Source organism: Papilio machaon, chromosome 10, assembly GCF_912999745.1.
Source record: "Papilio machaon chromosome 10, ilPapMach1.1, whole genome shotgun sequence".
NCBI classification, from domain to species: Eukaryota; Metazoa; Arthropoda; class Insecta; order Lepidoptera; family Papilionidae; genus Papilio; species Papilio machaon.
This window is the reverse complement of record NC_059995.1, coordinates 6,993,759-7,541,483: the sequence shown is the minus strand read 5'-3', so window position 1 is coordinate 7,541,483 and position 547,725 is coordinate 6,993,759. Positions and strand designations below refer to the sequence as shown.

The following is a 547,725-nucleotide window of genomic DNA, read 5'->3' as shown; positions in this document are numbered from 1 at the left end:
TCTCTCTTGTCTCCACTTTCATACGTTTACGCATATATTCTTCAGTAACGTTTGCTCTTATTACTGCGGTTTTTATGTATTTCATCAATATGGGCGAATTACTCGTTTGTAATTAATATCCTTTGAGGAGCTTTTCGTAGAATATTCCAAGTTGAATATATATTATTTAAGTATACCAAAAATTATAACAAATTCTAAACGAAGTCCTCTCGTCACTTGGACCGTAATTGTAGTCGATGTTGTTCATCTTATCAAATATCGATAATAAATTAAAATTATATAGTAATTGAGTGAGATGGAAATCTTGAGGAACGAGCGCAGATATCGTGCTGACTGATTACGAAAATAAATCGAACATATTAAACTAGATGCATAATAAGTTAACGAATGAGTACACTCGTCGCCAGTACATTGGACTTCGAATTGGGTTTTATTGGATATTTATAATTTACAAATGAGCGATTGGTAACTTCTTTGGTTTTTGGTTTTAATGAGAGATAAAGAGAAAATAAGGATGAGAAGAAACATTTTAAGCGTAAGAAGCAAATTAATGGTTCCAGCTTTAATGTAATTCGTAATCAAAGCAACATTCTTGTTATTTAAGCTTTAAGGTTTAAGACATAACTAACATAATTTGCAACATTAATATCTATACTATTTAAAATTGTATGGATGAATCAAGAGACACTCGCTGTCTGACAGAGACACTTCGATGAGACACAGAGACACTGATACCTAATCTTACTCATATTCTAAATGCGAAAGTTTAGATGGATGGATGGATGAATGTGTGTTGAAGTATTATGTATGTATGATGTATGTATGATGATGAGTATGTATGATGAATGTAAGTTGAAGGTATCACCCGAACGGCTCAACGGGTCATGGTGAAATTTGGCGTAGAACATACTCTGGAAGAACACATATGCTTACTTATTAAGTTTTTTTTAATTTAATTTGTATAATCTTTTTAGAAAACAAACGCAAAAAGGAGTATTCAAGTGTCCATGTTTTGTTTTCTTATGCTACCACAGTTTCGTTACAAGATGCAAGATGTAAAATAATCAAAACAACAACATGATTTGTTCATTTAATTTCGGAATAGTTTGTGAATAGTTTCACTATCGATGTTGTTGGGAACAAGTCACGAAGTCATAAGCTCAGGTCTTATCTTAACTGTTGTTATTTTGTGTTGCTAAATCAATCTTGAACAAAACTAACTCGCTTAAGGATATACATATTTAATAAACATCGCTTTGTGGCGTTGCTATCATGATTTAGTGCATACAAAATAACTGATTTGTAAGATGCGTTTACATTGCTAATTTATATCTAACTAACTAGCTGTCGCCAGCGACTCTGTCCGCGTAGTTTTAAAAAAGCTTTATAAGTAGCCTATGTGTTCTTCCAGACTATGTTCTACATCTGTGCCAAATTTCATCACGATCCTTTGAGCCCTTTTGGAGCCCTTTATAACAAACATCCATCAATCCATCCATCCTAACATTGGCATCTATATATATAAAAGAAAGTCGTGTTAGTTACACTATTCATAACTCAAGATCGGTCGAACTGATTTAGCTGAAAATTGATGGGGAGGTAGCTTAGAACTAGGAGACGGACATAGGAACTTTTTTATCTTGTGTGCATTTTTTTTATTCCGTGCGGACGAAGTCGCGGGTAAAAGCTAGTTTATAATATTAGTAAGATTTAAATCTGATAACGAGTACTTTTCATTATATGATATTTGTATGTTAAAAACAACTTGTAAACGACAATTATATTTTTATTTTTGTCTATCAATTAATAAAAAACAAAGCTGTGGAATTGACTCGCAATAAAAAATTATCAACAAAAACTAAGTAAGGTTTATTTTACTAAATATTAAAAATTAAAGTTTACTTTAACTAACAGACGCACGTCACCAGCTTAGTGACAGATTATTTAAATCTGAGAACTGATTTCGAATCTTATTAAAATTAATAAATACGTCACACACATAAAGGTACGGATTAATCTGAAGGATACAGGTTTAATAATATGGGTGTGACGCTTAAATTAATGTATGTAAAATTACTCGCCGTTGAATTTCACTGCACAAACATGTACTTGTACTAAAATATTTATTAATCCTTTTAATTTTCTTTGAAAATAAAGAGACTGTATTATGTATTAATACAAAATTAGAAAACTAGATCATCATCATCAAAGTCTCCCTGGCCCTGGTCACTTACGTGGGGTCGGCAAAAAGGTGTTATAAACCTTAAAGTTTTGGCTTAAGTTTTTACGGCCCGCCTCCTGTCGCCAATTCAACTTGGGAAAACTAGATGCTTTTTATTAATATGATTTCGTGTCTAGAATTCCTTTTACCTTAACTTAGTAACAATTAATGAAATTCGGAGTCATCATTTAATTTTGAACATAATTGAATCGTTCATCGGTGTCACTTCTTTAAATGGTACCCAATAACACTATATAAAATTAACACCTTATTAGCGTAGTAACTTGTATACGTTGACACATTGTATAAAGATTATAATAAGCAACAGGTGGTGGAGGTAGAGAATGCAAAAAAATGTGGAAAAATGGTCTCGTTAAAGAGTTTACACTTCTACACTCTTACGTTGCTTAATTGGGAATTTTTGCGACATAGTAAGTTGGTGTTGCAAGGTTAAAATGTGACTTAAAATAACATAAAAAAAATAACCACCAATCGTTAAAATGCTATAGATTATGTCAGGTAAAAAATTTGTTAACAGCTGCCCTTTGTCCTTCATTAAACTTTTCGGAAAGTTGAAATTTATTTTTAATCCTCTTAGTTGGTCTTTAATAATTTTAAAGTTTCGTGTATTTTAAATTAAGCTGGATTAATTTAGGTGTAACGGGTATCGTAGTCACTATTATCTTTTGTGATTCTGACAACCAGAAATTTAAATTATTTATTAAAAAAAAATGCTTTGCGACTTGTGGTTAAGTAACGCCCTTCGTTCATACAAGGCAAAGTACACCTTCAAAACTCAGCAACTTTAGTTGCTAAGCGATTTTTGCACTACAATGTCACAGAGGTTCGTACACAGGCATGCGTAGGTAACATTTTGCTTATACGTCGTCAAAGGCAGTCGTTCGCAACCTGTTTGTCGTGAGAAAAGTCGCAGCAATGTTCAAGATAGTAGAGCAAACTGCAGCAATTGACATGTAGTCACTATGCTCGCGACCAAAGTACACAATATTAGTGTCGAAGAATTACGTTCCTTGTGTACAAAAGGTTCTAAATGTAACTTAAAAATGTAAGCAAAGTTAAACTAGAAGATAGTTAAAATGTCGTAATTTAAAAAAAAATTGTTACAAAACTCTACTCAGAATTTACAAAATTTATTTAACTTTTATTTTTAACAAATGTATATTAAAACAAAAAACAAATTTATATTCAATCATTCATTTCGCTTATAAATAGAGACATTGTAATCTAGAGAACTAAAGCGTAAACCGTTAAGCTAGATTAATGGAATTCCAGCCGAATTCAATGTGATCTTAACATTGTAAACTTTGCTTGAAATTTAACAAATCATCAGCTCCAATAAACTGGCGGATACTTTTTCAACACAAAAATTGTTATTTGCTGGCATTTTAAAAGAATTTTAATGTGCAACGATTAACAAAATGTAACACACCTCTTTAATTGTCACACATTAAACGCGATTAAACCGTTATTACGAGTTTTGTGGAAATAAATTGCTCTTTGGTATTATTGCAATTAACAAGATGTTAGGTGTAAAGTCTTTGTTACCTTTGTAAAATATATTTAATTTTTTTTCTTCATTCTCTGGCATAAAATTTTTGACACATAAAAATAATTCTCCTTCTTCTTTTCAGCCACGTAACGTTCACTGCCGGGCATAGGATTATTTCAAAGATCGCCACGATTGGTCCTTTGCAACTCGTATTCAGGATACTTCTGCAACCTTGACCAGAGCTCTTTTTCTTGGAGCGATTCCAAGAAAAATGTTTCGTTTCTAAACGATTTCTAGATATCGTGTTGGTTAAAGTTTTTGGGACATATAAACATTAAAATTTACAACGTAAGGAATAGTTTTAGCTTTCATAAAATTCGTCGGAAAAAAAATCTTACTAATATTATAAATGCGAATATTTGAATGGATGTTTGTTTGAATATATCTCAGGATCGGCTTAATGGATCTTAATGAAATTTGGCACAGATGTAGAGCATAGTCTGGAAGAACATATAGGCTACTAAGTTTTTTATAAATACTGGAAGAAAATAGCAAAAAACGTAGCAAATATCAAAACTTCACTTTACATTTAATTTAAATTTCAACTGTCATATATCCCTAACTACTGTTCTAAATAATTCCAGTTTCTTGGATTTAAAAGAGTTTTAAATGTCCCGTTTAATATAAGCACGGTTTTAAAACACGTTCTTCAAACGCACCGTAGCGGCACAAAACATTAACGTAAATCGTGAGACGTTTCACTGAGAGTTTTGTCGCATAAATACTTATCGAAGTTGGAATAATATCGTATTGTGTATACGAGTTAAGTTGTTTAACTAAATTACGATCTCTTATGTGTAAATGAGAATCGCTTTTATAAATACTCGATCGGGAAACTAACGCGCCGTTTGTAGTGGTGGATAGCTAATGGTGGTATTTTGAAACAGAATATTAAATAGATTAAGAATGGATTGAATGAACAATAATACTGTTAATTAATTTTGAAAATTACATAATATGGTAACAGTATGTTTACCAAGCTTTAACAGCCGTGGAGTCTGCAGAAGCATAAACTGCTGTATGCCGCTCACCCGGTGCAATACTATGACCACACAGAAGATAGGCGTGAAATGGAAGTAATTCTTCATTTCTTCTGACGAATGTGGTAACAGGAGTTTAATTCTAGTCCTCTTCCCACTCTCACTTAATTATTCTTATTTGCCACAGGAGAGATCGCATGTGCCGTCACAAAAGTTTTAATATTTTTAAAAAGGTCGAATAGAATTTAAAAGCTGTTATCCATAAAGCGTGCTGGTAGCGACTGCTGTCGAGATTTGTCCTAACAAGCATATGTAACAAGATGTGTCGTTATACAGATAAGGGTAATGGGGTAATCGTGTGGAGACCATGTGCCGGGGGTAGGGGGGCAGGGGGGACAGGGACCACCGACGGAGACGTCCATGATTTAACTCACTCGATATGTAAACTGCGATGTGCAAATGAAAGGCATAGATGTTAGAGTAACTTCTGTTTGCCTGGGTATGGTGTAGTAAAATATTTTACATCAGCCTACTTTATTCTTACTGTGGCTTATATTTAACTGTAACATTGATCACAACATATTCTGCCAGAATGTTTGATTTTTTTTTTTTTTTTCACATTTTTAACTTTTAGAGTATGACATTATCACGATAAAGATATTGTGTTAAATGTTCTCAAGAATTAGAATTACGCATTTTGTGAAATTTTATATAATAAATATATAGTCCAGTAGACAGACACCAATAACCATTTCCAGAAGATCGTTTGTCACAGACCTCCTTACACTATCATTAGTTGAAAAAAATAATCAAAAAGTGTTAAAAAAAATAGCTCTACATCCGTTTAATGCTATTAATACAATTCGATAGCACAAAAAACTGTCCATTTCTTATCTGTGACAATTACGTGTTTCATTTTGAAATGTTGGCATCATTGACAGCGATCAATTGATTTATCTCTCCAATAATTGATTGTTGTATACATCTCGAAGCGCTAGATTACGAGAAAGAAACATAAGATTGATTTACAACTGATCAGTGCATAGTTTGAATTAGATTTGAAAGCTAAATTAGTCAAGAACCGGTTGTTACTAGCTTCTTCCTAGAAGCTTCTATGTTGGCGACGACCATAAGGAAATCTTTTTTATTCTGTGCTCAGTTCCTCACTCAAATAGACCAATTAAGGTTCGTAATAGCAGAGAGTAATACTATCTTGATGGATTATAGCGTCTTTGTGAAACGTAAAATGTAACTATCCATCTATTTTTTGTAAAAGCAAGTAATTGATTCTTTAATAGAGTTTTTACTGTTTAAAATATAATGATGTCTGGCTAAAAATTTAAAAGCAAAGAAATGGAAGCTTCATCTTTGTTTTTAGGATTCCGTACCTCGAAATTAAAAAAAACGGAACCCTTATTGGATCTCTTTGTTGTCCGTCCCTCACTTTGTTTGTCAAGACTCTTTTTCTCAGGAACGCGTCTCCACGCGTTCATTAGAATATAAGCTGAAATTTATATCAAATACTCAGGTTTACTGTCTCTTGGAGTTGTGATATGTTTAAACTTCTAAGCCAACGCAATCAAAAGATACAGCCGTTTATGCCACAAATTTTCGACAATCGCAAGGGAATTAAAACCTACAGGGTACCATAGATCCCGTTCCGTCCAGGGTCCCGTGAACTCAAAAATTTTTCAGGTTTGTACGGAACCCTCCGTTCGCGAATCTGACTCGCACTTGGCCGTTTTTTTTAAAGTCACGCGGACAGAGTCGCGGGCGACAGTGATAAATATAGCGATCCTGAAGATAAAACACATTTACGCAGAAGTGCGTTAAGTAAATAACAAAGCAAGCATTAACCAAAATAGAATTGCCCTATTCAGTATCGGAATCAAAATAATTCGGTTGTATTAATTTCATAGACGTCCCTGCAATCTAAACGCATTGCCTTCTATTGCTTTAGGGTTAAAGAAAACAATAATAAATTGCCCTAACAACTTATCATTTTATCATTGTCGTTCAAGACCATAGCAGTAAACATATATTGAATAATAATCTATACAAAATCAATAGAACTTAGATTATTCTGAATGCACTCATGAAATGTAGTAGCAAGTTATCGGACAAAATTAATAGAATCACTGGTGGTTCGGAACATTATCATCAGTGTCTGTCAGTTCGGCCCACGCCACATTGGGCTTTATATCAGATCCGTGCACGCGATTTCGTATATAAACTGAATCAGATGTACAGTCGTTTACACAAGATTTTTTTTATATATTACAAAGTGGCAAACTAGCAAGCGGCCACATGAATTCGCCGAAATGGAGAAGCGACCGCTGCCCATAGACATTCGCAATTAGATGCGTTGCCTACCCTCAATCGACGAAGGAGGATACACACAAAAAGAGAATAAACCTTCTTATGCATCTCCTCCTCCATCAAATCCACCTCCCCTTCCCATTCAGCTGTTCATGCATAAAAATGCGAAGCATTTGTTATTGATAACTGTTGCTGTGTTTTTCGATTATCGAATTACTTTGAAGAAAATATCTATATAAAGTTTTATACTGGAGATTCTGAAATTGGTCACTCAAAGTTAATATAATTTGGTGAGTTAATTACACTAATAAATTTGTAGCTTTTTATTCAACTCATTTTATACTTTTGATACGTTGATTTCTGTATCACTTTGAAATGAAATTAAGAAGCATTTAATATTAATTTGCATTAAACTTTGAGAAAAATATATTTTGTGACTTATGTTATATTGTATGTGACAGTACACCGAACAAACAGACCGTGTTAATCCACTCTTTAATAATCTAAATTATAATGATCTAAGATCGTTGAAGTAGTCTTTTGATAGAGCGTTTATTTTGTGACGATGAATTGGCTGGATTTATTCACTTTGACAAGTAATAATGGCGACTTATTGTTAGTGAAATTTTAACTTCTATTTAGACTAGAACTGATTTACTGAGACCGCTATCGTAATAGCTTTGCCATAAATAGATAGATGGCGTTATTGGAGACAAAGAATACATTACATTTGAAGTTGATTTAATATTAATATTACAATATTACGTTGTATATCTACACTCTTGATTATTATTCTTGCAACGTAGATGGTTGACTTTTCCTTAAATTGTGTCTTTCTTCTTCTTCTTTTTCGACTAGAAAAGGTTGGCGGTTAATCGCCATATCCAACTCTCCTTTGCGAAAAAGCTAGGCGGCACTCGTAAATCCTATTTTCGAATGTTGTCTGTTTGTCTCCACAATCACTTAAATACATCATCCTAAGTATAGTTAGTTAATCGCAACCTTCGTCTGTTTTTCTTTGTAACGAAATCTTGCACTTTGTTATTCTTCTTTTATATTTTTTTTTATATTTCGATTGCATTCGCCCGCAACTCCGTCCGCGCGGAATTAAAAAATATGTAATAAGGAGCCTATATGTTCTTCCAGACTATATTCTACATTTGTGCCAAATTTTTTCAACATCCGTAGAGCTGTTCGGGAGATACCTTCAAAGAAACATCCGTCCATCCATCCATCTAAACATTTGCATTTATAATATTAGTAAGATTAAACATCAGTAGGTCAGCGTTATCTAAACGAAGCGAATGATTAAATCTCTTTGTAAATATAATTTAATTTCTCTAAGTTGTGGTCATTCATTGTGTGTCTATATTTCGTCGATAGCGGGCCGGTAATTGCAATAAATTGCAAAATTTCACAATTGCCCCGGACCCGCGCAATCTACGCTATTAAATTTCTTTGATTCCTTTGACATTTGCTGATTAATTTTATGTCAATAAATGTTTATAGTCAATATTATTAATGACTCAATTAATTCATAATTTATTGACAATTGTGCAGAACTGATAGTATGGGAGTTTCTCTCGTTGAAGGGTCTACATATTTAATAATATGTGTATTTTAAATATTCCGTAGAAATGGGAAAATACGTCAAATAAAGAGATGAGAAGATGACCTACCGAAGGGGTGGAAAAGATTAACCCAGGACAGTGTGTGGAAGAATTTAGGGGAGGACTGTGTCGATGGGTGACTTGATAAAGAAAGCGGAAGCTGAAAATATACTTATATATAATTGTGTTAATTTTTTTGTGTTTTTATAATAATATAATAGTTTATCTAAAAAATGTACTGGTGGGTGAATAAATGCTTAACTATCTCTATCTATCTATATTAAATACTCAATGGTAGGTTAAAAAGACAATTGTAGTTTACTAGTATAATATTATCTGTGGTTAAAAATAAACCGGCATAATATTTTATTAATACGCGAAGTGGAAACATTTTCCTTTTAAGGAAATTCCGTGAACGTAAAATTTGACACGAGTTAATATAAATGTGGAAGTGCGTTAAATTAATTTTATATTGAATTTTGAAGATAAAAAATTAAAGCGTCGTCGATTTCGCCGCTAGCTACGCTAAAGACGGTGAGTCACTACTTTATAGGAACCATTTAGATTCAGAAACTCGTACAAAAATACGTTGTCATCTCTCTCATGTCTAAAACAAACAGTGCTGTCTGCATATGCAACATTTACCATGGGTGCTGTATTGTATATATACTCGTATATACTCTATGCAGACATAGCATACAAACATTTCCATATGCTAGTTAAATAATAGATTTTTTTTTTTGCTTATGTTATATTTTAATCTTTATACATCTAATAATAATAATCAATTAAAATACCATAAAGTTGCCGAACCAAGTTTACGCAATAAATTCTTTTACATTCACATGACACATCGATACAGATCACGATACAGATGCGTTTTAGCCTTAATTGCTTGTAGGTGACAAACTAACTGACATGCGGACATCTATCAGATGGTACGGGGATAGAACATTAATTAAAAACGAGTATATGTCGCCGGTAAAAAGTAAATGACGGCCGAATATTTTGTTAACAAATTCGTTCGAATGGATTCATTCACGAAATGCCGAGTTAAATTTTGACACTCTGTAAAAGCAAAGCTTTTACTTAAAAAATTAAAATGTTTTGAAGCTTGATTATATAATTGTTGGGAAATATATTGATTCATCTAAGCTGTACTTAAATTCAAGATTTTTTAAAATCATATAATCTTTATTTAAATACTAAGGAACCGATGTGTTCTACATCTGTGCCAAATTTCATCAAGATTCGTTGAGCAGTTTCGGAGACACCTTCATACAAAAATCAATCCATGCATTATTCGCATTTATAATATTATTAAGATATTTATAAAATAGAAACGTTATTATAACTATTTAAATACTATGTTTATTGAGATAAACGAAGTTGCGGCCAGCTGTTTATAATCAACAGATCTGCCTTACACGTGCTATAGCTTTGTTCCGGTTCTGTTTGAAACAAAATAAAAAAGCGGTTGACCGTCTCGGCTATTGCCACCATTTTTTGACGATCGTGCAAAAACTTTACAATACGTTGTTATAATAGAGATGTTTAACGATTTATTCACCAATGATACATTGCCAGTTGAAGTTGTTTTTTTTTATTTATTTCTTTTTATTGCACATTAAAGATATAAAATATTAGGGTTTTTAAAGTTGCGTCATACTTATTCCGATTGAAATTTAGTTTTTTACGATTTAATGATTGTAAAACATTTGATATAATTAAAGTCACTTCATTTTTATTTCGTTTTATTATGTTGTTTTTTATTTAGTTCTGGATCATTCCATATAATGGACATTCTGTTAAATAATGTAGTAAAATAAATGTATCCCTTAAAATGAAGACTAAAAGATAGATTACCTATTTATGGATGCAAATTGAAATGTATTTTGTTTTTGTAAATTTATCGAATAAACAAGCAGTTATTCTGCAGCTGCTTGGTTAAATTCCTGTACTTTCTCCTGTATTATTGCTATTCTTTTACTTTGCTTGTATTCGTTCATATCTAGTGACAATCACATGCTATTTAGGTAAGCTCTTTTACCTTTTAAATTCTTTAAAAGTTAAAACTTTAAAACACATTTTGTTTATAACTTTCTACAATCCATCCATGATTGGAATGAGATAGTAGTTACTTGATCCGACAGTCGACTGACAAGGCTCGTTCCGATTACTTCCAATTGTGTGCTCGCGAAAAGTTTTGTTTCGATCGGAGCGAACACTTCGGTGACTCGCGTATCATGTCACAAATCGATATTGCTCAGAATACGTCCGTTATTTAATTGACCTGAATAATAAGTTTTATTACTTTGTATACTGTTTGAAATAAGCATCAATTTGACAGAAATAAGAATAATTAGACTATGAGTTATAAATAAGAATATCTGGAACAAGAATGTGACAGTTACAATAGGGATTTCCCCATGTGAAAGGTGCGTTCTTAACAATGATTAGTACGGGAGCAAGTTTATATCAAGCCGGACTTGCAATACTCACACACAGCAGAGTTATATTATAGCTTAACTCCAGATAACTGATTAGTTACAAATTAATTAATTCATACTATTTTTAGTAAGCGCATCCTTAGTGTGTACATAATAGGCTGTGCTAAAAAAAAAACATGTACAGTAGAAGAAATTATTTACTACCCGGTAAAATGTCATTTAACACTCATAATGCTTAATTATAACTATTATGGTGACAGTTAACTGCACGATGTTCTTTTCTAAGTGGGAAACGAATTTAATTCTTTGTACTTTAAAGCATTTAAAATCGTTTAAATCTCATTACCTCAGGAAGCACAATCGAGTAACAATAAAAACGTCGAAGTGTTCCAATGTTACATAAATCGGTGTACATGTTTTATCGTTAGATCGCTAATAAAAGTTATGCAGAGCACGCGACGCGACAGAAGCCAACAATGGCTAACAATATATTTTAATGGGCATTTATTAAGTTGGCCGTATAATATCTGTGGTAGCGCGGCGGGAGGCTCAGATTATCTGCATCGTGCGCGCGCTACGAGATGGGTATCGTAACTACTAACACACACTTTTAAATAAATTCACGGACAAAATAGGAATCCAAAATGATTAGAGACAAAAATTAAATGCAAACAGATGAAAAAATAAATTTGAACTTACATTCTTAAAAGCATATATATCTTTTATAAAAAAATACTTCTATGCATAAGACATAGAACTTGGTTTTAATTATTTAAATAAATTGCCTAATGAATTCTACGTAGATGCTCAAAGTTGGTATAACTAAAATATTTTCCTTACACCTCACCAATTCCCCCTAACCTTGTACATACATATAAATAGGTTAAGAAAATAAAAGTGATCTTATAATTTCATTTTTTTTTAATTCAATTTTTTTAATAAAGTTTGGTCACCCTGTTCCGTAGCATTCGGTACAATTCGGATGGTATCAAGCACGATGACAATACTGTATCAAATGCGATCACGTCTGCTCGTGTTCTTCTGACTTATCGTCTTCATTGCTTACTGCATCTATTTAGAAAGGCTTATTGTAATGAAGATTGTAAAGTATTGACAGTTACGTAATATTCATTATAAGTAGGAACGGTTGGTTTTCAATTAGATCTCAATAAATAATTTTTAATGACGCGGTAGCTTTCAAAAATTTCATCGGCTTAATTTTTTTTAGCTTATGTTACTATAGACAAGTACTACTATTATAGACAAGTTAATATAATAATAAACATTTTGTTAAATTAAACAAGCGTGGTATGGATTTCATTATTTATTGAATAGTAACTTAAAATACACGCATTAAAAAATATAGTGTGCTTTATGGTTGCAAATACGACCAAAAGACAAATTGTTGCCAGCATAGGAATTTTTTTTTTCTATTTTAAATGTCAATACTAAAACAAAATTTATGAGAATTAAATAAAAACAATTTAATAATTTATGTATCTCTTTAAGATTAAAGAAAGTCAGAAGAGTGTTCGTACCAAAGAGTAATATAGCATTAGAGTAGCATCATCGCAAAAATATGTATAAGATTTGTATAGCGTAAATTATAACGAAAAATCTCATACCTAACCTAACTTTCTCGAAAATTTTCGTGCTAGGCCCCAAGATTAGTGACTATTTAAAACGTTTCGTTGTCTGTTTGAATTAAGAATCATTTATATCACTATAAAGTTAGGACTATTGAATCTTAGGTACGTGATTCAAGAGCACGCCCTAACCGGCCGGAGGACCCGTGGGCAGTATAACTCAAGGGCACAAAAGCTAATCCATGATATATTGGAACTATTTTAATTTACACTGTGTCCTTTACTATTGTGATTCGAAAGTTATACGATTCGTAATTTGCTTGAATTAATTTTATGCTTTCAGTTTTATTAGTCGTTTGTTATAAAATGTGTCGGTAAAAGATGAACAATATTTCATATTTATAATGATTACATGGAAACATTCCGATAAGTGAAAATTCGTTAAATTAATTAATAACGGCTTAACTCACGTATGATTTTCCGGTGACGGCACCGACTAGTTTCGGACCCGTCGGCGGTCCATCTTCAGGGCGAGTGTTTATTTTGAAGACTTCGTGGTCACGTCGCGTCTCGCACTGAATTCTTAATTAATTTATTGTTATGTCTCACGTAAGTTTAAGCAATTTAATTAGTTACATGTTGTTTTTTCTAACTGTTGTAATAATTTTCATATTAATTAAATGTGAGTTAAATATTTAAGTAGTTTTATTTATGCTTACCTATTTCTTAATACCAATGTTACTTATACTTAATTGTATAAAATTGTTAACACGCTCAGTGCCGATTTGACTTTAGTACATTAAAATTGTATTGGCATTAAACGTGTTAATGTTCATCTAGGTATAAAATCCATCGTAATATTAATGAAGGTGGGTATGTAAAGCGTAACTAAACTGAACTTTACGCAGTAAACAGGCTACAATTTGCTTGCGCTCTGTGCTTAGTGCTCACCCTATCTGGTCTCCACTTCCTTAGAGAAGATCGCCTGCGGGTGCGACCTTTATTATAAGGTGTGACTACAGTGTTGGAAAAAGCGTGTCGCTTTCTAATTTATGATTAAACATGTTAAAAAGCTGCCGTTCATGATGATTTCAATTGATTAAAAATACTTCACTAACGAGTAGTTATTGTACTAGCTCTCTTTAATATGGTTTAAAAAATAGAAAGTGGACATACATCTTAGATAAATAGAAACAGTTCCATCAGCTTTCCCATATTGACATACAACTTAAAATTTGCCTTGTTAACAAACCTGGTACTGGTAACAACCATGTCCCATCTAAATAAATAAATTAAAAGAAAAAAAAAACTTGTAAAGAAAAAGTTTTTATTACTTTCTTGTTAATTAAAAGAAGTAAATATTAAAAAAAAAAGACAAATTTTTCGTCAAGACGATTCAAACGAGCCCAAACTCGATGAGTTTGTTTCGTTCATTTACCTTCCAGCTCCAGCATCAGATCAGCACCATGTCATGATAATATTGATTTGTCACGCGATTTACATAAGTGTACAAAATATCACCTCAATCAGTAACTGGAAAGTAAATTAGCAAAATTTGATGACAAACTTTAGGATAAGTAAAATTAAGTAAAAGCAAAAAAAAAAAGGTCAACGAAAAAAGAAAAACCTCTCTTTCTATCCCTATTTATTGAAGTAGGATGTAAGATTTGTATAAAAATTAATTTATTTATTTTGTCCGCTATCTTATGCAATGTATACGAAGTCTTAAGCTTATTACCACTCGTTCTCAACATCGCTGTAGCGACGCGGTCGCGGTCGACACCTGACGATTTGCCACCAACGGCACAGACTTGATTGCGGTTGAGTTTTTACAAACCGAATACAATTTGCGGTTGATTTTACTTAACAAGCGTAATTCTGCTTTGTTGTATATCTGAGCTACATATAGAGGATTTGTTATTTAATTTTTTTTGGGTAAACACAGATACGATACTAGCTAAAAAAATATACGTTTAATAGAAGCTATAGCCATTTAAATAACCTGGAAATTGTTGTGTGAGGAAAAAGAGTACATCAAAGATGAAGAAAGGGCAGTAATTTGGTATTTCAAAAAAGTTATCATATCATTCGATTATGAACCTATTCGTCATTGATGTAAGATTCATTTTCTTTTGTACAGTATATTTCCGCGGGATTTAGACGCGAGTCCGTTTCATAGAATTAGATTTGCGGCGATACATTAATTGGTGAGATGCAAGCTTCGATTCCTTAGATTACGTTAGTGTACCGTTGAAATTGCTTGTCTCGTTACCGGACCTAATACATTCTGCGGCCATTGCTATAAAGTTGCTATCACTGACACTCGTTAAGTCAAATTTTATAACACTAAAGACTGGTTGTGTTTATATCTGATATGAGATAGCTTACAATAAGAATTAATACAATGTAGAAAACTACAGACATCCTGTTATTCAATTTCTTGAATCTAATGATATTAATAAAATAAAGTTTTTTTTTTTTTCAGTAAGGAATAAGAAAGCAACGTAGTACAGGTGATTTTTAATAAAACACAAAAATAGTCAGAAGTGTGTCGAAACACGATTACCTATAACAAACACGTTGGCTATGTAAATATAAGATAATTTAGAAGATTAATAGTGTTCCCCTTATTTATTTATTTCCTTATTTTCTATATACTCGTAATATATAATAACAAAACATATTATATTAAAAATAATGCACCACTGGCTGCGGAATTCTATAACTCAAGCTACCAGTGATCAGGGCTACAGAGTTAGGAAACTTCTCACTATGCGCGCGGTTTCTAAAATAACTGCCTTTTGTGTCGGGCCCTTAACCCAACTGTTTAGCAAGAGCTCGAAAGATCCAACAACTTTTTGTTCTATCTTCCCACAATAGGTTATCGAGTTATGACTGATAATTGGGTCACTCGCTAAGCCAAATACAAGACAATGTTACGCTGATTCATTCATGCATTGCTGTCTGCTTGGCTTGTAGCTTTGACTTGTAGCTTGGCTTGTAGCTCTGGCTTGTAACTCTAGCTTGTACCTCTGACTTGTAGCTTCGTTTGACCTGTCAAAGTGGATTCTAGCTCAGAGAGCGGCGGGTAATAAGACAATAAAGCAATGTACGTAGCGGTGCAATGTATCAGTGCAGAGAGCATTCCCTTTGTGATGCCGCGCACTACTCGATAGACTGTTTATGAAGTATTAGGTAAGGAATAGAATTGACCAGACATGAAAAATATTTTATTTGTGTGATAAGTAATAACAAGGATATTGAATTATTATAATCCTTGTAAGTTTTTAGCCGACTTCAAAAAGAAGGAGGTTATCAATTCGACTGATTTTTTTTTATGTGTGTTATGTATATCTATGAGCGATATCTTAAAGCCTTATATGTTGTTCCCTGAAAGAGAAATTTTAAAATGTTTGTAAGCACAGCTCCGAATATTTCGATGTACATTGAAGAAACTATTATTAAAAAAAATTAAATATTTTTTACGCCACATCGTGGTAAACATGTACTTTTTCAAAATTTGCTATATTGATTTTATCTAACTTTAAAATTATAAAAGCGAATGTTTAGTTTAGATGGATGGATAGATGGATGTTTGTTTGAAGGTATCTCCAGAACGGCACAACAGATCTTGATGAAACTTGGCACAGATATAGAGCATAGTCTGGATTTTTCCACATACTTAATAATTCTACTTACGTACTTAAAGTTTTTTTTAATTCCGCGCGGACGAGTTTAAAATCAAACGGAAAATTCAAAACAAATTCAGCTGTTTAATTTTAACAGTCTTTACTTAATGATATTCAAATAAAATTAACAATTAAGCAATCATGTTAAATATAGAGGCAGGCAAATGCGTTGCCTTTAAACGTTTTCATTCAGATGTCTTGGAGTCTTAAAGACAACATCACTGATTTCGTCCTGCGCTATCATTGTATATCTCTATACACGCACCACAATTAAATTATCATAGTGCAGTCACTGCACGCGACCGTTGAGTTATTGAGACGGGATCGATACTGTGTTCCTAATGGAAAATGTCTAACTTGCAATTTTTATTTTATAACAAAAAAAAATTGTTCAATAAAAAATTAATTTGAAAACTGTAGATATTTTATGCAAAGTTTAATTACTTTGATAAAAATAGAATACATTAAAACGTTTAGAAAAGGAGATTTGAACAAATATATAGTAACATAATTAAAACTTTGTTATCTTTTTAATACCTTATTGTTAAGTAAATGTTTCCAAGTAGTTTTTAGGAAGGAAAGTACCTAACTAATTGTCTTAGAAAATTCTCTTACTCAATAGAGTAATTTAACAACAAAACATATTTTTTGTGTAATATTTAAGTTACGTACTTTTTACGTCCGCATCCGCGTTGGGTGGCTAACGTCAATTACGAGAGTTATTGCAAGGACAGATCGTGAGCCGCGGCTATGTCCACAGAATGTATGTAAGGTGCACGTCGATAGATACATTGAAGCGCGCTTGAATGCAGACCAGATTATAGCCAAGCAATTTAGATATTAACTGTAAACCACCAGCTATAGTTAAAATGATCAAAGTCGCCTGCGCTACTGTTGAGATTCATTTGTTTCAGGAACATTGGCGATTTTTGTGTACAACTAAAGTTCGAGAAGAATCAAAGGTCTAATGAAGGTTAAAGGTACAATGGTGTTTTTTTTTGTTAGTAATAAGTGTGGTTAAAAAGTAATAATATAATGTAACAAAATAAAGAAATATATAAATACGCAACGGTGCATATGTAAGTTGCTTATTATAAATAATTAAGCATCTAACTCATTATTTCTATGTCAATTTTGTAAGACATTTCTACATTGCATGCTATGAAAATGACTGTTTGAAATGTAAAAAGACGTTAATTATTATATCCATCATTTAATTTTCCAACGTCAATGTAATTTTCTGTTGAGACGACGATAATAACAACTCAATATACTGGTATTGTTCTTTCACACAAGGGCAGAACACACAGAACCGTACAGTACTTCTTCTGTTTTAACGCACACTCACCAACTTACGGTACTGTGGTGTCTCGACGTTGTCGTTTCAAACATACAAGTACTGCCCAGTTCGACTTTGGTCTGACTGTTCTGCCTTCGTGGAAAATATTTGGCAAAGGTCATAGCAACGCCCATCATACACGCATCATTGTAACTTTCCCGCGCAAAACCAACATGGCGGCTCCGTTTAAATTAGCTCGCAAGACTTCATTATAATTTATTTTTGTACCTGTTGTAATATACCTGTTGATATTTTTGAGTAATTGTTTACTACGATCGCCAATTAATGTAACTAGTTTAAACTTTCAAGACTTTCTTCTACAAATATGCGTATAAACATACAAAAAAAAAAAACCAATGAAAAACTTATATGTGTTGTTTTGTATTAATTTTCGAAGTGTGTGCAATTTTTGAGTAATTACTTTAATGGCGATGGCGATAAAAATTAACGGAAACTTTTTTTTATCATTTTTAATTTTTGAAAAGGTTATGATGATAAAATGTGAATGTTGTGTTATTTAACTTTTGGGATGTTATTAAAACTCCATTGATGCATTTAATTACTTGTTATTTTTGAATAAATATTCTACATGATATATATATATATATATATATATATATATATAATGATAGTAATATCTAGTAATATCAGTATAATTTTACAAAGAAATTACCCACAGAAGTAAGTTATGAGCAACTTTGTAGTTGTATCTATTTAAACTTCGTGTCTCATAAAATACACTCGTCGCATAATCGTTTATGTCTTTTATATGAACAAGTTACCTCTACGAAGGACGATATTAAGACATTATAAAAATGTTCTTTATACTGCGTTTTAAATAAGTATGTGAATAAACTGGCGTCATATTATGACGTCATATCTCTCAAACAGAAAAAAATCCGTTTCATTAAATTAGAGAAAGTACAAAATAATAATTTTACTATTCTAAATGCGAATGTTTAGATCAATGAGTGAATGGATAGATGTTTGGTACAACGTATCTCGCTGAAATTTGGCATAGATGTAGAACATAGAATTGAAGAACACATAGGCTACTAATTAAGGTTTTTTTTTATTCCGCGCGGAGGAAAGCCAAGTTACTTTTAATTTAAAGAATCTTTATCAGCTTGAGATTAATGATGCGCGTTCATTCGTATTTAAAATACTTTGTAAGTACTAGTGGTTGTATATTGGTCGAAATTCAACTATAATTGTTAATGAAAGTTTTTTTTTATTTTCGATAAAAAGATTAGCTCTGTGCACTTCTTCACATTAAGCTTATCTGTGTCAATTGTCATCCGTTAACACATTTTATTTAAAAATTCAAAATCTACTAGTCTTCTACTTATTTAAAAAAAAAACAAAAAAATGGGACCCATCTGCAAGCACTTCCTTTCGATTAAAATATTTTTTATCAAAATCGGACCACCAGGGGCGGAGTTTCGCGGTAACACACATAAAAAAAAACAGTCGAATTGATAACCTCCTTCTTTTTGAAGTCGGCTAAAAGAAGGTATAAAGTTTTACTTCATGTATTAATGTATTAAGTGCCATATATCCAACTGGTAACTGCTACAGGTACTGATGATGATGTCGACAATCAATTAAACATTGTTTTCTGATATTATTGGAAACATAAGCTTACTTATTATATCATTTCAGTTGGAGTCTATCTCGTCGCTTTGGTCAGTCGACGTTATCTCAAACTTTATTGTTATAACTAAACGCGGTGCGATGTCGAAACGACTACATTTTGCATCTTTATTATGTTCCAGAATCGACGATCTCTGTTCCCTTTGTTTAAATGATAACGTTGTTTGTTATTTTATTACCTGACTTATGTATTTTAACATCAAGTTTTATGTTAAGAATGATTTTATTGTTTTTATGTTATTAAATGTTTCATAAAAAAATTAGGAAGCTGTTATGGACTTGGAATTATAAATAGAAACTTTTATTAGAAACTGTTAGATCACACGTAAGAAAATTACAAATAGATGGAAGGATAAGAGTTGCGTTAATTAGTAACAGCGCCATCTAGAGGTTTTTTGCCATACATTTTAGTTGTCCAACAGAATTGTAGTCAGACAATCTGGTACGAAATTATATGAATTATGGCATCTTCGTGTCGTTTTAAAAAACAAACTTTTAAAATAGCTAGTTAAATAAACTGTTATGTTGTTGGAGGTCAAATTGTTAGAAATATATTGCAGTGACGGCAGTTGAAAGTGAGCATTCAATCTGAGATAAACGTTTAGCGCTGCCTATGATTGCCTGCCTTCAATTCCGGAGCTAACAATTTGAGACTATAAAACAGAAGGTTGTACCCATCAGATTGTTACTAAGATTACGTACTTAAACAGTTCTGATCGAACAGGACTTTGATTCTCAAAGTGGTCCAGGTGAACCTCCCAGGGTCTGTGGAAAACTCAAAGGCATATACGATGGTAAGAAATAATAAAAGCTAAAGAAAAAATCTAACGGTATTCAGGGGATAAGGGGTTTACGGGACGGCGCACGAAAGCGAAAGCGTGCCCGTGGTCCTGTCCCGATGTGTTGGTGGAACAGAGAGGTTTAGGTTATGCTTCCAATAAAAAAAGGGGGGGGGGAGAGGTTTAATGACACCAGTAACATTTAAAATAGGCGTCTACAAGAAAAAGTTTGGGAATCTCTGGATACAACAATATTACAAAAGGAATTAGAATTGAGTTGTCTATGGAATTAAAGTTTACTATATTAGCAAATAAAATGATGATTGTTTGTTTACGATAACTTAACGTAAGAGTTTTTAATCATAACAGAACGTAAATTCTCAAAAAAATGAGTTCAATCTTAATTTACAATACAACATAATGCAGCATTTATAAACACACCCTTTTCTGTACAAATTCTGCTACATAAAAAAATTGAAATTAAAATAATGAAAACGAAAGTAAGGACAGTGTGTATAAGTGTATAAATACAAGTGTCGATCGTGGAAACCCACTCGATGATATACGTGAGAACTAGTAAGGATGCGAACATAACATATCGCTAGCCTGTCCGCTTCATTGAATCGTCAGCGTGTCGGACGTCGCAATAAGCGCCTCGCTAATTTATACTCTCATTGTTTTCCATCACGAATACCATTCATACAACTTCCATTCAATATACGTTATACAGTGGCGATGCTTGCATCGTAAATGTATTTTACTAGATGACGGTTTAATTCACTTTTTATATTTATTTATATTTATAGTTTGTAATTTTTAATATTCGCAATGATGCAAATCAATAGCAATTATCTAAACTAATCTTGGTATTAAATGATTGATTGACTCTTTAAGGTAACGTAGAACTTTGTTAAAATGACATGATGATTATGGTTTATCAATTTACTAGTTCGTTATTCCTAATACAACTTTTTTATGACTTAAATGTAGTCTTAAGTAGAATCGTTCCTATTACTCCTTTTCAGATTCCGTGCTTTCGATTATCATGTTAAATAATATAAGCAATGTTAGTTGCAAATTTTATTTCCAACCAATAAGTTAATAAAAATTTACATGCAATTAAAATAAAAACATATAATCGAACCAAGATAAACGAGAGTCTTAGGTACTGTAATATTTTTCTCGCTATAGAGGTCACCCGTCGAGACTAAACAATTAGCTTACGCTTATAAAGGTTTCTCGCTTATCCAGGTTTGACTGTAAACAAAAAAAACATGATATTAAAATGTATTTATCTAACTGAACAACCGATACTCGTAATATCCAAATATACTGGCATTGCTGAGAAACTTTTGGATTTCGTTTTCCTCTTTTTATCTTCCGGAAGAAATTTCCAAATAATTAAATCCTCATCAGAAGTCGCTGAAGCTGAAATAAAAAAAACAATTTTCTTCAATGTTAAATATAACAATAGAGACGCTTTTTGGAACGAAGTTCCTTATCGCGCGTTGTGAAAGGGGGCTAGACGGAAAAAATTCTTACGAAAAGTTGTCAAGACACTTTTTGCTATAGTAAGGATGTTAACGACGAATGAGCGCTACTTCACCATGGCAACGACGTGACAATATATAACGAAAATTCATAGAAATAAAATGTACTTCTTGTGAAGACTTAAGTTTTTTATTCATAGAATACACATTGGTTCCTTCACTAATTAATTGAAAGGAACTTTGTTCCATCCGGGTGTCCCTTGACACCTCTCAAGTTTTTGTACTTATATGAATGTAATTAATTCAAACTTAATTTAAATTCTAAATACCTAGCAATGTCCCATCAGGATTGAAGATCATATACCGGACTCGATCTGGAAACTTCCTGCCTTCACCCCAGTGGTCCACTGCTTTGTCGTGGTCACTCAACACTACCAGTTGTGAATTTCCGTTTGCCACTACAAAAAATACTTCTAGTTCTAATTACGAAAACGTGATGTTTTTAAGGAAGACGCCACACGAACGGCGCCGCAGATATGCCACTATTTAGGGCGCGGTAAGAATTTGCCAGATGTTGATAATAGTGAGGATATGTGTATTAATTAAGAAGTATCTTTGAAATATATCTATAAAGTATGTATTTAAAATAAATAAAATATGTTACCATTAGGATTGTATAAGCTCACAACGAGTTCTCCACTTTTATGATTAAATCTCATGGTGTCGAGGTAATAGTTTTTGTCGCTGAGGTCATACTCTGCGATCTTGCCGGCGGGTACGTCCCACATTACGATCCGTGCGTGGATGTCTTTGGTAACAGTCCCAACGCCTAACAGAGCGCTGCGCCACGGATGCCAGTTTAGTGCCTGGAAATGAAATGACTTGGTAACACATAGGTATATATATATATATATATATATATATACTAGCTGTAGCCCACGAATCCGTCCGCGCGCATTTAATAAGCTTATATGACACGTTCGTAGATTTACCATAGCAGCGCCATCTTTTGATTACTTACTCAATCCAGTCGAAAGGTATCGACATCTGTTAGAATCATTTGGAGTTAACAGATAATTGTGACTGTCAAATAATAACAGACAAATAATTAGCAATAAATTAAAATTGCGACTATAATTTGAGATTTAAACTATCCTATCTCTCAAGTTGGATCGAACTGCACATGGTGTGCGAATTTTATTATAATCGGTTAAGTGGTTTAGGAGTCCATTGAGGACAAACATTGTGACACGAGATTTATATATATTAAGATATATATATATATATTGATATGTGATTATATGTGTTTATAGAATGGACGGCCGATGGGGCCGCAAAGTACTAGAATGGCGGCCACGTATAGGACGACACAGCGTGGGCAGGCCTCCCGCAAGATGGACCGATGATCTGGTCAAGGTTGCGGGAGTATCATGGATGCGGATTGCACAGGACCGATCATTGTGGCGATCTTTGGGGGAGGCCTATGCCCAGCAGTGGGCGTTACGAGGTTGAAATTATGATGATGATGTTTCGCTGTAGTATTTATCACATTGAAATCAGAATAGAATATAAATTATGATACAGTTGTGTTGGTATGCTTTTTGTACTTCACTAATCAATTAGTCTATGTCTACAAATAAAAGTAGTAAGACAATAAATATGTGTGCGTGTTAGAAAATGTTAATTTACTTTAACAGTCCAATTAGGAGACACTAGTGTGGAGTATAATTCGAACGAAGGCCAGCATAAAAGGTATGTATCATCGTGAAGGATTGACGTCACGGCTAGGAATCGAGCGTCGGGGGATATTCGAAGTAGTGATATCGCAACTTTAGCTATTCTTCTCTCTGCCATGGGTCTGTTATCGATGGTGAAGGATCTTATTCTTCCCTCTGAGCAGCCCCTGGAAACGTAAGCAATGGATGAAATTACATATTTACTGTGTAACCACAATCGTAAAGGTCACGTGATAGTGGAAGACAGTCGGCAGAGAATATCCTATGCTAAAGATTTTAGTCAGTTCGGGTCTGATATAATTCATACTTGGTTTAGCAACGAAACAGATTAAACGTTTAACCTACTTTTTTCGTATTAAACGTGCGAGATTAAAAAACAAAACTTGTATACTTGCATAACATAAGAATTTCCTGTTGGACTCCATTCAAAAGCTGTTATAGCGCAGTTATAGTCTTTCCCTAAAAATAAATCACAGTTGCAGTAACTGTTGTTTATGCATTTCGAAAGTTCGTTATCGTGAATTTCAGCTCGTCTGCCAGTTGTTCCTAGCTGAAAGTAATGAAAAGGATTATATGAATACACAAGAAAGATAATGGTGATATAAATAACGTTAAAGTTGTTATATATTTTGTGCTTCTTTCTATTACACAGTGGGTAATAAGTATAATCTAGTATAAACTTTAATTTGTTTCATAATTTTATAGATTACTAGCTTTTACCCGCGACTCCGTCCGCGCGGAATAAAAAATAGAAAACGGGGTAAAAATTATCCTATGTCCGTTTCCGGGTTCTAAGCTACCTGCCCACCAATTTTCAGTCAAATCGATTTAGCCGTTCTTGTGTTATAAATAGTGTAACTAACACGACTTTCTTTTATATATATAAGACTAGCTTTTACCCGCGACTCCGTCCGCGCGGAATAAAAAATAGAAAACAGGGTAAAAATTATCCTATGTCCGTTTCCTGGTCCTAAGCTACCTGCCCACCAATTTTCAGTTAAATCGATTCAGCCGTTCTTGAGTTATAAATAGTGTAACTAACACGACTTTCTTATATATATATAGATATGACGTACGTATACTTAATTAAAAATATCTAAAGTGTATTTATTTTTGTTCGCTTGTGCGTTTTCATACTTTCTGTTCAGTCTATAACTTACCGCGAGATATTCAGCTCTGGGATGGAACTTGCAACACATCGTTTGATTGGACGTTGTCGAATGCTGTATGATGTCCTGAGTTTTCCAGCTCCATTTGTGGTAAATATGTCCCAGGGCTGCCACTAGCACATTATCGCTGCCCCAATCAAGAAGTTCTGGAACTAAAATTATCACGAAAAATTTTATATTATTTAAATCTAAAATTACTTAATTTTATACTACGTTTGAGTGTATTACATTTCTAATGGTAAAATAATTTTAGTAATGTAAAAAAAGGGTTAGTGAAATAAATACTTGCGATGCGTTGATTTAAGAATTTTTTTTTTTCATACTTTATGCACGTACAAACGCAAAATTCCGTTAAAGGAATTATTGTTATAAATCATGTGTATTTTGTATACAAAATTATCTGATATGCAACAGGTGCTGTAGGCTATTAAATTAATGTACACATTAGTTCGCAGCGGGAACTTTAATCTTGAAATTCTTAATGTCAATTCGAAGTGTAGTTTGTTTGTCCGATGTTTTCGTAACATACGTTATCGAATGTTAATATATTTATCAAAGACTAGATATCGTAAGCAATTAGTAGATGTTGCCACACTTATTTACATGAAGGTCGTAATTAATAACATCCATTTCTAGAAAATGTCCATAAATTTTCATCGTCATATCTCAATAAGTATGTATAAAAAACACTTGAGAGGTGTCAAGGGACACCCGGATGGAACGAAGTTCCTTTCGATTAATTAGTGAAGGAACCAATGTTTATTCTATGAATAAAAAACTTAAGTCTTCACAAGAAGTATATTTTATTTCTATGAATTTTCGTTATATATTGTCACGTCGTTGCCATGGTGAAGTAGCGCTCATTCGTCGTTAACATACTTACTATAGCAAAAAGTGTCGTGACAACTTTTCGTAAGAATTTTTTCCGTCTAGCCCCCTTTCACAACGCGCGATAAGGAACTTCGTTCCAATAATGTTCAAGAAAAATAAATGCGGCACAGGGGTTTAAGCACTTGACTTGTAATCCTGGTCCTGGATTCGAATTCCGTCATGTTGGTACATGTAAATTCCGCAATATATTTTTCGATTTATGTACACATTTATCCGACGTTCTTACTGCAGTGAAAACATCATTACGCAGCCTGCACATATCTGTGAAGAAATTCAGAGATAAGTGTGAAGTCAACCAACCCGCACTGGACCAACGTGGTTGACTATGACCTCGTCACATGTGCCCCTCAGTGGGGACCTATAATGAGCTGATAATGAAATGAAAAAACCGTTCATATCGTTCATTCATATATCGTTTAGCCGATCGCTCCTTTACGCTTGTTTACAGCTGGCTCCTTTGCACTCATATGAATAGTTATAAATAGTAGGGATAACAAATTAGTTTGTTTATAATCAAATTCTCTTGCGAAATATTATAGATTTAGCCAACATTTTGTTACGTTACTTACAGTCAGCCTCACCGTAGCGAGGCAGGTCTAGGATGCTGTCAGCCGGAGCCAGATATTTCCTCTGTCGAGGCACGCACGGCCATGCTGGGATCATTTGCTCTTCATATTTGTTTAAATCATCAAATCCTAACACGCCGTAGAGAAGAACTGCGTGCTTCTTTTGTTGCAAGTATTTGCTGTCCTGTAAATAAACATACGTGGCATTTAATAAATATAATTCCTAAATAATAGTTAATTTAAAATAACAAAACTAAGAGCATAAATATTCTGCTTCAGAAAGTTCGCCATTCACGGAAAGCAGTTTGCTGACGCTGTTAAAGTTGTTATTGGGTACATCACGCTGACTGCCAAAAGTTGTCCTTGTGTATTTCACCCTAGAACAACACTGCACTGAACTCTAAGCACTACATATTATCATCCCTTACATTATCTTTGACAAAAGAGAGACAGCAATATATTTTATTACAAGAGATATGCAGTTAGAACACACAGTAACTTACGACAATGGAACCTTTTGAAACTAATGTTATTAGTCAAATTCAGAGGATGTTCATAAGGTAGGTTAACCCCTTTAGAGCCAGATTACTTGATATATACCTATAAATACATTGTGATACTTTACCCATAGATCGCAGCTTTCTGTAGGACATGGCCACGAGAAGCGCCTGCGCTTTTCCTCAACAGCTTCGCGTGCTGGTACGAACCTATCACTCTGCCGCCGCCTCGTGTTACACTGTAATAAATATGCATTTAAACAATTTTGCAGAGTTTTGTTTTTGTAATCACATTTATATTCTTAAGACATAACCTATAAAATATTACAATCAAAACTTAATTGAAGATAATATCTGCAACAATGTTATATAAAACTAGGTGATACCCGCGACTCCGTGCGCTTTGAATTAAAAATCTTTTTTAGTAGCCTATGTGGTTTTCCAGATTATGTTCTACATCTACGCAAAAATTTCAGTGACATCCGTTTAGCAGTTCTGGAGATACCTAGTTACATATGTACATCCATCCATCCATCTAAACATTCGCATTTATAATCTATATATATAAAAGAAAGTTGTGTTAGTTACACTATTTATAACTCAAAAACGGCTGAATCGATTTGACTGAAAATTGGTGGGCACGTAGCTTAGAACCAGGAAAAGGACATAGGATAATTTTTACCCCGTTTTCTATTTTTTTATTCCGCGCGGACGGAGTCGCGGGTAAAAGCTAGTATTAAATAAGAAGTAATATTGATAAGTTTTAAAGTCATTATTGACATAGCTAAATTATGTTTTGTGATTTTTTCATTGTTTATACGTTGAAATTATCAAATTATTTTTCAGTTATAATTATGTCCTAAGACCTATATACCGGGTAATACTGGGTGTTAATTTTAAACTGTGCTACTCCAATAAATAAAAAAGAACATGTACGTTGATAAGAAATAAGTTCATTATTTTACATGAGTCAAAACACACTCGTCATTGAAAATGTTTAACACTTACAGATTTTTTATCAAAAACATATCTGTCCATAATAATGTAATATCACCGAACACTGTACACTATTATTATTGGCTAAATAACAAAATGAGCGCTCGTCAACAAATACGAAGATTAATTAATAAACTACCCTCAACTTAATCCGGTTAATTTAGGTTAGATTTCAAAACGTTTCGTTATATTTTTAACTATCGATTTAAATTTTTATTCATACTTCAGGGGAGTACAAATAATTCGAGCTTACGAATTATTCCTTCCGAATTTAATGAAATTCAAACGATATTCGTACATGTCTAATAACTAATGGTTGTCGGATGTGTATCTCTTAAACTCAACGAGAAATATCGCAAAAATTTGGTATTGATTTTAGAATCTTAAAATTTTCGAATTATTCGATTAAAATTTTCATTCGAATAATAATATTCGATTCGAACGATTTTCGCACACTTCTATTAACCAATACTTAGTATGAAATATACATATAAATATTCTGACTTGTTTTTTGAGCTTTTGTTGCACCTTGAGGCACGATTAGTTAATAGTGTTGTCTGTTTTACATACTCAAACTTGCGGATAGGACGATTTCATTAAAAATATATATGAAACTTGTTAAAGATTGTGTTACTATCTTTGAAGTAAGATATGACATGTAATTTTTGTAGCAAAATAAAAAAAATGTATCACTTAGCGTGGGTTTCTGAGATCAGACAAGACAGTGGTATATTCCACAACAACAATATTAGTTTGTTTGTTTGTCCCACCCTTATATGGTGGGGTGAATTTGACGGGGGATCGGACGCATAGGAAGAAGATATATCGTCTTTCTGTCCGTCTCCTCTTCTGTCGATTAAAGATAGGCAACGCATCTGCAATTGTGGATGTCTATGGGCAGCGGTTGCTTTGATGTTTCGGCGGACTCAGGTGACCGCTTGCTCGTTTGCCACCTTACGAAATATTAAAAAAAAATCAAGATTTCCTTTTAAAACATATTGTTATCTTTGTTTTGTCAAAGATAATAACAAGGATGACGATATTATTTCTACAAAGATTTTGGTTTCAGAAATCCACGGTTAATAAGTTAACAAATGACGGAGAAGTGTAGAGGTTTGTCTGTGATCTCCAATCTGAGATAGATTCATATGTACACTTGATTTAGATGCAGTTGGCACGCGAACAGAAATTAGGGCGTGTACACACAATGCTCATGTTTTACCTTTTTATAGAAGGTACAAATGGAATTACTAACTTGTCTTTTTTCTACCAGTGTCTCATCAATCTTGAAGGTTAAAAAAGTAAAGTTAGCCTTGAATTAAAAACTCACTCACAATTGTACAATTAATTTATTAGTTAACAGTCGGTATCGGTTAAAGTAACTTTAAAACTCAAATATCACTTCTTCTTCAAGGCCTCGGGTACATAATTTGCGTCGAACGGTGGGGGCGAAGCGGAGTGTTGTACATAATTAAAAATATACCACAATACAGCGATACGCTCGAAACTAGCGGCAGTACTCTTGTTTGGAAAAAAGAAAATGACATAGACGAATGATTTAGTTGACATTTTTATGACTATCATAAAATAAAATTACAAACACGGTTGAAGTGTGTTAATAGCAATTCTAGAGTTTCGTAATTTACCATAAAATTACTTACTGCGCATTTCCACTGTCGAAATACTTGTAAAAATATATATTGCCATCCCTCTTATACCTTTAGGTAAAAATAGAGATAATAAGATATTTTTTTACAGGTGTTTGGGCCGTGGAAACTGATGTTTATGTATTATATACGACACTGTTATTACAGGGTGCTATAATTGATAGCAGAACAAAAACATGTTTACTTCTTCATGTGTTTAATATTCAAAGTTAATATGTCTAGTCTAAAAGTGATAGATGTATTAACATCTTATATAGTTCCTGGGCGTTTTAATTTCAGTTTGTCTGTAATAATAACATGATTAATATTGTACATTATAATTCTATAGATAAAGAATTAATAGCTTGCCTATGACACTATTGTTCGTCAAATGTACAGTAATTATCACCTTCTATGGGCCTGTTTCACAATGTCCAAGCAAAATGCTGGATAAACTACCAACAAATAAATAACTTAATACATAATAGATTACACTATAGTTTATTTGTAGATAGTGAATCGCCAACGATTTTATTTTACAAATAAGTTTAAAGCACATTCAGGACTTGCATGGATATTGTGATGCAGGCCCTAAAACTGTGAAATAGTATGACTAACTTTTCTGGCCCGTCGGGCAAAATTTACACTAGTTCAATATCTTATACACGGTCCATTCAAATGCCAAAATATTGCCAAGTAATCCATTTTGTGTCCATGTCTTTTGTGTCATCTGCGCCTAAGTTATAGTACGACAAAATTATCTGTCCTCGTAATAGTAGCGCTATTATCGCGCTTATTTTAACAAAAATATGGCGTATCAAAAAAAGCAAACAACTCTTGTAGCTTTTAATTAACTATTTCTTGTCTGCATCATAATTTTACTTTAAACTATTCATTGCTATTAAAAGAAACATGACTTTATACAGTTCAAGTACGACAACGCAACTTTATCGAGGTTTAGGCTAAGCGCCATCTGCGCCCTGCCACCTCAAGCCCCGGTAAAACTGTAAATGCCTCTTCAAGGCAAACAGTGACTACTCAATCACAAAAAAAAACGCAACTTTGAGTTTCCATTGGAGATTGTGTATAAATATTTTATCAACCCTCTCATTCGCTTTGCAATAATAAAGATAAGGAAATATTTTTATACATGTACTTCAGCAGTGAAAACGCGTTTAACTGTTCGCTAATGGCTTGTTACAACAGTGATTCTTTGCATACGAGTAGATCATGTTTTTGTGTCGTACCGTCGGATATTACTAATCACTTCTCAGCGTGAAGTTTATGCCCTACATAGACTTAGATTGTTATCTTAATAGTACTAGAAGTCCTTAAAGAGATCTCGTTAAAAAATGTTACTGATAAAAAATGTTAGAGATCCTTGAACATAACTAACAGATAAATCTTACTAATATTATAAATGCAAATGTTTGGATAGATGGATATTTGTGGATGGATGAAATTCCATATAGATGTAGAAAACCGTCTGGAAAAACACATAGGCTATTGGTTAAGTATTTTCTTAATGCCACGCGGACAGATTTGCGGGTTCGAATATCATTTTTATATTATAAGGTGGCAAACGATAAGCGGTCACCTGAATTCGCCAAAACAGCGAAGAGACCGCTGCCCATAGGCGTCCGCAATTGCAGATGCGTTGCCTACCTTTTATCGACGGAGGAGGAGTCGCACAGAATATATATATATCATAATAAAAGTGTTTCTTAGTAAGTCAATAATTTATACTTGTCAACAAGCAATAAGTAACATCTGATAAAAGAATAAATTATTAGAGTTAAACTACTTACTAAGCTAGTTAAGTTTAAAATACAAAAGTATTACCTATTCATTTCGTACGATAGAAAAGACATCAACGACTTTTCACGATACTTTGCCCAAGATAACATGTTGTTTGTTTTTCTTTTAAAATTTATATACTTTATTAACATTAGGTTAAAATAAGCTTAGTTAATTGTGAATATATTATAATCTACCACTTAAATAAAATAATTTCCGATAAAAAAGCCCATTGAAAACCACATAGGTTCACAAACACGGACAGGTTTCTAAGTTAATACATATTCATTTAGAATTAAATAGCGAAGTCAAATTTATTTGCATATCAAGTAAACATTCAAGCTTCGATAAAAAATTAAAACTTATTTACATTATCTATGGGCTAACGTTGAACAAGCGATGCTAGTTTGTATAAGATAAATGTCAGCCTATATGGGGTTGGCAGAGCCTCCGGTTGAAGCTGCTACCGTAACCGAATACGGATGAAAACGTATACATACGAGACGTATTTAGTAATGTTGTTTTTGTAATTAATTTCATACTAGCTGAATCTATGAGATGCTAACGTCAAAATAATGTTAAAATACAAATTAAGTAATGACACAGTACAACCATTGTAACCGACGTATAATGAGACAGGTATTTTTTAGGACTTTAAAATTCTATGGCGTCCTCAGATGTTATTAGGTGTTTAGGTTTAGGAAAATAGAGGGAACAAACAGACAAACAATATAAGATCAAACGAACTTCTTGAAGTGAAGTTCGATCATTATTATATGAGTCGCTTCATTCGAAGATACAATTTACCAAGTAGTAGTCCCAGCTTACAAGGCATGATCGCACGTTTAGAGAATCGATTTTTAAATCGATACCCTTTTTTTTTTTTTTTTTTTTTTGTCTTGCCGTCTGGCAACACTCCAACTGTTACCTCATTCCTTTTAGAGATATACTCCGAAAAGTTTTTTACTTAGGGTTAGGGTGGGTGGGAATCTTGTATCTTCGAATGAAGCGACTCATATAATAATGATCGAACTTCACTTCAAGAAGTTCGTTTGATCTTATATTATATTTCGTCGCTTCATTCTTCAGATACAATTTACCAAGTAGATGTTGAGAGAGTGTTGGAGCTGATATCAAATGTATTCATGATAATAAAACATTTTATTCAGTAATTAAGTAGAAAACTTTTTATTAAACTAACATATGACTTCTCAATTTTACATATTGTGAGCAATCAAAATATCACGTTATCTTAATTAACAATTAAGGCAAGAATAGAATATTAAATGAAAGAAACAAATATTTCCTGGGGTTTTCCTATTCAGGAATAGCACAAACAGATCGAGCAAAATTTCCTGTGTCCGTAACTGGACGGTTATAGAATTTGGCGAATGTTAAGGACGAGTTGGACCAGCCAGCTGTCCTTCTTATAGTGTCTATACAGACTCCCGCAGAAGCTGCCGCCGAAGTGGAGGCATGACGCGTGCTATGAGCACTAAACACAGTTACGTCGACGCCGCTTTCCGCCAGTGTCTGTTTGATCCATCGACTTATAGTTTGTGATGAAGCCTTTTTGTATGGTCTTTTGTGGGTAAGTAAAAGATAATCTATCGTTTCGGGTCGTAAAGCAGATGTCACTGAAAGGTAGTCTTCGAGTGTCTTTGCCGGGCATATGTTCGGGTTTTCCGTAAAGTAAGGTAAGAACAACACTGGTTGTTCTCGGTTTACTCCTGAGGTCTTTATTATATCGCATATTGGGATATGTATACCTGATGATGTCTTATTGATGTGTGTGACTCTAATAAGTGAAAAAGTTTGTACTCGATGTGATGTGCATAAAGCTAATAAAATGGTTAGCTTTTTAGTGAGTTTCTCTAGGGTCAAGTCCATGTTTGGGTACCAGGTCGAAACATGGTCTAAGACGATTCTTGGATCCCAGGTAGAAGTGTACTTTGGTCTAGGAGGATTTTGTCTATAAAATCCTTTTAATAAACGCTTAATGCGCTCGTATGAACCTATATTACTTCCAAGAAGTAACGATAAGGCAGATCGGTGACTATTAATGGCTCCATAGGACGCTCCTTTTCCAAAAAGGTCTACGAGAAAAGTAATTACCGATGATAATGGGGCTTCAAATGTATTAAGGTTATTTTGTTGACAAAATTGCCACTACAAACTGTATGTGATCGAATACTGTTTCATAGTGTTATCCGAGATAGAAGAGAGCATTATGTCTAACGCTACGTCTGGTGTGTTTAGTCTGGCAAATGCTGTCCTGAGAGCTTCGCGGCCCCCAGGGTAAGGCTGCTGTGAAGCCGGTGTCGTAATCTGTAATGGGAACGCAGAAGGTCCTCATTAGGTTCAAAGAGGATAATTTGAGATATAAGCATCTTTTTCAGTAGTGGAAACCACGCTTGACCCGGCCAGTAGGGAAATACTAGAATACCCGTAGCTTTGTCATTAATGATTTTTCTCAAGCACTTAAGGATCAGAGCGAATGGGGGAAACGCGTAAAAAAACGTAGGTTGCCAACTAATTGTAAAGGCGTCGACTATCAGGGCATCGGGGTCCGGTTTCCATGAAACGTATTCGCTGCATTTGGCATTGGTACGTGAGGCGAATAGATCGATTTTAGGTTGACCTAAAACTTGAATTATCTTTTTGAATGCCCAGTCTGATAATTCCCACTCTGTGTCAACGTTAGTTTTTCGCGATTCATGATCGGCTTCAACATTTTCATGAGAATTTATATATGATGCAAATAGTGTGATATTTCGCCTCTCACACCATTGCCAAATAGCTTTAGCCAAATCGCTCAAGTGGGAGAACCGAATTCCCCCCATGCGGTTGATGTAGCATAAAGCTGTGGTGTTGTCTACACGAAGTAATATAGAGCAATTAAAAATCGTATTAGCAAAACATTTTAAACCAAATAAAACGGCTAATAATTCTAAATGGTTAATGTGAAAAGAAATCTCTTCATCGGTCCATCCTCCATTTGCTCTTTTCCCATTACAAAAAGCGCCCCAGCCCGTTCTGGAAGCGTCGGTATATATTTCTAAATCGAAAGTTTTATTTGGTCTCAAAAAATTACTCGTGGACATTATGTTTTGTTTCCACCATTGCAAGTCAGGTAAAATAATTTCAGTGAGATTAATTTTTGCTTCAAAATTGTTAAATTTTTGAAGCGCTAAGTATTTCTGACGTTCGAGAGTTTTTGTGTAAACCCAGCCGTACCTCACTGCGGGGCACGCTGCCGTAAGCGTGCCAATAAATTGTGATAATTCCCTTATGGTACATGTGGGTAGTGAGCTAAACTTTTTTGCAATCTGCATAATACTGACTCTTTTCTCGTGCGGCAAGCTTAAAGTCATGTCAGTGGTATTCATTATGAACCCTAGAAACTTACATCGTTGTCTAGGTTCGAGGGTACTTTTTTCATAGTTAATGACAAAACCCAAACATTCAAGCAAAGCTATTGTTTTGTTAACGTTTTCTTGACATTCATAGTACGTATCTCCTATACATAATATGTCGTCAAGGTATATTACTGACCTGTAGCCCATAGTTCGTAAATGGTTAACAACTTCCTTCATAATTTTTGTAAAAACTCTGGGTGCAATAGATAAGCCGTAAGGCATAGCATTAAATTCATAACAAGTTCCGTTAAATTCAAAACGTAAATACTTACGATGTTTTTTAGCAATGGGAACTAAAAGGTAAGATTCTTTTAGGCCGATGGTAGCCATGAAGCCATCTTTAGGAACAAGTGTGCATGCCGTTCTATGGTCTTCCATTTTGAAATGGGTGATAGGAATAAATTTATTTAAAGCCTTTAAGTTTAAGATAAATCTTTTGGACCCATTAGATTTCGGGGCTAAAAAAATACTTGAAACGAAATCATTATTTGACCTATGACACGGGGATACGGCACCGAGTTCTAGAAGTTTATCGATAGCATGAGACATGTCCGAATCATCTTTGCTTGGGTTTAAAATACGTGGACGTGAGGCTTGCCTCACTACCTTGCCAAATGGTATAGGAACACCCTCCGAAATCCACTTGAGAATTTCGGAGTTGTTTGTGATACGAAGCCAACAGTCGTAAAAATATTTAATTCTCCCGGAGTGTACCTCTATTGTCGGCCCGTGGCACGGGACGACTTGTTCTGGATCTGGTTCGTCGATTTTTGTTGGGTGGCACCACCCGCCGGGATTTGCCGAGCTGGTAGAGTGGTCTTCTTCTGCCCCCCTCTCCCCCCCCTTGTCGACGGGTAGCGAGGAGGGCCCCCCCAGTTTTCCTGGTGACGTGAGCGGTTCGTCGATGGTTGGTAAGATGAAGAAGTCGTCTTAGGGGTTGCGGTCGGTTTCTTGATCTGTAATCCATGCCTCTCGATGACTTTTGTTGCTTTGATTTTGTCGGAAAGTTTCGTTCCGAAGATCATCTCGTCACGTTCGACGTCTTGCGTGATGTTCGAAAAGGATTTGTCAAGTCCCGGAGTAACCAGTTTCTTCCGGGCCTCTGTCTCCCGATAGTGCAGATCGCACAATATGCGGCAGCTGTCGCTTAGAAAACTTATAGCTTGGAGTTTATTTCCGTCATCTAATAGTAATTCCAAGCCTTTATTAAGGGCAGATATACCCTCACCCAGTTGCTGCTGGACCGCCTCGATTTTCTTATCACGGCCTCGGGAGGCCTCGGATACGGCGGCCGAAATCTCAGGGTTCATTTTCGGCGCCTGCAAGAGGGTGCAATTTTCCGGGATGAGATAGCTCTTCACAAGCTTATCCCTGGCTTCTTTACTGAGGCCTTTTCTAAGTATTGGCTGCCAAAGCTGTGCCAATTTATCATGTATTTTTGGTCCAAACTTTGGTGTCTCTTCTATTTTTTCGCCTAAGGCGGAAAGTATTTCAGGGTCCAGGTCTATTTCTGGAACAGGTTCCGCATATTTATCGGTTTTATCTTGATTGTTGTTTTCGTCATCTACAGAAAAAAAAACGATAATGTTTTATCGCGGGTAGATATGAAAAAATAATTTGTTTATTAACAAACTTTTTTCTCGAGTTATGTATTATTTCCCATGTGTTAACACGCGGTTAACCTCTGGGGATCAAACACATTGTCGACATTTTGGCATCAATGTCAAGTATTATGCCTGTCGTCATCCTTCGGATGAAAAATATTTTTCCCACGTGTTAACCCACGGTTAACCTCTAGGGATAGTTATTGCCTTCGTGATGACACACGGCCAACCTCCAGGCGTAATAATTAAGTATAATGTTATCACTATTTTCCGACAAAGTAGGTATGCACAAACCTGTGTTATCCGAGTCCTCCTCCGACGAGTAAATAATTCGTTTGTATTTCCGTGGTCGAGGAGAATCAGACACATTACTTCTCTTGGACATGGTTATTTTCCGTAAAATAATAGCAAATACTTTGCTACACTGAGAATTGTAGGGCACGTGCGAACGCTGCCTCGCGCGCTAAAGGAATGAGGTAACAGTTGGAGTGTTGCCAGACGGCAAGACAAAAAAAAAAAAAAAAAGGGTATCGATTTAAAAATCGATTCTCTAAACGTGCGATCATGCCTTGTAAGCTGGGACTACTACTTGGTAAATTGTATCTGAAGAATGAAGCGACGAAATATAATTTTATATTGTCGATAGAAGACAAGATGTAATTGCTCATTGAACAATCTGAACATCGTTAATCATATGCGCTTCTGTTTTCCTTTTCAGAAACGTGGGAAGTAACTTATATTATGATGTAAAAAAAAATGTGAATTCCCTCGAACTTTTTTTTATGTGTAAATGATAAATCTTTGCTCTTTTCAATTTAAATTCAAATCGAATGATAGGCGATAGATATATTTTAATAGTTTTTTTTTTCAAATGTACTGCGTTATAATGTTTTTTATTTTGTTAGAATAAAACAAGTTAGTTATAAAGTTCTCTTATAAAATGAAAAAAATAATAATGTCAAGGTGGAGATCCACTTCCCAAACAATTGTACAATAAAATATTGCCATCTCACTCCTTGTTTTTGAAATAAACAGAGACAGCAATATATGTTTAGACAGGTGTTTCATTGAGAATGGCGGTTATTAAAAAAATATCGCAGAATTATTACGATTGCTTCAAAGCGGAAATTAACAAAACACTATCGTATTAATTAAGTTATATAACACTGCATGTTAAAACAATTTTATTAACGGCAAAGATAAATCTACTTAAATCTATTCAAATTAATATTGATGTTTGTTTATAAAATGTTCATGAAAACATATTTTTTTAAATAAATAAATATAAATGAATGCATAGTTGATATTTTTAACTGTTATTGTAAGTTCTCGAAGCATCTAGTACTTGGTTTGCGCTTTGTACTTTAGTTTATAGCTATAATATTTGGATGGCACTTATTTGCACAAGGTGGTAAACAGTCGATTGGTAACCTGAAATCGCTAGAATAGTAACCGCTGGACGTAAACATCTGCAAATATATACCAGGTAGTATCTATTTGCAGATGTTTACGTACGTACACAGCTTTACTATGAACCTTCCTACATATAATGGACAAACGAGAGAATGTACATAGAAAAGATAATTCTTTTTCTTATTTAGGATAATTATTTTCTTATCCATCCTCTCCTTTTTCAGATTAACTTCCCTTTCACATGGAGAAGAGTGGAAAGGGGAAGGACTAGAATTGGCCTGCAATTACTGTAATAACTGTTAGACTTTAGTTTGGTTTGGTTTGGGTCCATCAAATGTGTACCATTTGTGGTAGCTTGGAAACCGTAGTAGACCTGTACGGATCACAAGTTTAGGTATCACCGTGGCCCCGCCATAATGCGTCGGAGGGCAGTCAGGTTTTAGTGGGTATTCCGGTCGCCTTCTGCGGGCGGCGAGTCCCACACTCCCATTGCACAGCCCGGCGTAGGGGTACGTAAATGCATTTCCTGACCTAAAAAAAAAGGTATCACCGTGTCGTAAAAGACAAGGTAGCAAGTCACACCCGAGCACGCGCTTTCCTCCACCGACCTACACAGATAAACTCGCAGCTGGCCACGAACAATCATAAAGTTGGAATCTTTACGCACTATGGTTTGATATTGACATAATTGTCAATACTACCCTAGCTATTTTTCTTTCCAGTTTTGTTATATGAAGAAATATAAAATGTTGTTCATCAGTGTTCTACGTTATCAAGTAACTACTAATTATATCTCTATGTGCTTCAATTAAAGTTCACTTTTAATTTATATAAATAAACAAAATGAATATCGTAAAAATTACTTTTATCTAGGACACGATCAAATCAAGAATAGCTGGGGAGTAATGTTTTATATAAAACATGTCTATGGTCATAGAGATTTTAAGGTTGATTTTGATTTCAGATTTCAGTACATTAGGTGTGCGATGAGCGAGGAAGGAATGTCGAGGCACCAGTTAATTAATATCGATTTCGTGGCTAAACCAATAACCTTACTTCCGCTGTATCACACCGGAGCAGCGCAGCGCACTTGTCTTAGAAAACGCACACTTGCGCTAGCGCAGAAAAAGGATTAGAGAAAAGATATTTGAAATAGTTCTTAGTCTCCTCATTCGCTCCAGCGACATCGAGCAGAGCGCGCGCGTTGATCCTAACCACAAACCGATATAAATATATACGATAGCAGTTCATTCACGCTCCGAGAGCTTTTTGGGTGCAATGACCTCTGTCACGATGTCTATTTTTTTTCGAACGAACGTCCTTGCCACGGACCAGATGTCAGATGAAAAATGTCTTACGTCGCTTTAATTCAACGTTTAACTTTTTAATTATGTGAAGACAAAATTCTGTGCATGTGTTAGTGATCTTTAACTTTTTTTAAACCATGTGATGTGTTGTGCATCTGTGATGGTAAAATTAAACAAGAATTTTTTTCAAGTAAGTCATAATTTATTTCTAGCGATGGATTAACTCGTGTAGCTTCTTTCTTTTTTAATTTTCTAAAACAAGTTGTTGCATTTAAATATTCATTTATTTATTTGTTTACGAGTTCCGAAGTATCTTCGTTTTTTTATAATTTATCCTAGTCTTTAAAAAAGTCGTTTATACGAAATGTAAACATCCTTTATTTTAATTAAAGAAGTTCAATTATGTGGGAAGAAATAATTTCATCAATCCAACCAAGCAAATAAATTTAATGATTACGAATAAAACAAACTATAAATTACTATAATTATTAAGGAAAACAAAATTATATTTGTTAATTATTATCTAATTTGAATTGTAAATTTTCTCACATACCGTTTTATGCAAGTTTCTAATTTATTTAACGCTACATAAATTATTGTTGTATGTATTTTTTAATGAATAACTTTTAGAATACGTAGCCGTGTTCTATAAATACGGGTATAAATTTTTATGTATGAAATATATATTTACATATTTATAAGATTTCAGAACATTGATATATCGGACACAAACTATACTGGCCAATTTAATTGCATTAATTTATGTTACATTTTTATTGAAGACTAGCTGTTGCCTACTACTTTGCCCGCGTGTTACTTCGGGTCACAAAGTTTATACAAAAATAAGGTTATGTCACCGCTTACATTAGCTACTTTCTATTAAAAGAGCTATCAAAATTGGTCCAGCCGTTACGGATATTAACCCAAAACGAATAGACAGACAGATTTTTTTAAATGTTATACATTTTATTAGTAATATAATTGGTTTTTGCTGTAAATAACGTAAAGAACATGCGCGCGAAATATGTTTCTTATACTATATATTATTATCGTTTTGGCGGTAGACGTTTATTAACTTCGACGGTTGAAGTTATCGATTTATAAGAAGCCCATATTAAACATGTGGTGAGTGTACGGATTGGAGACATAAAATATATATTTTTCCTTACAGCTCTGCTCCGGATTAGTTTTTTTTTAATAGATCAACTGCTTTTCAAAGTGTACTTTTTGTAAAGTCTGGCAATGTATCCTTGGTCCAACTGCATTTACCCCCTTATCGTATAAATGTGTGCGAAGTCTGATTCTTCTTCCCTTGCCGTTTCCACCTTTTAGTGGTGGACTCGACAGGTGAGGGGACATGTAGCGAGGAGAGATATCCTCCATCGACAAACTTTCAACTTGTTGGATCTGTATGGGCAGCGGTCACTACACTATTCTGGCGAAACCACGTGGCCTAATGCTCGTTTGCGATTTTCTATTGCTAAAAATCGGTATTGATTCGGTTTTTAATCGAAGATGGCGAACTATACTTTTATATATAAAACTTTGATTACTTGTATCTGTCAATTATATGCCTCGTAATCTAAAAGTAGCAGAACCGATAGACATGTGTCAGCTACCATATAGAAGACCACAATCTTAACTTTAAGGAGCGGGTCTTATGTTATCCATGCTTACCCTTTTTTAGAACAACCAGAAAAAACTTCTTTGACGATCTATAAACTCAAGTGTATAAAATGTGGAAGGGTAGGGAAAGGGGTAGATTGTATGAAACATGAACTGATTGAGAAGGGCCGACTGAAATGAAGCATGATATATTGTTCTGGAGGAAGGAAACTACGTGCTTCGACCCCACAGAGATTAGTAGATAATAAAGTTTTTATTATCTTTTAGATTTTTTCTACAATTATTGAAATACTTTGGTAAACTTCTTGATACTTCTAGAATTTCTTTTGGATTATTCGTCTCGACTAACGTACAAGCGTATATAGAAAGTACTACCTATTTCAACGACAAGCTCGATTTCCCGCCATGTCCGAGTGGCGGTGGTATCGACAACAACGAGCAATAGTGAGACGGTCAGAATTTATGAAAAATAAGTCAATCTACCAGTAATTACTAGTCACAGAACAGAAGTAGTACAGAAGCTTACTTAATTAAGTTAAGCTTAGCAGTAATTACTACTTTTAACAGTGGTAGATCCCGCAACAACAATATTTGTTGGGTGCACAAATTGGCCGGGTCGACCAGTGAAATACCACGACCACACAGAAGACAGGCGTGAAGTGGAAGCAATTCCGCGTTTCGTCTGATGAGTGTGGTACCGGAGGCCTAATTTTAGTCCTCTTTCCTTTCCCACCCTTTTTTATTAGGAAAGGATGGGAAGGGGTAGCGGATTTGGCGGAAGAGGGGACGCATAGGAAAGAGAAATATTCTCTTTCTTTGCGTCTCCTTCTCCGTTGATTAAAGGTAGGCAACGCATCTGCATTTGCGGATGTCTATGGACAACGGTCGTCTCGCTATTGCGGCGAATCAAGGTGGCCGTTTGCTCATTTGCCACATTATGATATAAAAAAAATCTAACGTCAAATTATGTGTATGTGAATATAAAAGGTCACAAACGTTTGTGACCTTTTATGTAACTCGTATGTTGGTAAATTTTGATAATTCTCTGTTCAGACTGGAGAAGAAAAAATACTATAAGTTAAGCGACCATTTTTGAACATGAAATTTTTGATGTTTCATTACGCATTAGACTTTTGAATCGTCAATTTAAAAAGGAAAGATGAATATTTTTATATAAAAATAATTAGTTAGAATTAATATTAAATATGTCTATTAATGATGTTATACGAAGCATATCGCCGCCATTTTGGAAGGTGTGTAAGGAAACTAGGAATGCGATCGATCGAATAGAAAGTATCAACGCTTCATGATTGGACGTTTGTGTTTGCGTTCTGATTGGTTGTTATGTGCAATATGCACTCGCTTCGCTATTTACACTTTGCCAAATAAGTCGTGTCTAGTCTTATGTTGTATATAATGGCAAACATTTAAAGGAAACTTAATAAAGCATCATATTTGTACTACCTGAAAATGTTTTATTTGTTTCAATTTTCCTTTATTTCAGTTTTGAGATTAGATAACATTTTGCATTTTAAATCTTATTTTTTTATATTTCACTTTTGAAAATGGCAACATTTTAAATTATCACAACAAAATTTTCTTCTATTTAATTATTAAATTTGAATGTTTTTTGAAAAATATAATAAGACTAGTTGTTGCCCACTACTCCGTCAGCGTAGAATTAAAAAAAAAACATATAAAGCCTGTGTGTTCTTACAACTATATTCTAAATCTGTGCCAAATTTCATAAAAACTCGATGGACCGTTCTAGTGATACCTTCAAATAAACAATCCATCCATCTAAACAAAGGACAATGTTATTTTCTCCGTTCTTGTAAAACTAACATTGTAACGTGGACATCAGTTTTGTAACATAATACATTGAACACGAAGTACAAGTATTAATTTAATGATAAATATCACAAATGTCGCATTTAGGTGAAGGTGTTGCCAGCTAAAGTTCCAATGTAAAACACATTTCACTCAAAGTGTTGCAAGTTTGACAGTTCGCAATCCATCCTATAGTACGCCGACGCAAACTTGTATTACATTTAAATACGGTTCAAAGGGGATACTAAATGTCTAACGGCTAAAATCAATATTCCATCTTTGAGATTGATCCGAAAATTATTTTTATTACTTTGGAGAGATACTAATAAACAATTTGTCATGTTTTCGCTTGCTTATGCGATCTTCTCATTGGTTTTTAAATCAATGGTTTATAAATGGTGATTAAAATGCAATGGATCAGCAAAAATTCGGGATAGATATTATTAAGTGCAAATCTGCGTACTGAGTTGTATTTATTTTGAAGGTAAAACGATGAAAACAGATGTGTAATAACTCTCAAGTATCTATACATGTTAATAAAATTTAAGTTTCTGTATGTGAGAGAAAGAAAAAAATCATACTTTTTTTTTTAAATAAAAAAAAACATTTAAAAAAAAATCATATTTCGTACACGTGATGTATTTGCGTGGTTGATAACGAAAAAGCAATTTTTTAATTTTTGTCTGTCTGTATGTCTGTCCGCAAGACAGAGTTTTTTCCGTGTAAACTCCGGAACGGGTGAGCCCATTTTGACGGGATTTTGATGGAAAGGTTGCACGCGGGCATAATATAGGCTACTTTTTTTGTTAAATCCGGCCCTGACGAAGTTGCGGGCGACCGCTAACAGATTAATAAAACATAGAACATATTAAAAGAACACAAACAAATATACACAAAAAACAAAGAAATAACTAATTTTAGTAGTTAAAATAATTACTAATATGACTTAACATGATAATTATTAAAATGATTTAATATTTCAAGATGGTGTAATAAATATAAAACTCATATGCATTTATGATTATTACTTTTCTACAAACGAAACTAATCAACTTACTTCCGGTAGAATTTGACGACGGTGTGTTCATTAGCAAATATAGAAACAGGCATAGTTTTACGCCTGCGCCTTTATGTGTAATTTAAAAAAAAACTTCACCTATTTCTTTGTATGATTTATGTGTCAAACGACAAAAATGGACCGACAGATTTAGTGGACTGTGTGGGCACAAGTAATACTAAATTACAAACGTTAATTCCCACCCTGTCCTATCCTATCAAAAAGTGTCACAAGATCCTAATACTGTAGATATTTAGTCATTTTGACTTTTATTTCGTAAGTCGGTATAGTTACTGTCACTTTAGTTGGCACGTCCTGCAGAAGAGTACTCTTGTTTTCGACGAGCCAAATCAAATGCCGGCTACTATAAAATTCTGGATCTAAGTTACACCGAAGTATCAAAGGTATTTCAATGTCTATATACTACAGTGCGAGCATCGCATGCACGCCCACCGTGTAAACTGTAAAAGCCCTGAGGCAGATAGCGGCTATCGGACATAAAAATAAGAAGTTAAACGCACTTGCAAGGAGAGAAACGAGATTGTTACCGTTACATTAATGTTTTATAACTTGATATATCTTGTCCTTTTAATTGAGCACCTGTTTCCAAATTTAAAAAATTTAAAGACTGCAATTCTTTTTTTTTTTTTTTGCTAATTACGTTACTTAAATTTTACTCCAGTAATCAATGAGATAACGTTTTTTTAATGACTAATTTTTAAAACCATGTTTTTTACTTTGGTAATATTTACGCGTAACCCTTTAATGGTTTATACAGGGTGTCCCGTAATTATTAGATAATCCTGTAAACCCCTACAATAAATAGACCAAGGGCTCAGCTAAATTCAAGGCCGTTCGCAAAATATTAAACTTTTTCTGAATCAGTGATGGATGTACTATAGGGTGTTTCATGATTATTCATTCATAACGGGACATCCTGTATAATTTATAAAAAAAAACTATTTATCGAAAAGTGTTTCGAGGAATCTTCGATTCTAAATCAATTTACGCGCATCAAATTCTGACGACGAAACTATTTTAACGTACTAAGCTAGCATATTAAAATAGAATTAGCTGTTTAACAGCATACATAAGAAGTCGTCGTTTATTTGTATTAATTAACAGCAAGCCATCATTAGCATAATTAACGCTCTGCTAGACATAATGAGATAGATACAGTTCTTCGTTCAGATAACGGCGAAAAATATTAATTTTATTCCACATTCAGATTTTTTTTCTACAATACTAAAAAATATTCTATTGAATGAACATTTTAATTAATATAATAAATTATTATTTGAAGGAATCGGATTAAGTCTTTATTAGTTTTAAAACAAGTAAGGTCTTTTTTTAAATAATTTAGACTCACGTAGTACGGTGTTAACAAGTTCGGACACGTTGTGAATCATTCTCTAAGATACAAATTATCCAAACATGTCTTAAATAACTTTTTTATCAGTTACAAAAAACTTTTGAAGTAAATGAAATAATATTTTGAGATCTCTTAACTCTATTCATAAGATGTGTTTCATAAAATAGTCTTTAGACCGAAGGAAATATATATCACGTCTTCCGTAATCTGTTTGTTTCTGTGCACATAATTTTTGCTCTTAAACCACTGATATTTTCCATACCGGCGTTGTAGCGACATCTAACGATAACTGCAGGAAACTGTCATCTATTCTAAATATATTGTAGCTGCGAACGCAGATGTGCTTTTACCTTACTTCCGTAGTTAGTTGCTTTGGTTAGTTAATTAAAGTATATAAGAGATAACTTAATTCTGATGTTAACCGATAAGTTATTTTGATTTTACGAAGAGAGAATAATGTGTAAGTTGTTTTCAATAGGTTATTTTGTACAATGTTATTGTTTAAGGGGTCCCAAAGTAACATTGTTAGGAGTTTTTAAAAGCATAACTTAATTTATCTTTAAATTTTATTCGTTTTTATTTTTTAAAGATTAATATAAAATTTAAATTTTTCTTCCAAGTAAGTTTGGACTGGCTGGCGGCTGGTCGTAAAAATTAAGGTAAAACATTAAAGTTTAAAAAACCTCTTGCGCCGATAAGACCAGAAAGATGATGAACTTGATTAAACTTTGAATATGGTAGATAAACAAAATAAAGAAGACTAAGTAAGACTGTAATCGTGGAAAGAAAATTTTTCGGTTGCTTTTGAACCTTAGAAACAATTGTATTAACTGGCTATTATCGCAGTCGCATCTCGACGGACACAAAGAAAAAAAAATATCGATTTTTATTAGAAAAATTTGTTGTTAAACCGATGTTTATAGTTTTCATAAAATAATAACACTATAGGCCCCGGCGAGATTCGAACTCGCGATCTCCTGTTTACTAGACAGGCGCTTTAACCAACTAAGCCACGGCGCCGCGTACATTTTGTAAAAAAATTTTCACATAACCGGAAACTACATTATTCAAAACGATATTGTAAAGAAATTTGATTTTTTACCCCTCTACGAAGGACTATCACGCAATTTTTTTTTCGTAAAATATCATTGCAGTTACCTATACAGAAAATGTACATATTTTCCGATAACGTGTCTAAAATATTAACCAACTATACTTACCAGTTACATACTAAATTCTATCGAAATGTTATACTCAATAATGCACGGAATGCACATATGAACATAAATTTCAAAAATTATTATTTTTATCAATTTACATCAACATTATTCTATTTACTTAAGCTATAAGATATGTAAATCATAAGTTAAAGTTTCATATACATTGTTATATTTAGTAAATACTAAGGGCGTGTAATGGCGTGTGTTCTTCGCTCAATTACTGTCACTACGGTTGGCCTATTGATAGGAATAAATATCTACTTTTAATACCCACGTAAGTAGGCGGATTATTAAGTAAAATGTTGCTATAAAAACAATTAGCGATGATAACGGATTAAAAAGTATTTTCTATCGCAATATGTCGCCGCTTCATATCAGGTGGCCGTACTACTCGAACGTTTGCCTTTTTGGTATGAATATAAAAAACCAAGGTGTCATCGAAAGCGCGCCAACGCAACGATATTAAGGGTCGTTTTATTGCACCGACAACATACGGCGACTTAAATAAACTAAAGTTTTTTAGTATTACTTGACGCTTAGGCATTAATGTTTCTGTACACACGTTCGATAAATTTCTTTGTTTTCTGTATTAAGTAAAATAAATAAGTGTTGCTCAATAATTTTATTTAGTCAATTGATTATTATGCCATTTTTATTTTCATAAAAACCTGCAACGTATTTGTAAACTCACTGGAGTTACAGTTGTTAATAATATTTCTCTGTCACCTAACCAAAATATTTTTTTCCGAGAGAAAAAAATAATTTATAACTAATAACGATTAAAGAGCATATCTTCATCCAATGGATTAAAGCATTAACAAGCTTATACATAGTTGTCAGAGATTGGAAAGTGCGTATCTTCAAATTATTCAATCAATTAATGTGATCGGTTCCCCAGCTACCTATTGTTGCGGGAGAGAAGCAATTCGTGCATCACGCTCGTCGTTAATCTCGCGACAAGAACAAAAATAATAAAAAGAATTTCAATCATTATTTTTTATTGTTTACTTTTTGTGCCAGTTTTAATTCCCGACCTTCTATAAATTGGCAATGCACATTTTTTTTAATTCGTTTAAGTTGTACGATTCAAGAACCAAAATCATAATGTGAATTCTGAAGTGAATAAAACCTTTGAAGTTTATGTACAAGAACATAATTGAAAATTTATCAATCTTGATTATATGTGTACCATAATATCTGTACCGAATTGCACATTAATATACCTCCCCCTCGAATGTGCTATGCCACACGGCGTGGTATGCCACCGCATACACACCACGAAGAACTTATCGGAGCTGCTAAAACGTTTGACTGCTTTAATGATTTTATAGACGTGACATGAATTACTTTTAAATAGGGATGCCATAGTCTAATTTTTAATGTTGCCATTTTATAACCTTTAAACGAATATCTTGGATATAATATATCATTCATTCATTTAATTTACCGTCTGTTTGTTGCAGTCCATAAATTTACCGTTCTTTTATTTCAATTTAATGACGATGTCGAATGCCGCTACATAATAAAGCGGTACTGATATTTTATAATGGGATATTTATTTTTTATTTTTTTTCATTCCTTAAAGAGTGTGTCACACATTTAAACAGCCAGATCAAATATAAGTGCTCAAGAAAGTTTCCAAAACAAGTTAAATTTAATTACGGTAGTAAATAATTGATTTTTTACAATAATTTAAGATTGCAACCAACTTTTTTTTCACATCTCAGTATTATTTAAAAAATATTCTCGCTGTGAAATGTAAACGTTAAAACGGATAAAAGCTTCAATTTAATTCTAAACACTGAAGTTGTTAGTGTACAATTATCGAATCAAATTGTATATATACATTTGTTCGTCCGTTAGTACGTCTGTGGTAGGCTCTAGGCTGTAATTAACACGTACTCGGGGAGTCATTAGCGACAATCCTCTCATGAATATGAATTAAGGGGTCCAATTAAATTGGATGCGAAATTGGCCGCGGGCGTAGGTGTTTGGTGTCTTTGATTTTATTAGATTTATTCGAGTTATCTCGACGGTATTGCATACAAATCTTTTTATCTATGTTTACCAATGACGTTTATTTAATCGACTTTCAATTTGTATGAATTAATGTTACATTTGAATACGCAAGTTTTATTATTTTAATTTATCGTCCACTTGATGTCACTTGCGAATTCATCTGCGTGGAATTCAAAAATAAAACTTAATAAGTAGTCTATGTATTCTTCCAGACTATGTTCTATATCTGTGCCAAATTTCATCGAGAGTCTTTCAAGCCGTTCTGAAGATATCTTCTAACAAACATCCATCTAAACATTTGCATTTATAATATTAGAAAGATTAAAAGCATGTTTACAATATTATGCAATTATAATACATTTTGATTCGAAATAGTTTATAATTTTTAATTATCTGTTGTAATTTTGAAAAATCGCATTAAATTAGATGTAACAATCATGATTGGGATTCCTTTAGTTATTTTAAAAGGAACGTGTTAAATCAAACAGCTGTCTTTACGTTTTTAATCATATTAGAAGAAGTAGAACATACAAATATGGGCAGCTGCTTTGAATCATTTAATTAGCAACATATTACGCTCATTTCCAAAAGGGGGAGCGGATAAAAAGTAAACTGGTCAGTGCTCAGGGAGTGATGCTATGATGTAGGAAGTTGCAAATAACATTGTGACAGTACCCGCTTATTAGTGAAGTACACATTTTGTACACAAGTCGTTATTGGTAACGGTTATTTTTATGTTATTTCATTAAATTTATGTAAAAAAATATAAGCATCGCATATTAATAAATAAAAAAATAAATGTACTTAATTGTAAATGTGCATTTTTTCAATGTTTTTTTTAAAATTATACATTAAAAAAACTATTATCACGATTTGAAATAATATATGGTTTCATTTTATGACGAAAAACTTTAACAAATGTAAGCTGTGCTTGTATATTGTTTATATTATAATTTTAATAAAATATAGTATCGTAAAATGGTTGTAAAATAAACTAACAAGATTCATTTCAATGTGCCGGTGAGAATTATACCAACAGTTCATATTAACAGCATCATGGACGCATAAAGTTCGCATTCTTCGATCTCTCGTATCGTAAACATTGGATGGTGTTATGCAAAACATGTGAATACTTCATATATATTGCCACGTGTTATTCTATTAGTTATATTTCTTTTATAGGTCCGCATATGAGAAGTCTTTTGATATATAATTTTCATTATGTTAAATTACAGTTGAACTGGTTTTATTAATATATTGTTTAAAAAAAAACATGTAGACAAATAAAAAATTTCCATTTGTTTGAAGTCGGTTAAAAAGCGTGTAGGATAAATGAATCACATTGTTTTTATTATCTCTGATATCTTGATTCGTAGAAGTGTCTACATTCGTCGGGATCCCCTTTTTAACCGTAGAATTAAACGTTAGTATCAATGAGTCGGTAAACGGCAGCAATCACGACTGTTCCGAGCATTTCGCACAATTAAGCTAAGAGTTTTTCCGAGTAACATATCTGTGGTACACCTTCATTATAGAGAACACTTCCTATACCGTACGCCACGAGTCGATAAAACTTGACACCACTTGGTAACAATTTTACGCATACTGATTATAAATTAAATTATCGTAAAGTGTGTCTATCTCTTAAAAGTTTAGGCGCTTTAAATAATCAAAACATTTTTGTAACAAAACTATTTATTACACAACTGTACAGGTATTATACCAATCACTTGATTTAAATAATCATAATATTAATTAATAAATCAAAGAGCTTAAAGGTACTTGCACACAGTACAGTACAGTACTCGTAGAGATACCCAATTTAAGCTAGTAAAATAAAATATATAACGTATAGCATATATCATATTAGTATGTTTATTAAATTTGAAGACAAAGGAAACAAAGGTTTATAAGTATGCTTAACTTAAGGATTGATGTTAGTAACACGTTACAGAATAAACCGCTATTACAAGACGTGGGCGTGTCTCAAGCGCGACACATTTTTATATTTTTTACAAATGCTACGTAAAAACGTCACGGCTCGCGTTATTATATAGAGATTCTTGCTGCTCTATCAGGTATTTAGAGCCTTGTCGCCGCACCGTTGTCACTACACACGGTCGCATCGACTGGTGAACATTGATATGAATTATGAGAGAAAATTATTTTTGAATCTTATTTTTCTTACACGACTGGTAGTTGGATTTTAAAGCAAGTTGTAAGAAGTATTTTTTAAATAGTCTTTATTTGAATTAATAAGCACAACGTCACTACAAACCGTGTGTTTACACATATAACATGTAAAAATGCAAAAGCATATTGTCATTTGAGTAATTTCGCTTATTCTTTTTGCAATAAATTTAGATAAGAGTATGTTTTTATATTAGAGTTTCATCAGTAGAAACTCAAGCTTATAGTTAATTGTGGATTTTTACTAACTGTAGTACTGTCTTAATATAATTCGAATAGTTTAACTACTACTCTATGTATTACACATTGGATTCGTCACATCTAAGGATCATCTGCATAACAACGTTAAGTACGAATAATTGAAGAACACTATTGTTATCTTTTTTTTCGGAGAAAAGGGTGGCAATATTGTTATTAATACATATGTTATATGTTATGTTATGCCAGTGAAACATTCTTAATATGTTTTTACTTTTTTACATGTTTCATAACTATGCCAGCTGTGTGTCAGCACAGGCTCGCAGTCGGTATCCACGCACGCCGCGTCACTTGTAAGTAATGCGCGGGAACGCGTCCTAACCGTCTCGCACATCGAATTCGTTGCATTAGTTATGAGAAATATCATACAATGTTAAGGCCACTTATAAACGTTTCATTTTTTCCACAATCACAGCACATTTTATTGCTTCCCTTCGATGTTATCTACGTCATTTGATGTAATGGAATCTCTTCGTCTATATTAGTTGAGACGACGAATTCTTTGACTAAGTTTGCTAGATTATTGCGATGCATTTGTTTCTTTATGGTTACTGATATGACGGTTATAGTTTTCTTTATGTATCACATTATATGTTTCTATTTGTGTCCAATAAATAATATAACAATAAATTTTATTTAACATAGATGTGAATGAAGAAGGTATTGTTACTAAAAGGTAATCTGTTATTTTCTGTTTGCATCCCTCTTGTTATTATTAATTATTAGATATTAATTTGATCAACATCATCATAATCAGCCTGAGTTCGTCCACTGCTGCACGTAGGCCTCCCCTATCGATTGCCACGATGCCCAGTCCAGTGTCGCCCGCATCCAGTGCACTCCCGCAACCTTGACCAGGTCGTCGGTCCATCTTGCAGGAGGCCTACCTAGGTTGCGTCGATCTATCCCTTGCTGCCATTCTAGGACTTTTCAGTCCCGTTGGATATTTGATTAATGAAAGATTTGATTGTTTGCATTGAATAATCTCTGAAAGTACTGAATTGATTTGAAAAATTCTTACACCGTTAGGAAGCTACACTATCTCCGGGTGACATAGGCTACATTTGTTACTAGGTTTTTTAATAATACGTGGACCAAGTCGAGGGTATCTGCTAGTATTTTATTTAAAAACCTATCTAACTGGTACGTAATGTTATCTAAAAAAGTAAACAATTATTTATATAAACATTATTAATCTAGGATATTTATTTTAACAAACAATTAACTATAAAATTAGTGACTTGCATGAAAATGTAGAAATGTACCATTTACTTGTAATTAAATGTAGGTGTTACGAAAGCAATCCTTATCCATTATTTAGTGTTAGTTAGAAAATATTTATGTCTTCATTAGAAGCATGGGTCTTAGGATGTACGGCGGATTCGTGCTAACTGGACGTTATCTTTATGGTTATTATGTGCTAAAAGTTACGCTGTTGTGAATGCAGAAGTACGAATACGTCAGTTTGGCTTAAAAAGACCACGCCTACGACATAGTTTATCGTAACATATAGTTTAAAGTTACTACTGTTATGAACTGTAATAAATTCTTACCTTCTAGTCGAGAATAAAGGTAAGAGAACCAATAACTTTTTCATTTAAATAAAGGACAAATAGATATAAAATGGAAAACTTTTTCATTAATTGAGATCGATTCATTAATTGATAAACCATTAATTTATCAATTTTAACTTTAAACGTTCCATTTAGTCAGTGGTGTTTGTTAATTTTACATAGATGGCGCTTATAGTTTCGTGATTTCCACTGTGTTTATGATAGATAATAAATGTAATACCAAAAAAAAAACATTTTTTTAGGAAATAAATTGCAATTATCCAAAATCTATATAACGTACGAAAGTACAAGTACAGAAAGTACAGTTCAACACATACCCTGGAAGAACACATAGACTACTTCTTAAGTTTTTGGAACGAAGTTCCTTATCGCGCGTTGTGAAAGGGGGCTAGACGGAAAACATTCTTACGAAAAGTTGTCACGACACGATGCTATAGTAACCATGGCAACGACGTGACAATATATAACGAATTCATAGAAATAAAATGTACTTCTTGTGAAGACTTAAGTTTTTTACTCATAGAATAAACATTGGTTCCTTCACTAATTAATTGAAAGGAACTTCGTTCCATCCGGGTGTCCCTTGACACCTCTCAAGTTTTTTTTTATAAGATTTGCGGGTAACATTAGTTGGTAAAAAATAAAGTTATAAATATCCAAGGAATAAAATGTGAATATTGAACTGACAGAAGTGTATTATGATAATGGCTGCATTTATGTTAAGTTATCTTTGTTAACGTACTCGCGTAGTCGCGAATCAATCAACTTGTTCGATAACGTATTGTATTAATCGTAATAACTTTGGCATTTAAGTTATCACTTTTGACGCAAGTAAATAGCAATCGTGTTTTAACGGTTGTCTTTTACTGTTCATGATTGTGTTACCTTATTTGAACTTTCCATGACTTTTTAACTTAGCCAGATATTTTAACGGCATTTGAAAATGTGAAAACGTAATTTGCGTGTCAAAATGCAAGTCAAAAATTATCTTTGTATCATATGTTGTGGTTGACATTAAATATAATATCACTTCAAGGTATATTCGTTTTTATTTTTTCTCAGATTCTAGATAAAAATTGCACCTTGCTTAATGTTATTTAGTTTTATTATTATAGTTGTTTCACGTTGAATATTGTATGTAATTTTTTCATCTGTAGGCGCACTGGAAATCACCATATTACATAGTAGGTTCCGTTAAATGTGGAAGGAACATTATTGATACAAAAGTATCAGGTTCAATTGATCCTACAAACCTGGCATTCGGTTCATGCCAGTTTTGTAATAAACCTACATGTTACAGACCGCCAGGTATCATCCATGCCACCTGGATGACTGGCACTCCACAACAATGCGATTCTCGCGAAATTTTACTGCCACGTACGGCCGCGTTGGGTATTGGTCTATCCTCAGAGGTATTTATAAACCAGTACGACTTAGGGTCATTCAAGAAGCAAGGATATCTCTTTTTCAAAGCTTCCACATTTGCAGTACCTACCTCTGGTGCCGCGGATATTTATGAGCGTCGATGATCACCTTGGTGTATCCGTCGCTCATTTGCCTCTTCTATTATAAAAAAAACACTTATTGTAATCAATGTGATAACGTAAATTTGGGAGAGTACTACTGTGGCTTTACACTTTTCAGACACTCGTATAATAACACATTCATTTCTGTATTTTTTTTAAAAGAGAATGTGGGGAAAGTTTCGGCAGAAAATCTCAGTAAGATAGTCTGATGGGAAAGCAAATATTATATAAAAAATAGCATACAAATTACATCGTGTACTTTGCAAAACCACATTAACTACTAATTGGTTCAAGGCACCGTTCGATGATTTTCTACGATAAAGATGCTGATTACTATGAAGGTGTGTCCAGAAATATAGGGTATCTATGCGACGCGCCACGCACAAATTATAAATCGAAATTGGCAATTATACGGCTATCTACTTTCCCAGGGCGGCAGAAAATTGTAAGGTTCATCTACTCTACATCAATCGTGACGTTCTTTGGAGCAACATAAACTAGTTGTCAACAGAGTTTCGATTATCGTGACACTTTTGTTAAAACATATTATCATTCCTTTAATTGTTATTAACAAAATAGAGACAACGATGTGTCAATACAATTGAAATTTCACGGTTATTAAGATTTTTAAATTATACTTGCAAATTGTATAAAATATAATTCAAAGTTACGTATGTTGTGTAGTTAGAAGTCTGTATGTAGTTGTTGTTCTCATCATTTTTATATAAAGTACAACTTTACACTTCGAAATTGGTCAAGCTGTTCAATTAATTAAGCTAGGATCAATTGAACGGTATTAACCTACATGCACATACGAAAAAAGAAACTAATAACTACTAATATTGTTGATTTACTAATATTTCTTTTAACTAGATATATATATTCCGACTAAGATTAGGTGCTGGGGTATTTTTTTAAAGGCGGGTTTTGTATCTTCTACCATGTGATCGGATGTTCGTAACCCTAACAATAAGGCTATGAGGCGTTTATACTACACTAACTAAGTCCTAAATGATACCTATTGTGAAAAATACTAATAATATCGTTATGAAAAGGCACCGCATACATCCTTAGATGGTTTTAATTCATTAAAAGAGCGGTAGTGTAATATCTACCCGTTTCCTCTGGATATACTAAGAAGTGTAGACTATTTCATAGTTTTTAATGAAATAAAAAGATGTTTAATGAATCGTGAATATGGACCTGAGTACCATAGTGAAGTACTTTGTTAGACAATGACTTGACTAGCGGTCTTTTTTTATCCAATACTGAATGTTTGTGGGCTAATTAGACTTTATTGTTTATATCTAGGAATAACGCTTTAGAAGGGCCTTTTTTATCAACTTCACCTTTTGTTAATAGCTTATATTGTTACTTAGAATTATAAACAAAGAAAAATCGTTTTAACGGCGCGCTATTTAATTGATGTCAAATAGATGAGGATCTTCCTTAAATGGTACCTGTTAGACGCGTGTATAAGGTGATATTTTTTTTTTTCAGACTTTGTACTAGGAACGGCACTTATATAGATCCATTTTGTAACCACGTGGATGTGGAAACAATTGATTGGAACGTTTGGCATTAAACATTCGTCGAATAATAATTATTTTAACAACTGCTTTTGCCGCCTTTGTCACATTCTTGATAGACTCAAGCCCTTTAAATTTTTTCAAGTTATAGTACAGTGTAAACTAATGTATCGTTACTGATGCTTTTCAACCCTTTGACAGCAACACCGAAAACGTTTTATTGTTTACTTGTAAATGTCATAGTGAGTTACTACTTTTGTGAAATTTCTACATACTCGTATATTGTTATCTCTGTTTTGGCAAATAGAATATGAGGGGTAACAATTATCGTAACTCAAAGTAAGGAAGTAAATTTCGGAATTCGTAAACCTGTTTAAGTTGAGAGTTATGATAATTATTAAAAATTGTCGATCCTAGTCGTAAATTCGATCAATATAGGCATAGTGAATACGTGTCAACGAGATGTGCTCAGCCATCTTGAAAATCACAGCGACTTTTCCTAGGCAATCTTGACCAATAGGTTGCGAACGGAGCATTTCTATACAGTTGGCATGTCGCTATTGCAGTACTGACCAAATATATGACTCAACGTGACAACGTGACGCAAATATATAATATTAGTTTCGACGACTTACGTTGCGTCGTGTACGAAAGACCTTTAGAATAAAATGTCAGTGACACGTGCTTATGTACGACCCTCTATGACACTGTGACTAAAATCGCTGTATTTCGATGATTTAGATCGGTTAATCTCTCATTTATGTAAGTTCGGTGTATGTGTATGTGTTAGTATGTTATGTGTAGTATAGTATGTGTTTCGGTACAAGTCTTTTGGCAGTGAAAACTGGCAATTCAGTAAGGCGTTGTTTAAAAAAAAATTCATGCATAAAAATGTTCAGAAAGTGGATGTATGGCATGTTTTAGTTTATTGTTTATCACGATTCGCAGCAGGCTTCGATACTTCGCGCTAGTTAACCGTATTCAAATGGTGTTTACGACTTGTCTTCGATAATCGATGCTGAACGTGTGAATAAGTCAATTATATTTTATTTTTTTTATGTTATTTATGGCGGCAACGGCTACAATTCATAGATTATAGTACGATAGGGTTATTTTGACGGTTAATAAGCTAAAGGTTAACATGGTTATGAGAAGGGAAGTATTGCATGTAACAAGGGGAACGTCGAATATGATTGTGTACACTGGTAGGGTTAGATCGAGAGAGTAGGATAGATTGCGTCAAAGATGATATGATTAAGTAGAGAGTGACGAATGAAATTATGAGTGACATATGCATCTGGCGGAAGACACCACATAGGACAGTATTAGGATAAGCATTCGTAAATAATAATAAAGCTTCTTTTGTTATTACTTTTTATTTGTTTATGCTATACTGAAACATTGATCTTATAACTGTCAAATCCGAAAATCGATCTCAACTTTTGCTTGTTTAAGATTTTTTAATCAACATTTTTAAACCATTTGCTTCATATATAACTTCAAACTTTCGTGGTTTTTACTAATAAGTGGTAAGAATCCCGTTTCTTACGAACATTACATTTGCTTCATATTCAGCGGGTCAAAGGATTACAATAATATAGATAAAGAGAGCATTCATTTTTGTACTTCTTCTTATATAAATTAATAAATGATCTGCAGATAGATCTCAAAGATCAATTTTGGATTCTGTCGTAATTAGCGTTATCTTTGATCCATCTCGAAAATTCCGATCATGACTACCATTTTCTTTACAAACACACAAGTCCTTTCAAAACGTTTTCTCCTCTCCTGTTAAGTAATAATTGAATATCAACTATTTCATTTACAAAAAAACCTTATATATTAGAACTAGTAATTACATATACTTGTAAAAAACTGTCCACTACAAAAGTGGCGACATCTGTTGACAGTTAAATCGATTACCATTAAAATTTAGCAATAGACGTTTTAAAGAAGTATGATAACTTTTTAATAAACCAACAGTGAACTAATGAGTGCTTTAACGCAAATAACACATCAATTTAAAACAGCTTTGCTTAAATAGCCCTTTGTTTTTGTACTCCATTCATTATTATAGACGCTTTATTCTAATTGTATATTTACATATAATTACAGAATATAAACGGCTTATAAAAAATTATATCATATTAAAATACCTTTAATATAAACTTATGATCAATAATGTAATAATGTAAAATAGTCTGTTTAGGGAAAAAAAAATTATTTTCGTACACGTGACGTATTTGCCTTGGTGATACGAAAAAAAAATTTTCAACATTTTTATCTGTCTGTATGACTTCTTACAAGGTTGCATTTGTTTCTGATAATGTACGGAACAGCTGAATCAATTTTGATGGGACTTTGACGGGACTAGCTGATGCACGCTGATACACTACTAGCTGTCGCCCGCGACTGCGTTCGCGCGAAATTAAAAAAAAGCGTAATATACTTATTACGTTTTTTCTGAGGCTACTGCCTATGTGTTCTTCCAGACTATGTTCTACATCTGTGCCAAATTTCATCAAGATCCATTAAGCCTTTACGGAGATACCTTCTATCAAACATCCATCCATATAAACTTTCGCATTTATAATATTAGTAAGATTTTTGTCATTTTGCATTAACGAAGTCTCGGGCGATAGCTAGTATTTATAATATAATCTTGTTTACATCAGGCTTTAAATTTGTTTGTTACAATATGTCTATTGATACTGATCATTTTTCTGTTTTCGCGATATCATGAGTCACTTGCCATCGTAGTATACAGCTTCCGCTCCCCTACAGCTTTTATTAGTGTGTATGTATGAGTCTAATTTCTTTCATAACTTGTTTTAAATTAAATATTAATCGACGTGTTACTAACTCATACAGAGTAGTGTAATTAACGAGTACGAAAATATTCGTACTTGTTAATTTAATTTACCTCAAAGTATGGTGGAATGCAAGTAAACTTTAAAAACTTTACAACTCGAAGTGTCATCGGTTTAATTTTGTTGTCAATCAAAGAATAACAAGGTAGTCCTTATAAATGACTGATAAATTGCTTTCATTCATTACGTGACAGCAAAAAATAAGTGCACCAGTCACAAATTGAAGACACGGTGTTGTTTATGTTTAAAAGTTGCAATGCCTCGTTTAAGGTGTTCTAAAAGTAATTTGTCGTCAATGTATTGTGGTGCAGTAAACAGTTTTTACCGGTGAAATTATATTCATGCGTTATAGTGAACAATTAACAATTTTAAAGCGTTTCATGCTATTTGAAACACTTAGTTTGTATTTTTGAGCGTTGATATATTTATTTTTATTTTTTCTGTAATATACTGTCACGTTTGACCACAGCAAAATTTAAACGTGTAAATATGGACATAATTATAAAGGATACAAACAATAAATAAAATTATTATCATTACTAGGACCCCGCAAGATGGGCCAATGGTCTGGTCAAAGTAGGTCAAGGACCGATTACCGTGGCGAACTTTTTTTAGGGAGGGAACACTTAGCAGTGGCTGACATATAGCTTATACGATGATTATCAAAATTATAACTTCATCATATATCTGCCTTCCACAGTTCGCAGTTCGCTTAATACAATCAGCTATTAACTGCCGTTATTGAATAAGACATTTGATCAGCGTTAGCCGCAAGGAGGTTAAAACAACGAAACAAAAAGCTTGCGTTTTATACAGTATAGCGCCATCTAGTGTTTTTGAAACCAAATTCGTAAATTATAACTTTGTCGTTTTTACACACGAACACAAGGTTATCTACGTTACTATATCAATTCTATACTCTATTTTCCCGTTTGTTGTTTATTACGTAATTATGTAAGATTGTAATCTGTTATAAGAGTGTTACCGTAGTTCAAATAATCGGTAAGATAAATACATAAATAACAAATTGATGAAACGACGTTATTAAAGTTAAATAGTATATTTGATTAAATTCAAAGTGCGTCTTAAAACTTCAAACGCTAACGATAGCAATTGTAACAAATATGATTTATATGTATCCACTTGCGCGCAATAAATCTCTGCATCTACCTAACTTTCAACAGACGCTATTTCCATTTCATAAACTCTACCGGTATTACGTGCAATGTTACTGCTATTTTATATTTATTGTTGGCATTTTAAAAGTACTAGATTATATCGTCTGTGAACCGAAGTGTGGCTCGGTGGGGTGAAACCGACCAATAGAATCGTTTCATTTTCACTCATGTTTAAGACTACACTTCAGTGAACAGTGGTTCAGTGGATTTCTGTTCAGTTGCCTACTTTTACTTATGTAGTGGGGAACGATTGTTTTCACTTATAAAGTAGTACGTTGTCTACGATGTGTTGCTCCGCCCCGCGCCGTTCTTCACACGTAGAATATATTTAGGTAAACAGTTATAAAGCAAGTAATATGTTAAGTTTATCGTTCACTCAGGACAATATTTGAGATATTTATTAGGGCCATACATATTTATACCTCGCTGTTGCTCGCGACTCTGTTTGCGTGGTATTAAAAAAATATTAAGTAGCCTATGTGTTCTTCCAGATCATCAAGATCTGCTGAGCCGTTCCGGAGATACCTTCTAACAAACATCCATCCATCCATCCATCTAAACATTCGTATTTATAATATTAGTAAGAAGTAAGATTAGCAGTATCTATATATTAAATATGAAACGTGAAATAAAAACTTTTTTCTTCTTTTCAAGAAAATTGTACGAATAAACTGAAAGATACAGTTATAGTTTAAACAATGTGGACACATGTATAAAGTTAATTTTACAAAATCGTAGACAAATTAAAAATTGTAGAGAAATAATTGTGTTCGAATCAACCTGAATTATGGGCGGTTATCCAACCCTACTTAGCATATATACAGCGCGTTTGAATTAAGCAATTTGAATTATCTTTGTGAGTACAGCAATATGATTTTCTAGCGTCAGTATTTTCGACTAAATATGACCATGAAGCCTTCAAGTGTCTGAAAGCATTTACTTAGCTAGCGTGAACTAGCATATTTTGATCACGTCACTTAATGTGAAATCGTTGTCAAGAGCTAGTTTATTCATTGTAAAAAAATTAATATATTTCAAAAAGTCTCGCGTGTTACTGCTACATGCCAGCACCATCTCGCTTTTGACTCGCTCCACTAGTTCACTTTTAATTTAACAATATCGTTCATTCAAGTTTAACTTTTATTGTGTCTAGGTAAGATTAATATTGTAGAATATAAAATCTCATAACCATTAACTTGGGTACTGGAGTAGATAAACATCTGTAGAGGGAGTTTATCATAATCGCCACGCTTGACAGCAAAAAGAAACTTGAAGTGCAATGCTCTAAGTGTCTAAAGTCTTTTTCCACTTAGCGGGTAAAGACAACTAAGTGGAAATAGGATTTAACATCTAGTAAAAATATATAGTACCAAAAAATTTAAGCTATATTGCTTAGAAAGTTCACTGATAGAAGGAATAAGATGTGTCAGTTCTTAGAGTGTTTAGGATAATATTTATAATTTTTCTAACTTTTTTGTACTTTTTTCCATCTGTTTGCTTTGAATAGGTGTGCGTAGAGTTTTCTGTCTAGGATAATTGAGTTATAATTATTTTTTTTATAAATAATAGCTTAGTGTAAAATGAATAGTCTCTTGTAAAACAAGATATCCCGTCATAACTATGAAAATGTTATAAATTTTACGCCACAAGTTAACTGCAAGCTACGTCCTCGTACATCGCTACTGGCGTCTTTATCGTAGTCTGCTTGCCGATGTTAAATATATTGCCGGTAATAAATAACCCTTTAGGGATCCGTATTAAGTCATTAAGGTAGTTGCCGCAACCAAAAATGGGAATATTCTAACAAGCGCCATAAGTAGAGACAGCATGCAAAACGCTTTTAATACTTTGCAACAAAACTAATGAACGGTTAACCTTTATGAAGAAATATATCCTTGTGAAAGTTTACGTTCTTGAAAATTAAACTGGTATTAAGGTTTAATTAAGAAATATTTAATTTAATAATCGTTTGTAATGTACAATAATATTGCGGCATTAATTTATATATTAATAAGTGAAGCAATAACATTTAAAGGAAAATGCGCGAATGGATAAACGAGATGTAACAAAGAGAAAGCGCGTTTCGTCTGACAAGTATAAAGAGTGAAGAGGATTTTACGTAGCATAGGCAGGGGAAATATTCTCTTTCTTTGCGTCCCCCCTTCTGTCGAAGGTTACTCATATGCAATCGCGGACGTCTATTGATAGCAGTCGCTTTTCTATATCGGCAAATTGAGATGGCTGCTTATTCGTTTGCCACATTATATAAAAAAAAAATTTTTTATTTCAGTGACATGTTTAGAAGTATCAAAATATGTTTAACTATAGTAGAAAACTCTAGTACTCACTTGTTACTTTATACTAGCTTTTACCCGCGACTCCGTCCGCGCGGAATAAAAAATAGAAAACGGGGTAAAAATATCCCATGTCCGTTTCCTGGTTCTAAGCTACCTGCCCACCAATTTTCAGTCAAATCGATTCAGCCGTTCTTGAGTTATAAATAGTGTAACTAACACGACTTTCTTTTATATATATAGATTGATAATTTTCAACAAAACTGTAACAATGTAACATGTATTATAATTCAGTAGTCATTTAACTCATGTCAGTAATACGTTCAACTTTGTATTCTATTACATTAAACATACTTCTTGCAATGAAATGTTTAAGGGATATTTCTTTTTTCAGATGTCAAACTGTATTCCACATTGAAATCATTATACAGGAATAAATAATCGTCATCTAATGTCAAATGGCATATTAACACAAAAATGGAATAAATAATTATGAATACATATACATTTTAACGTGTTTTTTGAAATAAAATATACCATTTATAGTGGGGAAGGTAGAGGACGTTAAATTGCAAATAATGTTGCATTATAATGTGCCTAACTGCTGAATCCAGAGACGTTTAATGGTCAATTAAGCGATTGTTTACTCATAACAAAATTAATTTTGCACCTTTCTATATGTATAAAGGGTTATCTAAAAAACTATCATACCTATAAAAGTATATTTCAATCCCTAAACTTCAATAGTCAAATCATGACATGTTATGAAAATACAGGATGTCCTAAATTCAATGTCAACTTGAAAAATTTGATAGTAAAAAATGTTATAAAATATGAGAGAAATATCGTGACTTGTCATAGTAAAATAAAAATAACACCATACCACCTTATGGTTTTTCATATTAATTATATGCCAAGTAAATAGTGGAGAAAATCAGCCAAGGTATTTACAAATCTAATGCGAAAGAAAGAGTGAAATGCATTTTAATTTGACGTCGTGAAAAGAAACAGCGCGTGCGCGTGTTGCATGAAACTAAACGTACAACAACCAATCGCAAAGCAGACACTTTTTTGGCATTTCCAGCTACTGTTTTATTAGAAACTAGCTTTTTCCCGCGACTCCGTCCGTGCGCAATAAAAAAATAGAAAACGGGGTAAAAATTATCCTATGTCCGTTTCCTGGTTCTGAGCTACCTGCCCACCAATTTTCAGTCAAATCGATTCAGCCGTTCTTGAGTTATAAATAGTGTAACTAACACGACTTTCTTTTATATATATAGATAGACTAGCTGTCGTCCGTAACTCCGACTGCACGGAATTAATAAAACTTGATAAGCATATGTTTTCAAACTATGTTGTACATCCGTTGAGTAGTTCCGGATATCCCTTCTAACATAAATCCATCCATCCATCTAAACATTCGCATTTATAACATTAGTAAGACAATAGTTTATTATTTTTAAATTTAAAAACATAATGAGTGAGACTTTAAGTACGCTGTGATTATCTTACTTAATTATAATTTTATTAAAGATTTATAAATTAAATTGAATAAATTTTTAAAAAATTTATATTTAATAATTAATAATCTTAAAATTGAAATTCGGAATTATCTATTCGTAAATTATATTTACGTATTTGACTTGCAGCTCTGAATTTGATCTGCAAAAGTCCAAATTGCTTAACGAAATGATGGAATCAGTTTAAAAGAACAATAAAATTCAATACGACAATACAATACGAACTAGATTTTCTTTGCGCTCGTTAATCAATATTTCTGTCAAACTATAACGTGAACTGGAGAAGAATTTTACTTCAAACCTAAAGATTTGTTTTTAATTTCATTTCATTAGAACTGATTACTAACTTTAGTAATTTTAAATAACTTATATAGAAACGGCTAATAACTCACGTATATACATCCGGTGTCGTCACCGACTATAATACCAGTCCCACTCACCCTGATGAAGGGCCCCCGAAAGGCTTGAAACTAGTCGGTGACAACACCGGATATATATACGTGAGTGATTTAACCATTCCTATATTAGTTAATGATAATGTCTCACGAAAGTTTGAATAATTTAGTAATTTGGTTTTGGAAATTATTCATTATCTATGTATCAATAAAGGTAAATAATGCTAAAATGAGTTAAAACTTTGATGAAATGAAAGGACCTCATTTACAAGCTATTTTAATTAACATTGACATTTCATATATTGTCACAAACAAGCCTATTCAATATGGATTAAGACTTAAGTAAAATGTGCTTTAAAATTCTAATATATTCGAATACGTCTTTAACTGGAATCTTATACTTTTAATTATTATTTCCAGAAGCATGTTAAATATAATTGAAATGTATCTTTTTTATATATAATGTCGTTAAAACATCTGATATGCAAATTTTAAGAAAACGTTAACAAAAAGAAATACGCACATGTTACTAATAATATAAATGCGAAAATAGATGGATGGATGTTTGTTACAAGTTATCTCCAGAACGACTGCATAGGTGTGGAAATCAGGCTGGAAGAACACGTAGGCTACTAATAAAGTTTCTTTTTTAATTCCACGAGGACGGAGTCACTGGCGACACCTAGTCTACAATAATTTTATACTGAAAAATTACAAAAAAATCGTTTTTATTTTTCTTCAGATTTTAAAAATAGAGCCGATATTTTTATTTAAAAAATAGAGCTGATATTTTTAAACAGTATTTTAATCCAATTTATTAACTAAGTCATCCGTCTCATGCTCTTTAAAAAAACAAGCAATATGCTTGGGTTTTTTTTTAATTAATTTATTTATTTATTTCCACTTATGCCGTTTACATACAAAATTTATAATATTCTTTTACTTTTATTCTACTGTTGTTATGACAGTAGAATTCCGCCGGAAAGTGTAGCTGTATTTGGTATGGTATAATTATTTTCTACATTACTTTATTAGCGTTGACAGATTATACGCTACACGCAAGCATTGAAATAAAAAAAGTCAAAATCTAATAAATAATCACTGCGAATTAAAAAACCAAAAAAACAAATGACTTCACCTCATATTCTCAGGAAGAATAGGAAAGACACAGTATTCACACTTATTATTATTAAATCATTTCTATTAAGTGTTACAAGTGAGTGTTCCTTTTCTGCAGACGGTACACAAAAGGACGATAGTGGCGCCACAATAAATCTCCGCAACGCTAAGAATGCTCGCACACTTACAAGTAAAAAGTAAATATAACGGACGTATGTGTAAGACCCTTTTCTCACTAAATAACTAGTCATACGACTATTTTTATGAACAACTAAAACCTGACATTCGTTGCAATGCCTTGTTAAGAAAATATGTAAGAATAATGTCAAATTTTAGTGCAAAAATCTAAAACAAACTTTATTTTCAGCGCACGTTCTCAGAACACCCTTCCAAAGTTTCATTACAATCTAATCATGTTCAGGTTCGTGGCCATAGAGAGCAAACATAAAGACATTTATATTTTTTAATAAAAAAAATTGTTGTTTACTCGTATTTCTACTAGCCCGCTGCTCAAAGCGTTCGTTTATCGCTTAATGGAAAAAGGGTTTTAACGTACTAGATACGGTGCCGGAGATACACATCTCTATTGTGTTAGATGCTCCACAACTAACTCATATTTACAATATTTATGGCGGTATTATAACGTCGCTGTATTATCACGATGTTCTAGCAATGTTTTTGCTGATGGTATCTTGTAAGTACTACGACGAACATTATTATATTGAGTTGAAAGATAACCATATTTATAATTTTTAACATATTACAAAAAAAAAAAAAACAACTGTGCCGTTCTTTTTATAATCTGTGATATATCGAAAACAATAGAAGATTTAAAAAAAATCGAAAATAGTTTCGAGTGTTCTGAATTCAAGTAATATTTGATTTCATTAGTTTAATAATATTTAAATTAAAAGTATAGTTCAAAGTAAACTTATTTTATGCCTTCAACTGTTTAATACAAACATTATCCATAACTAAAGCTTTGCTAGGCACTGGAATCTTATATTCTATTACGGTAGAAGCACGCATCTATTCACGCGAGTCGAGTTTACGTAAACATTTCAAGTCGCACTTACCAGTTCCGCACGTGATAATACTGTTATAAATAAGCCCTAAGATGAGTTACAACGACATCTTACAATAGAAATTGTTACTAAAGATACGGTCTTGTATGGCGAACAGGAAGCTCGGTGTTGCTAGGCAGCTCGTCACTTAGTTTTCCAGTCGACACACTCTTATAAAACATATTGGCACCTATCTCACTCTCTTGGAAAAAGAGAGACAATATGTTGCAATTGAAGTATCCCTGCAGTAGAGTTTCTAAAGTTTGTAAACTTCTATGCATGTGTTATTAAAAGAGAAGAATGATTGTTATTTTATTTTGTTATTCATTTGCTGTTGGCAAAATACTGTAATTTAATGTTCACTTCACAAAAAACGACACACCTAAGAATTTAGTGATAAAAAGTTGCGGATGTTTAGTTGCGTAGTATCGCTTAAGGACATGCTTCATTTGCCCTCTTCTCCTACAACTGTGTAAATTTTAAATGACCATTTAATGATATGGTCACGTCATGAATCAACCAATTCTACGATGTAGCCAGAACATACCTAGATATACAATTATCTTACACTAATTCATCAAGTTGGTATACAAGAGTGTACAAACAAGATAACCTTTGCAATTCTGTTTGTTAATAGGATATTTATGTAAGTATATTCATAATCCTTATCACATTTGTTGGAAAAAATCCATTAAACACAGGTATAATCGGGTAACACTAAGTAAATGTATTAATAATAACAAATAAGCACAGGTGGGCACAGTTAATCGAAAAGTTAACTTCGTTAATCGTTAATTCGTTAATTAAAAATTTAACTTCGTTAATCGTTAAAGCGTTAAATTCTTGAAAATTTAACGCAAGTTAAAGTTAATCGTTAACAGTTAACCATACCAAAATTATAAATACTAATTTCACACTTATTGTGGCGACACTTGTTTAAAATATTAATTTGATTATTTTAATTAGTAAAATTAATTTTTATTAATATAAAAATTAATCTTAATTCTATAAAACATTAGTATTAGAGACAAGTATAAATGCATTATAGTATATTTTATTACGATTGCGGAAAGCCTGTCATTGCAAAGTGTTCCGACAAATGTCTACCCGAGACGAAGCGCAGCCGAAGGTGAGGGTTTACAGTTGGCACAAGTTGTAATGACAGTTCCGCCCATGTCCTAAACAACTATTTTCAATACAGTTGCGAAAAAATGAAGCAATTTAATATGATAATAAAACACAATAAACTCAACTAACCAAAATTTTTGGAAAATTGCGCCAACCGTAAAAGAATACAAACAGAGATTTTTTTGTTTTGTTCACCCATTCTGGGTAGGCAAAGAGAACTATGCCCAAACAGCGAAGTCTTCAGTGGATTATTTTTATGGATATGAAATGAAAATGAAATTTAATGAGACTTAGAAATAAAATGAAACCAACCTAATTCATTGAATCAAACCATTAAATCTGATATTGTAACAAATTAGGAGCTTCTTTTTAGAAATATTTGCATGAATCATAAAAACTTCAATGATTTTTTTTGTAAAACTTCGTGGTTGGTTTTTTCTTTTTTAATAGACATTATTTTGACAGTTGGGAAAGAGAACGCACGAGTTTGGAAAAGCTAAAGAAAGAGCACGAGTAAAAAAGTGTTTTAATACAGTTGCTCAAAAAGTGGCGTATTGCAGGGACGAAGAGCGTTCGGAATGTGGGCTATTACATACTCGTGCTTTTATATACTCGTAATGAAATATACTATTTCGAACCTTCTTTTGATTTTGTGCTGTTGTTCACGTCTTTCCCGGACGCTCTGATGCATCACACTTGCACGCGAACTTCACATATATCAATTATCAACTCGTTCGTTCACCATTCGCGTCGCCGACAGTCGCCCAACATAGCTGAACTTACGAGCGTGGCGTTGCACGTAATTTAAACAAAATGACAGCACGTCTCCAAGTTTCTAATTTAACGATTAACGGACTTTTATTAACGGAAGTTGAGTTTAACGGAAGTTAACAAAAGCGTTAACACTTTTTGAAGTTAACTTAAAAGTTAATCCGTTAAGCAAAATGTTAACTTCGTTAATTAACGATTAACGGATTAACGAGTTAATGCCCAGCTCTGCAAATAAGGTATGAACAAACAGAAGTTGCAAAGTTGGGGACACTTAATAATAAAGATAAAGGATCTGAAATGTATTTTGTTTCACTATATGTAAACAATGAAATAAACTGGCCACCTAATAGAATGTCAGAAATTGTTGTTTGCCACGCACCTGCATTTTTAGAGTATAATGCAATAGTTTTTTATGTTTTTAAGCGGACAATGTCCATTTTATTAGTATAAAAATTTTAATAGTACTTTTTAATAACAGCAGTATACAATTACATTTATCATTTAGAAATTAATTTCAGACGTTTTTTGCTTCTTCGATAGATGTCGCTTTATGAAACATATTTGTCGTTATTTATTAGTTTTGAGTAAAACAAGAAATAAAGTTCATTGGAATGAAGCAAGGAAAATTTATACATGTTTAATATTATTGTCTCGTTAAAGGTTAAACCAAGCAACGAGCTCTTGATCATGGTCCTTTGATTAAAATAAAAAAAGGTGTAACTTATATCAAAAGTAATATTTGAGGTCTGGATGTTACAAATTTCTAAAATTCATCCGCTCTAGTGCTGTAACCGGTTTACTTAAGGAACTATCGACCATCGAGTATCTTCTACCGTCACATAATTCATAGAGAGTTATTTATCGACTATTATCCACAAACTTAGAAACGGTAGCGAGATTTTACCCGACTTTAAAGGAAAATTTTATTAATAAATTAACCAACTTTAGTTATAGTTAGTATTGATATTGAAATACAAAAACTAACGATTATGAAACAAAATGGTATGCAGAGATTACGAAATTTCATATCCTGGTAATTTTTTGTGACTGACTAGCTGCTATTTGCCTTTAAGAGGCATTTACAGCTTCATCGGGCTTGAGATGGCCGATGGCGCTTAGCCTAAACCTCGTTTATGAGTAACTATGCTCGAGGGCTCCCTCAGGAGCCTCGGCTTGGGCTGTTACTTCTAATATCCTGGTACATATCTTGTCTACCTTTTTAAATTGTCTGTTTGTCGGTCTGTATGTGTGTTTTCCAGGTCACGTTTGTTCCAGGTAATCTCCGGAACAGATAGACCGACGGGATTTTGTCGGGATGGTAGCTGATGCACGCGGGCATATTATAGGTTACTTTTTAGCCGACTTCAAAAAGAAGGAGGTTATCAATTCGACTGTATTTTTTTTAAATTCTGAGTTGATCAAGTCGTGGTCGACCGCTAGTCAGCCATTAATTCGAATGTCATGTCTGTTATTATTATTAATGTTTATGAACCGAAGTCAATGATTTGATACGAGATAGATATCGACTCACGCCTTCATAAACATATCAGAGCACGTCAATATTACTCCATTAAAGTGGTTCGACATTCATTAATGATCGCTTCGACTTTACAGCTGTCCTTTGCAACAGCGCTCGTGAGTTATTGCCACGTAAAGACACCGCCACGTGGCAAATAGTGATGCCTCATGTAATTTTATATCGATGGTATTTTCTCCGAATATTAATTTATGCATAGTTTTGTAATAAGTTTTTTCTTATTCGTCGTTAATTTATTTAGTCAAAATGTGAATAAACAAGGAAATTATAGTTTAGATATAATTCTTTTATTGTGGCTATAACTTAAAAATTATTAATAATAAATAAATGACTATACAAAAATGATATTGGATTTTGGTGATATTTAAAACTTAATTAATTCTAATTTTTGGCACAATTAATATTAGACATAAACTCATATTACATCTACTCATTTATTTATGTTATTTAACATATTTTTAAACTGTTTTATGAACATTTTTATTTCTATGATCTTTGTATATAAAAAAATATTTATCGATAACTTTGCACATCACTACGAATCCTTACCGATACCATTGTCCGGGTACATTATCACTCCATTTGACATACACACATTATTTATTACGACCATGTTAGATTTAGGATCGTCTAACAATAGAAGAGTATGCGTAGTGTTTGATTTATACGGAAACGAGCTTCGATTATGAAGAAAAGGACTGGGACTTGTCTGAAGACAAGGAAAGTGAGGTAAAAATTACAATCACACGTTGATGACACTTACGTAAAGTAGAAACGTCATATGAACACCTACTCAAAAGTCACCAAACATAAAACGAACACACAAGCAAGCAAGTTTAGAAGTTATTGTACGTTTTTGGAACGAAGTTCCTTATCGCGCGTTGTGAAAGGGGGCTAGACGGAAAAAATTCTTACGAAAAGTTGTCACGACACTTTTTGCTATAGTAAGTATGTTAACGACGAATGAGCGCTACTTCACCATGGCAACGACGTGACAATATATAACGAAAATTCATAGAAATAAAATGTACTTCTTGTGAAGACTTAAGTTTTTTATTCATAGAATAAACATTGGTTCCTTCACTAATTAATAGAAAGGAACTTTGTTCCATCCGGGTGTCCCTTGACACCTCTCAAGTTTTTATTTAATAGAGGTGACATAGGTGAATGCGCGCGCTTGGCAGGTCCTGTCTCTTAAAATCAAAGGAAGCGGATGATATTATGCCAGCTAGGTGAGGGCATTTGCGATAAATCGTGGAATGATTTAATTTATGTAGGTGGGCGTCGCATTGACTTACATAATTTTAAACTTGATTTGCATAATTTTCAACCAACATCTTGAGATGGATAATTTAAGGCGATAAATTTGTTTTGATTTAAAGTAATTGTGACTTTTTATTATTTCATTAATTCCTTACATTATACGAAACCAATTTTCATTAAGGTGGTTTTTATTTTATTATTTTTTTTATTTATTTATTTAGGGTTGCCAACAAAATATGTTATGAAATTCTATTGATAGGTGCATTCCTGCCTACATTCGAGCGATAACGGCGAATCATCAACATATCTCTTTTTCTACTACATCTTTTAGACGCATGTCGAGAGACTAGCAACTCAATCTTGCTGATTAAATGTGGAGCTATAGCCATACCATTTATAATTTTATTTAATAATAATATATCTGTTACAGTCCTACGATGATTTAAAGACGTCATTTTAAAACGATCTAACCTGTTTACATAATCGAGCTCGCGCGAGCAGGTCTTATCTTTATAGACTAAATACCTCGTGAAACTTTTTTGGACTCATTCTATTCTATCAATGTGACACTGATACATTGGATTCCAAACAGGAGAGGCGTATTCGAGCACGCTCCTTACATACGCGTTATAGAGTATTTTGAAAGGCAAAACAGTTTGGAAGTCCCTGTAGCACCTTTTAATAAATCCTAGAGTTCTGTTTGCTTTACCGACCATGTTGTCGATATGGTCTATAAATGAGATCTTAGAATCTAAATGAACGCCCAGGTCGCGTATACTGGAAACTTCTTGCATGTGGTGCGATTATAAATTTTAAAAAAAATCGTTGTAATTGCGTTATAATCGCACCACCAAAATGAAAAATTCACGTTCCTTTTGTATTGTACTTCTCAATACCAACTACTACCGGACATAATATTTCGATGAAACTTTGTTAAGATAATCTGAAAACGCTATATAATGTTATTTGCTACATTAAAATCGTATAAATAAAAAGATTTTATTTTTTGAAAACTTTTTGTGATGTGAATTTATCCCATTGAGCAACTACAGAGTTGTAAAACCTTTTGTGTAAATAATTGAGCATGAAAAAGAATGAACGTGCAGCAAAAAATGGTCTTTGTTAACATCTACATATTATATTTAAAAGATCTACGACTATTTTTCTCTCAGTCTATTAAAATAGAAAATTAAAAATAATTACCGCTTTAAAATAATAGCTAAGACGATAGATTAATCCATACTAGTAATTTTAGTTAGTTTTATTCCACAAAAATACATGGAAACGTTATCAATATATTGTAACAGTTCATTAGAAGTATGATGAATGATTTATGAATGAAATGATTTATTAAATAATAATAATAATTCATAAAAGTTGTCTAGTTATTCATTACAACTTTATAAGCTGTCGTCTGAACGTGCTCTAACGTCCAATTAAACTGTGAAATACCTAAGCCTCATTAGATATGAACCACACAACCTTAAATGTGACACCGCACTTCCCACTTTGCTACGCCTCCCTGCTGTTGCCGGACTAGAGGGGGAAATGGGGGGATCTAACGTCTACTTAATGAGTGGGTGTTGACGCAAATCGCAATAATGGAGGGGAGTGCGTGCGCGTTGATTCTAACTTATGGTCCAAGTGATAAGTTAAAGATATTCATTAAAAAAAAATATTTCACCAACTTTTAAAAACTAAAAAATTATCATATTCAAGAGGTAGATTTATTTTTATTTGCTATAATTTAGTCAATTTTTTTTTTCAATTTTATTCCAAACAATAATAAATAAACTGAAAATATTCCCATCAACGGTTTACATCGTGAGATTCCTAAGTACAATGTATAAAAACTAATAGAAAACTAAATTATGTATTATCTATAATCTAAGCGTGTTATATTTTCCGATTCGTGTGTATGCATCTTATATATAAAAATCTTGTGTCACAATATTACTTACCATATTCCTCCGAAACGGCTTGACTAATTTTTACACATATTCAGTAGGTCTGAAAATCTGCTACTATCTATTTTTCATACACCTAATTTTGTTTTAACTGCGCGCGGACGGAGTTTCGGGCGACAGCTTGTATTTTATAAAAATCTTTCATTATAATTGTTATCTTTGTATACGATATACTAATGCGTATACACGTAACACTTTAACGTTTTTTGTCTATTTCATTGCAGCTAAAAATATTTAAAAACTGGTCGAGAACTGGTTGTTTTTACACATTACAACCCTTACACAGTAGTAAGACTAGTAGTTGTTGGACTGACTGCGCAGTGAATCGGAAAAAAGCAGCCGTCACTGCTGACAGTTTCGCGCCGCTCACATTTTTTTTTGCTTTAACATTCAGTAACCTTTGTACATAAATTACATAGTACTGTATAATGAATGTTATAACAATCATAGTATAATACTTAATTAACTGGATGTAAGAGAGAACTAGCAGTAGAAATTAATTTAAACGGTAGTTAGGCGTGCGCTCGTTACTTGGACCACAACGTAATAATGAAGTGAACGCCGGTAACTAACACCATTTATGCCTTAGATGCAATTTCCGATGCGATCCGCTGCGTTGCGGACGGTGTTTGTTGCGAATTGCATTAGGCCTACTATTGGCGGAACATCCGATGTTACGCTGTTTGTAGTAACCGTTTTGCTATTGTTTATTTTAATAAAAAACATCGAACGTATTTTATTAATAATGTATTTTGGTGTTTTTTTTAATTAACTCAACCTACAACATATCAGTGAGGGTATCTTTTTGAAATATTTTTTTTAATTAAAAGTAGACTGCAATATGATTGAAAAATGGGCAGAGGAAGAGGACTAGCTTTGAGTCTAGAGCACCCACATTTATTAAATGTGTTTTGCGGTATTTCTACTCATTTCAACCTTGCAGCATTCTGTGTTACTGTAGTGATTCACCAGATGAACTCATAACATAATATTATGTGACTTTTACGTTTAAAAACTATTATAATTTTAAAATACATAGTTATTTAATATAGTTTATTAAGTGAATGAAATTACCGTGGCACAGAATCGTTTAACATAAGATCCTGTTTAATCTACTGCCGTCTTCCGCCGTCAGAGGCCGCCACCTGAGCGAAATGATTTTCTATGCGCTGACGCAATCTAATTTTAATAAGTACACGCCTGTAACTAGCTCTAATTTTGTATTACAACTGTAATAATAATTAATAATGTAGCGTTTTAAACACTGTAATATTTTACCTTAGATGGTATAATCTGATCATGATTTGTAAGCTATATTAAACATTTTTTATACCATAAATGTAAAATGTAGAAATACTGTATGGATCTAATAAAAGAAATTCCGCAACATATCGACTAAAATCATTGCAGGAATATTGTATTTGGTTTTCCACTGATTGTGGACAAAATAATATCAATGAAAACAATAAAAGAAAACGGAAAAACCTATAATGTAGGGTACAGTAAGTCACAAAGGATTGACTTATAAATTACAATACGTCTGATAAAACGTCGGCAACTCATCTACAGTTCCTCTGGTACTAGGGATGTCCATGGGTGTCGATGGTCACCTAACACGCCAATCGTTTGGTTCTTCTCTGATAAAAAAAATGTACAGACTTTAGATGACTTACCCACCAACTATTTCAGAGAATACGACCAGTAGAACAGTTAACTATCAAAAATAAAAGTTATTTTTAAATACACCTATTGAGGTTTATAATTTTTTTCAAAATACGTACATAAAAGCGACCCGTCACGATGTTCCTATTATATAGGTACTGCGCTTGCTCTATAATGAGTTCACTATAGTAGAACTATGGAAAGAATGGAGTTGTCTATATATTTAATTAGGATTTTAATTATTATTGCCCAAGTTTGACTTATGAGGTTTAGTTTTGTAAGTATAAAATAATAAATAACATTTTTTATATTGATATCAAGTATTCTTAAAAATTAAAAAGTTAAATTACATATGCGTATCTTTGAATCACATTTTTTTTTGGTAAAAAAACTTCATTCAAACATATTAAAGAATTACATTATTGTGTCTTATTATTTCAGTCAATTTCTTTGGACAAATAAAAATATACGAATAGCGACTCTATGCAACCTATACCGTTGGTAGTAGCAAAAAATCTGATAGGTTTTTTAAGATTTTCGTGTCTTGCTGCAAAAAAACTTTTAACAATTCCATTATTGCGTGATGTAAATTCGTTCAGTAGACGTTTTTTAATTGTAAAGTTCATTGACATCACACACGCTAGACAACTTATACGCATTTGACTCACTGTTTTATTGCAATCAAGGTACGTAAATAAAATGAATTATTACCTGGTCAGCTGTAACATTATTTTTCAATCAGCTAACCTTACTGAGGGTTTCGAATGTCGAAACACTTGTATAGCAACATAATTTCATACCCTTCACTGTCTTTGAAAAGACAAAAACACACATGACGAACGACAAATAACATAACATGACAAAATTGCCAAAAAGGCGTCCATGTTGTTGTGTCATGTATTGCATGTTGCTGACGTCATGTCATGAGTCATCTAAAGATAAAATCTTCATTAACGTTGTATTGATTGGAGATGGTATAGTGAAATTCCTTATCGCGGGCGGTAGAGTAGGCGCTGTTAGCGTGATTTTTTTTGTAACTAGCTTTTACTCGCGACTCCGTCCGCGCGGAATAAAAAATAGAAAACGGGGTAAAAATTATCCTATGTCCTTTTCCTGGTTCTAAGTTACTTGCCCACCAATTTTCAATCAAATCGATTCAGCCGTTCTTCTTCATATATAGATTATAAAATCTACATAGGAACAAAACTTACATAACAGGAAAAAACACGACAGTACAAGAAGAATCTTTGACAATTTTATGACTTTGACAGATTGTCGCTAGTGAGTTGTCATAATTTAGTTTGACTTATAAGGCTGTATTGCTTAGTTCTTTTACCTGCTCTCTCGAGCGAATAATAAAAACAACAACAATTAGTTTGACTTTTACCCACATGGTAAGGTAACATTTTGATAAGTTTTTATACATGTTATTCGGTAGTGGAAAAGCGCAATTAAACTCTTCAACTTTCGAAGTGAACGTACGTTCACAGCTGTTGTATTAAGACAAATTAAGAGTAAACTAAACAAGAGAGACAACATAACCGATCGTTTACACACATGAACCGTTAATGTCTATATTAACTTGGGTCATTTAATGTCAGTAAGCTATACAATAATTATGATAATGTTCTCATCATGTATGATAATAACATTTTATATATTAACCCCCTGCGCAGCGAGTTAATATTACATGACATTAAGATAGGTCATGTAGAATTAAATATTTTAATATCAACTCTATGAATGTTACATGTACTTTTTCTCGTGTTTAACACTAACGAGTATTACAACTAAGAATACTAAAATGTCTACTAGAATACTAATACACGACAAATAAACATAAAAAGAAAATAAGATACGCTCTAAGATTAACAACATTGTTTGACGAATTTCTTTAAAAAGGAGATCATTTTCAATTGCTAAAAATGTGCTTTAATCTTCTTTTAAATTTATACTTACTAGTGTACTTCTAAAGCTCATGCTATATACTTAGTTTTTAAACATTTATCAAGTTTATTCATTAAATTAAGCCTATGGGAATAAGGGAAAATCAGGGATCATTCTTATAGTCATGGTTTGTGGTATGGTCGTTCAATCAAGAGGCATCATATCTCGTATCGCCTGGTAATCTGGATTGTAGCAAGTTGTTCATAGAGGGTTAGATAAGCATTGAAAAATGCATTAAAATCATTAAGTAATTGCATAGTTATTATTGCATATGAAATGTATTAACCAGAACAGCCTTAAATTATATTCGTATTAATAAGATTGCATACTAAAGATTTTTTGTTACTGTATGTTGTGCGCGCCAATCGTTACATAGTTCAAATATCGAAGTTTGATCGAATTTTTGTTAAGTTAATGTAAAAGGTAGGTATCATTTAAAATATAAATACATTCAGTATTAGATTAGGTGTAACATTTCGTATTCAGCGCTCGCAATTTGTATAGAAAATGGCCGACATTCCGCGCTACTGAAGATTTTACTCTAAGGTAACGGGCGCCGTTTAAAGGTCAAAACGATTTATCAGTCTACTCTGCACTCCTGCGCTCCTGGTACCTCGCCGACTCTAAATTGTTATCATTTGGAATATTAATAGGTTATTTTGTACGTAAACGGCCCACAATAAATATACCTTTATGCACTAAGGGTTTAGATTAATGGTTGTTTTGAGTTTCGTGATGTTGGTTTGATTGTGCTTTTCATTCAGACACTATGATTACAGTGTTTCATATTTTGAGATTACCTCTTGAACAATGTTTTAACAATGGCAATAGAAGGTTTAATCTCTAATTTTTTATACTACTATGTGGTACAGAAAAGCAAAAGGTAATAAATAATATGATTTATACAGTTTTTCAAGCAAATAAAATTGTAACCTGAAGAAGCTCGGTGACAAAATAAAGAAAACAATTTAATTAAATTTATTTATTGTTTTTCATTGTTAATACTTTATTCCTTTATGTACAAATAATTTAATATATCTACTTAAATAAAGTTATAGATTTTTTTAAAATATTTTGTTTCAAGGTTTTTAGTCAACTTTTGTTACAATTTATTTCCTGTTTAGATTCGCAGACGGTAAAATATAGTTTATTTATAGCGGTAGCAAATACTATCTCGTTCTCGTTAAGATCTCTAAACGTATCCAATTGAGGGGCATCGATTATGGCCGCGGTCGTGCGCCTGCGCAGCTCAGATACGACAGATTAACGGCCTCCGAAGGCCGAATGCAATTATTTGAAGAATCCTCAATCTATCTTTTGCACTCTCTATTCGATTGCCGGATTATCTTTAAATTGTTATTTACAGTGAATTACTTTTGAATTTTACAGCGTGTTGGTTTATTTATGTATCTTATAAAGAGTGTTTTTTTATTTTAAAAAAATTGTTAACAACTCTAAATATAATATTTAATTCTATAATGAGTCAATTAGAAAACAAATAGCGAATGTGTTAATTATTTTATAACCACGATAAAGATGCTTTTACTATAATTTAAATTTCGAACATCAACTTGATTCGTGAATGAGAAAGTATTGAATTGTTTCAAACTCCGAATAAAATAGTTTTTTTTTTTTTTTATAGTAAAAGTAAATGCTAAACTGCCATCCGAGTTGCCAACATTTAAAAAAGTCTCCGCGGTAAAACAAATTCAATACAGTTTGAAATTGGATTTTTTCCCTCGGTATCTGATATTTTTTCTCTCATTTTATTCTCTCTGCACTCAATGTAGCGTAACGTTCAATTTGTCATGAAGAATTGCGTTATTTTTTTAACATAAAAATCTTTATACTCCAATAAAATTTAGTTCAAAACGCCTTAAATGTTAAACAAATGTTTTCAAATATCCTCAAAGAGATTAAATTATAAACTACCTCTAGACTTCATTCACAGTTGAGTATGTTTAAAACAATTCAATTGCCATTCTTGTTTCTTAGTTAATGCTTTAAAATGTTAATAAAAGTTGTGACATTACTAACATTTCTACACCCATCCATACATAATATTTATTCAGTAATAAGTAATAAGGCTCATTTTAATCTGGACTTAAGGATAAAAAGGTACTACTACTACTATAGAAGTACATTGTAAAATGATGAGCGCTAGGGCCGGGCTCTCGACAAATTGTTGTGGGATCGTATTGAGATCTCTCAATACCGGACACGAAGTTGGCTGCCGTTAAATTGAACTAACTGTACACCGCGCCAGCAAATATTTGTGGTACTTTATAACGTACTAGCTGTCACCTGTGACTCCGTTCGCGGAATTAAAAGAAACTTACTATGTTATTATTATTTATTAACTAGTAGTCTATGTGAACACATAGACTACTAATTGTGAATATTTAGACTATGTATTACATCGATGCTAAATTTCAGCGAAATACATGCAGTTTCCGGAGATAACTTCTAATAAACATTCAAAGTTTCGCATTTATAACAATAACTAGTTGTCGCCTACGACTACGTCTTCGCGGAATTAAAAAAAAAACTTAAATAGTAACTTATGTATTCTTCTAGACTATATTTTATATACGTGCTATATTTCATCTAGATCCATTTAGCTGTTCTGGAGATACCTTTTAATAGACATCCATATATCCATCCATCCAGATAGAAATAGTCAATAGATTGGTTGTTAAGAATTAATAAACTGAAACTTATAAACTAAAAACAACAATGGACTCCTTTTTATTAGATAATATCTTAGCAAATACCGGATTCCATTTCTAATTTGTGTTCCATGAAGGTAATTTCAGGCCCCCGTTGCGTTCGATAATCGAATAGTCAAAAACAATTATCACAAATGACTACCTCTTTGCTATAAGAAAATGAAGACAGTAAATTCGGCACTTACACCACGCAGTAGAAATTAACAAGCACGTATCAGATTGTACTTGTCTAGATTCAAGACCTAGTTACATGAGCTCGTTAACACAGAAAATGGAGGTTTGTCACGAAGATGCTTTGGTCAAATATATGATTGCATGACCGTAGGCCGCTGTACTATAGATTAAATATACGATTATGCTTGTTAAGAGAAACTCATTGCTGCCAATTGTACGTATATTTAATTTGTTGGAGCAATTTAGCAATGTTTGATTTCACAGCAAAGTTTTCATGCGATTTTGCTATTTTAATGTAAATCTGAGTATTATTTATAGCAGGGTTCACTTTAATGTGACCCACATTTGAAATCAATCAGGTTTAGCTTAACAGTGTGGTGGGCTGCAAGTCAGAAATTCGTTATGTAGTTTAACCGCATTATGGCGAAGATTTTTATTTTTCTGGGCACCCTATACAATGTAGTTGTGTGGAAGAAAAGAGGCTTATGTCCAACAGTGGATAAATGCAGTGATGATGCTTCATAATGAATACGTTCTAGTTATATAAGTTGAAGTTATAGAATGTTATAGCAGGGCCATATTAATAGGCCACATTTAACACTTCATCAAAATCTCTACGTAACAGTGTAACGGCGGCATTAAAATATTAATTACTTTTTGTGATATTAGAACTGTAATCATGTTGATCGAACGTCGTTACAATGTTGAGTAAATGAACTCTTTTAGTTTTTGAACACATTTAACTCACATATATCTGTAGTCCGAATCCATTAATTGTTTGTAAACAGTTCACTTCAAAGTGGCCCACATATAGTTTAGTTCTTAGTTTTAAATCAGGTACGCTAGGTGATGCCAGTTTATAAATCAAATAGGTAATCCTAACAATCACAATTATACATCTAACACTCCATTCTTGTTCCAGATGGTCCGCAGCCGATGTGCAGTAACCGCCCGAGGTAACAATTCATACTGATACTAGATTACAATACGACAAACCACTATTTATAAATGTAACAAATGTACAAACATTAGATTACTATGGAAATTTGAATTAACAGTTATGATTCAATGTTGACTTCATAACTCTGTGGTTATAACCTTGGGTTTCCAACGATTGGAAAATATTGTCCTCTTTCTTTTTAGCCGACTTCAAAAAGAAGGAGGTTATCAATTCGACTGTATTTTTTATGTGTGTTACCGCGATGCTCTGCCCCTGGTGGTCCGATTTTGATAATTTTTTTTTAAATTATAATAAAGGGTGTCAATACATCAGACAGATAGGTAAAGTAATTTCTAAATCCTCTTTGATTCCATACTTGATTGTTGAATATCTAAAAAAAAAATATTTAAATAACATAATTTAAAATTTAATTTAGAATTTTTATTTTATAGTTTAAGTCTTGAAATATTCTAGCTTTTAGAGTTCAGTTGCTTAACAATTCACTTTCGCAGCGTTATGAAAAGGTTAAAATATATCTGAGCTATTGTCTAACTGGCATTTTACATTTTGCGTAATATTTAGACTTAGGCTACTATTTTGGTATTTATTCAATTTCATAACGCAAAGTATTTGTACTGTTTGCGATTTTTTTTATAATACATAACTAAATTTGAACAATTTTGTATCTATTCCTTGTTCCAAAGAAGATTCTAAATTTTATTAATAATGGACACATTCCATAACTAACATTTAAACTATTTAATTCCAAAACATTTCCAGAAGAATATTTTTTCTCAAATAACTTTGTAACATCTGCTATTAATGTATATCTCGCAATTTTCGCAAAAAGAAAACTATAAAAATATCATAATAACTGGGTGTCACGTGACTTTTGTTTGTTCGAAATTTTTATACGTAAATTTTTAATAAAGTATATATTTATGCTAATCTATCATTTGATAAGTACTGTGCCGGTGTATCGGCGCAACCTACAAAAAATATCAACTCTTACGTCTCCTTAATACATCTATCGGACACTTGTTTTGGTAACAAAAGCTCGCCATTCGCTCCAAACGATGTTAACTAATATTATCTAAGAGTACGGATATAAAATGCTTAGATACAAATGAGACAATAATCAAGATGGCCGACATAGTAGCGTTATCTAGCATCACTTAATTAGTAGGTATTAAATCTGTCATTTACGCCTTCTGGAGGCATTATAAAGCTTTCCCCTTAAACTATGCGTTTAGACGTTATCTAGAGCCCATTATATCACTAATAAGAACTAGTTTATGTTCCAACCGCGATTGAAGAGGTAATACGATGTTTAAATTGGCTATATAAACGTTATACGGTGCGCAATGAATTTATTAAGGACCATAAGCGTCACTACAGACCTTCTAATGTTCTGACTTCGACTTACGGACAACTTGTATCACATATTTTTAAAGTTACCAGAGAACATTAAATTGTTTTTAATTAAGCATTTTTATTTTTTACGAATGTATAAAAGACTATTTTTATTTAAGAAAGCACTATTTTCATGTTTGAAAAATATTTAAATAAATCCATCACGCGAACAATGTCGCGGATGCCAACTAGTTATCCAATTAACTTTTCTATTAATGAAGTATACGCAAACAGCAGTAGGAAAGACTTGAATATTTTTCAATATTTTTTTTCTTTCTAATCAACGCTACGAAGTTTTTTTATATCGCACCTGCTTGCTCATTATTTATTTGAAATTTATGTGACACTTATCGTTAGTTTTCACTACCTTAATACTTTAACGGAAATAAATTATCTATGTTTCTGTCGAAGAGAATGAGACGGATGGCACACATCAGTGGAAGCTCACGGTTACAATAACATACGCGGTTATAAACCGACAAAATCATCTGACTCGGTGGGCATAAGTGAAACTAAATTATTATAGCTCATAAGCGGCACCTTGTCAATGTCAAAAAGTATCAAAAGGTCCTTATTGTATTGTAGCCGCCTGAACTTTTTTTTTACTTTATGACATTTCGCAATTTACATATAACTAACTGTCGCCCGCGACTACGTCCGCGCGGGGATAAAAACAAGTAATATGTAACCTATGTGTTCTTCCAGACTATTTTCTACATCTCTGCCAAATTTCATCAAGATCCGTTAAGCCGTTCTAGAGATACCTTCAAACAAACATCCATCCATCTATATAAACATTCGCATTTATAATATTAGTAAAATTTATGACAAATCCGAATAAATCTATCTATCTCTTAGTGAAACTGACCCCTAAAGGATTAATTCTCTCATTGTAACTGAAACAAAATAAGCCATTTCAATTCACAATAATGATAACGAATAGTTTATATATTTACAAATGCAGATGGATTGCAGATCGCATGTCAAGATATTCTCGTTACTTCGGACAAATGCATAAATGCAATGTGACTCACAATCGTTGCAGCACTAAATCAATTACAAATACTAATCCTCCAATGAAATCTGACAGATATTCCAAACGATTAGCCGTGGAGAAATCTTGATGTGATTGTATTTCAGTTAAAAAAAATTATTGAAGAGTTATGAAATAATAAATATGACAACACATATGTATACTCAATGTTCGCACGTCACCAATAAAGTAGACATTAGCACTACATTTGGCACGGTCATGACATACCTCTCTCACTTCTTTTTTTTTGTCAAATGAAAAAAAAAATATTATTAATCAGCGTAAAACGAGATTATGTTTTACCGCACAGTAAATCAGCTTCTGTAGCGACCCACGATATTAAATTTAGAGTAATAATTTCAAATTAAAGTAATATTAAACGTTGAACTCGAAAGCATTTAATAATTTTAGAGATTTTATTCGGTGAAGTGTATTTAGCGAATGAATCAGACATAGTTGAAGCGACAGGGTTTGCGCATGCGCTAACCCCGGCCACCTCTGTGCGATGTTCCACTCAAACTAATTAACGTCGCTGCCCCGAGCTTTCAGTTCCAGTCACGAGCCGTACACTACTATAAGTATTTATTTACATAAGAACTGCATTATATACTTTTAGCACGTTATAAAGTTGGTGGCGGAACCCTCGTGGCCTTTGCTCCCCGCTGAGATTTACGGTGACCATAATAAAAGTGTTTCCTGAATAAAACATTAGTTGCTAACAGTCCTCATATAGAAGTTTGTAATGATGGCCACGAGAACCGACTATATGTTTAAGGTAAACATCGACTAGATGAAATGGTCAAGGATCTTTAAAGACACATGGAAATTGGAAGACGTCATTAAAAAATTAGTACATAGTTTTTTATTTTAAATTTCTAACATATCACAGTTATATTTACTTCTACTATTACTACTTCTGCACTTAGATTATAAACAGAACTAGATTTATAATATTAATAAGTACAAATTGACGTACCTAATTAATATTGCAAAATAATCTTTAATCTGTGACGTAATTAGCATAAAACTAATTTCCATCATGGCCGTCGTACTCGCGTGCGAAGCCACCGCGCAGTGCCCGCAAGAATTAATTCCTATATAATCTGTAGCACAAATGCAGATAAATCTGGAGTCGGGGTAATTTCAATTTAACTGTCAAACGGCTCGTTGCAGCGGAGTGATGATGTTTGAAATAAACTGGATATTTTAACATACTGATAAATTGCATTAACATGCCGTGTGAATCTATTACATCACGACTTGTATTTTATGCTGGTAAATGTTTCATAGTATAGATGTTCTAAAGAAATTTAGTATAATTTAGTTGATAAAATTTAATCCTGTCATACATTGAGTGTAGAAAGAATATAATAGAGATACAGTACACAGAATTTTTATGACGCCATTCTTGCAAAACCAACTAATATTTGGACTGTCTCAAGGGTTCAAATCTTAGGAGACAATTTTATATATTGCTAAGAATTTTATTTTTAAATATTCATTATGATAAAGAACTTTGGATTTAAATTTAAATAGATATTAAATTATATATCTCACCCTCTTTAATTACTTCACACCGATATTAGTATCTGACATAGGTCCATTTCAATATAACGATCATGAGCCGGTATTCAACATCAGGTTCATAAATAAACAGGCGCCAATAAACGCTTTTAATCATAGGCGTCCAGAAATTAAAAAGGTCACAGCGTAACTACTGCAGTTGCTCGAACGTGAAAATATTTAAGCGTACTATGATAGTAAATGAGTCCATTTGAGGCGAGCAAAAACCTTTGTATTATAGGTTAACGCCATATAATGTTACCCTGATACTCCTAACCATGATTATTACGAAACATCCGGGAAAAAAACAAACAGGGCAGATGTAGCTTGTAAAACAACCATTTTTAACATAACTTCAGCCGCCATGTAGCGTGCAGGAGCATTAAAACCCTATTTCCACCAATCTATTAACTGTGCGAATGCTATTTGTATGAAAGGTATATATATATCTAATATATAAAATTCTCGTGTTACAGTTTTGTCACCGTACTCCTCCGAAACGCCTTGACCGATTCTCATGAAATTTTGTGAGCATATTCAGTAGGTCTGAGAATCGGCCAACATCTATTTTTCATTTTTTTTTAATTGCGCGCGGACGGAGTCGCGGGCGACAGCTAGTATATATATATATATATATATATATTCCATACATTCATATATTCATACCCGAAACACACGAACAAAAAAACATTATCGTTGTTCCCTTTTACTAACTAAAAAACTGAAATATTAATATGTTTTTAGACGAGTTTCTCGTCAGTGATGGCGCCGATAGAAACAGAAGTCGTGTTCTCTCAGAGGCCGAAGTTGCGTTCGTGGAAAAAGAGTCTAAGGCATTCATGAGCCACTCAAATTGTAGTGTATACTATTTATCGACATACTTACGACTTTAAGGAATGCTGATTTAATGTGGCGCTTATGTTTAGGCGATCTTTAGACCATAACGAATACCTACCGAGAAATACATTCGGACCATCAAATGGCGCTTAACTCTACTATAATTATTGTAGCCCACAGTATGAAAAAAACTATTAATTAGTATTTTCAAAGGAAAAACTTATTGATACTGTACGAAGAATTTAAACGAATGTTTTACCTAGGCTAATTACATCACCTACGATCGACGGCTATCTTTAATAGGTCATAAATATGTAACATATTTTTGTGTATGTGTTTTTATCTATTCTTCAACGTTACCGTATCATATCGTTTCAAGGGAATATCATATACAGGGAAATTATTAATACCTTTACGAAAAACAAGCAAAAAGAAGATTTTAGTAATGTTTATACGCTTCCATAGTCACGCTTAAGGACCGACATATTTTAATTGCTCTTGGCATTGACCAATTTATTGTTTCTCTTTATGAATTACTAGCTGTCGCCCGCGACTCCAAACTCGCGGAATTAAAAAAATAATAAATATCCTATGTGTCTTATACAGAATATGTTTTACATTTGTGTCAATTTACATAAAGATTCCTTCATCCGTTCTGGAGATACCTTCAAACAAACATCCATCTAAACATTCGCATGGTAGATGGATGAGTGCTTGAAGGTATCTCCGGAACGGCTCAACGGATCTTGATTAAATTTGGCACAGATGGAGAATATAATCTGGAAGAAGATATAGGTTACTCAGTAAGTTTTTCCTAATTCAGTTTGGACAGAGTCGCGGGTGAAAACTAGTAAAATTATAAGTAAGATTGAGAAAATATACATTTGTTTTCACTCTATAATAAATAACTTCAGTGGAGTTTTATGTTATTTTAAGTATTTTAAAATGCAGAATTCAAAAATACTATTTCATTAACATACAATAAATTATTTCAATTTATTGGCGGGAAATGTTCTTGGCAAAATGTTTTATTCAAATAGGTAGTTTGTTCAATCGGGTGTCAATTTTTATTGCAGTTGTAAATGATTGCGATTGCAATAATTTCTTTTACTTTATTTATAAAAATTTATTCCATCACATTTAGTTCCGAAAATCATTGAATACTTTACTACGTTTAAGGGGAACAGAAAAAAAATGAATTTTTAATTATTGTAAAATTAATGTAAAACAACAAACGTGGCTATTGAATTCATTCTTTTGAATCAAAATACTTTAACAATCTCAAAAATCTTTCAATTTTCATTATAACGAGATCCTGCACAATAGAATACGACAAATATTTATCATGGAGCTTTGTTAAAAAAGTTGGCACATTCAGTTGAACGGATTGAGAATTTCTTATATAATACTAGCTATCGCCCGCAGCTCCGTTAGCACGGAATTAAAAAAAAATCTTAGTAGCCTATGTGTTCTTCCAGACTGAATTTTAAATATTATATATACCAAAAAACATTTTAAAAATTGTCCAAAAAGGCTGAAGTAAAAAGGCTGGATGCAATCCCGAGGCCGCAACATTATTCTCACCGGGTCAGATGTCCTTGTAGATCGTTCAACAACGTACTTTAGTATCAATAAAAAACAAATATAATGACAACTTAAGTAGTTTATCGTTAAATCTTTATTAATTTTTTACGAGTGAAAATATAATTATAGCTATAACATCTAATTATACCAGTACGAGTACCAAAGCAGCAGTAGCCTTTTTACCTTTGTACCAAAGAATGCAGTGGTTATTAGATAAAAAAAAAAGTTATTTCCATAACCTAGCTTCCATCATTTTACAGCCAGCAGCTGAGAATTTAGAAAATAACTATTTAATATTACAACATATGTACTTATGTTTTTATTTTAAGTGGCAACATTGCTTCAATGTTTTTTTATTCCCTACTACCGCCAATTATAATTAAAGAATTATAATTGTTCATATGATTGGCGTATTGTAAATAATTATCGTGTCTAATGGAGACGACAAGACAAGCTAATGAATATAAACAGCCATAGGCTAATTATGTTTTTAACTTAAACCATTTCTACAAAGTTGAATACATTTTAAAACTTGTTTTTATTTGCGCAAAGAAAACACTAGCTGTCGCCCGCGCGGGGTAAAAAAAAATACTTAATAAGTAGCCTCTGTCTTCTTTCATACGATGTTCTACATCTGTGCCAAAGATCTGTTGAGCCGTTCCGGAGATACCTTCCAACAAACACCTATCTTAAACTTTCGCATTTAAAATATTAGTAAGTTTAATAACATAAGAATCGAAAAGACGTTTCCTGATGCAATAAGGTTAAGAAAATATGTGTTTGTCCACGTTGGCTCGAATTAACTCCAAATAGATAAATCTAGATGCCAACAAGAATCGTGTTACCCAGCCACAGCTCTTTATTTTACAATTAGTTTCCTACTTAAATTTGGAACCACCTGAAGAGTTACAGACCAATTGCACTTACATCTATACAAGATAGGTAAGAGGCATCAACATTTGACTCGGATTAAGAAGAAGATTGTCGAGCGGAGAAGGCGCTTAACTCAGAAGTCTGGACAAGATATTTTTTCAAATACCGATGGTATACCATTGAGGAGGACAAAACAATCTCCATTGAATACTATCTAAATTATTGGTTTTTTGCTATACTATCGTCTTATTACATTTGAAAAATGACCGTCGAACGTTGCTCAACCAATTACAGGGTAGTCCGCGTTATTTCTCATAAGCCTTAGGCAGTAGTCGCTTGTTTTATCGCAGTATTTAATTAGTATAACGATCCGCCCCGGCCCCTTTCACCCGTTCGGTTCCATTCGATGATAATCATCGCCTATTTTGTTGATATATTTACGCGTTTCAATATTAATCGATTTAATCAAGTTTATGAAACTTTTATCGTGTTCGTATCTCGATGTTTATCTTAACTCGATTATGTTCTCTTGTACGATTTTTGCTGTGACGATATCGTTTGTCGTATTGTGAAAATTGAGATTTAATCATACTAAATTTATATGAAGGCAATAATTCATTTGTTTATTATAATATATTTACATATAATATGTAAAACTAGCTGTCACCCGCGACTCCGTCCTAGAAAAATTACAAAAAAAAAACATATTAAGTAACCTATGTGTTCTTCCAGACTATGATGAAACATCCATCCATCCAAATATTTGCATTTATAATATTAGTAAGATTTAACTAACTCTATGGATTTTGTCCTATTATTTATATTGAAAACTCTAAAATGCTACGATAACTATTACATTTAAAAGAATCCATGACTTATATATTGTAAGAGACATTAAAATTCTTAAGTGACTGTAATATATCGTCCACGGATAATTGTTTATTTAGAATGTAAAAGCTTAAATATTTTAATTAAATGCCTTTTCTAACTTAATGGATTACTTTGGTATGTAATGAATTGAATTAAAAACCGTTATTTATAATATTTAAAGCTTTTACCCGCGACTTCGTCCGCTCGGAAAGATAAAAAAGTTCCTATGTCCTTCTCCTAGTTCTAAGCTACCTCCGCATAAATTTTCAGCTTAATCAGTTCGACCGATCTTGAGTTATAAATAGTGTAACTAACACGACTTTCTTTTATATATACTAGCTGTCGTCCGCGACTCCGTCCGCGCGCAGTTGGAAAAAAAATGGGGGGGCTATGAAAAATAGATGTATGCTCACAAAATTTCATGAGAATCGGTCAAGCCGTTTCGGAGGAGTTCAAGTTCGAACCCCGTTACACGAGAATTTTATATATTAGATAGATTATTGTATTTGCTATAGGCGATGTTAACGTTCTAATATACTTAATATCAAAAAGACAGTGTCCGGAATTTTGTAAGTTACGATATTAAGAAAAAATTACAAAACATCTTTTAATAATATTAATGTCTTCTTTTGGAACGTATACTAAGTTACATTTAAGACTCGTAGTAACTAAAGCAAAAAGCGGTACTTTGAGAGAGCTCACGAAGCTAAATTAAGTTCTTTCGTTTTCGAACATAATTTGTGGGCCTAGCAGGAATATTTGTGATAATCGCCTTCGTATCTTGATCATGAATTATGTCAAAATTAGTATGAGATTTTTGGTGTACTTTACGCCCGATAGAGGGCGCTGCACAAATTTTAATATAGAGTCACAACACAAATATATGTTAGGCCCACTGTTCGGTATTGAATTGCCCTCTTGATATTATACACTAGCTAACTAACACAAAACCAAAGCTAAGCTAGCTAACACACTAACTTTTTAAATTCCCTAGCGACTCCGTCCGCGCGGAATTAAAAAACTTAACAAGTAGCTTATGTGTTCTTCCAGACTATGTTCTAATCGTACATCTACGCCAAATTTCATCAACATCCGTTGAGCCGTTCCAGAATAAGACTTCTAACAAACATCCGTTCATCTAAACTTTCACATCTTATATATATAAAAGAAAGTCGTGTTAGTTACACTATTTGTAACTCAAGAACGGCTAAATCGATTTGACTGAAAATTGGTGGGCAGGTAGCTTAGAACCAGGAAACGGACATAGGATAATTTTTACCCCGTTTTCTATTTTTTATTCCGCGCGGACGGAGTCGCGGGTAAAAGCTAGTTTATAATATTAGTAAGATATTAGCATACAAATCTGGAATGTTATTTGGGACATCAGATTACGAAGCAATTTAGTTTGAAATGTATCTCGGAGTACATCATTTCATATGAACAAGGTTTGAAAGCGTGGGCAGTACGAATATTTCTGCACCCACATTGTTTTCAACTTCGGAATATATTTTATTAACGGGTTTCCACTGTTGTAACACATGTATAAAATTTATTGTTATCTCTGCTTTTACAAAGGGAATGAAAGAAACCACAATATGTTTGTATTATTTGTTGGCAATGGATTCACGGTAATAGGAACAATTTTTATTTCGTTTTTTTTTTAAGTTATTTACTTAATATTCTAGTCACATTGAAATTTGAATACTAATGTGAAATTTAGAGGAATTTTATAGCCACTTAAACATGATAACGATGTACTTTGATTTTTATAATAATTTATTTTAAAGTATATCTGTAAAATTATAGATAACAAGCCCAATAACTTACTGTTCAGTTTGAATAATTAAATTAAGCAATCCTAACCGATTTGAAAAATTCTTTCACTGTTGGCAAGCTACATTATCCCGGGTGATACAGGTTTTGTTTTTCGTTAGACTAGCTGTCGTCCGCCACTCCGTCCGCGCGTGATTAATAAAAAACATATTTAGTACCCTACATGTTCTCCCTAACTATTTTTTATATCCATGCCAAATTTCATTCAGACTCGTTGATGCATTCTGGAGATACTTTCAAACAAATATTCATACATCCATCTAAACATTAATTAATAATATTCGTAGGATTAGATTTTTTTTAATTCCGCGCAGACGAAGTCCCAGGCAACTGCTATTTAATTATAAAAGGTAGTAGCAGAATAATTAAAAATTAAGTTACGCGTTGACGTAAGTTCCCATTGTTTTCTGAGTTTTTTTACGGAGAAAGGTGTTTTTATAAAATGTTTCTACAGTAGAAATCAAATACTATTTCTAACATATACATTTTTACAATAACCTATTAATAAAAATAAAATAAAACTATTAATAAAAATAATTAAAAACAAAACACGCGGACAAAGCTACAAAAAAAATGTCATCTTTCCATCTGTCAATAACCAGTTTTGTTTGAAACAGGAATATTTTTGTCGACTTTCTTCGCGTCTTATCTATAAATCTCATTTAAAATCTACGATATATATGTTTTGTTTTAAAGTTATATAAATAGTTGTTTTTACTATGTTGTAATGCAAATAAAATAAAAAAGAATAAAACATTTTTGCATTTTTAAATGGAAACTTTAAAGAGCTCTTTTCTCAATATTAAATACAACCTTATCTTTATAGTGGATACATTAGCTTAGAATTGTACAACATATTCACGTAAAGTTCTTTATTGAGTACATAAATGTTTAAACCAATACAAAACACAAGAAATCATGCGCCAACATACATTGAATAAGAGACGGCTCGCGAACCATTTAGTAATCGAACCTAGGTCGTTACGGGCAGTTATGTTAATGGTTATAGATTTTAAGGCTGGCCAAACACGTAACTCGATCGTCGGACATGCTACAGACACATTATCGTAAAGCTGTAGACCGCCTAAAACGAATGTTATTGCTCGTGTATAGACGGACTAATAGTGAACTTTGTGTGCTCCTTAGATTACTTTCTCGTGTTAATGTTTCACAGGCAATGAATCGGGATTGTTCTAAAAATATAAGACAATAAGAAAAAAAAAAATTATTGGTCACAACGGCACACGGAAATCATACAATGTTTTTTTAGTTCATCTTCGAAGTAAAATTGAAATGCTGCCGTGATGGCAGACACCATGAGACTTTCATATCTACCACTCGCTCTAGCACTTCTGTACGCCTTTTCATCATTTCAACGTACTTAGACTTTTTATAATGGCAGATATATAGAACAGTAAAAAGGAATCAGTATTGTAAACTTTTTGCGTAGCTTTCTACCGCGTAATGTCGCGTTGTTGAATGTTTTAATCTCGGCGGTATTTCAAAACCGCTACCTTCAAGAAGCGAGCGTATCACCATCTCAAATGTTGGCAACGCATCTGCGATTCCTCTAGTGTTACAGATGTCCATGGGCGTCGATGAACACTTTGGTGTTCCCGCTGCTCGTTTGCCCCCTTCTCTTATAAAAAAAATTGTGAAATAATTAACATTAATTCGGAGACATATAATGGTTGCTTTGGCAGTCCGTTCGTGATTTCTCTTACTAATATTGCGTATTCTACTGGCTAAATACAGTACAATAAAAAAATAGAACCTAACATAAGTTTATGTAAAAGTAAGTAAACTGATATTAGAACCCCTTGAAATCGCATAACTTAAATATTTATGAATAGAAGGAATTACAGCTGCGAATAAATTTCTCGATTCTAATTCTACAATTTAACATTGTTAATTATTATTCACTTTAATTATAAATTTACAAAACATTTTTTTACTACTCTTATTCCGATAATTACATTTTCCTTCGTTAACAAATTGAAGACAGTTAATAAAAACTATAAGGTATTTCATTTATGTATTTCTTTAATACATTATTAATATAGTTCCGCTCCTTAATAATGCTGCATATAATTTTGTTGGTTTCATTAGAAGTTCTTGTCACGCTTGTCTTTAATATTATAAGTTCAAATGTTACTCTTTCTGTCTCGGTTTTACGCCAAAACTACTGAACCAAAATTAAATTTGATACACACATAGTCTAGTCTAGAGTCTGAGAAAGGATTATAGTACACTTTACTTTAATGCGAAAAATGGTTGTAAGAGGTTGAAAAGGGGGTGAAATGTTATATGGAAGTATCGTCATTTTTACAGTTAGAAGATTGAAACTTATACATCAGTATGAGATTAAATTTTTGTTAAAGTTTTATTCTCAATGGTGTAAAACAATAAACCGGAATAGGGGATTAAAGTTTATAGGGGAATATGTAAGGCTTATGTGAGTGTTTTGTAAGTTCAAAATGTTTTTAAGTTTATGTTAAATACAGACAAAAGACATTATTAAGCGGACTAAGCCGGGGCCACAGTTAATCTTAGTAATATTATAAAAGCGAATGTTTAGAAGGATGGATGGATGGATGTTTGTTTGAAGGTATCTCCGGAACAAATCAATGAATCCTTATAAAATTTGGCAAATATGTAGAACATAGTCTGGAAGAACACATATTAAGTTTTTTTAATTAAGGCTACTTATTAAGTTTTTTTAATTCCGCGCGGACGGAGTCGCGAGCGACAGCTAGTCGTAAATAAAAATGATCTTGAAAATGTATACAAAAAAATATTTAGTACCTATCTTTTTTAATATACTCATATATTAATACTACTCCATGGCATCAAACACCGATTGCTACACTGCCCTCATACAGAGCACTCCTACAAACTTGACTATCATCGGCCTAAACCGCCTATCTTACAAGATAAATGATGGTCAAGTTTGTAGACGCCTTCTCACGCTGCGTGAACCATTCCGTGACCGCATCTTAAACACCTGCTAAATTTTTGCTAAAATAATAACGTTATCCTAAAAGGAAAACAAAAAAAAAACTACGACTAAGTAACCTTAATTAACTATAATAGCTTTTGATGCAGATCAATTCGTTTTCGATTGAACCGACTTCGAAGTACTTATGCGACATTAACGATGTTTTCACGCCGTCATTATCACTTATAAGTCTCATCAAACCGTAATAGACAAGCTTATAATTTTAACATAATACGTGGATTATATTTAATGGCAACTAACTGACAAACCCTTGCATTAACCTTTCCATTAAAGTTAAATATCTTGATGATGGGACAATATTTTTAGAATTATAATTACTTGACTGTCAATAAGGTAGTGTTTTTTGTCTATATATATTTAAATTCTTTGTATGCATCTGTAGCATAAAAGCCTTTTTTAATATTATAAGGTAGCAAACGAGCAAGCAGCCACCTGAATACGCCAAAATAGTGAAGTGACCGCTCTCCATAGACGTCCGAAATTACAAATGCGTTGATTACCTTTTATCGACAGAGGAGCAGTCGCACAGAAAGCAATTATTGCGCCTTCCTGTGCATCCCCTACTCCATCAAATCTACTTCTCCTTCCCATCCTTTCCTTATAAGGAAAAGAAGACTAAAATTAGGCCTCCGACTGTACCTGTTTTAACGAGCGTGGTCTCTTTAGGTACGTATTCTTCCCTTGAGTACAAGGTGTATAGGAAGTTGGATATATTGATTTTTTTTTAAATGGTGTTTTTAATTCTAATTTGTATTTTTTTATTTAAATTGAACTGCTCGTTTTTACCTCTTTCATATTAAATGAACAATACCTCTCGACACGCTGCCTCATATTAAGACAGGGATGGAATAAGTCCCCTAAAAGGAATAGGATCTACATATCATTTATAATTATCCTAAATAAAAAATAGGACATGTATTTGGGATTGACATTTAAGTAACAAAACTTGTGTTAGGAAGTTCCGCTCTTAGGACTTGCAAACATTTACTTATAAAAAAACATATAGCATCAATAAGCTTTAGTGACAGACGAACAAAGTAAAAGCGAAGACATCATCTGTTACCTAGTTAGTAATAAACAGTACACGTTGGCCGAGCAATTATCAGTTTGATAACTGGATTCTTCAGTTCCCACTCGACTGCAATAAAAACGTGTCGACACCAATATGGGATCACGTAATTATTCATCTAATTAATGCAAGTATTCCGCCATTTTTTATCACGTCCAGCGATTGGCATTTTAACAATTTCCTTACTAGTATTATATTGTTTGGATTAAATTATTTCATCTTTGTAAGGCTTACGTTAGAAAAAGTATAAGTGTTTGCATTCTATTGGTATTCTCGAGCTGGATGATGTTTAATCTGTGAGCTACCAGACTTCATACTTCTAAGAAAATGTAATCTATCGATATAAAACAAAGTCGTGTCAGTTGCACTATTTATAACTCAATAACGACTGAACCGTTTTGGGTGAAAATTAATGGATATGAAGCTTAGAACCAGGATACGGACATAGGATACTTTTTATCCCGATTCCTTTTTTTAAATTCCGCAGGAACGGATTCGCGGGCAAAAGCTAGTGAATAAGTGCCAAGTTCTTTTATTCTTCTATGAGCGACTTTGTTTTGTTTGTCTGTCTGTTTCTGTATCAATTAAATGATAAATAATATGTTGTTTATTAAATACGAAGTTAATGTTCCAACGTTCTAGTATCAATAAAATAAATATTAAATGTGCGGTTAACGAACTTATTTTACATACTGACGATCACCCGCTACTTCGACAGCGTAGAATATAAAAAATGTTTTTTTAAGTTACTTCTGTACACCTATTTTACCGTTATTATTATTGGTTAAGTTATAATTATTTTATTAATAATTTTACTATAAGCAATGCAAGCACTTCGAGCCCACGAAATATTTTTTTCGAAGACATACAGACACTCCAATTTAATTAATTATATGGATATTAGAATTTTAAGATTACAATCAAATTCTCTTATTCGCGATCCCGTTAACCTCTTACTTAATCATTTTATAATTCTCGTACAAATTCCATATTCATGCCAAAAAATTTGGTAGCAGTTACAATAGCCACACATAGAACGTAATCCCCGCGAATGCGTAGATTTAACTGTATGTTCAAAGTAAGTCTTCAAAGTAAGCTAAAGCACCTGTCATATGTCGAAGCAACTTATTGCCAACTCTCTCTATCTCTTCAAAAAAATTATAACTTTGTTTAGGTGCTTCGGCAGTAGACTGACAATAACTACGAAGTAATTTCCCACCAGTTTAAATTTTTAGCAAAAATAGAAATCTTTACATACAAGTTCTATAAGCAAATGGGAACGCTTTACATTTTCCTCTATTCCCTTATCTAGCTGATTGCTTTACGAATGTTGTTATCTATAAAACAAAGGTGTTTTGATACGGTATTTGACGCATCCGAGATAATAACTCGAAGTAAGATTAAGAGTGTAAGTATTCATGAAACCGACTAGTTTAATTTTTATCATACAGTAACGATCGAAATTTATAGCAATATTCGTAAGCTGATTTGGGACGATTACACTTACGACAAAGGCGATTACTTTCAGCTGTCAACTTATAGAATTACACAGCGACAACTCTTCGAGCTGCATCTTGTTACAAATAATCCATACTACGATTTTACGTATTAAAGTCCTGGTAGCATTGAAAGTGTTAACGTCTATTCTAACAAAAAAGAAGACAATTTAAATATTATTTTTCTAAAAGATAAATTTAAAAATAGTTCTAAACATTAACAAATAAGATATAATTCGGCTTAACTATTCAGAACAATAAAATTGAAAAATCGTGTAGTATTTTAACACGTGCAATGCAATCGACTCGTCTTACGTAATAAAGTAGTGGCCATGAAAATGTTTATCCTATATCATTCCACATATAGGGTGTTTACAAATGTGCAGGCGTCTATCATTCTGACAGCACTTCATTATACAACGATACAAATTAACATTTATATACAAACTGGACCTCATTAGGTGCAGTAAATCCTAAATCAGCAACTAGCAAGGATAATCAGAAAAAAAAACATTCAAGACTTCTATAATGAAACGTAAAACGCGCACTAATTTAAAGTTGCGTTCACACTTAGACTAAGATTGTTACGTCGATAATGTCTCTATTCAAACACTTTTTATTTAATCTATTCCTAGGTATAGATACTAAAAGGTTTATCTTACTTTATACGTATTCCTAATTCGTAATAATTTATTACCTTGAATATAGATTCAGAATGTCTTTGCAAAATAATCACATGCATAAACATATGGAGAGACTGGAATTAAAGGTTTCCACATTTAATTCCTGTCTCTTTATCTAATTTCGAAACAATTTATATGTTACTTTCAGTTGTACTATGTATGTAATTAATTTAAAAAAATCTACTACTTTCTGAAAAAAAAATAAAAAAACTTTTATTTAAAAAAAAATTATATACTCATATTATAAAGAAGTAAAATGTGATTGTTTGTGTATTTAATAGACTCCGAGACTACTAAATTGATTTAGAATTTTTTTTTACTGTTGAGAACCTACACTATCGAAAGGTGACGCAGACTATACTTATTTCGAGATTTATTTAATTCCGCACGGACGAAGTTGCTGGCAACTATTATAATATATTTATTCAAAAACCAAATTAGGTGCATCTTAATTATAATTGCCAATCTCAAATCTGAGTATGAGTATTTTAATCTTTAATCATACTGTTTAGCGCTATTTTATATTATTTATACACAGCTCAATATGTCATTAGTTAATACATAAAATTACATAAGATACAGAAAAAAGTTTTAAATAAAAATTAAAGTTTACAATTAAATACCACAACTACAATCATCAAGAAAAAAGAATTTAATACCACTCAAATCTTAATGCATCTATGAAAGGTTTATCAAAGCCTACACAAGACAATAAGCACTCGATCATGAACTGTCAACTAAATATATAAACAGGTTATGAGATAAATATTATACTATGAAGATTACTGAACACACAAACGAGGCCACGCTCAAGCGAAGCGGATCTTTTTACCTAACTTAAAATACTTTTTTGAATCGTTACAATTAAAAAAAACATTATAAACAAGGTTGTGCAGCGGAATGTTATATTAAATCACATTTGCTGTCGACGATAAAGAATATAAAATATCCATTCAAATCTCAATTGAACGAAACAATGCATATAAAGAGTATCAATGAGTGGTTTACTATTATAATTGCAATTGACAGCCTCAAGCCCTCGCTAACCGACGTTAAGCGCAGCGGACGTGCGCAGGCGCAGCGATTACAGACGATACCATGATTAATTGCTCTTATTATTATTAATACGTACTTATATCAAACCGTACGACCTGTAATCATGGTAAATCACTTCCTGTTTACTACTTACCGAAGACTTGAAGACTTAAGTCTATATGAATTTCATCCACAGTCTACAGTTGGTCGTAGGTGACATAAGTTGGCCACCATCGTCAGGTGAACAACCGCGAACTTGACGATATCGGTCAATATTTTAGGAGGTCAACTTACGCTGGATTTTTCTGTATATATTTAATTATGTCGCAATAATTTTTTTCTATGACAAAAATTAATTATACTAAAAATAGTTTAGTAAAAAAACCTACAGTTGAATTAAGAATCTCTTTTTTACTATCGATTTTATGCAATTGAAAATTGTATTCACGTTAAATTAAAAAAGGAGAATCCTGTGATACAACTTGTATAAACTTAATACACTTTAAAATTCTCTTCGCATAAAGCTAGCATTGTTTTTGTTAGTCACTTAAGGTGCTATAAAATAAATGTATGTTATTACATGGATAATTATAGCGCCATATTAAGGCAACTTTATATCTTATAGGCATGATACATTTGTACCTTTTTCTGTTTCATTTCTACTGAAATGATATCTATATTAAAGGTTTTTATTACGTGTATGATCTATATTAAGTCTCCTTCAGTCATGTAATTAGCATTTATATGATTTGTTTCGTTATTTGTTACACGTTTTTTTTTAACTTTGAGCGGATTTGCTATCTGTGCATCAGCCCAAACAATCAAACAGCCAAGCACAAATATTTGAGACAATCTCCTTCGTATCGCCATCGTCAATTATGTTAAAATGAGTATGAGATTTTTGATGTACTTTACGCCCAATTGGGGTCGCTACACAATTTACAATACAAATTATGTCGAGGACGATACGATGGCGATTGTCACAAATATTCGTGATAAGCCCACTGTTATTTTTAACATACCTATATAATACTATAGTGTCACAAAATTGACCAATCAGCAACAAGACTTCCTAGGGTCATAGTGGCAAAAGACACATTTATTGTCATTTGAAGAAATTATAATTAGATACAGGTCCTTTAAAAAGTGTCACCAAATATCTGTCAGTCATCATCATCTCCTAGACCTTTTCCCACTCACTTGGAGTCGGTACTCAAGGTTTTATAAACCTTAAAGTTTTGGCTTAAGTTTTTACGGCCGGCCGCCTGCCTGTCGCCAGCCCTACTTGGGAGGAGATATCTAGAATCCAGTGTCGAAATAAATAAAGGGTTTATTTCGACACAAGATCCTCAAATTTCTTAAACAGTTTTTAAAAACAAACCAACGCCACGTGTGGTCGCCTCTAGAAGACCGTTACAACTCAACAAATTCAAATTATTGGTACATGCAAAACTACCCACGCGGCGCCGCGAGATAATACGAAGCGTTATCTTAATGTAACCGTATATAGCGAACATTGGTACAAAATACTAAGTTTAATTTAAACGATAGCTCCATTCAAATGTATAACCGCTCGGTAACCAAACTCTCTCACATCCAAAGAGCGTAATTTACGGACATAAGTCGCAACCGTAAACGGCTCAATAGTAACGTCTGCATTCAAATAACTTTATAAAGTTTGTGAATACGTTTACATTTATACGCAAATATATACGAATTCTTCAAATATTTACACACGTTCAAAAATCTGTTTGGAATCTTAACAAACGTATAAATTCCTAGCATCGTTAGACAAATGTCTGTTACAGTTAAAAGTGAAGCTCTCGCGTCGCGAATCTTAATTCCTTATAAATAGCATCTGTCCCAATATTTACATGGTACGGACATTTTTGCATTCCCAACAACATAATCGTAGAATTCCACGGCCGTTAGACTTGTATTATTTCATACTGTAAACTCTCTTATGTCAAAAAGGCTAAAAGGAATTTGACAATACATATATATATATATAAATCTAAGTGTCACAGCAATGGAAATCCACAGTAAAGAGTTACATGATGAGTTACAAATGACTAGAAACTTTTTCGTTTCTCAAAAAAGACTGCGATATGCCGTGTCGCGTGTATCAGCTACCTTCCCATTAAAGTCCAGTCAAAATGTGTCCAGTTGTTCCAGAGATTACCCGAAACAAAAGCGGCCTTGTAGACTGACATACAGACTGACAATTTTTTTTATTACGAACTGAAAAGTGAATTGTAGTTAAATATTATATCATTTATCCGAATTAATTAGACCAAAAGTTTAACAATAAATAACTTAATCAAAAACTATTTATTTCCTTGTATATAATTATAAATCCAGTAAATAATCTCGTATTTACTTAAGACTTAAAAGCTTAAAGCAATTGAAAATATGTATAAACATACAGTAATATCGTAAATAACAACTTCGGTCCGATCATGTGAAGGCGCCGTAATAAAGACCATTCCACACGATACCTTATGCCCCATTCACACAGTAAAATCATGTTATTACGATCACAACACTACTAAGTTGCATTATAATGAGCGAATTTAGCTTTATTTAAATGGCATCTGAAGCGTGCGACGGGAAAAAATGCGATTGTAGTGTGAATTGATTCTAATGGAATTCACTTTGAAATCACAGTTTGCACTCGTAATGTGTTTGATTTTATAGGATTGCAGATGGAAACAGTTTAGCTGCATTCTCTACAATGTACTATTCGGTTAGTGTTTTCTTTGATATTTGCTCATTTATTAGTAACTAGCTGTCGCCCATGACTCTGTTCGCGTGAAATTAAAAAAAAAACTTAATTAGTAGACTATGTGTTCTTCCAGCCTATGTTCTACATAAGTTTTATTTCTTTTAACCAGTAAGCACCATAAAAATATTTTACACATAACGGTATTATACTCTAAATATTTTGTGAAGTTATAAATACAGCTGCTGCTGATTTGTATCTGTTGATTGTACAGATAAAATAAGAATTTGATTTAATTAAGATTTTTCGATAAGTACATAAATTAAGATTAATATTGTGCTCTCATATTACCGATAAGTACAAAGTATTAAATTGTGAGTTCCCATTGCCTAGAACCTGTATAAAAACTAATATAGTTGTCCGTTGAAAATATCAACGTTATAATATTAACTTTAAGTATGTCTTATTTGTAATTTTTTTTTAGTTTAATTGATATTTTAAAAAATGATTAGAATTCTGTCAATTTCCATCCATAAGATGCAAAAATTTACTATTATGGCAACATCGGTCGCTGGGATGATATAATCAATCGGTGAACTCCCCAGGTGGTAAATTAGTGTTGCCAGCAAAAACAACTAAGTGGCACAACATGGAATCGATTGGAGTGGCTCAATCGAAACGTTTATTTTGTTTTTTTTTTATTTGTTTATTGTCGACAACGTGATAAAAAATGTAATGGACCGTTAGATGATAGTACATATAATACAACCGACTGTGCTTTTTGTAGATGAAAACAAAATAAAAGTTAAAACTTCTATTACCCAATGGACATTATTAGATTTATTGTCGGTTTCTGAGACCAAAAACATTGTATTTAACAAAACTTAGTTAATAATATGTTTTATACAGAGATTTCGGTCTTAGAAAGCAACGATTATTTGATGAATTCAGACGTTAATATCAGTATTAACTAAAAACATGTACAAAAATATATTGTTGTGTATATTTTAAGATAATAAAAGTAACGATCTTTTTCTACATGACGATGTAATTAAAGCAAGAGCGTCGACTACCAAAAAATTATCGCTTTTTGATTTATTTACAACTTACAGAATTAAAGTGAACATTTACCGTCTCGAAAATTTTAATTTTATACCTTTTAAAACCAGTTACATTGACTTTCTACATATAATGATATATCTTATACAAGATTATACGCTCAGATTAAGTCATAAATTAACATATTTTGATATGCAGATTCAAAAAAATTGAAGAAATTATTATTCTAAAAACTAACCACATTTGATGCTAGATCATGTAGGGTTTTGTTAATATTAGAGTGCTGATTTCTAAATGATTAAATTTCCCCATTTCCATTCTAACATTAGACATGAACAATCAAAGGATTTCAATTTGGTTCCCACTTAACTTCAGATATAGAATGGCAAACTGTTGTAGGTATATATGTTATCACCAAGCTTTGTCAACTTTATATGATATCATCGAATGGTTAGTAAATAAGCGTCCTCAATTATACATATATTACATAAAATTAACATTGTAAGTAGAGATTTTCTACGGCATTAAAAAATAAAAAAAATAAAAAAATATCTATGCAATCTTTGACGGGATTAAACCTGAAGATCATGAGCGACTTTATAATCTAAAGATAAAGATCGGCCACGTATTTGAGCTATTTATAAAAGCTGCCAGTTCCCAATAATTCATCGGCAAAGTTGACGTAGTAAGGAACTGGTGGGACACGTGTACAGTGACGCACACAAGCGCAGTGTACGGCTCACGCAGTGCCGTGTGACCGATACATATCAACATAATGATTGATGCAAACGCCCATTTGCTAGACTAGTTCTATCTCGCACGTGGGGCCACGAAACCAGCGGCAAGATACATTTAAATTCAAGTCAATGACTAATTGCACTCACAGTTGTTAATTGGTCACCAAGGGTATCCTACGTGTTGACAACTGTAAAACCGGGGAGTCTGCAGACTATTAGTCTAGTGGACCACAATATAAGAAGTACTAAAAGAAGTTTTAAATTATATAAAAAAAAAAAACAGAAAATATTTATGCGCTTGACTAAATTTTCCAAAAGCACAAAATTCATCATTTAAATGTTGATAATAAAAAACTACTGAATTTCCACTCAATTCCTACCAAAAGCCGTTTAAATTAAATGTCGGAACGTTTCAATCTTAGCATCGCATGTTAAATTGTGGAGCCTCGGGGCCCATTGATGGTGGCCACTGATGCGCACAGCCTACCAGCCATGTTCTGAAGCCATGTTCTGCTTAAATCATGATTAATATGACAACCCCCACAGCTTAACCTGCGAAACGGGATACGAAGTTGATATGAGAAGGCATTTAGAATGGTCTCTACGCTTTATTTAACCATGTAATATGTAATACATATAATCTACTAATCTATACAGTTGTTGTCTTCGAAATCATTCATAATTTAAATATATGTGAATTAAAATTTATAAATTCCTATTCGAAATATGAAAATTTATACATAGTATTAGGCCCGTTGTACACAACGCAACGTAAATTTTTGCAACTCTCAACATGGCGCTTGTCGACGATATTTCTATGTCATTGTTAAAGCCGCTCGCAACCTGTTTGTCAAGATCGTCGTAAGAAAAGTCGCTGCGATTTTCAAGAAGGCGGAGCAAATCAGTTGACATATAGTCACTATGCCTGTAATGACCAAGTAGACGACCCGCGTTGACGATTCAACGTTGTATGTACGGAGCATGAGCCATGCGATTCTCACGACGCAGCCATACAATATTAGTATTAACCACAGGTGGGCACAGTTAATCGAAAAGTTAACTTCGTTAATCGTTAATTCGTTAATTAAAAAATTAACTTCGTTAATCGTTAAAGCGTTAAATTCTCGAAAATTTAACGCAAGTTAAAGTTAATCGTTAACAGTTAACCATACCAAAATTATACATACTAATTTCACACTTACGTGGCGACACTTGTTTAAAATAGTAATTTGATATACATTTATAGAATGTACACATTAGTATTAGAAACAAATATGAATGCATTATAGTATATTTCATTACGAGTGCGGAAAGCCTGTCATTGCAAAGAGTTCCGACAAATGTCTACCCGAGCCGAGGCGCAGTCGAAGGTGAGGGTTGACAGTTGGAACAAGTTGTAATGACAGTTTCGCACGTGTACTAAACAACTACTTTTGATACAGTTGCGAAAAAATGAAGCAATTTAATAGAATAATAAAAACACAATAAACTCAACTAAAATGTTTGGAAAATGGCGCCAACCGTAAAAGAATAAAAACAGAGATTTTTTTGTTTTCTTCACCCATTCTGGGTAGGCAAAGGGAACTATGCCCAAACGGCCAAGTCTTCAGTAGATTATTTTTATTGATATGAAATGAAAATGAAATTTAATGAGATGAAATAAAATGAAAACTAACCTAATTCATTGAATCAAATCATTAAATCTGATATTGTCACAAATTAGAAGCTTCTTTTAAGAAATATTTGCATGAATCATAAAAACTTCAATGATTTTTTTGTTGTAAAAACTTCGTGGTTGGTTATTATTTTTAACAGACATTATTTTGACAGTTGGGAAAGACAAGTTTAGAAAAGCTAAAGTAAAAGCACGAGTAAAAAAGTGTTTTAATACAGTTCTCAAAAAGTGGCGTATTGCAGGGACGTAGAGCGTTCGGAATGTGGGTTATTACATACTCATGCTTTTATATACTCGTTATGAAATATACTACTTCGAACCTTCTTTTGATTTTGTCCTGTTGGTCACGTCTTTCCCGGACGCTCTGATGCACGCGAACTTCACATATTATATCAATTATCAACTCGTTCGTTCACCATTCGAGTCGCCGACAGTCGGCCAACATAGCTGAACTTACGAGCGTGGCGTGGCATGGCACGTAATTTAAACAAAATGACAGCACGTCTCAAAGTTTCTAATTTAACGATTAACGGACTTTTATTAACGGAAGTTGAGTTTAACGGAAGTTAACAAAAGCGTTAACACTTTTTGAAGTTAACTTAAAAGTTAATCCGTTAACCAAAATGTTAACTTCGTTAATTAACGATTAACGGATTAACGAGTTAATGCCCAGCTCTGGTATTAACGATTTATAGCGCCTTGTGTGCGAAGGGCCTAATAGCTCTGTAAGACTACAAACAAAATAATATATCATTCTGCAATCGATTTAATATGTTAACTAATTAATTTCTTAGATTTCCATCTGGTCATTAAACGGGTCGGGTCTAAAAACGTTGCATTAGTAAACTTTAGACATTATTCTTTGCTCCTTGAGGACATAATTAATTTATTGTTTTATTCATGACACCCTCATTAAATGTTAGCAGTTGAATTAAAAGATCGTTACCATAGCAACGATCAACAATTACGACGTAAACAGTAGTGTTGGTAATAATTAATTTTAATTTAACAATATATATGTAAACGATTTCATGGAAACGTATTTTAATTCGAAAACCGACACATATTCCATTAATTATGTATAAAATTATTGACGGATAAAGGTTAATCTGAATAATTAATTTTGATTAACTATCATGCCCTGTTAAAGGGATAATTTCTTGCTTCGAGATACCTACATAAGGTTAATTATAATGGCCACAATAAACAAAAGCGTAAATAACAATTTTTTTGCACTGCTAACTCAGGAGGGTATTTTTGTCTGTATGTTTAAATGGATGGATGTTTGTATGTATGTCTAGTCCATTGTGACCTGATCGTTTATTAATCAAGAAATAGTTATAATTAACAATTATTGATTCAAAACTCCGGTTTCTGTCACTCTAGGGAAGAATGCTATTGGATTCAAATCTCACTCTTTAAACATCGACAACTCGTATACGCTTTAAGAGATCACGCTAACTTACATTACAAACCATTCAGTAATAGGAAAATTAAACACAAATGATGTATTTTCGTGACATGTTCAATAACAGAAACAAAGAGTTTAATTCTCGCACATCGAATATAACTGGTTATCGCTTGTACAATTGCTTGCCATCTTGTTGAACATTCAAAGCGCACGTACGGATTTACTCACTAGATGTCGCTGCATCTCATACGATGAATGTAAGACGTTAATCAGCGTCGTAGGCACAGCGTGACGCCGGCCACGCCATCTGCCTAAATGTTCCTTATTTGTTTCAGAGTGGCAATACTGATGTTTTTGAATTTGGAATGTTCTTATTTTATATAGTCTGTGGTTATAAAATATTGTCATAGAGTTTTGCATTCTTACGATCAACTGATATTGTAAATAACTGTCTATTAATAGTGTAATAATTTTTTACCCTTAAGTTGAAAATAGATAAAGACAAGTAATTATAATAAACAACAAGTAAAAGTGATGAATATTATTTTCCAACACTGAAGTATACTTTATATTCATTGTCACGAACTCAAAGGCGAGCTCATCGAGTATAATCGTTGTTTATAACACTCGATGGCATAACTGAAATGTTTTGCGACAAACATACCGCAATTATTTATACTGAACAATGGTGTTCCAGTTGTGAAGCATCATAAAGCTCATTGAAATTCATATTAATAAATAACCTTACAAACTTTATATGGTACCAGTAAACCACAAAAAAAAATTATACAAGCGTATTGACTAATGTAATTACGTTATTAATAAGGAGTCTTCGATGTGTTTTGTATTTTTAATATACAAAACTAGAAAGTTAGAGTGCAAACAGAGTAATGACAAGTATCAGCTGACTGGGTTTCAAACACACAAAACACGTTCTGAAACACACTTTTTGCATATGTCTTTGATCAGCACTCAGTAAATATTGTACACTAAAAAATATAAAAAACATTGTGCAAACAATGTGTTTTTTGCGCAGATGTTTCGTTTGGTTACAACATCGTATGTACAGATATTAGCAAAAATTCACCGTTTAAATCTTACTAATATTATAAATGCGAAAGTTAAATGGATAGCTGGATGGATGTTTGTTGATAAAAGTTGGCTTGGATGTAGAACACAGTCTGAAAGAACACATAGGTTATGCTTTTTTTTAATTTCGCGCGTATACATACAACCTCATAGGCTATGTCTCGCAGTGGGCAGACAAAATCTGATGATCACCAATAACTAGTTAACTCGATATATTAATACATGAAGAAAGAAAGAAAGAAAGAAAGAAACTCGTTTATTACCACACAAGTACAAGAGAAAAAAAAATTCACACCACATATTTATGAAAATAATTTAGTGAAATGTGGTAAAAGGGGCCAACTCAGCGTATGCAGAGACGGCCTAAAGCAGTCCCTGTGCTGGTTTTCAGTTGGCTCCTTTACATCCACCTGAATAATTACATAACATGGAGGGATAACTCAGTCTATTATATTATATAACATCCACTTCAATGACCATACAAAATAACATGCAAATGACACGTAAAGAAAAACAAAAAAATAAAAATAATAATAATAATAAGGTAACCTAACATGAAAAATACACATTAAGAACTAGTAACATTTCATTGAACATGAAGCGAATACTCTATTACTTTTAAGGGAATAATTTCGCGATGTACGTGTTTTACACAGTCATAGTTAGTTAATAGAATAGAAAGAAGTGCATAAAGTTAATTTTATACACAAAAAAAATTTCTTTCATCATCAACCTGCCCCTATCTCTATGCAGGGTCGGCACAGTATCTACTACTCCTCCATACATCTCTATCAGCCGTCATATCTGAATTTACTCCCTTCTTACGCATATCCTCTTTCACTCAATCCATCCATACTTTCTTTGGTCTTCCTCTACTTTTTTAGCCATCCACATTCAATCTCATTACTTTTTTGATTATATGATCATCATCCCTCCGCATAACATGTCAAAACCTCACTTAGCTTCTGCTCCTCAATTTTTCGATAACTGGCGCTACTTTCAAACTTCCTCTGATATACACATTCTTAATTTTAACTTTTCATTTTTAAAAAAATCTTTAATTATGGTCTTATTTAGACCAATGAGCGATCACTAGTTACTAGTAGAAATATTTGGTTTGTTTACATTGTCGGTAAAGCAACAAGCTGCTTGACGTGACACAAGCACATTGCGTTGAGACCATGATTCACGAGAGAGTCTCGAAGCACTAAGGAAGTCGTCGAAGTGAAGTCCAGATAACATCTCACTGTCATACTGTCATCGTTATTAGATTTACTAAGAGGCCGTGTTATGTTGATCTTATCTGTAACACGTACATCTTCATGATCTCTGATCGTCGGCTTTCGGTTGGAAAGCGAGTTCATCAAGCGCTTTCTTACATTGATGTCTTCATCTTGTACAATCGTGTAAAGCAATACAGCGCTGGATAATGTTAATATGATAAATTAAATACGAATATCTTGTTTCAATCCAAACCTAAACATTTAATCGTAAATAAACTGTACATAAGTTAAAAGTACGCAAATTCCAAAACATTTCCAGTAAAAAACTTTTTTTCCCATATCTTACTAATATTATAAATGCGAAAGTTTAGATGAATGATTGTTATTTGTTAGAAGGTATCTCCGGAACGGCTCAATGGATCTTGATGAAATTAGGCACAGATGTAGAACATAGTCTGAAAGAATACATAGGCTAGTTAATAAGTTTTTATTTAATTACGCGCGGATGGACTCGCCGACGACAGCTAGTATAACTAAATACGATGAAAATGTTCGTTCTATCGCATACTTTTCACAAACAAAGGACATAGCGTCTGTTTAGTGACAAAATTTAAAAGTTTAATTAAAACGAGTTGCAGTGCTTTTTGCTCAATAAGATAACCAAATATTTGCACGTTAACAGATGGTTTAAGGCAGTGATTGTCAAACTTATTTCCTTTCACCGCCCCCTTTGAAAATCAATTATATATTTCAGAGCCCCCTAATTTTTATTCAGCCCTAAAACTTAAAAACCACAATTTCATTACTTTAATTAATTTCAGTGCCTCCCATTTTTTGGGCCCCTTATCGCCCACTTTGGGAAACACTGGTTTAAGGTTAAGAGACAAAAATAAGCGAGAGTCGAGTTATGTTGAGTAAAATTATCTTAACAATAATAATATTAATAGTGAATCAACTGTAAATATTTATGAAGCATTTAAATCTACTGTTACTCGATTACTTAAAGTAGATCCATTTACAATTTTACTGCACTTTAGAAGTCATATTATATCTAAGATTAGAGTTGTTAAAGGTAATAATAGTGTAATTTATTGATAAAAATGCTAATTGCAAATAAATTAATAATCATAAGAAATAAATAATTATTGTAAAGTAAACATCCTATAAGATAAGCTAACTGTTTTTCTGACTGTAGTTCTCGATTTTGTCATCTATTTCATTCACTTTGAACAACAACAACATGTGTTGTTTTCATTACATCTAATATATAAAATTCTCGTGTCACAGTTTTCGTCACCGTACTCCTCCGAAACGGCTTGACCGATTCTCATGAAATTTTGTGAGCATATTCAGTAGGTCTGAGAATCGGCCAACATCTATTTTTCATATCCCCCCCCCCATTTTTTTACTGCGCGCGGACGGAGTCGCGGGCGACAGCTAGTCTGTATATATAAACAAAATTGGAATGACTGTATGTAATATCAAAATGGTGTCATATTTCGTACACACGGTGTATTTGTGTTGTTCATAACGATAAACCATATTTTTTTTGTCTGTCCACAAGGCCGTGCTTGTTCCGGGTAATCTTCGGAATGTCTGGACCGATTGTGACGGGACTTTGACGAGAAGGTAGTAGACGCACGAGGGCATATTATAGGTTTTTTTAAATTCTGTGCCGACGAGGGCGACCGCTAATTTAATTTATAATAGTAATATATGTCGCGGCAGTCGAAACCTTTATCTGAATTTATAAAACTTTTCTTTAGAAGTGTATATCTTTTGGCCTATAAAAACCTGTGTGTTAATGATAAATTACATATATAGAACAGCTAAAATACAATGTTTTCTTCGAAGTTTAAATATATCATAACGCATTAAAAATTATAGAATATAAATATAAAAACAGACACGCGCGTACGTTCATTCTCAAAGTCTAGAATCTAGGAACGTTTTTACCAATAATGTATTAAATAATGTATTGGCTCTTTGCACAGATTAAAATCAAATATGTCCGCCAACAAAAGCGAAAAAATGATGCGTGAACTTCAAAGAAAAGCATCGAAATTCATCGTAAATTATTAATGTTTTTATAAATATTTATTAATACGATAATGCCGATTGAATTATGTCGAATCATTAATTTTATTGTATCGATTGACTTGAATGGCATACACGTCGGTGCGTTCAATGTTTTTTTTATGTCGGCTCTAGACTTTGCACCTGAACGGATGTTGCTACTTTGCCACGAGTCAAATTTATCATCGTATGATAGATGGTCATCCTTTCCTCGCCAGAACTTGATACCATAGATGACTGATAAATATATCATTAAAACTAGACTTTCTTCGCAACAAATAACAACAGACCTTTCCTTCACCAAAATATCTATACAATTATTTTCGATCGTTGCTTCAATTTGTAAAATTTTTAAGTAAACACAAACTAAACAAAAATTAACAAGAAAAAAGATTTGTTTATAATGAACTTGTGTGTCCTCACTGCAGTGACACCATTCTTCATACATTACACAGCTTACTTTATTCACGCTAATCTCAAATCCACCTTCCCATCCCACCCCTTACAAGAAAAGCGTGGGAAAGGGAAAAGGGCCTAAATTAAACCTCCGGTACGCAAACTCATCAGACGGAACACGGAAATGCTTCCACAGCATGCCAGTTGTGTGGTCGTGGTATTTCACCGGTCATTCGAGCAACAGATGTCAGTATTTCTGGCTGTTTCAATAGTAAAATTACCACCAATATTACCCAGCACTTTTTCCAACACTACATTGCAAAGATTATACACTTAATACGGCATTATCAATCCAAAAGCAATATAAATTATTTAACATACACTTTGTACATATCCTTGTCTTTACAATAATTGATTTATTTTTATTTAAACACGTTTCTTTTTGCCCGCATTTTCAAAACTTACAGAATCACGGTATTAAAAAAACAAACGGAAATGTCTTTTACAATATGACTTCCAGACATTGTAAGTTGTCGTGTCGGGACAGTTTTTCTCAGCATTCGACGCATACAAATAACGCCCTCCGGAACATTTCTTACATTTATTTACATCAAGAAAACATAACATCGCTTCAAACAACAAGCAAACGATCTAACAATAAATAAGTATCGGCTTCCTGCGCTGCTCTGTTTATTGTCAACGTATAGAATCATATCTCGTAATAAAATTATCAATCCACTTTTTAATGTAATAAAAATGCGTACCAAAGTAGATGTTTGTAAAGTATAATTTTGTGTAAAAGCACGCAAAAATTCGAAGTACCTCCAATCATAAATTAAAAAAATATAAACTTTAAACATAACGGACTAAAATATTTATGATTTCATTGAACATATTACATTAAAAACTAAAAAAATATGAAGTCTTATTTTCTTACAATAATCTTATAGAAATTAGTGGAACGAAAAAGTTGTCTACGTTAATAATTTTTATTTTTGTATGAAATTTACAACGATCCTTATATTCACACTAGTTTTTAAAAATGAGGGCACAAACATGTACTGTACCCTTGAACAGACTTTAGTTTATACAGAACTTGCTTCTTCTGCCACATATCGACTACTAATAACAAATGGCAATCGGATTTCCACAAAGATCATGTAAGTAAAGACCTGTCGAGGCATCTGACAATCAGGACATTTGCTGCGGCCGTCAGTCACGACTGGCAACATTGTTCAATATATCAGTCTCGTTAGTGTATTCATATCTCCATGTTAATGGCAACACTTATTAGTTAGCGATTTACATAGTGGTCTCCAAGACAGATCCGTTTTTATCTTCAAGTTTTTATTATTATAGGAATAAGGATGATTCTAAATATCATAGATAAAAAGTTCAAAAAGAAATAAACCCTATAAAATATGTCTTACTAGCTTTCGCCCGCGACTCCGTACGGGTGGGATATATACTATGTAGACTATGTTCTACATCTATGCCAAATATCACCAAGGTCCGTGGAGCCATTCTGGAGATACCTTCAAACAAACATCCATCCATCCATCTAAACAATCGCATTTATAATATTAGTAAGAAGTAAGTTAATTTTTGCTTATTCCAAAACTCTCGAAAGACTCGAAATACCGAACTGCTTTCCAAAATTTACTTTGCAACATAAAATAAAATTAAATGATGCATATTGTCCGTCCAATGTAATTTTACCATTCAATCACACCGAAATGTAACATGTTTTTTATTAAATATTTAATTTTAACTCATGATCGAAATGACTTCTTGCAAACTGTCAATCATTTAAGAAAATTACCGTAAGAGTAAAGTCAATGAACTGTTGAAAATATAACAAGTTATTAAAATTATTTCAATAAATTTACGTGTAATTGGTCCAGTTGAGTTTTATACAAATTGAAAATAATTTTTTCGTACACTAACGTTCTCGAGAGCTATTTCTAGAATAAAGAAAATCTTTCAGTTTTTACAACAATGACGTCACAAATGCAACATGGGGTTTGCAAAGAAATATTGAATTTCCTCCTCTCCCTGTTTAACAATAATATTGCTCTCCTACTCATTACAATAAAAAAACAGAGACAATGATATTGTTCTCTTGTGTTACGACAGTTGAAATTCGCTTAGAATTTGTTCAAGTGAAAGTTCTAGCAATGATCTAATTCTTTCTTATTTACATTGTTACTTGCATTATAAATATCAATGTCTTTCGCAATACAATACGAATAGTGCGATGCTAACGCCCTCTACATTATCGTCTTATATCTCGTATTGTTATCATGACAATCTGGCGATCCTATCTCCTGCATACATCACGGGGGGCGGTCGGTATGAAACCAGTGTACATATTAAAACTATGGACTTAGGAAAATTAAGTTCTACTGGATATTACAAATCATTTACATGTTTTTTAATTTCGTCAATTCAAATATAATTAAGAGAAAGTTACAGTAATGTACATTTGATTATTAATAGAAATGAGACTAAATTAAATTTAGACTAGGCACAGACAGACGTCTACATCGATAGATAAATGTTTAACTAATACAATTTTTTACAATATACTAATGCAATCTACAAAAGTAGAAACAAAAGACGTCTTTATAGAGTACATAATTATTTGTCGAAGTCCACAGTCTCCGTAGTGGTGAGTCTAGAGGCGATGTTATGCAGCACAGGTACAGAATATATTGTGTGTTAATGTATTCGAATGTTTGTTAACGCGTCTGCTCTTGAATAATTGGTACCACCGCTAGCTGCGGCTGCGACAAGACTACTGCACCCTGTGTATTGAATCATAATTCATAACTGAACCATTTAACAAATTTCGAATGACTTTTATATTGGTCAACTTATGCGTTGTTATTGCTTTATAAAAATGAACATGTATTAGATAGGCTAGTTAATACATAGACATTTAGGAATAAATATTTGAATAAAGTATCCGAAAATGTACTCAGTCATTTCAAAGTACGAAATATCATTCTTCAAGCACGAGAATTAATTCAAAGTTCTTTTTTCGGAATCTTTAAAAATTTCTATAACATTTTATATTTTTTATAAATATTTGTTTAAAAAAAATTGTTTTCATTTTATATATAATCGCATCCTCGTCGCCACTTTTATATATCAATTAAAACACTTATGTAATTAATAAATGTTATTTAATATAGCCACTCATAATCTAACGGTAAAGGGTTGAAAAGTAGAACACGTCAGCGAAATATTTTTTAATAACAGATAATCGTTCAAAAATCAGTATCATATATATTACAACAATTCTTAAGTATTACATTAAACAAGTTTAGTACCAATTCTAGTGATATTATGAAATCCAATAACAATAATAAAATAGTAAACCTAAAAAAAAATATAAATCCCTCCAGTGACAATCGCAAAAAAAACTTAATGGCGTATTGTATCTAGACATAGATGGAAGATCTGTTATAAAAAAAATAGTTATCAAGTTTTTCGATAAACACTAACCAGCCAAGTCTGATCATTGATCTTAAAATAAACGGTTAAATAAAGTTTAAATAAAAAGTAACATGTCCATTTAAACTTGATATTCTTCTGCCAATCAAAAAGCTTTACAGGTAGAAATGTTGACTCCGACTATGCTTATCTGAGTGCGATATCTAAGCTGAGACCGCACGAAACTTTATGGCAACACTGACATTATTGTGACATAAAAACTATCGCTGAATATTTAATGACAGGCGCTAAGAGCAGAATCCCACTTAGAAGTACTGCGACGTAACGTAAACGTGACTTGAAATAATTTTGTATCTATATCTATATATATAAAAGAAAGTCGTGTTAGTTACACTATTTATAACTCAAGAACGACTGAATCGATTTCACTGAAAATTGGAGGGCAGGTAGCTTAGAATCAGGAAACGGACATAGGATAATTTTTACCCCGTTTTCTATTTTATATTCCGCGCGGACAGAGTCGCGGGTAAAAGCTAGTTATTCTATATTTTATAATATCAACTCATATTCCAAAAGAATGTAGGAAAAATGTTGGAAGGAGAAGAGGAATTAAATTATACCTTTAAATACAAATTTATCATTTAAAACGTAAAATTAATATTAATTTGACACACTATTTCACGCTAACACAAGCTCACGAATAGTTGATTGGTGGTACTCAAATCCACGATTCCTCGATCGGTAGTCCGTACCCTTAACCATAATTTGGCGCTTCACCACTTTTTACTTTACGGCTTTCGTATATATTCCATTTGTAGGGTTGATCCTGCTTAAACGATTGTTTTATTTTGTTCTCTATCCCTTATTATTTATTAGAAATATACGCATCTTTCCCAACGAATTCCGTACTATAATAAATAATCTATTCAGAACAACGACGTCAGTGTTCATTCGTGAGGCAATCGAGCACGCGTGGGTCGCCGCCTTGGGGCGCATTTCGGGTAATAGGCTGTATCAAATGCATGAATTATGCCTCCCGCCTCCCATTAAAAGTTTAGCTAAACGCGGGTGCGTTGCTTGTCACATATTTTAAATTGCGTGGCGGTTTAGAAATTAAACGGCGGTTAATATTAATTTTGTTATAGTGGTTGACTGTTTATTAACGTTTTTTTTGTTCAATTGCGTCAGTTATTGAAAAAAAATCTGCTATGATGATCGTATTTCGGCAGTTGAATGAAGTAATAATCACAATAATAAAATTTTAATTATACATGTAAGCTATCTAAACAAAAATACTTGCTTATGTATAATTCATATGTTGTTCCCATGTCAGCCGTACACTATATTAGGCAAAGCATCAAAGTTGGACAGCCCGTGATATATCGACATTGGTACATCCTTAATTGATCCAATATATGGATTCATTAAGTTAAAACATCTGACTATCTATACCCTATTTGCCCTTATTCGTAATTATAGATAGATTTAAACTCGAACCAAATGAGATAATAGTTTTTAATCAAGGTCTTTACTCTTAATTAATTAAGATTGAAGATCTAATTAAAAATAAAAAGCGTAATAATCTAGAGCAAACTAGAGTAAAAGAAGCTGAAATACTAACGACATCGAATCGAATATTATCACAAACAATCAACTTCTACTGCCTTAAATACTTCTACGAAAACATACATTACCTTTATTATTAACATTTCTATACACACGTTTCAAGGTCGAATCCACACTTAATATTATAAACTAAAAAGTAATTTTGTATTCACGCGTAGGTGATTTAAACCTTTATATAAATCACCTACGCGTGATTTAAAAGCAATGTGACTGTCCATTGACACTTACCGGTAAGCACGCTACATTCATTCAGTTCAGGTAAAACTGACATGTGTAGAGCTTTACTTTCTTATTATGTATATATATAAACATATGGTAACATTATGCTTGTCAAAGTATAACAAATCCGTAATAAAATTACAAATGATCACTGTCTCACGTAGAACGTTGTGCCTGTCTGTCAGAAGGCTTTACGTCAGGTACACACTAGGCACTTTGAAGCACCATATACGCGCTTTAAGGACTATAGGATCTGTAGACATGACTTTACGCATTAGAATATTGAAATCCAAGTAGAACGTCGAAATGGAAGCATTTAGGCTGACATAGCTTGCGGCCAGACGCAGTGCCCAACATAAAATAAAATAACAAAGCACCTTGGTCACCTTACTACTGGAACTTAGACAATAAGTGAGTGATGAGATCCGAAGTTTCTTCAAAGCATGTGTACCGAAGTACCAAGTGTGTACTAGGACTCACACTCGTTAGCTATTGGCGATTTATTCGCGTTACTGTCGTTCCACCATAGCTTGTTTATTATTTCACAAGGCACGAATCGCTCGATTTACTGCTTCGGTTACACATGCTCTTATTTGTTAGCCAAGTAATATTTTACATCAGCACTTACTTCGTTACATTGAGGAGGAATAAAACGTAAATTTTCATACGTTGCCAATACAATTTTATTGAACACAAAATGTTGTGAGAAAACAACACTCCAAGAACCGACCTCTGTTGAGGTATCTAGTTGTGTAGACGATAATTCTTATTTACAATTTTATTATGATCATTAAATAGTTAAATCTGACGTCATAAGTTATCGACGGTACAACCTTACATCTTCTATAGAAAAAAAATTTTAGGAACACTCACTTTAATAAAAATTGAAATACAAACTGAACTTTTCTCACCCTCTAGATTACATTGTTTCAAACTTTTTACATCGTTGTTTTTAACAAAAGCACATCACGCTATATCTCTGGCGATAAAAACTTATCGCCGCAAACAAACGTAACACGCTACACATCGGTTGGCTCTTTAAAAATCTAACTCCATACCCTGAGCAAGTGTTCAACCAATCGCAATGTCGTAACAGATATTATGAGTAATATACTCGTAGAAAACAACTCAACGTATTACAAGATTCAAAGTTTATGACGGATCGTGGTCAGATACAAGTCGAAGCTAGTAGGAGGCGTCACTGCGGGTGGAGGAAAGCGCGCATTTCTTGCTTGTATACCTTTCACATCCACTTACCCTTTAACATCCGATCGATACTTAAAACTCTGTTTTGAGTAGCATCGTGCATTACTTCGAGGAAGCATAAAATGTGAATAGCACTGTACAATGAAAGAATCAAATTCGGTTACCGAAGAACCATAATTTAGCACGTACCTATGTTGCACTGACAAGTTTTCGACCTTATTGCATTGTATGTGTTATGGAGCCAACCATAAATTACGTCACACATCATAGGGAGGAAGGAGCGGGATCAACGAAGTGTGACATTATGTGATAGGGGTGGGGAGAGTTCAAAAACTTTGTAACGTAAAATTTTTTAAAGATTAGGTACCTTATTTGAAAAATTCTGCCTCCCTGCGCCATGTTTTTGTCAAATTTGTGACTTCAAACTATGTAAGAAATTATCACAAGGACGGGGGAGGAGTAAAAATTCATATGACGTAATTTATGAATGGCCTCCAAATGATATGTTACCGAGATGGGTAGGAAATAAACGTCCTTGATTAGACAAACTCGTAGTTACGGATACGAAACGTGCTAATAAATGAGTAGAATGCGATAATATTTTCACCGGTTCAAAGAAGGTTATGTTTACACCATCGCACGTTAGAAACTGAAACTGCAATTGATTGCAGTCTATGATTTTGTACACGCAAGTGTTCCGTACTAAATAATAATATGTCTAGCTCTCGTGTTTGTTGTGATGTGCACAATTGTTGCTATTTTCTATACTGTACTTAATGATGGTATGACTTATTATTTTGTACCTATTTTTAAATTATTTATGTTATATATTTTAATAATTAATTACATAAAACATACATAACAATAATAATTACGAACATAATTTAGTCGCAATGAAGTTGACAATGTGGTAAGAAATACGATTTCAACATCCGTTATTAGGCAATTAAAAAAATTATTTCTACAGTATGAAGTCATACTAGAGGTAGTGAATATAGCGCTTTAAACTCCTTAGATATAGTCCATTAGACACCTTGCTATGTTACATTAAATCTGACATATTCTATATTTGTACATTTATCCGCCTCTACTCTCAGACGTGGTTGAAATGCCAACATGAATTAGAGATAGTGTATTACGAAAGGACATTTGACGGCTACCATAAGAGCTTTTGATGCTTAGATAAATATGCATTCACTTTAATACAGTATCGTAGCTACACTTAAATATGTACGATAAAAAGAAAATAGGATCTAGGATAACTTTATAAGTACAAAAAATAAAATAATATAAAAGAATGACATAAGAGCAAGTCGCAATATACCTTCATATGATGACAAGATAATCCTTGAAGTAAACAAAACATATTGTTTTTGACAGGAAAGTGTTTTAGGTATTATCACATCTAAGCTAATAATACCTCTAATTCCCTATCTTTGAAGTTTCTTCACAATTTTGCAAATCATAGCTAAATAATTGACAGCCGCATATAATTGCGCGCCGCAAAATCCACACAATCAAACCCTTTGTCCGGAAATATCGAGCATGACAGTGTCCCTTCGTATTACCATCTTTATTTTACCATATATCAAAAAACTCGCACACTTATGCTAATACACATAAAGTCGAAAGTACAATAACTATATTTACGGTTGCAAATATAATTTTGTTTCAGTTACACAAAGATTAGACACAAAAGGCGTTCCAGATCACGCAGAAAGCACTGTGTTCCTTTAACATACAGACAATGCTAATAAGACAAGTGCCTTCGTTTAAAGGTACGCTCTCATGACAAGGTACAAGGCACGCTTGTAATTTCGCAGCGAATTTGCCATTATTGTATTAAAACTGAAACTAAACTGTATTTAATGTGTAATTCTTTGTCACTTGTCAACAAAGCGGCACAAAACTGTTTATATTACACTAATATCAAATTACAATTTAATAGCTATGCACACCTACTCGTTATCTGCCGTAAGGTTTTTTAAAGTTAAAAAAAAGAATAAATAAAAGAATCTTCTATTAGTTTCCATGTTACCGTTAAAGCTTAAAGTGACCGCGACCTCTCCATTTCTAATAATAGTTAAATACAATTCCAGCAATATATTTCACTAACCGAACAAAGATTAAATTTGAACTGACTTCTGAATTGATCCTAAGAAGGGATGCGTAGGTTGTAACAATTTATAGATAAATATTTACACAGAAATGGTATTGATAACATCTTAGGTGTCTGAGGTGTCTTGCTTTATATTGAATACAAACGACGAAGCAATCTCAAGCAATTTCCGTAACACTAACTATCTTCAATAGTGTTGTACGATACATATTTCAAATTTAATTTTTTATTGTAACTTATATTAATAATAAAGTTTTATAAGTGCCTATTTCCACTAATTCCGCTAGCCGCGTGTCTTTCATTTGTATTAAAATACGCTAGTAAAAATTTTGTCGCGCGCGACTTGTTTCTAAGTGGAATTAGACACTTGAGGATCTTACAATTTCTACAATACAATGATACGGTACTTGTATCACATAATGATAATGTATTCGTTTGTCCGCCCGTTCATCACAGCGTTGTGGCCCTCGCAATTTATGATCCATTGTAACAAAATTGTATATTGCCATATCTGATATGATTTAATATTCTTCATTGAAGATTATGTATGGCGTGACGTATAACTAAAGCACAGTGGAAACGTTTGACGGAACATACCCAATGTATAAAGATACACATAACCGTCAGTTTTCACTGCTAAAACACATTTACAAAAAAAAAATTGGCCATCAATTTCTTACGCCTTGAACAAAACAGTACATAACTATTTTTTCTCGTGCTTTTTCTCAAGTCTATGATAATTGTAAGTATAGAATTTTGTTGTTATAATACTATTCGAGTTTGTACATTTTTTATTACTTATTGTAGAGACAATGAACTATATTTAAAATAAATATCGCTCACGATGGTAAAAATATATTTCCGTTTTCGATTTAATATTTCTTGAGCTCTTCCCATCACTATTACCCGTGGAATGGAAGGCATGTCAAAGTGCGTTTGAGGTGAGATTGTTCAGCTTTTGTTCCGTATACTACTTCCAGTTTCATTGCGAGGCAGTTACACCCGCGTAGGCGGGGGGCATTGATTCTTATATCAATATGGAATTTACAAACACATTCATAAAATAGATTACAGAGTATTAATAGATAGAGTGGTTTTCGCTTTATTAAAGTTCATTGTAGCACAAGAAATATTGATTAAATTAAAAATAAATACTATAGAAATTGAATTTAGTATTTCGATAATATGATAACATTACTCTATACCATGGTATCCTTTAAACATCTAATAATTTTTGTTATTTTGCATTCCCAGATCAGCTAAAATTATGCATAAATGTAGAACTCAGTCTTGAAGAACGATTTTTTTAAATTCTACGCAACGTTAATAAAAAGTTTTAAACACGAGATTTTACTGCGGACTGTATAAAGTAACTCTTCCCGCTAATAAAATATCACTTGTACAAAAACAATTGAATTCGCACCTAATCTCCATATATCGTGTCAACCATTGGAGCTAAAATTAAGGCGAGCGCTCCTTTCTAGCCATTGTATGTAGCTGAGTGTACGCTTCTCATCGTCCACATTTGCACAATGGACACATTGCTCCAAAATGGTAAGCAATAATAGACTGTAGGTCTAAGAATTATTCGAGAAATTGGCATATTTTTTTCTATAGATATAGATGCTGCAAAATATTTAATTTAACTACATTAAGAGGCATACATGTAGGTAAGAAAGGTGATATAATTCTTGTCGTCTAAATCTTTCTTAAAGTCATTTTCACTTCTTTTTCGTGTCTTCTTTACAATTGCTGAGTGTAAATCGACGCTTTATACTTCATGCCACCCATAGAGAGCTCATTTAAAGTGTTAATGGATTTCATTAGGCGTATAAAGGTCGGATCATCATGGTGAAAGCGTGAACAATGTATTGTAATAGATTGTCTAGTATTATAAAATAAATTACCATACATCAAAAGTTAGACAGAGCGTCGGTTACGCAGGGGTTAAGCACATGCAATCTGCAGATCCTGGGTCCGAATCCCGCCATGTATCAATGTGTTTTTCTATTTTCGATTTACATATGTACATTTATCTGACGTTCTAACGCTGAAGGGAAACATTGCGATGCAACCTGCACATATCTGAGAAGAAATTCAAAGATATGGACTAGTCACCCCTAACTTAGGTAGACTCAGTGGGGAAGAATAGAAAGCTGATGATGATTATTATGTTTGACAAATGTAAAAAGGTTAATTATCTAAATTTTATTAGTGTTCATCATATTTTATGGCCAAATATACTTTATTTTATGCCATTTACTTCCTGACAGGGAAAAATTACGCCGTAAAAACACATTTAGGTTAACAAGATAAATGTTTTTATTAAAGTAATGCATATAACGGCAGCAAAACTTTAGCCTTGCAAATTATTTTGAATTTGAAATAGTTTTAATAGGTCCATCGTGACATGTGAAACGATATAAGTAGGAGTCGAGTTGTCGCCGGTAAATCGTGAATACCTCCAGTTTATAATTTGACTAGAAAAATTGCAAACACCCATCAAATTGCATATCGAAGGAAGTCATTAACAAAATGACATACAGTGGAATCTCTATAACAAAATCTTGTTTAATCTAAATAAAAGGCCTTTCCCTTCCGCTGAACCCTTAAATATTCGGTAACTCGAATTTTTTAGAATTTAATCCCGAACAAAATGTTATTAGTCCTTCATTTTAATTGTACCTATCACTGCATAGTCATTATAATACATATTTATACTCGATAATTCGTATTAAAAAAACCACGCTACATAAATCGAAGTTAGTAAAAACAAATTAACGACTTAAGACTCAATAAATCGATTTTTTCCATAATCCTTGATATTCGAGATATCAAGATTCTACTGTATTTCTACAATTTGAAAAGAACACTTCATTGTCGTAATTCTGTGTAGCCAATAAAGTAGTGAGCTGGCGAATACAGTTTACCTTTAAAAACTTTATTTGAGAATGATTTGATTTCATTATTTTATGCAATTTGACGTTTCTCAATTTGCCTAGGAAAATTACAAACGAGCGTTCACGATTTGTCGGCGACAGTCGTATCGGCTAAGTGGCACAATTATGAGGTACCGCAATCAGCGCCATCTAACAGGTGCACCGCACTTATCTCCGCATACTATGATATCTAAATACATATGTCTGCTTAATGCTACGTTATGGTAGCAGATAGTGTGGGATTACTTATTACTATTAGTCAGAGTAACGTGATATAATCTTTTAAACTTCGATGCACTATTTTTTTTTTTATATTGAAAAAGTTAGCGCTTGATTACGATCCCACCCGATGCGGTGATGATGTGGTCTAAACCACCATCTAAACAATGTGGTGGTACCATCGTACGCGCTAGCTTTGTAGATGCCTATTCGCTCTACTCTTGAACTAGCATTAGTTATGTACTACAGTTTTACGTGCTTACGCTAAATCAAAGTATAACGTTAATAAATTAATTAAGAACGGCTTAACTCACGTATGATCGTCCGGCGAAGACACCGGTTAGTTTCGGACCCGTCGGGCTCCATCTTCAAGGCCAGTATCCTAAAACCTACCCTAATAATTGGACTATCAAATGCCAAATTAGTAATCAAAATTAAATTGTTATTTTCTGAGATTTGCGTGTTCAAGCGAACGAATCACTCAAACAGAAGTCTCCTTTTGGAACGAAGTTCCTTATCGCGCGTTGTGAAAGGGGGCTAGACGGACGAAATTCTTACGAAAAGTTGTCACGACACTTTTTGCTATAGTAAGTATGTTAACGACGAATGAGCGCTACTTCACCATGGCAACGACGTGACAATATATAACGAAAATTCATAGAAATAAAATGTACTTCTTGTGAAGACTTAAGTTTTTTGTTCATAGAATAAACATTGGTTCCTTCACTAATTAATTGAAAGGAACTTCGTTCCATCCTGGTTGGTGTCCCTTGACACCTCTCAAGTTTTTTTTTTTGGTTTAATTCTGATAAGAAAATATCATCTTTCTGGGTTTTTATCCCACTCACGTGGAGTCGGCTTAATTTTTTACAGCCGGCCGCCTGCCTGTCACCAATCATACTTAATAAGCTTAATAATTTAAATTATTTCTAAAAATCCGAATACATCAAAACATTTTCAGTTACTTTTATTTATTTAGCACGATAACTTTTAATATATATTTTTAATTAACACAACAGTAAGGTTAACCTTTTAAGATCTCGGTAAACCAATTTAGCCGGCTACTATGCGTTTCCTTTAAGTCAAAGGTTATCGTGTCCAGTCCACTCGCTACACTGCATTATTTCCCTTGAATACTGAAATAGATTTATGTGAATTATATTTTAAAGTGAAACTAAATTAGCTATTCTGTTACAGGTTTGTTCAACTGCAACTTTTAAGTAGGTTAAGTTAACTAACGTAAGTATACTTGTTACTTACCGATGTTAAAATGAAAAACGACTTACTTGTTCTTGTAATTTAATTAAATTATTTATCTATACTTATATTATAAAAATCGAATTAAAATTTTTTCACTATTGGGAAACTACACTATCCCAGTGACACAGGCTATATTTATAACTAGTTTTTTTTTATTTGGACGAAGTCGCGGTCAACTACTAGTCGTCAAATGATAGAGTACACCTATTATTTACTAAGTTTTATACTATGTTTTAAATGATTATAGAAAAGTATTTGCCATTTTAAACAGTCAATTTCACACGAGGGAGAGTTTTAAGATATATAATATTGGTATATAAAAGTATTGAAAACCTGAATTAACAAATTAGTAAATAAAAAAAATGAGTTAGTGTTTAAGGTCTAATTTTAATCTACTTTCCCTTCCCACCCTTTTCTTATAAGGAAAGGATGGGAAGGGAAAGTGGGTTTTACGAAGTAGTGAATGCATAGAAAGGGGAAATATTCACTTTCTGTTTGTCACCTCCTTCGTCGATTGGAGGTAGGCAACGCATCTGTCTTAGCAGATGTCTATGGGCAGCGGTCGCTTCGCTATTTCGGCGAATTCAGGTGACCGCTCGCTCATTTGCCAATGATATAAAAAATATTTACATTTGTATGTGTGGTAATGTTAACGGTGTACCTCGTTATTTGTCTGTCCGTGTGTCACGCACACGAACATAAGAACAAAGCTCACAAGGCGTCCGAGGCCTCGACAATGACGGCTTGAGCTTTTCCAATGAATAAATTGTGGCGGATCTCGCGAGATCGCGCGACTCGTTCTATATTTGCATTCAAGCAGTAAATTGAACAAATTTGAAATTCATTGCGTTAGAACTTCACACTCGCCGCTCGCATTCCGATCCCAGACGGATGATATGTGACGGAACTCCTTAACACACTTGTAATGTAGTCTACTATTCTCTTAACTTCTAGAATTTAATTTAATTAAAAAAAAGTTTAAGAGACTGATAAAATCAAATAACTGTACCGTACTAAGTGTCGGGTAATAACATCTCATTTTTCAATTCCAGTCAAATAAGGTTCTAAAGCCTAATCGGCGACGAGTCTAGACTCTAGGAGAGGGGTGACGAATTTCGATGATGGCATGTGACTCATAATTTTTGGCATGTCACTGTGAGCCTAGCCTATATATGTGACAATCGCCATCGTGTCGTCATCGAAAAAAACTGTATTAAAAGAGCAGTGTCGGACGTAAAGAACATCAAATATCTCATACAATTTGACATAATTAAACGGTGACAGTAAAGGTTCAATATCTCTGCTCCAGAGCACAAAGAAATGGATATAATCCGCAAAAAAAATCACTTAACTATAAATCAACATTCTATATAGATTATATCAATCTGAAAACGATTAATTTCATCATTTATGTGGCCATTAAAATATTAAAATTGCATATCAAGTATAAGCATTGAAATACGTATAAGGTACGACAGATAATGAAATTTACGATAGTCTGTGGCGTGGGCGGTGAGCAGTGCAGCCGATTGTTATAAGCTACCGTCTGATATCGATGCATGCGGTCCTTTCATTGAAACGCATTTCTTTAATAATAATAATACCAACCTGTTCAATGAGCGATAATTTAAAATAATACATTAAAAATATTTAAACGCTACTAAAATCATGTCAAAATTAATTCTGTAATTAATGTGTCAAGATTTATAATCTAGCTTCTTTCGTTAAAAACCAAAAAAAATAAACATCTACCTATGCCTAGAATAAAATAGAAGTTTCTGTGGGAAATAGTGAAAAAAAACATATTTCGTACCAATTATTTAAATTTTTGTTATGACTAGTTACAACTAGATAATGTCATTTTTTACTGTTGCTGATTGTTAATAAATTATTTGAAACATGTTTCTAATTATTTTTCTGGTTAAAAAAGATGACTTTAGTCTATTTAGACGTTTTTAAGTTTTAATAAAAAATAAATGACTACTACTATGTCGCTACTGATTTTATTTAATCTATACCATTAGCTGCATAATATTTGTAATGCAGCAAAGAACATTTTTAATCTGTGCAAGTTTGCTGGGGCGTTATTATGGCGCAGGTTTTTGATATAGCTAGCACGGCTTCATCTTATTTGTATGGCATAGTAATTGCCTTATGCGGGTATTGACTTCACGAGGAAAAAACACTATACAGCACTTCTGGATTTGGTCGTATAATCACTTTTTAATATCAACACAACTGGTTTATAATCTTAATTAAAATCATAAATGTATTATTAGAAAAGTATTTGAAAAATCATGTATATTGAGATTTCAATTTTTTGATATTGCATTTGTTTTACGAAAAATTAAAAGACGTAGTAAATAGTTTCTTTTTAAATGTCCTACATAACTAAATTGTTGTTATTTGAACTGCCTTCAGTTGTGTCTATCCGAAATCATTAGGCAAAATAAAATTAAATGGCCGAAAAAATCATACTAAAAAAATTGGTACCTTTCACTTATTATAAATTTTAATAATTTAATGTTTCAATTATATGAGGCGGTGGTAACCTTTGTAGCACGAGCGGCTTGTTAGACAGCTCACTCTGTTCAAACATTCGTACCGCTTACATATGAGATGAGGTCTAAGTTATTCTGCTAGATGTCTCCGTATCCGAGAGCTCGTTTCGCTTTGATTTACATTGTTATAAATTATTTAAGACCCACCGCGGAATGAATGTTCGCTGTACAGTTCAAAGGTTATTGTAAAAGGAATATTTAGGACTAGAAATTGTGATATGTGTATGAAAAATAATTATATTGAGTTTGTACTCTTGAGTATATTTTCAAAAAGTGAGTAATGTTTTTTTATAGTACTCGTAAAACGTAGCACACGTCAAAATGCGTGGCGGACGCTGTTGATAGACATCCGTATTTGCGCAGGAGGGTACGCACAGAAAGAGGACATATTCCCTTTCTATGCGTCCTCTCAATCTTCAAACGTACTTCCCCTTCCCTTGCCTTCCTTAGAAGAAAAGGGTGTATAAAGGAAAAGGGTGGAAGAGAAGCAAAATTAAGCACGCGCACACTCATCAGACAAAACGCGAAATTGCTTCCACTTCACTCTTGTTTTCTCTGTTGTCGCGGTATTTCAGCGATCGAGTCTGCCAAATCATGCAACAGATGTTGATGCTGGCTCTACCACTCTTAAAATTACCACCAATATTAACCGGCACTTTTTCCAATATTCATTCGGTCGCTCGAATATGACGGCTGATAGAGATGAGTTGATACGGAAAAGGATGCGGACAGATGACTATGTACAGAAAATACAAAAAAATACAACTTAGTAATACGAATTGTGTTTGCATCTTTAACAAGTTAATATTTCTTACGATAAAGTTTTGACCAAATATAGTTATATAGCAATAGTCTTGATGGTCCAAGATCACTTAAACTCTTGAATGTCGAAGTTTATTGAGTAAGAAATCCAATATACTACAAATAAGGAATTAAAAACGTACAAATTTGTCCCGTTCCAAATGATTACGGGCGCTCGAGATCGTGTTTAACATTGCACTAGCAAAAAGCAATGCTTATTTATTGAAAAGATTAAGTTTCATGGTAAGAGGCGTCAAGGAATGTCGATGGATGAACGTAATCGCTGAATGTGCAGATAATGGCCGTAGTAATAGAGCCTTGATAGTAAGAAGCAAGCGTTCAAGAAAAGTATCCTTTTCCTATAAAATTTAAAATGTTCTCACGTACACGATACCTACTTAAACTTCGGGAACTAAGTATTAAATATTTTCACAACTTGATTCGAGAACTTTGGGTTTTTGATTAATTTATTTTGATGTTAAACTGTAGCCTCCAAAATATTGATACTTTTTGAAGAATTATCTGTCAATCGATTTATATATAGGGCGAACTACACACCTACTGATTCTTATTGCATTCTTAATTTTATAAAGTACTGTAGTGATTTGAAGATGACCCTCGCGTGTTTTATCTAGTTTGTTCTCTTTCATTTTCTTTAACAAAATAGAGACAACATGATACACAAATGTTACCGTAGTGGAAACCCACAGACGAGCTATTAATTGTTTTTGGAATAGCGGATTGCGTGAGGCAGTGCAGCCGTATAACTTACAGTCTCATTCTACCGCATGGTGAGATATAATTAGAGGCTCTTGATGAAAATACTAATGAGATATGCAGACCTCGATTGTACTGACAATACTTTGATTAAATGGAATAACTGCTATTCTCTGCTACACATAGATAACGAAAGTTATTTAGCATTCTTTTAATTTAAAAATATATTTAAATCAGTGTAATTTTTTTTTATTCTCATTAAGGTAGTATTTTGTTATTGATAGAAAATAAGGGATTTCTTTAATTAGTAAACAGGTTGAACATTATTCGATATGAAAAACACATTATTTTCTTACTAAGTTTCTCTTAACTTTCAGAAAATCAAAGTTGACAGTAATTAAGACGTCACGATTTTATTTATTTAATTTTTATTTGTAAATTCCACTACGAATATTTATCTGTAAAGTATAACCTACAATTACCACCAATATCTAACTGACTAATATCTGAACGGGCACATAACTTTAGTCCTTCTTGTCCTTCCCATCCTTTCCTCCATGAAACGGTGAGAAAGGGAATTGGATTTGACGGAGGATCGGAAGCTAAGAAGGGGAAATATTGGTTTTTTGTGCGTCTCCTCCTCTGTCGATTAAAAATGGGCATTGTCTATGAGCATCGGTTGCTTTGCTATTTATACGTATTAATCTAGGTATTCGCTTGCTTGATTAGTACCAAATACTATAAAAAATATCTTACATACTTATATTGTTGTTTATTATGTATCAATGACTGCAGTATTGGAGGATTGTGTCCAAAGGTGCAAAGATAAGATGTTAGATAAGAATTACACGCTACAATCGCGCCCTCTGTTGTCCACACGTGTCAAGTTATAAAGTAGTCTCCCTGGCTATAACGCGGCGGTTTATCTCCGCGCCGTCAACTCTATGCTCGATTCTATACTTATTCTTCGCAATAGGATTTTATTTGCTTTATATTCATACATGTACATCTTGTTGTTGGAGTACATTTTATTTTGGTAGCATAATAACCTCAAATTTACATTTTAGTGATAAAGATGGTTCGCAAAATCTTGATTAATTTAACCATGAAAATCTATATTATCTAAACTAAGTTTAATAACTTAGAAATTAGTGGATATATTAGTGGTGTTATTACTTTTACTTGTCTAAGCAATAATATTGTAAAGGGGACCTTTTCAAGCAGGTCTTTGATGTTTAAAATCGTTCACAAAATAACTAACTATCGAATTATTGTAATAATATTGACGGCATAAATATTCCTAATTCAGCGAACTTAATTTATCACAAATTGATAAGCGCTAACAAACTCACAGCTCGACTTCGACAATAAATGTCAGCCACTTTAAGCTTAATCTGATTTTAACTTCATTATTTATTTATAAATTTATGTTTATAATTATTTTATAAAAATAAAATAACTGTAATTTAATTTAACTGTAATAATAAACTGAATTTTAGTTAGTCTTGTTTCATAATTTACATTTAGTAATAAACATGTTATGTTCAAATTATTTCGTATTATTAAAAACATATGAATTTAAAGTGTTTTTATTTTCAGCCAAGTTTTATCCTACTGAAAAAAAACATTCCATGACATTTACAATACTTTTTACACAAATTATAAAATTTGACTTTATATTTTTTTTCTAATTTGTGTTGTGAATGCCAGTTGCACCATTTAATCTATATAGAATACGATAAATCGATTTCGTTCTATAAAATATCGATTATTCGTTGTTGTCAAACGATGTTATCGTCAGCAATCAGTGGTCGCACCTGTTCACAACAATCGTTGCAGTCGTTGCAGTCACCGGGGCCGAGGGTAATGAGCTGCAAATAATTTTGTATTCACCACGCCCGAATTAAATTCACTGAAACTGTTAAATTTACGAAATTATTTCACAATATAAGCTTCAACATGCGTATTGCCAATTTATAATAAGTTGTGATTTAAATAAAATTACTGTAAACTGATATTTTCTTGAGACATAAGGGAAATTCTTAATTTTAAGGACTCGTTAATTAAAAATGATATATTAAGCTTTATACTAGATGAAAAATAAAGAAGTAAAATGGAAAAAACTAGGGACGGGATAAAATCTTCTTTTCTTAAGTAGCATAGAACTACAAGTATAACTCCTGTGGCAAAATAATAAGAAATAAAAAAAACTATTTACTATATTAGCATAGTTAAGATCACTGTTTCAGTGCTTTGAATAATTGAAACATCAAAGTAGTCGAACTACTTTTAGGTTATAAAGCGAAGAAGCGTCGCAAATGTTTACATAGTTTGAGGGCTTCGGTAAATTTGTTTCAATCGCCGTATAAACGTAACTGAACGCACCAGATAGAGATATCTGCGGTTAGGTTAAGTTTGCGCGTTACCTACCTACTGACCACAGCGACTTGCGACCTGGACAAAAAAAGAACGCAGTACGTGAATAATATACAGAGACTCAAAAACTTAATAGAAATACAATTAATCAAGTAATATATGTAGAAATGTAGTTCGGTAATAGGAAGTCCAAAATCAGCAATTCATCCACGACAAACCCTATCTCGAGCAAATAAAGACGTAGTTTAGTTTACAGTTTTAACCTTGTTAACACAACACTGAAAGCAGTTGAACACAATTGTTCTTAAAAGATAATATCAAATAATAAAAGAACGATTATTATTATCTTGCAATGTGTCGATTATAGTCATTTCTATTCGAAAAAATATTTTTTCAAACAAAAAAAGAAAAATAACATTGATAAAGTCTATAGTTTTGGTGGTAACCGCGTGTGTTAGTGGCGCTCGGTTGTTCAGCCATTAAGGGGCAGATAACTAGAAGCGTATACGAAACAAATAAAATAAATACGCTTGTCACGTCCGCATTAGCTTCCACTTAACCAGATTAGATAAACGCCCGATTTACTTAATTATAATGCATCGAGGAATCGCTTATTCTATTCTTAAGTCAAACTAACTTAGAATTGTTCACATGGTTACTGCTTGTTTACTACCTACAGCTTTCAAAGGAAAATACGAGCTTGAATACATACGAAGAGATTAAATTCAGCTGTAGTTTATTACAACATATATCGAAGTAAATATTAAACTAGAAGTCGAACTGTTGCAGTACTGTATTGTTGCAGATTTTTATGTTGGCGACACTGGCTTATTTTAAAGACTTTTATAGTCAAGATTTTACCAATGATAGCCTTCCATACATAATACAGGAACTTATCAAAAGAAAACAACAAATATACTAAGACTAAGAGCATACTTCAATATTAAATTAATTATTTTAAATCACCGTACAAAAAATACATAAAACAATTGACAATCTGACAAACAATAAATCTATTAAACTGAATTCCCAATAACTCTATGATTAAGCAATTACCAACATCAAGTAAATCAACAACAGCGTTATTAAATTCCGATTCCATAACGTACGCAGCCAAATATAGATAGAACAACAAAAGCTTTATTAGTACGCAACTCATTACTTTAATGCTCTATTAACACGAAGGCATTTTCAATTTCAACAGTGATGCAGAGTAGTAGACAGTATCAGTACTGCTTTTAAACATAAATTTACTGCCGCAGATTAATGGAGACCTTTAAGTGTTGATTCAGGGGTAAAAATCTCCTATACAAATGTCAACTTTTTGGGGTCCTTCTTTAGGTAATTAAGTTAAATTTTCGTCTTTAAATGACCTTTACATACATATCCAAAGCGTCAAAACAGTACCGCCACATCTCAGCGTGTGCTTTTACAGTACTTTATGTCCTACTTTTCTGCCTCGAAGTGTCCTCGTGTAAAACTAACATAAACATGTACTAGGCCTCGATGATTAAGAGAACATGATCAGTGGCGGGTGGATGCAAGAGCTGCAGGGGTTGCGGGGGCGGAGGCGGGAGCTACAATAAATCAAAATGCCCCACAGCGAGTAAAGCACACAGACAATAATGAATAGGCGGCCATCGTTGAGTTAATTGAGGCGGTTGTTAATTAGAGACGTGTCGCGTGCGCCGCCCCCGCCTACTTCACTAAGGCGGTACCGTTAGCAAATTAACTACACAAACAATTCAGTTTTATATTTCTAGAAACAATTGGTATTTTCGCTTCTGGTTAGATTCCAATTTTTGATTTATTTAATGTTAACATTAAATCAAATAATTTTGTTACACGGTTGCTTATTGAGAATGTAATTTACAGAGTACAGTAATGTTTAAGAAAAAATGAATTAATATATTTTGACTGATTTAAATAACATCGGTAAACACATAATACTAAAATCTATTCTTACCTACATATAGACGTTATAAAATACGTCGTAAATTTCCTAAATTAATAATGTAACAAAAAAAACTATAACTTTTATTTAAATATTTCTCTGTAGTCAGTACTTAAGAAACAGTATAATGAAACAGTACCTTTCTAATGTTCTGTAGTACAATGTACAACAACGTATTTGCTTAACTGTCCGCCGATCTTCTGTTCACACTCAATACGAACATTCCTTTAATAAAATTGCTATTGCATTATTCATTAATAGACCTTTTATTTATTACACAGAGATCTACAATTACATAAAATAAGCCAAAATTTTGACCTTTAATAAGATTAAAAGATACACTTTTTAAAAGCTCTACATTTGCAGTTTACTACAAATTTAATAAAGAACGGTGATTGGGAATGAAAGAGATTTGTCAGCAGACCGCCAGCCATATTGTTTGTCAGATTGTCAGCCATATTGTCAATTGATGGCGTCATAATTGTGTAGTTTAGGATGTGGATATAGGGTTGCCAGGTCGCCAAACCTATTAGCCGGACAGACCAGCCAGTTTAGCCGGACATTTGGGTAGAAGGGTCGGACACCCTATATTATTTAGAATTTTGTTCCAGTAGTAATAGGTACACTCTCGTTTGGGAAATGTAAAAAGCCTAACAAAAGCCGGACAACTCGGACACCGTTAATTTGGGCGGACACGCAATCAAAAAGCCTACCTATATCCGGCTTTATCCGAACGTCTGGCAACACTATGTGGATAAGAGTGGAACATAACTAGAAATGTGGCGAAATAAAGAGAATTATTACGAGCAATTAGTTAAAACTGATATCATATCTTAATTCTTTCTTCAGTGGAAATCGTATACAATCCAAAATCAAATATTCCTGTGGTAATATATTTAATTTCGTTCATAATTAAATTTATATCAGATTCCGATCTTCTTAGACAACTTGTACAAACACCTTTGTATTGTATTTCTCGTGAATTCAATTTGATTGTATTATATTATCTAGCGCGTGCAGAGCGTGTTCAATTCGGCGCGCACAATCTGTCAATACATTCAGATATCTTTTGAATAATTTATCTGAACACGTAGCGGTTATCAGGGAACTGTTCGAGAACATTCCGGAATCACTAAATCTTACCGGCAGGTCTAATCAATGTTTATCTGACGCAATTCTATTTAGACTTGTACTTGAGACTTAACCGTGAGTACCGAAACATTTTTACGTAAACGATGAAATTTTTCTGAACACTATATTCATTAAATATGGAAAAAATTGTCAAATAAAGCCATATAATTCGAAAAACTTTTTAAAAATGTGATCAAGCGTTTTGTCAAAATGTTTTTATTGCGCCGCTTCATATTTTTCACAGCAAATAAGAAGAAATAATGTTATTATTAAGATTGATCATAAATCCTTAATAATTTTCCTTGGAAACTATTTAAATTTCTCTATAAATCGTCGGTAGAATGGAGAAATAATAGCAAATCAATATATCGGAATTCAGCAGGCGTTCGGCGAGGCCTAGATTTATTATCTGTGCGCATTACGGGCCTTTTGTTTGTGGTTTCAGGCGCAGAATGTTGCGATATACAAGATACATACAGTCACGACACAATTACAATAGAAAGTTCATTTCTAAATCGAATTAATTACATTAAGTTACGGAAGGTCTGAGATACACTAATTACCATAAACTTTCGAAAATACGGCAAAGTTCTTCAATATAAAACCCAAACACGGCGATACAAGCTACAAATTTTCAAGTGTTTTGAAAGTTGACTATTTAATTTTATTTTATTAATACTACTCTTTATTTATCTTAAATATTAGTATCATTTAATATCATATAATATCGTATTATTAAAAGATATTAAAATTTGATTTAGAGTATTAATCTTATTAATATTATAAATACGAAAACTTGGATGTATGGATGAGATGGTTGGATATTTGTTAGAAGTCATCTTCAGAAAGGTTCATCAGATCTCGATGTAATTTGGCATGTAGAACATAGTCTAAAAGAGCACATAGACTACATATTAAGTTCTATTACTTACGCATAACTAGTTAGATATATATTTTACTTGACAATATATTTAATTAATTCTGCTCAATTAAAAACGTTGATAAAAACTACTATTACTTTGTACTCTTAATATGTACAAATGTACTTTTAAAATACAGAAAAAAAAACTAACAAATACTCTAAATGTCAACAAGTGCAAGCGTTGTTTTACGATAACTACCGATGTCGTAGATATAACCTCAAGGCACGTTTACATCATTACGTGAACACTTTCAATTTGTCGGTGTAACGTCACTTAATTAATGACAGTTTTATTGCAGTTTCAAATTACTATTGATATATCAAAATATCCCATATGATAAAATGAATATCTGATAACGCAATTAGCCTTTGAAAGATGCAATAACGCTATTAATAACAGATGGACAAGGTTAAGTTGATGATTTGATTTTAATTTCAAGAAATAAGTATTCTTTTACCACTTTAATTAGTAGAACAGTCTTGCATAATTAATTATAATAAAGGTCACCTGAGAGATGCAATTGGATTATTTTTGATTTTCAGTAAAATTCAATTGATTTGGCTCTCCATCTATATATATAAAAATGAATTGCTGTTCGTTAGTCTCACTAAAACTCGAGAACGGCTGAACGGATTTATCTTATCTTAGTCTTCAAATGTTCGTGGAGGTCTATGGAAGGTTTAAAAGGCGAGAAAAAATTCATACCGCTATTAAGTTTTTTTTTCCTGCGCGCGGACGGAGTCGCGGGCGACAGCTAGTCTTTGATATATTTCTTGATGCAACAATGACATTTTTCACAGACAGGTAATTGACAGCTTAAAAATTAAGATTTTGACAGATGCGTTTCGTTTTGCAATATTTGTTTGTTATAAACAGCCACCTAAATATTCAATAACAACAGTTTTACATTGAATCTTTTATTTAATCCTTTTGCTGCGTATCTATTGAGGTACAATTAAAAAAGTTGACAAACTTGGATTGTTAATTTTCAATAATTTAAAAATATCTCTCTATTGCCCTCTTGCATAAAACCATATCATCTTTAATTTTCTTAAAAAAAAAACTGGGATAACAAATATATTTTTCACAGGTATTTCGAGTAAGAATAAATAGGTAAGACGATAAATTAACAAAACAATGTTATGTATGAACAGTTATTTTAGAATTAAAATCAAACTGTGTGTATTAAAAACAAAATGTGTATAAAACTTAATATGCCAAATTAGACTACTGGTGTAATTTGATTTGTATGTTATAATTTTGTTTTCTCGTACAGTGAATTTTTTAAATTCTTAGAGAAATAAAGATCTTAAACCACAAACTAGACAGACAGGAACGACGTATTAGACTATATATACTTAGTGCACAATGAACTTCCTGTAGCGTAACCTAGGCGACCCACATTTCCTGTCCGGAGGCTGCAGGCAGGTGTATCAGTAAAGATGAGTACTAAAATAACTGCTTATATAAAAAATTATACACCTACTTGAAGGTAAATATTTAGTTATAAGTTATAATTAGTTCTTAAAAAAATAGTTATACATAAAATTAAACACATCTAAGTATTATGATCAAAATTTTATATAATAAAGTAGCTTTTACCCGCGACTCCGTCCGCGCGGAATAAAAAAAAATGCACACAAGATAAAAAGCTCCCATGTCCGTCTCCTAGTTCTAAGCTACCTCCCCATCAATTTTCAGCTAAATCAGTTCGACCGATCTTGAGTTATAAATAGTGTAACTAACACGACTTTCTTTTATATATTTAGATAACGTTTTTTTTTCTAAATTATATTTAAATGGATGTTTATGGGCAACGGTCGCCTCGCCATTTCGGCGAGTGGCAGGTTGCTCGTTTGCCACCTTTTGATATAAAAAATATCTGTTTAAACACTATTACAAGTCAAACTTGAAATTTCTACATCACATTACATTACATGAAAATTTCCTGCACAATAATAAGTGTACAAGCACTAAGTAACAAGATGACTTTTTTTTCTTTTTTTTTTTATTGAATAAAATTCGATCACAATTAACATTATGTTAGATCTTGCCGCATTAACAATTGCAGTATTGAACTGACCATGTGATAAGGTCTTAACTATATTCCGCTGGGAATGATAGGATCGGTGTTTTAAAATTCAAGGAAGCGGTAGAACACGCCATTAGGGCAGTACCGCAATGCATGTTTCAGTACGTTTATTGAAGCCGACTCTACTATGTTATCATTTAAAGTGTACAATTGATGTATTATTTATACTAAGTATTGGACATTTCAAAATGAGAATTATTAAAAAAATATAAACACAATATTAAAAAAAAAAAACAAACCAAGACTTGTAAAGTTTACTATATTTACAACTTACTGAAATATTTTCATGAAAACGATAAAATTGGAAATCATATCTTACTAATATTATAAATGCGAATGTTTACATGGATGGATGGATAGATGGATGTTTGTTAGTAGGTATCTCCATAACGGCTAAATGTATCTTGATTTAATTTGGTACAGATATAGAACATAGTTTAGAAGTACACACAGGCTACTTATTAAGTTATTTTTTAATTCCACGCGGACGGAGTCGCGGGCGACAGGTAGTAAGCTCATAAATAATCTATTCTTTAAAACCACGTAGCACAAAAAGCAATTACAAATGTATGTATTACGATTAAAAGAAAAGTATCGTATTCCTGTATGACTATTCAATTAACAATCAAAATGTCTTATATCGTTAAACATGGATTATAATTTTAGAAACTGACCAATGAAACGTCGAGTACAGTTTTCTATCATAAAAAGCTACGCTTATATTGCCAACCTTTTCATTCCCATTAAAAAAACACAGAGACGGCAATAGTGTTAGTATACAAATGTCACGCAATATAAAATTCACGTGTAGCTATTGCATTCTATAGAACTGAACAAATTGCGCTCAGTCGTTATTTACACTTGCCTGAAGCGATACATTATTTACAATCGAATAATCGATTCAACAGTCGATTTTATGTCAGCACCTCTACTATAACGAACCGATTCGAGAATCGTAAGAGACGCACATCGATTTTCTATTATTTTTCCATTTAATGTATCGCCCCAAGGCTTAGAAGAACACTCACAAATATTAACCTAAATATATTTTTAGTTTATTTTGCAACTTAAATAGTAATCGTTTTTATACGACTGACTCAGGAGGTAGTATGTAAATTCTACAACTTAAATAACTGAACCAATTTTCTCAATTGATGTTGTTATTCGATTCACATTCTTCCCCTGAGCGTCATGGGGCTAGTCATGGGGTTTGAGTCCGGTTTTATTCAATTTGCAAATTGTATATTGGAGGTATTTTAAACAAACACTATCTATTATTATTACTAATAATTATTTTATAAAAAGAATAACCAGCATCACTTGATTAGAAATCAAAAATTATAATATAACCTGTCGCCCTTTACTTTATTCGTGCGGAATTAAAAAAACTTAATAAGTGGACTATCTTCTACATCTTGGCTAAATTTTCTCAGCCGTTCTGGATATACGTTCTAACAAACATCCCTCCATCCATCTAAACATTCGCATTTATAATACCAGTAAGATAGAAACAGCCAAAACTCACGTCGCCCAGTTTCACAATAGCACTTGATTCCTCTGCATTGCAAACATTTCACCTGCGAGCTGCGAGCGTGCATTACACTTGTGTTCCGCCTCCATAAACAAAGAGTGCGACTATTAACACTGACAGATACGCGATACGAGATATTGACCCTATCATATGAACTCACACTCGAACTAAACTCGAAACTATGCAAAATTATTTTACATAATTTTAAATTATTTAAACTTAAATAATGTGATAAATTTAATATTAATAATAATAACAAGAGTATAAATAAATGTGATATTCATTCATCTCTCTTATTTTTCTTCAATTAAAGTTATATTATAATAAGTTTTATATACTGGTCGGCGGTAGAAGTTATTGTAATTTCATTAAAAAGTACCAATAAACTAGCTATTTATTTACACTCTACACTGATAACGCAAGCAATAAAATTAATTAATTCAACATTTACATGACTGTAAGTCAACAAACAGGCTTTATTGAATCAATCTTACTTATATTATAAATGCGAATGTTTAGATGGATGAAAGGATGGATGTTGGTTTGAACGTATCTTCAGAATGACTCAACGGATCTTGCTGAAATTTGGCATAGATGTAGAACATAGTCTGGATATGTTGCTAATTATGTTATCAAGTTTTTTTAATTCAGCGCGGATACGCAGACGACACATATAAAAAAAACAATTTTATTATATCTTGTGTAATAAAAACTACTTTACTGTAAAGTGTTTATTTATATTATAGATATTATGTACTACCTATTATGTAGTCGTTAGTTATTCCAAATAAATTAAAAAAAAAGTATCTTTAAGTAGTGTTTCTAATCCTTGTTTTCTGTATCACTAATTGTATTTTTTGTTCTAATTACATCCAGTAAACAGGTAGAATATGGTAGCGGTACATTATACAGAAAGCGCTCGTTAATATGTTAACATTGATAATAATTCACAATAATGTTTATAAATGTTCCACAATGAATTTACAAACGCATGTACAAGGCAATAAAATATTAAATGTTACCATGAATTTCAATGGACAGACATATTTGAATTAAATTTGACATACTTATTGCGCCCGCTTCGGTTATCTGGAGTAAGAAACGAATGAAATTTTTCTAAACAAACAATAAGATAAAGAAATAATAAGTAATTTTGAGCTTTCCATCGAATTTCATACTTAAATCTCACTAATATTATAAATGTGGATATTTAGATGGATGAAGTAAAATACAACTACAAATTAAGTTCTTTTTTTTTAATTTCGAGCGGATGGAGTTGAGATGAGATTAGTATAAAGCACATAAATATTATATTTTAATCAAAATTAACCAGTCTTTAAGATGTGTATTGCTTAAAAAATAAACTACTTTCGTTAAATATTTCAATGGTAGGTGACTTTACCTTTGCATTCGAATCAATAAAGTCGATCTTCGACAGCCGGGATTTATAGCAAGCGAACCGTTTGTCAGCGTTATTTCACTATTAATATGAAATACTACTACTACTGAATTAAATATCTAATAGTATTTGAATAAGTTAATAATTTAATAATGGAAATAATAATACAAATAACTTCCAACAGCAACTATATATAATTGTAAACGTAATTAAATTGTTTAAAATTTCGTGAGACATAATAATTAATTAATTAAGAACGGCTTAACTTACGTGTGATCGTCCGGTGATGGCACCGACTAGTTTCGGATCCGTCAGTGCGACGCGATCGCGAAGTCCTCAAAAGAAACACTCGCACTGAAGAGGGACTCCCGACGGGTTCGAAACTAGTCGGTGCCGTCATCGGAATATCACACATGAGTTAAGCCGTTCTTAATTAATTAATTGTAAATGTATTTAAAAATATAATAAGCCAAAATGACTCTTTTAACACTCAGGAAGAGAATACAAATAGAATGAAAGCTAGCACTTTAAAATTAACAAAACCGTTTTGTTTACAGAATGTCACAATAGAAAGAAACCTAAGTACTACATTCAGAAGTGTGTGTTTCACTGTCCTCCTTATCGTGTATTATGTATATAGCCCATATACTTTGGGATGCTTCAATCGGCTTCTTATCGTCACTTTCTAACGTGCGCAAAGAAGTTCCATATTTTTCCGCAAAACGGCGAGGGTTTTTATATTTCTGATCAGACTTTAATATTTCCATCAGGTATGGATCATTAAGCCAATAATCGATTTCAGCGACTATTGAGTCTGCAGAAGCTTATTTATTCCAACACTTTTGCATAAACATGAATACTTAGAAAATGATCTGTTTCTTATGTAGTAAACTGTATTCAAAACTCGACTCATATCATAATTTACGATACAGACGTATTCTTTTTCTAAAACGTATTGTGGATGTAAGAATGCTGTATCTAACGTAAGTTTCTTCTCTGTGTGTTTCTCAGAATAGATACGATTCCATTGTATTTATTAAATAAGAAAAAAAACAAGTGTTTTCAAATATAAAAACTCTTGTACTATTCTGTCACAATTTCGAGTATCACACGTCGTTTTTTACAACACGAATGACAGATATAAGCATTATATAAACTCCTATGAATTTTAAACAACAAGAGATAGCATACTTTAAGTACTAAAGTTTACGGCTAATATAGTCTAATAGCGAGGGATAATTTTTATAATTTTGTACTAAAAAAACCCACTCTTCTGCACATAACGAATGTCGGTACATAGTATCGGTACTGCGGAGAGGCCGCGGGCTGACACGCGCGCTCGCATCCGCCTTGATTAATCTCATAGTGCGTAGCCCACGGCACTAGAGCCACTTGTGATTCTAGATTTAGAACCCATCCAGCCGTTTAAAATTCACTCCATTTAAATTCTTTAAGCTAGTGCAGAAGTAAGCATCGTCAAGCTTTCACCGCCTTTGGCTTTAGGAAAGAAAAACTATTTTCCTAATAGGACGCTTACATTTAAATTTTAATTTAATTTTGTTTTGTATTTAAAAAAAAAGTGTTGATTTGTTTCAGGTATAAGGATCACGCAACCTCTGAAACTTACAACTTCTACGAAGTACTATCAGGTGACAAAATTAACAGGATAATAAAAAACACTAAAAACATTCTTATTTTGATATCTCAGGTACACTTCGTGTTAAGAAGAGTTTGATTCAAGAAGAAGAAAATAATCTCCACTCGCGACTAGGGTTTTAGCGGTCTTGTGGGTGTACAGTTCCTTACTGGCCTGCTAAGTCCCAAGTCGCGGTGGTCAATACAACACTACGAAGAAAGAACAAAGAACTTCTATATTTTATATCATAAATTGCAACTGGACATAGTCTTTTCAACTTTATATTCAGTGTAAACAATACTGACAATAGAATTTTTGGAACGAAGTTCCTTATCGCGCGTTGTGAAAGGGGGCTAGATGGAAAAAATTCTTAGGAAAAGTTGTCACGACACTTTTTGCTATAGTAAGTATAACGACGAATGAGCGCTACTTCACCATGGCAACGACGTGACAATATATAACGAAAATTCATAGAAATAAAATGTACTGTAAATGTAAACTTCGTTCCATCCGGGTGTCCCTTGACACCTCTCAAGTTTTTTTTATACCTACAGTAATATTTGAAGTTATTCGAAAAAAACACTTTTTGTCGTTATTATTGAATTCGATACGATACCTTTCAATTCAAAGAAACGGCATTTGGATAACATCAACCAGTGTATCAAAGGTTAACTGATATCGATAGTCGATAAAGATTTAAACTGAAAGCTTTAGAGATCGATATCGACAAGCCAGGTCGAAGGTGCCTAAAACTGTTGAAGTGTTAACACCATCCGTCAGCCCCCTATGGTGTTTTGTTTTCACTATCTACCATCTTATTATTAAACCACATTTCAAAGAGAAACTTAGACTTTACAGTCATTTTCGATAGTAATATGTAGAGACTTTTTAATATCACTTGCGATAAACCCGAAAGAACTAATCATCAAAACTACATGTTCGAGATTAGTTTAGCTATAGTTATGGACTCGAAGAATTAGTCTTTTCAAATCTAGGCGAGCTGCGCATTGCACTCCTCTTAAATCCCACGACGCCTAAAATTGTGTGTTACACAGCAAATTGTGCGAAGTTAAAAGTCGCTAAGGTAACTCCTGAAAACATTATTAACAATATTATTTTAGTTGATACTTAGTAGTAGATTTTATCCATTTTATTGTTTTATGTCCCTAATTTTATGACTACTTAATATAATGATGGTCAGAATACCAACAACTGAGAAATACTCGATTTTATGCAGAATAATCTAACAAATAAAACATTACAAAAGAAAGTAAATGTTTGAATACTGTTCCACTTCCGTGATAGACCAGAGTATTATTATTATGTTATTAAAGTTGTTCGTGATGTTAAAAACAATGCTTCTGTATTAATGTCGAATGTTTGCGGCGCACATCAAAGCTTCGTTAACATGACGAGCCTTATTTAATTAACACGTATTGATGCACAATGGCACAATTAGTAGTCTCTACCATTTACAGAACTGTATAAGGCAACGCACAACTGTAACAGACTATACAATTACTTGGATGTAACATTAATAAATTGGTTAAATTAGCAGCGAGCGATGGGAAAGTCGTTTTGTGTAACTTCATAAATGTATTAGAATATATTAGACGTTAAATTTATTGCAATATAAGCAAACAACTGAAGATGCAACCTGATAAAGTCTGTGGAGAAAATCTAATAAAAAATAGTGTCAATATAACGTAACGTATGTTTGTTAGAAGGTATCTTCGGAACGGCTCAACGGTTCTTGATGGAATTTGGCACAGATGTAGAACATAGTCTGGAAAAACACATAGGAACACATACTTTTTTTTTATTCCGCGCGGACGGTGTCGCGGGCGATAGCTAGTGTTAACATATTTATAAACTATTAGCGAAAACAGCTTGCTTAATTCGTATTTCAAGTATTGGTTAGAAAATTGTCAAGTCTGCGGTTTCTTTTTGTTATTATGTTTACAGTAAGAAAGGTGAGACATAAACTCGTAGTAAAATTGAAGATGTAAGTGTTGCCGTATAGCTGGGGTTTCAAAGCGGCATGTGCCTTCCTTTATGCAATGCCCTTGGAAATCCCAAACGTGCTGGCGACGACAATCATCGATGACGTCACGACATATCGCCGATGGAAGATGATGAAGGGTTTCAAGTATATTGCTTTTAAAAACTATTTTATACTAATCTTTGTTCCGGGTAATCTTCGGAACGGCTGGACCGATTTTGGTGGTAAGTTAGCTATTGCATGCTAGCACTATGAGCTAGATTTTTTTAATTCCTCGATGATGAAATCGCTGGCAACAGCTTCTATAAACTTCTATCAATGTTTATAATAAGTTGTATCCCATTCTGTTATAAAATTCTCAACAGATTTGATTTTGCTATGGTATTCTTAGGACGCTAGGTGAGTGACTACAGATACCCACGTTAATCCGCTCACTTTCTGTATCATCATCATCAAGCTCACTATACGTCCCCACCGAGGGGCTCGGAGCCTACCCCAAGTTAGGGATGACTAGGCCATAGTCAACCACGCTGGCCAAGTGCGGGTTGGTTGACTTCTCACATGGCATTGAATCTCTTCTCAGATATATGCAGGTTGCATCACGATGTTTTCCTTCACCGTAAGAACGTCGGATAAATGTACATATGTAAATCGAAAATCGAAAAACACATTGGTACATGGCGGGATTCGAACCCAGGACTTGCAGATTGCAAGTCAAGATCTTAACCCCTGAGCCACCGACGCACTTTCTGTATAATCCAGATTTAAAGAACATAGGTGATACAGGATGATAAATAAAAAAACACATAGAGAATCGAAAAATTTACTTAATCCCAACTATCGCTTTCTTTAAAAGCGGCCACGCAATCGCTAGTGGCGTTACTATCAAATTTAACTACATCTACATTATGTTTAATTTCGCTGTTGTCGCGACATCTGTCTCCGTCCTCTGCGGTGGCGGCGTGCGCTTTCCGCCGACCGTTCGAGATGGCTGCCAGGGGGCGTTCGGGCGCGGGCTCCTCTGGCTTGGATCGAGTGAGTTCCGGCTTCTTTGGCGGTGGTTCCAGTTCATCAACCTTCAAGTTAATATGTTTTAATTGGAATTAAATAATTATTACGATTATAATCATCATCGATGTAAAAACTGATTTACTCATTATCTAATATATAAAATACTCGTGTCACAGTTTTCGTTGCCATACTCCTCCGAAACGGCTTGACCGATTCTCATGAAATTTTGTGAGCATATTCAGTAAGTCTGAGAATCGGCCAACATCTATTTTTCATAACCCCCCCCCCTCATTTTTAACTGCGCGCGGACGGAGTCGCGGACGACAGCTAGTTATAAATAAAACCAAATAGAAATTTTGTTTGTAATATTGTGGCTATTGCAAACTTGTTTAATGTCATAATGAAAAACTAACAAACAATATTTATTTTCAACGTTTAACATAATCACAAAAATTACTGTAATTTCTAAATTTATAATTGTGTTCTTAAACAAGATAACATGCACACAAAATAAGTAATTTCATTGTTTTTTTCTTTCTTTTCATGAAGTATTTACGTGTGCCACTGACCTGGAAGACGCCTGAAGAGGTTCGTTTCCTGGGCGGTGGTTCCGGAGGCGACGATACACTGCTGGATCTCGCTCGGGACTGCTGCGGAGACGCCCGCGCCGTTGCCGGCTTACCCCCTGATCCTAACACAAACACGTAGTATATGTACTGACATTACTACGTCATTCTATATCGCATTTGTTTTCTATTTTATAGACAATCTTTTAAATTTAAAATGACAAGATTTATAAAATCACTTGCATTTATAGGTATACTCTATATAGTACATCTGTGAATTAAACTTAAAAAATTGAAATCAAATTAACAAATGCGCATTAATCTTAAAATCCTTATAAAGATATATTTAATTCCGTTGTAATGATTTAACTAATCTTTATAAATTACCTTCTCTGGTAATGACTGGACTTGACAAGAAAAGTAGACGATGACCATTTTCAGGTTTCAATCGAATATTATACGTGCAGGTAAATAAAAAAACAAGCAAATCGTCGGTATGAATATAGATTGCTATTTGATATGCTACAAGTCGTAAAACCAATGTATCTATGTGAAATATAAGCAAAATGGACGTCTCAACAACAACAATGACAGAAAACAGCTTGCGAACAAACATAAAATGCATATCATAATGTCTATTATATTCGTGAAGGTCAAACATTGCCGTTAATAAATTCAAAACATAATACAAACCTTGTCGCACTCTCGAAAGGTCAGGCGAACTCCTGCAAATAAAACAGTGCATAAAAATATTGAACAATAACAAGAAAGTTGAAACGAAAACATAATTTCTAGATAATAAAAATTGTTTAAAAAATACATCAAACGTACATGGAGCCTATTAAGTATTTAACATAACAAAGGCAACCGTTTCAGTCATGTTTTGCCCAAGCAAATATAAAAATTTAAAGTTAAAAGGAAGGTTAGTTTACTAGGTGATTGAAAAGCTTTTTATAGGTGAAAGCTATTTTTAAAATCTATTAAATTCTGTTTTAACATACATACTAGCTAGTGCCCCAAGCTTCTCATGTTATTACCGTAAGCTTACACTGGCGAAACAGATATGCGAAAATTAATTCTCTATTTTTTCAAAGTGATTTAGTGGTATATGTTTTTGTACAGGTGTTTAGGCAATGGAAACCCATCGTAACATTCTACGGACAATAAAGTGGATTAGTCATAGTCAGTTTAAATCTCATACTAATGCCGATGTTATTAAATTAACTTAAAGATTAAAAACACGCAATAGAAAACACAATTTATATTTGTTGATAACAAAAAACATGTACGTGCCTTTGCTTGGAATTTTATTTAATCGATTGCAGGTGAACCAATTGACGGTTTCTTTTGAATTTTACGTTCACGATCAAAGGGCACGTTCGCGCCGACTCCAAGCTAATTGGTATTGGAACGTAACGACTAATTGCGATGTAAGCGCCACGGCCAGGGCCGCATTCACCTGTCGCCTGTCGCCTGTCTAGCAGGACGTAAAAGGCTCTAATGCTACATGTCTTTGCGCCAAATTACTCCGATTTCTACGACCATTTCGTATTTAAAAATACTTTAACAAATCTTAGTTAAACAACAATGTAATTACAATTGTTACAATGACTGTGATATTTTTAAATGGTTTTTTTGTTTTTGAGTTTAATAGATTCGTGTATTATATTAAAGCTAAGAATAAATCGGTCATGAAACTGCTTATAATAAAGTTATATCAAAAGTAATAAAAATAAAATTAAATAACAAAATTAAAAAAATTAGAGGACCGCAACATCATTGATAAAATAGTAAGATGGATTCCTTGTACTTAATGAACATGATATCAAGATATGGAAAGCTCTCTAAGCTCCTTCAATCATCTCGCAACATATTAATCTCTCGAAAACTTTTTGTTCAACTTTATAGAATAATATGTCGTTGGCGACATCCCTAGAGGTACAGTGTACGATTGAATTCTTCATAAAATCGATTCTTACGTGACCATCGTTACGGACATCGGTATGCCTCCGGTGCGCGGTGGGTGACTTTTTACGCGCGAAATCGTACGACCCTTGTGAATCATATTTATTATTTATATAATACAGCAAAACATTGTTCCAAGTGCAACAAGCCGGTTCATCTATCAAATACACTCCTAATAAGGCGGTAGACGCGCCTTCGTCTATGATATTCGCCTTACCAACTATTTGATTGACTTGTAACTGAAGCTTTTTTGTACGACGCTAATAACCAGTATTCCCGCCAATACTCACGACGATGAGACATTTGACGTTTGCTATATTTATTAATCTATTTAACGTTATTACTGAACTTGAACTGAGATAATATGGAAATAACATTTCGTATAATAATTGGCTGCAACCTCCCTTTAATTAGGGACATGCGTTGCTTTAAATTCTGTCTTCAAACACAAACGTATTAATGCAGACCTCAGTCATCATGAGTGACAGGACAGTATGAATAAATCGCTCACTTGCCTTTTGAAGAATAATGTATAACGGAACAAGAACAAATGCTGTCAGCTTTGGAAATACAACTGAAATATATGTACATGATAGAAAGCTTCATCATTTCTCTGTTTGGTATTGTTTTGAAAAATTATTCGATGCAAGTCCAGTTTATTTTCTATCTCGTTCCATTAAATGTATAACTTAATAATAATTGTAAATTAAAAAAATGCTCACTTAAACTTTGTTCAATATTTAATCTTTGTTAAAACAGGACAATGCGAACGAAACTAAAATCAACGGAATGTTACCACTTGACCACGGAATGTTACCACTTGACCACGGAATGTTAGTTGGTTGTTTGTGAATCCCATTGATTGTCTGTGGCTCTATCTTTGTGTTTTCGTTCATAAATGACTTTGTATTTCTGACGATTTTGATTATTTACATAGAAATTTCCCTGAACAAACGAAAATATGAAAATGTTTGTAGGTACCGCTAGTCTATTACAGTCAAAATCTGTTATAACGACATCGAAGGGACTACTCATATTGAGTCGTAAAAACCGATAGTTGTAACAACCGGTGACAGGCATTAATAGGAAAGATATGTATATAACATTCAGCCAGGACCTTTGATTTTGGTCAATTTAACCGGTATGTTGTTCTAAACGATGTCGCCATAAACGGTTTTGACTGTATATAAAATTCTCGTGTCACAGTTTTCGTTCCTGTACTCCTCCGAAACGGCTTGACCGATTCTCATGAAATTTTGTGAGCATGTTCAGTAGGTCTGAGAATCGGCCAACATCTATTATTCATTTTTTTTTAACTGTGCGCGGACGGAGTCGCGGGCGACGGCTAGTATTATATAATAAAATTAATAAAGAAAATATTTATTAAATAAAAAAAAGAAATCGAGCCAAATGAGTCATTTTTTTTTTTAATGAATCTGATCTTCTGATATATCAGTACTAATGACATAAATTACATTAAAAAAACAAACTGTAATACTTTCTTACGGTATGTACAATAAGTGATTAAAGCATGATCTACGTCTATTAGCGAAGTCCGCATATCAGACGTCTGGGAATCTCTATGAGGCTGATACTTTTTTTTTCTTAAACATTAAGTAAATTAAAGTCACAACTAATTGGCTATTACACCATAGTGAGCAATGCTCTTTACATTAATCCATTACACTCTACACTAAATAGAAATAGCATCTAGAGTACGATAATCTTTACGAGTTTGAATTACATTGCTGCCTCTGTTCCTTTAATGAGAATTCTTCAAGTATTATCAAGAAATGTATTTGTTAATAGACTACTTTTTCGGCATTTATTTTACAAATTATAAACGCCTTATAAATCACGTACTTCCGATCAGAATTACGTTAATTGTAAGGCCCTTTTTTCTACATTGATTATTATAGAGATATCTTATATTCTACTGTCGCCCGCGACTCCGTCCGCGCGCAGTTAAGAAAAACTGAATAGCGGTATGAATTTTTTCTCGCCTTTTAAACCTTCCCTAGACCTCCACAAACATTTCAAGACTAAGATAAGATAAATCCGTTCAGCCTTTCTCGAGTTTTAGTGAGACGAACGAACAGCAATTCATTTTTATATATATAGATTAATAAAGTGATGACGTAAATTTATTTTATTCACCACAAATTGAGTGCGCACAATCTGAAACATGTCAAGTCAGCGTCTCGTCGCTAAACGTAAAATTTAATCCATCAGGATTCCTTTAATCTTGATGAAAAGTTGTAAAAAATACGATGTCGACTGAAGCCTATATAAGGTAGCTACAACAGAACGGCGCCAAACGAACATCGGTTTCTTAGGGTTCGTGTATACAGACCGGGGAGGGGAGCAGAGCAGATTGTTGTCTAAAATAAAATTGAGCTTTAAGTGATTGAAACAAGGTTTAATTTTACGTAAATCGTAAACGTAACAATTCTGTGTAAAAATAAAATTCAACATTGTTTTAATCTTATAAAGCTAAATTTCATTTGCAACCATCAATTGCCTGCGACTTTATCCCCGCGCGGAATAAAAAATAATATAGCATATGTCACCCGGAGATAGTGTTGCTTCCCAACGATGAAAAAAATATTCAAATCGGTTCAGTAGTTCCAAAGCCTATTCGATGCAAATAAACAATCGAATCTTTCCTTTTCTAATATAGAAAAGATAAAAAAGATTACATACGACTACTACGACTTTGGTAATGTATACCAGAAAATCTCTGCAATCTGCAAAGGTGTTAGTCGACTAGCCAAGTAAATTTAAATTTAACCTGTACTGCTTTTAACACTAAAACGAATATTTTTTTAATTCTCCAAATTAGAATTGTTTTGTATATTTTGACATCATCTTATCACAATCAAGGAAGACGAATTAAAAAAAAGGAATGTACGTAGAGACCGTGTTCAAAGTAACATAATACCTTAAGTTTAGGTGTTCCAGTCGAGGCGGACAGTTACGACGCCTTGAGGCCACCTCTATTTATTGTCGCCGCATCGACAAGCGTTGGGCACTGGGTAAATCACCCGCTACGGGTGTTAGGGTCGGCTTATATGGCGACAAACCAATTTCGGAATCGACTTCTATAGACAACTTATCGGTACGTGCGAATACGGTTTGCTGAATAAATAATTCGAGATTTCGAAGCTATGATAGCTATTGTTACGATAATGGTGGAGTTATAAAAAAATACTTTTGTACATTTTGTTTACATTGTTTTATAAGAAGATGATATACGACTTTTCTAAAGTCATCAAATTTTTAATTACAAATATATCCATACAAATAATAATATTGTAGTATGTAATATGTAAAAAAACATATTTCGAGAACAAGATTTATTTTGTTGCTTATGAACCAATTCTTAATTCTTTTCTGTATGTGTATATACGCAAATCCGAGTTTAATATTTTATTTTGAGTATAATCCGAAACGGCTGGCCGATTTTGACGGGACTCTTATTGGAGTAAATTACTTAGGCTATTTTATTTTTTATTCTACGCTAACAAAGTTGCAGGCTGCCAGTACTAAATACGATTAACGTCGAAAAAGTTAACAATAGTATTAAAAAAACACAAAATTAAATAAAGAATATTTTTCATGTTTAAAATTAAATTCTTAAGCAGAATACTGGTAGCAAAAGAGTGTGTTATATAAATTTAATTCATAATTAATTGACATTCTCTTTGTTAATGGTAGGGTGATCCATTTAAGGTGGGCCACGACTCGGTCCTTTGCGAGCAACACCTCAGCTATCGACAATTGCTATACTCATTCACAAATGCATTTCATTTCCTTACTCGAAATATAAATCTACATTTGGTCATTCCTAAATTAAGTTTAAACTACTAAAAACACTACATTAAGGTAATTCTAATAGATATTAATGTTTTTAGACATTAACAAAATCTTATGTAGAAAAAAAAAATTTATGAGACATAATCTTGTTCGACAAACACTGTTTGATTCATCTTTTTGACCGACTTCAAAAAGGAGTAGGTTCTCAATTCGTCTGTTTTTTTTTTATATTATTATTTTGATTTCGTAACTCCGTTTTTGATTGTGAGCTTTTAGTAATTCTTTGTTTTCATTCAAAAAGTATAGCATTTGGTCCCCTTTTTTTAATTTAAACGTAGCCAGTAGTTTTTTGTCATGGAACATTGTTCTACAAAAAAAAAACATATCGACAAACAAAGCAACATTTTAAGCTTATAAAAAAATATCATTTAATCTTTAACGTAAGCAAATTATAGTGGGATACCAGTAATTGTTTTCGTACTATTTATTTGTAATATTTTTTTATAAACTTGACATATGGGGTTATGATTAAGTATCAATTACTCGGACCACCCACCGTACAATCTATCCGCAAATTACCAGTTTTATGTATTTTTCTATCCCCTATCTATCAATTTAAATGCTACTGTTAACATTGACATTTGTTTAACTATTTAATAATCTATTAAGCGTAGGCAGCGGCGGCTTTTAGATGGACTATCAGAATTTTAAAAAATATATCCATTAAGAAGCTTTAATACCTCCCAAGGAGCTATAAAAAATTTTTTGCGAAAATGTGATAAGCGGTGGTAATTTAAATTATTATTGATTTTATATTGCGAACACCATGCAATCATACTATTAATATTTTAAATGCGAATGTTTAGATGGATGGATGGATATTTGTTTGAAGGTATCTCCAAAACGATTTAACAGTTCTGATGAAATTTGGCATACATGTAAAACATAGCCTGGAAGAACACATAAGCTGCACATTACGTTTTTTTTTATTCCCCGCGGACGGAGTCGCTGGTTACAGCTAGTTACTAATAAAGCAAAGAATGTATTAAAAGGAGAAATGTAACGAAATCGCATAAGTTCCTTTTCTTTGGTTTCATAAAGAAATTCATAGTTATCGGTGATGAAGAATTGTATCGTGAACATGTATTCGCAGAAACAACGTCAAAGATTCGGAAATGTTAGATATAGGCAACACCGGTAGATCTCGGCTCATCCATCGCTAATTGACGTGGCGACTTGGCGACGTGACGACGCAGCGACGTGGGCCAGCTGACCGCGACACGAGGCGACACCGCCGCACGTAATTTGCCCCGGACACGTCACTCAGTGTAATTGGCCGATGCCCGCCATTAGCTAATGAGATCTGCGATACGATCGCGTCGGCGCGCGCGCAAAGCCGACGTCGAAAGCGGCCCGTTATGACCCCATTTTTAGAGGGGACGATTCGGACTTAATGTCGAAATCGTCAAGTGTAAATTACCCCGTTGGTACTGACAGTTGACGTTTCAGATGAACTATTGAGATAAGGTAAATCACTGCTAATGTACAAACATCTAGAAAATCGGACATTTACGTATAATTTTTATCCATGCACTTAAATATTTACTTAGTTGCAATATAAATGACTAGTAAATAAAGATCGATAAATTTTTATAAAGATTAGAATATAACTGAATTAATTTCAACATATTTACTTTAATATTTTTATGAATTACATTTTATCAGCCGCAATCGGATAGTGTAAAGAGACTCACGCTCACGACGAAGCCACGAGGCAGGTGACGGAAGGGGACCTGATAGCTCCCGTCAGCTTGTCAAGACGCGAAACATTCGACGATGCTAAACTGAAGACTCACAGATAGTGTCAATGTATGTTAAAAGTTTAACACACGCCTCATTAAACATTAAATTCTTTATGGAAAGTATAGGTAATTAAAATTGTATTTGTATTACATTGATTTCAATTGCATATTTGTAGCACGGTTCAAATATATGCTTGATATAATTAAACAAGAAAATATGGACTTTTTAAGTTTAAGCAACGATAAAAATGAGTCAATATTAAGGCTCCATAAGAAGCATACAACTGAAGAAGACAATCATAACTAACTCATCTTTTCACAATTCTAAAATAACCTCAGATCAATTTTAACCAAATGAAACGGTTAAACTTTAACATAATCATGCAAGTTCAACACTTGTACTGAGGATTATAAACTGCCCATTTCATATCCCAATAAACGGACAGATTCTAACTTGCAGACGCGCTTCGAACAAGGCACGTGACACGCGGAACACTTCCCCGTGACATTCGTCTCTCGATCCTTTGATGTTGGCGACGGTATCTTCATGAATTTATAGACCGCCTAGATAACTTTAAATACAATGCTTTCCAACGCGCACCGAACCGAAAGCTATTTAACGCGAAAACAGTTCGTCGTTACAGCGCCGACATTTGGAATTGACGTTTGACGGACAATCTTCACAAGACATGCATTTATTTTTACAATGCTATAGATGCTAACATTTAAAAAAACGATGAAAAGGGTGAAATGTTTGGTTGTAATATAAAGGAAAAGCTTCATTTATATGGCTACATAACTTCTTAAAACCATGAACCTATATTACAGGGTAACTACAGCCGAATAAGAACAAAAACCCTAACTGTGCAACATTAATTTCAGTGTAAGGCACTATGAATATGTTAATTCCGAATAAAGGGCTGAGACAGATACGAATTTGTCTTTGAAAAGGGACAAGGCGTTACAAACAAAAGGGCAGACGAGAGATAACCTGCGCGCGCGCATTCAGGCCTCGTTTATACTGACGGTGTACTAATGACGCCGCCCGGCGCCGCCCGATGTACTTTGTTGTTTTAACGACTCGCTATTAGTTGCAACGGAGTAGTCTTTATTAGAGACATAGGTGGTCTCGTCTATTTAATAACATTGTTTCAGTTTGAGCTTGATATAAAAACATTTCTTTCAAATATAAATTCTACATTTCAAACTGCAATTTAAATACAATTGGCACTTGGAATGTTTGCACGACCGCCAAATTAAACATTCTCCTTTTAAATTGCGAAATCAGTCAGTTTAGAATGATACCAGACATTACATTGAAGTGATCTTGCACTAAAAATAAGACTACTAACACTACCTATTTCCAAAACTATAATTATATAGGTATGCGATCATTAACTATGTGCTGTTGTCGTTGGCCTCATATACATTAAAAAAAATAGAAAAACTTTCAAGCGTATCTCAACATTGTTTAACAGCAATGTATAAAACGAAAGCAAGGCGGGCACCCCGACCGCGAAGTAGCATTTACGAGTTATCGCGAACCTAACAAAATATATTGAGACACATATAGCGCTATTTTATAGCTATAAATAAAGGAATTTATAGCGGCGGCCGGCAACTACAGGCAAGATCAGCGCGGCCGTCAGTCACGAACGTTTAAATCACTACGAATGTGGTGCCTAGCCCGCACCAACCCGCGCCCGCGACTCGACCCACTTCGCGGCGCGTGCGCAACTCGACGTGCTATCGAACACGATTGCCCCTCTATAGCACGTGCCGAACTAATAGCATTCCTGTTGGTTGGTGATCTTTCACTCTTCATTCTAACAGTAGCCTGACATAATCAATTTGAACCGAAGATCGTAAACCCAGGCGAGTAGACTACAATTATTAAAGAATAAACTGTTCTAATGGACCTGAACTTTAACCTCTGAGTGAAGGGTATCTCTTCAATTTCTCTCAGTTTTTAAATTAATGAAAACATTGTGACAAGTGATTTACGTGTGGGATGTTTAAGATAAATTTGTATCTGTTGGCACCGTAACTAAAGGACATACAAACATAGTTGGGCTTGTATATGTATTTACATATTATAAATTATAAGAGAAAAAGAGTACAGCTGCCCGAGTTTCACCTAATTACGTGCCAAACTGGGTAAAACTAGCATATCTACAAATGTCTTCCGACCCCGATTGGGAAAGCAAATGTCATATTTTGCATATAAATACATATTTTAATGATGTGTCAAAACTGTCAATAAAAGGAACTGTAAACTTCGTAATAACATTTACAACCGGTCTATATCACCTAATGAAGCCATCACTCCCGCTGTGTATAATGTACTTTATATTTTTTAAGCTTTAACTTTTGTGGGCTACGACATTTGCGTTGAAAGGAACGTTTAGCTGTCCGCGCGGCTCGTTAAGGTATCGCATCAGCATATATTGCGATAGCGTGTGCGACCGACATCCGCGAAAACGCCTTATTTACACTTCTTATGCGTATTTCTATCGCTGTAAGCTTAGCGGGAAAGATAAACGTTTTTAAGCTTTATTGAGGAGAGTAATCTCCTAGTAGTTGCCATACAATCAACTATCCAATATCTTTAAAAGCATTTAATCCGCGTCCTATCATAATATTAAATGGTTCCATAAAAACTATTGCTACTATTTTTTATTTATATTTTGCAGTTATACCTATAGATGAATAATACTATTAATATTGTAGTGGTTTGGACGTTTTCAAACACTGGCTATAACATAAATGATGGCACATAGTCTTTAGCGAGTGGGTAGACGTGTAAAACGGTGCAAATCACAGCGTAAACACGATGCGGGATAGTCCGCGCGTGCCGATGCTATCACCCCCGCGGAGTTACGTTGTTTACGACCGCCGCCGCCACAGAACGACGCTCAACACGCGACATGCAATCCTCCTGACCCCACTGATCCACTCGAAGTAACGACTAAACGAACGGTAATTCGATACTTAAATGCTTTAAAAAAAAGATCTACTATCGAAGATTGTACCAACAAGATAATAGACAACTTTTCAGAAATACATACTTTCGTCATTAAGCTAACCCGTACCTTTATTTTATTTTTTAAATCTATTATACGGATATACAATTTTTGACTCCCTACTGCGAACAATGTCAAAATCCAAATCGACAGTTACAGCATTAAATAGAACAATACTGAACAGAAACACAATTGAACAATACGGAAAGGTAAATTCCGCATAATTCTGTGCTCGTAAGTAAATGAGAATAGAATATGATAGCACGTGTCCGCGGCATGCAAATGCACGCGCATTAAAATGCAAGATGGCGGAAGCGCGCACGCGAGGTCGCGGGGTCGCGGTATCGCCACGCGCCATTGTCCGAGCTACCGACACAGTTTACCAGAAATATACATTTCCCATATTTAATATTTTTATAAGGAAAAAATATCGATGTTCGCGTACGTTCTTCTTTTATCTGGGAACATACCCAACGTCTAAGTAGGATTCCATAGATATCGGCTATTCCTCGTCCATGCCTGACTTTTCCATAAAGTAAAACAATCAATTAATTAAACATTCTTTAAAATGAATACCTCAAATATGGTTAATTAAAATCTATGACTTATTTGAAATCGGTAAGTTGAAAAAAAACGGAATCCTAATTTGCCACCACAGCATAGCTACCCTAGCCATATCCCCTCACGATCCGCTAAATCGCAGCTTACAATGGCAGTGCTCGTTTAGGCTAGAATCCCGGTGAAACACTCCGTAATGCAAGGAAACACTTCAATTATTTTCCCTGCATTATTAACTACGTTAGAAGGCGCGTAGGATTTATATTTACGTCTTAAATTCATATGAGAACAACCTTCTGTATCTCTAATATTACATTAGATTGCAGATAGAATCTGAAACTTGGCGACACATTTATATGTGTAATGTCACTTTGGAGCCGGATTAACAAATTTAGTCTTCTAATTTCTGAATGCATTTAATTGATTATCGACCATCCAGCTTTTCTAATGAGAATTCCAACTTCTGATCACACCGCCACGCATATAGTTGAAATAGATATCGTTTTACATAGTTATAGTTCCAAGTGATTCCTTGACTTACTTTCTCAAGGTACCCACGAAGAACTCGGCATCAAAGATTGGAGGACAGATGGTCGAAGAGGACGCATATGAGGCCAGAAGCCACGGGGAACCAACGAATGAACGGTCGTCGTGCGATATCTGAAAGACGGCATTCTCATAGCAAAAGCCGACGACAAAAGCAACAATTTTCTTCATCTTTTTTCATGTGACTAAAGGAAACACATATGTTAAATACAGCCATACGTATAAATTACTGCAATCCGTAAACAAAACTGTAAGGGGCTAATTAATAACCATGTAGCCGTTTTACTAACTCAAATCTTACAGTTGGCCTCAACTACAGTGTCTTATGTATTAATACATATTGCTGTCCCTGTTTTCTCCAAAAAGAATGTAAGGGACTACAATATGGTAATACAGGTGTTAGTACATTGGAGTTCTGGACGGAGTTAGCAACTATATCATATGCGTTTCCTAATTTTATTTTGGACAATAAATTAAACCATGAAATATACAATTTATCCTGATTATTATGACTTTCACGCAGCGCTACTAGAGATAGCAATGAAAGAATATCGTTAGTATTCTGCCAATTTTCTAGGGGACAATTCATGAATATCGATACGATGTTTTCTATTGTTTACACCTGAATGGCACAGCCACGGAAGTGAACCGAAACCGAAGAGAAGACGTAACACAAACGTGAGTACCCTGACAGACGAAAACAAAACGAAAACCACCTGAGGTCCTTCGTACACAAGACGACGTAAATCGTTAATACTAATATTGTATGGTTACGTCGTGAGAATCACGTTGCGCTCCGTACACTCAATGTTGAATAGTCGATGGAAGACATAGCGACTAGATTTCAATTGTATATAGATTTTTTCCGCCATCTTGAAAATTATAATGACTTTTCTGGCAACGATCTTGACAAACAGAATGCGAGCGACTGTCGTTGGTGATGACAGATAGAAATGTCGGCGACGCGCACTGTGTACGAACCTTTATGACATTGTACTGCGTAAGTTATCTAGCGGCTAAAATCGCCGGTTTTCGAAGATATGCATTGTCTTGTGTACGAAGAACCTTAGTCCGATGTTAAAAGATTCTTCTCCCCGTAGTAAAACAGTTGTCAGTAAAATATTAAACTTGGTTTCGCTTCGGTACCGGTACGCTTTCAAGGATATAAAAGTGTTATTTGGAAGAATTTCGATTTCCCCTTTTTATTTTAAAAAATTTTTGCTATGCTGACTCAAGTAGCGTATCACAATATAAGAAGGAAAGACAACATAAGAATACCTTATTCTAAAGTGATCAAAATACTAGTGTAACTAAACATTTAGACATACATATATACATGCAACACTCATCACCGATAACTAGACCAACGACATATTTGTGCGTGATTTTCTATATCCCATTCCAATTGAACGCCAACATTTTTTAAACAGAGAAACGTCAAATTTCAAACATGGCGGCCGTTACGCTATATCAATATTTTTTGAAAATTATCAGATAAAGTGAAAAAGTATTGTATAGTATGTTTAGGTAATGTATACTTATGTGAGAAATTATGTTTTATCGGAAATATTTTATGATTTATGAGTTTTTGGGTAAAATGTGTATTTGTTTGTTAGTTGAAAATATTTAATCTTTGGACAATAGGTACATGGAGCTTAAACAAATCACAAATACATTAGGTACGATTTCTGTGTAATGATTTTCAATCTTTGTGATTGTGCGTAGAAATTTTGGTACGCTTAAATCGTTCACAAAACTCAAATAAACACAGATAAACTCAATATCAGAGTAAAACTTCACACATATATCTCACAAACAAAATAACCACAAGTACATGGTACAAGTTAAAAAAATACGATTAGAAGAAAGTCGTTTAAAGAAAAAATATGTATCATAAAAATTTTGAATTTTAGGGCTAAACCTTGAGGCGACCGGTGTGTCATTTTAGGCGGTAAATTGCCTGACACAAATGCCCAAAATATAGAGTAGCCTCTATTACGAAAACGCCTACTTCTTTTGTTTAGCAATTATAACTAAACGTTATTATTTTTAAATTTCAGGAGCATCAAATGACAGCCTATTTTGTCTTAAAATCATAAACCTACAATTACCTAGCGTAAAGTGTAACCCAAAACTACATTTGGGTGCCACCACATTGCATAGTCTATCACTTAATATCTTTCCTACGGTTAAATTTGATACTATAAACAAAAACTTTAACACTATAAAAAATAACTTGTTACACGTTATTTTAAAAGTGTAAAAAATTGTGATTTCTTACATGAAAGACAATAATTATGATATAGCTCTATATATTTCGCTGTATTTTATTCAAATATATTTAATTCTTTATAATTTAGAATCATCATCGTACGAGATTTAATTTACAAAATGAAGCATAAAAAAAGACACTTTGATAAGTTTAAATTAAGTGGACCACATAATCCTAGACCCCAAATAAATTAGCGCAAATATTTAAACAACAATTATTTTCCTTAACCTTAATCCAACATTATGACTCGAACGGTTCCAATAACTATGAAGGGTAAATAAATCAAATAAATAAAACAAAAGATTAAAATAAACGTTTATTCAAAACACAAATAATTGAGATCCAACTCCACGGCAAAGAATCGTTAGAGTCACATGTTCAATATGAGAAATAACTAACTGTTAGTTTCGTCAGCTATGACACTTGTAATAATGTTGCAGTCGAATAGTAACGTACATTCAAAGAGATTCAAATAAATCTATCTATATACATAAAAGAAAGTCGTGTTAGTTACACTATTTATAACTCAAGATCGGTCGAACTGATTTAGCTGAAAATTGATGGGGAGGTAGCTTAGAACTAGGAGACGGACATAGGAACTTTATTTTGTGTGCATTTTTTTATTCCACGCGGACGGAGTCGCGGGTAAAAGCTAGTAATTTATAGAGTGGACATTACGGTGTATTACTACCACCCCTTAAAAAAAACAATTATGTTCTTATAAATATGACAGTTAAAATTCAGTTAGAAACATTTTCCTACAACCAATTTAAACATAATGGTACGGCAATTATTAGAAAGAAATCCTACACGACATGATGGCGTGTCAAACTGGACTTGTTACTACTAGGTACGCTTTGTCCTGTCTGATACATGATTGAATGTCTTTGAGTACATTACCGTTTAAACAAATGCGTAACAAAAAAAAGCCTTACCTTAAAATAATTTGTGCTATAAAAAGACAAGCTTAAGATAAAAAAATGGAAAGACTTAAAAATATTTCCAAATATGGTGTCGCAAAAACTCCTAAAAGTGTTTTTTTTATATCTTATTCATTAAATAGCCTCAACCTGTACGTATAACCTCAATACGTATTTATTTCAACGAAAAATCAACAACCATAGTCTATGACCCGAGTGATCTTTTACTAAATTAATTAACAACGGCTTAAGTAACATGGGATCACCTGGTGACGGCACCGACTAGGTTTGGAACCGACGGGAGTCCATCTTCAAAGCGAGTGTTTGAGAACTTAGTGGACACATCGCGTCTCGCACTGATGAAGATGTCCCCGACGGATCCGAAACTAGTCGGTGTCGTCACCGGACGATCATTTAATTAAATTTATACTTATATAACTATTTTTTTTTTATTCCTGCAATCATTTTTTTTATATAGTTTTGTGGGATTTTATTCTAATCCCAAAGTTAACAATGTGTATTATAAATAAATAAATAATACGTCAGTTAAACCGTTGTTAATTATTATGTCTTACGAAAGTTTAAACAAATTAAACGACCCGTTACTATTTTTTTACCGAGTTAAAAAATATTGTGAGATAAAAAAATATATAACCAAAAGGCGTTGGGACAATCTTCGTTAAAAAATATGTATTGTTTATGGCTTTTCATTAAAAATGTTGCCATGTCCTGTTTAGTTCCAATCATAGTAACTAGTGTGGCGTACTAAAATCGAATGTTGTCTAATTTCTAATTACACTGGTCTGCAACGAAATCCTCCTTTGAATAAAAGTATAATCCGTTTAAAGAGTTTACCATCCTCAATCTATATCTGCTTTTCGTTTTATGCTATCACGTCTAATTTTTTTTTTAACGTTGATTTTAGATTTTTAGAAATTATGGGATTTTATGCTATACTAATATTACTATACTATGTTATTCTCGCGTTAAAGCAACTTTAATTGGTTGAGATTGTATTTGCACACAAATAAACGGTGTGCAATGATAGAAAGAGAGAAAAAAATATTATCTGACGCTTTTTTAAGCGAATATTAAAGAAAATTATATGGGAATATGATGTTATTACTGCAAGAAATCAAAAATTCATAATACGCATAGAACATTTGTGTTGATTTAAAAGTTGTAGCAATTTTAACTGGCCTGCAAGGAGGATGTCCTCATTGCAGTCCAGTTAAAATCACCAAATGGTAAATACCAAATTTTGTGTTTTTTTATGTGAGTGGGACAGTCGCGCAAAAGACAAACACAACATAGTAAAAAGCTGACCACAAAGAACGTTTTTTTTTTTTTCAAAATCAAAACCTCTCTGAGTTTGTCTCCTGTATCTAAAAATGTAAAGGAATATCCTTTCGTTCCTAGTGAAAAAAAAAATTCCACCACTTCATATAAAGTTGGGTCTTATGAAAAACTTTGTGAAAGCCCAGTACTTTCACTACTAGAAAACAAAGTTTCCCCGGATCAGGCGAAATTAGAAGAAGGAATTTTTGTAGGTCCTCAAATACTCGAGCTTATGAAGGACTCAAGTTTTAAAATAAATTTAAATCAATTCGAAAAAAGGGCGCAGACTGCTTTTGTAGAAAATTTGTGCCAAAATTTTCTTGGAAAAAATCAGAACTATCTGGAAATCAAACAAGAACTTCTCATTTCCTACAAGGCTCAAAAAAAGTAACATGTTTCTTAAAATTCATTTTTTTGCACTCTCACTTAAAATTTTTCGCACCAAATCTCAGAACAGTATCTGATGAAGACTGTGAGAGGTTTCATCACGATATTTTGCACATAGAGAGGACACAACGGGAAATGGTCCGAAGCAATACTTGCAGATTTTTGTTGGTCGATTTATCAGGAAACTCCATTATAAAATATGAAAAGGAAAAAAAACGACTAAGTAAAATGGGATTGACAACTAGTAATGATATTGTCATATGCGTTTTAAAGGTTGTGTAATAGTGTACATCCAACATTATTTAAGTAATTAAACGAATGATAAAAATTTCATATTAAAAAATTGTTTTTCTTAAAAATTCCGTCCCAAAGAATATATATGTGCTAGAAAACTTTGAATGATATATTTATGTTCAGTATTGTTGTATCAGACAAGATAACTGCATAACATTTGAAGGAGAGAAAAAAAAATTTTTTTTGCAGACCAGTGTTATTTTTATTTTAATTATATTGGAATATTCCAAACAAAATTAAAATTATTATTTTTTAATGTCTTGTATTATATAATTACTATAAATTCTTTTAAAGAATATTATATTTAAAACGTAATTCTATATTTGTTTGTTGTATTAAAAATATTTATAATTGCCGTAATTTTTATGTGAACAAAAAAAAAATATTTATGAGATTTTACATAAATTGTGTTCAAAAGCCATGCTTACAAATCAACAGTCTCAAGCATATCGAAAAAATACAGCGTAACAAACTTAAAAAAAAATACTTAAAAAAATGAGAAAAATACAATGATCTCAGTCATATAAATTAAATGAAACATCAGCTGATATTTCAGTCATTTAAGAGAACTTTAAATAGAATGAAAATTTTAAAATACCTGTGTTTTAAATGCATTTTTTTTTTGCTATCGGAATAATTTGTTCAAGAATACGTCAATTTTAGTAAAAAAAAATAATGTTAGAGCAAGATGCAATTTTTTTTTGTTAGAAGCAGCATTTTTAATAGTTGTAAATTGTCATAAATTTTTTTAACCTGTCGAAAATAGATGAAAAAACTTGAAAATAACTATTGCATTAAGCTAATTGTTGCGTTGTAATAAAACTAATTTAGCTCAAAAAGATTTGCGCGAATTAAAAGCAAAAAAAGCGTTATTGGAATGCATCAACCAGTTTGCTAATGTTTGCCTATTTTCAAAACCAATAAGGCAAAAAAAATCAACATTTTATAGTCAAATGCTATACAATAGAACAATAATATGGCAAAAAATAAATATTAGCCAACCAGCAAACACATACAATGATAAAATATAAAAATATATTAGACTTAGACATAAGCAACAAGTTTCGAAACATGTTTACGCACACAGTCATCATCGGCTGACGGGGACGCTCCACCACTTGACCTGGCATCTAACAAACATACAGAAATCAAGTGTTACAGTCGAAATAATACAACATTGGACCTAGCACGAATATTTACCTACGTACGAGCTTTTCTCAAATTTTAAATACAAAGTTTGTTAATTACGATTAAGATGGCGTTTGTAACATATTCGTGCTAGGCCCTCTGATGTCGAAATTTTACATTTCGAAAACAGATTATATCTATTTATCTATAATAGAACTTTTTATGCTTTTCATATATCAGCAGTGATTAATATGTTGTTTTATATAAAAAATATTTTAAATAAATTATCTATAAGTAATTTGAAAAATCACACGCAAATGTTAGTTTTACCAATAAAATTACTCTTGATTTATTATTACTAACTCAGTCCGAACGAAATTTAAAAAAAACCTAATTAGTAGCCCATGTATTCGTGCAGACTATGATCTTCCCCTTTGCCAAATTTCAACGAGATTGCCGTTGAGCAGTTCTGGAGATACTTTCTAACATCCATCCATCCATACAAACATTCGCATTTATAATATTAGTAAAATAGGATACATTATTAAAATTTTATTAACCCTTTTTCCAAAACGATGTTGTCGTAGGTATCGTAAGAGAAATAAAGATACCTAGGTCCCTGACTCTCAGATGTTAGGGGGAACGAGAGGACAGTATAGAGCCGCCCTTAAAAAAATAGCACAACCTTTAAATTTAGTTAAAATGATTATAAAAATTATTTATAAATTTAATACTTTACTAATATTATAAATGCGAATGTATAGATGGATGGATGGATGTTTGAAGGTATTTCCAGAACGGCTATATGGAATTCAATGTTTGATAAAACTGTAGAACAGTCTGGAAGCACACATAGACTACTTATGACCCCGGCAATGTGTACGGTTCCCATGAGATACATTTAATTCACATATTTACTTGATAACTAAACAAAAGTTCAACACATCATTTTAAAATTTGGTATAGATATAGAACATAGTCTCGACTAAAACAGATGTTTCACTATTTTTTAAATTTTTATTAATAAAAAAAAAACAACAAATTCTCACCCTAGGTCCATGCGCCTTGTAAAGCGCGAATGGCGTGAGAGATATGTGTGTGTGCTCAAAGAAGTCTCGTATAGAGTGAATTTGGTCCCGCCGCGTCAGAGCCACCAGTGCGGAGGTCTCGTCCAGGAACTGCACCGTCACAGGACCTGGTGCCACCAAGGATAATACCTTTTTTTATCTTTCTTATAATACATTTTGGCAAACGAACAAGCAACCATCTGAATTCGACGAAATAACGAAGCCACTGATGCACATTGACGTCTAATTAACGGGGAAGGGAACGCACAAAAAGAGTATATTTCTCCTTCCTGTATGTTCCTGCCAAATCCACTTCCCCTTTCAATCATTTCCTTTTAGGTGGCAAGTGGACTAAAATTAGACGTCTAATGATTATCTAAACACTCATGTTCACACTCAGACTATAATTTTTCAAATTAAACAATGCATTTCCATATTTTTAATTTATCGGAAGCAGTCAGACAAAATTTTAACAGTGGTAGATCCCGCAACAACAATATTTGTTGGGTGCACGAATGGGTTGGGTCGACCGGTGCAATACCACGACCACACAGAAGATAGGCGTCAAATGAAAGCAATTCCAAGTACAGTCTGATGAGTGTGGTGCCGGAGGACTAATTTTAGTCCTCTTTCCCAGTTCCTAGCTATAGAAGTGGATTTGGCGGAAGAGGGGACGCATAGGAAGTAGAAATATCCTCTTTCTGTGCATCCCCTTCTCCATTGATTAAAGGTAGGCAACGCATCTGCATTTGCTGATGTCTATGGGCAACGGTCGCCTCGCTATTGCGGCGAATTCAGATGGCCGTTTTCTCGTTTGCCATTAAATTATTTTGATATTTAAAAAAAAATCACTTCACTTATTCTACAATTTTAACAACATACAAGTGACCTTTAATATTATGTTTTATTAAGACTTGATGCTAAATCCTCTTATAAAATTTAACTAGAAAATTAAAGCATTCGCCAACAGTAAGATAAATGAAAACTCACCATATGTACTGAACAAGTCGTTGATATCATTCCTCTGCCACTCTTTGGGGAATGTTAAATAAAACACGTGATCTCTTGACGGCGTCGCTGGAAGGGAAAAGATACTTTGTATTTAATAGAAATGAGAAATTTTACATACAGATACATTTACATATTTAGACCATACTTTTTAAAGACTAAGGCTGAAATTTATAGTCGGTACTCGGACTTAGCTCCGACTTGACTTAGGTTTATCTTATGGCAAACTCATCTAAGCATTTGCTTAAAGTTATCTCAGATTCGAATTTATAGTCGTTCTGGGCTGAGATTTTGTCAGTGTTGCCAATTTAGCATATTTTATGCAAAATTTGGCAGAATTTTAGGACATTTAGCACATTTTTCTTCATTTAGCATATATCATTATTTTTAATACCATATTAACTTATATAGATATAAATGAAATTTAAAAATGAACATGATGCATTTTAGACGTATTCAAGAAATCACGAGGTAATCATTATATATTTTTTAATATAATTTAGTTTGGCATTCATAACAACGAGTATAGCAGATCCACTTTAATAGGCCACATTTAATACTTGGAGGACTTTTTAAGAAGATAGTATATTTAGGCATATTATAACAGGTCTTTAAGCACATTTTGAAGTAGCCGAAGTGGCAACAGTGATTTTGCTAAGCAAGAGAGTTTGACAAAGTTTCTATTTGCACAACATCTTCTTGGTACTTCTCAGTATTTAGAAAAAATATATTTAAAATACATGATCCATATATCATTTAACTTATTGATTTAATCGAATCATTATATTTATTTATAATTTGCTAGCGAAATTATAAGCAAAACGACGAAATTAACATTTTTAAATTAACACTTTTGTAAAATTATGGTTAGGTATACGGTAGAACGGAACGAGATTATTTGACTTGACAAAGTAAATGACAACGTCAAACAAATAACAACAAAATTAATTAGATTTTGTTATTGTTGAGGTTAATATCTTTTCTATCATATTATGCATTTCTTCTGGAATTTGGCTTATCTACCTGGACATATAAAGATTCCATCCTTTAATGTTTACCCTGGACCCGTATTCTTACGGACTTTCCATACTTTATCTTTCATTTGGATTTGGCTAACGAACTAACAAAGATTTTCGAACGGATTTTTGAGGATATTGTCTCGAATAGATAAAATTGACAAGCTTGGAACATCGCATCAACAGGTAAATATGATCAGTACCGGCAATAAGTAATACTATATTTATTTTCCTGTTAATAAAAATAATCATGTATACTTTAGAAGAAACCTTTTTTTTTGGTATTATTTTTTGTACTAATTTTCTTCTTTCTGTTGTAGACTGTTTGTGGTGATTTACCAGGCTTAAGCCACCTGCACCGTACATCATCATAAATAAAGTTTCAAGAAAATTGAGTCAACTTCTACCGCAATTTTATACGTTTCCCTATCCACCTACATACGCAATTCGAAGAATTGGGTAGCACTAACAACCTGCATGGCCTGAACAATATTTTTCTTAATAAATAAATATATATTAATAAATGTATTTCTTTTTAAATGTTCAGAATATGGTTTTTGTTTATTTTATTGTAGCAATCCATGTCGTAAGCAAAATTGAAATCCTTTGAAGCTAGAAAGGAGTATTTGTAAGAGTAGGCAGGTACAAAAGCCTTGGAAACGGAGTGGTCATCAGGTGAATCCAAAATATATAAAAAAGCTCCAAAGTACGCACATACTCCGAAACAACCATAACAATGACAAATCCATATTGATATAATGCCAAATGCATATTAGTAAACTCCTTCGAAATCGTAGAACAGTGGTAAACACCAGCAACAACATCTTTTGCACGAATTGGTCGGCTCGCTCGGTGAAATACCACGACCACACAGAAGACAGGCGGAGATGGAAGTAATTCCTAGTTTCGTCTGATGAATGGGCGTGTCTGAGGCCTAAGTTTAGTCCTCTTCATTATTCCACCCTTTTATTATAAGGAAATGATGGGAAGGGGAAGCGGATTTGACGGAGGAGTGGACGCCTAGGAAGGGAATATACTCTTTCTGACCCTCCATCGATTAAATGAAGGCAACGTATCTGCAATTACGGATGTCCATAAGCGGCGGTCGCTTCGCTATTTCAACGAATTTAAATAGTCACCTGCTCATTTGCCACCTTATCGTATAAAAAAGTAGGCGAGAAACGTGTAAAATTTCGCTAAGTCAACGATTTTGGTGACTTAGCATTTGCTAAGCAAACGTCTAAGGTAAGCTTAGCATGTGATTATAAATTTTAAACTCGTAAGATAAGTCTAAGCAAAGTCCAAGTACCGACTATAAATTTCAGCCTTAGATCCATTTAAAGTCATTAAATTAGTATAATCTAGTTATTTTTCAACTCACGATCTGCTCCAGTAAGATTCATATAGGGGGAGTCCTGATACGCAGTCTTGGCTAGGAACAGCTTATTGAGGAATGGTTTGAGCGCGGCGCAGTCAGGGTCTGGAAGTCGCTGTGGCTGGTCTCCTCTCATGCGCGCCAGGTGCTGGTGCATCGCGAGGAAGCACAGCCCAGTTACGTAAGCATCAAAACCCGCCTCGTGCAGTTTGTCGTCAGCGCGACGGTAGCCGCGACCTTCCACTGACTCTGTAAAAAAAACATTAATAACTAAGGGTGGCCTTGATTTTACTAGAGCTCTACTAATTACATTTTTTTTGAAATTTGACCAATGGAGCAATCTGAATGTCCTGGGTTCGAATCCCACCATGTAATATGTGTTTTTCGATTTTCGATTTCCATATGTACATTTATCCGACATTTTTACGGTGAAGGAAAACATCGTGATGCAAACCACACATATGTGTAAATTCCCGGGAGGAAAAGACGGCGAACAGTCGACTGTGGTGGTTTATTTGGCGACACCAGATGGAGATCCGTGATCTCTGCCTACCCCTCTAGGTTATACGTGTTAGTTGTGTTTACTAATATTATAAATGCAAATGTTTACTTGGATGGATGGATGGATGTTTGTTAGAAGGTTATTACCAGAATGGCTGCATGGATCTTAATAAATTAGATCATAGTCTGGAAGAACACATAGGCTACTTATTAGGTTTATTTTTTTTTATTTCGCATAGATGGTGTCACTGGCAACAGCTAGCTATAAATTATAGAAAAAAAACTATATAATTAAATTGAAAAAAAAAAAAAATATTGTACTTGCCAGCTTTAGGAAGCGAAAAAGGAGGTTCAGATAATGTTGCCAGCAAATGTTCCAGCACACTAGAGTTCACCTTGTCTTTGAATGGTGGCAGACTTGACATGTACTTTGTATCCAGTAACCTACAACAAATATAATTATTTTTAACCAAGAAACTTCAAAATAGGATCCAATAGTGAAGAAGGCAAATTTTACTGGAATCGGGGACGTTTGAGATAATTTAGAGATTATACTGTGACATTCTCCAGCAGAGCTACAAATATAAAAAAAACTTAGAAAACAAGTTTTATACAGGTTTTTCTGTAGTGAAAACTGACGGAGATAAACAACATATTTACCTAACAAAGTATTATACATACTCTCCTTACTGTTAAATATTATATAATGTTACTGAACCATGATCTGTCAAATTGACAAGGAAAAAAGTTTCTTCTGATTTTTAATAGCAGCTCGAAAAGACGTGTTTCATTTAAAAGGAACCGGCAAATCCTGCACACTATACAAATATCAAGGGAAACACTTAGTTTTTTCCGACACTTACTAAAGATTATTCAATTAGTCCAGTGATTGTCAAACTTATTTCTTTCACCGCCCCCTTTGAAAATCAATTATATTTCAGAGCCCCCTAATTTTTATTCAGCCCTAAAACTTAAAAACCACAATTTCATTACTTTAATTAATTTCAATGCCCCCCATTTTTTGGGCTCCTTATCGCCCCCTCCTAGGTTTAAACGCACCCAAGGGGGCGTTATCGCTCACTTTGGGAAACACTGAAATAGTCACTCACCTTGGAAACATACAATGTGCAAACTCCTTGAATGCTGGATAATCGGCAGGCAAAGGTTGGAAGAAATGGTTGAGGGTATGAATGACATCCAACAGCATGTTATGACCAATCACCAACTTTTGCTAAAAGAAAAAAAAACTAAATATTATTCCATACTACAAATTTAAAAGATACGAGCAATAGACGGTTAATCATGAAATTATCTCAAAGTGTCACAAGATCTTTGTCGGATTGTAGCTGTCTTTTTTTATATGCAATATTATATATCATAATAATATTATAAATGCGAATGTTTAGATGGATGGATGTTTGTTTAAAGGTATCTCCAGAACAGCTCAATGGATCTTGATGAAATTTGTTACAGACATAAAACATAGTCTGGAAAAACACATAGCCTACTAAGTCAGTATTTTTTAATACTGCGTCGACAGGGTCACGTGTGACAGTTAATCTAAATATATTTTCCAAATGTCTTGAGATAATAGTGTGAAATATGTTTATTAAGTCTATATATACATTTTATTGCTAACAACATATAATTTTTATAACTCACCGACTGGCTGATCATTCGAGCAACTTTAGAAAAGCCAACTGCCTCTTCCACTTCTTCCCACTCTTTCTCCTTTTTTTCTGAATCTTTGTTTCTACCCTCAGCCTCTGATTTTATCCGGGACACCTTCAGAACCCTGGATTAAATACACATGTTATTCATCAGCTCAGCATCAGACATAAAAACTTGCACTACCCTACATTTAGAGTGACATGATACATTTCACATATTTTTATTCTTTACGTAATTAGGAATGGTCGTCCATTTGTCGAAATTGGATCATAATTCGTAATCAGAGAATTTTTTATTTATTTATTCTCAAAATTACATGTGTCAAATTTCAAGTCTATCCATTATAGGAATTTCTACTTTAAATTGGATATAAAATTATTTGTTTCACTAATAAAATGCAAAAATATGAGCTCTGTTTTGTTTATTAATTTAAATATTCTATGTAAATTTGCACAGTACCTAGATTTGTTTTCAGCTATCTTTGCCTCAACAAAGACCTCTTTCTTGAACCGATTGCCAAGCTCTTGGAAGAGCAACCTTCTGATGAATGCATTGCACCTGTCTATCTCCATTGAATCAGCTTTCTTTTCATTGATGAACACACGCACCCTTTTACTAAGGACAATATACATCATTTTTATCTCATACACATCTCTACCAAGGGGCTAAAGAATACTCTATGTTAGCGGTGAGTACCACATAGACCCACTGTAGATTGTTCGATTTCACACACATCTTTGAATTACTTTGCAGTTATGTGCAGATCACCGTAATAATCTATATATATAAAAGAAAGTTGTGTTAGTTACACCATTTATAACTCAAGAACGGCTGAATCGATTTGACTGAAAATTGGTGGGCAGGTAGCTTAGAACCAGGAAACGGACATAGGATAATTTTTACCCCGTTTTCTATTTTTTTATTCCGCGCGGACGGAGTCGCGGGTAAAAGCTAGTCTATATATATAAAAAAAAGTCGTGTTAGTTACACTATTTATAACTCAAGATTGGTCGAACTGATTTAGCTGAAAGTTAATGGGGAGGTAGCTTAGAACTAGGAGACAGACATAGGAACTTTTTTATCATATGTTTTTTTTTTTTTATTCCGCGCGGACAGAGTCGCGGGTATAAGCTAGTATGTGATAAATGTATAAACCACTTTCCTTTGCACTTTTAACATAACACTGTACATGAAATAACTTGGTTACATTTATTGTACTTACCATATGTCTTCAATTTGTTGTTTATTTTCATCTGGTATGGGAATATTATTATTTCCGCTCACATAAGATTTCTGACGCTCCGTTAGATTTTCACGTAAGCGAGTCTCTGCAGGCTCAGTCATATAGGAAATACCTGAGAATAAACAAAAAAGGTATTTCACACTACAAAGGTAGAACACTTAAGCTTATTCTTCAATATTACAGAATACATGGTTATTTTTTTTAAGTTTTTTGAAGCAAATTTTGTAGTGGTATTCAGTCACCATAAAAGTTACATTAGATAAGAAATAAAAACTGCAAATATGTTGAAATCTATGAAAGTAAGATAAAATATGTCTTAAATTAATGGTATATCTTACCTTCTTTTATCAGTTTATTGAAGTCAAATCCTTGAGATGATAGAAAATCTAAACTGGAACTCTGACAAAGGAATATTTTCTCAGGTCCTGGGCGTCCTCGTGGAAATAAATAGAAATTATATGCATCGTTCATATAATGCTTCTCAGTTTCATTCCAATAGAAAGCACACAATCCATACTGAATGAGTAAGAAATCTGTACTCCCTTTTAACAAAGTAATGTAGTACTCTTGAGGGGAATCGAACATAGTAACGTCCCGGCCATTAATAATACCCGTAAACTCTGCATCGATTACTAAAAAATCAGCTTTCTTTATTGACTCGTTAATTAAAGGGAGACATTCCCTAAAATCTGTAAAGAAATATAATTAATAGCATCTGTGATGCACCAATCAATAATAATAGCAACCATATTGAATGAGACTCACTCTTTCGGGTCACCTCCATTCTTTAAATCATATGATTGTATATTAACATTGACAAAAATGTAACACTATTATGTTATTTTAATAGCTTATTATGAAAACAAATACAATAATGATATTTTACAAACGCGGCATACTGTGCAGTTTGTGACAATTCCTTATTTGACATTTATTGATCGGTATAGGTGTGGCCGATTAAAAAAAAAAACTTTTTTTCAATAGTGATTTGTTGTCAGACTCAAAATCTAAATTATTAACGATGAATTTCTAATCTTCCACAATGTTATGCTTTCTTGGTAGCTATCGGGGAAAAAATTGGGAATATTACCTGGGAATGTTTATTGGATTTACCAAAAACTTGGTACCAATAAGTGCTTCTGTTACCCAGCGTGTTTTTTTTTTTAATTTGAAGCAAATATATCAACTATTAATTTTATTTAATTCAAGACGATAATTAAAGATAAATAACGATAATTAAATAAAGTTAACCTTTACCTTATTCGTACATATAATATATATAATGGTGGTAAGGATTTGTAGTACTTATTATTAAAAGAAAAAAAAACAACATTTCAAATAAACACAATATTGCCTTTATTCATTGAATTTCAAAAATAAACTTAACAGAAAATCTATTTCAACATATTCTCAATATGACTAGAAAGGCTCTCATAGGCGGCCTTGTTTCTATACAGATGTATATTTGCCTTCACTTTCTTAATAAGAAGTTGAGGATCGACGTCGCTAAGAGCGATAAGAGCAGCTGAAATAAATGAAACATACATTTTTATTAAAATCTAGAATTGTGACTAAGTCTTTTCATGTTCGAAGAATAATATGTTAATGTATAGATTTTTACTGTAGTTTAATGCTTACTTAAACATAAGCTTAGTATAAGTCTTTTCAAATATCTTTCCGGTTCTTAACCGCCAAGATATTGGAGATAAGTTTTGGTTTTGTACATGTTTTTCGGACATCATACCGAGCATTTCTTTGCGGAATTCCTCGTCGGGATCGTCGAGGTGTATGAGCATGGCGCTGTAAAGAGCATCGACGTGCGCTCCGAACACAACAGTGTCGTATGGGCGCGGCCGCTGAGAGAACAATGTGCGTACCGTCCGGACCGCGAACGAACGCACCTTATCGCTGCTGTCGTCCAAACGCTTCAACACCACTGATAAATTATAAGAACATTTTTCATCTATCTAGGAGTATCACAAAAATTTACAAATCTTAAATAATCTTGAAATAATCAAAGGCTAATTTTTTCTATGAAATATAAAATCGCAAAGTTTACAAATAATTAAAGTAATTAGTGTTGCCAGCATACCTCTTCGATATAATAAACATAAATACAGTAAACAAGGATTCGAAAAAAAAAACGTTTAAAACAGAACTCACATTCGGATTATAATCGTTAAATATAAATTAATTTTCTTTACACTTATATTCTCCTATATTTTTTTTGATTAATTAATTTTCTGATATCGCATTAATTGAAAAGATCCACAAGGTAATAAGTAGCAGAACTAACCAAAGTACATGTTATGGAGCAGTTGAGGTGTGAAGCAGCCCCGTGCGGTGGCGAGTGTGGCGAGGCAGGCGAGGGCGCGCAGTGCGTGTTGGCGGGTGAGGGCGCTGTTGTCGTCCGCCGCACCGCACACTAGCGGCACCACGCGCTCCAGGAGCGGCTCCAGAGATTCCTTGCTCGGGAATAACTTCACTTTCTACAATCAAAACACGATTTATCTATAAAGATAGGATAAGAAGATAGATAGAAGATAAGATATTAGGGAAAGAATAATGGCAGCTGCCTATACATCAAAATAGTTGAGGCTAAATGATAGCGTCTAAGCATGAAAAATATCTTAAAACGATAAGAATTAGTTGCGGAGCAAATATCTGAAAGAATTTCAACCTGAGAAAGCCGCAAAAATAGATATTTTGATTTAAATTTTTCGTTTTTTAAGGTTACGTCATAATGACAGCTAGAGAAAATTCGCAATGAAGGTTGTTATTTAAGTAAATATCTAGTACGTGATATTATTTTGTATATTAAATCAGAACTGTATCGTTATAAATCAGGCAGATAGTGGTTACGAGTAGTTATGTGGCTGATTTCGAAAAACATAAACTTTTATTAAACCAATAATTTATTTAACTTTTTAACTATTAAAGTGACCTTATCATTAGCGTCTCCGTCAGCGCCCTTGTCCTCGAGGTCTGTGTGAGGGTCGTCCTGCAGCGCGGAGCACAGACATGCGGCCGCCGCAGTACGGATCGCCTCCGCCGTGCGCCCCGGCGCCCACACTAGATTCGGCACTATTATCTCTAAAATAACAAATAAAAAAAATAATAATAATAAAACACAATATAGCTTAAACTTAAAATAGGCTCCGTCGATAAAAATAAAATAAAATAGAATCAACTCAGCAACCAGATACGCACAAAATGATAAAAAATTAACAAATCTGATAGATTTTAAATGCACCTCTAGTAAACTTTGACTATTGTTGAAGCTAAGCTAAGGGTAGAAAACAGATTTAAAAAAAACAGTTTAAATGAACTGTTTTTTGTTCAGTCAATCCATTAAGATTACGCTATTACGACTGAACGATTTACAGTTTATTTTTTGTCAGACATACCTTCAATAACAATGTTGAGGAAGGACTCCAACTTGTCAGTGTCACACTTGCTGAAGTTAGTCTGTCGGCGCAGCAGCACCGTGGAGAGTGCAGTGAACACCTTCAGTTTCACCTCAGGGTCCACCTGCGGCGTGGCCAGGCTCTCCCGCAGCAAGGGCGCCAGGAGGTGCAGCTGACTGCCCATAGCGTAGCCTGAGTAACGGAGTACAGATACATCCTTCATTTAGATTAACCAGTAAACAGAAAAACGTCATCTTACATAACGGCCATTAACCTTTTTCATTTTGTCAGTTTTCTTACACAGAAAAAACTTTGTTTTATTATCTAAATTGCTTACAACTTTCAATTGCAACAGTCATTCAAATGCTTAAATAACAACGAAGGCCTTCGCCATTGGCTGAGAATTACCGTTACCATGGAAACCATCCATCTTTGCTGCTATTGGTTTGCATTTTTTTGTCCCTTTCTCGATTTTTTTTTTAATTTACTCACCCCTAAATTTAATGATGTGAAAATATATAAGGATATATATTGCTATATAAGTTTTTGAATTATCTCAAAAATTAGGTTTCTACTGTTCAAATTATCCATCAAAAAAATTAAAACATAACATAGTACAAGTATATTTTTTCTACAGATGTTTCTGCAGTGAAAACTCACGGTTACACAGTGTATCTTACCCGCGTTAAGCATCACACATTCAAGCAAACAGCGATCTGGGGTAAGCAGAGTCCAGGTGAGTGCGTCGCTTGTAATGTCAACCAGAATACGACGGACATGTCTATCGTACAACGTTGTTAATGTCCGCCCGCAATCTTCTAGCTGACGCAGCTTGTCTAAATTTGCTGTAATAATAAACGATAAAAACTAAAGATAACAAATCAGCATCACTAATCCTAACTTGTAGCTTCAACTAACATTCGTTCACAAAACTCAAAGCTAATTATTTTACAAAACGATCACATGATAATATTTTAGTTTTAGTTTCTTTGGACTAAAAAGTTTGCATTCCAATATTTTATTCGGAGCCAAACTACTATTACTTTACTTTTCCTATGTTCATTTTTATGTATATTTCATCAACATAAGAAAATAACGTAAAAAAACGAAGTCAATACCGTTAATATCTGAGCCAACTTTTAACCGTGAATTTTTAATGTGGTAACACCAGAACAAAAACGTTTAATCTTTTTGAATAGGTGTTTTTTTGACACGCACGACAAAATACCAAATACTAAAACATACAGAGAGCCATAAACTGCATCTTGTCATCGTAAGGCATGGCGTACACCGTGAAGTTGATAATAAAGAGGTCTTCGTATACTGGCGCGCAGTCCTGTCCGCATAAAGACATTAGAGCTTCCGTCACATGTACCAAATTAGTTTGGTATTTAGGCTGGAAAAAAAAAAAAAACAATTTGTCACAAAGATGAGTTACTTTTTTTAATACAAGATTATTTACCTCCGTGAAGTTGGCCCCCTCACTTTAATTTTTTTAACTTTTTCTTACGCAAATCGTTTGAGAATCGTTTGAGAGGGTTTGAGAGAAAAGAAATATCGTTTGAGAGTTCCTACTTTCTCCGTAAAAACAATTTCAAATTCTAGTGTGAAGTTGGCCCCCTCACTTTACTTTTTTTTATTTTTTTCACTGCGAATCGTTAGAGAGTCGTTTGAGAGACATTAAGAGAAAAGAAATATCGTTTGAGAGTTTTTACTTTTTCTGTAATAAATATTTTAATTCTGGGCATCGAAAGTTACAAATCGATTTTCCTTTTTTTCCGAATTAAATATGGCAATCATGCACTTGGACGTTTCAAATTTATTGTGTAGGTAGAGAATGGCAAGAGAGTGATTGAGAGAAAAGAGAAATCGTTTGAGAGTTAATACTTTTTCTGAAATATATATTTCAATGTCGGAATCGAAAGTAACAAATCGATTTTCCTTTTTTCCGAATTAAATATAGCAATCATGCACTTAGACGATTCAAATTTATGGTGTAAGTAGGGAATGGTAATAGAGTGATTGAGAGAAAAGAGAAATCGTTTGAGAGTTAATACTTTTTCTGAAATATATATTTCAATGTCGGAATCGAAAGTTACAAATCGATTTGTTTTTATTTCGAATTAAATATGGCAATTATGCACTAAGACGTTTCAAATTTATTGTGTAGGTAGAGAATGGTAAGAGAGTGATTGAGAGAAAAGAGAAATCGTTTGAGAGTTATTACTTTTTCTGAAATATATATTTCAATGTCGGAATCGAAAGTAACAAATCGATTTTCCATTTTTCCGAATTAAATATAGCAATCATGCACTTAGACGATTCAAATTTATGGTGTAGGTAGGGAATGGTAATAGAGTGATTGAGAGAAAAGAGAAATCGTTTGAGAGTTAATACTTTTCCTGAAATAAATATTTCAATTTCTGAATCGAAAGTAACAAATCGATTTTCCTTTTTTCCGAATTAAATATGGCAATCATGCACTTAGACGATTCAAATTTATGGTGTAGGTAGATAATGGTAATAGAGTGATTGAGAGAAAACAGAAATCGTTTGAGAGTTAATACTTTTTTTGAAATAAATACTTCAATGTCGGAATCGAAAGTTACAAATCGATTTTTCTTTTATTACGAATTAAATATGGCAATCATGCACTAAGACGTTTCAAATTTATTGTGTAGGTAGAGAATGCTTAGAGAGTGATTGAGAGAAAAGAGAAATCGTTTGAGAGTTAATACTTTTCCTGAAATAAATATTTCAATTTCTGAATCGAAAGTTGCAAATCGATTTTCCTTTTATTTCGAATTAAATATGGCAATCCTGCACTAAGAGGTTTCAAATTTATTGTGTAGGTAGAGAATGCTTAGAGAGTGATTGAGAGAAAAGAGAAATCGTTTGAGAGTTAATACTATTTTTGAAATAAATATTTCAATGTCGGAATCAAAAGTTACAAATCGATTTTCCTTTTATTACGAATTAAATATGACAATCATGCACTAAGACGTTTCAAATTTATTGTGTAGGTAGAGAATGCTTAGAGAGTGATTGAGAGAAAAGATAAATCGTTTGAGAGTTAATCTTTTTCTGAAATATATATTTCAATGTCGGAATCGAAAGTTACAAATCGATTTTCCTTTTATTACGAATTAAATATGGCAATCATGCACTTAGACGTTTCAAATTTTTTGTATAGGTAGAGAATGATTAGGCAGTGATTGAGAGAAAAGAGAAATCGTTTGAGAGTAGATACTTTTCCTGAAATAAATATTTCAATTTCGGAATCGTAAGTAACAAATCGATTTTCAAAAACTTACAAATCTCAAAAATTTAAATATTTATTTCAAAAAAAGTATTAACTCTCAAACGATTTCTGTTTTCTCTCAATCACTCTATTACCATTCTCTACCTACACCATAAATTTGAATCGTCTAAGTGCATGATTGCCATATTTAATTCGGAAAAAAGGAAAATCGATTTGTTACTTTCGATTCAGAAATTGAAATATTTATTTCAGGAAAAGTATTAACTCTCAAACGATTTCTCTTTTCTCTCAATCACTCTCTAATCATTCTCTAACTACACAATAAATTTGAAACGTCTAAGTGCATGATTGCCATAATTATTTCGGAAAAAAAGGAAAATCGATTGGTAACTTTCGATTCCGACATTGAAATATATATTTCAGAAAAAGTATTAACTCTCAAACTATTTCTCTTTTCTCTCAATCACTCTCTAAGCATTCTCTACCTACACAATAAATTTGAAACGTCTTAGTGCATAATTGCCATATTTAATTCGAAATAAAAATAAATCGATTTGTAACATTCGATTCCGACATTGAAATATATATTTCAGAAAAAGTATTAACTCTCAAACGATTTCTCTTTTCTCTCAATCACTCTATTACCATTCCCTACCTACACCATAAATTTGAATCGTCTAAGTGCATGATTGCTATATTTAATTCGGAAAAAAGGAAAATCGATTTGTTACTTTCGATTCCGACATTGAAATATATATTTCAGAAAAAGTATTAACTCTCAAACGATTTCTCTTTTCTCTCAATCACTCTCTTGCCATTCTCTACCTACACAATAAATTTGAAACGTCCAAGTGCATGATTGGCATATTTAATTCGGAAAAAAAGGAAAATCGATTTGTAACTTTCGATGCCCAGAATTAAAATATTTATTACAGAAAAAGTAAAAACTCTCAAACGATATTTCTTTTCTCTTAATGTCTCTCAAACGACTCTCTAACGATTCGCATTGAAAAAAATAAAAAAAAGTAAAGTGAGGGGGCCAACTTCACACTAGAATTTGAAATTGTTTTTACGGAGAAAGTAGGAACTCTCAAACGATATTTCTTTTCTCTCAAATCCTCTCAAACGCTTCTCAAACGATTTGCGTAAAAAAAAGTTAAAAAAATTAAAGTGAGGGGGCCAACTTCACGGAGGTAGATTATTTTAGTAAAAGAACATTTCCTAACCTTCCTAACTCTGCACCTTTCAGGATCAGCCAACTCCTTGCAGAGTTCCTTCATGACTTTCCCCTTGACTAGGTCGGGCTTAGAGCCCTTGAGGATGTTGGCGATAACGGTGAGCGCCGGCCAGCTGTCCACGTCGGCCTCCAACAGCGGCCACCACGTCTCCGGTATGATAAAGTAACCGAACAATTCGGCGGCGCGTTTTATCTACAAGACATCCGTTAATACAATGCATAAATATGACCGTGACTCCTAACATAATTCCTATGGTAAGTGTCGAAAGTTATGTGCATATTTTTCGCATTTTTAGAAAGTGAAGGATTCTTTACTATAGTTCATATAAGCATTCACTTTAAAAATCTCTTATTAACATATAGACTTAAGAAACTTGCCAAATGTCTAAAGCAATAAGAGTGTTTTCATGAAACCCATCGAAACACATACCAATTGTTGCTACGAATTGCAAAAAAAAATCAAAATCAGTGAACCAGTTAGTAGCTACGAATCAGTAACAACATTAAAAATCTTCCTCCAACGGCCGTAATACTTTTTCGAAACAGAATAATTCTAGTACCCCCGTCTATAAAGAAGTTTCACTTCAATGATCGATAACATAAAATCCAAACTAACTTATAGGACATGAGGAATCAAAATGCATCCGCTTATCATAGTATACTTACCTCTAGAACAACGCGTGCGTCCTCATCGGCGGCACCCCGCATCAGGATCTTGACTATGGCGTTTGCGTGCTGCGTAGCGCCCTCCTCCGCACACAGCACCAGCCAGCACAGCAGCTGCGCCACCCGCAAGCGAGCGTCAGATTGCCATCCATCCATTTCTACAAAGAAAATTTGTGAGGACTATAGCTTTTTAATCAAACTATTGTTGCAACATCTCAAATACAAAACAAAAGTGTATTTATTGTGGAAGCTAAAAAAAAAAATTAAATATTGGGGGATTGGGCCCCTTGCTGTCTGCGCCTTGTACAAGTAATTAAATTAAAATATAACCTATTTTTTTGCAAAACTATGATTTCAACTATATATAATTCCTCAGTGCAAGGAATTTTTGGACACCATTTAAAGTTACAAAGTTTAGAGTGCCATTTCACAATAATGAGCCCAACACAAGACAAATAAAATAAAATCCTGTTCATTGTTTAAAAAAAAACTCCTGGTAATTTTGTTTAAAAATATGTACTAACTGACCTTTCCCTATAGCAGGTACAATTTTGCCAATATTACTCTGTACCAGACACCTGCAGCCAAAGTTAGGTCTCTTCACATCGGGGTAATGTGTCGGTACATCTTTAAGGAAGTCCAATTTCTTTTTCAAATCTTCCTCATTTTCTTCCATATATTGAAGTCCGATATCTGACCAAAGTTTTGTCGCAGTTGTTCTTATATCAGCCATAACATCACTCAAACTAGAGGAATTGGTACAACATTTATTATTAATTATTATATTTATTAAACCAAATCAGGTCCGCCATACCCGGACGTGCTAAGCGTGCACCGCACGCAGGCGGCATACCCATTGGGGCGGTAAATCGAACTTCATTACAGATTATCACGTAAGTCTAGTAATTCCCATAATGTAAATGATTATAAATAATAAATAAACATAGCATAAAAAAACCGACCAATGATGTATTCCCATCCATTAAAACTAATTAGTGGGTAAGGGTTATTTTTTGTCAACTTTAGGGTGGCATAGTCGGTTATTTGAGATTGTTTTTACATATTTATTTAATGGTCGGTAAAGAGCGTCGGTGGCTCAGGGGTTAAGCACTTGACTTGCAATCTGAAGGTCCTGGGATTAAATCCCGCCATGTACCAATGTGTTTTTAAATTTCGAAGAAAAACATCGTGATGCGTGAGGCACATGTCTGATAAAAAATTCAATGATATTAGTTTGCCTAGTCACCCCTAACTTAGGGTAGGCTCCGAGCCCCTCGGTGGGAACGTATAGTGAGTTGATGATGATGATTTATTTAATCAACAATAAATTATTTAAACTATAATAACCTAGTAAGCATTAGCGGTATCATACGATGCCAAAAAGAATATCGGTCTTTATATTTCATCATCCAATTACCAACTTCCAGGGTTACTTGTAATCGAACTTGGGTGTTCTCGTCAAAGAGTTTCTCTGCCATCGGTGTTATAGATAGTTCAAAACATTTCGCATTACCACTTATAACTATGGCACCTGAAAATATTAACTTATGTGCTAAAATTATTGCAACACTTTAATATTATATATTTAATTCAAATAGTAAGTTTTCATTCTATCTGATATAGTAAGACCAGAACTTTTTTTTGTTGTAATGCAAATTTTTTTAACTTAAATTAAATGGAAAAAAAAAGGAACTAACACTTGATAATGTAAATATTCTGCCACTTTGAATTACCAGATTAACCTCATCTTTTGGAGTGAATAATGTTTTGAAAGACAGGACGGGATGATTATCAAGACAAGAACATGAAGATATTTACAATGTTTTATTACTAATTTTTATTTTTGGTGTATTTTTAGAAGTAATTTTGTATTATTTAGTTTATATTATATTTATTTTTAAGATATCCCTCCCAAGTAGGTTGGCGATAGGCAGGCGGCCGGCCGTAAGAACTTAAGCCAAAACTTTAAGGTTTATAAAACCTTGTGTGCCAACCCTATGTGAGTGGGAAAAAGACCAGGAGATGATGATGATGGTGACTAAATTCTTTAACTTACCTATAGCTCTTATTGCAGCAACACGAACTCTGAAATGCTGATGTGCAAAGTTTGATAACACTGGCTTAATGAAACTTTCACATTGAAAATGAAATTCTCTATTTATAATTTTAGATAACAAAATAATACATTCACACGCTTCCAGTTTCACTTTAGGAAATGGATCTGTGCTCGTCTTCGTTAAAATACTAGTGAAATCATTAAAGAAAGATGTCAGAAGCTGGGTGTTTTTATATTTAATTAATATTTTATGAACTAACTCTATTAGTAAAAGGCGAACTTCTTCTGAATCTTCAACAATCTCTGCGCAGCCAATGCGCCGAACTATCACAGGTAATATGTATGTCAAATAATAATCATTGAGTGGCAAATGTTCAATGAAATTTGAGATAATCAAGATACTCATTTCCCTACATCCTTCCGAAGCATCGGAAAATCCTTTCAACACATAAGCGTATATCTCAGGAAATATAACATTAAAATCACAACCTTCGTTTACTGGATTCTCAAAAATCTCATAATTTATTTTCTGAAAGGCTTGTTTCCTCGCTAATTTTGACTCACTTTGTAAAGTCGTAATGTACGGTTCTAGTACCCCTTTCGGGTTACTTTTTAGTTCCGGCATGAGAGACGACATCTTCAATCGTATTCAAATCAAGTTTAACATCGACTAAACAATTGAATAATAAAAAATTCAAATATTGTGAAATATTGATAAACACATGATGTTTCCATGACAACGTGACAATGACATTTAACATTATATTGCCAAAATTAAAATTTTAAAAGATACACATTTTATTTAAATCTGTTAAATGTCAGTTTTTAAAAATTTGATTACGATAATGAGCTAATTTTTAAATCTGGAATGTTTTTTAAAATCATAATTTTGTGTGAAACTTTTTGTACCAAAACATGGTAACAAAACATCCCGAAACGTGCACCAATCACGTCAAGCCAAGTAAAGCTGTCAACGTCTTCAATTTCATGAATGGACGAGATTCTTCTGTTACAGCATTTTCATTCTAGTTTTGCTATTTCTACGTTGCCTAAACAGTGGTTACTCAAATAAACGTTGGATTTAAGAGCAGACATAAAATCAAAATGTATAAGTTAAGTATTAATTTATTACTGTTCGCAGCAGTGCTACAAATAACCCTTGCATTGAAGGAAGGTGAATGCGAGGTTTGTGTTAAAACAGTCGAGAAATTTGCAGCCACGTTATCTGAAAATGTGAAAAATGATCCAAAAAAAATCGAGGCCGAGTTCAAGAAGTTCTGTAAAGGCTCAAAGAACAAAGAAAACAGGTTTTGTTACTACTTAGGAGGTTTGGAAGAATCGGCTACCGGCATTTTAGGAGAGTTGTCTAAACCACTCAGTTGGTCTATGCCTGCAGACAAGATCTGTGAAAAATTGCGAAAAAAAGATGCACAAATTTGTGATTTGCGGTTTGATAAGCAAATTGACCTTAATAATGTGGATTTAAAGAAGCTGAAGGTCCGTGACTTGAAGAAGATTCTCAATGATTGGGATGAAGTTTGCGATGGCTGTATAGAAAAGACAGATTTTATTAAAAGAATAGAAGAGTTAAAGCCTAAATACATGGGCAGATCTGATTTGTAATGTAGTAGTTCAATAGGTAAGATTTTTCTGTAACTATACCTTTAACACATAGACTTTAACACACATTACACAATGCAATCTGTGTTACCCTTTTTCAAAAATATTAAATCAAATTATGCAGTTAAACTAATTCTTTAACATTTGAAATATTGTAAGAAAAGATAGTAGTATTCTTTTCAAATATCTTGGTGGCTTAAGGTCATTGACACACTGCACAGTACCCTCCCCACACATCCCCCTGCTAAAACTAAAATTGGGTTCTATTCAATGGCTTATTTGAAAACTCAAATTATTGCCTTGCACCCTGAAACCCATCACATAATTATATTGAATTGAAAGACTGGTCTATAAAACAGATAAGTTTACTAATGGTATTTTATTTATTTTCAGCTAAAATTGTTCTCAAGACAAAATGTGATAGCTCTAATATCCCTGAAGCCTTTGTCAGATGATCCTGGTGATCAACAACATTTGCATTTGAAGTGATTTGCATGTTCTTGTGAATGATGTGTGTATGCAATAGACTAAATTATTATTGTATTTAAGTAAATATTTTTCATAAATAAATTTGTTTCTCTTATATACCTTGGTAATTTCCTTCAACTTCAACACATTTATATAAACACAAAGAGCAACTCTGTTTGTACCCAAGATTATGCTTTATGAACCTCATAGCTTTCTATGTATGTTTCTTTATAACATATTTCGATGTACATCTATTTTCACTGGATGATTTGATGTGATATTCCAAATATGTAGAGACAAATGCAGCTTCCTGCCATAATATGAATATTAGTATACACTCCTAGAGTGTTGGTAGCTCAGGGGTTAAGCACTTGATTTGTAATCTGCAGGTCCTGAGTTCAAATCTAGTCATGTACCAATGTGTTTTTCGATTTACATATGTACATTTACACAACATTCTTAGGATGAACGAAAACATTGTGATGCAACTTGCTCATATCTGAAGAAATTCAAAATGTGTGAAGTCAACCAAACCACACTGGGCAAGCGTGGTTAACTATGGCTCAGTCACCCCTAACTTGGGGTAGACTCCGAGCCCCTAAGTGGGGACATACAGTGAGCTGATGATAAACTCCTTGGTTCTAAGCTACATTGTGTTTTTTTTAGTTTTTGTCTTGCTCAATCTACCTACAATGATGTATTCTGTCCCTTCAAATAAAAATATTGTGATTACATAGCATATAGTCTGTATATATAGGTCTATTCAGCACATAATCAGTTTTCTAGGACTATCAGTTGAGTGTTGATAAATAAAAGAAACATTGTGGTACACAAATAATTTTTTAAACTATTTTATTTTGTAAGAACAGAACATTGGATCTATAGCACAAAAAATTTTCTAACACCATATACTTAATTGAAAATATGATGTCACTCTTCATAACTGGATGTGTAGTTTAGTGGTATTTGTAATTCCTGTGGTGCTCTGAAAAGGAAATAAAATTGGTTTATTAATCAAATTTCATCATCAACAAATCAATTTTTTTTAGTGCTAGATAACATTCCTGAGTATGGTAATCTTTCAAGTAGTGCTTTTTAAGCAGGTATATAAAAATGAGAAGGGGTATTTAGCACAATAGGTAACTACATCAGGAGGGATTCTGCTCTCTTGAACTTGTTTTGGTTCCCTCAGGTTTCCCAATTATAAGTTAAGGAGTCTCTTTTTGGGACCATTATAAAATTACATAGTTTGAAGTAAAGTAAGGCTTTTTAAAATGCTAAATCGGACGCTTATAACAGTTAAGAGGTTGGTGTTACTTTATGCAAATTCCACACAAACAAAACGACTTAATTCATGTCCATACTTACTCATCTTTCCGTAGTTGATAACATAGAAGAAAGTCATTGATCCAACAAGCAGCTGGAAGAATGGAGCCATACCAACTTTCTTAGGCTGGACATATTTGTGTTGCCACCTCCACCAGGCTGTCGAAGTAAATTAAATTAACGTTTTATTGGTATAATAATGCTTCTAATTATTGAATTAATTATGACTAGCAATGTATTCCATTTACATCAAATAACCTTAAAAAATTGGAATGAAAAAATTACCTCTACTGCAAGCCCCCATGAAAGCCGATGGTGTCTTGTTTCTGCGTCCCAGCCATGCTCCAATCTCATTCAGCTTAAGCTGACCAAAAGGAGTATCAGCTGAAAAACATCAAATTCTGAAATTACATAATCTAATCGTGTTGTACACAAGGGCAAAATCTCTGGCAAGCACTTACGTTTTCCATAATAGCGAGCCGGATCGTATGGCCCGTGAACCGCTGGGTTATATTCTTTTGGATAGTCTCCGAAAGCCATGGTTATTCGGGAATAATCCGAAATTTACCAAGGAAAAAAATTACGGAATAATTTGATAGGTTGCAGTTGCACAGACTATACTAGACGTTCCGTGTAATGATTGAAGGAGATATTGTTTTGATGGACCTGTAATTTATTTTATTACTAAATTTAATCAAATAGCTTTTAGGATATTTATTCAAATAGCTTTTAAAATAATCAAGCAATTTTAATTGGATCACAAAGAAAATAAGTAAAATCTCGAGATTTATTTACTCTTTATATTTTTTGACAGCCGAATGACAAATGTAACAATCTGTGAAAGAGGAATTATACAGCACAATTTGTTTCTCACAAGGAATCTTGAACAATATTAAAAACAGTATATAAACTTTAAGCAAAATGGTTTTGGAAAGTACTATGATATGTGTGGACAACAGTGACTACATGAGAAATGGTGATTTCCTTCCGACAAGATTGCAAGCTCAGCAAGACGCTGTAAATTTGGTATGTCATTCTAGGACTCGGTCGAATCCTGAAAACAATGTAGGTTTACTTACCCTTGCCAACGTTGAAGTACTCGCCACGCTTACTAGTGATGTCGGTCGCATTTTATCTAAACTGCACCGTGTGCAACCTAATGGTAACATCAATTTATTGACTGGTATCAGAATTGCTCACTTAGCTCTGAAACATCGCCAAGGCAAAAACCATAAGATGCGTATTGTCGTCTTTGTTGGTTCTCCTATCAATACAGACGAAAAAGAACTAGTGAAACTCGCAAAAAGATTAAAGAAAGAGAAAGTAAATTGTGATGTCATTTCTTTTGGCGAAGACGCTGAAAATAATCCACTGTTGGTATCTTTTATTAACACTCTTAACGGAAAAGATAATGCATCTGGAGGTAGTCACTTAGTATCAGTTCCAGCCGGAGGGTGCGTGGTTTTGTCGGAGGCTTTGATTTCGAGTCCTCTTATTGGAGGAGATGGTGCCGGACCTTCTGGTTCAGGCTTGTCGCCATTTGAATTCGGAGTTGATCCTAACGAAGATCCTGAGCTTGCTTTAGCATTGCGCGTCTCCATGGAAGAACAAAGACAACGTCAGGAAGAGGAGTCACGAAGGCAACAAGCAAACACTGATACTGAGATGACTGAGGGTACCACTGGAGAGGCGCAAAACACAGGAATGGAGAGAGCTCTGGCCATGTCTCTTGGAAGGGAAGCTATGGAACTGTCTGAAGAGGAACAAATTGCATTGGCAATGGAGATGAGCATGCAACAAGAGGCTCCTCAAGCTGAAGAGAGTATGGATGTGCCGGAAGAATACGCTGAAGTAATGAATGATCCTGCTTTTCTACAAAGTGTACTTGAAAACTTACCAGGTGTTGATCCCCAGAGTGAGGCCATACGTAATGCTATGTCCACAATAAAGAAAGACAAAGAAGAAAAAGATGATAAGAAACAGAAGGATAAAGATGGAAAAGGAGGATCAAGTTCAAAAGAGTAAAAGTGTTTTTCAATTTTTTTTAATATATATTATGTTTATAACTTCATTATAAAAATTGCAAAATACACTTGAAATCTTCACTTTAATTAAATAGATAAATACAAACAGGGTTGTTTTATTTCCATGATATCCAATTGAGACCTTCAATGCATTTATATTCTGTAACAAGTTAATTATTCATTAGATTTATCATTATACTAGCTGTCGCCCGCGACTCCGTCCGCGCGCAGTTAAAAAATGGGGGAGGGGTTATGAAAAATAGATGTTGGCCGATTCTCATACCTACTGAATATGCTCACAAAATTTCATGAGAATCGGTCAAGCCGTTTCGGAGGAGTACGGTGACGAAAACTGTGACACGAGAATTTTATATATTAAATGTCTATATTTAATTAATTAAACTACATTTCACTTTTCATAACATCATTAATATTTTAATACTTTTATTAACAAGCAAATAGCAAGTTATTACAATTTTATTGAAATTGTTCTCAATTATACCTTTTTTTTTTTAAATAAAGGTTCTGCTAATAAGTCTGAATAATCAATTTATCATACCTAAGATTAATTTCGTCAAATATATAGAACATTGAAAACCTTTTTGATAATTGAATGAATATTCAAGAGAATCATTTTACATTAAAAATAATGACTTTTAACACAGGTTATTGGACATTATATGTGTACAAATGAAAACTATTTCAGTACTTAGAGATTTTATTATTTTTATAAATTTATATGAGACCCAACTTTTACTGTTAGAGTCTCATAACACTGTAATACAACAATATTGCCAACTCTCTTATTTTCTTTGAGCAAAAAAAAAGATAATAGTGTTCCAAAATACATATGACAATTTAATCAATTTATTTACAGTTAAACACTCAGGTGTTGGTATGAAAAATATCACATGAAGTTTTCTGACTCATTGTCGACTGACAATTTTGTTGTAAAAATTATGTCATCTTGCTAAAGTATCTAACAATGTCAGTTAGTTAAAGAATTTCATAGACATACTCGACTCATTCCAGTATTTTTTACTCTTGTACTTCTCTCTCGCTCTTATTAATTGTTGTCGCCTTTTTATTTCATTCAATGGTTCCGGCTTTGGTATTGCATGATTTTTGCAATCTGAAAATAAAAAATAATAAACAATTTGTATCATCCACTTCAATCTTTTGCTCAAGTTCATCTGCATGTTGAAGTGCTCTCCCAGCCAGTGATGCAACGGAAGTGTCTTACCGGAACCAGAAACGGAAACAGATGTCAAAAATAAATTTTAACAGAAACGGAAACGGAAACCACTACGACTTAGGGTCCTTCAAGAAGCGAGCATATCTCTTTCTTAAAGGCCGGCAACGCATCTGCAATTCTCGTAGTGTTGCGGATGTCCATGGGCGTCGATGATCACTTCGGTGTTCGCGCCGCTCGTTTGCCCCTTCTCTTATAAAAAAAAAAAAAAAAAAAAACGGATGCGGAAACAGAAGTGTAAATAATAAAAACATATTTACAAAAATATTTTTTTCGGTAAAAACAGTTTGTATTCGTTTTTAATTTATTAAGGCATTGGATATCGGTGTCCTTTAGCCTTCAATGTATGTATTTTTACTGCGCTGCAATAAGTTAAAATACGTGTTTTTTTTAATTTATTTTCAGGAAACAAAATTACACTATTTACAAATTAAAGTTCGCCAAACCACTCGTGTTGACAAACGACAAATATATTTCTAACTATATAATGATGATGATATATTACATGTTTATCAGTTATTCAAAAGTACATTTAATAACTCGTAAGTATGAAATAGTCACATTTTGCCAGTTGTCAAATTTTATATGGACAACAACTAGACAGTTTACTCCAGCAAGAGAAACTGATTGTTTCAAACAGCAGCAGAAAATATTACGCGCTTAAATTCACAAAATAGTACGTAAACAAACAAATGCGACAAGTGCCGAAAGGCCGCGCACGGACTGCCCGTCTCGCGCCGCGCATTTGGAACTCTGAGCCGTCGTAAAGTTCCGTTTTATCTCCGTTATAAAAGTTGCGGAAACAGAAGCAGAAACGGATGTTGAAAAGCACGCGGAACTTCCGCACTTGCGGAAACGGAAACAGACATTCGTTGCATCATTACTCCCAGCATCTCTACAAACCCTGCTACATCTAAAATGTTCTTTACGACTCATGCGATCTTCCGAGCCCCCAACATATTTGATTTCCCCTATACCTATCTTACTAATGTTATAAATGCGAAAGTTTAGCTGAATTGAATTTAGATGAATGTTTGTTTGAACGTATCTCTGGAACGGCTCAATGGATCTTGATGAAATTTGGCACACTTGTAGAACATAGTCTGGAAGAACACATAGGCCACTTATAAAGTTTTTTTTTTAATTACACGCGGACGGAGTCGTAGGCAAAAGCTAGTACTAAATAATATTGCAGTCTTAATATCGCTCAGAAATGATTTACGAGTAAAACAAACAATTACCATTGCTTATGACATCAATATTTCTATTAATGACGTTCTTTTTATTTAAAAGTAAATATGAACTCTTGATATCTTCTAATTGTGGTTTGTACCTTTTAGCACTAGCGGCACATGCATCTAAAAACAATAATCATTACTAGTTAATTAATTCCTGTTTTTTATAGATACTGATTCTCTTTTAGGGAGCGTCGATGACGCAGTGGTTTAGCATCGGTATTGTCATCTTCACGTTTGGGTTTTATTCCCGCCATGTACAAATGTGTTTTTAGCCGATTTCAAAAAGAAGGAGGTTATCAATTCGACTGATTTTTTTTATATATGTGTTATTAGAATTACATATGTACATTTATCAGACGTTCTTACGGTGAAGGAAAACATCGTGTTACATCCTGCTTCGAATCGTCCAGCGTTCGGGGTGCCAAAAAAATTTTTTTAGCTATATCTTTGACAAGTGTTTTCTTTTTGTTAGGCGTCTTATCACACAAAGTATGAATTACAAATTGGAAACTAACAATTACTTGTTAAAGCCGGTATATCATGAGCTCCTCGGCAGAATGTATTCTTTAGTGTTTCAATCTGATTTCTTCTTCTTGTTTGCTTTTCTTGTATGTTCGATTCGTTGACTGGAGTAAATACTGTTAAATAAACAAAAATTTGGTAACTATAATACTGACTTTTTAATTTTTTATAAGAGTCCGTTCCAGGAAGAGCAGAGCAGATTTTTTGTTACAAATAAAATTGAGCTTTATCTGATGGAAACAAGGTTTAATTATATTTAGCACGTCTTTTTATCAAGAGCAAGGGTAATAAGACGCGTAGAGTAAAATAAAACTTTGTTTCAGTGGTATAAAGCTTAATTTTATTTGCAATAAAAATTGTTTTCCACCCGGTCTGAGTAAACAAACCCTTAAACCGTCCAATATAACTATAGACTACTGCCCTGATAATTGTATTAATACATATTGTGGTCTCTGTTTAGTTCCAAGAGAATGAAAGGGACAATATATTAAAAACAAAAACATACCGAAACTATTTAATAAAAAAAATGATTTACCTTTTTTTATGCTCACGTTTTGCAAACTCTGGTTAAGATTCGTTTTTTCGCTAAGTTTACTAGAATATTTATATTTCATTTTGAGATTTTCTGCAAATATATATTAATTTCGAATTTCATTATAAATAATTCCTTATTTTATAATTTTTATATTCAAAACAATATTAAGATTTACCTGAAGGAACTTTCTTGGCCGTGATATTTGTATTTACTATTCTTGGACTACAATTAAATCGTGGTCGAGATTCTATGCTTTGAACTGAAACATACAACTTTAATGAAAAGGACTATATAAAAATATTTTTACATTCGTCAGTAGAAACTGGTAACATTTACGTACCCATATTGGTTGGCCTTGGTAGTTTGGTTGGTAAACTTGTAACTCTTGTTGGTACAAAAGACTTCTGACTGTTAGAAATTGTGGCTGTAACAATATTGTATTAGAGAAGTTTGTGAACTGTTTTCAATTTATATTTTACTCATGCTTTTCTACAATTTGTTGGGTAAACTCACGCCCGTAATACTGAGGGGTAGGTAGATATTATGTGTTTTTCGGATTATAATGATCTTGGCTTTTTGTTATAAATACTAGCTGTCACCCGCATTTCCGTCCGCGCGGAATTAAAAAAAAACATAATATCTAGCCTATGTGTTCTACCAGACTATGATCTACATCTATGCCAAATTTCATCGAAATCCCTTGAGTCGTTCTGGAGATACCTTCAAACAAACATCCATCCATCCATCCAAATATCCGCATTTAGGATTTTAGTAAGATGAAAGAATTCACTCACTACTTGCAACACGGTTGAGGAGGTTAGACCTAGTTCTAGGTGTGTTCGGGAGATTGGAGCTTAGAAACGTGGTACAAGCACCCCGAGCTGGAAAAGTAAAAAAAAAATAAAAAATACCCTCAGTTCCTCAGTTTTATGTTTTTTAATTTTATTTATAACTATTTACTTTTTAATTGTAGTAAAGTTAAAGTTAGTTTATAAAGATACAAACTTTTTATAAAATTCACACTCTTTATCCGTTCGGGTACGCGAACTGCTTCAGCTTTACTTGGTATTTGTGGTCCTGAAAAAATTAAAATAATACACAATCGGAGTACAAAAAATTATGTATTAATCTTTATTCTTGGATAAGAAGTAAAAAGCCGATCTTTTATCCCTCCTATTCTGAAAAAAAACTAAGATATAATTTATTTGACATTTCGCCAGTATAATTTTACGCTAACTATAAACAAGCTTATGATTTTTAGATAAAATGCCTTACTATTATTTATAGCACAAGTAGCTGGGAAAGTAGCCTGATTGTGCCCTCGTGATACTGTACTTTTGCTCGACGATGCGCTTCTATCGCGAGCTGAAACACGATTTTTTTATTCCAAGTTTCTAAAGTGGCAAGCGAGCAAGCTGCAGATATCTTTAAACAGCGCAATGACCGATACTGATCAGAAAAGTTGCAGAAAATGCATTTATCTGTTTACACGATAACAACGGTAAGAACTCAGAATGCTTTTACTTTTAACTAATGGAATATATTTTTTGTGACTGAGTAGTCACTGTTTGTCTTGAAGAGGCATTTACAACTTCACCGGGCTTGAGGTGGCCGGGCGCAGATGGCGCTTAGCCTAAACCTCGCTTAAGAGTAACTGGGCTCGACGGTTTCAGGAGCCTCGGCTCGGGCTGTTACTTCGTTATTATTACCGTATTGGTGGAATAATTATGAACAACTGTTGATATTTATATTAAAAAAAAATCCGATAAGAGTTACGTATCTCAAGAGAAGAACTATTTTCGTCAGGTAAGTTAGATACGAATGTAATATATGTGAGTGTTACTTATTGCTCCGCGACTAGACTCTGCGGAGGCGGGACGGTACTGTCTCCGATGTTCCACGCTCCTCATAGACGATGCGCTGCGGTCGCGTGGTGTACCGAATTTAGTCACTAAAAAAAATAAATCAGTTTGAAAGTTGATGAGAATTAAGCTTACATACAAACTAGTGAAGCTACTATAAGTGTGTAAAAATACTAAAATATCCGAACCACGATATTCACATCTTGAAATTAATTTGTATGTACCAAAGAGTATATAATCATTACTAGCAAATATGGGATCTTATACAGAACTAGCTGTCGCCCGCGACTCCGTCCGCGCGGCATTTAAAAAAAACTTAATATGTAGCCTATGTGTTCTTCCAGACTATTAATCTACATTATTCTATTCTACATGTGTGACAAATTTCATCAAGATCCATTGAGCCGTTCCGGAGATACCTTAAAACAAACATCCATCCATCCATCTAAACATTCGCATTTATAATATTATAATAATAATAATAATAATAATAAGACATTTAATCCGTTCAAAGACATTACAACACTTATAATACAATTAAAACATTAAAAGAAAATAAAACCTAAAGATCACTAATATAATTAAAACTAAGGACACGAAAAGTAATGTACATAAAAAAAAATAAAAAAAATAATAAACAAATTATAACTAAGCGTTGCAATGCAGAACAGATAGGGCCTTTGCTCAGCAGCAGCCATTATGAAGTAAGATTACAATAAAACTTACAATTTGACATCCGACTGAATCTATCCGATGCTCGTACGTCGGTTCTGTGGTAAATAGGCGAAGGTTGCAATTTACCTTTTTCATATGTCCCTGCAATAAGTATATTTTAAAATTACATTAATACACTTCTTCGCATTAACTAAGCCAAATTTCATGTTTTTATTTTTTATTTTAATTCGTTCGCTACAAAGGATACAAAGATAAGGGTAAAAATATCTTACTTTGTGTGCGTCCGGGGCCAGGGTAAGAGACTTGCTGACGTCCCTTGATTGAAGTTACGCTTATATGTACTGAAATTAAAATTCAACCTTTTTTTAACTTTGGTAAAATAACCTAAAGGCGTAGAGAAAGTACTTAAGACAAAAGAGTTCAAGTTTGGTTTGATTAAAAGGTACCTCTACAAATAGACTGAATATAAGACGTGTTATTTTGTGCTTTTTTGGATTTTCGCCATTTTGTCGCTGATGGTAACGGTTTGTAACAGTGTTGTAGATTCGAACAAATAATATAGATACAATTAACTGTCACGTAACATCAAGAGACGCGATTAAATCGGAACGAAACATAAACTGTAATTTCCAAACAATCGCCTATCTACTTATAGAGATCAGTGGTCCAGAAGGAGCATAAATGCGTGAGCAGTTAGAGACGAATTCAGTCAGTAGAAAAAAAGGAACGGATCACGCGAGACTTGAGTCTGGGAAGGATAGCGGGATGCTTGTAGATGAGATGTATCGGCGTCTAATATATCTCGTAAACGCGTGAATAAATTGTGAATTTACGCGAAACATTACGCAGCGAATTCGCCCCTTCTACGAGGTCTAAAATCTTTGGCGTCTTTTTTATACATTTGTAAATAAAATGTAAATTTCTTGGGTCATGTATGGAAAAGTTTATGAAAGAAACAATATTTAAAATTAACATAAATTTTTATTCGTCTTAAAATGGAATAAAACAACCTTTACAACAACAATTACGACGACAATAGAAACTAATTTTAAATAAGATGAAACAAAATGACATAAGAGATTTTAGTTACTACACTTCCTAATACATAAAACTAATAGGAAAAAAATAATTTAAAAAAAATCATCTTCTTGCAAAATATTAAATTTTTGTGTTCTACACAAACTACATAATATTTTTGGTTCATACAAAATACATAAAATGAGTTAGCAATCCAAAATACATGAATATAATGCAACAATATATAAAAAAAATGCTATTTTATATACTCTGCACATTACAATCACAACTTTATATAGACAAGTAAAAGGCACATAAACAGTAACATAGATAATGGCTAACTACTTTCCATTTTAGTTTCTACAATTTTACACTGATCATTTGTTTGTACAGTAACGTCGTCTATCGAGTCCAGTTGTTTGTCGCTGTCGTCAGATGTCGTTGCCGGAGCGGCGGGAGTGGAGACGTCCGTCGCGGGCGGCGCGTCACCGGGTAGTGAGTAGTGTGTGTGTTTACCGGCAGGTGGCGGGCTGCCGGTGCCGCGCTCGCGTCTGCGCGCACGATGCGCCGCTTTCACTTCGAGCTCGACGCAATGCTCCGCGAACATTAGCTGCAGCGGCGCGTACATGTACGGCAGTAACTCTAAATCCTTCATCCTTATCTGTAAAAACAAATTTAATCATTTTATTGATGTGAAACATCTATAGGATCACGAATCGTTGGCGTGGCGACGCTTGCCGTGGCGACGGGTCACCACGCTATACTGAGGTACATATATTATTATTTATTATAATCATCATGATCATTATAATCGGTATTATCACTATCATTATTATCATTATATTCATCATAATCATTTTAATCATTATAATCATTACTATCATTGTTATTATTATCGTTATCATTATCATTTATTTAATTATAATATTTAATATTTTATGCATATTACTTGTACACACACGATGTTTCACATCTGCCAGGTGTCCCATGACGGCTCACAAGTTTTTTTCGAATTTAATAGTAATTAATTTATAAAACATAAAATTCAATATCTATTAATTCCATTTTAGTCATATATATTACATTCGGAAACAAAAACTCGTGAACAAAGTCCAAGTACATAATAAAAGACAAGATTTCGTGAACCTAAATAAATAGTTTGTTAGTCATGTGACGTCACAGACCTGCATATTATCAAATGCGACACCAACGCTGGTGTTATCATGCAGTATGTGGGCGCTGAGTCGCGGCAGACGCGCGTACCGCTGACTGAAGTGGGTAAGCACAGTGTACTTGGCGTTCATCTCTCTCCCGATGTGTATCGCCTGAGATGTAGTCGAATGCATCTTGATGCGCGCCTCCTCCGCTAACTCATCCTCCATTGTCGCCTCGTGGATCAGCAGAGTCGAATTTTGTCCTACAAATACCGTACATAATGCTTAATTTACATTATACCAGTAGGACAGTAGCGCTGGCATACTATGAAGTTGAACTGGCGCCAGTGACAGTCACCAGGCCAGCGCTTCCTACTATACTGGCAGAATGTAAACTAAGAATAAATGTGGTTTAATTATGTTCAAAGAGTAGTATACTAAATGAAACTGGATAAAGTGACTTCAGTTGGTCACCATGTAAAATAAAAAAAACTTCTTGGATAAAATGGATGACAAAAGAACATAAACACGGGTGTATGTAGATGAGGTCCTAATTACAAGGGTCAAAGTAACAAATCGATGATTTTTACCTTTCTATATTAAAGCTACCTCTTAGTTTAGTTAACAACATGCACTAAAAATGAAGTAAAAGGCCCTATTTAGAGCCTCTCCTGAAAAATTGTCAATTACACATTGACCCTTATTTGTAAGAGCCATCGATGTATTTCTACGTTAACCTTTCAACCGCTACTGACCAATTGTAACGAGTTCCTTGCAGGGTATGGTATCACCAGAGTAGGTGATCTTATGCTTGCCGTCAACGTCGATTGCGACGCCAAATGCGTTGGGGCAGTGCGCCACAAGACAAGTGCGGATGTGCTGCACGCCGATACGAGATAGAGATGCTGGCGTCATCTCTGTACCTAAGGAGTTTGATTTCGCCTCTAGCTGTAAAAACACAGAACAAAATTAATAACCTATGACAGTTAACCTTTATCTATAAGAAAATTACAACATTCAAATGCGTTAGGGGTCGTTCATAAAATACGTAACGCTAAAATCAGCTTTTTTTGACCCCCTCCCCCCTATTGTCACGCTGTGTCACACTTTCTGTGACCCCCTAGAAATATTCCGTCACAAAAAACTAAGATCCCCCCCCCCTCCTAAGTATGATAAATTTCAAATGATAGTACATAATTATTGAGAATAAAAAAATATTTATTTAGTTATTATAATAAAATTTAAAATAATGAACGGCGAACGTCCCTTTGTCGTAGACCCCCCGTCCCCCCTTGTCACATCTTGTCACACTCAGCAAGACCCCTCCCTCCCCCTTGAACGGGATGAACGGAACCTTAGTAAATAAAATTATGATTTTAAAACGTCTAAGTATTTTACGTACGTATACGTAAAATTTACGCATACATACTTGCTTGTATACTCACCAAGCTCTGATTGGTAATCAACGCGTAATCTTCACGTATACTCTCAAACTGTTGGTCGTAGAGTAGCAGCCAGGTTACGATCTGTCCTGGTGCGAGAAGCTGCACCGGCTCGTACGGCACCCGGCTCTGTTCAGAAAACGCCTCGCGACGCGCCTGCAGCACGCCTATTAGACCTATCAGCGGCGCAAAGGTTAACTTTATCAAAAGAGGTAGACGTAAAGCAGGGGAAAAAACATACAACAAAGTATGAAATCTCCAATGTTAGGTATAAATTTGATTTCTTTCAATACTCTACTTTCTTCTATTAACGATGTAAACTTTTTAGTCCGATCGTTATCGTCATAGTTTATCTTTTATATATTTTTGTATTTCTCTTACAATAAAGTTTTAAACGCATCCTTAACTTAATAGAGAATACTTATGTCATCAGGAGAGCTATAATTCGTCTAATTCAGACACTTTATCTCCAAAACTAGCTGTCGCCCGTAACTCCGTCCGCGCGGAATTAAAACATTAAATAGTAGACTACGTATTCTTCCAGATTATATTCTACTAAGACTAAGATTAGTTGAGTCTTTTTGGAAATACCTTAAAACAAACATCCATCCATCCATCTAAACATTGGCATTTATAATATTAGTAAGATTAGTAAGATATAAGTACAAGAAAACAGAGCTCCATTAAATTTGTTAAAGATTAGTTAATTATTACATTTACTTAAGTATATAAAATTGTCTCACCCATGTGATGATCGGCGTGTAAATGTGAGATGTATATAGCTCTGAGTGTTCTTAGGAAGTTGTTAACTCGCTTGGGACCAAAGAACCGCACCAGCTGACCGAATGTACCTTCACCACAGTCCAACAACATCGATCTGTTTTCACTGTAACAATACATGTTATCTTCATAATATTAATATTACTGAATTAATAACAATTTTTACGATAAGAAAAATATAAAATATACAAAGAATTAATTCGATAAACAATTTTAAAACCTTTATGGTTATCTTTTACAACTTTCTATAGAGTAATTTTTAACGTAATACAATTATTATTTCCTCTAATCGTGGAAAAAATTAAAAAACATATTAAAACCAATGAGATTTTAATATGTTTTTTTAATTTTTTAATGTTTTTTAACTTTAAGTTGTAATAAATATAGACTACTAGCTTTTACCCGCGACTTCGTCCGCGTGGAATAAAAAATAGAAAACGGGGTTAAAAATTATCCTATGTCCGTCTCCTAGTTCTAAGCTACTTGCCCATCAATTTTCAGTCAAATCGATTCAGCCGTTCTTGAGTTATAAATGGTGTAACTAACACAACTTTCTTTTATATATATATAGATAGATGTCAACCGGGGAGTGTAGTTTCCCGACAGTGTTATATTTTTCAATTCGGTTCACTAGTTTCAGAGCCTTTTCAATGCAAATAAACAATCAAATCTATCCCCTTTATAATATTATAGATGAAATTTAATGTTTTGACTAGCTGTCGCCTGCGACTCCGTACGCGCGCAGTTAAAAAAAAATGAAAAATAGATGTTAGCCGATTCTCAGACCTACTGAATATGCTCACAAAATTTCATGAGAGTCGGTCAAGCTGTTTCGGAGGAGTACGGGAACGAACATTGTGACACGAGAATTTTATATATTAGATATAAATCCAGTATACTCACTCAATTTGTATAACAATAGCGCTGGTATTCCTCGTCTTGCTGGGTATACAGGAACCGGTGCCGAGGAATATGACCTTGGGATATTCAGCTTTGAACATTTCTTTTTTAGATCCCATCTTGCTTACAATCTCCCGATACTGTTCTAGACTTTTAGAGAAACCTTCCACTTCCATTGTCTCTTTGATGTAATCTAGGACATGAAGTTTTGGTTCCATTGATCTAAAAGTAAGTTGATATAAAGTAAAAAATATAACATTAATTAGGAGGCTTCCAAGTATGAGGATAAATATCATGGGTTTGGACTGTCGAATAACAAAAACATATAATACTAGCAGTTACACACGACTTCGTTCGCGCGAAATTATAAAGAAATCTAGAAATAAAAATAGCCTATGTCACCTGGGGATAATGTAGCTACCCAACATTGAAAGAATATTTCGAATCGGTGCAAATAAACAAACAAATCTTTTCTCTTTATAATGTTAGTATAGATTATTATCTTAATATGTTCAGTGACTATGAAAGGAATATATATTTGTTTTTTTTCGATAAAAGACGTTATATATATTTGTTTTAATTTCAATAGAAATATAATTTCTTTATACATACCTATCTAGACATTTTTTCGGCCTCAAATGAAACATTGTGAGAGTTCTGCCCGTGCTGAAGTTGTACTTGGTCTCCGGACATTCAGACGTACTATCCTTGTTTGTCTCTTCCATTCTTATTATATTTTGAAACTGAGCGAATGCGATCTGAATAAAATTAGAACTATTAAATTTTTTTAATTATTACATCTGTAAGTATAACAAAAAAAAATTTTTTAGGATTTTTGATGTGAAACATCTATAGGCTCACTTGTAAACCGAATTGTTGGCGTGGCGACGCTTGCCGTGGCGACGCTTGCCACGGCAAGCGTTACTAAGGTATACATATATATATATTTTATATGTAGCAGAGAGTACGGTGTGGCGACGGGTCGCCACGGTATGCTGAGGTATACACATATATATATATTTGTAACGCGCCGCGCAGAAACGATCGCACGCGCAAGGTTAGATTCGCCTAGCAACGGCGCGCGATGGGTTAAATAGCGAGCCGTTACACTTCAAGGTCGATATAAGACGCCCCGCCCGCGGCGGGGCAGTCCCGGGCAGCCCAGGCAGTCGCGTCGCAATCGCTCCCGTGCACACACGCCGCCCTTCTTTCTTCCTTCGCTCACTCTAACGAACTTTATGCTTTTCGAATTACGTGTTATCCATGTCGTGTACTTTTATTTTCCTTGCGTATAGTTAATTATATGATTGTATTGTTTTCTTTTAATATAACAGACGCTGTTTTGTAAAGTGTGTATTTATTTCCTATTGGAACCCCAGCACTGTCGTATTAAAGTGGCGCCCAACTAAGTGGCTAATATAGCAGATTGAAAACGAACCCTATGAACAGTAAAGTGTTTTAATATCCGTATAATGTCGACACGACAGTCGAGAACACGCGCAACCCGGGCGATAGAGTGTAAAGCGAAGGAACACGCGGCAGACGGTTCGCGAAACGACGACCTTGACAGCGACGCCGAGTCCTGCGCCGACGAGCGCGTCATGTCGTTACATGCACGCATCACATCCGAACCCGACGCGACCTGCGAGGCGCGCACCCAGAGGGGTGCCACTCGCAATCACGCGCTCAACGGGGTTCCTGTCGTCGGCGGCGTGCCTGCGACCTGCGACTCCAGCGATCTGCGCGCCCAGAGGGGCGCCGTTCGCAAAAATCACGCGCTCGACGGGTCTTCCGTCAGCGCGCCTGCGACCTTCAGCGCCAGCGAGCCGCGCGCCCAGGGGGGCGCCGCTCGCACTCACGCGTTCAACGGGTCCCCTGTCGACACGTCCGCGACCTTCAGCGCCAGCGAGCCGCGCGCCCAGAGGGGCGACGTTTGCACCCACGCGCTCAACGGGTCCCCTGTCGACACGCCCGCGACCTTCAACGCCGGTGAGCCGCACGCCCATTGGGGCGCCGCTCACATTCACGCGACCGACGAGGCTCCTGTCGACGCACCTGTGGTCTTCAACGTCGACGAGCCTAGCGTCCTAGCCGGCGCCGCGTGCAACCCCGCGCCCGGCGAGGGCCATGCCGGCGCGCCCGCGGCGTTCAACGCTGAAAGATTGTTTTCCACGATGATGGAAACCTTCGCCCGAACCCAGGCGGAAACTAATCGTACTTTAATGGAAGCCCTACGAACCACGCATCGCCACGACCAAAGGCACTCTCCGTCGCGCTCTCCCGCGCTTTCGACAGCGGCCAACGCTTCGACAACGTACGGCGGGAATTTTTCAAAATGTACCGCAAGATACGACGGGGAGTCGCGCGACGCCGAAGTACTAGAAGCATTTATCGACGCGGTGGAGGTCTACAAAGAGTGCGCTGCCGTGAGCGACGAGCACGCGCTGCGCGGCCTGCCGATGTTGCTGACCGGCGACGCGGCCGTGTGGTGGCGCGGCGCACGCACCGGCGTCGCGACGTGGAGAGACGCGCTGGCGCGATTGCGCGCCACCTACGGCGTCCAGAAGCCGGCGTATCAAGTATTACGCGAAGTGTTCGCTTCGGAGCAAAAAGACAATGAAAGGGCAGAAGTTTTTATTTGTAAAGTACGATCGTTATTGATAAAATTACCTTATGTTGTACCAAATGTAATGCAAGTTGATATTATTTTCGGGTTACTACATCGTAGAATAAAGAAACGTTTATCTCGGGATAGTTGTGTAAACTTAGATGATTTGTTAGAGAGAGCGAGACTCGTCGAAGATTATATAGTGGAAGTAAATAACGCGTCGACCGTTCCCGCCAAAACCGCCGTACCGACGACGGCGCGCGCGCGCGCCTCGCCCGACACCGGCGGCGGCGTTACTATGAGCTCGAGCGCTACTACTTGTCCCAAACTCACCTCTAACTCGAACGAAAACTCGAAACGCGTTCGCACTCGCTGTTTGTTTTGTAAAGCGTTTGGACACGTGTCAAATGAGTGTCGGAAAGCGTATAATAAAATTTCTAACGATAGTAAGAGTACTCACCCGATTCGTTGCTACGGTTGCGGCCAACCAGGGGTGGTTCGCTCAAAGTGTGATGTATGCGCGAATACGAATAAGTCGGCGCCCGCGCAGTCAGCCAATTTCAACGTTGTGAAAGGTGACTTTTTCGCCGCATCGCATCATCCGTTGATAAGTATAGGAGTAGCCGGCAAACAAGGGGTAGCGATAGTTGATACCGGGGCTACACATAGTATGGCCGGCCCATTATTATATTCGTTACTCGTGGACAATGGCATACGTTTCCACGATGTAGAACGCGTTATCGGCCTCGCTGACGGATCGCGACATGTTAAGTCGGTTAAAATCGGTACCGTGGCTGTCTCGTTAGGCGGACGGAATTTTGACACGGAGTTCATGGTGTTTCCAGGTGACAACACCAGGACGCTATTAGGTCGCGATTTCATTAAAAACGCCGGCATAGTTGTAGATATAGCTCAGGAGTCATGGCATTTCGCGGACTATCCGGAAGAGAAATTCCTTTTCGAGTATTCTTACGTATTAAAGGTAGATGCAGCGCACACCGTGAACGAAGACTGCGACGTAATGTTACGTCCTGATGAGGGTACAACCTTGTCACCCGAGGAGAGGGCTGCGCTCAGCGACCTCCTGCGTGAGAGGGCCAATCAATTCGCTGCAGATGGACCACCTACGGATTTTGCAGTGCACAAAATCAAGGTGAGTGATACACAGGAACCTCAAGCCTCACCTCCCTACCGGCTGTCTCCACCCAAGAAGGAGGCGCTCGAGAAGGAGCTGCATAGGCTCATCGACGCTGATGTTATAGAGGAGTGCGAGTCCCCCTGGGCCTCGAACGTGGTCCTTGTCAAAAAGAAGGACGACAGCTATAGGCTGTGCATAGACTACCGTAAGTTGAACGCGGTCACCGAGCCCGATCGGTACCCTTTACCGAGGATCGAGGATATTCTGCATGCTGCCAAAACAGCTAAGTATATGACTACTCTTGACCTCCGAGCAGGCTACTTCCAGGTGAGTGTGGATCCCAGTGACAGGGATAAGACAGCATTCACTACACCGCTCGGTACGTACAGGTTCAAACGCATGCCGATGGGCCTTCGTAATTCAGGAGCCACGTTTCAAAGGCTGATAGACAGATTTAGGTCTAATTTACCAGGTGTGACATTGTTAGCCTATCTCGACGACCTGATCGTCCTGTCCGATCAATCTTTCGAAAAGCATCTCGGTGACCTCAACGCTGTCTTCGATCGACTCGCCATGTTCAACTTGCGAGTCAATCGCGATAAGAGTCACTTTGCAAGAGAGTCAGTAAAGTTTCTGGGCCACGTGATACTGCCAGGTGGCATACATGTAGACCCTGATAAAACGGCGGCCATTTCAGACATGCCGACACCTCGCGACGTTAGACATCTGAAATGTTTCCTGCAGACCGCCAGTTGGTTTAGGCGGTTCATTCCGAACTACGCAGAGGTTGCCCGTCCACTGTCATCGTTGCTGAAAAAGGTGAGTGTTTGGCGATGGGGCCCGGAGCAGCAGGCTGCTTTTGATCGAATCAAGCAGCTGCTCGTATCGGCGCCGATCCTACGCCAGGTCGACCCATCTCTACCGTTCGTACTCAGGACTGACAGTAGCGGGTACGCACTCGGGGCGGCTCTCCTCCAGGGGGAGGGAGTCGATGAGAGACCAGTCGAGTACGCCAGCCGCCTTCTCACGGCCGCTGAGAAGAACTACAATACTACGGAACGCGAGGCACTGGCCGTCGTGTGGGCCGTGTCAAAGTTCCGAGGATACATCGATGGCGTCGAAGTGGTGGTGAAGTCCGACCACCAACCGCTCCGGTGGCTAAGGAGCCTCAAGTCGCCGAGTGGGCGCCTAGCCAGGTGGGCACTCAGCCTCCAAGAATACAATTTAAAGATAGAATATACCCCAGGTAAGGCAAATGTGATCGCTGACGCGTTATCACGCCCTGCATGCGTCACTGAGGCTGACTGTGACCTGTGTCTTGCCGTAGTAGACCTGCCTTCGCGCAACCCCAAGGAAGTCCGAGACAACCAGCTGAAAGATCCCGAGGTTAGCAAAATCGTCGAAGGGTTAGAATCCGACGATCCCTTTAGGGGGAGGTCATGGTCCGATAAAGGCTACGTCATCGTGAACGGCGTATTATACAGGTATGGTCCCGATAATAAAGACGACGATGACGCTTGTTTAGCGGTCCCAGACCACGAACGTAAGAACGTGCTGGCCGAATATCACGACGCCCCCACCGCTGGCCATTTCGGCGTGGAGCGGACGTTACAACGACTCGCCGGTAAGTATTACTGGCCCGGTATGAGAGCGTACGTGACCGCCTATATCAAGGACTGAGCGACGTGTCAACGCTACAAAGTAGGGGATTTAGTGTTGCTAAAAACTCAGGGCTCTAATGATGCGAGTAAAGGGCAAACACCGAAGTTTATCCCTCGTCGAGATGGGCCTTACCGGATTCAGGGGGCGGTTGGTAACACGACTTACATGTTAGAGCGGATAAGTGACGGCGTAACGCTAGGACGTTATCATACTTCGCAATTAACACCATTCGTTGGCCCCATCCAAGCTCCTGTGCAAGAGAAGCGAAAACGTGGTAGGCCACGCAAGAACTAACCCGATCGCGGGGGCGTTCGTTCGGGTTAGAGGGGGAGGGTGTAACGCGCCGCGCAGAAACGATCGCACGCGCAAGGTTAGATTCGCCTAGCAACGGCGCGCGATGGGTTAAATAGCGAGCCGTTACACTTCAAGGTCGATATAAGACGCCCCGCCCGCGGCGGGGCAGTCCCGGGCAGCCCAGGCAGTCGCGTCGCAATCGCTCCCGTGCACACACGCCGCCCTTCTTTCTTCCTTCGCTCACTCTAACGAACTTTATGCTTTTCGAATTACGTGTTATCCATGTCGTGTACTTTTATTTTCCTTGCGTATAGTTAATTATATGATTGTATTGTTTTCTTTTAATATAACAGACGCTGTTTTGTAAAGTGTGTATTTATTTCCTATTGGAACCCCAGCACTGTCGTATTAAATATTTTATTTTAATAATATTATGTTTTATGCATATTACTTGTACACACACGATGTTTCACATCTGCCAGGCTTCCCATGACGGCTCACATTTTTTTTTGTATTTTTATTTTTCTTTATCCAACTTACTCTATTCTTAAGTTCCTCGAGACAGTTAGCTTTACCCACAGTCCCTTCAGTGGGGGGCTGAGACTTCCACATGGCGGGTATACTGGCGTCACGCAGCAATGGGAACACGTCTGCATCCAGCACATGCAGCCGGTGCTGAGTGCGATGTACAGCTTCCGATCCCAAGCACGTGTTATCCTCATTCAGTACCAGATGGTGCGTGGTTGGACCAAACTTTGATATGAACATTCGGTAACTGAAATTAAATTAAAACATTTAATTTTTTTTTTATATTAAAAGGTGGTAAATGAGGAAGCGGCCATGATTTTCCTAAAATGCAGACCACTGCCCATAGGCAAAGGAGGGGAAGTACAGAAAGAGGATATTTTCCTGTCCATATGTGGAAATAGTTCCATTTCACATGTATATGGATGGATGGATAGATGAATGGATGGATATTTGATAGGTTTCTCCAGAATGACTCAATGGAACTTGATGAACATTTTCTAGAAGAACACATAAGCTATTTATTAAGTTCTTTTTTTAATTCCGTGCGGACAGAGTCGCGAACACTTACATTGGATGTCGAAAGACATGCGGAGGTGTGAAATGAACAACCACGGCAGGTATATTTTCCACAGGATTAACTCCATTATCATAATGCGAAGAGAAATCGTCCATTGTAAGGTATGATATATCTGGCACTTCTAACACTGAAATGAAACGTTAAATAAATTATGAGTAAAAATCTTGTAACGATAATGACCAAAGAAATAAGCTATTTAAATTAAAAATCAAGTCAAATTATGTTATGATACAATATCTGAATCGGTGAGTGAGACAATGCTATCGAGGTTGGTTCAGTCAGAGTATATATAATATATTATATATTTTACAGTGGCAGATTCCGCAACAACTTTTGTTGGGTGCACGAATAGGCCGGGTCTACCGGTGAAATAACACGACCACACAGAAGATTGGCGTCAAGTGGAAGTAATTCCGCATTTCGTCTGATGGGTGTTTTACCAGAGGTCTAATTTTAGCCCTCTTTTCCTTCCCACACTTTTCTTATTAGGATTGGATGGGAAGGGGAAGTGGATATGTTGAGGAGGGGACGCATAAGAAGGCAAATATCCTCTTTCTGTGCGTCCCCTTCACTGTTGATTGAAGCTAGGCAACGCATCTGCATTTACTGATGTCTATTGGCAACTGTCGCCTCGCTATTTTGTCGAATTCAGGTGGCCGTATGCTCACCAATAAATACAGGTCCAGGGTCATCAGGTGTTTTAACATCTTTAGATTTAACATGAGTACCATCAGGTAGTATGACATCATGTCCATTTTTGAGTTGACCTAACAATGGTCCCGGCTTTACTCCTTTTTCTACGCATTTCACTAAGTCTAATGTGCCAAGTCTTTTCTGAAAATATAATTTTAAATTTTACATAAGTTTATTTTCATCCAAAAAAAATTGTAGATACTTTGAACAGAGTATTAAAACTCCAAATATTTAAAAAAAATGAACATTTAATAACAATATGTTAACAATATTTACCTTTAAAGTACAAATATAAGCCACTGTGCATTGAGATTTTCCTTCGAGTTCGTGTAGCGCCCTTTCAGCCTTTTTCCGTACAGTTTCTGAAAAGGTTAATTCTGTTTAAAGAAAAACATGGACTGCCAATCTTTAAACTAAAACTTTATCAATTTAACAATATATTTAATTTTTTTTTGTTTGTTATAGAACAGACAGGGAAAACGATTTTTTTTTTAATTGACTCATATAATATAAAAAGATTATTTCGAGGTAATTATGAAAGCAGAGTAATTTTTCATACCTTTTTCTGGTGATTTATTTTTTTGTTTAATGTTGTTGTTTTTCTTTTCCTCCATATTCCGTATATCCGATTGGTAATAGTCAGTTTCATCATGTATGAATTCCTCATACGCTGCACTTGTTGTATCACAGCTAAGTTTAGGTTTCTTCGCCGGATTTAGACCCGGTTTAAGTATATTCTCTGGTCGTCTGAAATACACAAAATGATATTTTAATTTTTGATACTCTCATAATTTTTGCTTAGTAATAAAATTTTGAGTTCATTCTTAGAGAAAACGCCTAAAAATAAAAAACAAACAATTTCTTTTTTAGCCAACTTCAAAAAGAAGGAGGTTATCAATTCGACTGTTTTTTTTTATGTGTGTTACCGCGAAGCTCCGCCCCTGGTGGTCCGATTTTGATAAAAAAAAAATCATTTTTTTTTAAATAACTAGAAGACTAATAGTTTTTGAGTTTAGCTTCAAAATGCGTTGTGAAAATCAGGGACTTTTTTGCTTTCAGCGCTTACTACCTATAGGACCTACATAAAAATGATGTATGGAAGAATTTTAGATCTTTAAATGTGCTTTATAAAAGTCCGCGATAGCATATACCTATTTTTTATAGTTTTCTCACAATAACCATTTTTTTTCTTTAGAAACATCAATTAAATTTATGCCCTTTTTCCGACGCTATTATTCAAGTTCAGTATTGTACTATAACATCTATACATGCATGTATTGTACCATATTTAATGTCTTACTAATTTATTTTAACAGTTTATACTTACAACAAAACATATTTAACAGTCATAACATTATCAACAAAATCTTCAGAGGGGCTGCAGGGAGCTAATGTTACATTCATGTCTTTCATTATAACAAACCTCTTAGTGGCTTTGTAAAGTTCATCCTAAAACAAAACATGTATTTTTTTACTATAGTCTCAAATGTCAATTATGCCAAATTATTTTTTCTTATAACTAATGCAATATGATAAGATTATGCTACCAACTCATAGAATGAATTAGAAGTTTTACAATTTTAAATTTGCCTAATAATATTAATGAGTGAGTAAAATCTTAGAATTTAATAATGAATGTTTATTTTTTTTACAATAGAAAGATTTATCATTGTTTGTTATATGTTGTATGAAACAAAAACAGATTAATGAATAATATTTAAGCTTACCAAACCTTCAGGACCATGTAAAGTAATATTAGGTACTCCAACATCTTGAAGAGTTAGTGAAAGACCTGGTAATCCACCAATGTTCTTCCAAGTCTTATTTGTTATGAAAATGTGATCTAATCTTGTTAGTTTCACTTTGTGCTCATGAGATAACCGTTGTGTTGATTCACCACAGTTAAAAAGATATCTGTCAATATATTTTATTGTATGGGTAAAAATGGAGTGACTTTAAATATGGGAACTGATAGAGATGTATGGAAGAGTAGTATAGAGTATTTCAATCTTTTTGGTGGCTGACCTTGAGTTGTGCATTACACATTGCCTGCCCTCTATATCCTTTTAAAACTTATATAATTTAAAATTGATTTTATAAAAATAAGTTCAAGAAATACAAAGAATAATGTTAAATGGATTACTACTACTGTTTCTAACAAGTAAAAGTGGTCAAATATACTCCGTAAAGTCAGTGCTATTGTTTCTTGCAATACTAAATTGAAATACTCAGAACTGAAAACAAACTTTTTTGCTTGAGGACAAGTTTCATATTGGCTATTGAGGAATATATTATGAATAAACTACAGATATAAATATAAAACAATGAAGTTTTCATTGCATCAGATGTAGCCTATGTTGTCTCGTGATCATGTTGAATATACATAACTGATTATAAAATAAAATATGTTGCAATAAGATGTAAAGAACAATTATTACCGCTTTTGGTCCGTAAACAGATATAATGTATTGGGAACTCCACGTGCACCAGAACCCACTACCTGTAGATATATTGTACTGGGAACATAGTTTTGTGCCTTTTTGGAAATCTGCTGCCGTTGACGCTGTGCGTCCATAATTCTTGACGTATTCGGTTTAGGCATGTCGGCTAAAAATTCCAACAGCCTTTGAGTCTTTTTCTTTTGATAATGACGAACTGTATAATTGTTAAATCTAACTACAGAATGAAACAACACTAATTTACCGTACATGTGTTTAGAGGTTATATTACAGCTTAAATTTTACGAGCATTCGTTCTGCGATTCGAAATTTATCCTATTTTTTAATTTATTTTTGTCATGATACACAAAAATTATTATGAGAACATTATAATTTTTTAATTTTTCCTATATTTTCAACACTTATTGAGTTACAAACTGAGAATGACAAATGACAACTGAAACATAATGTTAAACAAACTGACATTGACATTTTCATTTTCAGCAAAAAGTTAAACTGTTACACTAGACTATAACGTATTCCTTCCCCATTGTCTTCCAATCGTGCTAATTTTTTGTCTCAAGTTAATTTTGAACTGAACTCTTATTGTAAATCTAAAATTCAGGTGCTGTTTTCAGTAAAATATTGCTATAAGTGTTTTTCCACCGTCATGTGTTACCATAGTTTGTTGTTATTGGATGATTGGTTTGTAAAATGTTGATAATTTTAAATGACAACACATCACTAAAACTAGAAAAATGGCGTTCTGTACAGCTGTGGGTTGCGCAATTTATAAGTAAATGTGCACGAAAATCTTAATGAAATTTAATATTTTGTGTGTAATAAATACTGCTGACTTATAAAATGCTATTTCAAATTTATTAAGTGTGATAATCTTGTATAGTGTTGTGATATTGTTCATTAGCGCAAACCTGTCATGAACCGTGTATTTTTTGTGTTGTGATGTATTAAAAAGATAAATAATGAAACGAAAAATAATGTGGCTGTGTAAATAATGTAAAAATAATGGGTTTGCTATGGGTGATTTTATTTTCGGCCTCAACAGGCCTACTTTTGATACAAGGGTTACCTGTGAGGCCAACGCCGCAAGTCTACCCTCACGGTAAGTTACTAAAATAACATGTTTTTTAATTTATTTCTATTATTTTGCTTATTTTTTATTTGGCTTTCCAATGGAATAATTAAAAATATTTATTTAACTTAAATGCAAAAATGTAGTCTACATAAATCATTGGCTCGATCATTTTTTTTAAACATTTTTAGGGTAGATTTGAAATATCCCTTTTTCGTGGCAACTTAAGAAACTGGGTATCAATTTTTTTTTAACATATTTATCATATTTCTCTTTGAACATGTAACATGTGGAAATGTACTATGTTACATTTCAATGGTATAACATTATAATTTTGATAAATAACAGTTAAAATTCCCCAAATAATGTCACTTAGAGTCTTCTAGTCAAGTATGAAATAGTGTAATATTGACGTTGGAATTATTCACTTATTGGCTGACAATACATTATTATATACAATATTTTGTTGTTTGACTATACAAATCTAATATGCTACTTATTGGTCCCATACTTTGGTTTATAAAACAGTTGAACCTGCATATATGTGAAATCTCTATACAACCTCCATAAGTAAGAAGCATGGGTTAGAAGGAAACCTTTGGAATTGAGAAAAATATTGCAATTCCTAGGACTTATGCACTAATTTTGCAAAACTTTATACAAGCCATAGCATCTCCAGTCAAACACTTTTTCTCACTAAACTATAGCTAGCATTAGCTACACTTTACTCCATAATTTTTACAAAATAACTTAAGTTCAATACTATAATGTTCACTATGTATGAAATCTGAATATCCTCTCAATGTGGCTTGTTTTATTGACTTCAAATCAAAGAATACAGTTTAAACTATTTTCCAGGTACAAATGAAGCAGCAGTGTTAGAAGGATGGATGCCACAGGGGCTGTATATGTTACCAGTGCTGGCACTGGTGATCACAGCTCTTGGACTACTCTTTGGATGTACCTGGTGTTACAGACATAAAGACTGCAAGGTAGGAGTGCTTTTTTTATATAGATTATAAGAATGGCATGGTCATATAAATATGAAATATTCATGTTGGATAATCTGTTTGCAATATATCTTTTAGAAATAATTGTCTTGTAAGGGTGAATATACAATAGAGTATTTTCTCAAGCATTTTTATGTAATGTAACGTTTTGATAAATGATATGATCAGGTAAAAGCATAGTTACCAAAGCACGTCTGGTTCGTTAAAGGGTGATACACAACAACATATCATAGAGTGGCTCGTTTTGTTACAAGTAAATGCTCTAGTCTATACCCACCTTTAGAATAACTTTATTTAGTTATTATGAAAATAATTATAGTGTATATAATACCAGGTTTTTGTACACCTTACTGTTTACATGTAAGTGTTATATATTTTTGAGTAATGGATGATTAGTTAAAGTATTTAAAATCAAAAACACTTAAGTATATCTTAAGTTGAACTAAAAAAAACCTAAAAGTCATACAACAATAGAATCAATTATTTGGGCACCTGTAGAATATTTAATTAGTCAAATCCGGATAAGCAAAAACTGGATAAATGTGATACCTCTATCAGTGAGAGTCATTGTCCGGCCCTAATAAATAAGCGAGAAATTCAGGTTAGAAGGAGACCTCTATAAAATATTGCGGTCCCTTGAACTCTTGCTTAATCAGGTTTGATTGTATTTAGTAGTTATATTAAGTTGAAAGACAACTCCAAGTATCTATTATTATTCAATAGTTATTAAATAATTTTTCCTGCACATGAACAAGGGAAAGGAATTTTAATGTTGTTAATTTAAAACTCTTTATAATGTTTTATTATATGTTTGGATGATAATAATTCTTAATATTTTGTTTTGTTAAAAAACTGTGACTTTTTAAAAAAAGTATTGATTTCAAAATTCGGTGCGTATTTTTATAAAAGTCTTCAACCAGAGCTCTTCTATTTTATATAATTTACACTGAAAACGATCTACGGTCGCGTATAGAAAAAAAAATTGTAAAAATTTTACTAGTAAAAGTCATCATTACTTGAATTAGCAAAAAAAAATTGTGTTTCTTAAGAATATATCTACGAGACATGTATTGTTGTACTATTTTTTTGACTATTATAATATCCTTACTCAGTAAAAAGTAAAATCTACTACAAGGTAGGCCTGTAGGTCTTTTAGATTCCTTAGCAATTATTATAAGTTGCTATAATTACAGTAATGATGGGTTATGTAAGAACTCTATCTATAGGTTAGGACAGCTGGTGTCAATGAACTTGTCAATAAATATTTTATATAAATAAAAAAAAATCAAACACAATTTGTCGCACCATCACGTACACTGACGTAAAGCGTAAGCGTAATCTTCCGTTTTGCCTTCGTTGCAACTTGACTTTGTAAAAAATGTTTTCAGCTATTACATTATTTGCTCTGTACTTTATTTATTTGAAATAATAAAAAAGACAAGGCAGGAAACAAAAACTAATATCATATTTTACTTGGCAAGTATTTCTTGCATTGAAACTTTTCCGTATTGCTTTTTTATCATATACGGCGTGGACATGGAATGAATAAAAATAATCTGACCGAAATCAGTTTTCACGTGACTATGTTGAAGTTATTATAATGTAAAATAAATAAAAACTATAATTTATGGGTAGTAGTAATGAATATTTTGATCGACGAATAAAATACTGGTCTTCTGATGACGTATTTTATGATGCATTTATAAATATATAATTTTATTTATTCATATTTCGCTATGAAGATTTCCATCTGTTATTTCACTATTATTAAATTGCAAAGCCCTTTATTATTGCTCACCGATTCAAGGTAAATAGCCAAATAGTAGGTCCGTTTTGTAAATGTGTTTGTTTTAGTAAAAAAAAAATCATTTTTTGTGTCTGTTAAAAATGTAATAGTACATGAGGATATGTAACACGACATTTCTTTCCGTTAATCTTAATATATATAAATCTCGTGTCACAATGTTTGTCCGCAATGGACTCCTAAACCACTTAACCGATTATAATAAAATTCGCACACCATGTGCAGTTCGATCCAACTTGAGAGATAGGATAGTTTAAATCTCAAATTATAGTCGCAATTTTAATTTATTGCTAATTATTTGTCTGTTATTATTTGACAGTTACAATTATCTGTTAACTCCAAATGATTCTAACAGATGTCGATACCTTTCGACTGGGTTGAGTAAGTAATCAATAGATGGCGCTGCTATGGTAAATCTACGAACGTGTCATATAAGCTTATTAACTGCGCGCGGACGGAGTCGCGGGCGACAGCTAGTATTTATATATAAAACGTTTAAATATAGATTTTAATTAAGCATGTACAATCAGGGAATATAGCGGTGTTCCATTTTAAAAGCTACAGTCAATTGATCCGGACCCAGCTTTTATATGTATCTTTACGAAAAATGGTCGAACAGTCGTACACGGCAAAGAACTATTTTTTATCATCCCGTCGTTTGAGCTATTCACTGCTATCTAATTAGTTATTTGCATGAGAATGAGAAAAGAGACAGAAGAGGCTGAATTCGTCTTGTTGCAAGAAACAATTTTTCTGTAAGCGGAATAACGTGGTTTTCGGCGACTGTACTAAGGTTTTAATCTTCGTATTAGACAGTGTATTTTAAAAGTCTTATGTCTCGTATTTTTTCTGAATTTTTCCTTTGAATCTGCTCTAAAGGGCCAATGACGCACATTTTAACCTTTAATTGTTTTATATTATAAAAATAATATAATTCTTTGGAAAATTGTATGATGTTTCGAAGAACATTCCTTGTAAGGTATGCGAATAATTTAAATTTTTTCTCGGTGCCTCGGCCTCGTTAAACGAGAAATATCTTGTTTTTGTTAAGCAAAACAAAAGAAGAAAATGTTTAATATTAAATGGTCTCAAGCACAGTGTGGTGTGCACGGTTAAACCGTGAGTTCATACTGCTGAAAAACTTGTAACAACATATTGTTTTTTTAAGCCAAAATGCTATATATCGAAAAAAGGTTTTAAGTGCAATGCATTTACGTTATTGTGCAATAAATTAATATGAATATACATCGTACGCCCGATGGCAAGCGACGGCCGCTTTGAAACTGTAAACAGCGGAAGGAAGAAAAAAAGACGCCTTATTACCACCAACTGTTGTATTGAGTTACCGTAAAGTGGTAAGGTTCCTCCAACTCATTCATTACAACGTTGCAGCTGTTTTGATACAACTAATAGTTTCAGATCATCAATAGGTAGCTAGGATAACTAGCTTATTAAATTACAAGCTTTGAAATGACTGTCTCTAGCTTTCAATTTAAAAAAAAATATCAGCCCCAAAAAATTGTTCTTCAAAATCTTATTTACGAACTGCTTTTATTCTTGCATGTCTGAATTAATTTTTATAACATTAAATAAAGTGTATTTTAATTAAATAAACCCAATAGCTTCCATGTCGTGTTAGTGTTTGTAGACACGGGTTTGGCGTCGAGCAAATTCCATTACGAACAGGCGTTGTACAAAGTTTGCGAAGTTTCAAATTGCCCCGTACAGCTAAGGTTACCATTAACGATAATGTTTTTTTATCGGATTGTACTATTTTGTTATCTAGTGTGAGAAAAATTTATCATTTAGGGGGTTAAAGATGCTCTCAATATTATCAAGTTGTCATGCAAGATTTTAACGATTCTAACTTATTCTAATGCATTTATGAATTATGTTAGCTTTAAACCTTTATTTTTTTCTTTAGTCGTGCTTCTTGTTTTCTGGTTGTAAATGTTACCTCAACGTTTAAGGTATACATAAAACTTTTGCTACATTTAATACAACGGTCGGTACTCATATCAAAAAGGCAAGTAGTATCCCGTCCGGGCAATCCTGTCTCTGTGTGCATGCGTGTGTTCCTCACAGACGCACAAAAATGTGCACGCAATCAGCGGACGGCGCGGGGTCAGCGAACTGCGACAGTATCGCGCCCCACGTGGATCTGTCATATCATTGCCCATTTATGTCACCCTGGTAATTCGGTCATGTATCACATTTGTTTTTGATTGGATAGTTTGCTTCTTGAAGTTGTATGATTATAGGTTTTAGAAGGTTATATAATATTTATAATATAGTTCTATTTTGTGTTTTAAATTGGTTGATATGTCAACCAATCCATTCAACTGATTTTATTTATTAAATTTAATTCGCTGTCTAAATAGAATCGGAATACGGTGGGCGGTTGTGTACAATATTTTCACGTGGCTTCACACAGGCAAATATGTGCTATATCGATCACCTCGTCTGTATGTGACAAACATATGACTATGCGCCTATTTATATCTTTCACTTTTTACATTACGGTGATTAGTCGGTATCTTCGTGTAAACGTGGAATGTGATCATTCATACCTGCGTATTTTTTCTTTATACATTTTTTTGTTTTTAATACTTTCATCACAAATGTGAGTGACGGTTAGATAAATGTTACGTGTCGATAATTAAAAATTTAGTTAATAACTATTTATCTTTTTTTTCTTTATCTCACTCATATATTGTCGGACGCACTCGGATTTCACCTTCCATGTCGATCTGTCTCCATCATCTCACTTGTCTTCCCTCTTGATCATGTCACCTCCTACCTCTTCACACCTCTCCCCCTCCCACTCCACACTCATACTTAACGTTTTCCTCGCCACATGTGACGGAAGACAACGTCCTAGTCAAGACTAAGTAATAATGTAATAAATTTATTTTAAAATACTCAAGGTCGTGAAGTATTCATAATGTAAACGCAATGTCTCAAATATATCAGGAATATGCCAATCAGGAAAGCTTTATCACTACATTGGAGATCGGATGAATTGGGCAAAAGAGTTTTGTTATCACTCGATATAACTCAGAACAAGCACTCGCTCGAGTATTAATTACCGTCGGTGCTAATAAAAGTGATAGTCTGTCTGTTTATAAAGTCGTGAGTCAGCGACCACCTCGCGAGACGACCCAGACTTTGACGCAGCCTTGTAAACTAAACAAGGTTCTTTCTTACGTCAGTTATGACATACTGGATTATATTTTTTTTTTTGTGGTTTTTGTATTACTTGCACTGGATATCGTCCCTGGAATATACAAAATGATCTATATATATATAAAAGAAAGTCGTGTTAGTTACACTATTTATAACTCAAGAACGGCTGAATCGATTTAACTGAAAATTGGTGGGCAGGTAGCTTAGAACCAGGAAACGGAGATAGGATACTTTTTACCCCGTTTTCTATTTTTCATTCCGCGCGGACGGAGTCGCGGGTAAAAGCTAGTTTATGATAAATCAACAGAGGGAATATAAAAATGGGTAGAATTCTGTTTGTAGAGTTGATGTATGAAATGTTGGAAAGACATCTTATAACATCATGAATAACGGAACCAAGTAAAAATGTATGTAGAATAAACGGCCGCCCATCAAACGACCTCTATGTTAAAAAACGCAATTCTGCTTCAAAGGAATGTCAAATTTTAATTTAGTTAATAGCGCAGTGTAGGTAATGGACAGGGTGGATCCCAGGGCGCGCCATTGATTATGAAGAAAAATTAATACGCTTTTATATAGCGGTATCATTTCAAAGCTTGTCCTACTAAAAGTATCACTTTGCGCATCCAATTTATAAAAATTAGCACATAATTACAACAATGTAAGTATATAAATCTGAACCGGAACCTGTAATGTTTTCACCGTAATCTGTTAAATAAACAAAAGCGCGATTATAAATCACTGTAAGACTTTACAGTCAATTAAACTTACTGTACAATGCACGTGAATTACGGTTAATTGTATAATTTTTTTAATATGATTTTTAGATATGATAGTTGTAATCTGCTTTTGCACAATTTTAAAAGAAGACACATAATGTAATTAAAAAAATGAATTGCAGGAATAGCAAGCTTTTCTACTTGCTTTTCTATTGGTGATCGCCTGGCGAACCCTGTCCCAGATCGAAGGGACATGTAATTTTTATAAATTTTACTTTAATTTCCCCGAGGAGAAACCTAACTGTTTAATTTTAATATTGAACATTTTATTTAATAAGTAACTACTAACACAGAATATAATGCAAAGTAAAATTGATATAACTAAATAAAACACAATCCAGAATCTCAAGTATATATCATGTATATATCAAGTATATATCATGTCCTTTTGTCTGTCTGTCCGTGGTTTAGTTTGATACTTATATTGCTCTGTGTGGTATTTATGAATATAGAACATTGCATCAAAGACATTTAAGCCAAATAGCACGTAGACATGTCTCTATATGAATCTGAAAAGAGGAGGGTGGAATGCAATTTTCGAAATCTTGATCTGATTGAAGGTTTTGGAAAGGCTTTAAGTATTAAATTAAACGACTTCCAGAATATTCTAGATATTCCAGTATTGTAAGAAATATTAATAATTTCTTTATATCATAATGTGAAGAATTCATATACTTTTAAGGATGGAATTTAATTACATAGGCCAAAAATTTGCAATTTATTTATTTCCAAAACATTGTTCATGCCTGGCAAAGAAGTATCTTTGCTTGCTTTTATTTGATGTACTCCACGTGTCAATGCATCACCGCGTAGAATAGAACTTGGATGCGGTGCCAAATAAATGATGGTCTGATGAGTTATGTCCCCGGGCTGTCCCAGCTGCTCTGATTCATGATCGCGTTGTAATGGGCTAATTAGTACATGCGGATACTGACCCTAAGTACTAAGGCCTGTGGTGTTATATTACACCTCAACGTTATAACGTTTTATGTGAAGAAAATATTATATCCGAATTCCTGGGAGAAAAGTGGATTGTGGAGGTTCGTTGGCAACGCCAAATGGAGGTCCGTGATACCTACCCCCCTGGTCTCTGTCTACCCTTCTGGGTTACAGTTGTGAGTTGTGTGTGTGTCTTAATTATTTGTTTATCATTTTTCGTAACTCTCATTGATTTTTGTTTCAATGCTAACGTATGCATGTGTTTATAAGTATTTGTAACACCTTTGAAAGAGGCGTAGAGAACAATATGTAACTGTTGAATTATTTCTTATTTTATGGATAAGATGAAATCCGTATTATCCAAAGAGGTACCCATTTTAATTAAAATTCTCCTTGTTGAAAGCTTTTACGTACTCAGCGGATTCGCTCAATGGATTCTGAAGCCCTAAATTAAAACCCCTAGACTACGTCTGAGACGATTACACGAGTATGTAACGTGTTATACAAATTTCAACCTTATGAAGTGACGTAAAACGTTTTGATTTCATTGCGTAGTTGTGTTAGTGTGACTGTCAATGCAGTAGGCGCTATGGCGCTACATCTTGGCACCGAGCCCGATGCGGGTCGCAGTTAGATGATCTGCAAACAACTTCATATCTCAGCGGCTCTTCAGAGTTACTCTGACAAAGATACGGATACAATACTGACTTGTTGACCTAGCGAATTTAGTTTCACAAAAAATATAACGACGACTTGCATAATATATATTATATATTTTTTATATATTTGACATTTATAGCATAAATCCTTACACTTAGCCTTAAAACTTTAAACGGTAATGTAAGTTAAATCTTTGAATATATATCTCTTAGTTTTATTACATATCTTTGCAATTTTTAGGTTGACAATAGGCAGATTTATCTCGTTATTATGTTAGTTATGAGTAACCTTCGTCAACGTAATTGTCTGCTTGAATGTCACGCCTTCGACTGAATAAACGGATCGCGGTTACACAGGTCGTTTACACACTGGAGCCTAGAAATTAGGTTCATAAAATGGGTTGATTTTTTATGTAAAATATTAGCATTTATCAGATCATTTTAACTAAGCTCTTTTATTGTGTTAGAATATGATTCGAACGTACGTGGTCGTTGTTCAAATATCTGATTATCTAGTACTAATGTTTGTGACAATACCTTCATATCATCATCGTCAATTTTGGCAAAATTAGTATGAGATTTTTGGTGTACTTTATACCCTATAGGCGCCTGAAAATTTGCCACTTTTGAATGTGATTCTAAAGGACAATGGGCAAATTTGTATGGAGTCTGGGCTAAATGCTCAACAGTGATGAAACCATTTGAAAGATTATGGGGTGTTATTTAATTCATACTATGGCAGCCATGTCGAAATCGAGTGCGAACATGGTGTTTTCGAGCATTCAAAAATATAATAATTACTATGGGAGTTAGTAGCATTAGCGTGTTGTGTTTTATATTTAAGAGAGAAAAAACAACATGTTTGTTTGTTTATTGCTTTATTATCATTTATTACATAGATTTAAACATTTTTTTCGAACTACAATAATATTTGTTACATTTAATAAAATCTGTTACATTTTTGTTTTTTTACCGAAACAAAAATGTAACAGATGTTTGTATATTATTAAAATATTATTGTAGTTCGAAAAAAATGTTTAAATCTATGTAATAAATGATAATAAAGCAATAAACAAACAAACATGTTTTTTCTCTCTTAAATATAAAACAACACGCTAATGCTACTAACTCCCATAGTAATTATTATATTTTTGAATGCTCGAAAACACCATGTTCGCACTCGATTTCGACATGGCTGCCATAGTATGAATTAAATAACACCCCATATTCTTTCAAATGGCATGGGTTTCATCACTGTTGAGATGTTGGCCCAAAATGCCCATTGTCCTTTAACTACATACAGTCAAAACCGTTTATGGCGACATCGTTTAGAACAACATACCGGTTAAATTGACCAAAATCAAAGGTCCTGGCTGAATGTTATATACATATCTTTCCTATTAATACCTGTCACCGGTTGTTACAACTATCGGTTTTTACGACTCAATATGAGTAGTCCCTTCGATGTCGTTATAACAGATTTTGACTGTATTTTTAGATTTGAGATTAACATCTTCTGAGTCATTTTGGTTACATCTTAATTAGTCACTTTTAATCTGGCCAGTTATCTTGAAATTTTTGAGCATTAATCATTATGTGTAAACAATTTTTGACTGTCCGTAAAATACGTCAGTTGGGGAAGGTCACGACAGAAGACATGCTGGTTGTTCGTAAGTTATATTGGAGTACTTGATTGAGTGTAAGATTCTCACTTATCACGCCTTTGTCACGTTCAAGTAAATCCCAAAATCCCCGCGTCGACTCTCCTATTAGAATAATCACGTAATCATATGATAAAGGTTATAGCATTTTTGTAGTGTTGTTGTAACAGTATATTTTTTCCATAGATTTAAACGAAAACAAGCTGAGTCATATTTAATATTTAACATCGTGTTTTCGCATATTAGTGATGTTTGATATGGATGAACCTTAACAAAAGCATGTATAAATACTGATTACCTCTTTCCCTTTATCGAGGTAGGTGAAATACTTTTGTTGCTAAGTATCTTATAAATTTGTTAATATCATATTCAACCTTTGTCAGTCCACTATTGGACGTCGGTTTTTCACAACATATAAGTAATTTAAAAATCCCATTATAAACCTAGACGTTTTCTAGCTTTGAAAAAAGGTAATTGTCGTTTGTCTCGAAAGCAAAATGACTCTGTGAGGAGTGCGCACCCTCCGACACTCCGTCCCCTACCACTCACAGAGTATTGCATCTTAAGAGTGCTCTGTGGCGTAGTACTCACAAACCTGCCATTACTATGCAAAACTTAGAATTCCAACGCTAAAAACTTAGGCCTCGAACGCCAAGTGACTACAACAATGAGACGGTAACAACCGTTAACTTCACGGACATGACGCTCCGTGATTTGTTGATTTATCCGTCACGACTTTATCAATATAAACAGACACTCTCACGCTTAACGTTTAAAGGTGGGATAGGCTTATAAAGATAGCGGACATTCAAAAATCTTTTCGCATCATCCATATACTTAATTTGTCTTTCACGCGGATCCTTCTTACCGAAGAACATAAATAATAGGAGTTAATTTCGTAGACGTAGCGTAAAAGGCAGACTGCATATCTTGGAGATATTGTATTTCATTTATACACCGACTTAAAGCCAGACATCATTTGATAAGTTCCTTGGTTTACAATTACCTGGATGCTTTACAATGGCTTCTTTAAGCTGACGGAAGTTTTCAACTCGAAGAAGCGTTTTTAAACTCAAAACCTTTGTAGTGTTTAAAATAAACTAGCTTTTACCCGCGAATCCGTCCGCGCGGAATAAAAAAAAAAGAAAACGGGGTAAAAATTATCCTACGTCCGTTTCCTGGTTCTAAGCTACCTGCCCACCAATTTTCAGTCAAATCGATTCAGCCGTTCTTGAGTTATAAATAGTGTAACTAACACGACTTTCTTTTATATATATATATAAGATGTGACATTTTGGTGGTGGTTATTTTATAGGTTATTAGGGACACTGCAAAATTTCACTAGATTAATGATATTAACCAGAGACGAGTTTACAGTTATCATTATGTTCGTAATTCCAAATATTACCGTTAGAAACTATGTAATTCGATATATTCTTTGTTATTAAATTATTAAAATGTAAAATTATTTCTTTGAATAGATTCTATCTTGTATTGGCACATTCGCCTAAGCCATTGTTCTGTTCGATGTTTACGAAGTGCATTGTACACCAATGATGCAGATGACGAAATGTGTTTATCGTATCGCCATTCATCGATCATTCCATTCATCACTCGATTAATTATCGACGTTACAGTCGTTCGAGAAACTGGACATTATGTACAGCGTCTACATTTTTATTTTAATACGGATTCAATGAGCAACTTAAAAAATGGTACGTTATGATTGTGTTTGTGTGAATGTATTGCATTAGTTTTACGGTGAGTTTTTATTACTCTTCGGTAAGTAACAACGTTTGCTAAATTTAATTACTTATTGAGATTGGTTAAATGGTAATGCACCTCACACGGTTCTCTCATAAATTACATATTTGTATTTACTTAGATGTTGTAAAATAATTTCTATTGTAATAGCAAAAAATCACATATTTCTTTTATCGCAGTCTCTTTATATAAACTTATTTATTTCAATATAATAAGTAGTCTATGTGTTCTTCCAGACTATGTTCTACATCTGTGCCAAATTTCATTGATATCCGTTGAGCCGTTACGGAGATACCTTCAAACAAACAAACATCCATCCATTTAAACCAGTGATTGTCAAACTTATTTCTTTCACCGCCCCCTTTGAAAATCAATTATATTTTAGAGCCCCCTAATTTATATTCAGCCCTAAAACTAAAAAACCACAATTTCATTAATTTCAATGCCACCCATTTTTTTTGGGCCTCTTATCGCCCCCTCCTAGGTTTCAAACGCCTCTAAGGGGGCGTTATCGCCCACTTTGGGAAACATTGATTTAAACTTTCACATTTATAATATAAGTAAGATTTCCTAAAGCCTAGTTCTACGTCTACAGTTAATAATAGTATATGTTTCATGTTTTAAAAATTTATAATTTTTAAGAGGTACAAAAAGTTGAAAAAGTCTTGTACAATTATTTTGCAGCCAGTGTATCTGAGAATCCGTATTCCACGCGAGTACCGTCACAATTCGCATGAGCAGTACCTAATCAGAGTGCTTGTGAAAACACGCGATTTGGCTAACAGATTCGCGTATACATAGTGATGAGACTGCAATCCATAGGCGAGACAAGATGATATTTAGAACCCTAGATGACGAATAGTTTTTTTAAACTAATCCTTTCAATTTGAAGTCTAATTCTCTGTGTACCCTTAAATTTGTCCTATAACTGACGAACTAAGTATAGGCTTAATTCTTTACGCTTGACTACACCATTATTGCAGTTAACGCTAACAATTTTAACTGTTAAAATACACACAGTAGTTTTTTGAAAAACTACTAATTTCATGATTACATGAAAATGAGAAAACGTCATATTTTATTAATTCAAATGGATACGAAATGTGTGTGTAAAACAGTGTATAATAAGTTTTTTTTATCTGTCACCTTTCAATAGGCTGTTGGGAAATAAAAAATTATATTTATCGATATATTTAATCATACTTCACTAGACCCCTCTTAACGAGACGGCGCCAAGATTCTTGGACTTTGCACTACATTCGCATGTTTTACATATTACGTGTTTCACTAGGTGCGAACTACCGATGAAGATTTTTTAAGAGTACCTACTTTTTTACATTCTCGTAAAAATTTATGAGTAATGAATTTTTTTCCAGCGAAGTTTTTTCTTTGTCCCTTTATGTATTCGGTAACTCATTTTATTAAAGGGCTGTAACTTAAAGACTAAACGGAAATATATTGAAAGAGGAGCCCTCGGAGAAAATACTAATCAATTCAATAACGTCTTCCGGATCATCTGTTAGGGACCTGAGGGAGGGGTTTCAATGTCTTCGTTGGACCTTATGTAGTTAACTACATATTACCTAAGTCACTAACGGTTACTATAGGTCACTTTAGTTTTAATATACCGCTTAAGTAACTATATAATGTGTCTGAGTTTGGCAGCTAGTTATATATTTTTGAGGAAAATGCAGAATCGTATGCTGCATATATGTTACTTTTTACTTATTTATGCTGTTTTTATTTTTATAATTTCGAAATATTGTGACACATTAACTACCGATTCCTTTAGTTCAAATTACATGTACAACGAATACTATTTACTTTGTTGAATTTACACAGCAGGTAAAAAAGTATTGCACATAATAGACACATGACGTCATACCACGCAGTGCAAGTACCATACACGGTCAAGGTCACACGTAAAAGATGTGTGTATAATATTGTGGATTGCAATAGAACTAATCTAACATTTCGAACCCAGTAAATAGAGAAATAACAATCTATTCGACTTCCAATGCAATGTATTGGACAGACTTGACCGTAGAATCTCTTTCCCGTGGTTGAGCCTGATTTTTACCTTACCTTACTCCGTTAGCCGATTTTATCCTCCCCATTTAATATGTTCCCTCCTCTTTACTGAATAAAATCTAATGCGATTGGTTCTCGAAATCTCCAGAAAAATCCACTAGGATCCTGTAAACACCTTTCGATTACCTAGCAATCTAATTTGGCGAACCCTAGAGATACATCGCGTTGCATGCCCGTGCGCAGTAGCTTGTGACTCACAGTCGTCACGCGCTCGCTAATTGCGCTTGTCCGTTTGTACGCGTTGTATTAATAAAAGGAGCTCTTTTAGTCAGCGAACTGATGCCCGTCTGAATATTTAATGGATCAGTCCGCATATTAAATACATAATACGTGACTGATTACCAACGAAGTACTAATTGCATTATGATGTATGTGCTGTTGCTGTTTATGTACTATGAGATTTGTAATGAATTATTGCTGTAATTAGGATGATGTACACTCAAAGATTTTATTTAGAAATCCTGCTCGTGTAATTGCAATCTTATATATCATTCATCGTTTTCTTGATTTAAATTTCATTTATAACTAATAATTTTCGTCGGCACCATTGCAAATCTTGGAATGTTATTACAGGAAGCGCATTCAACATAAAATTTACCTCAAACCGATCTGAGACATAAAGCTATTTTTAACACACATATGATTGTAAATTTTAATAACAATTACGTAAAGCTTTGTTTGAACGAATCTTATTATTGAGACAAGTTATCATTTCATACGATACAAGGCCAACAGATATTTATCATTGCAAAGAGATGTAAAGATATGAACTTATCTAAAGCAGAGCAAACAAAGATGTTCTCGCATCTCTCGAGAGGGCGTGGTGATTGTTATCAAAATATACCACGCCTGCGCAATGCAATGTTTATTAGGCTGATGTCACACTAGCAACTTTCGAGATACATAGTTAAGATCAAAAATAATTTAATTTTTTACTTGAAATAAAAGTATAGATGGATTGTATGAAAAAGCACTTGCGTAAGAAGAGAGTGAACAGATATGAAGGCTGATGGAGATATATGAAAGAGAAGTACATACTAAGTCGTGTGACTTGAGCATCGTCCTTGTAAGTAGATTATTTTAGAGTTGATTAATTTCATCTATTTTATGTTTCAAAATCATATAATGAGTTACGAGATCGATAGAAATCTTATTGTTTTTTTTTTATTTTACATGGAAATTGTTCCACATTTAGTTACAAATTAATGTTAATTTTTTTATCGTCTTTCACTGAGTCATTGCACAGGAAGTAAAAGGGACTTTTCACTTCCGTTGTAAGTTATTAAGCCGGCATATGTTGCGGAGCTCACCTACATTGTTTAGCCTGTCGTTCATTGAGAGCACATTGTAATCATTGATCTGCAATTGAATCGGGTGACGTCACAGTGTAAACACGCTCGTTGTCGATTGATTGAATTACACAAATTATATCAACGTCATATATAGCATATAAGATAAAAAGGGTAATAGCTGTATTTAAATTTAAACGTAAATTTACTAAGTAATTTATATATTTATCTTTGATATTTTTGTTGCCGAGAGACACTTTTTTAACAGAATTTTCCGATTAAAGTTTAAAGTCCGTGAGGCTTTTACCTTATTCATAGATATACTATCCTTTGGAGGCAAAACACGTCGACTGATCTTGAAGAGTGACATATCATTCCGTTCGTATTTTTCCACGGAATGCCATAGGGGTGCCATCAGTCGGATATCTTGATTTTTTTTACTACTTGTATGTTGCAGGTATTTATTATGAAAAGCTGCGCATTTGTTTGATTCGTGATTAAGGATGCATATGAATACCAAACATGTGACGTTTGCGCACTTGCCTTTATGACTAATTCAATTATTTTTATATTTTCCACTTAGTCATATGTTAAATTGTTTTCGTTGCTCAATTGTTTATTTTACGGATCTTATTTAAGGTCTTAGTTCTCATTATGATCGTGATTAGAAAGGTCACTTTGATGATAACGAACTTAACAAAGAGTAATACGACCACATTGTTGTAGTTTTATTGACATTCTTCGTGGAAAGATTGTCTTATTGTTTCGCTCGCTCAAATATAATTGTTAGTTTATTGAATTTACGCCAATTAAGCTTAAGCAAGAGATGAGCGGAAACAGTTTATTTGGTTATTCAATTGAAGATCTCTACGAGATGTCTGGTCAACCCAGCAACTTATAGAAAACTTAACTTGTTAAAGCTGAAAGCTATTTCTAAATTTAAAGTTAGAACCATAGTACCTATAGCAAATACAATAGACTCGTAGTCATGTCATAGGTTTGGTTAAGGAATTTCTAATTCTCAAAATAAAAAAAATACTTATAAAAAATTGCTTAATACCAAACTTTATGTAAAACTGCATCCAAAGTGTGCATCAGCATAAATTCGAGTTCACTGAGTTTTTCTCATCAAAGAGCTCGCTCGATGCAGTATTCTTGCGTTCACACTGCAGCGACCTCTGTCAAATGTACGTTGACCTTTTTAATCCCGCTAAAGAGTTTTGCGAGCGCCCCTTCACTATTATACTCTTTAAAATTGCCATCATAATGCAATCAGCTTAAAAGCTCGGTGTTACATGGCCCGGGAGATAGCGGAATATTCATTTTGAGTCGTGTTTAAATTATTAATTAGCAAGTATTTTTTATTGTCTTTTTTTAAGTAAATTTTATCTTTAAATGAGTGTCTTTATTAAAAAAAACTGAAAGCTAGCGACTTTTTAATTTTACGAGAGAGATTATTCCCTCTCTATTGATAGGATGAGTATCGGATGACTTGACAGTCTTAATATAATAGTAATAATAATAATAAGCCTTTTTTATTTCCATATTTACAATTGCGTTTTGTTAGTATTGTTAGTTTTAAAGTTATTAGTATTGTTGGTCTGTTATATTCAAATATGGATCCCACTTTTAGTAAAGGCCGCTTGTTTCACTCTCAGCAAAAACAGAACAGCGTGGAAGAAAATGGACAGTCTTAATATAGAGAAAAATAATATACTACCAAAGACAATAAAATAGATAGATGAGAGAACAGATTGCCAGAAACAAAAGACCAGGTCCAATAAAATACCTAATAACCATCCACAGTATATTGTCCCTTTAAAGACCTGTGACTTTTCTACTGTGAAAAATATTTGCTTTCTACGAACAGTGATCGGGGTACTCGGTGCTAAGTGGCGGACTCGCAGGCTCGAGGAGGGCTCTTGAAGTGATCCATTTCCACCGCATTGTTCATGCTTCTACCCTTGCTATCTACATCGTATCATCCACTCGGCACAAATATTGACCTCGTAGGAAATTGATCTTTTTAACCGGCTTCAAAAAGGAGAATTTTCTCAATTCGTCAGTAATTTTTATAATTTCTACTTTATGCTGGTGGTACTTTTTGTTAACATTACCATAATTAATTTTAAGGTAAGGTAACTGGAGAATTTTTTTTTTCGTCTTTCTGTTATTTTATGTCGTGACTTGAAGCCAAATGAAAACTAAAAGCCAGTATCATTAGGTTTATGATGTAGACCACATTTTCATATTTTCAACTGCTGGCAAGTTGGAAAGGATTAAACATACTCGAAAACGAGAAGACCTCATTAAAATTACCATCGAATGAATGGATGCAGAAATATAATATTTTATAGATGTTTATACCATAACTATTTAAGCGTACCTTTCGTAGCTCTATTTAACTGAAAATTTGGAACGGTAATGATATTGTTTTTTTTTCTTCTAAGACTACCAATATTTAATTTATCAAAATCTATCTATATATATAAAAGAAAATCGTGTTAGTTACACCATTTATAACTCAAGAACGGCTGAAACGATCTGATTGAAAATTGGTGGGCAGGTAGCTTAGAACCAGGAAACGGACATAGGATAATTTTTACCCCGTTTTCTATTTTTTATTCCGCTCGGACGGAGTCGCGGTTAAAAGCTAGTATGTTACAACATTATTTTTGCTTACAATACCTCAGTAGACACTTCTTAAAAATCAAAAAAAGTTATGACAGTACAATATTTGTATTCTCAGAATGCGAAATGCATTTCTCGGTTGATGTACACACATGAATTCCAAACGAAAATAGAGAGCAATATTAATGACATTGTATTGCTGCCAAAATTGTTGGGATAGCTTGGTGGGCATTGACGTTCTTTTAAATTTAACGGTTTACAATTCACAGGTCGGCGTGGAGAGAAACATTCTCAGATATAGCACGTGTCGATACGAACAAGTATATCTATGAAATATGTATGTACATATTGCGCTTGCACAGTTGATGTCATGTTTAAATACGAGTACCGGGAGACCGGTTATGACAACGTCACCAAATTACACTATGCATTCGTAAATAACATTTTAACCTTATTAATGTACTGTGTTTTTAAACCGTTCAGATTCATATGTTCTTACTTATATTAAAATTATAAATGCAAATGTTTACATGGATTATGGATGTTTCTTTGAAGGTATCGCCGGAATCGGATCTTGATGAAATTTGGCACAGATATAGAACATAGTCTGGAAGAACACATAGGCTACTATTTTTTTTTTTTAATTACGTGCGGACGTAGTCGCGGGCGACAGCTAGTCAACACATTAAAACTAACAAACATATACCCAACAATCAGTGTCATAAATTAAAACCATGTAAGGCGAAAAATTCGAAATCAGTGCAGTGATTTTTTAACTCACGACCAATAAGAAAACTATGCTCCATTAATTTTATAGTGCTTAAAGTGCTCAGCATCGTTAAAACAACAAAGTTTTTAACTACCAATTTAAATTAGGTTACCTATAAACATAGTATTCGTTTGGCTACTTTGTTATACGTTAATGACTACCAAAATAACTTTGTAACATAATGGCGATAAACTCGATTTTGCCTTTCTGTATTCTAACTATTTACAGTTGTATTCCACAATCTAATCAATGGTGGAAATCGTATTGTGCGCGTATCCGAACGTAGCCATAAAGCGGTTTACTGTTCCATTGTGAGTTGACATTGCCTCTACTCGTGAACATCGTTCCCGCCAATTGTCAGCCATTGTTGCTGCAGAATGGCCCCGGCCCACATGCCGATTGGGTAATACTACCTTATCTCTAATGGAATCAATGAATGTGTAATTCTGATTTAGAAATAAGAATGATTTACACTATGCAGCTTTGAATGTACGCGACATAAATTTGAAGTAGGAACGCAAATTAACAATGTTAAATGACTTCAAACTTGTTAATTATTACCAGTATTTTTGTAGGAGAGCTCCAACTAGGAGAAAGTATCAAATATGAGAGGTCAGTAAGAGCGAAATAGTATAATAATATAGATGTACTAGCTGTCGCCCGCGACTCCGTCCGCGCGCAGTTAAAAAAAAAATGAAAAATAGATGTTGGCCGATTCTCAGACCTACTGAATATGCTCACAAAATTTCATGAGAATAGGTCAAGCCGTTTCGGAGGAGTACGGTGACGAAAACTGTGACACGAGAATTTTATATATTAGATTTACGGCTCTCCACTGCTTAAATGGACCAAAAAGGATATGTTAAAATTACATTGATAAAGCGAAGTACTGATATGGATGTTGACTTCGTAAAATTTGAAACAATTCATAAACTCTTCATAGTCTGGTTTCGGGCAGATCTCTTATGAGATCTCTAATAGATATAACTCTTTTCATCGGTTGGATCGATTTAAATCACATAACGATGCACCCGTATTAGACATGCTTGAGACATTGCTCAGTTCTCGCGTGCCGGTCTCTTAGCGATGGTGCTAATATCATATTGAAGTGGTTTCCGCTCGTTAAAGCTCCTACGTCCCGTTTATTCAACGAAGGCGGCTATTTTTATACTATTCATACCTATTAAACTAAATACATTTTTTTAATTTGTTTTAATATTTAAAACAGACAGATTATCCAAATATGAATAGAAAAAAAACTATGAACGATTTGTGTGAGCAGTTTTATTGCCACTATATTACATTGACGTATAGACGTTTTGTTCATAATATGGCAATCTACCAATTAGAGGATTTATTATGTGCTATTAAAAATATATTGCTCACAAGAATTAATTTGTAGTTGAATTTTCCTACTAACATTTTTGCAATACATTGTATGTATCTTGGTAATTTAAATTTTGTATTCAATGTATTATAATTATTAAAACATAGTTTTTAAAGATACAAAACATTATTACTATCTGGAGACTTTCGATACGTGAAATTTTTCTAACAAATGCGAAATGTAAGTTAAAGTTCTTATCATAGTATGTGTTGTTACGTGCTAATTATGATTACTACATAGTTGTTTTTCTGTATTGTCGACAGCCGAACGAAGGAGCAGACAATCAGGTAGCACTAATTCGCACGCTGATGACGTGACTTGTGTTGTGTTGTGCTTGCCTTGCCTTGTTTTGTGTTGACACAGATGCTTGCTAGAACTTCGTATACTATGTATTGCTGATAATTGTCACCCGTCCAATAATTCTTACGTTTTTAAATGTTATTAATGATTTTTAAATTTTAATTCATCTTAAATGTTATATTGTGCGATGCTTTTGATGTATTTGTGTCGCTATTAGGTATATAATTGAATTTAATATTTAATGCTAGTAAGCTTTTGTTTTGTACCGGGGCTTTCTTACTTTACTAGTTTTCTTAAGTGCAAATAATAATGCATGATTTGTGTGCTCTAAATTTGATACATTTTTGGAGGGCTTTTTTTATTTTTGCACTGAATTTGTCGTTGGGTTTAAGTTACATTAGTGTTTGGTAATTTTGTTTTCTTTGGTTATAGTTATTAGTGATGTAGTAGGTTAATATATTAAAATTACGTTATGTAACTGCATTAACCGTTTGGTTTTTTTACTAGATTATATTTTTTGTTCATTAACTAACTAACAACCCTCATTAGTTAGTTAATGAACAAAAAATATTTTTTATACACTTCTGACTTCAATTTGTTAAACAATTCAATTGAAGTTATTATAAAGTTTTTTGAATAAAAAAGACTGGGTCTATATTTTTCAATTTATTTCTCATTCATTGAATACTATAATTATGTGTTAACAACCTTTAGCATAAATCTTGCTACACACTAAACCGTTCAACACCCACAGTTGTTCGCGCCGACCGCAAGCCTGCACAATGCGCGCCCGCCGCCCGATGCCGTGTTCTCGGAGCCGGTCAATAACAACATCAGCGAAGACAACAACAATGGCCCGATCTCACTACGTGAGATGCAGAACATTGCCAACAACAACGCGGCAGCGTACATCGTCAGTGAGAACGAGGAGCGCAACAGGATAAGCCGAGAATCGGTTGTCGAATTTGAACCACTGCCTGCGGACTTGCGAGTCATTGATCCACTGGAAAGATGCGCTGATTGGTTCGGTTAGTATGGGAATTATTGTAAAAATTTGAGTTAGAGTCGTTTTGTAAATGGCCATGCATCGTGAAAGTACTGAAATGTATTTTAACTATTTTAAAAGAAAAATTGATGAAGTAGCTTAGCTGTAACCAAACGTTACCTTAACTACACAAACAAATTCACAGTTTGTCTCTGATTCTTCCTTTACAATGCATGTACAGTTACTGAAAGGGATAAGTTTATTGCATAAACTTACTGTATAGTTGTCGTCAGTTGAAAACGACTGTGTTACGGTACTCTGTTGCATTTCCTATTACGTCTTACATATTTATAGACAAGTTATTGTGTATTCAATAGAGTTGAATTCAATATGTAGTTGTTGGTTACCTCGTCCGCAAGGTTCAAGGGGCACTCGTAATATTTTCCGGGTCTTCGATTCGAATTCTTGTTACTGTGTACAAAATATATACCCTTTATTAGAATAGAATGATTGAATTAAAAACGATTAAACAAGCTTCTGCCAATTTTTATTTGCCCAGTATTATTTCTAAAACGATTCTATGCTTTTTCGTTCCAGGTGGTGAAGATTTGTCCAGGAATCGTCTGCAGTACCTGCGTGAAATTGGTAGAGGATGGTTTGGCAGGGTAGGTTGAAATATTTTAATATCAATATATATATCCGCGCGCAGTTAAAAAAAAACAAAATGAAAAATAGATATTGGCCCATTCTCAGACCTACTGAATATGCTCACAAAATTTCATGAGAATCGGTCAAGCCGTTTTGGAGGAGTACGGGAACGAAAACTGTAACACGAGAATTTTATATATTAGATATGTCACTACAGTTTAGGCATATAGGTTTCCTAAACCGATTCGATAATGGCGATTTCTTTGTATTAAAAACTGGTTGAATATCTGTAATTTTTTTTTTCACCAAATAATTGAGATATATTTTATTTACAGGTGGTTGAGGGTGAATTGGACAACACAAGCACATCAGTAGCGGTCAAGATTCTCAACCAGAATGCAAGTTTGGAAGACAAGGCTCGGTTCTTAGATGAAGCGAAGATATACAGGGACTCGAGACATGAGAACATACTAGGATTCGTCGCTAAATGCCTGCAGGAAGACCCCTGGATATTGCTGTTTGAACTTTGCTCTATCGTAAGCATCTTATCTTTTTTGTGTTCTATTCTGTTGTCTCCTGGAAGAACAAGCTACTTATTAAGATTTTTTTTAATTCCGCGTTGACGGAGTCTTGGGCGACAGCTAGTTAACATAATGCAGTAAAATTTATTTGGTACCAGTATGAAAGAGGTCTACGTTCAGTACAATTACATAGTGTTGTAGATCCGTGCCTCGATACTGAATTGATTGTGCGTGGAATACATAATAGGTCTATATGTTTATCAATGAAACTGTTTATGAATCAAATACGGAACGATTTTTTTTTATTACATTCATTGTACATGAACTTTATCAATGATACTTCATGAATAAATACTCGTTTGATGTAAATGTTCATAAATATTTTTAGTAAGTATTTTCTCTTTTTCTTAATCTTTTGTCGTGTTAATTTATTTATTTACAATTATTTCTCGTAGTACACGTTAAGACTTTTGAGCTTTTGACAAAAAAAAATAATTGACAAAAAAAACTTTTGATATTAAACATTTTGTGTTTTGTCAGGATCTACAACAATATCTAATAGTGAATCGTCCCAAAATGGCAATATTGAACGAGAGCGGCGTACCACTGCAGCTAATGTGTGACGTCTCCTCCGCACTCTCATACTTACACTCTAGAGGATTGCTTTATGGGTAAGTCATATATCAACATTATATTGCCCTTAGTTTACATATAGCTCTTTCATTAATCTACATACCATTGTCATTTTACAAGCATTTGTTCATGTTTCTGCTTTTCTTCAGATGATGGAAACACCAAATTCCTCTCAATATTAATCTAATAACTTATAATGTATGTTGTATTGCAGCACACTATGGTGCGGCAGTGTGATGGTGCGCGAGGGTGAGCCTGCCCGCGCCGTGCTGGGCCAGTACGGAGCCGCGCATCCGCCGCACGACACCGCAGCACCGGAGACCAGGAGATACCCTGCAGTGAACAATGTAACTACTTTAATATCTGTCATCTCTCACCAATTCCTTGGAGTTCATGTATATTTAGTTGCCTATAACTTTCAACCTTGTTGCAGAGCAATAGTGAGGTATGGTCACTGGGCACGCTGATTTGGGAGATATGCGCTTGGGGTGCGCAGCCACAAGCCGCGCCTCCCCCTCTGCCAGACTTACCATGCCCCTATCGCACACATTTGTAAGTTTTATTAATATTACTAACTTATATCATTTTATCTCCATTTTAGATGTACAAATGGATATTTGTTCAAAACAAAATTCGTTTCTGGAAAAATAAATTTCTTTTAAATCTGTTCAAGATATCAAGTGATGCAACTGTGTTGGAACCCCAACCCGGAGTCTCGGCCTTCCGCCGGTCAGGTGTACGCGCTGCTCAACCATCTGCACAGCACACACGCGCACAGCCGGCACGTCGACGCCGCGCACGACGACGGCTACGGCAGCAGTGACTTCGAGGAGCGCTGGCAGCGACTCAAACCCAACTCTATACCCAAGATAGACGAGCACGTCGCCATCGTGCACGCGCCCTCCACCTCCATGACCTCACACTTCACCTCCGAACAAGACCTCGACAATCCGCCCACCATGCAGGACACGCTCAGTATCGACCTCGACACTGCCGTCTCCCGCTCCAGTAGCATCATGTCGGATAAAGATCCATTATCTATTCAAATAAAGTCTGAAAGTCTAACCAATTTACATGGATCTCTAGAGGATGTTAGAAATATCTATCTGACACACAACGAAACAGCAGCCATAGAATGCCATCAAGGAAATGTAAGCCTTGACGATAATAAAGATAAGGACTACGATCGCTCCGACAGTTCCATGGACCCGTGGGTGAAAGATATCATCACTGGCAGCCAAGATGACGTCAGATATTACAAGGACGTGAGCGATGTGATAAAGAATCTCGATAATATATTAAACTCTGAAAAAACATCCAGCTCCGAATCCAGTCATCAAGCGAGTCCTTCCAGAGATAATCTAAGCTTGGAATGTAAGAAAGATTACCCGATGCAGAAGAGTTTAGTGAAATCACCCGGAATAACAAATTTCCAGAATATTTTAGAAGTCGGATTCGACTCGGAGATGAGAAACGATACATGTGAAGATGAAGGCGATCGAGAAACTATCGGAACTCTGAGCCACTCTTTCGAACGTCATAGCGATACAATCAGTCAAAATACACTTGAAAATTTAACACCAGATACACCTACGAATGATTTAGTTAATGATACAAAAATTATATGTGAAGTTGAAATTGTGCAAATGGATGTTAAACAAGAAATAAACACTGAAGATAATGAAGCTAGTGATAGTGTAGATGATGTTAAAAGTGAATTGCCAAATGAAAAGATTGATCATAGTCTTAGTGAAATACCTATGTTGAAGGAATTGTGTGTAGCAACAATGCCTAGTGTAAGTGAAGTTATTGAACAGAAGAATGTTAAAGAAGACTGTCGTACACCTTGTGATAATAAGATAAATGATGTAAGAATTGAACTTAATGATGCGGGAACTGAGTCAGTAAATGATATTTCCATAAAACCTGAGAAAAAGTGTAACACTGAATCACCAACTTTAGCATTAATTACTGAATTGGAATTAAAAAAAGACACTGAAGTACAAAATAATATTAACCACGAAATCTTGCCTGTATTGGAACAAGAATCTGCAGAAAAAGACAATGTTATGTCTCTAGTCATTAATGATAATGTACATTTAGAAGAGGTAGTAAATGATTTAGATAAATCAAATGCCATTGCGCCGATTAGATCTGATGATGAAATTGTGATAAAAGACTCCGCTAGCGAAAATGCTCCTAAAGATCTCATGAACGGTATAAACATAGATCTCTATACAAGCGATAATACACTACATACGTCGTATTTTGAAACAAATGGAGAAATTAACGAATTCGGACATATTGATACATTACTTACAACAGATTCAACAATATACTTAGATCTGCCGAGTATGATAAAAGAGACTAGTAGTTTTCTTGAATCGGAAAGAATTATGTCCAATCAAGATACAGATTTCAAAGAAGTTGTCTCAAGCACACCCAAAGGAAGCGAAAATTCTTTCAACAATCAGGAATCTTCCACCAATGAGTGTCAATTTGAATCAACTACAGATACTAAAGTACCAGAATGTGAATTAGGATCTACACTAACAAAGTTGGAACAAAGATGTGCTCCGGAAAATTTAAGTCCCTTGGAATCTCCTACCAAGAGTCATCACACAGATACTTACGACGAAAACAGTTCCATAGTGTTAGGCCCGTTTGAAAATTGTTCACTCGAATTATTCAAAGCTGTGAAATCAGAAATTGTCGACTTACCCAAGGAGGAACTTTTGGCGTTTTCATCCAACTTTAGCGAAATGGATCTTGAGACACCTTCGCCCCTCCGCGACGGAAACTTTCTGAACGAAGTGCCGGATATCGTCCATGATGACTTGGTGTTTGACGACTTGGCGACTGTGAGTGAAACCAAACCGAGTACTGAAGCTCAAAGCGATAACACTGAGAATACGTACGAAAAATCAAATACAGAGAAACATATATCTCCGTCGACGCCGCCCAACTCTCCGGGTATTTTCTTAGCGTCGACATCACAGCAGAAATATTTAGTTGATATCGACTTAAATGCGCCGAATGAGAGTGCTCCGCGTACATTTGCTACTGTAACGGAGACAGCGGCGCCGTTTACCCCTGATTCAGGTTTGAGCTCTTTGCAGAAAGAGATCGATTTGAATCAAATAGAGCTGCAGATCACAACGAAATTAGCTATGGCAGAGAACGAGAACAATTTGAACATAGAATATTCTGGACCTTTGACAGTGGAAGGATTCGTGACGGAGGACGAGGTGCTGATGCGCGAGAGTGACGCGGTGCCCGAGTCCTACTTAGCAGGCAATGGAATACCACTCGACGATGTCAGGGAAGATCTAACTCTAGATACAGAATGCGTTAAAGCTCTGCGAGATGAATTAGAACTGAAGCTACCATTAGCACAGGTATAATACAGTTAATGACTGTGCTTAAAAATTAGTACTCGTTATTAAAAAAACAGTATAACATTTCGGTAATACATGTTCAGGTGGCTGCGATCGAGCCGGCGGAGAGTGCGGGGGAGGCGGAGTGCCCGGGGGACGGAGTGGGGGAGTGGCGCGCCGAGCTGCCGCCCCCGCCCGAGCTGGTGCTGAGCTACCCCGGCGCCCTCAGCCCCATCGCTGAGGAGACCGGCCCTCAGCTCTCTGCCTACGAGAACGACACCAACTGTACGTATACGTAGAAGTGCATGTACGCGTGCATAAATTATACATATGTTTATTTATGTGTGTCGTATCAACAGGGATATCGACCCGTACTGAATCGTCTGAGAGTTATCCGGAGCCCTGCAACAACTCGACGGATGACGTGACGGAGTTGCCGACCGGCGCGCACAGCGGCCACAATGACCACTCCACCTACACTCTGCACTCCCGCGACAACTCTCTCAACTTCACCTACACCGTACAAAAGGACGTCGCAAGCAGTAAAGAGTAAGTTATCTATTCAAACCTAATTATATGTGTGTATTCATAAAAAAAACTAAAATGATTTTTCTTTTCAGAATTACAATGAGCGCCGACAGTTTAAACGCCAGCCCATTGAAGAAGCTAAAAGGCGACCCGCTATCGCCAATCGATGACAGAACATATAACAAAAGCGATGACGAGAAACAATCGAATTGCGAAAGACTGTCTCAAGTATCGCCATTTTTATTGAGTCCGAGCACCGATACTTCGGCGCCCGACAACTCCGACAACTTGGCGGGCTGTTCGACCTTATCCAAACCGACAGTACCCACGGATGCCAAGTCCTCGAAACCCTCCGAAACTCAATGCCTATCGAAAGCGACCAGCATAGACTCGTGGTGCTCCAACGATACCCTCTATAATGTAGAAGAAAATTTCGATGACCTCGCAATGGATCCTGATGTACCAATCGACTTCGAAGAAAATCACGAACCGGAGAAGGAGGATAAAAGTGAAAGCACGGACACGCTGACGCACAACGAACAGGAAAAAGAATTGAGCCACTGCTCCACTTACATCATACACGATAGCAAGTCAGAGATTTGTGAAACTTTCTCACCTGATTCGATCACCGCTAATTTCAACACGTACACGAAACCGAAAACCGAAGCGGGAGCGACCACATCTGTTCAAAATAAATCCGAATTGAATGATTCCACAAAGAATACGCAAACGAAAGATCTCGCTTACGGCACGCTTATGTCAGGGTTACCTTCGGGTTCCAACTGCTCTACAGAATTACTGTCGACGGCCGATGAGGCTTGGAAATTATCACAACCTGAGTTGGTAAGGAGATCGCCTTTCGGAGATGACTTTAACTCAACACCCCCGAAATCTGTTGCAGAAGATAAAGAAGACGAATGTCCGGAAATAAATAGCCCGACAACAAATCAACCGAGCATCAATAAAATGGACAGCGTTGATGTTACCTGTCTAAAAGATAATTCTGATAGTGATAACAAATCTGAAATGGACAGTCAAGACATTATAATAGGAATCGATGAAACCCAGGACCTTCCTCACAAAACTATAGCCAATTCCCACGTAACAAGTACACCATTGACTGAAATTGATGCGGACATTGATGAGGACAATATAGAATGCATACCTATTAATTTGCCAAAAATGAACAACGATGATAGCGAATATCTTACGAAAAACTTGCCAAATTTCCAATCGTTTCTCCTATCCGCTGAGATGAGACCTCAAGACATATCCTCCAGTATAAGTAATGAAGTTACCAGCCTCAACCAAGACACTGAGGTTTTATTAGAAGGTGAAAGCAAAAGTTTGAGCAGAAATAGCAAAGACAGTCCTGCGATTCCCGACGGAACACTCACGTATTCAGATTTCGAAGGCTCTGTAATTACAAAGCCTCAGGAAATAGATTCCCGGGAGAACAGCACAGATATTGGTACAAGTAATGTTCAAGATTTTCGAAATTCAGAAAACTCAACACCTTTATGGCAACAGAACCTTTCTTCACTAATAGACGCTAGTTTATCATTATTACAAAATGAAAGAAGGATTAACGAAATTATAATGCAATCCGCAATAGATAACACGAACCAATCAGAAAGTTTGGTAAACTGTTTAGATACTCCTTATACAGTAACGAGTCCGCCTAGCGAAGTATATTTAAATGAATCTCATATTAATGATATTAATAAGTCTAATGATATATTTATAACAGATTTAGATACAGAAGAAGAAACTGAACAGCCTCATTCTATTATCATAACGGAAAACCCTATATTAATGAACAGGATCAGTTCAAATATTAATAGAAATTGTGATTCTCAAAGTGTTAACCTGTCTTACGATTCACACACGGGTTTGTTCCAACCTCTTGGTAAGGATAGAATTATAGAACAAATGAATGTTCTAGAAAATAACAGAACTCTGCCAGAGTTAGAACATACAGAAGATGTTAGTATAAATGATAGTGTAAATGAATCAAACTCGAACACTAGGAATTCTTTGCCGAATGAAAGAGACAATGATATTTGTAATGGCGGTAGTCAAAATTATGCGACCGTGAGCTTTCTAAATGAGGCATTCGAAGAACTTGTTGAAAGTAATGTTGATGATAATGAAAGAGATTTAGAAAATGATGAAGAAGTTCAAGAAGCTACAAGTCAAGTTGAAAAAGTTGAAAACGAAGAAGTTACGGAAACTCACGAAGAGAATATTTACGAGAATCTGAGACAGAATGAAGTGAATGGCGTTGCTGAAGTTGAAGATGAAACTATGACGTCAGTGACTGAGAATTTTTTACAGAACGAAAAGAAATACTGCACACTAGATTATTATTTGCCTCTGATGAATGACATCAGATTTACTGGTGAGTACTATAGATAAAATAAAATAAAAGTGTAATTTAAAATGACTTGAGAAAGAAAACCATAAGGGATATAAACCTTATCTTTTTAATATTATAAATGCGAAAGTTTAGATCAGTGTTTCCCAAAGTAGGCGATAACGCCCCCTTGGGGGCGTTTGAAGCCTAGGAGGGGGCGATAAGGGGCTTAAAAATGGGGGTCTTTGAAATCAATTAAAGTAATGAAATTGTGTTTTTTAAGTTTTAAGGCTGAATAAAAATTAGGGGGCTCTGAAATATAATTGATTTTCAAAGGGGGCGGTGAAAGAAAATAAGTTTGACAATCACTGGTTTAGATGGATGAATTGATAGATGTTTGTTTAAAGGTATCTCCAGAACTTCTCCAAAGAACCTTGATGAAATTTGCTACTCGTTACGTTTATCTTTTTAATTCCGCGCTAACAGAGTCGCGGGGGACCGCTAGTGTAATTATAATCTCGTAAGAAAGACATTTTTTATATATTACAAAACTCCTATTTAGTTTAACCTACAAGATATGAAATGCCTCAACAAATAACATGTAATCGACCAGGTCCAGGTACAGAAGTGATGAGTACATCGTTCAATCAAGACTCTTCTACTGATCCGACATCTCCCGAGTGCGAGCAGGACAGCAAGCCCGATACCGTCACTGACATACTGAAAGAGTGGGACAGCGAGAGTGACTCACACTCTACTAACTCATCCAGTGGAGAATTCATATGGAGAGTGAGTTATTTGCACAAATTTGGCACTTATTACATTCGGGATGAAATGCTTATATATCGACACTGGAAAACATAAACACTGTAACTCTTGAAATCGCGAATATGTTTTTCACACGTTAATAATTTCAACCATTATCAAACGATAATGATTTTATTATAGGTTAGCACAAACTACACAACATTGCTAAATACCGCATGCTTGTAGGCGTATCAGCTCACGAGTTATCATTTTTTGTCTCTCCTGTAAAGTTCATACTTTCGGGGTTACAGCGTTTACGCTTTCCAGCGTCGATATACTTCTCTCACATGAGATATGACGCTTGTAATCACTGGTTTTGGTTATGAACTCCCTCCTCCTAAAGTTACACAAAATAGTTTTGATTTAAACTATGTTCAATAATAATTTTACGATATATATGTCGTTATTTAATATGAATTTATATTTAAAATTTGTACTAAATATTCATAAAATATATTTAAATTGTTTAAAAATCATTTATTGAACATAGTGTAACACTACCTTGAATTTCATCTGTCTTAGCTCACATAATAACACTATTGCTATCTTTGTTTTTTGTCAAAGAGATTGATAGAGATGGAAATATATGTACGAGCTACGATAGTGGAAATTCATTGTTAATTCTAAAGCCTTATTGTTTGGTGTCTGATAACCTTTTTAATTATGTAATTAATCTTGTGATGCTCAAGAGTTCTTCAGATATTTTAGTTTTATACCACATTCTGATTTAAAAATAAATAATTTTATCCCATAAGAGTGCAATAGAATCTTAAATTTTCTGTGATGGATTGCTTTATAATAAAAACAATTATGGAACATAAAAGCCCGCTAATGTCTGGATAAGGTAGATAGACCCCAGTATTAATAGTTAATCTGTATACATGTACATGGTAATAAATTTAAATTTAATAGAAATTATCTTTCGTTTTTTAATAGCATAGTAAAAAAGAAGGCATCGTAGAAATCTTGCCCAGGGTGTAGGTTTAGTAAAGCTAAAACCGTATCTACTGTTTAAATTATTAAACTTTAAATATACGTTCAATTATGGATGACATACAATTCTTTAGACAAAATAAAAGTCTAGATACACTGTTGTAATTAATCCGTTACCATTTTAACAAGTCAAATAATGTAATATGTTCCAAACCAGTACGACTTAGGGTCCTTCAAGAAGTGAGCGTATAGCTTTCTTAATGGTCGGCAACGTATCTGCAGTTCTCCTAGTGGAGCGGATGTCCATGGGCGTTGATTTTCACTTTGGTGTTCCCGCCGCTCGTTTGCCCCCTTCTCTTAAAAAAAATACTCAAAAAGCGAAAGATATAATATAAATAGTGAGAATCTATCTAACCAGTACATGTGTACCAAACGTGTGGTGTTGGTGTGCTTGCATGTATTTGTACGTGTGCGTAGGACGGCGACGGCAACGCCACCTGTCTCGTACCCTCTGCGCACTTCCAACATGTGAGTATTGCTCTACATAGCTTATTAGTACACGGATTTATTTGTCTGTCTCTGTTTTGCTGAACTGCGTTCCTTTTGCCACAATTTTTATGTCAAGTTTTTGCCTTGTTTTTTTATGTATGGTACATGTTTTTCTTTCTTTCTTATTATAACATTGAAGTGACTTTTGATTCATACAAAGTAAACATAAATTCGACTCATTGTATTTACGATACTCCGGTTAAGAAAATAATCTAAACATGTTGCTATCTCTGTTTTTCTTTAAAAGAATGAAAGGAATAACAAATTTGTTTTCTATGAGTGTATACTGTTTTTAACCAGACCTATTGTTTTTTTGGGTTTCTTTTCGCTTTGCCTGCATTTTAATATTATACGCATCATTTCCCATAAGTAGTAACACTATTGTAGGCACTGGACCTATCATCGTTGTGATCTTTTGAGGAGGCCTATGACTAGCAGTGGGCATCACGGGGCTGAAAAGAAGAAGTTACACTATTATCATAAAACGCTACATGTTTATTTGTATAATCCCTAATTAGTTCCATCAAAGGGTGATTTTTTTAAAATCGTTATTGTGATAAATTTTGAGGAGAAAAATGACAATATATACGAGCTATATTAGTGATAGCTTAAGTATCACTCAAACAGAGCCTTTCCACTACAATATTCACTCACTTTTTTTTAGAAATGAGAAAAATGACAATTTTATTTTATTTTATTTATTTTCTAGTTTTTCAGTAGTGGTAATATACAGTTCAATTATTTCATTATAAGGAGTTATTATTTCTTGTAATGTACGAATTAAAATACATACAGAATTGATTTAATTGCCATTGAATATTACTTCGTTTGTTGTGATTTTTTTCAATTATTCGTATTTCACTGATGTTAGAAACACTACATTAAAAATATTTTAATCAATACAAGTATATAATGAAAATATGGTAAATAAGTATGTAAGTCAATGAAGGATTTAAGGGTCTTTTATATTATTCAGCACCGCGAGGGCGGGGCGCCCCAGGCTCCAGAAGGTCCCGAGGTATCGGAGCTGGCGGAACGAGCATCTTCCGGCTCCTCCGGGTCGTCGGGCTCAGAGGGCGACGAGGTGGAGTTTGTGCCCTCCTCGTGGGACTGCCGCGCCGCGCCTGCCAAGTCCTCGCTCCGCAGCCTCGATCACACAGCGCCGGTTTGATAAATGCCTAGCTAATATATCTAAAAAATATTGCAGATTTTTACGTACATCTTACGATAATAGTAAATGTGTGTATTGAGCAAAGTTATATGTAAACATTTACATTACAGGATAGCAAGAAACGTGTGGTGTTCAAGCGTCAGAAGTATCACTCGGTGTACGAGTATCCGCGCGAGGTGTGCGAGGCGACAGTAGACGCGCCGCCCGACCTGCCCGACTTCTCCACATACTGCGGTAAAATACATACATCTTTACAACGAGCACTTTCTATATCGAATTAGTCTATCCATGTCTTATACTGATGTGTTGTTCGTAGACTGGGAGGCGGCGAGTGCGGAGGAGGCGGAGCTGGACTACGGGCAGCTGTTCAGCGACCACAACGCGCTCGACATGTACCCGCTGCGAGCCGGCATTGCGTTCGGTGCAGGTACGTACACAACACTGTGATTCATATTGTGCATAATTCATTGCTATCAAAATCATAATTGTTCATTTTTTTTTTAGATTACGAAGAAGACTTCTTCATATCATCGTCGACGCGTCCTTTTGAGCGCGAGTTCGAAACCCTCGGCGTGATGTCGACCGCGAGCCAGTTCTTCCCCGGCATGCACGCCAAGCAGGCGCTGCTCGACCGCGACGTAGACGACGTGGACGACTTCCGCGCCCCGCCCTCGCCCGCCCCCCTCCCCCCGACCGCCCTCGCGCACACAGCCACGCCCTCCCTCGACTTCACCACACCCGACTCCGGCGTCGAGGACATCACGCCCGGCTCCACCAGCACCGAGGATGACTTCAAAACCAAGAAAATTACTGACGCCGACTCCTGTTGGCGGACCCTCGATAGCGCCAGCTCCAGCGAGTCCGTCAGCCCCAGCTCACCGGGGGGCGAAGCGCTAGGAGGGCTCCGGCACACGAGGGACAAGCTGAAGCTGGACCTGCCGCCCAGCCCGCACATACCCTCGCCCCGGCACAACCGAGTGTTCAACTTCGTGCTCGACAAGCCCAAGCGGCGCAGCCAGGAGGAGCGGCCGGAGCTCGGCACGACGCCGCTCGTGATGACGGACGAGACGCCCGTCATCACGTCGACGTTACCTCTGCGAGATGACGTGCCGGACGACGTCATCCCCGAGCCCACATTCTCTACGTTCGGCAAGTGCGCCTCCACCAGCGCGGAGCCCGAGCAGCGCGCCATCGTACTCACCGACGACGTGCACGACTCCGACAAGGAAGATAGTTCCAACTCCACTGTGGAGGCGGTGAAGGGCGAAGGCACCGTGCTCGACAGCGGAGACGAGGACTCAGGCATCGAGAGGAGCTCCAAGGCCACACTAGAAAGGAATAAAACAACTCCCAATGTTTCCTAAATAGAACTAGATCATAATCTCTCTGTAAATAACTCGATCATAGATTTTGGACGCTTTTATCAAACTATCTGATGATGCATTTTTCCTGCCAAATGCCAGTCTGATGCTCGCTGAAAGGGCTCAGTCAAAGTAATGTGGAATTGGTTAAGAGTTCCTTCGCCATAATGCAAACTTAGTGTTTTAACTGGCTATAGCAAAACTAACAACTTTATTTATACGATGTCACATCAAATATGATTAAATTTCCCAACGACTAATACGTCTTTTCAAATATCATATCTGAATTATTTGGAACTAAATGGTGACATTTTTTGGAACTCTACATATCGAAAGTAAAAAAAAAAATTAACTTCAGCCATTTCAATATATAGACAAGTTAATATAGTCTGAGGAACGAACTCCAGTGAATTGTATTGGTGTTAAAACAATGGTACAAATAGCGGTGAATTATTGTATACAACTAGAACTTAGTGCTTTATACTGAAAATCTATTTAAGTTCTTAGATATTTATTATAACAGTGCAACAACAGACTTTGAAGGATTTTACATCAATTTCACTTTCAAGAAAAGTATAGCTGAATTTAAGGTACGTTTCAACTAAAGCCTAATGTATTTTAATTTTTTTTTTAAATCTTTTTTTATGTATTTATATTTCAAATGTATTACAAAATAATAGTTGTTAATTAATCGAAATGTTTTTAATATAATTATTATTTCGAATTGGTTAATTCAATGGTTTTGGACACAATTTTTATTTAATACCATGGATTTTCGCTGCAGTGACACTTGTATTGACATATTTTTGTCTCTGTTTGTTGAAAAAAATATGGGATGACAATATATCGCCGGCTCCTAGGTACAGTATCATAACTGAAAAATTCTATTTTTTTTTTATTGTCTAAAATAGCTTCTTATGATGTATATTTTCCATATGTATTAATAAACATTATTTTTTTCTATTTATTGATTTTGTTAAAATCATGCTTTTAATTTAAAAAAAAAAAACAAAAATCATCAATAAAAACGTCCTGAAAACTAATTTTTAGGTTCGATACTGTACGTAGGAGCCGTAGATCTGTCAATAAGTGACACCGCAATTAAAACTCATTTTACAATAGTTTCAAAGAATTATATAGTGGTAAGTGATAGTAACCTTGTACTTGTTAGATTTTTCATACGTAATAATATTTTTAATTGTTTATTTCTTAACTTGGTAGTGTATTAAATAGTTTTATATACTGGTGTTAGTTTGGATACACGTACGATAATTTTAACACAAACAAACTGATATTATTTCAAATTATTAAAAAAATATATATATAATTTATTTTTAATCATTTTAATACTAAATTTTTAAAAACAGTTAATAAGTCCGCAATGTTTAGTTTTTTTTATTGTTAATGTTTTAATTTTAGTGCGTGTATCCGAATTGTAAATTTTGAATTCTCTTGTGGCACTACATCTACGCACAATGGACATAAACATCATCAATAAAACTTTGATAAATTATTTAAACTTTAAAGCTGCAATTACAAATCAGTTTGGAAACTATTTAAGAAGCGGAAACAAAATTAATATGAAACATTTACGCTCGTACTTTATTAGAAACATGTTTCTAATGAAACAGAATTTTAATGGAGGATTATAATTGCAGCCTTAAAGTTTATATTCATTAAAAAACGCCAATTGTTAGAGTTAAGTAAGAAATTATATTAGATAAGTTTAGAAGTAGACTTAATGTGGATTTTGTGGTGATAACTGGTCGATGTAGCGTTTTCATACACACTCGGCAAATAACAAACTTAAAAAACTTGAAATATTTACATCAATTTATAAAAATCTATTTTACCTAAAATATCTTGTCTTTTCTAATATTTTTTTTTTTTGTTATAAACCGTTTGCGAGCCAAAGCTGAATTATCTTTGTTGAAATCAATATGGCTGTCAAGATATTCTTTTAAAATGTTGGTACTCCCTAAATGCAAAAGTTTAATAAACATTTTAATCGACTTTAAGAAGGAGGTTTTTAATCTGTTTTTTTTTATGCTGAGTGTGAGAGAGCCGAAGTGACCCGGTGTGCGCCACGCGATACGTCCAAGTGTTAACCTCATGTGCAATTCTTCTCATTTCCATATCATCGCTACCTTAGTTTTGTTACTCTGATGTAAATATTAATTTAATGTTGATGAATTATTTTTTTTTTAAATATTAAATTTATGAATCGTCTCTACGTGTTTATTGTTCGTTCTTTACAATTATTTTTTTTTTTATACATTTGTAGGAGAGTTTCGTTGTTGTACAGTTTTGTATATACGGGCTAGATGTTCATTTTTGTTAATAAGCTTTACTGTTTGGTCAGTTATATATATAGAACTTTGAATAGAAACTTTGAACTTTATATAGAACTTTGAATTTCAGACAAGACCAACAATTTAATATAATGTACGAAATGTCTTAGATTTTTTTATAGTGTTTTAAAGATCGTTTTCCAAATTTTATTGATTAGTTTCCATCGCAGCGGCATAAGTGAAACGAAGGAATTACTTTTGAATTGTCCAATTAATGGTATATATAAGTTGTTGATTTGTATGAGTTGTGTCGATGTAGTGTTTAGTGAACGAAAACGCGTCGGCAAATCTTTTAATATTGTGAATCTGTCGAGTCTTTTAAAAGTATTTATATTGAAAAAAAAATGAATAATAATTAATAAAATTTGTGACTCAACTTGTATTTTATTTACTTGCACGAAATCTAAAAAATAAAAGTCGCCATTTTAAACTATAGATTTAATAGACAATAAGTAAAGTTTTATTTTGTGTTAAAAATGTATATATGTAATTGCTTCTGGTGTACTAACAATTTAACAAATATTTTGGATGAAATAAAAAATTGTTTTTTAAATAAACATTTAATAAATACAATCATAACATGTAACTTTTAACACAACAGGATCACATTTTGCATTTGTCAAGATAAAGTTCAGGTTAAATATTAAAGTATTCATTAAGCGTCTCTAAGTACGGAACAATAGAAAACCATTAGCAAGAACTACAATAAAATGGGCTGGCTTTAAACAAACAAAAGCAAAATTTTCTTTTCAAATAGAACCTTATTTTTAACTCTTAAATAACAAATACCAATCAAACACATGAAGCTTCCAAACATAGATATAAAGGTATTTATTTATATAAATTTTTCATACTTAATACAATTATAATGGAATTTACGAATCTAATTTACAATTTTGGAATGTTATAACTTATAACAATTAGAAATTATTATTGAATAGAGAGATTTATTCACCGATTCACTTATTATACGATATTTGAGTAGTCAGCCACGACGCCAGATGATGACCAGACCGGAGACATCGCTGCTGGCCAGCAGACTCTCGTCGTAGCTGAAGCTGACGCCGAGTACTGCGGACGCGTGTCCTGACAACACGCACTGTTGTAGTCCAGCTTATCATAACTCGATTATATTGAAATTATTTGAACATTGGAAAAAAAGTACTAGAGACTGATTAATAACGATAAAGTACACTACGTTCACATTCAAATTTTACGTGTTGTCAATTTTTTGGACGTTTAATGAATAAATTGTTTAACAAAATATCACTAACATAGCGACGTGAAGTTGTTGTTTCAGAATCCGTGCGAAGTTATCGTGATTGAACCAAAAACCGCTAACATATGAAGAAAAAGACTGAGTCCGATCCGTCCGGCACGAAGGACCAACACTAATAACACTCTGAAAACATAACTCGGGTGGAATTTTGGTTAGTTTATGTTCTCACCTTGCAGCTTGTTGACGACGGGCTGTCCTGCATGGCCCTCGATGTCGAGGAAGTAGACGCAGGCGTCCTCGCCGCCGCTGACGACGCACACGCCGCGCCGGAACGACATGATGGGGCAAAAGGTTGAGCGCACACTGTGACTTCGGTGCACAGTCTCGAAACGCTTCTTCAGGCTCAAGCTGCCTTCTCGGTCCGTTATCCTGCACACATATATCCTATTACTGTATATATAATATTAGAAGCAAGCCTAAAAAAAAGTAAAATATTTTGGATTTAAAAAGCCATTCGAATTATTGTGCATATAAAACAGAATTGAGAGTGACAGTAAAGTTTGACGAAGTGTAGCAGTACCTGAAGAGATACAGCGAGTTGTCGGCGGCGCTGACGAGCAGCGCGGGGTGACGCGCCAGCCAGGGGCTCCAGCTGAGGCTGGTGACTGCGCCTCCAACACAGCACCGCCGCAACTTGCTCAGCGCCCCCGTACCCGATGTGCGGTAACTCACTATTACACCCTGACCACGTAAACTTACGTCAGTTTAGTACAAAATACTTGAAAAGATTTGATTACTTCTATGACAGTTGCGTACCTTGTCATTGGCCGCCCAAAACATTCTGCCGCTGGACTCGCAGGCGATGGCCTGCACCTTGCCGCCCAGGATGCTGCTGCCACCTGACAACGGCTCATAAAAGTTTTACAATATTACAGCTCGGCCCTCCGTTAAGCAAAACTCACCTCTAGGATATATTCCTGTCGACACGTTGAGCACTTCTACCATTCCTCTTGCATTTCCCGCCTAATGGTTGAGTTAAGGACATTTGAAGTAAAAAAAAATACACGTGATACGTTAATGTACACAAAACAACAAGCACTCGTGATATCTTACTAATATTATAAATGCGAATGTTTAGATGGATGGATGGATGGATGTTTGTTTGAAGGTATCTTCGGAACGGCTCAGTAACATTGGATATTGCTAGTTTTATCAAACCAACATTTTATAAAAACAACATAGTAATGACTATAACAATTGCAAAAGGATACAATAACCATGTTGTTATTGGCGGGCTGGAAAGCGCAACAAAGGAGCGGTGCGGCGAGCTGGTCGCGCGCCTCGCGCAGCCGCCGGCGACGTGCTACGTCCCACACGCACAGCGCACCGTCCAGCCCACACGTCACCACCAGCTCATTGGACGCCGACCAGTCGCAGTCTAACACACACATACAGGTCTCACATATAGAAACCTTGCTACCATCAGCACCAATAGCGAAAATCAAATGGGCACAAAATACCACGGCTTATAGCCTATCCATATAGAGGTCAATGCCCTTGAACAAGTAAAATATAAGGCATAGAATTTTCAACACTGGTAACACTCACAGGTAAAATATGAACAAAACACTAGACTTTTCAAAATTGATTCTGCTGTCTAAACTACAGAAGGATATTGTGTTAAATGTTGACTTCAAGCTCATTTAGCTCATTTATATGGTCCTTTTGACATACTCAAACTATTGTCAAATATAATAACTGACCAGTGACAGCATCGGTGTGTCCCTCCAGTACAACAGAGACTCGCGGCGGGGTTGCGGTCACGTCACAGATGGAGACAGTGCCGTCGCGCGACGCACAGCACAGCTTCGAGCGGTCATTGTTCGCAAACTTCACCACACTCACCTCATCACTGTGCTAAAATATATTTTGATATATTCACATACTGCATATTTTCTCAAAAACATTGTCTTATACATAATTTATTTTTTATAGTTACTCAAACTTAATGACAGCTTAGAGTTAAATACAAGCCACCATAAAGTTTGAATGTTTCAATACTAACCTGATCAAAAATATGATGAACTCCAGTAAAAGCATAGTTTTCTGATATTGTTAGATCATTTTTCTTCTTCGTACTGCCAGATACCTCATCAACTGCTAAGCTTGCCTTAAAATTTACAATTTTAGTACATAACAATACCAAATTATTAGTAACCTTAAGAGAACTGACCCATAATTTACTATAAAATCTTTACTTGGTACCTTACTGCTAGACCTGGCTCGAGAAGATGAAGAGCTGATTGAGATGTTATCCTGAACTCCATATCTCCTCTGCAGCAACTGACTTCTTATATTAATGTATTTCTTTATAGTTTCAATGTCCTAACATGAACACAAATAATGAATTAAGTCTCACAAATCCAGAACAAAATACAATTTTAAGAAATCGACCTAAGTAATATTGAAATATTTTATTACCTTAAATTTCGCATTTTCCCTTAAAAGTTGACTGCGTCGTCGAATATACAATGTTTCTGAAACATTAAATAATTATTTGTGTATATTCAATAAATGAGCAATTGGCCTATTTTTTAAATAATCTTAAAGTATACAAACGAAAGTAAAAATTAGCTTACTAAAATTTGGATTCCCTGGCGCTCTGTACGCATTGAATCGTGCATCGAGTGCAAATATTTGTTGCTGAAAGGCTGCTGCCATTTTTAAACTTTTAGTTTACTAAAAATGCATCATTTTTTCAAATTTTGTCGATATCATTATGCTCTTTACTTTTAGCTTGTTTATTATTTTTTGCCAAGTTTGTTGATTCAACATCCGCAAATCTGCATTTAAATATGACATTTGACTGACAGAACAGCTGACGTTTGTTTAATGGTATGTGTTCCGTTTCACGCCAAAGCTAATAAAATAGTGACTTTTGGTTTTAATAAATGACAGAAAAAACAAATCATACAATCTTTCTTTTACATAAAAGCTAAAAATTACTCTTTCAGCACCTAAAAAGTTTATTCTATTAAAGTAAAACAGCATGCATTGTTAACTATTTATTACAAATTATATGAAACTTTGATTTACCTATAATTATTTACGAATTAATTTTAGCTGATTGTTTTATGGCTTTTACAGCCTTTTTTGCTCTCTTTGTAGCTTCCTCTTTAATCCTGTAACGTTTTTCTTTTTCAGCCAACCCCATAACCACATCATGGTGTAAAGCATTTTTAACTGTAGACTTTGCAAAAAGTTTCTTTAAAACATAGTCATCATCATTTATATCTTTTTCATGCTTTAGCTTTTTCTTTTTAACTTTTTTAATAGCTACAAGATTCTCAATTACATCATCTCGGACTGGCGACGTGGAAAGTCGTCTTTTATAAGTATTTGGGTTTCCAATATGTTCAGTATTTATATTTTCAACATGATCATTATTTGAGATTTTAATATGATCAGTATTTGGGTTTTCAAAATGATCAACCTCTGGCAATGAAATGGCTATAGTTTGAGTTAATTCCACTTCAATTTCTTTATCATTAGCCATATCAGTATCTTGAATTTTGACATTGTCCACTTGTTGTTCTTCTAGTGTTGTTTTTTCATCTTGGTTGTTTAATACTTCTTTCAACAAGTTCTCTTCATAATTTTCCTTTACATGCATGTTGACAATGTCTAACTCAGATAGTGCACTTTCAAATGGAACATTAGTTACTTTGTCATCTATTAAATTAATCTCAGGCAAGTTTTCAATTTTTGGTGGATTTAAGAGCAAATGCCTTTTCTGTTTATATCTTTCTCGTGGATCTTCATTTGTTGTTAGTGAAACATTTTCACTGGATATTTTTTTACTAATTTGTTTTGCAAGTCTCTTCATTGCCTCCAATTTCTTTTTTGAATATGTTACACTGCCACTTAAATGTATTTTATCACCTTCTTTTTTTAATTTCTTATTAAGTTTAACTTTAGTATGTTTGAAAAGTGAAGCAGTCTCTGTGTCTCCTTCAAAATTTGGTTCTTCTAAGGTAAAGAGTCCTTGTAAGGTACTGGTAGTTAGAACATTCTTTTGATTTGGATCAATTAAAACTTTGCTACTTAAAAAATTTTTGAATATTTGCCTCTGATAAATCTTTTCTTCAATAGTACCTGCTGAGAGTAGTCTATACACAGTTACATTTCTTTCTTGGCCAATTCTCCATGCCCTTTCTTTTGCCTGATTGTCTGTAGCTGGGTTCCAATCAGGATCATATATGATAACTCTGTCAGCCCCAGTAAGATTTACACCTAAACCACCTACTCTTGTTGTTGCAAGAAAAACTAGATATTCTTTGTTTTCATTAAATGATTTAATTAAACTCTGCCTTAAACTAACACTCACTGAACCATCCATTTTAAGATATTTATAGTCATTATTTTGTAAATGTTGTTCCAAAATGCACAACATTGCCCTGGATTGAGAAAATATTAAAGTTCTGTGGCCTTGCTTTTGCCATATTTTTAACAGAGATTGAACAACAATCATTTTACCAGACCTCTTCCAATGTCCAAAAGTTTCTTCATTAACTTCATCACCATCTTCATGAGCCTCATACAAATATATATCAGGATGATTGCAAATTTTTCTCAAAGTAGATAAAGCAATAAGTACTCGTGCTCTAAGTGGATCCCCATATCTGCTCTCTTTATCAAGAATGCTTCTAACCATTGTACTTGTTAAATATCCCATGTATAAGTCTTTCTGTTCTTGAGTTAAAGCACAGAACAAAACTTGTTCATTTTTTTCAGGTAATTTAATATGTTCCTGCACTTCTGCTTTAGTCCGTCTTAATAAGTAAGGTGTTATCATATTTTTGAGGGCTTTGGCTATTTCCAAAGCAGTTGCTTCCTGAAATTCTGTGGCGTTTGCATATCCACCTTGTGTAATGGGTGCAGCAAAATGTTCCATAAAGGCCTTATGTGTTCCTAGAAGGCCTGGCCTCATGAAATCAAATAAGGACCAAAGTTCTTGCAAGTTATTTTGCATTGGTGATCCAGTGATCAATATCTTATGAGGAGTTTGAAATTTTTTCACTAATTTACTTACTTGCGTCTCAGGATTTCTTATTTTATGACCTTCGTCTAATATTAAATAGTGCCACTTATAGGACAATAAACATTTGCTGTATTTAACTATACCCTCATAGGTGATTAACAATATTCCATGTGATGCTTGAACATCTCTCAATAGTTGATTGTGATTCCCATTGTGCGAGCCAGAGTGATGCAATACGGCAATTCTTAGGTTAGGGCACCAGAAGTGAAAATGGGATACCCATTGATATATAACCGTTGCTGGGGCCACAATGATTGTTGGTCCTAGTCCTACCCATGGGCCGCTGTTATACTTGGCAAGACCAGCCAGAAATGCAATTATTTGTACTGTTTTCCCCAGACCCATCTCATCTCCTAATAAACCTCCACCTTCAACTTGATGTAACTCCCACAACCATTTAACACCAGTCTTCTGATATTTATACAATTGCTTCCAAATATATTGAGGTATATAAAGACCATTCTGTAGTTCGTGACTGTCTTCTACATCAGTATTTCCATCTAGTACATATTGTAAATCTGCTGTGTAATAATCTACATTACTTAAATCAATTGATCCTGAAAGCGCATTTTTAATATTTTCTTTCCATTTAGTGATACGCTGATTAAAAATATGTTTATTACCATCATCTACGATTTTTTTCATGTTTTTCTTGGTACGAACAGAGAAAGGGGAAGTTGGGCCTGTTTTACAATCGTCGTCACTAGACAGTACATAATCGGAATCACCATCATCTGTATCGCACTCAGTAGGACTCCTTGAGTTTTCAGCTCCCCCGGAATTAATCTTATTCTTTCTAACATTCTGAAAGTTTTTGTTTTGTTTCTTTGAAATGTTTTCCGCGGCGTCTTGACTTTTCTTTGAAACTTTATTACTTTTATTATGCTTTCTATGTTTAGCAAGAGCTAATTGATTTTCAAGGTATTTGTTAATATCAGTCATTATCAAAACAACGATGTTGTGTAGTGGTTTTATAATGGTAAAAAAGTAATTTAAGTTTTATTTTGTTTACTTTTCACCTTTTCACCTGTAAGCTTATAAACATTTTGACATGTTGAAACATGAAAATGAAGTTTTTTTGTAATAAAAATGAAATTGCCTATTAGGTTAGTAGTCATCACAAATATATTTAGTTTATTTAAGTTTTACTTCCTTAATAAAAATACTTTTTCGCAAATACACTGTACATTTAAAATTTTATTTAATAATTAGATTTAAAAACTGATACTGCCTGCGCCCTATCAAAAACAAAAAACAACTTAACATCTTAGTAGGCACATCAAACTTTTATATACTCTTTGATGTCAACACCAGCCAGAAATGTCAAATAGTTATAACCACTCTGTAGGGTTTTCTTATTTTTGTTTTATTTGATAGACCTTATAAATTTGCAATCCATTCATAATACAGTCAAATCAAGTAGGAGATGTAATTAACTTTATGACTGTGTTTATTTTAACATAACATAGTACAACTATCATATAAGTGGTTAGGACGCTTTACCATTTTACCAAGCTTCTCAAAATTTTCCTTGAGAGTTCGTTAGTTCTGAAAACTCCACCAATTTGAACAGTAGACTACAGTTACATAAAAAATGTCCGGTAGAAGAAAGCCGCCGCCGCCGGGCTTCAGTTTTAAACCAGCTGAAGAGCAAGTCAATGTGTATGTATAACGATATACTATATCGGAATTTATTATCTTTTTCATAATTATATGTACGTTAAACCTAGTTACTTTAACAGGTCATAAATCAATATAGTCAATATTACCTTATTATTATATTATATTACTTATTACCTAACATTTTTTGCTACTTCTATTATTCAATTAGTGCAAAATGTTTTAGACTAACATGTATTTTCAGAACCCCTCCAAGGAATCTTGATAAGCAAACAACAATCACAGTTGATGACAAGACATTCACTGTTCATGCAGATGACTTGGTGAAGATATGTGACCTTGGCCGCGGAGCATATGGTATAGTGGAGAAAATGCACCATAAGCCAAGCAACACTATAATGGCTGTTAAGGTAACATTTTTAATTATATTCAATATTAATTTATCATTAATTGTGGCTGTAATTCTTGTCCTTTACTTGAGGTATAATTGATCTATGTAACTTTGTCATTCCTAATCTTAGTACTTATTTTTTGGATAATTTTCAGAGAATTACAGCAACTTTTAACACTCAGTCACAAGAGTTGAAGCGCTTACTGATGGATCTTGATGTGTCAATGCGAGCCAGTGCATGTCCCTACACAGTGCACTTTTACGGAGCCATGTTTAGAGAGGGGGATGTTTGGATCTGTATGGAGGTTATGGATATGAGCCTTGATAAGTTTTATGCAAAGGCCTATGCAAATAATAGAACATTACCAGAAAATATTCTTGGAAAAATTGCATTTTCTGTAGTAAGTGCATTGCATTATTTGTATTCGGAGCTAAGAGTTATACACAGAGATGTGAAGCCATCCAACATACTTATAAACAGAAAGGGTGAGGTGAAGATGTGTGACTTTGGTATATCTGGTTATCTCGTAGACTCTGTCGCTAAGACTATAGATGCTGGTTGTAAACCGTATATGGCTCCTGAAAGAATTGATCCCAGTGGTAACCCGGGACAGTATGATATTCGTAGTGATGTTTGGTCGCTTGGTATATCTATGATAGAGTTAGCAACTGGAAAATATCCATATAACACATGGTGTACACCATTCGAACAGTTGAAACAAGTTGTCAAAGATGATCCACCAAAATTGCCGAGTGGATCATTCACACCAGAATTTGAGGACATGGTGACAAAATGTCTTAAGAAAGACTTTAAACAACGGCCCAATTATGATGCTCTGTTATCACATCCGTTTTGTCTAGAGCATAGTAAAAAGGAAACAGATGTTGCTTCCTTTGTACAAGAAATTCTTGACTTACCGAGTCCCAGTGGCGATTGTTAATTATAATTTTTTAATTTACCTATAAGTACAAGTTTTTAGTTACTAACAATAATGTAGGATATTAGCTAAGAGAACAAGAAATTGAATATATTAACATTATTTTTTGAAGTCTGCAACATTAACTGTGTGATGTGAATTACTTCCAATCATTTTTAACATGCTTTCAAATTTTGCAAGAGTAAATGAAAGAAAAATTAAAACTTAATTTGGAAATCTAACATTCGCTACATAGATTAGTTTGGAAATTGTTCATAGGAGAGTGCAAACTGTTTTTTTAGCTATTTGCAGCATAAAAACTTAAAAATTGACTACCATGTGTAGTTTTTGACAAGTATGCAATTAAGTCATTTTGACTATGTTTAGCTGAGATAGAGGTTCTAACTTGAGGCCTTGTAGTGGAAAAAGGCCTACACATCTGATGACATTTGTCATATATATATATAGCAATATTTTATATAATTATACATCACAAGTTATTAGTCAGAATAAAATATTTGTTTACAATTTGTTTATTTATTTTTGTCATCCCCTCGGTAACATCTATGCCACGGACTCTTATTTCTTCTTACAGTGATCTTGTAGGTGGTAAAAATTTAAAATTAATTAAGAAATACTAGAAAGTATTAAAAAAAACCATCTCAGATTAGCATCATTGTCATTTATTGTAAATGTTTCAATTATCAAAATCACGGCACAAAATAAATTAAGTACAAAATATTTAGGTAAGTACATATCAAGTACAATATGTTTCATTTATTCTTAATAATTAATGTTATATCACTCAAGTACGTTTACTTCGTCTCTGTTGTAAGATACCTTAAATATACAACAATATGTCATTGAATTAAAAATAAGTTAATTGACTAGATTATGTCTCAGAAAGGCGAGTTCATTCCTAACTTTGTGCCGAAGTCCAATCTAGCACGACGTTGGTTGCGCACGTCAGCTCTGTACAAAATAAATAAAAATCACTATTATGAATAAATTATATTTAAAATCTTGGGTCGTGTTATTTTTGATGTGAAACATCTATAGGATCACTTGTAAACCGAATTGTTGGCGTGGCGACGCTTGCCGTGGCGACGGGTCGCCAAGCTATACTGAGGTATACATATATATATTTTATTTTAATAATATTTAATATTATTTATTATTAATTCATTCACTCTTTCATTCATTCATTCTTTCATTCATAATTGAAGAGTTATGTTTTCCAAATAGGTAATATATAATTCGTTTTTTTTCTCAGCCAGTGTTTGTCTATTTTTATTGAAAGTAAGATGTCGTGTGTAAATTTATACTGACTTGATCTCCTGCCATTTGATGAGCTCGTTGAGGAGGAGCACAACAAGCGGGGAGGCGATGTACGCGAGTGCTAGCGGCCATCGCACCACGTACTGCAGCTCGCACAGCCCCCAGCGAGCACACGCCCCGCCCACAGCCCCGCCCCCAAACCCGCCCACACAAGCAAAGCTGAACACGCCCTGAACTACCACCCTGATCGAAACAATCTTATTAATATATATTAAACTAGCTTTTACCCGTGACTCCGTCCGCGCGGAATAAAAAAAATGCACACAAGGTAAAAAAGTTCCTATGTCCGTCTCCTAGTTCTAAGCTACCTCCCCATCAATTTTCAACTAAATCACTTCGACCGATCTTGAGTTATAAATAGTGTAACTAACACGACTTTCTTTTAATATTATAAATGCGAAAATTTAAATGGATGAGTGTTTGTAATAAAATACCTTCGGAACGGTTCAACTGATCTTAATGAAATTTGGTCAAAGATTTAGAACATAGTCTGGAAGAACACATAGATTACTTATTTAGTTTTTTTTAAACACCCAAACTCATTACTGTAACCAAATATCTAAATGCAGCATTAGTTCAAATAAGTACGGAGTATACTTACAGCAGGAATACCGAGACCAGCCACACTTTATTAGTCCAGAAGCCGCCCTGCCAGATGGAGCGCTGTCTCTCCACGAACGATATTGATATCACAACTGCAAACATCAATATTTATTCTAGTAACATTCTATTTTCAATCTAATTAAGTTTCAATTATCAAAAAACTTGTATGAATAAATATTGTCATCTTTTATTCTGAAGAAAAAAGACGTGAAGCGAAAACTTTGTACCCCATTTTAAGAAAATTACGCAAACAGATGAGCATGAAAAATACAGTTAATGGGGAGAAGAAGTACATAGCTTTTTTATATGTGGAGGCTTTCAAGAGTAGAGTGAATAGACATCTACAAAGCTAGCGCGTACCATCTTTAGACCACATCTTCACCTCATCTGGTGGGATCGAGGTCAAGTGCTAACTTTTTAATTATAAAAAAAATCAAAAAATCTTTCATATTGAATTATGGTTGAATTTCTAGTAAAAATGACCACTAGTTTCAAATAATTTATGCCGATACTACTCAAAGGACCATTTAGCTTTATAAATGGTCCTTCGAGCAGGTCAAATACCAGGTCTGTAACCTGGTATTGTGGTGTGGTACAATAGTTGTACTGACTGAGATGCAAGGTGAGTAGTGCGAGAGTGAGATGCTGCGCGAGGTAGAAGCCGTCGTAGAAGTCATCTCCCCAGCCGTGCCAGCTGCGACGCGAGAGATCGCGCTCTACACTCACGTTGCCAACATTCACTGGGTACACTAACCAGCATGATGTCACCCCAGTCGCCTGACACATGACACATTTTATACTTGTTACTTTAAAATAAAATATGTAATTCATACTAATGAAGTTACGTTAATAATAAAAAAATAAGAAATGTAACTTTTCAATACGATAGGATTAAAAGTTTTTTTTGGAACGAAGTTCCTTATCGCGCGTTGTGAAAGGGGGCTAGACGGAAAAAATTCTTACGAAAAGTTGTCACGACACTTTTTGCTATAGTAACCATGGCAACGACGTGACAATATATAACGAAAATTCATAGAAATAAAATGTACTTCTTGTGAAGACTTAAGTTTTTTATTCATAGAATAAACATTGGTTCCTTCACTAATTAACCGAAAGGAACTTCGTTCCATCCGGGTGTCCCTTGATACCTCTCAAGTTTTTTTTCTTTAAGTGAGTTTCCTGACAGAAGGCAGTTTTTATATCGCGAAATCTTTGATCTTATATATAAAATTCTCGTGTCATGGGGTTCGAACTTGAACTCCTCCGAAACGGCTTGACCGATTCTCATGAAATTTTGTGAGCATATTGAGTAGGTCTGAGAATCGGCCAACATCTATTTTTCATAACCCCCCCCCCCATTTAGTTTTTTTTAACTGCGCGCGGACGGAGTCGCGGGCGACAGCTAGTTTTGTTATATTAACAGTGATTAATTCATAAGTTTATGTACACAAACCTCAGCGATTTGCTGGCAAAAGCTGCGCAAAGTGAACGCATAGAGAGCCAGTATAGAGACAGCGGCGGGCAGGAACTTGCACGCGTAGCACCAGAACACAAACAGTGCCATCTAATCATACATTTATACTTAAACTCGACGTCAAAACTAAGTACACAATTTAAATTTCAATTTCACCTAAAAAACGTAAAGTTAGTTACGAAATGTCTTAAAGCGAATTTCATTAACATTTCAAACTGTTCTCTGTAGATTTTTCATTATTTTTAAATTAGATTAGAGACCCTGAGCGTCGATGGCTCCGAGGTTAAGCACTTGACTTGCAATCTACAGGACCTGGGTTCAAATTCCGCAATATACCAATGTGTTTTTCTATTTACATATGTACATTTATCCGACGTTCTTACTGTGAAGGAAAACATCGTGATGCTGCACATATCTGAGAAGAAATTCAATGATATGTGTGAAGTCAACCCTCACTTGGCTATGGTTGACTTTGTCCTAGCCACCCCTAACTTGGGGTAGGCTTCGAGCCCCTCAGTGGGGAAGTATAGTGAGCTGATAATGAGAGACCTTGAGTGTAGATTTTTCACATAAAATCGAGAAATAATCGTGTTGTTGAATAAAACCGAGCCACTAATTTTGTCCTATAGTATACAATGTAAACCTTAGGACTGAGGTCGGCGTGCGGGCGTGTGGCTGCGCGCTGCATCACAGCGGCGCGTACAGGCTGGAATGCGAGCGCGGTCGCCAGTACCGCCACTGCGCCTGACGCGAACGCCGCACCGCCAGTACTCAGCGCTAGCGGCATCAAGCAGCAGAACGAACCCACCTAAATAACGTACAATTTTTATATCCGTAACGTGGTTAATTGAAAATCTTACTATTATTTATAAATGCGAATGTTTAATTGAACTCCGTAACGGCTCAACGGATTTTAATTAAATTTGGCACACATGTAGAACATAGTCTGGAAGAACACATAGGCTACTAATTATTTTATTTGTTAATTCTGCGCGGACGAATTCGCGGGCGACACCTAGTTATTTATTATTGCCAAAAGTCACGGTAAAAGTAAAAAATTAATCACATATATCGGTGAATAGCTGTCGCCAGAGACTCCTATGTAACCTTAGGGTGTGTTCCGATATGCACTGCGACCACTGTAGAGTGTGACGTCAATTCAGTATACTGTGAAGCCGTTCCTTTATAGCCAGTTATACTGGTTACGATTGGAAACGGAACGCAATCTCGTATACTGTCAGCCGCATTTTTTGACGCGACATTCAAATGAGTGTATTCAAGTTTTCTAGTACATTAAAAAAAACTGTTTTGGAGTACTGTCAAATTAAAAATATTTTAATTAATATTAATTATAAATTGAATTTATAATGTAATAAAAATAAGTACTTTTTCATAAAAAAGAATATGTTTTTCATTATCAACACAGTCTAATAAGGTTAATTTTTGCAATTCTTCCATTGTTTTATTTATTAATCCAAACTAATTACAGAACTTTAACATTTTCTGATTAAACTGTAGCTTTGTTTATAAGATGTCATGCACTCGGGTGGTTTTGACTGATCACGTGATCAAAGTACTGCGAGTACCTTACCTCGAAAACGCCAGTGCTCACAGTAGAATATGGCGGCGATTTATGACGTCATATATTTCCCTTGGGTACTGCGGCAGTATACTGGCAGTCCATAACGGAACGAATTTTTCTACAGTGATAGCACTGTGCAGTATTCGCAGTGTATATCGGAACATACCCATAGTACCGAAAATGTAATAAACTACGACACAAAACAAACTAGATAGATTAGGTTCAGAATTTTATATTTGAGTATTTATTATTTTTACCTTGCTTCCTGTGTGTAGATAAAATACGTATGTTATGAGTGTTTCCACAGTCGACAATCACTGAAAAGAGTAGCGATCTAGAGTGGTACTGACCTGCAGCAGCGATATGAAGCATGCGCTGCACATCCAGAACTGCGTGGAGTTCCACAGGCAGGTCATGAAGTGGCGCGACATCGTGATCAGCGCGAACAGCGACACGTCCGCGTCGCGTGTCATCTGCGCACGCGCACAATATTGTCACACCGTCACACACTCATAAGCTAAAAGCCTCTAAGTTAATATGACATCGTGTAGATTTAGTGTGAGATATCCACACTAAGGAACTGCCTAAGTATTCATTAGACGACTGAGCGTTGTAATTAAAAGATCTCATCGGAGATTTCTAGTCTAGAATATAAAGTGAAATAGATCCGTCTTATTCACAACTGTTATGTTAAACGTTTTAAATTTTAAAATGGCTATATTTTAACGTGCATTATTGTAATAAAACGTACTAGTTTGAATTATTAAAGAACAATAATTACTTACAAACCTTTGTATTGTAGTAGTTAGTTAACGGTTGGTTTTGCCATTTATTTAAAAGCTTCAATAGTGCAGCGTGAAAAATTAATTTCACATCTTTATAACGACCAAATAACAGTCTAAATGATATGAATTTTAACAGACGTCAAAATGAATGATAATTTTATCCTATCTCATTCAAAATGGATTCAATTATAACAATATCATTGTAATCTACAGATTTTATAGTGAGGTTAAATTTCAAAAGAAATGAACGAACCACTCTCTATATGTCTATGGGAGGAATATGTTACCGTGTGTAAATTTCGAATGTCATGACAGTTGCAGTAAAACATATTGTTATCTCAACTTTTACAAAAAGAACGTTAGGGATAGCAATATATTTGACAAGTTTGACAGTGATAACGAAATCTTACCGATAGCGAGCATGGTACGGAGTTGAGAGCGCGTGCAAGCTGTATGGGGCCAACGCAGGTGGCTGGTAACTGGTACGCAGGCATCTTCTGACACAGCACTGGGTACAGAGGCTCTACGGCTATGCTGTACACAAATATATTCTAAATTGGCTCAATGTAGTCTTTTTAACAGTGGTAGACGCCAACAACATCTGTTGCACGAATTGATCGGCTCGCTCGGTGAAATACCACGACAAGTTAGAAGACCGTCTTCCTGTGGAGGCAGTTCCGCGTTTCATTTTCTCCTTCCTACGACTTTCATATAAAAGAAACGATTACCCATCGTTTCTGGGATGGGGATTTGTCGGAGGAAAGGACGTATAGTAGGGGGGGATATTCTCTTTTCGTGCGTCTCCTTCTCCGTCAATTAAAGATATCTAACGCATCTGCAATTGCGAATGTCTGTGGGCAACGGTCCCTTCGACATTTCAGCGAATCAGGTGGTCGCCTGCTCGTTTGCCACCTTAAGATATAAAAAAATATCTATGTTACTGCGGGTTTTGATTGTAGTCTCTTGTATTGACATTGTTGTCTCTCTTTGTTCAGAGGACGCGAGGGATGACAAAATGTATCAATGGAAATACTGCAGTTCAAACCCACAGTTATGTTGTAAGTGATAATAATATTTTGTATAAACCTGGCATCAGCTTGCATGAATATCTCCATGTTGAGGCAGTTGGCTGCAGAACCCATTACACAAACCACCTCGCCGTAGTCCTAAAGAAAAAAATGACAAATATTGTGACATGTGACAGGTATGTATGACAGACGTCTTACGTATGAAAGATATGCATGACGTACGTGTTTCATTTGACAGGTATGTATGACATTTGTGTTACATATGACAGGTGTGTATGGTGTCCGTGTTACATTCTACAGTGTGTGTGAGAAGTGTGTAGATGTCGCTGTATATGAGACCTGCATGATCTGTATCATCTGTCGCACGGAGCTGGAGGTGCAGTCGGTGAAGAGCGAGACGAGCAGCGGCACGTTGTCCACCTGCTCGATGTGCGGGCGAATGTTCTCGATGCCGCGCGGCAATTTCGCCTGATGACCATATTATGCGTTGATTGTAACTTTAATTACACATTGTGATCCATCCCATACACGTACCTCAATGAAAACTTACAGTTACAATTTGACAGATATCAAAATATAACTGTCAAATCTAATATATAAAATTCTCGTGTCACAGTTTTCGTTCCCGTACTCCTCCGAAACGGCTTGACCGATTCTCATGAAATTTTGTGAGCATTTTCAGTAGGTCTGAGAATCGGCCAACATCTATTTTTCATTTTTTTTTAATTTTTTTTTTAACTGCGCGCGGACGTAGTCGCGGGCGACAGCTAGTAATAATATAAACAAATCACATATGGTTAAACTATGGAATCGTTTTTATAAGCACAAGTTTCACCAGTTGAGGTGTGAAAATTTTGCCTCAATGTGTAAGCTTGTACTGAATAAGCCATTACATATTTGTGTGTGTTTGGAGTGTATGTTAGGTAACAAACTCACGCGGTTGCTCATATCAAAGTTGACAGGTGCGGAGTGGTCAGTGGAGTCTGTGAGGCAGGAGAGCGAGCGGCAGGCGTCCAGCGGCGACTCCGCGCCCTCGCCCTCTGCGTCCAGCAGCGAGTCCGTCGACTGCTGGGACGCTGACACACTTCCACGCTAAGTTAACAAACGAACAAAGGTCCTAACATGTTCAATGCTACTATGATTTTCACATATTAAAGTAAACCCCTAAAACAATTCGGTGGCATGAAACGTTTTAAAAAATAATTGCCGGATAGTTATAAGTGAGGAGTGAGGCATCGTTTAGTATTTTTTTAAGGCGAAAAAACTAAGTCTAAACAATGTCATTTATCGAATAGTTCATACACATAGCGTTTTCTAGAGTTAAAGCAGGTAAATTGGGAAAACTTTAAAATGCATCTACTTGGACACACAGTCATCCAGTAGTTGGGATGTTTTAATGTATGAATGTATCATAAGAAACTAACCTTGAAGCCGCTATGCGTGGTAATCGAGTGCCGGGCCTTTTTGATCTCGTTGTCAAATTTGACAGTTGTGTGTTCCACGTTTATAGCCCCCGGAGCGGACATCGACAGCGCCTTGGACGTGTTCATGTTGTTACTGTTGAAAGAATTCTCTAGTATAAAGTACTAGACCTTTAAGTAGTTTAAAATACCTACGACCCCTGAATTGTATACGTTTAAGTGTAAGTGACATGTATAGTTAGATACATATTATGTATATTCGTATCTAGCGATAAATATATATATAAATACAGTTTTAAAAAGAAATACTAACAAACTAGTACTTTGATAAACTTCAGATACAATAATTGACAACAGATTAAGTTTCGATTTTTGACAAACTGAAACTTTACAATTATTCTTTAAGCATAATATTTATAATCGCTAGATATGTTTTTTTTTTTAAGCTAAATGCATGTGTTAGCTACTTTAGTGTTAAAAATCGTGCAAATTAGAGTCAGGCAAACAAAATAAAAAAAAATTATAGAGTGCTTTCGATGAATGTGTAAATTTAATAGCTGTGTAGATTGCTCAATGTGGTGTTATAAAATTAAAATTATAGGGGTATTACTGGCTGAAAAGAAAAGGCTAGTTGAAAAATAATTCTACAAATGAAATAAAACTTCTTTATATATGAAATACGAAATGTTGTTATATTTTGGTCGTTAAATTAAATTAACAAAGTTTTTTCAGAAATTGTAAGACCAAAAATAATAGAATCTTTAAACAATTTTGAAGTAAATAAGTCCTACGTCACACCTCTGTATCGTATAAATTATAGATGTTAATAACAAAAATATAAAAAAAATTTACGATATTTTTTTAAAATTTTACTAGTGCAAGTTACTCCCCGTATTTATTACTTAAGTGGGAAGAGTAGTTTGATGATACTATGTCTATTTAGACTTAAACAATGTATAAAAATATTAGTACAATCGTATGACAATATTCTTGACAGGGCGTATAGGAGGTGTGACGTCAGACGTCGCGACAGAGCATTAAAGACAAACCTATAGAAGCCGAGCGCGGCATCGTAAGTGTTGATGGCCCTAGCGAGTTGCGAGCCGGTGTTGGCGCGCTCCTTGCCCGCCGGCAAGGTTTGCGACGACAGCGGCGACGCCCCCTTGCTGTCGACAACATTCAATAAATGCACGCCATTTGTGCTATATTTATTCTCTAAAATGGCAACCCTACACCATCTGTCAGTGTCAAAGATTACACAATTTGACAGTGTCATAGACAAAACCCCGCAATGAGACGACACAGTTTCATGAAAGCAAATAATGCGACAGTTTTAATGATGATAAATTTAACATATGTACAAGTTGCGTAAAGCGAAAGTTTTGAAAATACAGATAACGTTTTATCTTTATGAAATGTTGTCACAATTTTGTCAAACTTTACTATTTTTAGAATAGACATAGTATAAAATATAAAGTAAGCAAACAACAACAATAGAACACATAGTGTAAGAATTAATAATGGAATGAAAACATCTAGAAGAGGGCAACACTGACAAAATAAACGGGACAATTAAAGAGAACAGGTAAAAAATGTTGCGTGTTTTAGCTGCGTATGTGAAAAGTGTATTATGATACAAATAACATATCCATACAAAGTGTTTAGTTAAAATCCATGTCCCAATGATATGAAATTTTACAAGCATTTAATATGCGATTGATATCGAATATGTCAAAACCATAACCCACAATTACCTTTTATTTCGACACAGCTTTAATATTTAACGTTATAATTTAAAGCGCATCTCATCAACTGTCAAATAAATGTTATAATTAGTCAATATCATTAGGACGAATTTTAAAAACAAATTCACACAGATTCACAATTATAAACCAACTGTCACTGAGTCACAATGCTGCAAAATTTAAACAATTATTTAGATTAGATTCATAGGTCTTCCTAGAAAATGTATTTTGCATATTTTTTTTTCATTAAGACTTCGACAAAAATATCCTGACGTTGTCCCTTTTCCAAATAAACTGAAAAAAAATCCTTTATTTAACCCCAATCAAAACCTCCTTGCTTCCTTCGTACCTGGCCGAAAAGTCTACCATTTTTTATTTAACCATGCTTAATTCGTACCTGGCAGAAAAATGTTTTTTTTTAATCTTGCTTTGCTTACCTGGCGGGGTCGTCGCTTATAAGTGAGATGTGGCAATTCCAGCCGGACTCGAGGCCCATCTTCTCACTGAAGACGCGCGACCTCAGCTCGTTCTCCTTACTGAAGTGCACGAAGCGGATGCACGCGCGCTCCAGACGCTCGATCAGCTCCACCATGTCGCTCTGCGCTTGGTACTGCATCGTCACCATGCCTATGAACACCTGCAATATGACCAACTATTACTTTCTCTTTAATTCAATAGAATGAATTGAGTGCAGAATTAAACATTCTGCCAAACAGGTGGCATAATGGCCACCAAGACCTTTGCCTTTTTAGTTATGGAAAAAGATAGAGGTGAAAAGAGAATCGCGCGGGAAGTCGAAGTTATAACAATGAAATGTATTCGTGAAAAGACATAGATGTAATTTTAATGTAAATGTGAAAATAATTTAATATAAATATTTTAAAAACGCAAATAAAATAATTATGGCTGCTGTGCGAATATGAAAATAACGATATGTTCCAAATTTAAATGTCAAATACACGCACCTGATTGCATTGCATGTCAAAAAATCCATCAGCATCGTTGACGTCGTCATCCGTTATTTCATTAAATAACAGCGAATCTAAAAAAATAACAATAGCTAATATAATTTACAAACAAATTTAAATTAAATTACAAATAATAAAAATAAGCAGATTATGAGAACTAACCTGTGGAGTGGAAGTGTAAAGCGGGAGCGTCCGCCCACTGCTGCGAGTGCGGCGCGTACAGCCGCCGACTGTCCGCCGGTAGCTCGAGGTACATACGAGACAGAGACGGCGAAATACCGCGAGTCAGCGGCCTGATATAAAGTTAATCTCATATATAGTCCAGTCGCGGAGCACGAAGAATTTCGTACAATGACCTCTTTACCTACTGACAGTGGTCATAAACATTTTTGTATTTAGTGCGGTTTACATGAATTATTTGAAGGAGAAAGAAAATTTACCAACTTATGAAATATAGTTATTATTTATTTAGATTTTATATTACAAATAATAAAAATCTTAACAAGAAAAAAAATCTTAATAATCTTAATTCGGCAGAAAAAAATCAAAAATCAGAATCAAATTCCTCTGTATCGGAGTAACTGCTTTCCGAAGACGTCTCTCCTGTCACATTTATTACAAAAGAACAAACCTTATAGTCTCCAGTAAAAGGTTTACAATCCCTGACGACGGCGGCCATTGTATTTGTGCGAGCGAAACTCATTGTATTTACGCGGGAATGACAGAGACAGGTAATGACAGTTCAATGTACGAAATTCTTCGTGCTCCGCGACTGGACTATAGACAAAGAAAGCAATAACGGGATATGTCCGAAAAGGACAGTTTGATATCGCGTTACTAACTTGTAAGCGAACGCAGTGCAGTAAGCAGTGAGTGAATTCCTCTGATAGAAGTCAATGATCTTCTTGCGATCGGACGGTGATATCGGAGTTAGATCCCGACCGTTCCAGTAGTCCACGCACGAGTCCAGTATTATATCTGCAGTACCCTGAATAAAATCATTAAAAAACATACTATATAAAGAAAAAAATGAAATAAAATAACATAATTTATCTTAAAGGGAATATTATCCAGCTAAATCTAATTATTACGTAAATGAATACAAAAATATCTTAATAATAAATACTACAAAACAACATCAACAATTTAATAAGTGTAAAGCCAAAAAGTAAATATCCATACCTGTGTCAACATTTGCAACTGATTGGCCTGATCTTTAACGATGACAGCTAACATGTGCGGCAATGGTACCTTCACTTTAGTACTCAGGTGTAAGGAACGCACAAAGCGAGTTTCACGCCTGATTGTATCAGCTTGCTGAAATAAAAAAAAAACAATAATAATGATTTATAAAGAAATTAGCTGTCGCACACAAGTCCGCCCGCGTGGAATTTAAAAAGATGATACACTTTGTAAAGTTGTTGGTCCTTCGAGCAGGACATGCACTTACCAAATGTCTGAAGACGGCAAGGCAGTCTTGGACATGGTAAGATTCAGCAACGGAGTCGGTGAAACCAATTTGTTTAGCAAGCTCGCAAAGGCAACGGCGGTTTGTCACCGGCACCAGGTCTTCGCTGAAAGTGCATCACGAAATTAATAAATTCTTAATATATTTACTGGACAAACTTAAACATTAAACACAATATTAAACACTTGTAATTAAGTTTATCAGAAAATATGTCACTTTACATTATTTAAATGACAATAACGGCAGTAATTTTACATTACCTGTATTGAGCTTCGCAAGTAAGATGTGCGCAGAAGTGAGCGTACGTGTGCCGAGGTGCGGGTGCGCACGTGTTGAGCAGCGCGGCCAATCCGAGAGGTTTGAGCCGCGCTATGTGCGTCCGCCATCTTTGCTCGTCGAACTCAACGCGGAATGGAGCGTTCTGATCGTGCGTTAAGTCTAATACCTAAAAAGTTGCCAGATTCATTCATTGGATTTTATTTTAATGTTAAGTAGTTGCACGAATCATTTTTCATAATTACTTAAAGTTTTAAATATTGAAAAGTTGAAAATTATACTTTAAACCCAGAATTAAAAATTGCTAAAATAAGGAGAGCACTTAGTGAAATGAAATCTCGAGAAATCTGTACTTAAACGAGTCTGATTGCCGCAGTAAGAGTTTAAAATGTTCCTTTGTTTTTTTCTTACTAGCTGTTGCCCGCCACTTCGTCGAAATTAAAAAGAAAAAACGTAATAAGTAGCCTATGTGTTCTTTAAGCCTATTTTCTACATCTGTGTCAAATTTCATCAAGATACGTAGAGGCGTACCGGAGATACCTTCAAACAAATATCCATCCATCCATCTAAACTTTCACATTCATCATATTAGTAAGTTGAAAGAATTCTATTTGAGTGTATATAAAATAAAGGAGAAAGTTGCACTTACCTCTACAATAGTAGAAGCATCAGGATTTTGTTTATTGTCACCCATGTCCGTTGTGGTTTCACTTTGGTGTTCCATTGAACCCACGAGACTTGTTTTACTAGAGTTTTGTGACATGGGACTCGAATTTCGAAGGAAAAATACCTTTTCAGCTGTTGGATTCGGCCATGATAGGATACCTTTTTTGTCTATACAACATAAAGCCTGTAATTTTTTCCATATCTTAAGATTATTAATCGAAAGCTGTTACTTTGATTGAATAGTTTATTAAAATTTGTATGTATTTTTTTAAATCGCTACATAATTAAAATCAGACTAAAATAAAAATTTATTTTTGCAAGAGAGAAGTTTCCGACAAAGTCTTGGGTTATATGCAAAATTTTTAACAATGTCTATTTTCTCCAAAAATTCTCTCACACATCATTCCTAGAATTAATAGACATATTACACATTCATACCGATAAAGATCCGAGCACATGAACTATATTAGCAGTTCTTGCGACCATATCTTCTCTGCCTAGTAATATATTGAAGAATGTTTTCCCTAACGAACGTAGACTGTCCGGTTTGAGGTTAGATTCGCTCAGCGCTTGTATGAGCGGATCAGTAGCATCTTCGGATATTGAACACGACTTCGGTCGTACATACTTTTGACGGGTTTCAGATAATAATTTAAACCTAAAAAAAGAATTCTTCAATTGTAATCTTTTGAATTTTAAAATATGGCAAACAAATAATTTCACTGAACAAAAAGTTTTTTTTTGTAGCAACTAATTTTTCCAGTGTAGCAATATTTTTTTTCTTATAAAAACCATACTATTTAAGGAAATCGCTTGAAATGCTTCTGAAAAACAAAAAATATAAAATGTTTTTACCTTGCTAGACCATAACAATTAAGAGTAACCCAGGCAATCGGGAATATAATCTGTAGAAGTGGTAATGATGCAGCAATCGTTTGCAGGAAATAGATCTCAGTCCAGTGTGTGATGCCGGGCAAATGGTACATATGTCGGAAGAAACTTGCCACCACCATAATTGATATTACAAGTGGCAACACTATGCCTTCCATTATTTTTACTGTACACTGAAAAGTGAATTAAAATTAAAAAAAACAACAATTATTTTTCTACGTTTAAAAATCTTGTTTATGTTTACACTTGTGTATTATTTTTAGAATTGGATTCAAAAGTATAGTTAAGACTAGTATACCTAAATGTATACAACTCACCAAATATCTTTGCTTCTCAAATACTGTCACTGGTCTACTTGTGGCCTGATCTAAAGCCAGTTTTAAATTCTTTAAATATGGAGTTTCTAGCATTTTGTAAGCTTTATTTTGATGTGGTGTACGTATTCTTGGTGTACTAAAACTATCCTTACTCTGGAATAGATAAATATTACGCATTTGATACATTATGACACCTTATGATTCAATTCTGGGATTGAAAAACATTCAGTGACATGTAATTCTTACCTGAGAGCCAAGTTGAAAGATCTGTCCAAAGAAAAGTTCAGGATCTCCTGGTTGTAGGCCTTTGCAATGTCCTGGTATCTCCTGGCCGGGTCTTAGAACAATTATATCTCCCTCTACAAGGAGTGACCATGGTAAATTGACTATTGTTCCTATAATGATGACACAAAAATATTTAACCATTAAATATGAAGACAAATTGATGGTGTCATGTTTTAATTAATAGTAAACCAAATTGTTTTTTAGTGATTTTGCCAATATTAAGGTTGAGGCCAATTAACTTTGTGCTATAATTTTCTTTTTTTTTTGTTATTAAGTTTAGTTACCCTACCACCTAAGTGCAAATAGTGTGAAAGCAAAGGGGCCTACTGAAAACCAGCGCAGGGAGGGCCGATGTTGTCTCTGTATCAGCTGAGCTGGCCACCTTTTGCCACATTCTTAATCTTTCTTGTTTTAATATTAGTTCATAACTTTGTTTTGTGTGGCAATAAACATTTATTCCATTCTAAATATTTAAAATAAGAAAAGTTTATTTAGTTAGTTGAATTCCAGTATGCTTTGAGGAATGATTGGTAGCTACTTATGTAGATAATTATTTACATACATATACATAATTATGAAATCATATAACAAAGTGATATGAAGTTATTATAATAATAAAAAAATCAGAAGACCTAACCTTAAGTTTTACTTACCATCTCTGTATGTCCATTGTAAGATAACACATGGTGAAAACGGAGCACACAAATGTGGATAGTGATTCTCTTTCCACACTGCTTGTTCTATTGATTCATTTAAAGTTTCTGTATAAAGCAAAGTAATTTTTTTTATTCATATTAATAATTAAAGATACATTTCAATAATTTATACTTACTTAATACTTTGCACACCCGAAATGTAATTTCATTTCTGTATATATATTCTTCATTAAATGCAACAAGGAAATTTAAAACTAGTATAATAAAAAGAAATAAAGCTTCCCACAGTAAATAAGATTGTGCTAATAAACTTTCTCCCACTAAATATGTCAAAATTAAGCAAGTTATATAAACTAAGATAATAGTATATGCAACACCGGACAACAGAACTTTGTCAGAAGAAAATGATATGATATTACGAATAAAGTCGAATCTGAAAATAAAAACAATCGAAGCTGATTAGTCGTCACTAAGAATTATGTTTAAGTATAGGAGATTATTACAAAAAATTATCATAGCCAACATACCCTTTAAGAGTATTCTGTTTATGTTCATTTATCACACTTTCTATATCATTCCGTAACCTAATTAAAGCTTGTTTTGTTGAAAATCCCAATATGTGTTGTTTATTATCATCGTCCATTATATTACATACAAATTACATAGTTAATTAAAAGAAGTCGAAAGTCTTTTTCATTAAATAATTATATAAATCTTCAATAACATCAACATTATAAATGAAAATTTTGACATACGTTTGACATTGACAGTGAGCACAAAAAGTGTTTGGCGTTTATGCGTTTAAGATAAAATTGGGAAGTGGTTAAATAGTAGTTCTAACAGCTGGTTTAAAGTAATAAAAACTTAAAAGTGATTAAGTACAAAAAAAATGTGTTGAAAAATTCTTCATCTACTTTATTCATTATTTGTGAAATAATGACAAAAAACTATTTCAACGTAATTTCAGGTAAGGTAACATTTTTTTTAATTGATTGATTTGTTTTCGACAGATCAACGGAGTGAAGTTCGTGCTACTCAGAAATACTATTCCAAAGTTTTTCTTTCTATTTTATGTAAGTACTTACGCTATTAAAGGCGTATTAAATTTTCATAGGTACATCTGGCTTCCAGTCGCGCAATCTAAAGTGATCTATAAACATGTTTCACTTCAACGGTAACAGTGGTGATAGATAAATAAGTGATGTGGAGTTGTTAAGTTTGTCAGTCTGCCTTGTGTCATCGTGTCGGGACTACAGTGCGCCATTTAGCTCGCGATAAAAACACAAGGAATGTGTTTATCGTTTCTCTTAGTTAGCTTGAAACGACGGTCAATAAACCAAATCGTAATGTGGGTGACGAGAGTTATTTAGGACAATTTTAGTAATGGCAAATAATTCATTAGATTCCCGTTGTACAAAAACGAAGTGCAATACAAGGAAAGGACTATATCGATCATGGATTTGGTGCATTTTGTTGAAGTGCTTTATCAGTTTACCCTGCATATTTTCGAAATGTCTTGGAGTAGACATCACTGTTGCAATGTACCCGCAAGGTGACATCAGTGTCCTTTACGGTGAACCATTGGAAATATTTTGTGTTGGAGAAAATTATTCAGCCAGTGACATCGAATTTACTGTAGATGGGAAGCAAATTGAATCGGAAATAGTCAATGAAACAACAAGGCGTTTGTATTATGAAAAGCCAGACAAGCAAGTGATCGCTTATTACTGTAGGAATAAGAAGACACATAAGAATTGTATAAGTCGAGTGTTGGTTGACTCGCCTCCAGAAAACGTAACTAATTTTAGCTGTTTGTCAAAAAACTTGGAAGTTTTGAACTGCTCGTGGCATGCAGTTGAACACTCTTTCAGCAACATTAATTACTCCTTGACTTTTATAATAAATGGAAATCGAGTAAGACCATGCACCGTTCAAGTATCTAACAAAACTCGGTATTGTACTTGGAACACAAGCAGTAAGCCTCGTTACAGACAGCTGGAGGAAGAGTTCTATTTCAATCTTATATCATGTAATGTATTTGGCTGCAATGAACAGAATTTCACTGTTGACCATTTCTCAGTTGTCAAACCAGATCCTCCATCAAAATTAAAAGTGTTGTATAATGGTACGCATAGTGTTGTATTGCAATGGGTCATTCCTAACAATGTGAAGGATTTGCTGCCTTGTGGTGTGGATCATAAAATTGAATATCAAATAGCTAAAATTGATAATACTGCTTATTTTCATAGTGTTGATGCTTCATTTCTGCCACCGAGCAATAAAACTTATAGATTTCAATTAAACAACTTACCATATGCACATATGCTGTATGAAGTTAGAATCTACATCAAATCAAAAAAGGCAGTTAGTGAAGAGTTTTGGTCAGAGTTCAGTTATATATCATTTTACACAGATAGTGAGCGACCTGGCCGTCCACCAGAAATGATAGCAGGGGGGTTTGACCAAGCAACATATAATAAAAACAGAATAATATATGTCTATTGGAAACAATTAGAGGAGTATGAGGAAGCTGGTGCCAATTTTACATATAAAGTGGTTGTTTCTCAAAGTAATAAGTCTGAGACTCTATTAGCTGATAAGAACAAAAGTTTAAGTTACGTCTATTTGGATGATGCACCCTTAGAAGCTATGCAAGTATCGGTGTGGTCATACAATATGAAAGGGCAATCAATAAATAGTAGTCACATGTACATACCTCCTGTATGGGACACTCGTAATTTAGATGTCACCTCATTCACAAAACTTGCCTATGAAAATGGAACCTATGAGTTATCTTGGGTTGGGATAAATAATATAGATAATTATACATTATTCTGGTGTCAACATAATGCTACTAAAATATGTGCTGGTCGTTTAAATTTTACCATTTTAGAATCTTATAAAAACAATCATGTGATACATCTGCCAGGAGACTACAGATACCAATTTGCAATTTCTGCTAACAAGGGCAGCAAAACTAGTGGTATGATCTGGGCTAAATGTGAGATATCTAAAGTTGGAATGGCAATGTATGGATTCAATGTACATTTAAAGTATGATGCTCCTGGAAAATCATTTGTCAAATTAAGATGGTCCATGGATTGTGCATTACAAGATGGTATTATTACTGGATATAATATAACTTACTGCCCTGTCATACAGACAAGCAGTTTATGTGATTCAACTGTTGGAAACCAGTCAATTTTCATCTCTGATTCAGCTAAAATGGAAGTCAATATCACAGATTTACTTCCATTTAGAACTTATCAATTCACCATAGCATTGAATACAACTTATGGCTTAAAGAATATTGAAAATGCCACAGCTGTCATTACAACTTCAGAAGATACACCAACAAAGCCAAGAAATATTACAATATCGGATGTAAAAAGTAATTCCTTAAATATATCCTGGGATCCTCCATTGCACAGGAATGGCATTATTGGTAAATATGTGATATATAATTTTGGGCAAGAATTTTATGTTCATAATGTCTCTGGAACTGACACATCGAGAAGCTTTGTAACACTTACTGGACTTCAGGGCTTCACTAATTATTCTTGGACCATTCAAGCTTGTAACATTCCTATAGGCTTATGCTCTAAAGTTGGTCCAAATGAAGGGATTTTCGTGAGAACAAGAATAGGTGCACCTAGCAGACTTAAGGCTCCTACAATAAGAAATAACCCAGATCTTCTGAAATGGGATAAACCAGAAATACCAGGTGGAACTGTAGATTTTTATCAAATAAGAAGGATTAAAGATGATATGGAACCAGAAATAATGAACTCTACAGAATTGACACTTTCTGTGACACATTGTGAAGGTGGAATCATGAGTGAAACATATCAAGTGAGAGCAGTCAACTGTGACGAAGATCCTGACCATGGAGCACTTGCAGATAAAGAGAATGTAAATCTTACCCGATCCAAAGTCAGCAATGTTTATTATGGAGAATGGAGTGAACCAAGTACAGTGGCTTGTAGAAGTAGGGATGGATTAGCAGTAACATTTATATTAATGATTATTTTTGCAATAATTGGTCTTGTATATGGGTCAATCAAATTGTACAAAAGGTATAGAAAAATGGAGGATATTAAGCCTGTTCTGCCCAGTGGTTTAGGAATACCAGAAAAAGATATATCTAAGTATACTTTTGGAAGTTGGAATCCATCTAATAAAGATGAAAAGCCATCATCTGATGAAGCGTTACTGCTTCCTGATAAAACCACAGTGTCATCTACAGATACTAAACAGAAAACCAATGACAATTGTGCTGCTAGCGATCACACCGATAGCACCGCACTATCTGATTCGTCTCGAGAGCCAGTAGATAGGCAAGTTTCCACTTCAGACGATGGTTCTAATTCATCACTGCAGTTGGAAGCTGAACCAATAAAAGACGACGAAACTAATCAAAATCAAGAAATGGACTCTGCAACTGACGAAATAAAGAGCTTCAGAGAAAACCCATCATACTATGTTGATAACAGTTTTAAGAAAAATCCAACAAGTGGCTATGTGCAACCTGTCGTGAAATCATCAACTGGTTACGTACAGTCTGTGCCCACTCCTAATATGAGTGTTTCGCAAATCTCTGCCACACAGCCTGCGAGTTCTAGTTACGTGATGGCGGGATTGTCACCACCCGTATTTAATTCTGGAATTTCATCACCGGGTGTGCCAAGTCAACCGCCTCCCTCTTCGGGGTATGTTCGACCCGAAGACACACAACCCAAGTCTGCATTGACGTTCCCCAAATTAGTGACGTCTCCATCAAAATTGTTGGGTCCGGAAAGCTTGCCGTCGATGCCCACCTTGCCAGCCTCCGTCAAACCCAGTGCGGACAGTAGCTACATTCAGTTACAGTCGTTAGATGCCATTCCTAGTCTTAAGTCGAACGTACGTAATACCGTGCCATTAAAACCGTCCGCTTCCAACGGCTACGTGAGTCCGGAAGACGTGGTGATCAACAAGCATCTGAACAATATGCTGTATGCGGGACAGCTCGCTGAGGAGTCCGCCGTGCTGGACCCCACGATGTCTCCCGACGCTTACTGCCGCTTCTCCTGGAGCACCGATCCTGCCAACGATAACCTTCACACCTTACTCGCGGACTCGCGGACGATAAACGCCAATAAGAATTGAGTCAATAAACGCCTAGAATAGTGACACAGTACTGATAGACTCCTTAGTGACTGAATTGTAAATATTGAACTAGTTTAACTTTATTGAGTGCTATATAAAAATATTGGACATATATAATTTAACACAAGAAATCAGATGTGTCGTCTAGTGATAATTCTTGTGCCTTATTAATTTATTTTAGGTCATTTTAAAGAAGTCGTGGGTAAGACTCCAATTTTTCAATATTTTATAACATGTGTTTTTTGCTCAATAACCTAATAATTTTTCGGCTTTTCTGCACTATGATTAACTCTAGTTTGAACCATTATGAGAATAAGTGTTTTAATTATTAGATTATTTGCGTAGTATGATTGTAACTACTTATATATTTGTTACAGAATTTCTACGATCACAAAATAGTCAATAATGGAGGGTATCTACAAAATTAATTTGATACCGAACGATCTAAGCATGGAGGAGAGCATTCTGCAAATAGCCGAAACTCTCGATAATCTCAATGGGATAGTTGAAGACGTGTTCGCTCGCGTGTCTCTTAGGATTAATCAGAACATGGATAAAACATATAAATTGAAACAAAGGATTGAAATATCAAAAGCTAAAGTTGCAAAACTTACTGGCATGCAGAAAGCGATTAAAGTATTCTCGAGTGCTAAGTACCCAACTTCTATAGTACACAACCATTATAAATCCATATTCGACCTAGATTGCTACCAACATGAACCTCAAAATATTATACTGAGTGGAGTAACTCAGAAGCAGTCCAACGATAAAAAGATACAGGTATTATTACTGAATTTTAAAATTAAACATGGTCACTATTTACTTTTTTACTCAAACACTTTTTTTTTACTATAGGAAAAATTACATTTCTATCACGTAAAAGTAGCAGATTGTAAAGATTTGAATACGAAAACCGATAATGATTTGGATTCTGTGATAAGTAATGTGACGACAGTAGGGGACCTACTAATCTTCAATACGGATGAGAGTCCATACATACGGAGTAGCAGCAAGGTGCCGGCTTACGTGCCTACGACTATAACCAATGATGAAAACAAAGTGTCATTGGAAGAGGCACCCCCGTCTATTGTCAAGAGGAATGTACTGAAACGGGAAGCCGATGAGTATATGTATGCGCCGGGAATGGGAATGGTAAGTTATATAAAATATAATCAAATGGTTTTATTTACCTTGTCGCGTTCTATGTTGGTCTGTTTTCAAAACTATTTAATTCGAATTAGATAAGTCCAAAATTAATCGTAAATAATTTCATAGTTTTCTAACTAGTTGTGGTACGATTAGTTTTATACGGGAATAGAATCTTACCAATATAATAAGTGCGAAAGTTTAGATGGATGGATGGATGTTAACCGATTGCAAAAAATAAGATTTATTTATACAAAGAACAGGATATATCATTTACCATATCGCTGTTATTTTTATAAACGGCAAACCGTTTTATCAATGATCAGAAAGTTTTAGTCAATAGGTATTTCCCAGATTTTTTTTAATTTTTCCTTATATTTTATACTAGTTATCGCCCGCAACTCCGTCCGCGTGGAATTAAAAAAATCTTAATAAATAGCTTATGTGTTCTTCCAGACTATGTTCTACATCTATGCTAAATTTCATTAAGATCCGTTGAGTCGTTCTGGAAACAATCATCATCCATCCAAACATTCACATTTATAATATTAGTAAGATATTTTATTATAAGGAAATATTATATATCATTAATTAATTTTTAAACTCTCCGAATTTGAAGAGCTTAATAAAGGTTAATTGACCTTTTTTAATGATCATAAATTACGGTCGGTCGTGGGTGAAAAAAATATGACATTTGGGATAAAGAATTGGTGTGATTTAAAATATTAAAGTACTAATTTAAAAAGGACATTATGCAATAAAGAACCAGTTTTTCTGAGAAGCTTCATTGAAGTATCATTTTAAATAGCATTTGATAATAAATAGTACCTTGTACTATAAACAATTATGAATTTTGTCGAAAATTGTTTCGTTGTATGGTTTTGTTAATCGTGATAAATCTGTGAATCTATGAATCTAAATGGTATCCTTTCTTTAGGTACCGGAGTTGGACATGCCCCTGGACCTTCCCCACTTACCGGGTGTGGCCGGGGACGTGCAATTCTCCGTTACCAATGACGGTTCGATAGCTCCGTCCGCGATCACGTCGCCCGATACCAACATCACAGTCCCCGATCTTACGGACCTGGATCTGGAGCAGTTGCCGGACGTGGGGGAACCGACCCCGGTATCGGTTCCAGTTCAGGTTCCGGACATACCGGACGCTCCACCGCCAGTTCCAAGTGTGACAGTTCCTCCATCAATTCCTGTGGCAGTGCCGCCTGTGCTGGCCAGTCCGCCGCCGCCTCCGCCGCCTCCACCGCCTCCACCGCCACCGCCGCCGCCGATGGAGGTCCCGACCCTACACAACATAAGGTAAAATTTTATATTCTATAAACATTTTGAATATTTTAAAATTAGTGTTGTATGTTGTGTGTTGTTTTAATTTTTGTTTTCGTGAACGTGTGTCAAAATATTCCAAGTTTCAAGAATGATTAATATCTAAACCTTGAGGATTTGTACACAACGTAACATAAAAGTTACAAAATTATAATGTGTGCGCAGGCATTTGGTATCGTTTTCCGCATAATTTGAAGTAAAAACCCACAAACATTTTTTTGAAATATGTGACTTTAAAATTCACCTAGCTGTTGACTTGTTATGACGTCCGCTAGGGGTGAATTAGTTGGATTGATTTTTTTAAATACATATGTACTTTCGTAGCTTGTAGAGTATGAGTACCATAACTTGTGATTTCTCAGCGAATCTAATTCTCTAACAATTTAATTAAAATAGTTCATTGAGATGTTCATGAATTAATAACTAGATTTTCAAAGTCAAGACAATTGACAAGTTACTTCAAACCGATAATTTTGAAGGCTATTATTACAAGTTCTGTCCACTTTAAACTTGTTCTTCATTAATCCTAGATTGTTTCGAAAGCAATAAAGGCATTCTACGAAGATTGTATGTAATGTAAGATGTAATTACATAGAGTTTCTAAGGCAAAAGCTTATGATGACGATATTATCTTTTATTACGATAAATAAATCAATAGACTGGTATTATTCAAACATATTAGGAATATTAGGTTAGAAATTTAATAAACATACCAATTTTATTAATTGATGCTTGTCTATGACTAAATTTTTATTTAATTCATGCTATCGTGTTTTATCAATACCATAAAATTTATCATAGTTCTGAATATTTGTGACAATAGTACTTTCATGGGCAAAAATTGTTTTTAAATTTGTATTATCACGTACCTCAAAAATCTCTTACTAATTAGGGCAATATTTACGATGACGATACAAAAACGATTGTCGTAAATATTCCTGATAGGCCCACTAGTCTAAAATGAAAGGATTCGCTCATTTTGTAGACTTTTACATCATACATTTATGAGTAACTAGCTTTTACCCGCGACTCCGTCCGCGCGGAATAAAAAAAAAATAGAAAATGGGGTAAAAATTATCCTATGTCCGTTTCCTGGTTCTAAGCTACCTGCCCACCAATTTTCAGTCAAATCGATTCAGCCGTTCTTGAGTTATAAATGGTGTAACTAACACGACTTTCTTTTATATATACAGATAACAGTTGATTTATCAAAGTTCACTGACATATATGTTACTAAATTTAGTTTTTTTCTAAATGTATACTTTGACTGCGAGGTCGTGTTACCGAAAGTAAACTACTAAGCAAAGAAACCTTTGTCCCCTGAACCTTAAACGCCACATGTTAGTTTTTTTTTTCTAATGCCAGTTTCACACATTAGCGATTATGTTTTCTACCTGTTTTTTTTTCAAACGCCATATGTTCCGAGATTGAAACTGTTATCGCCCGAGGGTCTTTGACGTGGGGTTGGAAAAAAAATAATCTACCATTACGTAAATCGTTTTAATTTTTTTTTATTACTATCTTACTGTAATTAATTTTATTGTATGAATACCAAAAAGGTCGGAAGTAAAATATGGTGTTGCTTGGGTTAGGTTTGGATTATATTCGATAAGATTTGGGGTGACTGTCAAAGTGGAAAGTCTTTTCACCTTAGGATGCCAAACAATCTCTTCAGCTTTGTTATAGTAAAAAAATCTACGACTGTGGTACCCTTATTAAATGATAAGGGGGTTATAAATTATGTTTATCTCACAACTTTTATTTAGTAGTTGATTTTCTTTATCTCTATCATGCATATAAATAACTTGACTTTAGTATAAATGATGAATCTTCTCGTTATTTTTCCAAACAATTCAAATTATATTTTTACCATTGTTCTGTCTTATTTCGCTTACAGTACGGAGATTTGTAGAATGCAATTACTGAATCCGAACTATTTATTATTGTAGTTTCAAAATTTTACTGGTGAACCATCAAGTGTTACAGTTATTCTAGGGAACCCTTAACTTTAATTCCCGCTATGATTCATCCCCCCACTTCAAGTATTTGGTGGTCCTAGGTCCTGGAGGACCACTTTAGTAATCATAGCTGTAGTACATCGATCAATATGCTCATACTTGATAGTACTGACTGACTTACGGATAGGCGTTAGATTGATTTATTTATTTATTAAGGCACTTCACTGACTTGAAAGACTTTATTAATTGTTATGTTTTAAATCAATAATAAACTTGTAGTATACACCATTACTCGTAATATGTACATATTAACGGCGAATTCGTCAACGAAGAAAAATTTTAGCTTAGGTATAACATGCCAGTATGCATCAGCTTCCTGTTAAAGTCCCGTCAAAATCAGACCAGCCGTTATGGAGATTACCCGGTACAAACGCGGCCTTGCGGATAGACATACATGCAGACAGACAGGCAATAATAAAAAAAATGGTTTTTCGTTATCACTAACGCAAATCCATAAAAATGTATATGAAATATGCCATTTTTAAATAATATTCAATTACGTACTGTCATTCTGTTTGACAAAACAAACACAACAATGTATTATTACAAGACTTTAATTTATTTTTGGTTTTAATTATGTATTAAAGAATAATGTAAGTTTACTTTTTTAATGTATTCTTTTTATAACTAAAATAAATGCCACTGTCGCATAGGACGTATGTATAAGAACATTAGTTGACCTACTTGTGCATTCTATCGTTGGTCTAGTTTAAAGAACTCGGGTTATTTTTGTTCCGCTTATCTATTAGGACAGGAACATGGACGTCCCGACGCAACGTTCTGATAAAATTCCTATAATCAACATTATCATTTTGAAATGGTAACAGCGACAAATTGCTTTTTTCTGTTTATCGAACATTCAACGGGAAATGTTAAGAATTCGTATCTTTTTTTTTATCGAACGGTAAAAAAAACAATAATTCTATTTAATGACGGAGGTATAATGTAAATAATGATATCTTATCTATATATCTATATATATAAAAGAAAGTCGTGTTAGTTACACTATTTATGACTCAAGATCGGTTGAACTGATTTAGCTGAAAATTGATGGGGAGGTAGCTTAGAAAGAACTAGGAGACAGACATAGGAACTCTTTTATCTTGTGTGCATTTTTTTTATTCCGCGCGGACGAAGTCGCGGGTAAAAGCTAGTGGATGGATAAATTACATAATTTAGGATTAAAATATATCAATAAAATTATTATTAGCTTTTTCTAGTCATAATCCAACTGTTGTTTCATTATATGCAGGTTTGTGGTCAAACGCTTGTTTAAATTATTTACAAAAAGTTACTCTGTATAATTATGTATATAATATACTGGTTATGTGTATAATGGTTATATGTACGTAAATGCTTATATATAGGTAATATATAAGAAGCATTTGATATGCGGCATCATCTTTGTGATAAAAGAGCAATGAGCGGTCTTTTCCCGACACGTATCTAATTCAATATTGTGATTTTTTGTCCACCGCGCCTTAATAGTGTGCTTACATGAATTGTAAAGCAGTACCGCCCCCGTCTACAAAAGGGAGACGTAATAGATTCCTTTTCGTAGAAAAATGTAAATCCACACACTTACCGAGCGGCTTAGAATCATAGTTATGGGTCATTTAACCTCCAGCCTGGCTCCCGAGGAATTACAAATAGGATAAACCCCATAACGTGGGATTAAATGCGATTCGAAACGTCTTGGTGCGGCCGTAACTATAGAGAGCCCACCGAAATTGTGTTCTCTGATAGACCATAAATTTTGGATTATTTTGTTATTTATATAGCTGGCTAGAAGAATTGAAGATTCAACTTTTTTCGAAAATACTCAAGAGCTTATGAACATATAGAGTATGGTATTTATTCTTTTCTTTGTTATACCTATTTCAGCATAACTGCGAGGGGTTCAATTAAATTTTTATTTTTGGTTATTATTTAACGACAGTTTATACCAAAAACCTACTCTCAGTGGTATATAACCTGTTCCTGTAAGGTCTAGCCGAATTTTTATCTCGTTGTTTAGTCGACGAGATTTAATCAGTCACGGGCACGCGCGTCGTTCGGCGAACTGTGTCGTTTTGCGCTCTTATCGTTTTCGATATGAGCTCGATCTACACATAGTTTCGGTTAAATGTTTGAACTAAAATTACATGACATTTCTTCAACAAATTAGCCTAAACTCGACAAAATTACGCTTCAATGTTAATGCTGTTTACAAAGCATGGCTGTTCATACGAGATGGTATAGAGTTTGATTCTAATTTAATGAACGCATTACTTTTGTGAATACAGTCAAAACCGTTTATAGCGACATCGTTTAGAACAACATACCGGTTAAATTGACCAAAATCAAAGGTCCTGGCTGAATGTTATTACATATCTTTCCTATTAATACCTGTCACCGGTTGTTACAACTATCGGTTTTTACGACTCAATATGAGTAGTCCCTTCGATGTCGTTATAACAGATTTTGATTGTATTTACATTTAACGTCTCTTCGCTACATTCGGCGAATTTAAACAAAATCTTTTGCTAATAGTTTCAGTCGGAAAAACAAATTCCGTAATATACTCCTTAATTAATCTTATCTGTTTACTGTTATATTTATATTGTAATTCTAAATTGAGATAACTACTTATTCATATCTTTATTTGCAAACTAACAATAATAACATTTAAAAACATATAGGCTTGATTAAAGGAGTTAACTAAGCGACGATGTCACTTTGAAGTTGTCATTTCCGGTACATTCAAGCTCGTAGATCCCCACTACTTGTAGAGATCCGCAATACAAGAAATCGGGCATTCCTGCATGCGTCACACTCAACGTTACCAAGAGTTTGTGCTGACGTAGTAATACGTTTATAACGTGTAATACTCATTTTCCTGCTCGCTACGTAATGTATTTATAATTAGTTTGGATTATATAGAAATATTGCTAATTAAATCTTAACATGTATTTAGTATATCTTTTCAAGGTTATTGTGGCTGGAAGAAAGATATTTATCAAAAGATACTGTTGGATTTATTACAAAAGTTATGCGCAAAAGAAAATCTTCCTCGGAAAACCTTTCAATCCTTTAGAATGAAAGACGTAATATCTAAAATTATGCAGTTATTTTTTAAAAAGTAATTTAAAGTACATAGCAAGCTATTTATTAAGTACTGTACTCATAACTCTGTGCAAAGCTGTTACATAAGGTCGCGACATGACGTATTAAAGAATGACGCAATAAACTGCTAATAATAAATTTTAAGGATGAAAAGAAATCGAAAACGAATCAAAAGCAAATTAACTAGCTCTCGATACGAACCGATATAAGCAAGTAGTCGAGAATAGGGGGTGTTTACAAAGCGCTCACTTCTCGGTACTGTGGCTAAGTGGAAGCAGCCACTTGGAAAACAAAGGCCGCGTGTACATTCCGGCGAGCTGTTTTGTACAAATAAAGTCGATGTTTGACTCTGTAGATGTCTCCCCGCGTACACCAGCGGCAAATGCATTATTATTATTTTTTTTTTCTTCTAAGAATAATGTCTCCCTTAGAAGGAGAACAATTAATTGACGTAGGTGTCTTTAAAACTAGACTATGAATAATTATTTAGTAAGCTAGGGCGTCTTGTCTGGCCATCAACACTTAAAGGTGGGATCGTGGCGAAGCGCTAGTTTATTCATTATAAAAAGGTGTATAAAAATGGTTCAAAACATATAACTTTTCGTATTTATATGTTTCGTAGACTTAGTCCTAATTGCGAGCCGAAACAACTCATATAGTTGAGGTCGTGCGTAATTTTGTATAATTAACGAAGCTGTTGACATATGGCCTTATCACGATTTGTAGAAAAAGAAATCCCCGCGAATTGTTTGCATTGCGTTTAACGATTGTCGAAGTTTCGTATACGTGCTGCTACGTCATCTGTTAACACATTCAATGCTACCGATTTTCTCTGCGAGATCACTTTAGTACCCAAAAGTCATAGTGGCATTGAACGTGTTAACTAATCTTGTTAGAAAAAATAAGGAGACAGTATTATACTCCAGTTTTGAGTATACGAGTTTCCCCGTGGTCCAGAGTAGGTTAAGAGCTGTTGTCACTAAATTAATGACGTCACATGTGTGAAATGTATTAATTCTTGGAATTATCCATACGTTAATTTAAAACATTAAGTGCTAAATACAAGGTTAGATATTTTAAATCTTAATTGCAAAAACTCTAACGTAACTTTAAATTAACAATAATTTGCTATTCACTGAACAATTAGCGTTAGCGAAGTAAAAAACTGCTTTGTTATCAAATCTTATATTTCTTTTTCAATGTGTTCATACTAAATAGATAACATTTATTCTAATTTGCCCACTATTTATCTATATTATCTATACTACGTACTTCTTTCTTTATTTTGTATAAATAACACACGCGTAATTATTTTAAAAGAAACATTAATTTGATACGTGTAGATTCCGTGTTCTATTCCACGAATCACCGCCGTATTTACAAATTTCGGAAGAATTTTACCTTTTTGTTGCGTTCAATATGAGTCAAGTTAATGATGAGCAAAGATAACAACACTATCGAATCGATAATACTGTTTTCTAACAACTTGATTGTTTTGTTAATAAACAACTGTCAAAATTGACAGAAAGTGTATGTTGATGTTGAAGTAAATGGATACGATTAGTTTTTTAATTTAATTTTTAATTGGATTTTTAAAAGTGTGTATAAATACATAGGCTATAAAATCCAATTTCATTGTAAATAAACAATCAAAATATTCCATCAAATTATTCGTGTATCAAAATAATTATTAATATCAAAGCAAGATATTATATAGATACCAAGAATTTATTAATGAACTACTTGTCGCCCGCGAATACGTCCGCGCGGATTTAAAAAAACAACATAATAAGTATAAGTAGCCTATGTGGTCTTCCAGACTATCATCTACATCTATGCAAAATTTCATCGAGATCTGTAAAGCCGTTCTGGAGATACCTTCAAACAAACATCCATCTAAATATTCGCATTTATAATATTAGTAAGATTAGTCATACAGTATTATCTCTATTTAAGGAAAATGTTCCGACTGATACAATTATATTTTTTATTTTTAAATCCAAATGATTTATTAACTTGGCCTAGGACTGTAATACACAATTCTTGTAACACTTAGTTTTTTTTATTGATTATGACATAATTAATGGTGTCATTTGCGCGTTTGAAAATATGTCCTTGTTTTGATTAGATAGCAACCTTTAAGATTCTAAGAGCAATTGTAACTGGTGATAAATACTTTGTAACAGATAGAGTTTTCTTTTTATGAACAAACCTGCGTAAGCATCTCTTGTAATGTTCGAATGTTGCCATGCATTATAACATGAAGCTATATCTTACTAATATTATAAATGGGAGCGTCGGTGGCTCAGGGGTTAAGCACTTGATTTGCAATCAGGTCCTGGGTTCGAATCCCGCCATGTACCAATGTGTTTTCGATTTACATATGTACATTTATCCGACGTTCTAACGGTGAAGGAAAACATTGTGATGCAACCTGCACATGTCTGAGAAGAAATTCAATGATATGTGTGAACTCAACCAACCCGCACTTGACCAGCGTCGTTGACTATGCCCTAGTCGCCCATAAGGGTAGGGTAGGTTGCCGAGCCCCTCGGTGGGGTCTTTTAGTGAGCTGATGATGAATGTTTCGACATATGAATGGATGGATGGATGTTTGAAGGTATCTCCAGAACGGCTGCATGAATGTCGCTGAAATTTCGTATAGATGTAGAACATAGCCTGGAAGAACTCATTAAGTTTTTTTTTATTCTGCGCGGACGGAGTTGCGGGTGACAGCTAGTGCGTGAATAAATACTAATTATATTAATCTTAAGAAAAATGTTTTAATTAAAATTTGTTTTATTCGTTTATGAGTTTTATAATTGAAGCTCATTTACTTCGTAATTAATTGCTAGCGTGCTTCTATAATTTGAAAATAATTTTTGCTAGAGCACTTTTATGTTCAGTGTTCAGTAAATTATGATTTATTTGTCTCCATATTAAGCTGATTTAATAATAACATTATTGCTGTCTCTAATAAGTGGAATATTATTTAAATTTAATATGAGTTTTCGAATACTCTTAAAATACAAGTAAATAATATAATATTAAAATATATACAAATCTACAAATGTAATAAGCACAAACAAATTTGATACTTTATAACTGATAATAAAAATTTGAACAAGGTTATATTTGTACAAATATTTCTGTGAGCGTGCTGTTTGCGATACCTCGCAAGGTCGGCCATTCCGATTTCCAGGACATGGAGCGACATTGGCCCTCGTGCCATCGGTCTGACCGGCCAAGTTATCTGGCACGCCATCTCCGATGCCGTTAGTATTGCTAGTATCTATAGTTTGCACGTTTTTAACCATAAATGGCATTTCAACTCGTCTGTGTCAAATACGCGACTTGTTTGTGTTAAAGAATTTTAATGAATACAACTGAGTATGAAAATGTATTTTGTAATCTTACTTCTTACTAGTATTATAAATGCGAATGTTTAGACGGATGGATGTTTGTTTGAAGGTATCTCTGGAACTGCTGAACGGATCTTGATGAAATTTGGCAGAGATGTAGAACATAGTCTGGAAGACATAGGCTACTTATTACGTTTTTTTTTAATTTAGCGCGGACGGTGTCGCGGGCGATTGTATAACTATATTTCGTTTTTTATAAAACGTGAGCTTGGATTTTTAGTTATTTGATACTTGTTTGTAAATATGATTGTACTTAATCTAATCCTAAAGTTATGAAGACAGAATATAGTAACAAATAATATTGCTTTGTTCATGTTTGTTTTTCTCTTATATGTAATCCTCTTTAAATTTCTCTGGAAGTTACGATAATTTTAGATCTCTCGGCAGTTATTTGTGACGTCATTAATACCAAAAAGCTTCTGGAGAAGTCTTACATCGATCGGATGTGTTCATTGTATTATTTGCAAAATATTGCTTTGTTATTGCTCTGAACCGAAATTCCGGCTGCGCACTCTCGGAACGCACGAAATGTTTTTGTTTTAAAATTACTCGTATTTCTTCCAGCGAAATGTAAATATTTCCTCGAGTGTGACGCCACAGTACTACAGTTATGAATTAGTTTGTTTTAGTTTCTTTTATTAATCAACTAGCTGTCCGTCCGCGCGGAATTTGAAAAAAAAAACTTAATAAGTTGCCTATGTGTTCTTCAAGATTATGTTCTACATCTGTGCCAAATTTCGTCAAGATCCGTTGAGCCGTTACGGAGATACGTTGAAAACAAACATCCATCTAAACATTCGCATTTATAATATTAGTGTGATATGCTGTCCGTAACATTGAGGTCCGTTTAAGTATGGATGTTTGTTTCGTCCCAAATCTTAACCTTTTTATGCCCAAAGAACCTTTTCCTAAAGAACCCATACTTTATAATGATATTTTCTTGAATGTATTCTGTGTGTTTTGAAGATTCAAAAGACTTTGCGGGATAACCTATGTTTAATAAAGGTATTTCAAGAATTTAGACTGAGTACGCAGACTGTTAAAAGTTCGCTGAATATAATAATTTAGTTAATTAAAATGCCTCCCTTTGATCAAGCCTGCTAATGAAACTAATTAAAATGAGAGACTGGCTATTTCAACTATCTCTGTAATATTTTCTTGTATTAAATTCTTGTAATCAAATAATTTATCATAAGCATTGAACCTTTAACATTTTAAAGACCTTTTAACTAAAATAAAGTATTCGCTAATATGAAACGAGTTTATATAACACTAGGTTTTGCCTGCGTCTTCATCTCATGTGTTACTTGAGACTATTTATATCGGTGCAAAATTTAAATAAGATGCATTGAACCATTGCATGGTTCTACGTCTACCAAATTCCATCGAGAGTTTCTAACAAAAACCATCCATCCGTACAATCAAACACTGGCATTAATAAGTAAGATTCTATTATTTAAATTAAAGCTATTAAAACTTACAAAAACGGTTTACCCTAACAAAATTTTGTTTTTTGGTCTCGTGTCAAAAAAACTTAATTAACGAAGGTTACACACTAGCGGCTTGTCTGTAGTTACAAAGTTGCGTAAGCACCAGAGGCCATCGATTCCGAGTAGTGTGGCGCGAAACTTGCGGCGGGTAGCCGTTTCACATTTGCGGAGAGCCGGCCGATTCCTAGAACCGATTAGCCTTATCGGACAGAGATTTCCGGAAAGTGCCGTATTATTTACAGGCTCAGATGCCGCCTCCATTATGACCCATCCAACGAAAAGAGTTACATCTGTTAAGAGGTCTTGAAAGATGTGAAAAAATCTCTTTTCTTCTGCTAGGACATGTTTTACGCTTTTTACGGTATGCAAATGTCCACTACAAAACAAGTTGTTTTAATTAATTACTGTGTTTCCACTGTAACGAAACATTAACGAAACATCTGAATAAAAGTATATTGATATTTATCTTTTTTTTTTTAAAAGAAAATGAAGCTCTCGGTAATACGGTTAAACAGATTCACGTTACATCACTACTAATTAATAAATGTAATATTCCAAGAAAACCTTGCGGAGATGAGAATTTAAACAAATTTAATATCGACCGGAATTAATTATCATTAATCTCATTATTGGCATTCATTATTCTCAACAGCGATATATACCTGTGATTATTTAATATTCCATAATTATAATTTTAACCGATAACGGTTCGTCTAAGCTAATTTACATATTGTTCGCTAATAAAGTAATTAGACTCGGTTAATATTGTGTTGCAGTCTCGTGACGAAAGGACCATACAATATGCACTTTAGTTATTTTATTACACAAATAATAGCATGTCATAGTTTATTTTTTAAAGAAAATATGATATGAAATTACTAGCTGTCGACTCCGTCCGAGCGGGATTAAAAAAAACTTAATTAGTAGCCTATGTTCTTTCAGACTATGTTCTACATCTATACCAAATTTCATCGAGATCCATGCAGCCGTTCTGGAGATAACTTCTAACAAACCATATCCATTCATCCAAACATTCGCATATATATTAAGTAAGATGATACGTCTGTAAATATAATCCGCTTTCACCTGCTCAGGTTTCCGTACATAAAAGTATATAAGATAAACACCTACTGCATTAACAGATCAAATGTCCTTTTTTAGATTTTATGAGGATATTGAACTCGTTTTATGAATGTTTTTTAGACCAGCTTCGATAACTACAGAGGCGGTACACGATTTTTCTCTTAACAATTTGGTCCGACCAAAATATTTTACGGGACAATGGTTTTGGAGTGTCATATTTCTGTTTATTGATGCGCCCACGTGTTTCGTTTTTATTATTCTGTGGCTTTTGATCTTTTTCTGCGCGCAAAATACAAATATAGCATTTATTGATGTGTTATTGAATATTTCTTAAAAAGGTGATGTTACTCCAAATATAGAAAATTAGCTGTCGCCCGCAACTCCGACCGCACGGAATTAAAAAAAAAACTTAGTAAATAGCCAATGTGTTTTTCTTGACTTTGTTCTATATCTAGCCCAAATTTCATTAAGATCCGTTTAGCCGTTCTGAAAATACCTTCTAACAAACATTCATCCATCTAAACAGTCGTATTTATAATATTAGTAAGATAAATTATGGATAAATAAAATGTTTCTACACAACACATGTTTTGTGCATAAGTCGAGGTTCTTCTCGTGTCATAATTGTCTACACAAAATAACTATTATAATGTACGTTCGGAGACTACATTTAATTTGGATCAACCTAAAACATGATAGATCGGCTCGAATTAAATCTTCATTATTTGTAAGTAAATGTGCGAAGTCGGGGCGCGTCTGTAGCATTTTTTGTAATGGTCCCACATCAAAAGCGGCGGGTGTAATTAATTTGAACGTGGCAAAGTTGGCGCGCCGCTAATTACACGTAACGTACATGCAGATTATATTCAGTACTAATCTTCACTGATATCTATTGTAACTCATATTATGTAACTATGATTGATTTGCCGACCGATTGAAATGCACGTGGTGTTGATACTAGCCGGAATACATTACTCCATTAAAATAAAATTCATGTTTTTGGCAAAACATATTGAGTTTCTTATACAATATAAGTTCCCTTTTTTTTGGGAGGCATGCACGTTATGCGGGACTTTTTTCCTCCGCATGATGACGCTACGGGTACGCGTTTGCATTTCTTCGCGGCCTGTCTCTACATATTATATCTCTTCTATTATCTTTAATAAAATAGATATTTAGAAGAAATATTATTGGGGAGGTTTGGTTTTTCTTAACATGGGTTTGATGGCGTACGGCATGCGTGTAGAAATCCTAGTTATCAGTCCCTAACGTATATAATCATATGGGCCACATATCAGGGTCGCGTCGGCATTGTCAACCTTGGCTAATGTAATGAATATGCAGGTGCGATGTTATTGTGTTTTTCAATCTATTGTTGAATTTAATTATTGTAATGTTACACATATAAAATCAAATGTAATTAAAAGTAGAAGTTAAATTGTATGACCACTTTTTAAACTAGCGGTCGCCTTCGACTTCAGTGCAGAATTTAAAAAAAAAAAGTAGCTTTTAATATGCCCATTAGCTACTCTTTAAGATTGTCCGGAACAGTCAATGCGGCCTCGTGGACAGACAGACAAAAATAAAAAAAAATGGTTTTACGTTACTAGCAAGCCAAAGAGATAATGTGTACGAAACATGACATATTTTTTTCGATAATGTATACAGACATCCCTATTTTATTAATATGTGTAGATAAGCAGTTACAGTTTATATAATAAAAGTGAATTTCGCAGTCTTAAATCGAAGTCATGAGGAGGGCATTGGTTTGTCATCGAATTGTATCGGCGGTCGTCCTTGACGGTCATTAGCATAATATCAATGCAAAATGCTAATGACATCTCCATAGCCGTATGTTTGTATGATTTATCACGGAGGGTACGCGCCGCGCCTCGCATTATAATGCAGAGAGCGCTGCGCTTGCGACGAATTGTTTAACATAATTGATAAATAAATACATATGTGAATTTCATTTTAAGTTAATTGAGAGAACATATTTACCTTTAAAATCGATTGATGTTGAAAAAAATGACCAAACAAAAATCTGTGTTGACAAAAAAATATATTGTTTGAAAGAGCACTTTAAGCATAGCGACTAAGCTAGACTATGTGATCATAAAGGTTTCATTATTGTGTAAAAAATATAAAAGTTATATAAACACGAGGCAAAGCTGAATTAGCGCCTTGTTATAAAGTCGTCAAGAGGACGTATCGTCGTGTGATTGCGTTGTCAGCGTAAAACTTTCAGCGCATCCTTTATGCTTTCCCAGTAGTAACAGGCGTACAGTTTCATAGTTCCAGTAACTGGCATAAGAAATCTCGTTAGTATTTCTTCAGAATACTGCGACCGGTGGAATGACGTCGCCTTTGAATTTACCTTTCGCCGCGTCGCGTCGTTTAATTGAATGTTATTACTTGGTGATGTCTATAGTTTTTTTTTTGTTCATTTAAATGTCTACTGGAAAATAATTATTTCAAATTGCTCTATGTATTATCTTGATATACATTTACAAGGCCGTTTAAATAATCATGTTTTATTTGTCATACCTATTTGGCAAACAGAATACTGTTCTCAGAAGCAAATAAAGCTTATGTTTTCATTATTGAGGATACGATAAAATCTATAATAGATTGGAGAGTTACATAGTTTTAGGAAATAACGAAATACGTTAAAATGTTTATGTTTGAACGTGCGCGCGTTCTGTACACGAACTGAATGTCCAATCGACATTTCTGTATTCATCTCACAAAAGATTTGTGTCGTTGAATATAATCTTTTGCTCGTTGTCCTGCGGTATATAGTTGGATATATGAAAGTCAAGTAACTTCCTAGTAGCGACATCGTTCTAAATCTTCGTCAGTTAGTCTTTCTGGTTGCCGACTACGCTCGATCAACCTTACAACTTGAAAGCCGTCCTGATATCTCGACTCAGATTAAACGTAACTCGTTTAGCGGTTGGAAAATCGAGATGCTATCGATCAATATGCTAATTATTTCTCGTTGGAACAACTCGACTGCCAATATGCAAACGTCAAGTGTCTGTCGATTCGAACGAACTAGACAAGTCGGGTTGTAATTGCTTCAAAGCTAGCTGAAGTTTAGAAATAATTGGTAAGCGGAATGCAGTAAGAGTATTATACAAATAAAAATGTATAGCGTGTATTAAAGAGTTTGCAAAAAATACTTTCTAGCGATGTTTATGTTTTAGAATTTAATCGTATAGTACACACGTAATTGTGTCCTTGGTTGTTAATTGCCATATCGTTTTGTCCCAAAAATTTTTGGTATTTACTTAATGTAAATATAATATAATTACTTTAATCATTATCATTTACTAGATTTGAATAAAGGTGTATTTATTATATTTTAATTGGCTTTTGACAATCTGTACCATGCTGTTTGTTTTTCTTAAATCATGTTTATTAATGAGAGCGTCAGTGGATCAGGGGTTCAGCACTTGCAATCTCCAGGTCCTGGGTACGAATCCCGCCATGTATCAATGTGTTTTTCAATTTACATATGTTCATTTATCCGACGTTCTAACGGTGAAGGAAAACATCGTGATGCAACCTGTATATATCTGAGAAGAAATTCAATGGTATGTGTGAAATCAACCTGCACTGGGCCAGCGTGGTTGACTATGGCCTAGTTACCCCTAACTTAGGGTAGGCTCCGAGTCCCTCAATGGGAACGTATAGTCAGCTGATGATGATATTTAGTAACGTTATATTTCGAAAAATGCTCTGGTTTGTTATTCGCCCCTTATTTGCCGGACATTTATTTGAGTTCAGAAATGTTATCGATGTAATAAAATTATCATAGAACACGTTTCCAACCATTCATTTTTATTGCTATTAGGAATTTGTGAAATTATTTCGCCGAAATGTAGCTGCGGCTCGTAAAAATGTTTATTCCATTCCTAATTGAAATCGATTTGAATCTTATTTATAAGAGTATAGAGTTGTAAATAACAAAGCAACTTTAAGTAGTGTTTGCTGCGAATAAAAGGAACAAGTTTGTTAGTTTCAATAAGTGTCTAAGGCCGGGATTTTCCCTTTTACGTGCACATATTTGGAGCTTTTTACTTTAGAAAGAGAAACGTTTAAGATTGTTTGCTAATTGAAAATATTACGATGCATTTTCTTTGAAAGTTCTGTATTCCTTTGAATAATATAGTTTATAGCTGTCGCCCGGGAATCCGTCCGTACTAAAAAAAAAACTTAGTAAGTAGCCAATGTGTTCTTCCAGACTATGATCCAAGTCTTTGACAAATTCCAACGAGATTTTTTGAACTGTTCTAAAGATACCTTCTAACAAAAAGACATCCATTCATTCAAACTTTCGCATTTATAATATTACTAAGATTTCTTCAACATTTACATTTTGTTTTCGAGTCGGATTGATTCTTGGTAAATGGTAGGCTTATATGTTCTAGTATTTCTTATTAGAAACTTAACACTAATCGTAGCGCAATTGTAAAATGTCAGATGATTGCTCTGTTAATATCATTCATTATTGGCATGGATATAAATATAATCATAGTAAATTGCAGGACAGCATAACCCGCCCACTAATATTGTAATGACATGCAAATTCCAAACAGTGCTTGTGCAAGGAATGAAATTCCTAAGTACCAAGTTTTACGCAACTTATTTAATGCGGTATTTTAATATAAAATTATATACCAATTCACATTACATTACTTCAAAATTTGTTGCAAAAGAGTTTGAAAACTAAAAGTAAAAGATATTAAAAATATAAAAAATATTTGCTGAATCAATCATCATCATCATCAATCTGCCCTTATCCCTATGAAGGGTCGGAACAGTATGTAGGTACTACTCCTCCATACATCTCTATCAGCCGTCATATCTGAATTTACCCCCTTCTTACGCATATCCTCTTTCACACAATCCATCCATACTTTCTTTGGTTTTCTCTACCTTTATAGCCAACATTCAATCTCATTACTTTTTTGTTTATGATCACCATCCCTCCACATAACATGTCCAAACCACGCTAACCTTCTGCTCCTCAATTTCTCGATAACTGGCGCTACTTTCAAACTTCCTCTGATATACACATACTTAACTTTATCCTTTATTGTCACACCACACATCCATCTTGGCATCAATGATTCCAATGTTATTAAAAATGTATCTTCTATATTTAATATCGTAATAGAACATTTATAGGTCAGCCATAGGGCATTCATTTGCGTCATTTCATGCAGTTAATGATAATGCGTCTAACAGTGAATCGGCTCTTAATTAATTATAGTCATCCAGTAGCTCAGTGCTGACCTCACGGCGACGTTGGCACCGTGCGATAGTCCGCTATCACTCGTGACATTTGAATAGCGCCGCTGATAAATAAAAGATAGAATAAGAGGCGCCTAGCCTAGTACTCTTCCTTTACAATACGACATTATACGTTGTAAATTAAACTCAAATGTATAAGAAATAAGGTTAATATTTGTCGTACATATAAACTACGTTATAAATACAGGCTTTAAATCAAGAAGACATCTAATGGGCAAGCTCGCACGCGAATTAAATTAACATACGCGTGCAAACAATGTTATTATTCTAAATATGTTTCATATAAATCAAACGCTAGACAATCCATTTGGGTGGTGCTTGTTTTAAATCGTTTAAACGTCTTATTAGGTTCTTATAAAACATGGAGGAAAATGATCTTGAATGATATTATGATACGTAAGTACCAAGTGGGCATTATTTACGTAAGCGGAGAAAGCAGACATAAGGGCATATAAAAATAGACATAGCAGGATATCAGGCAATAGGCACAGTCTGTTAACTTGCATTTTGATTAGTAAAAGAGGCATTTGTAGTAATTATTACGTAGCTGCTTTTGGATAAAACTGGCATAATACTGTCTTTTTTTACTAATTTTCCTGCTACAACATTGTTTAAAGTTAAAAAATTATTATCTTGCAAGACCCATTTATCAAAGGTATTATTCGAAAACAAATAATTATTAAGCGTTAAGGAAAATTATTGTTTTCGTAGTACTATAAATACACGTGTTTTTGTTAATATTGCAGACTCGTACTGTCAATTTCCATTGCCGAAACATTTGTACAAAAACATATTGTTCTATCTGTCATTCATTTTGAACAAAAGAGATAGCAATATTTCTTTTTGTATGTGATTTGGTGTGGAAACAGTTCTCAATATTAGCGACCTTAAGATGCGATAATTCGCTCCAAACACAATGTTGTTTAGATAAGTTTGACATCGTTGCCCCCTAATTCTTAGTATTGTTTTCTGAGTACTGATTTGTTTAATTTTTCACAGATATGCGCGAGATGTTTTTTCTTGAAATTTCAATTATTATCACTCAGTCCGGTCATTCGGTGACAAATATTAACGTTTTTTTAAACTTATTTTTTTGTTTTGTTTGTAATGTTTTCCGCATGTTTTATTTTATAGGAAACTAAGCTTTAGTAAGAAACATTTTGAGTAGTAACAATAATGAATCCACATATATTTTTTTTAACAAACTGAGTTTTACTTTATAAATCTTCAACTTAAGTAAAGTTTGTTCCGATAACTTAATGAAGTTTCAATTTCCTTTTACAAAGTTTCTAAGTTTTCCGTATGAAAAACTTGAAGTTTGTAAGTATTTTGAAGGTTTCGGACAACCTACGTATTGCATTTTGTCATCTTAATGTTTTACTTTAATTATTGTAAACATTATATTTTCATATAATTTACTTTAGTGTAAGCGGTTTTCATTTTATAAGTCTAAAAAATACATTAAATATCTCAAAATAAACAATTTCAATTATAATTTAACCAAAATATTTCTCACCTAAATTGTATATTTATAAATTTACTAAGAAAACATCAAGCGCAATTAAACTAATTTACGATCGAGAATTCATTCGAGTCGCACTTTGTGGAAACAATTAAATGGCTACGGCGAAATGGATCATAATCGATAAATTGTTATAGAATACTTAGCGATAACAATTAAAAATAATTTAAAGAATAAATATAAAGTTCAGATAATCAATTAACTATAGAAAAATTATTTAAAAAAAAACTACATCATTTGACGCAGATTGTTTATCAATAAACATAAAAAATGAAGTATGTGAATTATTTATATTTTTTTATATTATGTAATTTGTATGTATAAAGTATTTTTTTTTTAATTTATACAATGAAACAGTTTCTTGTTTTGTTAAGATTTTAAATTAAATAATAGCTGTCGCCCGCGATTCCGTCCGCGCGCAATAAATAAACAAAATAAGTAGCCCATGTGTTCTTCCAGACTGTGATATAAATTTATGCCAAATTTCATCGAGATCCGTTGAGCCGTTCTGGGGATACCTTCCAACAAACATCCATCCAAACATTCTTATTTATAATATTAGTAACATTGAGGTACTGTAAGCATAAATTTTGAGTATAAATAGCAAGAATTATTAATTGTGAATAGTTAAATAAATAATAATAAAAGGGGAATAACCTCGGTTTTATAGATTAACATCTATGGTCCATACAACTTATAACAGTGTATTTTTATAACCTAAATGTTACTAAAGATACCCTAATTATGTAAATCGTTTTAAATATCATTACAATAAAAGTTACGAAGCAGGTGAATATATTTTAATAGCCTCGTAAACATGTGTTTTCGCTCCTGCAGTTTGCTATAAACTGATGTTAATATAAGTAATGTATTAATGTATTAGTATTATTTAATATTCCAGTAGAAGTATCTGCTTAACATTTTCAAACGTTCTTGATCCTATGTTAAAAGTTATTGGAAGACATTTTTCTGCTCGTTTTTTGTGTTCAATGGTCATATAGAAAATTCGATTTTTATACACCTTGCAATGATTAAAAAATACAGTCGAATTAATAATCTCCTTCTTTTTGAAGTCGGCTAAAAAGCTGATAATAGTACTTATATTGACCTCACAGATAATTAATTTTGAATTTGATTTATGTCTTAAAGCATTGTGGAAGTAATTGAATAATTTTCGTTCATTTGAATTTGGTAAACGTTATTTTTTTTTATTTATATCGGTTCTTAAATTTTATAAATATTTTAACGTAATTATTCGAAAGACAAACTTTGAATTCCTTAAATCTTATTTAGATTCAAAGGTTAACTAAATTTATTTACATTTCAATTAGTCTGCGCATTGTGAAATAGGGAATTGAATTATTTATTATTTTAATAGAAATATGATATTGTAATAGTTTGTGTCTCAAGTATGGTTAAATTCGAAGAAAATTCTACATTAACTGTGTACTATTACGTCTACAATGTACTAGTATAATTAAAATCAAATTTGATCAGAGACATGAATGTTTATTGTTCTAAAAACAAATATTTTCTTCTGGTGTGCAATAAGTATCACCATTTTGATTTATTAGAAACATCAAAAAAGCAACGTACATTATGCGTCATTTCAAAATAACATATGACATTCTTTTTGGTACGAAATCCTTGTAATGTTTTATTCTGTACTAGATGTCGTCCTTGAACTAGTTCAAGCGGAATTAATAACTTAATTAGTAGCCTATATATTCTTGCAGACTAAGTTATCTATGCTTAATTTCATTAAGATTTGTTGAGACGTTCTGAAGATACCTTGTAACAAACATCCATCCATCCAAATATTCGCATTTATAATATACTAGCTGTCGCCCGCGACTCCGTCCGCGCGCATTTAATAAGCTTATATGACACGTTCGTAGATTTACCATAGCAGCGCCATCTATTGATTACTTACTCAACCCAGTCGAAAGGTATCGACATCTGTTAGAATCATTTGGAGTTAACAGATAATTGTGACTGTCAAATAATAACAGACAAATAATTAGCAATTAATTAAAATTGCGACAATAATTTGAGATTTAAACTATCCTATCTCTCAAGTTGGATCGAACTGCACATGGTGTGCGAATTTTATTAAAATCGGTTAAGTGGTTTAGGAGTCCATTGAGGACAAACATTGTGACACGAGATTTATATATATTAAGATAAGTAAGATTTACTAAAATAGTTTTACGGCAGTTTCTTAGAAGCAAGTTTTGTTTATCTGTTTAAAAAAAATCCCGTAACTTTGCGTTACCCTCCTATGAATGTAATAGTTAAGAGCCTAGTGGACAATTAGAAACCTTACCCTACCCGGTAAAGTTATAAAAGGGTTTCAATTTAATCAGATTATTTACCCTATACTTGTACAGTTTTGTATACATATTGTCACCCCTTTAGTTTCCTTTCAATCAACAGGCAGTATAATATGTTGTTAACACAAGCACAAGCGACAGAAGTCATGTGCATCTGTGTGGCTTCATTGTGAACGTAATATGTTGTTATGTATGTTAACACCTTATTACATATCTCCTAATGATAATGTTAATACAATACTTGTAATTATCAGCTTTTACGCTACGGGGTAAATGTGCACAAAAAATGGGACCCATCTGCAAGCACTCCCTTTCGATTAAAATATTTTTATCAAAATCGGACCACCAGGGGGGGAGATTCGCAGTAACACACATAAAAAAATACAGTCGAATTGATAACCTCCTTCTTTTTGAAGTCGGTTAAAAGGAAACATTTATCGATTTACACCCAGGAATTTCATTGAAGCTAAAACAATTAGTATAGATTTGTATAAACAGACCTAACATGATTGTTTTTACGGATACTATGCAAATTTAAATTTCGGTGATTGTTTTCTAAGAACTACTTAAAGGTAAACTTTAGAGGTCGCCGGATGACAGTGAAGTGAACGTAAAATATAACTTGTTCGAGAGGAACGCATCCACACGGAAGTAATTGATTCGAACGGGGAGACATTGGCAGTGGCGCCTGAAATAGCTTTCGAGCGGTCACGCTTCCCAGAACTTTCTAGTGGCAAGTGACGCGACGCGGCACATTGGCGCCCAAACAGAAATAGCGTTTCGTGGGAAAGAGTTTCCTTCTCCAGATTTAATTAAATATTTAAAGAAATATACAATTAAATTTCATGCTTATAAAAAAAACATTCTAATAGCAATTATCATAAATATATCTAATTTCGTGAAAATAAAATTTCCTGCAATAGATTTTTAGATAGTTAATAGGGACCTAGTTTTACAAAAAAGAACAAATAGTTAGATTCAGAATTATCCAAAATAAACAAAATGTATTATCTAACTGCAGCTAGAGAACAGCGATTATAAAAAATAAACATCACTAGCAACCGCTTCTGCAAAAATATTCAAACAAGCAGAAAAACCACAATCATATAACAACAATCCATGTATCCTTTTAAATGAGCAATCAATGTCATTAAAGAACAGTGTCAGAAAAAGAGGAATATTTGGAATCGGTGCGGTTCCATCGCGCGTTTTAAAGGTTACCATGAATGATTCAACACTATAAGATTTCATTGGAAGTCTGAACAGAACGGGTTTTTATTTACGCAACGAGTATCTGTATCGTCCAATCGCTATGCTGACCTTAGCTCTTCTTGGACTTGTAAAGCTGTTCTTGTTTCCATCAGTCAGTTTGACAAATTCTTGTTAAGTGCTATGAAAACGTTACTTAGCAGAAACATCAATGTACCCATCCACTTCTATCATTTTGTTCTCTGTATTTTTGCAACTGTATATTAGCTGTCGACCTATAAAAACTTGGAGTAATATAGTTCGAAGAAATACCAACTCGTGAGATGCGACAATGTTAAAAAGGCCATATCTTTTTGGAATATTGACGTTGAAACTGTTCATTATTTAAACCTCCTAGAGCGGGTTTCCGAGACCGAAAAATACATTAAAAATATTGATATCTTGGTTTCATCAAAGATAATTATAGGACGATAAGTTTTATACATATATTTTGGTCTCAGAAACTTACGGTTAATCATGTACAACTACCGATTTACTACTGCAATGTACATTATTTGTGTATACATCTTATATATATAAAAGAAAGTTGTGTTAGTTACACCATTTATAACTCAAGAACGGCTGAATCGATTTGACTGAAAATTGGTGGGCAGGTAGCTTAGAACCAGGAATAGGACATAGGATAATTTTTACCCCGTTTTCTATTTTTTATTCCGCGCGGACGGAGTCGCGGGTAAAAGCTAGTATCTAAATAAAAATCCATTTACTTGTAATTCTATAACCCCGTACGATATTCTGAGATTAAATCTTTATTAAAACTAGGTTCTAATCAAGTCCATATACAGCCAGGATTTCAAGATAAATTATCTTATTGCGTACAATCGCATTCGTACGTCGCCAAGTTGGTTCTTATTACTCTAGGGATTTTATTATTTTCTTTATATCAATACTGGGTAATGTTTATTATGCTTACTAACTACTAGTGTGGGATAAAGATCCCTGTTGATTCTCATCTAAGCCGTCGTTACCGTTAACTTGGTCATTCAAGTTACAAGTCATCATTTTGTTTGTTAGCTCTTCTACTACTAATTGAAACCTTATTATTTTTATTCAATCTTGTTTACCTTCGATGAAACAATTAAGAAAAAAAATATAGATCGCAATTCGCAAGTAATTATTTTCAATTCTTATAAATTTCTGATAACAAGTTATTGTCCGATTATTGTATTTTTTCCATATAATAGCTTGTTGTTGTTAGTCTTGAAGTGGCTAACTTATTTCTCTTACTGCAAATAATATTTATCTTTACTTCTTGGAAAATTGATACTTTTGTTATTAATGTTCAATTTTATTCGTGCAATATATCTATACAATTAATAAAACAGTCGAACCTAGATCAGCGGGAGTCCAGGGTATCGCGATATTTTCATCGCTTATAGAAGATTCTCTCTTACCCGAGTTTCGCTTATGGAGGTCAGTCGGGAACGGACAATGACTCTCACTTATAGAGATTTCTCGCTTACCTAGGTTTGACTGTTTTGGGAGTGTCTGTATATAATATCGCTATATATAACGCATGGTAGATGGCGTCAAAATAGCTCTCGTTATTCACAAAATATATTTGTTATATAATATATTTTTCTCCTTATATTTATTGGTTACTCTAAAGTACACACACATTGACGTCACAACGCACGCTAGAAACCATTGATGTCTTTACCTTTTTTTATAAAAATAATATTCAATTTAAATGTTCAATACAGTGTCATTAACGGAAACGCCTTTCGTGTTAAAATGTCACACTTAACATTAACCCCTAATAAGGGTGTGGATCTATTTAACGGCATACATAATGTAGAATTTATTTTATACTACCCATTAGAAATTATCGCCGATGATAATTTTTTCAAAGGTTAAAACTATGTTCAATGAATTAAGTTTATAATAGTCTTTAAATGCTAAACTAAATTCTTTGTAAGTAAAATTTTAAATGTTTGCAAGTGAATTGTCCCATTCATATGATAATCGACATATGCTTGTGACATTGTTTTGAAAACGAAATAACTTATTTTACATCTGTTATTTTTAATGTTCCCTCTAATGAATAAAGTTATGGTTTTACCTAAATAATAATAATAAATATAATATAGTAATTTTATTACTATAAGCTACTGAAGTTCGTTCGACTTAAATTAATAGAGTTAATCTGATTTTAACATAATTTACATGAACATGACCAACTCTCAACAATACCCAAATAAATATGATGTCGAGTATTAAGTTGCCTAGTCATTTTATTTTTATCTCTTATCCTGCCTGCATTCGATATTCAGTAATAAAACTATAAAAAAAATGCAAATGGTCGTATTAACTACTGCAATACTTTCCAGGTAAAATCCGAATCGAGTGACAGTTCATACTTTATAATAATGTGTAAACGTGATAAATATACACATATACTACACATCCATTGATGATGCAGCTCATTACATCGTTTAATAATTTAATTTCTTTTGTTAGCAGAGATGAAAAGCCGAAACAGTTGCCTCCTCCATCAGGCGGAGACGCGCACTCGAACCTGATGGCAGCGATCCGGCAAGCGGGCGGCGCGGGCCGAGCCAAGCTACGTCCGGCCGCAGCAGACTCCACACCTGACAAGGTAATTTCAACATTTACTTCAAATGATATAAATACATAGCCAATGTAGATAAGTAACAATAACATGGCTCATTATTGCATAATATGTTCCAAAATGAAAACCACGTATATACATTAATGAATATTTTTAATCTATGCGTGATTTTTACTTGTTTATGTCTTAAGAAAAAGACATCGAGACCTTTATTTTTTTCTACTATCATAAATAACTAAGCAGAATCAATACGTGTCCAGATTCGCGCATTTGATGAACAGTAAAAAGGTCAAATCTGTTCAGCTAAAACACGACTGAGTGCTCTGCCGGGAATCGATTTTGGAACCGGTCTTAGCACGCGCCCGCCACTGCGCCGAGTTAGCTGACAAACGACATTCTATTACCACCATGCACATACGACCACACTTTGACAACCGTTAAGACTTACAACTTGAACTTTCTTTTAAATGATGAACCAATTTAAAACCAATTGAAGCCACTCTCGTGCACTAAAAAAATCAATAAACGTAAGCTTTTCTTCGACCCCATAACCTTTTTTTCTTGAAGCATCAGTTCATTGTAATGTAAATAGCTTCTGTAGATAGCCTGAAGCCACACGACAAAGTCACTTCGCCATTTAAGTAGATTTACGGGCGCGTGTCCGACAAGGATGTGCGACCGACAACAATACGCTCGTTAACGATTATGTACCCGACATTGAAGTAAAACGTACGTAACTACACTTGACTTACTGAGAAATATATCATTACCGACAATGTGTTATCTCTTGTAATCGTACAAGTGGCCTTTTGCTGTATTTTTAACAATAATTAATAACAACAAGAGATAATTTTATATGAACGCACTCTGAACCCAGTGTACTGTGTACATCTATAGTCGTTATTTCTTAAAACAGTTTGTTATTGTGAGCTTCATACTCTAAATTTCTTGAATTACCATATCTTTACGCTTAACATATATGTAGTATACATGTAAATGAAAATGTCTTTTTGTATTACGTTTGTGGGCTAAAAGTCTAAAGTTGATACTTAGAAAGTCTATTCCAAAGTCAATTGTCTTTATACATTACTATAATTAATACCAGACAAGTCGCGATTGCTGTCACCTTCTATTTCAGTACGATTATATTTGTGTATTTGTTTTAATAATATTTCAAGATATCCAATTAGCGTTTTATTACCCCCGTCGCTCTAATAAGCCTGCGAATTAGAGCGACGGGGGTTTTAATTGTTCAACCTTAACGAATTTGCGATTCAGAGAAATTGATACCCTGTGGTAATCGTCAATAGTTTCCATTCTGTTTAGGTAGTATCGATTGTACGTTTCTAATGAAATAACAGTAGCCAGTGTTTGTTTACGTTGTAATGTTTCAACCACTTTTCCATTATACTTCAAATTCATTTAGATACATCAAATTCAGACGTAAAAAATTCTGTCATATATTGACCTATTAAAAAGCACACAGACTTTTGATAGATGTCTTGGTCCACGCCGCTGACGATAAAAAACTATAGTTTCTATTTTTGTATCTAAACCACAGAGTATGTATGGATAATTACAATTCATGCCGGATGCTTCAAGGAAACCGTTGTAATTGTATGCAGGCGTACTTCTAAGAATGACAAGTATTCTGCTCTGTGATAACGTAATATTGATAATAGTATCAACGACTATTGTATTTGTTTGTATGTATAACGCGTATGTGTGTATCCATGTGGTGAGGATTACGTGATTACGTGCGAGTTGATATCGAAATCCGTTGTTATTTACAATACGAGATCCCTTACTGTTTATCGTAGTAGCGCTTGACCTTTTATCTCGATGTTTCGACGAGATATTCCGTTGTCTTGAGTACTTTTAAAGAAAATATGGTTACAAAAAATCGTTTGAATTTGAACATTTTTAACTAGCTTTTACCCGCGACTCCGTCCGCGCGGAATAAAAAATCGAAAACGGGGTAAAAATCCTATGTCCGTTTCCTGGTTCTAAGCTACCTGCCCACCAATTTTCAGTCAAATCGATTCAGCCGTTCTTGAGCAATAAATAGTGTAACCAACACGACTTTCTTTTATATATATAGATGTAAATTTTTTCATAATAGACATAAAAATCGAACTTGAAATCACTAACTTTTACCGTTTCGAGTAGTAATATTTCGTATGAATAAATGAATACAGATAATCTAAATCACCGCACAGTATTTCATTAATACATTGCAGTGTGATAACACTATGGCCGGCATGTGGATTCGATTCCTACACCGGTTTTTAATTGAAGTCTATCAATACAGCAGGGCCCACACCTCCCAGATTCCTTGAAAACTTTCGCTTGCCTTTTTGTCCACGCCTTCGCTACAAACTACCGCACTTAGTTTCACTTCATGGTTACACATGTGTACATTTTTATACTGTTAAGAGGACTCCATTGATGTATATTTAATACGCACTTTTACCGAGGCTGCAAAAATAATCTAATAATGTTACTTATTGATAATGAATGGAAAGTCATTTTTGAAATCGGTCCAGTTGTTTTTGAGTTTTTAACCAAAGTGCAGCAGCTACACTCAGGGACTCTCTTAATGACCACTTTATAACTCCCAATACGGCAGTAAGTAGTCCTTTCGAATAAATTTGGGCTTACATTTCGGACTTACAGATCAATCCGATCGTTACAATTTGTTGTATTTTCACTTTAAAGTTGTTCATTATGCCTTTCCATTCACCGTGTTTTATGAAAAGTGTTTTCTTGCTTCTTTTAATGCTTTTAATTGTTTTGAAATAACGCCAATAAAAATAAAAATAAAATTATAATTTGTGTTATTTAATAATGTTTTTAAATGAATAAAGATTATAAGTTATACTAAATTAAATTTTAAATGTAATGCTCCTTTTTACGTATAAAGCGTAAGTTTTTGATTAGATTCCCTTTGTGTCGTAACTTCAAAGTTAAGTAAGTAAGTGTACCAACGTTAGTATAAAAGTTCAGTTGCCTCGAAGCAAATAGTAAACTAACCTTATTATTTATCAAAGCTTACTTGAAGTAGCTTAATAAAGGAACAATCATGTCACATAATTTTATTTATCTAATGCGTTACTCATATTTTTATTGTGTACTCTATTTGAAGTTGTTTAAAGTATATCAGAGTTCTGAGTCCCAAGAGATAATGGGTGGTAGTACTTTTTCACTGACAACAATAACAACTCGATATAGTTATATTAAAATAGATTCAAGTTCACAAATCGTTATATCGTTTAAAGGGAATCGATAATTTCCGTTGAACCGTCATTTCGCATGAGCCGGCTTTTGTCGCGCGTTTCCCGAGAATATGTGATGTGTACGCTCCTTTCGGAGACGCGTTTGTATGTCTCTTTGTTTTTATAGATCGTTCGCTGAAAGAATCGACGCCAGTGTTTGTAATGGCCTACCCTTTGCGTTCACATCTGTTGGCAGTAACAACGAATACGAATTAATGAATATGCCTCTTTATCGCCCAATGATAAGTTTTAAATAAAAGTGTTTGAGAAATATCTGAATTTGTTTATGAACCAATACAAATTTGGATTAGTTAAATGAGTGGTTTGTTTGAATATTTTGAACTATCTCCTTCATATTATGTTTGAAGATATATGTATACAACATATACCAATATTATATTTTTCCTGTGGTTGCAATCATACTTGCACCTATTTCTCGAACTATGTCCTTACCTAAGCAATGTTGAGATGTCTAAAGTCAAGTAAAATTATATTTTATCAATATCAAGTATATAGAGAGTAAAATGGGATAGTTAAATCTCTGGAAACGGAGGCAAAGGTCTATGTATACCTTTGAGTCAATACCCTTTTAAAATTTAAAGTAACTCTCCACATGAAGTGAGGTAATGGATACCCCGAAATGGTCGCGGCGTGATACTTCCTTTAATAAATGGTGCCAGAAGTCCGGCCCCAAAAAAGTCAATCGATAACAAAAAATCTTTCGATATTATCATCATAAAAACACAATTTTTATGTACAAAAATGTGATTCATTTTATTTTTATTTTAATATGAATTTGTTTTTTGTACAAAAAAGTTTTTAATACGATCTTTTATGAAACAATATAAGTTATTGAATGTGAAAAATTAAATTAGTGACGTCGTAATCCTACTGTTACATTGTGGTTTATAAATTGAGTAGTCAGTATTGCTATTTCCAAGTTTTCTTTTTGAACAACCATCTATTAGCTATGTTTATTATATTATGGTTATAATGCTTATGATATAACAAGGCTACACAATAGTTAGGAGATTCGTGCCGAAATATTCAAAAAGATCGATTTCTCAGTTTACACAAAATATAGCGCGTGACCGTAACTAAGTGCAACTCTATTTAAATTGTTAGTTGTGATAACGACGCCATATATAAGTTTACACCGCTACTGTGTACGTCGCTAAGGTCGCCTTTTGTTGAATTCGTCGTTAAAAACAAACAGGTGTTCTTCATTGAATACTCTACGCCAGAGGTGTGAAACATGCAGGGGTCGCATATCAGAATATTTAAGCGACCCAATATTTAATTAACATCAAAAAATGATCAAAGTATTAAAAATTCAAAAGATTTTCTTTTGTATGATGGTATTATATTCTTTTGTATGGCTATTATCGCATAAATCGATGGAATTGAACAAAGAAAACCTATTTTGTTTTCTATACGGAGGAATCCGTTTTTGTTTTTCTTTTTATAGCATTGACAATGTGCATTATTTTGAAGATTGGTTGATTAATTAATACATGAAGACCTAACAAAAATTCTACAGAAATGGAATAACTATAGTAAATTAAACGCGGGCAATAGTTTCGCCTCCCCTGAACAACAGTCCTCTTCAACAATTACATGATAAACCTGACCTATACACGTAAGCACTATTTATTGTTTTCGATTGTAACCATTCTATTAGTTTTAAGTAACGTAAAATATGTTGTTTTTATGTTGCTGTTTTATAGGAGTCCTTCATTTTTAGTATCTACCTGTTTATAGCACTAGCTGTCGCCAGCGACTCCGTCTGTGCGGGATTGAGAAAAAAATCTTAATTAGTAGCCTATGTGTTAGTTATTTTCCAGACTATGTTCTACATATGTGCTAAATTTTATTAAGATCCGTTGAGCCGTTCCGGAGATAACTTCTAACAAACATCCATCAATCCATCTAAACTTTCGCATTTACAATATTAATTTTAATTTCTAAACATATTCTAAGTGTGTAATTTCTGTCTAAATCGTTTTCTTTTCGAGCAATGTGATGATTTTAAATTCTGACAACATCGACGAAAGGCGATTTGGCAACAGCATCTTAATGTAAGCTCGTGTAAGAAATGGCCGTGGCCATCTTAAGTATTTACATTTTGCACTACGTAGAATACTTTTTGCTCTGGCAATTTTTTCCCCCACGTTCACTTCTCGGTAACAGCTCGTTGAGATGCCGCTGCCTCTAAAAAGGAAGAGCAGGTTCGCTCCCAAATGTTTATTACTTAAATTATTCAATTGGAGGTTATCCTGTTATGGAGATTCTGTTAGCGGGTCGACCGAGGCACTGTTGTCACATTTCATACGACTCTCCTCCTTATATGTGAAACGTTAGAATCTATTCTTGTTTGATTGTAACTTCAGCTGTAGAAATGGCACATACACTTGTCGACCAATGATTTGATTAATATTCCACACATAGTATGTGAATGATATATTTTCATTGTTGCACTCAATTGTCCACAAAAGAACTTGTGGGGACTTTTTGTGTTTCCTTTTAGATATTTCATGATGATGATGATGATGAGTGGTTAATATTATTCCATCACAATTAAAGCCTGTTAAATTTATTAGAGAATTGTTAACTAATTAATGATTTAAATTACTTAACATTTGCCAGTACCGATTATTATCTAACACTAGCTTTTACCCGCGACTCCGTCCGCGCGGAATAAAAAAAATGCACACTTTTATCTTAAAAAAGTTCCTATGTCCGTCTCCTAGTTCTAAGCTACCTCCTCATAAATTTTTAGCTAAATCACTTCGACCGATCTTGAGTTATAAATAGTGTAACTAACACGACTTTCTTTTATATATATAGAAGATAGATAACTCCATTAGCAATTTCTAACAAACGATTAAATCATAGCGTGCATATATCGTTGGACTACTATGTCTTCTGGCAGTTACGTAAGCCATAATAAATTAATTAATTAAAATAATACTATTTATCCTGTTTATTCATGTGTTATTGAACTTCGTTATAATATAACAGATAACAGCGGAATGTCCCACTCGTTTCTCAGTACGTTATTTGATAATTATTTCCATTCTATACTATTTTCATCTGAACATCCGCGTTACCAGGAAATTGTAACTCTTTATCACATTTTTTAAATAATAACCTGATATTTTGTTATGGACTATGAGATAAAGTAGCCTTTATCTTCTTAATAAGAAACCATACATAGTATTTGTATTATGTTAATTACTCTTACAATAACTTTTATACTGACTTATAATTTATTTTGAACGTCATTGGCTCAGGGGTTAAGCACTTAACTTGGAATCCGCAGGTCCTGGGTTCGAATCCCGCCATGTACCAATGTGTTTTTCGAGTTTCGATTCACATATGTACATTTAACCGACGTTCTAACGGTGAAGGAAAACATCGTGATGCAACACATATCTGATAAGAAATTCAATGATATGTGTGAATTCAACCCGTACTTGGCCAGCGTGGTTGACTATGGCCTAGTCACCCCTAACTTAGGGTAGGCTCCGAGCCCTTCAGCGGGGACGTTTATTGAGCTGATGATGATGATAATTTATTTTGCACTAAATTATTGGATGTTGCAATGTTATTTACCTTGGTTTTCTAAGACCAAAATCTCCATTTAAAACATAATATTGTTATCTCTGTTTTGTCAAAGATAATGATAGGGATGACAATATGTTTTATACAGAGATTTTGGTCTCAGAAATCCACGGTTAGATGATATTCCTTATGTCGAGTCGTTTGATCTATATCCAAGTATCCAAGTATTCCATAAATCTTGATCAATAGCCGTTATGTCTTTCCCTTTTAAAACATAAAACATACTGTATAAAATGACTGTATGTTTATAGAAGTAATGTCCTTTCACAGGATAAGAAAGTGGCAGTGGGCGGCGATCTGATGGCAGACCTGCACGCCAAGTTGTCTATGCGGCGGCGCGGAATCTCAGGCGCGGAGCGGGCAAGCGCGCGCGGTGGCTCGCTGCTGCACGCCATGGCCAACGCTATCCCCGATCCCGGCGAACAGTCCGCCTCGCAACGCTCCTCCAGCGATGACGACTGGGATTAGTAACGCACAAATATAAATTAATATCATACAACAATACGTTATATTAAATAGTTTGTAAATAACAATTTAAAAACTAAAATCTTCAAGTTAGTATTTTCCCCTCTTATGAAATGCATCTCTTGTATACGATGCTATATCTAAATGGATACGTCGATAATTATGTAATGAATATTTTTGTGACCGGTTCGGGTGCGGTTTTGGTCAATTTAATAGCTGCACCTTCTTGGAAACAAGTCATAATATCGCTTGAAATTATCGACGGCGCCCGACCGCTTTGCCTTTTATAAATTGTCCATTTAAAAAAGTAAATATGATTAGGTGGTACTTTAAATAACGTAGATTATACTGGTAGTGAAACCGGTTAACTGTGTGTACATTGAGATGCTATTTAAATGCTGCTCTGAAAAATTGAGTGCGTAAATCGCTTGAAAGCTCGAAGCGTCTAGCTCGTTATAGAACGCTATTTATGTATCATAGGCTCTATTATTAGCATAATAATGTTGTGAGCATCTGTTTACGTCTATATCGTGGTTTCTATTTACGAACTGAAATCGGAAAGGGCCCACGTTCCGGGAGGTTATTACGATAATGACATTTCTGACTAGCGGCGCGGGCGCACGGTTAGCGGCCGTCTCGCTTTCGTTTCTGGGAAGGTGAGCGAGCGCGAGCCTTGCGCGCGAACTATCAACTGGTTCGGCCGATTAGCATTTCCAGAAATGTGAAAAGAATAAAATACTATATATGTTTATAGCCGAGCAAACACTGCACCCGGAATTGTGTGCGTTGGAACGGTTTTGACACTTGTCATATGAGAATTACCGTTTGTTGGATATAGTTTCACAAGGATCTTATAGCAGATGGAAAATATGTGTACTAAAAATGTCATCTTGACAGCATTTGACGAATGAGGAAGCGGCTGCTGCACGGTTTAATGTTCTCATTTTCGTAATTTCGAAATTCCATAAAAATATCGTAGTTACAACATTTGCTAATATGTTTGGATGTATAAAATTGTCATACTCACTATGAAAATTCAGGTCATAAGTTGCATATCAATTGCTTGGAGTTGCAACATTTTCGGGAGAAGTTTAAAAATTTTAAGGATTACCAGTAAGCATACTGGTAACCCTTAAAACTTGTCAATGTCAAAAAACTGCCTTAAGGTCCTTGTGGGAATACAGACTTGCTTGTCTTAGGAAAATTATTTATAGCTATTTTTAATATATGATTGCATGTTATAAAAATTAAATTTTCAGAATACGTAAAATAAATTTATAGAGCGTAGAAAATAATATCGCTTTTATATTGCTAGTTAAATTTGAATAAAATTACTTCTCCGTTTCCAAATAATCTAATAGTCGTTGAGATTTGTCGTTAAGAGTTTTATTGAAGTGAAACCTTTAATAGATGAGGTAATATTGATAAAGCTAAGGGCTATTGACGTAAAATATTATTGTTTCATACAAAAATGAGGGTGTAAAGACTTTACTGCTGTCAAGAGACTTGTTAAGAATAGGTTGGAAAAGCTTTTGATGTATTTTACATGCGTGAAATTATAACAGGGATTTATAATCTGTTATCGAGGTAGATCTGCATAGAATTAGATATCGGTAAGAACTGAGAACATGTGATGTGCGTGACTATTATAGGAGGTGCTAAATATAAAGTTAGGCATACTCGAAATGTTAAGATCTTTCCGTATCGCTTCAGCTTTTGAAATTCTATTATTAAACGATTAACGGTGGATTTCTACTGTTGTAAAACTTGAATATATACATATAGTTATCCCTTTCAGTATGTTTTATGCGATATGTTTTAAGACGAGTTTTACTCCAGTGAGATTACACGGTAATAAAGAGTGTCCGTCAAATCATATATATAAACAAGCTTTATTGATTGTTGTGAATTTTAAGACATTTTATCGCTTTGTGATTGTAACATATATGCTAGTTACATTTAGATTTGTTGTAACTTTGAATGTTTTAACACGCGTGATGTCTTCATTGTATAGAAACATGTTCAGATTTATAATAATGTTGTTAATAAAATTATTTGATCGAATTATTTAAAACGAAAAATGAACAACGAACAACGGTTGTCAATAAGAGATGTATACAAATTTATATATGATATTCGTAGAATATTTCGTTGCGCTATAATAAAATGTTCTAGTTAAAAATTATATACAACAACTCTATTAATTAGTGTTGTGTTAGCATATAGAGGAGTTAACTGCCACACATCGGCAACGAATGAAATAAAAGTCGTTACGTAATTGAATATTTAATTGGAAATTAAAAAACATATTGCTTTAAAAAAATATTAATATATTTTAATGTCGAAGTATCTAGGAAAATATTTATACAGCCCCTTTAGGTAGATTTTTCATAATAAATCTGTACTAAAGGACCTCGTTAGTGACTTCTTAATAACTCTAATCGTGGGTTTTTAAGATCAAAATCTCCGGTTAAAACATATTACTATCTTTGTTTTGTCAAAGATAATGATAAGGATGACGATATGTTTTGTACACAGATTTTGGTGTCAGAAACCCACGATTAGTGCGGTAATAATTCTTATATAATATAATGTATGTGTAGAATTGTATATTTGGTGCTTGAAAAAGACAAATGTAAGTTTTATTTTCGCACGTGTTTCTGTAAAACGTGACGATGTTTATAAAATGGGAGCATTCGGTTTTTTCGGCGGTGTCTTTTTGTTTCGTTTAAATTTACATTTGTATGCTGGTCGTTGGTCGGGAGACGAACAGTTAAGTTCCGACGAACTAGCTGTATACACGGACTCTCCGCTGGTATACGTGGATTAAATTCAGCTTACTAATCGTCCGGCATAACCCGGCTACGATACACGATGGAATACTAACATTGTAAGCCCTTCTATGAATTCATATCGTTCAGCTAACAACGTATAATAAAATTAGTTTTATTCTTTTATAGTTAACACTACTGTCGTTTTGTATTTTTTATACAAGTAATCATGTTCTGATTGTATCCTTAGGTAGATCGAACGTGTCTTCGATTTAGTTGTTAGAAGCCGATTCTTGCCTATAAAGCATGAATCAGACCTCAATAGATCTAGATTGGTGCACGACATTGTATATTATAGTTTGTGTCTGCATTGAATGTCAATAAAATGCAGCGTCCGAAGCTTTAGAGTGTCGTATAACAAACGTTGGGAGTGATTAATGACCGCTCGACGTAATCTCCAATAGGGACCTCTTATACATAATACATGGACTACGTCGGAATTAGCTTACGCCGTGAGAAAGTTGCTTTTTCTAAATAAAAACCTAACAGTCATTTCCACTGATTGTAAAACGCAGTTGTGTGCACGTCTGTACAACTGTCGGCGTGTATATTTGCAGCTATATTATAACATTAATATTCTATATTCCTAGCACCAATTATAGAATTAAGATTTTAAATTAAATCTGAGTAGCTTTAAGATGGCTTTTATAAAATAAGAATCGGTTTATAAAATTAATGTTAAGATAATGAATTTGTTAATGAAATTATGTATATAGTTTAGTAACATTGATGTTTTATTGTATAAATTTAGACGTACCTAACATTTAATAGTTAACACTTGCCTGCATAGTTTTTATATTAAGTTTTGACTGATTGATTTATATGATCTACGTTTTAGTGTTGTTTTTTTATACACTGCGTGCATTTCTCTTTTACTTTTTTAATGATCAATTATAAATACATTTCGAATACGTATTGCGGTACAACTTCAATAGTCATTTTGTTTTATGATGAACTTTTTAAAACTATGAAAATGTTTTCTGTTATACTTTAAGCTGTGGGCTACAAATAATACACGAACACAGCGAGTTTTAATCCGTCTCGCAGTAATGCTTGTAAATAAAGTAATCGTGAAATGCCCATTTTTAATATTTAATCCTGTATACATACGTTTGTTGTACGAATCAATTTTAAATGTTAAAATGTACGTCATTAATAAATGAAATTTTAAATATTTGAAGTTGTTCTTTTTCCATTTACAACTATTTTTATATCACAAGGTGGCAAACGAGCAAGCGACCGCCTGATTTGCTGAAACAGCGAAGCGACCACTGCCCATAGACATCTACAATTGCAATGCGTTGCCTATCTTTAATCAACGGAGAAAGGAAAATATTTGCCCTTACTATGCGTCCTTCGACATATCCTCATCCCATTCCCATCATTTATAAGAAAAGTTTGGAAAGGGGAAGAGGACTACTGAACCATTAATGACTAGGGCAGTAAATACTATCGTTTCTTCACCATAGCACCCACTCGACATTCGAAGAAATTAGTATTTATTTTTAACTACGAATTGATCAACTGAGTTGAGGCGAACGATTTCGTAATACAGGGTCAGCGACTTCTTTTCACGTATTCTGATTATAACGGCGGAGGCAGCTCGCTAGAAAGCTACGTGTTTCGAGTTTAACACGGCATCGGCCCAGAATGACGTCCATCGAGATTTCTCGGTATAACAGCGCTGAGTATTTCGGAATCGGAAACAAGGATTCCGGGAAACGGGCGCCCGCGCCGGCAGCCGCGAGGACGCGACGCACGGCGTGGGCGTGATTAACAACCTCTAGTGCACTTACAACACTATTATCACATTTAATAGCATCCAAGCCTTTAAAAAAAAGTAACAATCACTTCGATGGCAATCTAACGGAAAGCGTCTCTAAAATATATGAACATCCCATAATCTCATCTTGGTATCCCAAAATTTTGGGTTATTCCCCTTATAGTTACGCACGGAAGTAAAGAAAAAAAAGAACATTGTCTAATAATTTTTCTAACGATCGTATAATTAAGTAGGTCCTTGGAACCCAACAATAGTTTTTATGACAAGTAAAATGATAAACGAGTGTTGTACAGTAATTTATTTCCTAGCTACAAAATGTAATTAACTCTCACAAAGGTTCTAGACAAGTTTAATTTCAGCTCGCGTGGCGATAGTTTTCTTTTCTTAGAAAGGAAACGAATTATGCGCGTTGGCTGTACGATGCGTACTCGCCGCCAACTTGCCGCATCCAACAAGAAGATTAATGATGGTGGTGATTCAAAATTGTTACAAGAGCTCTGCTTTTATTATTTAACCACTTATGAATAAAAAGACTATCATTAAAGAAAAATTACTTGGAGCTTGGTATGCGTTATAAAAAGTTAAACAAGAACTCTATAAATCTTTCCTACAATTAAATACGATATGAAAAATTCGTAGGATGCTATAAAAGCAGCAAACGAAAAAGTCATTGATCACGAAGAGATATTTTAAAACGATATGTTTCATTTATCTTAACAATAAATTATTCATTTAAGTACTAACACTGTCATATTCTTTTTATAGTCATAGATTTGTGACTATAGCTCGAAGTAGGTTGAGGTGTTAAAAAGGAAAAGGAGAAGATGCAAAGAAAGGGGATTATCACACTAATCATAGAAAAATAAGTCTACTTCGCGCCTGCAATGAGTCAAATAACTGCAGTCATTTTTCTTGCGACCACTCTCGTTAAGGCGCGGATATTCCTCAACTTACAACTTATGATGTAGAACACAGTATTTAAACATTAACGTAGACTTTAACTTTACTTTATTCATTAATGAATCAATTTAAATATTTATAGTATACAAATAGTACAGTCAGCTTCATAAATATAGTGGCAGTCAAGATATCCAAATATATAGGAACACCTAAAGTGATCAATTATATAAGTACAACCAAAGTTATCAAATTAATTGAAGCATCCACTCTGCTCAAAAAGATCGAAGCGTTCACATCGTCATATATATGAGTACATTCAAAGTGCCCATAATTATAGTAACAGACAGAGCGTCAATAGTAACGAAGCATCGAAAGTATGCAAAAATATCGTAACATTTGACAAAATTGAACTCTATCTCTATTTACTTAAGATACACTTTGAAATATACTACTTCTGTTAAATTCATTTGACGCTTTGTATCAACATAATAGGTTGTCCAATAAGTTCGTTCCGATTTTCAATAGGTATCTTAGAATAGACCCGAATATATTACAATTATTGAAAACATATGACATGTTTACATAACACATACATACTGAAAAGCTTAACTTCAGCCATATTTTGACAAATGGTAGGACACGATTCGTTCTTTTCTACCAGTTTTTAGCCGACTTCAAAAAGAAGGAGGTTATCAATTCGACTGAATTTTTTTTTTTTTTTTTTATGTGTGTTACCGCGAATCTCCGTCCCTGGTTGTCCGATTTTGATAAAAATTATTTTAATCGAAAGGAAGTGCTTGCAGGTGGGTCCCATTTTTTTGTTTTTTTTTTAAATAACTAGAAGACTAGTAGATTTTGAATATAGCTTCAAAATTTGTTGCGAAAATTAGGGACATTTTTGCTTTCAGCGCTTACGTAGGCTAAACTATAAGACCTACATCAAAATGATGTATGGCGAATTGTAGCTCTTTAAATGTGCTAAATAAAAGTCCGCGATAGCATATATCTATCTTTTATAGTTTTCTCACAATAACCATTTTTTTCTTTACGAAACATTAATTAAATTCATGCCCTATTTCCGACGCTATTATTCAAGTTCAGTATTAACCCTTATGTAAATAAACATGTTCATTATCAAGAGAATTTAATGTAGATTATATTTGCAATTAAAACTATATCATTCTGTCTAATAGTTTAGGAGATATCGTAAGAATAAAATTACGCGGAAACGAAAAATGCTACATCGCGTTACAATGAATAGCACAAATTTGCTTTCTGGGCTTACGTAGGTCAAACTATATGACCTACATTAAAATGATGTATGGAGTAATTATAGATCCTTAAATTTGCTAAATAAAAGTCTCAGGTGGCATATATCTATCATCTATGGATGTCTCACAAAAACCATGTTATTGTGAACAAACTTCGATTAAAATGCACACGAAAAACAGCGTCGTAAGCTTACGGCGCTATTATATTATATTCGATATGAATCCTTATCCAAATAAATATGTTTGATGGCTAGAGTATTAAATGCAGATTACATTAGCCTTTAAACTATGTAATTCTGATCAATAGTTTGGAAGATATTAAATTATTAAAAACTACGCGCATTCGAAAAATTCTACGGCGGCGCGCGGCTGGACTAAATTAAAGGCACGCTACGATGTATTAGTTCGTTAATTTTCAATTTGTATACCGATTTTGATAATTAGTTCATTGTTTAAGGGAATAGTGGTTATCTGCTGCATTCTAAATTAGTTTTTGAATTGAAGTACACACATATTAAATAGGAAAGTCCTTTTCTTTATTTCTTTCCTCATACGTATTAAGGAAATTTGTAATTGAACTTCAAATTCACTAAAAATTGTGAAATAAAACAAAAATTTTAAGAAAAAAAAATAGCCGACTTCAAAAAAAACAATCTCAAACAAAATGCACTCAAAAGTAACATAAAAAAACAATTTCAAACAAAATGCATTCAAAAGTAACATAAAAAAACAATTTCAAACAAAATGCATTCAAAAGTACCATAAAAAACCATCTCAAACAAAATGCACTAAAAAGAAACAAAATAATGACATGAAAACTTCTTTCTTTCTTTCTTCTCTCTTTCAAAAACCCTCTAAACTCTAAAGAAAGTTCTCTTCTTTCTTGTAACATGTCTATATTGTATAATTATTGTTATTTTGGAGTCGGTTTCGGCCTAAATAGGGGCATAAACGTAAGTATGTCTTATACATCTCAAATATAAAATGTATAATATTATATTTACTTTGGCCGACACCGACTGCGAAATAACAATAATTATACAATATAGACATGTTACAAGAAAGAAGAGAACTTTCTTTAGAGTTTAGAGGGTTTTTGAAAGAGAGAAGAAAGAAAGAAAGAAGTTTTCATGTCATTATTTTGTTTCTTTTTAGTGCATTTTGTTTGAGATGGTTTTTTATGGTACTTTTGAATGCATTTTGTTTGAAATTGTTTTTTTATGTTACTTTTGAATGCATTTTGTTTGAAATTGTTTTTTTATGTTACTTTTGAGTGCATTTTGTTTGAGATTGTTTTTTTTGAAGTCGGCTATTTTTATAAAAACTGATTGACTTAATTTTTGCCGAAATACATAAGACTTTTTGCTATAGAATCGAACAAATATAATTTAAAAGACGTATGCCAAAACTTAAGGGCCTTTAAAATTTCCCTTAAAAATGGGCACGAACTTATCGGACAACCCAACATTTTTCTTCTTCTTATTATAAACGCTTAAAATTTATAAATTTACGATACATGACAGATACCTAATCTATCTATCTATATAGGTATATAAATGAAAGTCGTGTTAGTTACACTGTTTATAACTTAAGTTCGGTCGAACTGATTTAGCTGAAAATTGATGGGGAGGTAGCTTAGAACTAGGAGACGGACATAAGAACTTTTTATCTTGTGAGCATTTTTTTTATTCCGCGCGGACGAAGTCGCGGGTAAAAGCTAGTAAGTAATATCAAATTTTACTCTGTCACAATATGTGCTAGTTTCATTGTTTTACTATTTTCGCCGCAGTACGTAAGTTTAATGGTTCGAATCCCAGGCTTACAAGGTTTTTATTTTTCAATATTATCAATATATGTATAGAGCTTGATTTATTTTTAATGAAAAGGAAAAATCTAGTAATTTACTTAGAATATGTTTTTTACTTAACAAAAACAATTTTAAATTTTTATTTTTGGGGTATTAAATATTTAAATAAAATTAATAACGATTAGGTTCGGCCATCTACACAACTTCTGTTAAATTAATTGACAATTTGTATCAAAATATTTTTCTCTTCCTGTTAGGTATCTTCAGTCCGGTTGCAGTAGAATTTTCCAAGCATAGATTTATTACACGTATTCGATGTCGCCAGTGACAGTCCGCGCGGAATTAAATGACGAAACTTACAATTACAAATGTGAACAATAAAAAGACATGCTAATGACGTCTCGATTAAAAAAAGGGACAAGGAATATTGTGGTTCCTTAATTTTTAAAGAAGTCGAATAGTAAACAATAATTGTTGCGATAAAGTTCAATTTTATATAACGCTTTGATAATAAAATTAAAAACCTTAAAAATGTAAAAATAAGTTTGGGATTCGAATCGCCAAAACTGCGTATTACAGCGAACAGTTAAGCCGTAAGGCCAAACTGGCATATATGGTGACAAAATTTGATATTGCTTATCTATCTCGTACCTATCTGTCATGCGGGACGTAAACTTGAAGTAAATAGCAAAAAATGTTTTGATATAAAATGTCAAATGAATTTAACAGAAGTAGTATATTTCAAAGTGTATCTTAAGTAAATAGAGATAGAGTTCAATTTTGTCAAATGTTACGATATTTTTGCATACTTTCGATGCTTCGTTACTATTGACGCTATGTCTGTTACTATAATTATGGGCACTTTGAATGTACTCATATATATGACGATGTGAACGCTCCGGTGTTTTTGAGCAGAGTGGATGCTTCAATTAATTTGATAACTTTGGTTGTACTTATATAATTGATCACTTTAGGTGTTCCTATATATTTGGATATCTTGACTGCCACTATATTTATGAAGCTGACTGTACAAATCAATTTAAAAAGTTTCAATGGCAAGATAGATAGTAAAGTTCTAACTTTTGTTTGCAAAAAGCTAAAATCTATAAAAAAATAACAGAAAAATAAAACTAGAATATAATACGGTTTAGTAAACATACGCTTCAAATATTATTTAGAGAATAATTTATTTATATTTTTTTGTCCTACAACTTATTTATATATTTTGGAATATCGGAACATCATAGATTTATTGAAACATGGCTTCTGACATTTGAAACTGTCAATGTCAACTAGACAAACAGCACGTGGAAATTATAATTTTTGAATTACAAATTTTCTACAATTTTACTTGTAATAACTAAGTTGTCTTGATACAAAGCTTATTTTCACAATTATTTGTTAACTATCGATACAAAGCATTTTTAGTTTTATACATCTAGATTTTAAGATATAAGAGCATTGTAATTTAAAATGTTGAAAACCAAAAGAAAAAACGCTGAAGTAGATGCTGGTTCTCCAAAGAAAAAGAAAGTTCAATTTAATGAATCAAAAGATGATCACAAAGAGTACAAGTCTTTTAAAACAAAGAAAAATGCCGGGAAAGTGAATCAAGAAAATGGATCCTCAAACTTTAATAAGAAACCTAAAAAAGACTTTAAAAACAATAAATATGATCCTAAATCCAAAACTGGTGATAAAGAGAACAAAGTCGGGTTTAAAACAAAAAGTAATTTTGCACAAAATAAAGGAAAGTTTGGTAAAGCACCTAATGCTAAAGGTAAACCAAATTTTGCTAAAGATAAATTTTCAAAAGCACAGGAGCAAGGTGAAAAACCGGTATGGTCTGAAATGAAAAAGGAAAAGAAAAACTTACGGCTTATTCGGCGCAAAGCTAAGGCCACTGCTGAAATATTTGAGATTTCACATAAGGCAAAATTATTATCTGCACAAATACAAAGGTAATTTCTAGTTGTACAGTAATAGATTTATTTATTTTTATACATTTAGTCTACTCAAAAATGTTTTTATGTTTTCTGAAGTCACTTTATAATGTTATTAAACACATTATAGTGTTTCATAACAATGTAACCAAGTTTTTTTTAAATAGCAAAATTTTATTTTCTATATTTAAAAGCTTAAACAAAATACATATTAATACTACTCCCAAAATAGTACTTAAAAATCTATAATTATATTTATAGAAAAGTGGTGAAACAGGAGTTCAGAATGAAAGCATGCAAGGAGCTTCATTGCATGTTAAAAGGCCAGTACAAATCTATTGCACTCACTCACGATTTGAGCAGAGTCATCCAAGTCCTACTTAAGCATAGTCCAGAGGATATAAAAAATGAAATAACTGAAGAATTATTAGACATAATGGTGCAAATGATGCAATCAAAGTATGCGCAACATGCAGTCAAACGTATCATGAAGTATGGCACAGATTTTATCCGTCATGAAGTTATAAAGAAATTGTTTGGTCATATTGTGTCACTGGCCACTCATAATATAAGTGCACCAGTACTGGATTATGCATATGGCGAGTTTGCTACAAAAAAAGAAAAGTTGCATATGCAACAAGAGTTTTATGGTGACTTATATAAGAATGTAAGTAAAGTAATGTTAATAAAGATTTATTTTGTCTTATCTTGCCATACTTGGTTTAACCCATTCTTATATCTTGTCTCTATACAGAGGCACGAAGACCACACACAAATATTCTGATTTACGACTCAAAGTCTTTTATCGAGTCTGACTTTTGTTGATATAATTTGAGTTATTCACAAATAAGTGATAATAGATTACATAATTTTTTTTCAGTCTAAAGATGACAAAATTAAAACACTTAGTGATGCCTATAAGGACACACCAGAAATGAAAGTTGCCATTTTGCAAGCTTGCAAAGCAAATATACAAAAGATTTTGGATAAGAATCTGCATGACAGCGAGTATGTATAATGTTTATCTTTATTTCATTGTTATAATTAAAGAAATCTACCCCTCTGGTTGACTAATGTGGATTTTTTACATCTCCAGCATCTCTACTACATGCTACACTAAAAATTTGTTCCACACAGTGGCTTATGTAATATATGTAATGTTCCCAGCCATCAAGATATATGAAAACCTCTATATAAATATTTTCCTTTTTGGGGGAAAATATAATATATCTTACTTCTTATTAATATTATAAATGCCAATGTTTAGATGGATGGATGGATGTTTGAAGGTTAATCCGGAACGGCTTAATGGATCATAGACACATGTCAACATAGTCTGAAGGAACAGATAGGCTACTTTTTAATTCCACACGGACGGAGTCGCGGGCGACAGCTAGTCACATAATAACTCATTAAATGAACTTTAATTTATTTAAGTAAATCATGTTACTGAACACATAACTTTTCCAGGTTGTTTCAAACTGTATTATACAATTACATCTGTGAATGCACAGCAGAAGATAAAGCGGAACTGATCTCAACTCTGAGTCCATTAATTGTGCCGATAAGCAACTCACTGCCTGGCGTCAATGTGGCCAGTATCTGTGTCTGGCAAGGAACTAACAAAGACAAAAAGGTTTTTAGTACAAATATTTAAAAAAAAAAAATCAATCTACAAATTGAAACAACTTAACCTTTCCACTACCAAAACACCTGTACAAATATCTACTGTCTTCTTGTCAATGGAGACTTTTTGTACAGCATTAGAAAATCATAGTAAGATTGCGGCAATTTCCACGAAATCATTATGTTTTTTTTTATTTCAGACTATAATGAAAGTGGTCAAAGAACATGTTGTATCTTTAAGCAAACACAAGACTGCCTATCGTCTCTTAATAACAATATTTGATGCCGTTGATGACACTGTTTTAGTGAAGAAAGCTATTGTATCTACTTTAGCTAGTAATTTGAAAGATGTAGCCAAAGATCATTGGGGAAAAATGGTATGTACATTTTATTTGTCTATATTAATATCTATATATATAAAAGAAAGTCGTGTTAGTTACACTATTTATAACTCAAGAACGGCTGAATCGATTTGACTGAAAATTGGTGGAGGTAGCTTAGAACCAGGAATAGGACATGGGATAATTTTTACCCCGTTTTCTATTTTTTATTCCGCGCGGACGGAGTCGCGGGTAAAAGCTAGTTTGTAATACTAATTAATTAGCTATTGACAAGTTATTGGATCATTTCAAACGCTAAAATGGTATAAGGGTTTTCCAGGTATTACATTGGTTGGTGAAACCTAAAGATCCACAAGCTTTCCACCCGAGTTTCATAAAGTTCTTAGAAGATGGTGCCAAAAGTGGTTCTTCAAAGAAAGATGCGGACCTCCGTGTGTCAGAGCTCCGTGAAGCTATCCTACCTGTTCTCAAGCAAGATATGGAAGCAGATGCCGACTTCTGGTTGAGCAGTAAAACTAACTTTCTCCTCACTATAGCTGTATTATCAATAGGTAAGGATTATGTCTAAGAGTTATTTTAAGTACACTTTCACATACTAAGGAGAGTCAATGGCACTGAATTTTTTAACCTCTAGTGACTATTGTGACACAAAATACCTTGTCTAGGTCTACACCCGGATTTTTTATTAGACTTTATTTTGGCGTTGATGTTTTATTAGATTCATTTTGGTGTTGATGTAATATTAGTTAAGTTATCATATTAAATTATATTAGTTAAGAGCCTTTCAATTTAAAAAAAATCTTTACAAAGCCTATTTCCTTACTAATATTATAAATGCGAATGTTTGGATGGATGTTTGTTAGAAGGTTCAGAACGGCTCAACAGATTTTGATTATATTTGGCTTATATGTAGAACATAATGTAAAATAAGAACACATGCTACTAATTTACTTTCTTTCTAGTCCCGACCAGACGGAGTCGCGGGCAACAGCGAGTTTCTATATAATTATGATTTTATCCACAGAAACATCGAAAGCTATTTTAGAATCGCTAGCTAAGGTGATATGCCAGTCAAATTGGGTCATAAATCTTGATGGCAAAGAAGTATTGGCTATTGAAGATGCAGGAATACACATGTGCCTCAAGAAACTAGCAGCTCTGGACAAAGATAAGACTGAGGGGACACTCGGAGAAGTTATGTGTGAATATTTGAATGATGAAGCTGTAAGTTGAGATATTATTTATTTTTAAACACTTATATATTGATAGTTTCTTAGTGATTTAAAAACTTTTTTTCACCAATAGCAATTTAATTAATAAGAAAAATTTTAACTTTACTTGAGGATAGTTTGTACAGTACTAATCCAGTTTATTTAAGTTTAAACCCCTTTTATAATAGAAAACTTTGAAATTCTATTTTTAATAAAATAATTTTTGTTTTCAGTTTAATGTTTGGATTCCAACGAATAGAGGATGCTTCTTCTTGCTTAAGTTAATTGAAAACAATGAAGAGAAAATAGCCAACAAGTTAATAAAGAAGATTAAAGCACATACAAGTCTTATAAAACAACAGACATCTGAGGGTGCAAAGCTTTTGTTACAAAAGGTTCAGAAAAAATAAAATATCTTTTGTATATTCACATATTTTATTTATTTATACAACCTTGATTATATTTATTAAGATAGTACAAATTTTTAAATTAAAATTATTTTATTTAAGCCATATTTTATCTATAGGATTTAATTCAGCAGTTTTAATAACATCCAATGACTTCTCCAGTAATTCATCTTCTATTGTCTGTATTGATCTGAAAATGGTACAGAAATCAAGGTCAACTTATTGTTTTTCAACATATAGTTTGGAAAATATATCTGATAATGGACAGTTAAAGATTGACTTAAACAATTGTTTAAGGGGTCGAGGGGCCTAGGGTTGATATTGAACTTAAAGCATTTCTAATTCTCACTCTGTCTTCTTCTATTGACCTAAGTCAATTAAAAAAAAAAAAAAAAAAGTCAGAAATCATCATAATAATTGATCTTAAAAGTAGGTAATTTGGCCATAGGGGTCTGCGGTAATAGTTCATTTTGGAAAAGGGGGTCACTTGTCCAAAATAATTTGGGGATCCCTGGCTTAGGCAAACAAAGCACCCGAGAGTCACAAAAAGGTATTAGCGTTAATAAAACCTTTTTTCACCTAAAAATAGAAAATATTGAAAGTAACAATATTACCTCCTGGCATCTAAAACCTCCCAATTATCTTCTCTTAATTTATCATACATTTCGGATACCCTTTTCTGAAAGTCCAATACCTCATACCTATAACAAGTAGATAATATAAGGTTTCATTTCAGACAAGCAATGTAGCGGAAAAATTCATATGAATTGAAAAAAATGCCAACCTCTCATTGCCAAATCCATTTCTCTGCAGAATATTTTCAAGTGGCATTGTAAGAAAAAATACTTTGTCAGGTTTTGGTAATCCGGAGTCTGGTGACTTACACCAATTTATATCATAACCTGCAAAAGGATAATGTGACAACTGACTTGTTAACTGAACTAGTTAGGTTTGGTTTAAATTCAAAAAATAAATACATTACCTTTGGCGGCAGTAAATGCTACACCTGAGTAGCAATATCTATCAACAATAATACTAATGCCTTCTTCCAGCTTTTTTATTAAACTGCGAGCTTTCTCCCATCGGTTTGCAGAAAATAATAAGTGAATTGTTTCATCTGACAAATCATTCTAGAAATTAAAAATATGCGTGTGAGTAATTTTTAAGCAATTTTCAGAAATAAAAATAAGTGTTAAATTACCTTAGACTTCAAGTAGCTGTTAATCACTTTGCCAATTTCAGTACTCCTGTCAGGAAAGTTTACATATTCCGCTTTAATTTTCCGATTGTTTAAATTCTCAACTATTTCAGAAAAAAGTATTAACTGATTAAAGAACCAACATATTTTATATGCAACATACAGGAATTGTTAAAAAAACGACCTACCTAGGTTTTTACTTTGTGTGGATTTTCCAGTTCTATCTACACCTTCAATAACTATTAAAGCTCCTCTTTTAAGAGACATTGTTACTAAAAAACTTATTGATTTTTACAAATGTTCAAAAGTACTCTTCAAAACAGAAGTACACATTACCACAAATTTTATAAACGGATATTATCTTATCGTAGTTTTGCAATTTTTGTAATTATTTTTGGCGGTAAATAATGATAATCGTATGACATTTGAAACTTTGTACATGACATCAACTAAAGTGTTTCTTACTGCAAATTATTTGACACATTTAATAGAAAGGTAGGTTTTTATTAGTGCATATTTAGTTACTCTGATTTTGTTTGTCATCAAAGCATTAGTTCCGGTTCCGGCTAAGGCTTTTAATCCTAATAACTTGAAACCTTTTTACAACTTAAACACGCACATAAAGGTTTTCCAGGAAAATAAAACATCTTGCCGTGTTGTGTAACCTACGAAACTAAATTCTTGTTAACACAATAACAATTTCATTAATAAAAAAAGTTTGATTGGCTTCGAGTTGTCAAAGTATTTTATTGTAAACGCGGCGTAATTTTTGTGCTAATTTGATGTGATAATATACTTTAAAACATTTATAACCGCTTAGAAAATGTAATTATTCCGTGTAAATTGCCTGGATATATAAAGAGTCAATTAACATAAATAGTATGAAATAATTATGGCATGGAACTAACATGGAATAAGTCTAAAATACTGGATTTAATAAAAATGTAACGGAGATGTTGAATGTTTCAATATTAAAAAAGATTGTAGCGCCCCCGAGACAGGGGCGCTTTAAATCTGATCAGGCTAAACGAAGTGTAACTTTAAGAATTCTTAAATGTCAACACTTCACAGCATAATTTGACATTTTGTACTTTGCTTTTGACACATTTTGTGATTGACGCGCGAACACTGTGTACAGTGGCTGTGTATTTTTATCTTTTATTTTATTATTGTGATAATTTATTTTTACACGATGAAAAAAGGGTATAAAGTGACAGACGTTAAAAGGGAGAAAAAGATTGGAGTCGCTGCGGAGAACTTAAAAGAGTTAATAGAGAAATCATGTCAAAAACTAAGTGTAAGTTTATTAATTGACTTCATTGTTTTATAAAATAATAATTTAACGTTAACTAGATGACCTTTATCCTTCTTTAATCGAAAAACTATTATATATTTTTAAATCTATTAATACGCCTAGACGAATTGGGCCAAGGACAGCTTCCCTTGACCCATTTTAATCGAACCTTGACCTAATTTAATTTGACGGTTCCCAGTTCAATGTCAGCTGCGCGGAGTGTCGCCTTTTTGTGGCCGAGGACGGGACGCAGGTGGACGACGACGATTATCTTGCGACCCTACCACCTCAGACTTTATTCATTTTGTTGACCAAGAAACAAAAAATGGTAACTGGTATGTTATACAAAATATAACGTTTTATAAGCATAGAATATATTTGTTTATTCCGAAAAACTTTTTTTAGTTATAATTTTTATGAAATTATTATTTAAAATTAATTTTTATGAAACTAAAAAAAGGATGTCAAATTAATAAAAAACGTAAGATGCTTTAATTTTTTTTTCAATTACTTTTAATATATTGTTACTATTTAAACTGTTTTATGGTGTTTATATAATTTTATAATTACATAAACTAATGACTCATTACTTGTCCACTATTTAAATCTTTTTTTTAGTTAATAGTACACATCTTATTTCAGATTTTGACTTCTACTACAATTTAATAAGGTCATCAAAAAAGGATTACATTGATACTGGTATTGCCGCTAAAGAATTCCTCAACACCAATATTAGGGATAAGTTTAAAGTTTTCCAGAAATATATTGCAGCCGCTGATGATGCTAAAACCTTGCTTAGTGATAGAACTGAAGATCCAAATTGGTTTGAAGGTAAATATCTATTCTATGCATTTATCCAAAGTTAACCTACTAAATATACTTAATCATACTTTTGCTTACTCTTTGTATGAGTACTCTAAACCAATGTGAAAAGTCCCATCTTTATAAACAAGGTCTCTTTTTTTTTTTTTCAAAATATATTTTCTTTCATAGGTTTTATACAAAGTACTGTACACCCACTATTATAATAGACAGTTATACCCAACTTGCTCAGGTGCTAAATCAGTCATAAGCACTTAAAAATCGTGTACTGGCTCTTAAAGCCCCTGCAACTTGGATTAAGATCAACTTGGATTTATTTTGATCAGCAAAGGCTCAATAAAAAGTTAATAACAATTGCTATATTTAATGCGCATTACTGGCTTGAAAATCGTAAGAGCTTACATTATAGAGTATTGTTGACTACAAACAATACTTGAAATTAATAATTTTAAGAGCTCTTGTTTTCTATTGAAACCGGTATCGTGAAAACTGCAGTGTACTTCAACTGCATTACAAAAAGTTTTAGCCTATTGTTGTTGGTTGCGGTTAAAAGCTTGGATAAGACCTTGTTCTTGACTGTAGCGTAAAAAAGCACTTACTGAATGCTTCGTTAACATTATTGTTTAGTCTATTTTATATTTAAGTCAATTTTAATTTTGAATATGTTATTTGATGGGTTTTGACTTCGACTTACATTGTATGGTTGCTGATTTGAATAATTCTTTTTGCTATAAATACCACATTCTTTTTTAATAACCCATTTTGATTAATTCAGGATTAGAGTTATCTGAGAAGACGAAGGAGCAATCAATGTGCAAACGAGCTAAGGAGAGAATGAGAGGCTATTATTATAAAACTAAAACTGCATTAAAATCATCAGACTTCTACATACATTCTAAGAATGGGCATGGTAAGCAACTTATTGATAAATTCCTTATAGAACTACAAAAGAAACTTGAGTCAAACAGTTACAATGGAAGCTATTTCAATAGAAAAGTTCATAGTAACTATCGTTTATGCTCCGATAGTGGTCTATTCCAATGCGGTGGTTTATGGAATATTGATAAATGCAGTTACAACGGGGAACACGTTATCAATCCGTACCGTAGCCGCGAGGAAAGAATTATTTTCCAGACTTGGAATCTCGATCATAAAATTGAACTGTCACGTTCAATTATACCCAGCATTTTCAAAGCTTTCGAAGCATTACAACTAGGTAATTGTTTTTGTATAAGCTGTGAAGAAAGTCACAGCGATGGCAACATTGATACAGATAGATATTATCTGCAAATATTTACGCGGGAAAATTTAAAATTGGTACACATTGTGTGCCATTATAAGGGAAGACATGATGCTACGTCAGATGTCTATACAGTTTGCAAAACATGCTCGAAGCAAAGATTTTAAATTGTTTATTAAAAATTGACTGTCATTGTGTTTATATTGTTATATAATATATACATATATATTGTACATAGATAGATATATTTTTCATTCTACTATTACTGTTTTAAAACCTGTGATATTAATTATTTTTAAGTTAAATCTTGTATTTTATTTGTTTATTTTTCATATTTTTTGATGAATGAAATGAAAATTGATGTATTATATCAATATTTAAGAGCTTAGTATTAAATAGTAATGGAAATTTACAGCACAGAATCATCTAAGAGTTCTATTAAATATGCACATAGGGTGTTACATATAAAAAAAATGAGTTGTGTGTGTTTTTATGTAAGAATAGAAAGAAATAATAAATTCATTTAAATTCTTACAAAACAAAGAGGTAAAGTTAGAATATATTATATCATAAGCTGTATGGAACTAAAAAAACTCATATAAAACAAAATTGGTGAAGAAAGTAGAGTTTTATAAAATTTAAACAAAATAATAACTAGTCATTTGTAAAATTTTGATCATAATTTTATATTCTCTCGTTACAATTCCTCTCCCCTTTAGAATAGTAAAAATTTTTAGACTTATTATAATTTGATAAATTAATTTGTGAAATAAATGGCCATTGTTGTTTCAGTGTTGCCAGTATAATTATATGTTCACACAACATAAATTTAAACAAACCTTTAGAAATTTATGTGAACTTTTCTGTGCCAAAATTTATCAACAAAAATATTATTTTTATGTTAAATATATCAATAAGGAATGTTCGGCGTATTTTTAGCAATGTTCAATTATGGTCACCTAGATTTAGAAAAAAAATTATAGTAATGTGCATTTATAGCTTTATCTTAAAAAATATTTTTATACTATGTTGAGGATGATATTCCTATTTAAAGTTAGTTAATATTTATTTTTAATATTTGTTAAATAATTAATGAGTTTTTAAACTTTCAATACTTTTAATAAACTACAGGGTTATAGATAGCCACATAATTTTTCTAGTTTATTTTTAACACATTAGGTTGTTTTTACCATAGATAAAATAAACAATTTATACATACTTTTATATTTTTTATAATTTTTTCTTAATAATACTGGCCCATATGAACATTATATTATTTATTATATGTAGATATTAAATAATTGAATCATTTGCGAATTTATGATTTTTTATCAATTATTAAAAATACATTTTTTTTTAAATTTCTGTATGAATAGTAGAATTTTTATTTGTACATTTGATGTTTTATTTTTTATAATTTTATTCACGTTATGCAAAGGACTGTACTTTTCTTCAAATGAACTTAAAGAGGAATCATATTAGCCTCATTATTTTTCTATGGATTCTATTTTTCTAAACTTACTGTAAGTTTGATATTTGACTAGATAATACTTGTATGTAGACAAACTATATATTAGATATAAATATTAGTAAATATGAATAATCAGCAATATTATGTAGAGATAATGTTATTGTGATATCATACATATATAAGCTTAAGTATTATATGTTGCATTACTGTATAAATATATAAAGGCTGGTTAGGTTGTGTGTAGTTTAAATGTATGGTTTGTATGTAGTTGGATTTGTGAAAACGCAATGTTGTTTTAATTCAACGCTATTTAATGGTAGTTAGTGTTAAAATGGCTGTTGCTTAGATTTGTATTTTGCATGCAGCTATACAATGTCTACTAAGATATCCTATTTTTAATTTGTTTTAAATATGTTAACAGTCAAAATAAGATTATAGAATTCTATCCAGACTTAACTGAGTTCTATTTTTTAATATCACATGCCAAATTAGATTTACTAATGCCTGGTATAACTTAAGCAGGAATCTAAAAATCCCGACCTGAAGGCGCTTCAATTGTCTTCTTTATTACATCACTCTCTAACGCGGACAAAGTAATAAGAAGTTTTTTGTAATATGGCTAGGGTTTCTATATTTGTGGTCAGGCTGTAATCTATTTTATTATTGGCTTTATAATGTTTGTTTAAATATAATTTTTTTGTGATTATATGACAAGTCCATAGAAATGGACACATGATTTCGTACAGAAGTACTAAATAAGTGCAAAATATAAATACCACAAGTTAGACAATGATTTTGTGACACTATAATTTTGTTTTACTTACGACTACCGGGTCAGAGTAGTTTAACGCATTTTACTTTTTAAATGTAATATATATTTATGATATCATGAAAACAAAAAATATATATATAATGGTAACAGTAGACGCTTCCAATAGAGCTTTATAGTTGTTTGCGAGTAGAAGGTGTTCATATGTTACGTAGTATTTAGATGTTCTCGATTTACAGTATTATTAACCCATTCCAAGATCTGATAATATATTATATATAATATAATTAGGAACTTACTAGTTAGGAAAATAATAACTTATGTACCACATAAGTATAACTTTGTAGTGAGAATTACAAGCTTTTTAAATTAATTTGTTATAACTGCAGGCAATTGAAATGTTTACGTATCAAATACAGTCTAATCTGGATAAGCAAGAGTTCAAATGACCGTGATATTTCTCTCACTTATAAAGGTTCCTGAATCTGAGGTTATCGCTTATCGAGTTCCGTCTAAAATGATAGAGGGTCCTCACTTATCCAGGTACAACTGTATATGTGAAAATTATTGTTTTTTATTACATTTCCGGGCAATTGTACTTTGTATAAGTTCCATTGTTTTAGTAACTATTCTCATTGCAAACAATACTATAGAAAAATATAAAAAAGTAATTAAATTAATAAAATTCGTTTTATTTCATTCAAAATGCGTGTTTCGTAATGATAAGTATAGTTAAAAAGATATATCAGACAAAAATAATTATTATATGGGTTGCCTTATTTAAAATTTATGGAAATTGTAGGATGAAATGTGAAGGTCTAATATAAAGGTACTATTTATAGTTAAAAAATTTATTACCAAACAAATTATGTAAGAACAATTTTATCTCCTCTTTCTTCCAGTGGCTTTTTTGTTAGGATTTCTTTGTCCTTTGCCAGCTTTAGGTTTCTTGGCTGTGAAATTCGTAGCATTGACTCCCTTGGTTTTGCGTTTTCCTTTACTCGGTTTAGCTGTTTTCTTTTCTTCCGACCTCCTATAATGAAAGTTTAATATGACAATAATGGTCAACAACTAATTTGAAATTTTGACCAGCCACATATTTTCTTTTTGGTCAGAATTGATTAAAAAATTTATACATATATAATATTATGTTATTATCTTAAAATTTTCAAAGATGCTAAGTTAAAAAAAATTGTGTTTTAATGTGTAGATATGCGAGAATCCAAGGGACCGCGTCATTTCTCTCTAACACGAGTTTCTCGTTTATGGAGGTCTGGCACAACCAAACAATTAATTGATTATAGAGGTTTCTCTTTATCCAGGTATGACTGTAATCAATGTCCAAATATGATTAGTACTTACTGTATTTGTTCAGTGTGTATGTGTTTGGCGACAGCCTTCTCCATATCAATTTTGGGTCTCTTATTCAATATTTTGTCAATAAGATTCAAATTATTTTGTTTCTCTTGTTGAGGTGTTGGTATTGGTGCTTTACGTTTCCTCTCTTTGCCAGGTATTAACTCATGAATACCTTTTCCGCGCGCCTCCTTTTCTTTCGGTAGTTTGTCTTGGAATTTACCAAGAGATGCTGTTGATGCCTTCGCTACAACTGCTGCTGTTGCAAGCTGGAACAGAATACATATAGTACTGTATTAAAACACTGGAGACCTTATTTCTTTTCAATTAATATCTTTTCTCTTATGTCAAGATAAATGGGTAATTTAGTTTTGATAAATATGGCAACAATTTTATCAATTCATATGACATCAAACTATGAGTACAAAACAACATTTAAATAACATACCTGTGTTGCACTAGCTTTATCAGATGTCACAGGTATTCCAACTCTAGGAATTTTTACTTTCCTAGCTCTGGCAATGTTCTTAAGTCTTTGCAGTTCATTCTTGGCCACCTTTTCTGACTTTTCACTAGCTTTCTTTTCATACATGTCTGTCATTGGATCAGCATTCTGTGGTACTTCTATGAGCCAATTCTTCTCTTTTTCAGCTGCGGCTTTCTTAAATCTAGAAAGGTAAATGGTTAATTAAATTAAATTAAAATAACCAACTAAATTCACTTATTTAGTAATTTCTTTGATAAATGAACTACATACTATAAAGATCATTTTGTCTAAATCAAACAGAAAACTTAAAAAAAACTATTTACTAACAAAACTATAATATATCAATAATACTAAAGGTGTGTAAATCAGCTCTGAACCAGTTCCAAGTCTGCAAGTCACAGAGTCTAATTAAAACTGATTGGGTAGTTTACATCTTGCAACTAGCTCATCAAAACACAACACACATCTCTAGGCAGGTATAAATTGAGATGAAGTGAGACCAGTTCACTGATCTGCTTCACCGATACATGCCTTGAGCAAAGCAGATTAGTTTCAATCGGTCATCAATTTTAGTTGAGCTGAGTCCATAAACAAAATTAATTGTGATAGAGCATTTCTTTAATAATTCAATTATTTTAGTTCTTTTACTCAAACTTAAATAACTCACCCAAATAATGGTACCCATTTTTGTAACTGTTCATCCCACTGTGCTTTGTCCTTCTTTTTCTTTGTAATACCCTTTGCTTTAGCAAACTCTTGCCATTTAGTCAGAGGTTTAGGCTTAGGCACCGGCTTAGACCGAGGCAGTAAAGTTTTAGGCACTGGCAGTCTTACAACTATCGCCTCATCTATTCTCTCAGTAGGTAGTTCCCATACTTTATTTAATAATAATTGTGTATTATCTCTGGTTAATGCCTCCAAATACTTGTCTCTTTCATTGTCACGTCTATAAAAAGAAAAACAGTTTTAGAAAATGTGAATTTTGTAGATCAGCAGCTTTACATTGCCATAACAATACAGAAATGTTCTTGAAGTAGTTTTATACCTAACTTAGGTTATAATAAAATTTTAAACTTTTCCAAATTAATCAAAGTACTGATGAATTGAAGTATATGAATATATCATAATATATGATGTAATTTTTTAAATTTACATACATAAGAAGTGGTTTTAGATATAATTATGTTTTCTACTTACTGTAAAACTTTTAAATCCAAGTCATTTGTGTCCGAAGCAAGAAGTGTTCCAACATCGAACTCGACATCTAAATGTTTCTCAACGGTTATTGGTTTATATTTCTCGGCTTTCTTTTGCTCTCTTTCTAAAATTTCATTTACTATATCCATTTTCTTACAATAATACGCAAAAACTTAACCTAAATCTCACGTTTGCTTTGACATTTGTAAAAAAGTTTTACGTCTATCTACACAGATTCTAACCACCACGTGCAGTTAAATGACATATGAGCACAGGATTTATATTTTTAGTATCTCGTTAATTATTGAAAAAAATAAGTATACTCTGCAAATTTTACCTCTGTTGAGACGTGTGAAATGGGCAATTTTTAACAAACAACAGCATTTAATAAATGAAAAATATTTTTAATAGACTCAAAATCGTGAGCAAGAAGAAAGCTCGTCTTATTTTATATACTCCGTGGTTTTGTTGACTGTCAATGGCAAGTATGTCAACAAAGTAAGACTAAGATATTGGTATTTTTTTATTATTCAGATAAAGTTGCATTTGTAGTCAAATATTAAAATGTATACTACTACAACAACGGATACCGAGAAAAGTTATCCCTTTAAAGTTGAAAACAAATTTATCGTTAAAAGTGGTTGCAAGAAACGAATGTGGAGATCACTGAAACAAATATTAACAGCTGAGAGGGCTTTGCCTTGGCCAGATGATGCTGTTTTGTGTAAGTTTCCAATAACGATTGGTTAAGATACTCCCTTTTAATTTGGTACAAATGCGTACTTCTAAAAACGTTTTATAAAAATATTAGATGTGTCTCTTGATTTCCGTCTTCCTTATGATAATATCTACAGATTTATAATCCTTCATTATGATAAAACAATATCAAAATTTATTTATTTGTAATCTAGATAGGTATCTAGAAATCTATGAATGTTGAATTTTCTGAAAGAAACTATGTTTTTTTAGATTACTCCATTAATGCACCACCAACATTTAAACCAACAAAAAAGTATTCAGATATATCTGGATTACCAGCACCCTACGTGGATCGACATTCAAAACTGTTCTACTGTAATGTAGAAGAGTTTGCAACCATAAGAAGTTTGCCAATGGACATTACTGCTGGTTATTTGCAATTAAGAGGAGCGAATACAATTGTTGGATAAAGAAATACAGGATGACAGTCTTTGAGTGACATTTTCTTCAAAAGGCAGTTTTTCTCTGTTTTGCAAGATGTTATTCAAATTATTAAGGTATAATGATTTGTAAATAAAAAATTAAAAGTGTAATTTGTTGTATTGCCAGGTATCCACCATACCTTTTATGATTACATACATTGACAGCAAATATATCTTATTAATTCTTTTTAAATATTCTACTAGTTTTATTCTGGGTGGGAAAAATAGAAGAAATACTAATTTTCTGTCTCAAAATTTAATCTATGGCTGTAAATAAATAATAAAAGATTTTTACCATGGTATTAATATTGTTGATTGACTTCGAGTTGTCGAAGTATTTTGTAGTATTCGCTATAGTGTGCAAAGAGTTTAGTAAGTATAGTCTAGTAATAGTGATAGTGTATCTATTTAAGGTTGATTAGTTTGAAAATTCACTAGAAATGGTTGGAGTAAAATCGGTTATGAATCTGTTTGATTTTCAGTTGTTGTCCTAATAAAACCTACAATCGAAAATATCCCGTTTTTTTTTAAATTACAATATAAATACAGTTGTTTCTTTCTATTCTTTCTTTCTAAATAAAAGATTAAACTAAAAATTGAGATGTTAACAAACAAAAAGAATGGTGTTAAGTATTTTTTTGGTTAACTGTGCGATACATAGTCGAACAACTGTAATAAATTCAACAAGTAAAAAAATTACTAAATAATAGTACTTAATTCTTTTATTAATTTTATAACAAGACCGCTCCGCCGCACATACGGAGGAACGTACGTGTCTGAACACCATGACACCCGTCCATTAAGTACAATATTAAATCTCTTACACAATTAATTCATGCTTTATAGGCATTAATTGTCAAACTTATCATCTTTATATCCTTACACATTATAGCAATAACAATTTGCACAAATTTATTAAAGGCTAAAGGACAACGATATCCAATGCCTTAATAAATAAAATAAAAAATACCAAGTAATTTAATTTGGTGATAATTTACCATTGAAATCACATTAATTTAAAGATAAATTTACGACATTATAATTTCAATGAAATAAATAGAACATCGTTGTTATAAAAGATAAATGTAATAAGCAGAATGTTCAAGACATTACTTAAAAAGCGCCAAAATTTCCGAACGCACGTTAAAATGACACGGATGTCAAAATGAAGAGTTAGACTAGATGTCAAATGCCAATCCAGCGTGTTAATAAAGTTTCTTGGCGCTGGTAGTTATTTAAATTTATGAAAAATATTTGTTGGTCATATATAAATAAATTAACTTAGATAAAATGTCTTCATCGTTTTTTCAAAAAGGTAAATCGAGGCAAGTATTCAAAAGAAAAGGTGAAAAAATAAACAAACCCAAGTCAAAAAAACAAAACGCACCTAACCTAGAAAATGGTCAAGAATCTTCTGATAGCGAATTAGACATTAAAAAGTTTTCCGATGCTGAAGAATCTGAAAGTGATCATGAAACTGCTGAAGAAAAGAAGCTAAGATTGGCAAAAAAATATTTAGAAGAAATTGAAAAAGAGGAAGCAAAAAGAGCAGAGGCAAAAGAGTTAGATGATGCGATAGAGAAACGATTACAAAAGGACTATTTGGAACAGAAAGGTAAACTACGTGTTAATGTCGCGGATAGTTATATTGCACCAACAGAAAAGGATTCCAAGTTAATCCGTGCCAGGGAACACCGGCTCACACTCACATGTGTTTGTGTCAGTCTTGATGGACAGTATGCATTCACCGGTTGCAAATCGGGATGTCTTATTAAATGGGGAATCAAAGATAAAAGAAAACTCGGCTGCTTAACATTTAAAACTCATTCTAATTTCTTCAAAGGCAGTGTAACATCTGTTGCTATTTCTTCAGATTCGAAGTTCTTAGCTACCTCGGATGAATCATCTAGCATAAATATATGGGATCCACACACAATGAAACATGTACGCACTTTCAATGGTCATAAAGACATTGTAACAGGCCTTGTTTTTAGAAGAAATACACACGATTTGTACTCAGCAAGTAAGGATAGATCTATTAAAATCTGGTCATTAGATGAAATGGCATATGTTGAAACATTGTTTGGTCATCAAGCTCCAATAACTTCCATTGATGCTTTAACCAGAGAACGGGCTATCACTGCAGGAAGTCGTGATACCTCAGTGAGAATATGGAAAATTGTAGAAGAATCACAACTTATATTTAATGGACCTGTAGGTAGTTTGGATGAAGTTAAATTATTAGATGAAGAACATTTTGTATCGGGCAGTGATAATGGATCACTTTGTGTGTGGAGCGTATTGAAAAAGAAACCATTATGTACTGTTCCTGAAGCTCATGGATCAGAAAACAATGTCCCAAGATGGATAACAAGTTTAGCAACACTCTTAAATTCTGACATGTTTGCCTCAGGATCTTATGACAACAGTATCAGATTATGGAAAGTGTACGAGGCATTTAGAAAAATTATGCCATTGTTCAGTATACAGGCAAATGGTTTTATAAACTGTATGCAATTTACAAAAGATGGCACACAATTGTATGCTGCGGTAGGTCAAGAACATAAATTTGGAAGATGGTTCAAGCAGAACAATGCTAAAAATGGATTATTAATAATAAATTTTACTTCTAAGTCATAAGTTTTTATATAAAAATGTTATATTAATTTAGTCTTTTATTATTAAACACTTTATACTATTTCCTCATATGCATCCACAAATACTGCACTGGATTGACAACAGTATAAATTGAAAGATTGCTCATGGCAACACTCATTTTGTCAAATGGTTTGAACAAGTCTATGACACGGTAATAATAATACCGTGAGTGAGAGAGATACAGTTATACACAATTCCTGTGACGTGACAAAGACAGGGATTACTATCTTCCGTCCCTTTCTGCGTACCAGGGTTTGGGCTTTGTTTGGAACAAAGGTTGTCCCCTACAAACAACCTAGGTTGTCCCTAACAAAGTTTGACATTCGTGCTATTTTTCGAAAATTGTGAGTACTTAGTGGCTGTAATTGTGCAAAAATATTTTGATATTACAGTTTTAGTAAGGTAAAGTTTATAAAACATGGTATACTGCTGTATCGTCGGTTGTAAAAGCCGTAGTGAGCGAAAAGAGAAAAACATAACCTTTCACTCGTAAGTACTGAAACTACGCACTTATTCACATGTATTCATACAAAATAAGGAAGAAAATACAAACTAGTTGTTCTTTACAGTCTTTGTAATAACTAATATGTTAAAATACGGGTAAAATCAGCTAAAATAAAATAGTATTTTTCGAACATTATGCGCCCAAACGCAGATGTCATTTGTGTCAAATAATATACTGTAGATCTGGGAAACAAGCGGCCATATTAAACTTCTTTTCAAATTGGTTGGTTATTACCCGTAAAAATAATACCACCATCTTGTTGTAAAAATTACCCTGAATTTAGGGGAAATAAATTATAGTATGTATAATGTATATAAATGAAACAATTCACATTTTTATACTATTTTCAACAGATTTCAAAAGGAGTTTTTAATTCTGGTATATGCTGTGTTTTTAAATATTTGATACTTTCTTATCCCGTTGATTTTAAAGAGTATGCTTTTTAATTTGTCCCATGTAAATTTTGTTTCTTAGAAATTACAATCAAAATAGTTTAATATTAAGTAGTTTTACATGTAGTGTTCACTGTAATGATATACAGAGTAATTTAAAATTATATGACTATAATATTGGTATGTTTTTTGTAGCTTTTTATGAAGACTTAGGGCTTCGTGCATATCGAAGAAAAATAGGACATCGTTTGAATGCTCGTCTAATGGACCTAAGACTGAAGAGATGCCGCGCTTTGTTGAAGCGGTACGCGGGAAAAAAATATCGGGAAATTCTTTTTTTGGAGTCACTCAAGACATCCTTGATTAAGGCAGCCGCCGATATTGACATGGACCTCGTTCGTGCTGTGATAGACGACTGGCCGAGCAGATTGAAGGCCTGTATTCAAAATCACGGAGGTCATTTTGAATAAACTTTAGTGTCATAAGAATCTATGTTTTGTTAAGTTCATTTTGGTATATAAATGGTCACATAATGAATAAACTTGTTTCAATTATTTTATATTAAACATGTAACAGAATTTATGACCTGACTAAGTATTACTAAAAAATTCTGTTTATGTAATCTTAGTCACATAAACAAAAATTACGCATTGTTTTTTATATTTATTACGTTTATTAATTACAATTTAATTGGGAATATATAAATTGGTCTATATTAAATTATATCGTAATTATTCATTTTCGGGACAAAACAAATAACTGGTAACCCCAATCCTCTCACTTATATATAGGTATAGTCTATAGTACTCTCTATCTGTCCCTTACGGGTGAACGCGCATGCCATATCTATATAATTCTTCATCTGAGGGTTTGAACAAAGGCTTCAATTTGGTGGCATACATGGGTAACTCAACTAAAATGACTTGCAGATCAGCTCACGCCTTACATGTATTAAGCAGTTCAATTTAATTTGTACTTGCATAGTTAGATGAGCTTTAAACTTAGTGTTGAATCACAGCTCCACATATCAAGTTTGTGTAAAGCTTTGAAAATTTAAGTTCATTTTTGAAAACATGATGTACAAATTTTGTATTAGCAACATTGCTTCAGACTAAAACCAGAAAATATGGTTTTACTTCAAGGATTTATAAAGGTTTAAAATAAAAAAACATTTTATTCTATTACTAAATTTATTAAGACAAAATTATACTTCATTTTTGCTGATTAACCTCTTTCCCACGCGTCTTCTTTCTTGAAAAGTTTTAAGGAAGAGATTAGGTTCAATTAGTCATTTGCGTCAACAACCTATTCCTTAAAACACCTAAAATGATGCAAACTCGAAACACATTTAAAAATATATCCTTAAAAGGTTGTCAAGGTGTGGGTATAACAGGGCAGGAGGGTGTTTCTGCTGTCGCCAATAAACCTAGACGCGCGCATCTGCAAACACAGCTTACACAGCACAGGACTGCCACAGCAAACAGGCCAGCGAGCAGCACCGGCCTGCCAAACAAATGCTCACATTAGTTCTTACTAACCCCAAAAACAACACTCCACTGGCTGCATCCAGTCTATTTTATACTGAACTATTCACAATTTATATTAGCAAATTAATAATATTTGAAAATTATAAAAATGCTAAAATAATCCACCTGTTTGATTTAGACATAAAAGGTGATGTGATAATGAGTTAGCGGCAGCCAAATGTACCGACGTAATGCGTGTCTCGGTTTGTCAATTAATTATAAAAGTTTACTCATAACTTATTCACTGCAACAACAGCAAATCAGCAGTTGTCAGCAATCAGCAAAACCCCCCCTTCCCGCAAACCGCTCGCTCTCCCAGCAAACTCCACGCCCTGAGCATACCAACATTCAAGTTAATATTACATTAATTATGTAAAGCTTACAAAATAAAATGATGCCAGACACAACATAGGCTTACTTTTTAATAGTAAATTAAGAATGTAGAAACATATTATGCCATAAAAAATAGTTTGTTCTGGTTACTCGCTTGTTACAATCAGGGCTCTAAGAAACTAGAGTTATTACATTTAAAAAAGTGTTTTTGACTTGGATAACGAAATTAGTTACCATTTGAAGTTGTGCCATAAAATTTCCCAATTTAGCCCATTAATCCCATGGTTGGACATGATGACCTTGGACATTAGATAATTTTATACCTGAAATTACATCTCTCGACTTTGGAGTCAGTGTAATACTATTAATTACATTTACAATCTGTTGAATTAATTATTAAAAAAAAATATTAAACTACAATAAAATTTTGTGTGTAAATCTTAGACTTGTGTACATATTGAATTTTATATAAATAACAATCTAAACTGTTCAAAATTAAAGTAATTGCAAGAAAATAACCTAATATATGAAATATTTATGAATAGCCTTTGAATGAGGCTTGTATACATAATTTTGTTTTTGAAAAAAAAAAAAATTACAAATTGTTACAATACTTGATATTAAGTTTAAAAACTTAAAACTAAACACAAAAAACAATTTGTTACAATGAATGTTTGCCGCTATGATTGTCATAGGTAGGTCTGTTTTTGCTTAAATTTAGAGGTGCTAGTACCTTGCCAGGGGCTGCTTTGCTTCTCATCTTTCTATCCAGCACAAGCTTCTAGCTGGTACATTTAACCTGCATTAAATAACATATTTATAAATTAAATATTTTATGAAGAATTTTTTTTTCAACATTTTCTTCTTTACACAAGACCCACAGTAATCCAAAAAATATTTTGCAGGGCAGTGTTGAATTTGTTGTCTAGAATAATAGAAGAGCTATAAATTTTGGTCAGCCTAGTTCAGTTTCAACTGGACAGTACTTTTAAGGACAATCAAATAAATAGTAAAACAGAGGAACAAGCATCAAAAGTTGAAATTTTTGTGATTATGTGGCGTATTATTGGTCTAGAACAGTGTTTCCCAAAGTGGGCGATAAGGCCTCCTTGGGGGCGTTTGAAACCTAGGAGGGGCGATAAGGGGCCCAAAAAATGGAGGGCATTGAAATTAACCCTTAATTCGACGAAATTTTTTGTAACAAAAAAACTGTTTTTTTATAGTAAAGTCATATTTTTGGATATGAAATAAGTACAGGAAAAATGCTAAAAAAAATTAGTGCTGGACAGTTTATGATAAACCACATGTCCGTCACAGCGGACATTGTCAAGTATGTAACGAAACAACATGTCCGTTGGGGCGGACTCTACCAAATGACTAACAGAAATGATAAATACAACAAATACACACCAAAAACAAAAATTAATTAATAATTGTAATCAAATATGACTATGAATATAAAAATTATTTTGTATGAAATTTCAAATGGCAATTACGAGGGTTCTTCCCTGTAAAAAATAGTCTTACGTCACATTTCATGCAAAAGACAGTAGTCTTTTTACTACTTTTAGGGCTCAAAGTCTCTTTCATGTTCAAATTCGTCAATGTCTAATAAATTAAGCCATTCCAAAGAAGAAGTTATTGAAGGTGCAGAAGATGAAAAATATGGATCTGGTGAGGGTGATTTGGTGATTTATTACTAGCTTCAGATGGGGCACGATGTTTTGGTACTAAAGCTAATATCTTGTTAATGCGTCCATGCAAATGCTTCTGTAAAAACGCAAAACAACAAAATAAGCATTTATAGAAGAATACATTCAACCACATGTGATATTGTGCAAAAAACAATAAATATAACAAAAAGGCGTTAATCGTAGCGTATTTGGCAATGTTCGTCACACCGGACAGCTAGTTTCACGTAGTAATCGACAGTGTCCGGTGTGACGGACAAGAGATTTAGAGCGAGATAAAATAGTGAAAATGAGTGTAGAAGCTCGTGATTATCTTATTTTCTAGATATATATAATATCAGCAATATAAATTAATACAGACATGGTCTAAAAGTTAGTAAAAATCAATAAAAATAGAACAAAACACCCTGAGCAAAACAGATTACTTCGGCGTCGACGCCACTTTCGACAAAAACTGACATTTTGAGTGTTTTATTATTCAAATTATATTTTTTACTAAATCTGTTATATGTTACCTATGCACTAAAATCAAAATCTTATGTATTTTTCTCTAAACTAGTTCAGTAGATTTTTTTTAATTAGTTGTTCGTCACACTGGACACCATCGAATTAAGGGTTAATTAAAGTAATGAAATTGTGGTTTTTAAGTTTTAGGGCTGAATAAAAATTAGGGGGCTCTGAAATATAATTGATTTTCAAAGGGGGCGGTGAAAGAAATAAGTTTGACTATCACTGGACTAGAATCTGTACTAGTTATTGAAAATATGAGAATAAATTTTTAAGAAATCTCACCAATCAAACTTTACTCTGCTGAACTGCTAACTTGGGACTATAAATAAAATACCTAATTGTATATTAATACTCACCCATTACTTCAATGACGGGAGCGCGAGCGGGAGCGGCTGTGGCTACGGGAGCGTCCACGGGAGCTCTTCGAGTCGGATCGAGAGCGGGAGCGGGAGCGGCTGCGGGAGTACGAACGCCGCTTCGACCGCGAACGGGACCTGGATCGACGACGTGAACGAGACCGAGAACGCGATAAGCTAAAAGAAATTATCACACAACACTTAGTTCACTGATTTACTTTGGCAGTGTTTAACCGATACTTGAAACAATGTTTAAGCTGATTAAACTGTAGATAAATTTTGTTATTAATCTGTGGTGAAATTGATGATAAGATAGTGGTTTAAAATTACCAATAATCCAACAATAAGCATTAGGTACCTACATCTGTTAAGAGATGCAAGTTGGATCAAAATGTTGGAAAGAAATATATTTTGTTATTATCATTCTAATTTCATAGGAATATTTGAGATAGGTTAAGGCTTTCATAATGCTGTTAAATTACAAGAAATATTTTAAACTTTGACAACATGTGCTTAAATTGAATGAATTTAAAGTAAAGGTGCAAGTTTTAATTAAAAAAGGTATTGGGTGTAAAAAAATCAGGTTACTGCATGCTTGATGTCAATAAATGTTTTTAAGACCTTATCAAATTGAAAATTATTATTTCATAACATTTATCAACTTTACGTTTCTCTTTACCAAAGGGAATTCAGTATCAGATTTGATGATTTTGGGGCGGAGAATGTATCTAAGAGTTTTAAAGTGAAGATCGAACGTGAGTCACCATCATAAAGCATGCGTGCCAATTGGGGGGAAACGGTAATTTTTAATTAGGCACCATGTTGAGTATAAAAATAATTAGTGGTTGGAACATTGACAACCAGTAAAATTACAAGAAATTAAAGACATCTAACCACAGTTAGATTAACGGTTTGCTCGTGTTATTATAGGAATAGAATAAATACCTGCGACGGCGATCGTAACGACTTCGGTATGGTGAAGATGGGCGCCCGTAGCGCGCCATTTGAACACGAAGTTCCCTGCCATCTAACATCCTCCCGTCCAAGGAATCCAATGCATCTTCGGCATCGCGTCTATCGAAGAACCTAAAAATAACCACAAAATAAACATGTGCATGTTTGTAAAATCCTTACAAAATGGCGGGACATTTTTTTTGTAATGCAATGAAAATTATTTTATGTGTTTTACCTCACAAAGGCGAATCCTCTGCTTTCACGTGTATAACGATCTCTGGGAATATATATGTCGCCAACGTCGCCACACCTCTCGAATACTCTTCGTAAATCTTCAGCGGTAGTCCGATATGTTAAATTATCTACTTTCAATGAAACCATGCCATCTATTCGTGGCGGCGGCCTGCCGTAGCTCATTTTGATATTATTTCGATCCTTTGTATTACAGTCAAAAGAATAAGTGAAACCACGAAACGAAAGGCAAGCAAGATGGCGTCACGGAAAAGTTTCACAATTATGCACTTCTAAAAAGACAACCGCGTCCAAGCCATGCAAATCATAGACTAAAATTAAATTGTTCACTTCCTTTTTCCTATTTGTGGTTCCACTTTGTCTATTGATAAATTCAGTGTTGCCATGCACTCTAATAGCTCTGTAGCTCTGGCTGCGTAAAAATAAAGTTTACGTGTTTTAAAATTAATTTAATAATAGTAAATTACAGATACCTCTGTATAGAGCTACAATTAAATGTATTTAGGTCATTTATCATTTTAAATAACTTTGGGTCGCTGTGTCACCCTAGATATCTTGTTGCCATGGTTTTTTTTATAGTTTGTAGTCAAAATGACTTAAAATATGACAAATTTTTGTAAACTATAAATTGAGTTGTAGATAATCCTATTTATCAGTATAAAAAACAAAATCGAGTAAATTAATGGTAATTTAGGTTTTCAACATGGCTGGGATAAAGCAAGTCAGAAACAGAAAGCTACTTCCAGACTTGCGAAAAGAGGGGCATCTTTCTAAGGATATAGTATTGTCTACCACCGAGAAACATGGAGTACCAGCAGGCTCAAGGCTTTTTTCACACCACACATTAGCTAGTGTTAGGAAATTAAGTTTTTATCACCCGTTCTCGTAAGTGGATCTCTACCACAGTATTTTAAACACTAAGTATCGCTACTCAGGAGCTTAAGGAAATCTGTTCCTAAGAGTCCCTCATTAATAGGTATACACTGTTAAGTAACTAGCGTAACCAATCTAGCTTAAGCATTTCTGTATTCAGTTTTGTTAGAGGTTTCTTTTATTCAACGATAAAATTCACTTTTCTAGATTTTTACATTTGTAACGAGATAACGACTTATTTTATATAATGTTGAAATTTATGTATTAATTTAGAAAAATGTACTAGAATTCCAGAAGACAGTTTGGACATAATCCTAGCTGCAACATATGACCACTCCTATGAACATTTCGCCGATAAAGAAGATTTGTACTTGCAACCCGAGACCCGTGGTTGCGAGACTTGGAGGCGCCTCAGAAATACTGTCGGCAAGCCACCTAAGCCCAAGATACCTTTAGTAAGTTTCCTCTCGCTTGCTCGAGTAACTGAACTTCACTTTCACTTCACTGGATTTTTGGATGTCGGTCTAGGCTTTAAGTCTCTCGGATTTAGTTATTAGTTAATTTAATGTAGTTCAGTAAGGTTTTGAAGAGTGCAAGTACAATTTTGGCTGATAAAATTACTAGTTCGGTGCCACTAGTTCTTATTAAACGATTTTTTCGCATAAAGATGAAGTCGATGGCACTGTAATGATGTAATTGATTTAAGTATTATTATTTTTTTTGGTTAGATCATTATACAGTAGTAATCTTAATCATCGTGCTCAATTATTAAGGTTAATTTTTTTTCAGGGCCATCCCATGAAGCGCGGCGGCATCACTGAAAGGAAATCACCGTTTAGCGTAAAACTAATGAACTCCGGCGTCCATTCGTCGCAGACTAATCCTGGTTATAGTAGACAACCTGCCGGAGGAGCAATTTTCTTCTACTAACTTGTGTTTGGTTATAATTTTGTCTCGGATTAAATGTATAAGTCTATAATGTTTTATTATTTCTGATTCTGTAGCGATTAATCGTGGTTTCCCACTGCGGAAATTTCCATTTATATGGAAGTTTAAGTTTTTTTAGAGAAAATAAAAGGAACGTCGTTTTTTTGTCGAGAGTTTTGTCACTAATAACCCAAAGTATCCTGCGCCTAAAGTGTTATTAGATAGATTTGGATTAAATCCCGCTCGATTCCTTTTCAGCCTGTTGTCCACAGCCTTCATATCTGATTTCGTTACCTCATTATCTTTGTTCATAGAAATATTGAAGATGGGTTGATTTTGAATAAATTATCTGAAATTTTGAAAGATACTTTGATAAATGGACTGGACAAATCATTGAACTTACAAATGCACTTTTTAACACTTTCATTTCTAAAAGTATAACCTTTTTTTATAAATATTACGCTATGTACAAATCTGTCATAAAATCTTTTGTTTCTCATAAATAATGTGACTTTCGGCAAATCACCATCTTCTTCTTATCTTCATAAAAATATATTGATTTCAATATAGTAACCGTTTCTAAATTAACATTTTCGGTAGTTTTCGGTACAACCTAGTACTTGTGACAATGTGCGTATGTTTTAAACCAATATAAAATATAGTTCAACGGCAAGAATCTAAAATAAATGGAAACGCGACGTAAGTAATGTTTTTATTTTGTGTTTTATTATTCGCTTGGAAGATAAAGATTTAATCCACAGTTTATGCTATACTCTACTTTTATTAAAAAAAAAAAAATATTAATCAAAATATTTATATATTTAGATCCAGCTAAAAAGGCCAAGCGAGTGCAGTCTTGGTATCTATACGAGCAATACAAATCTCTGGAGAAAAATCAAATAGATGGCGCTCAAGTGTTGAGAGATAGATCATGTCAAGAAAAGATATTGCATAAAGAGCTGGAGGAGCGGCGCGCGCGGCGACATTTTTGCAACCAGTTGAGCTCCTGCAACAGCGATGGCCGCATGCAGAGCTGCATGGGCAGTGATGCAGGCACTCTCACCAGCGTCAGCACTGACGACTTCATTGACAACTTCTGCGGCTTCCAAGAATCAAGCGAGACCATCGTAAATTCAGACCAAACGTACGATCTTTCTAACGATAATAACAACGCCGTAACGTACCAAGAAACCTCCAACACTTTAGAGAAAGAAATAGAGACCAATTCAGACCTTACTACAGAGTTAAAGGTGGTCAAACAAAACATCGAGGACAGTGTTAATATGCAACTCGAAGCTATGAAAGAAAATGTTCAGTGTTTAGAGAAATATGCCAAACAATCTTTTATTGATAAAACCGAGGAGCCTATAGTAAAATCTCTGAAACACTGCACTGTTTACAAGTCGGTGGAGTACGACAATAGTTTATTGGCGATATGGTCGGGTTTGGTATCTTTCGCTTACCAAGTTATGCGGCTGAATCGTGGTAATATACGTTTTTTTAAACGATGCTCCTTTTTGTAAAACATTACAAGATTTTAATATTCTCTTTTTCAATTTCCAGGCAATTGTTATTACGACTGCAGCACTCAACTTTTAACCGCTGTGTTATTTTGCGATATTCTTTGGAAGGGGGTTAATAAAATGTGTAAGTTTAAATTATTATGTCGAAACACTTCTTAATATTGAGAACAAATAATAGATGAAGTTACTGATGGATTACTACCATATTAAATCTATTTTCTTTTGTTAAATAAAATTTTGTTGATGTTAGTCTTGGGGTTATTTCAGCGTGATCCGCAGCACAAGCAACAAATTCAAACGAGAATTTCTTTGTGGAAATCCATTTCGAAATTACAGGCGGTAATAATAAATTAAAAATGAATACTTTACCAAAATTTAGAAAATATTAAATTTTAGGTGATATTTTGCAGCCCTACGTTTCGCCTATTAAATTTGAAAATGATGAACTAGATTCCGGCAACATTAATTACAATAAAAAACATTATACTCCCTCACATAATTCCAAAGGAACTCCAACATCGAGCACTATAAAGGTAACAACAACGAAAAAGGGTCCATCTCATAGAGATGTTTAATTTCGGAATTTGACGTCCTGAGAATATTTTTAATAAATAGTTTCCGTTGTCACTCTCATCAGCCTATTATGAACTATATAAATAGGTATAAATATTTAAAGATATGTTGGCGGGAACCTGCGCGCGAGTTGCTGTGCAGAATAAAATTTAGATTGGGGCGTAGCGAGTTGCGAGGAGCACTGCGCAGCACGCCTATGACCTAGGGCCGCCAAGATATTTGAAAAGAATTATAATAGCTTTAATGTTATGTTATATTTTCTAGGAACATATAAAATTGATAAATATTGGACGACGAAACAGAAGAAATGTAAGACATAAAATAAAGGATGACAATCACGCTTGTAATTGTTTACCAATCGTAGAAACATTTTCTCCTAGAATTCGTATATTCAACAGTTCGACGACAAATAGATGGCTCGGTGATAACAATCCACCTAAACGTTCGTGCAGTCAAAATTGTAATTGTCGTAGAGTGAAGAAAGTTGTTAATCCTATGATCAAATTGTCTCGATATATAGACAGTGTGTTGAAAGATCTTGAAGATTAATAGAAAAAAATATATTTTATTAATAAAAATAATTCACCCAAATTTTTTTTTTTTTTACCAGTTCTCAGTGTCGAAATACTATTCAAAAACTTATTCTCTATTTATTTGAACAATGGGATAAATGAAATGGATAAACCACGGTGGCTCAGGAGTTACACTTGATTTGTAATCTGCAGATCTTGGGTTCGAATCCCGCCATATACCAATGTGTTTTTCGATTTACATATGTACATTTATTTGACGTTCTTACAGTGAAGGAAAACATCGTGATGCAACCGGCACATAGCGATATGTATGTAATCCCAGGAGAAAATGACGGCGACGCAGTTCGCCACCCGTCACGTTCCGTCTCCCGAAATGGCGAAAAGTGGTTTGCGGAGATTCGTTTGGCCACGCCAAATGGAGGTCCGTGATCTCTGTCTACTCCTCTGGGTTATAGGCGTGAGTTGTGTGTGGGATAATGTTCTATCTATATGTATAAAAGAAAGTCGTGTTAGTTACACTATTTATAACTAAGATCGGTCGAACTGATTTAGCTGAAAATTGATGGGGAGGTAGCTTAGAACTCGGAGACGGACATAGGAACTTTTTTAGCTTGTGTGCATTTTTTTTATTCCGTGAAGACGGAGTCGCGGGTAAGAGCTAGTACTAATATAAAGAGGAAAGATTTGTATTTTTGTATGTAATGAATAAACTCAAAAAACAAAAACTATTGTAGGGATTTTAAAAACTCATGCCATTAGAAAGCTACATTATCACTGGGTAACATAATATGTTATGTTCATATTATTGTTTTTTTTTCGCGCGGGGATTCGAAACATGGTTTGGGTAGTTAAAAAGAAAAAAAAACGTCGATTTTTATACTCTTTATTACACAATTATCTGTACAACAGTTAATTTAAACCATAACATTGATTTTAACACGAATAAAAATGATGAAAAAACCCAGTCACCTTTGAATTCATTGACATCGTTACGAAAGCTCCAAAACAATTGGTACATAAACGTTGCAATTAAATTTTACAATTATATGTTTCTTATACGCTAAATATGATTTAGAACACATTATTCGTGCGAACGGATATGTTAATGTTTTTTTTTAATCTGTCCTAAAAATATAAATGTGAGAAATAATAACTGTTATAAACTACTTTAATAAAAAACCGTTTAAACCTTGTTTAACCGTTTAAAAATACTGTTAATAGCTAATATTGTATTGGCAGTGATGATACATAAAATACATAGAATTATGAGTAAGCTAATACATAAGCAATATTGAAAAAATGGAAGAAGCGAAACATAAAAAAATATGTTAATGGACTTTAATATTGAATTTATTATCGAAATAACCGTCGTTTTCACTTCGGAGAGCAATGACTCTCGGTCCCGTCGGACGACCTACGTAAGTGAAAAAAATATTGCGTTCCATTGGACTATCGCTTATCCAGGTTATATTGTATTTTAACAGTCATTGACACATGTTTTAAAGTTTAACTAAAACAGCTTTAATTTTGTAATAAAGAAATAAAAAAATACATTTAATTTTATCGAGATAAAAAATAAAATAGAAAAATTATTATAATGTTTTAATTTATCAGAGAAATGTGATAAGATTATGCTAACTTCTTGGCAAAAGGATATTGGATGAATCATAGACAATGGAGTTTATTTAGATCAGACCTAGAACCATAGATGGTTCAAGACCAATGTCATTGTCAATGAAACTTCAAATGTGGTCTTCATAAATAAACAAATATTTTTTTAGACCGTATCTTTAATAAATCAGTTTTCAAGTAAATACATTTTTTCTATTAATTTACTATTTACCTATATTTTTATACACAAACGGAAAGTGAATAAAAATATTTAAATATTTTTTTTTGTTTTTATCTACAATTCTAGAAAACAAAAGATTTTTTATAAAAAAAAAATCTACAATATATTGAAGTCTTATTTTTTATACATTATTAATACGATTGGCTGTTAAATTAAGATGGGAAAATCGTATAAAGAAAAATACATCCAAAATGTGTTGAGACAGTAACTTTAGGTTTCGATTGAAGTGAATTGTGTTGGTACATTTTGTCATATCTCATAAGCACCAACAAAAAAAACAAAAAGAGATCACAATACAGTCGAACCTGGATAAATGAAAAACCTTTATAATGGAGTAAAATATCGCGGTCCCTTGGACTCTCTCTTATCCAAGTTCAACTGTATATGTCAATCAAAGTCAGTGCAGTCGAAACCCACATAAGTAACGGAACATGTAAAAAAATGGCAATTTATGTAACGTTTCAAATAATAATGTGCTAGTCCAGTGATTGTCAAACTTATTTCTTTCACCGCCCCCTTTGAAAATCAATTATATTTCAGAGCGCCCCTAATTTTTATTCAGCCCTAAAACTTAAAAACCACGATTTAATTACTTTAATTAATTTCTATTCCCCCCATTTTTTGGGCCTCCTCTCGCCCCCTCTTAGGTTTCAAACGCCTCCAAGGGGGCGTTATCGCCCACTTTGGGAAACACTGTGCTAGTCAATAACCTTTATCTGTTGATTAATGCTAGATTTTTTGTTGTGTACAGGATGTTCTTCTCTACTCATTACTGTGAAACGTCACTTTACGCGTGAAAAAACTTATTATAGCAACACATGTGTTTTATTATAAATTTTATGGTGACAAGATGGGAAGCAAATTTAATTCTTTGAGTGTACAAATCAAACCAATTTGTACATTGAATAACTAGTTTTTTTTTTGCATATTATGTTCCATAGTAACTGATATTAACTAGCTATAAAATATTGGTACAAATTCATATCTATACATTTTTTGTTCACAATTAAACAAGATTGTATTTTATTTTAAGGCCATTTACATTAAAATTATCTAAAATGAGTAATATTACTTTTTTTATAGTTAATTTTTGTTTTTGAATTTTTTTTTTGGATATTTTAGATTATTTATTTGTATTATTGTTTTTCTACTAAACGATTCAATGAAGTGAGTAAATATTATTGTTGCAAATTTAACAACATATCGATAATTCTTAAACAAATATAACACGGACATAATTACATGAGACCTGCCCAATGACGGTTTGCTTGTACAATGTACAAAAAGTTTAAGCAATTTTTACAGCGCTATCTTTAGCAATTCCCTTTTTGCCCCCCCCCCTTTTTTGTGTCATCTTCCAAAGATAGGGTATCGTTTATATCCGAATCTGGCACCTGCAGTACCCCTTATACAAGGCGCCCTACTCTAACGCTATTACTGTATCGCCCTCTGCATGAATTCTTAAAAATATTCCGCAAGTATCACGTTATCATGAACGGGTTGTAAAACATTCGACACCAAGGCTTTAGACATATCCGCGTATCTTAAATGACGTATATATCCAGACGTATCTTAAATGGTAGCCATCGTCTCATTATAAGGTAGAGACTATAGCAGCTGCAATTTTTTTTTTGAACACCATATATATGGATATAAAATAATAAGTTATAAGTTACCTCAAACTGGTCTTAATATCTATCTATATCCATTCCAATGAATTAGGTTATATTTATTTAATAATGGATTTATCAAAAAAAAAAAAACACCCTCTAGAATCGCGGCGCTTTATTTCATTGGAATAGTAATTCTACTATAATATTTATATCTAGAATTTGTCATCGCATCCCAAATAACTGGAAAGTATTAAAGTACTTGACTAATAAATAAATCTTTTAAAACAAACAATCTAATATATAAAATTCTCGTGTCACAGTTTTCGTCACCGTACTCCTCCGAAACGGCTTGACCGATTCTCATGAAATTTTGTGAGCATATTCAGTAGGTCTGAGAATCGGACAACATCTATTTTTCATTTTTTTTTTAACTGCGCGCGGACGGAGTCGCGGGCGACAGCTAGTTGTCTATATAAATATAGAGATGTTTGTATATTACTTATACTAATTCATCCAGACGAGGCAAATATACAAAACGTTATATTATGCAAACAGATTTCATACAAATTATATATTAAATAAATAAAAAAAAATACACCATTACAAGTACGTATGCAAATTTAGTTACGCTACTTTAAGTTTTGCCTTGACACATATCATCTGTTATATTGAAAAAACAAAGACAACATGTATCACGGCAGTGGAAACCCAAACCTGGAAAAGCGAGAAACATATCGAAGGCCTATGGATTCTCCTTTATCCTGGTTCGACTATACATGAAACTGGCCTGTAGGTATGTGCTATAGTTTAGTTTTCAGGTGGGTTGTCGAAGTAGTCAATCTTAGGCTCGACGCGAGCAGGCTGACTACGAGCTGCCCACGCATTAGTAGATGTCAATGTCGCCCAACCTCCAGTGCTTCTGCTGTAATGTGATCAAATTTTGACATATTGATAACCTTCCTATGCATCTTCTCCGTCAAATCCACCTCCCCTTCTCATCCTTTCCTTATAAGAAAAGGGTGGGAAGGGAAAGAGGACTAAAATTAGGATAAACGAGTATTATACTAAATCTAGAAGAAAACAATGTCAACTTTGAATTAGAACGTACAGGATGTTCATCATCATCAGCTCACTTATACGTCCCCAATCAGGGGCTCAGATCCTACCCTAAGTTAGGGGTGATTATGCCATAGTCAACCATATCCAAGTGCGGGATGACTTCACACATATCATTGAATTTCTTCTCAGATATAGCATCACAATGTTTTCCTTCAACGTAAGAACGTCTAATAAATGTACATATGTAAATCGAAAAACACATTGGTATATGGCGGGATTCGAACCCAGGACCTGCAGATCGGAAAACGACACATATCAGTTTGACACTAGTGTTTTCGAGTACCCGCTAATTTTTAACAAGGTTTTTTCTCAAAAAAGGTGTAGTCTTAAGTTTTAAATATGAGGAAAGGAAAACATTTTCATTGACTTTTCCTTTAGCACTTAAACTAAGCAAATTCGGATAAAAGTAAGTTGGGTTTAGTAATATTTTCGGTAAATTTGGTGTACCTGGTGGATGTTGTGGGCGTGGCGAGAGCTGGTGTGGGCGGTGGTGCTGCGGGCGCGCGCAGCACGGGCCCCGGCACACGCCGCTTGCCTGCCTCGCGAGCCAGCACCTCCAGCACACTCATCGCTGGCAACCACGACTGGAACACACATTTATATACAAATTTCATCTTATATTTATCACAAATAAATTCTGAAACTTACAAATTGATTATTATATAAGCGCTGAAAGCAAAATTGTCCCTAATTTTCGCAACAAATTTTGAAGCTAAATTCAAAATCTACTAGACTTCTAGTTATTTAAAAAAAAACAAAAAAAAAATGGGACCCATCTGCAAGCACTTCCTTTCGATTAAAATATTTTTCATCAAAATCGGACCACCAGGGGCGGAGTTTCGCGGTAACACACATAAAAAAAAATACAGTCGAATTGATAACCTCCTTCTTTTTGAAGTCGGCTAAAAATTGGGTCACTAATAATGTCTATGGTCTAACTTAATATTGTTATCTACCTTCTCCCTGTCAGCGGTGGCGACGACATTGCGATTGGGCTCCGCGTCGTAGGCGACGCTCTCACAACCGAAGTGCTCGCACAGCTCGTGGATAAACTGACGCTTCTGACGATTCATTGAAGGGAATGAATGTGCGCGCGTCTTCTGTTTAGACTAAAAATTAAAAAAAAAAACATCGTAAACATTATTTTAGGGTAGGGGGCGTAGGCAATTGTTCGTAGGCGGGGCATCAATGATTGGGGGCGTGGCCTGGTACCTTCTTAGCGCGCTGCACGAGCTCTGTGAGGCAATCGTGAACGTTTTGTGCGAATGCGGGTTCGCGTACGGCGGTGGTGCGCACATGTTCGCTGTAGCGCGGCGCTAACTTGGCGGACACGTCAGGGTTACGGATCTGCAGAGCCAGCGCCAGCTGCCGGCTGCGCGCCTCCATACGGCACTCGTCATCGCACTCCAAGCTACACAACAAGCATAACATCAACGAACTAAGTTATTAATGAGCAATGAAAATGTTTGTCATAAAGGTGGTCAAAATCTCCTTTAATATTTCTGTTGCCATTATATGAAATTTTCCGCAACAAGGTTACCTATTTTCTTGGTTAGGGTTAAACATTTTATGATACATACGTCTTCAGCATAGCCCCGGGGCGATGCACTTCCGAAAGATCCACGGAGCCTCCTTCTTGCATTTTTGTAGCCGCCAGCGCACTCATCATTCTGTATTATAAACAAGTACGAATATAAGGAAGTGATGTTTTTATGCACATATCCTGGTTATATAAGAAGTTATTCTATTGTACTTACTTGGCGTAGTCTCTGGCGTTCTCGTGACAGGGTCTGTCAGCAGTGCGACGTGCGCAGGCGCATGTGGCGCGCACGAGACGTCGGCAGGGCGCGGCGCTGGGGCAGACTCCGCCATTGTCCACGTGGCAGGGCGCAGCGCACGGGTGTCCGCAGCTCGCGCGCTTCTCCGTACACGCCTGCTTACATCTACACAAGTAATATAAATATAACTGTGTACTATCAATTGGTTTATTATACTAGCTTTTACCCGCGACTCCGTCCGCGCGGAATAAAAAAAAATGCACACAAGATAAAAAAGTTCCTATGTCCGTCTCCTAGTTCTAAGCTACCTCCCCATCAATTTTTAGCTAAATCAGTTCGACTGATCTTGAGTTATAAATAGTGTAACTAACACCACTTTCTTTTATATATATAAGATGGAATATAGCGTCCAGTAAACGGTCAAAAATCGTACATAAACATACTTTATCATGTCATCCTTCTCTTTCTCACTAAAAGAACTGAGATAACTATATGATTTACCGTATTTATCGTTCGCTGCAAAAAAAAAAATAAAAAAAAAAAAATTACTTGTCAGTATCGCATTGTCCCTTGTGACAGGTCTTGGTGCAGGTGTGCTTGCCGCATGGTAAAGGTTTACCGCAAGGTAGACCGCACGAGAACTCCTCCTGGCTGCACGGTATTGTCTTCCGCTCCTGGTTACATGAGTTGAATCTTATTATATTACCATAAATTAACCATTGACAAAAAAAAAACAAAACGGCTGTACGGATATTTATGGGATTTGGATGGGAATAGCTGATATTATAGGTTACTTTTTTAAATACTGCGCTCATAAATTCGCGGACGATCGCTATTATGAAAAAAAAAATTCTATATTTATTAAAGCATAAAGTTTTTCAAGAATATAACTGAAAAATATTTTAATGGCCGCCAAGTATGAAATATAATTAACTAGCTTTTACCCGCGACTTTGTCCGCGCGGAATAAAAAAATGCACCCAAGATAAAAAAGTTCCTATGTCCGTCTCCTAGTTCTAAGCTACCTCCCCATCAGTTTTCAGCTAAATCAGTTCGACCAATCTTGAGTTATAAATAGTGTAACTAACACGACTTTCTTTTATATATAAAGATTAGTCAAATAGTAACATTTCTTTAGATATTTAAACGGAATCTGTTGTACCTCATGGCGTCCGTGGCACATCTTGGTGGTGAGTACGACGCAGGGTGGACAGTCTCCGGTGTGACAGGAGTGGTGAGGCGGATGGTGGCAAGGTCGCTCGCGTCGGCAAGGAGCTTGGCACACAGGTGGACGAGTGCCACACCGGATTGGTGGCAATAACACTTCCATGCCACACTCGCAATGGAGTTCTTCGAAACCTTGAAAATACATTGTTTTTTTTTTATAATTTTTTAATTAAAAGTAAAACATTAAGTGATCTTATTTATATGTGTATTTCGCTTACTTTACAGCAATATTCAGTCGTGTCATAGACAAAGTTAAATTTGAAAATTATCTCTTACCAAATATCTTAAGACGTGTTATTTAGGAAACTTATGTTATTTATATATATATATATATATATATATATAAAGAGAATCTTCAATTAAAAACGTATATGCGTTGCTGATAACAAAAAGAATTTATTTAAAACAATATTTACATTTGCATTATAAAATGAACGAAAAAATGTTTACATACCTGATAACAAAAAGAAACAACATAAAACGTTTTTACTTTAACTAAAAATCAAAAATGAAAAATTACAATATTTATACAATGTCTTAAATTTATAAAATTAAATCTGTCATTCTGACAAGGCAAATCAAATCATAAAAAAGTATTTAATATGGACTTAAAGAAAAGAGGTCCTCTTTTCTTTACATCTCCCCCCCCCTTTGGAAGGAATCAATTACAAATATTATGATAATATAATTGTTCATCGGACAACAATCACCGGGGTTAGTTTTGTGATGTGATAGAAATTCGATTCCACTTTGTTGTGTCCTGTATCTACCTCATAAATTGTATTTGAAATCTTCTTTAAAATTTTGTACGGTCCAACTCTTAGTTCATCTAATTTCTTTCTATTTAGACGATTTCCATTTTCGACGTAAACTGTGTCTCCAATTTCTAATTTATAATATTCTCTGTGGGAATCAAATATTCTCTTATTGTAATTATGAGATTTTAAAGTATTTTCCAATGCTAGTTTTCTATCGTTTTCCAGATGCTGTTCCGTAAATTTTGATTTTAGTTCTATTGGTAGAATACTCACATTTTCTCCCTCTAATAAATATTTCGGAGCAAATTTAGTTACAGTGTGTTCAGTTTCATTATACTTATCTACACATATTCGTGCTATGGTAGTCCACGCTGTTTTTCTCTCTTTCTCATTTATTTTGCATCTTATCTTATTTACTAAAGTTTGATTTAGCCTCTCATTAAGTCCATTTGAAAATGGGGAATCTACAGCTGTAAAAACCAAACTTATATTTTCCTTCTTCAGAAACTCTTTAAATTCTTTAGAGTTTATCCCAGGATACTGATCCGTCAGTACTATATCAATCTTATAATTATCTGTGACATTTCTTAGCAGTTTTATAAAATCATTAGAACATTGATTCCTAGAGGTTAAAATATAAGCATATCTTGTAAAATGATCTACTAAAAGATGTAAATATTTTTTTGTTGATCGAGATCCTCCGAAACCTCCAATAGTATCGATGGATACTATTTCAAATGGTCGGGTTGCTGGACCTAAATGTGACATCAAACCGTACTTCGGTTTTCTTCTGGATTTGTTTTTAATACAAACTTCACATTCATTACAAATTTGTTTAATGTTTGCTATAATGTTCTTTGCTGTGTAAAATGGTGTTATTTTATTCATTAATTGAGTTCTTCCGATATGGCAATAAATATTGTGGACATATTTTATTAGATTCTTGCTTAGTTCTTCCGATAGTATAATTTTTTCCTTTCCTTTAGATTTCTTGTAGTAAATCTCCTTTTCCAATATATGTTTTTTATTTTTGAAATCTAAATTTGTATATTGATCATTCTTAATATCTTCTAATGTGATTATATTTACTACTTTTAAGAAATCTTCGGAATTTTCATCAGGTTCTAGAACCGGATTCCTGCTTAAACAATCTGCTTCTTGATTCAAATTTCCTGGGTTATATTTAATTTTGAAATTATATTGCGACAAATAATAAGTTAGATCACCTAGTTCCTCATCAGTTCTAGCCTTGATGTTCATATTTTCTAACGGCTTGTGATCTGTGAACACTGTGAATTCTTTTCCCATAAGCCAGTGCTGCCAATATTTCACCGCTTCCTTTATTGCTAAACATTCTAAATATACTGCCTTTTTCTTCTTTTGAGCTTCTGTTAATTTTTTTGAAAAGTAAGCAATTGTTTTATTAACTCCATTTTCATCTGTCTGCTTCAATATCGCTCCAATTCCTTTGGCAGAAGCATCCGTGTAAATGATTATAGGTAGTTCCGAGTCAAAAATATTTAGAATTGGTTTCGAACATAGTAGTCCTTTGATTTTATCAAATGATTCTTGACATTTTTCAGACCATATAAACTTCACATCTTTCCGCAGTAAATTATGCAACGGATCTAGAATAATTGCACTGTATGGTATAAATTTATGGTGAAAGTTAACTTTTCCAAGAAATTGTCGCACCTGTTTTCTTGTTTCTGGTATAGGAAAATCTCTTACTGCTGTTAAATAGTCTTTTAGCGGTCTCACTGTATTGTTCTCAATAATGTGGCCTAAATACTTAGCTTGATTATTTGCAAAGGAACATTTAGAAAATTTCAGTCTAAAGCCTTCCGCCAATATTGCTTCGAGTAGTCTTGATACATGCAATATGTGTTCTTCAAAAGTTTTTGAGAAAACTAAAATATCATCTATGAAATTAACTGCAAAATTAGACAGTCCGTGTTTTCTAATAATGTTGCTTAATATTCTTTGGAAAATAGCGGGAGCTGTTTTTAATCCAAATGGAAGACAGGTCCATTGATAATGGCCTTCTTGTGTGACAAATGCAGTTTTATATCTATCTTGAATTTTTAAAGGAATTGACCAAAACGCTGAATTTACATCAAAAGTAGAAAAATACTTACAGTTTACTGTTTTTACCACTAAATCCTCTATCAAGGGAAAAGGTTGTGATTGAGGGACTACAATTTTGTTTAGTTCCCGAAAGTCTATGCATAGCCTAGTTTTCCTCCCATCTTCTTTTTTATACGCTAGAGTTACTGGTGCAGCAAAAGGGCTATAGGATTCTTCAATCAAGTTCTTTTCTAGGAGTTTCGATATTTGGTTTTCTATTTCACTCCTATCTTCATTTGTACATCTATATGGTCGTTTGCTGCAATATTTATCTGACATCAAATCAATGTGAGCTTCATATTCCCTCACAGTACCAATGTCATATTTATCCTTTGCAAAAACTGCTTTGTATTTTTCTATCAATTTGTGAATTTCTGATTGTTGATCTATGTTTAGATGGTTCATGAATATTTTAAATTCATCTGTTTTTATATGTTCGTTGAAATTAATTTCATGTTTTATCTTAATTTCTTCTTCTGTTACTCTTTTTTTATTAATGTCGTCTCGATCTGGTACCTCGACATTTGTTATTTTCATATTCGCTTCAAAAGAAGTTTCCTCTGTATTGGTTGGATCGATATATTGTAAGATCTGTAATTCTTCATTTTGAACTAGTCTAAAACTCTTTATACAATCCAAACCAATGAGAAAATCATAATTGAAGTTTATATTATCTACTACAAAAACATTCATATTTTTTTCAATATCCATGATCTTTATTTTTAGTGTTACCATTCCTTTTGTTTTTTTCTCACCATTAATAGTCTTCAAGTTCACCGTGTTTATATCATGTCTAGTTTTATTTTTCCGTATTTTTAATAATTTTGCATTTATCAACGAGACATTTGAACCTGAATCATAAATTCCGGTAACTTCTAAGATATCATTCAACAGTAACTTTACTTTTATTAATGGTGACACTTCTAGTTTTTTGGATTGTTTTCGTTTAGTTCGATTTCGAGTTCAGAGTTGTTAACAGTTTTTACAACTTTATAATTGTGTTCTTTAAACCAGCATTTTTCTTCTGGATGGTATCTTTTTCCTCTTTTATCATTGACACAAATTTGACACGGCCTTTTTTCATCATAAGTTTTTGATCTGTTACTAGGATATATTACTTTTTTAGCATATTTATTTCTTTGAACAAGATGTTCTAATTTTCCGATTTCTCTGTATAGGTTATGTGTTTCCTTTACTGCTTCTCTATCAATATTATCTGCTATAAAAGTAGGTAAACCATGTACGATAAGATCTACAAGTGTTCCAGTATCTATTGATTTCCTTACTTCAAGTAACAATCTCTCTTTTTTTAATGCATATTCAAGTAAAGAACCTGTTTGATATCTGAAAGCGAGAGCATATCTTATAGGCGACCACCCTTTGTTAACAAATGTTTCACAAAAATGTTTCTCCCATTTGTCCCAGTCCGAGTCCACAGTAAGATTGATCAAGGTATTGTTGTACCAATCAAGACTGGCGGATTCCAGAAAGTTTTTCAAAATCTCAATTTTCTGTTTGTCCTGAATTATTTGAAATCGGTGACATTCTTTAGTAAAATCTTGAATCCACTGACATGCGTTGGAATTTCTGCCAGTAAATTTCTCGATTAAAAAATTTTTTGCCAAATGAACTAAATTCTGACTTTCCTGAGTTTTTTGTTTTTCTTCGAATAAATTTTCTAACAATCTATGTACTGTTTGGTCTGAGCTATTGCTACATAAAGTCCGGCCATCGTTGGCATTTTCTAATATCTCTTCCAAATAAAAATCATTAAACTGTAAATTTTGTTCTTCATCTAAATATATTTTTGCTATTTTATCTGTTAATGTTATCCAAATTCTTCTCGATTGATATCGTTTAGTTAATGATTTTTTTACCTTAGCATAATTTGAAGTTTCCATTATCTGTTTGTGTAATTGAATAGGCTGATGTTCTAGAGGTATTGCAAATATATGCCCATCGGTTGTTGTAATAGAAGTTATACAAATAATATTTGATTTTTCATCTTCCGCTGGCTTCACGGTGAATTCAAATTTTAATTTTTCCATCATTAAGTTGAATCGAAGTAAAAAGTTATGTTGTTTTATAAAGAGAATCTTCAATTAAAAACGTATATGCGTTGCTGATAACAAAAAGAATTTATTTAAAACAATATTTACATTTGCATTATAAAATGAACGAAAAAATGTTTACATACCTGATAACAAAAAGAAACAACATAAAACGTTTTTACTTTAACTAAAAATCAAAAATGAAAAATTACAATATTTATACAATGTCTTAAATTTATAAAATTAAATCTGTCATTCTGACAAGGCAAATCAAATCATAAAAAAGTATTTAATATGGACTTAAAGAAAAGAGGTCCTCTTTTCTTTACATATATATATATATAATAATGTATCGCGTTTGGTAGGGGTTTAAGTCAATCCATGTTACGTTATTTTTTATTTGTGGCTGGCACTTACTGACGGGTGCGTGGCTCAGGGGTCAAGCACTTGACTTGCAATCTGCAAGTCCTGGGTTCGAATCTCTCCATATACCAATGTGTTTTTCAATTTACATATGTACATTTATCAGACTTTCTTACGGTGAAGGAAAACATCGTGATGCTGCGCATATCTGAGAAGAAATTCAATGATATGTGTGAAGTCAACCCGCACTTGGCTATGGTTGACTATGACCTAGTCACCCCTAACTTGGGGTAGGCTGTGAGCCCCTCAGTGGGGACGTATAGTGAGCTGATGATGATGACTTACTGACGCGGGGGCAGGGTGCGCAGTGTCCGGTGTGACAGAACTCCTCACAGCGGTGGAGCTGACAGGAGAGAGTGCGCCCGCACACAACTGCGCAGCGGTGCGACTGCGCAGCGCAGCACGCAGTACGACAACGGTGGCGACCGCAAGACAACTTCTGTATACAACAAACATTTTTTTTAATGTCTAATTTTGAGAGATCTGTTTTGACTACTATTACCAAGCTTAAAGTTAGACGAGAAGCGTAAAGACAAATATTTGATTTGCAAATTCGAACCAACAATTACTTGATCGTGCCTGAAATTATTATGCTATTGGCGCTTTACACGTTATTATAAACTGAAAATGAACACTTCGATCGTCAATGATGAAGCCATTCAGGCTATAAGTCACTATATAATACACCATGGGTGTCACCATTTCATAATCTAGACTAGGTCTAGGTGGAAGGGGGGGATCTCCCATTAATATGGTCATATTCGAAGTAGTGTTTATATCTTTATGACCTGCTACCACACCCTATCTCTCCTGGCGACGCCCATATAATATATCAAAATTTGAAATTGTAAAAAATTATCTTGACAGTCAAGCAAAAATTATACAATAATCATTGCCATTAAAAATGAAAACACATAAAAATAACTTCAAGTAATTATAATTATGTAATTGAATATTATCATTGCATATTCTGATAAAAATGACTAAGGCAGAGGTCAAGTATGACAACATTTGATAAACCCCAACATAGCAAATAACAAAAAAAAAACTTAAACTTCATTAAAACTATAATGATATCTTCACGGTTAGGCTGGAAATTTACCTTGTTACATTTCTTCTGGCAGAAGACATTGTTGAGCATGTCGGGCAAGTCTGAGCATGGCACCTCCCGGCTCGAGTGACCACAACGGCACGGTAACAGAGTCTTGTCAGGACATGTCGGACATGGACCTGACAAATTGAAGAATCTATTAAAGCCATCTTATAAAAATGAAATCTTACTAATATTATAAATACGAAAGTGTAGATGGATGGATGTTTGTTTGAAGGTATCTTCGGAATGGTACAACGGATCTTGATGAAATGTGTGATGATTTTTTCATCATTGAAGTAGCAATAATTTAATCCATTAACTGTACGATAAAAAAAATAATATGTCTCAAAAAGTGATACCTTCGTGACACAATTGTTTACAAAAGTGTTTATCTCCCTCCGGGCCGCAGGGCAACGGCTTGGCACAGATGTTACCGCATAAAGGAATCGGATCCGTGCAGGACTTTCGTTGATCCTTTTCTATCCTGTTTCAAAATAAATATTTCGATTAGCAATATAGCTAAGCCATAAGAATAATAAAATAATTTACAAATGGCTACCCCAAGAACAGAAAAAAAAGGACACTCAAGGTAAAAACAGTCTTTAACATCCATTAAGCTATTTAGACAGCCGTATTGAATAAATTCCTTACTTAGTGTTGCCACAGGGGCAGGAGTGCACGTTGTCGGGGCGCAGGGGGCAGAGAGCGCATGGCGGGGCATGACAGACACGCCGGCACACGTGCGCGCCGCACGACAGCACGCGTGCGCACGCCGCGCCGCACGACCACGCGTGCTCGCCACTCGTGTCCGACGTGCACGGTACTGATCGCGTCTTAGCCGCGGGGCAGTAGCACACTAATGATAACACAACGTAATTAATTAATTGTACTATCTTAGTTCTCACTAAATTTATAAATGCCAAAGTATAGATGGATGGATGTTTGTTTGAAGGTATCTCCGGAACGGTTCAACGGATCTTGATGAAATTTGGCACATATGTAGATATAGTCTTGAGGAACAAATAGGCAATTATTACGTTTTTTTTAATTCCGCGCCACCTACAGCTGTAAGATTATAAATGGGAAAGTTTATATTAATAGATAATGTTTGTTATAAAGTAGTTGTTATTACCAGATCGGCGAAACAGATCTCTATGAAATTTTCTATAGATGTAGATCAGTCTGGAGAAACAGGCTAGTAATTAAGATTTTTCCGCGAGGGCGCAGTCGCAGGCGACGGATATTATTTTAATAAAGTAAGATTTTGTTTCTAAAGTTAGTCGCAATTTTAATGTAGATTTTATATGAGACATCTACACTAAGGGTCTTGGTTATTGTTCAATTAAAGCACAATGTTACAACTACACTTATCTCAAATATTGTTGAATTAACACTATTTACTGAGGGAATGTTCAAAAATTTGTAGAACATACATCCATAAAGTTTAAAAATGTCTTATTGAATATCTATAGAGTAACAAAGATTGTGCTATTAGCTACATATAAGAAGAAATTTGGTAAGTACCTTGTGTGACAATTTCGGAGCATTCATCGCATGGACCCTCGTGACACTCGCGCTGGCACTCGTGTACGCCGCAGGTCAGCTTGCGTCGGCACTCGCGCCCGCACAGCTGCGCCAGCTTGCTGCTGCATAGCACAGAACGAGTCTCCGCACCGCAGCCACATTGTCTAAGAACAAAATAAGAATGTTATACATTGCTCTAAAACACAATTTATAAGCTATAACCGTGACGTCCGCGTGGAATTGAAAAAAAAAAAATAGCAGAAGTATAGCCTGTCACCCAGAGATAGTGTAGCTTCCCAACAAAGAAGAATTTTCAAATCAGTTCGGTAGTTTTGGATCCTATGGCTATAAAAAAAAGAAACAAACAAACAAGCAAGTCTTTCTTCTTTATAATATTACAATAGATAAAGCTTTGGAAAATCGTAAATGTACTAAAATAAAGTTTTTCTTACATTGCAATGTAAAATAAAAAGTTTGTTTCTAACAGAAGCTATCAAAATTATACAAATTTAGGTCAATCTTTCTTAAAATCGAATCAAACAGCCACATTTTGGATAAACTTTGAAGGTAATGTCATTTGTCAAACTAAATCTAGTGTCTGTCTCAAGCTACATCGTATTAAAAACATTGTAGCTAAACATTACATATTTAACTTACTTGCTGACAGTCGCCTGGCAAGGTGGACAGGGGCCGGGATGGCAGAGCAAAGTGCAGGGATGTGGGCAATTCCTCGGTCGACGGCATGACTTGCCACATGTGTGAGCACTGACAGAGCCACGTGAGTACTCTGGTGATTTAACAGCACCGCACATGCAACGGTACTCTGTTGGGATGTCTTCATTCGTGTTTTGACATGCCGGGCATCTCCATTTGCCTTCTGTAAAATCAAAAACTAGTTAATACTTATAAGTTAAAAGTGTTTTACTTTTTTTTTCTTTCAAATGAAAAGAGAGATTTGATGAATAGTTTCTTCTTGATTAAGTAATAACTTACCAACTAAACTGCTCATGGCCCATTTTCTTATACACCTAAGATGTAAAACATGGTAACAATTTGAGCACCACCAAACAGAATCTGTCTGTTTGACTCTTTCACAGCACACCAGACATTCTAAAGTACCCTTGTCTAATTGTTCAGTGAGGCGTTCACGTTGGGTCATCGCTGTGTTGCCTGAAACTGTTTATTATATAACATACAAAAAAAAATTGAAATCAAACAAATATATAATTGTTAATAAATTTACTGTTATCTTTTGGTATTAAATTATGCTTTGCAGTAAAAAAAATATAAAATTAAATCAAACTGGACTACACTTTTTTTTTAATTTGAAATAAAGGATAGCTAATATGTTTTGGTTTTTACTTACCTCCCGAGTCATTAGTAGGTTTACTTCTTCCTTTTACAGGACTAGCGGTTTTTTCATGCCTATTATTATTTGCTATTCGTTCCGCTCTGTCATCTTTGTAATGCATGTAAGTATTAGCATATTGTTCATCTTCAACAATATTACGTTCTGTTGTCCGGAGACGTTGACTGCCAATCCAGTTTCGATTTCTTCCAGAACCTTCCCCTCTACCATTCCTAACATCTTGACTATTTTTATTGATAGAACTATTATAGAAGGTACGACCTGCATCTGAATCTTTATTTTTTGCTTTAGAATTTGATTTAGATTGATTATTTTCATTTGCATATTTTCTTGTTTCGTTTCGGTTTCCTGTTTCGAAATTTCGATGATTTTCGTTTTGATGGTTAGAGGAATCATTAGCAGAGTTTTCTGGTTCTTTATTTTGGTTTGATGATTCTTTACTTTGTGGATTTGATTGATTACTGTTACTACTATGTCCATTACGGTAGCGCCCGTTAGATTCTTGGTTTGTTTCATTATTACGTTTATTTTCATATCGACTATTAGACTCACGATTACGATTTCCTTCTGTATTTTTATAATTTTTTTGATATCGGTTAAAATTGTTTGTTTCCACTTGAGAGTTAACTGTTTCGTTGTTACTCGGTCTTTCTCTCCAATTGGTTTCTGATGATTTAGTATTACCACTTTTGTTAGATGGTACATCATTTGTAACTGAAGTTTCTTGAGAAGTACTTTGAGAAGTAGAAGCCACATTTATGGAACACTTTGGCACAAATTCTGTTGCAGTCGGTGTCAACTTTGAATTCATTACAACTTCATTTGAATAAGTATTTAACTCGGGTACAGATTGGTTGTATTGGTTTTGAACATTGACTGAATAAGTATCCAGAGTATTACTTGTGTTAGGGTTGTGGTGTCCATAATTGTATTCCATCTGTGGATTTTGTGATGGTACATTCTGATAGTTGTATTGATTAGTTGGATATGCTTGGTACTGTACATTATTGTAATTAGAAGCATTATTTTGTGGAACACCATTACCCTGCATTTGTGTTAAAAATTCATCAAAACTTACATATTGGTTGCTTGACTCATATTGTCTGTTGTCATAGTAAGGTTGATTTACATATTGCCCATTAACATCTCTATTCCACGAATTAGGCGGCGCTTGGAATTGGTTGTTATAGCCGTAAGAATTATTCCACTGAGACATTTTGAGATATTGTAAAAAATATACTGAGAAATATTGTGAAATACTTTACTAAATACTTGTTAAAAAACTTAACTTTTGCTATGTTTCGTTGATTTTTAAGGTTGTTATAAATAACAATGGCTACAGGCCGAAGCCTGAAGCCTTTGAAGGGGATTTTGTAGTGTTCTGAAATAAAATTTGGCATTATTTCTCATCTAAGGTAATTTGAATTTCATTTTGATGACATGTGCTACTTATTCATTTTACAGTATTAGCATTTACTTACCACCAATGAAATGTTATTTTGCCGATGATTTTATACAATAAAACTTTTCACAAACCAAAAAAAGGAAAATAATTTAAGAACTCAAAAAATATTAAGAATCTAACGATGGATATGACAAGATGAATTGGATTCGGTGAGTGAGGAGAGGAGGGGAGGTCGACGTTGACAGTAGGTTGTTTTACGTCACGGTACTTGCACTGTACCATAGAATTAAATACATATCAATAAAATTTTACTTGATGTTTTAAAACGACTTGGTATTCTTGTAGATTTTTTTATAACTATAAAACTAAAAAACGCGATTTTTTACGATATATTTTTCAAAATGCACTATGCATTAATAGTACACGTATACAGAATCGCTGTCGCCGCGTAAAAAGACCCAAAAATGTTGCAAGCTTGGAAGGCATAATAATCATTATAAAAAAACAGTTAAAGAATGCTATAGGTTTAGAATTTACTTAAATAAAAAATAAATCATAAAATAGAATTGTGGAATATTTACACTTTAAACAGAAAGTTGAACTCAACGTTTACAAAATACTAGTCTAAAGTTTGTACATATATCAATAGAGACTTATTTAATACATTTAAACTTTATTCTAACAGTACTTCTACTGGCTGTAAACAGAATATTTTATTTTGATGCCACTTAATTAAATCATGTCAAATGTTTCAATTTGATTGTCACAAAACAAGTAACGTTTTGAATTTTGGAGCTTACCACAATACATATGTAAAATATGTTCAGAGTTTGCAACAAGTTGATAGCAAATGCAAGTGGAGTCTTCCAAAAAATTCCTAGCAGGACCCAAAGCAAAAATGTGAACGTTTTTATAAACGGCAAGGCTGTGGAGGTGCCTAGTTACTTCACAGTGCTACAGGCGTTGCGAAGGGAGAGAGTGACTGTCCCTACATTTTGTTACCATGACCGTTTGTCTATTGCAGGCAATTGTCGAATGTGTCTCGTGGAAATAGAAGGCGGATGGAAACCGCAAATTGCTTGCGCTACTCCAGTATACAAAGACATTAAGATACGCACAAACTCAAAAATGGCACTACAGGCTCAAGAAGGCGTACTAGAATTTATTTTAGCAGATCATCCTCTCGACTGCCCGATTTGTGACCAAGGGGGAGAATGCGATTTACAAGATTTGACTATGAGATTCGGCAACGACAGAACCAGGTTCACCGACATTCATTTCCAAGGGAAGCGAGCCGTCGAGAACAAGAATCTTTCGACGTTGATCCGCGCTGAGATGACGAGATGTATCCATTGCACCAGATGTATAAGGTTCGCCTCGCAAGTCTGTGGTATGGACGTACTAGGCACTACCGGTCGCGGAGGCGAAATGCTCGTCGGGACTTACGTGGATAAAAAGTTTTTCTCAGAGCTATCTGGAAATATTATAGATCTTTGTCCGGTCGGTGCTTTAACGGCGATTCCGTACATGTTCAAAGCGAGGCCATGGGAGGTCAAGAGAGTGAACTCCATCGACGTCACCGATGCGACGGGCACAAATATTATTCTAAATCAGCGGTTTAACAGGGTCCTGAGGGTGTTGCCTCGTGAAAACAATGAAGTTAACCAGGAGTGGTTATCAGACAAAGGACGTTGGGCTATCGATTCTCTGGAGATGCAAAGATTGGTTACGCCCATGTGTAGGGACGAGGATGGCTCTCTAGTTCCTATTGAATGGGACGTAGCTTTAAAATTGGCTTGTAAGCTGTTAAAGGAAGCGTCGTCATCTCCTAATAGAATTATGGCTATAGCTGGCCCACATTGTAGCGTTGAAACATTGGTCACTTGCAAAGACCTTCTTAACGTGATCGGCTGTGAGAACACATACGTAGAGCGCTCTCTCGCCTTCACAGGGTCGGATGCCGACCTCAGATCGGCATATAGCCTTAACGTTAGTATGAAGGATATTGCGAAAGCTGATAAAATATTGCTTGTAGGGACTAATCCCCGCTTCGAGGCGCCAATTTTAAATACGTGGATAAGACAAGCTTATATCTTTAACGAGTGTGACATTTATGTGATCGGACCCGAGTGCGAGTACAACTATCACGTCGAGTACTTGGGATCGGATATGAGGGCGATACCCAGTGCCAGCTGTATTATGAAAGATGCGAAGAAGCCGCTTATATTTGTCGGCGTATCCCAATTGGGTACTGATTTTTCCGGTGGATTGATGAACTCCTTATGCGAACTTTCGAAATCGTTAAATTCGTCGTTAGATTGGGGAGTATTGAACATTGTAACATTGGAAGCAAGCTTCGGAGGTGCAATGGAGGTAGGCTGGAAGCCTGGTGCGCTTGCAGCGTTGGACGTGCACAAGCCGACGTTAATAATTTCACTAGGAGCAGACGATACTTTCTACGACTGGACTCCGCCGTGCGATTGCGCTGTGATTTACATCGGATTCCAAGGTGACCGGGGAGCTGAGAATTCTTCTCTGATTTTACCGGGATGTGCGTATACCGAATCCGGTGGTACATTTGTGAATATGGAAGGTCGAGTTCAGTTCGCTTTGCCCGCCGTGTCGCCGCCGGGCAAAGCTCGCCACGACTGGAAGATAATCAGGGCGTTGGCCGAGACATATAACATTCCTTTATTTTATTGCGACATGGATACTCTAGCCTGTAGATTGGGCGTGATCAGTCCTAATTTGGTGCAGTTTGACACGTTTCAGCCCAAACTATTTTCGGATGTGGTGTGCTCTATGATAGATCATAGCAAGACATCGAGTGGATGTATAGATGTTAAGATGAAAACTATAAAGGATTACTTTTGCTCAGATGTATTTACGTTTAATTCACCGACGATGGTGAAGGCTCAGAAAGCTGTTACCGATTTCCAAAACACATCGCAATATGTTGCAATTTAGGGATGGCGTTTTTATTTTTTACATTATTATTTTTTAATTTATTGTTCAAATAAACTATGCTATTGGAAATAATATAAAAGTTTTACTTTCTCCTCTGATTGTTTTTAAAAAGAAAATTTACCTTTTTTAATTTACCGTTTTCCGATATTCTTTAAACGTTATTAAAAACTATAGTACGTTTTTAAAAATATAGTATAACTATCTGTCGCCCGCGACTTCATCCGCGCATTTAAAAAAAACCTATGTGGTCTTCCAGACTATGATCTATACATCTGTGCCAAAATTCATCGAGATGCATTGAGCCGTTCTGGAGATACCTTCAAACAAACATCCATCCATTAGTAAGATTGGTGCTGAAATAAAAAACAAGAATATAAAACACAATCAAATTTTATTAAATATCAAATATTGTATTGTCTAACACGATTCCTTAGCTATCATGTTTCACATTAATGTAAGTTATGATAATAAGGTTACAAATACACATACGAAATATATAGTTCAAGTTTAAAACGACTGAAGCCGAAGAAAATATAGCATTAATATATTCCAAAGAAAACGATAAAGAAAAAGTACGACAAGATTAAAATATCGTCGTAAAGAAACAACACGTACAAATATAGAATTCATAAGTAATTAGAAATGTAGTCACTTATGAAAAAATGAAATTCCAAGTTATAAAAATACACTTTTTTTAAGAATTAAGAAAAAAATATAGTTTGAAAATAGAGGGAGAGATCTAGCGAAGAGTTATGAGAGAAGTAGACACGAAGTACACTCATATTTTTTATACTTAGATATGTTTTTCACAATACATGGCTTAAAAGAATTCTACTAATGTATCTATACGCGATTACATTCTCAAAACAATACGTTTGGTTAATATAAGGGCTTATATCTAAAACATTAAAGTATGTTTTTTGTGCGCCAAAGCTCTACATGAGTCTTTGATTCAAGCATTGCCAATTGCAATGTATTTTTTTATTACAAAAGCTATTATCTGACTGAGACTAGAAATTAAAAATAACGATAAATTGCATACTTAAAATTATCACAAAACAGTTTAAAAACTAAAAAATACGTAAGCAAATAGTTGTTAAAATGTTATATTTAAGTGTAATTTAAAACGGTATTATTTTTTTAACTGTAGTTAATTACTAATTCTTACGGATATTTAGTTTGAGTGTGAGGTTTTATATTAAAAAACTGATATGTGCCATGATGTGTCACGTCGTATTGGTCTCTACCAAGTCTTATTGCATTATAAATTGGGCAGTTAACTGAGTAGAACTAATATTGTACAATAAATATTATCAGTAGACAGGAATAAAGCTTTGTGCGACTAAATTACTTGTAATAGGAAAATTATTAATATTTTAAAACAGATTTACTGACAAAATAGCATTTTATTTATATTTAAGTTTACTCTACTGTAAACAGATACGATTGGTTTAACAATTGCAAAAAATGTTTAGCTATTAATCATTGTTTTTATAATGTCAGCTTCATTTTAGCGCTCCTGAAAATACTTATCTTGAGTTTCCACTGCCGAAACTCATGTTTAAAAACATATTTTCTTTCCTCTCATTCTTGCAAAAAAATCTTTCCGTAGTGGAAATTCTCGGATAGGATTACTGATAAACTATGTCACTTTAAATGCGCCCACGTTACTGATCACCTTACAAATGTTTACAATGTCTATAAAAACATTTCTAAACCTCTATGGTTTCAATTGCCTAAGTTATTCCTCCCGATTTCGTAATACTTTCGCCCAAAAAACGCGCATAAAACTACATCGGCGCACTATAATATAATAAAAATATGGAAGCACTCCTGCGGACAGACTGATTGCTGGCTATAACTTGATTTTTTTTTACAAATAAATACTGTAATGACATTTATTTGAAGAAACATTAAATCAAGTATGTTACTCTATTTTTTTTTGACTCTGGGCTATATTATAATGTATTAAGTTAAAACTGCTGGCATTCATTGAGATGGTAATAAATATATATTTTTAACTTAGGCTATCGTATGTTTTGAAAAAATTACCCAGGTTTTTACTACGAAAAAGCTTACACATTTATCTTATAAATAACAAAAAACATTATCTGCTTGTATTTTCTAGACTTATAAATGAAACAATGAGTTTTTTTTACAAAATATAAACTAAAATAACAATTAAATTAAACGATTGATGTTCGACATCGATTTATCTTTGGTAAACATTAAATCAACAAATTTAACTACAGTCAGGTTCATATTCAAGTTCTACATTGTTAAAATATGAACTGAGTCAATATTAATTGCTACGAAATTATGACAAAAATTTCATAAAAAACTTGACTGATAAAACAACATAAATATTACAAATACAATAACATAACGAAATCCTTGGCATTTTCATATGTATTGAGGATATTCAGCCAGCGATGGTGATGGCGCGGATTCAGGAAAGCTACCACATGTCGAATACTGCAATTACACCTTCGCGATGCTCTTCGAATCCAGTCTTTTCATGCACCTGACAAAAAATCAGATTATATTCGTACTCATGTATTCATGTATGTAAAAACATACCAATAGATAAAAATTAAAAGAAAGTCAGAGTGCTTCGCGTTTTCAAGCGTGAAACAGATTGAAAACTACTGTTAAATTATTAGAGTAGTCAATGATTGGTACCTCACTAAACCGCGATAGAACATATAGGTGCCGCAAGAGAGCAACACCATACTCGCCACCCACACGGCCAGCAGTACTGACCCGCTGCCCTCTGCAAACACATATTGTAAAAAATTTAAAAAGTTAAACTTAACTTCTAAAGCGATGCATTGTAATATCTCAACGTTGACATTAATTAATACGTAAAACGAACAATTTGCATATATCTTTTAAGGAGACAGTAATAAAGAACCCTTTGGAAAGCCGACCCCACCACCAGCTACAACAAGCTAGGCAGAGAGAGAGTAATAAAGAACCCTTTATATAACTTTTAATTTAAAAATACTTTAGTATGTTTTAGATGTCACCACCACGGAGCCAGGAGTTGCATGATATTTTGACATACTGTAAATTGAATCTACTCTACTCTACTATCAATAAAAGCAGCAAAAGAAGCAGAGAAATCCATAAATCTATGTGTATGTATGTATAATTCATTTGCGGTGATAATAGTTTTTTTTTTGTAAAACGACAGCTTTCGTAGTTAATAAAACAATTCATTTATGTTTAACGCGGGGTCATGTTATGTTTACCAATGTATCCGTCGTGGTAGCTGGTGCGGTCCATCCAGGCGCGGCGCGGCTTCTCCTCCCGGTCTGCGGATAACAGGTCAGAGATCTCGTCGGGAGATCCGGTGCAGTTCGCCCACTCGATTGTTACGTATCTGATAAGAGTACTACTCATTAAAGCGAATATCATGGATGGAAAAGTATTTTAGAGAATCGTTGTGCTGCTAAGCCCCTTAAATAAAACCACAAAATAAATACAATGACCATTTGATATTGTAGTATTTTAGAACAATGATGTGAGTCATTATTTGTCTGTTATACCTAGAAGATGTCCTGCAGGGTCTAGATGGCGGCACGAGCAGCTGGCGCGTGCGCGAGCGCGATCCGCCGCGGCACGGGCCCCACGCGCCCCACGGCCCCGGTTGACCCAACTCAGACTCCTTGCAGCCGCACTCCACCTCACACGTCTCGTCCTCCTATATAAACAGAATGGCGTGTAAAACGTGTATATGGTGCAATGCTGTGTGTTCGTAAATGGGTAGTCGTCCAATAGCAATCTGTTGTCGCCATCTCGGAATATACACGCGCCACGTTGAATTTATTATTTTTTAATCATATAAAAATTAAGAGAATAGGAATATGGGCATTGTACTGTTACTTGATAGTGCATCGGTGGAGCAGTAATGCGGCCGGGCAGTGCGGTGGCGCAGCGCCAGGGCTCCAGGTACGCTTCTACGGTGTCCCCTGCACCGCCCAGTTCGCAGCGTGCATGCGACACCTTCACGCCCCAGCCGCATGCGTTGTCCGCTTCCTCTCCGGTTGACGTCTGAACAAAGACAATCTACCAGTGCCTGAGGTAACCTCCATAAGACGATATGTGCAACCTCGATACATCCGATTAAGTGTAATTTGAGATGACTGGCATATCCATATTTAGTTGTAAAGATCTAGTTATATTGTCACGCCGGCAACAAGTTGGCAGACAGGTTGGGCGTTATATTTGAGAAGGAAAAGTGGAAATTGTAAAGGTATATCAATTTGGTGTACCTGGACATGACAGCCGAGCGAAGGTCTTGCGATGAGTCGCAGGCAGGGCTCGCGTGGGCATGGCGCTCGCTGCTCGGTCGGCGGACACGCACGTCCTGGCCACACCGCAGCAGTCAGACGTTGTCTGTGGAGATGACGCCATAAAGAAAGATACATAACCAATTGAAGAGGAACTGCATGAAAAAGAAAAGGCCTCATTGGAAAAAGGCACGTTATAAAACTGCCCAGATTAGACTATTTCATATACCTAGTGCGTCGCATGTGTCTTGCGAAGGTTGCGTCGCCGCAAGCGCAGGCGGCCGTGTCCCAGGCGCTCCACTCGCCAAGTTCACAGTCCACGCCGCACGGCACATAGCACCACGACTCACGCGCCTCCGTCGCAGTTGCATTCTGGTAACATTCACACGTAATATAACATATGTAAATAATTGTATCTTCAAAATAGCAATTTTTACCACTTCGTTAATCTGAGTATGATAGTAAAAAAAGGTATAAAAATATGACTTACAGGACAGAATGTGTCATTAACAAATACTCCGTCACTGCGCAAGCATCGAACAGATCTTCTCTTTGTTCCTTCGCCACACGGGGACCCACCTGGGTGAGAACAAAAATTACAAATAGATTCGTTACTTTAATTTTATTGCTACACACATAATTTGCATTGCGCATTGCAATTTTTTGGGCTATTATAACTATAGTTGAGGCTGTATTCGAAACGCAAGAAAAAATGAACGTCGCTCGCCAATTTTAAATCTTACCGAGAGGTTGGCAGTCATCCCAGGGAGCTACGTGCCAAGAGTACGTGTGAGGCGCGCAGGGTTCTCCACCTACTAGATGCGGGCAGGGAGCTCCGCCCTCGTCCGCCGGGCGAAGCACCACGCGAGTGCGGTCGCGACGACCACCCCACTTCGTCTATAAATTAGTAAAAAATTAGAATTATAATTATTAATTTGATGAATAATTGATGACGAATTGTTAGTGCGATATGAAATAGTCTTTTTTGATACCAATTACCATGTCTACGTATGTACCTGTTCGCAAGGACTCCACTCGGACCAGGCACTGACGACGCAGTCAGCAGGGCAGGGGGCACGGCAGGTCGCTTCGCGCGCTGCCGGTTGGCCCGCGCCGCCCACCACGCATTCAGAGTCGTCGAGCTTCACGCCGTTAGAGTCTTGACAACTGGATCAACATTTTAACGAATAAATCATTTTGAGTGATGAGCGAAATTTAAACACTGACAAGATTGATAAGTTACGAATGGTCGTCCTTTCCTTCATTGATTTAAGTTTTTCTTTTATTCTCATTTAATCTAGTATTGAAAAAACTGGAAAGATGGGTCATCTTAAGATATGGTGAAGACTTACTTCCAGTAGTTGGTATCATTGTAATGATGTATTATGTATTGTATTGTATTACTAACAGGACGGTTCTGTTGATGATGGCGCGGCCGCAGAGTGCCTGCTGTGGCGCGCACACCGACCACTCGCCGACGCGCCACGCCGGCTCCGGCAGCACGCAGGTAGCGCGCTGCAGCGTCGCGCCGCACTCACGACCCCCGGCAGATCCCTCCTCTATAACCTCTCTAGTACAGAATAATTGAAATATTAATAATTGTAAAAAAATTCTCTCTCTGCAGTCTCTACCTATCTCCCTAGAAACCAGGTAAAATATTTGTTTATTAAACATACATACATTTTATACTTGTACCGTCAATCCATAGTTAATTACTTGATCGAGTATTTCATATATGGAAAAAATATGAAATTACAAAAAATTGCTGCTATGACTGGTACCTCGTACGGAATCTGAACGCGGCGCGTGAGCCAGGCTCAGCGGAGCAAGCGCCCCAAGGTGCCCAGGGCCCGGCGGCGCAGTCGCGCGCGCACCGCACGCTGCAAGCGCCCCTCACCAGTGCTGGGAACTCCTCGTCGTATGCGAACCCGTCGGTCGACGCCTCACGGACACGGCGCGGACCTGACGAAGTGTTATTAATATATTTTATCGAATATACTTGCATTCTATTATAAAAATTTGTTTACTTGCAACTAAAGACTAACTTACAAGGAGATAGTTGTGAATCAACTGGTCATCTCCACCTTTTATAAAAAGTACGCAAAAAGAGAAAACAGAGTTTTGACAGTGCTTTTGTAAAAAAAAAAAGGGATTCCCAAAAATAATAGGGAGAGCCTAAGAAAGGAAATGAACTACAACATAATAATATTAAGTCAAAAAGTAATGAAAAAATAAGATTAATTTTGTTTGTCCGTACCAGTAAGCGGATGATATTTCTTACAGACATCCATAGGAACATCCCGGCCTTTGGCCATGCAACGGGCGGCTCTCAAGGCCCTTCCTTCTCCGCACTCCAATCTACGATTTAACAAGGCAAGAAAATTAAAAAAATAACAAGTAAAATATCTATAATTTAGATATGACTTTATTTAACTTACCCTGGAGGCAGAATACAATCGGAATCAGCGGGCAACAGTTCCAAAGTGACCGTCTTGCAAACACAGATCGGAACATCTGGGTCAGATGCATCGAGATATCTAGAACAAATTAGAAATCATTTTACTCAGTATTAAAAATACGGATTACGATTATAATAGTTAGAAATTGTGTAATACAATTTCATTATACACTTCGGATGAACTCTCAGCAGACTGAATGTAAAGACTAAGTAATTTACTTTAATGGATCTTCGCAGATGACGTCACAGGTAAGTGGGACCATGCGGTCACAGGTTACAATGCAGGCGGCTACGCTTGGCGGCACCAGCTGCCCGGCACATGCACCCGCCTCCACACGATGCGAGTCAGAACCGCACCAGATGCCTACGAGAAACACAAAATCGAACAAACTCAAAATCGTTACCAGAATATTTATATCACATTTAATATTGTGCCATGTTACTTTTAATGTCTGACTAATAAATATCTACAGCATCGGCACTATTGATCTGCTTTATATATTCTTTATATAAGAATTATTACTGTGGTTTCCAAGACTATTCAATAGTTATTATGAAAATGAATCTACGGTTAGAAGAATCATGCGCTTCCACCGTCGAAACATCAATCCTTCTGAGATAATGAGAGAGTAGAGTAAGCCCACGGTAGGAAAGTGACTTACTTCTAAGCCGATATCCGAGGCCGCATCTCTGTCCAGGCGGCAGTCGGCAAGTGCTCCACTCGCCGGCGACCCAGGCCGCTTCACGCGCGCGGCACGATGGCGGCACGGGACAATCGCGCACCTCCTGCACCGCACCGCAGTTCGGACCACCGTGCACGTTGCGGACGCGGACTTGCTTTCCTGGTTCTGAGACACAAGGTAAATTTATTACAAATACTGGGAACTCGTTTTGCATATTTTTTGAGAATCTGCAGCTTTTGGCTGAAGAAAAAGGCTTAAAAATCCAAAAAACTTTTATAGTAACGAGTGGTTCATGCACTTCATAATTTAAAATGTTGTACCGCAAGTATTGGGGCACGGCGACCACGGCATCCACGCTTCGACCCTGCAGCCCCGACGACATCTCAACGTGCAGGCACGACGGGATTGAGGCCGACGTAATGGTAAACACCTAATTAAAAACGAAATTAATTTATACAATCTACATATACATATATTAGTATTATAAGCATTAACTTTTGTATTTATATCTTCAAGTTGCCTTTTCCATTTTTTTTAAGAAATGATGTCGCATTACGCAGTTAAGTGAAAACTTACAAGGAATCGCGGACAACGTCAGCATTGTTCTGGACACACATGACGTTCCTGGTGATCTGGCCTTCCTCCACACACGGTTCTTCTTCATCACTTTCATTGTACGGTTCACCCTCCTAGTATGAATAAGGTAAATTAAATATAATCTTGGATGATCATTGTTCAAATATAAATATAGATGTTATATTAGTATTCACTTATACCTGTAAATCAGTGTAGTTGGTAACAGGAATGTAGTCCTGGTGACGTCTCTCACAAGGTCCCCAGGGCGTTGCGAGCCAAGAGTATGTGGCACAAGCGTGGTTGTTGCATGTTTCGTTCTGGATCAGTTGGTCCTCCGATGGACATGGCCAGCCGTCTGTGAGAAAAGTTTACTTGTAAAGATCGTAATTGGTTAACCGATGCAGAGAGCATTCGATTTTGAAATTCGGTTTGTCTAATGCTAATCAAGTACTGAAGCAGAGAAAAATTATTTATAATTCGCTCTGATTCTTCAGGCTACTTACTAGGCGATGCATGAGCAATGATCTGTCGTGTGCGTGTCCTAGTGGGCCTAGGCCGTGCGGGGGCCGCGCAGGGCGCCGTGCAAGGCGACCAGGCTGACCAAGCGGACACCACGCAGTCCCCGGGGCACGCGATGCGGCATCGCTCTGTGCGCGCCGGTGCGCTGCTGCCGCTGCACCATGCGCGCTGCGCTTCTTTCTACGATCATAAATATGCGATTAACATTAAGAATATTGTCAATGTTCGACGAAAAATTTTAAGCTCATTTTTTAAATATTTGGATGACCCTACATGTTAATTTAATCTTTTTGTAACCAAACAAATAAAATTAAATATTTTTTTTCTTTGTTTACTAAGTAGAAATTGTCTTAACGAACTATTATACTTACTCCATCATGGCCGATACATTGAAGCTCACGCATGCGTCTGCCCGGGCCGCAAGTGGAGTGTGGCTGGCTCAGCACACAGGGCCCCCACGGCAGCGCCTTCCAGGAGGCGCAGCGCGGCATAGTGCACGTCCGCTTCTCCTCCAGAGGCGGGCAGTTAGCGCCGCCACCAGATTCCGCTGACGTCACGCGACGACGACGCACGCTATATCCTGGGACATGAGTATACAAATAACAGAATATTAAAAAAATTGAATATTGTTATTATTTATTTTCAAGACAGACAGACAGACACACGTAATGGTCCGGTAAACTAATATAAACACTGATACGTACCGGTCGCAGTCAGTTCCTGTACGGGGTAAAGTGGACATCCATCGATAGGTTGGCACGCGCCCCATTCCCCCCACTCTCCTACTTCACAGTCACGGGGGCATGGTACCTGAAATGACTTTTTATTAAAAAAACTTCCACTATATAACTTAATTACATAAATTTATACTAAACCTACCTCGCAAGGCTGTACCAGCGTGGGCATGGGCGCGTGCGCGCATTGCGCGGGATGCAGCGCCCTGCCGTCCGCTCGCACGCAACTGACGTCACGTCGCTGTACTCCGCCCCCGCAGCTCGCGTCGCCCGCCCCCGCGCGGTCCATCTCGTCAGCCTCTTCGTCCTCATCGTATAGTGCGTCACTGTCTTCTGCATCATCATCGTCGTCAGCTGGTAAACGATGGAAACAAGTAAAGTATGTGCTAAGAGTGCTTGGCTGGTAGGTTATCTTTGTTAGGCAGAATATTATGGGGTTACTTACAGGGCGGTGGGGTAGCGGGCTGTGCGACAGCTACACGACACCGGCCCCAAGGTCCGGGCGTCCAGTGCGCGCTGGCCTCCAGAGCTGCGGGACGTACTTCTTCTACCACCTCGCACTCTTTGCCACCACCTAGAAATGTGGATTTCAAGTTTGGTTGGCTGATATTATTTAAGGATTAAAAAGTAGTAGTAGTATAGTGAGTCCCAATTCGTGTTCTCAGGCTGGTTCTAGCGTCAATCACAGTTAAGCCATAATTTTCGTATTCAAGAGACCTTGTGCAAGTCGCCGCAGTCTTCTGGTCCGGACCAACGCACCGTCTGCCCGTGGCCGCCACGGCAGCCACTCGGCAAGCGAGCAGTCCTCACGCATCACGCACACGCGGGTTGTACCGATGTGGGATATTGCGTTACCGCAATACCTGTAAACAAGTATCGACAAGATATTGTAAGAAATCTAAATCAAAACGTGTTTAAAAATATTCTGGATAAGTATATTTTACAGTTTTTGTGTAAGTGACTATAACTTACATGGATTCAACAAACTGTCCGTCCTTCCTACGGCACTGCACTTGACGTCTCTGAAGTCCAAGCCGGGGCGTGTGCACCAGAGAGTCTTCTTCAATTCGCGTGTTGTATCTGCAAATTATAAAAACAAACAATAATATTGACAATATATTAAATTACGAAATAAATGTTAGCGATCTCTACGGTGTGTTTTCTCTAAAATTTTTGTATAATAAATATATTTGTAAATATAGAATCAAACCTTTGGATAGCTCTGTCGTGTTCTTCGGCATTGATAGTGCACTCCGTCCATTTCGAAACAAACACCGAGTACTCCGCTTCGTTGATCTCCAAGACTGTAACAAAAAACAAGTCTAAAATTCTGCATCTGCATTATGTAAAACAAGCAGCAAATAAGAAAATATCCTAAAGATTTTACTAAAAAATTTGTCAGGGCTGGTTTTTCTCAATAGCATTAATTTAACCAAATGACATAGTATGGAATGTAAATCTATATATATAGAAGAAAGTCGTGTTAGTTACACTATTTATAACTCAAGATCGGTCGAACTGATTTAGTTGAAAATTGATGGGGAGGAAGCTTAGAACTAAGAGACGGACATAGGAACTTTTTTATCTTCTGTTTTTTTTTATTCCGCGCGGACGAAGTCGCGGGTAAAAGCTATAAATATGATATAAATGATGACATGTAAAATGTTCTATTGTAGCAATAAAAGTAGCTTAAAAATGTGTCGTAAACAATGTAAAATTTTACTTCAAACAAAGAAAATATCGTTATAGAGATAAAAAGTGTAACTTAAGTGCCCGTTAGACGAATAACTCACAGACGGATGAACGCGATAGTCATTTGCATTGAAAAAGACGTATGTTTTAGAAATTCTAGATAAACTGAATGTTTGTATAGTGATCTTATATTGAGAGTAATATGTGCTACGTTCTAGCTATTTAAAGCATTTATCAGACTTGACTCAAATGGGAAAAATGTAAATAAACTGCTGTATTCATTTTTATTATGCTAATATCAAATAAACTACACACGAGTTGAAATGACCTCTAGTCTTTGAAATGAATATTTCATTTTATATTGGGTGATTACAATTGGCGAGTGAGTAGGCAATTTATAAAATAGAATTGTTTAAATAATAAGATTTATTTTCATATAATAACCCGTTAGTTTCTGACACCAAAATCCCCGATACAAACTTAGAGAGAGATTTTTGTCTCAGAAATCCGATATAATATTCCATTTTCAAATTAGTGTTAGAGTAAAACAAATAAGGTATAAAATAATATTAATCAAAGAACAATCTTATCGAAACAAAGTTATATTGGAACAGCTTTATAAATACCGCTAGGCAGTAATAAAGGTAAAGTAGCGTACGTCGACGCCAATGTTAAATGAATTTGCCTCGCTCTATGAGTATATTGAATTAGCTCCCGAGATTGCCTCATTCGTGGAACAAACTTTATAATTACTGGGAGCGGAATGTTTGCCTCTATACCCAAAGATAGTTGGTAATATAACTTCGTAAATACGTTAAGAATATGAACCGTTAGTTTTATGGTGTTGTTCGCTTGTTTTTTTACTGCTTCTTCAAACTAAAAAGCTTAAATGATACGTTTTAGGTTAGTTTTGCATTTGACTGAATTCTGTGTAATTAAGTACGGCTTACGTAATAAACTTAAATACAATTAAGTATTTTTTTACGTCCTAAGTCAGATGCGTAACATTTTTAATCTCGCTTGTCCATGAAACATTTGAGTTGCTTTGAAACTGACCTTTTATTACTCATAAAAACATTTTTGTAGACATTCTAAAAAGTTAAAAAGCGAAATATAAGAGCCTAAGTTTTGCATAATTAAAAATGGTCGTCTGTCCCGACGTAGCCGGTATTCTTTGTGCCTCAGACTATGTAATTTCCAGCGACGCTCTTCCTTCTGTAATAACTTCTCGGTTTGCTATGAAGTATTCACCGGAGACATTTCTTTTATATATATTAATGTCATGAAATTAATTACTTGTACCAAATTTTCAGCAACTAGAGTTTGTGTATTAATATATTGTTTCTTTATTTCAGGTAACAAATTCTTCTCTTTCATTACATGTAAAGAAAGTCAACAAGAAAAACTATGTTCAATATACAAGTGTCTGAAATGCTTGTATGTATTCTATAATTTTAATTCTGCTCATGATATAATCTTCGTTAGCGTAATGTTAAAAGAAATCTGTTGTACAAATTTAAGGTTTTTATGTGTGTTTTATGGTTTTAGTGTAAAAATATTGAATAAATATACGTATATGTAATCTAATATCAGAGCTATTCCGCATAAAATAGGCATTGTGCCGGCAAAAATAAATAACAATGAATCCTTTGTTATGTTAAGCAGTACGATCAACAAAGGTATCTGAGTCCCAAGAGCGAGTAAATCGTATCGTATCAGTTTAAAAATTCACTAGAAGTGTATTCTGTTCGTGATATACTTTACTTGTATCACTCCAGATTATATTACAACTGGAGATAAATCAACACATTTGTTGACACTAAAATCCTATGTATAACATATTTTTTACATAGATATATAACATTGTAAGAAGATGTCATATTTAATACTCTACAGGGTATTTCTATTGATACAAAATAATATTGTTGATGGAAGAATAGTCAATTTGTAATCCCGTGGGATCTTATAAGATGAACCAAATGACTGTATTTAAAAAAAATCGGAAATAAAAAGAAACTTAATTAGTAGCCTATATATACTTCCAGACTATGTGTTACATCTATACCAAATTTCACCGCGATCTGATGAGTCGTTCTGGAGATACCTTCTATCAAACATCCATACATCAACTATTTCGCATTTAAATTATAGTAAGAATAGATTTCACCTTTATGTGGACATTACGAGTATTAAACTTTTTATATTATTTATTGAGCCATAAAAAGAAAAAAAGTCGTCGAATAAAATTGCTTCTGAAAAAGCTTTCAACAGGAATTAAATAGTTTGCAGTGGCACCGTCGCTTAATGAGAGCTCTACCGGGTTCAATTTGTTAATGCCACGACAATGGCCGAGCACAATGACATCAAAAGTGATTTAATGACTTAATTGTTTCTCTCATTTCTCAAGTAAACGACTCTTTATTTTCCACTTAGTGTAACTACGAGAGAGAATTTTGCAAGTATTTTTCATATAGGTTTGGGAACGTAGAAAAAGGGGTGATAACTAACCTTTTCTATTTACAAGTAAATAAAAATAAGGATAGAGCTACACAATTATAACCTTAGACATAGAAAAAATCATTTAGTTTCTAAATTAAGATGGTTAAGGTCCAAAAAAGGTGTCGAATTTTAACTTTTTCTTAAACAGTAGGTATAAAAACAACAATTAACTCAGTTATTTAGAGGACTTAACTTACTATTTGTTGTGTTTTAAATATTGTATACATAGTCGTAATTTTACCTAAAATTACCTGTGACTTTATGTAGTGAGAAAGCATTTCTCTCTTAGAGATAGTTGATAGTCGCGGTATGTATGCAGACAGACGTAATGCATTAGTTATTACCTGGAAACGGGAAATGCTTCTCGAGATAAGCATGTGAAATGCTTCACTGCAGCTTCACTTCAGCTTTACTTAATGCATTTTGATGTAACATACTGCCATATAAAGGAGTATATAACATTTTATATGTGTGTATTTTATATATGCGCGTGTGTGTGTGTTTCAAGACTTAACTGTCATATTAGAACCAATCAGATTGTAATGTGTTTAACGAGGTTCGAGCGTATAGTACATACCAGAGTAGTGTAACTGGCGAATAATCTATAAGTATAGATTATTAAAATTACTTCATGAAGTGTTTGTTTCTTTTCATGATTTACAATTAAGAGTGAGTGATAGTTGAAATAAAAAAAATATATATCCCACTGTTAGTAATAAATTTGATGTATATAAATTATTAAAACAAAAAACGAGGTAAGAACAAGCGTTCTTACCTCCGTTTTTTGTTTATATTATTATAAACGATGTTTTGTTTTTCAAGTCAATTAGAGGCAATGGAAGGCTAGTTAGGAGATAATGATAATGAAACTGAAACTTGATAACTTTCCAATTAATCAAGCAAAAACACAGTGAGGTGATAATATCAAAAGATGTAAGTCACAATATGGTAATTTGATGAAACAATCAAGATATTTATCCATTTAACGGAAACCGTTTAAAAGAATTTAATCTTACGAAGGAAAGAAAAAAACAGAAATCTAATTAAAGCCGGAGTGGAAAGAACGTTTGATTACTTTAGTGTCGCAAAAGAATTATTCGATTTCCTTAATTGAGATTTTCTTGATGGAAAGTCCTGGCCTGTTGAAAAGTATAAGAAAATATTTTGCCGTATAATCTAAAGAGCGAGTAAAATAAATTTCTGTTTTTTCGGAGCCAAATACATTAAGCTCTTACAAATATGACAAAGTTCATTTTATAGAAAAAACAAACTTACCGTTCTTAAATTGAAAAACAATTGACAACAGTGTAAAGTAAAAATAAACAACATTGTAATAGTTTATTTTTATTTTACACAAGCAATAACATTAATAATAGTAAAGTTAAATAATAGTACAGAATAAGTATATAATCGCTAGGGATTCTGTCCTTGTGCCAGATTTCACCTGAGTTATAAATGGAGGTCAGGTTGTAACACAGCTAGATATATGTTATCCTAATCTGGAACATGTGCTAACGGTAAAAGAGATTCATAGGTACAAGAAATAAAGCTTCTTCTATAAGAAGTAAAATGTTTATGTAGCAGGTATTTATAAGATGTTACATTGTGAGTTATTTAAGCTATAACAATCTAAAAGAAAGAAATCTTAAATAAAACATTCTTGTATTTTTAGGATGAACATAAATTAAAAGCCAATAAATATAGATCTTATTTAAAAAATAATTTTCGATGATTTTTTTTAGTGTATTTTGTGTCTATTAAAAGTTGTGTAGTGCTGTATTTTACACGAGAATTATACTCTAAGATGCTCTTAAACTTTTTCTTTGCCTTGTGCTCAGTATAAGTCACTATATCTTTGTTAGCAGTGTGTTGTGTGTCTTTTTATACGAAGTCCGTGGCGTGTCCTATAAATTCTCTTGTATTGCTCATAAATCGTACTTCCCTTAGGAACACATATGTTCTGGAAAAATCTTTGCTGCATGTAAAATAATAATAATAACAATGTGTTTGTTTTGGTAACTGTACATTGTTGTTCATAAAATGAATTGAATGAATTATTCTTTTTCAATTTGGAGATAACATAAAATCTTTTCTAGTTGTAAAAATGTATTCCATAATAAAGTTACTTTATGGCCGAGGTGGGCATTCTCATTTTACGGCTTTGACGTGGAGCCCTGTTTCTCAACCTTAGGGCTGCGAAGACTCGAAGAGTCACGGAAAATTTACTTTTTTCGTCCTCCACTAAGCTGAAATGATAACCTGCACTAAAAGAACAAAAGAACTGATCGTCTTTCTTTTAATAGCTCTCGGTTATTAAAATAAATTTACAAGTCAAGTGGGTACGACGTTAAAAAGGTTGAGAAACACTGACTTAGACTTTCGGCTTTTCTGTTCACAAGGCGAATGACATCGTTAAAATGTTATTCCAGTTCCCAGTAAGTGTCGTTGATATGACTGATATTGTTGCAGATTCCTCAAGCTTTCTGAACTTTATTTCCTACTCGTGTCATTTTATTGTGTACTGACTGTTGTCTGTCGTCGTTTGTTTTTAAGGGTTACTACGATTGTTCATTTGTATTATCGTTGGTTTCTGAGATCAAAATCCCTACATAAAACACTGTCTTCCCTCTCATTATCTTGATAAAATAGAGATAACAATATGTAATACAGGGATATGGTCTCAGAAACCAACGATTAATCATATTTTTTACTATTTCACCAATTTAAGACGGATTCGATTACTTTTCTTATTACTCGCCCATGTCGTTAAAAAGACTGTTTAAATTTTCGTTTTAATTTAGGATATGTGTCATAGGTTCAGTGAGTCAGGTTTGTCCTTCATATAATGGCTAGATAAATATATTAAACTATATTAAGCAAATATAGTTTTTTTTTTAAATAAGTCTCAGATTCACAAAAATAATTATATCAATAAAGAGTTTATTTCAAACGGAAGAACCTCTAAACCTTGGCTAGGTTTTGTGATTTATATATTTCAAATAGTTTAGCTCGTTCCTAGGTTATAAAATGGAAAAGCCGTTTCGTTTTCCATAGGGGCGGGTGTTAAAAGTTATATTGCTTCGAGAAGCTCGAATAGTTTCTATCGTATCGATGCCTTAAGATTGAGGGTGTAGCCTATACGTTCTATTTTATGTCTACACATTTTCACATTACACAACCTTAAAATTCCACTAACGAAAAACATGTACAACAAGTTCTGTGGATTCTACGTCAGTGATTAAATTATTCAAACTTTCGTGAGACATTATCATTAATTTATATAGGAACAGCTAAAACACTCACGTATATATATCCGGTGTCGGCACCGACTAGTTTCCAGCCCATCGGGGTCCCTTCATCACGGTGAGTGGGACTGGTATCATTTCGCGGACGCGGCCCGTCGTTCACTCAACGTGGGCTCGTAACTAGTCGGTGCCGACACCGGATATATATACATGAGTGTTTTACCCGTTTCTACGTCAGTCATTATTTAAACTGTCTTCGTAATTTTTTACCCTGTTTATTCCTAGACATAAATATTTGATTGTTATTAATATTATAGTATGGGATGGTTAATTTACTAATACAACGGCACCAAAGGTCCTTGTCTTTACAAACACAAGTCTACGTAGCTAAAGGGCATTGACCTGCGACAAAGTAATAAAGGATCCTAAGCAAACGTCTGAAGGGACTATTATTAACATTGGCGACCACGTCTGTGTTTATAATGTACCACGAAGTTTGAAATGCACACACAAGCCCAGACATAGAGAGGCACTACAGTTACGTATTAAAGTTGATGAAAATGCAAAATGAGCACTCAAGTAATTTTTTACATATATCTGAAATAAAATCTACCATATTGTCTTTTGGTATGGTATGGTTTTTAATTACATGTTTATTTACTTAGCGATACGCTTGTATTCATAGTGAGCATATTATTAATCGAACATGACAAGAATAAAGTATTTAAAGTTAAGGTTGTAAGTGAAAATTTTAATGGAAACGATAATAGTTATACTGTAGATGAACAACGAAGTGAAATGCATCTGCGCGAAGCCTGCAAATACCTAAGATGCCGAGCTTACATTCCGGACGCTGCAAGCCACTACGCGCTATGTCGACGTTCACTTTCTGAAGAATTTTATGAAAATTAAGATTAAATTTAAATTAGAATTATAAATAAAATTAAAATAAAATACAAATTTGTGATATTAATTAACACATTTTTTATTCTTATTCTGTTTACTTTCCAATTGCATGATATAACCTAAATGACATATTAACTGGAAAGATTTGTATTTTTGTATACTTGTAACGAATAAACTCAAAAACTAATGAATTTATTTCAAAAATTCTTTCACCATTGTAATGCTACATTATCCCTTACTGATATGCTGTTTTAAATATTTTAAGAAAAAATATTTTTTTTTCAAAATCGGACCACCAGGGGCGGAGCATAGCGGTAACACACATATAGAAAAAAATACAGTCGAATTGATAACCTCCTTCTTTTTGAAGTCGGCTATTAATGGTCTACCAGTGCGGCGATGATAGTTTCTTATAAAGTTATTTTATATGTAACTTATTTTCCTCAAAAACGCCTTGACTTAAATGCGCTGGTGATACAAACTTTGTCAAATGTCAACATTTTCAAGTAATATCTCGCTACGTGGAAATGAAATATACCGTGCATACTTGGTGTCTGGAAAGTTTTCACTTAGCTGTGTAAACGCAGTTGCGAAAGGGAACTTAGTGCGTAACATTTTCTTATCTTTTGTATCAAACTTAAATATTACGATATTTTTATACTTGTTATGACGTTTTGGATATTCTTTAATTCGTTCCGAGTTGTATCTTCATAATCTAAAAGTTCTATGTTGGATTGTACCTCGTCAAACTTCTGGAAGATTCTATCAACTTCCGATTGCCTTGCTTTTATCTCGTATAAATTAATTGTAAGATCGTAATTTTGTATATAATTATATATGCGAGTAAGTTTTCCTTTGATGGAACTTCTTTGTACTTTTAAGTTGTCTAAGATATTTCTTTCGCCACCATCTTCTTATGTCGCCATTTTTTATTGTAGTCGGCGTTGGCGAAAAAAATTAATATACAATAATAAATTGTGATATTGCACTCACGGTACTCTCGAAGGCTCGAAGGACCAAAAATGTTATGTTTTAACATTAGTTTCTTGAATAAAAGTCTGGATCTTGTAATTAATTTATTTGTAATTTGTAACACGTTTTTACACTGTTGACTGTTGTAACGGAAGTTGAAAAGGGAAGAGAAGGCACGCGAACAGAAAGCATCGACAAAGAGTATGAAGTGTCAAAGATTAACGAAGCAATTCGTAACAGTATTTCTTACTTAAAACAATGTACAATATTTTATTTACTACTTTTTTAAATACTTCAATTGTTTTATCTGTTATATATGACAGAAAAGAGCTTAAAAATTAGTTGTAAGCTTAGTTCGTTATTACATTATTCAGCAAACAGAAAACGAAAGAAATAGGAGGATTTTATAAACTACAAGCAACTGCCTCTGTTTGCAACAGAATTACACTGTAGGGATTTAAAACTCGAACTTCGCGCTGCAAGAATACATTGTGAAATATAAAGTCGAAACTTTTAGCTTCATAGTTTTCAACAGATGCAAAAAAAGGAAAAGCTAGTTATAAACTTAAAGACTAAACCAATATACAGACTGAAGTGAAGTCAGACCTAAACGCTTTGCCCTTCCTCCTTCCTCTTCTTTATTGCACTGGATCTAAAATTGCATAAAAGTCTTGCCTGATTACACAATGCTGTGATATCAAACTGATTTTTTTCCACCGTATGTAAAGGGTGAATTAAGACAGTTATCTAAAATTATAATTATAATCTTAATAGAAAAGCGAGTCTTTAGTTATTAGGGTTTCGTTTAGTTCAAGTGCGGTTTTAGTGAACAATAAACAGCGTAATCGAAAGCAATATCGTACGAGGTAGATGGCGTTATTATTAAATTTACGGCGCAACCGCTCGCCAGAATCCAATCTGTTCGGAAGCCAATACAGTATAGAGCCTGATTTAAATCCTATAAAGCAATTTCGTAGCGCCACTACATATGGTTTAATTGTTGGCAAGTTCATGACAATATTGCAAATTAATACAATTGATTTCATTGTTTTGTTGCGTAACTGAGATGAAAGTAACATGTTTCAACAAAGAATTATGTTTGTAAATTTGTAGGTTTGTTTTGTTTGTAGTCTTTGTTGAACGAAATCGTTGAAGTTCAATGGTGGTTCAGGTGTCATTGGATTCAGATTCTTTCCCAGTTTTCAACGATAATTATTACATACAGACACTATAATTTTATTAATGCATATATATTAGTACTAGCTGTCCGCGACTCCGTCCGCGCGCAGTTAAAAAAAACTAAATGGGGGGGGGGGGGGTTATGAAAAATAGATGTTGGCCGATTCCCAGACCTGCTGAATATGCTCACAAAATTTCATGAGAATCGGTCAAGCCGTTTCGGAGGAGTACGGCAACGAAAACTGTGACACGAGAATTTTATATATTAGATATATAGGAATAGTAACCTATTTATGTTTTAATTTTGGGATTATGTCCTCGATTCTATTTTGTAGAAAAACTGTAAGCTCTAGGAAAACTTACAGTTTTTCTAGTCAGCTGCTACGGTGAAAAAATTTGAGATTATCATAATAAATGTATATCACCTAGAGCTGCGTTTGCTAGAGGTTACAATTTTTCTCTGTCGCCACTATCAGCTCTGCATCTCGCACGCGACTCGCATTTGCATGCAAAGTGGTGGCGATGCCGTATTGAAATATATATGAGATTGCAGCACATAAGATATGAACAAAAATTAAGTTTAATGTTAAAACATCGTTTAGGACTCTTTTATAATGCTAAATTATTTCAACACCATGTATGTTCTTACATAAGTAAATATAAAAAACTTGAGAGGTGTCAAGGGACACCCGGATGGAACGAAGTTCCTTTCTATTAATTACTGAAGGAACCAATATTTATTCCATGAATAAAAAACTTAAGTCTTCACAAGAAGTACATTTTATTTCTATGAATTTTCGTTATATATTGTCACGTCGTTGCCATGGTGAAGTAGCGCTCATTCGTCGTTTACATACTTACTATAGCAAAAAGTGTCGTGACAACTTTTCGTAAGAATTTTTTCCGTCTAGCCCCCTTTCACAACGCGCGATAAGGAACTTCGTTCCAATAATTTTACAACATGATGTATATTGTTTTAATGATTTTCATTATTTCTGATCGTATAACTAACTAATTGCCTCTTCAATATTTGTTGCTAATAAATAATGTCATTAAAGTTAATAAGTAAATAAAACACAAAAAATTGCATTGTTTATCGGACGCTCTATTTGGAATACAAATTCATTTATAGTAGTGCTACGTGCATCCTGTCTGGTGCTACGAGCACGTAGCTGCGTAGCGTAATTTCGTTACTGTCTATTGATCTGTTTAAACTGAACCACCGCCTACTCATCTATATACAGTCTGCTTTTATCGGTAACTAGCTGTCGCCTGCGACTCCGTCTGTGGGGAATTAAAAAAACTTAATAAGTAGTTCTTCGTGTTCTTTCAGGCTATGTTCTACAACTGTGCTAAATTTCATAAAGATCTGTTGGACCGTTCCGGAGATACCTTTAAACAAATATCCATCCATCCATCAATCTAAACATTTGCATTTATAATATTAGTATGATATTAAATCAGATTCATTAATCTTTTTTATATTTAGTTAAGTGTTATGTTATCTGCATAGGCTATTTTCTTAAGGCTTTTATGAAACAATTTTATGAATAAAATGTAATAAAGTGACAAATTAGAGTTGTTGATATCAAAATACATTTTAAAGTTAAATAGGCTTAGAAAGATTTGTTCTGTGTAATTTCGTGAGTTATGGCTCGACAGGTACGAAAAATAACAGAGATTACTTTTTTTTAAAAATGGGGAGAAACAGAAAAGTATTTTTCGAAAGAATCTATTTAATGTAGAACATTTGTTCTGTAGCCGTCCTTTATCAGCGCCGCTCGATCGTTCCATTATTTCCCGGCCCCATGCATTTATTTCTAAGCACGGACCCTTCCTATTTCAGCTTCATCGTGCGAAAGGCTTTGTATATAAATAGGTATGTGTTAACTGGGTCATATGTATTATTTATTAGCTGCGTTGTGCGATTTAAAAGCTGTTACTTTGAATATCGCGTATCGTCAATGTGGAAAGTTATAAAATATTTTTTTCTGAATTCGTCTAAATAGCGAAGCGACCGCTCCCCATAGACATCCACAATTGCAGATGCATTTCCTACCTTTGACCGATAGAGGGGAAGAAAAAGGATATATCCCATGCGTCGTCTCCTCCGTTAAATCCACTCCCCATTCCCATCCTTTCCGTATAAGAAAAGGGTGGGAACGTGGACTAAAATTATGCCTCCTTTGTTCTATGTTTCTTGTACCTTTCCTGTAAAAAATATGATATGTGTATATGTTGTAGTAAATTTTCTAAATAAATTAATAATTTTCTAAAAAAAAATTATTTCGTAAATTTTAATGTTATGCTAATTGCCATGAGACCATTTAGTTTATGAACAAGCTATAGTTTAAAGATATAGGTTGTTTTATAAGGAAGAACTTTGAGGAGGTTAACCTCACAAAACAACCTAGTTCGAGTATCAGTGAAAATAGAAAACAAAGGCGATGTTTGGACGAGATGTTAAGTTATTTAACTTTTTCAATTTACGTCGGCGCTTTCCGAATTCATGAGATTACTTAAGAGTTCAACGCACTCGAGAAAGATGGATGTTTTTTGATGAAATGTAGGCTTATTTGAAATTCCATTTCGTGACATAATTTGAAATTTAAGCACGAATTACATCTAAAGTCAGACTGTTTCACAGTCAGAATGATAATGGAAACAAGAAAGAAAACTATCACGATAATGATTTAATTTCTCTATTCGAACTGAGGCTCCGTTTAAATTTTATAGTTAGGTACTTCAGGTGGTCCGATGCAAGTATATAAAGATTTATAAAGTAGATATTTCAACGATTTATCGACGTGTGTTCGCGGTGAAGTGCAGACTGAGATAATTTGAAGCAATATCGGGGAAGCGCGGCTCGATGTTTATTAAATTCCGAGCTGCGGCCGTCTGGAATCCCATCTATCCAATACTCGATACAGAATCAGTTCACTACGGCATAAAGCAACATATTTTACATTTAAAGCGTAACTTTAAATATCTTCACATTCATGATAAAGTTTATAGACACATTGTATATAAGTTGTGTGTGGTAACTTATGAATGGTTATATTTTAAAATTGTTTTACTATTTAATATGTATTGTTTATTCGATGGTTCGAGTCAAGTAAAGTTTGTTGAAATATGTTGTAAGAAGTAGTGCTAGGAATGTTAATGACCTTTTTCTCATAAGGCCATAAAATATGTATGAATGCTTAAAAGTCTCTAATGCCTTTTTCCAATTCTAGGTGAATATTTATGGGGTAGGTTGAGGAAATGCAAAGCGCCACTCGAAATTTCTGGCGTAAATCGTTTGAATTACGAAAAAAAATATCCTCGTAGGTCGTTAGTTTAATGTGATGTAATATCAGTGAATTTATCAGCAGGTTTATTGCGCGTAAGTTAATTAAATTCCAACGCTGCTGAGCTCGTCATCGTGTTTCCAAAGCGTAACGTAACATAGCGAGTAGCGAGTTTTATCCAGCCAGAAATTGTTCACGCGGCTCATCGGGCTGGATTGTTTATCGCTAGCTATGTACATACAGGTATAACTTTAAAATATATAAAACTGTAAATATGTGTAGCCAATATATGTACTACAAAGAGAGGAGGGAGGGAGAGAAAGGAGTCCATATATTATAAATATATTATTTGTTTCAATTATCTCTCCCACAATTAAAAATTAACATGTCTTATAATATAAGGGGTTAATTTTGTGGCTATAATAATTTATTAAGTGACTTAAAAATGGTTGAATCAATATAATCTATATATATAAAAGAAAGTCGTGTTAGTTACACTATTTATAACTCAAGTGGGCAGGTAGCATAGAACCAGGAAACGGACATAGGATAATTTTTACCCCGTTTTCTTTTTTTTTTATTCCGCGCGGACGGAGTCGCGGGTAAAAGCTAGTATGCTATAAAGTTCGTTTTTATATAAGACAGTTTAATTTGACTGTAACAGCAAATTAACAGAATAGAGTTGATAAGCACTAGCGAAATGTTAACATATATCATTTAAAGCTTACTTCTTGTATGTACTGTATTAATTTCTTTCACAAAACAAGTTCCAACTAATTAATTCGCAAGTTGAAGTAAAAAAGAATTAATTGGGTCGCCGACGTACGTTCCCTCACAAAGGACTCGCACCTCCTTGAAGAGGTCATTAGGTTCCCGAGGGTACTACATCTTCTCGTTTGCCAGTACTTGTACGTTACATTACGCAACTCATTTTCAGGCCTGAATAAAGAACAAGTTATAAAAATTATAATAAAATTATTAATGAAATGTGAAAAGATTTTTTTTAAGGTTATATAATACGAGCTGTCACCCGCGACACCGTCCGCGCGGAATTAAAAAAAAGTTAATAAGTAGCCTATGTATTCTTTCAGACTATGTTCTACATCTGAGCTAAATTTCATAAAGATCCGTTGAGCCGTTCCCGAGATACCTTCAAACAAACATTCATCCATCCATCCATCCATCCATCCATCATCCATCTAAACATTCGCATTTATAATATTTGTAAGAAGTATTAACACACAGGTTTTCAAGGAAAATCTTTCGACATACTGATTTAACTTTTTTTATTTTCTATAAAACGTTAAGCATAACATACGAATGTGTGTCCAAAGTCCTTATGATTTTCACAACAATGGTTACTTTCATGTAAATATTTCAGTTTATTAAAACAACTAACATGCAGTTTCAAAGCATTACCCTAAATATGATACGGTAAAATTACTGAAAAGCTTATGTAAGTTTGAAAGCGGTATTTTACAGGCATCAGCTGCGACACTCGAGGTGTTAGGGTAAGGTACAACTTTGGCGATTTATTAATGAGTTAATAATAGAAGGTACACGGACCCTACGGAATGGGGGAAATTATTAATTGCTTTAAAACCAAACTCATAGTTTGCGGCCTATGTATACATTTTATATACATGAAAACAAATGATGGTGTAAATATAATACTTATTCATATGAATAAAAATAATCTATATATATAAAAGAAAGTCGTGTTAGTTACACCATTTATAACTCAAGAACGGCTGAATCGATTTGACTGAAAATTGGTGGGCAGGTAGCTTAGAACCAGGAATAGGACATAGGATAATTTTTACCCCGTTTTCTTTTTTTTTTTTCTTATTCTGCGCGGACGGAGTCGCGGGAAAAAGCTAGTTTAATATATTTATATTGTAAAAGAGCGGCGTAGCTAATGAGAGTGGTATAATTTTATGATCATTTTATAAACATAAAGGGAATATAGAAATCAAACAGATCTGTTTTAATAAAGAACAAAACTGATGGAGAAAATCCGCGCTAATTTTAAGCTCTTTATAACATAATTATTTCTACACAATGTATGTCTTTTCAATATCTAATACAAAAACAATGTTATTGTTACCTTGTTGAGTAAAAATAGAATAAATAAAGCTTCTTCCTCTCAAGTAAGCCGCTTATCGTTTCAAGTATGTTCAAACACGGGGTAATGAAAAAGGCTGACAATATAATGTTATTATTTGTTCATAAAAAGACTTTCGATGAGCGAGTATGTCTTTTAATAATGTGAAACATGATACGTTTTTATTTTACGAGTCTGTTATATAAGATGTCAATTATAGGTAGCATTAATTTAAGGTAAATTCTTTTCACGTGTAATCTAATTATCTAGAAAACAATAATCGGCTTTACATTATAGTGTGTAATATTCTGAACTAGCTTTTACCCGCGACTCCGTCCGCGCGGAATAAAAAAAAATAGAAAACGGGGTAAAAATTATCCTATGTCCTTTTCCTGGTTGTAAGCTACCTGCCCACCAATTTTCAGTCAAATCGATTCAGCCGTTCTTGAGTTATAAATGGTGTAACTAACACAACTTTCTTTTATATATATAGATATAGATTTGAAGTTTAACGAAATAGACTTAATATGCATTAAGTATACTTTATTTTTTGTAATTTTTCATTTTCAATTTTGCATTTGTGTTTGAAAGCAATGATAATTGATTGGCGGCAAGCCAATCAGCCGTCTTCTTTCAAAGCTAATTATCCGCCTCTATCCGAACTAGAATGTTCTTCATCTTTAATTGCTTTGTAAAAATCTTTTACAGTATTCCATCTTTAACCACCAGTTGATATTAAGTTTAAATATTATGTTTGTAAGCTGATGTTACGTAATTTATTTTCCAGTTGATATTCTAAAAATGTTTCTTGAACATATCAATCATTCCGTTTGTGTTCACTACCGAAACAATAAGAAAGCTTTGTATGCTATGTTTTTTTATCTCGTAGAAGTTTAATTTACAGTCCCACATAACATTTTCAAGTATTTTAATTAAAATTTATTCCGACATGTCAGCTTCATTAAAGATGGAAATGAATGACATTGAAGTATTATATGAGGGCAGCTGCGTAGCTCTCGGAATTTTAATGAATTCTAAGGGGTGTTTTAAATTCCTATGAAAAAATTAGTCCGAGATTCTTCATTTTATATTTTTACTTTTCTTATCACCCACGTTATCTACGTGTCCAAGACATATAAATAAAAAAAAAATTGTTAGCAATTAGAATGAAGACGAATATTTTTGATCCGAGGGTCTATCACGAATATTTGCGTGCCAGTTGTGAGAACGTATTCGTAACGTCATCGAAAAAAATTGTATGACATTTTGTTGCCTTACTTAATAGGATCATTTCTATAGTAAGTTCTTCACCAGATATTAGTTGTAATTTACGCCCGGTAGGGGCGCTGCACAAATTCTAATACTTTGATGACGTGAAGAAAACCTTCTGACAAATATTCATGCTAGGCCACCTGAATTTTTTACTTTCACTTAATTTACTTAAAACTATTTTGGAATGGAAAATACTAATGGACTGATGAATTTGAAAAACTAATTATTCTTCAGCTCATTTTAATTCATAACTATGTTATTAAAATTATAATGTAAATTTTTTCATTTGTAAATATATAAAAGCTCTAAAAGTAGAACATTAATGAGAGCGATCATTAAAATATTTTTTTGTAATAAGCATTTTATTTTCCGTAATATACTCATTTACATTTTTAATTTTCTTTTGGTTGTCAACATATTTTTTACTGAAGTTGTGACATCATATAATTTTGTTATTATGAAATATAAAGTACTAAATACATTTTAATTAAATATAGGTATTTGCATAAATTACGATACGGTTCATTGAAAATTATCTTTCATCCCGCAGCATAGCTTGTGGGTAAAACTTTTGGAGGTTTGTTTATAAATTCAAGTTTGTTTTCTATAACAGTGGGCCTTTGTCAATATTTTCTAATTAATTTCGTTGTTTATGTTGGGCACCTAGGTTTGTTTATTTTATATATACACGTATATAATAACGAGGTGTATAAAACCAAATACAAAAATATAAAGTATCTTTTCCTTTTCCTTGATATCATTATTATATAATTAAGAAAAAGGTAAAGTACAAAATTCTAATGAAAATATAAAACCATCTTAAAATTACTAAGCAGCTTAACAATATTTCGTTTTGAGGTATGTCATTAATTAATTTGTAACAAAAAAAAAGTTATTAAACGCGAGCAGATGCTAATAAAAGGGAAAATATAAGATTTTTGTGTCAATACTCTTCACAGAATTTATCACGCGCTGTGAGGTCATTGCCCTTTAGGATGAGAAATTATTTATAGCCCGGGGCGGTGCCTTTGATGCTTACGTATTTCAGACGTGCGTAAGAAGCTATAAAATTTTACACGAGTATTACGTTACAAGGAAATTTTTGAGCATCTGGTTGCAGACTTTTTCATCACAGAAGAAAGAGTAATTAAAAGGAAAATATTTTTTTTTCCGAGACAAACTAATTTATAGATTTAAATAAATCGTATTAAAATACATTGCAACAAATTAAAGAAATATATATTCTTTACCATTTTGTAAATGAACGCAGGAAGACTTTTCTGTTACATTTCCCAAAAGGCTTCCTTTGATTTGAGCTTTGTATCACAAAGTTACAAGAGATCGGTATACTATTGTGTCGTAAATATATAGCTTTTTGTTATGTGACTAATAAAAGATCCATGTCTATGTTCTATAAAAAAAAAAACAATTTTGTATGTGTATCTTGTTTGTACGTAATCTATGTTGATTTTCTGTTAGTAGTAGATTAAAAGGTGAGTTTTAATTGACTTTATTAGTCTGAATTATTCTACTTCAGTATAGTTCATTGCCCCTTTATGTACCGTCGATAATTCAACCTGCATAACGATAAAAAATAAAAGCCTACTTTCTTTCTAATGATGCAGCCGCCTTCGTCGTTTTATTATAGCCCATAGTATAAAAGAGAAGTTGAAATAATTATATTTTTTAATTTTCAAACTTATTTTTGGTACATTTAAGATTACATTTTTAATTTTTTTGTTTCCTTTGCAATTTCTTTTGATTATTTTTTGTTGTTTTATGGTTGCTTTCCGTTAAAATGGCTTTATAATTTCTAAGCAAGTTTTGAAAATTATTAAATACATATTTCTTATATATAATAAGTATGTAATACATACATATACATATAATATGTTTCTTCCTTGTAGCCGAGTATACATTTTTTTATTGACATTACAAAAACAGTGGTCAAAAGTAAATAAAAAATATAAGCGTTCAAATTTTGGTTCATTACACTTGCTTCTTCTTAACATTTTCAAAACTTTGCCAATAATTTTTTTTTTTTTTCAAAATACGTTCTAAAATTATTTTTATATTTACGTATTTTTTACATTAGACGATTAAAATCGTTCACACTTGTTATAGATTTACAAAGATGGAATCTACAATGGATAACATTCTATTAAATATTCTGTAGCTGAAAAATGTTAGAGTCGACGAAATGGAAAATCCGTGTCGCATATTTTCAAAGGATCCTTTGATATATTATTCAGACGGATCGTAAAAAGTTATGGATCTTCTCATGTGTAATGGATACTGAAAATTAACTTACTAATAATAACTTTTTAATATTGTTTTGTTAATTGTAACATCCATTAGGCGTTATAAGATCGTACTTAATTTTTGAAGTGCCAATAGGTTAATTGCTTAAATTAAAAAAAAGCACAAGGTCAACGACCTGTATCCGTCATTTGACATTTGTGGAATGAAACAGAGTTTGTTTAATTGTTATTGAATGGATTTGATATAAAATTAATTAAAACTACACAAATTCATTTCTAACCCATGCTTAAGTTTGTATGTTAACCGATAGTTTGAAAGTATCTTTTTATAACTCAAGATCGGTTGAACTGATTTAGCTGAAAATTTATGGGGAGGTAACTTTTTTATCTTGTGGGCAATTTTTTTTTATTCCGCGTGGACGGAGTCGCGGGTAAAAGCTAGTTATTAATAATTTTAGATATTATGTAAGTCTACGTAAATAATTCAATGTACCAAGTAAGATATGTTATAAAAACATTTTAAAATGAGTTACGATCTAAACCAGGTTCATTATACATGCAAGAGAGTTCGGATGAGGGAGGCATTCTATCTAACGCAGTTCAGGTTCGGTCGTGCTCGAGCGAAGCGATAACACCCTGTACCACAACGACTTTGTTAATATTACCGGAGATTATACATACAGATACCATATAATATAGACTCTATACAGGGTGTAGTGTTAGTCTTTTGAGTGATATCAAATTATTGACGAAGAGCTACGATAACAGTGTATCAACAATATAGTGTATCAATAAAGCCGTTAGTTTTCGCTGCTATCATTGTTAGAAGGTTATGGATGTCTATCTTTAATGGACATAGATGTAATAAGATTATGCTAAGGTATATAATGAACTTAACTGGCGTGAGTATACACGCTAATGACTGGCGCGGCATCTATGGTAATGGAGGTAATTTGGCGTGTTTTGCCGAGCGCAGGCAATAACGCCTGTCGCTACAATCATTGTCGGCGATAACGCATGCGGAGCTCATACGGCTGCGGGGAGGGGAATGGAAAATGCTTTACGTTACGAAACATAATTATATTATGATAATGTAACGTAAATTGTTTGAATTATTTTTTGATGAAAACATGATTATGAAGAAAGCTTTACGCTTTACTAATTGCTTATACTCTACTCCACTCTTAGTAGCGTCAAAGTATTATTTTTCATATTGCGTTATTTTTATTTTCAAAATTATTTGTTACAAATATGCTGCAAACATTTTTGTGGTAATATAATATCTCCTGTCGAAAATATGAAGCGCTTTATTGAACCAAACTTCATTTCCTTTGCTTCCGACCATGTTACAAAATACTCGTCTCTATTTTTATTTATTTCTCTTTTTGCAAAACACAACTACGTTTACAATCGTACAATATATTTATTAAACATATAGAGAATTCTAACCTTTACTATCTTACTAATATTATAAATGCGAATCGGTGAAATTTTGCACTAGCATAGATGTAAAACATAGTCTAGAAGAACACATAAGCTACTTTGTTTTGTCTTTACATATTTACTTCATAATTCTGCAACGATTCAAGGCATCTTACTTAAATTCACCAAAACAACAGAACATAGTCTCAAATAACACATGGTGTACTATTCATCTTATTTGTTTTTTTATTTCCACGCCGACAAAGTCGCGGTGATTTTTTTTTATATTATTATGAACGCGTCTAAGAGTCGTAATACGTATTATATATTGAAGTGAAAAATAGAGAAGTTTTTCATTTCGATTTGAAAGTAAGAAAATCTCTATATTCTATCATCCTACCTCCCTATCATACCTATCTTATCCAATAATTCCTTGTTAGAAAATTACACAGTCTTATAATTTTATAAAAAATAGTTTAGTAGTTTCGGAGTTTATTTCAGGTTAATTATGAATAAGAATATTTAACGCCATGTAATATGAAATAATAAGAATAAATTTTCCAATAGCATCGAAAGAAAGGCGCAGTGCAATTGACAGGGAACAAACAGTCGTACTGATCCCGATATGAAAGAAAATATCTGCGTTTGACAAATTTTAATATCGCTCCAGTTAATCTCCCTTATTCCATGCTATTGGCATTCGTAGGAACGAACGAACGGACATATTTTTCCAGGTACAATTTTAAAATATTTAATAGTTTATATAATTTAGTTTTGCTAAAGTTAGGTTAAATATTTGATAGTAGACGTTTAAAATTATCCGAAATAATAAACATAATATTTCATGTTTCGGGAAGCAAAACTCTTAACATATAATTTAAAGGTATATTTTAATCACAGAGTAATTAAAGCCTGTATTTTGATATAAAAATCACAACAAATTAACTTCGTCAAGATTTCCATATTTTAAACGAGGGTGGGTACATTTAATATTTCTTCTAAATAAAAAAATACAAAGTAAACAGTGTTTCGTTTACAAAAGACCTCGTAATATTCCCCCCGGCGACATTATTATTCCGAGAGTCGTACGTCTCGTTGAGATGAGAATTTACGCATGAGATTATCTTCATCAATTTGTACAGTATTGAAAAAATGAAAATCTTTATTATTGCACACTAAGTTTACAATATTGAAGATAAAATATTTGCATAAAGTAACAGCCAAGCTAAGATATGAGATAGAGCAAAGCAGCTGTTTGTGAACATATTAATATACTAGTAGTAATATAGTGTACAAAGCGACTGCAAAACTGTAAGTAATAACAGTCGATTTTGTTCATATTGTATTGTATTATATATTATAATTTTCGATCATTCGGTGCAAATGAAAGACATCATAAACGAACGCAATTTTAGTGTCTAACAAAGCGTGAAATTCAAAATCACACTTGGGTTCCGTTGAAATATAAAGGCTTTTTAAAACAAGTTAGATTTATTTACTTTTAAAATGAGTGGCCAAGTTTTACTAAATATTTTTTAAATGTAAAGAAATAAGAAAGTTTTTGAAATACCGTAAAAATTCATTATTCTTAATATTCGAGAAGTACTATATCAACTTAACAAGACTTATCTGGAAGTCGTAGGATTTATTCGGAGTTTTTTTGTCTTTAATAACTTACCAACTCTGTACAAAAAAATCTTACATAACATGTTTATGTCTTGTTTAATTAAATTATTAAGATAACGTTAACTTTGTTAACGTGATTATTGTATGCCTGAGTTTGGAAGTTGGAGGGAGCGACGAGCGACACGTAATCGCATTACAGTCAAACTGAGAATGAATAATGTATGCCATACGAGTTCGCAACACCCTTCTTGAGTTGTACAAAATTACTTAACTTTGGTTTCTATATAATGCATAAAATTTAACTGTTTATTTTTCGACTATGGGACATGAACCAAAGATTACAGTATTCTGTTTTACTGTTTGAAGCTTTGTTAGATTGATAAAAATTTAAGCATTTTTTTCGCTAAAAAATATTAATATTATTTTATAGGTACCTAGTTCCGCTGATTAAAAAAACACGAAGTTTATTTTTTAAAGATACTTGAGCAGCAATAATATACGTACAAAATAATCACTGGAAGTAGGAGAGGGTCACAACAAAGGTTGCCATGGCGTCCACTTGTGTACGCTAATGGAGGCAATTTGCTCGTGTTTTGCCAAGCGAAAGCGATTAGTCTAGTTACAGCGCTATACGAGATAAAGCTGAGGCAAAACATATTTTTATGTAACACTAAAAAATGAGGCGATAACATCAGTTTTTCACTTTGTGATCTAAGTTATATTAGTAGCTAATAGATGAAAGTACCGAGTTAATTTTAGTTCTTAGCTTTGAAGCTTTAAGAATGCTATTAAATGAAACGTGTTTTACAATTTTTGTGTAACTAACACATGACTTATATACATATAAATTAAACCGGATATTGTGCTCTTCGATAACAAAGTCGTATTGAACAGAATAAATATTTGCACGATTCACGATCGTACATTGGATTGGCTTCCGTCCAAAGGTCGAAGGGTACACTTACATGTCGATATGAAATTTCGTTTTATTTTTTTGAACAGCACGTTTATTCGTTTACATAACATTGTACATAAAACAGAAACTATATATTGACTACAACATTTTAAACTCTAATCTGTTTTATATCAAAAACATATTGATTGATTCTAACAGAAAGTTATACATATGCATTATTAGAAAGACCAAATAAATCATAGAATAGTAGTCATAAAATGAATATAACGTACTTGCTTGGTTTAAAAACTCCGAAAACATATTTTATTTCCCGTGCTATTACTACAAATTTGTACTGATCTACGGCGATTGTAGCTTTAAGCTCTACGCTTCTGCTACGTCACCTCTACGAGGCTACGCACCATTAACTTTTGTGTACTGAGGCAGCTTTTTTTCAAAGTAAATACGTTTCACGACAGATTCACAGCGTTGGTTGTGACAGTATGATGAAATTGCTCTCTATTCTATTTACATAATGAGAATATTTTTAAAAGGGACTGAAAAGCCGGTGATAAAAGAAATAAAGTTTGTTTATTTGCAATAAAGTGCTGCTAATAAGATTACTTAATATACTCTTTGTTACTAAGGTAAGTCAGCCGCTGCTAAGAATTATCTTGTTGTAAGAGGATGTTTTTCTTTTTAATTGACACAAATCTAAAGTAGTAATTTAAATTCTTACTTGTACCAGTATCCAGCAGGCCTTGAGGATCGGTGGCCTCGTCCGCGCCCGCAGCCGCCAGCAGCAGCGGCAGCGCCCACCACAGCGGAAACATGTTTCTGAAGTAAAATATTTATTATATTTAAGCTGTATGTCGTCTTATCATATCTTTATTACCTTTATTCACTACTTTTTCTAGCTGTTAAAGTCAGACAAAATATCAACGAGTATTAAACGCTATTTATGGAGTAGGACGTTCTAAAAACCTTTATAGATTAATTTAGTACCATTCTAAGGAAATGTATAAGGAGTTCCTGTAACCAACGAGCATGTACATATGCTATATCACATAAAAGAAACTGGATAGATGTGATAAATTCGCGCGGAAATTCGTAATCCGCTATGGTTTATGATTGTAACTGTTGTAAGTGTATAAGCAAAAAATATTACTCATTTTGCTTCATTTGCGGGACAACAGCGTTTAGAGGTCGCCTGACCTAAACACGAGCTTAATATTCCTGACCAAAGAACCGTAGCGAATCTAATTATGTAACATTTTCCAACTCATGGGCTAAAGAATTTGTTACAAATGAACGGTGACAAATTGTGAACAAAATTCGTTTATATTAATATTGAATTTGGAAAAGTGGAATAGAAATAAATATTTAAAGGAATGACGTTTCTCAACGCTTAATAAATGTCACTCGCAAAAAAATTACATGGTAGAACTGTCTGATAAAATAAAATATGGTGGATTCATTCCGTAATTAAGAAACAAAGAAAAAATATAAACCAACGAGCACTAAAAAAAACGATGCACAACATAATAATAATTATGGTATGACTGTCACATGCCAGAAACTATTCCTATGATTTTAATTACAATAAAATATTTCTTTCTGTCTGTTGGAAACAGTCAATAAACTTGTATAAAACATACTTAACATCCATTTCAGTTTCATCATCATTTCATTTTGAAAACAGAACACAATAATTTTAATCAAGTGTTTCGGCAGTGGTAATTTCACGGTAACTTCTCTTTTATTTCAAGGTGTACGGAGATAAAACATTCATTTGTTTCACCGCCAGAGGGCGGGAAAAGTAAGTCGCGGATTAAGGTCAACTCATATTGTCACAAAGGTGAAGTGACTGACGTAAGATCAACCTAGAGTTATTTATTCTCTAGTCATTCTTATATTAAAACTGCATAAAGGTATAAAATCTTTGCTGTAAGTAACAAAGCAAGCTACATGATTCACTACAATTTCCTACTCATTTTTAGTAATCCTAAAATTTTGTTATTTTATCAATATTTTGTAATTGAATATTTAGTATTAATTTGAAAAACATTAAAATTAAAAATTAAGTATATATAATATATTAAATATAAATTTATCTGGAATAAAAAAAATAGTAACTTATTGCCTAGTTTTTACCATTCATTTTATATATCACACTGCAACACAATACTTTCATTGTTGTGAATTAATTTCCAGACACTCTGGGAGCGCTTTCATTTCCATTCGCAAGTTTCCTGCAAAGTTTTAACATCGCGTTCTGGAAACGAACGCAGCCTGCATTGTTATCGCTCCAACTGACATTAGCTAAGGGAGCCAACAAAGCATCCTTTTGTATATAAGAAATATATGTAACTTCGCTTGCGAATTAGTTACATAGATAGATATTAAGATGTTTTACATAATACTTGATGTACATGATGTTAGGCATATAAACGAAGAAGTAATGATAATGAATTTGGATAACAAGAGTTTCTAATGAGTCCATAATATTGTTTTATTCTATATAGTAAGGACAGAAATTATAAATACTGTCTTTAAACATAAGGGATTCTATTTAATTAAGGTGTGTTACAATGTTATCAAGACACAATATTAATCGATACGACTAAAATAAACTCTTTATAGAAAAGGAAGCGACATGTTTTCAACAAAAATCTCGAGACTCTTACAAACGTATTCGGGATAAAGACGTCCCTTTGTGAGGCGCGAGTTGACCTCGCTTTGTACGTGGTATTTAGAGAGGCCATCCTTTGCTTTCACCCTGCGGCGACACAATGAATGTTTTATTTCTGGACCTGAAAAAATAAACTAAAAGTCTTTGAACAATTTTCTAAGTATGTCTTTATTTAAAATTCCTTTTATATTTTGTACCTATTTTATAAAACTCCGTCTCTTTTATAAAAATAATAGACAACATTTAGAAAACCAACCCAGTTCGTAAGTACTTTATACAAGTACGAGTAAGTATAGCTTAACTTTAATATCTGTTTGTACACCTGTTTCAGAATCGGAAACTTACTAATGTTACTTTGCAACTTATCGGGCGTAGGTTTTTCCTATATAAAATACTTTAAATCATAAATAACTGGAATAAATCTAACAAAACGTAAGATTATTATTTAAAGGAGAAAGAACAAGGAAAAATTGTAGGGTAATCCAGTAACAGTCAGTGGAGGGACTTCTCTGTGAGTGATGGATGATATTAGATTACTCATAATAAAAGTCCTCGTCTTGTGTTTCACTTTATAATATATCCATTACGTAATAAATTACTTTAGCTCTTGTACTCAGTGACTCAACAAAAAGGTATAGAATTAAGAGAATTATTTTCATATTTTTTCGAATAAAATTTAGTACCAAGACGCGGTAACAGCAGAGAGATAAAAATATCAGAAATTCCTTAATTTTATTAGGCTTCAAAAAACGAGGAGGTTCTTAATTTACTACATATTTTTAATTGAAGCCCATATCTATAAAAAAGCTACCTAACGGTTTTAATATTGACGCCAATACACCGTATAATCTTTAAATTAAGCTATAATAACCTTGCACAGATATATCAAGAGTTATCCACACTAACATAATAAAGTGTAAACATATACTTCCTAATAACAAAATATCATAGCAATCACGACATATTTTTGATTAATTATTATTGTAATAAAAAGCCCTTTACTTAGGACACGCTTTAGTCTATATATTTTCACGCCATTTAACTTAGCGGGTGAAAGGGACAAAAATTGCAAGCCTATAACAGATATATGGTTGCCATGGTAACGGTAGTTCTCAGCCAATGGCGGAGGCCTTCGTTGTCATTTGATTTATTGACATTTGCAATTGAAAGTTTTACTCAATGTTAACAATAAAATAAAGATTTTCTGTGTAACAAAAATCTACAGAATTTCATGCGGATGAGTTATGTATAAACATAATTGAGAACATGAAAGTAACGACATGAAATCGAAAAACTTCTTAAAAGGTCTTCTAAGTAACAGCTGTAAGCAATTCTATTCTGATGGGCTTTTGTGTTCGCGTAAAAGTTTTACGCAAAAGATAGAATAGTTTCGACACTTTCGTAAGAAGTTGAACGTTCAAATATAATACATTAATCAAAAAAGTATCTCTTTGTTAAAGAACGTTACGAACGAACGTTAAAGAATAATTTGAACCGTTTAAAGATGATTAACGTTAAAGAATAATTTGAACCGTTTAAAGATGATTAATGTTTTAAATTAACATGCATTGAATCTACAATTAGTTACATTAGTTTATATTTTTTTGTCTATAACTTTTTTTCATATCTACGAGTATAGTGTTTTGTTTAACAAATTTATATGTAAATAAAAAAGTTTTATGAGTTAAACATTTAGGCTACCTTTATTGATGTAGTGACTGCTATTTTGATCGTAGATAATTTTATATAAACTTTAATATTATACGATAGAAAGGGATGAATATAATAAAACTGGAATAGGTTAATAAAAAACAACAACTTTGTATCGTTCACGAAACTTCTCTCAGAAAGAGGTTATTCTCTAGTTTGCAAACTCGATACGTGGATATAAATATTTATGAATTGGATGTGAACAAGAAAGTATTTTTCCCAAATGTAAAACAACAAACATCCGCTATAAGGGCCTTTAGAGATCTCGATAGTTCTTACATTTCCATATTTTCGATTCTTGGAAATATAACCATTTCATATTAATGCCCCTGAGAGAGTTTTAAAGTTAGCATACTATTTGTTTAAGTTGGCATACATACTTTATGTTGTATAATGTAATTTAATGACTTGTTTTTATTTTGAATTTTTTTAAACAGCTTAGAGTAGTTCATAGAGGAATTTATCTTTTAATATAATTTCGCTTAGCGTAGATTTCCGCTTTTTTATAGGATAAGCGGGCAAACGAGCAGCGGATAGCCTAACATTAATTGATCCGACGCCTACAGATATCCGCAACACCAGAAGATCCGGAACAACTGGATTAGCGGCAGTTGTTCCGGTACGCGGATGTTGGTGTACTTCTGATGTTGCGGATATCCGTGGGCGTCGGCTTCCGAAACATCTGTACAAAAATATTGTTTTCTCTTTTTTTTCCCAAAGATAAAGAGTGTCATGGTAATATTGTGTACGAATGTTTCGACGAATTAAGATCACAGTTCTAATATATTGTAGTAGAATATTAAGCCAGCTACACACTTTTAGTTTTATCTGTTAATTTTTAATTAAACGCGAGTGTCTAGGCAAAATTGGAACTAATAGTTTAACTATGCAGTCTCAGTTTTTCTTGAACTGTGCAGTTAAAACAGAAGGTGTGTTGAAGGCTTTATAACAGTAATTTATAACTCTACGAATATATTCACCCGTGTGATAATAAAACCATAACCTCAATCAATAATTTGAAAATCAATTCATTTCATATCATAGGCTTACAAACAGATTGGATTTGCATAATTGTATTTAAACAGCCGGCAACGCGGTTGCAAATGTATATAAAATTCATGTACAAATATAAACACTGCGACAACAGTGCGTCCTAAACAATGGTTTTACATTTTGCATAATGTTATCTGTTTAATATGTTATAAATAAAATGCAACTAAATTTACCTACCTTTTAAATGTAACTTGAAATTGTTAAAACCCCGAAGGTTAAGTAGGTAGTACTTATTCGTAGAAAATAATGTATCAGAATAAAAAGTTGACGATTCAAAAGATTAAAAGCTTTTCCTTGTTTAATTTTGATTGGTTCAGTATTAGAAATAGTAAGTATTCAAAACACAAAAACCTAATATCAATGTTTTTTTCTAAGGTATAATAAGGTATGGTAAGATGCCTATCTTTTAATAAACAAAGGAAAAGACGTGTAGAAAAAGAAAATGTACCTTTTTATGTACGCCTCTTTCCGTGCCAAATCCACCTCCTATTCCTATCTGATCTGACCAGGAAAGGGAGAGGGATTAAACCTTTATATTTGAGACTTAATTTAGATATAACTTTGTTATATCGAAGTGGTTTTAAAACATTGACATAGTACAAATGATACGAGCATTTGATGTTAAGAGACGTCTTTACAACATGAATAAAACAACAATGTTATCTAATCTACGAGTATGTCTTCACGACACATAAAGCGTTGCTGCATTGCAACTGTGACTTACAAAGTTTGCTTTTATCTCAACACATTAAGACTGGCTTTACGGTTTGCATTTTGTTGATGAAATAAAACGCTTTTAAAAAGCACCTTTGTCTGAACTAAAGTAATAAAGTAAAAATTAATTGCCTTTCTAAAAAGATCTGTGTATCAGTCATTAATGTTTACTTTATTTCGTTCTGAAATCCGTAACAGAGAATAGAAAGTTTTGTTATTTATTCCCTTGAAATTAAAAAAGACAGTTATCTATACAGTTAAAAAAATTACTTTTCATTATAGCCACTAAAACAATACTTCACTTTTTCAAGTCAAACCAAAGTCATTACCACAACGTTAGTCTGAACATTTCAAAGTGTTAGTCACCACAACTATTTGTCTTACAAAAAGGTTAAACCATTTCGACGCTTGACACGCACTACGAGAATTAGTTTTACAAAGTTTCTAGCTTGAAGGGTAAACTTTATAACTAGTACTGACATTTGGGAACGGCAATGGGGAGAAAAACTGCCTTTTGCTCACTATAGATGTCAGCATAATCAAGAGTGACTGACTGCTTTAATTTATATACAAAATACTCTGTGCACTGTAGCAGTCATATCAACGATGCTATGAGTACAGTGCACAGAGTATTTTGTGAAATATCAATCAAAAAATTCATTATTATGTAATTTTTTTGAAGATTTATAACAAATATTATTTATTATTATCCAGCTTTGGATGAATTCTGGCTTCGGAGCTCTTTTTTAATTCGGGCACATTGAATAAGGTACATATATTCAATTTTTTTATCGCTCGAATGATGTATAAAAACTTTGTCAGATTACAGACAACAGACTACTTGGCGCTGGCGCCACCTACTTAAAGCTTTCAGTTTTTCACCCCATTCATAATATGATCTTTACTATATTCATGATAAAAAGCAACAATTCGTAGTACGACTGCAAAGTAAGTAATCATAATTTCATAAAATTATGATTACTTTGCTTGTACTATTTCGAGCAGAGGAAACCTGGTTATCGACTATCATTGCAAAATGAAATAAAGAACCAAATTAAACGATGTTAAATATCCTGTTACAAGCCTATAAGTGGTTTGTAATAACGAAATCAATGTGAAACGTTATACTCGATCGTTTCGCAGAAATGTAAGGTGATTAAATTGATAATTCCGTTCAGTGAACGTCGAAAATTCTACTAAACTGAAACCTGAAATTCACAGAAGCAATTGATTTTGTATCGATTAAAACGTGTACTTTAAAGTTCGAACGATTACGTCGATATGGATTATTACAATCAAATAAAAAAAAAGAACGAATGACTGAACGATAATGGAATAATTCATATTATCCAACTCTCCAACAAAAGTATAATATGTGTAAAATGTAGGAGACAACATCGAGCATTAGTAATTATGTACTTGGCTTTTCTTGGAGTGGAACAAATGTATTAATCTCGCTATTCCGACAGACTGCGTGTCGCTACGAGCGAGTACAATGAATCAAGGCAACTTCATCTGACAACTTCGCTTTTACTCCACATAGATGAGTGGTTACAATGACTACCGATAATCACAGGATACAGTTAATTTATTGTTCTTTTAGTTAAAAATATTTTGATTACGATGGTTTCATAAAATATGACAGATTCAGATTCAGTTCAGACAATTAATAATTAGCAAAGTTGAACATCTTTCCCATAGTTATTTATCATTGAAACCTATTATCATTTTGCTCATATATACATGCCAAAAAGAACAAATAAAATCGGAATGACATTGTAGTCTTTAATCTAATATACATAAGGTTAAGATGTTGCGACGAAGTTGTTTAAAACAACGAGATATAGGAAATTTGCCCCATTATGATACATTAGCCTGACAGGGTAATGGGGTTACATTGTAATGTAATTTTGTAATAACATAACGATCTTATACCATTATCATTCTAAAAGCCTACCTATTTCACACAAGAATAGGATAAAAGTAATTTTATTCAAACATAATTGTACAATTTAAAGGATATAATGTACTCTGGAACTTATGGTTATTGTGTAAGAGTTGGAAATATGGAAGACTTAAAAGATTGTTCGTAAGAAGTTAATTAAAGTTTTGTAAAATTAAGAACTTCCAAAACTGTTTCTTCATGTTTAAGTTTCGAAAGTAACGTGGTTACGTAAACTTAATCTAAGTAAAGTCGGTTCAACTTCTAGAAAAATGGAGTGGCGTATCTTTTTTCAGTCTTAACTCCAAACGCGTATGTTTAACGAATCCCACTATAACTTCAAACATACTTCTTACTAATATTATAAATGCGAATGTTTGGATGGATGGATGAATGGATGTTTGTTTGAAGGTATCTCCAGAACGGCTGAACGAATCTCTATAAAATTTGGCATAGGTGAAGAACACATAGACTACTTATTACGTTTTTTTAATTCCGCGCGGACAGAGTCGCGGTTGACAGCTAGTTATAATATAAAAGGTTTTTTTTTTAAACTAATCACGTTCCATTTTTCGTATGATATGATAACGTGTTTTATGTAATGCACACTCACTTCCAGAACGTTCGTTTTTATTGTAACAAATAAATAACATGTCCTGGAAGTACATTGCAATTTGTTATCCTCGCTTCCGACTACAAAAGCGGCATTTACATAACAACGTCATTTGTATGCATGCGACGGTTATGACCTTTTGTAACATTCCTAAAGCGCGGTCCCGATGTCAAAAATAAGGCTAATAAAACTTTGGTGTCAATGTAATATACAGGTCATGTATATAAAAAAAAATCTTTTTAGACAGAAGTTAGTCGTTATTCACTGGCCCGTATTATTCACGTAAGTAGGATGTAAATATAAGTTTTTTGTTATGTTAATTTTTACGTATTTTGAATTTTTTAATCTGTTCTTAAACTCTATAGTGTTGAGATTTATGAATTGGTACACAGAATGTTAATTTAATGTGAGGTTAACGTTGTATTAGGTCCTTACATATGAAATTGGCGTTTTTCGTACTGGCCACTTTAATCACGAATTTCTCCTCTTTGGTAAGGAATTCCAAATTCAAATTTGTACAGCTATAGACTCATGTATTTGTGGTTCGATGACCGTCATTCATTTGTTTTTTTTCTTCTGTTTTTTTCTGTTTGCGTCACTCATTTTACAAAATGGAAAACTTAAAATATCGCATTATTTACGAGTACGAGTTCCGCCGTGGCACTAGTGCTGCGGAAACGACTCGAAGGGTGAATGATGTGTATGGCGGTCGTGTTGCAAAAGAAAACACAGTTCGTTTTTGGTTCCAACGTTTTCGTTCTGGAAATTTCGATCTGCAGAACAAGCCCCGTGGACGGCCTGAGACTCAAGTTGATAATGAAGAGTTGAAGGCTATTGTGGAAGCGGATCCATCGCAAACCACGTCCGAGTTAGCTGCAGGCTGCGATGTTAGTGATAAAACTGTTTTAATTCACTTGAAGCAAATTGGGAAGATTAAAAAGCTTGAAAGGTGGGTACCTCACGAATTGACTGAAGCAAACCGGCAAACGCGCGTCGACTGTTGCGTTACATTACTAAACCGGCACAATAATGAAGGTATTTTAAACCGAATCATTACCTGTGCTGAAAAATGGGTTCTTTACGATAATCGGAAGCGCTCAGCGCAATGGTTGGATCCTGTCCAGCCAGCCAAATCCTGCCCCAAGCGAAAATTAACCCCAAAAAAGTTACTTGTAAGCGTTTGGTGGACTAGTGCCGGTATTGTTCATTACAGTTTTCTCAAATCTGGCCAGACTATTACGGCTGATGTCTATTGTCAGCAATTGCAAACCATGATGGAAAAGCTAGCGGCTAAACAACCTAGGCTGGTCAATCGCTCCACGCCACTGCTGCTTCACGACAACGCTAGACCACACACTGCGCAACAGACGGCTACTAAATTAGAAGAGCTTCAATTGGAAAGTCTAAGACATCCTCCGTATTCCCCGGACCTTGCTCCAACAGATTACCATTTTTTTCGAAATTTGGATAACTTCTTGCAAGGGAAAAAATTCAACTCTGATGGGGCAGTCCAAATCGTCTTCAAAGATTTTATTGATTCCCGTCCGCCTGGTTTTTTTAGTAAAGGGATCAATGAACTACCTATGAGATGGCAAAAGTGCATAGAAAATAATGGTTCATACTTTGATTAATTAAATATAATATATTAAAAAATATTCGACTTCTTGTTCCTCCCATACAAAACGCCAATTTCATATGTAAGGACCTAATATTTTAACACGAAACTATGAATAAATATAAAATGTACACCGTTCGATGATTAAACGATATTTTTCTTTCCGTGTTTTAAAAAACTCTAATTTAAATTATAGGCAATATTCGGCATTGATAAAAAACCTCTATACTGTTATAAATATTTTTAATTTTTTGTTTATCCAGTACAAAGAAACAATTAAATATTTTTACGCTGAAAACTTATCGTTATATCTTTCCGACAAATGAATTTTAAAATTGTCGAGACGGGCGAGTGAGTTGATTAAAAACGGTCCGTCATCAAGTTTTCCCGCCTAATGAATATTGATGAAGATGAAATTTGCATGCTTTGATAAATTATCGCAATAAATAAAATTTTGTAAGAGAAAAGAACATCTACGAATGTTTTTTTTATACTTATTAGTCAGTGTGTTTTACGATTTATTGATATAATTAAATAAATGCTGATTTTGTTTTTAGTGTAGTTTAATATAATTCTTGGGTAGTAAGCAGAGACTACTAAAGATTTTAAATTGGTAAATTTTTAATAAGATGGAATTTGTTTAACATTCTTTCTATCGATAAAATTTGTATTATACTATACCCATTTTACGGGCGGAAAGAACAATGACAAGTCTCATACAAATGTTGATGGATGGATGTTTGTTTGAAGGTATTTCCAGAGCGGCTTAACGGATCTCGAATACATTTGGCATAAATGTAGATCGTAGTCTGGAAGAACACATAGACTACTTATTATGTTTTTCTTTTCATTCCGCGCGGAAGGAGTCGCGGGTAAAAGCTAGTATAAACATATTTTGTCGATGACGTTACGAAAAAGCATATAGAAAAATATTCATGATAAACCTTCTGATTAAAAATTAGCTCGATTAAGTACACAATAGTATTCATCCACCTTTATGAATAAGATTTTAAATAAAAAAATAGAAGCTCTTTTTTATTTAAAATACGTACATGACTAACTAAAAAGAACTGTAAACCATTCATACGATCACAATCTCTAGAAATAAATATAACGTGCTGTTTAAATTGTACAGGAAAACTTAAAATTTCGTTCAATTTTAGTTTCTTTTCCCATTTAAAAATAAATATACTATTCTATATACGAGTACATAAATGACAAAATCTGAAGACATTTTTCAACTTTGTTTAGTTCATATCTAGTAATACAAATAAAAAAAGACCTTGTTTTCGTACCAATCTCGTATATTAAGGCCGTTTGTAAAGCGTTTTAACCCAGTTTGTCCTGTTATTTTATCGAGGTCTAGATAAAACTTAGTACATATAATTAAAGAAAATTGTTACTGCGTACATTTAACGAGTTCAAATCACGCACTTAATGTAGAACTAGATTTTACCATTACTTCTTAGATAAATAAATTTCATTACTTATGTTGGTACTAAGCATTATTGTGAAGGTTATATTTGTGCTCTGTGATTTGTGTGAGAAAATGTATAAAACTAGTTGACGCCCGCGACTTCGTCCGCGCGGAATTAAAAAAAAACGAAAAAGTAGCCTATGTGTTTTTTCATACTAAGTTCTACATTTATGCCAAATTTGATCGAGATCCGTTTAGTCATTCGGGAGATTCCTTCAAACAAATGTCCATCTATCCATGCATACATCTAAACATTCGCATTTACAATATTAGTAAGATTATTATAATACATTAAAGGTCATCGTGCATTGTTCCATTCCTCATTTAACCGCCATAGCGCCGCCTAGCAATCGCAATCGCAGACGCTTAGGCGCCGCCGGCCAGTGGCCGATGCCGGATTAACGAGGTGTGAACGAATGCGCGTTAACCTTTATTCGCACTAAAATTAGTTTGTTTCTTTCATATAATAGTACTATGTAATTCAAATATTCATATTTTACAATAAGCATTAATTTTTCGTGGCAATGTTAAGTGCATTAGAAATTAGTTTTTTTTTAATTTATCGGGAATATTTGCAATAACATCAAAAATTTATGAAAGCTACTTTCTGATGCAATAATCCTCTTTTGGCATTGATTGTCATTAAATATTTAAAATTATAGAATATAAGCGATTAAAACGATCGAATGACTTCAAAATAAAGCAGTGAGAAAGTTAATCCCGTACTTAACTCAATTGAGCACGGTTAAAGCACTGATTCTGGCGCAAAGAACGATTTTAATCCTTTAATAGCAGATCAATCGTAAGGAACTACCTTTTGTTATAAAACCCGGGATTAAATCCGCTCCATTTACCTAAATGCATTTTTATTACCTCAATGTAAAAACACCATTGTTCCAGAATTATAAAGAAAATCCAAATATGAAATACAAAAAAAAAATCCATATTTAAAAAATATTTTCATCACGTTCATCGTCGTCTTAGCTTTTAATAGACGGCATAAATCTATAGCGTATAAATACCTATAGTATAAATTTAAAATATCTTTGTAAATTCAAATTTAAATAAAACAGTATGACTTTGCACAATATTTATAAAGTACCAACCAGACTAAAACAAATATTACTCCAACAAAAGAATCGATAAAAACTATAACCAGAAGACGACCACGAAGACAAAGTTCGCTCATTTAAAAAACCGATAAAATGATGAAAGTTTTTATGAAAGGAAGCGGGGAATATAATAAAGAAGTAGTGCAAAAAAAACTTCAATAACCAATTTTTTAATAATGGTTTTAAAATTTTTTGCAGTTAAAGTAATTATCATAAAGCATATTTTATAACGTCATAATTTCAGTTCTTGATGGTAAAAGTACCTACTTTATAATAATCTTAAGATGTTCAAAAAAAAACACCAAGATGTTTGATCAAAATGCCGAAGAATATGAAATTATGTGAAGCTTGATGGGTCTTATTGATAGACCGCTGTCGACGTGATAATGGGTATACCCTCGTCACACACGCCATCTACAGTCTGCGATGGAAATTTAGATATATGATTTTAAGTTCTTTACTATTTCATTTATATATTACTAGCTTTTACCCGCGACTCCGTCCGCGCGAAATAAAAAATAGAAAACGGGGTAAAAATTATCCTATGTCCGTTTCCTGGTTCGAAGCTACCTGCCCACCAATTCTCAGTTAAATCGATTCAGCGTTTCTTAAGTTATAAATAGTGTAACTAACAAGACTTTCTTTTATATATATAGATAGATAACTACTGGCAGTATTACAGTGCCATTGACTTGTTGACTTGCCTATATGACACTGATGGGTCCTATGTATAAGGGCTTAAGTAAATTGATGATTTTTACTTATTTATGTTAAAAGCTACGTCTTAGTTAACAACATGCACTATACACAAATACACATTTAGTATAGGTATAAACGTTTTGTAGCTTTGAGAGCCTCTCCTGTAAAGTTTTCAATTTGCACATTGGCCCTTATTCGTAGAAACCATTGCCATTTTACTCTATCTTTTATCAAACAAAAAATGTATATAGTTTTTGGAATATTTAAGAGCTTAGTGTTTGTTCAGGGTAATCTATGAAATGGCTCGACCAATTTTAAAGGAACTTTCACTGGCAAGAAGCTGATGTATGCCGGAGTAACTTAGGCTACTTTTTTCCTGCGCTGACGAACTGGCAGGCAAATGCTAGTGAAAACTATATGTAATTCCTTTAAGAAATATGCGTAATAAAAATAGTACACAAAATAACATCTTAAGTTTCAGCATGATTAATTAAATAAAGGTTACAATGATGCTCGTAAATCCCAAAACATTATACTCGATAAATATCCCTTAATTATTAAGGAAAAGATTAACCGTTTTCTTAGTTAAAATTGTACCGAAGACATCGCAGAGTATCAGCTCACACATGGAACATGGAACCCTCGTCAAACACTCGATTGTGGTTACACGGTATCGGATACCATCGGATATCGTATTCAATATATTAAACGGATTAGTTTAGATGAATCAGAATTGGTATAGTCAAAATATAAGTTCAGTGTTCATATAAGTAGCTAATATTAATTGCCTAAAGTAGTGTGTACTCTCAAAATTGTCGTCTAACAAATAGTAAATAAAATCTTAGTAATTTAATATTTAAAATATCTACATCCGATGGTGGCTTTATTGAAGAAAAAGCTAACGATATAGATTTCTAAATAGTCAGTTATTAATTCATAATGTTAATTAGTCCTACTAAATTTGCCTATAGTACATATAATGTACAAACATGTTATGTTTTAGATTTATTATACCGTAGGACAGCTATCAATCAGTTTCCATTAATCTGATTGGCCATCTGTTACAACACGCAGTCGCTATATACGAGTATATACATACACTGCGTCACTAAGCCATACTGCTGATTTGTCATCAACTAATGGACTAATAAATACATAGATTAGTATATTGGATTAAATGTAATCTATTGATGGATTTTATTTATTACAGTAAATAAGTAAAAGCATTTTTTTTCTAACAATATAGAGTATGAGAGAAAGTAATTACGATAACTTAACTTTCCCAAAAATATTCCACATTTAATAACTAACTTTCGCCCGCGACTCTGTCTACGCGGAATTAAAAATAAACGTTATAAGTAGCCTATGTTTTCTTCCAGACTATGTTCTACATCTGTGACAAATTTCATCAAGATCCGTTGAGCCATTCAGGAGATACCTTCAAACAAACATCTATCCATCCATCCATCTATCTAAACATTAGCGTTTATAATATTAGTAAGATTATAAAATATGAAATTTATGAGATACAACATGCAATGAATTTCTACGTGCAAATGTATTCTTATTATTATTTACTCATCATAATTGGCTATGTGGCAACACCAGTGCGTCACATTTCACTGTCACACTTGTACAAAAACAATATCAACCTTCTAAATCTCTTTGAAAAAACAGAGATAATAATATTTTGTGTAGGTGTGTCGTCGGTGGAAATTTTAGGTTAAAATAAGATAACCTTGTACCCTGATGCTGATCTCAATCTAAAAATATAAAGTATTTTTACCACAAAATACTTAAATTCTCTTTACTCAAACTTGGTCGATTAAAATTCAAAGTGCTACTCCATTATCGCTACTGCCACTACAAAGTTATTCGATTTAAACTTTGAAAATTTATATCAAAATTACGATAGATATTATCCAACTGGATTTCTGAATAGAGCGAAAACAATCACTCCACATAGATAGAGTCACGTATTATAGAAAACTGCACAACTATACTATGTGTTCCGTCGAAACATTTGTACAAAAACACATACATATATATATTGCTGTCTTCTCATGTCTTCAAAGTAGTACGTTACAGATCTACTAATGTGCTACGTTGCTACGGAGTTGCTACGAATTCTATGAAACAGTTAAGTATTAAAATTATTTCCAGGGTCGTTGTTCACATTTTACATTCAAATTAATTAATACTCAGTGGAAACGTACCTTAAATAAAATATTACGGTTATCTCAATTTGAATTATTTTAATAAACATATTTTATTTCCAGAATTGATTTTGTTATTGTTATTTGTATCGAATTTTCATGTTCAGAGATATAATTTAAATTATTATTGTTTGTTATCGGAAAATATAATGAAACCATAAATACTTTTATGTCTAATAATTGTTCAAAAAAATTATGTTCGTATAAATTATGAATACTCGGTAAACTTATGTACAAAAACAATGAAGATTCTTACAACACATTTGTTCCTTTATTATAATAGAATATTTTTTTACTCGCTTTAAATGACATTTTCAGATTTGAAAGATCTAGATTTCGGAAAAAAATAAAAATGTAAATATTTAATACTAGGGCGATTGAGAATTGTGGTATTTTACGGTTATCATAAAAAACGGACTATTTTTTAAGTTATAAAGCAAAAGAGATGTTATAAAAGTTGGAAATTACTTGAAAGTCCATAGATAGTGAAATGTGAACGCATTGAAACAAAGAGTATTGTGTTAATTCATACTACACCGCATTTACGAGTTCCTCCATTGGGAGTCATACGAGAGATTATCATGAAAGTGAACGCAGCCGTGTGCGAAGCCCCGTCTAGGATAAAATGAAAATTGTATGTCACCTACATATAAGTATATCTATTTTTCTTATGCCATAAATAAATATAGTGCCACAAGGATCTAATGGCAGTTTTTTGACATCGATAGAGGGTTAAGTATTACAAGTTGTAAGTATCCTAACTTCTTCCAAAAGTTGTCCATGGTGCAACTCCAAGCAATTCCTTACTATTTAAATTGATACATCCAATCAAATAAACCTATCAACTTGTCTTAATATAATGGGTAAAAAAAAATATGAAAATGGCAACATTAAGCTGTGCAGCTGCCGCTTCCTCATTGGTCAAAATATGGCGCTGTCAAGATGACATTATTAGTACACATATTTTCCGTCTGCCATAAGACCCTTGTCGAACCATACAGAAAAACAAAACTTACAATGGATGTTGTTTTATTTAGCGAATACTAACATGTTAACTTATGACTTAATTTTATTCACAATTAACTCTTTCATCACATGAAATGTAATATAGACTTTGCCATTCATTACTACTATCTTGAATATATCAAACATTTTCAACAACTCGAAATGTACTAACTTTGATGAAGTCTGGCGAGGACAACATAAAGGCAAGCCAAAGTAATTAAAATCGTTCCGCTTCGAAGATTTAATGAGATTATTACGGAAATGTAATTTGAATAAGTACTTCATTAATTTGTTATACTGGACTATAACTAGATGGCGCTATATACCGTCCATTGACAAGAAAAATTTTAGACGTAGGTACTTTCAACATTTGATATTGATATTAAAGTAGACAAACATTTTACGAAAGTTAAAAAAGGCTGCCTTTATTTTAAATCTTTGTTCAATCTTTCAAATTATAAACTATACAAGTACCTACATCATATTCGTGGACTCATGCATACAAAAATTGGAAACAAAAATTCTTTTCGGAACACAAAGGCTTCCGTTCGAATAAGGGAATACAAATGCGACTGTTACGTGCCTGTTCTGGTATTAACAAACGGAAATAACAGGAATATATCGTAGTCGTATTTGCGAAGTAGGGATCCAGTACTTGAATCAAATACATATAACAGACAAAAATAAAATATGTTTCCGTGTTTTATTCGTCAAGCAAAGGTACTTTGTAAAGAAACTTTCAACTGCCTTTGTTGTAGTTTAAAGATTAAAGAAAATCTGTCTGGAAATTACGGAAACGTACTTCATATGAATAAATTTGAATAAATATATAATTATAACTGTTAAATATATTAATCTCAGATATTTGGTATCTATGAAAAAAATATGTAGAGATAGATTCGGACTCGTTTTTGACTAAAAAATTTCGATACTGAAAAATGAATTCAGCATATTGAAGCAAATTGAAAACATTCGCAGGGATGCTCAAATCAATACCCGGAGCTATAAAACAAAACGACTATGAAATAGACGCAGCCATATTGATATAACTTTCAAACTATACTGATATACTGAAAACTATACTAATAAAAAGGTAACTCGGGTCAAAATTAAGCATGGCTATGAGCAAAATATCTATTTATGAAAGTGTCATTAAAAAAATAAACAAAATAAAGTGAATGACTCAGAGAAAAAGTACAGATTGAATATAAGCGCCTATCAAAATGTAATCCAGTCATACCAAAAGTCTACTTTACTTGAATTTCGACACAATGCAACAAAAACCTATCTTTATTCAAAGAAATTATAGAGATCGAATTATTGAGATGATGATCTCTTTTTTCAGGTACTCTATCTTTATAACTTTCATTCCACGTAAATGCACAACAAAGATTGGAAAGCACACTGAACGTAAAGTTGGCAGAGCGTCAACTGACACAGGACAATTTTAATTAAACTGCCTTTGTGTCATACTGAGTGAAATTACTCATGTGTAACGTATGCCCAGATTACTCTGTAACATTTAACCTCTTTATTAAAGCTATACGAGTTGCTTTCGTATAGAGATACAGTTAGCAGACAGACAGGGAAATAATTTAGTTTCCCACTTTGAATCGTATGACATATATCGTACAGTAACCGTCAGATGCATAATTTAGCAGGTATGATATACTGTAGTACAATAACATAAATCCCGAAAATGTGATTTGATAACGATTGTCATATCATTGAATGTAAAAGATATCAAAGCATTTTTAAATTGATAAATCATACATCATCATCAGCTCACTATACGTCTTCATCGAGGGGCTCGGTAGCCTACCCTAAGTTAGGAGTGACTAGGCCATAGTAAACTACGCTGGCCCTAGTGCGGGTTGGTTGACTTTACACATATCTTTGAATTTCGTATGATGCATAGGTTGCATCACGATGTTTTCCTTAACCCTAAGAACGTTGAATTTCGTATGATGCATAGGTTGCATCACGATGTTTTCCTTAACCCTAAGAACGTTGAATTTCGTATGATGCATAGGTTGCATCACGATGTTTTCCTTAACCCTAAGAACGTCGGATAAATGTACATATGTAAATCGAAGATCGAAAAACACATTGATAGATAGCGGATTCGAACCCAGGACTTGCAGATTGCAAGTCAAGTGATTAACTCCTAAGCTACCGACACTCATTATGCTTAGATTAGATCTAAAACACGATCCTTTAAAAGAACTACCATTTAAATTATTACATAAAATTAGTTGTCCGAAACAATTATGTACCTAAACAGATTGGTACATTTATCGCAGTACGGTTCGCTAAGACGGCGAGCCGCGGTGTCTACAACGGTGGACGGTATTTAAATATTAACAACTAAAACAATAAACTGCATTTTAATAAAAGCCGGTCCTATAAAACAAGAACATAACATTTTACAGATTGTCATGATGACACATGACGTGGTATAAAATATTCGGACATTTTAGATAGTGAACAATGAACAATGTGATAACAGAATTTGTGAGTAAAATGCTACTTTCACTTATGTCTTACTAATCTATATATATATAAAAGAAAGTCGTGTTAGTTACACCATTTATAACTCAAGAACGGCTGAATCGATTTGACTGAAATTTGGTGGGCAGGTAGCTTAGAACCAGGAAAAGGACATAGGATAATTTTTACCCCGTTTTCTATTTTTTTTATTCCGCGCGGACGGAGTCGCGGGTAAAAGCTAGTGTTATATATATGGGAAAGTTTGGATGGATTTATGGAATGTCACTTCGATGAAAGAAGCTGAGGCTGGATATTTTTTCTAGCTTAAACGCAGACACTACAGCCATTATATTCCACAAAATGTAATTTTGACGGAAATTACTTAGTTTCCTGTTAACAATCAGACGCACAACACAAAAGAATCAAAATATTGATCTCTAGTCCTCGAAATGAGATGCGGGAAAGTAAAATTTTGAATACCACCCTTACCGAGCCTTAATGACTCTTGTCTGAGCTCGGTTGAAATATCGTTAAGATAATTGTTCAGTCGATGGTAAATCTGAGAGCTTGCGCTACGTCAAATTGTTTCCAACAAATAACCGTGTTTACGTACCCTTTGTAACGCAGCCACACAGGTTTGCATGCCAAACTACAGACAAACCCTAGTATATGTGACTAAGTTATGTGTAATTTGAAACTAGGTTGTACTTAATAATCGATATTTAGACAATGCAGGAGAAAAAAAAAATCCCATACCCACGTAATGTATGAACTAGAGGGCTTTAAGATAACAAGTTGTGTTTACCTTTGAACAATACATCACCGCTATTATTGCTATCTTACAGCTCATTCACACGAGCCTTCCTTTGTTATCCCCTAACTTAACACGTACGTATGGAGCACCCTTTAGACTGCAACAAACTCTTCATATTACCGGCACTTTACACTACCGAAACACCTGTACAAAGACATATAGCTATCTCTGTTTTTTTAAACAGAATACGAGGGACGAAACATACGTAAAGATGTTGGTCAAACTGACTGGTTTTCTACATATAGTTGTATTTATCTTTGTTCGTCATCTAACTAGTTAAAATAATAAATAAAAGCCAAACAAAAGCAAATTTTTATTTCTGAAAAATCTACGGAGCCGCTTTTAATTGTGACAAAACTAAATCCACTTAATCCCTCTATAGCTGGCTTTATCGTTTTAATGGTAGGCATTGTGCATTTAAATTGCAAAGAATAATACTCATTGGAGGATAAACACTGTTTTTTTTTGCAATTAAAATTTATAAAATACAAAACATATGCCAATAAAAATTAAACAATAACAATTTATTTATTTACAGTTACAGTAGTTATTTTAAGTTAATCTTGAAATGAGAATAACCTAAAAGAAGTTAATGTGATGTTATATTTTTTCAACTATTACACATAAGCTCTCGGTTTATACTAAGACAAAATAATCGAATTCCTGTCCGCGTGATCTGTAATCCGTTTATTAACCATAAGGCTATTGGCAGCATTTATAAAATATTCTAATATTTTACGGTAAAACAGCCGCAATGTACCTCTAAACGCTATAAAAAGGGATTACCCGCCTTTAACGGTCCCGACCTGTGCAAAATTAGAAAACACATTGCTAAGAAATGTTTTATGCGTATATTTAATTTTATGTTTTTCAAATGTTAGCGAAAAGGTAAAAAATATGGTAGTTAAGAATGTTTTACTCCAATTAACATTTGTAGTTTTTGTAGCAATTATTCAGAAATATCAAAAAGTTCAACTATCGTTAGTTTTGATATGAGGATGAGTAATTTGAAAGAAATGCAAGAAAATAATTCTTCAAATTTAAAACAAAGACTACATAGACTATGAAAGTAGGGAAGCATTACGCACTCGACATTGTATGGCACTCCATTTCGCTCCTGTTACCACGACAGAACAAAAGCTGTTCCCGTCTTGTTGATCAACATTACAACCACTTCAAATCGACATCAATCATTACAAAAATGTTTATTTCTTGTTGTTTGTTTACTACAATATACTTAGTATTATTTCTTAAAACTTGTGTAGAACAACATAGAAAAAATTAGGACAAAAAAATCAAAAATATCAAATAATACCTATTTAGTGAAATTTTAATGCCTAGATTTAATCAAAATTAAAACAGGTCAAATAAAACGGTTTAATAAGAAAATATACGTATTATTGATCTAAAACATATGTAATTATTTAAATAGCAACTTTTTTATATTGTAAGTTGGCATACGAGCGTGCGGCCACCACGGCCACGCTTCGCTATTTCAGCGAATTCACGCTGAAATAGCGAAGCGACCGCTGACCATGGACATTTGCAATTGCAGATGCGTTGTCCATCTTTAATCCAGGGAGGAAGAAACGCACAGAAATATTTCCTGTTCCTATGCGTCCCCTCCTCCGCCAAATCCACTTCTGCCTGCCAGCCTTATAAGAAAAATGAAGGAAGAGAACGTGGACTAAAATAAGGCCTCCGACACGCATTCACCTGACAAACGCGGAATTGCTTCCACTTCACGTCTGTTTTCAGTGTGGTATTTCACCGGTCGATCCACTCATTCGTGCACCTAACAAATATTATTGGGTGCACTATTAACTATAAAAACAAACTCCGTAACCTTAACACATACAAATGATATAAGAAAGAAATATTTCCTATTTCTTTTTGAATAGACTGTTAAATATGCCAAAGTATATTTCGTTTATTTATGTGACGTCACGCGCGAGGGGTCGGGACATTCGAGTGGGTAGGGGAGGTCACTCGACGATATCGATGTCCTCTTAGAGCCCTTTGTTGCACACGTTATGGATTGCCTCTCACTAACTACAAAATATTTTACCTATTTTGGGAATTAAATAATAGGATTGTAAAAGTACAGTGGAATAAATAAATCAAGATTATTTTGATTGTAAAAAGATTTGGTTTGCTTTGATTTGGGAAAAAAGACCTTAATCAAATAATTGCAAGTACTGGAAGTTACCCTTAAACTTAAATTGTTTGAAATTTCTAAAGTAGACTAATATACCTAAATAAAAATTAAGTATTCGAGAAATAACTCATTTAATGATTAAACTTAAAAATAAAATTAAAGTTTTAAAAATAAACTCGAATATATGAGAAATCTTAACTAATGTATTTCCTTAGTAACCATTTGATTAAGGCAATTAAAGCAAGTTCTTGTACTACAAAAGATTTTTTTTTAAATTATCGGTACAGCGTGTTCCGAATTTCAATTCCATATTTTTAATAAACAATTTGAATTCCGTAACAAAACACGTTTCGAAGTCCAAAAGCGGTGTATTGTTGAAAAAAAAAATTGTAATTTCATCAGCATATTTTCCAGTCGTGGAAATTTCCGTTTAACCCTCGCTCTTTGATGTACAGAATTATAAAAGGAAATTAAATTTTCATCAAATTTAAACAGGGGGTGACTCTCTAGAATTCATTTCGGTATTAATCTGATTAAAATACCAAAATACCTCGTCTTTGTTTTGATTCTAGCAATAAATAATAGACTGAGCAAAGACAATAGCTCGGTAAAAGTTCTTCCACAGCTACAAATCATTCCATATTCTTGTGTATTTAACCTATATATCATGTAAACTTTGTATTAAATATTTATTTTAAACCATATCAATCAACTAACTGTCAGCCGCTACTCCGTCCGCGCAGAATTAAAAAAAAACTTAATTAGTAGCCTATGTGTTCTTCCAGATTATTATCGACATCTATGCCAAATTTCAACGAGATCCGTTGAGCCGTTCTGAAGATACCTTCAAACATCCATCCATCTAAACAATCGCATTTATAATATTAGTAAGATGTGTAACAACATTTCGACAGTGCAACTGTAAAGTCAATTCAACGAAAGCTGCAAAAGGACTTTAATGTTTGTTATAAAATCAATAACCTATAAAATTACACTGATATTGCTTTGTCTACACTTTCTCTACATTTCATTATATTCATACATAGTTATGATGTTAGTTCATACAATTAGAGGCGTCATCCTCAATACACATATTCTGTCATCGTTGAAAGTTCGAGAACGCGTCTGTACGTCTATCAAATTGTATCCGGGTTTAGTGCTAAGCAAACCACTGACACGATCTATCAATTTACCAGAGCTGTACAAGGTTGCGTCAATTCGTATTGTCCTGAAGGCTCTATGTATGATTGTTGCCTGTACTTGAATATATCCAGAATATATATTTAACTAGGATAAATTACTTGCAAGCATACATGCTCATTTTGCTGAATCTTCAAGCGTAAAGGAATAATAAAGCATTTGTCGTATAAACTATTAGAATTGGTTTTACTTAATTTTTCTGCACGTTACAATGTTTTGTACTTAGTTAACTCCTTTTAAATAAATGTATTATTCAAGTAAACACTAAAATACATTTCTCTTTTCTATTCATTTTTCTGGTCGCTTCACTTTTTACTTTTTTAATATACAGCAGCACGAATTGTCTGCAGCCAATGTTTCATTGACAATAGATTCTCTTTTGTATTTCGACATAAAAATAGATTCTGCAATGCTCTTTTCTATTATGCCAGCTGAAGGAAAATGTTTTCATCTCACAACATTCTCGAAGATACTGATTAAAATTTGATTAAAGCATTCACCGCTTATCTTATTTCTTACTAATATTATAAATGCGAATATTTAGATGGATGGATGAATGTTTGTTTGAAGGTATCTCCAGAATGTCTCAACGGATCTCGATGTAATTTGGCATAGATGTAGATAATAATCTGGAAGAACACATAGGTTACTTATTACGTTCTTTGTAATTCCGCGCGGACGGTGTTGCGGCCGACAGCTAGTCTTCAATAGGCTTCAATTAAATCGATTTAGTAAAGACAATCGTGAAAGTCTTTATGTTTAGGATGAAATAAATAAAAATGATAGTCGGACATTTAAATCATGATAGTCCGAAATTCTATTAAATTCGGAATATCACTAGATATTACTAAAATCTAGGTATTACCATTATACCAAAATCCTAGTATTAAGGGTAAGGGTAAGTACCTTATAGTAAGAGTTAATTTCTAATAGGACTTACTTTTTAATAGGACTATTACGTTACACTGTTCATTTAAATGCAACGGCCTACACTTAGTGGCACTTGTACGAATACTAGGGCGATGAGTACGTAGCAATTTCAGTCCAGGGAATTACCCCTGTATAACCTACATACCGGGTCATTACTCCTGCAGGTTTAGAGGCGAGGAATTAGAACGTGCGATTTAACCTGACTTAGGAATAATTAGTACTCTTGTTCGTAGGCTTAAATACCTGCACTAGTCTTTTTTAAATCTCTTTTTTGATTTTATTAGCTTGAAGTAGTTTCACTATATTTTAATGTATTTTTATTCTTAAGATCGCACAATTATGATTTATAAATTGTTAAAGTGATAAAGTACTCATGAAAGTTGAGTTAGATTTCTCTATATTATGGTGTCTATGAATGTCTTTATTAAAATTATAGTTAGTTATTAGTTACTTAAAATTATTTGCCTAAATTAGATAGTATTTGCAGTTAACATAGAGCTTCATAAGTGAGCATTAGTATATTTAAAAGCTGCCGGAAAAAAGCCGCGAGTAAAGCACACCGGCTGTGAAGTGCGCTCGACCGGTTGCGTACCCACGTCACTCGCGACCGCCAATTTTACGTTGCTCTTTCAAATTCAGACGGCTCTTTCGAATTTAGATTGCTCTTTCAATTCTCCCACTTTGCAAATCCTCCTTTTGTTTTGCAGCTTTTGTTTACTCTCATAAGTTGACGTTGCTGGGAGTTTTATTAAACTTCCCGTTTGTACGCGGTTTAATCGTTTTTAATTTATCGCGTGTTGGCAAAAGTGATAACATTTTTGTATGTCGAAAATTATTTGTGTATATGTGAATTATGTTCATTTTTACACATTCAAAAAATTAGTCAGAAATCCTTATCTATATGGAAACAAATATATCTTATCTAATAGACAATTGAGGTGTAGCTACTTTTTCTTAACTCGTATTTACAATGTCTAAAAGAATATGAATAAAATTCACTTTAACATGTTTTTTGACTATATTCGAACACATATAGGATGATGTAATATGTTGAGTTTAAACAATTTATGAATCAATGTATGTGTATATAAAAAATATTAAACCACACACTGTATATTAAACATTCCAATTACTAGTGATTCATTACAAACGTATTAAACCGCAAACGTTTATAGAAAAAACAAACACGTGAATTTGAGTGCTTTTATGGTTTGGCAATTTGCTGAATGGTTGGCCGGTGCTCGACAAATGCCCAATTAAAACGTCGGACTGAAAATGACGAGGCCGGGCAAACGATCGAGTACGCCCGACCATCAGTTTGTGACTGCCACAGAATATGTATTTGTTATACAATAGAGCTATGTATAAGCAGTATCACGCAAAATACACGCCAGTTGTGGATATGCGGAAACTATAGCCATACCACTAATTAACAGTAATTGTCCCTCGTGTCTTTATTGAGTGAAATAAAAAAAAACTAAGCAGCCAACTCTTTTTAGATTGTAATTTACCTATGTTACAAATTTTAGCCACTTCCGTCCTTTTTGGAGTTATAAGCCGACTTCAAAAAGAAGGAGGTTATCAATACGACTGTATTTTTTTTATGTAGTAACATACTTCACATTTATACTCGTAATCAAATCTATTCCTCTTTACCACTACAATGATACTTAATTAATAAACATAGAAATATCAAACAGCAAAGAGTTAAACTATAATAAAATCCAACTAGAATTCTTTTATTTGAATACATTCATTATCGTTCAGACGAAATTCAAATTTTAGCGACAATCTCATTTGAATAACAACGTGGAACAAATTACGTAAAGGATTTTTAGAATTATATTCAATTCATTAGTCAAATTCTCTTCAAATTCGATGGTTTATGTCCTGGGATAATTTGGCACTTGATAAAAATATAACGGTTTTTTATTTAGGCTTTGTGTAAATGTTAAAAAATTATATGAAACTAACTGTCGCTAGTCTATCTAAACATTCGCATTTATAATGGTATAATAAGATTGGCAAGTATTCAATTTAATAATATTTTCACTATATGATGCTTCCAGTATGCACTTTTTATGTCTTTATAGAACAAAGAAATTTCATGAAAGATTTAAGAAGACTGACCCAGAGAGCAGCGTCTTTGTGTTTTTTAATTGAGACTCTATTTCGGGATCACTCGTACAAAAACTTAACTTTCTTTTCAAGATTTGGATTTCGTTCGTTTACAACAATTTTTCTAATATTGAGAATGTATAAAACAATAAATGAAAATGAAATAAACACAATCCTCACGTATTTTCGCGTATATTTGTAATTTTCGTATTTTTTTTTTGTAAATTATTGTGATAATATTACATATATGGCATTAGGAACATAAATACTCCTTATTTTATTAAAATTACTGGCATGGAGGCTATAAAATGCTGAAATAAGGAATAAAAAAATATAAAATGCTGTCTACATTATTTGATAAAAATCCATGACTTGTTACGAGTACATGCGCTTACCGTACTACCACCTACTACCCTTTACTATTGTTTAGCCTCGTGCATACATATGAGTCAGAATGTAGGCCGCGGTGAGTAATTGTCTGACGGTAAATAAAATATGAGCCACCCGCCTACAGCTACTTCGCAAACTACGATAGTGCTCAGAGTTATGGAAATGCATTTATTAACAATCTTTTCATCATAATAGCGTATTAATCTAATGAAAAAACTTAAGAGGTGTCAAGGGACACCCGAATGGAACGAAGTTCCTTTCAATTAATTAGTGAAAGAACCAATGTTTATTCTATGAATAAAAAACTTAAGTCTTCACAAGAAGTACATTTTATTTCTATGAATTTTCGTTATATATTGTCACGTCGTTGCCATAGTGAAGTAGCGCTCATTCGTCGTTAACATACTTACTATAGCAAAAAGTGTCGTGACAACTTTTCGTAAGAATTTTTTCCGTCTAGCCCCCTTTCACAACGCGCGATAAGGAACTTCGTTCCAAAAACTATACCGTATCGATTGCTGTGTAAAAGTTTCTGAGAAAATACTTATTTTTGTTCGATTTATTCTATAATTTGTCTAAAAATCAAATATATAGTTTTAAGCTTGATAAGATGCAATTTAATACGAAATTAAAGATACGTGTACTTAATTAAATATAAAGGGAAGAGCACAAGACACTACTATTTCCAGCTTACTAAACGCATGAGAAAGTATGGGAGATAATGCCGGGTTTAAATTATGCCAGTACAGTAAGACAGTTAGCATTTTCATTATGCAAGTTGAATGCCTACTGTATTGGCATAATGTAAACCAGCCATAAGTAGCGTTGTAATTCTTGACTGTTTCTCAAACATTTTTGTGTTAAAACACAAGAGAATCTTATATTTCCCTCATCTAAAACTTTAAACTTTCAGCTTTAGAACTGTGTAATAATTTTAAGCGTTCTTTAGCCAGTTAATTGGGTCAAGTGACTAAATTAGGTTAGATTCAGAGTGAGGCTAAGGAGCTCGAGTCAGCTTTTCGTATTCTTTTATTTTGTGAACATTTTAATCTTAAAGTCAGTTTCAATTGATGAAATTGGGTATTAACACATATGGTCATCTCTTTGGTTCACAATGATAAAAAAAGACAACATAAGTAATGTGTATTATTACAAGTGACAGTTGAAAGCCACTGTTAAGGTATTCGTGACTTTTCAACGTGTTCAAATATTTACTTGTACAATTAACTAAAGAAATATTACGTCAGAGGGTCTATCAGGAATATTTGCGAGACAGCTGCGAGAAAATATTCGTAACAAAGTAGTAAAAAGTAATTTCGTTTGTTGGTGTACATAACGCACGGTAGAGCACTGCACAAATTTAATACAAACTTTGTCGATGCCGTTACGAATACTTTCTCGCAATTGTCTCGCAAATATTCGTGATAGGACTCTCTCACATTATAAATAGAAGTAGACTGAAATAATTAATAGCAATTTGAGTGTCATTTGAATTATGAAAAATGTACTCCTTCAATGTTTTTGAACCAATGAAGTGATTAGATGTAATAAAATAAATTTTATTTACGAAAGTTTCTCTAAGACATTTTTTATCAGAAATATTTTTATAGAGAAATCGTTAAACACTTTTCATGCAATTATTTTAAAAGTTCATATAACTGATAATTTAAACGAGCAAGAGGCCACATGTATACGACTAAATAAAGAAGCGACCGTTGCCTATCGACATCCGCAATTGCAGATGCTTTGTCTTCCTTTGATCGACAGATTGCGCACAGTAAGAGGATGTATCCCCTACGCGTACCCTCGATCGTGAAGTCCACTTCCCTGTCCCATCCCTTCCTTGTAAGAAAAGGGAAAGGAAAAAGGACTAAAATTGTGAGAAGTTTATCGAAGTCGCCCATAAAAATAAATATCTCATTATAATGTAGAGTTTCACAAGAATGTCTTGAATCTAAAATTTTCTTTTCTCAATGACATTTGTACGCATTACCTATTATAAGAGGATCCCTTTTCAAAAGCCAGCCAATTAGGGAGACTTGGCATCGGAAAGTTACCAAAGTGCCGCAGAACATTTTGTACATTGAGAAGCAAAAAACATTGTGTCAGATATTTGTAATACAATTTCAAGGGATATTTTTAACCTTCAAAGCTTTGCCTTTGACTTTTATCATTAAAGAAATATTGAAACTTAGTGTTTCAAAGCATGGTCGGTGTCAAAATGTTTGATAACTATCAAACTAAAAGTGATATTAAAATCTATATATATAAAAGAAAGTCGTGTTAGTTACACTATTTATAACTCAAGATCGGTCGAACTGATTTAGCTGAAAATTGATGGGGAGGTAGCTTAGAACTAGGAGACGGACATAGGAACTTTTTTATCTTGTGTGCATTTTTTTATTCCGCGCAGACGAAGTCGCGGGTAAAAGCTAGTATATAATATAAGATACCTAGTACTAACGTAGCACAATTACTTAAGAAATAGCTTTAAGTTTTATAATTAATAAGGCTCAGTATCACATTGCTCTAATACGTCAAAATCAACGTCAAAAATATCAGTTAACTATATTTAGAGTGAATAACAGACAAAATACTATGAATACTATATATTATTTCAAATGTTAGATTATGTACTTTTGTAATTGTAAACTCCAAATGTTTTTGAAAACTCAGTACCGCTTATTTTAATTATATTGCGGCCTGTACACTACCGCTAAGAGCTGTTTGTGTCGACGTCCTTAGTAATTCACTTAAACTGTAATGGACAGACTCCGCTCTATGTACTATTTAATATTATTAATATTTCTATTAGTTCACACTATCTACATCTTGTCCTTTTCGATTGTTTTTAAAGTATTTTTTTAATTTATCGAATTTACATAAAAAAGTGCACTCTATTTTTTTGTATTAACTATACTTGTTTTATTCTAATTTTCTTGAAAAATTATTGTTATCTCTAAGAAAATACAATTGGTTTACGTTGTAATAAAGTGAAATTACTCCATTTAAATGACATCAGATTACTTTGGTACAAAGTATTTAGGACCAAAAATAAAGTAATCAATCATTTCCTTAAATAAGTGTGTAACAAAGATTTACTAAAAGAAAATAATGAATTCATTCCGAAAACCTCCCAAATTGCAGAGCAAATCTGCTTTAATTTAAATAAATTCACATTCACAATTTGGGATGCAAAATGTAAAAGAAGAAATGTGCAGAAGGATAAACGAGCAGATTTTTACGAATATTATTTTAAAATGAAACCATTAAGGTTCATTTCTATTTCCAATGTAAAAATAAGAAAAAAACTCATAAAGACGATTCTAGGGAATTTCGTAAAATTATTTAAAAGTCCAATAAAGTTCAAATAATCTTTTCAACGTCCGGGGTAGTTTTGTGTAAATATGACATAAATTATGACAAAAATATTGTTCTTGTCTAGTATGCTATATATTCTATCTTTATCTCTATTGTATAGTTTATCTTTGGCCGTGGAAGGGCTTCAAATTGGGGCTGAGAAAGTACTAAATAAATAAGAAAATTAAATGTCACATACCACGTATATAAAAGCATCAACAGTCATAAAATTACAGAAAATGTTACGAAACGAGAGTATCCGAGTGAGTTTAATCCACGGAGTCGTTACTCGTTTGCTCGCAAACCGGCGTCGGTTAATTGGAGGAGGCTCGAGGGCCGTCGTAATTGAATCGTGTTCAAATGAACCGTCGGCTGCTTACATTTTAATTCCTGACAGTCCAACTCAAAGCACGACTCTACAATACGCCATTTATTCAGAAATATATACTTTCCAATGCTATTGAACTTTAACAATTCATTATATGTTTTATTTTATGACTTCCGTATGTTTTTGGTCTCTGTAAGGCATAATATACACACTTTATTGGGAAATTTAGTTACTAGTTTTTCTAGATTTTGATTAAAATTAAAAAAGCAGATCATGAACAGAGACAGAAGTTGGCGCAATAGGTCTTTCATTTAGTAATTTATTATGAGAGGGATCGTAGGGGCATAACTAAATCAGTAAATTTAGATTAATAGAATAGTGACACAAGCGAAAGTCAGTTAACAAAAAAAGTTAAGGATTATACGTAAACATTTTTTTAATTATGGACACCTTATTTAACTAGTACGCCAATCTGTAACCACTTTACTAACAGTTTGACCTAATCTAAAATAAAACAATTTATAATTAAACAAAGCACAGATTAAAAAAATACCAATCTATCTATGACACAAATGTAGACAGGTCAACGCCTTTTAAACGGTCTAATGCACGAACATTTATGTATTCTGTTACAAATGCGACGATTACCATCTAATTGCTCTATTTTCAGTGTAAATACAGGGCTACGTCGTACGACGGAAAATTATTAATGAAAATTATTGGTTTTCATAATGTGCTTTCGAATCGTTAGGAAATTTGAAAGGTTAATGCGTTTAGGTTATAATTGCGTGAGTAAACGTTGCGGGAAATAAAGTAACCATCTAATTGTATCAAAAATATATTTAAGGATAGTTCAGATTTTACAGACAACCTATCTTACTAATATTATGAATGCGAAAGTTTAGATGGATGGATGTTTGTTGGAAGGTTTCCCCGGAACGGCTTAACGGATCTTGGTGACATTTGCGACAGATGTAGAACATAGCCTGAAAGAACCCATACTTAGGGCTACTTATTAAGTTTTTTTCATTACGCGCGGACGGAGTCGCGGGCGACAGTTAGTAGTTTATAAATTAGTAAGTTGAAGAGAGTGTATAATAAAGCTACCATGATGCTATTTACGTGCAATAAGCTAATAAATAGTCAACTAAAGTGAACTCGGGAGCGCGTAAGTGTTTCAAACTTTGTCAATTAAGAGCCGTTTGCAATGTGACAGAGTTTGATACAGTTATAATGTAAGCAGCCGACAGCGGACACAGTCATTTGAACTTAACTCAAATATCAAACCTCTTCAGTTTCCTGCAATTAACCAGCGTTAGAACTTTAATGGTTTGAGAAATAATATAACTTGATCTGCTTTTAATTATTATGTAACTTTATATCAACTTGTATATACTGGAATTAATAAACTTTCAAATTAAACCCTTATTATATTTGATAACGTTGATGGTTCCCTTCGTATTTTTTACATACATTGCTCTTAAGAAAGTAACTAATGTTAAAAGACCGAGCTACTGTAAATTATCAAATTATAGTTGAAAATCCTCTATCGGAAAAAAATTTACATATCCATTCAAACATTTCAACGATAGAAACGTCGAAATGTAACTTCCTAGCTTAGTTCAACAAATATGGGAATCCAGAAGTCCAGCGAGCCGTAAATTCCTATACATGCAAAATGTAATGTCAGTACCGCACAATGTAAACCGAAAACCCGACCGTAAATGCCGATACAAGTACTACAGCGGTTCTGAATTGTGCATACGTCCATTTGGATCCTACTCCATCTTGAATATTTGGAGCAATTTATAACAAGGCAGAGGCAATAGACATTTGGAAAAGAAAATACTAACAAAACAATTTTGATATTTTTGTATAAAATATATCATATATCATCAGCTCACTATAAATCCCCACCGTGGGGCTCGGAGCCTACCACAAGTTAGGGATGACTAGGCCATAGTCAACCACGCTGGCACAGTGCGTGTTGGTTAACTCTACACATATCATTGAATTTCTTGTCAGATATGTGCATCACGAAGTTTTCCTTCACCGTAAGAACGTCAGATATTTATCCGACGTACATTTGTACATATTATGTAAAATCGAAAATCTTAAAACATATTCGTACATGGTGGGATTCGAACCCAGGACCTGCAGATTGCAAATCAATTGCTTAACCCCTGAGCCACTGACGCTCTACTTGTATGTATCTCCTTCTATATACCATATAGCAGGATAGCAAGGTTCGCCATTGACGGATTACGTCACGGAGGACATCATCATCATCATCATATACCACTAAGGAGAAGAATACAAATAAAATAAAAACTGAGTGTGATTTGAATGTCAGTGAAGCTATATACTCCCAGATATAGACTCCCTCGGTTAGTTAAATACATACCCATCATCTTTAGACCTCATCTATATTCGACGATTCGACGACTCATATAGATTCGACGCACTTGTTCTCTAGATTGATCTATCTTCCACCATTTCAAGCGTCACTCCCTTCTTAATCATTCCTTTCACCAAATCCATCTTTTCCTAGCCCTAATCCTACAGATAGTTTGATACAGACGAAATTAATATTAATAAACAGTTTTAATAAGCAGTCTTATAACGGGTTCGATAAAATTTCGTTTCATCTGCTCGAGTGCTCGGCCAATATGTTTGCAATGGTCGCGATTTTAGCTCGAATTTAAAGCACTTCAATAAAATTTCGACGATGGTAATGCAGCAGCTCTGACCTACAAGCCGCACCGATCGACCTGACACACAAATTGAGCCTTGTGTCGAACTGCACATAGGTACAAAAGATACGAATCGATTACGTCAACTCCCTAGGAATCGCTTTTATAACGTTGATATATTTTTATTTTTTATAATTGTATGATATATTTTTATTTTTTTTAAATGTTCAGTGATAGCTGTAGAAGTTAACATACAACAAAATGATATGCATTCCATTGTATAAAATTGCATTACTTTTCGAACTTCTGCCATAACTAGTTGGCTAAGTTTAATCGGTAAATGTTAGAATTGTCCATAGTCAACCATGCTGGCCCATTGCAGGTTGGTTGACTTCATACATATCTTTGAATTTCGGATACGTAAAGGAACATCGGATAAAACATGGAATCTGCAGATTACAAGTCCAGTGATTATCCCCTGAGCTGCCAACACTCTTAGAAAATGAATTTTTTAGAAGCATTAATACATATGTGAAGGATACTTCATAAACATATGTTTACGTCAAATAATAGTCATAAAAGTAAACATATCATACAATATGAAACTGGTTTTATTTGATAATAACCAACGTATGTGTGTTAAACATTACCCGTACGTTATTTTCATTAGAAGTCTTCATAGCTCATTGAAGCATGAACGACAATTGCGATAACATGTGCAATTGTTGTTTGGTAATTAATTCACAAAATATAGACGAATAAATTTTTAATAATACTTTGCAATTAGTATTTTAACAGCGTTATAGTCCGCAATAGTGATGCAACGGATGTCTGTTTCCGTTTCCGCAAGTGCGGAAGTTCCGCGTGCTTTTCAACATCCGTTTCTGCTTCTGTTTCCGCAACTTTTATAACGGAGATAAAACGGAACTTTACGACGACTGAGAGTTCCAAATGCGCGGCGCGAGACGCGCAGTCCGTGCGCGGCCTTTCGGCACTTGTCGCATTTGTTTGTTCACGTACTTTTTTTGTGAATTTAAGCGCGTAATATTTTCTGCTGCTGTTTGAAACAATCAGTTTCTCTTGCTGGAGTTAACTGTCTAGTTGTTGTCCATATAAAATTTGACAACTGGCAAAATGTGACTATTTCATACTTACGAGTTATTAAATGTACTTTTGAATAAGTGATAACCATGTAATATATTATCATCATCATTATTATCATCAGCTCACTATACATCCCCACTAAGGGGCTCGGAGCCTACCCCAAATTAGGGGTGACTAGGCCATAGTCAACCACACTGGCCCAGAGCGGGTTGACTTCACACATATCATTGACTTTTTTCTCAGATATGTGCAGGCAGCATCACTATGGTTTCCTTCACCGTAAGAACGTCGGATAAATGTACATTTGTAAATCGAAAAACACATTGGTACATGGCGGGATACGAACCCAGCCCCTGCAGATTGCAAGTCAAGTGCCACGAGCCACCAACGCCTAATAATTATATCTTTTTCTAATGTAGATTTGGTGTATTTGATACTTAACATATTCACTGTTTACAAAATAAAAAAGGTAACAGCTGGGAGCCAAAACTTTTTACGGTGATTTTTTATTATTTAATAATATTTTTATTTTTAAGTTTTAATATTTAAAAGCCTCTGTTTGTCAACACGTATTTTAACTTATTGCAGCACAGTAAAAATACATACATTGAAGGCTAAAGGACACCGATATCCAATGCCTTAATAAATTAAAAACGAATACAAGCTGATTTTACCAAAATAATAAATATTTGTAAATATGTTTTTTTTTTCATATTATTTACACTTCTGTTTCCGCATCCGCTTCCGTTTCCGTTTCTGCTAAAATTTATTTTTGACATCTGTTTCCGTTTCTGGTTCCGCTAAGACACTTCCGTTGCATCACTAGTCCGCAACATTATTAGCTGTTTTTCTCTTTACATGTTAATAAAGCGTTTTAAGAAATATTAAAATGGTTTTTAGGTTAGAATTTTGTATAACAAAAGAAGTCTTTTAAAATCGGGATTAATAAGTACTTATTAAATACCAATAAGTTTTATAGAGGAGTTATTGAGAGTTGAATTATCTCTTCGAAAATGTACTCTATTGAGGTAAAACAATTTTCGTAGAACTTCTGAACAGAGATATAGCTAGAATTATTTCGTCTGGACCATCACAAAGCAAGGGTCGTTCGCTTCATGAAAGAGATAATAATCACAAAGACGTTACCGTCTTTGTGTATTCACAAACAATAATATAAAACCTTACAGAGTATAGAACCTGATGAAACAAAACGAAATTAAAGTACATTGTTAATTATAATATAAGATAGGTATGAATTTCACAATCAAAATGTGAATACTATATTAAATAATATATATTGTCTTTGACGTCGAATTACAATAGTAGGTATTTTATTGATAGGTATTTTAAGAATAACAAACTATTTTTTTAATAATAAAATAAACACAAAAAAAAAACACAATCGTTCTAAAATGTTTACCAAAATGTTAGTTTTCCGTTAACATAGTTTATGTATCGTCTTATGTAATAATCTTGAATGATTTAAGTAAACTAGCATTACGTTATTGTTACAAATCGGACGAATCACATTGATACGGATTGTTATTTATACGACAAATGGAGAGGAAATAACAATCGTTCAATTTATCATCATAACACGCGTTCAATATGATTCCAATATTCTTTCAAATAAATTATAATAAGATAAATAATTATTTTATAATTTATAATTTTACTTACCTTATTACGCACAGCTCCCGACTAACCAAGTCCTTGGCACATACCTAGCTGATTTAAAAAAAAGTATACTCACGAATTTAATATTAATTTTTTTTTAATAAGTTTATAAATATAACTAAATATATACGACGGTCGCAAACTCGATAGATCACGACCGAATCGCTACACCGCGCGCGGGGCACTGACCAAGGCTTGCTAACTCGCACCCCGCTCCTCCCTCGCAAAGATTATTACAGCCTGAAAAACTAGACATACAAATAAGTAAAAACTCCTAGTACTATGTGTTTACTATAAAATAGCTTAATAATTTTTGTTTAGTAATTTTATTTGAATGGAAAATTGTTATAATTTTTTTTTATTCTATAAATCTTTCTCCAATGAACCAAAATAAAAAAGAGATAAAGGAAAGACCAGTCCACTTATGTTGGAGTTATTTTAATTTCATAAAAGTACCGCAGTAAAAAAATTCTTTAAACATTAAAAAAAAACTAGCACATCCAAAAAAGAAATAGCATGGAAAGTATTAAAAAAATAAAATCTGAAGGCTTTTAGGTATTACTTAATCTTTGCCCGTCGCCGAGGGAGGGCGTATTCGATATATAGCGGGGCTCCGGAAGCCTCCCGTTCGCCGTTTACGGACCTTTGTTTTGCGAAACGTTGATAATCTGTGATCACTTGAACGCTCGCACAACGCTACCACCGCCCTTACTGACTCCTACTCCTTTCACCATCCACTACAAGCATGTATAATTTAAAATTTATTAAAATGATGAAAGACAAAGGAGTACTCAAGTACTTAAAATTTGAAAATAATAAAATAAGGTCCTTTAGATACCAAATCTTCGGAATATTGATAATTATCAACTTGACTGGTGCTAAGTAAAGTTGGGTGATATCAGGAAATGACATGCAAGCTTGTAGCTTTATATATCTTTGAATGCCTGTTGATCGAAAGACGTGCTGACAACTTTAAAACGCTGTTTTTTTTATCTTTGAGTAGATATGGCACTTTTCAATTTTATGTTAAACTTCCAAGGGAAATAAGTACAATTTGTAGAAAAATCTATCACTAAAGTACTAACGTCGTAACAAGGAAACGTTACTACGAGGAATTCATTTTGTAAATGGACAAAAGAGTTTCTAGGAACGCCTTTAATGTACTTTCCTCAAAGTGTTCCCTGTCCCTGTTCCTGTTCCCATATATCATTCGTTCATCGTTCAGCATTACATTCACCATTCACCACACGAAGGACGATAAGTTAAGAAAACGCCCAAGTTAAGAAAAAGTCGGAAACAATGACTTTTTTCATTTGTTTTAGTCTTGCCTTCTTTTGTTTTTATATTTACAGAATCACATTTGATTCTTTCTGTATATAACACTTTTGTTTTGTTCTTGTCTTGTCTCTTATATAATGAATATAAAAAACTAAAATATACTACAAGAATTTCACCATTCAATCAATGATTTTCGTGGAAAATTATAATCAGAATTCAGCCATTTTCATCCAATAAAATTAGGAAATGCAACGCTACTACGATATGGCCAGACGATTGAAACCAAAGTCGAAAAGCAAAAGTTCCGACATTAACTTTCTCTTTAATACTGTCTAGGTTTGTGGCAGGAAATGAAACCGTCCTAACCGAGCAAATGATTAAAATGTTTCATTTACTTTTACAACTTTGTAACCAAGTTGTTATAAACTAATCAATAAAGTATTTTTAATGAATCAAAGGGAAAATAAAGAATTAATAAGGGATATGAAGACAGTTTTTATTTGAGATAATACTTAAAATATTTATTAGATTAGGATATTATTAAGTTTAATTGATTTTCTTCGGTCAGGAAACCGAAGTTTTGATAATTTCGATGGGATTCTAAATATAAAGTAATTTTGTTCTCTATAAAGTTTTGGTATTCTACCGATCATACAATCTATACATAATCTATATATAAAATTTGAGTATCTGTATGTATTGGAAAAAAATATCATATTGTAAAATATGGTGTATTTGCGTAGCTGATAAAACTAATTTTTTAAATTTTAGACTGTCTGTCTGTATGTCTGGCCGCGTTTGTTCTGGGTAATCCCCGAAACGACTGAACCGATTTCGACAGGACTTGGACTGGAAGGTAGCTAATGAACTCGGGAATATTTTTTTTAATTCTGATCTAACGAAGTCGCGGGCGACTGCTAGTAGAAAATTTGTTATACTGAAGAAAAATCAAATTTCTATAAGTTTACTCGTTAATTTCAAATTTGGTTACCACTCTTCTAATAGAATCATTCCAATGTTAAAACTTCGATCAAATTGTAAGCGTGCAGTAATTGAATGTAAGTTAAATTGAAAGCAAACAGAGCGGTAAAACTTAGCTTCCGTTGAAAGTCGGACTTATCGTGAGTTTCTTAGACCAAAACCTCTGTATAAAACAAATATTCAACCCTGTCATTATCTTTGTCAAAACAGGTATATGTAACATAACAATATATGTCTCAAATGGAGATTTTGGTCTCAGAAACTCACGGTAACTTGAACAATCTTTTTCGACTTATAATTTTAATCTAAGCGAAATCGAATTGTCTATCATGTTAAATAGTTTAGACGTTTGTTTAAAGTAGAAAGTTTCTAGTGGACCCCTTCCTTAAAGTGGCCTTTGTCAAAACTTCCTTAACTTAGGATCTACAATAGATATGCATAAATAATATTGTATGTTGTATGTATAGGCACATCATATAATATGTGGCAAACTAGTTCTCTAAAAAATGCCTTAATAAAAGGTTAGAAATTAAATAAATAAGTAATTACCAATAGACTTTTAGTCAATTTACTTCCTTATTATGTGTGATGTACTGAAAATGGAATTTCACTTGTTTCTTTCTTAAAAACATGAAAATATGAAGACATATGTACGTCAAAGAGAAATGCAACGAAGTGGATCTCGGGATATATACATGTGTACTGTGTATGTATATATTTCGCACGCTCGAGGCTCGGTATTCCAATTGCCTTTGGACGGGTGTCCGAATTTCCGTTTCCGCTAAAATCCGAACCCTGAAATCCGAGGGAAAACCGTTTTTTTTTGTGTGAGTGTGTTTTCCACACATACAAAAGTTACACAGGATTCTTCTTGTTTATTGTAAGATTGCTTAATCTTTTCACTTTGCACTTTTACCTTTTGTCCTTTAAATAAAGCTTTGATATCTCTTAAAGGTTTTTCATATAACGAAGTTGTCGATCGATTTCTCTCTACTTTTACCAATTTAGACCTCGTTCCACTTAACTTACATGTTACTAAAAGATTTTACTAAATTCTAACTTCTATCTAATGTTCAACATTAAAAAATCTAATTAAAGAAAATCGACATCCAAAGGATAATTTATGTGAAAGATTCAAAAACGGTACGGTTTTCTTTTTTTGCTTATTCAATTTACTTTTAAAGATTCATTGATTTAGATAGAGAGACATCTCTCTATCTCTGTCTACATCGCTCTGTGATTTCTTTGTGCATCTAATGCATCTGTCTGCGAATGAAAACCTCACATCGGATCCGCATTATCTCTTGCATTCGGCTTCCCGTCCCGTCGCATCAAAGAAACCATACCCACTGAAAGACTTTTTAAGGCAATCGCATCGTACTTTAACCCTACTATTTAAACTCACACGAATAAAAACAAACTCGAATGAAACTCGCAAAAATTATTTCAAGTAGTTAGCGACACTTGCATGTTAGTAAAGCTGTGTTATTTCAGAAGTTAACATGGTTGGTAATACGAAGATCATTCCCTAAGTCTAAACGCATACTTCGTTTCGATTGAAAGCTTTATATATTATACAACAGAAAATCACTTGCATTGCATCCTTGTAATTCTGAGCACTCCATAATAACATTAAAAAAAATAATCGATAAAAATTAAATGGTAGCTTTCCTACAATTGGTAGGGGTGAGATAGAAGGTTCAGTTCATCCAATTTCACCGGCGGAGAGACGGGCCTTAGAATAGCAGTAGTGCGGTGCAGTAAACTTGTTAGACAGCGCGCGCGGTTATAATGAACCACAATTTGAATAGCTAACATAATTTTGAGCTTGTTTTGTTGTATTTCAAATGTTAAAATACTGTACTAATGTACATATCACCAATTGATATTATGTGTTTACTAATTGTCCTATTAAATTTATCACCTTATAACCAGAGCCTCATTGAACATGAACACTTGTGAACGATGTAAGTTAATGGATTTTATCACCTAGTAGAAGTCCACGTCACGTAGACACATTGCTCGTAGCACTCGTAGAGCTGTTAGTCGATAGGGCAACGAAGTACCTAGAGGAGATAAAACGAACTCAATAAGTGAAGTTCGATTAATATTATATGAGTATGTTACATTCGAATATAGGTAAGTATACTTACTAACTCCAATAGCTACCCGTAGTGGGTCTTGACCTCCGATACAAGAGGTCGCTAACGTCACCTCTCCTGTGTCGACGTCTCCTGCCGGTCGACCGTTTGAAGCTAGAGCAGTTCATATCCACGGCGTCTTTCCAGCGGTGTCTAAGCCAAACTAGGCTAATTCATTTATTGGATATTTTTTGTTTAATGTAGTTAAATAAATAAACAATACATAACGGTATTTACAAAGTTTTCATACCTTATAACTTATTTTAAAATTTACTGAAATATCGTGCACATGCAGGTTCAGTGCATCCAATTTCACAGGTGCGGTGAAAGGCGGGATTTACAGGCAGAATATGTAGCGCACAAAGTTGCGACATAAGCCTGGCCGCGCCCTGGAGAATTGTGAAGCGTCTGAAATCTGTGTTTATTAAGTTATTTTTTTTTACAAAATCTTATGGTCTGAATACGGATAGGTTAACATGTGACAAGTTAACTCTGACAACTTTCTTTTACGATATACATAACTAATAGAAAATCATTCAATCATTAAATAAAAACTAAAGGATACCCTCAGTGACCATCAAATTAATCTTAGTGTGTCCGTTAATCATATACGTACATACCTATAGCTAAAAAGAAAATAGATAAATCCTTTAAAATTAAAAGACTACAAGAACTCAATATGTCACTGTAAGTAATAATTAAGACTAAACCAATTCATCATATATTTGAATTTAACAAGACAGGTTTGTGACGAGACAGTACGTCCTGAGAATTATTGCGATGCGCGTCAAATGATCCGCTATTGTAGCGCCTTGAAATGACAACAATGGCGGATGCGACGGACAATGGCGCTCGTCTTGCAGTCGTTCTCTCTGAATTTAACATGTCTACGTACTGTTGTGTTAAGTCTTTGTACTGTTATACTCCAAATACCTATTTACTTAAGATGAAAGACTTTTAATACTAGAATAAGGATTATAATTTGGTATGAATATATTATTAAACAACTTTAACGTGAAGAACTTTAAAGGTAAACTTTTCTTTCTATCTACTAAAAACTGGAATGGTAGATCATTAGTTGAGTTTTCTTTAGTAAGATTACTTTATAAAATGAATATAAATAATCCATCGAAATACTGAAAACCATTTCTGTTCTTGCAAAAGAAAACATCCATGAAATAAAAAACAAAAGGCCCCTGAATTTTCCCGAAGCTTTGAGCAGAGTGAAGTATTGACGATCGATGAAAGCGCGCTCGATGTAACGAAACGTGAGGGTACTTCACGTTCCTCGTGCAGGACTCTCCAGCGCCGGCACTTCACTGAACTTGAACATTAATTAAGAACACCTATGACCTAACGTGTGCTATTAACGACCTATTATTGACTTTAGAACATGACTTGTTTTGATATATTGTAATATTTGAAGATGTTATATATTAAAATTCAATTTATTATAATTTTATTATAAATAGCAGAACTGCGTATTATATTAGAGCAGTAAGGTATCAATATTTGTGACTAGTGGGTGACCAGACAAGGCTAAGAAAGAAGAAAATAAAAGAAGGATTTTTAGGTTACCTTTGCTAACTAACCGCTTGACAAACACATGAGACATGTGACGCAGAATTTATTTATCTTACTAATATTTATTATAAATGCGATTGTTGGGATGGATGGATGGATGGATCAATGGATGGATGGATGGATGGATGGATGGATGGATGGATGAATGGATGGATGAATGTTTGTTTGAAGGTATCGGATCTTGATGAAATTTGGCACAGTCGTAGAACTTAGTCTGGAAGAACACATAGACTCCTTATTACGTTTTCTGTTTTAATTCCTTGCGGACGGAGTCGCAGGCGACAGCTAGTACATATATAAAACTAAGTATAAATAGTTGGTAAAGCTAATTAGAATATAGTACTCTAGCGATTCAGCGATAGCTAGATTATTTATTGATTTTTCTCTTGAACTGAGATTGCATTAGTCGTGATTGTGTTTGTCCAACTACAAACGAGCAAATCCTTTGTTCGATTGCACCAAATGCTATTTTCCAATAACCGTATCGGATACAGTCACTATAAATTGTTCAAATTAAATAGAACCCTTGTACGATTTAAATTGAACTCTGTTTTATATATTTAGAGTTACAGATTTAAGCAGAAACTTATTAACTACTATAATTAGGATTTTGTAATCGGATTTTCATCGTTATTTTACAGTTATAGTTTAAATGTAGCTGGAAATTAGTTTTCTAAGTAACTTCAAACTACGTAACCTTGTTGCACTTCGTAGGAAAAAAATATATAAACTTAAATGGTGACCTGCATGTGTGTGAAGTTTGTAAGTATCTTAACATCACACTGCGATTACTACTCTTTGCAAAAAAATATTTATAACACATCATAAAATTAATTTAACTGCCGAACAAAGCGATGAATAATTAATGAAATTGAATTTCCGCTTTCGCAAAATTAAATTTTCCCCATTACTGAACTCGGAACATATTAAAATAACGAAATTAAGAAATATCCACATTAATGCTTATTCGTTACCACGAAGTTGCGAATTTTAATAATTTCAAACTAATTTCCGTACTCAGAGTCATTAAGTAATCTTCCTTATACATTAAGTGATATTTGGTATGTAAAAATCTGCCCCAATCGACAATTAGCGTCTCTTAATACCTTACCTTACCTTAAATGGTGTAATTTTTTAGACGAACATGGTGACTCCTTGCGTTAGATTTAAGATCTTTACCTAGGAAACATTTAGAAATACTTAGGAATGTTTTACATCAGTTTTGCCTCCTGAAGGAGATCTGACTACCGTTCTCATTCTTGTTCTATCCATTTCTTGTTCTTTTTTATATTCCATCAGGTTGTTTCGCGGCAAAAATACTTACTAAATTGAAATAGTTTTTAATCTATGAAGCTTTGTATGTTAGTTCGGAGAATAAATACAACATAAAATAGTGTTAGGGTAATTTTATTTCCATGAAACTACCCCTGAATCATACAGACTATATAATATTTAGTAAATATATTTATTGATGCGTCACGATGTTGGCCTTGGATGTTTGTATTCGGAATAACTTCGTGTAACCATACTAAGAATATTGGAACTATTTTCTTTGTGTCGCATTTCTATGAACTAAGTATAAATTTGTTTCTACGAAGACATTTATAGGAATTTTTGTCTATAAGCGTTTTACTAGCTGTCGCCCACGACTCCGTTCGTGCGGAATTAAAAATAAGTCTATGTGTTCTTCCAGAATAATTTCTACATCTGTGCCAAACTTCATCAAGATCCGTCGAGCTGTTCCGGAGATACCTTCAAACAAATCCATCCATCCATTCGCATTTATAATATTAGTAAGATTGAAAGTTGTTTGTATAGATTACAACATAATAATTGTAGATAATATTATTAATTGTTATATCGTTCCCATGACAATGACAGAAACAAATATGTAACTTGAAAATTGAAAACGCAATAAGTGAATGGCAAGGGATAAATTAATTTTGGTCACACCATTTACTATTTGTCCTCCGGCTGAGTAAGACGCCATCTTGGAATTTAATTTAGCCGGCGTGTGATCTTGAGATGTTTATAAATAAATCTCAGGACTCGATTTCACAAATTATTTATTTCTTGGGACCGGAAAATTGAGGCGTTTTCATTGGCTAAGAATTTTTTGACTAAAAAAAATGTGTGTTCATATTTATATTATCTTTTTAATCAAATAAAAGTGTAAACAATTGCTTTTGTTTACATATGTATTTGTTAACCATCAGATCGACTGTACAACCTTTTCTTTTATGACCTGTAATTTATATATTACCAAAAAAAATAATTGTATTGTTTTGTAACTCTGATAAAAAAATCTGACGTAAAAAGAGAATAGAGCTTTATTTTATTGATAACAAACCAAACAAAGAAACTACGTAATAAAAACAATACTTATCCAGTCCTGTTCGTTAGATTAGTCACTGCTAGGTTTGTCACCACAACTGAACATTTTATTTGGATTCTAGGGCCTTTTTCAGCAAAACGTACTTATACAAGGGATCTGCGGCAATACATCACAAAACCAATAATCCGCTAATAATTACGCATCAGGGCTTTGATTAATATTCGTGTTCTATCCCTAAAACTATTACCAGGGGATTGATCATCCAAATATTCCCTCGATAACAGTTTTCATTAACTGATATCAATGTATAATCTAAATCGACAAACTGGGATTAATTATGTACCCGATTACATGTATTTTATTGTATAATTCTATTATGTATTATTATTTTAATGTATTATATACATAGTTGCCTTTGTACATATAACCTCGTCTAATTAAAACGTGTAACATAACTATTTTTTATTATTTATGTAACATAAAGTCCCCTTTACCTTAAGTTGCGAAGTCATTAAATATTCGTTCCCTAAATAGATCAACGAACGACAAAGTTTACGTTCGATCGAGTCTCTAGAGCGTTACTCTGTAAAGGAAACTTTTCGTCGACTCTCGCAAAGGCTTATTAGGTTGATGTTGTGCACCATGCAAGATGCGCCCGGTGACGGCAATCGATGTTGCCATGACAACGTCCCCGTTCGAAGGACGTTTATAATGCCAAGAAGCGCTTACGAATCACTGACTCATTCTGCTGAATCAAATAGCCAGTTTGTAATTCACTTAAGCCCCTGTTGCTTTCTGTTTTGAAACAACTTATATTATTTGAAACAATACTTTGTTAATAAAATGTTACAGGCGCTAGTGTAAATTTTATTTCATAAAAGTAACTATTATCTTCATTTTTCTTAATTCTCGTCTCCCTTCCCTCACACGCAAACGAAACTCTTTTTATTGAAAGAATATTTTATGGGCTTCAAAATATTGTCTTCAGCTGTTTCTTCTTTAAAAATAAAGTTTGTCTTACGACTTATTTACATGGAAGTAAACTTAAGTTTACATGTATAAAAATATACTAAGTTAGAATTAAAAAACAGGTGCAATAATCGTGTCGTGACGTACACGTCCCGTGGGTTAGTAAAAAGTTCGTGTACCAGACGTTAGATACCGCCCGCAAATGGGCTCCTCGCTTCATTCGATTTCTCGATAACGATGTTTGGTTATATCTCACGGTGTCTTGTTAACATCGTTACATGCGAGCTTACATATTCAACTGTGTTTCATAGATGCAAAGATTGTTACTTTAAAAAGGTTTCATGTTTTATGGCCTGTTTTCTCGCCAAATTATTTTTTAGGTTTTGTATTTTGTTGAGATTGAGAACTTGCATTTTCTTCCTTTTATACTTTTATATTATACTAGCTGTCGCCCGCGACTCCGTCCGTGCGCAGTTAAAAAAAAATGGGGGGGGGGGGTTATGAAAAATAGATGTTGGCCGATTCTCATACTCGATCGACTCATACTCGATACTGAATATGCTCACAAAATTTCATGAGTATCGGTCAAGCCGTTTCGGAGGAGTACGGTGACGAAAACTGTGACACGAGAATTTTATATATTAGATTCTAGGACCCTAGACTAAGAATACGATATTGTGTAATTTTGGTTTTCCCAGCCGAATCACTCGTACAAACATATTGTCCTTTCTGTTTTAAAAAAAAAAGACCGACAGGGCTTTCTGAACCGATATAAGTCAAACTAAATTATGACAGCTCACTAGCGCCCCCTGTCTATGTCAAAAATGTCTCAAGATCAGCTTTGTATTGTTGCTGTTACGTCCTTTTTTATTTTATGTAATTTTCTATGTCTAAGTAAGTTTATGTAAATTCGGACAAAACCAACCGCGATAGCAACGCTACTCTCATCGGTTCAGATATCCTTGTTTGACTATATGTTATTATGATGTAAGTACCAAAGAATTCCGCTAGATGTCGATAGCTGCATTTGCACTTTTATTGTAAAGCATTAACTCATTTTTTGTAAAAGTTTTAATTTTAAAAGTTCTTAAATTTTAATTTTTTTTCTGTGTCTCTATCTTATTTCCATTTTTTTTTATTTTGACTCTGTATCAAGACTTTAAAAATCTGCTACCGATCTGCTACAGTACTTGCAGATGGCAACACTAAAAACCAGTCACGTCACGTTTTGGTTTAGTATGGGTGCGTCTTGCATTTGTGTGCTATGAATATGTTAGTGCTTTTTGGTGTTTGTATGTATTTCTGACGCCGTTGTTAGTTGCCTGTCATTTCTCTAATTTTGGAATTCATCACTAAAAGTCACCAAACTGTGGTCTTTAGGTACGTAAGACTTATTTTCCAACGAACGTCGATAATCACTACACTCGTATCTGTAAGCTTATCATTGACTAAGTCATGCATGTAACCTGTTAGACAGGCGTTGCCTTTGCATTGGATTAATAAATAATTTGTTTGTAAGTGTACATTTAATGTTTTTAAAGCTTTACTATTGATTATGTTATCAGTTAGCTTGATATGATTGCATCTTAGGTAAAGTTAAGTACTGATATCTTGGCAGAACGTAGGTGTTAGTAATGCAATGTAAAACCTACAGCCTAGAGAGGCACTTTGAAGTCAGTCGGCTTTTCGATGCCGGTCGGTATAGTTGTGTTTATATTTAGTGTAGCATGCAATCATAATGGTATGTTCGTGTTTTGTCTGTCTGTTTGTTACCGTGGTGTTTGTGAAGTGTTCTAAGTGCTTGTTTTGTTGCAGGCTGGCAGAATGCTAAAATTCATAAGGGGGAAGGGTCAACAGCCCTCTGCTGAAAGGCAGAAACTTCAAAATGAACTGTTTGCATTCCGCAAGGTAAGTCCCTACAGATAAATTATTATCATTTGTATATAGAGATGTTATTTAAAGTTTTGTCCTATTGTTTAACAATAAAAAACTTAGACCAGAAATGGAATTATGATTGAAAACATGTCTCTAAGTGGCATTTTAATATAAACTCTTGGAATAATTAATTTCAAGTGAAATTTTGTAAAATACCACACTTACATTAGCTTTGTAAATACATTTTGCAACTTTATGAGTATGATTATACTCATTATAGTTAATGACATTATTTCTTAATGATAATTAACTAAATTTAACTTGTAAATTCTATTCAAGTATTATTAATTGATTTATAAGTTATATACTTTACGGAATACTTTTTTTACATTTTGTCATGTAGAAGTTTGTGTAATGACAAGATAACTAGATTATTAATTTCTGATGTGGTAAAATTAAGTTTATTGTTTTTTATTGAGATCTTAATATAATGAAATATACATAATAAATATGTATACTAATCGAAATGTTGATACTGGCCGAATAGAATTTAAAATAAAAACATATTTTCATATTCATAAAATATTAGAAATGAATAAATCAATATAATGCAGACACATTGCCTACTGCTAGTGTAGTACTGGCCGGAGATTTATGCTTACACAAATAACACATTAATCATTCACAAGTGCTGTTGTGTATACAGTTTCAGTATTTCAAAATGAAAAATGATTTAGCAAACATACAGGTATATTCATAATACCTTATTATTATATTATTTATATCATAAAATAAGTTAGTGTTTTATAAAAAAAAATAACATATTTTATTAATAATACTTTCAGCAGAAATGTCACTAATATTATAGGAACACATATATGAGTGGTTTTATTTTTATATGAGTACTAGCTGTCGCCCGCGACTCCGTCCGCTCGGAATGAAAAAAAACCTTAATTAGTAGCCTATGTGGTCTTCCAGATTATGTTCTACATCTATGCCAAATCTCATCAAGATCTGTTGACCCGTTCCAGAGATACTTTCTAACATCCATCCATCCATCTAAACATTGGCATTTATAATATTATTAAGATATATCTTATAAATAAAGTTCTTTTGTCACAATGTTAGTTATCATACTACTCTGAAACAGTTTGATCGCTTTTAATGAAATTTTATATGTATATTTCTACTATCTATTTTTCATAGCCCTATTAAGGTTTTTTTCTCTGCGCGCAGACAATTCAGAGTCACGGGAAACAGCTAGTATGTATATACATTGATGGGATACTATTATTTGAGTGTTGCCTAGCATTCATTTGAATAAGTAAGTTGATGTGTTTAAAAAAACAAAAAAAAAATCTGTTCCCCTTATGTTCTGCACCATTAGATTTGTAAGTATAAAGCTAATATAGTTATTCTTTTAATTAGGTATGACTTTTTTAACCAATTTTCAATAACTTGTCTTGTAACTGTACTTAAACTCTAGTAACAAGTTTAATTTTATGTTCAAAAGTTCTCACTAATCTGTCCCAATCAGTAACCTGAATTACAGTGTTTGTTTTTCATAATCTTATCATGTTCAGCCCTGCAATGTATTTGCTATTAGATTAGATGCCTCAGTTTATTTTTATGGTGAACATTGTTTCATTTGCGTGGATAAAATTAGTCCATGGCCATAGAAAAATGTTTGATTTAAAACTGACTGATATTTTTTTTGTACAGTTGGTCTTTAATATTGATATCAATTATTTGGAATATATGGAGACAGCTAACATGTGGATTTCTGGTTAATTACTTAAATAAAAATATTATAAATATTACAAGTATGTCTTGAGATCTCTTATATTGTAAATTAACTTTGAAAAATTCAGATACAGATCTTACCACTATTATGAATGCGAAAGTTTGAATGGATGGATGTTTATTTGAAGGCATCTCCGGAACGGTTGAATGTATATTGATGAAATTTGGTACAGATGTAGAACATAGTCTGGATGAACATATAGGCTGCTTGTAATTTTTTTTTAATTCCGCGCGGACGGAGTCGCGGACAAAAGTTTCTTACGTTATTCAACAAACTAATCTTTCCCTGTTTATTTTGGCGGGAAATTGTCAGCATGAAATAGTGTTGTCACATGTAAATAAAATATCTATATATATATAAAAGAAAGTCGTGTTAGTTACACTATTTATAACTCAAGAACGGCTGAATCGATTTGACTGAAAATTGGTGGGCAGGTAGCTTAGAACCAGGAAACGGACATAGGATAATTTTTACCCCGTTTTCTATTTTTTTTATCCCGCGCGGACGGAGTCGCGGGTAAAAGCTAGTATTTAATAATTTTCTCTATGAATAGAATTTATTAGTTTAATGACGTTAAATATTCTGATTAAATAATATTATAAGTTTAGTCATAGCCGAGCCCAGTAATTGCACGCGCCTACATCATGAAACAACTTGTATAAATGGATTTCAAGGCCACGAAACTGTTTCGTTCAGTCAATTGAAAACTTTACGATTGTTATAGTATCGGTATGCGATTCGTTTGTAGTTATTTTTTTTTATTTATCTCCATAGCAGACGGTTAGCATATCAATATTATCACGATTAATGTCTGATATAAAATAGCGTCTTGCCAGGTATAAAATTTGAGTTGGCGCGAAAACATTTTTTTTTCTACTTATCTTTGGACGATTGGATGGAGGTTTGTTTGCGTTTTAAAAATTGTGTATCGATTTATAGATATGAGTGAGGAGTAAGTAGGGAAACATTTCGGTTATCGTCCGTTAGGCCGATAAGAGATAACAATTGAGCCGGATCGATAGACCGCTATCTGGCTCTTGTAGCCTCGGCCAGTTCAATGAGCCATATTCGTTCTTATTTTAAATATTCGATAGAATCGGTTAACACATTTTTGATATTTTTCTGATAAGAAAAGGTAGAACCAAATATGGTTGGTTAAAAGTTATTCATTTAAGAAAAAATATTTGCCTATGTATTCTTCCAGATTGTGTTCTACATCTGTGCCAAATTTCATCAAGATCCGTTGAGCCGTTTGGACGATAACTTCAAACAAACATCCATCCATCCATCTTAACATTCGCATCTATATATATAAAAGAAAGTTGTGTTAGTTACGCCATTTATAACTCAAGAACGGCTGAATCGATTTGACTGAAAATTGGTGGGCAGGTAGCTTAGAACCAGGAAAAGGACATAGGATAATTTTTACCCCGTTTTCTATTTTTATTCTGCGCGGACGGAGTCGCGGGTAAAAGCTAGTTTATAATATTAGTAAGATTAAGACAATAGAGCGGGTGATCTACTGTCCATTTAATCCGATTAAAAACGTATCCTTGAAACTTATGTCGCCTTAATTTTTACATTTAGCAAATAGTTTAACGGTTTAACATCCTTTACTTATAGTGTGTTTTACTTTACTTAGTGTTTAATTAACCAATTAATATAATAGTAAGAAGGGTCTTGTTAGAATGGTCGATGTTAGTGCCAGAGATAAGTTTTAACGCAATACAATAAAGTGACGCACCCGGCCTCGCCCGCGCCCTTAATAATTATCTATATCAACTGATTACATGAAAACGAACCCTCGTAACTTAGTAACTATACGGAACGACATGCAGTCTACATACCACAGATTCAAATACACATTGATTTATAAGTTACTTAGAAATCCATAAACAACTACTGCTTCCTATGGTAAAATGATATCGAAGGAACCGGCAATATTTAATCATAATAAAAGAAAAATATATCGGTTCCTTGGACTCTTGCTTAGTCAGGTTAGTTAGTTTTATGGAATTATATTGTAAGGTTTAGAATAAGCATTTAAAAACGGAATAAAAAACATTTTTAGCTTCCGTGCTAGTGTTTTCAATTTATACAGTAGAAACATTTTCATTCAACAAAAAAGTTATCATAATTATGATGATTCGTGTTGATTGACACACACACATTCAAATAAATCGATTGAATTCAATTGCGAATTGATTGATCCTTGTTGGTCACATGTTTATAAATGACGTATTTGTATGTTGTATTAGTTGGTATTAGTACATCTTGGGTACATAGACACATTTATACCTTATCATAAGGTAACCTTCGTATATGATATAAACCTAGGTCTTTAATGGACGCTGCTTTCCTGTATTCAGGTTGGACTTATGACGTAATCGTACGCGTACCCCCCGTTTTAATGAATCCCGTGAAATATGATTCTCCGACCCTATATACCGGATTTAATATCCATTACGCGATATCCCCCTGTGTTTTTGATTTATTAAACACGGTTAATTACATTTGTTATACAACTAGTAGTCGCCTATGAATTCCTCAGCGCAGAAAAAGGTACTAACTAATATGACCGCATGCATCAGCTACCATTCCTTCAAAGTTCCATCAAAATGGTCTACCCGCTTCGAAGATTGCTCGGAAAAACGCGGCCTTGTGGACAGATAGACAAAAATAAAAACGCGAAATATATACTCCAACTAGCTGTCGCCCGCGACTCCGTCCGCGCGCAGTTAAAAAAAAAAATGAAAAATAGATGTTGGCCGATTCTCATGCCTACTGAATATGCTCACAAAATTTCATGAGAATCGGTCAAGCCGTTTCGGAGGAGTACGGTGACGAAAACTGTGACACGAGAATTTTATATGAAGGAAGATGAGGGTGGGCGTACATCAGTATTCTGCTCTTCGTTCAATCTTGATGGTGTGGATGTTCGAAATCAAATACGCTGTGCGTTCAGTTGGTTTAATTAAGTGAATAGAGATTATAATAATCACGAAATATGGCCGGATGAGCAAGATGTCACTGGATTGTTTAGGAACGCGGCGAAGTCGGAAGGAGGTTAACAACACGTCCGTTCGAGTTGATGTCTGTCGCCTGACTGCCCTTCAAAAGGTTGAATGCCATAATGATATCTCCGATTTGACACAATAACATTGACGAATGGTCACCCTGACAGCTGACAGTGTTGTTATCCTCCACTTCCGAATACACCCAAGTCAAATCAACTTGACGTTCCAACAATCACTACGAAGATGTCGCTGTAGTCTGCGCTCTCCGACATATATATTAGATTTTTTCTACTGTACGAGTGCATATTTTAATTTTTTTGTCGGATGTGCCAGTACATATTATGTCACCTACATAAACCAACATAAGTTCATACATTATCGAGGCATACCGCATAACGCAACCGTTAAGTTATCTATGCCATAACGAACTTTCTGTTAGAAATGGTCCCAGCTTTGTTATCAGTTCCTGTGGCATCTAGTATTGTCCCGGTCATATTTTACTCGTTTTCAAGTAAAACTTAATGTAGATATGTCTGTACTTCTCTAAGTTATTTTATTTTACCGCATTATTCATAGTTGGAGCTTGTTAATAAGTTTATTATCATAAATACATATGTATAAATATGCTTTGTTGTACTGTTATTATAATTTTTTATCTCTACATGAATTTGAAGAATTGTTGAAAATAATTGCAACAAAAATCTTAATTCGAGATTCTTATCTTACTTCTTACTAATATTATAAAAGCGAAAGTTTGGATATGTTGATGGATGGATGTTTGTTAGAATGTATCTCCTGAACGGCTCCACGGATATCTGAAATTTGGGATGGATTTACATAGTTTAAAGAACTCATAGACTACTATTTTTTTTTATTTCCGCGCAGACACAGTCGCCGACAGCCAGTAGCTCAGAATCACGTGAAAACAGTCTCTAAATCTATATTGCTATAGTTACTTTTAAATTGCATTAATTGTCTGCAATGTAGCATGTGCTAAGAGCTTTCTCCAAAGATCTTATCCACTTGTTCCTAATGACATTATTGCATGCTATCTTAAATATTAATAATCTTACTGATATTACAAATGCGATTGTTTGGATGGATGTATAGAGGTTAGTTTGAAGGTATCTCCGGAAAGGCTCAATGGATCTTGATGAAATTTGGCTACTCATAAAGTTTTTTTTATTCCGCGCGGACGGAGTCGCGTACGCCAGCTAGTGTAATAATATACGTTATGTTTTGTTGTATTACTCAGTGTTGTTTAATTACCCTCTACTTGTATGGATAAGAATATGCATAAGAAGGGATTGAATTCGGATATGAAAGCTGTACTGTACCGTACCGACCTTCTCAGTTTTAACAATGGAATTCCCCGAAGTTTACCATGAATTAAGTTTTAAAATAGTAAAAATTACGAAGATGGAGAAATAAAAAAAAAGTCCATCACATTTCGACAAAACAACAGTTATGTATGCCAGGCAGTATTTTTAATGTTATTTTTAATGATAGTTTTTTGTTTCCATTTGGTTAAAACACGGTCTACATTTTAAGACCAAGCCAATTCCTGGAATATGGGCAACACAAAAGTTACCCTTTGCTAATTTTAATATGCATTTTGGTGTTACCTTGAGAACGAAATTCTTCTCTTGCTCTTTTTGCCGCCGACACTAATGATCGGCCTGTTTTGATCGATTTTATCTACGCTAATATTTAAATCTTCAAGTTTTGTTACTATTTAAAAGCAATTATTAGGAACTAAGGCTAAATTAATCTTCGTTCATTGGTTTAAAAAAAAAATGTTTATGACATTTTATGTTAAAAAAAATGAACTAAATACTTGACAGTTATATCAATTGGCTTTAGATCATTTTGATGCTGTGCAAAGAGGTTACAACATGTTATTATTTAATATCATTTTGTATTGAAAAAAATTGCGGATAATCTGCTACCCGTGTAAAGACGGGGCGGGACGCTAGTTATAAATATTGCTGGACAAATCAAAGTAATCGATACCGTTGCATAGTTGTGGCGGCCGCTTCAGTTAGCCCATACATTATGTAGCAGGGTCGAGACCGCATTCCAAATGCCAGTGATTTGCTTCTTTTTACTTTGTCTGTGGCCACACTAATGGCATTTACACGTGTTGTGTGAAAATGTATCTAATTTAAAATTGTATATGAAGAAAGCTTAAGACAATCATTCTAATCGTGAAAGGTCTAATAACACTATATAAATGCCTATCCTCAAAAGTAGTTTTAACTATCATAGCGCAGGTTGACAACACTACTCGTAAATTACTTAGTACTAAACAATCAAAAGCTCCATTTTTTTGTATCATACCATTATCACAAACTATGGAGACATTCCGTCAACTCATTTTTGCGCAGTAGCGTCAAACGAGGCGCGATTCTTGGTACGGAGGGTCACAACATCTTAACCTCCATTAGTCGCGTCATTGCCTCAACGAACCATCTCCCACGGCTTCCTACTTGCACGCACTCTTTGGCCAATTTAGTCCAACTAAGGCAAACGTTTGAACAAATATTCGGATCATTTCGTTCAATTCTCAAGGCGTTTTCTATTTCTGTACTTTAAGTAGGAGGATACAATTGTCTCTGTTTGTTCGACTTATTTACTGTCAAAACATAACTGTGTATTATGCAAGTAGGCGCTCCTACTGTTCGCTCAATCGTAGAGCTCATCTCTTATTATATTAGACATGACGAATACATTTGTCGTATTAGTGTGTCTCAACAAAGTTGTCTGAAAATCTAAACTTCGTCCATTCATTGACTTTCTTCCTTAGATGCGTTAGGTTTCAACATATAAAATGCTGGAGATTGTGTTTGTAATTGGCGAATAAGGAAATATTTGAATATTTGATGTCGCCATGATAAGCGAGTTCACGAAACGGCAAAAACGTTAGCAAGGTGAATGGACTGCAACTTATCGTCCAACGACTTGCGATCTTATGCGAAATCAGACATCACCGCTATCGAAGGGGGAAGTATTTCGCAATATATTATTATGGCTAAAACTCCGGATTGTTTTACCTAAATCAAATACACCCCTTTACCTTTTCTGTTTTTTTTTTTTTTTAGTTTTTTACTTAATCTTTGTCAAAACCCGCGGTAAGGCTGTCTTTTATATTTCTACGAAAAATATTCATAGAGCAGGAAAAACCGCTTCACTATGGTTATTTATTAATCTGTTTGTTTAACAATTAAAACAGATCCATTTTGTACACTTCGTATATTGAAAATAAAAAAGTATGTATTTAATCTGTCTATTCGAATTCCGTTCAGATTAAATATAATTGGTGAACGCGATATTTGAACTATGGCGTTCGTTAATACCGCCGATGGATGAGTCGCCACGCAACGAGGCATTATTCTCTCGCCTCTGTTGCCCTACCCATTAATCCGAGTGATCCATTTGTATGCGCAATTGGATTGTTTTGGTGCACGTACGATAAACTGTGCACCATTCATTTGTTTGACAGATCTCGTGAATGATATGCTATTTTAGTACAAATTTAAATACTAATTACTCTATTTTTACTTATGTGGCTATAATTACCTTTGTTACGTAATACCTTGAGCGAGTATTCTTTATTTATTTATTAATTAATTATTTGACGAATTCATTTCCATCGGATTAACTACAAGACTTGTCATTCTATATCTATGAGACACCTATTTATTTAAAATACCATTACATGGTTTCTTTAGCAATCGTGGTACTGAAATCTTTTTTATCTACAACTTTTTACATCGATAATCGATATTACTATGAACGTGTAATAAGTTCCCCGTCCAGCAGACTGTCTTTGTGATCGGGCACTCACCTGCCCACGACACTAGTGTCGGAATGTATTTTACATCCGACATTCAATCAGTTTTTTTGTTATGATCTAGCTCTATGTCTAATGCAAGCCGTGGCACTTAATTTGAATTTCGAAGTAGTATTTGGTCGCATTCAGGGTCCTTAATTTATCTAAATCTACACTAAGAGGGACCTACACACAGACACACATACAGCCGATTACACTTAGTGATACAATGAATGCATACTATCCTTTGTACCGGAATCCATATAAAATATTCTATTGTACGTTACGGGAGTACCTCCCTGGCGACACGGCTTTGAAGCCCTATTCGTATACGAGACGGAAAGAAAAGTGTAGTGTAACCCGCTTTAAAAGCTTAACATTTTTGCCGTAAAAGTGAAATTAGAGCAGTCCTTATTAATGCTTTTTGACTATTATTAATAGTCTATGGTTTTTGATTATTATAAACATAAATAGAATGGAATATTACTCACATTGTATTGTGATTAATCACGAAGTAATACTAAAGCTAAACACTATTAAGAAGTATTCATAAATGATACAATTAGCATTGATCATTAACAATCATTAGCAATGTTTAAGGCATAAATAAGATAGTTTGACTGCTGTCTTGGCGCGAAATTACAAATGACAGGTGACAGTTTTATTTTTATGTTGCCAGTTATATTTCTACGTGTCGATAAAATTATAGTTCCCAGGGAATGCTCCGGCTTTTATAAAGCACGTTCATCGAAGTGTTCATCTCGTTGCTGCTGTAATTTCATTGTTGTAATTCATTCTTGCCGGTCACGTTCGACGATCGAACGTCTGTGATTTTTTTTCAAAGGCAAAGGCAACTTTGTCGCTCTGATATGATTAAAATTTGTTTGTTAGCTTATTAAAAAAATAAATATTTTGATATATAATCCAGTGTAAAGTTTAATATAAATTGTATATTTTTTATCAGTGCTTGTATCTTTGTGGGGCTGTTATCAGTGATATCATACAGAGTACGGGCTCGATGCATGCCCTTCGTAACTGTTAACTTTTGATATCGATCAAAACTAATTCTAAGGTATAACTGAATTGAATTATATAATTAACTAGCTGTCGCCCGCGACTCCGTCCGCGCGCAGTTAAAAAAAAATGAAAAATAGATGTTGGCCTATTCTCAGACCTACTGAATATGCTCACAAAATTTCATGATAATCGGTCAAGCCGTTTCGGAGGAGTATGGTGACGAAAACTGTGACACGAGAATTTTATATATTAGATTATATACTTCGAATAGATTGACTCGTATTCGGATATTCTCTTTACCCATCTACCTTTACGTTACTTTAGACTTGGAGAAATAAGTCCTTGTTAGCATAGGTACCGTATGACGTCACAAGTGCAAATGGACATTTGGGAATTTTATCAAGCCGGATAGACTGTCGAAAACTTCGATGGGTAATTAGTTTATCATCATTTGGGTACAGCATGTTAGGGTCATTAATGACACCTTGAAGACACGAATATTTTACGTAACTAAAACACACCACTTAAGATAAATTCATTGGTATGTTAAGACACAACATTAGCATTTAAAACTTTATTATTTTTTTAAAAAAATTCGTTGAACACCAAACTTGTAAATATCGTTCTCATCTCACCAGTTAGTCAAGATAATTTTGGATGTAAAATTAAAATGCATCTAACATGTTAACTGACATTGTATCTTGTGAAAAATACTATTTATTTATTATAGGGTAATATTTTTCGGGGGTATGTCCGTTATCATCTTGACCCTATAGTATAAATTACTGGACCGATTTTGAAGAGTGAGGCGTCATTCAATTAATCGATGGGTCCTATGTATAAGGGCCGAAGTTGCAGATTGATGATTTTTACTGTTTGTGTTAAAAGCTACCTCTTAGTTTAGTTAACAACATGCACTAAACAAAATTCACATTTACAGGTGTAAATGTTTCCTATAAAACTTTGAAAGCCTCTCCTGAAAAGTTGTCAATTTACACATTGGTCGTAGGAACCATCGTAACATTGGTACAGCTAATTGGGTGTACTGGCTTTTATGATTGCTAGTTTTATTATATTAATACTGATATACTATTATCAAGATATTCATTTAGCAAGGTGACCGCACGGCTCAGGTTCCCGACCGCACAGTTGTTCCGCTTCGCGATATCAACTCTGCTGTGGAGCGTAGATCGTAAATGATTGTATAACATCGATTGGATATCGAGAACAATCGGATTTCACTTTCACACGGATAGCATCACACGATTGGTTATTTATCGATAAATCAATTTGCATAAAAAATACTAGTTTGAACAGTCTGAACAACTTGTATTTCTTTTTCTTTCTACTATATTTGATTTCAATGGATAGATTTTTATTAACGAATATTGCACACGAAAATATACGGCGAAATATTGTTTACAATGTGAGATTCTTCTTTGATTATTATCCAACGAAATTTTGTAAAAAAAAAATTGTTTCAAAAGTAGCTCGGTCGGAACATTATTTTGGAACGCAAACAAACAACGGTAGTCTCTCAAATGTCCTTACATTGACAACAGTAAAGTCTCTTGTATTGCGCCTTACAAGGCTTGCATACATTTGTTTACTGTTATTTTGCAAAGGAAAAATAAACGAGGTCGATTTTTGCGTTATGTTTCGTTTAATCGGTGTCATAATTTGAGAATCTGTTTTGGCTTTATTCACTTTTGATACTGGTAACTGAGTCCTGTGTAAGTGTGGCATAACTTCGGGTTCCTTCGGCTTTTTTTTTGAAAATTCTATGTTCCTTTCTTTGAGTTAAAACGACTTTCTCACCTTGTTTGCCTTTGGTAATCATGCTTATATTAAAAATATTCTTAAAGCTCTACAAACGCACAGTTTTAAAATGCTTTACGCTTTCAAATAAAAAGGCCCTCTCAGACATGTAGGAAGTGTGACTAAGGTACTAAGGAACTTTTGAGAGCTACTTCAGACACACTACTTTACCATATTTAAGCGGTTTATTTTATGTAATTATGTTTTAATTAAAAAGAAAAGTATGTTGAAAATGTTGCAGCATATTTTCGTGTATTTAGATTTACTTTATCTTTATTAGATAGTGTTTTAGAATAATTTACTCTTATGTTTAAATAGTAGTTGAATATATTAACTTTGTTTTTATCTTTTAAAGTAGTGAATAATACATTTAATTCACTTATGTTTCACTTTAAATGGTGGTTGTAGTGTTTTTAAAAGACAATTTTTAGACTTGAAGTGTGTTGGTGTGACAGTGTTTCTCTAATACAAGGATTTCTATTTTGTAATATATATTAAAGTTAAACTTTGATATCAAATTAGCAATAACATATCAGAAGATCATGACAATCATGGAAACCGTTAGCGGAAACATTACCAGCTATTGTTCTGTCGAATCTCAGAATTCAACAGTGCAACGTTAAATACCCAGCTGACTCATACCTGCCTGCGCAAGCACCTGTACTATCGTACTCATCTGTGATTAAATCAATTCCACCATACATTGAAGGCTTGGTAACAGCAATGTACAATCTGTCCATACTTTATGTGACATGTATTTGTTTGCAGATATAAGTAAACACATTGACTCATACGCGATGTAATATTGTTGAATTTAAAACGGATGACACGTTCACTTGGTTTATTCGTCACATGTGAAGGTGTTTAATGTTGTTATTATGTACTTTAATTGGATTTATTCTTGTTAAAGTGTACATTATTATAGTATGACTTCACTTTCAATTCTCCCTAATCTCGTCAAAATTCAACATAGATTAAATTTATCACTATACATCGAAAATTTCGTAGAAAACACAATATTTTGGTCATAAATGACGCAATAACCATAAATAATGAATAATCAATGATTACCAAATACAATGCTGACCTATTGCTAGATAATTTATCATAAAATCATAGAATTTGATAAACATTTCATGCCCATTCCTGGAAAAAAAGACTCGCTAAATCTTTTTAAGAATAAGAATGGACTGTTTGAGGAAATTAGGTGTATAGGATGGAGAATACTTTATAATAACAGCCTATAGTTTATTCGTAAAAGCCATACCAGGACTGACAGTGACTCTGTGAGATTATACGAATCGAATGACAATTTAATTCTTCTAAATTGATATAACTGTTTAGATTGTAAATGATAATAATGGAACGGTAATATGCGTAATTACCACTATGTTGGGTAACATTTCTTTGCTAATTTTGAGTAATTATAATAATAAATTATTACACTTCATTAATAAAACGGTTTGATAATCCATCGAACCATATACAGCCGACTCAACTTCCTTCGACCATTTACGTCGCGCAGTGCGCATGCTTTTCATTCATAACGCCGACGCTTTGCTGTCGTACAATAACCCCATATTTTCTTAATTGATAAAATGCCTAAGTCGTTTTAATTTCATCTTACTAGATCGTATATTTTCAGATTTACGTTAAAAATTCGCTTTATAAATTACTATTAAGTTAATAACGTCGTTCTAACTGTGGCAGCCGAAACACTCACATAAAATATATGACCATCTCTCTAACTTCCTTTGTGAAAACAGAGATAACAACGTTTTTGTAGATGCGTTTCAGCAGTGGAAACGCAAGATAAAATCGACCTTCATAATACATTGCTTTATTGTTCATTATGACTGAATGTTGTCTTAAAATGTTACGTTGTAAATGATTCATCATGTTGAAAACTACGAGAAGTTAAACAAACAGATAAATTTATATGTTACTAGCTGTCGCCCGCGACTCCGTCCGAGCGCAGTTAAAAAAAAAATGAAAAATAGATGTTGGCCGATTCTCAGACCTACTCAATATGCTCACAAAATTTCATGAGAATCGGTCAAGCCGTTTCGGAGGAGTACGGTGACGAAAACTGGGACACGAGAATTTTATATATTAGATATGTGTTAAAGTAAATACTTCAATGTTCCTCTTACCAAGTTTTCACTGTAGTAAAACCTGAACAAAAACACTCTCTTTTGTTTAGAGGGATGACTATATGTTTTATACAAATGTTTCACCAGTGGAAACAGTTATCGTGTAATAAATCTATCCACTTAATCGTAGTGTAAATAAATACGGTTCTGCACAATTAAAATATAATACAATCCGTTATCAGTGAAGTGAACGCGCGCTACACAAAAGTCTGTACGAGGTGTATTGTGTGTTGTGTGACCGGATGGCACACCGGAAGCACCAGTGACATCGCCACTACTATACTAACTAGTATACTATGTTAGTGCTGCAAAAACTATTTGTAGTTTTTTTTTTATTATGTGTGAAATGCCAGTCAACAAGTAAAAGATTGGAGGAGTTCTGATATGGAAATGACAAAATAAACAAATATTTAAACCAATTTTTTTTAACTAAACAATATATATTTAACAAAGGGGCACAATCCCTATGATGGTGATTCACAGTTTGGTGGAAAAATCGATTTACACAAAGTAGGACAATGAAGCCTTAAATCTGTAATAAGCTTTGGGAAACATAAAAAACGTCTTGATTGCGGTTTATTTTTCTTGTTTTAGATGTAGATTACGGCAACCTGTGACTTCTTACTTTTAAAATCTTTTTCACTATTCTATGAAAAAATTAAATATATGGTTTTGTATAGATTTTTAGACGGCAAATCCATGGTAATGTTGTAGCTTATAAAAGTACTTGAACAATGTAATGGATGTCCTCTGGCATATGTTATTCAACTAGTACGCTACGTCAACCATGCGTAAACTGAATTGCATGTTAAGTAAGCTACTAGGTGTAAAGACTGAACTATATGTCATGATATACTATGGTTTTGGCATGAAAAATACGTGTTTAGAAAATAAAGGACTAGCTGGTAAATTTCTTTTAAACGAGTCTTTTCCTATTATCAATGTATTTTATTTGTTTGTTGGCTTAATCAATAACTAGCTATAGTTGACATTTGTATACCAAAAAATATTAAAAATTGATCATTAAATCATTATGATTCAATGACAACAGTTCACAAAACTCTACATACAAATATCCATTTGGAACTTCTCAAAGCATAAAGCTATATTTATAATTGTTTTGTTAACGGTGACAATACGAACGCGGGAATGGTGTTAAAAACGCCGCATTGTTACGACATTATTACGTACCTACGTTGTAATTTATAACTGGCTTAGCATTCTTTGAAATGTGTTTCGTTAATTTATAAGAAAAGAATCTCCAAGGGGAGTTAAGGGTGCGATGTACAACAATATTACAGAGGGGTAAGAACTCCCCTATATTCGTTAAATAATTTTTAACCGCGTCTTGTATTGATTAAAAGAAGTACGTCAAATCCTTGAGAACACGAACAACCAATTCGATGATGACTCAGTAAATGATGTTTTACAATATTAATAGATCGGTCTTGCCAATCTGCTTACGTGCTGGATACGTAACAAACTATCTTACGCTCATTCTATCTTATCAAATATTTTAATCAATGATCAGCTTAAATTACTGATACCTGGAAATGTAATCCTCAAAATTTAAACGTATACAAATATATATGTTATGGATCTATCGCGAATTTCTTTGCCAAGGAAACAACTAATAAAAATGCTTAATTATGACCGTTTTAAATGTTCGTATACTTTACCAATATCATTTTCCCCACATAATGTCTGATGCAGTATAAACGAGGAAGGAAACTTATCGATTTCGAATATCAGCATAACAAGTTTACGTTTTCTATACGAATTTATTTTGACCAATATCAATGTGAGTACGTGTGCACCGAGACCAGACTGGTCTATTGGACCGGTTCCTCTGCACCGTTATAGGCCACTAGTCTCTTCTCTACCTCGCACTTTATCCTTTCCAATTTGACTGCTATTGTCAATGTTCAAGGGTGAATATGGCTTGTGAATGACGTTTGATTGAACATTGGATTATGACTTTAGTATTATTAACATGCACTACCAGTGCATTGGCCTAAACCGTGATAACATTTATAGATTTAACTGGTTTAGACCGTGAAGTTTCATATTTCTTTAAACGTGTGAAGACTGAATTGTATTAAGTAAACTTCTTTGGATTTAACTTAAACTCTCATAAATCGTTTGTTATGATTAACAGTTGTTGAAAGGGCTGACTTGAAATTTTACGATGATGAAATTTGTTTCACTGATTGCGCGATAACCAAGTACAAAGTAACTCGACTCAAGCGTCTACTCTTTTGCAAGGAATTAGGTTTATTTGTACATTACCATACTATTATGAACAATAATTATGTTAAAACTATTTTAAAAGCTCAATATATACCTGTGTGCCTAGCACGAATATTTGCGACTTCGTACCGTCATCGCCAATTATGTTAAATTTAGTAGAGTAGTAGATTTTTATGGGCACTGCTCAAATTTTGTCCATGACGATACGTTGGCGCTTGTCACAAATATTCGTGCTAGACCCACTGCATATTAAAAACTGATGTATTATTCTCGAATAGAATTGGATTGTTTTGTCAAATTAAATGAATAGTGTCAATCTGGACGGTACAAGCAAGTGGTAATTAACTGCTCACAATGTAGTTCATTCATATTGATGGTGTGAGTGGAATTTAATCATTGCTAGTATTGGCCAATTATGTTACGTGGCCATTGGATGACTAAATACAATATTAACATCCATTATTAAATTATTTTCGTGTAGAGTGTAAAACAGATGCAAAATCAAAAGGAAAACATGATTGTATTATTAATAATGGCAAATGCACTTGGACTTTCAATAACAAGATTTAAATTTCCAATTTGTTGGAATTAAAATATTCAGACCGTTCTGAAAATTAAAATGAGAAGAGAATAAAAAAATAACAATAACTGGTTTATAAAATTTTATAAGGAAATGCGTCTGCGAAAAGTATTCGAGCAGATTGAGTTATGTCTTGAGCCACAGATTGTCCTCGTTAAATGATGTCATTTGGCATCGAAAGCAACCGCGCCTGTAATTGTAAACTGACATCATAGCAAGCCCAACGTGTGCCGCCGACATAATTTTATAACAAATTTCCTATTGACCCTGTACTGCTTTGTTAATACGTCCATAACACTAACTCTGTTTATAACTAATGTTACCCCCCATTTTCACAAGTCGATTGAACATTTTTTTTTAGTTTTTGATACCTTAATGAAATTCTCGTGGTGAAGAATAGTTAAAAAAGTTAATAAGTTCTTCCGTAAGGTACGTGTAAGTTTTAATTTTGATCCTATGTTAAAAACGACCTATTTAAATGTTGGATTCGAACTCGCTACATTATTTTTCCAAGCCTACTACTAGCTACTAGGTTATTGGAGCTTTACGCAGACAAGAGTTTTTATCGAATAATGTTGACTGGCGGGCAGCCAATGCGGGTAATAGTACAATTGATTTAGCTTTTATGAGTATGTACGTTTAAGTACAAACGTCTGGTATTTGTTACGCTCTTATAATTGCAACTCAAATCTCCGCATTCTCGAGGGTTTCTTTCCGAAAATGTGCCGCGGATGCCGAAACCGCTATCAAATATTTTGGCATGAATACGGAATTCGCTTAAATTGAATAAGCTGCCACAATATACGCATATAAAACTGCGAACTTTGTTTCGTATAAAATAAACTTGAAATCTTGTAATCACAACAACTTTAGCACAATACATGAAATTTATAATTATCTAACTTCTTACTAATACCTATTATAAATGTGAATGTATGAATGGATGGATAGATGGATGCATGTTTGCTTGTTTGAAGATATCTCCAGAGCCGTTCAACGGATTTCGCTGAAATTTGGCACAGATGTAGATAATAGTCAGGAAGAACACATTTTTTTTTAATTCCGAGTGGACTGAGTCACGGGCGACAGCTAGTAATTCATAATTGTTTAACCAAGCCTCTGTGATAACGATCAATGAACAGTATTTACTGTAGACAAGCATGTCGTCGGCAAAATTTACGATTAAATAAGACCGACATAGACTAAATATTTATAAACCTGACTTCCTTCTGTCGATAGCATGCATTCGCATTTTTAGAATGTTATGCAAACGTAGATATTTTAACATAAACAATACGATCACGGTGTAAACTGTACCAAACTTCAATGTAACTGACTTGTAAATAATAAACTTAAAATATTATTAATAAACATAAATATAACTGTTAAGTAGGTAATACCTAAGTTATCAAACCGATAAAGGTAATTCTTATGTAAAAATAAAGTAAATAAGCGAGCAGGTTAAGGTTATATATTCTCATTGCTGCCATAAGTACCAACTTTAATCATTAATCGTTGGTTTCTGAAACCGAAATCTTTGTAAAAACATATCATCATCCCTATCATTACCTTTGACAAAACAGATAACAATATGTTTTAAACGGGGATTTTGGTTTTATCAAATCACTATAAATAAAGTTAGCAGTAATTTACAAATATAGGATTATAATATTGATTGAAATGATTTGTGTTCCATCTGCAACCATTAAAAACTTTATGCTCCTATAGTGACGTTTGTAACATTAGAATGTGTTGTCCCCAGACAGTGCAACACGGCTTTCCTCACAGAGCGTCGGCCCTCGCGTGGGACCCGCTGCTTCGGTTGGCCGCGCTCGGCACCGCCACCGGAGCCCTCAAGGTGTACGGCCGTCCAGGTGTCGAATTGTACGGACAACACACAAACCTTGACTCCGCTGTTACCCAAATTTACTTCATATCTGGTTAGTTTCTCTGAAAATTACTAGATATAATATTTTTATAAATACAAAGAGCATGTCGTCGTAGATATAAGAATGTGGAAGATGAGTGAAGTGTGAGATGTTTTAGGATCGCGCCAAATGAAAATCCGTAACATCTGTTTGCTTCTGGCTTGAGTTATGTTATTTTATATTTGAATCTTAATTGCATTATGAGTTTTTTTTATTATTAAGGAGGCAGTTAATAAAAGAAGGATGAAATCATGAGAAATGAATAAAGTTTTCTGATTATAATGTCTTCGTTCCAGGCACAGGTCGTCTAGTATCACTATGCGACGACAACAGCTTGCACCTCTGGGAAATAAACGAGAAGTCACTCGTAGAACTGAAGTCTCACACACTAGAGGGCAAAAACAAAAGGATATCCGCCCTCTGTGTGGAGGCCAGCGGCAAGGGCCTACTGCTGGGTACCGAGGCCGGCAACATTTACAACCTCGATCTCAACACCTTCACATTGCACGAGGATGTTATATACCAGGATGTTGTTATGCAAAAGTGAGTTATTTGAGTGCTCGTAAAAATATAAACTCGACGCAGTAAAAATTATTACTAAATAATAATTTCTTTGTACGATATTCCAGCTGTCCAGAAGATTTCAAATTGAATCCGGGAGCAGTGGAGGCTATATGCGAGCACCCTAAAGTACCGACACGCATCCTGATCGGCTTCAACCGGGGTCTGGTGGTACTGTGGGACCGCACCGCCGCCTCGCCCACGCACACTTTCGTCTCCAACCAACAGCTGGAGAGCTTGTGCTGGAATGATGACGGTAACAACTTCTTTAAATATTTTTTTTATTTACTTTTGTAAATCTTAAAGGTACTATTAGACGATAGTGAGTCTGTGTGCGACAGTCTAAGGGTTAACTTTTCAATTATTCCAGGCGAACATTTCACATCATCTCATAACGACGGGTCATATGTGACATGGGAGGTGGCGGGAGCATCAAGCGACAGGCCCTTAAAGGAGCCCATCACCCCCTACGGACCCTACCCTTGCAAGGCCATCTCAAAGATCCTTATTAGGACCAGTGTTGACAACGATGAGATTATCATATACGCTGGTAATTTATCTTTTATTATATCTAATCTAGCTGTTTTTTATGACTTTGTACCCGTGAAATTTAAAAAAAACTAAGTCTTTGTTTCGTTACGAAATAAATAATTATACGAAAAAAAAAAATTGTCCAATGAAACCCTACAGTTTTTCGGGATAAAATATATAGCCTCAAAGCTTTTCATCCTATATCTCTGTGTCAAATCGAATCCAGATCCGTTCGTCCATTTTGGAGTAACCTGCTTCCATTACAATCGAACCTGGATAAGCGAGAAACTCTAGTAAAAGAAATCTCTATAAGCGAAAAAATATTCGCGGTACCATGGACTCTCGCTTAGCAAGGTTTGACTGTATTTTATTATAATTTCAGGTGGCATGCCACGAGCATCGTATTCAGACAAATATACAGTGACAGTACAGCAAGGCGATAAGCATGTGGCATTCGACTTTACAAGCCGTGTGAGTGTCCCTTATAAATATCGTGTCATATGAATGTAAAATTACAAGCATTGTGTCATCGGTGTATGAGAAATTTATAATACTGAACATGGCATGTGTTAACACATAAATTCATTGTGTAGATAAACAGTGTTGCCAACATTCACATTCTTTAATAAAAAGAAAGATAATATTTGCACTTGTGTTACCATAGTTAAAATTGACGGTACATTACACAGATGATTTTTATTTCTAAAAAATACAATTTGTTATAAACAATGTAAATAACTGTGACAGGTGATAGACTTCTTCACGACGACGCCTGTGCCACCTGATGGTGCGCCGCTGCAGGAGGAGAGACCCGACACCCCCACCCTACTCTCCGCACACACCGTCAACCAAGTCGCCGCCGCACTGGTAACACATTACATAACATTTTACATCACTATTTCATCTTAAAACTAGCTTTTTCCCGCGACTCCGTCCGCGCAGAATAAAAAAAATCCACACAAGATAAAAAAGTTCCTATGTCCGTCTCCTAGTTCTAAGCTACCACTCCATCAATTTTCAGCTAAATCAGTTCGACCGATCTTGAGTTATAAATAGTGTAACTAACACAACTTGATCATTAGACACACAGATGTTACCATTAGGTAACAAGTCTAATTTGACACGTTCTTATTAAAATGTTTGTCAGGGGAAATGTTTTGAACATCTGTTTTATGACTAATTTCTTGGAATTTCTCCGTACATGTATATACTTTAAGTTTGTCCAAAGGTGGTATTGGCTGAAGAGGAGCTGGTTGTAATCGACTTATGCGATGAGCGCTGGCGACCACTGCGCCTTCCGTATCTATTGTCAGTGCACGCGTCTGCAGTCACCACCGCGCAACTTGTTGATAACGTCGCTAACAATATTTACGATAATATTGTTGCCGCAGGTACACACTAACATTAAATGCCAGACTTATATCATCATCATCAGATCACTATACATCCCCATTGAGGGGTTCGGAGCCTACCCCAAGTTAGGGACTAGGCCATAGTCAACCACGCTGGTCAAGTGCGGGTTGATTTCACACATATCATTGAATTTCTTCTCAGATATGTGCAGGTTGCATCATGATGTTTTCATTCATCGTAAGAACGTCGGATAAATGTACATATGTAAATCGAAAATGGAAAAACACATTGGTACATGACGGGATTCGAACCCAGGACCTGCAGATTGCAAGACAAGTGCTTAACCCCTGAGCCACCGACGCTCTTAGACTTAGACTTATATGACCCATATTTAATATATAGCAAGTAAAAGTACCAGACTTGAACCTTAAAACTGAATTATGTACGTCCCCTGTGATAATTAATAATCCCATTATATAATATAGAAATATTATAAAATATTATATAGAGGTCAGATTTTTATTTCTCCGAAACTAATGATCCGACTTGAAAAATTCTGTCACTGTTATGAAGCTTCACTAACCTCGTTTGACATGAGCTATATTTAATACTATTTTTTTATTCAATTAATAATCTAGATGTTAATAATAATAGGGCAGCAGCAAACCGAGAATGTGTACTCTGAGGGGGCGTGGCCTATCTCTGGGGGCGTGGTGGAGGGCGGAGAGGGGAGCGAGAGGCAGCTGCTGCTGACGGGTCATGAGGATGGATCTGTGCGCTTCTGGGACGTCAGCGGGGTGCCCATGACACCTCTCTACAAGTATACAACTGCACAATTGTTTAGGTGAGAATATATATTTTGGTTACTTGGGTGAAGTGTATAGGCGTGTTTTATATGACTGCTTTAATTCAACATGAACTATATTTTTATATACATGAATTAAATTATTTTATATATTTATTCTTATTGTATAAATTTTTACTGCTAAGATATAGCTAAATATTCTAATTTTAGGTACGATTTAATTAAAAAAAATAATTGTGGTGATGGTAGCACTTTTTAATAATAATCCAGTATTACATCGGTCATAAACTCATTTGTCATCCGACCATCTTAAGGTTTGTTTAGTTTCCTGTCACATTCGTTAGGTAGTTACCAAATTATGAGTCAAAAAACTTGAGATGTGTCAAGACACACCCGGATGGAACGAAGTTCCTTTCTATTAATTAGTGAAGGAACCAATGTTTATTCTATGAATAAAAAACTTAAGTCTTCACAAGAAGTACATTTTATTTCTATGAATTTTCGTTATATATTGTCACGTCGTTGCCATGGTGAAGTAGCGCTCATTCGTCTATAGCAACAAGTGTCGTGACAACTTTTCGTAAGAATTTTTTCCATCTAGCCCCCTTTCACAACGCGCGATAAGGAACTTCGTTCCAAAATAGAAATAGAAATTATTATATATTATAAAAATAGATTTTGTGGCCTTTGAAGGTTATACTAGATATACATATAGTAAAAAAAAATCCATAAGCTTGATAATATCATCTAACCATTGAACTTTTGCTTCTCGCTTGCGACGCTTCAAAGCGGATTGAAACGATCGAGGACGAGGTAAACATCGGTATCTGTAAGCATGTCCAGTGCTTTATGCTAACAATTGTTTGTTGCAGATTATATTTTGTTGTGCATTTGCATGTCTGCCGTACTCAGAGTTGTCATTATTAAAATAGCCCCCTTAATGTAGAAATCTATATTTAGGAACCGGCTTGGAACTGTTCTGAGTATGGTAGCGTGAATAATATTTATGTATAGTCGTGTTAATTTTACAAAGACTAAAAATATTTTGTAAAGTTCTAGTAAATGACAGTGACAGTTTATGTTCAGTGTTGCTATGTTTGATATTTTTGTTTTTAGGCATTTTTTCCACAAAAGGGAATTAATAAATAAAATATTTATCCAGTTTATTAGTAATGCTTACATTTATTTTCGTCTAATATTTGTATTATATGTTTATTTTTATATAAAATGTAATCTGTGTTAAAAACTTTAATTCAACTATAACTAATAAAAATAGAAAAGTGTTTACACATTTTGTTTATAAAGGGAGTTAGTAAGTAAATTCGGTGTAAAAATTTAGTTTAGATTTGCTTAGAAGTTTCATTATTTTAGGGAATAAAAAAAAGACGAAATAAATTTTTTACGCTATAATTAAATTAAAAATTAATATTAAAGGTTCCACGGTTTGTTTTAGTAGAAAATCTGACAGAGAAAAACTACCGAGCACAAAGATATGAACATTAAATTTAAAACCATTTGAAAATTAATTCACTTAACAAAAAAGCAAGAAAGCCTGCGTTTGACACACGATCATCATCTCCCTGGCCTTTTCCCACTCACGTGGGGTCGGCACACAAGGTTATAAAACCTTGAAGTTTTGGCTTTAGTTTTTACGGCCGGCCGCCTGCCTGTCGCCAACCCTACTTGGGAGGGTTATCCCTTTGACACACGATGTGGTGTTAAAAACATTAAAATGCGCACTATCATATGAACACTTAGCTAATAAATAATACACTCGCACATTGCACCTAAAATTTAATTAAAAAAAAACTTACCCATATAAATATTATCACATGTATTTTTTCGAATTAATACAAAGCAGAAGTAAAATACGTCTAAGTAAGGTTAAGTAGGTTAGTGAAGATTTTTTTTTATTAATCTTTGAATTAAAGTCTATTAAAGAATAAAATATTAATTAAATTACAATGTTTTTTTTGTTTGTGTATAGCGGTGAAGAAATAGGTGAGAACAATGACAGTCAAAATGACGAGGAAGAATGGCCGCCGTTCCGACGTGTCGGTACATTTGACCCTTATAGCGATGATCCCAGACTAGCAGTCAAACGAGTAAGTCTAGAATCTAGATTTATTATTAAAATACGAGATTGAAGTTCTCTTTTTATAAAGATATAACATTATGATACATACTTCAATACTGTCATCAAAACACAAAGAAAAGGAAGGTACATATTATGAAGGAATGTCTTTAACTACCTTTTTATGTTATAGGTTATCCTTTGTCCTTTATCGGGTATGCTGACGATTGGTGGAGCAGCCGGCCATATTGTCGTAGCCAGTCTCAAAACCACCGCCAGCACTGCTGAAGTTAAAGTAAGAAATTTGAATATATTAAATTTTAACATAACCAAAGATATTTACGTAATGGCGGCGCAATTATCTCTTGATATTTAAATATTGTGGCTGTAGTTCTAATTTTCGCCACGTCACAGATAATGTGATCAGACTAAGTTTTCTTGACTTATTTGATTTATGTTTGTATTTCTTTGTCAGTCGATGTCAGTGAACATTGTGTCAGACCGCGACGGCTTCGTGTGGAAGGGCCACGATCAGCTAACCCTTCGTGCTGGTACTCACACCTTCCCGCAAGGATATCAGGTCTGTTTATGTTACGTTTTATTCAATATGCAATACAATGCTAAATTAAATGTGAAGTTTCACAATTATTTTTTTGGATTAAATTTAATATCTTTTTAGCCGACTTGAAAAAGAAGGAGGTTATCAATTCGACTGTATTTTTTTTTATGTGTGTTATCGCGATGCTCAGCCCCTGGTGGTCCGATTTGATAAAAATAATTTTAATCGAAAGGAAGTGCTTGCAGATGGGTCCCATTTTTTTTTTAAATAAAAGACTAGTAGATTTTGAATTTAGCTTCAAAATGTGTTGCAAAAATTTTGCTTTCAGCACTCACGTAGGCTAAACAATAGGACCAACATAAAAATGATGTATGGAAGAATTGTAGCTCTTTAAATGTGCTAAATAAAAGTCCGCGATAGCATTTATCTATCTTTTATAGTTTTCTCACAATAACCATTTTTGGAACGAAGTTCCTTATCGCGCGTTGTGAAAGGGGGCTAGACGGAAAAAATTCTTACGAAAAGTTGTCACGACACTTTTTGCTATAGACGAATGAGCGCTACTTCACCATGGCAACGACGTGACAATATATAACGAAAATTCATAGAAATAAAATGTACTTCTTGTGAAGACTTAAGTTTTTTATTCATAGAATAAACATTGGTTTCTTCACTAATTAATTGAAAGGAACTTCGTTCCATCCGGGTGTCCCAACACACCTCTCAAGTTTTTTTTTCTAAGACTTTCTTTGTGTCTTGTTATATCTATTTTGTTTGTTCAGATAAATAATTAGAAGTCAGATAACAAACTATCGTCCGCTAGGATTTTTTTTATATCGTCTAAATGTGTGATATAACGTTATTTGCAGGCGAGCGCAGTGGCGCAGTTGTCGCCTCCGGCCGCGATCACGGCGCTAGCGGCGCAGTGGGAGTGGGGCGTGGTGTGCGCCGGCACCGCCCACGGCCTGGCGCTGCTGGACGCGCTCGCCGCCGCCCCCCTACTGCACCGCTGTACGCTCAACCCACACGGTACTGTACACTGCTACACATAACGCTCTCTGTTACTTCATATGGTACAGTCATACATAAAACTCCATTTTGTTTTTGACTGTACCATATGCAGAAAGTACTATATGAATTTCCTGACTCTTCTGTATGACTTTTAAGATGCAATTTTAGCGCTGTGCCTTACTTTATATCTAATATATAAAATTCTCGTGTCACAGTTTTCGTTGCCATACTCCTCCGAAACGGCTTGACCGATTCTCATGAAATTTTGTGAGCATATTAAGTAGGTCTGAGAATCGGCCAACATATATTTTTCATAACCACCATTTTTTTTTTTACTGCGCGCGGACGAAGTCGCGGGCGACAGCTAGTAATGGTATATTTGTGTCAATATTTTTCACGTGATGTTTTTTTTTCAGATCATTCTGGTGCCGGAGACACGCCAATATCGAGACGGAAATCGTTCAAAAAATCCCTCCGAGAATCGTTCCGACGTCTAAGAAAAGGCAGGTCTCAGCGGCGGCAGAATACCTCCTCCAGCCCCACCTCCCAGTCACAAGTAAGCCACGCCCCTAACATTTCAACGTATAATATTTTATAGAAGCGATAGTCTTAATATTAACGTTTTTTCCTCCGCCAACCAAAGTCCGGACTCGACAGCGACCTCAGCAGTTATTCTGACTCTTCTTCACAAGTACCCTCAACACTAGACGATAGTGTATGTTTACTTTGTACTTGCTTGAGTACAGTCCATAGTTAGTATACGAGAGAGCTTTGCTACCATCGATCTTTTATAGATCAATGCAAAATCAACTCTTTTGTTTTGATTTAAAGCAGCAATTTGCACATTTGTGCCATATTTTTTTTTTTGCACTTACGAGATTTGGCGGACACCGGCCCAATACGATTCGCTTCGATCGCATAACATTTGAAGCTTTATAGGCTTTCTCTGTATTGGAAAATCTTATAGAGCTTTGCAATACGTCGCTTTACAGTTGACAGACATTGAAATTCACATCGAAATTAAATCATTACAAGCATTGCCTGCTTTTTTCTTTGTTTGAATGCTATCTATACAATTCTTACAGTAGGTTTCTGAGACCGAAATCTCTTTATAAAACATTTCGTCATCCCTGTTATTATCTTTGACAAAACAGAGAGAACAATAAACTTAGGAGGGGGCGATAAGGGGCCCAAAAAATGGAGGGCATTGAAATTAATTAAAGTAATGAAATTGTGGTTTTTAAGTTTTAGGGCTGAATAAAAATTAGGGGGCTCTGAAATATAATTGATTTTCAAAGGGGGCGGTGAAAGAAAATAAGTTTGACAATCACTGTTTTAAACGGAATTTTTGGTCTCAGAAACCCACGATTACTGATATTAATAATACAAAATAAAAACGTGTACGGATAGCAAACAAATTTAGACACAAATTCTGCCACAGAATCTTTTCATGGTTATTTAAACATTCGCTTAGTTTAGATTTGTCAAACTAAATGTACACTTAGAGATTTTGTACGAAAAATCTTTAATAAGAGACCGTTTAAGTGACCATTAAACTAGGTTTTACAGTAAGACTTATTAGTGGTTATTTTTATGTAGCCAGCGGCAAAGAAGCCAGTGGATAAGATATCGGAAACAGATGCAGAGGTGAAGCCAATAGAGCGGGCGGTGGAGGCGCGTTCCAACGATGACGCATTCGGCTCTATGGTGCGCTGTCTATACTTCGCGAGGACATTCCTTATCAATAGTAAGTAGTTACAGTGGTAGACAACAGCAACATCTGTTGCAAGACTGGGTCTGCCCCACACACGGGAACATGGTGGTACCAACACCACACAGAAGACAGGCGTGAAGTGGAAGCAATTTCACATTTCGTTCCGTGTCTTAGGATGGGAAGGGGAAGTGGAATTGACGGAAGAGGAGACGCATAGGAAAGGGAAATGTTGTCTTTATGTGCATTTCTCCAATTGCGGATGTCTCTGGATAACGATCGATTCGTTATTTCAGTCAATTTAGTTGACTGTTTGCTCGTTTGTCACCTCATAATCTAAGAATAAAACTTTAAAAAACATTTAAAATTGTCTTTCTATTAGCATATTAATTATTACGTTGAAAATTGTATATTATTATATTTATATAATTTAAATTTATAATTATTTTTTGTGCAGCACAAAACTCAACGCCGACGCTGTGGGCGGGCACAAATAACGGCACTGTGTACGCCTTCACGATAAATGTACCCAACACAAACAAAAGGAAAGAAGAACCCGTATGTATTTATATATATATTTCTAAATTACATTTCGCTATGAGAATATTAAATAGCGTATTTTACGAGGTTTTAAAGCTTGAAAATTTATATTTTTGTTTTCTTTTTTTATAGGTAACGTGTCAATTAGCAAAGGAAATTCAACTGAAACATAGAGCTCCAGTTATCGGCATCACAGTGTTAGATGGAGCCTCAGTACCGCTGCCAGATCCTTTAGAGGTAAATAATTAACATTGCTATCTCTGTTTTTTATATGAAAACTAGCTTTTACCCGCGACTCCGTCCGCGCGGAATAAAAAATAGAAAAGGGGGTAAAAATTATCCTATGTCCGTTTCCTGGTTCTAAGCTACCTGCCCACCAATTTTCAGTCAAATCCATTCAGCCGTTCTTGAGTTATAAATAGTGTAACTAACACGATTTTCTTTTATATATATAGATATATAGATGAAAAAGATGGCAATATACCATAAGGACAAGAAGCCTACTGTCTATTGCCTATGCCTAGAAACTAAATGATTGAAATTGGATTATACACAGGATACAAATGTTTCGTCAGTGTGAACTCACATTATTGTGTGCAGGTGGAGAGAGGTGTGTCAGCGCTGCCGGAGGCTGGCACACACCGGGTGCTCATCACGTCGGAGGAGCAGTTCAAGGTGTTCACGCTGCCATCGCTAAAGCCGCACAACAAGTACAAGCTTACTGCACACGAGGGCGCCAGGGTAACTATACAAAGATACTCCTACTCCATACATCCATATCGTACCATCTTTTGGTAACACTTAATATCCGGTGGGATTGTGGTGAAGCATTTATCTATTTATATTATAAAAAAAAATTCTCAACTCAAACTCTTTAATGAATCTCGTAAAATATATATTAATATAGCAATAAAAAGTTATTCCTCGCACAAAACATATAAAATTTTCACTTTGTATTAAAAAAAAAAAGGTCTGTACCACATCACATACACATACAAGTCTAATTTGATACATCCCGAAATAATTACCATAAGTAATAACCCAAGTGGTAACAAGTAGATTACAGTTTTATCCGTGTTTTCCTGTCCAATTTTACCAATATTATAAATGCGAAAGTTTAGATGGATGGATGTATGTTAGAAGGTATCTCCAGAACGGTTCAATGGATCTTGTTGAAATTTATCATAAATTTAGAACATGTCTGGAAGAATATAAGAGCTAATTAAAATTTTCTTTTTAAAACCGCAAACGGAGTCGCGGGCGACATCTAGTTATACATAATATAACAAAGTAATGAATGGGGAAGAAATGGCGGCGTTCAGTGATAAGCTGGAGGCATCATCAGCTGAGCCTTTTCCCAGTACCCAGGAACAATTTTTTTTTCTTTAATCGATATCTTTTGTAAGTGTAATTTGTTTTGTATTTGGTTAATAAACTGGATTTATTTTATGTTTGGTTACAGGTGCGTCGTACAGCATTCGCTTGGTTCGAATGTGTGGCAGGTGGTGAGAGACATCGTGAGTGGTGTCTGCTCTGTCTCACCAACCTGGGAGACTGTCTCGTGCTCAGTCCTGAACTGCGCCGTCAGCTCAATGCTGCCGCTGTGCGCAAAGAAGATATCAAGTAATAAAATCTTACTAATTAATTAATTAAGAAGGGCTTAACTGACGTGTGATCGTCTGGTGATGGCACCTAGTTTCAGAGCCGTTGGGGGTCCATCTTCAGGGCGAGTGTTTATTTTGAGGACTTCGCGGTCGCACTGAGTTTTAGATTAATACTTACTATACTATACTTACTATATTATAATTACTAATATTATAAATGTTTGGATGTATGGATGAATGTTGGTTAGAAGATATCTCCAGAAAGGCTGCATGGATCTCGATGAAATTTGGCATAGATGTAGAACAGTCTGGAAGAATACATAAGCTACTGATAAAGTTTTTTTTTATTCCGCACGAACGGAGTCACGGGCGACAGCTAGAATTATTTATAGACAAACATACGATCAAATTGCTCCCATTTTTAAGATTACGATTGTTGTATGTCTACATTAACATTTTAAATATTTTACCCTCAAATAATCTCAGAATTTATTCAAATTATTTTGATATTATTATTTACAGCGGTATATCAAGTCTATGTTTCTCAAAGCGTGGTGAAGCTCTCTACTTGCACTCGTCATCTGAACTGCAAAGGATTACATTATCTGCGACAAAGGTAAACGTAAAATACTGAACATTCTATCTAATCTTAATTCTAATAATACTTGGTAAAGATTTCACTTGACAATATAGTTACAGATATCAAAATTCTATAGTTTAGAGCAGTGATTGTCAAACTTATTTCTTTCACCGCCCCCTTTGAAAATCAATTATATTTCAGAGCGCCCCTAATTTTTATTCAGCACTAAAACTTAAAAACGACAATTTCATTACTTTAATTAATTTCAATGCCCCACATTTTTTGGGCCCCTTATCGCCCACTCCTAGGTTTCAAACGCCCTCAAGGGGGCGTTATCGCCCACTTTGGGAATCATTAGTTTATGATGTGATTCTATGCCTTTATTGTTTTTTTTAAATATTGTTATGTATTTATTAGGTAACGTTTGCTCAATGTCATATCCTGCTGGCGCCATGGGCAGCCGCACTGCGAGGACCTGCTGAGGAAACTCCTCTAACCAACGGTGAACATAAGGTATTTCTTAATCTTCTACATGAAGTAATAACAAAGTAATCACGTTCATCATCAGCTCACTATACGTCCCCATTAAGGTGCTCGGAGCCTACCCCAATTTAGGGGTGACTAGACCATAGTCAACCATAGCCAAGTGAGGGTTGACTTCACACATATCATTGAATTTCTTATAAGATATTTGCAGGTTGTATTACGATGTTTTCTTTCATCGTAGAAACCTCGGATAAATGTACATATGTAAATAGAAAATAGAATAGACATTGGTATATTGCGGGATTCGAACCCAGGGCCTGTAGATTGCAAGTCAAGTGCTTAACCCCTGAGCTAACGACGCTCTCGTTACTCTGTTTATAATATTTATAGCTAGACTAACTGACATACAAGCAAAAATAATGTTATTAGCACACCGCATTCAACTTAGCAAAAACTTAACTGATCCTTACGTACTATGTAGCTTAGTATGTATGGACACATACAATATATACTATGCTATACTAAGTTAGAAAAATATTGAGGTCTCTCGGATTCTCGCTTATCCAGGTTTGACTGTAATTTATTGTGACGTGATTTTCAGGAAGAGACGGCGGAGACTGTGCACGATGTGACAGCGGCGTCGGGGGACATCACGGTGGACTCTGTGCGAGATCATACCAATGCTGACCAACCAGAGCTCAACATCAACCTGCAGGTAAGGTTATTGATAAAGCAGGGTAGGAGACATATGACACACAAATTTTGTTCCTGGATTGATATTACAGGATAGGGGATTTACGATTTACTTTAATTTTGAGCAGAGAAGAGATATATGTAAAATTACATACGATCTTTAAGTTTTAAGGTTCATTTAGACATAAGTCGATTTCGTACAGTTTGAATTGCGCTCTCATGTACTCCTATACATTTGTCTCGCTCTGAAGCGACTGTCTAGAGTTGGTCGTACTATTCAGGATTATGTCTAAATGAGTCTATATTTATATATTAGAAATATACATACAATATTAGGATTTAATATATAAATAGTATCGTACGGCTAAGTCTTCGAACTCTAGTGGAAAAGTACTTTAACAACAGCTTAGCGATTCAATTTTTTGATGAAATAAAATTTAACAGAATTCGCAAGTGAACACAAGTTCGTTGGTGGTGAAGACTACAACAAGGACGACCATTAATGACGGTAACGTGGACGGCGCCACCACCACCACCACAACAACCACAAACAATACCACAACAGAAAACAGTGAGTACCATTTTTACCAATATTAATTAACTCTTACCACTTGTGAAGCTTTTAACTTCAAATACAGATTTTTAACATATCCAATTAAACATTTTATCTGTTAACATATCTATGGGTCCTATGTATAAGGGCCAAAGTAACAAATTGATGATTTTTACTTTTCTGGTAAAAGCAACTTCTTAGTTTAGTTAACAAAATACATATTTACAAGTGTAAATGATATTTTGCTGAAGTAAAAAACCCAATGAGGTCTATTTTTCATATATGGTTAAAACTTTGAGTCTTAAATAGTTGTCAATTTGTATATTGACCCTTATTCGTAGAAGCCATCGATTGATATAAAGTCAAAGTTTGAAGTTAAAAAAAAGCTCTTTTTTTACTATAAAATCAAAAGCTTAGCAATTATTCACTCTTATATTTTATATATATTTTTTTATATAACGTATTAAAAAAGTTAGATAAATAAATAAGTATTAATTAAGAAATATATATACAGTAAAATCCTTGCATGAGTCATGTAGATAATAAAATATAAATTAAAGTCGTACGAATGTTAGATTTTAAATACTTTTTTAAAATGCATTTACCAGACTAGAGAAACCTAATTTTTGACATAATTTGTGAATGGTACCTAAATAATCTTGAATGTATTATTTAAAGTATATCGTATTTGTTTTATAATATTAGCTGTCGACAGCGGAGATTAAAATGAAAATAAGTAGTCTATGTTTTCGTCTAGACTATGTTCTATATCTATGGAAAATTTCATCAAGATCCGTTGAACTGTTCCGGAGATATCTTCTAAGAAACATCCATCCATCTAAACTTTCACATTTATAATATTAGTAACTAGCTGTCGCCCGCGACTCCGTCCGCGCGCAGGAAAAAAAATCTTCATACCGGTATGAATTTTTTCTCGCCTTTTAAACCTTCCCTAGACCTCCACGAACATTTCAAGACTAAGATAAGATAAATCCGTTCAGCCGTTCTCGAGTTTTAGTGAGACTAACGAACAGCAATTCATTTTTATATATATAGATATAAATGCGAATGTTAGAATGGATGGATGTTAGAAGGTATCTCCAGAAACGTTCGCGGATCTCGATGAAATTTAGCATGGAGGCAGATCAAAGTCTAGAAGGACAAATAGGCTACTTATTAAGTTTTTTTAAATAAGCTCGGACGAAGTCGCGGGCGACTGCTAGTATAGTAATACAATATCAATATGTACAATGTCTTATTGAAAGTTATCTTTGCTTTTTAATTTATATAATGTACCTACAATGCTTACATACTTTGAAGCTTAGCTGACTTGGCTTTAGACGTATCACAAGCTACTTTTTAAATATATTATATTATATGTTTTTTTAATATGTTTATGTAAAAAGCAACAGACAGACAAGATTATTAAGGTTATCAATTTACATGATAATTCATACTTTAGTTAGTAAGAAAGTAAACTTTATTTTGCTATAAATTCATGCAACAATCAAAATTATATAAAATCATATAGTTTATTGTAATCAGATATCGCTTTATACCGTTTATATGTTTATTGTTTGTTTGTATGTTTGACGGGCGCTTTGTGTTTTTGTTTGTAGTCCTAGAGCACAGTCGCGAGGAGGGAGTCATCACGCGTATTGAGGTACCCCACACTTTGCTTTCATAAATGTTCCTGATACCATTCGTGCAACGAAAAGGGTTACATCTGCTATAGTAACAATTCCATCACTTAAAAGTTATAAAATTGTCCCATAATTCCTTAGTAAAATGCTGATACATGTAAAATGAAACCACTTGTTTTATTAAACACTAGCTGTCGCCCGCGACTTCGTCCGCGCGGAATTAAAAAAAATAATTAGTAGCCTATTTATTCTTCCAGACTATATTCTATATCCATGCCAAATTTCATCATGCTATTCTGGAGACATCTTCATACAAACATCCATCCATCCAAACATTTAAATCTATATATATATATATACATATAAAAGAAAGTCGTGTTAGTTACACTATTTATAACTCAAGATCGGTTGAACTGATTTAGCTGAAAATTGATGGGGAGGTAGCTTAGAACTAGGAGACGGACATAGGAACTTTTTTTTTCTCTTGTGCAGATTATTTATTCCGCGCGGACGGAGTCGCAGGTAAATGTTAGTTTAATATATTACTAAGATGTAACTCTTTTCGTTGCGTGGTTCTTTATCTACGCTCGGCGTATTGCCTTGCATGCATCCATACAAAGCTAACAAACCCGTCATATACTAATGAAAAACTGCGCAGTGTTGTGACGTTCGTTCGTGTTGTCATGGAAACGAAGGTTTTATAGAACTATGATAAAGTTAGTATGGTTTATTAGAAAGCGATCGACCGTCACGCAATGTCGCAGGCAAGAATGTACGTTGGTACTCATGAGGGCGTTATCTATAGACGGGAACGATAACGGTGCCGGCCGGAACTGATCCCAAGCTGATCCTCGAGATGTTTGACCGCCAGAGGTCGCCGCTAGCTGTGCCAGTGCCCCCCACACCCACACCCACCCCCACCGAGACACACTAGGACACGCCCCCAACACAACACACGCCCCCACACACAAACACTTTGATACTATTTGTATCGAATACGTCATTTTTTGAATTTTTTTTTATTATATCCGATACAAAATATTGATTTTATATATGACTTTTAATATTGATGACTTTATAATCATGTTCATAATAAATATTGTTATTAAGATGTCATCGAATTATTAGATAATTTTTTTTTTTTGCAAAACATTTCAATATTGAGATAGTGAATACTGCCTTGAGCTTTGAATATTAAATTATATATTTTGAATTTTATTTTAAAAAATGCAAATTTTTTTTTTATCACTGATTGGTCAAACGATTTTAATTTTTTTTTTAAAGCTGTAACTAATGTTTTATTGTCACTTGTACATTTTCTGTTTTAAGTTAATTTATAAGAGATTATGCATTTTATAGTTGGTTACATTTATACAATGTCAATTTTGTGTTTGAATCGTTAAAAAAAAACTTTTTTTTTTCTTCTATATTCTATTATATTTACAAAAATCATTTTTCGTACTTAAGACCGAGGAAAAGTTAATACCATATTTTTAATTGAGTACAAAAAAAATTAAAGCCATAGCAGTTTTTAAACATTACTGCAATTTGATTGTGGTTTGTTTTTTATTAAGGTAAGTTACATTGTGTAATTAATGTATTAAGATTATAACGGTAGAACTCCACTGCGGTGACATTTGTATTAATGCATTATGCATCTCTTTCATTCTCTCTAACGAAATAAAGACAAAAATATATATTAAAAAGTGTTTCACGGCAGTTGAATTCTATTGTGAAAAAGGAAAAACTTTTTAACATTCTTTGTGAATGTGACGTGCCTATTTATTTCTTTTTTTTATATAGTAAAGAAAAACTTTATTGTAGGTTATTGACAAGTAATTTAGTATTTTTTTTATTATCGATTGCATTTGAAATATCCATGGCATTGTCAATTTTAATATTAAATTGAGAATTACGTCATTTCATATTTTTAAATTGTATATTTTAGTATTTTATATGTGTTTGAGTAAAAAATGAGTGGAGATTTTTTTTTTGCAATATTTTAACTCTTTTTTTTATTTAAGACATTCTTATATTAATATAATTATAAAACTATTTTGTTTATGTTGTATTTTTTATAGGCAGCTGAAGTGTAACAAAAAAAATGCCATATAATATTTTAAAAAAAAAGTTACAAAACAGTATTTGGCAAAGAAATAATTTGCGTCTTTCATCACAATTTGTATTTGGATGGTTTGATTATTTCTAGGCATAATTATAATAGTTTTTAAGTTGAATGTGCCTGCCTTTTTTTTCTAAGTATTAACCAATCAGACGACTTTGAGCTAAGATGTACCGCGTCCAATTTGCTTACGTTTTTAGTGATGTACAATTATTATTAATGTTAATTAGCATTTTTTTTAAATATTTGATATGAAAATTGCGATTAGTATTCGACATTATTACACAAAAATAAATACTAAGATAGACTAAAGTGATTTTATTTTCTTCCCCTATTTATTTTATAAATTTAGGTCTTAACTGCTGGTTAAAAACACTGGGCAAACTTTAAGCGACTGTTGGATGTTGTGACTAACTTTCTCAAACATTTGCTAAAAAATCTACTAGTCTTCTAGTTATTTAAACCCATCCCATCTGCAAGCACTTTCTTTCGATTAAAATATTTTTATCAAAATCGTACCACCAGGGGCGGAGCATCGCGGTAACACACATAGAAAAAAAAAAACAGTCGAATTGATAACCTCCTTCTTTTTTAAGTCTGCTAAAAAGATGATTTGCCATTAGAATGTCAATTTGAACAAGGTTCAAAACCACATCCACAACAAGCTACATAAGGTAGGTATGTAAATGTTTTATGAGTCGTAAATAAACATGCAACACGTAAATTGAAAGAAATTGGCAAGAAGTAATCAATACGATGGTAATAAAACTGTTGTACTATAGACTGATCAATGTAATGGTATAAATATTCCTACATATAATTTTTCTTACAAACATTACTCGTTTCTAATTTTTTTTATCGCATATATTTTTTAAGCTTTGATCCTAGCACGAATATTTGCGACAATCACCTTCGTATCTTCATTTTCAATTATGTCAAAATTAGGATGAGATTTTTGGTGTACTTTACGTCCGATTTATATATTTTTGACAATACGATGGTAATAGTCGCAAATATTCATGCTAGGCCCACATTAAAATAATAGTGCTAGAAGGCTTTTTAAGGAAACAGCAAAAAGGTTAGTCGACATCACAGGAGACCGAATAGCTGGCAGCTACCTCGGACAAAGAATTAGTCTAGCCATTCAAAGGGGGAACGCTGCCAGTATCTTCGAAACCTTGCCTAAAGGGACATATTTTAGTTTTTATATATTATATTTAAATTATGTCTAAGTCTGATGACAATAGCCATGTTTTAAATAAAACAAAGCAGAGACAAAAATTAAAACTGTCATCCATGTCAACAACTGTTGCCTAGCAACCAATAACGACGCTTTTTATATTTGGAATAGCTTTACAACCCAGAGCAGATTTAGAGATATTTTGTTACGAAGCTCATTGATACTATCGGTGTTAAGAATGGAATGCGACAAATGTAAGGAGGAACCTTCGTCGCCGCCGCCCGCACTGCCGAGCTGCGTATGTCCGAGGGACGACCACGGCATTGTGGTGCACGAGGAGCATTGCCTGCAGTACAGGAACGAGCAAATGGTTTATCGAGAGGTTAGTATTTTTAACAACAAATCCAATGATTAAATGCAGAGACTGCAGAATAGAAAGCAATATTCTGTAATGACGCAGTTTAAAAAATATGAAGGTAGGGAATGCAACTGCAATTTCAGATGTCTATGGGCATTCACTTCGCTATTTTAGCGATTTCTGGAGACAGATTGCTCTCTTGCCTCCTAATATCATCAATGAACGAACGCCTGGCTTCTTATAACCTTTTGGGCAATTAACTGTTTAAGATATTAACATTATTACTTAAAATCAAAGAGTACAATTAGTAATGCTAAAAATAACGGCTAAAAAATAGGTACAGACGTATTCATGTCAACCTATGTGTCATAATCATCGTCGTTTATATAAGTCCATACCGAGAGCTCGGAACCTACCTTATATTAAGAGTGACTAGGTCTTAGTCAAGCACTCAGGCCTAATGTTGATATTTTGTTGATAAGTAAATGTATTCGTCAGTCCTCGGTTTGCGAGTGCTACGACACGGTGCCGCCGGCGACAGAAGAGGAATGCGCGTGCTGTCGCTGTCCTGTGGACCAGTGCCGCTGCAACAGGGCCGGCCGGGAGGCTTTCGATGAGTAATCACAAATGATAAAATAATAGTTTATTTTACATGCCAGTCTAATGTCTATAAAAATTGGCACCAAAAAACCTAAAAAATGGCATCCATGGAATTCTTGTAGCAGTTGTTAATAGCTTCAAGAAGCCGACAGAATTTTTAGCTCCGACTACGAACTAAGATATGGTGAACGTCAACAGCTAATCGCTCAACAGTGACTGCATGAAGCATTCTATTTAACTTAACCCAAGTGTTAAATCTAAATAAGTAGTTGTTTTGATCAATAAATAAATGTGGGCAATATCTCGAACGACACATTGGAAGTTAATAATATGTAAAATAAAAATAAAAATTGTCATTTATCTATTTTTTAGATGGCGCAGCAAGCGCCCAATGGGCGCGATGCCCGCCGTGCTCGAGGCCACGCATCCCCTCATGCAGAAGTTCCAGGAAACACTAAAGCGGTTCCTCGAAAAGGAAAACCAAATCGCCGCTGATGAAATACAAAGACTGGTAAGACATCAAAAATACCTACTGCTGAAACGGTCGTATAAATAAATATTATCATCTCAGTTTTCTTTTAAGGATTAAAAGGATAAGGATTTCGGCGGTGGAATCTTCGAGTTTCAACAATGTAAAGTACTATAAACACAATGTTTTTATGTTTTATTTTCAGAAAGACGAACTAAAACAAAGCAAAGACGCGTACGATAAGGATCTTGAGACAATCTACCGAGATGATCACGATACCAACGCTCAAAGAGTACGTGTAATTTTTAAACATATACTTATTTTCTTAGATGAAAAATTAAATTTAATGATATAAAAATTAGACGAACGAAGGCGTTCTACATACTCGTAAAATAAATTCACTTGTTAAAATTATCATTATCATTATCAAAGTTATCATTTTCTCTTATAATATTTTCAAAGGCCCTTATAGAAGAGTACGAACAAACCTTGTCGGCGAAAAGAACGGAACGATTAGCTTCCGAAGAAAGAGTTCGCGTTTCCACTGAAAAATACAAACAGGCTCGTCAGAAGTTGGACACAAATGCTATACAAGGCAAGTACTTATGTCGATTTGCTGTCGCGTCTCCAAAATATCAATAACTTGTCTTCGGTAAAGTTGCTGTGAACATAGTTGACTTCGTTTTAACTCCAACGTTATTCTGACGTTTCTGATGTTGCCATATTCTAGAACGGGAGGCTACAGAAGAGCTGGAGGCTCTGACCACGCTCTGCCGGCAGCTGGAAGCTTGGAGAGACGAAACGGAGTCAGATCTGACGGTCAACCAGCGCATGTCCGAGAAGATGAAGACAGAGAAGAAGGCTCTAGCGGACGAAAAGAGACAACTGGTGAGAGATTTTAATAGATAATTATACTACACTACAGGTGTAACATGATATTAAAAATACTTCGGTCTTTGAAGTCCTTGACTACAAAGCAACCAATCATTATCGTATTTCTTTTCGCATTACTTACCCAAATATAACTTTTAGTTATTTATTTCATTTTCAGGATATGATTATCTATAACTTGAGCAACGAGGTGTGGAAGCTGGAGTCCAAGCTGGAACTATTCCAGAAGCAGATGGAAATAAAGAATGTGGAGATGGAACAAGTTAATGATAAGGTTTTTCATATTTATCTTTCAAACATCATGCATGATTTTCAGTATAAAGGAGACCCAGTTGGAGTCTATTCATGACGGTGTTACGAATTTAAATATTTATTATCAATCTACAATACTATAACAGACGTTGACAGATCCAAATGTTGTTATATTGGCTAGTCCAATACCCTTAGCCCCCATTTACCCCCCATTTAACTAATATTACCAGGTGACTGCGTACGCGGCCGAGTTGGAGGACTTGGAGCTTGACAAGCGCCGGCTGGTCAGTCTGTGGAACTCGGTGCTGGTGAATATACAGCAGCGGGACAGGGTGTATGACTCCGTGCGGGATGATTACAAGTAAAGTACTGATAAAGTAGTATTTAAACCCTTTTTCCACTAAGTGAGTACCATTTTCACAGGTCCGCTACTAAAAGACAACAGTATTTAATATTCATAAATTTTTAAGATCACTACAAGAAAACTATCGTACGTTACTAAACAACCTGGAGATATCTAAGAAGGTCGCGATAGAGGAGATGAACAGGAGCAAAGAGATTGCAATGAACAAGGACAAGATCAATTACGACATCGCCTCCGCAACCAAATATTGTAAGTTATTCATTAAAATAAAAATTACAAGGCCAACTTGACCTTAAAGCAACAAAATTGGATCTTCAGAATCAAATTAGAAAATTGTCGAAACGTCCATTGTGAATGAATTCATTCGGTATGCAATTTTTTTACGATTTTCGTAGGCAAATTACAAACGGGTATTATGATTTGTCGATAACATATATATACTAGCTGTCGCCCGCGTACTCCGACCGCGCGGATTAAAAGAAACGTTATAAGTAGCCTATGTGTTCTTCCAGATTATGTTCTACATGTGTGCCAAATTTAATCGAGATTCGTTGAGCCGTTCTGAAGATACCTTCAAACAAGCATCCATCCATACATCCATCTAAATATTCTCATCTATATATATATATATATATTATATATATAAAAGAAAGTTGTGTTAGTTACACCATTTATAACTCAAGAACGGCTGAATCGATTTGACTGAAAATTGGTGGGCATGTAGCTTAGAACCAGGAATAGGACATAGGATAATTTTTACCCAGTTTTTTTTTTATTCCGCGCGGACGGAGTCGCGGGTAAAAGCTAGTATATATATAAAAGAAAGTCGTGTTAGTTACACTATTTATAACTCAAGAACGGCTGAATCGATTTGACTGAAAATTGGTGGGCAGATAGCTTAGAACCAGGAAACGGACATAGGATAATTTTTACCCCGTTTTTTATTTTTTTATTCCGCGCGGACGGAGTCGCGGGTAAAAGCTAGTTATTTATAATATTAGTATGATTTGTAGTGGAGTTTGAATTGGCGCGCCGGGATGCATTGGAAACACAGATAGCCGAACTCACAGAGTCCATTGAGATGACAGAGAGGGATCAGGAACTTGTGAAATCGGTAACAATGTCTTAATTGTTTCATGTTTGTAATTAAAAAAAACTTTGTATAATCAAGCTTCAAGTTTACCTGATAGACAATGGATGAATGTTTCGGTAGAGATATTTGTTGCGTATTTTTTTTATATTGCTTTTTTATTTGCTAAACTGAAAGGTATTCAATGTTCATCTCTTTTCGACCACCAGCCCAAATGGATTAGTCAATGTCAAACATGTGTCATTCAACTATTATAATTTTTTAACTAAAAATTAGTTTGTTTACAAATTGTGATGAATTTTTTAATTCGTTACTTTATTTAATTTAAATTTGTCAAACAGGAGAATCAAACAATGAAGAACATATTAAGAACCACCGAAAAGGATTTACAACATAAGACTGAACTGAAGTTAAAATTGGAGAATGAAATTTTATCAAATCTTCAAGAGTGTTTGCTGAACGACAAGGCGGTCGAGGCAATGGCCAACGGCATCAAGAAGATGAGAGAAATGTCTAGAAAACAAGTAGGTTACTTACATCGAACTAGAGACTAGTAGATTTTTGATGTGAAACATCTATAGGATCACTTGTAAACCGAATCGTTGGCGTGGCGACGCTTGCCGTGGCGACGGGTCGCCACGCTATACTGAGGTATATATATATATGTATATATTATTTATTATTATTATCATTATAATCATTGTAAACATTATTATCATTATCGTTATAATTATCCTTATTATTATTTATTTTGTTATAATATTTAATATTTTATGCATGTTACTTGTACACACACGATGTTTCACATCTGCCAGGCGTCCCATGACGGCTCACATTTTTTTAATCTATGGTTTTTTTATTTAATTAAGTTTATCCTTTAATAGTTCAAATAGAAAATACTATCTAATTAATTTCCAATATTCATTTAGTCAAAACTTGTGTACCTGTTTTAGGAGATGACACTAACAGGAATGGAGAACCAGCACGCGAAGATTATGCTGGAGATTGAGATGCACAGAAGCAGACAGGCGCAGAACAAGCGCGTGTTAGAGGAGTGCATGGACAAGGTGGCCGCGAGAGAGAAGGAGATAGAGTTACTGCAGGAGAAGTACGACCGCAAGACGCTGCTGCTCACGCGCAAGCAGCGCGAGCTTGATATCATGATGAAGAAGTATATAGCTCTTAAAGAAGTATTTGATGTAAGTTCTTTATTCATTTGTGCAGAGAAAATAGTCAGAAGGATGCATTCAATTTGTATGTATGATGCTGTATGAAATAGGTAGCTTAGAAAACAATGTACTTTTTGATAGGAAGGCTTTTGAACTATTTTATTCCACTTCTATCTCTGTTAAAAGCCATAGTTAGTCTTATACTAAAGTATGCCATAGGTATGTTCGTATCTTTGTGATAGCTGATGTGTGTTTGCAGATGAAGTCGCCTCAAGAGCGTCGCATCCAAGAGCTGGAGCAGCAGATCCGAGAGCTGCGGGAGCGCACGGAGCGGGCACAGCACGACTGGCTGCGCCTGCAGGGACACGTCGTCAAGCTGGCCGCGCAACACCACAAGATACTCGCTGACATGAACCTCATCAACAAACGTCAGTCCAAACAACTTTGTACCTTATACGAATAACATAAGACTCAGTTTCGCTTGTTATCGATGAAGCTAAGTATCTGCCTTACAAATTAAGCCTGAAAAATCTGTTTGTGAAAATATTATATGCATGTTTTTGTATTGCAGAGATCCAAATTTGCAATGAGAAGACGATGCGCATCCAGGCGGAGTGCGAGCGCATTGCGGGCGAGCGCGCGGCCGTGGAGCGCTCGCTGCGCATGTTGCGCGGCCGGCTCGAGGTGGCGGAGCGCACGCGCAAGGACGCCACAGAGCGCAACGAGGACGCACAGCGCGCACACGCAGCGCTCACACACGAGTACACCGCCAATCTAAAGGTACGCGAATCGTGACGTCATCAACGGCTAGACGTCTTGTTGTGCGGTTCATGCTGTGTCCTAAAGAGTTAACTCTCTAATTAATTTGTCTTTCAATTTATTGGTAGTCCATATTCTACAAGGGGAGTCTTTTTATACGCAGGTCTAAAAATTTAATCAAACGTGAATGTCTTTTATAAGTAATGAAATTATTTCTTCTCAGGATGCAGAATCAGAAATAATCGAATTAGAGGAGGATATAGAGGCGCTTGAAAAAGAGAAGATAAATCTGACGCAAGAGCTGGATAGAGTCCAGAGAGAGGCTTTGATCTGGCAAAGAAAGGTTACAGTTATTCATTTAAAACAGTTTAATACTAAAGTTACATAGTTGTTACCAACTATACTAATGTTTTTATTACTAAAGTGATATATTTTCAGGGCATTCTCGCTGTTGAGCTCAAAAGAAACATTCAAAGTTCAAAAGCAGCGGAGGGGGAAATCGGTCAAATGAAGACTGAAATACATAGAATGGAGGTAACTTCATACAATATTCATATTACTTGTTGATTTTATATATCTAATGTAAACTAGCAAGGGGAGTCGGTGACCCTGAACGTGTAGGAAAGACTACAATTGTAATATCGCAGGTGCGTCGCGACCAGCTGCGCCGCACCGGGGAGAAGTTGTCTGAAGACCTGGCGCTGTATGTGACGAGGCGCGAGACCGCCGCGGACAAGGGGCGCGCCGCCGCCGCGCTAGAGAAGGCGCACGGCGGGGCGCAGCAATCTCGCTCTGCTCACTACCACAAGCTGCGTCTAGCCAGAGCTGACGCCACCAGGCTCAACAAGGCTAGATAACAAACTGATTTCATTCATCATCAAAGGAAGATTTTACAGATGATAGACAACTACAAAAATTACAGATGCAAATTCTTTTTTTCACCCGAGTTTTGAATGTTGCTAATGTACAGCGTTGTTTCCAGGAGCTGAAGGAAGCTCAGGCTCACATGGAGTACTTGGAGAACGAGCTGTGTAAACTGCGGCGCGAGACTGTCGACACTGCCGCGCTCAATGCACAGCTGGAGGAACACGTCGCCATGTTGCTGCGCGACTGCAAAGACACCGAGCGACACAAGCAGTGGGTGAGCGATGCTGTATCGACAGTAGAGTGAAAGATGGATGGAAGTTATCACGACTCAGACAAGAGGAGGAAGGAACGCATTTGCGATTCCTCTGGTATTGCAGATATCCATGGGCGTCCATGAACAACTTGGTGTTCCCGCTGCGCGTTTGCCCCCTTCTCTTATAAAAAAAACTGACCGATTGCGCGTTGTCTCGCTCTGGCTCATCTTATCTTCTAAGATAACATGACATCAACAATACTTACTTTAATGTAGGCAAAGGTTGCAACAGTTAGTGAAGCGAGAAAATGTTGCCAGAAAAAAAAATGTACGGTCAATGAGATCTCAAGTTTCTTTGTTTTTCAGTTGCTCGAAAGAGTGGTACGTAGCCAACGTCTGGGCAGTGAATTGGCGACGGCGGTAAAACGTCAAATTCTACGCGTGAAGAAACCTAAAGCGGCCGTCATCGCAGAGTATACTCAGGCTAAAGCGCTTAATGAAAGTCTGAAGAATATAGTGGAAACCCTCAGCAAGGAGTATCCACACCTCAGCGACAAGTTGGAGACAATTAGTAACACGCTGAATATCTACTCCCCGACACAATCTCCCAGGCTATCTGAAGATCAGTGCGTCTGTCCGAATGATCTAGAAAATGTCGCCGAAAAGCCGCTAGACTCTTGCCCTTGTCCTTAATTTGATTTTTGTTTATTAAATTGATGATTTCATTTAATAAAGTGTGTTTTATTGGAAATTTGTTTTTAAATTCACTCTTTGCAGATATTTATCTCAGCTGTCTCAGCTATATCTTCCTTGGATATTTTTTCAATTATCTATAATAATGTATAAACGTGTTATGTACTCATACCTTACTTTAGACCTTCATAAAATAATAAAATTAATCAATAATAACAAATAATACTCTTTATTATAAACTTATTCTGTATAACACAACAATATTGTCTTAAATTTAACCTAATTTTTTTTTATACAAATATTTAATTGAAAAAAAAAATAGCAAACATCAGTAATTATTTTAATGCCGCAAATATTTTACATAAGATGTTGTCGGTGACTTCGTCGAAAATAAAAAAAAAACCTTAAGTCTATGTGTTCTTCTAGACTAATTTCATCAAGATGTGTTAAACCCTCCCAGTGATACCTTCTAACAAACATCCATCCATCTAAACTTTCGCATTTATAACATTAGTAAGATAATCAACTTTGTTAATTCGATGTTCGCACAAACTTGTTGCATAAAATTGACTAAAATCCAATGGAATGAAAAACTATATAAAATAAAAAACTTTCTCAACTCACATTTCTAAGTACACCTGTACAAAAACATGCTATCTCTGTCTTTTCAAACGAAACGACAGAGAGATAACAATCAAGGTCGTGGTATTATGCTTTGCGATTATAATCTTTATTTCTTGTTCGTTAAGCCATAGTTCCGCTCGTGCGCGTTGAATTCGTGCCGCTTGCGGTGGTCAGAGCGGCCGAAGCGCGCGTCGCAGTACTTGCACGAGTAACGCTTCTCTTTAGTATGACTTATCATGTGGGCACGTATGTACCTGACAAATACAGAATAAATATAATACTGTAAAAATAATTTAAAACATACATAAGCTGCAACTCAATGGTCAAGACTATGTGACCTTGGGAGCCGTTACTGTTTTTTTTTATATATCATAAAGTGGCAAACGGCAACCTGGATTCGCCGCAAATGCAGATGCGTTGCTTACCTTATACCTTACCTTTAACTAACGGAGAAGGGGACGCACAGAAAGAGGATATTTCTCCTTTCTATGAGTCCCCTCTTCCGCCAAATTCACTTCCAGGGAAAGAGGACTAAAATTAGGCCTCCCGTACGACGCTCATCAGACGAAACGCGGAATTACTTCCACTTGACGCCTGTCTTCTGTGTGGTCGTGGTATTTAACCGGTCGACCCGGCCAATTCGTGCACCCAACTAGTGCACCCAGCTAGTTTGGCCACTTAACCTCTCTGAGTGTGGTTAGTAACATGGTTTATTTGTTACAACTGACCCTGGTTTGGCGAACGTCATATCGCACAGCCTGCAAGCAAACATCTTGAGGCCGGTGTGAAGGAACATATGTGTCTTCAGCGAGGTGCTAGACACAAAATATTTCTTGCAGTCCGGACATTGGTAGGGTTTTTCCTTTGTGTGGCTCCTGGAACATGTTGCCGGAGGATTCTATACCTATTGATATGTGACGTCACACATGTTACATTGCCTAAAAGTAAAGCCACAGCCATTCGTGACTTCGAAAAGTAATGGTTGGTTTCTAAAACCAAAATCCTGGTTTTAAACAAATCATCATCCCGCTCATTATCTTTGGCAAAATTTAGTATAGTATTAGTATTTTCAAAAAAATTAGTCTCAGAAACCAACGATAAGTCTAATAAAAACAATCTTATTTAAAAGCACAAAATAAAAACGTTTATCGTGTTTAAAATAAAAATATCACCTTAAACTTATTAAAATAGTAAACAGTTTAGTTTCTCTGCCACACCAACAATTTGAAAATCGGCTTTTGTAACATACTTATATATTAAAAATTTATGATGTAAATAATATTAGACATACCTCAAATGTACCTGCAAATGGTATTTCTTAAAGAAACCTTTGGAACAAAATTGACAAAGATGCGACTTCTCTTTGTCATGCACTTGCCGCCTACAAAGTGAAAATAAACATGTCTTACTTGCTTAAAAATTCATTATGAAATATTTAACTTAAATGAATTATATCTTATAAAGGTTTCTCGCTTATCCAGGTTCGACTATATTACTATCCCTTTCAGTCATTTAAAAAAAATTGTTCATATCTTCTATATCTATCTATATATATAAAAGAAAGTCGTGTTAGTTACACTATTTATAACTCAAGAACGGCTGAATCGATTTGACTGAAAATTGTTGGGCAGGTAGCTTAGAACCAGGAAACGGACATAGGATAATTTTTACCCCGTTTTCTATTTTTTTTTTATTCCGCGCGGACGAAGTCGTGGGTAAAAGCTAGTCTTTATATATATAAAAGAAAGTCGTGTTAGTTACACTATTTATAACTCAAGAACGGCTGAATCGATTTGATTGAAAATTGATGGGCAGGTAGCTTAGAACCAGGAAACGGACATAGGATAATTTTTACCCCGTTTTCTATTTTTTATTCCGCGCGGACGGAGTCGCGGGTAAAAGCTAGTATGTACAAGATAGACAATAATACACAGTTAATAAACATACTTATGTGCCATCATGGTAATCTTACAACGGAACTTCTTATCACAGATATCACATCCATAGGCAAATTCTTTTGTGTGTATTGTAGAGTGTAAGTCTAATGTTGATTGGCAGATGAACCGTCTGCCACAAGGTACACATACATATTGCATGTCTCCAGCATTGTGCATCACCAATTTATGTGCTCTTAGGTCCACAACCTCTAGAAGAAACAAGTTATGGATAATTTTAAAATGTATCAAAAGTAAAGCAACATGTCTGTTCAGAATTAGGTTCAAGCTATTTAAGCTACATATTACTAATATTATAAATGTGAATGTTTAGATGGATGGATGGATGGAAGTTTGTTACAAGGTATCTCAAGAATGCTGAATGAAGGCTACATGGATCTCGATGAAATTTGGTTTATTAATTTAGTTATTTGAAAAATATGTGGAACACAGTCTGAAAGAACATATAGGCTACTAATTAAGTGTTTTTTTTTTAAATCCACACAAAGGGAGTTGTGGGCGACAGCTACCCATATAGGTAAAGTTGATGGACTTTTTAAATTATTGTCAGCCAGTTTTAACTTCTATAATGCTATTTAATGTACATGTTAAATACTCGAATATGTTGTAAAGCTGTAAAGCGTTTACAAAAATTTTAAAAAGTAAATTAATTTTCTATACTCATATATGTATGGTAATAGATCTGATATAAGAACTATCAATATCAATAAAAACAGCTCAAATTACATATTATTGTGCCTGGAATTCTTGAAATCTTGACAAAATTAGGTATTGTATTCTTTTCTTTACCTTTATTACAAATATCACAGTGAGATTTTATACCAAGATGTTTGATTTTATTATGCCTGTATCTTGCACTTTGGCTAGAAAATGATTTATCACACACTTTACATTTAAAGCATTTCCTTTCATCAATAGAGTTATGAAGCCTCCTGTGACTTTTCAAATTTGCAACTGTCTTTCCACACTGCTCACAAATTTGATTCCTTTTTTTATCAACTTTCAACTTTTCTTTTTTCTTTTTTTTGAATACTTCCTTTGTGACAGGGTCTGAAAATATAATAATAACACAATTAATATGAAAACTGGGAATACAATCATCATCTCCCTGGCCTTTTCCTACTCACATAGGGTCAGCACACAAGGTTTTACAAACCTTAAAGTTTTGGCTTTTTTACGGCCGGCAGCCTGTCTATGGACAACCCTACTTGGGTGGAAATATGGATTATAATTTGTTTTATATTGCTCTTTTACTGTAGCAGTACTGTTAACACAACTGTATTGCATCCTGCTTATTTTTAATTGATATTCCACAATTTTGCCATTAGAACAATATTTAATATTTTCACATAACCTCTACTATCAAATTATAACAAAAAAAATCGATACATTAAATTAACTATTAGAATGCTTATTTATACAGTACTTATATTAAAGCATATTTTAATAGTTAAATATTTTATTGGATATAGTATTGACTACATACCATTTTCTTTTGTATCTTCTGAAGCATTTTCACACTTAATCTGCTTGATAACACTGAGGAACTCGTCATCAGATGAAAACATGTCGTAATTCTTAACATCAATTTCATTGTTATTGCTAATTTCATCAGAATTATCTTCACATTTGATTTCATCTTCGAGTAATACTTCGTTTGTTATATTCTCGTTCAATTGTAAATTTTGCAAATAAGCATTATTTTGTAAAGCAAGAGTTTTAAATTGTTCAAATTCAATTATTCTACTGTAACAATTTGAACATATTTTTCTACCAAGTTTAAAGTTTGGTGAAACCTAAAATAGAACAGAAAGATTATAAAAATGAGATTGCTATGAAATAAGTATTAAAACGATCTACTTACAACAATATCTAAACAAAAAACCAGTATTTCCAAGAAATTCTTAGATTCGTTTACTTTTTCGGCTTCTAAATGGAATATATCTTTATCCCCTTCGCACTTTAAACATATCCTGCAGTCATCCATAATTATGTGCAAATATGTTAACTATCGTGTAACACAACTAAATATATTTCATATTCTACGACGAACATATTAACCAAATACAAACGAAGACGAATATACTGACAAAACGTCAATAAAATCAACAAATACAACGTCACAATCACAAATATGTCTTTTGATTTTGACACTTCCACAACGTTCATTATCACAAAAAAAGTTTAAAAGATTCATACCCGATCATTTTTGTCACTGTAACTATAGAATATTACATGATTATTATTTGCACTTTTCCATATACCTGATTTTAAACGGGGTTGTGTTTGTGTTTGGTGGTTTGTTGCATCCCAAGGTTGTCATGACAACGTAAACAATATTTTTCCGTATTAACGTTTATTTAACATAAATTAATACATTGTGAATATTGTGTAAAATGGTATGTAAGTTGGTAGCTTAATTATAAGTTGCACATTAAATACCAGCTAGAGCTTGCTTCTTGCAAAGATTCAAATCTTAAATTTGTTTGTTTCCATGTATCTTTTAGATCCTTTCTCGATCAAAACCAGCCACAGAGAACCGCACCGGCAGCCATTCCGCTAAGAAGAATTTCCCAGAGTTTGAAGATTTCATATTGAAAAGGGATTATGTTGGGGCCATAACTTTGCTTGAAGTAAGGATTTTAACAAATTGGAACATAAACTTCATATTAAGAAATCTACAATTCTCCACTTAAACCGATTTTCTCAGGAATTACTAATTCGTTTATTTTTTTGTTTCTGTACTCGCAAAATATTGTGCCCAGAGTAAAACATCACAGTGAAACATTTTTCTCGTTAAAATTCTTAGGAATGAACGTCAGTATGTCATGCTTTGTAGAAATAAACGAGTTACTTTGTTGTTAGTTCCACAAACACGAAGGCAGAGAGGACGTATGGCTCGAGGTGTGGACGGCGTGGTGCTGGTTTCACCTGGGCGACTACCGCCGTGCACTGGATCTATATCTACAGCTGCAAGACCGGGATAACCTTGACACCCGCATTGTTGACAACTTACCCATCGATCTCGCTGTTTGCTATTTCTATTTGGGTAAAATAATTTAAAAAGGGCACTTTTATACTACTAAAGTGATATCATCATGCCACTCTCATAGGGTCGGTGCACAAGGTTTCATACTGCAATAAAATGAAATTTAGTAGCCAATACGGTAGAAACTTACTATAACTAAGTACCTAATTACCTGAAATATTTAAGGTATATTTAATTAAGCAATCCTAAAAAAGCGAAATCAAAATTCGAGAAAGACGACGATGCTTAGAAAATCAACCGCTTTACTTTTTGTAATCTCTCAATTGTGAAGATTGTAAAATAGAGATCTTGTTTTATTCAGGTATGTACAAAGAATCGCAGGACGCACTAGAAAATGCGCCGGATTGTGCACTAAAGGTTTGTACATATCAAATAGTTATTAGTCTTTACTAGATTATAGCAACGCCACAGAGAGTGGCAAGTTGCTCTGTGCTTTCAATTGATTCATTAACGTACTCCACAGAACCGTCTACAGTTGCACTTGGCACACAAGCTGGGTGACGAGGAGGGCCTGATGGCGGCGCACGCGGCGCTTAGAGATGTGCCCGAGGACCAACTCAGCCTTGCTGCGGTGCACTACCTGCGTGCTCATTACCAGGAGGCTATTGATGTCTACAAGAAGTTATTGCTCGATAGACGGTGATTGACACTTCATTAAATGTAAATTTAAAGGTCTTGAGGTTCTGCTTTAAAACAAATTTTGTTATATAAGGTCTTATACTCACTTTTAATACGCACACTGTTTTGCACATATGTATGTTACATATTGAATAATATTTCAGATATAAAAGATACCAGACTGATGCAATTGAATGGATTAAAGTACTAGCTCATACAAACTGGTACATCTTTTCTTTTGTTCAGTATCTAGTGAGTCTAGTGTTACGTAATATTTTTGGTCTTAATTCATTCTCTTACATAGATAGACTAGCTAGAGTAAAAATAATTGAAACAATAGCTATTATTATTTTGAAGTAAGTTGTATAGAATTGCTGTAACGAGTTGTTGTCCATTGGTCAAACTTCAGTAGTAATTCAAGACAGGGATGACGACATGTTTTATATAGAGATTTTGGTCTCAGAAATCAACGTTAAGTAAATAACAAAGTATAACTTCCAGCACGTACCTTGCTCTGAACGTGTACGTGGCTCTTTGCTACTACAAGCTGGATTACTACGACGTATCGCAGGAAGTCCTGGGCGTCTACCTCGCGCAGCATCCCACCTCTACCGTCGCTGGCAACCTTAAAGCTTGCAACTTGTTTAGGTAAGTAAGCAAATGCGGGAATAATAAATGGGTCTGAGGTGTCATGTACTGTTCATTTACCCTAAGTAGAACATGACATACTAATAAGCTAATAGTATAATATTAAACGAATACCTGTTAGTATTCATAACAATAGAAAGAGTTTGGCATATCATCCCTTCGCTTACAACATCGTTCAAGTCGAAAATTGGCGGTTTTTTACATTTTAATGCCATAAGATGGAGTTGTTCATTCCGCGTCTAACCATTGGTCACATAATAATTGAAAGGTAAAGAAAGAAAGAATAAATCGACAAAGACTACAGATATAATAACCGCTAAATAACGTTTTTATTAAGAAATTGTTTAATAAATCCACCGATTTTTTTAAATAAACTTAGATAGTTTTTTCTTCTAAAAATTACATTTTTATCAAGTTTACAGGAGATTTGATAAAAATGTAATCTTAATAAAAATACGGTGTTGTTAGCTAAGGGACGATATGCATCTTTGTGTAGGAAAGAGAAGGAAAGAGAAAAAAAAATGAATTTGTGGTTATAATAGTATAATTTTATTATTTTGTTGTAAGGTTGTATAATGGTAAAGCTGCAGAGAACGAATTGAAGCAGATATCTTCAGAGCAGCACACCTTTGGACAGGACCTTGTGAGACACAATCTCATTGTGTTTCGCAACGGGGAAGGCGCTCTGAAGGTTAGCATTTTAGGTATAAGTGAAACATAGTGGTTTTAAGACATCTTAAAAGACGCTATAAATATAACATAATTCTCTTCCTTGATTACGTGCATGTTCAGGTGCTCCCTGAGCTGGTGGACGTGGTGCCGGAAGCTCGATTGAACCTGGCGTGTGTGAGGTTGCGGCGCGGCGAGGCGCTGGAGGCGCGCGACCTGCTGCAGCCGGTGGAGGCCAGCTCGCCGCTGCACTACATACTTCGCGCTGTCGTCGCTGTCAGGCTCTACAATGAAACTGGGGATGTGAGTATAGTTAAAGAGAATTAAAGAAGAACTGTACAGATTACGTTAAACTTCGGTAGACGGTAAAATGTACTAGTGATAATTTGTAAAAACAAAAATTAACACTTTTATAGCTTGAAATCGTATAAATAATTTCCTTACGTCCTGTAGGCTGTTGATTTTTTCCGAAGTAACAAGAACCGAATGTATAGGATGCCAAAATATATCCAGTTAAGTATCCAGTGTAAAGTTTTTGGCCTGTTTGCCTCAGGAGGAGCAGATGAAGTTGGCACAGCACAACTTTCACCTGGTGGGCAGCTCGGCATCGGAGTGCGATACCATCCCCGGCAGGCAGTGCATGGCCTCCTCATACTTCCTCGCCGGACAGTTCGAGGAGGTCCTCGTCTATCTCAACTCCATCAAGAGCTTCTTTGTCAATGATGATACTTTTAATTTTAATTATGCTCAGGTAAGATACAAGTTTTGGATTCATTATTTCATAGTTAGAAATCGTGTCTAAAAAAGCAACATGTAATGTTAGCAAATTTTTTCCTTAACTTAAAGCTACTTATGTCATTGTGTACTGTAGAATTTGTAAATGGTGCCTCATATGTGAATTTTTTTAGGCAAAAGCTGCCACCGGCTTCTATCGTGAAGCTCAGGAATGTTTATTGGCCATTCAGGATGAAGAAATACGGAGCTCTTTCACATTTCTGTCATTCTTATGTCGATGTCATGTTATGAACAAGGAGGCGGATCTCGCCTGGGATATTTGTTCCAAGGTATTGCTCTGTTATAAGTTGCTTGAAGTTTGTAAAAAAACGCCATCTTTTGTTACGGTTTCATAAATTTTATCTTCTTTAAATGTATTTTATCTTTTTTATACTGTGGTCTAGGCATCGGGCACTCCTGATGGCTTCGCTCTTCTGCAACTCGTAGCTAATGACAGTTACCGTATGGGGCAGTTCCTTGTAGCGGCGAAATGTTTCCAAACACTCGATCGGTACGTAAATTTATAAGAATACGCTTTATTGAAGCTTGTTTTATGTGGCGAATCTGGGATTTGGGAATAAGACTGGGTTTGTGCGCCATTTAAGTGGGTTTAGGCAAATGGAATATTAAAAATTCATTTTTTGTATTAAATGTAACCTGGGATCTTGTTCACCCCGTGTGAATATCAGCGGATTCAGGAAGAAGGGGAGGGGTATTAAGGACGTACCGATGCGTTTCTTTTAGGCTGGACGGTGGTCCCGAGATGTGGGAGGGTTTGCGCGGCGCGGTGTGCGGAGTGGCGCAGGCGGCCGCCGCGGGCAAGGCGGGCGCGGGCGAGCTGCGGGAGGCGCTGGCGTTACTGCGCGGACCCCCCGCGAGAAACCCAGCGCGCCCCGCTGCGGACCACATCGCGCGCACCATCACCAAGTGGGCGCACCAGAACAGGATACCGGTTTGAACTGAACGTAGCTGGAACGAACTGTAAACGAAAAATTAAGCCTAGTTTACATTGTTCCAGTCCAGCGATAAAATCTACCGCAGAATTCGATTGCTGTACTGGAATAATGTAAACTGGGTATTAATAATTAATATGTTATTTATTGCTTTTTTATGTAGATTTCAAGAAAAAAAAATAAGAGCAAACTATTCTGTATTCAAAAAAACTAGGTATAGAAATAAAAAAATTCGAATAAAATTTGTTGTTGTAAGTTAAATGGAAAAATCTACTTACTTTGTGGACATTATTTCACTTATTTAAACTATGCAAATGAAATCAACTACAGTTATTTCAGAGCTTTAAATTCTAAATAACTGTAATAGGGATAGGCTAAAACTATTCAATAATAAAAAGTTGTACAGTCCTGTATCTAGAACATTAATGTATGTTATAACATTATCCTTGCAAATTTTACACATTTGGTTGCAGCAATGGACACCTGTTTTTGTACACAAACTAGTATTCATTACAAAGGTGATAAAAAATAGAACACATGCACATTGCCTAGATATTTATGCAACTTTACCCAATCGCATTAAATATTTTACTGTATTAGGTTGTGCGACAGTCCAATCGTTTTTATAAATATAGTTTCCTAATGGTTGCCCAGCGGGACCGGATTAAATGACTTTATAAGATGTACGGATATACGTAATCGCTGTACAAATAGATTAAAAAAGTTTCGCAGTAAATACTTTTCTAATTAGCGATAACCTGTCATTATAGTACTACTTACGTTTAAAGTTTCGATTATGTACCAACAATTACTTGCATTTCTCTAGTTTTTATGAAATAAGGCTTCCTTTGAAAATTGACTGACACATTTATATATTTTCATTTTGTTCTAGATGAAGGTGATTGTAAAATTGAAGTAATTAATAATGAAAAAACCCATGACCGCAATAAGTTGCATTTATTTAAAAACTAGTACATAATATTTACATTATAGTAATACAACGCGTCAAGATCAAATCCGTAGCAACAGTCAAAGCAGTACGAAATAAATAAAAATAAAACAATTAGTTACATTTCCACGTTACACTGCGAGGTCATTGTTACTGCTGTGTTGCCGAGCGGATGTAAAAAAACCCTTCGAAACGACAACCCAAAAACCTAATACTTACAACCCCTGCAATACTTCATCCTTTATCAAGCCTTAACAACTTCTTGCTCAAAGAGACTTGTTTAAGCTATTTTATTTTAACTCTCCCTATATCTCGTTATCATGTTCCATGCATCAAACTTACAACCAACTAAATAACTTTCAAAAACCAACCGCCATCTTTAATCCGCCATCTTTGGAACGGAAGTCTTTATTTCGTCCGAGAGCATTGGTGAAGCGTCCCACCATATTCTCTTTGGCACTTGCTTGAGGGGTTGCAGCCTGTCCTATAGCCGATCAGCAACACAGCAGTACTTTGTCGAAGCGACTCTACCAGGGGTGGCCGAGCGCCGGCAGGGTGAGCTTGGCTACGGGCGCGGCGACAGCGACGGGTGCAGGTGCTAGTGCTACCTTGGCTATGGGTGCTGCTACGGCGACGGGAGCCTGCAGAACAATGTTTAGTCAATTTCAACTTACACTATACAACTTATAAACAGCAAATTCTATTTTTGAAAGCCATAAAGACGGCATCTTTAATACTTTCACAAATAAAACATTAGAAGCAGCTTGAACATTAGAACTGATTTGTAAACTAGATCTCTTACCGCGTGAGTGCCACCAGTCCTCTGTACGACGGCGTTGAACCCGTTGACCTTGTCGGCGGTGTAGGTGACCTTGCGCACGTGGCCGTCGGGCTCAACGAGGCTGTAGGAGCCGTGGACGACGCCGTTCTGCAGCGTCTCCTGCGCCTCCTTTTGGTCGCCGGTGTGGGGGTCCGCTACCCCGTACGAGAAGCTGTATGCTGGGTTAGGGTCGATGGGCTCCGCACGGACTACCTATAAAATTACACACAATATTTTAGTTCTATTTTTAACAAAAGTCGAAAACGCTAGTTTTTCCTTTATCATCTAAGATATACAGGGTAATCGGTGATTAGATACAACGTTGAACTGGCCTCTCTAGTCAATAAAAAATTAAGATTAAAACACAAAATTTTAAATATTTGTAGTTTCCACGCGAAAAGAATGAAGATAACCAAAAACTCTGAACGCGATAGCTAGTGAAGGGATTGCGGTTAATCTAATACAACCCCCAAAATTATGTCTTTTTTTAGGATTTTCTAAGCTTGGAAGCTGTGTACTAACAGGGGCGGCGATGGCGTGAGTGGCGACTGCCGGGGCGGCTATTGCGTGTGTGGTGATGGCAGGAGCAGCGATGGTGTAGGAGGGCGCGGCGTACCCGTGCGACAGCCCGATATCCAGGAGACCCGGCGCTGCAGACACCGCGGCCCACGCGCAGCACAACATTAACAACTGAAAACACTCAATCTATTAATGCTAACTGAGGCAGTACACTATTATAGTTATGTTCAAGAGAGTGTGGCGTTTCCGTTATTGTTATTAAGCTTCTCTTTTAATTGTTTAAGAATGCGCAATGTGAGCTTTTTTTGAATCTATTTTTGTCATGATAGTTCAAAGTTACGAATTAGAAATACTATTGCTTTATTTCATATGTTTATTAGCCAAGTTACCTCCGACTACATCAGATGTCTAACTTATCTCTCTCTGTCAAGATGAAGTAATAAGCCGCAAGTGTTGAATTTACATTTTAAGGGTTAAAATACGTAATAATTCGTACCTTAGCGTACATGACTGTGTCGTGCGTCTGTCCTGCCGTGTGTAGCACGTGTGCCGCGATCTCTCCGCGGGAGGGTATATAAAGCCAGGCGAGTGGAACCCAGCCCTGCAAACTTGGTATAGTTTTCGCAATCAAGGATACTCGTGCTCAACTTATGGTACCGCCTAGTTTATTTTATTTTAGAATTCAGACCACAACACGGCGCCAACGGATCGAGCACAATTCGGTATCCGTTGCTCCATATTCTTGTCAAATGTTGAATTTAAAGCTTCTATTAACTAACTTTAATACTGCAGCTGTGTCTAAAACTTAATCCTAAACGTTTTATTCATTTAAATATCTTATCGTTTGGTGAAATAATATACTGGAAAATGAAGGGAAAGTAATGAAACATGGTCCTCCAATAAAAATACTTACTAATATTGATAGGGAACTAATTTTTTGTAAAAATTTTGATCCTCGCCGAAGTCAATAACCTTTTATAACAGCACATTCTTAAATAATTAAGTATAGGGCAAAATTTGCTCAAGCGTCATTTTTTTTAGGTAAGTTAATTGACGAAGGCGATATCAAAAGTTTTTATTCAAACAGCAAAGGTCGAACTGGTCGAAAAAATACAGCACTAGTAGATTTTATGTCCGCTGCTTATGTGGCTGACAACTTATTATGGTCGTTTCTGGTTTACGTGAAGAATGAGAGCAAATATTTAAGATTATTCTAAAAGTTAGTACTCAATATATTGACGTAAAGTTAAATGCAGTTTTAGACAATATCAGTAGCGCCCTTAATAAATTATGAAAATCTTTCTTTTCAATATTATGACATAATATAGGTAAGTTTCAACAAGAGAAATAACTGCAATACTGAACGTGAGATTCTGAGACAAAAATCTCCATTTAAAATATATTATTATCTCTGTTTTGTCAAAGATAATGACAGGGACGACGATATGTTCAATATAGAGATTTTCATTTCAGAAATCAACGGTGATCAACACATCCTAAACAGTAATTAAATATTTATAAATACATTTAGATAACTAATTTACTCGAAATTTATATCAAGTTAATCTAAAAATGCGTATTCAATCATACATTTGCAAATTATTTATAATAAATAATTACTTTACATATGATTATGGTATTTATTTTGAATTAATTAATTTTCATTGACTTCTCATTGACTAAATAGAGTACGAACATTTGAACTTGATTTATCTAAAGGCAACAATGCAGATTAACAAAAATCTAGTGCCTTTTTACATTACATGTATAAAAAAAACTTGAAAGTCAAGGGACACCCGGATGGAACGAAGTTGCTTTCAATTAATTAGTGAAGGAACCAATGGTTATTCTATGAATAAAAAACTTAAGTCTTCACAAGAAGTACATTTTATTTCTATGAATTTTCGTTATATATATATATATATATATATATATTGTCACGTCGTTACCATGGTGAAGTAGCGCTCATTCGTCTATAGCAAAAAGTGTCGTGACAACTTTTCGTAAGAATTTTTTCCGTCTAGCCCCCTTTCACAACGCGCGATAAGTAACTTCGTTCCAAAAATAAACTCTTAAACTATCATGTAATTTTCTAACACAAAACGCGTAATACTTAGTCTATATTGCATCAGCTGAACATTTAACAAAATACTTACATATCTGTATTTTTCACGTATACAAGTGATCAATGTGTTTCGTTACATTTTTAATGCTTCGCCTACTTTTTGTGATTTAGCCTTCACGCTGTATGTATTACCGATATTGAAAAGGTATACGAATTCTGCCACTTAGAGAAAATATTGATTTATGTATCTTATCTATGAATATATATTTATTTCTACTTTAAATCAGCTTCAGATTTTTATACATCTGAGATCGAAAAACCGTGGGTTTCTGGGACCAAAATCTATATATTAAAAATGAATTGCTGTTCGTTAGTCTCACTAAAACTCGAGAACGGCTGAACGGATTTATCTTATCTTAGTCTTGAAATGTTCGTGGAGGTCTAGGGAAGGTTTAAAAGTCAAGAAAAAATTCATACCCCTATTAGTTTTTTTTAACTGCGCGCGGACGGAGTTGCGGGCGACAGCTAGTCTCTATATAAAACATATTGTCATCTCTCTCGTTATCTTTAACAACAGAAATAATAAATGTTTTAAATGGAGAATTTTGTCTCAGAAACCCACGATTAGTGGTTTTTCATTTCTAGAGAAAGTTGTTTTGTTGTTCGAAGATATTTGTTTTGTGATTTTTTTAATTAGAGCGTATTTATATATTAGAGTATATTTATTAGAGCGTAATTATCTTCAGAAATATTATAACATATTAAGTTTCTTTTTACGCTTAGAGAATACAGTAACGAAACATACTCTCATCTCTAACATTGAGCATATCTAGGAACATTAATAAATGTAACCTACTCGAATTTATAGCCTAGAATGTCTCAGTAGTAATGCTAGTTTCACACTAGTGCAGAAAAGTTAGTAAAAACAGAAGACAATGCAGTACTGCTAGTGTTTAAACGCACACAAGACTTGACCAAACAACTTAGGTCAGACAAAGTTCTCGTGACATTTTTTTGAGATTTACGTAGGAACGCTAATAAGTTATTGTAAATTAGTTTCACTTATACCAAGTGAGTCAGATTTTGTCGGTCTATTTTGTCTCGGCCTGTCCGTTCAAACAATAGCAGTTCTGTTCTCTCCTACTGCTCTGTCCTCGTGTGAAACTTTTTAATAAAGGTAGTTTAGTATTAGATCGAGTTATGCGATGTAGGTCACACCACACATGCGGTACGGTAAGGCACCGGCGAGCATGTGAGATCTGATTTAAATTCATACAGAATGGCCGCGCCCCATTCATGTGCCGCATGTCTTAATCTCGATGCAAGCTTTAACTTCACACCAGCTTTGGATTACTTAATTAGGTCTTTCATAATTAAATATTCAGATTTGTAACCATGAAAGACTAATCCTTGGTTTCTGAGACCAAATCCTTCTATAAAAATATTTTTATACTTGTTTTGTCAAAGATAATGAGGGGGATGACGATACGTTTTAAACAGGGATTTTGGTCGCAGAAACCAACGATAAGATAAATATGTTAAATTTTAAGTACGCTTATTAAATTTGCTTTTACTAAAACACCGAATATCGAAGCCCCTACCGAATAACCCCGTAATAGGAAAATCAAAATTTTCAGGAGAAGCAAAAAACCGTATTTCTTTAATAACTTCATCAATAATTATTGTACAAGAATCAAACAAAGCTAATTTTTATAGCTACATTGTATTTACTTTTCATTCATGTATTCCGGACGTATTCTGTGCTATGAAGGAAAAAAAATCTGTTTCAATAATGACTTTTTATCTCCGTAATTAACATTAAGAAAAATATAAAAAAAAATCACAGCATGTAATAGGACCTTTAGATGCCGAATTCGACGGAAAAGCAAAAACCCGGTAAGTGTGCATTACAGGATTATTCGATGGGGGCGTCGATATAACACTTTTTTTATTTCTGTTTCATGTAACAGTTGCTTTTTACGTTCCTAATTATTATTATTTGCAATTGCGGTAAGTCGCGTACTTCTCTTGTTTGTGTTTAACAGATTTATCAGCCATTTTAAATATACCTAATTATGTTCATTCATTAGCTACATACATAAAAAAGTCAATTTAAAATAAGATCCAGTTCAACTGTAAGTCATACAAAATTCTATTACAGAATTATTCATGATTAGCCTAGTTAGCAGTTGGACAGAAATACTTGTAAAACGTCAAAATCGACCGATATACGGTGCAGTATGTGGGCTGCTCTACTATGCCTTATGTCGCAAACACTAGTTTATCTATATTGCAGTTTGAAACTGACCGCATAAAATTTTCTCAACAAGCAAAGCTAAGATCGCTTCGCAGAAATTTTATTTACAAAGATGACAAGGCATTATGGAATTATTTATTTCGGTTCACAATAAAGCTAATGAGAGGGATTTCTTCGAATTACCAATTCAAACTAACTGTAAGATTGTATAAAAATTTATGCAGCGCCCCCCTCCCCCCTATCGGGCGTAAAGAATACCAAAAATCTCAAGCTAATTTTGACGCTATTGACTTAGTCGATACGAAGGTGATTGTTACAAATATTCGTGCTAAGCCCACGGACCTATTTATAATATGATAAAGGATGTTTCATTTTGTCTAAGATTACGACTTCAATTTTTATCCTATTTCAGTACTAACGATGAAAGAATTTTTCTATGTCTATTTTTATAAAGAGTTAAGAGCTCTAAACCAGCACAAGACACACCGGAAGATAATTAGAAGCGTTTAAAAAATACAAGTCTTCAAATTATAGTACAGTCAGCTTCATAAATATAGTGGCAGTCAAGATATCCAAATATATAGGAACACCTAAAGTGATCAATTATATAAGTACAACCAAAGTCATCAAATTAATTGAAGCATCCACTCTGCTCAAAAAGATCGAAGCGTTCACGTCGTCATATATATGAGTACATTCAAAGTGCCCATAATTATAGTAACAGACAGAGCGTCAATAGTAACGAAGCATCGAAAGTATGCAAAAATATCGTAACATTAGACAAAATTGAACTCTATCTCTATTCACTTAAGATACACTTTGAAATATACTACTTCTGTTAAATTCATTTGACGCTTTGTATCAACATAATAGGTTGTCTAATAAGTTCGTTCCGATTTTTAATAGGTAGCTTAGAATAGACCCGAATATATTACAGTTATTGAAAACATATGACATGTTTAGATAACATATCTATATATATAAAAGAAAGTCGTGTTAGTTACACTATTTATAACTCAAGAACGACTGAATCGATTTGACTGAAAATTGGTGGGCAGGTATCTTAGAACGAGGAAACGGACATAGGATAATTTTTACCCCGTTTTCTATTTTTTATAAAAACTGATTCACTTAATTTTTGCCGAAATACATAAGACGTTTTGCAATAAAATCGAACAAATATAATTTAAAAGACGTATTCCAAAACTTAAGGGCCTTTAAAACTTCCCTTAAAAATGGGCACGAACTTATCGGACAACCCAACATTTTTCTTCTTATTATTATAAAGTTTAAAATTTATAAATTGACGATACATGACAGATACCTAATCTATATATATATATAAAAGAAAGTCGTGTTAGTTACACTGTTTATAACTCAAGATCGGTCAAACTGATTTAGCTGAAAATTGATGGGGAGATAGCTTAGAACTAGGAGACGGACATAGGAACTTTTTATCTTGTGAGCATTTTTTTTATTCCGCGCGGACGAAGTCGCGGGTAAAAGCTAGTAAGTAATATCAAATTTTATTCTGTCACAATATGTGCTAGTTTCAGTGTTTTACTATTTTCGCCGCAGTACGTAAGTTTAATGGTTCGAATCCCAGGCTTACAAGGTTTTTATTTTTCAATATTATCAATCACATATAGAGCTTTTTTTTTTTAATGAAAAGGAAAAATCTGGTAGTGTACTTAGAATATGTTTTTTACTTAACAAAAACAATTTTAAATTTTTATTTTTGGGGTATTAAATATTTATATAAAATTAATAACGATTAGGTTCGGCCATCTCGGAATAAAGCGAGTGGGCGGAGAGTGTTTTCACTTGTCATTGCGGTCATTGAAATTGAATTCTACTCGTATATCCATATCCTTGAAATACACTTTGAAAGTATACAAATTGTGTTAAATTAATTGACAATTTGTATCAAAATATTTTTCTCTTACTGTTAGGTATCTTCAGTCCGGTTGCAGTAGAATTTTCCAAGCATAGATTTATTACACGTATTCGATGTCGCCTGTGACATAGTCCGCGCGGAATTAAATGACGAAACTTACAATAACAAACGTGAACAATAATAACCTCCTTCTTTTTGAAGTCGGCTAAAAAAACATGGTAATGACGACTCGGTTAAAAAAAGGGACAAGGAATATTGTGGTTCCTTAATTTTTAAAGATGTCGTATTCGACTACTGTTGTAACCAATAATTGTTGCGATAAAGTTTAATTTTATATAACGCTTTGATAATAAAATTAAAAACCTTAAAAAATGTAAAAAAAAGTTTGGGATTCGAAACGCCAAAACTGCGTATTACAGCGAACAGTTAAGCCGTAAGGCCAAACTGGCATATATGGTGACAAATTAAAATTTGATATTGCTTATCTATCTAGTATCTGTCATGCGGGACGTAAACTTGTAGTAAATAGCAAAAAAATGTTTTGATTATAAAATGTCAAATGAATTTAACAGAAGTAGTATATTTCAAAGTGTATCTTAAGTGAATAGAGATAGAGTTCAATTTTGTCAAATGTTCCGATATTTTTGCATACTTTCGATGCTTCGTTACTATTGACGCTCTGTCTGTTACTATAATTATGGGCACTTTGAATGTACTCATATATATGACGATGTGAACGCTCCGGTGTTTTTGAGCAGAGTGGATGCTTCAATTAATTTGATGACTTTGGTTGTACTTATATAATTGATCACTTTAGGTGTTCCTATATATTTGGATATCTTGACTGCCACTATATTTATGAAGCTGACTGTACTTTCGCGTTGATTTTGACATCTGTATAAAATAGGTAACACTTTTTATCAACGTAACAACACCTGAACTTGTAATTGCAGCCTTGTATTAAATGCCATACTAATTGTTCACAACAATTTATTGAACAAAAGTATGTGGAACAGAGTCAGTGGCCAGATATTTGAAAAAAAATTGTAGATTTAAATGTTTGATAAAGAAAATTTGTCAGCACAGGAACAACGCCCTTATAATTTGTCAGTTGTTAGTGATTAATTGCCAATTGTCTTTATTTTATTCCATTTGCTTTAATAGTAGTTGACGAAGATATATAATATTCGACGTGAGAAAATTATATTGGTATGTATGTCATAAAAGTTGTATATAATAAAATTTCAGTGATATTTTACTCTATTTATTACATACGTTTACAAGATTATTATATTAACATATTTTAACAACTAAATAAAATTACTAATTATGCTTACAATTGGAAAAACAACAAAAAAAATTCGGACTATACAAAACATAATTCTTCGAGATATTTATACTTTCTTTACTTTAACAGTTAGTAATAGGTTTCTTCCTCTACCCATTTAGAGATATTATTCCGGATAATATATCGCCTGAGTTCATCGCCTACTATCATAAGCACCATGAACGGTATCGCCAAGAAGAAATGATACCACAACAGTGATTCCGTATTGAAAACTTCATGACACAAAGGAAAATAAGTCACCAAAAGTGCAGCGAATAAATTAACAACAATACTAATGTTCAAAACATGATTGCGCATACCCTTTTTGATTAATGAGATGCGTCTCGTTTTACAAATGATGACGTCAGATATCTGGGTCCAGCAAACTGCGACAAAGTAGGCGGTCTGCGCCTGCCTCTCGACGTGCTTCCTGTCATGGTAATACCACGGCCGACCCAGAGTGTCAAGGAACGTGTGCGTCGGCGTCTCCCATTCTTTGCGCACAAACATCAACGTTGAAGGAAAGAACCCGCTGGACGCGAAGACCGTAAAGTACGCGTACATTCCAGCAAAGAACTGAATCAAACCGACTTGAAAATACGCCATGTAAATCAATACTTTATTAACGAGACGATCCGTTGGCTTTCGCGGAGGTATCGACATTATGTCCTCCTCCGACGTCTCGTACGCCAGACTCATCGCCGGCAACAAGTCCGTGCCCACATTGATGACTAGAATTAAAATCAAAGTAATAGGCAGAGGCATGCCCAAGAGTGCGTACAGAACGAAAGGCAACATCTCGGGAGTGTTAGAAGTTAGAGTGTAGGCTATAGTTTTCTTGAGATTATCGAATATGCGTCTACCTTCCTCTATACCAAGCACGATGGAAGCAAAATTGTCATCTAAAAGAATCATATCGGCGGCCTGCTTGGACACCTCGGTGCCGGTTATTCCCATAGCGATGCCGATATCGGCTTTCTTCAAGGCGGGGGAATCGTTGACGCCATCTCCCGTTACTGCAACCACGTGTTTCAAGGACTGCAGCGTTTCCACAATGAAAAGTTTTTGTTGCGGACTGGTGCGGGCGAATGTTATTTCCTCATATTTATTCGCCGCCATCTTCAAATCGTTGACACTCATCGTCCTGAGCTCGTCGCCAGTGATGATGACGGCTTTGAATTGGTTTTTTATGTGTAACGGAACATCGGCTAAGTCTATGTGATGCTCGAAAGCATAATCGTATGCCGTGGGTTGCGTTATCGTACCGCACTGGCGGGATATCGACAGTGCAGTGACGGGATGGTCGCCCGTCACCATCAGGACTCTAATACCCGCCTGTTTGCATAGAGCTATAGACTTGTCGATATTTTTTCGAGGAGGATCTATCATCGATATAGCGCCGATGAAATTTAAATCATCGATTGGAAAATTACGATTTTGAGCGTCGAATGCATATCCCAGGGGATAAGTTTCTATCGGGAGTTTATAATCGCAGTAGCCTATCACGCGCTCGCCCATGTTCGCCATTTTAATAAAGTAAGATTGTAGTTCCTTCTTTATTTCCGGCGTGATCGGAATGATTCCGTCGTCGGTTAACACGTTAATACAATGTTCGAGAATGATCTCGGGAGCACCTTTCATAATCAGGTAATAACTTTGGGTGGCCTGCATTCGGTGGATGGTGACCTGATATTTGTAAGCCGAACTGAAAGGTATCTCCGCTTCTTTCGGATTCATTTCCCGAGTTTGCGTCGCGGACCGATTGATTTCCATGTACCGCAGTATCGCCGACTCTGATGCGTCGCCAATAATTTTCCTTTGCTTGACGGGGTATTTCAAGCTGTCGTGCGCAAACTCAGCTTTCAAATTGAGCGACGCCGCCAGGCACAGCTCGGCGTACGTCGAATCAGACACGTGCGTGTGATCTTCCTTGTCGTATATGGCGAAATTACAAAAGAGATGCGTAACGCTCATTCGATTTTCTGTTAACGTACCCGTTTTATCCGAGCATATGCAGGACGTCGACCCCAAAGTCTCGACAGCTTGCAAAGTTTTCGCGAGACAATTTTTCTTTTTCAATTGTTTAGCCGACAGTGTCATGCACACGGTTAATGTTACTATTAGCCCTTCAGGTACGTTCGCTAAGATAATTCCGAGCATATACTGTAGAGCCGAGAGCCAACTGTTTTGTACAAAATAAACCATTATAAAAAATAAAAATCCAAATGTGAAGGCCACTCCACAAACGAGTTTTATAAAATGAGTTATTTCCTTAGCAATGGGCGTTTCGTCCTTCTCGAGGCCGGTGACGAGGCCGGCGATCTTGCCTATCTGAGTCAACTCTCCGGTTGCCACCACTACCGCCTTCGCCGTGCCCTCCACGATGGTACACCCGAAATAGGCCATGTTTTTGGATTCCAGAGGGTTTTTGTTCGTACACTTCGGAGTGTGCTTTACCGGCTTCGACTCACCGGTTAAAGAAGACATGTCCGTTTTAAAATTATTGGATTCCAGTATTCTGATGTCAGCTGGGACAATCTCTCCGCTCTTCAGCTCCAGTATATCGCCCACGACGATTCCATTTATTGGTATTTTTTTCTTTAATCCTTCTCGAATCACGATCGCGTCCACCGGCACCATTTTCTCGAAGCCGCTCATAACTGCAATGTTTTTGGCTTCTTGATAGAAGCCGAAGAAGCCGGTGCCAAGAATAGTGGCTGTTATGACGCATCCTAAGTACAAGTAGTCCTTGCCAGTGTGACCGCCCCCGTGTCCAGAGTCCACCATGTCGGAGAAGAGGTAACCTATGAAGTTAAGTATGGCACCGCACCAAAGCACGCACTGGAACCAGCCGAAGAGGTTGCGTCGGAATATTTTTCCGTAGCTAGTACCGCGCAGCTCTTTGAGCTCATTGGGTCCGTTGTGCTCAAGTAGCTCGGCGGCGAGGCTTTCGGTGAGGCCGTTGGTGATGTTGGTGCGGTATACGACCTCCAACTGCGCCGGCGTCAGAAAGTGATCTCCTGTGTGCGTCTCCTCTTTCAATAGATTAAGTTCGGACACGTCGGAGCTGTGCTGGGTGCTCGGCCGCCGCAGACCGACCAGCGAGCTGCTGGAGCGACGGCGCTCCTTGTGTGGCATTGTATTATATTATATATTGTATGTCATATTACACAACGATTGTTATCAATAAATAATTACCGCAACTTTGACATTCTTCTTTTTGAAAGCTGTCAGTATTATTTTCCTTTTAAAATCCATACTAACTTTACAGTTTTTATAATAATTTTACGATACAAGATTTATATAAATAACTTTAAATCCCAATGGTTATCATACTTTTTTAAGAGCATTTAATTCTGCTGCAGTGGATCAGCAATTTCATTTATTACACTGTACCAGGCGCTATATTATAATCTCAAAAAGCAACAGAGGTAAAAGATACCAGGGGCAACAACCTAGAAACTGTTAATATAACTTGTTAATCAAATGGTTTAAATTAAAAAAAATGAAACAAAACGGCATACTTAATATAATTTTATTACGAAAAATACTTTAGACTGCATTGTTGACTAACGAATTATATAGTTTGTAATATTTTTAACAATACTTGATAAAATTCTCTACCATCAGATTCCGCCTAAATTGAGTTCATGAAGTACGATTTTTTGAGTAACTCTCTTTTACCTATAAATTATGCGGCTATACTTTTAAATTCAATTACGAAAACAAATAGTTATATAGTTCATAAATAAAATATTTTTCGTTTCGATGAACTTTTTTCTCATAATGCACAAACATCAAGTCATTTAAAACAACATTCTGATTTCGAGACTGAGAAAAAAACATGACAGGTATTATAAAATATTTTCGTACATTTGTTTCAAGAACACGGCAACTTAGATTAATTTAAATACATGCTGTTATTTTTTAAATGTACTTAAGAAGGAATTTAAATGAACATTGCTTAACATTCTAAATTGAAAACTATTTATTAATAATTAATAGGTTTTTTATATGTATATATGACGTAGGTGTCTTTTCTGGCGCTAATTCATTTACAGCAGCCAGGATATCTCATTGTACTTATTAAATATATCTACAGACAATATATTCCATTTTCATTTTAAACGGACAGTAGCAATTTAAGCTTATATTTATTTTCATGGCCGTTATAATTTTAAATCCAAAATAACTTTGGTAACAATTATTTTGTACTGTATTAAGTTAATAGTGAAAAATTAGTTCATATCAGTAACATTACGATACGTTTAAAAATGGAATGATAACTTGGAATAAAGAATAAAAAAACACACACTCACTATCGACTGCAGTGATACGAGACATATTGTCATCTCTTTTTTTTTCTTCTTTGAAATAACAGAGACAGCAATACAAATGTCATGACAGTCGAAAGCCACAATTTAAATTTAGAAAATTCTTAAAAACTTCTTCCTTTTTAAACATTTATCCACAACATTAAAGAGGTTACATAAAACTATAAAAAAAATATATACCTCTTACCTTACTTCTCCTAAAACTACTGTATCAAACTTTAAACTCGAAAAAAGGAATATTTATTGTATGTATTTTTCCTTTAATATCGTTTACTTACGTGTTTTTTTTTATTTCATTTTTCATTTTTTAGGTTAAAAACTTATGGATTCCTTTGATTAATTTTAATAAAAACTAAAACGTAACGTCTACATGTACTTAAATTATATCACAATCTACTTTTCATGGTACACTTCTGTAAATACTAACGTTATTAAGTAAAATATATTTTACAATATTTCATGATAAATACGATTTTTAATAACCAATTATGAAATAAATAAAAATAATAATTACATCGAATATACACTTCTATGAATAAAAAATCAAAAATATTTTAAAAGAAAAATTAAAAATTGTTTTTTTAATTTTTTTCATTAGTTCATTGTCAGATTTTTTGAAATAAATAAATTTAATAAACTGCAACAAGTTTTGTATTCGGACATGCCAATTAAAATTCACATAAAAAATCCAACTAGGGGGAAAAAAAATACAAAAAATATTTTTTTAAAAAGTCTGCGACACTATTGTTGTATACATTTCATTGATAATATAAAAAAATAACCTTGGCATATTAAAAGGAGACCAGCTCGCATTTGACATTTGCATAATTATTTAATTTAAAAAAAAAAACCACATGCAAAAACTTTTTAATAATATCAGCAAAGTAAACTTATAGTACCATTATCGCTACCTAACAGTAGGAGTCTATTGAGTGGCAACACTGACATACATGTCAGAACTCCTTTGAATGTGTCAGAGCGTAGTTTAGTTGAGGAGAACGAGGCGTCTTGATCCAATGACGTGTGGACTCCGATGCGATTGTTTGTGGTCCCCGATATTAACTCGTTGTAATATACAGAAAGGCAGTGAACGGGTTCAGTACTGCCCCTGGTAAAATGTGCGTGTTTGTTACTACAGTTGGAGAAAGACGTTAAAAATGTTACAAATATTAAGACTTATTAATTTTGATATATACATTTTTTGTTAATGCGTTCTGTAAAATAAAATACTGGTTTTTGGAATTATTATGTTAATATTCATTATTGCATGTCCATGTTATAATAAAATTAGTACTCACTTGAGATGCGCAATCAACTCGCCATCGTCGACCCGCCAGAGCGCGGTCACTTGGTCCAGTCCCGAACTCAATAATCTATGATCATCCACTGCAGCTAAGCGTAAAACCTGCATATAAATAAAAATAAAAGAAAATACAAAAATTAAAAATTTTAACATATAGAACTTATATTTGATAGTACATAGGAAATTTTGTTTGCATTTTTAGACTAGTTCATAAATATGCATTCGAGTAAAATATCTGCATACTGCATAATGTATTGAAAAAACAAATCGCTATTTTTTTTTATATAGTAACGGGATAACAATACACTTTTGTCCAAGTATGTTATTGTCCACAATGTCTACGCCCAGATAAGTACGTATGAGTACGTAGATACGTACGAATGCGTACGTTATACGTGCGTGCGTGTTCGTGCGTGTGCCTGTGTAGACAGTACACTGACCTCTGCGTCGTGTGCGCGCCATGCGGCAAGCGGGCGGCCACTGCGCGTGTCGAGTACAGCAACATGTCCGCCAGCCAGTCCGCACGCCACCCACGCGCCCGACGCGCATATACACATGCAGCGGATGAACGTCGTCGCGCTCGTCGCTAACTGGAGACAAACAACCATCACTTACCATGAGTCTTCACTACCAATACAATCTGTCAACTCTGTAGGAATATATTTTGTATAGTTGTTTTTTTTTACATTAAAGGTAGATGGCAAACGAGCAAACTGCCACCTGGCTGAAATAGGGAAGCGACCGTTGCCATTGATCAATTGTAGATGTTTTGTATGTCTTTAAACCACGGCGAAGGGGACGCACAGACAGAAAATATATACCCAATTACATTTCAACTGTGGATTCTATTTTTATTATGGAGACAGACAATTGTTGGAACAGTTATTTTCTGTATATACAAAAATATATCAATACCAAGGCAATACAATTGGGATTTTAAAATTATATAGGTGAAAATAGCGACTTATGAAATCTCAGTAAAGTAGGATTAATGAATCACTAATATAAAATACAAGTAGTAGAATAAGCTACATGATGGAAGACTACAGTGAAACAGATCTATCCTACCTTCAGCTCGTAGGAGGAATAAGGAGATCTGGCGTCGATGAGTCGCAGTGTGGCATCTGTAGTGGCGGCCACCACTACTGTAGATGGTCCGGGTAGAGTACGCACTATACTCACTGCCGACTTTATATTATCCAACTGAAAAAAAATTGTTACACTCAGAAATGTTAATCGGTTGTTAAAGGTTTATAAAGCAAGCACTTAGTATAGATTCTCTATAACAATGAGCAGAGGTTTAAACACCCTCATAAAATATTATTTTCATAACAAATGTAGAGAAAAAAAAAACAATTTATTTTCGAACCTGCGACACCACAGTCTCCATGAAGGGATCCCAGATGTGTACGATAGAGTCAGTGGAGACAGCCAGACGTAGAGACTCTAAGAATGTTAGGGATAACACGCCCTTCTTGTGACCCGTGTAAGTCCAGTTGCATTGACTAGTTGCATTGCCATCTCCCTATAGAATATAAACAAACTATCTTACTAATATTATAAATGCGAAAGTTTAAATGGATGGATGGATGTTTGAAGGTATCTCCAGAACGGTTCAAAGGATTTTGACGAAATTTGGTATAGAAGGAGACGTCTGGAAGAACACATAGGCTGCTTATTACGTTATTTTTTAATTCCACGCGAACAGAGTCACGGGCGACAGCTAGTTAATTATATAAACAAGCAAAAACAACACGCATTTACGTACGAACGCATACATGTACGTACACACGGATACGAATGAGTGTATTTAACCTGGACGCTGTCAACCAATATATACTGCTTACCTGATTCCTCAAAGACCATAGTTTCACAGTCTTGTCCTTAGATCCACTCATGAAGCTGTTCTCATTGTCCAGACAGTGTATAGATTTGACAGAGTGCGTGTGTCCAAGGAATGTCTGCAGTTTGATCTGCTTCAGGTTAAAGCGGGCATCTTTGTCCGGTCGTCCGATCTCATGTTCCCAGTAGATCAACCAGTCACCCCGAAGATGTCTGGGGAAAATCAATTTTATTGTTTTGTATTAGAGTTCATAATTGACTGACAATAATGTGTAAAATGTCAAGTTGGAAAGAGACGATAATGGTGTATTTTTCTTGTTTCCTATAAGGCTGTAAAACTGTTAGGAATTCACCTTTCACTCTTCACGCCGTTAGCCATCTTATACGCGACAGCATCAAATCCACATCCTTGTCCGATTTCATCTTCCTGGTCCGCAGCGACATCTATCCTGTTGCCGACGAGTGTAACATTGGAACCGAAGCTGTTGTTACCAGATCCGTTGCCGTTGTCGGAGAGATCACTTCTTGTGGGCGTAAGAGCCGTTTTGCGACTGATAGGATCATCGCTGAATGACGATTGAAAACGCTTCCCTTGCTGGTTTATATGGAGGGGAGAACTGAAAGTTTTTGAAAAATAAACAATGCTAAATAAAATAGGGTTCAATAAATGGGTCAAAATTTTCATGTTCTGTCTTAACTCACCTGATGGCGTGTATTTGTTTATAGTTATTGCATAACGTCCGCACAGTGTCCGCATTCTTGAGCGCTCGCTCGAGGCTGTCCGCGCCCAGGAAGCGGGCAAAGGTGCTGTGGGTGCGATACGCCAGCTCCTCATTGAATACCACAAGTAGCTCCTCTTGAGCCTGCACAAGTAACTCTGTCTGTATGTCTCGCTTTCATACGAAAACTACTGAACCGATTTAAATGAAGTTCTGTATACAGATAGTCCAGAGCCTGAGAAAGGACATAGGCTACTTTTTAACGCGAAAAAAGGATTGTAATTGGTTGAAAGTGGGGGTGAAATATGTATGGAAGTAACGTTATTTTTACAGTTAGAAGCTTGTCTCTTTTTTATGTTGTTAATCTTATATATAAAATTCTCGTGTCACAATGTTAGTTCCCGTACACCTCCGAAACGGCTTGACCGATTCTCATGAAGTTTTGTGAGCATATTGAGTAGGTCTGAGAATCGGCCAACATCTATTTTTCATACCCCTATTAAGTTTTTTTTAACTGCGCGCGGACGGAGTAGCGAGCGACAGCTAGTTTTATATAAATAAATATGACATTCAAAGTTTGTAAAACTTCTAGATGAAATTTTTTTATGGGAATATGTAAAGTTTATATGAATGTTTTGTAAGTCTAATATGTTTTGTTGTAATATTTTATAATTTTAAGTAAAATAATTAGCCTAAGTCATTAAAAATGCTACCCGAAGTCAGTATTTCACGCGGAAAAAGTCACGGGCACAACTAGTATAACGTTTTCGTAGTGCGTTTCGACTTTTAAATTCGATTTTTGTAGGACATTACACTATTGTAATGTGAGCTGAACATATCACGGATTTCATTCACTTATTCCTTCACTCATCCATTCAGATCATTCAGTATGACATACAGTAAGTCCATTAGCGTCGTGTTCGTCGGTCGCGAGGTCCGGCGGCGAGCAGGCCAGCTCCGGCAGGTCTGCGCGCACCACACGTCCGTCCCGCACCGCCCACTCCGCCGTACTGCCGTCGCGGCAGATCTCCAGGAAACCCTCCACCTTGCCCTCGCGGCTCTCCTGCTCTACACTCTGTACAATACAGGGGAAAGACAATGTCAGGAGTTAACGAATTATTCTATAAACAGATGAGAAACAATATTCAGAAATAAAGTTACAAATGTTGGGTAGAAGAAAAATTTATAATTAAATAAAGAGATGGAATCATAAATATGCAATGATTTAGAGATAAGTTGTTAATTTACCTTATCACCATTGATTTCATCTTGTTTCGGCCAGTTATCAACTTTTCCAGTAGCTTTATCGAAGGCTAAAAAGAACCTGTAATCGAATGAATGAAATTTTAATGCCTACTTAGTCAAAGTATATCAGACCTCGATAGACTTGTTCGAACCTATAATAAATTAAAAAAAAACTAGTTATACAACTTCAGATCCAATTAGTTTTGTGTGCTGACCTCTGTAGCGCGGGCACACAAAGATGCCGTCGGCTCATCTCGGGGCCGACGCGTAATGCCAGCGCGTGCAACGCGTCAACCAGCTTGCGAGTGAGCGCGCCTCGCGCTGTCGCACCATTTGTATACGCGCAACGAGTTGTGGATGCCAGCCGGAGTGACGGTTGCAGGATCGATTTTAAGAAAGTATCCTGTCAATTGAAATAGTTTTAAAAAACTTAAAAAAAAGTGCTTTACACGTTACCTATTCGCAAAGACGTTGTGAAATAAATACTACAAGAAACTATGAACAACATCCATTACGTACTTACTAATGTTATTTATTACACTAAATAATGAAAATGGACTTCGCGGAGCCCTGGGGCGTCGCAAAGACTTTTTGGGGGTAATAATACGTCAAAAGATTTATAATACGTACCTACAAAAAATTGGAATGAGAACTGAAGTGGGACACAAAAAAAAGAATTACAAATTCAAGGGCCTAGAATAATCAAACTTAGAAAGGTTCCAAAAGGTTTCTGCAGTCAAAAAAGTTTGAGAACTAGACGATTACGGATATGGACTGTCGAGCAGATGAGTTCTAACCCTCGCCTATATTTATCAATCCGGGCTCTAATCTTTTCTTCACTTCGTCTGGAAGTTGGTGGAGGTTGTGGATAGTGGTTGTTGGTCCTACCTGCAGCTGTTCCATGACCTTGACATCAGACATGTAGGGCAGCAGGTGCTTGAGCAGCTGCAGACAGGCTACCACACCGCCCTCCAGCGGCGCGGACAGCCGCCGGCGACATGACGCGATCAGCTCGCCCATGTGCGGCAAGTACTGGAACATTATCAGCTGCTCGCCGTACATCGCTGCAACACAACACATCAAGATACCAACTTTATAAACTATGGGAAACATATAGAATAAAGAAAGCAAATTAGGTAGACAGGATAGTAGGAAAAGACAAGTCCCCAATATTCTTTTGTGGTTTTCTTAAACAGTGCGAACTCAATATTTTAACAAAACACTTACCAACAATTGATGTAAGACACTCAATAACTTTCATAGCATTCCTGTCACCCACCACTTTACTATTCACGACTGAGATTTCATCGAATTCATCTTTCTGTTCAGTCTCCAAAGGTGAGAGGTTCTCCTTTCCGATGTAGCATAGTGTGAGCATTTTGAGCAAATTTCTTGTAATGTACCTACAAGTCAGCACCGGCCCCAGTCTATGCGCCAGCCAAATTAAACTCTCAGAACTCATATCAGATATTTTACAAGTAACTGATTCATCATCAACTTTAGTATCGTCTTCATCTTGCAATTTTTGTGTTTCCGCATTTGATATATCTTCAACTTTATCTTCAGCTGCTTGTGAAGTATTTTCCAAATCAACTTCTTCCGACTTCGAATCTTCTTCGGCGAAGTGCAAGTAACTTGTGAACATAGGTCGCTGTGGAACATCAATTGGAGGTGATATACATGTCTTTACTGGTGCTTCCGAAGTTTCACGATTTTCATCCTTATCTACTTTGCTATTAGGCTCTTTATGGTTTGATTGATTAGAAATGTTTGGCGTGAAGAATCTAGAATTCCCTGGCGAAAAGTACTCAGAAGAAGGGGATGGGGTGTGTAAACTGCTTTGTTCTTTGTTAGTATTAGAGTCAACCGACCCGGTGGGAGACTTGCTTCTGCTACTAAGACTGGGCTGTCTGTCTTTGTCGTTTTCAAAATGGAACAGCTCATTTTCACTTCTGCTATCAACGTCCTTTTCGTTTAAGACTTCATTAACCTCGGCTATAGTTTTCTCAACGTTCGGTGTGACGACATTTTCTGATCCATATGATGTGTCAGGGGAGAAGATATCGGATGTGGTGGTTAGAGCATTCTTAACATTGTCGTCGGAGTAGCGCGGTTTCTTGTTAGCCATCGCACGATTATGACATAGGTGACCTGGTGATCCTATGACTGTGCAAACGTCTTTATATCCGCCCACAGCTTCAACAAGATGCTGCGTGAAATTGTCCAGGAAGCACTGAAGTCCTAACCTTACTATCAATTGCAAAAGAAAAATATGATGATACAGTTTTACAAACTTGTGTTTCATTTGCACAGTTCCATTTGTTAGAGAATCTACTTCAGTTATTTTATGTTGTTCTGATTTATCGTAGAGATAATCATCATCTTCGTACAAATTCAGGATGTATTTCAATATTTTCTTCCGTGTCTCCGCAGGTCCTAAAGCTTTGCTTACAGTGTCAAAGAGATACCAAGCTGCTAAAACAGATGTGTTCTTATTTTCCAGTAACTCGATGTAATGGGACAAGAAAATGTCGAGGACATCGATCTGGTTGACGCACTTTATCTGTTCCAGGAGAACTTCCAAATGTGTTATACAAGTTTTAATTTTACCTTCGGCGATTCTTTGATTAAAGTAAAGTTTAGTTTTATCGACATTCTTGTATTTCTCACACTGATTACCGTCACATTCGTACATGTACAGTAAGTTTAGTTCGTTGCTTGTTAGTTCGTATTCGTGTAACGTGCTTATGAGATTGTATAAAATGTTAAAACTTTGTGGGAATGGTATCAAATGCTGCATAAGTAAAGGTTGGAGCAGCTGCGCAGGAGTAGGTGGTGGCAAACCTTTGTCTGTTACAACCGACGCTTTTGTATCCTCTGCTAACGGTATGAGATCATTTTTGAAACTGAGACTTAGAGGTTGAACATTTAGAAGTAATGAGGCGATATAGCTGACGCATTTAGGTAACGAATTGAAGTTGTACTTCAGTACAGTTCGACAACTGTTGTATCTATCTACAAAGTTATCGTTATTCGTCCGCAGTGGACGCATGTACGCGTGCAGGAAAATTTCCACAATGAGACATCCGATCACCAACATGTCCTGTTGTCGACTTTCAGTAACAAACTGCTTGTATATCGCCGCATCTGTAGTGTACCTTGTGTTGAACATTCTATTCTTCCTCTCTTTTAGAACATTGTCTAATTGTGCGTCGTGACTGAACTTCTTTAAGTAAGCTTGATCGTAAGATGCGAAGAACATGTGGTTAGTGAATGCTGTGTCATCAGATTTTTCCTTTCCCGCATTGACATTTTCCTTTGCTTTCTGTAGTTGTAACAAATTTGGTTTATGTGTGTTCTCAGCTGTTCTTTTCTTATCCTCCGCTTTGCTAAAGAAACACTTGGTTCTGAAATTGTCTAAGACCTCCAGCGCTTGGATAGACGCTGCGGGATTGAATTCTTTTGGCAGATATATAACGCCTTTCCCTAGTTCTGAGCGCTGCACTTTGTAATGTCTGGAATGTGAGGACGCTCTATTTTCTGTTATGACGTCATCGCCGCCATCTTGCGCTTTTGAGAGAGACCGAGCTCGACTGCTGCTTTTGTGACGAGAACGGACGCGTTGCGACGGAACTTGGAGGCGAGAAACGTGTTGAGGCAAGCTGTTCGATTCTTCCTCCTCCTCTGTCATATCTTCTGAACTGTCATTTTTGATAACTTTTTCTGTGAAATAATAAAGTTTGTTAGTTCATCTAAATGAATACTTTTGTATCATGATTTTGTCATAATTTGATAATTTCAATAAAAGAAAATACGAAAGGATAGTAATATCTCACTAGCATTGGGCGTGGTCCAGCGCATACGTATGGGTGCGGGCGGGGGCGCGCGTGCTCTCCGCGCGGGGTGCGGGGCGCAGAAGAGCTGCACGGCGCCGCCACGACGCATGCGCGAGTGACCGTCTACTAAGGTAAGGCACACGTTCTTCGCTTTCACTGCTGCTGAACCGGATAGTCTGTGGAATTTAATACTTTGTGACACTAAAAGTGACCATGATTTTTTTATTAATATTCTACTTCCTACCTACTTCTTCATCTGGAAGTAATCACAGCTAGAAAACTTTAACAATTAACAAAGGTCAGTTGTTATAAATTAGAAATACGGAAAATAATGTATATAAGTGATAAAAAATATAGTTAAAAGAATTTATAACAAGGAGTATTAGTAAAGTGTTTACGCGATTAAAATATGTTACATACTTGTAACCAAAAGTAATATCGATCCAGTGATGCAAGTTTTCAGACACGTGGGAGCTCTCCAGCGCTTCTCTGTGCTTTGTGATGAAATCCTCTGCGCAGGTGGCCCACGATGGTATACCAAGATCCTGTGAAATACTTCTTTACACAGTCTTTTTTTACAGCAGTCTACAAAAATTGTTAACCCTAAAGCTTCAGACTACATTCTGACTTGTTAATTGGACACTAAGACACACTATATCTATTATTATCGAATTAAATCTACATTAAGAAAGACTAAGATCCGAGTTTGGTTCTGAGTAATTTAAGAATTTAAATTTAGAAAAATATAAAAAAATGTTAGCTTAAGTAGTTTTTTCACGGATCTTTACCGGTAAATCTTCATGGATACTCTTGAAGACAGTTGGGTCGGTATAGAACTCTGGTATACATTCATCTGGTGTCCATTCCTGCATGCGCTGTATTGAACCCGGGTACTCCGCTGGTACCCACTTGTTGCGGACATATTTACAAAGAATCTCCTTTGGGGTTCTGAAATTATTACCGAACATTATTAGTGCAGAATTCGTCTTTAAAGACAATTGTAATAATATATACAGACAAGTTATCTGTAATTTTGATAGCTCACTAACGACCTCCTGTTAATATCAAAAATGTCACGAGATCCTTTTCGTTGCAGGAGCTGTTATGTAATTTTTTTTGACAAGAAGGGGTGCTTCAAGTCTGCGAATTACACAGACTCACATAACCCCCAGACAAGGTAAACAAGGGGACGCCATAGAAATCTCTCCCAGGGTGCGGGTACCGCTAAAAACGTTACTATCAAAGCATATGGATGAATTTGAATATAGTAGAAAGAGGTGGAGGTGTGTCCAAACATCACCAAAAAATATTTTTTATACATGCAATTTTTTTTTTAGCTGAGAATAAAACAGTATAAATAAGATACTCTCATAAATGTTTTTAATTTATCAACATATTCAAGGTTCATATTGACAGAAATGAATACTATCGTTGATTATTATTTATATACAAAAACCACATGTTATATCCATATACTCTTATCTATAAAACAATTCTATATAATAAATAATTTCTGAATCAGATACACTAATGTTCAAGATTTCATTTTTGTGATCTTTGTGATATTTCTCTTATTTATTTTACTTATTTATGAATTTGATGTTACCTTTGTATTGTCAAAACCCCTTTTTATACTCTGCTTTAATAGAAGTTCTATTTTTATGTTTTTATTTTATTTTTAATTTCTAATGACCTTCCAGCCACTTATTTTCGTTCTGAAATATTATCTATTCTACGTGCATATGTATTTTATTTGTCAACTGAGCCCTTAGTGACACATAAAGATACCTATTAATAGATTTCATATAAATTATAAAACCTCCTTTGTTTATATTTGTCATTGATATTAAATATGGAACAATAAATCTTCTTATCAAGACATTTATACCTTATTGTGGAAAGTTAATAGTGATAAGTTAACTTTGTATTGTACAGTTTATCTTTCACTTAAACATACAAAAGTAAATAAGACTGTCACTAAATAAAAGCTAATAGATATTTTAATCAAATATTGTTAATCATATATTGGTTTGAAGAAAGTCATTGAAATAGTACAAGATTTTACAATTATAAATACACTAGCTTTTGACCGCGACTCCAAAACTTAGGAAATAATCTATGGGTTCTTCCAAATTATGTCCTACATCTGTACCAAATTTCATCAAGATCCGTTCAGCTGTTACGGAGATACCTTCAAACAAACATCCATCCATCCATATAAAAATTTGCATTTATAATATTAGTAAAATAACTACGGTTAACTAAAACATCATGATGCAACTTCTATATATATGTGAGGAAATTGAGAAATATGTCTAAAGTTAAACAATGTATCAGTGAACTTTTAATAAGTTTCCATTTAATATGTATGCTGTTGGCGTGATTATATAAATAAAATAAATAAAAAATAAATAGGCACCTGGATGTCATTCACTCCTAACTTAGTGTAGGCTGTAGCATATTAATGGTGAAGAATATGAATCGAAATCATGTTGATTAATTAATTAGAGTGTGCACCTAAATAGTAAATAAAAATTTGATAACTCACCTTCTTGCTAAGTACACATAGCAAGTGATGTCTGACAAAGCGTCAGACACATGATGTGGTATTTGACCGTTGGCACTTGTCACATCATATGTCATGTCCAACTGCCTGTCACCCTTGTTCAGACGGTATTTTGATTTACTCAGATCTCTCCAATTTCTGCCTAAATATAAATTTTACATGATTAATCTAATATATAAAATTCTCATGTCACAGTTTTCGTTCCCGTACTCCTCCGAAACCGCTTGACCGATTCTCATGAAATTTTGTGAGCATATTCAGCAGGTCTGAGAATCGGCCAACATCTATTTTTCATACCCACCCATTTTTTAACTGCGCGCGGACAGAGTCGCGGGCGACAGCTAGTATCTTATAATGTCGTAACTCTACAAAAATGTATTTCCACACCAATATAAATGGGAATGCAATTTGAATTTTTTGTTGAGTATAATTAAGCTCAACATTTTTTATACCATTTCTATAATGTTAAGAACCATTGTTTAAAAAACAGTCATAATTTAGATTTATGTAAATAAAATTTTGTCACTTACCACATCTTGAATTAAAATCAGTAACCCAAGGTACCATGAAATGTGCTTGAGGATCACTGGCGCTCCTTCCTGCTAACATGTTCAATTGTAGAAGATAATCCAAGTTAGAGATTTTCCCCCTAGTCCAGAGCATACAGAGCTGCTCTAATTTGGCTGCTTCTTTTTGCCAACTTACATCATCATTTTTTAAATTCAAAGGTTGGCTATTAGCTTTATTCCTATTATATTCATATATTAAAGAGTTATCTAAACAATATATGTTATTTGTTATAGGGGGAATGATCTGCAACCAGAGATTCTCTGACAGATAAATATCTTGAAGTCTCAGCAAACCCACACTGAGGCCTCTATCACACATTGCTTTAGACATGTGTAGTAACTGATACACAATAAATAGTCCTCTAGCATAAGTTTTGTCAATTAAATTTGGACTGAAATTTAAACAGTCTAACAAACTATTTTCGTAATGCCCTCGGTAGATGATAAAATAGTTATTATCAGTCTCCAAAGTGATTAGAGCTGCTAACAAATTGACATGGGTCTCATAGGATTTTGCAATGTGTTTATTGGGTATTATTACATCTTTGTACTCATTTAATTTGCTGTCGCTTTTTATCCTAACTATGTTGCAACCATATAGTCTCAGGATAATATCAGATAAAAGCTGATCGTGTTCGAGAAGATTAACTAATGCTGTATCTTTACTATTCTCATTGTTTTGTGAATACTTTTTAAAAGATTCTTTCCATAAATTTCTTTGATTTGTTTGTGAGATGCATTGCAGTAAGTAGGAAAAAGTCAGAGGCGATTCTGGATTGCTCTCATTAAGTTTGTACCTTGGTAATGGTAAAACCTTGGAACACTTTTTATTTATTACCTAAAACAAAAATTCTCAATAATATTGATCTTCATGCGTAATTACAACAAAATATAAATTAAATACATACCCTAATAAATATTTTACGCCACGGATAAGGAACACTTTCACCAGGTTGTAATGCAATATCAATGTTATTTACAGAATTATCGATGTCCAAGTTTTTTAACCATTTTTTTAACCAATTGCTGTGCACAATTACCACAAACAGATTTGGATTATTTGTAGGGAAAACATTTTTGCTATTTATGTCTAATTCTTTTACTATAGTATCCATTTTAGTTTTTTTGTTATTCTTTGTTTTGTTTTCGTATGAACATTTACAAATGCATAGTGTATTCGAATTTGACAACTTGACATAATTCACATGAGCATGACAGATCGATACAGTGATATCAGTCGTTAAATAGTATTTCTACCAAGTTCTACAAAAAAAAATAGACGTCGCGTGGTTCAAAATGAATTCTTCAGAGGTTATTTTATTTTTATATAATGCTAAAAGCAATTCAATATACCTGTTCACATTTCTAATAGCTCATAATTAAAAAGAGGCAGTTGATCATATTGGTGCCATTTTTTTCTTTTTGCATGTTTACCAAGTAAAGTGAGCAAAACTATTACAAAGGTCAGGACTGCAAATAAGTTCATTAGAATTTGTAAAAATAACTTTATTTAAAATTTTCATATAATTATTGTTCTTATATGTAAAACAAAATAAAATGTATAATAAAATATATCAAGGTCTAATTGACCATCTAAAATTTTAATATAATTGAGGAATATGGCTATAGGCCTTATAAGCTGTATAAAAATACACTGTAATCTTACATCTATAAAACATAATTCTTTCGAGGAATTGAAAATGGAATGGAATCACTTGCTTACTCTGTCTATTAAAATGTTATTGTTATGAATTCTCTTATTGTTCTTTTCCATTGTTATTTTAGAATTTCTGAACAAGTAATTTACTTTTATATCATCTCTGTGCGTGTTTTTATTGTGTTATTTCTCTTTTTCTTATTTGTTGGTCATTCAACATCTATGTCACACTTTGTTAAATTGAGAATTTAACTTCTGTGGAACTAATTTTCTTTATTTCTATATGTATTTGTCTTTAACTTATAGCTTTATTTTTACTAAAATATTGGGGTAATTGCATGAAATATCATTTCAAAAGCCATAATTATTCCATTTTGCCCAAAATTCTCTTTGAATAACTTTTCCATAGAATGTTTTTATAAAGTACTGCTTCAGTTTCTGGATTTTTGGATGCCACTATACCACGTCCTACTACAACCACATCAGCTCCATTTTCAATAACTTTCTCTGGTGTATTGTAGACTTGACCGAGATTATCTTTAGGTTTTTCAAGTTGGACTCCAGGTGTTAATTGTATTAGTCCAGGGTCATCAAAGGTAGCTGCATTTTGACAAACAAATCCAGTCATTAACTGTGGATATTTTTCTGCCATTTTCACAGTTGCTTTTGTATAGTCTGGTGTTATAAGATTACCCTATAAAAATAAAAAAAACTGCATTATTTTTTCCATTGTATTGTATAAATCACAAATAATTTATCATCTTTTCATCTTTTACCTAAAACAACAATTAAACTATCAGATTACAATATGTTTACTAATATCTGTGGCTCTGAAGGACAAATATTGTGAATCTTAAGAAAAGTCTATGTACTCACCTCACTGCTCATTTCAGCGAGAAGAAAAACCCCTTTACTTTTATCTGAGCTAGCACTATTCAGTGCTTTTAAAATTCCTTCCCCTGGTAAGGAATGTACAGTAACACAATCAGCCCATTCACTTATTTTGTAGATACCTTTTGAATACTGAAGTGATACAGTGTTGCCAATATCAGCAAATTTCCTATCTTCTAGTAAAAGAAAATTAAATTTGGTTGCCATTTGCTTTAGTTGTTCTACAAAATCACTGTTAAAATCTTCTATAATATCTACATGTGTTTTCACAAGACACACATGTTCACCAACTTTTTCTAGAAGATTCAATATTTGTACTGATGATGTCAGATCAACTGAGACACAGAGATTTGTTTTTTTAGTAGCCATTATGTTGAATAGCTGTTTTGCTATAGAATTTTTTGATACTCCTGCTCTTTTTTCAAATGGCATATTTAGTCTGCTAACAGCTTTCACTGAAATAAGATTATAAATATCTATATATATAAAAGAAAGTCGTGTTAGTTACACTATTTATAACTCAAGAATGGCTGAATCAATTTGACTGAAAATTGGTGGGCAGGTAGCTTAGAACCAGGAAACTATTTACCCCGTTTTCTATTTTTTATTCCGCGCGGACGGAGTCGCGGGTAAAAGCTAGTTTAAAATAAAAACATACAGATGTTGCAACAGTAAGCATTAGTATTATCACAAAATTACTATTAAATAAAAATACCTTCTGATGATTCTACAGATGGTGCTTTAGTATTGTTTAAGTAATTCTTAACTTCAACTCCGATCTCTTTAGTGATACAATTATTGTCAACCAATATTTTAATTAACTCTGACATTGTTAAAAGAGACATCATTTTAACTTTATTTTTTTCTAGATTTTGTCTGCCACCTTGTTCTCTGTCCAGAATGATAACTGCCTGCTCAACAACTAAACCTTCTTTCCTTAAATCATTTACAGTTTCTAGTACACTAGAACCTGACGTTACAACATCTTCAACTATACAGCATTTTTGATTTTTCGAAAAATGACCTTCAATAAGTTTCTTAGTGCCATAAGATTTGGCTTCTTTTCGTCTCATTAGCATAGATTTCTTGGCTTTGACACTGAGCAACGTTGCAATTGGTAAAGCTGTGTAAGGTACTCCGCAAATATGGTCATATTCAAGACTAATCAATGAACTTGAATATAATAGGTCGGATATTGATTCCTGAAAATTTTAACAATAATCATATTTACTATATGTGATTATCATAAACATAAAGTCAAACTGATGAAAGATACAGAAAAATGTTTGAACCGAAAATTACAGTGTATATAATCTCATTCTAAAGATTATATTTTCGTCTGCAATTCGCATATTCGTTCGCCTAAAATTTTGAGTAGTTTAAAAGTAAAGTCACTCATAAATATTATTTTAAGATAGTTATTTTCAATAAAAAAAAATTACCATTATAGCAGGATAGCTAACTATAACCCTCAAATCAAAATAAACAGGTGTCTTCATACCACTTTTGGTGGTAAATTCACCGAATTTTACGGCGTCTATTTTGAAGAGGTTTATAGCCAATTCTTCTAATTGCTTAGTGAAATCCATAGTTATTATGTTATATTACAGGTATTTTTTAAGTACAATTACGATTTTGTGCTGTATTTAACTTGTTGACCATGTGATTTCAAAATTCAAACTTTGACAGTTGACATGACATCGACATAACCTTGACATGTTTGTTTTTTTTGTCTTCGAGTCGGCAATCAAAGAGCAAACTTTACAAATTGTATTAATGAGTAAATTTTATCCAAAGTTACATAAAAGATTTTCAAATAGAAATGCGTAGAGCGTAGAGTTACACTGATTTCGAAAATTCCTCATTCAGCTTATGTCAAACAGATTACTCACAAAGTCACATCTCATCTCATTCATTTGTCATTCGTGTAACCGAACTGATTCACTCATCGTTCTTCACGTCAACGTCATTCATAAATTAGTTCTTCTGGTGGATTGTTGTGGTTTTTGTGTTTGTGTTGGTGTAAATTATAAACGTAATTCTTTTGCCATGAAATGTAATTTGGTATATTTTTAGTATTTCTATTAATACGTAATCTGTTCTTAGTAAAAAACATAAATAATAAATATTCCAATTTAAAAACAAAGCTTAAGTAAACTTGTTTCAAGTTTAATTTGCAAAACTTTTTATCGTAGATCATTATTGTTTCTGCGTGTGATAAATAATAGTAAATACTCCAAGATTATTATTATATTTTAACGGAAATTTGGGACTCAGGTAGAGAGATTTTGAATCAATGCGGGGCTAAGTGAACCCACCCTCCTAACCGGACGAAATGGGGTCCCCTCCCTTATATAGGGGATGTTAGGGTAGACAAAGGGTAGTCACCCTCGCGCGGAGGGGAGCTAAGGCCTTGGGCGACCGTTGGAAGGGAAGGGATTACTATTTCAAGATCGGCATTTCCCCTTTACACTATATTTTGCGGTGAATGTGAGAAAGTTTATAACTTCTGTGTTATTTTAAAGAGTGTATAATACAATATTTGACATCATGGAAACCAAGGCGGCAGGTACATATGAAATTACTTAAATACATTGCTTTTATTTTAACCCCATCTCGTTAATTTTTCGGTATAAATATGGAAATAGGCATGCGAACTTAGAGTAATTTAAATTCTACTTTTTCCCAATTTCTTAGTAGTCGTTTGTACCAATAACATTGGATTTTTATGAAGCAAGATTCGAATGTTATGCCCACGGCAAGATCCCTTCACTTTTACCGTATTTTTTAAGTGTCCAATACGTGAAACTTTTATGTAAGTGTAATGTTTTACAAAACCCCTTTACTTTACTAAGTTTTTTTTTATAAAATGTCATTAGTACTTTTGACCCGGTAGGTACTTTTGTCGACCATGGTATTGTTATTTTGGGCCCGTTTGAGGAAGGCATAATGACCACACTTGTATTAGCTAATAACTAAAGTACCAACATATTTTGAGTTACTAAAGATATGTAGATGCTTTCGTAGTCACTAGCACTTATACTATGAAATACTATCAATTCTCGAGCTCAGTTGCGCGGTCAATTCATAATTTGGCGGGAAAACTTTCGTCCAGTATTCTCTTGGCTTTATCAAATATCGTGAAATTTTACGCTATTCGTCGAAATACTATCATTTATCGTCACGAAAAAAAACGAGTAAAACCATAATGCTTTTGAATGATTGTTTTATTAGTAAAAAATCACTTTAATATTTGTTTACAATTTACCGGACGGTAAAACCACTTCAAACATATTTATTTATCCATGCAGATATGAGATCTGTGGAGGAAATCATTAAACGAAATTTGATGGCAAGGACGAAACTGGCGAAGATAATCCACGAAGCAGATGGCACTGTGCGATACGAGTGTGTGGAATGTCCCGCGCAATACTATGACAAGGAGAAATTGGAACTCCACCTCTGCAAGCACAATGACGAGTATAGATATCTCTGCGGCATTTGTGGAACTGGGTAAGGGTCATTCATTAATTAATGATTTCTCTGATGGAAGTTAGCAAGTAGAGTAAGTAACGTGTTAGTCCTAAGGGTTATAGATGTCCAAATATACTCTCTATAAAACCTTCTGTATAATGTAATTTTAATTTTGTCAACAGTACTATCACAAATAAATATGTTATTTTAAAATAAAATTTATTTTTAAAACGAAAAGGTTTTCAAATATAAAAATAATAATATTGAAATTACCAACTCGAGTATGACAACAAATTTTTTCGTAATAAAATGACAAAAACAATGTACATTTTTATCATCAGACATATTGTGATAAAACTGTTTGCCTATATTTTTTAACGTAATTGTACAAAATTACAAAGGTGTTAGAATTTTCACAGGGGGAATACTTGGACATCTATTACCCTTTGGTTTAATATTTCAGAGTTTATAGATGGAGTAACCCATAGTATTAGACTTGACACCTCCTTTAATCGCCTTTTTATAATAGTTAATTAAGCCTTTCAAAATAGCTCTAAGTCGATATTAACTGCGCCTGTACCTTCTAACTTGATAATTGTTGTACTTTTCGGTTTACTCTTTAGTCCGAATCGAACTTAAAACATGTGCATTCGAACATTTATGTACCTGTATTAGTTGCGAATGTCTCACAGTAAGTTAGCACTAGCTAAGATTTTTTTTTCCAATAGTCAAGTTTAAAAAAAAATAAGAAGAAATTCTTAGAAAATTCCTTATAGACTAAACCGAGATTACATGTTTTTTGAAATGTTTCGTCATAGCAGTCTCATCCCACGGTCACATTGCTACGGCAGTTGTGCTCGTCTCGTCTCACGAGCGGTCGTCTTACTAGCTTAGTGGCAAAGCTCTAAAATTCTGTAATAAAAAAAAATCGTATTATGTGTAGTGAAAATACTGCCTCTGTGATTGGTGCTCTGTGCTTGTGCAACATCTGTGAAAATTTAAAGAAAGGATTAAAATGTATATGTTAGTATAGTGTTTTTATATCTATTGTTGGTTGTATGTTTTTAAGAAATTTTAATACAAAAACACTATTTCATAAATGTTAAACAAATATTTAAAGACCTCTATTAATCCTGGTCTTCGGTGTATTTAAAAGATAAATTAGTTAGGAATATTTTCGTCAAAACACCTTTTAAAAACATATTCAGGTAGCTGTGTTTTGTATTTCTTTTTGTTATACGTTTTGCCAACTTCCAACATTATTTGTATAACAATTTGACTATGTTTTTAAAGACCATCTAGCTTGCTTTTATAATTATTAATTTGTACGTACGTTACGTTGTACATTTTGATTATTCTCGAGTAGTATTAAGGCGGTCAAATAATCTAAAATAAGTTACGAAATAAGAAATTGATGTTCAGTTTCCCCCTCCTCCATAAATAGTCAGCCAACCTTCTACTCTCTCCCTGTATGGTAGGTCATCGCACCATCTAGTGGGGGGTCGGCTACTCTGCAGGCTAGGCACTACAACAGTTATCGGGTTTTGTACATAGCTTTCTATGAAACTTGAATACTAACAGTAACATAATAAGTTTTTGAAGTAATCAGATAACTACAAAGTAAGGATAGTACAGCACTTGAGTAGTTGGTTAAAGCACTACTTAGTGTACATTTTTCATACCAAATCTACACTAAGGGGACTCTTAGGGATCATTAAATGATGTAAAACAAGTAGAGTAAAATGAAGTATTTATTTTTGTTTGAAAACTGCTAACGTTCTCCTTTTACCTTGATTCTTATATTATTATTATTAATGTCATAAATGCGAATGTTTAGATGGATGGATGGATGTTTGTTTGAAGGTATCTCTGGAATGGATCAACGGATCTTGATTAAATTTGGTACAGATGTAGATCACAGTCTGGAAGAACGCATAGGCTGGTTCTTAAGTTTTTTTTTATTCCGCGCGGACGGAGTCACAACAGTTAAATTATAATATAATATAGACAAACTAAACCCAAACTTAAGTTCAAATTCCCCGACGAATATTTTACCTCAGGAAGTTTACCGACATTGCTGTAAAGCTCTTCAAACCGCAACCTCAAGAGAATTACCTCTTATAAATCCCATCAAAACGTAGCCCTTTTCTATTCTCGACAAAATCAAAAATAAGAATGTTAAAATCTTAGTGAAATTATTTAAATATTTAATTGTTTGTTTTGGTTTAATTGAAAATTCACTCAACGCTCGACCTGAGTCAAATTTGGGCTTTCGCTATGTTAAACATTTATTAACTGAAAATAAAAAAATAACAAAACAATCCTTATCATATAATTTTTATAAGATTTGTCTTTTACCAAGATAGTATACTCCTATAGTAGGACTCCTTGTCTTTAGGTTGAAGCGTAAGGAACACCTGGAGCGACATACCCAGGAGCACCTGGAGGTTCGCCCCTACAGCTGCCACGTGTGCGGCAAAGCGTTCAAACGCAAGGAACATCTCAACATACATCTTGCCATACACAGTGGCGGGAAACCGCTCGAATGTGAAGTCTGCCAAAAGAGTAAGTGTACATTTGTATGTTGTGTATATATACCACCTAAGCTATCGGTTAAGTCTTCTGAATAAATTAAATCTTATACTTAGCATTATTTATCTAAGTTAAACTAATTGACAAGGTATTTTAGATAACATGAATTACGGTGCAAAACGGAAAGGAGATACTCCTTAGACGTAATAGTTGAAAAGGTCAATTTACGAGTTATTCTCTTTCAAGCTACTATTACTAATACTACAAGAGGACTTGTGAGGTGTAGTTGGAATTTGTACATTTTACACCTATATGTTTACAATCGTGTATTGAGTGTTTCATCTCGTAACAGCGTTCTACCGCAAAGATCACTTACAAAAGCACATGCTGACACATAACAAGCACTTCCTGGGCGACATGTTGGAGCGGCTGGCGGAGAGAGACGGTGTCACCATCAAGCAAGAGATAGAAGAAGAAGAATTCCTCACACCCATTATTACCAGCGTCTCAGGAAGCGTTGGCGATACTAAAATTAAAATGGAGGTAATCAAACTTATTTATTATCTACCTCTGCATACACTAAACCGTCCATTTCCATTGTTTTTGCTTTTTAGCCGTCTTCAAAAAGAAGGAGGTTATCAATTCGACTGTTTTTTTTTTATGTGTGTTACCGCGATGTTCCGCCCCTGGTGCTCCGATTTTGATAAAAAATATTTTAATCGAAAGGAAGTGCTTGCAGATGGGTCCCATTTTTTTGATTTTTTTTTTAAATAACTAGAAGACTAGTAGATTTTGAATTTAGCTTCAAAATTTGTTTGTGAAAATGTTGTGTTAAAGTAATATCATGTTATACTGATATGGTCTATAAAACGTCAGAATGTGTGACGGTCTCTCTGAGTAACAGTTGACGTTTCTTTGGACCTTTCTAAAACGATACTGATCACAAAGTGGTACTGTACTAAGTAAGGGGGATTTTTATATTTTCGAGTCTCATTAAATATATAAATGTATTAATACGCGAAGCGAAATCTTTGTACCCCTTTTTAAGTAAATTGTACGAACGAGAAATTTGACACAGATAATAAGTTTGAAGAATATATAAAGCTATTATTTATTAAAAAGATTTGGCAATAGACAAAAGGATTTAAATCAAAATCGAACTTATTTAATTTCGATTTTAGAACAAAGTTCAACCTCTACTTCTTACTAATATTTAAATGCGAATGTTTAGATGGATCGATGGATGTTAGTTAGCAGAGTTTGGCTATTAATTATGTTTTGTTTTAATTCCGTGCGAACGGAGACGCGGGCAACACATAGTATATAATAACTACCTGTACGACTTTAACATTACGAAGTGAGCTTTTAAAACAGGATTGCTATGACATTGCAACCTGATATACCTGTTAGTTTTATTATATAACCTATAGTATAGTTTAATAAAAGAACTAAAAGCGCAGGTAAAACCCGAAGGGGGCTTACGTGAGTCACCCTGTAGCCTTTGGGGGGGTTGTGGGGGACGGGAGGGTCAGAAAGACCCGACGCACGCCTACGGTTAAGCCAACCAAAGGCGCTTTGCCTCTCGCATTTACCGTACAAGAGGCGAGAGTTTATCTACATTGTATATATATATTTATATTCTAGGCTATACAAGTTTAAGGTCTTTCATTTGTGGGTTTAACTTAGATAAATTAACTTATTAAAACACTGTAGATAAATATAGTAACGTCAGATTGCTGATGACATATGTATGAATGTTGTTAAAGTTTTAAGAATTTGTACCGGAGTTTATTTGTAGATATCGAAGTAATCTTTTCTCTTAGTAAAATATTTAAACACCAAAAGTAATGTATTCAATCGATTAATTGATGAAAAGTGTTTTTTTTTAAATTCGCCATTCGATCTATTATTTTTAACATTTACAATAGCAACACACCCTAGCAAGATTTGACGATATGAACATATTTCATTGTATAACCACTTTCATTAAATAGTTCGCCAAAACTACTATTCCCATTATTTTAGATTCCTGATGTAATGGAGGATTCTGAAGGCGACCAGCCTATCAGACCTGTGCCTGTGATCAACGACAGCGTGTACCAAAAGATGAGGCCGTACGTCTGTAACATCTGCAACAAAAGATACAAAAGACGAGATCATCTCAAAGTGCACAGCAAAACGCATATGAAAAAGACTAAAGTGTGCTCCGAGTGTGGATTAGGTAAGTCAATTAATGTTTAACTATTGTAAATCCAAATTGAGAGATTCCCTAAGTGACCACTTAACGAATCTGAGTGTGGGAGTAAGATCTTTCTCTCGCCTATTCTAAGAATTAAAGACATGTTATGCCTGCTCTTTTTATATATAGCAGACGGTCAAAATTAACGTCAACGCTTTGGTGTTACCACCCTTTTGCCTAGATATGCACCATGCAAATGTGAATGGCAACCCTATAGGACGACAGTTCCAAAAACTTAGCATTTTTACTGTCTTAACCAGAGTAAATTAGTAGCAGAGATTTTTACGTAGTTTTATGTTCTCTTATCATGTTCGCAAACATGCTCACTTCAGGTATTGGGTAATGAGTGTGTATATAAGAGAACTAGCGAGATAGGTTAGGGGGTAACGCTGAGGTGGCAACTGCATATAAAATGGGAGGGATGAGGTGGATTCTCTACGATGTGTGGTGCACCACGTTGAGTAATCAATATGTTTTCACACTCTTACATCACTGATGGTAAAATTATCTATCTATCTATATCTATCTATATATATAAAAGAAAGTTGTGTTAGTTACACCATTTATAACTCAAGAACGGCTGAATCGATTTGACTGAAAATTGGTGGGCAGGTAGCTTAGAACCAGGAATAGGACATAGGATAATTTTTACCCCGTTTTCTTTTTTTTTTTTTATTCTGCGCGGACGGAGTCGCGGGTAAAAGCTAGTTTACCATAAAAGCAACATGCAATTTAATACAATACTTTCATCTGTATAGAAAATGAATAGAAAGGACTAAAAAAAAAGCCAATCGTATGGCGTCAGGGAATAGCATCTCACGTGGGTTGCCCTAAGGAAGGGCTATGCTATAAATAGACAAGCAGGGTAACTTTACTTGTGTCCGCTATTACGCTGCAAGGCAATCGCCTTTATGCCTGCCAAGCGACAATTACGACCCCCCTCCGTGTACAATAGGGGGTCTACAGTACACGACTTAAAAATATGTACTTTACAAGTAATGAAAGGATTAAATAAGAGTTTTTAATCATCGCTATGGTATCCTAGTAATTTAGAAAATAGTTTCTATTTATATTTCCAAATCCAGTATTGAAATGCGTATTAAGTCTAAATTTGTCGAATAAATTTCAATATTTAATCTGTGATTTCATCTGTCCCATTTCGATTTATACGAGATCAAAAAACTACAATACTTATCTCTCGTAAAGGGAAAACGGAAAGATTAAATAATGTAGCCTGTCCTAAAAAAGGAGTTGGCCGTCCCATTTAACGTGAGCCCGGGACCCTCCCCTTTCGGCGGGTGAAATGTGCCCTCTTTTTTGGAACGGATCCCGCTGGGTGCGGGCGTAGGTAGATTTACTGGGTAAACGGGGAGATGGGGGAAAGAAAAAATTCTGAATAAATTACAACACGTGTTGGGGTTAACGTATATTTTTTAAAGTGTATTCTATTTCTATGTTAAAATTGAACATTCTTTGCATAGTCAGTGTTAATAAAAACCACAGGATATCTAAGATTTCACATTTATTTGAGATTAACGTCTATTCACAATGTTAAAGTCAATTAACACTTGTAAGAAAGCTATAGTGAAAAAGGCGGGAATAATCGCAATAAAAAAAGAGAAAAGAGTAAAGGAACGAAAATGGAGAACATTGTCAATTGTTTACCCATAGAAGATAAAAGGGACCGTAAGTTTGCACTACCGAAACATTCACAATAAACATGCTTCATCTCTTACTCTGTGTATCTGAGATCGGAACATGTTTTTGCTAATGTTTCGGCTGTGTGAATTCGCGTAAAGATAACGGAACGATGGACGCATAGTTTTGAAAGACGTGCGTTGAGTTCGTTACGCAAATCGAGCATCCAAAGACCGCGTACGATGTGTTGGTAATTCGGAATACCGGTTAATGTGGTGGGTAAAGGGGGGGAGGGACGTCACGATCTTTGTTGCGATATCGCGATGTGTTGCGAAATGGAAACATTATTTGTAGACTATGGTCATACGAGGGTCTTGTCATATAAATTAGTTGTAGTGGTAGATTCTTTTTTTTATATTATTTTTAGAGCTAAGTAACGAGGAATTAAGAGATTTCCAGCCAGCGTTTTTACAAACGATAATGTTAAAAAAAATGTTTTTAGTACATTCCTTATCTGTCGTGTCTCGAGCCCGGATATCATTGGGAGACTCCACCATACCTAACGTCTCCCCTAATTTTTAACGTTAGGGGAAACTAATACGGAATTCATTTAAACATTGACAGTACTTTAAAAAAATGGAACTCGTTTCAGAGCATTAATTTAGTTTCGTTATAACACACATAAAAAAAAAAAAAAAAAATTCAGTCGAATTGATAACCTCCTTCTTTTTGAAGTCGGCTAAAAATGAAAACAAGCAGCGATTGTAACCTTGGTTTATCAATTTTGTTATAAAATACGCTGAATTATCTAAAAACTTCAAGAAAAATGTCACTGCCATACTCTGTCATTAATTGTTTTCTAAGGGTTACCCTTAATGTAGATTTTTAGTGTACACTCATAGTTAATTTTCACTAAGGGGACCAATTAACAATTTCGTTCCATTTCATTAGATCTGCTAATAACTTCAGTGTGTTAGTTCCGTTCTCTACTATTTTCTATTTGTTGAGTAGAAATCTAGATAACTTCATGAATATATGCAGTAATTGTAGTATAGCATTACCTTATTCCACTTTCTGTATTCCAAGGCAACTCCTTCATACCACGTACCAATACGATTTTCCTTACCAAAGTGGGTGAGGAAAATCGTACACAGCTAATGTCTACAATGCGACATTATAGTTATAGGTCGTGTATATAATATCTATATATATAAAAGAAAGTCGTGTTAGTGACACTATTTATTGAAAATTGATGGGGAGATAGCTTAGAACTAGTACACGGACATGGGAACTTTTTTATCATATGTGCATTTTTTTATTTCGCGCGGACGGAGTCGCGGGTAAAAGCTAGTTTATAATGTTAGTAAAACTACTTGTAAGTTTGGATAGATGGATGGATGTTTGAAGGTATCTCCGGAACGGCTCAATGGATCTTGATGAAATTTGGCACAGATGTAGAACATAGTCTTGAAGAACATATAGACTACTTATTTTTTTAAATCCCTAAGGACGGAATCGCGGGCGACAGCTAGTTTTTAATAAAGTCGAATTAAAACTTGTCAAACTGTGAAAGTTATTATAGACGAAAAAAAAATATTTTATTAGACAAGTCATTAGATGTTTCAACCGTAAGTTTCCATTGCTGAAACATATGTACAAAAATATGTTCTCATCTTTCTCATGCTCTTTGAAAAGATAGATATAACAATATCTATACCTATATATAAAAGAAAGTCGTGTTAGTTACACTATTTATAACTCAAGATCGGTCGAACTGATTTAGCTGAAAATTGATGGGGAGGTAGCTTAGAACTAGGAGACGGACACTTTTTTATCTTGTGTGCATTTTTTTTATTCCGCGCGGACGGAGTCGCGAGTAAAAGCTAGTTGTTTATATTCTCGTCTTGATAGTGGAAACTCAAGGTAAAAGAGGCGAAAGTGCATCGACGTGTATTAAAGGAAGCTGGTATCAATGATTACTGTTAATACTTCGCTTCGGATCAGGTTTAAAAAGGAAGGTAAACTTGTACGATTACCTATAAAATTGTTTTGTACATTTCACCTCATCTTTGTTGATTAAAGGTAGGCAACGCATTTGCAAATGAGGATGCATTAGCGGCAGTCACTTCGCCATTTTAGCGAAATGACCGAAAGGATGCTTGCTCTTTTTCCAACTAAATTATGTAATATCTAAAAAGTAATAATTAATACATTTGTATTTTTTAGGTTAGGTAGGTTAGGTACATATGGGCATATTAAAAATGCGGAGGACTGGCATGTGACAAGGAATGCTTTCAATATCAATGTGGTATATGTCGGTAGGGGTATGCTTAACAAAAGATGGATTGCTTGAAAGGCGACATAGTATAAGGGACGAAGCACAGAAATGACAGATTGATTTGGAAGACAAACACTTGGCAATTTTATCATATAACTCGGTACAGCTGAAGAACTAGTACAGAACCATAACATTAGTATAATCTTTATGTATAAAGATATATTCCTAGCACAAACAAACGTTGTTTTCTAGTCCATCCTTAGTAAACTTAAGCTCTGGAAAACGGATGATACATAACGTCTATGTAGTAAATAGCTCGTGCTAAACTCCCGGATTCGTGAGGTTCCACCATTTAAAGGGGGGAGGGTAAGCCTTTAGGGGGGAACCTCCTACCGACCCCCAGGCAACGCCCGTGCGTACTATTCGGCATCGAGAAATGTAACAAGCCTACATGGAGTTATGTTCACGCTAACTTGAAAAAACTAGACTAACAATACTGACAATTCATACTTCCGCACAGTTATTGCCCTAAGTGAAGATTAATTATCAGATTTGTACACTAAGGAATTGCTTATATAAATGTTAAAAGACGGAATATGGTAGTTTATCTGTTATTATAAATATATACGAACACCTCTTAAAATAAAATACCACATCCAATCTTTTAAGATTATTGTATTAGGTCAAATGATCTTTGACAATTGCTAACTAATATGATAAAAAAATTTCTCTTAAAACTTTCAGACATTTATCATTTTAATGCTCTTAGATTCATATTGCAAGTTCAACTATGTACATACATATAGCGAAAATTGAAATATAGATATACAACCGTGGTAAAATCAATACTAACGTAGGTCTCGATGTAGAGGTAGGTCCGTCCCTTCCCCAGGGCCTCTTGACCGAACCCCACCACTTACGGACATGACCTAGATGCAATGTTTGATCGATGATCATTTTGTTCCACTACCTGCTTGTACCGTCCAGGCTTATAAAATATTCCTTAAAGCTCCTAAACGTAAACATATTAAACTAAGCAATAAATTTGTCTACGCGCATTATTCTATCATTCAGATATTTCTTTTAAGATGACTTATAATATTTTAATTTATTTAAAAAATTAAATATTTAATTTTATTTATTCCCCCAAGAAGAGTTCTCGAAAGGTAACCGCGGGAAAGTGATATACGACGTTTAAAATGCATACCTGTTAAGTGCATGTATTTGGCAGCAAATAGCGGCTTTATCGTTATAATATTTTATCGACTATATATTGAAACGAGATATATCAATTGTTAATTGGACCTTGTCAAGCAGAAGAGATCCAGCCAACAATTCGTCGAAAATCATAAATATATATATAATCTGCTAATCGAATTTTATATCAGAACAAAACTCTATGACACTATATGTACTAACACACTATTCTACTAAACACTTCTAAATTTAAAAAACGTATTTACTCAAAAGTAACATAATGTTGGATGGATCTTGTCTACTTAACAGGGTCCAACTATATTGTGTGAGTAAATTTCGCTTATCGTTTTTACATCAAAGTCCTAAAATATAAATAATCCTCTCGGTATTTTGACATCGCAGTCGAGCCAAAGGTGCTCGACCCCAGCGACCTTACAGACCCACCCTTATTTTAGGCGATCCCCATGGGCATGTGCTGAGGGGGAGTGAAGTAGGGGCTAACCCCTACTAGCTACTCCCTAAGGAGTAACCGTACTTGTTAGGGGACGGCTACAGGGGAAGGGGATTTATTTCTCAATATATCCCCGACCCGACTTGGTTGGAAATCAGAATTTTGCTCTTTTTAACATCTGGTTATTTTACAGTGAATGAAAAATATATATGCGCTTTACACGGTAATACTGCCTAATTGTAGCCTTTTAAATTTTTATTTTCATTTAGTTTTTAAATCAAACCGCATTATTTTTCAAGGAGAACAGCAGTGACAATAAATATATAAATGTGTCGACAATGGTAACTTGTAAAAAATATTGAATTTCTTCTTCCTTGTCGGCAGCATTTCACTACGACGGCCAACTGTTGTCACATATAAACTCTGTGCACCTGCAAGCGTACCGGTTAGAGGGCGATACTGACGGCATCGCTAGACTGAAAATCATGCTCGGAGACAAGGCGCAACTACTCATGGCGGTCAGTTAACCTTTTAAATGCCGGCAAAAGTTCGGCAAACTATTCTTGTATGTTTTATAAACTTTATTTAATCATGAATCCGTAATGCATTTGAATTTACGTCTTTTGTAAGCGAAAGGAATCGAAAATAATAAATATTAACAAATAATCTTATTTTCAAATTTTAACTGTCATTGTCTCGTATTATACTAAATAAATATTTCTCTCGTTTTCAGTCTGATGGCACAGACCTACTGGTGCCGAGGGTGAAGAAAACGTCTGACGAAAGACCGCACGTGTGTCACATCTGTAACCGCAAGTTCAAGAGGAAACAGCACCTGAAGGTGCACGGCAACGTCCACATGAGGGTCTCACAGCCCACCATATGGTGCTCGCTTTGTAATGAAGGTGGGTCTATCAGCAGTTAAAGGGTTAACTTCTGCCTCCATAGAAATTAACTAGCAAATAGTTCTTTGTAAAGTCATGCCAACGGAAGAAAATCGTTAAAAAACTTGCATTATTTAACGATTTCTTGCATTTTCATAAAATGTTGGTTTTTTTTTTTTAAATAATTGTGTTTTAATATGAAAAATGTTTAAAACTAGTATGTTTGTAGGTTTCTTCGCCAACGATCAGTTCGAGCGACACAAGTGCACGCCTTGGGAGCGAGGCGAGTCGGGCAGCTCGGGCGAGTCGGGCGGAGGGCAGACCACGCACGAGGCCAAGAAAGAGAATATCTGCTCCCAGGACTATGTCGAGGTATACACAAATACCTAGGGTGCAAGTTAATAAATAATAAGGCGATTAAGTCAAAGAAAAGAATAAAAAATCTGAATTTGCCCAACTAATAGTTTAAACTAAAATTAAAGACTTGCTTTCATTTCATACTTAATCTGCTGTCAGCAAGTGTTTTTTTAGATTTTTTCATTGATTGAATTGTATTTTTTCTTGATGACGTCACAACGTTGACAGACAGACGTAGACTTAGTATGACGTCATATTTTGTATGACATTTATTACATTTATTTTATACTAGCTGTCGCCCGCGATTCCGTCCGCGCGGAATTAAAAAAAACGTAATAAGTAGGCTATATGTTCTTCCAAACTATGTTCTACATCTGTGTTAAATTCCACCAAGATCCGTTGAGCCGTTCTCGGATACCTTCATACAAACATCCATCCATCCATACATTCGCATTTATAATATTAGTAAGATCTGCTAAAGACTATATCGAACTTGTAGGTGATAGAAGAGCCTCAGGGTCAGGAGAACGGTAGCATGGAAGATCAGGAGTACCTAGAGCCGAGGCAGAGTAATGACGAGGTGGGGGATGTCGGTGAGACAGGGGAGATGGGGGATGTGGAGGAGATGTGTCTGCCGGTGCCGCGGCGTGTGTACGTATGCAAGTACTGCACCAAGCCATTCAAACGGAAGGACCATTTTAAAATACACCTTCATATACATACCGGTATCAAGTCCTTCTTCTGTCCTGTTTGTGGGAAAGGTGAGACAATTTTTTTTTATTTTTAAATTTTTTCAATATAAAACTTCAATATAAAAAATCATAGATGGCACTATTCGATTTTTTTTTTGTTTTTACCTAATAAGAAATCTAGGAAGGTAGGGGGTTCTGAAAAAATCAAGAAGATATGGGAAGGGGGGCTAAAATAATATATCACATGTACTTATTTTTTAACTGATGACGAAATAAAAAAAAATAAATTTAATCAAATTAATTTGCTCACATTTTATCTATATTTCAATATAATATTTTGAATATTGCAATATTTTTTTTGTACTAAAACATATGGCTATAGGACTAAAACCTCAACACATCACCTTTTTGGGGGAAGGTAGTTACAACTTATTAGAAACATCACTTGATTAATGAATATTAATGAAATGACGTGGATTTAATTAAATTTGATTGTTTTTTTACTATGGTTTATTGTTTTGTAAGGATTCTATCGCAAGGATCATCTGCAGAAGCACACTCAGGTACACAGCAAGACTCGGCCTGCACGTAGACGTCTACCAGACCTCTACCCCATCAGTATGTTGAACAAGGAGGTCGTACCAGAGATCACCATACACGTGAGTCATACAACACACACACACTTTGTATGAACACTAGCATTAGCCCGTGACTTCATAATTTAAAAAAAATATTGAAAAGTATCTCATGTTTTCAAAGGAGACGCACAGAAAGATATTTACCCTTCCTTTGCCTCCGTCAAATTCACTTCCCATTCCCAAAATTTTTTTATAACAAATTGGACTAAAATTAACCCTCCAAAACTCATTAGTAAAACGCGGAATTACTTGATTGACTCCTGTCTTCTTTTTTTTTCTTTTTTTTTTAATATCATAAGGTGGAAAACGAGCAAACGGCCACCTGGATTCGCCATAATAGCGAGGCGACCGTTGCCAATAGACATCCGCAAATGCAGATGCGTTGTCTACCTTTAATCAACGGAGAAGGGGACGCACAGAAAGAGGATATTTCTTCTTCCTATGCGTCCCCTCTTCCGCCGAAACCACTTCCCCTTCCTATCCTTTTCTATTCAGAAAGGATGGGAAGGGAAAGAGGACTAAAATTAGGCCTGTGTGGTATTTCACCCGGCGAGGTCTATTCCGGTCTACTACAGTTAATATTTATAATGTTCACTATATATTTGCCATTTTTTTTTATTTTCAGGCACCATCGAATACTAAGCTCCGTGTACCGTTACAAATTAAAGTACCATATCAGATGGTGATGTCAATGGACAATGGTGAACAACGAGCTATCACCATTGACCCGCAAGCCTCCACAAGATTACAATGAACTATCACACTCAGAGATATAAAATGGCAATTAAGAAGGCACTTAGTAGAACAAATAGTTAGACAATTTTATCAGATATTTATGCGTTATAACTACTAGTTTATATTAAACTGTTTACCCCAAAAGTGGTAAGCGCGATAGTTTTAAAATAATAATCAACTTTTTGTCAAACGTATTTTTATGAACAACTGAGAAAAGATTAGAAATAATTTGTCTTTTTTTACATTCCTTCAAATAATCTTCAAAATATTCATAATCAATATAAGCAACTATTATATTAATATTGAAAAATATTGAATATTTCACATTTTATTGGAACGAAGTTCCTTATCGCGCGTTGTGAAAGGGGGCTAGACGGAAAACATTCTTACGAAAAGTTGTCACGACACTTTTTGCTATAGTAACCATGGCAACGACGTGACAATATATAACGAAAATTCATAGAAATAAAATGTACTTCTTGTGAAGACTTAAGTTTTTTATTCATAGAATAAACATTGGTTCCTTCACTAATTAATCGAAAGGAACTTCGTTCCATCCGGGTGTCCCTTGACAACTCTCTAGTTTTCAATGTATTAAATATTAATTAATATTTTGTTCAGTATTGATACATCCCCCCATAATATAATTATGTATGCACTTATTCAAAATAGTTTGGGAATCCCTGGTCTTATGTATTTCTA

At 34.1% G+C, this 547,725-nt stretch overlaps 36 protein-coding genes, 1 long non-coding RNA gene and 1 other non-coding gene across 51 annotated transcripts; 17 read left to right on the top strand and 21 right to left on the bottom strand.

The window, feature by feature from the left end:
* Nucleotides 1-21,487: 21,487 nt before the first annotated feature.
* LOC106718032 (protein cortex) lies at nucleotides 21,488-26,765 on the bottom strand. The gene is made up of 8 exons (XM_045679824.1): nucleotides 26,674-26,765; nucleotides 26,052-26,232; nucleotides 24,583-24,743; nucleotides 23,818-23,972; nucleotides 23,376-23,589; nucleotides 22,351-22,552; nucleotides 22,016-22,144; nucleotides 21,488-21,624 (listed from the first exon to the last, which is right to left on the bottom strand). Exons 2-8 carry the CDS (start codon nucleotides 26,143-26,145, stop codon nucleotides 21,488-21,490), a joined length of 1,092 nt encoding a protein of 363 aa, XP_045535780.1. The 5' UTR covers nucleotides 26,146-26,232; nucleotides 26,674-26,765.
* Nucleotides 26,766-45,558: 18,793 nt separating this feature from the next.
* Nucleotides 45,559-45,632, bottom strand: Trnat-agu. Its single transcript has one exon. It is a non-coding gene; the product is annotated as a tRNA-Thr (tRNA).
* A 96,547-nt stretch (nucleotides 45,633-142,179) lies between these two features.
* LOC106707590 (poly(A)-specific ribonuclease PARN) lies at nucleotides 142,180-169,793 on the bottom strand. The gene is made up of 14 exons (XM_045679823.1): nucleotides 169,625-169,793; nucleotides 169,198-169,548; nucleotides 168,839-168,971; nucleotides 168,076-168,231; nucleotides 167,608-167,740; nucleotides 167,055-167,176; nucleotides 166,271-166,389; nucleotides 165,451-165,693; nucleotides 163,036-163,122; nucleotides 162,028-162,173; nucleotides 160,934-160,980; nucleotides 143,623-143,654; nucleotides 142,933-143,054; nucleotides 142,180-142,428 (listed from the first exon to the last, which is right to left on the bottom strand). The coding sequence occupies exons 1-14, from the start codon at nucleotides 169,641-169,643 to the stop codon at nucleotides 142,180-142,182; spliced, it is 1,959 nt and encodes a 652-aa protein (XP_045535779.1). The 5' UTR covers nucleotides 169,644-169,793.
* Nucleotides 169,794-170,217: 424 nt separating this feature from the next.
* Nucleotides 170,218-180,227, bottom strand: LOC106718029 (dynein axonemal assembly factor 5). The gene is made up of 12 exons (XM_045679687.1): nucleotides 179,488-180,227; nucleotides 178,779-178,962; nucleotides 177,960-178,177; nucleotides 177,432-177,589; nucleotides 176,755-176,958; nucleotides 173,512-173,662; nucleotides 172,947-173,111; nucleotides 172,267-172,458; nucleotides 171,804-171,952; nucleotides 171,156-171,348; nucleotides 170,604-170,795; nucleotides 170,218-170,384 (listed from the first exon to the last, which is right to left on the bottom strand). The coding sequence occupies exons 1-12, from the start codon at nucleotides 180,122-180,124 to the stop codon at nucleotides 170,254-170,256; spliced, it is 2,574 nt and encodes an 857-aa protein (XP_045535643.1). The 5' UTR covers nucleotides 180,125-180,227; the 3' UTR covers nucleotides 170,218-170,253.
* Nucleotides 180,228-180,443: 216 nt separating this feature from the next.
* On the top strand, nucleotides 180,444-181,636 carry LOC106718146 (mesencephalic astrocyte-derived neurotrophic factor homolog). Its single transcript, XM_014512158.2, has 2 exons — nucleotides 180,444-181,126; nucleotides 181,501-181,636. The coding sequence occupies exon 1, from the start codon at nucleotides 180,592-180,594 to the stop codon at nucleotides 181,108-181,110; it is 519 nt and encodes a 172-aa protein (XP_014367644.1). The 5' UTR covers nucleotides 180,444-180,591; the 3' UTR covers nucleotides 181,111-181,126; nucleotides 181,501-181,636.
* Nucleotides 181,637-182,402: 766 nt separating this feature from the next.
* Nucleotides 182,403-183,531, bottom strand: LOC106718165 (putative ATP synthase subunit f, mitochondrial). Its single transcript, XM_014512175.2, has 4 exons — nucleotides 183,363-183,531; nucleotides 183,187-183,285; nucleotides 182,944-183,060; nucleotides 182,403-182,560 (listed from the first exon to the last, which is right to left on the bottom strand). Exons 1-4 carry the CDS (start codon nucleotides 183,439-183,441, stop codon nucleotides 182,532-182,534), a joined length of 324 nt encoding a protein of 107 aa, XP_014367661.1. The 5' UTR covers nucleotides 183,442-183,531; the 3' UTR covers nucleotides 182,403-182,531.
* A 195-nt stretch (nucleotides 183,532-183,726) lies between these two features.
* On the top strand, nucleotides 183,727-184,948 carry LOC106718208 (26S proteasome non-ATPase regulatory subunit 4). The gene has a single exon (XM_014512230.2). The coding sequence runs from the start codon at nucleotides 183,823-183,825 to the stop codon at nucleotides 184,924-184,926; it is 1,104 nt and encodes a 367-aa protein (XP_014367716.2). The 5' UTR covers nucleotides 183,727-183,822; the 3' UTR covers nucleotides 184,927-184,948.
* Nucleotides 184,949-185,035: 87 nt separating this feature from the next.
* LOC123721296 lies at nucleotides 185,036-187,529 on the bottom strand. Its single transcript, XR_006756199.1, has 3 exons — nucleotides 187,419-187,529; nucleotides 185,944-186,057; nucleotides 185,036-185,085 (listed from the first exon to the last, which is right to left on the bottom strand). It is a non-coding gene; the product is annotated as an uncharacterized LOC123721296 (long non-coding RNA).
* Nucleotides 187,530-187,925: 396 nt separating this feature from the next.
* Nucleotides 187,926-190,398, bottom strand: LOC106718209. Its single transcript, XM_045679822.1, has 8 exons — nucleotides 190,316-190,398; nucleotides 189,748-189,837; nucleotides 189,478-189,549; nucleotides 189,267-189,353; nucleotides 188,813-188,896; nucleotides 188,648-188,731; nucleotides 188,473-188,562; nucleotides 187,926-188,053 (listed from the first exon to the last, which is right to left on the bottom strand). Exons 1-8 carry the CDS (start codon nucleotides 190,380-190,382, stop codon nucleotides 187,926-187,928), a joined length of 702 nt encoding a protein of 233 aa, XP_045535778.1. The 5' UTR covers nucleotides 190,383-190,398.
* Nucleotides 190,399-192,212: 1,814 nt separating this feature from the next.
* Nucleotides 192,213-206,665, bottom strand: LOC106718028 (ribonuclease Z, mitochondrial). 4 transcript variants are annotated; one of them, XM_045679575.1, is made up of 16 exons: nucleotides 206,506-206,665; nucleotides 206,241-206,409; nucleotides 205,530-205,716; nucleotides 205,130-205,251; nucleotides 204,362-204,549; nucleotides 204,079-204,179; nucleotides 203,778-203,943; nucleotides 203,101-203,236; nucleotides 202,545-202,779; nucleotides 196,915-197,060; nucleotides 196,306-196,524; nucleotides 195,366-195,508; nucleotides 194,626-194,798; nucleotides 193,936-194,128; nucleotides 193,211-193,443; nucleotides 192,213-192,687 (listed from the first exon to the last, which is right to left on the bottom strand). In XM_045679575.1, the coding sequence occupies exons 1-16, from the start codon at nucleotides 206,510-206,512 to the stop codon at nucleotides 192,364-192,366; spliced, it is 2,742 nt and encodes a 913-aa protein (XP_045535531.1). In that variant the 5' UTR covers nucleotides 206,513-206,665; the 3' UTR covers nucleotides 192,213-192,363. The 4 variants fall into 4 exon arrangements, with proteins under 4 accessions (XP_045535531.1, XP_045535532.1, XP_045535529.1 ...); XM_045679576.1 differs by having other exon boundaries at nucleotides 206,511-206,664; XM_045679573.1 differs by having other exon boundaries at nucleotides 206,241-206,664.
* A 320-nt stretch (nucleotides 206,666-206,985) lies between these two features.
* LOC106718200 lies at nucleotides 206,986-242,074 on the top strand. Its single transcript, XM_045679878.1, has 19 exons — nucleotides 206,986-207,363; nucleotides 208,192-208,325; nucleotides 227,566-227,589; nucleotides 228,357-228,630; nucleotides 229,185-229,252; nucleotides 229,571-229,771; nucleotides 230,297-230,427; nucleotides 230,604-230,736; nucleotides 230,823-230,941; nucleotides 231,063-233,787; nucleotides 233,871-234,051; nucleotides 234,126-234,315; nucleotides 234,387-236,695; nucleotides 237,264-237,439; nucleotides 238,868-238,918; nucleotides 239,916-240,104; nucleotides 240,221-240,344; nucleotides 240,427-240,537; nucleotides 240,615-242,074. Exons 1-19 carry the CDS (start codon nucleotides 207,267-207,269, stop codon nucleotides 241,472-241,474), a joined length of 8,097 nt encoding a protein of 2,698 aa, XP_045535834.1. The 5' UTR covers nucleotides 206,986-207,266; the 3' UTR covers nucleotides 241,475-242,074.
* A 2,675-nt stretch (nucleotides 242,075-244,749) lies between these two features.
* Nucleotides 244,750-247,834, bottom strand: LOC106718145 (WD repeat-containing protein 13). Its single transcript, XM_014512157.2, has 11 exons — nucleotides 247,681-247,834; nucleotides 247,523-247,578; nucleotides 247,307-247,426; nucleotides 247,107-247,211; nucleotides 246,805-246,958; nucleotides 246,313-246,479; nucleotides 246,004-246,064; nucleotides 245,858-245,940; nucleotides 245,622-245,782; nucleotides 245,271-245,470; nucleotides 244,750-244,908 (listed from the first exon to the last, which is right to left on the bottom strand). Exons 1-11 carry the CDS (start codon nucleotides 247,760-247,762, stop codon nucleotides 244,808-244,810), a joined length of 1,290 nt encoding a protein of 429 aa, XP_014367643.2. The 5' UTR covers nucleotides 247,763-247,834; the 3' UTR covers nucleotides 244,750-244,807.
* A 313-nt stretch (nucleotides 247,835-248,147) lies between these two features.
* Nucleotides 248,148-251,179, bottom strand: LOC106718062 (DNA excision repair protein ERCC-6). The gene has a single exon (XM_014512054.2). It carries the CDS (start codon nucleotides 251,082-251,084, stop codon nucleotides 248,148-248,150), a length of 2,937 nt encoding a protein of 978 aa, XP_014367540.2. The 5' UTR covers nucleotides 251,085-251,179.
* Nucleotides 251,180-251,464: 285 nt separating this feature from the next.
* LOC106718087 (dual specificity mitogen-activated protein kinase kinase 6) lies at nucleotides 251,465-253,572 on the top strand. The gene is made up of 3 exons (XM_014512088.2): nucleotides 251,465-251,804; nucleotides 252,007-252,172; nucleotides 252,309-253,572. The coding sequence occupies exons 1-3, from the start codon at nucleotides 251,737-251,739 to the stop codon at nucleotides 253,092-253,094; spliced, it is 1,020 nt and encodes a 339-aa protein (XP_014367574.1). The 5' UTR covers nucleotides 251,465-251,736; the 3' UTR covers nucleotides 253,095-253,572.
* Nucleotides 253,573-253,846: 274 nt separating this feature from the next.
* On the bottom strand, nucleotides 253,847-269,228 carry LOC106718196 (transmembrane protein 94). 3 transcript variants are annotated; one of them, XM_045679721.1, is made up of 29 exons: nucleotides 269,101-269,228; nucleotides 268,750-269,006; nucleotides 268,571-268,678; nucleotides 267,879-268,027; nucleotides 267,633-267,785; nucleotides 267,280-267,488; nucleotides 266,863-267,082; nucleotides 266,408-266,608; nucleotides 265,743-265,927; nucleotides 265,465-265,588; nucleotides 265,197-265,331; nucleotides 264,857-265,002; nucleotides 264,177-264,307; nucleotides 264,012-264,088; nucleotides 263,484-263,683; nucleotides 262,351-262,467; nucleotides 261,305-261,437; nucleotides 260,817-260,972; nucleotides 260,220-260,348; nucleotides 259,939-260,018; nucleotides 259,263-259,386; nucleotides 258,857-258,907; nucleotides 258,418-258,540; nucleotides 257,129-257,293; nucleotides 256,465-256,575; nucleotides 255,623-255,788; nucleotides 255,010-255,103; nucleotides 254,400-254,591; nucleotides 253,847-254,042 (listed from the first exon to the last, which is right to left on the bottom strand). In XM_045679721.1, the coding sequence occupies exons 1-29, from the start codon at nucleotides 269,214-269,216 to the stop codon at nucleotides 253,970-253,972; spliced, it is 4,125 nt and encodes a 1,374-aa protein (XP_045535677.1). In that variant the 5' UTR covers nucleotides 269,217-269,228; the 3' UTR covers nucleotides 253,847-253,969. The 3 variants fall into 3 exon arrangements, with proteins under 3 accessions (XP_045535677.1, XP_045535678.1, XP_045535679.1); XM_045679722.1 differs by lacking the exon at nucleotides 258,857-258,907; XM_045679723.1 differs by lacking the exon at nucleotides 262,351-262,467.
* A 357-nt stretch (nucleotides 269,229-269,585) lies between these two features.
* On the top strand, nucleotides 269,586-309,873 carry LOC106718198 (WASH complex subunit 1). 3 transcript variants are annotated; one of them, XM_014512210.2, is made up of 6 exons: nucleotides 269,586-269,646; nucleotides 274,099-274,501; nucleotides 274,577-274,873; nucleotides 275,805-276,181; nucleotides 300,230-300,368; nucleotides 307,511-309,873. In XM_014512210.2, exons 2-6 carry the CDS (start codon nucleotides 274,127-274,129, stop codon nucleotides 307,706-307,708), a joined length of 1,386 nt encoding a protein of 461 aa, XP_014367696.2. In that variant the 5' UTR covers nucleotides 269,586-269,646; nucleotides 274,099-274,126; the 3' UTR covers nucleotides 307,709-309,873. The 3 variants fall into 3 exon arrangements, with proteins under 3 accessions (XP_014367696.2, XP_014367697.2, XP_045535680.1); XM_014512211.2 differs by lacking the exon at nucleotides 269,586-269,646 and adding an exon at nucleotides 273,846-273,923 and having other exon boundaries at nucleotides 300,233-300,368; XM_045679724.1 differs by lacking the exon at nucleotides 269,586-269,646 and adding an exon at nucleotides 273,846-273,923.
* LOC106718197 (cytokine receptor) lies at nucleotides 269,604-273,721 on the top strand. The gene has a single exon (XM_014512208.2). It carries the CDS (start codon nucleotides 269,957-269,959, stop codon nucleotides 273,719-273,721), a length of 3,765 nt encoding a protein of 1,254 aa, XP_014367694.2. The 5' UTR covers nucleotides 269,604-269,956.
* Nucleotides 309,874-317,683: 7,810 nt separating the features above from the next.
* Nucleotides 317,684-321,841, top strand: LOC106718083 (protein penguin). Its single transcript, XM_014512084.2, has 8 exons — nucleotides 317,684-318,258; nucleotides 318,502-318,907; nucleotides 319,121-319,248; nucleotides 319,711-319,876; nucleotides 320,067-320,243; nucleotides 320,527-320,758; nucleotides 321,232-321,431; nucleotides 321,652-321,841. Exons 1-8 carry the CDS (start codon nucleotides 317,771-317,773, stop codon nucleotides 321,826-321,828), a joined length of 1,974 nt encoding a protein of 657 aa, XP_014367570.2. The 5' UTR covers nucleotides 317,684-317,770; the 3' UTR covers nucleotides 321,829-321,841.
* Nucleotides 321,842-321,901: 60 nt separating this feature from the next.
* LOC106718166 (thymidylate kinase) lies at nucleotides 321,902-323,435 on the bottom strand. Its single transcript, XM_045679811.1, has 6 exons — nucleotides 323,212-323,435; nucleotides 323,027-323,127; nucleotides 322,808-322,955; nucleotides 322,610-322,727; nucleotides 322,440-322,526; nucleotides 321,902-322,015 (listed from the first exon to the last, which is right to left on the bottom strand). The coding sequence occupies exons 1-6, from the start codon at nucleotides 323,288-323,290 to the stop codon at nucleotides 321,919-321,921; spliced, it is 630 nt and encodes a 209-aa protein (XP_045535767.1). The 5' UTR covers nucleotides 323,291-323,435; the 3' UTR covers nucleotides 321,902-321,918.
* Nucleotides 323,436-324,148: 713 nt separating this feature from the next.
* LOC106718027 (DNA fragmentation factor subunit beta) lies at nucleotides 324,149-326,546 on the top strand. The gene is made up of 4 exons (XM_014512017.2): nucleotides 324,149-324,320; nucleotides 324,517-324,652; nucleotides 324,960-325,148; nucleotides 325,915-326,546. Exons 1-4 carry the CDS (start codon nucleotides 324,216-324,218, stop codon nucleotides 326,544-326,546), a joined length of 1,062 nt encoding a protein of 353 aa, XP_014367503.2. The 5' UTR covers nucleotides 324,149-324,215.
* A 2,925-nt stretch (nucleotides 326,547-329,471) lies between these two features.
* LOC106718071 (ribosome biogenesis regulatory protein homolog) lies at nucleotides 329,472-331,876 on the bottom strand. Its single transcript, XM_014512067.2, has 5 exons — nucleotides 331,660-331,876; nucleotides 331,130-331,408; nucleotides 330,424-330,643; nucleotides 329,982-330,244; nucleotides 329,472-329,652 (listed from the first exon to the last, which is right to left on the bottom strand). The coding sequence occupies exons 1-5, from the start codon at nucleotides 331,806-331,808 to the stop codon at nucleotides 329,502-329,504; spliced, it is 1,062 nt and encodes a 353-aa protein (XP_014367553.2). The 5' UTR covers nucleotides 331,809-331,876; the 3' UTR covers nucleotides 329,472-329,501.
* A 307-nt stretch (nucleotides 331,877-332,183) lies between these two features.
* On the top strand, nucleotides 332,184-332,994 carry LOC123721334 (INO80 complex subunit C). The gene is made up of 2 exons (XM_045679863.1): nucleotides 332,184-332,383; nucleotides 332,629-332,994. The coding sequence occupies exons 1-2, from the start codon at nucleotides 332,224-332,226 to the stop codon at nucleotides 332,826-332,828; spliced, it is 360 nt and encodes a 119-aa protein (XP_045535819.1). The 5' UTR covers nucleotides 332,184-332,223; the 3' UTR covers nucleotides 332,829-332,994.
* Nucleotides 332,995-334,093: 1,099 nt separating this feature from the next.
* LOC106718026 (U3 small nucleolar RNA-interacting protein 2) lies at nucleotides 334,094-335,468 on the top strand (the record flags this gene model as incomplete). The annotated part of the gene is made up of 1 exon (XM_014512016.2): nucleotides 334,094-335,468. A coding segment is annotated over exon 1 (1,338 nt), but the record flags the coding sequence as incomplete, so codon positions are not given.
* A 2,103-nt stretch (nucleotides 335,469-337,571) lies between these two features.
* LOC106718242 (serine/arginine-rich splicing factor 2) lies at nucleotides 337,572-342,344 on the bottom strand. 2 transcript variants are annotated; one of them, XR_001357371.2, is made up of 5 exons: nucleotides 342,001-342,344; nucleotides 341,757-341,897; nucleotides 340,812-340,988; nucleotides 338,988-339,053; nucleotides 337,572-338,253 (listed from the first exon to the last, which is right to left on the bottom strand). XR_001357371.2 is itself a non-coding variant. In XM_014512283.2 (4 exons), the coding sequence occupies exons 1-3, from the start codon at nucleotides 342,180-342,182 to the stop codon at nucleotides 340,820-340,822; spliced, it is 492 nt and encodes a 163-aa protein (XP_014367769.1). In that variant the 5' UTR covers nucleotides 342,183-342,344; the 3' UTR covers nucleotides 338,902-339,053; nucleotides 340,812-340,819. The 2 variants fall into 2 exon arrangements, 1 of the variants encoding a protein (XP_014367769.1); XM_014512283.2 differs by lacking the exon at nucleotides 337,572-338,253 and having other exon boundaries at nucleotides 338,902-339,053.
* Nucleotides 342,345-342,589: 245 nt separating this feature from the next.
* On the top strand, nucleotides 342,590-343,843 carry LOC123721333 (protein C1orf194). The gene is made up of 3 exons (XM_045679856.1): nucleotides 342,590-342,902; nucleotides 343,177-343,345; nucleotides 343,680-343,843. The coding sequence occupies exons 1-3, from the start codon at nucleotides 342,721-342,723 to the stop codon at nucleotides 343,818-343,820; spliced, it is 492 nt and encodes a 163-aa protein (XP_045535812.1). The 5' UTR covers nucleotides 342,590-342,720; the 3' UTR covers nucleotides 343,821-343,843.
* Nucleotides 343,844-344,335: 492 nt separating this feature from the next.
* Nucleotides 344,336-346,495, top strand: LOC106718175. 3 transcript variants are annotated; one of them, XM_014512185.2, is made up of 5 exons: nucleotides 344,336-344,516; nucleotides 344,643-345,302; nucleotides 345,381-345,464; nucleotides 345,737-345,873; nucleotides 346,178-346,495. In XM_014512185.2, the coding sequence occupies exons 1-5, from the start codon at nucleotides 344,504-344,506 to the stop codon at nucleotides 346,460-346,462; spliced, it is 1,179 nt and encodes a 392-aa protein (XP_014367671.2). In that variant the 5' UTR covers nucleotides 344,336-344,503; the 3' UTR covers nucleotides 346,463-346,495. The 3 variants fall into 3 exon arrangements, with proteins under 3 accessions (XP_014367671.2, XP_014367673.2, XP_045535818.1); XM_014512187.2 differs by lacking the exon at nucleotides 346,178-346,495 and having other exon boundaries at nucleotides 345,751-345,828; XM_045679862.1 differs by lacking the exons at nucleotides 345,737-345,873; nucleotides 346,178-346,495 and adding an exon at nucleotides 345,608-345,679.
* A 3,846-nt stretch (nucleotides 346,496-350,341) lies between these two features.
* On the bottom strand, nucleotides 350,342-364,890 carry LOC106718210 (protein shuttle craft). 2 transcript variants are annotated; one of them, XM_014512231.2, is made up of 17 exons: nucleotides 364,861-364,890; nucleotides 363,377-364,760; nucleotides 363,004-363,186; nucleotides 362,668-362,887; nucleotides 362,011-362,174; nucleotides 361,138-361,342; nucleotides 360,846-360,970; nucleotides 360,496-360,623; nucleotides 359,679-359,832; nucleotides 353,970-354,166; nucleotides 353,358-353,482; nucleotides 352,788-352,973; nucleotides 352,611-352,700; nucleotides 352,243-352,441; nucleotides 351,987-352,139; nucleotides 351,478-351,614; nucleotides 350,342-350,833 (listed from the first exon to the last, which is right to left on the bottom strand). In XM_014512231.2, the coding sequence occupies exons 2-17, from the start codon at nucleotides 364,593-364,595 to the stop codon at nucleotides 350,719-350,721; spliced, it is 3,600 nt and encodes a 1,199-aa protein (XP_014367717.2). In that variant the 5' UTR covers nucleotides 364,596-364,760; nucleotides 364,861-364,890; the 3' UTR covers nucleotides 350,342-350,718. The 2 variants fall into 2 exon arrangements, with proteins under 2 accessions (XP_014367717.2, XP_014367721.2); XM_014512235.2 differs by having other exon boundaries at nucleotides 363,004-363,180.
* A 671-nt stretch (nucleotides 364,891-365,561) lies between these two features.
* LOC106718025 (NADH-ubiquinone oxidoreductase 75 kDa subunit, mitochondrial) lies at nucleotides 365,562-367,751 on the top strand. The gene has a single exon (XM_014512015.2). It carries the CDS (start codon nucleotides 365,604-365,606, stop codon nucleotides 367,749-367,751), a length of 2,148 nt encoding a protein of 715 aa, XP_014367501.2. The 5' UTR covers nucleotides 365,562-365,603.
* Nucleotides 367,752-370,074: 2,323 nt separating this feature from the next.
* Nucleotides 370,075-436,648, bottom strand: LOC106718024 (thrombospondin type-1 domain-containing protein 7A-like). Its single transcript, XM_045679657.1, has 29 exons — nucleotides 436,493-436,648; nucleotides 401,119-401,216; nucleotides 378,227-378,320; nucleotides 377,989-378,096; nucleotides 377,734-377,879; nucleotides 377,462-377,590; nucleotides 377,162-377,370; nucleotides 376,987-377,092; nucleotides 376,654-376,862; nucleotides 376,267-376,462; nucleotides 375,964-376,118; nucleotides 375,764-375,876; nucleotides 375,508-375,617; nucleotides 375,167-375,352; nucleotides 374,724-374,868; nucleotides 374,485-374,583; nucleotides 374,304-374,404; nucleotides 373,828-374,008; nucleotides 373,455-373,616; nucleotides 373,063-373,213; nucleotides 372,790-372,943; nucleotides 372,537-372,625; nucleotides 372,276-372,418; nucleotides 372,029-372,152; nucleotides 371,640-371,807; nucleotides 371,303-371,457; nucleotides 371,006-371,136; nucleotides 370,434-370,524; nucleotides 370,075-370,275 (listed from the first exon to the last, which is right to left on the bottom strand). Exons 2-29 carry the CDS (start codon nucleotides 401,210-401,212, stop codon nucleotides 370,233-370,235), a joined length of 3,792 nt encoding a protein of 1,263 aa, XP_045535613.1. The 5' UTR covers nucleotides 401,213-401,216; nucleotides 436,493-436,648; the 3' UTR covers nucleotides 370,075-370,232.
* A 10,769-nt stretch (nucleotides 436,649-447,417) lies between these two features.
* On the top strand, nucleotides 447,418-481,897 carry LOC106718023 (lethal(2) giant larvae protein). The gene is made up of 26 exons (XM_045679649.1): nucleotides 447,418-447,518; nucleotides 447,593-447,685; nucleotides 465,886-466,063; nucleotides 466,348-466,594; nucleotides 466,681-466,868; nucleotides 466,983-467,162; nucleotides 467,526-467,614; nucleotides 467,891-468,010; nucleotides 468,372-468,534; nucleotides 469,151-469,340; nucleotides 471,289-471,406; nucleotides 471,569-471,670; nucleotides 471,851-471,955; nucleotides 472,804-472,963; nucleotides 473,362-473,501; nucleotides 474,545-474,692; nucleotides 475,114-475,214; nucleotides 475,329-475,433; nucleotides 475,797-475,937; nucleotides 476,659-476,819; nucleotides 477,323-477,416; nucleotides 477,798-477,893; nucleotides 478,468-478,581; nucleotides 479,004-479,130; nucleotides 480,732-480,775; nucleotides 481,561-481,897. The coding sequence occupies exons 1-26, from the start codon at nucleotides 447,516-447,518 to the stop codon at nucleotides 481,687-481,689; spliced, it is 3,336 nt and encodes a 1,111-aa protein (XP_045535605.1). The 5' UTR covers nucleotides 447,418-447,515; the 3' UTR covers nucleotides 481,690-481,897.
* Nucleotides 481,898-484,212: 2,315 nt separating this feature from the next.
* Nucleotides 484,213-491,822, top strand: LOC106718022 (coiled-coil domain-containing protein 40). The gene is made up of 19 exons (XM_045679821.1): nucleotides 484,213-484,439; nucleotides 484,914-485,032; nucleotides 485,388-485,526; nucleotides 485,690-485,776; nucleotides 485,947-486,079; nucleotides 486,215-486,372; nucleotides 486,536-486,649; nucleotides 486,858-486,988; nucleotides 487,098-487,240; nucleotides 488,005-488,105; nucleotides 488,423-488,605; nucleotides 489,035-489,280; nucleotides 489,510-489,678; nucleotides 489,822-490,030; nucleotides 490,233-490,352; nucleotides 490,448-490,543; nucleotides 490,657-490,857; nucleotides 490,992-491,150; nucleotides 491,496-491,822. Exons 1-19 carry the CDS (start codon nucleotides 484,296-484,298, stop codon nucleotides 491,820-491,822), a joined length of 2,979 nt encoding a protein of 992 aa, XP_045535777.1. The 5' UTR covers nucleotides 484,213-484,295.
* A 687-nt stretch (nucleotides 491,823-492,509) lies between these two features.
* On the bottom strand, nucleotides 492,510-496,514 carry LOC106718019 (oocyte zinc finger protein XlCOF6.1). The gene is made up of 7 exons (XM_045679741.1): nucleotides 496,266-496,514; nucleotides 495,888-496,197; nucleotides 495,191-495,451; nucleotides 494,394-494,592; nucleotides 493,738-493,827; nucleotides 493,175-493,321; nucleotides 492,510-492,700 (listed from the first exon to the last, which is right to left on the bottom strand). Exons 1-7 carry the CDS (start codon nucleotides 496,386-496,388, stop codon nucleotides 492,553-492,555), a joined length of 1,278 nt encoding a protein of 425 aa, XP_045535697.1. The 5' UTR covers nucleotides 496,389-496,514; the 3' UTR covers nucleotides 492,510-492,552.
* A 168-nt stretch (nucleotides 496,515-496,682) lies between these two features.
* Nucleotides 496,683-501,194, top strand: LOC106718155 (intraflagellar transport protein 56). Its single transcript, XM_045679786.1, has 13 exons — nucleotides 496,683-496,800; nucleotides 496,909-497,034; nucleotides 497,267-497,450; nucleotides 497,752-497,807; nucleotides 497,914-498,089; nucleotides 498,233-498,292; nucleotides 498,570-498,716; nucleotides 499,284-499,407; nucleotides 499,509-499,688; nucleotides 499,939-500,136; nucleotides 500,294-500,449; nucleotides 500,564-500,670; nucleotides 500,904-501,194. The coding sequence occupies exons 1-13, from the start codon at nucleotides 496,798-496,800 to the stop codon at nucleotides 501,115-501,117; spliced, it is 1,731 nt and encodes a 576-aa protein (XP_045535742.1). The 5' UTR covers nucleotides 496,683-496,797; the 3' UTR covers nucleotides 501,118-501,194.
* Nucleotides 501,195-502,052: 858 nt separating this feature from the next.
* Nucleotides 502,053-504,016, bottom strand: LOC106718141 (cuticle protein 7). Its single transcript, XM_014512152.2, has 4 exons — nucleotides 503,897-504,016; nucleotides 503,404-503,571; nucleotides 502,864-503,094; nucleotides 502,053-502,702 (listed from the first exon to the last, which is right to left on the bottom strand). The coding sequence occupies exons 1-4, from the start codon at nucleotides 503,906-503,908 to the stop codon at nucleotides 502,589-502,591; spliced, it is 525 nt and encodes a 174-aa protein (XP_014367638.2). The 5' UTR covers nucleotides 503,909-504,016; the 3' UTR covers nucleotides 502,053-502,588.
* Nucleotides 504,017-511,036: 7,020 nt separating this feature from the next.
* Nucleotides 511,037-514,084, bottom strand: LOC106718188 (sodium/potassium-transporting ATPase subunit alpha-B). Its single transcript, XM_014512201.2, has one exon. It carries the CDS (start codon nucleotides 514,082-514,084, stop codon nucleotides 511,037-511,039), a length of 3,048 nt encoding a protein of 1,015 aa, XP_014367687.2.
* A 1,936-nt stretch (nucleotides 514,085-516,020) lies between these two features.
* Nucleotides 516,021-528,502, bottom strand: LOC106718212 (WD repeat-containing protein 81). Its single transcript, XM_045679676.1, has 19 exons — nucleotides 528,269-528,502; nucleotides 527,322-528,198; nucleotides 526,774-526,933; nucleotides 525,014-525,173; nucleotides 524,646-524,770; nucleotides 524,226-524,401; nucleotides 521,617-524,112; nucleotides 521,278-521,453; nucleotides 520,605-520,792; nucleotides 520,393-520,468; nucleotides 520,043-520,219; nucleotides 519,128-519,288; nucleotides 518,779-519,042; nucleotides 518,431-518,638; nucleotides 517,953-518,108; nucleotides 517,652-517,786; nucleotides 517,024-517,173; nucleotides 516,579-516,685; nucleotides 516,021-516,388 (listed from the first exon to the last, which is right to left on the bottom strand). Exons 1-19 carry the CDS (start codon nucleotides 528,473-528,475, stop codon nucleotides 516,157-516,159), a joined length of 6,231 nt encoding a protein of 2,076 aa, XP_045535632.1. The 5' UTR covers nucleotides 528,476-528,502; the 3' UTR covers nucleotides 516,021-516,156.
* A 492-nt stretch (nucleotides 528,503-528,994) lies between these two features.
* Nucleotides 528,995-531,731, bottom strand: LOC106718096 (uridine 5'-monophosphate synthase). The gene is made up of 4 exons (XM_045679703.1): nucleotides 531,351-531,731; nucleotides 530,624-531,110; nucleotides 529,894-530,363; nucleotides 528,995-529,711 (listed from the first exon to the last, which is right to left on the bottom strand). The coding sequence occupies exons 1-4, from the start codon at nucleotides 531,495-531,497 to the stop codon at nucleotides 529,382-529,384; spliced, it is 1,434 nt and encodes a 477-aa protein (XP_045535659.1). The 5' UTR covers nucleotides 531,498-531,731; the 3' UTR covers nucleotides 528,995-529,381.
* A 166-nt stretch (nucleotides 531,732-531,897) lies between these two features.
* LOC106718018 (zinc finger protein 585A) lies at nucleotides 531,898-547,221 on the top strand. Of its 3 annotated transcripts, XM_045679712.1 has the most exons (12): nucleotides 531,898-531,964; nucleotides 532,186-532,477; nucleotides 533,220-533,421; nucleotides 535,781-535,947; nucleotides 536,267-536,457; nucleotides 537,940-538,135; nucleotides 544,102-544,235; nucleotides 544,451-544,622; nucleotides 544,831-544,973; nucleotides 545,458-545,719; nucleotides 546,176-546,309; nucleotides 546,914-547,221. In XM_045679712.1, the coding sequence occupies exons 2-12, from the start codon at nucleotides 532,459-532,461 to the stop codon at nucleotides 547,040-547,042; spliced, it is 1,749 nt and encodes a 582-aa protein (XP_045535668.1). In that variant the 5' UTR covers nucleotides 531,898-531,964; nucleotides 532,186-532,458; the 3' UTR covers nucleotides 547,043-547,221. The 3 variants fall into 3 exon arrangements, with proteins under 3 accessions (XP_045535668.1, XP_014367494.2, XP_045535669.1); XM_014512008.2 differs by lacking the exon at nucleotides 531,898-531,964 and having other exon boundaries at nucleotides 532,014-532,477; XM_045679713.1 differs by lacking the exons at nucleotides 531,898-531,964; nucleotides 532,186-532,477; nucleotides 533,220-533,421 and adding an exon at nucleotides 534,251-534,405.
* Nucleotides 547,222-547,725: the final 504 nt, after the last annotated feature.

Coding starts and splice junctions, on each gene's coding strand:
- LOC106718023 (XM_045679649.1), top strand. Junction 466,869..466,982: donor CTTGTGCTGGAATGATGACG/GTAACAACTTCT, acceptor CAATTATTCCAG/GCGAACATTTCACATCATCT. Junction 473,502..474,544: donor GCCCCACCTCCCAGTCACAA/GTAAGCCACGCC, acceptor ATTTTTATGTAG/CCAGCGGCAAAGAAGCCAGT.
- LOC106718208 (XM_014512230.2), top strand. CDS start 183,823: ATGGTTTTGGAAAGTACTATGATATGTGTGGACAACAGTGACTACATG.
- LOC106718018 (XM_045679712.1), top strand. Junction 538,136..544,101: donor GTGCTCCGAGTGTGGATTAG/GTAAGTCAATTA, acceptor CCTTGTCGGCAG/CATTTCACTACGACGGCCAA. Junction 544,974..545,457: donor GCTCCCAGGACTATGTCGAG/GTATACACAAAT, acceptor TCGAACTTGTAG/GTGATAGAAGAGCCTCAGGG.
- LOC123721333 (XM_045679856.1), top strand. CDS start 342,721: ATGGCTGGGATAAAGCAAGTCAGAAACAGAAAGCTACTTCCAGACTTG. Junction 342,903..343,176: donor AGTTTTTATCACCCGTTCTC/GTAAGTGGATCT, acceptor AAAATGTACTAG/AATTCCAGAAGACAGTTTGG. Junction 343,346..343,679: donor CTAAGCCCAAGATACCTTTA/GTAAGTTTCCTC, acceptor ATTTTTTTTCAG/GGCCATCCCATGAAGCGCGG.
- LOC106718196 (XM_045679721.1), bottom strand. CDS start 269,216: ATGGACGATGATAATAAACAACACATATTGGGATTTTCAACAAAACAA. Junction 268,028..268,570: donor ACAATGGACATACAGAGATG/GTAAGTAAAACT, acceptor TCATCATTATAG/GAACAATAGTCAATTTACCA. Junction 265,003..265,196: donor AGTTGCAAATGTTGACACAG/GTATGGATATTT, acceptor GATTTTATTCAG/GGTACTGCAGATATAATACT.
- LOC106718210 (XM_014512231.2), bottom strand. CDS start 364,595: ATGTCTCAGTGGAATAATTCTTACGGCTATAACAACCAATTCCAAGCG. Junction 360,971..361,137: donor TGCCCCTGTGGCAACACTAA/GTAAGGAATTTA, acceptor ATTTTGAAACAG/GATAGAAAAGGATCAACGAA. Junction 359,833..360,495: donor GCCAGAAGAAATGTAACAAG/GTAAATTTCCAG, acceptor TGTTGTATACAG/AAGTTGTCTTGCGGTCGCCA.
- LOC106718212 (XM_045679676.1), bottom strand. CDS start 528,475: ATGGATACTATAGTAAAAGAATTAGACATAAATAGCAAAAATGTTTTC. Junction 526,934..527,321: donor TGATTTTAATTCAAGATGTG/GTAAGTGACAAA, acceptor ATTTATATTTAG/GCAGAAATTGGAGAGATCTG. Junction 524,402..524,645: donor GATATTACTTTTGGTTACAA/GTATGTAACATA, acceptor TAAATTCCACAG/ACTATCCGGTTCAGCAGCAG.
- LOC106718024 (XM_045679657.1), bottom strand. CDS start 401,212: ATGTTTCCGCTGTGGTGGGCGCTGCCGCTGCTGCTGGCGGCTGCGGGC. Junction 371,137..371,302: donor CCCTGCAGGACATCTTCTAG/GTATAACAGACA, acceptor TACTCTTATCAG/ATACGTAACAATCGAGTGGG. Junction 370,276..370,433: donor TTCTATCGCGGTTTAGTGAG/GTACCAATCATT, acceptor ATTTTTTGTCAG/GTGCATGAAAAGACTGGATT.
- LOC106718188 (XM_014512201.2), bottom strand. CDS start 514,084: ATGCCACACAAGGAGCGCCGTCGCTCCAGCAGCTCGCTGGTCGGTCTG.
- LOC123721334 (XM_045679863.1), top strand. CDS start 332,224: ATGTATACTACTACAACAACGGATACCGAGAAAAGTTATCCCTTTAAA. Junction 332,384..332,628: donor GCCAGATGATGCTGTTTTGT/GTAAGTTTCCAA, acceptor ATGTTTTTTTAG/ATTACTCCATTAATGCACCA.
- LOC106718019 (XM_045679741.1), bottom strand. CDS start 496,388: ATGGATGACTGCAGGATATGTTTAAAGTGCGAAGGGGATAAAGATATA. Junction 493,322..493,737: donor CATTTGCAGGTACATTTGAG/GTATGTCTAATA, acceptor AACATGTTCCAG/GAGCCACACAAAGGAAAAAC. Junction 492,701..493,174: donor ATGACGTTCGCCAAACCAGG/GTCAGTTGTAAC, acceptor TGTATTTGTCAG/GTACATACGTGCCCACATGA.
- LOC106718087 (XM_014512088.2), top strand. CDS start 251,737: ATGTCCGGTAGAAGAAAGCCGCCGCCGCCGGGCTTCAGTTTTAAACCA. Junction 251,805..252,006: donor GCTGAAGAGCAAGTCAATGT/GTATGTATAACG, acceptor ATGTATTTTCAG/AACCCCTCCAAGGAATCTTG. Junction 252,173..252,308: donor ACACTATAATGGCTGTTAAG/GTAACATTTTTA, acceptor GATAATTTTCAG/AGAATTACAGCAACTTTTAA.
- LOC106718032 (XM_045679824.1), bottom strand. CDS start 26,145: ATGATCCCAGCATGGCCGTGCGTGCCTCGACAGAGGAAATATCTGGCT. Junction 22,145..22,350: donor GAGCTTATACAATCCTAATG/GTAACATATTTT, acceptor TATTTTTTGTAG/TGGCAAACGGAAATTCACAA. Junction 21,625..22,015: donor TCCTGATGGGACATTGCTAG/GTATTTAGAATT, acceptor TTTTTATTTCAG/CTTCAGCGACTTCTGATGAG.
- LOC106718096 (XM_045679703.1), bottom strand. CDS start 531,497: ATGGATTTCACTAAGCAATTAGAAGAATTGGCTATAAACCTCTTCAAA. Junction 531,111..531,350: donor TTAGCTATCCTGCTATAATG/GTAATTTTTTTT, acceptor TAAAATTTTCAG/GAATCAATATCCGACCTATT. Junction 529,712..529,893: donor TCGCTGAAATGAGCAGTGAG/GTGAGTACATAG, acceptor TTATTTTTATAG/GGTAATCTTATAACACCAGA.
- LOC106718155 (XM_045679786.1), top strand. Junction 500,137..500,293: donor TTAATTTTAATTATGCTCAG/GTAAGATACAAG, acceptor GAATTTTTTTAG/GCAAAAGCTGCCACCGGCTT. Junction 500,450..500,563: donor CCTGGGATATTTGTTCCAAG/GTATTGCTCTGT, acceptor ACTGTGGTCTAG/GCATCGGGCACTCCTGATGG.
- LOC106718198 (XM_014512210.2), top strand. CDS start 274,127: ATGGAGGGTATCTACAAAATTAATTTGATACCGAACGATCTAAGCATG. Junction 274,874..275,804: donor ATGCGCCGGGAATGGGAATG/GTAAGTTATATA, acceptor TCCTTTCTTTAG/GTACCGGAGTTGGACATGCC. Junction 300,369..307,510: donor CAGACTCCACACCTGACAAG/GTAATTTCAACA, acceptor GTCCTTTCACAG/GATAAGAAAGTGGCAGTGGG.
- LOC106718062 (XM_014512054.2), bottom strand. CDS start 251,084: ATGACTGATATTAACAAATACCTTGAAAATCAATTAGCTCTTGCTAAA.
- LOC106718175 (XM_014512185.2), top strand. Junction 345,303..345,380: donor AGTTATGCGGCTGAATCGTG/GTAATATACGTT, acceptor TTCAATTTCCAG/GCAATTGTTATTACGACTGC. Junction 345,465..345,736: donor GAAGGGGGTTAATAAAATGT/GTAAGTTTAAAT, acceptor ATTAAATTTTAG/GTGATATTTTGCAGCCCTAC.
- LOC106718145 (XM_014512157.2), bottom strand. CDS start 247,762: ATGGCAGCAGCCTTTCAGCAACAAATATTTGCACTCGATGCACGATTC. Junction 247,427..247,522: donor GGGAAAATGCGAAATTTAAG/GTAATAAAATAT, acceptor TGTTCATGTTAG/GACATTGAAACTATAAAGAA. Junction 245,471..245,621: donor AACTCGCTGTATCTCTTCAG/GTACTGCTACAC, acceptor ATATGTGTGCAG/GATAACGGACCGAGAAGGCA.
- LOC106718166 (XM_045679811.1), bottom strand. CDS start 323,290: ATGTCTCTTAAAAGAGGAGCTTTAATAGTTATTGAAGGTGTAGATAGA. Junction 322,956..323,026: donor ACAGCTACTTGAAGTCTAAG/GTAATTTAACAC, acceptor TTTAATTTCTAG/AATGATTTGTCAGATGAAAC. Junction 322,016..322,439: donor GAGGTTTTAGATGCCAGGAG/GTAATATTGTTA, acceptor TACCATTTTCAG/ATCAATACAGACAATAGAAG.
- LOC106718029 (XM_045679687.1), bottom strand. CDS start 180,124: ATGTCGTCTCTCATGCCGGAACTAAAAAGTAACCCGAAAGGGGTACTA. Junction 176,959..177,431: donor ACGCACGCGTTGTTCTAGAG/GTAAGTATACTA, acceptor GATGTCTTGTAG/ATAAAACGCGCCGCCGAATT. Junction 170,796..171,155: donor GCTCCATAACATGTACTTTG/GTTAGTTCTGCT, acceptor ATAATTTATCAG/TGGTGTTGAAGCGTTTGGAC.
- LOC106718200 (XM_045679878.1), top strand. CDS start 207,267: ATGGGTTTGCTATGGGTGATTTTATTTTCGGCCTCAACAGGCCTACTT. Junction 207,364..208,191: donor GCCGCAAGTCTACCCTCACG/GTAAGTTACTAA, acceptor ACTATTTTCCAG/GTACAAATGAAGCAGCAGTG. Junction 234,052..234,125: donor CTACGAGAACGACACCAACT/GTACGTATACGT, acceptor TCGTATCAACAG/GGATATCGACCCGTACTGAA.
- LOC106718083 (XM_014512084.2), top strand. CDS start 317,771: ATGTTGAAAACCAAAAGAAAAAACGCTGAAGTAGATGCTGGTTCTCCA. Junction 318,908..319,120: donor ATGGTGACTTATATAAGAAT/GTAAGTAAAGTA, acceptor ATTTTTTTTCAG/TCTAAAGATGACAAAATTAA. Junction 320,759..321,231: donor TATAGCTGTATTATCAATAG/GTAAGGATTATG, acceptor TTTTATCCACAG/AAACATCGAAAGCTATTTTA.
- LOC106718022 (XM_045679821.1), top strand. CDS start 484,296: ATGGAATGCGACAAATGTAAGGAGGAACCTTCGTCGCCGCCGCCCGCA. Junction 486,650..486,857: donor TGGAACAAGTTAATGATAAG/GTTTTTCATATT, acceptor TAATATTACCAG/GTGACTGCGTACGCGGCCGA. Junction 491,151..491,495: donor CCGAGCGACACAAGCAGTGG/GTGAGCGATGCT, acceptor TTTGTTTTTCAG/TTGCTCGAAAGAGTGGTACG.
- LOC106718146 (XM_014512158.2), top strand. CDS start 180,592: ATGTATAAGTTAAGTATTAATTTATTACTGTTCGCAGCAGTGCTACAA.
- LOC106718028 (XM_045679573.1), bottom strand. CDS start 206,512: ATGTACGGTAAATTAGTGTTGTTTCATTCTGTAGTTAGATTTAACAAT. Junction 205,717..206,240: donor CTGTTTACGGACCAAAAGCG/GTAATAATTGTT, acceptor ATATATTGACAG/ATATCTTTTTAACTGTGGTG. Junction 204,180..204,361: donor AAATAAATCACCAGAAAAAG/GTATGAAAAATT, acceptor TTCTTTAAACAG/AATTAACCTTTTCAGAAACT.
- LOC106707590 (XM_045679823.1), bottom strand. Junction 166,390..167,054: donor GCACATTGTATGTTTCCAAG/GTGAGTGACTAT, acceptor TATTTGTTGTAG/GTTACTGGATACAAAGTACA. Junction 143,655..160,933: donor CGTCAGCCGATGATGACTGT/GTGCGTAAACAT, acceptor TTTTATTTGCAG/GAGTTCGCCTGACCTTTCGA.
- LOC106718141 (XM_014512152.2), bottom strand. Junction 503,095..503,403: donor CTCACGCCATCGCCGCCCCT/GTTAGTACACAG, acceptor GTAATTTTATAG/GTAGTCCGTGCGGAGCCCAT. Junction 502,703..502,863: donor GGACTGGTGGCACTCACGCG/GTAAGAGATCTA, acceptor ATTGTTCTGCAG/GCTCCCGTCGCCGTAGCAGC.
- LOC106718071 (XM_014512067.2), bottom strand. CDS start 331,808: ATGGATATAGTAAATGAAATTTTAGAAAGAGAGCAAAAGAAAGCCGAG. Junction 331,409..331,659: donor TTGGATTTAAAAGTTTTACA/GTAAGTAGAAAA, acceptor TTCTTTTTATAG/ACGTGACAATGAAAGAGACA. Junction 329,653..329,981: donor ATACACACTGAACAAATACA/GTAAGTACTAAT, acceptor CTTTCATTATAG/GAGGTCGGAAGAAAAGAAAA.
- LOC106718165 (XM_014512175.2), bottom strand. CDS start 183,441: ATGGCTTTCGGAGACTATCCAAAAGAATATAACCCAGCGGTTCACGGG. Junction 183,061..183,186: donor CATGGGGGCTTGCAGTAGAG/GTAATTTTTTCA, acceptor TTACTTCGACAG/CCTGGTGGAGGTGGCAACAC. Junction 182,561..182,943: donor TATCAACTACGGAAAGATGA/GTAAGTATGGAC, acceptor TTTCCTTTTCAG/AGCACCACAGGAATTACAAA.
- LOC106718209 (XM_045679822.1), bottom strand. CDS start 190,382: ATGAGGAGCGTGGAACATCGGAGACAGTACCGTCCCGCCTCCGCAGAG. Junction 188,563..188,647: donor GGCCAAGAAAGTTCCTTCAG/GTAAATCTTAAT, acceptor ATATATTTGCAG/AAAATCTCAAAATGAAATAT. Junction 188,054..188,472: donor AAACGTGAGCATAAAAAAAG/GTAAATCATTTT, acceptor TTTATTTAACAG/TATTTACTCCAGTCAACGAA.
- LOC106718197 (XM_014512208.2), top strand. CDS start 269,957: ATGGCAAATAATTCATTAGATTCCCGTTGTACAAAAACGAAGTGCAAT.
- LOC106718025 (XM_014512015.2), top strand. CDS start 365,604: ATGTTCAGAGTTTGCAACAAGTTGATAGCAAATGCAAGTGGAGTCTTC.
- LOC106718242 (XM_014512283.2), bottom strand. CDS start 342,182: ATGAGCTACGGCAGGCCGCCGCCACGAATAGATGGCATGGTTTCATTG. Junction 341,898..342,000: donor AGAGGATTCGCCTTTGTGAG/GTAAAACACATA, acceptor GGTTATTTTTAG/GTTCTTCGATAGACGCGATG. Junction 340,989..341,756: donor CGTTACGATCGCCGTCGCAG/GTATTTATTCTA, acceptor AATTTCTTTTAG/CTTATCGCGTTCTCGGTCTC.
- LOC106718027 (XM_014512017.2), top strand. CDS start 324,216: ATGAAAAAAGGGTATAAAGTGACAGACGTTAAAAGGGAGAAAAAGATT. Junction 324,321..324,516: donor AATCATGTCAAAAACTAAGT/GTAAGTTTATTA, acceptor GACGGTTCCCAG/TTCAATGTCAGCTGCGCGGA. Junction 324,653..324,959: donor GAAACAAAAAATGGTAACTG/GTATGTTATACA, acceptor ATCTTATTTCAG/ATTTTGACTTCTACTACAAT.